The sequence below is a fragment of the Equus caballus genome, chromosome 2 (genome assembly GCF_041296265.1).
Source record: "Equus caballus isolate H_3958 breed thoroughbred chromosome 2, TB-T2T, whole genome shotgun sequence".
NCBI lineage: Eukaryota > Metazoa > Chordata > Mammalia > Perissodactyla > Equidae > Equus > Equus caballus.
This window is the reverse complement of record NC_091685.1, coordinates 114,691,035-115,237,414: the sequence shown is the minus strand read 5'-3', so window position 1 is coordinate 115,237,414 and position 546,380 is coordinate 114,691,035. Positions and strand designations below refer to the sequence as shown.

The following is a 546,380-nucleotide window of genomic DNA, read 5'->3' as shown; positions in this document are numbered from 1 at the left end:
CCAGCTTTTGATGTTTAATGTGAAGATTACATAGAGGAAAATTTTAGATTTAAAGTTTTTTAACTGATTTTTTTCAAAGATTTGAAGCGCTAAAAGTTGTAGCAAAAACCTAAATTTTAAATGTGAAATTGCTAGTTTATACTTCCTTTCATTCCATAAAACAGCATTTCCTTTACTTTTTTTCTCTGAAAATAAGCTTTTGCTATTTAAAATATATTGAGAGTGTCTACGTTCCAAGCTTAGAAATCACTCACAGGATAAATGAAGCCCAGAATCTGGTCATAAACAATTACATTTTAAGTACTAAACGTATGTACCAAATCAAGACGTAGAAATCAAGGGCATAATTTAAATGTGGAATCTGAATTTGTGTCAAAAAAAATGAAAAAAGAGTATCCTTACATTGGTTTTTTCATCAGAGAATGTTCTTAAACTGTGTGGTCAACATATCCTATAGGTTTACATTCCGAAAAAGCGTATATCAAGCATGAAAGACTGATCGATGTCTTCAAATAAAAGGAATAATTTGTAATCTCCAAGCTATTTTTCCATTTCTGTTTTAGTCTTCAAAATAAAAGTGAAAAGAATGAAAACAGGGAAGATTTTATAAAATAGTAGTTCTTTTGTTCAATACCATTCATAGTATATATTAACTATTCTTTTACAAAGTCTTAATTCTAATTAAAATTCCATTATTGCCATGTATGTCAGAATAGGCCATAATGGTAAACCTCATCCCTTCTAGTGTTTGCATATGAAATTAGCTAACCAGATTTAACTATGCCTTTTTTCATACAAATAGGGAATGTTGAAAATAGGGGAAAAACCCTCTAAACAATTGAAATGTTTTCCCTTATTTTAAATCTATGAGTACCAAAGGTACATTTGTTCTTACACAACCTTATAGTCTCAAAAATCAGTTTTTTATTATTGAGTAATCACACCAAATAGCGATTCAATGATGTTGCGTTTTGAGAATTTTAAGGGACATTGTTTATAAAACTGTTCATTTTCTTTGTTTCTAATGTCAGTGTGTCTGGATTGCCAAAGGAGTTTAAAAAAAAATAAGTTGACAATCTTAACAACGTAATTACATTCATTGTCATTTCAATAAAGAATTCATCTAGTCAATCGGATTTGAGCAATTCTTGTGGCTCTAGCTGTAAGATGAGGAGCTTTTTTCTCTTAAGAAATAAATTGAGGGGCTCATCCATCAAGTCTGTAATCAATCACTTCTTTCCTTTCAGAGCTCTTGGAGCACTGTGTTAGCAGTGAGGCTGGGGAAGCTGTAAGCCAAATTTCTCTTATTTCATTTTTTCCAGTGGGTTTTCAGAAAATCAATACTTTTGTTTTAAGATAATACTTTATTTTGTATTACTTTGGCTCTGCATTTACATTAAAATGGGCTATTTGATTAATATATAGGATGAAATATAATTGTCATATGCATTCCAGAAAAGAAAATGTTTCTTGTTCCTGAAGTAAATGATTCTTATAAATATACAAAAGAATATTAATTTTCCTTATGAGGCATTTGTTATTTTGATTTGCTATGATTTTTATATGCAAAGATAAGGTAACAGTAAGGTGCTTGGGTTGGACATTTAAATAAGTATGATTATTTTTCTGAAACATGATGGCAAGACATGAGAGCTACAGCTGAGACCTTGACAGTTACAATGTCAATGACTTTTCCCTGACACTGAACAAGAAGAAAACAGATACATCAATATACCATGTAACAATGTTCTGCTTCTTTAAAACTACAGTATTATAGCTATCTATCCATTCACTTTTCTGTTTATGAAATAACCCCTCCTCCTATATACTAGATACTAATGTGCTTCTCCAAATACTATATATTAGTATTTCCCTCCTTTTATATACTAAAAAGAGAAGAAATATAGAAAAATTCCAACATTAAAATGAATTTCAAAAATCATATTTTAAATATATATCCTAATGTGAGCAATTGACTTTAAAAGAGAAATATTATAGCAGACTGAAATTGTATTTCCCCAAAAATATTAACCAGTAATCCTTTGTTAAAATATATTTTAGGAGTTGGGAAATAAAATGTATGGGAAAAGGCAAAGTAACTGAGTTTAATCAACCTGCAAATTAGAAATTAGAGTATATCACAATAATTTTCAAATATACAAACTGTCCAACACAGGGAATGGTTGACAACTATACTCATCTCTACCTAAGGACAGGGTACATGAAGTGGGCTCAAAATGCAGCAGGAGAAATTTCAGTTGGAAATGCGAGTCCTGAAGGGTTTGGCTAGGACAACTAGAGGCTCCTTTCACGGGCCTATGCAGACGGCTTCTGTCTCTGAGTTATAGCTGTGTCCTTTATCTCAACTATTTCTTTCTTTTGGGTGTGACTTGTAAACAATACTGAGAATTTAACATATCCTATGCAGTCATATGTGGAAAAAGTCACTTAAGGACCATTTTCTCCTTATTGGCAACTTCTCCTTCCCACCCGTGATAGAGCATGACACATTGTAAATGCTCGGTGACTATGAGCTAACTGAGAAATCAATGAAGGAATGAATCTATATAGAATGTGCTATGAAATTTCAGGCTAAGGCAGGGCAGGGGATCACAACAGTTAAGAGTAGGGTCTGGAGTTGCAGCTAGGATAAAACTCCTGGCTCCTCCACTTATCAGCTATATGACCCTGAGCAAGAAATTTTGTCTCTCTGTGCCCCAATTTCCTCATCTGTAAAACAGAATATCAATAATTAAGTATAAATTAAACATTTAAGAGACTGAAAGGAAACAGTGAAGAAACAAATAGAAATAAGGTAAGTTAGTCACAGTGAACTTTTCAGAAATGCATATTAAGGTAATAAAGTTAAAATATATGGCACAGTGGCATGAGAGTCTAGCCAGCTTCAACATGATTATTTCACTTATAACCAATTTCCCATTGCAGATCCTGAAATTTGTCATTGACATTTCACAGCCTTAATTTTCTTTATATGTGGGAAAGAAACTACTAATAGCTAACATTTTGAAGCTAGCACTTATATAACATCTCATATATATATATATATGTCATTGTTCTAAGCACATTTTCAGGTTTCAAGAAAACTTTGCAACACTTAAACAGTGTGAGGATTAAGAGCAACCCTTGGAGAAAAACTTATTCACAAGGACCAAATCCTCACAGATTGCTCAAATGTCAGGACAGCGATTTTTCTTCAGGGACAGCAAAAGCCTGGGTTAAGCCATGGCATGTCCCTGGAAGGCAGTGTCAGGCAGGAACCCGAGCAAGGTCGGTGGTGAAGAGCAGACGTGCAGGAGATGCTTCACAAGGAGGAACTCCTCTGTGCTTAGCACACACACCCACACACCGTGTCATCACTACTAGAGAACAGAGTCCAGCAGCCTGAAGTGGTGGCAGCCCGTCACACCTGAAGTATCCCCTTAGAAAGGAGAGCTTCAGTGATCAGATTATTATGGGGACCCATTAAATGCCTCTAATTCCTAGGAATGTGGAAAATCAGTTATCGCTCTTTCCCTCTAAAAAAAAAAGTGAACTATGTGACATACTTATGAAAATTTCCAAGTAATATTGAAAGGTACAAGACCCTTCAAATTTTTCTACATGTTTTGATCTATTTTCCTATAGCCCAAATATTGCAATGCACACAGAGACACAACAGCGAGCTGATCATTAGTAATAATATCAACATTTTAAAATTAAGAACCTTAAGAATGTTTAAATAATTTTAATAGCAGTTAAAATGAAAGCAAGATATACACTAATTCACTGACTTTTCTTTCATGGCTATCTGCCGTTTAAAGACTTTATTAGCAAATTTAAATTCTGTAAAATTTTGCATACATATCTTAAGATGGCACATATACATCAAGATCAAATTATTTGCCTTGCTCGCAAGTAAGCTCAAATATCCGTTTTTTAATGGCTTCTCGCCTGATAACTTTCAACTAATTTATTTTCCAGTAATTATTTAAATTAAAAAATAAAACAAGGGTCCGGCTTGGTGGGCAGCAGTTAAGTTCGCACACACCACTTCGCAGCCTGGGTTTGACGGTTTGGATCCCAGGCATGGACCTACTTACTGTTTTATATGTGGCAGCATCCCACATATAAAACAGAGGAAGATGGGCATGAATGTTAGCTCAGGGCCAATCTTCCTCAGCAAAAAGAGGAGGATCAGCAGGAGATGTTAGCTCAGGGCTAATCTTCCTCAAAAGAAAAAAAGAAATGAAAATCCCATAATAAAAATTACTTCCCATTATTACATTTAAGTTTCAGACAACAAAACCTGTAATTTCCATCATGAAAATATTGGTTAAATACAACTTTACAAACTTATACGCACTGTCTTCTTATCTTTTCTTCTAAAAAAATCAACGACCATAAATTGAGAATAAATCTACATCAGTTTATTGCTTCAGAACTTACTCTATTTCCACCATCAAGAGCGCCTACACCGACTTTCCGCAGTTTGGTTCAGCATTCTCTGCTGAGTATAATTCAACTATAGATGAGGAGAATTCAACTGTGATCTTGGAAAAAATGACAAAGAAAGGCTTTTGATGTCTTAGGATAAAAATGTGCTTCAAAAGAAACACTAATTTTTTATGTAATTCTCTTATAGTTAACTCAGCCTCTAGCCAAATCTATTACAGGCTTCTGCCTGATCACCATACTAAGAATTTTTTTCCCCTCAAAAATTTCCTGCAAAGCTATTTCTGAATCCATTTCAATGTTGATGTACCACAGAGAAGGAATGACACCGAAGGTGCTGCTCAGAAAAAGGAGAGGCAAAAGGGAGCATACCAGCAACCACTTATTAAACTTCTAGTATGGCCAGGCACTCAGCTGGCTGTTTCTGCCCAAGCCAGAAAAGGCCACTCTGCTTTAGAAAACTTGGAGGTAATTTACATAAAATCAGGAGATCAAGATTAGGCAAGAGTGAAAATAAGGGAAAATGATTAATTACTCTTTAAATAAACAAAAAGAATCATCAAATTCACCTCTTTTTTTAAGGTTGTATTTGACCTACTCTTGCCAGTTATTGGCACACTCCTGATATAAACCGGTTTTGCTTTCAGAGAAGCACAATCATTGGAGATAGTGTTTGTCTCTGAGGAAAAAACAACCAATGGGTGATAACCCTGAAAACTGTACTTTAAACGTTAGACCTCAGAAGTGGGAACAATCTAATTTCCCCATTGAGGGCAGGCTCCATCCATGTACATATTGCTGCTCATTTTCCTGAAGGAGAAACATTTGTTAAACGCTTTATGTGAATCGAAGATGAAATCATTTTTAGGTTCTGGAAAAACAAATTGGTGTGTTTGTATATATTATTTACCCATTTTTAATAAATACATGTATTTCAGTACAATAACCATTGTGATCTGCTGTCGTTCAATGCCTTTTAAACACTGGAGACACCATCACGGGTTTTGTGAGGCTGATATGCAATTTAAAAATAAATGTTTCTAATAATTTTTGAAAAGCAACCTCCAGCAATAGACACTGGGCACTCACAATTAGCTATACACCCTCAGAACATCTGATCAAAGACTCGTTCTCAGATATAAAAAACTTTTTAGTATCTCCCAACTTCTCTTAACTCTTTAGGTCAAAACTAAAACACATTTCTTTCATGTTAGATTTCATCTGAAAAATTACTTTAGCTGAGTGTCATGAAAAAAAGAATAGGTGGGAAATTTGAAAGAGAGAGTATAAATTAGGGGAAAACAATAAGCAGAGATCCTCACTACAGACATAATTAGGAATATGTCCTATACAAATATAGCCAGATTCCAATTTCCCCAGAAGTTATGATCCCTGCAAGCTTACATCTTCCTCTTTGCCAACAATTAAGAAGCTAGAGAATATTTAAAGAACCTACAAATCAGTGGCTTTAGATTTTAATTACATGAATCCATGAAAACAGTGTAAAACCTGTATACCAAAACTTCGTTCATTAAAAACGCTTTTGGCTTCACACATTCAAAACATGAAGACTCATATTACTTTTGGGATGGGGGTAGCAATAATAAATGAGGTGTGAACAAGAACCCAAAGGAACACATTCATGGGAGGAAAAAGAATTATATAAAAGTCGCTCCATTTAAGACATTGATTTTAGAATGTGATAGGAATAATGATATGAACATGAAAACAGTATCTGGAGATATCTAGTTAAGATGAATCTGTATGTTCACAACTGGACACACCTTCTTTTCCCCAAACATTTAGCATTGATAGAAAATAATAATTTTTAAAACGACATAGCCTCTTAAAAATACAATAAACATCTTCGTGGGGAGGAAATAAGACAGAAACCCAAGCAACGATTTGGCTGAAGACAAATGCCTGCTGAACCAGAGAGCTTAGAGCAGACAGCATTGCTCTAGTTTTGGCTGCTGTGGGGCAAAGACTAAAGCGGTCCGCATCAAACAGGGAAGGCAATCTTGGTGATCTACTTAGAGCCACTGGCTTCCAAGGATTCCCCCTGCTTGTGAAAGGAGGAGCGCAAAGAAAAAGTGAGTGTTGTTAACACAGCCTGTGCTGTGGTTTTTAGCAATGAGAGCACTGGGCAGAAGGATAACACAGATATTGCCTCCTGCCCAATACCTGAAACAAGCTTCCTGCAGCCCAATGCGTGAGTCACCACCAGGCAGGGGTCTCATATTGCCAGATCCTGGAGGATGACAATGGACCACTGTCAACTCTTTGTAGGTGGCCCCAATTGCAGTGTTGTGCCAGAGGAGTTCTCTTTGCTGGAGCAGATAACAGTGTTTCAGGTACTTGGTATGTGGCCATTCATCTGGAGAATGTATTCTTTTCTATCCCTATAGAAAAGAGGATCAGAAACAGTTGCAAGTCACCTGAGACAGAAGAGAGTAGATTTTGACAATCTTGTCCCGAAACAATGTTAACTCTTCCACTCTGTCATAATATACTCCAAAGGGATCTGTGCGAGCCAAATATACTAAAAAATATCACATTGGCTCATGATATTGATAATATCACATTAATTGGATCAGTTAAGCAAGAAGCAACAAATATATGAGAGGCTTTGGTAAGACACATGTGATCTAAAGACTGGAAGAAAACCCCATGAAGATTCAGGTTTCTGCCACTTCACTAAAATTTTTAGGGTTCTAGTGGTCAGAGACCTGACAGACATCGAATATGAAATAAAAGACAAATTGTTGCACCTTGCAATCCAAAAAAGGAAGCCAACACTAGATAAGCCTCTTTAGGATCTGAAGGCAGAGGGAATAATGCTTTGGCCCTTGTGCTGAGTCACTTGGAAAGCTGCCAACCTTGAGTGGTGCCCAGAGTAAGAAAGGGCTGTGCAGCAAGTCAAGGCTATAGTATAAGGAGACCTGTCGTTTGACTCATTGTCCTGGCGTCTCTTGGTGTTGGAGGTGTTAATGGTGAAAAAAAGATAGAAAGAATGGAGTTTATGGGAGAATCATAACTCAAGCTTTTGGGTTCTGGAGAAAAATTATGCCGACTTCTCAGATTGTAAATTGGCACAGCCACTATGGAAAACAATATGGAGGATCCTCAAAAAATTAAAAATAGAGCTACCGTAAGATGCAGCAATTCCATTTCTGGGAATATATTCAAAGGAAATGGAAACAGTAACTTGAAAACTACTTTGCACCCCCATGATCATAGCAGCATTATTTACAATAACCAAGACATGGAAACAGCATAAGTGTCCATTAATGGCTGAATGGATAAAGTTGTGATATATATACGGTGGAATATTATTCAGACATAAAACAAGAAGTAATCCTACCATTTGCAACATCATGGATGGGCCTTGAAGGTATTACGCTAAGTGAAATAAACCAGAGAAAGACCAACACTGTGTGATCTCACTTATATATGTGGGATCTAAAAATAAACAAACAAACAAACTTGTAGAAAAAGAGATCAGACTTGTGGTTACCAGAAGTGGAGGGTGGGGGGAGGGGAAATTGAAGGAAGGTGGTCAAAAGGCACAAACTTCCAGTTATAAGATAAATAAGTACTAGGGCTGTAATGTACAACATGATGACTATACCTCACACTGCTGTATGATACACAGGAAAGCTGAGAGTAATTTTTTTATGAGTTCTCATCACAAGGAGAAAATTTTTTCCTTTTTTCTGTTTTTCTTTCTCTTCATTGTATCTATTTGAGAAGATGGGTGTTAGCTGGACCTATTGTGGCAACTATTTCACCAATTATGTAAATCAACCCATCATATTATACACATTAAACTTATACACTGACATATGTCAATTATTTCTCAATAAAACTGGAGAAAAATACATACCATCTTCCAGAGAGAATTATATACCTTTTAAGAAACAGCTCCTATTGTGCTACTGGGACCCGATAGAACACTTAACCATAGGCACCAAGTGATGCTACACATGAACTGTCCAATAAGAGCTGGGATCCGACAGACTCACCAAGTCATAAAGCTGGGCATGTCCAGGAGCAATTCATCATAAGTTGGAGTATGGTACATCCATGATCAAGCCTGAGAAAAACATGAGTAGAAGTAAGCTATGGTATGTCATGGTCCATTTAATCTATCGTGGTTGTACCAGCACTGCTCCCTTAGGCAAGACCTACAACCTCGTGAGTAGGGGTCTGTTATGACCAGCTGTCAGAAGTGGAAAAATCTGAGTTTGTTTTGTGAAAAGGTCAGCTTGGGATGTGTGTGCATTCTGAAAATGGGCTACAGCTATATTACAGCCCCACTTCTAGACCCCTGAAGTATATTGATGAGGAGAAGTCTTCCCAATGGGAAGAGCTTTGGGCACTATATTTGCTCATCTATATTGTGTGAGGTATCCCAGTGTTAGAATGTATAAAGGTATATGAGCAATTGATGAATGGCTTAGCTGATTGGTCAAGGACCCAGAAGCAGAAATATTTGAATATTGAGGCTAAGAAGGTCTAGGCAAGAGGCATATGGATGGTTTTATGGGAGTGGACACCAGTGAGAAGATCTTTGAATTGTATGTTAACATCCCCCAGGAAATTTTGAACCCAGAAGAAACTTGCTTCAACAATCAAGTAGAGAGAGTAACTCAACTAGTTGTCTGTAGTTGGCCACTATCATCAGATATGGAGTATTGGCAAATGGATACATCAACAGAGTAGCCACGGTGGCCAGGATGGAGGCTAGGCATGGATCTGTTAGTATGGGCTCTGATTCACCAAGGCTGATTTAGCTACTGCTGATGCCAAATGTCCAACATGCCAGCAAAAGAGATCAAAGCTGAGCCCCCAATATGACATCAAGCATTGCAAATTCCAAAGAGCTGCTTGGTGGAAAATTGACTACATTGAACCCTTCAACCCTGGAAGGGGCACCAATTCATATTAACTGGAATTGACATATATTTTTGCCTTCCCTATTCACAGAGTTTCAGCCAACAGAAAGCATGTTGACCCACTAACACTATGTCACTAATTGGTGTATGAGTCTGTGAACCAAGAGGAGACACTGGGCGTGGTCTCATTTAACAGCATCCTAAATGGCCCGTTTTGGAGAGTTTGTACTTCCTGTTGATGTGACTTTTGGTTCTGCAAGTTTGGAAGTCTTGGATAGCTGAAAGAGGAGAACACTTCCACAGCAAACACATCGTTGCATTTTAAACTAGAGCTACCACTCACTTACCATCATGAAAGGGGTAATTGACCCTACCTATAAATCTCTTTCTCAGAATTTGCTTTTTGGGGAAACTGACCTGCTACAATCCCCTTCTCAGTGAGGCTTTCCTGACTACTATATTTAAAATTCCATCTCCAACACTCCCCATTCCTCTTCTCTGCTTAATTTTTCTCCATGACACTTAGCAATATCTAACCAAGCTATTTGTTATACACAGTTATGTTGTTTACTAAGACATGTCGGTGGGGAGTGGTATCCATTTTTTCATTCCTGTAACCCCATATTTCTGTTTCAGCTAACAATTGCCACAATAGTGCTACATAACAAACTAACTCAAAACTCAAGGACTTCAAACAATAATCATTTTATCACTCATGGTCATGCAGGTCAGTGTGCTGAGTCTATTTCATGCTACATATCTCCACAGGGGCAGTTATTAGATATTTCATCACTCAGAGCCTTTTCATTTCTATTGTACAGTAACGTTCTTCAGATATGTTATCTCATCTGTAGTTTTTCTTTTCTTATATATTCTATAGAAATTACATTATTTTCATAAACTCACCAAATTGATGCATCTAATTTTAACATTTAACAAAAAAGTGCTACCTTTGATCATAACTAAAATGTAGAGTATAAAATGTCATATGTGCAGAAGTTTCTTCTTTTTCTACTATTCACCAAATAAGCTCCAAGGATTTTGAATACACAAAGATCACAGGACAGCATTGTCAACTATTTTATATCCATAGTCCATGTATTGTGATTTTAGGATACTGCTTCTGAAAGAAACCTTTAAGAATGCTTTTTCATTTTTATCTCAATGAATAAAGATTTTATTTATGAGCACTTTCGTATATTTATACACAAATGATGCCTTTCTTTGATGTTTCACTTTTGAAGGCACAGAAGACGTGTTTTGCCTCAGGCGTTTCATTCCCATTGTGAGCTTTATGGAAACAGACAATATATTGCAGTGCTTTTAAAGCGTTTCTTGTAAAGAACTACATGGTAAGCCTGTTCCTGTTTACAGAATTCTGATGTAGAAAAGCACTTGAAAAGAAACCTATTATTAGAAAATTAATGTGAAAAATTTAAGCACTAGTAGATTTACTTAATGAGGTATGTTGCAGTTTGGGGATACATTGATCACTGAACAAAGGACATAGTGAGAAATACTTATAAAAATAGTATGCTTAAAAAAGCTGATTTGACTCTTTAATGAAGGGAATAGAATTTAAGGCAATTAATACACTTATATCCACATGAATATACCACATATATACACACGTAGCTATCCAACTACATATATCAATACACACATGTACGCACTCTCTATGGCTTACACTTTACATATATCAAAAAACTGTCTTGTTTTTCAAGGCTATTTTAATATCATCATGAAATTGATCTTCATAATCCACATTTGTATATAATTATGGTGTGCCATTTTTAATTAAAAATAAACATTACTTAAACTTTAATTAAAAATAGCATAACCTTGATACTTTGTTGCTTATTAAAGATTGTGGCTTTTTTACTTTAATTGGAATTATGTTATTATTAGCATCATCATCATCACTCAATCTTTAGAAGACCTAACAATATTATAAAGTATAAACACATATTATAACAAATGTATACAACTCTTTTCCAAAAGGTTATGTTATACATTAAGAAAAACACACCAAAATACCAACATACAGTGGAAATATAAAGGATAGAAGCAGCAACGGAAACTAACAAGGGAAAATATTTATGGGATCAGAAAATAGCACATCACACACATGCAGAAAGAGTTTGCTCCTAACCTATCAAAAATATTTAGGGAGACCCGCTCGATGGCACAGCAGTTAAGTTTCACACATTCTGCTTCTCGCTGGCCCAGGGTTCGCCAGTTCGGATCCCAGGTGCCAACATGGCACCGCTTGGCAAAAGCCATGCTGTGGCAGGCGTCCCACATATAAAGTAGAGGAAGATGGGCATGGATGTTAGTTCAGGGCCAGTCTTCCTCAGCAAAAAGAGGAGGATTGGCAGCAGTTAGTTCAGAGCTAACCTTCCTAAAAACAAAAAAACTTAAGGAGATAGCAAAGAAAACATATATAAAAGTTGAGAAAAACAAAGGAGGGCAGTGAGGAAAACTACTCTGTAAAATAACATTTCTTTTTATTAGCATGAAGTATTTAGCATTTACACTGATAATGAGAAGAAACAAATATCTTAGAGATAAATATGAGAAAGACCAGAGAGACAGAGGGAGAGAAAGAGAGATGCTCTTTCTAAATTAAGAAATTACTCTTTGCCTCACTAATGGATGACATGGGCACATCTGCATAGACAAGCTAGTAAATTATGACACCGTTTACTTTTCTGGTGTATGAAAGCAATTCATTGCATAAAAATTCTTTAAAGTGGCAGAGTGACATAAGACTTATTGTTATAAAAAAGAGAGATTCTCCCCAAATCCAAGACTCTAATAGTGCTAGAGTCAATACCAACTTAATATCTGAATAAAATTATAAAATACATACCATATATATATATATACACACCAAACACACACATATACACTCACAACAGTATACATTTTTCACAAAAGCATGCAGACAATTCAAATACTTCTATGGCTATTGGCTTACCTGTGTTTCAAATAAAAATGTTAAGCTCAAACACCTAGTTAGTTAAAATTAATCATGTGATTAAATTTTTCTTACCATTTTTAAAATATTAGTTTGAATCTCTTAGGTCAGGTTTTAAAACTACATGTATATTCATAACTATAATTTCCTTAATATGTCATGATAAAAAATATTATATGAAATTGATTTTTTAAAATTTTTGCAAGGACATTTATGCAAAATGAATATAACTCAAGCCAGTATCTTGATATTTATATATAATCTATTTTCCTGACTTTTTGATTTCACATAAATTTAAATATCAATCTTGACACATACATATATGTATGTGGTGATTTTATGTATTCATGTAAAGCGTCATTAAAATTAACAGATTCCTCTAATCATACTAAATAATGCCATACATGATGATAATAAAATTTAATTGTGTCTGTCTTTAAAACTCCAAAGTATTTGAAAAGGAATATCATATTTTTAGCTAGTGATGGAAAAATTTCCAGATGGTAAAAAATGTGAATGATAAAAATAGGCAAATTGAAATTAGAACTGTGATGGATTAATTTCCTTTTGGTTGTCCTTATGTTGTTTATATTCATGCCAAGTACCTGAGCCAATGCATCATCTCAAAAAACACAGGCAGGAAAGAAAAGGAAAGGAAAGGAAGATTTCTAAATTAGTTTTCAATAACATTTGCAATTTGAAAATCAAAATAACTGTTCACACACAAAAAATTTTGTTTCTCTTGCCATGCTTAGTTTTTCAAAAATGTATGCCTTAAACTTTAAAAGCCCTTCTTTCCGCATGCTTTTGGATGTAAGTGCATATTAGAAGATTACCAGAAATAATGGAGCCAAAGATATAGCCTTAGCTTTCCTATGAAAACAAAACTTTCTCTGAATCGTCTTATGAACAAGAAATCAAAATGTTTCCAATTAAAATGGGTCCACTCTTTTTACCTGAAAAGTAAAATTGAATTTATCAAACACTCATGAAATAAAGTAGGCAGAAATCAAGAAAAGTATAATTCTCCTGAAATGGAGGTTAATCTTTCAATTGTGTATTCTTCATATTTAAAATTATTTTCTCTCAATGAGTGATAAGTTTCCACACTAGCCCAAGAAAGTTACCAGCAATGTTACTAACAATGTTCTTGGGTTTGAAAAAGCAAAGTGAAAGCTGATTTTTAATCCCCCTGAACTCCCACAAGGGATAACTTTTTTGGCTATTCTTGAGCTAAAGACCACCCATGGAAAAGTCTTAGCATGTATCTGGTCTTTTTTCCCCAGAGGAAAATAGCACCAAATATCACACTGACTGTGCATGCAGTAAAACAGATCCATGGAAATGCTCTTGAATGAATATTTCAAGTCTCATGCTTCCTGGCTGCTAAAAATCTCTTCCTTGTGTTCACTGTCTGTTATTGATAAACATTCTATTCCACTATTTCCCAAACATGTTTCAAAATGCCCACATATATACCAAGACTAAGGGTTCTCTGGCTAAAAACCTCTGAGAAATGCTGGAATAAACACACTAAACCCGGTCCTTTGCATAGGCATTCCCAGACATATTAATATTCTAATGAGCACCATTGGTCTCCAGGAAGCACTACTGCCTGTGTCTGTTCCAACATATAAGCTTAACTCATCTGCCAGCGTCCTCTTGTCCCTCAATTCCTAGGTGACATTGGCCCACAATTTGAACTCTTATTCTCTGGATTTTGAAAATCTAATACTTACTACCAAATTTTCACAAATTCTCTAAGGATTTGAGACGGGTTGAAGAAAGAATAAGTTTTGGAGTTCGGAAGCTTACTTAATTTTGTGAGTACTCTTTAAGAAAAAATAATACAAAAGTACTAATGCATAAAAGGGCATAAAAGTTAATACTCGCTTGAGAGGAAATAAGAAATCACAACCAACAGTGCACATTTTAAAAGCTGAAAAATTCCACAAACATCACAATGTCCAGAAAAATAATATTTTGATTAATTGCCTGAAACACTTTTGTTATACTTTTCATACAATTTTTAGCTATCCTTTCTTTGACAGTTTCTTTATATGACAAAAATTTTGTAACAATTTTTCTGTAGAGAAAATACGTCAGTCTCTTGGCATAGGTGATTAAAATTTGTTTTTTATCTTTGAAAGTTTAGAAAAATTACTTTCAGTTTAACAAATTGTTCTTGATGATGTCATGAATTTTTAGGATAGTTGTCAAATTGGGGGAATTTTCTATCAGATTTCTTTCATATGTGAACTGTAATATTTTAGTCTTTCATTTTTCTTGTGTATTGACCAATATTAACTCTTCCTTGAATTGATGATGCTCATTCACCACTTTGTCTCCAATGTCTGCTGAAGTGACATATTATGGTTATGTACGTTATCTTTAATCATATCAGTATTTTGTGTTAATTTAATATCTCAATGTGATTATTAAGATCCACGTAATCTATCTCTATTCACTATCCATTTTGGTTAGTATTTAGTTTTATTTAGGCTCTCAATTTTGCCATCTAGTATTTAACAAATAGATTGCTTTGTAAGTGGATTTATAAATGCAAGTACTCTTTATTAGCAACTTTTTGAAAAAGAACTTTAGAGTATAAAGAAGGGAGTAAATGCCTTCTGCAACAGCATGAAGAGATGCCACTGCCACTTGGGATTATAAATTGAAGCCAGGGAATCTGCAGTGATGAGATGTCAAATTGAGAATAATGGCAAGACTATCATTATTATTAACTTTCTGGTCCTAAATAGGGAATAATATAAAAATTTAAACTTTAACCATCCTTGTCTGTTTTATGTAGTCATAACAAATGTATTTGCAATTTATTTGCAAAATAAATTATTTTTCCCAAGACCCTGAGGTTTTAACACTTATTGTTAGAGCTTGTAGAACATAATATTTAATATCAAATGGTCTTGCTTGTTAATTGGTTATCTTGTATAACAATGTTCAAATTGGAATCTCTGCTTGAGGAAGGCATTAATACTGGCTGGGTTTTTTTTTTCTTAGTAAATAAAAATAATTTTATTTGTTTAGTTTCCTTTTGTGTACAAAGGGGAATAAATGGTGCCTCTTCTAGATTCCTGATATTAAAGAAATGTAAGCAAGTGTGTTTCCCAATGACAGTCATAGATTTTACTTTCTTAATGTGCTCCTGTAACTTTTAGATGATATTTTATTTAGAATGTTTTCATTGATATTTACACATGACATAAATGAGCTTGGTCTATATTTTTCTTTTTGATGTTTTCATTGTCAGGTTTCAGTGTCAGTGTCAAAATTTCCCATAAAAGTCAGTTGGAGACTTTATTTTTGAAACACTGTAAAAAGTTTAAATAGCATTAAGATTATCTAGACATTATAGCATAGATGAACTTTGGGCTTTGTTCTTGGGTTTGTTTTGTTGGGGGCAGGAGGTGCTGCTAAATCTTTAAGGAGCCTGATTCTTTTAGATTGTTGTATTGAGTCAATCTCTTCTGAAGTTACATTGATTAAATTATATTTTGTTTGAAAACTATTTCTTTCATCCAGTGTTCTAGTTTCAATAGAGATGAGCAAATTATTTGTGTTAATCATTGGTCAGAAAAACAGAAACCACTCTAGGTATTCAAACAGAGGACATTTAATACAGGGAGTTGGTGACTAAACAGAAAACAGCGAGGGCTCCTCAAGAAGGCAATAGCAGGAGCTGCTGCTGCCCCAAAGGGAGAGAGGAGCCAAGTCATGTTACCAGAGCCCAGAAATCAGGGCTGTCAAGTGAGAAGAACCAGCAGGAGAGAACTGGGGGGCAGGGGGACTGTGAAGGGGAGGGGCTGTCTAAAGAGAGCTAGAATCACAGAGAAGATGCAGACGCTTCTAAGGCACTACCTGAATGAGGGGGTAGAAAATATCCTGGATTCTCCTTGCTGCTTTTCCCGGGCTGCCTATTCTAAGAAGACAGAGAGCCAGGGAGCTGGGGAAATATAGTTCCCACCGATGTGGAGCAGAACAAGGAAATCCAGGAGATGGATCTGAGAACAAGCATGAGATGAAGTTTAATTTTCTTTTACAATTCCCCACTATCTTTTCTAATTTATATATAAATGCACATAGATTAAAATTTAAATCATGCTTAGGATAACTAACTGATGATCTATTTTATTACTTTTTTCAAAGACCCAGGCGTGACCTGTTTCTAGTAATACGGTGTACTAGATGCTGGAAAAAACTACTGCTTCAGAAATTTTGGACACAATATGTGATTATATTATGTGCATGGCTGCCAGCAGAGCCTCAGCCAGAACATTCTCCAAAAGTGCACAGTATTTGATCCATAGACACAGGATTCTATGTAATATGGACTGGTAACAAGGCTCTCACTTTAGAGCAAAGGAGTGTGGCAGTGGGCACATTCCCACTGGATTCACTGTCCTTATCACATACTATAAACTCAGTAGTTGCCAGCCGAGAGAGAGCAATCGAAAGGCCTTTTGAAGGTGCAACTGAGGTACCAGCTTGGACATGATACCCTGAGAGACGGGGGCCCATCCTCACTGACACAGAATACACCTATATCAACAAGCATTATATGTTGCTGTGTGCCCAACAGGTATAATAATGAAACTGGGAACCATGAAGTGGATATGGACTTTCCTCTCATTATAAACTCACATTGCCTTCTTTGGGAAATTTGTTCATCCTATCCCCTCAACTTTAGTCTCTGATCGTGGTATGTACTACATAAGTGTTCATTGTTATTCTTATTTTTATGTTAATAGTAAATTATTATTTGATATTATACACAAACAAATTCAGGTGAATTGTTTTTCACCATAACAAGAAAGTGCTCTTGAATAAAAGGCCCATATTAAAAGCTCATAATACAATAAAGTTATGAACATGTAACAACCAAAAACATAGTAATACATGAATACATGTTTTTTATAGTCCTGATCAACTGTTCACAATTGCTCGTTTTTTACCATCTGCTTTATCTTGACCACATTTTGCTTGTGTCCCTCTATGAATTTCTAGCCCTAATCTCTTAAAAATCACCTAAAACTTTTCTTGAAGACATTGTTTTCTTATCTTGATTTTTCTTACAATTCCAGTTGAAAAATGTATACTCTTACTATCTTAAACACATTTTGTTTGTGAATTATAATTTTTTTACAGAATTAGTAAGAATCACTAGGCAAGCAATTGTGGTAGTGAAGATACAGGTACTCTTGGTAGCCATAACAGCATCATCAGGAGGTAAGGACACAGACACACTGTAACAGATTGCATAGTTCAAATAGTTACTGTTATCTGCCTCAACTGGGGAATAGGAGAAGCCCTGAATATATAATTTGAATAAGAAAACACATTTTCAAGAACACGACATGTTAAAAAATAGAATCTTAAGAAAAACACACCCAGGGTGGAAAAGAACAAATAAACTGCCACAAGAATCATCTTTATCAATGCTGGTTATTGCAGTGAAGGTTTTGTTTAAATATAGAAAGTACGTGGGAAGTTAAAAAGAAAAACCTTTCCCTAAATCTTAAGGCTGTGTGGAGTTTATGAAAATTACAGCAATTGCCTAATATAAAGAAGGAGAAGAAGGAGAAAGGAGGGGAGAGTAGGGAGAGAGGAGGGGGGGCAGGGAGTGGGGGGAGAGAAAGAGGAGGAGGGAAAGAAAGAGATCAGCAGCAACAACTTTTGCTTTCAAAGAACCATCGGCAAGTATCAATGCCAACTGGAAGACATTACCCACTGCTTACACCTGGACCAAAGCAAAATTTCAGACATAAAACATATTTCAAATAAAAAATATATTGCCAAGTCTGGTGTGCTGTTGACTGACATGAAAAGGATTTATTGACTCAAGAAATTAGAAATTTTAAAAATGTACTTGGTCTTCTAGTAAGCTTACGATTATACTAGGACTTCTGGCTAAATAACTTCTTTAACATGTTTAGCATTAAATACAATATATTACCTCCCAGAAATCCATCACCCTAGATTAATCATGAGAAAACATCAAACACAAATTCTAAAAAGTATCTGACTAGTACTCTTCAAAATGGTCAAGGTCACGAGAAACAAGAAAGGATGAGAAAATGTCATAGTTTGGAGGAGACAAAGGAGACCTGGCGATTAAACGCAGCATGCCATCCGGGATTGGATCTTGGAGCAGAAAAAGATTAGTGAAAAACCTGGAAAAATCCAAAGCAAGTCTGTACTTTAGTTAATAGCATTGTGCCAATGTTGTTTTTTTGCTTTTGACAAATGGGCATGTAAAATTTATTATCATTTGGAGAAGCCAGGTGAAGTGTGTAAAGGAACTCTCTGTGCTATCCTCGCAACTTTTCCATAGATCTGAAATAATTCCAAAATAAAAGTTTGTTAAATATATATAATACAATAACAAACTTAGTGGCTTTCTTTGTAACATATTTCTAAGTACTGTTTATCTTTCAGGGCTAGGTAACATTGTATCACTCTAAAGAGTAAGACATTTTATTCACTGTGTTTCCACTAATAACACTAGCATGAAGGTTACGATGATTAAGACATAACATGCTCAAAAACACACCTCACATTACTGGATGTCAGAAATAAACAACATTTGCGCACAGGAATAGTAGGCTTGATTATCTAAAGCCCATCTTACATGTATTGAATCTACTATGCCCATGGCAATAATGTTATAAACAAAATAAACAGTTCTTGAGTTTATAAACTTTTTAAATTTTATAATAATTATTATTAGAAAGCATTAATCAATAATTCTGCACATCTGGCATTATTCTAAGCACTTTATTTACTGATTTATTTAACAAATATTTGATGAATTCCTACAATGTGCCTGCCACTATTCTAAGCACTAGTGATAACGCCAATAAATAAAAAAGATGGCGTCTACTGTGGAACTTACGGACTAGGTAGGGAAAGAGGCAGGAAATAAAAATACAACAAATTGATACTGGCAGGCACCAGGAAGTCCAATCAGGAGGAGTAAATTGGGGGAGGGCAGCATAGCTGTTTCTGACGCACAGCTATTCGTGGAGGTGACTTGTCAGCCAAGATCAGAGGGAAGTGAGGAAACAGAGGATGTTTTAGGCAAAGATATTCTGAGCAGAGAAATGAACAAGTTAATATAAACAAATAAATGAGGCAGGAGCATGCTGAGAAAAATCATCAAAACAACAATACCTGTTATGATCTATAGTTGATAACTAAACAAATCACTGATTAAACATAGTAATTAGAGTTATAAAAAGTTAGTACTAAAGTAAGTTTTAGCAAATGATTGCAAATACCTCCAGGGCATAAGACTGTTATAAGGAAGAGAGGGTAGAGAAGTGTCTTGTTTCACAATAAGCCCTTCTGAAATATTTGATGCTTTACTATGTGCATATATTACTTTGTTAAAGATTAAAATATTTTATCTAACTCTAAGACTTCACTCAGTACTCCATAGTCCTTCTCCATTACTAGAATTAACTTATCGGATTTATACCTAGTGGGCATAGGGAGATGTCTGTATAAAACACTAAATTTTAAAAGAAGAATTGAAAATCCCTGCTGCTAATTTTGCAAAGTTGGATATATATGTTTCCTTTCTGTTCTCTCTTTTCCAGGAGCAACCTTTCAATCATGAATATGCTCAGCACGTACCTCCACTTCCTGTCCTTCAATCTGAACTAGCCTTCTCTCCTTCAAAAGTCTGAAATAATTTGTAAATTTCTGACTAAAGTTCTGAATCCTCATCAGAACTAACAAACACTAAAGGTAACTTCAATTCTCGAGCATATTGCCTGGCTAAGAGTTTAAGATAAGTTTCTGAACATATTGTGAACATATCAAAATGCATATTTTCCTTCCTCTGTGTCAGAATTATACAGAAGTCTCTTAAAACGTTCTGGGGGAGAACAGTTTGTAATCACCCATGGAAAATAAGAACAGGAAATATGATAAGTTCCAAATATATTTAGCACTATAAAACTTTGATGAGTTGCACATGGACGATTTCCTATGCAATTTTTTTGAAATAGTACTTGGGAGAAATTTGTCATAGGCATTTAAAATTAATGTGTCAGGTTGTCAGAAATAAATACTAAAATCTATAGAGCCTGTGTGTATTGTTTTGATTCTGTCAAAATCATTATCAAACTGCAGCAGAATGTTTAGATATTATCTTTCTTACAAAGTGGGAACACATCTTTCTCAGATGCTCTCAGATACTAATTTATAACAATGTACTTAAATATTTGATTTTTTTTCGATGAATAGTGTGTATTAACAAGTTGAATTATTTAAGAACAAGAGTAAATTAAGTGAAATAACTTTTCATTAAATCAAGGATAAAAGGGATGAAAAGAGCTTCTATTTTTTTTAATAGTTCTTTACCGTTTAAGATATTTTTTATAATTACTCCCTTTTTTCTCATTCCTGAAGCACATAACTAACATTGTGTATTATACTTCCAGATGTTCATGATCAAACTGAATGTCTTTAATTTAGTTAACACACATTAATTTAGTAAACACACATTAGCTTTTGCTAATTGTTGCTAAAGAAAAACAATCAAATAGCTGAAGGAGAAATGGATAGTAACTGGCACGCTCTCATCTCAGCAAATCTACTGACTTCATTTAGTCATGTCAAAAAGAAAACTTTATTTTTAGCCATTTGGTGCAAAATTAAGGATTGCATTTTGTTTTTAACATTGGTATTTTTTTAAAGTATGTTAAACTTGTGTCAAAATTCCTGGCAATTAGCATTTATACTATGTATTATTCTTTAACAATGTAAAATTGAAATATAAATAGATATAGCCCATAATTGATGATGAAGCAAAGTCATTTCTATGAAATCCACATTCAAAGTAATGTGAAATTTTGTAACGAGTGTCTGAAATATACAGAGGTTATTTAATGAAGATGTTCATTTATTCATCACATGTATGTCACTTACGTGCCAAACTCTATCCAATGCACTGGTGATTTAAGGTCAATGCAGCCAAGCCCAGTGCTCACAATCCATGGAGGGAACAGAAGCAGAATGTGCTCCCAGAGAAGAGGTTGTCCACAATGAGCTTTTGAGAAGTGAGTGTGCAGGAAACAGGTTCCAGGCAAAGGAAGCAGTGAAACATGACTCCTGAGATAGCACCACATAGCTATTTCAGGGACATCATGGCAGGAGGATTTGGGTGAGCTTGAGAAGGGAAGGATGGAAATCAGGGGTGGAAAACTGATCAAGAGCCTTACATGCCTTGTTAAAGAGTTTGAACATTATCCTATATATAGAAACTGGAATTGCATTGAAGGTTTTTAGAAGGAATTTGATTTCTGATATTCTGAAGCTTTCTAAGATCAAGGAAAGAATCAAGATTTATCTGTGTAGATAAACAAGCTATCACTTTAAGATATTTCTTTTTACAAGCAAATCAATTATTCCCCTTAAAAAAAGAAACTCATAGTTAATTCTACTTTCTCCTGTAAGTATTTCTTAATTATTACTTCCCTAATATAAACTGACATGTAAATGTACCTTTCTTTAAATTATGACAGGTAGCACTCCCAAAGTCACTCCCACTTCAACTGCCTCTTCCTACACTTCATTATCAGAAATCTAAATGGCACCAAAAGAAAATGTAGAACTTTGTAATTTTCTAGCCACCTTCCCCTTCACTTTAAAGATCTGGAAACTGAGGCTGAGAGAGAAGACAATTTCCCCAAGTCATACAGCTTTGGCTAGAATTTGACTCCCCAAAATAGGAGAATTTTATTGTATGTAAATTATGCTTAAATAAGCTTGACTTACAAAACAAAACAAAACACTACATAGGCTAAATACTTTAATTTGTTTAACATTTTGATATTGTTGTTTCTTCTTTTTACATGTGCCATTCTCACAAAACCCCAGGAAAATAGGACGAGAAGATAATTTTCATCTAAGGATAACTGAAATTCAGAAGGATTAAAACTCTTGCCTTATGTAACATAGCCAACCCAAATGCCTGATCTTTTAAATCTAGTTCAGGGTTCTTTCAACCACATCTTCTGTCCCCTACTCCACTCCCCATCATTGCTGTACAAACTGGTAAAATACAGCAAAACTTCCATTTCTAAACACCGATAAACCACACACACTCAACTAAACAGACAAGATACATTTACTTACATATCCTCTAATTCTTTTTTGTTTTATTTATAAAAATGAGGATAACAATATCCCCAGATGGGAATTTGTATGATAAGGGAAAATTAGAAGATGTACATGCTAGCTCCAGACAACAACTGTCACACAGCAGACCCTCAAGAAACATTTGGGGCCAGCTCCGTGGCCAAGTGGTTAAGTTCGCGTGCTCCGCTGCAGCGGTCCAGGGTTCGGATCCTCGGCATGGACATGGCACCGCTCGTCAGGCCACGTTGAGGTGGCGTCCCACATCTCACAACTAGAAGGACCTGCAACTAAGATATACAACTATGTACGGGGGGTGGGGCGTGGTTGGGAAATAAAGCAGATTGGGAACCATTATTAGCCCAGGTGCCAATCTTCAAAAAAAAAAAAAAGGAAGATTGGCAATAGTTGTTAGCCTAGGTGCCAAAAAAAAAAAAAAAAGAAACATTAGCCCCATTCTGCACTTGCTATATCCTACACTCATGCTTCTCAATTGGGCTAGCCCCATGAATAAGAGATGGTATGCCAGATGACACAAAATGACATTTTTGGGGCAACAACCTTTCCGGGAACTTCAGTTTTACTCACATTTTGGAGGGAAACTAAATAATTCAAATGATCAGTATTTTCATCTTTGTTAAAATAAACTCAGACAAGTAAGGAAATAAAAAATAAGGCTGAGATAAATTTTTAGGACTTCGAAGAAATTCTATTCTTATAGGTTACTTTGGGCAGTGCCTGTGTTTGTCATATCAGGCTGTGATTAGCATTTTGGTGGAAAGGTGTGAGAAGCAAGCAAGAGAAAAAATTTAAATATCCTATATGTAACCACTTTGAAAACTCTTTCTCGGGACAGACCAAATCTGAGCAAATGCCTACCCTACAAGCCAGCAATTCCATTCCTAGGTGTGTGCCAAGTAGGAATGTGTACACAAGTGCACCAAAAAACATGCAATCAGATGTTTACAGCAATACTCTTTGCCACATCTCCAAATCTGAAACTAGTCCAGATGCCTGCAAGAGTAGAACTGACAAATGTGGTTATTCATAAGGAATACATAGAAATGAGAATCAATGATCTAGAACTGCAAGCCGGGAATGAATCCCACAAACACGACATTAAATAACAGGGGATAGAAACAAGAGTACACACAGTATGACTCAACCTCTATAAAGATCAAAAACTAGCAAAACTACTCTATACGAATAGAATTCAGGGTAGTGGTTACCGTTGGCAAGTGGCAGTAACCAAAAGAGGGCACAAAGGTGTTGTTGGTATTGATAATGTTCTGTTTCTTGACCTGTTGCTGGTGACACAGGTTATTCAGTTTGGGAAAATTCCGTGAACTGCACACTCACGATAGGTGCTCTTTTCCACATGCGTGTTATAGTTTAATAAAAGCTGGGGGTTCTCAGTGGAGGGAAATACAAGGATCTATCCAAATTTCACAGATTATTTTCCCATTATGTTTAGGGTTAGGTTTCTAATTTTTATGGAGATGGATAAGCAATCTTATTGTACTTGGAACTTCTAATATTAAAAATCTAGATTTTTATTCCAGATTAGATTCCAAAGTTCTACACTAAAAGTATAAATGTATTCAAAAGGATTTTGAAATATCTGTAGGAAAACGAAAACTTTTAGTGCTAATTTAATAGTATTTTGGTGTTTATTTAATAAAGAAGAACTACATTATAGGCTTAGTTCAGTGATAATTTTCAAAAACAGATGTATTTAATAATTTATCAAGGGGTATTTCAAGAACTCTAGTTTGCGTCTATGTGTTTATACGCCATCTTCTCCCATCATGCTGGGAAGTACTTAAATATAGGAGCTGTGCCTCATCTACTTTACGATTTCCACCACCCAGCATAGTTTGTGGTACATAGCAGGTGCCTGATGCACATTTCTAAATCAAAGGATAACATGGGAATAGATGAGTTAAAAGATGCAAAGAAAACAACTATTTATTGTCCACTTTCATTTTGTTTTGTTTTATCACACGCCAGTCCATCTTTCCTAATTGACATGCCATGAGGGTACTCAAGTGAGGTCCCTCCTTCATGAGAAGGCTTCAAGGTAAGAACTGAGGTCTTTTGCCAGCAGCCAACACCAGCTAGACAGCTATGTGAGGGAGCCACGATGGAGGCAAATCCACCATCCCCAGTCAATATTTCAGTTGATTGCATCCTGGCCAATATCCTGGCTGAAACCGCATGAGAGATCCTAAGCTAGAAACACTCAGTTAAGCTACTCTTGAATTCCTGACCAACAAAAAAAATGAAATAATAATCATTTATATTCTAAGACACTGTTTAAGATAATTTTTTATACATCACTAGACAATCAATGCACCAATTTTTGTTGATTATGAATAAGATGGATATAAAAATTAGATTTTGTGTGGATGTATGTTTTCATTTCTCTCTGTTAAATATCTAAGAGTGACATCTCTGGGTTGTACAGTTTATGTACGTGGCTGTACAATACTGTATTTCCACCAGCAACATGAAAGATCCAGTGGCCCCTGCAGCTTTTCAGCTTTTGGTATTCTCAGTTGCTGTTCCTTGGGTCTTTGCTTACTTGTTTGTTTTAGCTGTTCTGATGGGTGTGTAGTGGTATCTCATTGTAGTTTAACATGCATTTCTCTAAGGACTAATGACGAGCATCTTTTCCTGTGCCAGCCATTTTTCTTCTTTGGTCCAGTGTCCTTATAAATCTTTTGGCAATTTTTTCTTTTGAGGAAGATTAGCCCTGAGCTAACATCTGCCACCAATCCTCCTCTTTTTGCTGAGGAAGACTGGCCCTGAGCTAACATCCTTACCCATCTTCCTCTACTTTATATGTGGGATGCCTGCCACAGCATGGCTTGATAAGCAGCGTGTAGGTGCACCCCAGGGATCTGAACTGGCAAACCCCAAGCCGCTGAAGCAGAGCGCATGAACTTAACCACTACGCCACTGGGCAGGCCCATTTTGGCAATTTTTAATGGATTATTTTCTAATTATTGAGTTTTGACAGTTCTTGTTATATGCCAAATACAAGTCTCACCAGAAATATATTTACGAATATTTTCTCCCAGCCTCTAGATGGTCTTTTTATTTTGTTAAATGTCTTTTGAAGAGAACTTTTTAATTTTGATGCAGCAAGATTTGTCATTTTTTCTTTTATGATTCGTTCTTTTTGTGGCCTAAGAAAACTTTGTTGAAGCCAAGTCTCCCATGTTTTCTGCCAGAAATTTTATAGGTCTAGGTTTTAGTTTTAGGTCTGTGATCATTTCCATATAAATTCTAAAACCAGATTGTAAATTCCACCAAAAAAGTCTTCTGGGATTTTGATTGGGGTTGCTGTAACTCTACAGATAAATTTGCAAACAAAAGATGTCTTAATAATATTGTTTCTTCTGGTCCATGAACATGGTATCTCTTCAATGATTTAGTTCTTAAGTTTATCTTAGTAATGTTTTATAGCATTATATATATAAGGCAGGCATATCTGTTAAAGTATTTCATACTTTTGATGGTATTATAAAAGTCTTTTCTTTCAGCTTGCATCTATTTTAGTATTTAGAAATAGATTATTTTTTATATATTGATGTTACATACTGAGATATGCTAAAGTCACTTATTATTTCAAATAGTGTTTTTTTTTTTTTCCTGCCTTATTGCAATGCCTAGATCCACTAGCGCAATTGAAGTTGTGAGGGTAGTTATCATTGACTAGTTACCAAAGTTAGGGAACTATTAAATACAATGTTGCCTGTAGGTTTTTCAAAAATGTCCATTATCAGGATAAAGAAGTTCCACACATATAAATTTGACAACTTAAATATATTGAACCAATTCCTTGAAAATCATAAACTGTATAATCTCACAAAGATAAAATACACAACTTGAACTGTACTAAAACTATTAAAGAAATTAAACTCATAATTAAAAACCTTCCAAAAAAAGAAATCTCCAGATTATGATCACTTCAATGGAGAACTTCACCTAACTTTAAAAAGGAACGATGACAGATTCTAAACCATCTCTTTCTAAAAAGAAAAGACAAAGGAACACTTTCCAACTCATTTCATGAGATGAGTATTTTCCTGGTACCAAAGACAGACAAAAGACAATATAAAAAGAAAAGAAGAAAAAGGACACTACAGAAAAGTATCCCTCATGAACAAAGACACAAAACTTCTCAAAAATATCACAAAACCGAGTAAAATTTAACAATAAAGTGGGTTTTCTCCTGGGAACGCAAGGTTAGTGACATATTCAAAAATCAATTCATATAATCTAGTATATTAATAATGTAAAGAAAATAAACTATATGATCATATCAAATGATGTGGGAAAAGCATTTTAGAAAACTCGTACCCATTCATGATAACAACTCTCAGCAAACCAGAATAAAAGGGAATTTCTCAACCTGATAAAGGGCAGCTGCAAAAGACTACATGTAATATTTGCAAAATTTTAAAAAATAAATTAATAAGTCATATCACAACCAAAATAAATTCTGAATGAATCAGAGATTAAATGAAAAAGAAACATCTATACAAGTATTAGAACAAAGCATAGGTAAACACTTTATGATGCCAAATCCAGAAGCAATAAGAGACAAGATTGATAAATGTGATATTTTTTTAAAAGTCATTGTAGGAAACATCATAAGTGAAGTCGAAATATAAATGACAAACTAGGAGAAAATATTTTCAATTTATAGCTAAGAAAAATGTTCTTAAAATTCTGAAAAAATGAGCAAATAAATGTGACTAGCCATCTCTCAGAAAAAATATGCTAATGACCCTTAAACACGTAAAATATGCAATGCTTCACTCATAATGAGAGAAATGAGAATGAAAATGACATTGCCGTGTCATTCCTTGCTTATCACAGTGGTAAAAATTCGAATAATTGACAGTCCACTATGTTGGCAAGGCATATAGAGTGCTGTCATACATGGAATTTGGCTATGCCCAATAAATGACATTTGCATTTGAACCAGCAATCCAACTTCTAGAATCCTTCTAAGAACCCTTCTAAGAATTTACCAAGAAGATATAGGCCTCTCTTAAAATACAATGCTTAAGTGCACAAATTTAATTATTGATAGCAAAATATTGGAAACAAGCAAATTGCCCAACCATAGAAGACAATAAATTATGGTACAACTATATGAAACAGTACCATATGGCTGGACAAAGGATGAAAAAACATCTCTATAAACTGATATGTGGGGGTTACTCAGATAGGTTATTAAGTGAACTAAAGCAATGACCTTTAAAATACCTTAACTAAAAAATAAGTGAACAACTGAATAAAGCAAGAATTGTAGAATCTTGATTATTTTAGAATCTCTACATCCTTACTATTCTTGATTCATTGAATATTTTTGACATTTTTCAAGCTAAAAAATTTAAAACTACGAAGTTAAAAAATCATATACAACAGTTTTATTCACTCTAGAAGTTTCCTTCTGTTGATATAAGATTAGATCTATAGTTGCAAGCAAAGAATCCTAACTGTTTAGCTACCCACTTTTCCTTCCTTAAGGTTTCAAATGGAAAAGAAGCAATTGGAGGATGCATCCTTTGATACCTAATCAGAGTTTAATTGTTCTCAGTCTAGGGTGGCAGACAATCACTCAACTGAAAAAGCAGGTCTTACCATCTTTGCTCCCACAGGAATCTCTAGAGACCACTAGGCATTAGTCCAGCAAGAGTATAGGACTGAGCACATCCACCCTAGGGAATGGCGGCCTGCCCAACCCTGATAATGGGCTCTCTACTAGGCTGCTGTTGCCCAAGCATTAAAAGACATTCTGCTGTGCAGTTCTCCTTAGAAAAATATTCAGTGACCTCACTTCTTTGGTAAAAGGCATCTGATTTAAAAAGCATGGATAGGGGGCTGGCCCAGTGAGTGGTTCAATGGTTAAGTTTGTGTGCTCCACTTTGGTGGCCTGGAGTTGGTGGAGTCAGATCCCGGGTGCAGACCTAGCACTGCTTATCAAGCCATGCTGTGGCAGGCATCCCACATATAAAACAGAGGAAGATGGGCATGGATGTTAGCTCAGGGCCAATCTTCCTCAGCAAAAAGAGGAGGATTGGAAGTGGATGTTAGCTAAGGACTAATCTTCCTCAAAAAAAAAGCATGAATAGATAATGGGACTTACTGAATTTTATTCTCTTGATGGAAAAGAAAACATAAATGCTCGACACGAAATATTGAGGAAAATAATCTGTCAAGAAAAAACTACAGACTCCCACCCCCAAGATAAGCAAAACCTATGACTTTCGTTTATTCTTGTAAACATAAAGTGTAATACTTAGAATTTAGACGTTGAGAAAAATGGAAGATATCTTGAAACTTACTATTTAAAAGGGAAAAGCCCTCTGAAATTTCGAGAATTCGTCTGTTTTCCTTTTAGTTCCATGCCCCAAGAAGGCGATGTTCATACGTCTTCCTTGCAGTGAAATCATGGACATGGTTGTTCTCAGCCTGCTGCTGGCCGGCTCCCTTCATTTTCCCTCAGTCCACAAGGGTGCTCTTTAACATTTAAACTTTCACTTGTCTGGCTTCATGCTACAAAAGCTGTGATTCTGCTGGATTGAAGAGATTATGGAGGGAGGTGATACCATGACTTCTTTTTAGTTTACCAGAAACAACTATCACCATACTTTTTATGACTTTGCTTGCATTTCTAAGGTGGAGAGTGTCACAAACTGATGTCCGTCTAAGATAAGCCTGTCCTCCCCCCTTTATCTCGACCAAGGCCTCACTTATTGATGTGTTCTCGGCACACCCTGCATTTCTATTTAGTTGGCTGTCTGTAGTGTTAGGTTGTGAATCTCCTGAGGACAGGTAATTTGCCTTATTTTTTCATTATCCACACCACCTACAGGGTACTTAACACGTATTTTAAATGCATAAATAAATGAATGACTAGAAATGGATACCTTAAATAAACGCTTGATAGAAAAACATTCTCCTACAGCTACAGGGCTTGGTGATTCTCTAACTGCTGCTGGCCCGGGATAGCGGCAGAGCACACCACACCTGGGACCCATCCTTGACCCTGTTCTGCTCCCCTTTTGCCATTCGGGGCAGGCCTGTGATAGCAGGGCTCATGTAAAACGGTGGAAACAGAAGGGGGACACATTTGCTCCTGAAATCTCCCCTTTAGCTTTCCCCCCAGAGCAGACAGCCTTGAGTGATTGGTGGTTTCCTTTCGTTGCATTCCTCAGCTCCTATTCTTTTCCACCTCACTCAGAAAGGAAAGTTGTTTACTTTGAAAAGGAGTTGAATATTACTGCTTGTCGGTAAAAGTGTTTGTAAAGAAAACAAAACTCGAGGCAGCATTCAAACCGTAATAAGCATCCTGAAGAGCTATAAACTCCATAAAAGAGCAATTTGGGAGCTAACTCTAATTGTGATAGTTAACATTTATTGAGCACTAAATATGTGCCAGATATTTTGCAGTTTACACTTAATCCTCTAGCAATTTTTTGAGATAAGCATTATTACCTTTTACAAATGAGCAAGTAGTCACACAGCTAGCATTCAAAATAGGTTTATTCGACATTAAAACACACTTGCTTAAACATTTGCAGCTGGAAGCCCAAAAAGCAATCATGGAAAAGAGACACTGTTTTGCCCAAATACAGTAGAACTGTAGCATCCTTTCGCTCCTAAGACATTTATAGGATGAACTGACCGAAGGACATGGATTCGCAATTAAATATTTTAACACCCCTGGAGTTGTTCTACGTTGAGGGGGAGGAGCTATAGGCCCCAGAACCCAATACAAGGATAGCATCTCTTGAAAAACCAGCCCATGTGAGCAGCTGAAAGGAGCCCAGCACTGTTCTCTGCGGTATGTATTTACTTCCTAGATTTATCATCAATAACACTGCAATTTATTTCCATAGAATAATACCCTTTTGTGTTATCACAGTCATAATTATTTTATTGATTATTAAGATTAGTAAGTCCAAAAATTCTTTCACTTCTTTAATTTTACATACCTGGACGACTAAGATGCTCAACTAGAAATGCTCCAGTCTTCCAGTAATTCGACTTTTTAGATCCAGTGCCATAATATTATAATCTTAGCATATAATGGTGGGTTCTTTAAAGTAAATCTTAAGTCCTAAAAAGAAAAACAAAACAACAACAAAACTGACAGACATACACCATCTGTCTTTTTATATTTTTAACTGATTTAGATTAACAAGAATATCAGGCTTATTGATGTCTATAATGCATTTTCTGCTATGATTCTCCAAAATGCTCTGGATCAGTTTTAAGAACTTTAGGCCTCTCATCCTCCTCTATATCAGAAAATCACATTTCCCCTCCTACATTTTTCAATATGTTGTCCTAAGTGTGATAAGAAAATGAAACACAAACTCTGTCTTTACATTTTCATGATTCACGTTTGTTAATTAAGTGATACATGCCAGTGGCAGTGGGAATGGGGTATTGGGAAGGGCAGGGGGAAATATTTTGATCTGTAAGTACCAAGTGGGAATAAACATAATGATGGCAGTAAAACCACAGTGCTGACTGGGGAAGAATTACAAGAGCCATTAAGTTCACGGAACAATGTCTGTCACATAATGTCATCAATAAATATTTCATATTCATCACACACATAGCAGTGACAAAGCATTCAGTGAAGTTATTATAAGCATTCAACAAGAGATATTTTTCTCCATCTTTGACTAATAATTATCAAAATATTTTCTTATAGGCCCCAAATTGATCCATGAGAGACACAAATATGTATTCATTAATTTGTTTAGCAATCAAATAAGAAAAGGAAAGGACATCAGATTGAGGTAGGCAGGCAAACTACCCACATGCATCTTAACTATGGATGTAGGAATTAATTACTAATGATCACTAGTTTATCTGAGTATATAAAATTGGAGTGAAATAAAAAGAGTTGAGTAAATTAGAAGTAATGGACATATAAAAAGGCATTGCATTAATTTATTATTTTATTCACATGATACACTGGGGGATGAGTTTAGCACATTTCCAGAACTTACATGCATTTCTCATTAGTTTCACTTAAATGTAGAAAATTCACTAATAGGTGAATAAAATTTTAACGTATATGAAAGTTAAACTTCAAATTTCTTTAGCTATATATATCGTAAAATGCCCTTGAAATCATCAACTTCTTTAAAATAAAGAGCTCTATCATAAAATGTGTGACAAAATGTGATTTAAACAAAACAAGTTCAGAAAACATGTGATTCATGATCTTAAAAAAGAATTCCAACTTAAAAATAACTCCAACTAACAAGTAGTTTTCGTGTCCACTAATTTCAATAATAAAATAAATCTGTCTCTTTAAGATGCCACTTTAGAATTTTTTTCTCAAGTTTACAAATGTGTATACTTTCAGGGTTTTTTTTTGATAATAACCCTCCATTGGCCTTCTAGACATTCTTACCACTGAATTTTGATGTACAATATTAATAATGTCTAGATGTATGTTTTGGTTTAACCAACTATTGTTAAAGGTGACCTTTGGATTTGATTGTGTAGCTGACTTTGGTGCTAATAAGATAAAGAATGAGGTGTCTAACGAACCTTGTGTATGGAAATAATGATAGATGGCTGATCCGGAATTCTACAGGCGCGGCGATGCCGAGCCTGCTGAGGGGTCTCTGGAACCTCACTAATTTTAGAGCGGTTTTATTGATTACACAGAGACAGGGCACATTTTAATCATTTTTACAGCACTGTATTGCCTGAGGTACCAAAATCCATTAAACAAGGATTATAAACTTTGTTTTAAACTGGATCCTAAATTGTTTCTTGATGCATAGTCAACAACAGCTCTGTAAGATCAATCACGGTTACTAAGGCATATTAAAATCAAGTTGTTTAATTTTAATTGTTCATATGCCTGACCCTCCGAGGTGCAGCTGTTCATGAAGCTAAATTACTTTTCTCCCAGGTAGGAGTTTCATTTTCGTTTACGTTGCAATCATTTCTTTCCTAAGGCCACCAACACACTCTACTTCTACTTTTAATTTACTCTTCCTATCCTTAAAAATGTAGTGGAAATGATGACTAGATGTGACATTTTTGGTCATTTTCTGCATCTTTTATCTTTCTAGGGAATAAGATTTTAATAAAATTATGTGAGTTGGATGTTAAAATATATTGTTTAAGTATATACAGACACATATGCAAACGTTTCACATGGCTGTATTCTTGCAGAATCTTAATAGTTTAACTAGACTACCTTACATCTGGGAGTCAAAATATTTAGTTCATTTAATGACATTTAAATTATCTGGTTTTAAATGGGTACTTTATGTGTTTGATGTATTGCATAGAAATATTTAAATACATGCACATGTTAAATATTAATTAAAATGTAAAATGTTATAAATCAACACCCTTATTTTATGGCATAAGAGAGAACAGGGGAGAGGAAACAAACATGCAAGCATAATTTATCTGGGAGCAGAGTGGCTTCAACAATCACAAGACTTGGATTCAAGATCTAGATTCCCACTGTTCTAAACAATTATGTGCCCAGCTAGTTAATTTCTCTGGGCCTCCATCTCTACATCTGTAAAATAAAAATAAAATAAAGATAGGGAAATTTGCATCACTTTATGACAATACATCTGAAAATGTTTTAGAAATTTAAATGTCCATTATTTTGTACATGTGTACACATACGCATATGCTGACTCATATATATGATCTACTCAATCTGCAAAATATATAAAAATAACTGTAATGAGGAAAGAAGTGAGAGGAAAGAGTACAGTATGAGGGAGATTAATCTAATTTTAAAATTATACATTTTATGTTAAAATGAGCTTTATATATTTTCAAACCTACAGGTTCAAAATAACTAGACCAACACTTAAAACTCCAGTCTTGCTAGGTTCATAGTGAGATAAACACTAAAATTGCATTAGTGCAAAATATATCCGTTACATGTGTATATAGTCAAACTTTAATTAATTTAATTGTTCTTTAACTCTCTAGCTTCAACTCAATAAAATTGTTTAAAAATTAACTTCAATGTTTTGAATTTCAAATGAAGTTGAATACCACTGTTTGTGACATATCCTTAAACATAAATCGAGTAGGAAAATTACTAGCATTATCATATTTAGTGATATGTATATTACCTCATTTCATGAATATCAAAATTTGCTTACTGATGCATCAATTATAATTATAAGTCACTGATTATTCTGAACAAACTACTCAAGATGCAGGAATGAAATGTCAATGCTAGATTCAAGGTTTCCCGTTATTCAGTCTTTAAATGCACTGTAAGTTAATACCAGTAAAACACTTTGTCAATTTCTTAAGGGAAAGAAATAAGCATAGCATGACATATTGTATCAGTTAGTGTTTGCTAACTGATAACCAGCCACCCCAAAACGTATCGTGTACTGGCCAAATATAACGAACACTTATTTCTCATAGTGCTCGGGGTTCGTTGAGTAATTCTGATCAGAACCAGCTAAGCTGAGCCTAGATGTCTAGAATCACCTTACTCACGTGTCTGGGGCCTCAATGACAATTTCTGGAAACTCTCTCTGCTTGGTCTTTCATCCTCCATTATTCTAGCCGAGGTTTCTTCACATAATGGTGGAAGTATTCCCAGGAATAAGAGTGGACAATTTTCCCAAAGTGTGAGAAGTTTTCAAACTTCTATTGTTGCATTTGGCAAGTCACATGGCCAAGAGCAATCAGTATGGGAGGAGACAACCAAAGGACGTGGGTACAGGGAGGCACGAATAAATTTGAGGTCCAGTATTACACAATCTATCACACAAAGCATAATGTAATGTGCTTTTTCTTTTTTTTTAAGGTAAGATTTTGGTGAGGAAGATTGGCCCTGAGCTAACATCTGTGCCAATCTTCCTCTATTTTGTATGAGGGATGCCACCACAGTGTGGCTTGATGAGTAGTGTGTAGGTCCATGCCTGGGATCTGAAACCACGAACCCCAAGCTGTGGAAGCAGAGTGCATGAACTTAATCACTAAGCCATCAGGCCAGCCCATCAATTTTTAAAACTGTAAATAAGTATTTACTATCTCATTTATTTCTCTTATTCTTTTTTTCATAAAAGTTAAAAGCCTGTTCTTAAGCACTACAGTGGGTCACATTTACGCACATTATGAAAAATCAGGAAAGTAAAAACAAAATTCTTGCCAAGACCAAATGGCAAAAAAGATTGGTACCAAGGAACTGAGGATATATTTTATTTTTAATATAACAAGTAAGAAAAAATAGCACATATTAAAAAATAGAAATATGTTAGCACTGTCATAGAATTCAAGGAAATTAAAAATGAAACCCAAAAGTTTTTAAGCATTATAAAGATTTTTTAATATGCTTTTCCAAAATAATATTTTGTAATAAATATCTTTGAAATTAAAGAAAATGTTATGGTCTATGTATCTTTTTGAACTCCTCAGGTATAAATTCACAGAATGTACATAATAACAATAAAGTACATTACTTCCCTACATTTTGCTATATAAAAACTATTTTCTTTCTCTTTGAGACTCTTCCATTGCAGTATTAACTTCACAATATACACAGTTCACATAAGATATCACTTTTTCCTTTCTATTCATTCAATTTTAGATCTTCATAGATCTATCTGTTTATATGTCTCTGAATTTTTACCTTAAATTTGAGGCTTAATTTGTCTAATGTTATTTTGAAAACTCTTATCACTTGAGACTATTATTTCATTTACAATCATTCAAGAATAACATTGATATAAAAAGAATTATACACCACAACCATGTGGGACTTATCCCAGGTATGCAAGCCTGGTCCAACATTTTAAATTCAATTAATGTAATCCATCACATAAACAGGCTAATGAAGAAAAAACACACGACTACATCAGTAGATGCAGAAAATAGCATTTGGCAAAATACAGTACTCGTTCATAATAAAAACTCTTAGTAAAAAAGGAATAGAAAGGAATTTCCTCAACTCGATAAAAAATACCTATAAAAAACCTAGAGCCAACTTCATACTTAATGGTGAGAAACTGGAAGCTTTTCTATTAATCAGGAAGAAGGCAGTGGCGTCCCCTCTCACCTCACCATTCCCTTTCAACATCATACTGGAAGTCTGAGATAATAGAATAAGACAAGAAAAGGAAGTGAAAGATATACAGATTGAGAAGGAAGAAATAAAATTGTCTTTGTTCACAGACAAAATTGTCTTTGTTCACAGATGACATGATCATCTATGCAGAAAATCTGAAACAACTGACAAAAAAATCCTGGAACTAATAAGCGATTATAGCAAGTTTGCAAGATCAAAGCTTAATACACAAAAATCAATCATGTTCCCATATACCAGCAAAGAACAAGCAGAATTTGAAATTAAAGACACAATACCATTTTCATTAGCACCCGCAAAATGAAATACTTAGGTATAAATTTAACAAAGTGTACAAGATATTTATGAAGAAAACTACAAAACTCTGGTGTACAAAGTCAAAGAGCTAAATAAGTGAAGTGATATGCTAGATTCTCGGCTAGGAAGACTCAGTATTATCAAGATGTCAGTCTTTCACAACTTGATCTATGGATGCGACACAATCCCAATCAACATCCCAGGAAGTTATTTTGTGGATAGCAACACACTGATTCCAAAGTGCATACGAAGAGTCAAAAGACCCAGAATAGCCAACACAGTATTGAAGGAGAAGAATAAAGTTGGAAGACTGATGCTACTTGACTTCAAGACTTACTATAAAGCTACAGTAATCAAGACAGTGTGGTATTGGTGAAGAATAGACCAGTTGATGAATGGAACAGAAAAGAAACCTAGAAATAGACCCACTTAAATATAATCAATGTATCATTGACAAAGGAGCAAAGACAACACAATGGAGCAGACAGTCTTTTCAAACAAATAGTGCTGGAACAACTTGATATCCACACGCAAAAAAATAAATCTAGACACAGATCTTTCATACGCTTCATAAAATTAACTCAAAATTGATCACAGATCTAAATGTAAAACACAAAACTGTAAAACTCTTATTAGATAACATAGGAGGAAATCCAGATGACCTTGGGTCTTGTGATGACTCTTACATAAAATACCAAAGGTACCATCCATTAAAGAAAGAATTGATAAGTGAGACTTCATTAAGATTAAAATTTTTTGTCTGTGAAAGACACTGTCAAGAGAATGAGAAGATAAGTCATAGACTAGGAGAAAATATTTGCAAAAGACGTATCTGATAAAGGACAGTTATCCAAAATATGCAATAAAACTGTTAAAACTCAACAATAAGAAAACCAGCAATACAATTTAAAAACAGGTCAAAGGCTTTAACAGACACTTCGTCAAAGAAAAATACAGATGACAAATAAGCATACACAAAGACGCTCCACACCATATATCATCACAAAAATGCTAATTAAAGCAACAAGGAGATATCACTACACACCTATTAGAACTGCCAAAATCTGGGACATTGACAACCCCAAATGCCAGGGAGGATGTGGAACAAGAACTCTCATTCACTCCGGTAGGAACGCAAAATGGTGCAGCCACTCTGGAAGACAGTTTGGAGCTTTCTCATAAACCTAAACATTCTCTTACCATAAAATCCAGCAACTACACTTCATAGTATTTACCCAAAGGAGCTGAAAACTTAATGTTCCACAAAACCTGCACGTGCATGTTTATAGCAGTTTTGTTCACAATTGCCAAAACTTGGAAATAACCAAGTTGTCCCTCAGTGGTGAATGGATAAGTAAACTGTGGTACATCCAGACAATGGAATATTATTCAGCACTATCAAGCCATGAGAAGATATGGAGGAACCTTAAATCCATATCGTTAAGTGAAAGAAGGCAGTCTGAAAATGCTACATACTGTACGATTCCAATTATAAAACATTTTGGAAAAGGCAAAACTATGAGACAGTAAAAAGATCAGTGGTTGCCAGGAGTTAGGGGGAGAGAGGGATAAATAGGTAGAACACAGAGGACTTTTAGGGCAATGAAACTACTCTGTATGATCATACAATGGTGCATACATGTCATTATACATTTGTCCAAAACCCATAGATGGCACAAGACCAAGAGTGGACCCTAATGTAAACTATGGACTTCGGGTGATAATGATGTGTCAATGTAGGTTCATCAATTGTAATAAATCTACCACTCTGGTGAGGGATGTTGACAATGAGAGGGGCTATGCATATGTAGGGCCAGAGGGTATATGGGAAATCTCTGTACCTTCCACTCAATTTTGCCGTGAACCTTAACTGTTCTAAAACATGAAGTCTATTTTTAAAACATTAAAATTACAAAAAGGGAATAACATTGACAAGCTATTCTTTCCTAGGATTTTTTGGTTCTGTTAAGTCACATTTTGCCAGTGAGATGTAAATTAAAATTTCCAAAGCTAATAACTTCATGATAGTTTTGTTTGGAAAACAAGTTTGTTAGGAAATAAACATCTTCCATTTCCATAGTTTTTTCCTCAAATACTGGTATTTTACTACATATAGGGGTGACTTCAAATGTAAAGCCAATATATCTGTACTAAAGCATCCAAAGGAGTTTAAAATGCCAAACTAATTTGTTACCAGAAATTAATGAGAAGAAGGAGTTTAAGTTTCAACCAGAACTATTCTAAGATAACTCTTCTGAAAATATGTCTCTAAAGAGGTTAAAAAAATTAATGTTTCTCCTAAAATTTATATCCTCTAAATGAGTAGTTTATATGTGTCAGAGCTCCAGGTTATTAGTAAGTCCAGCCTAATGTGGCCACATGGAGAGTCTCCCACCAACAGTTTTTTGTCCTTCCATAACCACCCTTAAAGGCACAGGAGACAAGGCCTAGGAAAACTCAACATCATTATTCTGGCTCTTAAGAAGAATATTGTTCTGCATCATACAGGAAACATTAATCACATCTGATTCACAGCCTGGGTTTCCTAGCCTGAAAACTAAGGCACACATCTAGCTAGGGTCTCAAGGACCAGTCTTGCCTACTGTGGACATAATTGAACAGGTAGGAAGGTGTGGCCCAGCACCTGAACTTGAGCTCTCCAGCTCTCTTCCAGCACCCTTTTAAACACGTTGTGCTGCTTGGTGTGGTTGGTGAAAGCAAAATCCAGTGGACATCTGAGTAGCATTCCCTCCACTGACGATCCTGTCCTCCTTGACTTCCTGGATACTTTCTCCTCCTTCCCCTGCTCTCTCTCTCTCCTGTGCAAATTCATCGCCCTCACAAGATTTTGGCCCTTCTCCAGATTTCATGGTTTTTCTCTATTTCCACCTCCTAAGAAATCAACTACAATTTCAACTATCACCAATTTGGAGACGACCTTTAAATTTTTATTGGTAACCTAGATTTCTCATCTAAACTCTAGAACCATATATCAAATTACTTCCTCAGTGCTGACTAAGACATCCAAGAAGGCAGAGACTACATTTTGACTTACCGGAGGATCTCCAACACCTAGCATAGTTTCTGGCACATAGTAGGTAGGCATTCAATAAATAGATATGAATTAATGAATGTGTGTTTTATAAAGACTAATCTGATATCTATATTAGAGGAAGAGCAGAGGTAACATTGGAGAGTCTGATTTAGTTTGTTGGAGGAAGCCTCTGACAACCATTCAAAATGAAGTGAGGAGGCTCTGCAATGGAGTACCAAGTGTGGGGATAGAATGAAAGGTACCTAACGAGCCATTATTTGGAAGAGAGTCCCTACATGCCTGTCTGTGGCTCATGCCGTTACCTAGGTCTGAACAGCCCAATCCTTTTCCCTTCCCCTGTCTAAATTATTCCAATCCTAGAAAGAGGCTTAAAGCCCACTTATTCTATGAAATTTAAGCTGCTTACCAGATCCCACATTATTTTCTCCTCTGAACTCTGACTAATATATAAATATAATTATATATATAACGCTATATAATCACACACACATACATACAGTTGAAATCGCATTAGCGTGAGAGATCAGCAGGTCCGTGTAAACTTAGGCCTGTCAATCACTACTTCTGCGGCTCTTGGTAATTTTCTAAATGTTTCTGAGACTCACTGTCTTCAAATCCTACAAGGTGATTGTCAGGATTAAAATTAATAAGATAGTACATAAAATTCATCTTGCATAAAAGGCACAAAACTTTCATTTCTACTATACTTAAAATGAAGTTCACACACATTGGTGCTTAATTTTTTACTCTGAATACTTCAGATTTGTCACTTAATCAGAGTGAGGTATTTAATGAAAGTCATATAGGTCTTTGTAACCTCCAAGACACTTTAAACTTGATATATTCTTGATTATTATTTGAAATTTTTGCAAATAGCTCTATATTTATAAACATTTTTATTCTGTAGTATTTGATTTGAAAAATGTTCAACGTAATGAACTCAGCATGTGGGTGTTTAAAGCTTTAGGGTGATGGAAATAATAAATAATTTGGATCTACCAAAAATCTTGGTTTTTCCAGATGTATTTATTGTGCTTGAAGAAAATATTCAAATTCCGCACAATAAAGACTAATTTTTGAGGTTTCAGTGAATTCATTAGTTGTTAAACCTGAAGGCTTTTTCAGGTTTTTTTTTTTTTTTTCAGCTAATGGTAAATAAAATGTTGACTCCTATTGTCAGTGTCCTTTGGTGCTTGCATGTATGTCTATGACTACTATTCTGCAGCCACATAACTCAACCCAAAATTTTTAAACATCAAGTCACATGCTTCATTTGATGATAAAAGTAATTGAATTTTGATAAAAGGCAGACATAGTAAAATAATCTCAATACATTTTTTGAAAGTTCCTATGAATTTAGTATCTTAATAAAATATTCACATATAACTCCAAGAACTTTAAGCATTTCATATAACATCAAAAGGCAGAAACTATTATAAAACACATTTGTATTTTGCTACGAACTATAGATTGTCTTTAGAAACCTGAAAATTTCTTTCTCCTAGTGGCTTGATGCTCATACTCAGCTCCCTAAAGTCCTGTAACTCATTCAGGCATGTAGACTTAGGCTTTTAGTGAGTGGAAACCACATGTTTCATTGCATTTTGTCACATTGCTCTTTGCTAAACATCCACAAGGAAATTTGTGCAGGCAGTCTCTATAAATTAAACAAGCTAACAAAAGACGAGTAAGATTAAAAATTGATCAATTGCAGTCACCTTTTCTTACAAATACCAGGCTTTATTATGTTTTACTCTATGCTATTTAGATCTTTTTGAAGTTAGGAAGTTTAAAAATACACGTTGTGTGAAGCAGAACATTCTGTGGAGTTTGCTATTTAGACTTTTGTAGAAAAACCATCCAAGTGAAAAATTGGACCATCTTGTTACTGTCACCTGATTTCCCATTAGTTACTCACCTACACAGCTTTAAATTGAACATGTGGCACTGCTATGCATTTCATGTCACATTTTTCTCAGAAGTTCAGTTTTTCCTAAGCATTAAATGGTATTTGTTGAAAGTAAGGTCCTTAAAAAATATGACTTTGAGAACTTTGGCCAACATGCTAACTATGGCAGAAGGACATATGCTCCTGATGACCTGGGGCCAGGCTCATGTACCTCACTTCCAGAATCCAAAGCTCAGTCCTTGCTTAGCAGTCAATGACAAGGCCAAAATTCAAAATACTGGGAAAATGCACAGGGAAGATATTACATAATTCTGTATGGAATTAATTAACAATATTTGTTAACTGTTCAACTGTCTTAGTAAAAACAGAAAATTGAAGATGTTATATAAATATCATTGGTTCATTTAAAAGTAAAAATATTTGAGGGGACCGGCCCCGGGGCATAGTGGTTAAGTTAACCTGCTCCCCTTCAGAGCCCAGGATTCACAGGTTCAGATCCTGGGCAAGGATCTAGCACTGCTCATCACGCCATGTTGTGGTGGCATCCCACATAAAATAGAGGAGGATTGGCACAGATGTTAGCTCAGCAACAACCTTCCTCAAGGAAAAAGAGGAAGATTGGCAGCAGATGTCAGCTCAGAGCTAATCTTCCTCACAAAAAAATAAAAGCATTGGAAATATCAATTAGTGAAGAGGACAAAGAGCTTGAGTTTTAGCTGTAGAGTGTAGCATTTTTAAAACAGTCACAAGCCATTTCTGCCGGTATAAGGAGATAAACATTTTCAAGAAAAATAGGTAAAGTTTAAACGTAACTAAACAGCATTTTCAGGTTTTTCATTCATCTTCAATCATTTGCTAAGCACCTGTGACTTGCAAGGTGCTGTGTTATGTGCCCAATGGCAAGTCACATAGACAGTGATCCTGCCCTTGGAGTTGAAATATAGCAGGGAAATAAATACAAAAAATTTTAGTCACTGATATTACAAAAGAAGAAACAGTGTTCTAGAAGCAAATAAAATTCTGATCTAAGTTTTTACACGTAATGTAGGAAGGAATGCACATGCATCAGAGGGAGGAATGGCATGCTGGATTGGTCAGGCAAAACACCAACTCACATCTGGGAATCCCTAGCTGGAAGTTGTTGCAGGCAGTACATTAAGAGACTAGGGTAGTCAGAAGGCAAAATCAGTCAGGAGAAGAAAGAATACACATTCACTTTGCAAATGTCAATTATGAAGTAAGAGGACATATTAAATGAAAACGTGCAAGGGAAATTGGGAGGGAGTGGTGGTGCCTGGGTGAGGCTCAGAGACGTAGGAAATAGGGAAGTATGTTTCAAAATCATCCACAAACAAATAGATTGTGAAGCCACTGGCGATTACAAGAAAAGAACAGAAAGAAAAGGGAACTCTGAGGATAGTTCTTATATAAAAACTAAAAAAGGAAAAGGAGTCGTACTTCAACATAATATTTTCATATAAGAGTCCCTTATAGCTGACGTGCTTCTACTGAATATATTGTAACTTTAGACTCTTACTACTCTGTTCAGTTAATCATCAAAGTTTAAAACTGATTAAACACCAGTTTTGAGAAAATATTTCTATTCATAATAATGCTATTAAAAACTCTAAAAAGTAAATTCTGACATATCATTGCTTAGTAAATACCTATGAAACAAATTTACAGTGAAAAATGCACACAAAGAAATAGTCATGTATCTAGAGAAATAGCACTAGAAAATTTGCAAGACTTGGTCTATCTGTCTCCACAGCCCACAATTTTTTCTGTCTCCAACTATCAATGGACAGGTTAATTTGAGAAAATGAATGTCAAAAGTGAAAGATAAGCTGCATAAAAAGAATAAAAATAAAGAAGGTGACTGCCCTGATGATCGCTTACAGTTCTGTGAGAACAAATGGCCCCCAGCTTTGCAGTAAATGATGACGTGCACGGACAGGTGGTTAACACTGCTCTTTGGCGAGTCCTTTGTGTGGTTTGTGGATGGATCTGGACTGAGTACCTGGAAGTGATTCAACTCCGACGCCACCACAAAATAATCAAGGTCAGACCATTTCAGAACTTAATGTTTTCTGCCACTTTTTGACCAATATTGTTTGGTATATATTTTATCAAAATTCCAGTCTTTTAGAGTGAACAAGAATTTTGTTTAATCACGTTCACAAGGCTTTACTTTCCCCACTTGCCCCAAAACCCAGGAGCCCAAGCCCTCAAAGATTACTGAGTATCACCCTCATCAGTCATTTTCAAATGATCAGAGACCCATGAAAAGCAGCATTATGGAGGCAAATCAACTCAACAGAAAAATCTTAAGGAAGAAATTGTTTCATCATCTTCACATAGTTTACCTACTAGGTTTTCATGCTTTTTCTCCTGAAAAGAAAGAAATGAGCAAGTACAACAATAGGTAAAAAGTGCAAATCTGTCAATTTTTTACTCCTCCCACAAGACTTTTTTTTGGTGAGGAAGATTGGCCCTGAGTTAACATTTGTGCCAATCTTCCTCTATTTTTTGTATATCGGATGCTGCCTCAGCATGGCTTGATGAGCAGTGTGTAGGTCTGTACCCAGGATCCAAACCCATGAACCCTAGGGTGCCGAAGTAAGAGCTGGAAATTAACCACTACGCCACCAGGCCAGCCCCAACACTTTTTAATCCTATTTATCTGTCCTTTCTTAGTGTCATGTTTTAGAATATTATATTTTCATTATCATTTAGATGCTGTATGATAAATATTTTAATTAATTCTTTAGGACTTCTTCTAAACAAGTCAGATTGATAATTGCTTCAAATGTCTTGCTTCCTTCACTGGATGCTCATCATTGCATTTGTACTGTACTAGCTTCAGGACTAGGTAAAAATACCATGTAAATATTAGCTCACGTAAATTATTACAAAATAAATCTTTTTAAAGAAGAGATGATGAAAGATATAAATCCATTTAGACCAAGTGGAAGGCATTTGATCAACTCTGAGACTGACAGTTTTCAGCTGCTCCTAGTGACAAACTACTATCTAAAGAGTAAAATTGCCAATTTTGCGGTAAGAAATAATTAATATGCTGGAAATACCTTTTAATTTCCACTCATATGGAAGATATACTGTCTGTGTTTATGAAGTCGGCACTGGACTTTTTTTCTTTCCTAGCATATTTTGCAACAAAATTCTCTTTAAAAAAACTAGCGTAAGCAAGTTGGCCATATTTCATACGAAGAGAACTTTTTAATATTCCTCTCCTCAATTATTATTATAACCTTAAATATTATTATGACATAATGATATTACAATTTAAGACACTCTTTTTCCTCCCTTATGTTTTTCAAATTGTCTAAAGCCCATATATCTTAACAAAATCATTGGTTTTAATACTTTTTTCTGGTAATAAGCCTACTTGGAATTCCTCAATCATAGATTTTTTTAAATCATGTTGGACACTGATAAAACGTAAAAGTGGTCAGGGACATATCGTTTTTCTTCTTAATTTAGAACTTGACTTAATTATTTCAAACCAAGATCTAGCCTGAAGCAAATTTTTAATGAATGAGAAAATTTACGGGGGAGGAGGGGAGTTATCCTGATTCTGATTGGTTCACTTTGATAATTTTAAACAGAGTGGCAAATAGTGTCACTTTAATAAGCTTAAATGAAATCCTTTCTAATAGTATTGAGCACTTTGATGGGGTGAGGGAATAAGTGAAAGGCTTTAAAAATAATCTCTCAGAATATAGTTTAACAAATATCAGAATATAATAAGGCAAAGAAATATATTTAATAATCATAGTTGAAAAACAAATAACTTTTCAAAGAGTTTATTTTAATTACAGTTCAAGTTTCCTTGACAGTCCTCTGAAAAAGTGTCAGTGATAGTGAATTTCTAGGCTCACAGTCATTGCTTGTGGGCGTTATCTATTAATAGAGTCACTTTGGGTACTCTCATTATGTCTTCCTGAGCTTTGATTCTGCCAGCAAATATCGATCTGTAAATGGGCTGCCCAAGGACAATGGCACCATTAATTGCTAAGTGATCTGAAAAACAATTAGAGACCTCCAGGCTCATGGACACATGGGGAGTCAGAGCTGTCAGCCTAATCAGACACGGTCGTGCTCGCCTGTGGACCAGTTGGACTTCTGGGAAATGTCCTCCGCATCTGTCACTTTCCCACTTCTCACAATAAGCACATGTCAAGCCTTATAGTTCTACAGTCTTCTTTTCTAAGAAATCTTTGTGCATATATGTGGGCAAAAATCATATCGGTTGGACATAGTCCTTCAAAGGGAACTCGATTAGAAGCCAGGCTCAGAAAAAAACAAAAAATATGTGAGTATGAGAAAGGTTCACTATTTATGTGAGTTGGAAGAAAAAATACAGTAATAAAATCTGAAAGTTATTCAAAAGCCATGCATGGATATTATTAACATCTATAATTTCTGATTTGCCAATGCACCACCATTTCAGAACCCTGCACATCCATTATTTCCCATCTTATGCAAAAAGACACTAATCAATTCAACTCATAAAATTAAAAACTCAAAAAGATTTATGCAAGGATTTCAACAATTGTAAAGAATGGTGACACCCTACCTTTGGAATTAACATACACAAATATTGACTTCTTAAATAACAACCATTATAATTATTTTTCCTCATTTTCTGTGACATGGATAAAAACATTTGATAACATAAACAGCAAAATGATCTCATGTATGTGTAATTCTGATTTCAAAGTAGATAATTTTGGAATTCTCTCCTTGGACTTGATTAGTTCAGTTGTTTAGAAAAATATTAGAAATTCGTCAGTTACTACTCTTTTTGCATTATTTTCTATTGTTATTTACCTTGTCAGTACTTATTATATTTATCTTGCAAACTAAGCTATAAAAGCACGGTGGACTTGTTTTATTAATAATAATAATAATAAATCACACAAATATTGGATAACCAAGCACAGATGCATGTTTACTTATTTAACAAATATGTATTGCACGCCTAGCCAAGATCAAGTGCTTTGCTAGCCTGGAGACACAAATGGCAAATGAGAAAATACAGCTACAATCACAGATCTGAGGCACCTGGATGAATATATAGAAATAAGTATCTGTAAGTAGTTTGCCTATATTTTGTTTCTGCTATTTCCACCTGTTCTTTTGACACAAAAGACATAATATACAAGAAGGGCATGGGCCTGTAATTTGGGAAACCTAGATTTAAGAAATTTGGACTCTCATCCCCGACGTTAACTAACAGTTTGAATTTAAGGAAGTAACTTAAACTTTGTGTCCTTATTTCCTTGTATGTTTGCCATTGCTTTTCTTCATGGCCCTGTGCTTGTATAAGTTTGTAGACACAGGGACACTGGGACTTGTCTTATTTCTCTTTCTTTTCCCTGTGGCTTAGTAGGATATAGCAGGAGTTCAATTCAAGTTCTTTCAACCTCATGAAACTTATGAATAAAATAAGAATTTCCACCAAACTACCAGGATTTCTTTAATATACAGATATGGTTACAGGTAGTATTGATTTTAGCCCAACTTTTATGGAAATAAAATTAGTAGCTAATGGCATTGGTTTTGTATTCAGACATTGTTCTATATGCTTTCCATGCATCTGTCTCATTAATACTTTCAACAATGCTGGCACTAAGGAGTGAAGATTCACCCAAACAATTCAAGACACAGCTTCAAGTTATCTAACTCCTTCCCAGCAATGTGCAGTTCTCTCCATCACACAAGTTCACTACTAATTAAGTCACTATCTTTGTCTTTGTCCTTTTTTCTTTCTTATCATTTTTATTAGAATTATAAAACACACAAAAATATAGAGAATAGTATTTTATCCCCATATGTATATACAACCATAACCAATCTCTATCCTTCTCTCCACTGAATTGTTTTAAAACAAATCCCAGACATCATAGCATTCCACTCTAAGTGTCCTCAAAACATCATCAAACATAAAGAGAATCAAAACGATTCCTCAATATCATGTAATACATATTTAACAAGTTTCAAATTTCCCCAATTGTCTCATAATTGTTTTTAATAATTGGCTTGTTCAAATCAGGATTCAAACAAGATATGCATTTTTCTTTTTTCAGTATCCTTATAATACCTAATATATCTGCTAGGTCTTCAAACTTTCCACTCTACTACTTATTTAGTTAACAACTCATTATTTTCCCATTTCCTCATTTCACACTTCCAACAATCCATTTATCCTAATACGAGACTGGCCAATTCTCCTCTGATAATTTGACTATATTGCCATGCAGCTGGAGTCAAATACATTTAGGCTGAGATATGTCCTGCACTGCTAGAGGGAATAACTGTGTGCTATTTGAGGATCATTCTTAACTGTCACTAAACAGTTATAGACTTTATGTGCACAGTAGTCAATAATTTATTTTCCTAGATCAATCCCACCCATCTATTAACCTAAGCCTGTTCATTGCAGGGCTGGTATTTTCGTTTCAATAAAAATATTTGTAGCAAATGCTTTAAGTGTTCCAGAATAAAGAAGAAAATATTCTCCTAATTAATCCAGACAGATCAGAGATAACTACAATTGTCATTTTTCTATACTCCATTTTCTTGCTTATATACTTGCAAAAAAAATAGAGAGAGAGGTATGGATCAATGATACTGAGAAACTTATAGAGAGGAGTTATGGGGGCAAATTCCAGCTTCAGACAGAACTCATTCAAACCCCATTTCTGATCATTACCAGTTTTTTGATCTACAAATCTTAATATTTCTGAGCATCAGTTTCTCCACCCCAAAAATGAAAATAGTAATAATGTTTATATTATTGGGTAGTTTTTAAAAATTGTTGTGCGGCAATTAAGAACACTAGTCCATTCATTATACTGCATAGATTTGAATCTAGACAATTATTTACTAATTGGACAATTTATTTATGCCTTCCAAGCGTGAGTTGTAAAATGGAATTGATAATAAGATAGAAATGGATATTTTATTGAGAATTTGAGAAAGTTTGTGAAATTGAAAAAAAATATGTTAAAAAAAACCCTCTAGCTTAGGGGTATTTCTTGTTTGAAATCTCTGATCCTACTCCTGTCCAAATTTAAAACATTTTAATAATCGTGGCTTCAATTATATTATAAGTTCAACAGTAGAAAACATTCTGTATATACAGAAACTGACAATACAAAGAGCTCCTCTTGCTAACACTGCTCACTTTGTTTATATTTGATTATTTTTAGCCAAACTAGTGACCAATTTAACCTGCTAAAAGAAAAGTCAATAACAATTATCCACTATTTCAGGATGCTCCCACCACCGTGTGAAATGAATATATTTCACTGAGATCTCAACTAGTGGATATAAAAATAATTCTCTTCAGCTTTGCAGCTGTCAAGATGAAAAGAAAGTAGTTGAGATTTTTTACAACTTACGCTCACTTTCAGAGTCAAACATGCCATTTTTTGTCCCTCCAGAGAAGAGATTAGCAAAGACCTACAATAAACAAATGCTGCTTTGGATTTTCATTAAAATGTAAGCACAGTCAAAAGACTCCCTTTGGGTCAGAAATAATTCTTTTCATAACCCGCAAGAATAGGCTTTCTGTTTGATCTAACTGTTTTGGTTATTAGAAAAAAGTTATATCAGAAATTTGAACCAAAAATAGACATTTATTTCTAGAGTTTTAATCTGCATAATTGTTTCTGTATTAACTTGCTTTTGTATAATATCCAAATAGAGCAACAGAAAATATTTCTATAAATAACTGATTATTTCGAATAATTTTAGATGAAGTCTAGAAGAATAAAAATGGTTTACTTTTAAAAAGAGAATCTTGCAAGAAAGCACTTTAAAAACACTCCAGTATTTTGAAAATGCAACTTCAAAAAGCAATTCAGATCCCAGGAAAGAGAACTCACGGAGCCCCTAGGGCGGAGACCCAGATATGACACCTCTGGTTTCCACCTGGACAGTTCCATTAACACATCTGAAACACAGGAGCCTCCTGAGAGACTCCGCTGGGCGTTTTGTCTCACTGACTTTATCCTTTCCAGATGACAGTCACTCTTTGAGATCCAGGCCTGGAATGTGTACAAGCTACAGCATAATGTTAGTTATATTCACTGTGATATAATAAAGAATGTGCTTTAAATAAATTAAAATGTGCAATATAAACGAATTTGTAAATCCAAAAGATTTAGAGAAGAAATTAAAGTTATAAAGCCTAATGGCTTAGAATTAAAGCAAGCAGTGTCTCCGGCAAGTGTGTATGTGTGTGTGACTGAGCTGGGCAAGGGGCTCACAAGTGGCTCACGCAGAAGGGAGAAAACGTCAGACATGGGGGAGGAAGTGAAGAGAAAAGGCTGCTTCATGGAATTAGCCAGATCCGTGAAACCTGCAGAAGAGGAGGGAAAGCAGAGTGCACACCGGCTACACTAACAACAGCCGTTCAACATCTAACAGCCGAACTCCTACTGCCCTGGTTTCTCTTTCTTGATTCAGTCCAAATCGTCCAGGCATTTTTTGCTGTCACTGAGACACACACACACAAGGTCTTGGGAAAATTTTACAGTAATTCTTTCCCCTATCCACAATAAAAAGACTAGGAAATTTTCACCAGAAAATGAATATGCTAACAATTAGAAAACTAATGTTTATTTTCAAATGCATTCACAGCTTTCAGTGGATGATGGTATGTGAAATTTGGGACTTCCCAGTTCACTGGAGTTAATATTAATTGCTATGTGTTCTCACAGCTTTCATTCTGGGACTAGCCAGGAGGTGGCTTGTTTTGAACCTTTTGTTTATGTGAATGAAAATCAAAACTTTTAAAACTTTCTCTAAAAGTAATATAGTTGTTCTGTCTTTGTCCCTCTCATACACAGCAAAATGATATCATCGCAAAATAACGATCTGCACTTTGAATGTCCCTATTCTGTTTTCCTTCAGAATTCTACCTTTCTCAAACGTCTCTGATACTCAAATAAATCTCACAGAAGTACAGAAAACTAGAGAAAAATATCTGCAGCATTAACATTTGCCTAAAGAGTTCACACTTGTATAAAATATGGACTTCTACTCGTCTTTATTATGTTTCTATTTATCCAATGCCACAAATGACTCAAATTACAGATCCACTCTCAAGGGCAGTGGGAAATCAGTAAGAAGGTAGGAAACTCTGTATTGTCATTGCAGATGGTAAAGCTATAAGTGAAATTACAGCATTTCCAGGTCCCAGTAATATCAGGAAAGAGATAATAATAATAATTTATAGTAGACAGCAGTATGTCAAGAATGCTTACTGTAACCTCTCAGTTGACCACTAAAAAGAAGAGTAAGAAATGCGTGACTAACAAGCTAATTTTGTTGGGGGAGAGACAGAGGAAGACTACATAATAAAATCCTTGCATTTGGTTAATTCAAAGAAGACAAGAGAGCACAGAAAAAGAATAACAGATCTCATATGAGACAAGTGGGAAAAAAAGTAACTTATAACTTTAAATAGAAATATGTCAGCAATTATACTAATAGAAAGTGGACTAAATATTCCAATTAAAAGAAAAAAAGACCAGACAGTGTTAAAGAATACTATAAGCTACTTATAAGAGGCATATCTTAAATATAAAGCTACACAAAGTTTGAAAGTAACAGTAAATACCCTAACAAAGAGAAAACGTTTATATTTATACTAATATCAGACAAAATAGACTTTAAGGCAGTATGTGTTATTAGAGATATAGATGGCATTTCAAATTGTTTATACAATGGTAAATCCACTTGAAAGATATAAAAATTCTGATTTTTATTGATCTAATAATTTAGCTTCAAAATATATTCAGCAAAAGTTAACAGAACTAATAGAAAAATGTATTAATCCTCAATTATAGTGAGAATTGACATATTTTTCTCGCTAACTGATCAAATGAGCTGACAGAAAAATCAGTAAGCATATAAAAGAATGACAACGAACAAATCTGTCCTAATTGATGGGTATAGAATGCCACACACCACGATAAGAGAATGTATCTTTTCAAATAAACATTTATCATAATCAACCCTATGTTGAGTGCTAATGCAAGTCTAAACAAATTTCCAAAGATTGAAATCATTTACAGCAGATCTGTGATCACAGCAGAAATACAATACAGGGGAATCCCCAGCTTTCAAAACCAGTCAAAGAAGAAATTATAATGAAAAGTACAAAGTACTTTTAACTAATTGATCATGAAAACACAACAGGTCAAAGCCTAAGGGATACAGCTAAACCTGTGTTTGGAGGAAAATTTGTGAGCTTGAATGTCTATATCACATACAAAATGAAAATCAATCATCTACGATCCCAGCTCTAGAAATTAGAACATGAATAGCAATTAAACTAAAAGGAAGAAGGAAGGAAATAATAAAGTAAAAGCAGAAAAAATAAAAGGTAAATGTACAGTAGATAAAAGTTAATAAAACTGTAAATTGATCCTCTAAAAAGACAAAAAAAGGGGCCAGCCTGGGGGCATAGTGGTTAAGTTCGGCACATTCCACTTTAGCGGCCTAGGGCTCGAAAGTTTGGATCCTGGGCACGGACCTGCACGCCACTCATCAAGCTATGCTGTGGTGGTGTCCCACATACAAAATAGATGAAGATGGGAACAGATGTTAGCTCAGGATCCATCTTCCTCAATCAAAAAAGGGGGAGATTGGTAACAGGTGTTAGCTCAGGGCCAATCTTCCTCACCAAACAAAAAGACATAAAATTGTTGATAGACATACAGCAGGATTGAGAAAGAAAAAGATTGAGACAGTGCGGAACTTACCAACATTAAGAATGAAAAAGAGGGCATAATTACAGAGCCTACAAACTTTAAAAACATAAGAGACTATGTATACAACCATATGCCAATGCATTTTAAATTTTACATAAAGTGGAAAATTTTCTAGAAAAACAATTTACCAAAACTTTACAAAAGAAGAAATTTAAAAATATATTTCTATAACTGTTACATCTCTACTTAAGTCATCTTTTTATAAACAAATCTCCACCCAAAATTTCCTTACCAGGAAATTTTCCCAAATATTTAAGTAAAATCCTACACAAAGTCTTCTAGAAAATAGAAAAGGGAGTAATTCTGAAATCATTTTATGCAGTCATTATAACTTTGATACAAAAACCTGATAAAGATATTGTAAGAAAGGTAATATCTTTCATGATATTTCCTGACATGACATTACCTGACATGACAGATCAGTATCTTTTATGAAGAAGGATGAGAAAATAATCCTAAACAAAAATATTAGCAAATCAAAGCAAGCTGTATAAAATGAATTAAAACTTTATGCTTACATTGAGAGTTTTCTGTGCCTGAGAAATCAATGACCACTAGAAAGATATGAACAATAATATTTGTTTAAAATTAGGATTGATTCCAATTCAAAATATGTTTCAAGTATAATTTGATGGTTTACGTTTATAAATTAAGTAATGTAATACACACTCAAAATAAAACAAAATCTGAACAGCTACAGTTAATATTCTGTCCACAATGTGCAGCATATTTACTGATATAGCTTTCCTCACAGTTATTGTGACCCTAATAAATCAAGGAGAATATACATAATAAAAGAAGATTTCCCAAAATGTGTTCTGCAGAATTCTGGTTCAAGTTTTGAAACTATGAATAGAATCTTTTTCTTAAGAAATTAAAATAGGCTTTTAAAATATAGTTGAATAATAATAAGCTGAGTAAAATTAGTTTCTTTTTATAAAAACTGGAGTAGACCTTGGAGCTTGATACGCTAATACGTTACAACACTCTGAGAGGAGAACATTCTAGAGTTCCCCAAAGTTATTTGGTCCAAGAACCGCCACCTTCCTTTTGCTGCCATGAAGCAGCACCCTTTGAGTAATTCTGCTTTAAGTAAACTTAAAGTAAGTGCGACAATTAAAAGAATCTTTTGAGATTGGTGTGCCAAGTATTATACAAAAATGTGTTATATAAATGAAGAAACTAAAGCTTAGAAAAGTGGGATTTGCCTAAGGCCCCTGGGCAGGCAAGTGAGAGAAAAATCCACATAATTCACTTGCAATGTCTCAGGAAGGCCATAAATAAGTCTAAGATGCTATTTTCTTTATTTAGACTATGTCAATTGTGTCACATCTTTACAAAAAAAATTTTAGTTATATTTTAGCTACTCTTGGGAATTATATTTAAAACCTCATCCCTCTTATCACAAAGTACACGCAGAATGTGAAAGGCAGGAAGTGACTGGCACACTTCTATCCCTTACTTAGTTCTAATTTCTCACAACACCAGATCATCGGCCATGAGACTGAACATAGGTAGTTTTCTGATCCCAATTTTGCTTATCTATCTGAATCTTTCTAGATTTGTTTTCTGCTTACTCTTTGACTTTATACATCTGCCTTGCCAATTTCCAACTACGGCTCAATCCATCTGTCCATTTCCTTCGTTCCTTTTCCCAGGCTACTAAGAATACACTGCAGTGCAAGAAATATTATGCAACTTTCTTGCCATGTTTTCAAAAATACATTTATACACTAATCCACTCATTGTCTCAATTCTTTAAACAACTGCTAGTGGAATGTTCCAATTCTGAGTTTCTAAAGCTACCAGCAGATGTCCTTGTGTCACACTAGGAGGAAATAAACACCATCAGGGGCAAATACTTTCAAACATCCTCTCCACCTCAAGGGACACCAAAAATTCACTCAGATTGATTTCATTTGTTTTTTTCTCTTTTCCAGTAATGACTCTCTTTTCCAATAATTAATTCTCTATCAATTTTCATCTGCCTACTCAGCTCTTCTTAGAAGAGTCACCCGTCTTTACTGCCTCTTTTATCTCACTTCCATTCATTCTTCTGTTCACTATAATCTACCTTTCCTCTGATCATTCCACTCAAAATGTTCTAGGAAAAAAATATCCTATTATCTCATAATTGTGAAGTCCAGCGACCTCTTAAAAACCCTCAACCTTCTTGACCTCGCAGTCTGATTTTCTAAAACTGCCCATCCTCTCTTTAAAACTTCCTCGTCCGTTACCTTCTATTTTAGCTTTTTCATAGCTCCACTGAATCTCTGATTATGCTTTATCTTCTTCACCAGCAAGTTACTCCCTTTTGCTACTTAAATACTGGTATCTCCCAAGGTTCTAGTGCTTCCATACTCTCTTCCCTCTATCTGCTTATGCAGGATTATCTTATGATTCACATGAATGCAACTATCAACTCCATAAATCAGAATCCTCAAGTCTGTATCTTTAGTCCTGGCCAGTCTTCTGAGTATCGGACACACGTTTCCAAGTGGCTGCTTTATCAAAATATCCCACTTTACCTCCGACTTAGCCTGTTCAAAACGGAATTCCTCATTTTCCCTCTAAAGCCTGTTTCTCCACCTGTCTTCCCATATCATAATGAATCATTTACTCAGTAGTCATGGCTGAAAATCTACCATTCACAAATTCTCTCTTCTTAACTTCTAACAGTAAATAAAGCTTTTGAGTCTTATTTTCTTAATTTACTTCTCTAAGGATTTCATCCTCTTTATTTCCATTATTCTAATGAAAAAAAGCCATCATTATGACTATTTTTAGAGTCAGATGATATCTTTTGCCCACTGTCTCTTACAACAAAAATACCCTTCACCTTGTTACCAGAATTCTCTCTCTCAGTACATATTTCATTATATTCATCTTCCATTTAAAAAAATCCTAAAGGTTTCCCCACTATCTACAGTATAAAGATTAAAATCCTCACTTTAGAATTCAAGACCATTTGGAATGTAGCCCCAAATACCCGTCTAGTCTCACTTCCAGTTGCTGCTTTCATTCATTCCGCGTTCTCCTCATACAAAGTAACTCAAAGTTCCTTTACTGTGTCAGTCATCACCACACCTCCATGAGTCTGTGCAAGAAACACCCGCAATGTGATCTTTTTTTTTTTACTATTCTTTGCTCTTAAAATTCTACTCTTTCTTTATTCTTAGTTTCTTTCTTTAGTCTTAGCTAAAATGTGTGTAGAATTAAGACCCATTTAAAATGCAACGAACTTTTTGAAAGCAAATAATGCTCATCCCTTCCGTCTTTACTCACTTATTTTTCATCTAAAATTGCATGACCTTTAATGAGGCTTTTCATATGGATGGTATTGAAAGTAAATTATATATCTGGAGACTCAGAGATATCTTAATTTTAATCCCATACCTTCTTTTTAAAACTGTGAAACATTGAAGAGGTTATTTTCCTCTCTGAAAACTGATTTCCCCATCTGTCAAAAGAGGGATAACAAAGAAATCTCAGGGATGTTGAAAATATTAAAGGTGATGTAATGCCTAGAACATTGTTTAGTTTCATTCACTTTAATAAAAACAATAACAACAATAATAATTTAAAAGTAACATCTATTAGGTACACACTAATGTTTTATGGACTTTACATGCATTGATTCATTTAATTCTCACAATAGCTCTAGATGATTATTACTATAACTTTCCCATTTTATATATGATGAATCAAATACTTAAAAATATTAATTAACCTGATCAATGCCGTTGATATAGTAAATAAGAGAATCAGAATTTCAACCCAGGCAGTCTGGTCTCAGATCTCCATCTGGGTAATAGCTTCAATTCTGGCCCCAAACCTGCCCAGATTCTCCCAGATGTTTATTCCTGATTTTGACCTCTAATTTTGGCATTTAGACTCAGTCACTACAGTATTTGAATATCAGCTTTGCCCAACAGATCTTGTGTTTGTTGAACCTTAAGCATTTTCAGCAAACTCCAAACAACTCCCCACCACTATTATCATTGGTTCCTCACAAGACCTGTACCCCACTCCATTTCTAACAGTTCCAACTGTGATCACATGGCCAGTTTTTCTATACGTCGGTGTCTCTCAAGTGAGAAGGCATTATGATAGTGCTTCTTAAAAACAAAACAGACAACTCAATAGCAAAAAAAATGATCTAATTAAAAACAGGCAGAGAATCTGAATGGATATTTTTGCAAAGAAAAATATGCATGGCCAATAGGTACATGAAAAGATGCTCACCATCACTAAGCACCAGGGAAATGCAAATCAAAACCAAAATGAGATATCACTTCACACCTGTTAGAATGGCTATTATCAAAAAAAAAAAAAAAAAAAACCCACAAGAAATAGCAAGTGTTGGTGAGCATGTGGAAAAAAGGGAAACTTTGTGCACTGTTGGTGGGAATGTAAATTGATGCAGCCACTATGAAAAACAGTCTGGAGTTTCCTTAAAAAACTGAAAACAGAACTGCCCTATGATCCAGCAATTCCAATTCTGGGTATTTATCTGAAGAAAATGAAAACACTAACTTGAAAAGATCTCTGCACTCTCATGTCCACTGCAGGATTATTTACAACAGCCAAGACAGGGAAACAACCTAAGCATCCATCAACAGATGAATGGATAAAGAAAATGTGGCATACATATACAATGAAATATTATTCAGTAATAAAAAAGAATGAAATCTTGCCATTTGCAACAACATGGAAGGAACTTGAAGGATTATGTTAAGTGAAATAAGTCAGACAGAGAAAGACAAATACTGTATGATCTCACTTATATGTGGAACCTAAAAACAAGCAAACAAAAAAACCAAGCTCATAGATACAGAGAACAGATTGGTGGTTGCCAGAGGCAGGGGATGGGAGGTGGGCAAAATGGGTGAAGGGGTCAAAAGGTACAAATTTCCAGTTACGAGATAAACAAGTCATGCGATGTATGTACAGCATGACAACTTTAGTTAATAATATTGTATTACATATTTGAAAGTTGTTAAGATTCAATCTTAAAGGTTCTCATCGTAAGAAAAAATTTTGTAACTATGTGTGGCGATGGATGTTAACTCGACTTATTACGGTGATCATTTTGCAATACAGATCTTTCTCAACTTAGCATGGGTTACAAGTCGATAAAGCCATCATAAATTGAAAATATTGCAAAAGTGCAATTAATATACCTAACCTACTGAACGTCATAACTTAGCCTAGCCTACCTTAAACGTGCTCAGAACACTTACGTGAGCCTACAGTTGGGCAAAATCACTAACACAAAGCTGATTTTATAGTAAAGTGTTAAATATCTCATGTGATTTGTTGAACACTGTACTGAAAGTGAAAAACAGAATGGTATATGGGTAGAGAATGGTCATAAGCATGTCGCTTGTCTACCCTTATGATCGTGTGGCTCACTGGGAGCTCAAGCTCGCTGTTGCTGCCTGGAGTCACGAGAATGGATTGTACCGCATATCACTAGCCCGTGAAAAGATCAAAACTAAAACTTCAAAGTATGGTTTCTACTGAATGCATATCGCTTTTGCACCATCGTAAAGTCAAAAAATCGTTAAGTGGAACCGTCATAAGTGAGAGACCGTCTGTATATATAAATATTGAATCATTATGTTGAATACCTGAAACTAATATAATGTTACATGTCAATTATATCTCAATTAAAAAACTAATAATTTTTAAATGATGATTCTCATTTTTTTTAAAATAAGTAAAACTAAGAGAAATTTAATTTAATTTAGGTCTTCAAATTCCTAGTTAGTGTCTTAAATGAAAATAACTGATGGTTTGGATAATAGTTTCATCATTGATTGCTTGCAAATATGATTTCCTTTTACAAGACTCACAAAATTTCATTCTTCCTCATCTTCTGAATACGATCCTTCCACTTACCAAATCATTGTTTCTCTACTTAGATCTTCATACCCAGCTTTCCCTCATCTTCTTATACCTTCTCGAAAATATTCCAACGATATCAGCAGACAACCTTATACTACACTAATGGCCTTGAAGCATTTTCTTTCCTTCCTTTTTTCATTTATAGTTGTTTGATATAATAAATTTACAAGGTAAAATGAGCTAGAATTTTCTTAATCTCAAGTAATTCTGGTTATAAAAATGTTTCTATTGTAGCAAGAGATATTAAATCATTACAAATACAAATAGATGAAAACTAAATGGATGTAGGGGACATATAATATTTCTTCTTACTTTATTTGTTATAAGTTTTCAGCAGAAATCATTAACCCAGTAATTGAAATAGTAAAATTGCAGGAGTTGTAAACTAAGATATTTATTAAGATTTAAGGACAGACAAAAAGCAACTGCTTTCTTGGAGACGTGTAGAGGAGGAAATGCTGAGATTTACAAGAGGAACCTAAGGAGTAGAAATGCCAACATGCCTAGAAAGCTTTTCCTTTAGGACCTACATCCTGAGCTGAACTGTTCTGAAGATTACACACCCTATGGTAAGCCAAAGAAAGAAAGGTGATCTGTTAATGTTCTTATGGGGATATTGGGGATGTGTGTATTGCTTGAGATTCTGCTCCACTGTCTAGGAACTAAAGAAAAGGTAAGACATTTTGTGACTCACTGACCTAAAATTGATTGTAAGAACTTAATGATCACAGAGGCCAAGGATATATCTAGAGGTTAGCATAGCATATCTAGAGCTACAGTATAGCATTGGCACTTTATAGGTATTGACTGTATGGAGAAGAAAGTTACTTATTCTCTTAATCTATGCCATAGAAGAAAACATTTTTACAGTAAGATGCGGTATTAATTATAGCAAATTTCCACCAAAGAGCTATAGGTTTTAGAGAAGTCAATTTGAATTCAATGTGGTCTTCTTTAGTCAGAAATATATAAGGAAATATAGTAAACTCATATCAGAAATCAAGTTTGAAATATAGGACCACTGACTCCACAGTAGTAAACTCTCACAGTAGCATATTTTTCATTTTGTATTGTTAACGCTGTGCAACAATAAGACTGTCAGCCTACAGGGAAAATTAATAGCTGGACCTATGCTAGGGCGAAGAAAAACGCTTGTAACTGGGCCAAAATATTCACATAAACTCCCTAGGTCTATATTTAATCAGTGTCATTTTCAGCATAAGAAAGTTTCGTCTTTATTTACAGCTTCTACCTTGGGGAGCAGAATGTTCATGATCTGTTTCACTTGGAACACTTTCAAAATGCTTTTTTAAAATATGAGGTTTTCAACATATTACTTGTAACAAAAAAAAGAATCTCCCTTGTGGTAATAAAGCATCTTCTCAGAGGGCCTACTATAGTCCAACCACCAAAGAAGACCTTAAAATAAGTAAACATTTAAAATAAGAAAATGTATCCCTGCAGGGAGTATAAAAAGTTCTATTTGGACTTTCTTCTACTCTCAGTCCACTGGTGGACCAAGCAGATTCTTTTATCCGATGAGCTCAAGGAGCAGGACCTTGAGGAAACAGACAGGTAGTTGGAGACAAGGAGAATGAGTTGCAGGTTTGGAGATGGGGATCCAGGACAGCAGCATGAGCCTTCGGTGACTGAGAGCATGGGGAAGGCAAGCCATGGACAACACACGTCCAGAATAGCCGCTGAATTGGGTCCTTTCAACCCAAAGAGATTTTTTTCGCTGGTTGCAGAGAGCTGTAATTGAAAGTCAGAAAAGCATGTTCCTACTGGCTGAAAGAAAACATCCACGGTGTAAACTGCAGGCAGCCTCTAGGAGCTGAGAGTGGACCCTGGCTGACAGCCAGCAAGGAAATGGGGACCTCAATCCTACATCCGCAAAGAACTGAATTCTGCCAACAGCAAGAATGAGCTTGGAAATGAATTTTTCTCCAGAGCCTACAGGTAAGAAGTCAGCTGGGTCGACACCTTGATTTCAGCCATCTGAGCACCACAGCAGATAACCCAGCCAGTCTGTGTCCTGATTTTCAACTTACAGAGCTGTGAGCAAATAAATTAAATGGGTGTTACACTATGCTGCTATATTTGCGGTAATTTATTACATAGCGACAGAAACTAATACAATTGGGAAAGTGATGATGAGGATATTAAGAAGCAACTATAAAGAACTGAAAATCCACTCAGGCTGGCGTTGTACCTCAGGAGTAAAGGTAATACCTTATCAGGATTTAAACCTTCTGCAGGCATGATATTTCAATTTGGCAATTTCAGAGAGGGTGACATAAATACGGCAGAACAGGGGAGCAAAATGTAGTTGAGTTCCTGAAGTTGACTTTTTCTATGGTGTTATCCTAGACACTAAGGGAAGAAATTCTAAAAACACTGGTGTGGTTCCTGCTCTCTGTGTCTGAGGAGAAACGTTCTCTAGGACTGTTCTCGCACATTGCTACATGTTAGAATCACTTGTGGGGGCTTTGAATCCTCACAGTGTTTAGGCGACTTCCCATTCCAACTAAATCAGAATCCCTGGGGCTGGGACTCAGGCACAGATACATTCTTTTAAACCGCCCAGGAGTTTCCGTCCAATAAGCAATCCAATTTGAGAACAGTGCTATAAAGCCCATAACCCCAAAGTGACAACTTTGTATTCAAATCCATTTGGGGGAGGAAAATCAACTGAAAACTGGTATTGGGTTTTCATTCAGAAAATAATAATAGTCAATGTCTGACAAGTACTTACTATCTACCTGGCTGTGTTAAGTGTTCCTAAGAACAGTCCTATGAGATAGATATTATTATTTACAATGACCCCATCTTACATATGAGAAAACTGAGGAAGAAACAAATGAATAACTTACTTACAGTCGCACAGGGAGTGTGCCAGAATGTGCACAGCACTGACTGCCCCAGAGTTCCCATATTCAATCTCCTGTCTGTAATGCATATATTTAATGATTTATATCCAGACTCTTACGTCTCCGCTATCAACTGCCAGTGAAAATCAAATAGCATTTTCTGTAGCAATTCTCTTTCCTCTTAGTCATTTTGTCTCCAAATATGCAGAACAAAACAAAGTAGGCTTTTCCCAAAAAGATTAAGTGCTAAATAAACCTCCCTGAGTCTTTAATTCCTGTTTGATTCCAAGGTAGCTATTAAATAATACAAGTCACTTAGGCCTGTAATTAGAAGGGCACCTTTTCTTTCCTAGGGCAAGTCAAAATCCAACAGAAGATATGCAAGATGCTTCTCAAAACAATGATATAAGAAAGATTAGGTGATCATCAAATGAAGGAGTGCAAAGACGTGGACACAACTGATGACTGGAGGTGGATGAAGAACCTTCACCCACCTCCACCTTTGAGGAAATCTGCAAAGAGATCATCTTCTGCAAAAAGCGTTGTTCACGCTGTTACATAATGATTAGATAGAAATTCTTTTAAAGAGAGATTTGTACCCATAAAATCTCTATTAGAAATGTTGTAATTTCTGAATTTAACTAATTCATCTGACAGATATTTATGAGCATCTTCTAGGTGCAATGCACAGTGTTATTTGTTGAGGATGTTAATAAATTGAAATAGACCATCCCTCAAAGAGATTAGTGCCTATAGGAGAAAATAAAAAGACATTACTTCTGACCCAGCAGGAATAAAGAAAGGTCTATGAGTATTTTTATTTATCTAAGTCGCTTGCACATATTGGAAAATCATCACTGTGCTTGCTCTTGAGTAAAATTCCATGAGAATCTATTTTGGCCTTTCATTAGTGTTTACTTTTCGTTATTAATAATTTAAAGAAGTTCTTTGTGACATTGCAGTTTCATCCGTAAGGCGTGTGTTGCGAATAGAGAGCATTACAGTGAGAAATAGCTATAAAGTTTGGTCTCCATATGGTTCACTTTTTAAGTGTCTGAGATTTTAGTCTTTGACCACCCCAATTATAAACTCTGAATTTTATGAAATCGCTTACCTTAAAGAAACATGTTATTTGATATAGTCCATCTTTCTTTCCAGCTCTGAAGCCTAACGTACCTTAAAAAGAATTGATGCCCTCTGTTTTACTAATGAGGAAACAACAGCAAATTTGACTTTCCAAAATAACCCAGTAAATGACACAACCAGATTAGCATCAAGGACCCTAACTCTTCTCTGACTGTACAATCTGCAGGCCGTCCGCCGGAGGCCCCTCCCTTCTCTTCTCTGCTCCCCAGTGCCCACGTGGATCACAAGACAGAGGCTCTGAAATTGTTCACCAATCAGCCCAGCACTATTAATTTGCACTGAACAGGATGAGTCATGGTCAACAAAATGGGGGATCTATTTCTACCATTTATTATACCAAAGAAGTAATTTTTACCCCACAAAAAGGACAAGTAAAAAGGAACAAACTTACCTTTGCGCCCGTGTGCTGGAAAGAACAGGTAACTCATCCATGAGAGAGCACTGCCTGTGGCAGAAAGACAGAGGCTGTGTGGCTGCTCAAGGGAAAGAAGGAATCGAAAGGACTCGCAAAACCAAAAACATTCACAAAGGGGCTTAGTAAAAAGACCGGATGGTGATGGGTTGGCAGAGCCTAGGATGGTGAAAGAAAGACTTCCACAGCCAGTAAGTCATAAATACTGGGTACCTGGACATGTAAATATTTAATTTGAAACTAAATGGTTAAGGAAAAGCTAAGAATTTTCTGTAACTTTTAATGACTCAGAAGCTAGAAACAGTTATCCTAATTTGTAAGACATGGATAACAGAGAGTCAGAAAAACTTGTATAGACAGAGATCACACCAGATCAGAGACTAATCCATTAGCCATTGTAATTAAGAATTAAAACAAGTCCTTTTTAATATAAACTGGAAGTTGACATGAGAACACTACTAAATATCTTTTTACTTATTAAATATATTTATATCAAAATTTGCTACAATACAGATATCTTTAATATTTCAGAATATGCATTCAGTTATTGTTAGCATGCTCTTTTAAAAATCCCATCTTCTTGAAGTTCTTCATTTAAAAATTCTCCGTGTTTTGTTTTATTTATTTTAAAGAACGTGTTACATTTATCTCCTGACTTGATCCCTCTAAAATTAATGTTAATTACAGAATTATATATAAACTGAAAGGAGAAAATATACAAAATAATGTTAGATACAGGTAATTATTTCAGTTATAATAGTGGTGCACAGCAGAGATAAAATGAGTGAACAGCATCCTCGTAGAATATGACCGTACCACAGCTTAGGTTTCATTGAAGGTCATTGTGTTTTATATTTAAACATCAAAGCACTGCAAGGACTAGCAGAGAAGTTGTGTTTAACTACTTGAAAATTAGCATTTTATTACATTCACTTGTTAATAGCATGGCCTTCCTCCACGACACGACAAAGCCTTGTGTCTCATTTATCACTTTATTCGTCAAGCTTGTCATATATTTAGCAATTGGGTATACTAAAATTTTTCAAAGGCGATGGAGCAATTGATACTATGAAGACAACAAGCATATGAAATGCATGGAGTCGCAGATTTCAGTCAGTATTTGCCGATTTCAAACCATATTAATGCTCATTATTATGAAAGCAGAATTCAGTCTCCGTGAATTTCAAAAAAAAAATCCAGAATTTTAAAAGTTAAAAATTGAGACAAATTCCATTTAATTTGATGAAATTCAATATTTAAAAAATAAAAATTAACTAACCTTACAAAAAGATTGTACATGTAGACTTCAATTCATAGAGTAAAAATAGATTTACATGGTTGAGAAAAGGTATACTTTAAAAATATTAATAGAGACTTTTTCTTCTGGCCAAGATAGAATAAGATTTACCATTCTTCCTGAAACAAATAAATAATAGTCAAAACACATGAAAAAACAACTTTCAAGGAAATGGACATTGGGCAATAAGGACAGTGATGCCTGAGAGAAGGGAGGCAACGACGTGAGCACTAAGATTGCCTGAATTGACTGCCTTACGAAAGTTTCCACATTGCCCTGCAAGGAGGGGGAACCCAGGACAGAGATGGAAGTCTGGGGGAGTCTTAAGACAGAGTGCCAGAGAGGAAAGAACATGCAGAGGGAACCCCAGATATCTGTGGAGGGCCCTTCTCAAGTCTTTAGCTGAGAATTGCTCATCACATGCATTTAAAGAAATTGCCTTAGGCTGGGAAAAGAACCACTGGAAAGAATTAGAGGGAACAAGGAACACTACTTGATGACTGCACAAGGCCAGAAATATTTCCCGTTCTCACCAGCCAGAGTAGAAAACTTAATGGATGTACTTAGGAAAGAGTACTTCAGAGGGTTTTGTCTCAGTAGGGGAAAAATTAGACTAAATGCCGTTCTGGATTGCCTGACAAACTTTAAAGAAAGATCTGAAAGGATAAAAGCCTTTATTCCAGAAATACCAGCTTAGTTTAGCACTTTAAAAACAATCAGTGTAATTCATTATATTAATACACTAAAGAAGGAAAAGCGACTTGATCATATAAATACAAATAGGTACAGAAAAAGCATTTGACAAAATCCAACATTATTTCTGATAAAAACTCTAAACAAACTAAGAATAGAAGGAAACTTCCCCAACTTGATAAATACATTGTATTTATTAAAAAAACCTACCACTAATATCACACTTAATGGTGGAGACTGAGCGCTTTCCCCCAAGATCTGGAACAAAGCAGCACCTCCACTACCACGGCTTCTAGTCGGCATTGCACTCAAGGTCCTGATGAGTGCGATGAAGCAAGAACAGGAAATAAAGGGCAGACAGATTGGAAAGAAAAAGAAAACTTTTTGATCTCAGATAACATGATTGTCTATATAGAAAATATTACAGAGTCTACAAAAATACTTCTAGAACTAAGCTAATTTGGAAAGTTATGGAATACTAGATCAATCCAAAAACCTATTGCTATCTACACAATGGCAACAAATAATCAGAAACTGAAAATTTTAAATTATCATTTACAAAGCATCAAAAAGGATAAAATACTTAGAATTTTGACAAAAATTGTGTAAGATATGTGCACTGAAAACTACAAAACTTTCCTGAGAGAAATTAAGGACCAAAATAAATTGAAAGATACACTGTATCCGTGGATGAAAAGACTCAATTTTGTTAAGATGTTATTCTCCTCGAAATCGAACTATTCCTTCAAAGTAAGCCCAATTATAGTCTCTGCAGGCTTTTTTTTTGTAGGAATGACAAGCTGATTTTAAAATTCACATGGAAATGCAAAGGACTGAGAACAGACAAAACAACATTGAGAAAGAACACTGACCTTTACGCAATGTCACAAAAGAATGTGACCTCAATGAAATAATTTTTAAAAAAAGAAAAAGAACAAAAAAAGAGGATTCGCGCTACCTTATCTCAAGACTGATTATAAAGCTACAGTAATCAATACAGTAGTGTTAAGATAAACAAAGAGACAAACTGAACAGAAATAGACTCAAATATATATTAACAAGTGATTTTTGGCAGAGGCCATTCAATGGAGAAAAGATAGTGTTTTCAACAAATAGTGCTGAAAAAAACATATTAATATGCAAAAACATAAAATAAACTTTATATTTCACACCATGTACAAAAATGAACTCAAAGTAGATTGTGGACCTGTATGTGCAATCTAAAACTATAAACTTCTAGAAAAAAAAGCAAAAGTATAATTCTTTTAAGAAATAGTATATTTCATCAAAATCCAGAACTCCTGTTCTTTGAAAGATACAGTTAAAAGAATGAAAGGACAAGGCACAGACTGTAGAAAATATTTGCAAGTCACATATGTAATAAAGGACATGAACTGACAATATATGTAAGGAACTCTCAATGACTCCATAATAAGAAAACAAAAAAACCAATAAAAAAATGGGAAAAAAAATTGAAAGGATACTTCCCCCCAAATGGTAAACAAACATCAAATAAGCACATGAAAAGATGCTCAACATCATTATTCATTAGGTAAATTAGGTACCTCAAGAGAAATGAGAACATAATCAAACTTTATGTACCCTTATATTTAAGATGTGCCTCTTGTAAGTAGTTCATAGTGATTTCTTTAATATTGCCTGACAATTATCTTTCAACTGGAGCATTCATTCCATTTGGCTTTAATATTATTGCTATATATTTCTGTTTAAAGTTTCATGTTTAAAATTTTATTAGTAACAGTGAAAGACTGGAAACAATCCAGATGTCCATGAACAGGGCGAATGGATAAAAAATTACTGCGTATTTACACAATAGAATACTACTCAGTACAGTAATAAAAAGACATACTTCCAATAGCATGGAGGAATCTCAAAATAATCATGCTGAGTGAATCAGCTAGACAGAAGAAGAGCGTATGTTATGTAATCATATTTATATAAATTTCTAGAAAATGTTAATTAAATCTGTAGTGACAGCAGATCAGTGGTGCCTGGGAAGGGCTGGGATAAGGGGGAGGGGTTACATATGGGCAGGATAAAACTTTGGGGATGATAGGACATTCATTTCTCTATTGTGATATATACATAGGTATATATATTTCAAAATATTTAAAATTATACACATTATGTGCAGCTTATTGTATGGCAATCATAACGTAATGAAGTTATCAAAAATCTTTAAATGCTAAAGATAAAAATTATATTCCAGACTTCAATACTATGGAAAGTATAATTTTAAGTAGCGTAATATATCTATATGTTTGAAATAAAAACGTTTCCAAGTTTTTATTTTGAATATACCTCTATATTTTGACTGACTGGAAAGATTTTGTGCTAAGAATTAATAAGAAACTTAGCAAATAAAACCCTGTCAATCAAGATTCAACCTAAAGCAAAGTTTTACAAGGAAATTTTCAAGGCATGGTGTCTATAATTGAAATTTTTCTGGCTGAAAGTCACTCAAGTTGAAAATTATCATAATGATTAATCATATTGTCCAAACTTATTTTCATCCCAAGGGAGAAGATGATGATCGGACTATGAAAGATGTTGATTTAAAACAAAAAAAAAACTCATGATAAAATTGCTTAATCAGTTCTCCTTTTAATTTTTAACATAGTCAATATAAGTTTTCTTTCCCTTTTATTATATGCATTTCTATTTTCAGGAATGTATATAGATAGGTGGCTGAAGAAAAATGAAGGGCCTAAAATTCAGGCAATTTTCATCCAAAAATGTTACCAGTTGAGCTGCAGTGAGTCTGAGGCCAAACACAGCACACTAACATTAAGTCCACTGACCTGAGACAAACTGTACCCAAATGTTTTCTCCAAATCTTTAGTACCAACGGAGCATGCCTCACACCACTGGTACTGCAGTATCAGAATAGTTACCTCCAGAGAACTGACCAGATTGAGAAGAGAGTAATGTTGAGTTCAGGAGCTGAAGACTGTACATGATTTATTTTTGAGTACACTATTTTTACACTGTTTGAGGGAAATTCACATGCAATATGAGACTTTTTTTCAGGCTCAGAGAATTAAAACACTCAGACTGGCTAGTGGAGTTACGCAACACAACCCACTAAAAGTCTTCTCTCAAGGCAGACCAACCACCCAACCGGCTGACAATGTTCGAGAAACGTCTGCAAATTATGAAATATTCAGGGACATTTAAAACAAAATCTAGGCATATCCCTTAGATTGTATGGACTGTAGAAGGTCAGTGGGAAACAAATTAATCTAGACACAATTCCGGATGAATAACTAGGCGCGGGGGTGCTCTACGGAAGGCTGGAATAAGAGAAGATAGCAAGATATGAAGCCCCCCAAGGCTGAAGAGGGAGAGAGAAGACCTGACTGAGCGTGAAGGCCTTGATACCAATGGGAGCACCACTTGAATGTCACTGTGACACTAGGCTGTGCTCAGCATCCTCAGCAAGGAGACAGGGCCATGACGGAAGGCACCAAGACAAGAGGTAGAACTGCAAGAATGGCCCCAGCCCTGGGACCTGTCCCTTATCAACCCCTTCCACAACAGAAATTATTATAGGACTATGGATGCCTGGGTCACTCAGGTCATATTGCTAATTGCTGGCACAGCACAACTTAATCCTAAATATCCATCTCAGGAATTATTACACTTGTGCCCCAGGGAGTCACTACCCCACATCTCTTGTGCTATGTCCTCGAAAAGAGGCAACTATACCCAAAAGCCAAGCGTATTTGTGTCTGTCAAAATCAGAGACAGACACCAATTCAGACTGTAGGGAGGATTTTGAGCAACAGAAGTGCTTAAGGCAAAAGCAAAAATGATTATCTTGTGAAGATAAAAAGATTATCATGATTGCAGTATATTCTTGGATGGTGAAGCACAATTCCTGGTAGCACCAGGGCTCTGTGTCCCTGTTCCTCTTTGAGGTCCCTTTTACACTTGTGAAATTAACAAGCCCTTTCCAACATTGCTCACACAGGCTGCAGACCACAGCGCAGTGTTTGCATCGTGTGCTGTTTATTTGTTATAAAGCGTATTTGAGGAAGGACAGAACATATTTAAGTCTGATTCTGTGACTATTAATAGTTAGACAATGGTGTGTGCTCTCCACTTGTACGCTTACCCTCAGATAACAAGTGTTCTACTAGTGCAACAGCTCTGCTGCGTGAAAACCGTCCAGGATAAGAGGTGAAGGGGATTTTCCTGTTGGCTTAGAAGAAGGAAGAGGGCCCAGGAGCAGGGCAGTGAGGCCTATGACACAGATACTAAGGTCATAAAGAGCTCCAGTGGTGACTCTAATTGAGTAGGAGACCACTCTAACCACCTTTAAAAAGACTTTAAAGGGAAAACGACCTTACCTATACCAAGTGCCTAACAGGCATCCGGGGAACACGTAAATGTGTGGTGGAATTCTTAAAAATATTTTAGGAGGAGATCCTGAGAAAAGTCTAGAATTTCTGCCGATTAAATAGGTAATGAGAACTCCAATCAACAAGATTTGAGATGTTGCTGTAAATTAGACATATTTCTAGTTACCAGCAGGTGAAACTGAGGACATACCAGTCAAGGTATTTGACTGTGACCATAATGAAAATGCATATGTTGTATGTTTCATAAAAGCAAATGTAAAACTTCATATGAATGTTTCAACTGGGATTCATAATGTCCATGTGAGTTAGATGTGGAGGGAAAAACAAAACTCTTTTTCTGTAGGAAAGGGCACCAATGTATATTGAAATGGAAGAAGTTGACCGGGAATCCCAAGTCCTTTGCAGTTTAAACCTAATGTTTCTCTTACATCATGCTATGCTATCCACATGATTGATTGATTGATTGAAATTTTATTTTGAATAAACTTTTCACTGTTTATTTTTTCTGAAAACTACAATATGGCGAATTGTATATATGAAAGAATGTTGAAATCCTAAAGTGTGATAGACATGAAACTTATCATATTATTACTGACACTTAAATAAATAGTTTAATAACAGGATACTATGACATTATGCTGATTTCCTGACTAGTGAAGTTAAGATTTGTTAAGTTTTTATTTGAGGACAATAAAAATATTAATAATTTGTGAGATTGCAAAACACATCCAGAAAAATATAGTGCTATTATTCTGATTCACTACTGCTCCGAGGCAAAGCAGTCTGGCATCTATTCAGAAAAGAACAGATTATGACAGAAATAGATATCAGAATGTGTCAAGATGCATCAATATTAATTTGAAAAAATTATGTACTGAAAACAATAATCTGTATAGGGATTTTTTTTAAAGAACAGAACGTGTTTGCTAGAAAATACTCATTTTTAACCAGCATGATTATGGATAAATTAAACAGAATAAGATGGTGATGTAGCATTGGTCTGAGGGATTTCAGCAGAAAATACTCCTACTTCCAGTGTGATCCATTTGCTGGCTGTCTTCAGTTAGTCGGCAGTTTCCAACAACTCTTTTCGGTGTCTAAATGAAACTATAAGAATGGAATCTGAAATATTGCCACTGTACAACAAAGCAGTGGTTTCTGTTAAATATCAGAACTGGTTTGCATTCAAAGGTGAGATGAAAGTAGAAAACACTTCACTTGGGCTGGCTTCACTCGGCACACAAATATTTCATTGAAGGCCTGGTGGCGCACACATGCTGTCTATCATTAAATTTGCTTTACACAGCGTAAAAGGTATCCTGTCACCAGTTCCAATCACTTGACCAGAAATACCTGGTTGACCCTTGGAGTTGTTTTATTTTGCTTTGCTTTTTCCATCCCTACATACCATGTATAGATTATGCCCATAAAAGAGAAGAAAATTAAAAATCTACAAACTTCCATGCACAATTCTCATCTTTGTATTAGGCCTGAGAAAAAATTAACAGATATGTCATGAGTAATAATAAAAATAGCAAAGCACACCTGAGAACAGTGGCTAACACAGATAAGCTGACTGTCGGCCTAATTGATATAAATAATTTTTCTCAGTGTAAGTTTATTCGTTAAATATTTTTTTTTAAGTTAGCAAGCAGCACCTAGTATCAGTTCTTATAAACCATCTCGGCAGCAGTTGGCTTTGCATAGGATTAAAGCCAAGCTGAAGTGTAGGAAGGGAAGGAAATAGCAAGCCACTGCTCAGAGGATCGTCCTCAGGGACCTCTTCTCTGCCATCAGCGAGTCCAATGTTGATTAGATCTTCAGACTTCATGCAGTCTGTTGTGAGGTGCAGGCTTTACCGAGGCAGAATAAGAAAGTGTATACTGAAATTTAGGAAGGTAAGAAAAATGAAATGCAAAATATTGCAGGAACTGTTACAATTAAAATTAATAATCCTATCTTCAGGCTTAATAAGTTCCACATAATATGCCAATCCGTAACATGCCTCCAAATACAAGCTCCATAAAATCAGGGGTTTTTATCTATCTTGTTTACTACTGAGATGGAAGGGTAGACGGATACCTTTTTTAGAAATTCAGAAATAATCACATAATTTGACCTCAAAGACATTATGAGTGCATTTACATATAAATTTCAAGACTAATTTAGAAATCCACATCCACATCCACGCACATAGCCAGCCCTCATTATTTGTGGATTCTGTATTTGCGAATTTGTCTACTCACTGGAATTTATGTGTAACCCTGAAAGCAACCCTCTCAGCACTTTCACAGACACGTGCAGAGCTGCAAAAACTGTGACTCCCCTGACCCGCACGTTCCCAGACGAGGTCAAACAAGGTGACTCTCTGCCACGTCATTTCAGATCTCATATGTAAACAAGTGTCTTCCGTGGTCTATTCAGTGCCACTTTATTTATGGGTTTTTCACTTTTTGTCAGTGAATTTTCTGTTTGAAACAGGCCCCCCAGCACAGAGCTGAAGCATTGTCTAGTGTCCCTAAGTGCAGGAAGGCTGTGATGTGCCTTACAGAGAAAATATGTGTTGGATAAGCTTCATTCAGGCATGAATTATAGTGCTGTTAACCATGAGTTGAATGTTTGTGAACCAACAATACGGTACATTCAGAAAATGGAAGAGGAAATTAGCCCCATTTGTGTGTAAGATGCCCCAGAAAGTGCTAAAGTCACTGCTCTAGTGTGTGATGAAGCTGTGGAAAAGCAGCTAGAATTGTGGATTCATGAGATGATGACTAAATTTAAAAAAAAAAAAAAGGCATATCGGACAGTATTGTTGTGAGGCTCAAAGACAAAGAAAACTACAGTCACGTCACCCAGGAAAATGTTACATCCTTCTCAGGTAGTGCTGACTGTCTCACACATTCCAGAAGGTGACATGGTGTGAAAAATTTTAAACCTGCAGGCAAAGCAGGTTCTGCGGATCAGGAGGCTGCAGAAGAATTGTTTAAATATCTGCTAAGTGATATGCAGGAAAAGAGTTATGTGGAGGACTAGATCTTCAGTGCTGATGAGACTGGCTTGTGTGACAAGGACTTTGGCAAATGAAACTGTGAGACAGAAATGGCCTCTGAAGCCCCTGGTTTTCAGTCATTCAAAAAACAAGCAATTAATTATTTGTAAGAAGTACATATTAAATAAAGTGTCTGTAAACAGAAATACACATAAAACAGGGTTATGTATTGTTTGGTTGATGAAAACATTGTGACCAGAGGCTCACAGGAACCTAATCCTCTTTTCCCCTAGGAACAGTGGCTACATGTGGGCTACTTCAGACTATTTCACAGAACATAACTACCATGAGTAACAAGACTTCACTGTACGTGTGCAGGTACATAATATATATATAAATATATATACATACATATACACAATTGGTACTATATATGCTATATATACATACCTTATATATGTGTGTACGTGTATATATGTGTGTATATATATATATATATCTGACACCAGACTTTGACCAGTAGAATTGGGTATCTAAACTAAATAAACAATTTTATGACAACTTAATATCTCCAAGAAACAAAGGAAACTCATCTATGTGTATGGTTCTTGATTTGATCAGTAATTCTTCGGTGCTGGAAAACATTTGCATCTTCCCAGATATCAGAATCAGTTCCCCTTTCGTGTGCTCCTTGGCTACTGTGGTGAACGTTCAGAGCTAACCGGGCAGGCATGCCCCTTAAAGTGTATGGATACAGCTGCTCAGAGAGACAGTATGAAGTTGACTTAGTGAAATTTCTATATATTCTGCTTTAACCTGTAAAAAGTAATACTTTTGATGCTACTATAACTTTTAACACCCTTTGCACTAGACACTCAACATGATGTAGAAATTCTATTTGCAGTGTGGAAATAAACAAAGACTACCAAATGAGAAGAATCAGACGCTATATTCAGAGCTTGCTATACAAGGGAGTCAGCCACCACCACTTGAACACAAGCACTGCAATATCACAACAGTCAGTCTGAGAACTGAGATGGCTACCACGTGACTAACAGGTGAGCAGTGTATTCAGCATGGATCACTGGAAAAATGGATGAGTCATGTCCCGGGTGGGGTTGAGTGGGACGAAGCAAGATTTCATCAAGGAACTGAGAATGATGTGCAATTTAAAACTTATGAACTGTTTATTCCTGGAATTTTCCATTTAATATTCTCAGACTGCTGTTGATCACAGGTAACTGAAACCATGGAAAGTTGAAACTGCAGATAAGAGGGGACTACTGTATATCTACCCATCTATCTAGATATATGTCTCCTATTGATTCTGTTTTTCTGGAGAACTTTGACTAATATAAGATCTTTGGGGGACCATTATTTGGCTTAACACACAATTTAATAATGGCCCCTGTAGGGGAGGAAGACATTTCCTCTTCCCAAATGTGGGTTCGTCTGGCTGGGGAACGAATTAAATTCACATGAGACAGAGTAACAAGAGAAAATTAAACAAAGCTTTATGGGAAACCATGGCCCGAGGCCTTTCTTCCCAAAGGAAGAAAGGGCACCGAAGAAGTGGGATGCAGAGTGGTTATATACTCCCAAACAGGGTGTTTCACATATGATTGAAATGTACCTTTTACAATAGTCACGAGGCTGCTCTGTCAGCACAGCTTTTGATGGAAACGGCAGATTGGTCTGCTGTCTCGGTGAACGCCACGGGGTGTCAGGTGTGTTGCCTCGGGCTGGGGGGCTCACAGATGAGCACTGCAATGGGTTCCCAGACTAAAGAAAGATGCTTAACCTTTAAGGAAATGCCAGCTTTGGGAGGGGGAGGGAAGTCAGTTACAGGAGGTTACCAGAGAAGAACAATAAAATGCAGATTTTAAGTCCTTGCCTTTGGTATTGATTAAAAGTTTCTAGAGAGAAGGTCATCTCCTTTCTTCTTCCTGGTACAGAGAGGGAGGCACCTTTTGCAGATAGATATTTACCTTACAAATGTAAATGTGTCCTAACAAAGGGCATGTTCCATTCCTCAGAGCCTCCTTCCCTGTCCCAGTTTATCAAAAGCAATCAGCCTCAAATAATCCTCATGCCAAAGAGACATATCTTGGGGTGGCCATTTCCAGGTCCCCTACACCCCAAAATGCAAGGGTGGTGTTACTGTCAATTCAGATATGCCCTAGAGAAGCTGTAAAGGGCCTCCTTTAAGTGAAAAGGTGAAAGTTCTCAATAAGAAAAAAAATTGTATGCTTAGCTTGCTAAGATCTATGGTAATTTTTATTACATTATATTTTTATAATTGTTCTATTTTATTATTAGTGTTTTTAATTTATTACTGTGCCTAATTTATTAATTAAACTTTGTCATAAGTATGTATGTATAGGAAAAAATAGTCTATATAGGGTTTGGTACTATCTACAGCTTCAGGCATTCACTGGGGGTCTTGGAACATATCCCCGACAGATAAGGGGGAACTAGTGTATTAATATGTATGTATATATAAAGAGATTAATATAAGGAATTGTCTCACTCAGCAATCAACAGATTATAAAGATTTGGCTGAGAAATTCCAAGATCTTCAGTCAGCGAGCTGGAGACCCAGGAGAGCCAAGGGCACAAGTTCTCGTTCAAAGGCAGGAGAAGACTGATGTTCCAGCTCAGCAGTCAGGCCAGAGAAATCACCTCTTAGCCTTGTTGTTCTATCATATTTTCAATTGAGTGGATGTGGGCCGCCCACAGTAGGGAGGGCAATCTGTGTTACTCAATCTGCTGATTCAAATGTTAATCTCACCCAAAAATACCCTCATAGACAAACTCAAAATAATGTTTAACTGCATGTCTGGATAACCCATGGCCCAGTCAAGTTGACACATAAAATTAACCATCACAGATGTCCATGTCCCTGGAAACTGTGAATGTGTTGCCCACACGGAAAAGGAGACTTTGCAGATATGATTAACTTAAGGATTTTGAGACAAAGAAATTACCCTCAATAATACAAGTGTCCTTACAAGAGAGAGGCAAGAGAGTCAGAGTCAGAAAAGATGTGACAACAGAAGCAGAGGTCAGATCGAGGCACACAGGAGTCAAGGAATACGGACAGCCTGGAGAAGCTGGTAAGGACAAGGGATGGATTCTCACCTAGAGCCTCTAGAAGGACCAGTGCTCCACTGACACCCTGATTTTAGCCCCGTAAGACCCATTTGGACTTCTGACTTGCAGAACTGTAAAATAATAAACTTGCATTGTTTTAAGCCACTAGATTTGTGGTAATTTGTTACAGCAGCAACAGGAAACTAATACAGCTTGCACTTGGTACAAACTCAAAAGGCAGGCAGGGAAGTTGGAAAGCTTTATAGTGAACAAAAAGGAAGGCTTTAGTTATACCTTGATTGAAGGCTGTTGGCATGAGAAAGATGGAGGTAAGATGGCTCAAAGTGGGGTATCTCATGTGATTAGTTAGGGAACACATTTGGCCCTATGATTGATTCTGAGTTGGAAACGGGGGTGAAATAGGGAAGCTGGCAGTCATTGACCAAATCCTGATTATTCTGATTGTTGCAGAGGTTGTGGTTTGGCTTCCTGGCCTAGTTGCTGCAGAAATTGTTGGTCAAAACTCAGTTGTCATATTTGATTATGACTAGAGGAGTCCTCTGGAACCTCAAGAAATAGTCCCTCTGGTGTGCATTGTGTATTATAACTCCACTGTTTCTGATGAGAAGTAAGCATCTACTGCTTTTCCATTGAAGGAAATATCTTTTTTGCCTGGCTGCATCTCATATTTTCTCTTTTCTGTTTTCTCTTTATCTTTCTTCTTCACATGCTTGACAATGATGTCTCTACGTGTGCTTAAATTTGTATTTATCTTGTTTCAGGTTTACTAAGTTTCTTGGATATGTGGGTTGATATCTTTCAAAAATTTTGGAAAGTTTTCAGCTATTATGTGATCAAATGGTCTGGTTCTCCCTCAGCTCTCCTTCTAGAACTCTAATTACACATATGTTAGATCCTGTAACGTTGTCCTACAGCCTCTGATGCTCTGTTTCCCCCCCTACACACACACACCCCGATCCTCATTCACTTGCCTCCAAGTTCTTATGAATGGATTCAGTAGAGAAAAGAAAATCCAAATGGACAACTAACATGTGAAAAAGTGCTCAACCTCATTAAACATCAGAGAAATACAAATTGAAAGCAAAATTAGATGCCACTATATACCACCAGAATGGCTAAAATTTAAAAGCATATAAAATACCAACTGTTAGTTTTGATATGTAACTACCAAAATATCTTGGTCCTATATAATGCCAAGATTTCTCTTTGAGAACTGGATCCCACTTTCTCATATTATTCCAGCAATTGTCGCTATTGCATCATGAAGTTTTCCCTCTCTACTGGACCATACTAACGATAATGCAAACAAAAAATAAACTTCTCTTAACCCTAAAACCCTCTCTGGTAACTTCCTCTGTTCTGTACTTGCGTTTATAGCTCTCTTGGTGACCTCAATCAGTGTCACAGCTTTAAATATATCTATATCTTGATGACTCACAAACTTATACTTTAATTCTGATCTATCTCCTAAACTCCAAATTCATACACCTACCTCCATCTCCGCTTGATGTCTTATAGACGTCTTACACTCCTGATAGCCCCACAATCCTGAAACAACTGCTTTTGTTAGTAAGTGGCAACTTCATCTATCCAATTGCTTAGTCCAAACACCTTGCAATCATCCCTGACTCCTCTCTCACACCTCACAGATATCTTTCCCTAAAAATGTAAGATTTACCTTGAAAATACACCTAAAATTAAGACCATTTCTTATCATATCTACTATTTTTATCCCACTCCAAGCCATAATCGTTCATCCTATTTTACACCTTACACTCCTATAATCTGTTCTCAACACAGCAAGCAGCACATCTTTTAAAAACGTAGGTAAGATTCTGTCACTCTTCTGCTCAAATTCTCTGATGACTTCCCATTGCTTTCAGAATAAAAACCAAAGTTCTTAAAATTTCCCATAAATGTTCTAATGTTCTAACCCTCATCTCTTGTCACTCTCCTTTAAGTCCTTTGGATTATTAAGAATTTTGTTATATAAACAAAAACTCAGAAAATATATTATTCTGAAGTAATATCAGACAGGGGAAAAAACATTATTCTAATAAAAAGTAGTGAAGAAATTCAATTACATCATTTTTTACTACTCTTCAAAAATGAAAAATAAGGTTGTTACGGGCCTATATTTAATCTTGATGGTAAAGATTAAAACACTACAAAATGAATTAGCTCTCCATTAGTTACTATATCTCTCAATATCTCTGACATGACTTAAATATAAAATCAGGTCTGAGACTGAAGTCTTGCATCTTTAAATGAACATTGAAATCTCTTTTCGCAATATTCTTAAGTCCTTAACCATGTGCTATTTTATAAGCAGTATAAATAATATTCACAAGCAATCAATATTTTGTTCTCATTAATATTGGTGGGCAGACTATATAAATTGTTTTACTGGAATGTTTCCCCATTAAAATAAAAGCATTTTAGTAACAGTATTTATAGTATTTCCTCTTAAATGAACTTGTGTAAAATGCTTGCCATGTTTCAATATCCCTTATACGGAATGGTAACAATAGACTACAATTACATTACTTAAATAAAAAGCTGTGTGTGAAATAATAAGAAATATATATATTAGTCTCTTCCCCCAGATTCTAACAGAGATCCAAAAATCCTTGTAATCTCCTGAGTGATAGGAGTACTAAGAGCATCTTTTTTCCTAAGATTTGGTCATTTGACCTTGGTTTGTGAGGAAAGAGTTTCACAACCCTTGGAATCTCCTAAGTGATAAGAGTGTCTTTTTCTTTGCTAAAGAGATGACAGTGACTGGGGCCCCTAGATAGCTTGAGGATGGTGACTGGCACCAGAAAGATCAAGCCATGATTAGAAGCTTGAAACTCTCAGCCCCAGCCCCCATCCTCTGGGAGAGGAGAGAGGCTGGAGATTGAGTTAATAAGCAATCATGCTAACATGGTGAAGCCTCTGTAAAAATCCCTAAACTATGAGGTTCAGAGAGCCTGCAGGTTGGTGAACACACCCACGTGTCTGTGAAACCCACAAACAGCCATTGATGATTAAGTATTTAGGTACTAAAGTTTTTTCCTTTTTGCAATTACTGATTATAGCTTTTAGCTGTTTAACTCACCCATTGTTAACTGTGCTGCTTAGGCCGTATGCTATCTGACTCCCACTAGGCTCCTATAGATAACATCTCCCTGGAGCCTGGGTCACCTTGGTAATGGGTGTGAGAGCTGTCTTTCAGGAATTAGAACTCCTTGTCCACTTCAGGTTGGTTGAGACCACCAACTTATCAATCAGGCCCATGCAGATGTCAGATAGGCAACCTTTTGACAGCAAGAGGCTAAAAACTCCACCCTCAGATCTTGCTAATGCTCCATTTTGTGAACTATGAAGAGGCATGAAGTCTGACTACGCTTGCACAGATCAGCAATTACCTCACCTCTCCTCACCTCCAATCACCTCTCTCCACATTTCAGACCACCTTGCCCCCATCCCATAAATATCCCTGAGTTCTTATTTTTGGTGAAGCGAATTTGAGGCTCATGCTCTCACTTCCTCATGTGGCTGCCTTGTGAATAAACTCTCTCTCTGCTGCAATCTTGTAGTCTCACTGTTTGGCTTTCTGGGCAGCGGGCAAAAAAGAACCTGGTTCTGTAACACCTGGAGGGTAGTGCACTCCAACTCGAAGGGGACAGAAGCTCCCATACTCAGGATCTTTCCAGATCTTGCCCTGTGTACCTCTTCATCTGACTGTTTATGTGTAGCTTTGATTTTATCCTTTGTAATAAACTGGTAAACAAGAGTAAGTGTTTCCCTGCATTCAATAACAACAGCAAGTTATTGAAACTGAGGAGGGGGTTGTGGGAACCCTTGATGTGTAGCCAAGTTAGACAGAAATGTGGGTAACCTGGGGACCCGCTACTTATGATTGGCATCTGGGGTGGGGGGTAGTCTTGTAGGACTGAGCCCTAAACCTGTGGGATCTACACCAACTCCAGGTAGTTAGTGTCAGAATTGCTGGGTATAGAAAACCACACATTTGATGTCAGAAGTGTGTGAGTAGTAGAGAAATAGTTTTCCTTTCAGTGTGATTATAAGACTTTAATATTGAAATTAAGGCCCTTTTTATTTATTCGACCACTTAATTATTGGGCAACTATTGTGAGCCAGACACCACACTCTCGCTGCACATGTGGCAGTGTGCAAAGTAGATAAGGGAACTGTCCAACAGAGCTGACAGCACAGATTGGTCTTACCCTTTTGTAATGTTGATGCAAATATCCATAACCAACCTATAAATCAAAATTGAGGCGGGTTTATCATGAACCAGAGTGAGGATTATAACCCGGGAATGCCTTACAAGGCATTCCGGAGAAGCATAGGTTTCAGTACAATCTTACATGTTTTCAGAACAAAGAATATACATTAAACTCACTCAGGATACATTTCCATCAAAATTTCAAAGAGGTCTTCAGTTGCAAATTAGCATGTCAACATGACCATGATGTCAGGAAAGGGACTAATCCAGCTGTTGCCAATAGGGCGTAGAGGGGAAGTCTGCATTCTTATCTTGAGAGGGCATTCTTTAATGGATAAGCAGATGTACAATGTGTGTTTGATAGGCCATAACTTAGGCTTTTTAGTTCAAGCCAAATCAATTTTGAACTCCAATAATTACCCCATATACCTCAATATGTGAAATTCTCTTTTCAATAACATTCACATTGCTGAACCCTCCAATAGAAAAATCTGAAATATAGGAATTTTATACCAACAGAATATCAACTAAGAAAGACATACCACCTCTTATTCATCTAAGTGCGCTCAGTGCTTAGCCCAGTACCTAGCACGTGTTAGACTCTCAATGAGTGAAAGATGAAGGAATTACGTTTCTTAAAGGGAGATATCTTGTCTTATTTGCTCTGTATCTTAACCACCTAGCAACATATTTTTAAATTTAGACTCCTGTAACAGATCAAACACATAATGCTCCTACCCAAAACCCACTGCCAACTAACTTTAGCATTTCCATTTAAACTTTTATTTTATTATATTACTTTACCACCTTTGACAAATAATGTTACTATTAGTAAGGAGAAAAAAGGAAAATGATATTTCTTGAGTACTTGCTTTGAGCCAGGCACTGTGTAAAAACTCCATGTATATTACGTCATTCATTCATCATAATGTCACTAGGAAATAATAACTATCATTCCCATCCTACGGATAGGGAACTGATGATGATAGGTAGTGGACTCAGCTGCTCTGGCTCTAGAGCTTGTACTTTCAAGCACTATGAAGCCTAACCCCTAATGCTCACTAAGTGCACACTCTGGGTGAGACATATGCTACTTTCCTTCAGTAAGCCTAGTCTCCTCATCTAGGTAGATCATAGGTCCCAGTTTGCCCTGTTCATCCCAGGTAGGCCTGTTATCTGGCTTAATTATTAACAGTGCCCTCTTTCACTCTGAAAGGTGTCTGAGTGTGGGTGATAAATCAGATGGTCACCTCACCTCTTACTTCATCTCCGTCCCAGTTGTCAGTCCCCATAATGGTTTTGCCCGGGTAGAGCAGCTTCTCCAGAGAATGTCATTTAGAAGGCCCCCTTCTCTTCACCAAGTCACTTTCTTCACCATTTTCAGAGAAGAGCCTGACTCAAGTTTTCAGAGACATCTTTGATTGACAATACAACACGATGGCATTTTTCTTACTTTAAAATCTCTCACTGGTCTAAAATAAGACTCTTGATTTATTAAGCAGCATTTTAAAACTGTTTTCCTCAGTACATGTTTTACGTTTATACAACGTGGTCTTCCAGACATGAATCTAAGGACAGCACGCTGCGCTCTTCTGTTTGTTCCTTTATTTCCGAACGTTATCTTTTTTTCAGGAAGGATTTAAGTCAGTTAAAATAAAAGACATACGCAAAGTAGGTTGGAAAAGTAAAATCTGGATCAAAGAGAAAGAAAAATGTAAATATGGTAAGAGAAATTGCCAAAATATTTTCTGTAGTTAGATTACTTTACTATTGCTGCTGTGACAAATGGCCACAAACTTAGCGACTTAACACAACACAAATTTCTTACCACACAGTTCCATAGATGCAAAGTCTGACACGGATCTTCAGCAGGCTAAGATCAAGGTTTTGGCAGAGTCCATGACTTCCTGCAGGTTCCAGGGGAGAACCTGTTTCCTTGGTTTTCTATCCCCTAGATGTCACTTGCTTTCCTTGGTTCGTGGTCCCCTTTCTCTGTCTTCAAGCCAGCAATATCAAGCCAAGTCCTTCTCATGCTGCCATCTTTCTGGTTCTCTCTTCCTATTCCCTCTTTCACTTTTAAATACCCTTGTGATTACATTGGGCCCACCTGGATGACCCAGGACAATCTCACTGTCTTAAAATCAACTGATTCACAAACTTGATTCCATCTGTAGCCTTACTTTCCCTTAGCCAGGTAACGATGTATTCATGGATTTCAGTGGTAAGGACATGGACCTATTTAGGGGACCGTTGTTCTGCCTATCACAGTTGTGGATCTTCACATTTGACTTTTAACTTTCTGGTAATCAAGGCCCAAAGAAAAGTGTGAGTGGGGTGGAGGCCAGCAAGATAAATCCCGTATTCAAAAGTGATAAAATACAGCAGTTTCCAAAGAGAGTAAAAGTTTTCCCTAACAATATTTGTTGAAAAATATTTATAAGAAAGGCTTTTAGTGTAAGACAGTGAATATTAAAGCAAAGTATGACATCATAGCACTGTTTTTTTCTACAAATGGAAAATCATATTTCATATGTCCTTTTTTGGGAGGGGAATGGACCTTGCAAAGGCATATCACTAAACACTATTTAAAGATTTCTTTTTCTCATTTTTAAAAAATTCTTCATGCTGAGAACTTGCCTCATTCAGGAATTAACAGCAAACCAATGAAGAAAGACGTAACATGCTAGTACCAATCAAAAGAAATCAGGGGTAGCTATCTTAATTTCAGATAGAACAGACTTCAATGCAGGGAAAGTTGTCAGGGATAAAGAGGGGCATTACATAACGATAAAGGGGTCAATTCTCCAAGAAGACATAACAATCATTAGTGTGTTTGCACCTAACAAGATAGTGCTAAAATATATGAGGCAAAAACTGGTAAACTGCAAAGAGAAATAGATAAGTCTACTACTATCCTTGGAGACTTCAACACCTCTTGATCAGAAATGGACAAATACAGCAGGAAAAAAAATCAGTAAGGGCGTAGTTAAATTCAACAGCACCATCAATCAACTAGATATAATTGACATCTATTGACTATTTCATCCAACAAAAGCACAATACACATTCTTTTCAAGCTCACATGAAATACACCACATTCTGGTCCATAAAACACACCTTAACAAATTTAAAAGAATAGAAATCATTCAATGTCTATGATCAGACCACAATGGAATTAAGTTAGAAATCAATTAACAGAAAGCTAGAAAATCCCAAAATATTTGGAGATTGAACAACATACTTTTAAATAACACGAGTCAAAGAAGAAATCTCAAGAGAAATTAAAACATTTTTAACTAAATGAAGATGAAAATTTGTCAAAAATTGTGAGATGCAGAGAAAACAGGGCTTAGAGAGAAATTTATAGCATTTAATGCATATATTAGGAAAGAAGAGCGATCTAAAATCAGGAATCTAAGCTTTCACTTTAGGAAACTAAAAACAGAAGAGTAAATTAAACCCAAAGTAAGCAAAAGAAATAATAAAAATTAGAACAGAAATCAATGAAATTAAAAGCAGGAAATCAATAGATAAATCAACAAAACCAAAAGCTAGTTCTCTGAAAAGATCAATAAAATTGACAAGCCTCCAGCCAGGCTAACTAAGAATAAAAGAGAGAAGATACAAAATACTAATATCAGAAATTTAAAAAGAGATATCACCACAGATCCCATGAACACTAACGGGATAATAAAGGAATATTATGAACAACTCTTACTCAAAAATTTTATAACTTAGATAAAATGGACCAATTCCTTGAAAGCAACAATCTGTCACTACTCACATAAGAAGAAATAGACAATAGGAGAAGAGAAGACACAGACTAGGAGAAAATATTTGAAGATGTATCTGATAAAGATTTATCTTTGTTAGCCAAAATATACAAGGAACTCTTAAAATTCAACAATAAGAAAAACAGCCAAATTAAAAAATGGCCCAAAGGCTTGAACAGACGTCTCACCAAAGAAGATATACAAGTGGCAAAAAAGCATATGAATAGATGTTTAGCATTATATGTCATTAGGGAATTTTAAAACAATGAGACAGCACTACACAAATATTAGAATGGTCAAAATCCAGAACACTGATGACATCAAATGCTGACTAGGGTGTGGAGCAACAGGAAATCTCACTCATTGCTGGTAGGAATGCAAAATGGTACAGCCACTTTAGTAAAGTCTGGCAGTTTTTTACAAAGTTAAACGTACTCATACCATATGATCCAGCAATTACGCTACTTCATATTTACCCAGAGGAGCCAAAAACTTACATCCACACAAAAACCTGCACACAGATGATTATAGCAGCTTTTTACATAATTGCCGAAACTTGGAAACAAAGAAGATGTCCCCCAGTAGATGAATGGATATATCGTGGTACATCCAATCAATGGAATATTATTCAGCACTAAAAAGAAATGAACTGTCAAGCCATGAAAAGACATGGAGGAAACCTAAATGCATATTACTAAGTGAAACAAGACAATCTGAAAAGGCTACATTGTGTACAATTCCAATTATATGACATTCTGGAAAACGCAAAACCATAGAGCCAGTAAAAGGACCAGTGGTTGCCAGAGGTTAGAGAAAGGGGAGGGATGAATAGGCAGAGCACAGAGGATTTTTAGGACAGTGAAACTAGATTTGTATGACACTATAATGATGGATACTTGTCATTATACATATGTCAAAACCCAGAGAATGTACAACACCAAGAGTGAACACTAATGTAAACTATAGACTTTGAGTGATAATGAGGTGTCAATGTAGTTCTTTGATTATAACAAATGGATCACTCTGGTGTGAGATTTTGATAGTGGGGGAGGCTATGTGTAAGTGGGAGTAAAGGATATGTAGGAAATCTGTAGCTTCCACTCAATTTTTCTGTGAACCTAAAACTACTCTAAAAAATGTCTATTAAAAAATTTTAAGCAAAACTAATTTTAAAAAATGGTTTCAGTGCTTGCTACAGATGTAAGTAATGCATCTGGATTAACATATCAGAATTTTATGTTTTAGTTAAATTTTCAGTATATATACAATATTTTGTAAAATAATAATTTAGTATTTAAAAATAAGCATTGCTTCTGGTTTGCATGATACGAGGTTCTGCATTATTTATTATTTTTGGATACTCATAATTTAAAAAGATGAAAAAAATTAAGTTAAAATAAAGATATTAAGGGACTAAGGGGATTTATAGGTCTCACCTGCCCCCATCCCCAAAAAGCAGGATACTCTGGAACATTCTGCAAGGTCTAGAAAGATTGAAATAAAGATTTCATTCATTACATGCACATAGGATTCACAAGTAAAAGAAATGTCATTGCTCGTGAAGAATTCATGTCTAGATAAACATGGGCACCTCATCGCATAAAGATATAAGATATGCTATCAAATAATTATTAAGCACCTACCTTCCATGTGATCAACCATCATAAACATTGGGTGTGATAGAAAGAAAGAGAAGACGCAGCCCTGCAATATTTCAGGGAAAAGGAAGAAAGAAGGCTTTAATGTGGAGCTTGTACGTGAATTGCAGAATGGGTGAAACTGGGAGCACAGACTTACTGAAGTTTATGTAAATATAATTATTTCTCTTCATTACTTGTTTTACTGTATTTATATGGGAAAGATTTTTTTGTAGAAGAATAAAATAAAGTTAAACCAATGGCATGATTGTCTTCTCTACCTACCCATACAGACTCAAGTCATATTTCTTATTTTTAAGTCTCCAAAACAAAGATTGGTTATAAAATTAACTTAATACTGTGAATCCTGTTTGTAAATCCTGTTTGTAAAAGATAGGTACATATATTTACATGTGAATGGATATATATATATTAAATACATGTCATCGAATATATGTGAAAAAACAATAGAATTATATCAATATCAATGTATATCTAACATATAGAGGTATATTAGAAAAGTCTGGATGTATATACAAAAACTTTAAGAATAGTTATTCCTAGGTGATAGACAATTTTGTTTGATTAATTGTTCCTTCTATGAGGTTTATATAAAAGATCTCATAGAGGAGATAGTCCTTTTTCTGACAGCCTCTTATCTCCATTAACTTATCCAGGTTCTTCCTTTTCCTCTTCCCCTTCTATGTTTTTGTTGTCACAAATTATTCTTTCTTGTGTTGTGAGGTTGTGACCAAATTGATATGGTTACAGTTATTTTTGATGCCTTCTTTCCCTTTATCCTTTATGTTACAATTAAATGTTTACTAACCTCTTCTGAAATAGAGTGGCAATTTTCCAATTCTGACTGTGTATTTATCTCCTTCCTCTAAGCTTTGTAAACCTTTGCCTGTTTGTTTCAGATAGGAGGGCTCCCTTCAATATTTCTTGTAAGGCAGGTCTAGTGGTGATGAACTCCCTCAGCTTTTGTTTATCTGGGATGTTTATTTCTCCATCATATCTGAAGGATAATTTCACTGGATAGAGTATTCTTGGCTGATAGTTTTCGTCTTTCAGTATTTTGAATATATCATTCCACTCTCTCATAGCCTGTAAGTTTTCTGCCAAGAAATCCACTGAAAGCCTGATGGGGGTTCCTTTGTAGGTTGTTTTTTTCTCTCTAGCTGCCCTTATTACTCTTTATTTGTCACTGAATTTTGATAGTTTTAATATTATATGCCTTGGAGAAGGTCTTTTTGCTTTGAGGTAATTAGGAGTTCTATGAGCTTCACGTACTTGCATATCCAGTTTCTTCCCCAGGTTTGGTAAGTTCTTAGCTACTATTTCTTTGAGTAAGCTCTCTGCTCCTTTCTCCTTCCCTTCTCCTTCTGGGATACCCATAATCCTTATGTTACTTTTCCTAATTAAGTCAGATATTTCTTGCAGAATTTCTTTATTTTTAAAAAATCTTAGTTCTCTCTCCTCCATCACCTGAATCATTTCTAGATTTCTATCTTTGAGCTCACTAATTCTCTCTTCCATATTGTCTGCTCTATTTTTAATGCTTCCTACTTTGTTTTTCATCTCATTAATTGTGTTCTTCATCTCTAGTATTTCTGTTTGATCTTTCCTTAGTTTCAATCTCTTTGGTGAAGTAATCCTTCTGTTCATTAACTTTATTCCTGAGCTCTTTGAACTTTCTTTCTGAGTTTTCTTGTAATTCATTGAGTTTCTTCTTGACAGCTATTTTGAATTCTCTGTCTGTTAGATTGTAATCTTCTGTGACTTCAAGCTTGGTTTCTGGAGAGTTATCATCCTCTTTCTGTTCTGCCATGTTACCGTAGTTCTTCACAGTATTTGCTGAAATTATCCTCTGCTGGCACATTTGTGGTAGTAACCACATTTCTTATTTGGGTACAGCTTTGGTTACTTTGTTTATGAGCTGCTTTTGGTTGTATTTGAGATCCTGTACTGTCCACCCTTCACTGCCTGTGCTAGAGGCATCATCAATACCTTTCTTGTGCTGCTTGTGCTTCTGAGATTGCTGGTGCCTTGCTGTGCATACTGTCACTGCAGTTTCAGGTGTTGCAACCAGGTCACCAGGCTTTAAGCACTTCTGCTGCTTCTGGGGTCACCTGGGTCTCATGTTCCTCCACTGGCTCTCCACGGGCTCAGACGCTGCTGTTCAATGTACCATTTGTGCTGCTGTTCCTGGGTTATCTTGAGGTGCTGGCATCACTGCTGCCAAGGGTGGGTTCATGGGTGTTGCTGTTGCTGCCAGGGGCCTGGGTGCTTTTATGTAGCCCCTGCTGCTGGTAGAGCTGGTGTCAGGGGTGCCATCACTAGGGCCTGGGTCATGGGTTCTGCTGTGATTCCTGAAGCTTCAGGTTGCAGGTCTCATGTGCCACTGCTGGAGGAGGGGTAGGGACTAAGCCACCATTGTTGTTGCTGGTCCTGTAGCCTCCAGTCACTGGCAAGTGCAGACATGCTCCAAAACCTCAGGTCAGGGTATCCCAGCCCCACCGGGCAAATTCATATTTTGGATGCTGTCCCCACTGCTGGAAAGACTGATGCCATTTCCAGGCAAGGGGGCAGAACCCCAGCTCTACTCTGTGTCCTGAATCCTCAAGATGTGTGTGCCATTTGCCACCATGTGCAGGGGTAGGGGGAGAGGGACCAAGCCGCGAGTGCCGTGTTTGCGCTTGCAGCCTGTGGTTACAGCATGCACACCAGTGTGAGGATCCAAGTTTTGGGTCACCACTCCTGGTGGGGGAGGGCTATTCGCTTAGTTCCACTGCCCCCCAGAGGTCCAGTCCACCCACCTTCAGATGTATGGATACGTGGATGTCTCAGGCATTCTGGTGGGCTGTGCAGAGAGTCCTTTGCTGGCTGATGGATGTCTGACTGGTTGTAACTTACAGGGGAGAGACAAAGGGAAAACTTACTACCCATGATGTTGATGTCACTCTAAACATTCTTTCTATTTTGTTTTTATTTTCCCGTGATCATGCATTGTGTTCATAATCATGACGAATAACAAGTTCATAAAAATATTTGTTTCTAAAATTTTAAATTTATATAATAGTGAAATAATCACAGTCAACCATGAAATTTACAGAAATATCTAAAAAAAAAAAAGAAAAGGAAGGATACTAGTTAAGGAAGGGAAAGGCTCAAAACGAAATATTTTTAACACAGATCTGTGATCTTTTAAGATCTGGATATATAGATGAACTAATTTCTAACACTCTATTATTTAGAAGAAAAGATGATTGTATGTGTGGTATGGTTACAATAATAACTTTCAATAAAATTGCCATTTGAAAAAGAAAATATGAATTCCTTATTTAAGGTTTTTCCTACATGTTTGTGAACACTAGAAATAAAAGGGAAAAGGGGGAGAATAGATTTTGTTTCATGCATATTTAACTACCATTTTATTCGTAACTCTTTGATGATTAGAAAAATCAATTTTGACCTGAATAGTTATAATGGGTCATTCCACAGCAGGAAGTTAGTCAGCCTCTATGATCCATTCAGCCCACTTTAGAAAAAGTATTAAGCAGTAACTTTTCTGTTCTTTATTAATTCAATACAACAAATCTAACGCAGCAGTAATATTTATGGAAATGCAATAACTGCTCACAAAATTATAATACAAATTTTCATGAGCTACACTGGAGTTAATTTTAAGAGTTTGATAATAGTGCCAACATTTGGAAACTGTTTTCATGCTTGATAATACACATTGCTTTGTTCTCACAAGCCGTGGCTAAATAATGAGGCATGTTAACGAAAGATTCCATTTACTTAAAACTCTTCTCTAAATGTTTTTGGCTGTTTTCTTGGTGTGTGTGTGTGTGTGTCTAGAGATCTATTAATAGAATGGTCACTTTACTGAAAAATGGATTTAGAATTAAAACCTTATCCTTGATAAAAAGTGTGTGCATATATGTGAGTGCTGGTGAAAGGTAAAGAACCACATATTTAAATAAAACTTGCATTCATGCACATTAGCTCTCTACAAACTGCTAGGTAGTTGCACTTTCAAATACATATAAAAATGTAGTCGTAACACTAAAAACTATTTCTAAGTCATAGCAGAGATTTTGTGTTTCACAAATCAGAATTTTTTTTAATCTCTCGTACATTTTTATTACTTACTAGGCGTGTAACAGGGTGAAAGAGCACACAAGCCGTTAAACTCTGTTAACAAGCCGTGGTACCCTTGTATTTCAGCTCAATGAGGCCGCTGCAGTTCTGGTTTCTTTCAAGCCCTGTGACATTCCGTGCATCACAGATCATATTTGACTAAAAAAAGCATGTTCTTGAAACATCTGTCTGTTGGGTTACATTCAGATTGCCCCTTATGGATACATTTTCTTGGAGTCTTTCTACTCCTGTTGGGTGCCAAAGGGGAAAAATAGACTCTCCAAGGCCACCAGATTTCATTAAACACAGCTGACAATGTTATGGTACACACAAAAAAAATCTTTCCAAGTCTGTATATAACATTAAATTCACAAAATGTTTGTTTACTCTTAAAGGAATCAAGACAAATACCAAAGGAACATGGTTATAAATGGTGACAGGTGCTTCTCAACTAGTGTGGTCCTTTGTGTCATTTGGTGACAGAATGTAAATCAGGTAAATCCCTTCCTTCCTCAGGGCACTGAGCAGGAGTCGAATCCTGTGGCCAGGCCAGGCTGGCTGGATTTAATTAGGAAGACTGCAGCATAAAATTCACACAACCTCCTAAAATTTCATTTTGCCCAGTTAAGCACTAGTTATTTTCAGAGCTCACTTACCACTGGGGAAGAGTTCCCAAAAGATTACCAGATGTTGTCTCATTACTTCATCCCCAGAGCAGGATTGGGACTACGCGTCTGGTCACTAGTGTCGACACCGAACAGGGCTAAAATAGGAAGGGTAGTATTGGCCGAAAGAAAAGTGCTTAAACATTCAGCCTTCTTAAAAAATGCCATAATAATTTGAATATAGCTTTATGAGACTAGCAGATAGTTTTTGAGTAGAGAGATGAACTTTTTTTCTAAATGTCAACTGCTCATGATGCCTACTTTGAAAACCCTATTTAAAATTCTAATTCTGATGCTCCATACCCTGATTTTTTCCATTTATTACCTCATTCTAGATTATTTCCACATTCCATTTATTTTTTTTATTGTCTATCTTTTCTCCACTAGAACTGCGCAATTTTTTATGTTTCATTTGCTAATATATCTTAAATGTTTTAAATAATACCTGACACACAGAAGAGGATCAGTAAAGATTTGTTAAAAGAATAAAACTTCTGAATTTTCAAGAATTTCCCTTGGACTTTCTCCTTTACGAAAGGCTCTCTAGTGAAAAAAGTTCTGGATGTTTATGAAGTCCGAGCGATGTTTCCCGCAGTCGTGTGTACTGAGCTCTATGCTCTCAAAATGTAAGGAAACTGTAAGGTCAATGGCTCACCACCTTGACACTAAGGACAATTATAGCTGAAGGAGCATAGTGTCCTGGAAGAAAAGCAAGTATGGAGTGCAAAAAAACAAACTTCACCACCTCATAATTACGTACATTTGGGCCCACTTCTTAATATGTCTTTCTCTCAATTTTCTCAAAATAAGGATATTACCTACTTGGCAGATTCACTGTGAGAATAAAATGAGGTTGCACAAGTAAAGCATTTACTGAAGTGCCAGACACATTCAGAAAATGGTCATGGCCTTGACCTCAAACTCAAGCGCACCAGAATTGAATTCCTAGCCTTTTTACCATAATTAAGTCCTTTCTTGGAATCTCAATGACCAAGCCTGAAACGCTGACTTAGTAACTGGATGTCAGCATCCACCCCCTACCTCCCTACTAGAGACCACCCACAGCGCTCAGCCTCTTCCCATTCCCTACTGCAGGGCTCGACATTAATTGCTTGCCGGCCCTCTGTTCAGGTAGACACATAGTTCATTTCTTGGACTGTTTAAAGAGTCTCAGCCTCAGTTCCTTGGGTCGCCTGTCCTTTCCCCTAAAGGCTCATTCCTCAAGTCACTAACCCTTGGCATTGCCCCGGGTTTCTGGACAAGATACCTGTGTAATGAGAGAAGGACGCCTTGTTTTCTTTCCCTCCAGGTCATTCTGACTTCCTGAGTTCAGGCAGTCTTGCTACCACGTCACCCTGGGTCTAAAAGGAGTCTTACTTCAACAAAATGCCTAATGCATTTTGAAAGAAAATTGATTTTGATTTAAGAAGTACATAGATGGTAGCTCCTGAGACTGATATTTTAAAAAGTTAAATGTAGGAAGAAAGCAGAGCAAACAACTAAAAAAAGCTGTTTCAGTGGAGCTGAGGGTGGGGAATCATGCTCATGGGCCCAGGCCAGTGGTATTTCCTAAGTGTTTCTCAAAACGACAGATCTCACTTTTCATTGCTATATCCACAGCCTCAGTTTAGGCCTAGGCATCTTTTGCCTGGACTACAGTCATTGATTCATAATTGGTCTTGTTGGAATCAGTCTTGGCTGCCTCTTATCCATTTTCCACAGAAGCAATATCTAAAATGCTAACGTGACCATCTGAATGCTTAAAACCCTTAATGACACCACAAAATATAAAGTAAAACACGCAACCCAGTGATAAGCGAAATGCTGTTCCACCAAATGCTTGTTCCCAATTCATGATTTGGAAAGCACAGACATGGAGAGTAAGCATTTAGAATCCTTATAGCAACTTAACATTGCCTTGATATCCAAGCATGTGATTTTCCATTTTATAAATATATCAGTCCGCATCATATTGGAAATTTTTAAATAATAATAGTAAAGTAAAACTGGCCTCTCACCATAGATAGTTGAGAAGCCCTAGTCTAATCTTCTTAACAAGACACACAAATTTGATACTTACCACCCATCCTCCCCAGCTGTGTCTTCTGATTTCCCAAAGTAGAGTTTTTATCCAGTAATTTCAGTTCACTTATAGGCTCACTACACCAATCAGTGAACTCTAGCGAGAGGCTGTAGAGTGGTTAAAATCTGGACTCTGGAGCCAGACGGTGTGGGTCTGAATGTCTGCTCTATAACTTACTGGCTAGGTAACCTTGGGGTATTGACTTAAACATTCAGTGCTTCGGTTTCTTCGCACATAGAATTAGAATAGTAATAGCTGCCTCACATGTTTGTTGGGACGATGAAATGGTTTAACGCATCACTTAAAATAATGCCTGACATATAGCAAACATTAAATCAATATGGGGATTCTCATTATTTTTTATTAATTTAGCTTCCATTCCTTGCTGGTGTGTTGCCTCTGCCTTCCTCTAACTTTGCATCCAGGTAATTTCTAACCAACTTTATAGACAAATCAGACTTCATCTTCTCTGTGAGGCCTTCCTTGATTTCCCTAGGCTGATTTGTGTGCTTGCTCTGTGCTACCAGTCACCCTAAACCAATGCCTCTATCATGGCATTTACCACATGGCATAATAATGATCTCCTTATGTGTCTGTTTCCTCCACTGTGATGAGAACTTGACACATATAAAAGACTTAATACATAGGAACAGAGTCTATAAACATACATATTTAACAGACTCCATTTTGATCCTTAGAAGGATCCATATTCACGTTGTCTCACCACGTCCATCACCCATTGCTTCCTGAAGGAAACCCTGGATGGGAAGAGGGGCCTCTGGTGCCCGAGTAAGATAACTTGGGATCAGAGCTTTTTGGTTTGCCCTCCTTGCACTTAGCATTGGCCCTGGGAGTTGAGACAAAAATCTATGCAAATCCCAAAGAAACTTGACCAAATAATGGCTATATACAACGTAGCCCATGCCATGAAAATATGCCTCTTCTCTCATCTGATTCTTCTGTGGTGTTAATAGTATAAATAGTGATGAGAATGAGATTTACACTTTTCTTCATAATTAATCCATTTTATACTGCTTATTATGCTTCTGAGTATAAGTACAATTATTTTGGGAAGGAAAGAAAAGCTCTAGATTTTAAACTAAGCTAAAAAAATGAGTCATCCATTAGCAATAGTTGTATCATTCTGTAATTAATTAGATTCAAAGATGACAGTGTTTTCAAAGGCTTCTAGTCTCATTATAAAATAGCTAAAACATTGATTATCAAAGACCACATGAAAAAACTGGCATTCAAACACTGTTATAAACCATAATAAAATCTCAAGTGATCGTGCTGCTGCCAGCATCTTCATAACCTTCATTAAATAGATCCTAAAAGAAAAACAAAGATTAGTCTGGGTACAGATTTCTCAGACATGGCTAAAGAACATGCAAATTACAGTATATCAACAGGTCCAAGGCTAAGGAAATTAGGCCTCTGAGGAAAAAAAAATAAAGTAGAAAATGCAATCAGCTCAATTGATAAGAGTATTTTAATTATCTAGGATAAAGGAGAAGGAAAGGTAACATGAGCAACTTAAAATTGCAGACAATCTAAAACATTTCAGAAAATTATTTCAAGCTTTCTTATATCAAGAATGTATTTTTGGGGGCTGGCCCAGTTGCGTAGTGGTTAAATTCACACACTGTGCTTCATCAGCCTGGGGTTCACTGGCTCAGATCCTGGGTGCTGACCCACATACCACTCATCAAGCCATGCTGTGGTGGTGTCCCACATATAAAACAGAGGAAGATTGGCACAGACGTTAGCTCAGCAACAATCTTCCTCACAAAAAAAGAAAAAAAGAATCTACTTTTTAAAGGCATGAAAAAATAATAACAGTTTATTAGAGTTTAAGCTCTTTCCTGTGGTCCTATTCAGTGTATGATTAGTGACAAGAGCTATAAGATGACCAAAAGTGTGGGGAGAAAGAGGGATGAAAGCAGAAGATCATTAATACTGTGCATAATTTTAGAAAACAGTCTCTTTTAATCACTACTTAATTTGAGCAAGTTCCATAAAATATTTAATGATGGCCATTTAAAGAAGCACGAACAGCAAAAACACAATGTGAATTAATTGTAACTTCCCTTTCCATAACACATGATAATAAATAGTGAAGGCAGTTAAAAGGAAAGTCATCTGAATAACAGGAAAATCTTACAGGTGGTATTTAAGTCAGAAATTATTCTTCTTTATCTACATTTAGGGATATTTGTTAAATTCCTTTCAGGGCAACAACACTAAAAAAGCATTTTGCACCAGACACTCTTACAGTCAGCTGATGCAAATGTTAATTTGTGCTTCAGGATAATCACACCTCCAGGGTTTCAGCATTATGTGGATCGTGCAGATGCAAATAACATATCATCTAGAGGAATAGGAATGTGGTAGTGGGAATTTGATGAGATCAAATTTTAAAAATGTGTACTTTAAAACTAAATACAGAAAAATTCACGTGAAAAGACCATGCCCTTTATAAAATTAGTTTAGCAACCCCAATATCAGCAAGAAACAATACATTACCTCCGCAAGTTATTGATGTGGAGAAAGCTATCATTAATAAGGTAAATGAGATCTAACATGGGGAAAAAAGAAAACATCAACCAAAACAAAAATGGAAATACAATACAGGTCATTCCGGACTAAGGGTGTCACCCTAAAACTTGAGGAAGGAAGCCGTGGTGATAACAAGGCCATCACCATCTCATTCTCTTCCCAATTAACAAAACATCATGGTAAGCCCCTAAATCAATAGACCTACTATAAGATTTTTAACAGTTGCATAACAGACCATAAAAAAAGATGTATCACATTTACTCAAGCATTCTGCTATCGAAGGGCATGCAGGCTTTCTCTATTTTGCTGCTATACTCAACAGGACATGTATCGTTCTTGTGCATATACACTTAAGTCCTTTTACTTTTGTTTTTCGTTTGTTCTCAAATTGTATGTAAGATTCTATTGTTCTTTTTTCTCCTAAACGTGTGTGTGGGATGCGGGGCACTCAAAAGAATTAAATTAGTAATGACTTGGTTGTTATTACAAGAGTTCAGCAATTTCATGTAATAGACCTCCAGAAAAGCATTAAATTCATCAAATTCCATTTACTTAGTGGGTCTCTACTTATTAGATTGGTGAGTGTGCTTTCAAAACAAAGAAAGAAATGTTTCTCAGACAAGGTCGAAGGGTAACAGAATCTGGCACATAAATTTTAGGATATCATACAAAGATTTACATAAACTGACTTCTTCTAACTCTACTCTCATTTTTCTTCTCTTCCCCAGACGTCTCCTAAATTCCAATCATATTAATCCACGATAGTTCAACAAGGTATCATACTTTTTCACAAGTACACTTAGCTTGTGAAGAAATTTCCTCTACCTGGAACATTCACCTCCCTCCACCCCATCCCCCCAGCTCCATTTTCACCTTGCTAAGTCTTCCTCAGGCCTTCAAAACAAGTTACAGGTGTAAAATGATTCTAGTACCAATTAAAACTTCTGATTACCCAATTAGGATTCTGTACTCAAGTTCCAATGGTGGAGGAAGGGATTTCCCACACCAAGCAATTCTCTGACACTAGCTGGATGTTCTATAACTTAACTCAATTCTGATACTATTTACTCAGAGATAGCGTTAGACTTCGCAGGCTAAGGGCTCAGTCCTACGAGACTCCACTGCCCCACCCTACTTTCCAGTTTTCTTGTTTTGTTTTGTTTTTGTTTTATTTTTTTTAATTTTTGTTTTTTTCGAATGTACATCATATTTCAAATTCTGTATACATTACATCATGTTCACCACCCGAACACTAATTATAGTGCATCCCCTCACATGTGACCCTAATCACTCCTTTTGCCCTCCCCCCTCCCCCCTTTCCCAATGGTAACCACCAGTCCAATCTCCAATGCTATGTTTTTTTTTTTTTTTGTCGTTTTTATCTTCTACTTATGAGTGAGATCATATGGTATTTGACTTTCTCCCTCTGACTTATTTCACTCAGCATAATACCCTCAAAGTCCATCCATGTTGTCACAAATGGCCGGATTTTGTTATTTCTTATGGCTGAGTAGTATTCCATCGTGTATAAATACCACATCTTCTTTATCCATTCGTCCCTTGATGGGCACCTAGGTTGCTTCCATGTCTTGGCTATTGTGTATAATGCTGCAATGAACACAAGGGTGCAAGTATCTTTATGCCTTTGTGTTTTCAAGTTCTTTGGATAAATACCCAGCAGTGAAATAGCTGGATCATATGGTAGATCTATCCTTAATTTCCAGTTTAGATGCAGGTAGCAAGTCCAGGTTGTCACTTGAGCTCTAACTGACAGGCTATAAACGGGAGGTCCCCACGACTCCCTCCTTTGTGTTCAATTAATTTGCTAGAGCGGCTCACAGATCTCAGAGAAACATTTTACTTACTAGATTACTGGTTTATTATAAAATGATACAACTCAGGAACAGCCAGATGGAAGAGGTGCATAGGGTAAGGTATGTAGGAAGGGCACTGAGCTTCCATGACCTCGCTGAGTTCACCACTCTCCTGGAATCTCCATGTGTTCACATACCCGGAAGCTCTCCAGAAACTATCCTTTGGGGACTTTATGGACCTTCATTACATAGGCATGATTGACTAAATCATTGGCTACTGGTGATTGAATTCAAATTCCAGCCCCCCCCCCAGAGGTCAAGGGGTGAGACTGAGAGTTTCAACCCTCCAATCACATGATTGGCTCCATTGGCAACCAGCCCCCATCCTTAGGTGCGGTCCAAAAGTCACCCCATTAACATAACAAGACACCTTTATTGCTTTCATCACAGGAAATTCCAAGGGTTTTAGGAGCTGTGTATCAGAAACATGACGAACAAATATCTATTTCTTCTTATAAATCACAATATCACAATGTGTCACTCTTGAAGGAGTCCACTGGAATCCAGGCAGGATAATGCCCTTCTCCTGGATATCCAAACCCAAGTGTCACTCCGTCTTCTAGACAGCACAGTGTCCCACTACATTCTGATGCTTTAATGTGTTTGTCTGTCACCCTCACTGGACTGTGACTCTTTGAAGGCAGGACCACGTCTTTTTCTCTGATAACACAGTACTTAGTATAATGCAGGTTGTCAGAAATGTTTTTTGACCTAAATGGATGAGAGTAGTAAAGAAAGAGGGTCAAGAACAGTAACTATTTAAACACCTACATTTAAAGGACATGTCGAGACAAAAGGCCTAAGGTGACTGAAAAGGAGTCCTTAAAGAAGTCAGTAGAGAAGCAGAAAAGGATATAACTGTGGGATATTAGCGTTTGAAAGTGCAGTGGTAAACACTATCAGATGCTACAGGAAAAAGGTGAAAGAAACAAAGAAAATTGAGAAATACTAAAGAAGGCCCAAAATGGGGACTTTGAGCGTATTTAGTGGCCTTAGTTGGCTGTGAAGGCCAAAGGCAATAGGAGTTAGCAACTCCTGTATCTTAGGACGGGAGAGCCAATTAGAGTTTTAGAGAGGCCACTGAAGGGGTAAGGATGAGGCAATTAGTAGAAGCAGAGGCTGATTAACACCTAGAAGGGATGCAAAGTAGAAAAGAGAATTCAGGGCAGGATTTTTGCATCCCCTCCTTTCCCCAACACTCCACACCACCTCCTACCCCTCCCTCCCTACCCCGGATTTACCCTTAGACTGTAGCCACTGTTACTAACAAGACGGAGCTCCCGTCTGTCCGGCAGTGTTCCTAGCTACACTCCACGTCAGTAGCAATTTCTATCCCAACAAACATTTATTCATCATCACCACTATTCACTAAACACTGATTCATTTGTTATAAAAAATAAAAATAAAACTTAATAATAATAATAATAAAGTTTGCCACTGCAGCAACACCTGATATCCTGTACTTAAGAAAAGAGAGATATTGATGGAGAGCTAATTGTAAGATGAATTAATGTAATACACTTCATATATTTGTACGTCAAAAAATATACACCTAGCTACAAAAACTATTTTATAGATTAAAGGGGGTCATTTTCTTAAAATGTGTGAGCAGTATAATCTCCCTGCAGCTGATAAGAAGTGGAAGAACCACAACATAGAGGGAAATCCTCACAGGAAGTGATCCCTGGTGAGGAACACCAGTTCTACCAGAAGAAGTATAAAAGTACTCTCTTTAATTACTCTTTCCTATCTCGTAGACAAAATAGAAATGCAGCTACATAAAAACTGGAGAACTCCTATATGATATAGAAAACTACACTGATACAATTCCTTTTACTGTAAATTCTAATAACCAGAGCTTTCATGCTCAAGACGAGTACATCATTATCAAAGTAATCTTAGTATAGTTTTAAGCCTCCTTTTAGAAAGAGTGTAAGTCAGAGACCATCATTTAGTTCATAATAAATGGTACACATCAGCACCTGTGGTTGACGTTCCCCGTGATTCAGTTCCCTAAAAGTGAGAGCTGTCCTAACCATGTCCAGTCTCTTGAGCTCACTAGGCTCCCTTCATGTTCTGTAGAACAATTTCTTCCTCCGAAGTACAGGATAGCTACATGTGACTTGGTCATTCCTCATCTATGGTGAGAAACGTGAAACATGAAGTGCACTTTACACTTAGTGTCAGTCGGAGAGGCTTTCTAGAAATACCAATTGACTGGCATCCTTGGACTCAATGTCTTACCAATGCACCGAGCAAAAAGGATTGATGGTTAAAAACTTAAAAAAATAGTAATAATTTCTCTGAAATTAGCAAGCCATACAGACACATCTCAAAGCAATCCAGATTCCAAACTGATGTTTTGAGATTATTTTAGATTTGTTTTATGCCCCTCTAAATCGCCCAAATTGCTGAGAGAATCGAGAAAATGCATTTTAAGACAATCATCAAATTTTTGTCTATGACACACTAGGCATTTTTAAAATTAACTGGAAATCTAATAGCTTCATTATTCTGCAAAGCATATTTTCCAGTTATAGTACCATACCTTTGAGATTGTTTTGTTCCTTTTTTAGTAAACTTTATTTTTTGGAGCAGTTGTAGGTTCACAGCAAAATCGAGTGGAATCTTGTGAGATTTTCATGACCTGAATCTTCTCTTTCTAGCTTAGGAGAGTTTTTAAATTGTGCTTTCCTGAAAGGAAATGAAAAAAGACTCATTTTGCCTTTTTTTTTTTAATCCCCAGGTTTAGATCTTGCTTGAAATGGTCAATTTTCTCACTGTCGACACATTGTATATGAGACAGTTTCTGGGAATCAAAGAAGCTGGAGAACCTCAGAGTGAATTATCATGAAGCTTCCCCCTACATTTTATCTTGCAGAACTCAGGCAACAACGCATATAAAGCAATAACTCTCTTCCCTTAGAGAATTAGGCTGCTATTGAAGAGCAGCAATGCCAAATCTTCACGGACTTTTACTGAAGTAACTTGTGTCATAGAGCCACTGGAAATAAAAAGATGCTGACGTCTCCCTGTTCCTGGCTTGGTCACATAATTTAGGGTTGTTGGAGAAAGGGGAGCCAGCCAGTAAGACAAAAATGGACCGAAAGAGAAGTTTGAGGAAAAATACAGAGTTGGGACACTGATATCAACGAAAAGGAGTTTTGGTTGAGACAAGTTAAATCAATTAAAATTAAGCTTAAAGAGATTATTAGCTTTGTCATTGGTAACTTCTGTGTGGAATAGTAAAGAAAGGCTCAGAATTTGAGGCACAGAGACCACAGTGGGGCAAGCTGAATGGGGGTAGCCTTAGTTTGAAGTCTGCATAGGAGACGTTAGTTACCCAGATCCCTCTCTCACCCCCATGGACAGCTAAAGATCACTCCCCAACCAGGCAAGACATGACTGATTTGCACCCCAGCAAAACATTAAGCTGAAAGTTTCAAATCTCAGAAACACTGAGAAAGAAATACAAATTAAAAACAGAACATGTTTTCGGTATCCATCAATTAGAATGACTCAAATTAAAAGGACTGACAATGTCAGGTGTTGGTGAGGAAACTGGAACTCTCATACATTGATGGGAACATTCATGTGATGACAACTTTGAGAAACATTTTGACAATTCCTTTCAAATTAAACATATGTTATCCTATGATCCAACATTTCTACTCCTAAATATTCACCCAGGAGAAGTAAAAACATACATCCACACAAACACTTGTGTGAGAATATTTATAGCACTTCTGTTCATAATTTTTCAACCTGGAAATAACCCAAATAGCCAACAACAATTGAATGGATAAACAAATGATGACCTAAAAATATAATGGAATAGTTCTCAGTCATAAAAGGGAGTAGACTAATTATACACACACCAGCATGGATCTCCAAATTATTACAGTAAAAGAAAGATGGCAGACACAAAACAGTATATATTGTGTGATTCCATTTGTATGAAAATCCAAAAAAGGCAACTATTCTATAGAGACAGATAGCAGATATTTGGTATTGCCTCTAGCAGGAGTTGAGATGGGGACTGACTGCATTTGGGCATGAGGGACTCTTTTCATGGTAATGTAAATCTTGAATGTAGTGGTGATACATACAACACACACACACAGATGCATATAAGGTTTGTCACAAAAACTAAGCTTTACTTAAGTGCCTTTTGTTTTTTGCTTTTTTTTGGTGAGGAAGATTGGCCCTGAGCTAACATGTGTTGCCAATCTTCCTCTTTTTCTTTTTTTCGTCCCCAAAGCCCCAGTACATAGCTGTATATATCCTAGTTGTAAGTTCTTCTAGTTCTTCTATGTGGGATGCTGCCATGGCATGACTTGATGAGCAGTGCGTAGGTCCGTGCCCAGGATCCGTACTGGCAAACCCCAGGCCACCAAAATTAAGCATGCAAACTTAACCACTACACCACTAGACTGGCCCCCATAAGTGAATTTTATTGTGCACAAATTGTAGTTCCATAATGTTAACTTTTTGAAACTGGCCAGATTAAGTTGCAATGTATATTGTTTTACTTAAGTATTTATATATTGCTTTTGCAACAGACAGATGTAAATGTATTTGAAGACCGAAGGAAAGATTCTACTAGGAAACATGTTGGTCTGAGAAAAAGGAAGGGAAATGTTGGATCATGGTCCTGGAGTTGACACAAGATTTCAAAGTCATAGGCAGATGGAGACCCCTACACTAGCAGCCTCTTTAGTCACCATTCATTTTGTGCCAGACTCTGTTCTTAGCACTTACATATATTATCTCAATTTGTCATTGTTAAAATCTTACAATACAGGTATTGTGTTTCTCATTTTACAGATAATAAACCTGGGACTCATAGCAATTAAGAGCTTCCTCAAGGTAACACATCTACTAAGGGTTATTTCAATTACTTTAAGAATCACATTTTACTGGAAAACAAACATGTTATTCGTTGCTTTTCTTTTTCTTTCTATACTCCCAGTAATGATTCCCCACAATCTCATTTCCAACCAGCTCCAAATTGTACTCCCAGTATAAGCAAAATCTGGACTTACAAGTCCAACAATTTAATTGTTATTGACAGAGTAAAAGTGAGACTTTCTTCATTAGCAATTTTTTATAATAACAAAGTAAAAGTAATTGATATACACCCAGGTACTTGAGTCATAAATTTCAAGAAAAAATGTTTTGTTAACTAGTTTGATTGGAAGGGTAATAAAGAAAAGAAAAAAATATCTAATTACTAGAAAAACAGAAATCTGGCATTTACAGATAATTGACTACAAAAGACAAATCTAACATTACTCAATTAACTTTGGGATGACAAGTTCTCTCCAGGCCCAGTATAGATAAACAAAGATGAATGCCTAGAGATGTAGTTGACTATTATAATAGCGTAACTATTGATTTAGACTCAATGCCAAGAAAGAAATGTCCCATAGCATGGGTTTGTCCTCAAGACTTGAAACAATTGGAGCCGTATACATTAAACACAGGGGTTTGAGTATGTGCCTTTCAATGAGTGTCTTGCTATTGTGTCCCGAGGACCAGGGAACCATCTCTTTGAAATGTAAACACAAAGAGAGATAGCGTCTCCATCTCTCAGTTTCTGTGGATGTGGGAGCCTAACTCAGCGAGCATTTTGCTCCAAGCTCCAAAACTTCCTCCTGTCATAAAGATATGAGACATTAATTTTCCTTTGAATAAAGCCAATTAGCTAACACAGATAGCCACCCTAATTACCAGGTGAATCTAGGGTCAACTATGTATGACAAATGGTGCTTTCAAGTCCTCTTACTTGAGGACTAGTTATTGTTTATCATGAGAATGTGTAGGAAATGGCTTGTATCTGCTTGGTTGTATAAAGAGTGAAGTTTCTTCCTGCCTGTAATCTCTTAGCAGATTGCTTGTGATGCATATGACAGTCTAGTTTAACATTTATTCAGTAGAAAAATTGCTTTCTTTCTCCTCTACCTTTGTGGAGCGTTTTTCTGAGTTTCGGGATTTTGTTTTTGATTACATTTCCCCAACAGAGGTTCATGGCTAATTGTGTTTTCTACCTATGGATATCAGGTTTAAAATATTTATCTCTGATCTTTCTGAATTTCCAGTCAGCTAAAGCAAGCACTTCTAGTTAAGTGCTTATAGAGAGGCAGAAAAGATGGAATGGAAATCCAGAAAAAAAAATGGAAAATGTTTGACCTTCCTGCTCCTCTGATAGCAACCAGATGATATACAAGTTTGTACCTCAACTACCTGGCATTGATCTGACATACCTTTGCAAATACTCACCTTCATGCTGTTGCTATTTATCCAAATATTTAACAACCATTCACTTAATTTCTTTCTTGTGTCAATACAATAAAGAATGAAACTACACAATCCATTAAAGAACAAAGCTATGTAAAACATTACTAATAAGTTCCTTGATGTCTGCAATCAACTGCTTTCTTGCCTCTGACTCATTTGGTATGTAGATTGTATCCACTTTCTATTGATGAATGAGCAGCTTTTACCGTTGAATGGGTAGACTGGAGAAGCTAAATAGGCTAATAGGCTGCTGGCATTCACACAGACACACACACAAAGCTAGCAAAGCTAGAGTATTCTATACCAGGAACAGTTTTGTTTGTGTTTGTGTTTTTGTAATTGAAAATAACAAATTAAAAAGAAAAGAAAATAGCAAACTAAATTATACACACTGTTGTAATACCATATTTGTTATCGGCTTGTCCATCCATTTGCAAGAACTACACTTTCCCAATTCTCTGCTACCAAAATACTCTGCTGTATTAGTTCAATTCAATTAAACAGCTGTTATCAGCTGCACCTTTAATAAACAGATTTGCTTTCTTCCGTAGATAGTGACCTGTATTGACGTTACAAAAATTATCAGGGAACCACAGGCATATCAAGCTGGGATTAATTGTGAATGTAAATCTTAGCTTTTAATCAGGCCCCATAAAATGACTCTTGGCTTTGGATTTGCATCACTAGCACCTCACAATAGGAAACAAGAAATGTGTATAAAATGTTCGGTTCAACAGTAATTATATCTGAAATTTGGGACTTGCCATTCTACCTGCACAGGAAGCGCCTGCCTTACTGAGCTGAGGTCACCCATCTGTCTGGCAACATAAAATCAGTAACCTCAGGGGGAAGTTAGAACCAAGTCAACATTGGGCTTCTTATGGAAAAGAGGCTGAGCTGAAACATCTGACAGCTATGTGTCAGCTTTTCACATGACTAAATTACACGTTGTTCCTCTCCTTTCATATTCTGAAGGAAATGAGAGAGATATGGAGTTGTCAGACATTTGCAACTTAGCTATTTATTATGCAAGAAGTGTCAATATGAGTCAGTGATTTTGCACACCTGAAATGACCTAAAGCTGGAACAATCACCAAGGAGCATGACAGCCATCACTTCCCCACCCGTTTAAGGTGAAAGTCAGGTTTCACATTATGCCTATTATCTGCACTCAGAAGTGTGTGTGTGTGTGTATTTTCACTCCATATTTTTAAAAGTTCACTTCCAAACTAAATTCACACACACACGAAACGTCCCATATCTCAGAAAGGGGAAAGCATCTAATGAAAGACACTATGCAATGCAGGAAATTGTCTCTGGCAGAGGAACAAGTCATGACTCGCTAACCATTTACTTGGATTTCCAGGTACAAATGGGTAAAGATCCCCTCCCAAGGAAAAGCAATAAAAAATGTTGGCAAATCTCCCTGTCATATAGTCATGAAATGGACAAGTGTGAATGACTATTAAAAATATCCTTTGTAGAATTAAAGTATGGTTTCCTGGATATTTCCAATCATGCTTTCTCCTAATATATCTCAAAAAATATGGATTAGATTTTTATTTATATTCGAACAGGGGCGATTCATGTCAAAACTAAATCTTCGCTTTAGTACATAGAAACCTAATGTATTGTTGGGACAGATAAACCAATGAAGCTGACTGACTCTCTGACTTTTCTCCTTCACTAATTTCCTTCACAGCAGTCATCCCTTGATTAACCATTGGAATGAGTAAGAAACAGGATTTCTAGTGCATTTTTTAGATATTCAAAAACTGCAGACTAATAATGGAAGATCCATCTTGGTCAAGAAACTTTGGCTATTTTTTTAATAGATTTTATTTTTTTAGAGCTGTTTTAGGTTTACAGCAAAATTGAGCAGAAAGGGTTTCCCACAAACCCTTCTCTCTCACGTGCATAGCCTCCCCGATTATCTACATTCTCCACCAGACTAATATATTTATTACAACTGAATCCATAGTTTGCATTACTGTTCACTCTTGGTGTTGTACATCGTGTGGGTTTGGACAAATTTGCCTTTTGCTATTTTTAAAGAGGGAAGATGGGATTATAGTGAAGGAATTATTGCCATGGACTTCTCAGTGGCCTGCCTCTGACAATTCCCTGACACATCTCCATCAGCAGTTTATTTGGGGCCACAAAACCCTGCATGCATAGAACCCTACAGGATCTTGCCTAGGCGATGAGAATCTCAATGCCTCTTTCCTCTCATGTGAAGGCATGTGTGCATTCCGTGTGGGGTTGGGGAATTACATCTTATGCAGATTTTTTTCACCCCACATCTAATGAAAATATACTACATGTAAAGATGCTCGCAGTCATCTGTGGATGACTGGGACACAAAGATAAAGAAAACAATTATTATAATATGAAGTGTTAAATATTTCAATAGATATAAGCATAGAGACACATGAAGCAGTCCCTTCCTCTCAGAAACCACATGATTTCTAGTCATTAGTCTCCACTGTAGGCCCTGCTTTGCTCCAAACAAGTGCTTAGAATGTAGTGAATTTACCTCTCAGGTTCCATAACCTCGCTGTCACCTTAAAATGTGATTTCATAAAAGGCTGTATCCACTGCTCTACTCAAAAGTCATTGCCAGCACGCAAATGTAGCCATACCCTACTCACCGCACAAATAAAAATGCCGTCTTGATGTTGCATATTTACTTCTGTTAAGATTTCCATTTCAGTTTTTTTTCAACCTCAACCCAGGACTAACGCAAGCTGTGATCGCCTAGGTTCCTACATCAGCAACATCTGTCACCCAAAATAAATATTCTGCAATCAAAACTTAACTGGCCTAGCAATTTTGTTAGTGATGCATGAGGCAGAACAGAATTCAGCTTCATTCTTCCTCTGCTAAATTGGCTTTGCAGCGCTGAGAGTAGGAAAGATTTATGTGTTAGTAAATTAAGCAGAGGTGGCCCAGAGAAAACAAAAATACAAACAAATACATGCAAGTCACAGTATTCTTTAATATTCCGTTTCCCTCCTATACAGTGTAATGTATTTTAACAAGTTGAAAAAACATAGAGAACAGAAGAGACAATGCTTCTAGTTAAAATGAAATTTGAATTTCAGACGTAAACTCTTTTAACAGCTGAACAATGTGATTTGCAGTCTTATTAAATCAAGAAAGAACTGAATACTCCTATTAAATGTTGGTAAACAGTAGTAATTATAAAAACCCCTGCTATAGTTTCTGCTCCTTAAATACATTATGCTTACTACTCCTGTTATAACATTTCAGTTTACAAGGCAATTTTATACATATTCTTTCATTTAATCTTTAAAACAACACTTTTCAGATGCTAGTTCAGGAATTATCATTCTTATTAAACAAATGGAGAAACTGTAGCTTAGAAGTTAAATCCAAGATACCAAACCTCAGGACAACAATGAGAACCTGGAGAAAAATTAACAAACTAATTCTTGACCACATACAGTTGATTCTCATTCATGGTAATTATGTTCTGAAAAGTTGCCAGGAACACTAAATTGATGACTACTGAACCACTGCTCTTAGGGGAAATACAGGGTCAGGTTCCTGTGAGTCTCTGGTCACATTTTCATCAACCAATCAATACATAACTTTGTTTTATAGATGTTTCTGTTTTAAAACACCTTATTTAATATATGTTGTTGATTAACATTGAATTCACGGCCAAGAGCACTATAACTCGCCTGAAGGAAGCTTATTTAACATACTTACATTCTCACAGCCTTCTTGCACTTAGAAACATTAGAGAGCACTTCAGAACTGTGCTTGGAGGCCATTTTAACAAGTGAAGTCAACAAAAAGCACAAAATGCAAAAACCATGGCACTAAATAGCCCATATAAGAACATTCGTTTACAATATGAGAGCTCAAAGAAGGCAGAAAGTCACTTAGTTCAACCTGGCTGGGAACACGTGCATTGGGTGACTCAAATATTTCACCACTCTCCACATATCTACACGTGTCTGCAAATGACTGAGAAAGTGCCTTGAGTACTGATTTCAGGCTTACAAATAAATTTTAGTAAGTAGGCAAATTTGCAAATATTAAAATCCACCGACAACGAAGATTGACTGTATATTACCAATTCATATCTTCCAAAGATGTTTGTAGATCCGTCTTAAACGAGAAATTTAGAAAAGGGAAAAAAAATGAAAATATGTTTAGTTGTGTACACTATGAAAGTTAATAGCAATGTTCCAGTAATACTTTGAAGTATAGATGAGGGATCAGGACCGCCCCTTGGGTGACGTGTAACTTTAACCCTTCTCCTGACATTTGACTGTTTTATACCATGGGAAACCTGGATCAAAAGGTATGTGGATGGATGTAGGGAGAAGGAAGAGTTTGGATTTGGGTTTCTGTACTCTGACTAAACTGTTTAGGAATATATTCTAGAGGACATGATTATGCATTAGTCTGGGTTTTCCAGAGAAAACAACCAATAGGAGAATATATGTATATAATGTGGTTTATTATAAAGAATTGGCTCATGTGGTTACGGAGGCTGAGAAATCCCAAGAATTGCAGTTGGCAAGCTGAAAACTCAGGAAAGCAGATGGTATACTTCCAGTCTGAATCCAAAGGGCTGAGAACAAGGAGAGCCAATGGTGTAATTTCCAGCGTGAGCCTGACTCAAAAGGCAGAAGACTGATGCCCCAACTCAAAGACTATTGGGCAGAGGGAGCAAATGCTCTCAACTCAGTCTTTTTGTTCTATTCAGGCCTTCAACGGATTGGATAAGTCCCACCCATACTGGGGAGGGTGATCTGACTTACGCACTTTGCCAATGCAGATATTACTTCCATCCAGAACCATCCTCACAGACACATCCAGAATAATGTTTCATCAAATATCTGGGCACTTTTTGGCCCATTCAAGTTCACATTTAAAATTAACCATCACAGATTACATTATCTGTTGTAGAAAGATGTAAAGTATATTTAAAGACAAGTCTACAAGGAAAAATAAACAAATAATGAGTGAGGGATAAAGAATGGAATCAACATACAACCTCCAACAGTAACCAGTTCAGGACCTTTAATTTGAATTGGTGTGCATCCTCAGAATATCAGAAATAACAATTTGCAATAAACCACTTTCAATGGTCTTCTTTGTTTTTAGCTATACCACTCTTTCTATTTTCACAATTTTATTTTATTTATTTATTTTTTTTCAGAGGGAGACTTGCCCTGAGCTAACACCTGTGCTAATCTTCCTCTATTTTGTATGTGGGTTGCCACCACAGTGTGGGTGCCAATAAGTGATGTAGTTCCATGCCTGGGAAGTGAACCCAGGCCACCAAAGTGGAGCATGCCGACTTTAATCATTGGGCAGCAGGGCCAGTCCTATGTTGTCATGATTTCATTTTTTTAAATAGGACATCTTTTGGTCATCACCATTCATGGCTTAGATTTTTATTTAACTTATAAATAAAATAATTAGAGAAACATGCTTTGCAAACCTAATATATTCAAGGCCCTAAGACTGAACAACAGACAAAAGTTAACTATATTATTAGCAGGTTATCTTTTAAAAAAACCAAAATAACCTTTTTGACTTTATCTCTTTTCATTCATCTGACCAACTGCCTAAAAATATTTCAGATTTTCATCTTTGTTAATTAAGCAAAATATACACCAACACCACCTAATTTTCCAAGAGGGTGATGGTCAGTGAGAAGAAGCTTCAAAGATCATGCAGGTGATGCTGAACCTCTTAATCTCAAGTTCGTGTGCCCAACGCACAGCAAGTCAACCACTGAGACATCGTGTTTGGAGATGGAGAAAGGCCCCAGTTGAGTTCGCCAAGATGAGAAGGTGGGAGCCTTGGTTCACTCAGATCCACCTTAATAAGAGCAGAAATCAGAGGGGGGTTATACAGCTAAGGGGCTTGGTAGGAGGAGCATCGGAGGAACAAAGGGGTTATTCCTAATAAGCCTTGGGGCAATCTAACTTCTGGGCTTCAGCAGTTGCTGAGGGCTGGCCTTCTGGTGATCACAACCTCCTAGAAGGTGTTCTCTTTCTTCTGAAAAACAAGCTCACAAATCCTCAAGACCCAAGTCATCCCTCAAGTTAAACAAGAAAACAGTAAATTGACAAGATTCATCTATGTCTGTGCTGGCAACTAGATCAAAAGACAATCGTGTTCTTATTGAATATCTTCAGTAACCCTCAGGTACTCAGCTTCAAAGGGTTGAGTCAGCTCTCTAACTTCTGGGCCTTCTGCTGAACTAGGGATATGATCTTGAGACTGAGATGAGCTTGCTCATCCCTGGATTGTGAAGACCTGGACCTATATATGGTATATTATTTGGCAGTGGCTAAACGCTTTTTGAATCAAAATGAATTAAGAGGTGGGAACTAGAAGAAAAGTCTAACTTTCTGCTGCACTAAAGTAATTCTCATTTTAGGAACAACAATGACCTAGTCAGTGACCATGCTTTAGAAATCAATCACAGTTCCTAGCAATTTTAAAAAAACACAAATAACAAGGAATGAAGAAGAAACCTATCACTTTCAGTAAAACTGATGATTGAGAAGTTAGAATTACGCTATCCTGAAGAGTGAGACCTCCAAGGTGAGAAATTTTATCTACCACCCATGTCTCCAAGGACCCACAAGCAAGCTAGAAATAAGTGAAATATATGAGCAGCACCTATTATGTCAAGAAAATAAAGAAATCATCCAGGGAGTCAATTGCAATAAAATCACAGGAAATCCAGCCTAAACGGCAATTTAACTGCAGAAGCCAAATATGATTCATATGTAAAGGTGCTAGAATTGTCAAAATTCAACGCATAAGACTTGGGGTAATCAATAAACAAGTCACTGTGACCAGTGTTGTTGTGATTATTAAGATTTCAGTAGCATAACATGCCTTATTTAAATACCTGTAATCCATGTATTTATAAAAGCAATTATCCCCATCTCAGGCCTGTAACTTTCAGAACAAGTACCAACTACAAGGGAAAAAGTTAAAAATTTTGGTTTGCATTTTAATATGTTAATATTTTGGACAAGAAATATGAGTTAAATAGAAAATATTTATCCTTTTTAGGAGCCCCAAAAGTAAAATTAAATAGATTTTATATTTAAGCCCATACATGAGATTACACAGTAGACAATAGTAAACAGCTGAGTATTGATAGAAGATTTTAAGCAAATGCTGTCATCCCAGAAGAGATGAAAGGAAGAGAAAGCAGATCAACGTGTGACCCTCACAACTTTCCTTTATGAGAACATCAGCTGGTTACTATTTGCCTTTCTGGAAAGTAAACAGAAATCCCTTCAGGAGCTTTGAAAATTTTTCCATTACCCAAAATTGTAAAGTTTCTGTATGAACATTCAAAGTGTTTTTCAAAATCTTTCTTTTAGAATATCAAGGAAGCAGGGTTCTTGAGATTTTCTTAGGAATAACGGCAGCAAGTATTACAAATAGAAAAGTCATTGGAATTACAACTTAAAGTTTAGAACTGAAATGAAGATTCACTTTTTGAAAACTACCATAAAAGTAAGTTAATAGTAGACTGATGAGCAAAGACTTTTGAAACAAATAACAATGTTTAGATGAAATTTGTCCGAATGATGAAATGAAAACTATACATAAAGTAAGCAAAATGAAATCTAGGTATACAGGTTCCCAGGATAAATCACTCATTATCCAAAACTTGACTATCAACTACTAGGGCATTTTGCAGATTATAGAGATAGATAGACTTCACCTATTGGTAGAGATATTATAATGACATGAGAGAAGAGAAGCACTTTCTCCACTAGCTATGAAATGCAAAAAGAAATTCCAGCAGAGATTCCCATATTTAAGGGAAATTAAGGAATATTCAAAGACATTCTCCATGATTACCTGAAAGAGTGCTTTTTTGCCTGCAAAATGAGCAGTAGCCACTTTTTCAGTAAACTTCTGGAAATTCTACCCAATCATCTTGCTCTCACCTTAGCTCTTATCTGACTCCTTTTGTTCTCTTTACCTCTTTTTAATATTATCTACTCCTAGAGTATGGGTCAAGATGGTGGCGTGGGCAGACTCTAAACTCACCTCCTCCTACGGACACAACAACTTTATAACTACTCTGGGAAACTTATCCCTGAGAGAGAACTGAAAACTGCATAAAAAGAACCCCTGAAATAAGGGACAGTCTTGACTGAGGTAGAAGAGGTAGAAATTCCTTTATGAAGAGGAAAAAAGCCAACTTCTCAAGCTGCAGCTCTTCATGATCGGCCAGGAGCAATCTTAAGGTACGCAGCCTTCCCTGGAGGAGCAGGGGACCTGAGCAGGGAAGCTCTACTGCTATAAGCATCCTTTGGACTCAGCACAACTGAGACGAGGATCATAATATCTGACTTTGCTGGCTGCTAACAAAAATGGGGGATACCCCCAGAAAAACTATCAGACATAAGAGAAAAAAAGCCAGCTCTTAAAGGGCCTATGCACAAATTCACCCATTTCAGAAAACAACCTAAAGTCACCAGACAAAAATGGTTCACAGTCCTATGGTGAAAAGATACTCACCAATAGGCTCTGGATGCGTCTCGGTGAGAAGTGAGACCTCTCCAGGCACTCTGACATTGGCAGCAGCCGTTATCGTGACCCAGTACAGACATGCTGACACAGACGTTGGCAGATGCCTTTGGAATTCTTCCCCTGGCCTGTTAGCCCAGGGTCTGTCCCACCACTAAAGCACCAATTTAATCCAGCTCAGCCAGGACAAGCAGCCTGCCCTAGGGACTGGCCCCACCCAACAGCAAGCTGTCAGGGAACTTGTGGAACTGCATAGGCTGGGGGCCCGAATCCTCTGCAGCTGGGAGAGCAGGCCTGCCTCTGTGTGGCAGGGTGTATGGAAGGAGTGGGTGGAGTATGTGGGAAATTGGTGGAGTGTGTGGGACCTCTGCAGTGGGGTGACCGGTTCTGCCTCAGTGGGTCAGGGCATGCACATGGGACAGGACTGTGTTGACAGTGTCTGTGGCCCTGTGGATGGCGGAGCCTGTCAGCTCCAGAAGACTAGTGCTTCTCCAAGAGGCGCATATGGGATTGGCCTCACCTTCCAAAGCCTGAAACAATTGGGTGCTCTGATGCCTGGGGCCAGCTCCACCCAGCAGCAATCCTGAGAGAGCTGACAAGAACCTACAGCAATTGTAAGTCTCTGAACATAGCAACCAGCCATGCCAGAGACCTACCCATTTAACAGAAAAACTGCAACAGGAATGTGCTATTAGACCTTGCAGCCAACTGTGCTGGGGCTTCCCATACCCAATTAAGTGACTGAAGGGTCTATAGCAGCCACACACAGCTGAGCATTACAACCAGCCAAACAGGAGACAGCCTAGCCTCCCTGGGCACCTGCAGGAAGAGCAACCCTGACATAACAGAAGGACATATGTAGCCCACACAGAGGTCACTCCTGGAACATTTGGAACTTGTGATGAGAGAGAAGCACACTGCCAGGCCTCATAAGGTGTCTCTTACATAAGGCCACCTCTCCAAGATCAGGATACATAGCTGACCTACCTAATACAAAGAGATAAACACAGAAAAAAAGGCCAAATGAAGAGGCAAAGGAATACGTTTCAAGTAAAGGAACAGGACAAAACCCCACAAAAATAACTAAATGAAACAGAAATAAACAATCTAACTGAAAAAGAGTTTAAACAAAAAGTAATAAGGATGCTCACTGATCTAGAGAGAAGAATGGATGATCTCAGTGAGAACATCAACAAAGAATTGGAAAATATAAAAAAGAGCCAATCAGAAATGAAGGATACCACACTGGAAATGAAACATTCACTAGAGAGACTCAATACCAGAGTAAAGGATACAGTAGAACTGATCAGCAAGCTGGATAAAAGACTAGAGGAAATCACCCAATCTGAACAGATAAAAGAAAAAAGAATTAAAAAGAACAGGACAGTCTAAGGGACCTCTAGGACAACAAGTGCACTAACATTTGTATTTTAGGTGTCCCAGCAACAGAAGAGAGAGGCAAGGGGCAGAGAATCTATTTGAAGAAATAATAGCTGAAACTTTCCTAATCTGAGGAAGGAAACAGACTTCCAGGTACAGGAAGCACAGAGAGCCCCAAACAAGATAAACCCAAAGAAGTTCACATTATAATGTTTAAAATTTATAAAGATAATGAGAGAATCCTAAAAGGTGTAAGTGAAAGGCAACAAATTACATACAAAGGAAACCCTGTAAGGCTATCAGCTGACTTCTCAGCAGAAACCTTACAGGCTAGAAGGGAGTGTCACAATATATTTAAAGTGCCAAAAGAAAAAAACCTGCAGCCAAGAATACTCTACCTGGCAAGGTTATCATTCAGAATGGAGGAGAGAAGAGTTTTCCAGAAAAGCGAAAATTAAAGAAGTTTATCACAAGACACCAGTTTTATAAGAAATGTTAAAGGGACTTATTTAAGTGGGAAAGAGAAGACCACAAATAGGAATAAGAAAATCATCAAAAAACAAATAGGCAATAAAATCACTGGTAAAGGCAAAAATACAGTAAAGTTAGCACATCAACCAAATATGAACATAATATGAAGGTCAAAAGACAAAAACACCAAAATTACCTATTTCCACGATAAGAGAGTAACAGAGATGCACAAAAAGAGATTAGATATGATATAAAAAACATGAAATGTGGGAAGAGGGGAGTAAAAGAATAGAGCTTTTAGAAAGAGGTCAACCAAAGAGACCACCAACTTAATATAGATTGAGATATAAGTAGGTTATTTTCTATGAACCTCAAGGTATTGCAAACCAGAAACCTATAATAAATATGCAAAAAATTAAGAGAAAGAAACCCAAACATAATACTAAAGAAAGCCATCAAACCACAAGGGAAGAGAGCAAGAGAAGAAGAAAGGAATGGAGAACTACTAAAACACCCAGAAAGAAAGTAACAAAATGGTACTAAGTACATACTTACCAATAGCTATTTAAATGCCAATGGACTAAATATTCCAATAAAAAGGCACAGTGTTGCTGTTTGGATTAAAACAACAAGACCCACATATATGCTGCATACAAGAGACACACTTCGAACTAAAGACATTCACAAACTGAAAGTGAAGTGAAGGAAAAAGATAATCCATGCAAATGACAATGAAAAGAAAGGGGGATAGCAATACTTATATCAGACAAAATAGACTTCAAAACAAAAACTGTAACAAAAGACAAAGAAGGGCACTACATAATGATAAAGGGAACAATCCAATAAGAAGATATAACACTTGTGAATATCTATGCATTCAATATAGGAGCACCTAAATATATAAAGCAATTATTAACAGACATAAAAGAATAAACAGACAGTAACACAATAATAGTAGGGGAATTTAACATTCTACTTACACCAATGGACAGATCATCCAAACAGATCAATAAAGAAACATTGACCTTAAAAGACATATTAGAACAGATGGATTCAGTAGATATATACAGAACATTCCATCCAAAACCACAAAATAGACATTCTTCTCAAACACACATGGAACCTTCTCCAGGACTGATCACATATTATGCCACAAGACGAGTCTCAATAAATTTAAGAAGACTGAAATAATACCAAGCATATTTTCTGGCCACAGCAGTATGAAACTACAAATCAACTACAGGAAGAAAATCAGAAAGGCAACAAATATTTGGAGATGAAATAAAATGCTACTAAACAACGATTGGGTCCATGAAAAAATCAAAGGAGAAATAAAAAAATCCCTGGAGACAAATGAAAATGAAAATACAACATGCCAAAATCTATGGTATACAGCAAAAGTGGTTCTAAGAGGGAAGTTTATCGCAATAAAGGCCTACCTGAACAAACAAAAAAAAACTCAAGTAAATAATCTAATAGTGCACCTAAAGGAACTGGAAAAAGAAGAACAAATGCAGCCCAAAATCAGAAGAAGGAAGGAAATAATAAAAATTGAATCAGAAATAAATGAAATAGAGACTTAAAAAACAATAGAGAAAATCAATGAAATCAAGAGCTGGTTCTTTGAAAATTGACAAGCCTTTAGCTAGACTCATCAAGAAAAAAAGAAAGAAAGATCAAATAAAATCAGAAATGAAAGAGAAATTACAACAGACATCTCAGAAATTCAAGATTATAAGAGAATACTATGAAAAGATATATGTCAATAAATTGGATAATCTAGAAAAAATGGATAAATTCTTAGAGTCACACAATTTTCCAAAACTGAAGCAAGAAGAATTAGAGAATTTGAACAGACCAATCACCAACAAGGAAACTGAAACAGTAATCAAAAACCTCCCCAAAAATAAAAGTCCAGGACCAGATGGCTTCCCTACTGAATTCTAGCAAACATTCAAAGAAGACTTAATACCTACCCTTCTCAATCTCTCCCAAAAAGTTGAATGGAGGGGAAGCTTCCTAACTCACTCTATGAAGCCAAGGTTACCCTGATACCAAAACCAAACAAAGATAACACAAAAAAAGAAAATTATAGGACAATATCACTGATGAACATTGATGCAAACATCCTCAACAAAATCCTAGGAAATCAAATACAGCAATACATCAAGAAGATCACACACCATGATCAAGTGGGACTTATTCCAGGAATGCGGGGATGGTTCAGCATCCACAAATCAATCAACATGATGCACCACGTTAACAAAATGAAGAATAAAAATCACATGATCATGTCAATAGATGCCGAGAAAGCATTTGACAAGATACAGCATCCATTTATGACAAAAACTCTGGATAAAATGAGTATAGAAGGAAAGGACTTCAACATAACAAGGGCCATATATGACAAACCCACAATTAATATCATTCTCAATGGAGAATAACTGAAAGCTATCCCTCTAAGAACAGGAACCAGACAAGGATGCCCACTCTCACCAGTCTTATTTAACACAGCATTGGAAGTCTTAGCCTGAGAAATCAGGCAAGAAACAGAAATTAAAGAGATCCAAATTGGAACCTGTCACTATTTGTAGATGACACAATTTTATATATAGAAAACCCTACAGAATCCACCAAAAAGCTTTTAGAAATAATAAATGAATATGGTAAAGTTGCAGGATACAAAATCAACATACAAAAATCAGTTGTGCTTCTATACACAACAAGGAAGTAGCAAAAAGAGAAATTAAGAATACAACCTCAGGATCCAGCCCCACAACTGATTGGTTAAGTTCTTGCACTCTGCTTTGGTGGCCTGGGGTTAGCTGGTTCAGATCCTGAGTGTGGACCTACAAACTGCTCATCAAGCCATGTTGTGGCGTCCCACAGAGAACAACCAGAATGACTTAGAACTAACATATACAGCAATGTACTGGGACTTTGGGGAGGAAAAAAATAAGAATATGATCCCATTTACACTTGCAACAAAAAGAATAAAATACCTAGGAATAAACTTAACCGAAGAGGTGAAAGATCTGTGCACAGAAAACTAGAAAACATTGTTGAAAGAAATTGAAGAAGACGCAAAGAAATGGAAAGCTATTCCATGCTCTTGGATTGGAAGGGCTAACAGTTAAAATGTCCATAGTTCCTAAAGCAATCTACAGATTCAATGCAATCCCTATCAAAGGTTCAACAACATTTTTCACAGAAATAGAACAAAGAATCTTAAAATTTATATGGAACAACAAAAACCCTGAGTAGCCAAAGGAATCCTGAGAAAAAAGAACAAAGCTGGAGGTATCACACTCTATGATTTCAAAATATATTACAAAGCTATTATAAGCAAAACAGCATGGTACTGGCACAAAAACAGATACACAGATCGATGGAACAGAATCGAGAGCCCAGAAATAAACCCACACATCTATGGACAGCTAATTTGCAACAAGGGAGCCAAGAACATACAATGGAGAAAGGAAAGTCTCTTCAATAAATGATGGTGGGAAAACTGGACAGCAATATGACAAAGAATGAAAGTAGACCATTATCTTACACCATACACAAAAATTAACTCAAAATGGATTAAAGACTTGAATGAAAGACCTGAAACCACGAAACTTCTAGAAGAAAACATAGGCAGTATGCTCTTTGATATTGGTCTTAGCAGCATATTTTCAAGTACCATATCTGACCAGCCAAGGGAAACAATAAAAAAATAAGCAATGGGACTACATCAAACTAAAAAGTTTATGCACAGCAAACGAAACCATCAACAACACAAAAGGACAATCTAACAATGGGAGAAGATATTTACAAACCATATATCTGATAAGGGGTTAATATCCAAAATATATAAAGAACTCACACATCTCAAAGACAAAAAAACTAACACCTCAATTTAAAAATGGGCAAAAGATCTGCACAGACATTTCTCCAAAGAAGATATACAGATGACCAATAGGCACATGAACGGATGTTCAACATCACTAATTATCAGAGAAATGCAAATCAAAACTACAATGAGATGTCACCTCACTCCTGTTAGAATGGCTATAACTAATAAGAGAGGAAACAACAAGTGTTGGAGAGGATGTGGAGAGTGCACACTGCTGGCGGGAGTGCAAACTGGTGCAGCCACTATGGAAAACAGTATGAAGATTCCTCAAAAAATTAAGAATAGAACTACCATACAATCCAGCTATTTTACTGCTGGGTATTTATCCAAGGAACATGAAAACATGAATGTGTAAAGATACATGAACCCCTGTGTTCATTGCAGCATTATTCCCAACAGCCAAGACTTGGAAGCAACCTAGACGCCCATTAAGGGATGAACGGATAAAGAAGATGTGGTATATATAGACAATGCAATATTACTCAGCTATAAGAAATGATGAAATCCAGCCCTTTGTGACAACATGGATGGACTTTGAGGGCATTATGCTAAGCAAAATAAGTCAGAAGGAGAAAGTCAAATACCATATGATCTTACTCCTAAGTAGAAGATGAAAACAATGACAAAGGATCACACAGCTACAGAGATTGGATTGGTGGTTACCAGAGGGGAAGGGGGAGGCAGGAGGGCAAAAGAGGTGACTAGGCATGTGTGTGTGGTGATGGATTGTGATTATTCTTTGGGTGGGGAACATGATGTAATCTATACAGTAATAGAAATGTAATGATGTACACCTGAAATTTATAGAATGTTGTAAACCAATGTTACTGTAGTAAAAAGAAAAAGAAAAAAAATTCAAGAATATTTTGCCCCGAAAATACACAATATGATATAGCACCATGAATCTAAAACTGGTTAAAAATATTTTTTAAGTAGAATTTTTGGAGAAACTAAAATTAAAAGGTATTCCTATAGGCTCTCCCACTGCTTTACTGCGTAATTTAGGGAATGTCTTCCTAGTATCTCCATTTCCTTATAAGAAAAGAAGAACGTTATTGATGTGCCATTACATGACATTATTGGCCTTCAAAATTTATGTATATAAAAGTATGCTTATGTAATAAGAATTAGGTGAAAGCATTTAGATATTTAAGGAATCTCCGTTACGTTGCAGAGAGTCCGGAAGTCCAAAGGAGAGGCATAGAGTTTTAAATGATGAGGTTATACTTGTGACCCCACTTGTGTACGCTACAAAAACAACAGAAGAAAAATCAACTGTAAGCTACTTGAAGAAAACACACACTCACACTACTAATACTCCAATGATCTAATGATTGGGGGAAAAAACAGCATGACTCATTAAATAAAGATACAGTAACCTCTTTTTGCGCCATGCTTAAATGAGAAAAATCTATAAAGCACAAACACAGAGCCTGGAGCGTGGTAGATATATTATCTTCCTCAGCATCTCCTCTCACCTGCTTCTCTCTTCCTTTTCACTCCCTCCCTTGCTCCTGTTTCCTACATGCTGATCTGCATATAACATCCTTTCCAAAACTAGAACCACATTCACCTCTACAAAGCCTTCCCTTGATCTCCACGCCACTCTGGCCCGCTCAATGTCTCAAGCATTTATGGGATTTGTACCCAATTGTGCAGTTTGTCCCAATGTAGTCCTCTTATGTTCTTGTATCTTCTCCAAATGAACTTGTAAGTCCTTTAAAGGCAGAACCTAGAGATTTATTGCCTTCTCTAACATCTATTCTTAAGTGGTTTAGGCACACAAAGACACACATACACACAAACAACTCCTAATCAGTGAGTAGCATTCTATTTGACTATCTATTCTACCCCTGTAACAAAGGGACAGGACTGATGGATCAAAAAGAAGTGATGGATACGATCTATTTTTTACCAATAAATTTTGCAGTTCTGTTACACAATACACATCCACAAGTTGAGAAATTTACCCCCTGAAGATCAAACAAGAGAAAATGGGTTTGAGTTATTACAAAGATTTTCATCAGTTTCCTGAGAGTTAAGTCATTCTTAGGTGATCTTTAAAAACTATATCATGTATCATTAGTCTGAAGATTTCCTTCATCAGTGTGGTCAGTTTGATATGTTATAGCAACCAAAATTAATGAGCTAAAAATTTCAACAGAAAAATATTTGTATGCTTTTACCAATATCTTGAACGGAGATATCAATTTTTGTATGTGTGTGAGGAAGATTGGCCCTGAGTTAACAACTGTTGCCAATCTTCCTCTATTTTTTGTATGTGGGATGCTGCCACAGCATGGCTTGACACGTGATATGTAGGTCTGCACTCGGGATCCAGGCCTGTGAACCCCAGGTCACTGAAGTGGAGCATGCAAACTTAACCACTATGCCACTAGGCCAGGTGAGAGACAGAAATTTTTTCGTGGGGAAGATTGGCCCTCAGCTAACATCTGTTGTCAATCTTCCTTTTTTGATCAAGAAAGATTGCTGCTGAGCTAACATCTGTGCCAATCTTCCTCTACTTTATGTGGGATGTTGCCTTAACATGGCTTCACGAGTGGTGCTAGTCTGCGCCCGGGATCCGAACCTGCAATCCCCAGGCTGCTGAAGCAGAGAACACAAACTTAACCACTATGCCACCAGGCTGGCCCTGAGATATCAATTTTTTTGATGGAGAATCTCTCCTTTGTTGATGTTTATTAGTGATAGATTCTCATATGACTGATTTCTAAGTCAGAAAAAGTGAATGATCCTACAAGTTCTATCACAATTTTAAGAGTCTATGAAATTTTGTTTCTGGTCACATTATTTGATGTCCATCTCAAAACCAAATAGCATGAAGGACACTAATATGAAGTAATTTTCCACATATGAAGAAACACAGGGGTGGACTGAGAAACAACATCTTTAAATGTGTTAAAGTTTGCTTTTGAAATTCATCTTGCTGTTTTTAAACAAAATGTCAGTAAGTGATTATAAAGTTCTAAATGCAGTGTTTCAATCCAGTTTAGAAATAAATCAGGAAGGACTTCAGGGAAAAACATCATTGCAACCAATGCAACTGGAAAATAAACAATTCCCAGCAGAGAATACAAATACTGAAAGCTTGAGGGAGAAACCAAATCGCAATGTATCCCAAGAAAATAAGCAAAATTAACCTTCCCCCTGTGCTGTCCCTTCTCACAGAGGGTCCTTCACTCTTAGGCAAAGAAAACCACTTCAAGATCCAGGAGGAATGACAGTATGTCTCCAGATGAAGTGTCATACATCCATTAAAATAATAATTATGATGACTATCAAAACAGGAAATTATTAATATACAGCAGATAAAATCAGATAATAAAATAATAAATATATACATTTATTTTACATTTTTGTATTCTTTTAACTATTTAACATACAAATAAGAGAACAATTAAAATTAAAAGTCATGTTAGAATGACATGCCTATGGCTTAAATTTTTATTTAAATTTCCTTAATGTTTAAATATTGTCTATAATTAAGGGTGTTGTAGTAATTATTTTCTAGATTGTGCCCTTTTTCAAGTATGCATTTAATAGAACATGCATTTTCTTTTCAGAAAATTGAGTCAGTACCAACTTCAGACTTTTAACATATCTTCTGTTCCAAGATTTACGAAAGATTACAGCTTCTTCATCACATCACAGCTGCCTTTCAATCCCTAATCCAGGAAATTTCTCTTAGCTTCTTGTTTACAGGTTTCCCTGCAACCTTTGATATTGCTGGACACATCAGTCTTATTCAAAGTCTATCTTCCCTGGGAGTCTGTCCTCCTCCTCGGTCCTTCACACCATTCTTTCTCTGCTTACTGAGACCTCTGCTGAACCTAAACTGCTCCACAAATGGAGACAGGCTTCACAGCTTTGTCTTCTCCCCTCAGTTAGTTTTTCTTTACTCAAACTCTTTGCTATAGCTTTAACAATTACATTTATTGTGAGGACTTACAATTTGCATCTCCAGCCACAATCTCACTTTTGGGTTCCAATTCTGGAATTCTAATTTTCTGCCAGATTGCTCTATCTTATTACTCACCAGCAGTCCAAATTAATGTTGTCAGATTCAATTTTCAATTTTCTTACATTTCCCTCAAAACAATTTTCTTAAACCAAACATGTGTCTAATACTTAAACCACTATTCTACCCGTTTAACAAGTTTGAAATGTAAGAGCCATCTTTTCCATCTCTCTCTCCTTTATGCCTAAAATCCAGTTGGTCAAATATCACAGCCTTTATATTGTCTCCACTATGGCCATTTCCACCTCCACAACTGTAGTCAAGATTCTTACCATCTTCTCTCTACACCAGCAGTCTTCAAAGGGCCTGAATATACTCAAAGGAGTAACATGACAACACACTATGGCATTTGTATTTCTATTTTTGTTACTATTTTATAATGTCTATCAGCTATTAATACGTATGTAACTTATAAAGAAACAAACATATATGGTAGCATGTGTTCCAATTTTTGAATGAAAGGGATGCACAATGTAAAAAGTTTGGATAATTCTGTAGGAATATTTCAATGGCCTCCTAGAGGGTAATTAGCTTTCTACCTCCAGTGCCTATCCTCCACCTCATGTGCACTTAACTGCCACATTAATGTTTCCGAGGCATAACAATGTTCACCTCACTACCTGAACAAAATTCTCTAATGGCTTTCTAGTGCCTCCTCAGTGAAATCCAATTTCAGTGTCATGGTGCTCAGGGCCAACCCCTTACTGCCCAGCTCCCTTCCCCAAACACATACACATGAACACACACTATTTTTCCAGGCATAACTTTCACTCTTCATTTTCATAATCCCATCATTCCAATGAAACTAAACCAACTGCCATTACCTGAAACATACCAAGTACCTCTGCAGGTCTATGAATGTGTAAACCTGCTAAAACCTAGGCAAAATCCTCTGTACTGTCATATTTACAGAAGCTGACACCAGCAATCAAAAATAAGTCTTAATGGGGGCCAGCCCTGTGGCCAAGTGGTTAAAGTTCCATTCACTTTGCTTTAATGGCCCAGGCTCTCAGGTTCGGATCCTGAGTGTGGACCTACTCCACTCATCAGCCATGCTGTGGAGTCATCCCACATATAAAGTAGAGGAAGATTGGTGCAACTGTTAGCTCAGGGCTAATATTCCTCAAGCAAAAAAAGAGGAGGATTGACGATGGATTGGCTCAGGGCCAATCTTCCTTACAAAAACACTAATACTAATAATAATATCTTAATGGAAATCCACTCTCCTTGCATGTCTTCAGGAATACTAAAGGGGGTCCAATTTCTAAACCATAGAAGCCCGGCTCAACTTCTCCTCCCACGAATGACCAGTTCACTTGTACTTACAACTGTTCTGAAGTTTCTTACGTATCAAACCCACAACAACCCTCCCTGCTTTAGTCTATAAAGCGTGCCTTTCTCTCTACTCTCCACTGTTTCTCAACTTCTAATTATGTAGCTTCTCTGTGGTGTGGGGTTAGGAGAGAGAAGCAAGATGTACATAATCTGAGTGGTGGATCGGGGGTGATGGAGACAGAGAACCCTCACACATTAGTAGGAAATATTTCTGTCCTCTGGACAGTCACAATATTCTTTCAACCAGGAAAACCTATCTCTCCAAATGTTGAAATCCTATTCATTTTTCAAAACATGATCAAATTTCATTGCCTCTATGATTTCCTACAACCAAAATTAGGTTCTTTCCTCTTGTTGCCCATTGTCCTTCATTTATCTTCTAACATATTTATAACACACAGCCTTTCATCAGTTACCATCTTATCCAAGTTTTGCTGTTACATTGGTAACTCTGGCGAGTCAGGGATTAAAACTCATATCTTTTAATCCACCATGACATCTATTAGAAAAGATTGCAAACAACAAATAAATGTTAAAGTGTGTAAGATACATCAAATATTGTCATGACGTCTTCAAATGGCTGTTGAGCCTTTTGAACACAAAGTGTTTTATTTTCTTCCTTGTCTTTTTTGGTACTATTATTTAGTAGTATTTGATAGCATTGGGTATAGTTTGCCCATTTAGAGGACATATCTCTAAATCAAAATACATATTGAGCTATTCATTGCAGCAATACTTGCGATTACTTCAAGTTAGGATAAAAATGTTATATCCTTACTTTAAATCTGTCACTCTTCAAGAGGTAAAAATTAGAAAAGAGCAAGAGATGAATACGTACAGCTTTTGACATGAATATAGTATATTTGTTTAAGGTCAGTATCTAATTATTCAAAAGAAACAGTAATCAAATCAGTAAAATATGATTCTACAGAAATTTTATAAGATTCTTTAAAGTTATGGAAACCACAAGGAACACTACAACAGAAATAGTTAAAAAAAAACAAACATCTAACAGACTACTTTTGCTTGCAGAATTCTGGAACCACATTCAGTAATTCATTCAGAAAATATGTATTATTTCGTACTTGTCAGGTATTATATTGTAAGAACTTACAGTAGATTAAAGGTGACTGAGAAGTTTGTTCATTTCTTGAGGTGTTAAAAAATAAGTCATGAAACAGTTTAGTGATTTGAAGTAGATTATGAACATATAATCATTCACTTACTGAAAAATTAAAGGACTTACTGGCATTGTATAACAAGCTGTTTGCTAGGTTGGAGCTGGTAATATAAAGAAAACTCAGTCCAGGTCTTAAAGGAACTTGTAAGCCTGCACTATAGGACATGCATCCACAATGTTCAAGGAAAACATAAAGAAGTCCCTACCTCTGCCCAGAGATGACAATGAAGAACTCACTCAGGAGTTAACCTTTAAACGGTATCATGATGGATAAGCAGTGCCTTACTTGGTAAAGGAAGAGATGAATGAAATTGCAGCCAGAGGTAGCTGAATGTACTAAGGCAGAGAGGAACAAGAAAGCATAACATGTTTTATGAACAAAAGGCTGTTAAACTGGAACAAAGCATGAATACAGATGAAGGGCAGAGACCAGACTGTGAAGGGTCTTACGTACCACGTAAGGATTTTGACTTTTAATATATTCTGAGTACAGTGGAGCTCTTCATGTGTCTTGAGAAAGTGAGTAACATATTCTCATTTAGACTTTAGACAAAAAATTTTCAGCTGTGATATGGAGAGATGGAGGGAACAGAGACCAGCAAACTCAGTTATAGCAATGATCTAATCGGTAACGATAAGAATTTTTACTGATATCAAAAAGGAGAAATAAAAGGACAAAGCAATGTTTGGATATTAGCAGCAGAACTTAGTGACAAATAATATGGTTTAGGATGAAGGAGATGGAGAAGAAAGGAAAATGAAAATTGATTTCCAGGTGACAGTGGTTTCCAAGTGGTTGGTTGGTCCATTTATAGAAACAGAGAATGTATCGTGGTAATAGCTATAAAACATCTAATATGAACTTAAATGTTAAGTTTCTAAGTCTAAATTATTTATACAGGCTTAACCTGGGGCTACACATATTGGCAAGTAAATGAAAAGTAAGGCAGACTCCTGATAATAAGGTATGGTTAAAATTTTACTCTCTGGCCTATTACTTGTATTACATATATGTATTAATTAATAAATAGTTTCCTTGCTTTAAGCAAACCTGAAACAACAAAATTGGAATTTATACAAATGATTAATGTTACTATTTCCTTTTTTAAAGAATGAATTATTTGTCTCAACGAGAAATTTTCTTCAGCATTATCTTAAATAGAGTGTTCGTTAATGATTTTAAAATGAAATTACACTGGGGTGGAAAAATTAATTGATATAAACACATCTATCCCTAGGATAGGTAGCTGTTTTTCACCAGAACAGGGGTAGCGGCTGCTCGCCGATCATGGCTGCTGTGACGAGTTGGTGGCCACACTGTGCATACGGTAGAGACCATGAACGTCACCACTGCCTACTGCACAAAGTAGGAAAGACCTGAGGCAAGTTAACATGGCAACTGAATTGAACAAAAACCATTCAAAGGATCAAATAGCACTCTGCAAATGGCTTACTAATAAATCAGAATAATGTCTTTTTACTACGTATACATATAACCATATCTACATGTTTTCCTGTATTAAAAAAAAAGAGAAATGTAGTTTTTGAAGAAATATCCACGTGTGTTTGAAAATACAGTAAGTAGAATTGCAATGTGCCTATTTTGAGGCCCTGTGATGTTTAATTTCCTTAGGTTTTCAAGATTATCATATAACTTCTTTTAACTTAATGACAACGTGCTAATGAACAGTTAGGAGTTTTTCCTAGAGAGTTTAACTAAGTACTGGAAAGCCAGATTAATTTCAATTGTTGAGGGAGAATTTCAGAAGTGGAATGAGTGAGCAGAAGGAGACCTGACTAAGGGTTGGTCTTGGCTGGAGTATCACTTCAGCCTGATCCTACAAGGCACTCTGGAGGACAAATGGCACTGAGTTGGTTCCTGTTTGACACAAAGAACCAGCCCTTGTTCACCCATGTTATTCAGTCATTGATGCTGCCCCCAAAGTGGGTGGAGGTGGGGGGTATACGATCTCAGAGCACATTAGCTCTCATTGGGCCAGAGGGATGAGCTCACTTGTTTAGTGAACAGGAACTGGATGAAACAACAATATCAACAATATCTATTTTAGGGGTATAATGCAAAAATATTTTTAAAAACGAAGTGTTCTATCTTGCATAAAGTCTAAGTAAGCCATGAATAAACACACTGTTTGATGAGAGCTACAAAGTACTGAGAAGAGAAAGTAAACACTAAAACTAGATGCACACATTCCATTCAAAGTTATTACAAACAGAAGTGTTATTTAGTTGTAAACTCCCCTGTAGTTAATATAGTACTTATGATTTAGGGAGCCCTGATGGCCAAAGATGGCTATCCAAGGTGGCTCCACGTTCTCCACTCTCTAATGCTATGCCCTGTGTAATCCCCTCTGCTTGAGTCCAAGCGGGACCTGTGATTTGTTTCTAGCCAATAGAATATGGCAAAGGTGATGGGATGGCACTCCCTTGATGACGTTTTGTTATATGACTCCATATTAGCCAACTGTGTGCCATGAAGAAGTAGACAGCATGTTGTGAACTGCCCTCCAGAGGGCAACATGGCAAGGAACTGTGAGTGTCTTCTAGGACCTGAGGGCAGCTTCCAGCCAACAGCCAGCAAAGAGTTAGGGCCCTCAATCATGCGGCCACAAGGAAATGAATTCTGTCAAAAATGTGAGGCGCTTGGAAGAGGCTCCAGCCTACCCAACACCTTGATTTCTGCCTGTGAATCCCTAAGCAGGGAACCCAGCTAAGCCATGCCCTGACTTCTAACCTACAGAAACTATAAAGTAATGATACATGTATATTGTTTTAAAACACTAAATTTGTTGTAATTTGTCATACAACAATTGAAAATGAATACATCAAGTTATTGGACAAACGTGAAGAATTGAATCTCTCATATGTTGCCTGAAGGACTGTAAACTGGTCCAACTTTGTTGGAAAGCTATTTGGCAGGATCCATTAATGCCAAATACACACACAAATGCTATGACTCAGCAATCGAGTTCCTAAGTATATATGGAACTCAAATGTATGCGTATTTTCACCATAAAATGTGTTCTACGATATTCCTAAAAGTACTGTTCATAAAGCCCAAAGTGGAATCTACCAATTATCTCTAATCTGCATAATGGATAAATAAATGTGTTATAGCAACCCAAAGGAATGCTCTATGTCAGTAAAGATAAACAAACTACAATTCTATGCAGCAACGTGGATGAATCTTGCATACGTAATACAAAATGGAAGAAATCTGACACAAAAGTTTACACACTGTTTCATTCCCTTTATATAAAGTTCAAAACAGAAAACCAGTCTTTGGTGTTATTAACCAGAATAGTGATTACTCCCTGGTGGATAGTGACTGGAAGAGGCACAAATGGGGCCCCTAAAGTTTGTAAAATGTGAGAGGTGCTTTTTCTTAATGTGGATGATAGTTTATTTTAGGAAAATTCACCAATTTGTACACCAATGATTTGTGCACCTAACAATATATATATTATTTTTCAATAAAAGTGTACTTTAAAAAATTGCTGTAATGAGCCTCTTTACTTTTGTGTATCTCATAGCCATAGATCGATATAGTTGTCATGTTTCATGAGGAATCTATAGAGAAATACTAGTTACTCTGACTTGATTTGCAAGTAATTTTCCAGGCATGAAAAAGAGAACATAAAGATAAATTCGGGGATGGTTGTCAAGATCTCTAAATATCCTATAATTTTAATAATCTATAAGATTTAAAACTTCTATAGGCCATAACAGACCATCAAATTAAAAAGCAATTCAAAATCTGGAAAAAAATATTTGCAACATATGTGACAGGCAAAGGTTTGTGTCCTTAGTATGTGTGTGTATGTGTGAGTGTGAATGTATGGGTGTGTATAAATTCCAAGTCAATAAGAAATAGACGCTCGAGAGAAAAATGAGAAAATACCATAAAAGAGCAATTTATAAACATAAGTAAGCTCAAAAAATAAATTCTAAAGTAAATATGATTTCTAATCTACCAGTTAGGAAATGTTTAAATGAATATTTACCAGTGCTCATCAGGATGTGTGCAAACAGATACACTACAGCTCTACTATGGGCCAGGTAAATTGATTCAACTTTTCTGAAGAAGTTTACTAATATATTTGCATGCCATTAACCTAACAGTACAAATTCTAGAAATTTATAAGAATATAATCAGAGATATATTGAAAGATGCATGTAGTAGATGCATACTACTGACATTCATAGTTTAAAATGTTAGAAAATATCATGGAGAACATGTTATCTTTGACACAGCTGGTACAAACTTACCTTTGTCAAAGAGCCACCTTTGTTGAAAAGATGCAAGTGAAATAAAAGGGTAGAGCGGAAAGTTTTTATCATATGAATATCCACTTGATCCAGCACTTTATGGAAAATATTATTTTTAAGTTCAATATCCAGCATGAGCATACTCCATTCAAACATTGGAAGAGAATGCAAAAGTTTCTAGGATGATTCACTGGAAATATTTTGGAAAGTAAAAGACAAAATGATTGATAAAAGTATTGAATTAATATCTTCAAGGAATTTATTCCATTTATCTTGCTTTGTTTAATTGACCTAGATTTAAACATAAACATTAACAACTCTGCAATTTTAACCTATATCCCTACCCTTAGTGAAAGGGAAGCCTATAGAAACTTCTTTCATTGCAGTCACATTTAAACACATTTAAAACCACTTTTACCACAATGAATTAAGTTGATATAGTTTTTAAAAAAACACATTAAGTCAGCTCCTGGAATAGCTTGAAGAAAAATCTGTATAGGAAGATTCTCTCCAGATACAAAGCTAGAACACCTTCTGTGTTTTTCAGAAGTTATTTGTAAGATGTAGTATCATTAATCAAAGTTTTCCAAGTTGGAGATGAGTTGAATTTACAAATAAATAGTTTGAAAATCACATTTCTCTTAGTATTTCCTTGTAGAAATGTGTGTGTGATATGTGAGACATTATTATTAATGAGTAATCATATTGTGATCTACTGAGGAATTTAACAAATTCTGCATAGATCCAGTTTACGAAAAGGTAACCAGATTATTGCTATAAAGAACTACTCAATCATTCCTTGTCGTCATTGTAGACGACACATTTTATCTCACTGAGGAGTAACTGAACCATCACGAGAAGCCATAACCAGTGTTTTCAAAGGAGAAGCTCTAAGGACGAATTCTGATATCTTTTTCTACTTCTAAGGCCCCAGTTTCTTTGTAAACAAAATGTATGTATAAAGCGCTTTCATCACGTGCTTGACAAAGACATTTTATTACCTACTGTATGAAATATTGTTAAACACTCCCCACTGTATGGTGTAATGAAAAAGGCATAGTCTCCCTTAGGATGGAAAAATTTTCATGACAAACACGGTTAAATTGGAAGAGATAAATGGTTACTAACTCTGTCATGTTTTGTAATTCTGCACAGACACAAAGAAATATAAATAGTCATTAAATCCTGTTAACAAATTAGAGGTTATTAATCACTCTGACTCAGCATCAATTATCTTTCCTCCTAGGCTTTCAAGATATGAATACCTTAGCAGAAGATGGAGTGCTGACTTCACAAATTTGATAAATCTGGTCTTGAAAGAAAACATCTGCCAAGATTTTCAGGAAATGTATATAAATAAGCATATAAGTGTGCAGAGGTAGATGAAGATGAGAGACGTGTACTTGTATTATGGAGAATTAACACTGAAAAATATCTTTCTTACCAAGCGGAAAAGAACACAAACACAACCTCATCCTTTTTTCTTTTTTTTCTGTTTTACATCCCAAATAAGCTGATTTCCAAGAAAGGTAATGAACTACTAAATGTCACCATAATTTCACAGTGCCAGTGCACTGAATTAATTGAAGCTGTTAGTTTGGAAGGATGATTATTTTCCTAGGCAAGTTGAAGAGCTCTATTTTTCACACTCCTCTCTGTTTTGTAAGAAAACAAAATGAATTGACTGTCGTTCAGTACATTCTAGTTACAGCTTGCTGTGTTATTAATGACGAGAACACATTAAATCATTTCCTGATTGCATCAGAACTTAGAAAGATTGGATTGGGTTAACATTATTTTCTAGGTATTCTAATGTTCTTGGCCCTTTGAACCACAGCTTGATTTTAAGATGTGGTTTGTTTGCTTTTTTTTGAGAAAGATTAACTACTGCTAGTCCTCCTCTTTTTTTGCTGAGGAAGCCTGGCCCTGAGCTAACATCATGCCCATCTTCCTCTATTTTATACATGGGATGCCTACCACAGCATGGTGTGCCAAGCAGTGCCATGTCCACACCTGGGATCCGAACCAGTGAACCCCAGGCCACCAAGAAGCGGAACATGCAAACTTAACCTCTGTGCCACCAGGCTGGCCCCTAAGATGTGGTTTAAGATTTCCTCTTTAGTTAAAAACAAGGAGAAAGAAAAAAAGCCTAAGTGTCCTTAAATCTTTTCTTCCTTCAACTACACCATTTAAAATTGTAAAAATAAAATTCTTTTTCAAAACATGTTTCAAATACTAAAGAATCCTTCTCTTTGTTAAAGATCTATAACTCTTGAGACATTTTTCATTAAGTCTGGCTTTTGCCCTTGAAAACAAATATAGCTATTTGTTAAATTACAAATCAAAATGCAATGCAGTCATGATTTGCTAAATATAACCTGTGTTTTGTTTGCTGGGCAGTGTTCCATCACTAATCAATCACAAAACTTTCTCTCTTTTTTTGCAGGAAAAGATTTGCCCTGAGCTAACATCTGTTGTTAATCTTCCTCTTTCTTTCTTTCTTTTTTTCTCCCCAAAGTCCCAGTGCATGAGTTGCATATCCTAGTTGTTAGTCCTCCTTGTTGGTTCTTCGCTGTGAGCCACTGCCACAGCATGGGAACTGATAGATGGGTGGTGTGGTTCCACAACTGGGAAGTGAATCTGGGCCACCACAGCAGTGAGGGCATGGAACTTTAACCACTAGGCCATCAGGGCTGACTCACAAAACATTTTTAAACATCATTGTTTCAGTTCCTGTAGAAGACAGCATGAGAAAATATAAAGACTATAAGAAATTAAAATATTCAAAAGTTCTGAAGTCTCTGAAACTAGAAAGGAAAGTGACAGCAAAGGTGTGAACTGTAAAAAGGATAATTGACTCTATCGTATGCCATTTTATAATTCTGAACAAAGTAAAGAAAGATAAATGGTCATTAAATTGGAACAAATTTTATCTTTAGAAAATAAATAGTAAACGTTTCATGTAGACTACAGTCCAGGTTTTTTTTTTTCTTCTTGGTATTTTAAATTCACCTTCATGTTTCAACTTTCCACAGACTGTTAAATCTATCTTGCACATGGATATTTATACTGGAATTAATCTTTAATTGTAAATGTGCTCAGGTAGCATTACGCAGAGATTCAGACAGGGGAATGCAATTTAAACTTCTCTCCTTTCCTCCTTTTTTTTAAGTTTTGAGGATACTTTCACTTTCTTTGTGTTTAAAAAATATAAGCTGCACTTAATCTATGAGACTAAGAGAGTGCCTGTGTGTATATAGACCCTTTATAATAACTAAGCTCAGCAGGAGTTCTAGCCTGGATTTGAGGCTGAGTTAAGAAAAGCATGCTATAAATGCCTTCCAATGCCTGAAGTTTTCCTGTGGAAAGCATGAATGGGTATAAGCTAAACAGAGAGACAGAGTTTTATACAACAAAAATAACAACTTTCTAATAAAGTAAGTTTTTCAATAATGAAACAGACTATTTTTAAAAGCTTCTCATTACTGAGTTTATCAAGCAAAGATTGATTTGAAATATTTTAGCAAAAGAGTCAAGGAGCTCAGAGGGAGCCTTAGAGAAGGGAGAGAAGGTTGAACGTCTCCTCCATCAGATCTTACTATCCTAATCTTACCAGCTTCATGGGAGAGGCTCTTGAGTAGAATTTGGAATAAATAAAATAGTCAAGAAATGATATCTGTTCTATAAGAGCTCATGGCCAGCTGAGCAAATGACCAAAAGGCAGTGGGAAAAAGAGCCACAGGATAAACACCCAACTATCCTTTGAAGAGACATGAAGGGAAGGCAAATCTAATATTAAGAGTTTAAATAAGAAGCGGCCAGCAAAAGATATCTCTTCAGCAGGGACTCAATAGATGAATGTACCAAAAAGAGGCCAAATTTTTGCCCTCAAAGAAATGACCACAACCCTGAACAGAACCAGTAATGGCAGTGTTGTCACTATGGTTGAAACTAACATGTGTCAGCTCAGAGGCTACATGTACTAAAACTCTTTCTGCAGAGTAAGTGCAGTGGTCAAGAGTCACTTTACTGACCTGCCAATACCTCCTCTCCATGTCTCAGAAAGCAAACAGAGAAATCGAAACCTCGTGTTTTCTGCTGTGTGATCAGTTACTACACCTACAATTGTTAGGAATTAGTGAGTTGCGCTAACTGTGCCTTGAGGAAGACGAGACAGCGACATTCTTCTCGGGACTAGTGTTCAGTCTACACTTGTCCTCCATCTTTAGGAGTAAAACATTAACCCTTTACGCAGCCCCCTAAATGGAATCATGTGTCTCTGGGCACAGCATCTGTCCTGTTTGCTCTTATATTTCACCTATCAAGTTTCAACCCTTTGGAAGGATTTTTGAAAACACCTACTCACAATGCCCTCAGGACTTAAGGGAGAACTGAAAGCCTGCTGCCTGCTGTGTCACCCGTGCCTTATTGCATTTGCTAGGACCCCAACTATAGTGTTTATAACTACAAAACGAGAAAGCTGTATCTATCAATAGGGGTTTTAGCAATATAGAATTTCAAATCCTCTAAAAGATCTCTCATGAAATAGTCAGTACAGTTAGCATGATAAGCAGTCCCAAACCCTTAATGTCAATATTTGATAATAAAACAAACTACCATAGGTCACCATAGAGTATGGAAGAATATTACACTGACTATTTTCCACCTTGCATAATTTCATCAACAGTGGAAGGAAAAGTCCTTATCTGTTAATATCTTTATTGAAGTGTTTATTGAAATGATATGATGTCAGGAGTTTACTTTAAAATACTTCAGGATCAAAAACAGATAAAATAGAGAGAGAGAGAAATGCAACAAAAATTATTCACGTCAATGATTGTTGAAGCTGGGTGATGACAAGAATTCATTATACTATTCTCTCTACTCTCTGTATATTTGAAGTTTGAATACGTCCACAATAAACAAAAACAAACAAAAAATAAAATTTAATATTAATCTATTTTCTGTTCAATTCCCTGCCTTTTAGCCTCCTCATTGTAACACTGAGAGCAACTCCAATTTATACAAAAGCAAAAATAAAGACAAAAATACTTTTGGCCTGACTACAACAAAGAAATATTCTGACACTACTTGCAGATTCCTTTTCCACCCCAGAGATTAGATAACAATGGAGACGGAAAGAAAGAAACAAAATGGAGGAGAAATTAAGATTAGAGAAGACTATACAAAGTGAGTGGGGTCTTCAAAGTAGGAAGAGAAGGAAGACCCTAGGCTCTAAACTGCTCTTGAAAGTTCAGTTTCTCCTCATCCCAACTCTGTTGATCTATTACTGTGGACAACTTACTGTCCGACAGTCTTGATGAAAGAGAAGGCACTCAGATACTTTTGTGTGGCTGGTGTCACAAAAAGACACCTTTAGTTCCCAAATAAGGTAAATAAATCAATCAATGGAAGTTCCATGCAGCCCAGTATTCACGCACAAAAGACATAAACACTGTGCTCAGAGAGCTTTGCACAATCAGACTCTTTTCTGCTTTGTTCAGTTATCTGAACGTGAATTTGCTTTGAGAAAACTTTGGAGCTTATCTTTCCAATTTTTTTTTCAGCATTACTGAGGTATAACTGACACAATTGCAATATGTTTAAAGTATACAACATGATGATTTGATATACGTGTACATTGTAAAAGGATTCCCGCCATCGAGTTAATTAACACATCCATGATCTCACATATTTACCTTTTTTTTTTTTTTTGGTGAGAACACTTAAATTTTTACTCTCTTAGCAAATTTCGGTTATACAATACAGTATTATCAACTGTAGTATCAATTAATTCTCCAGATTTTAATGTAATGTGAAAAAGACACTCTTTAAAAGACATAAGGAATTCAAGTGAGAGGCAAATCTTATATTTCTCATTACATTCATTTTAAATAGGAGAAGTACCAAGCATTTTAAATTCCACTATTAGAATAATTACTAAAAGAAATTGCAGATATCATGACTTGAGAGCGAGAGAATTCCAGGTACCATCTCATCTTCAGCCTGGCTTGTAGGTAGGACTACCTCTAGACCGACACTTTGCCATATTATAATGCACTCACACATCTTCTTTCCTAAAAGAGTTGAAATTTGCATTAAATTAAAGACACATTACAGGTTTAGATACTTATAAACAAGAGTATAAAAGCAAAACCTGAGTGTAAATCAAGAACGTGAATAAATAACTAACATAGTAAACTCACATTTTTCAGGTTAGTTTATTTAATTTCCTAATTTATGGCAGAATGTTGTCATTTGGGAATATTTTGAAGAAAGAACTCTGGATCAAATTCCTAACCAAAAACCAAATTCTTGTCTTTAGGAACTTTGAGCTATACCAATACAATAATAACCAACGCCTTTTTAAGGCTTTTTTTGCGTAAAAATTACTTAAATACTTTATGTAAATCATCATGCAACCACTGCAACAACTCTATGAGTAGACGCTGCTAAGAACAGATATTTGCAGATGGAAACTGAGACTTCAAGGATTCCTTAATTTGCGTGAAGTCACAAAACTAACAAATGGTGGAGTTAGAACTACCAGGTTGCATAACTTTAGAGGCACCATTCTATAGTACATTTCAGGTGTCAGTATAACTCTTGCAAAGTTACAGCTGCAGAATTGGACATCTTGCTTTTCTGGACTGATGTACAACTTAGCCAACCAATTCCTCATCATGGGAAAATTTATGTCTTCCTATCCCAGTCCTTCAGGAGAAAGAGACACTGGTTGAGAAATTACCTAGCTGTAAAGATAGGACGGTCTATAAGTGATGAGTGTAGAAAAGGATCATTAGATTTAAGGATACCATTTAAAAGGAATTTGGTAGAAAAATTACACTGGGGACTAACAGGCTAGTGTTAAGAGTATTAACTGGAACAGCTAGAAATATGGTTCCCAATAGGGAAGGCACTCAGGTGGTGCTTGGGCAAAAAGGGATATTGACCCTGAAGTTCAAACAGGGAAAATCTCAGTAGATTGTTCAAATAATTCTGGAGCTAAAGCCTTGTTTACTGGTGAGGTTGATGACAGAACTTTTATCATGCCCATAATGGCCATCTCTGACTATATACATAGTCAATAGAGAATTTCAGGAGCACTTTAATGCATTCCTTCAAGAAATCTTAATCCTTTCTTATAAAATGTGATTTTATAGAAGTACAGTTGGCCCTCCGTATCCTTGGGTTCCTCATCGGTGGATTCAACCAACTTCGGGTCAAAAGGCCTATGATGGTTGCATCTGCACTGAACATGCACAGGTTTTTTTTCTTGTCATTATTCCCTAAACAATGCAATATAACTACTTACATAGCACTTACATTGTACTAGGTATTAAAAATAAAGTATACAGGAGGATGTGTGTAAGTTATATGCAAATACTATGCCATTATATATAAGGGACTTGAGCATTCATGGATTTTGGTATCCACAGGGGCCCTGGAACCAATCCCCCACGGATAGCAATGGACAACTGTAGACAGTCATTTAAAGATAGTTATTCTGATGAAGACCAGGATTCAAATTCATTGATAAATTTTTAGTTATAAAATACCTATGACTCTTTAGGTCATTAAGCTAACACTGATGACACCTAGAAAGACTAGTGTTTTGAGATGTGAATACATCTTCAATATAAGTGATTGGTCTTCCAGGTCAACAACTTTGAAGCAAATGTCAGTTGGAGTCCTTCGAGAAGCAGATGCCAAGATGGAATGAGGTATTGAAGAGGTTTATCAGAGGAAATGCCTAACAAGGATAAAGGGGAGGAGGCATCGTCAGAGCAGTTCTAAGAATGTTTCAACCAGGTTGATGGGGAGCTAAAGCCATGACTTGGAGGAGTCCCGTGCCCTGCAGGAATGGACCTGCACTAGTACCCGCCACAGTGCTCACTTATCAATGGAGAGCACCCAGAGAAAGTGTGGCCTCAGCATGAACGCACTGGTGAATACAGAGGGCCAGCAGCTGAGGCTGTCGGTCAACCAAGGTCTAAGCAGCACAACTCCACGGCCATTCTGAAACACAACATTCATTTTATATATTACATTCATTCATTCGTCATTGTATGTATTTTTGCATAATCATTAAAACAGTTCTGTTTGCAGTGCTCAAATTGTCATGACACTCTATCTCTTTCTCATTTTTATGGTTGTGACTAATTTTCGACTCTCTGCCAGAGAACGTCGGATGCGACCAATATCAGAGAGGAAGAGGCAAGTCAGTGATTGACATTTTCATGGAGAAAACTGCCATCTCCACTCTCTACGCTTGGGCAGGCCTTTCTGGGCATGAGGTCTGAGAACTAGCTTCCTCCTTCCCTTTCTTTCTAGTCCCTCCACTTCACTCTTCAACGGCAATAAAAATCCAGTCAGCCTGTAGAGGAAAAAAAAAAAAGAGGAAAAGAAAATAAAAGCAACTCTTTTTTAGCCTCTTCGCAGCCTGCTTTAATTTATCTGTCAAAGAAGAGAGATGGGATTTATGGTGCTGATTCCGAGATGCTGTATGAGGTGGTAAAAATAAGCACTAGGATTTGGATTTACATAGGCTTAAATTTGAATGCCAGCTCAGCTGCTTATGAATTATGTGACATTGGATAAGTTCCTTATTATCTTCCTTCACCTGTAAGGTGGGCATAAAATATTACTTTATAGATGTATCAAGAGGATAAGAAATAATTTATGTAAATGACCCTGGCACAGAGTAAGTGCTCAATAAACTTTCTTACTGTCAAAAGATTATTAATTTTTTTCAGGAAATAATCTCAGGATTCAGGGAGGCTATGAACAGTAAGACCTTTTACAGATGTTAAACCTTCCAGGAAAATTTTCTCCAAAACATAAAAAGGTCAATCTGCATTCTTAGTCAATGCTAATTTTGTTGAGTATGAGTATTTTTATTTTAAAAGCAAAAACAACAAAAATATTGAAATTCAGACTTAAGATTTGCAAACAAGACCATCGAAATGTAATCATTCCTCTTGTTCCCCACTTAAAAAAAATGAAAGCAATCTTGAGCAAATTAGGTATAAAATAGCAGCAAGGTGCATTGGGCAGTAACAATGCTATCTTCCTGCAAACAGTGGCTCCCACCCCGCAGTGTTTGGGTCCACGAGGTGTTAGCTCTGAAATTAGAATCGCATCCTGATGTTGTGAGAGAACTGTTGAAAAATGACTCTCAATTTAGAAATTATGTTTGAAAGAGAAGGTGAATGTCGTAGCTTTAATGTACACATTATTTTTATCTACTCTTACCTGATGATATAACCAGAATAACATAATAGATAGGAACTTTATTCAAATTTGGAGAGAATGATTATCATATGCTGGGGTCAACAGAACAAGTAAAGTAAGTTCCTCATCTTGCATAAACTGTATTTAATACTGTATTCAACTTGAGAATTGTAGAATAGCATAAAGTCTAAATATAGAACAACTAACCCTACTCATGCTTCTTAGCACCCAGATCACATAGAAGCATGAAAATGTGTTCTGGGAAGATCAAATTTCCCAACTAGTTGTCTAAAGGACATTAACTCCATTATTTATTAGGTCCATTATAAAAGAAATTCCCGCATGGTCCCAAAAAAGAAAAAAAAAATTGTCATGGTTCCCAGGGAGAAAAATAAAAAGCAAGGATTATCCTTGAAAGCAAAGAAGAGAATAGATTTTTTTGTCCTTTTTTCTTTTTGACCAAGTTGTCAGAGGAGTTGCCATGGGCACCAGTAGGGGCCTAGGTTTAAATGTCAGATTTCTCTTCAACTACTGTCTTTTTAGCATTCTTTCTTTGTTATTCTGTTTTTCTCTCCAAGTTTTTTTTTTCGGTCAGGATTTAACAAAATATCCTTTTTGCTCTACCGTTCTTGAAGTACCCTTTTTTTCCCAAAAGCCAAAAAAAGTTTTTGCACTAAAGAAAGTAAATCATTGCTTTTCAATTTCTCTCATTGTTTCATTGCACCTATGTTTAGATGAAGTAATAGAAGTGAAAGCACTTAAATCATAGAGAGATATCCAAATACAAGAGTAGTGTTGTCATTATAAATGACATAGAATTTAGCCAAGTCAAACCACTTTAATCGTCATGATGTAGAACACTACTGTATGGCATACAGTGCATTACATTATTTACTTGATGGAGGGTGTGTGTACGTGTGTTTGTGTGTGTATGGAAAACAAGGAAGTATTCATGAAAAGGCAAAGGAGAAAGATAAAGTTCTTATTTTTAGGGGCAAGATTGATATGGACTAGCTACAGTGAGTATTTGCACTGATGATATATCTTACATCCAAGTTGGAAAGAGTTTAAATCTAAGTTTTAAAAAACACTAGAAGAAAATCAACTTGGCTGTTCTGGCAGGGGCAAATGGGCCTGACTACTTTTTATTTTTCAGAAAGGTAGATAGGGAAGTCAATTTTGTTCCTAGGCTTTCATTGTCTAGAAAGCAAAACCAAGCTCAACTGTCTGTCCCAGGCTTTTCCTCCTCCCTCATCCTCCTCCAGGACACACGCCCTCCTCTCCTTTGAAAAGTTGGGCATTCCTGTTCTGCATACTTTTCACTAGTGTTAACATGCAAATGAACGTTACTGAACACTGAAGCAGCTTTATGAATAGGGAAGGCAGGCAAGTGGAAGGATTTATCTCTCTGTTGATGCCATTGTGTCAGGCACTCTCCTGTGGGCCCCCATGTGAGTGCCATCATTTGCACAAGTGAAGGCCAGATTCCCATTGGAGAGAAAGGAGAATGCTGCATTTCTTTCAATTGAATGCTCGTGGGCTAATCAGTGCAGAAAAATCCATGTATTATGTGAGCGGATTTGAATAACCCTTCAGAGAGGGGTGGTACAGAATCACTGAGTAATCCATTTAACTTGCTCCCAGACCAGTAATATGGGCCGTTTACTTCCTACTTAAAAAGTTGGATATCCTCACATAAAAAGACTTTTAGGTTTAATTACTAGAGTACAAGTTAGACTAGTAAACTGTGGAAATCAGAGGGTCCCACAACTTCCAGGAAAATGCTCTATACATCTGATAACTCCTTAGTAAAACTAACAATATAATTTTAACATCCCACAGAGAAGCAGTTAAAATATTATTGTCTTAATAGTAATAAACTCCTATTACACTGTGTAACAGAAAACAGTCTTTGCAAAGCATATAGCAATAATAATGTTTTAATTCCTCCGGGCAGGAATGAAAGTGAGAGCTGTCCAAGGGAGAGAAAGGAACTCAAGAAGAACAAGGAGAAGAAGCCATTTTGGATCTCCTTCCTGCCCAATGGTGACCCGGCAAAGTGTGTGTCTATTTTTATCTTTGGTTTCCTATCTTGGTTCAGTAGGGGAGGAGCATCCCCTTACACGTAAATAGTTCAAAACTTTAGTCAATTGTGTATTGAACATTATGCTATGAGCTCAACATTGTAAGTAAAAGAGACAAATTATGACAAAGGAAGAAACAAGCCAACTTGTAAAAACACTACACAGGAAAATACAGAAATCAATGGACAACCGTGCTGTAGAGCTCATCAAAGTGGCAGGCCGTCCCGGAAGGGGCGGGTGGCAGTCTATGAAGGTTTAGCTGGTTAAGGGTCAACAAGGCCTCAGGGAAGTAATGCAATAAGGTGTTGCTCCTAAAGCCGGGCTGTCCATAAGGCAGCCACCAGCCACACATGGTTGTTTACATTTAAACAGAAGTATAAATAAAATGAAATATAAATAAAAATAAAATTTAAATATAAGCTCCTCACTCACCGCATTTCAAGTGCTCAGTAGCTACATGTGGCTACGCAGCTATAGAACAGTTCTTTCATCGCAAAAATTTCTCTTAGACAGCGGAGTCAAGGATGGATGTGATTTGATGGAGTGAAAAGGCCAGGTTTGCGAATTCTAGAAAAGAGACTATGAATGAACACAGGAAATTGGAAAGGAATTTGGCATTAAGTTCTTGGCAAAGGAAAAGCTAGACTGACGGGACTAGAAACTTTTATATTGGAAAGCAGAGGGAAAAAATATAAGGAAGATCTAGCCTAAAGACCTTTGAAACTAGGGCAGATGTGTGAACGAGGAAGCACATGACAAATGCCATATTTAGGGATGATTTTTCTGACAGCAGTATGACTGGATCAGGGAGGGAAGAGTCTGAAGATAAGGAGATTTCTACAGAGGCTGCCAGAATAATCCTCCTGTGCAAAGATGACGGCTTATACCAGAGCAGTGAGAGTGGGATGGGAGGGAAAGAGTGGATATTAAAAAAAAAAAAAAGAAAGAAATTCTTACGGAAAGTTATTTCTAGATATTGAAAGTGAGGAAAATAGAAAACAAAGGAGAGGCAATAAATAATCACTTCCAGTTTGTTAACCTGAGTGTCTAGGAGAATTGCAATCCTCCTAAACAGAAGTAGGAATATGAGAGTGGCTCTCATTCACTCAGCTCCTGTATGTTCACTTTCACACTCACCAAGATGATGATTTCACACCTTCTCCTTCTGCTTCAACATTGCGCTGCCTCTCTGCCTCCTTCACCATCAACTGATAATCTTGTCTCACGCTTCCTTGAGAAAATAGAAGCCATCATATGGGAACTCCTATTTCCTCCCACAGGCAGCCAGCTACTTCCTTCCTGGGCCACACTGTCTCCCTTTCTCCTCTCAGTGGAGAAGGTGATCCTGCTCCTATCCAAGGCCAGCCCCTGCACTTGTACTCTGGAGGACCCCTCCTATTGTCTCAAAGGTCTCTGTCTGAAATTACCTCTCCTCTTCGCTCTATTGTTGATCTCTTCTTCTGGTTTCTTTCCCACAGCACACAGAGAATGTATTGGATTATGAACTTTAATCATTCTTTCCATTCCCATTGTCCATCAGCCAAATGTTAAATGAGATTAATCCCCACCTTTAGCTTCAAGGTATAAATAATTCAGGTCAAGTTATTCCCCTCTACACAGGTATTGGTTTGGGGAGTAGCAGTAAACCAAGACCCTAGCTGTTTAGTTCATGAAATTCCTCTGGACTTCATGAATGATCTATGGTGATCCAATCAGAGTGGACATCAGGACTTGTGTTTTACTCTCTCTCTCTGGCCTTTATGCTGTAAAGGTATGAAGGTCAGAATTACTATTAGTATCTTGCTACTATAATAAAAGCTGAAACGGAGTATAAAGAAAAATGTAAAGAACTGCAGAACTGAGAGCTGCAGAAAAATACAGCTGGAGCCCCCAATTCTGGACGTTTTCAGTTACATGAACCTTTCAAATTTTTTTATGGGTTAAGTCAATTTGAATTTGGGTTTCTGAAACTTGCAGCCAAAAGCAAGATAACTGATACATAAAGCATCTCATTGCAAATGGAGACCCCTGTAGCTACTATAAGATCTCTGCTCCAGGTCACATCAAAACTACTTAAAAGGTTTATCGATACAGTTTCTCTGTTACTTCCTCATTCCTCTTTATTCCTCAATCTCCTCCACTTGGGCTTCCTTCCAATATTCTACTGAACTCTAGTTACCATCGTCACCAATTACCTCTACGTTAACTCCCAAGATCACTTCTTTTTACTCATTTTACAGGATCTCTCAGCAGCATTCAATTTTGTCAACAATTCTCCCTATCATAAAACACTTTTTTCTCTTGTTTTCAACGAAATTGTATTCTTCTTGATTTTCTGCAGGCTCATACTCTCAGAATTCAGTTTCAAGAAACAGAAATCATGTTAGCACCTAAAAGATAAAGGGATGTAATACAGGGAGTTAGTGCTGTCCAAATCTTGGAGAGGCTGGAGAAGCAGGCTCTCTCTGAGTCCCGAGGACTCCCAAAGTCAGAACTTTGGATAATCAAAAAGTCATCCTGGAATTCTTGTCTCTAGCAATACACTTTAGCTGTAATCCATAAATGTCAATTTTATCTACTCAGTTTCTGGAGCCAAAGCTCCAGGAATCAGCCTTGAGATGTCTCTTTTCCCTCATTTTCTGTATCCAATCAATTAACAAATCAATCAAGTCTAACTGCAACATAAATCCTGAATTGACTATATTCTGTTATCTCTGCAACCACCATCCTGGTACAAGCCTCCAAATTTTTCACATAGACTGTGGGCAGAGCCTCTTAATGGTGGTCATGGATCAGCTATTTCTTTCATTCTCCACATAATAGCTAAAATGATCACTTTGCAATCAAAATTAGATCATAATTATTTTTTGCTCAAAATCCCATAGTGGTTTTCAATTTTACCTGAACTAGAATCCCATTTCTCATATTCTGCTCACCTGTCTAACCTTTTCACACCTTTCCCCTTTGTCCATGGTCCTCTACACATACTAGCCTCTTCCTGTTCTTGGAACATACCAACTTGATCCCACATTAGGGCATTGCCTTCACTTTTCTTCTGATCAGAAGATTCTTCTCTCAAATATTCACAGGACTTGACATTTTTCAACAATTTCATAGAATGGCTTTCTCTGATTTCCAAATCTAATGTTACCTCTCCCACTCACTCTCTATCCCATCTCTCTGTTTACTGTCTTCATAGCACTACAACTGTTTAAAAGTCTGAGTCTATTGTCTATTAATTCCAAGAAAGTAATGATTTGTCTGGCATCCTCTCCATCATATGTCTAGGACTTAGTCTTCAGATATAATAGACACTCCGTAAATGTCTATGGTGTTCTTGATTGGATTCTTGGCAAACAGCACAAACTAAATAAATGCTTAGAATCCCAGATGTATAGTTATCTGGGACAATGCTATCTAGTAGGTAGCATGGTATAGTACAAAACTTCTCCTTCCTCTGTAGGGATGGGACTCTCTTCTGGGACAAGCATGGGTGGGAGCCAGAGCTCAGATGTGCAAACTCGGATTAGGGAAAACCACCATTCAGACCTAAGGTCTGAGGAGAAATGAAGCAGTATCCTTCCACGTTAGAGAAAAATATTAGCAAACTACTAATTTCAAAAATTGCACTGAAAATAAAAGATTATTTCACTTGTGAACCAACTCCATCATCTATCACAGGTCGACATGAAATAAACCAGAGTCTCTCTAGCATCTTAGAAAGACTCTGGTTATGAATTAGGCTCTCAAATTAACACAAACTCTTTTAACTACTGAAAGCTGCCCTCTAACTATACAGCAAAAGGATGAGAATGATCCTAAGTGATTCTTGAAAGAGGGAATGTAAATTTGAAAAGATATGATGTTTAGAAGAGCAGAGAGCCAAATGACTTTGCAAGAGTTCTAGATATAGGATGTGTTAGAAAGAAAGGAGATCCTGTAAGGTTTTAAGAAATGCCACCATATTTGATATGGAAGACTCTGGCCTCCCGGAAGGACAGAGTCTTAGTCTGGATTGACGGTGTTTCAGAAAGTCTCCAAGTGTAAGTGAACTGGCTGGCAAGAAGAGGAATCCTTCCAGGAATCTCACCATATTTAAGGAACATTCATATTTCCCTATGAGAGAAAAGTTGGGCCTCCTTGGAATATGTCACTCTACAGTCTGTCTTGGATTGATTGGTCATCCGAGAAAACTGTCACTCAGGTTAGGAGGCAGGTAACAGAATGCTTTCATTCCGAGAGTCCAGATTTAAATAGAATCATATTATTATTACTTAATATGTGTGCTTGCTTTGGTATTTTTCTACAAAAATCCGTGGTATTAACGTACTTCCTTTTAAGCAGTAATATGACCTTGACCCAATTCCATTTACTCACAACATATCAGATCCCTAAAATGACTATTGCAAATTAGTTGTTTTTCTTTACTCTTCTCAAAACTAAATATAACTAAGACTTCTTTTTATTCTCAACTGTCAAGTCTCCTTACTCTACTAGGAGATTGATACTATTATGGTAATATGTTACTTTTATGTTAATTATGTTTTCCCCCCTTTTTTCTGCACTTTACATATCTCCGTAGGTCTTTCTTTTCCCCATTTTTTCTTGTTTCCTATTCTTTTCTGTTTTCCATTTTCTTTTTTTTTTTTTTTTCTCCAAGACTAAGTTCTGCTCTTTCTGGGTCCTAAATACCATATCTTCCCATATTTTCTTGAACTTCTTCCTTTCAATTATTTCTTCCTTTTCTGAGATAACCTATCTCTTATTTACCTACGTTTTCAAAAGGTCCAGAGGACACTTAAGGGAACTTCCAGCGAAACTGATCTGTAAGGACAGCAAAGCATTGTCTGAATAATCAGAACTGCTGCGGAAGTTAGCTCAGGTTGCCGTGCCGCTCCTCACATAACTGGCAGAACGTAACGTGGCAACCTTCCACGAAGTAGACGGCACCGCGAGTGAACATAAAACACTTCTCATCATTGCCAATCTTTTTCTAGAATTTAAGTATCACTTTTCAATGTTTAAGCACAAGTTTCTCAATACAGCAGCAGCTCTCAGCGTTTTCTCTCTTACCAGTGAGCTAACAACCCTCACATCAATCACTTTTAGAAACTCTAGGCATCAACATTTTTCTATTGCCATTAAAAAAGTTGATTTTACCCATACTAACTGTACCAGTTTATCATTAACCCCTCTAATATATGATTTTTGATCTCTTCACTTTATTAAAATTGTATACCTACGCCAGTGAATTAAAAATCAACAAACATCAAGACCTTTTGTCAGACCTTAACTCCATTGACTCTCTGTAGCCGCTGATATTGCTCTCTATAACTCTCCTGCATGAATTCAATCATTCCACATTCCTGATTTCCCCTGTGCCTCTTTGACCTTTACTTAGAAGTGGAAATCCTCAAGAAAGCATTCTCCAATCATTAGTTCTCAGCACTCACACAGTCCCAAGAGAGATGAGTCCCAGAGTTCCACTTAGATCTCTGAAGCCACTTGTACACCCCAGATCCATGGTTTCAGTGCCTGCTGTCTCTCTTCCTCTGTCAACTCAAAACCAAGTGCTCTCTCCTCCTCAAGTATGTAATGTCCTTTAGAAGCAGTCTTCATAGGAAGAGGAGAGTTATCTCTAACTATCTGGAGAATTAGGGTATAGAGGAAACACCAGACACTATATGAATTATCACAGGAGAGCAGGGTACTGATGAGTCGAAGTCTCAGAAAGGCAGATTTTCAATCACCGTACATAAAAACTTCCTAAAACTTGGATCAGTCTAAAAATGGAATGTTTTACAATAAATTTTAGTCATCTGTATTTTTTACATGTTAAATAAGTTTGTATGTATTGCTGCCAGTATACTCAGAATTCATAACTATTATTGCATCAATAATTTGTTTCTAATAAACTTGGAATGTGTTAGTGCTGATAAAATTGATTAAATGACAATGCTTTTGACTTATGTATTATATATCAGATAAAATTATATTTCAGGTGAATTCACGTTGGCATTCTTTTTCCCTTGCATTAAAGAGGCAATGATTTCTTAAACAGCACACAAAACAGCATGAATCATAAAGAAAAGAATGATAAATTGCACATCATTAAAATTGAGAACTTCTTTTAATAGAGAACTTTTTTTAATTTTTTTTTATTTTTATTTTTTTATTAATGTTATGATAGATTACAAGCTTGTGAGGTTTCAGTTGTACATTTTTGTTAGTCATGTTGTGGGTACACCACTACCCCCTCCGTACCCTCCCCCCACCCCCCCTTTTCCCTGGTAACCACCGATCAGATCTCCTTCTCAATATACTAATTTCCACCTATGAGTGGAGTCATATAGAGATCGTCTTTCTCTGACTGACTTATTTCGCTTAACATAATGCCCTCGAGGTCCATCCACGTTGTTGTGAATGGGCCAATTTCGTCTTTTTTTATGGCTGAGTAGTATTCCATTGTGTATATATACCACATCTTCTTTATCCAATCATCAGTTTCTGGGCATGTAGGCTGGTTCCACGTCTTGGCTATTGTAAATAATGCTGCGATGAACATAGGGGTGCAACGGACTCTTGAGATATCTGTTATCAGGTTCTTAGGATAGATACCCAGTAATGGGATGGCTGGGTCATAGGGTATTTCTATTTTTAACTTTTTGAGAAATCTCCATACTGTTTTCCATAGTGGCTGTACCAGTTTGCATTCCCACCAACAGTGTATGAGGGTTCCTCTTTCTCCACAACCTCTCCAACATTTGTCGTTCTTGGTTTTGGATGTTTTTGCCAATCTAACGGGGGTAAGGTGATATCTTAGTGTAGTTTTGATTTGCATTTCCCTGATGATTAGCGATGATGAACATCTTTTCATGTGTCTATTGGCCATATTCATATCTTCTTTTGAGAAATGTCTGTTAATAGAGAACTTTTGTTCATCAAAAATACCATTAAGAGATTGAAAAGACAAGCCACATGGAGAAAGAAGATATTTGCAACACATAAATCTGACAAAGGACTCATGTCCTGAATATACAGGTCCAAATAAAAAGGCAAGTGTTTCTGTTTCTAAAAACTTACTGTTCATCCAACCCATAGGGAATATTCTTTAGATGCTGAAAGGAGGATTCAGATGGAGTCATCTCTTTTCAATGAGAACTGAGTAGTGAAGAAGACCGTATTACCAGTAGGAACTAAACAAAGGGCATTATCTGGTCTTTAGTTTTGAAATCTAGTGAAATATTACAGTGTCACACGTGGTATGTGTATTGACTATTTTAGATGGAAAAGATACTTACCAAGTGGAATATTTCCTACGTTTCTCTTATTGCTGTAACATAGTGGAATTCCAGTGTACTTTATTCAAAATATTTATTATTAATTCCCTTAGTAAGTACTCTTCAACACAATTCAAATACAAGGTGTTCAGACGGAATATGGGTGAGCAGAACTATTAGTTTTGCCTGAATTTCTCTTTCTTGGAACAGTATCTTTTTTTTTTTTAAAGATTGGCACCTGAGCTAACATCTGTTGCCAATCTTTTTTTCTTTTCCTTATTCTTCTCCTCCCCAAAGCCTCCCAATAAACAGTTGTATATCCTAGTTGTGAGTGCCTCTGGTTGTGCTATGTGGGATGCTGCCTCGGCGTGGCCTGATGAGCGATGCCATGTCCACACCCAGGGTCCGAACCAGCTGAAATCCTGGGCAGCCGAAGTGGAGTGCGTGAACTTAACCACTCGGCCACAGGGCCGGCCCTAGAACAGTACCTTTGATAATGGTTATTAACACTCTCTAACTCCGGCATTCTCAGTAACAGTCTTTTTTAGTAATCTTTCCTTAACTTACCTCAGCTTTCATCTATACATTTTTAGCAGTCACCTCCTGGTGGTGTCAACCATTAGTTAAGCAGATATCTACTGATTGAATAGTTTCTCTGGCACCAAGGACCCCAAATTGCTCTAAACTAAAAGACTCCCTTCTCGTGCTGCAAAGCTCACACATCAAAGGTCCATTCCTATGATTCCTACTTGAGATTCTATTTCGGGAGGCTTGTGATTGAATTCCTCCTTTTAAGACTAAAGCCGTCTTAAAACTCATAGTACAATTAATGGCTTTCTCTACTTTTGTCAAGAACAAATAGATTAGTAAATTATGAGTATTTGCTACTATATGTAATAAACCACAAGAAGATAGCTACTATTATCATCCCCATTTGATGGATGAAGTCACTAAGGCACAGCTTGATTAAGTAATTTGCCAAAGTGATAAGTGGTAGGGCCAGGATTTGAGCCTCCTCAGCCCATCCTGTTCATTTTAGTTTATTGTTTTGGTTTTTACTGTTGAGATTTTCAGATATCACCTCTTTCTTGTCAAAGTTTTGAACAAATACAGAAATAAGATAAAATAGTAAAGACAAATGGGAAATTGATTACTGTAAAACCCTGTAATGCTGTGTCCCACGATAATAATTTGGACACATCATGATCGTTGTTTGGCTTTCTCCCTTGCCCAAACCTTTCTTCCAAACTGAGATGGTCTAACATTTGTCTGCTTTCTCAGAATGCTGTTAGATGGGTGCGAGTATTTCTAATTCAAAGATGAGCAGACTCTCAAGCTAAGTAACTTGGCCGAGGTCACACTCCCTGTAAGAAGTGAAGCAGGATTTTGGAATTTGAACTTAGACCTGATTGGATTCAAAGCCCCCGTTCTTTCCAACTTATGTATTACTTCTTTTAGTTCTTTGCATATAATAGATTGCCGCTACTGTTAAACAAATTATTAATACTTTGGAAGGGAACATACCATATATTTTATGATTTACTTCTCATACAGATGAAATTATTCACAAATCTTAATTATAATTTCCTGTCACAATAAATTTTTACTTCTTTTCTACTCAACTCAGCACACAGTGTTTAAAGTCGCATGGGCAATAAGTAATTGGGGAACCGGGGAATTCTTTGGAACAAATATAATTTATTTTTGTCAATTAATATGTGTGGAATTCTATGCTTACATTTACCAACTAATTCCCAATAAGTACTTTTATCAAATACATTTTATTTTAATTTTTGTCTAACCACCAATAAGCTGGTTTTACATGTTTAATAAGATTAGACAGCTATATCAAAAGAGCAGAAATTAAGGCAAAACTTATCCCTGCATTATCAAACGTGCCTGGGACTTCAGTCCAGAACTGAGCTCAGAATAGTGCAGATTCAACTTTGAATGAAATGTTGCTATGCCTCAACAAAGGCCTCTTAATTTTATTTTGCTCTTGAACACCCTAACCTATTAATTTAGAGAGAACAATGAAGAAAATAAAATTAATCTGATAACTTCATCAAAATATTTCCTGATAATATGTGTTCTCAGCCTGAAGAATGAACTTATAAGAGACTGGCAATTGCACTTAAAATGATTATTTAAACAGTGACTTTTATAGTCACTATTCCTGATTTTAAATAAAAATAAAGACCAATAGTTTTTATTCCTGTTTGATAGCTGTGCACAAACAATATTGTATATTATACATTACAGAATTATCAAACTACTGTCATCAAATGTGTCACACACACACAACATCAACATTCTAGCTAAATCCTAGAACAAAAATAACACCACATAAACTCCTTATTTTGTTCTCTTTACACAATAGTCCCTCCTTACCCATGGAGCATACATTCCAAGACCCCCAGTGGATGCCTGAAGCCACGATAGTACTGAACCCTATATGTACTGTGTTGTTTCCTATACATTCATATTTGAGGGGGGACAGCAAAAACAGCACAAATTTCTTTTTCTTTATTCACAAATACACAGATAAAAGATTCATGCTTACCAACGATCTTAGCAACCTTAGCATATGATTTTTTTCTTTCATTACTAAGTTGAGAACTTTTACCTTTTCACTTAAAGGAAGCACTTCAGGGCTTCTCTTTGGCATATCCGAATTGCCAGCATCACTACTGTTGTGCTTTGGGGCCATTATTAAGTACAATAAGGGTTACTTGAGCCCAAGCACTGCGATACCACTATGGTCATCTGATAACCAAGATGGCTACTAAGTGACGAAAGGGCGGGTATCAGATAAGCACATGTGCATCTGCTGGACAAAGGAAGGATTCCAGTCTCAGGCAGGACAGAGCATGATAGTGTGAGATTTCATCACGCTACTCAGAATAGCAAAAACTTGAAAATTTATGAATTGTTTATTTCTGGAATCTTCCATGTAATATTTTCACACTGTGGTTGACTGCAGGTGACTGAAACTATGGAAAGCAAAACCATGGATAAGGCAGGACTCCTGTATCACATTTCTTTCTCCCTACCTCCTCCTCAAAGTTGTCCCACCACCTCTCATCTAAAGCGTCTTTATACTTACCAAGGTGTACAGATACCTGGTCCTGCAAAGCTGTTTCCAGTCAAGATTCAAAACTAAAGAACAAGAGTGAAATTGGACTTAGGAGATATTAAAAATTGAATTTCAAAACCAGTCCAGATTTTTTACTTTAATATAAATTAAAAAGATAATTTCTCCCCTCTTCCCCTTAGAAATCATTCAAAATAATAAGAAGAAAGAGAAACAGGAATGAAAATTCCATTTCCAATGAAACTGAAAGATTTCTACAAGCCAGAACTACACGATTGATAAGGGCTCTTAAATGCAGAGAAGTTCAGCTGGGATACAGGGTGACCCAAGAAAGAATGTCTCAAACTACAAGTCTCTAAATAAGAGGAAAACTTGATGTGCAAGTTCAACAATGTCTTGTTTGGAACAAAAACAGACACAGGGAGGTGAAGGGAGCCTTTCTAGATTCAGTTTGTCATAAAATTTTGAGAAGCAGAGAAGATGGCACTGAACCTGCATCCACACAGTCAAGTCAGACCTGCAGAAATCCATTAGTGAGTTGGACAGGGATGGAGAAAGACCAAATTAAGAGGAGCCTAAAGAGTCAATATCAGTGAGCTGGGGAGAAATAGAAGTGAAAAGAATTCACTTACAAACATAACCATGTCATGGGAGAATTCTTGCTAGAGGGAGTACAGCCCTAACCCCATCTCCATATAGACATTTTGCAAGTAGCTGACACAGAAAGAATTTATCTCATTCAAAAGAGAGTATTAATTAAAAAGAAACTAGAATAGAGTCTATATGAAGATTAAAAGAATACAGAAGAAAAGAAACAGGGAGGGAATCCAAACAAAATACATTACTTACCAAATGTTACCACATTACCAGTGAAAACTGTATCAACATTAGAGGTACAATTTTAAATAAATTTATGACATGATGACTTCAAGGAGCTAAAGTTACGTATCTTCAGAGAAGATATGGGACAATAATAGGAGATGGAATTGTGACATGTTCAGAGCTCAAGGAAGAATGAGAAGAAAACAAATAATAATATTACAGAAATGAGGGCCAAATTAGATAAGTTATGAAGAAAAATCAATGCTTCTGAAAACAGTAGAAAATCATAATGCCTCTGAACTTTCCATTAAATTTCTTTTTCAAGATTTTATTTTTCCTTTTTCTCCCCAACACCCCCTGGTACATAGTTGTATATTTTAGTTGTGGATCCTTCTAGTTGTGGCATGTGGGGTGCTGCCTCAGCATGGCCTGATGAGCTGTGCCATGTCCATGCCCAGGATCTGAACTGGTGAAACCCTGGGCTCCTGAAGCAGAGTGAGCAAACTTAACCACTCGGCCACAGGGCTAGTCCTCCATTAAATTTTTATATAAACCCAGAACTGCTCTAAAAAATAAAGTCTATTAATTAAAAAAATACATTTCTGAAATATTCACCAAAAAAGCATAATGGAAGATTTGAAGGAAAAAAATTAAGCAAAATAAAATGGAAATAAACTCTCAGCGCAAAAGAGAAAAAACGAATATCCTTTTTAACTTCTATTTTTTAACTTTATTCCAGAAGCACTAGCCAATAAACTTAAGGAAAGAAGCACAGGAGACACAGAGCTTGACTGGAGGAAATAAAGTTATCATTATTTGTAGATAATATGATTACAGGCATACCTCTGAGATATTATGGGTTTAGTTGCAGACCATCGCAATAAAGCAAATATCACAATAAAGTGAATCACATGCACTTTTTGGTTTCCCAGTGCAAATAAAAGTTATGTTTACACTATACTGTAGTCTATTAAGTATGCAATAGCATTATGTCTAAAAAAACAATGTACATACCTTATTGCGGGGCCTGCCCTGTGGCCCATTGGTTAAGTTTGGCAGACACTGCTTCAGCGGCTTGGGTTGGTTCCCAGCCACAGACCTACACCACTGGTTGGCAGCCATGCTGTGGTGGTGACCCACCACAAAACAGAGGAAAACTGACACAGATATTAGCTCAGGGAGAATTTTCCTCAGCAAAAAAAAAAAAAATTTACTGGTAAAAAAGTGCTCACCATCATCTGAGCCGTCAGTGAGTCATAATCTTGCTGCTGATGGAAGGTCTTGTAAAAAACACAGTAAAACGAAGTGTAATAAAACAAGATATGCCTGTATTTGCAGGAAAGGCTGATAAGATCAACTGAAAAACTATCATAAATTTTAAGAGAAATTATTAAGATGGCTGAGTATGAAATTAATATCTAGAAATCAATAGTCTTCACAGAGACAAACAACTAATTCAGATGCTAACGGATGCTAATTCAGATGCTTATGGAAGAAGATGTCATTTATAATACTACCAAAATGGTAACATAACTGGAAATGAACTTAAAAAATGCGAAATCTGGGGCCGGCCCTGAGGCTGAGTGGTTAAGTTCCCGAGCTCCGCTTTGGTGGCCCAGGGTTTTGTCGGTTCAGATCCTGGGCGCGGACATGGCACATGAGACATGCTGAGGCGGTGTCCTATATGCCACAACTAGAACGACTCGCAACTAAAATATACAACTAGGTACTGGGGGTATTTGGGGAGAAAAGGCAGGAAAAAAGAGTGAGATCAGAATAAAATAATAACTTTATAATATCACTGAGGGACACAGAAGATGGAAAATCGTACCATGTTTTGGATTAGAACTCTTTGCAACATAAGGATATCAATTATCTAAATTAATCAATAATCTTAATTTCACCCCCTCGAATACCATTTTTAAAAAATCAAAGCAGACAGTTCTAAAATATATATGAGAAATTAATATTCAAGAATAACCAACAAAATGTCAATAACAAGAGTAGAGGGGAGATTAGCTGCTCAGATACTAAAGTATTTTATAAAACTAGAAAAATTAAGAACTGTGACATTTGTGCATGACTAGAAAAATAGGTCAATAGAACATAGATGATAAAATCCGGAATTAAATCTAATGCATACAGGAATGTAGTATGATAAAAATCGTATTTCAAATGAGTATGGAGAAGATGAATTATTTAGCAAAAGATTGTCAGACAACTTGGGAGCTATATAGAAAAAATTATGATTTATTCCTAACTCATGTCTTACACAAAATAAATTCCAAGTAGATCAAGGATTAAACATAAAGATATTCTAAAAGTACTAAAAGAAAACATAAAATAAATAGATTTATGATCCCAGAAAAGGGAGGTCTTTCTGAGTGCATTGCAAAACCCTGAAACTATAAAAGAAATGATACATTTAACTGCATAAAAATTTAAATTTTCTGCATGTAAAAAAAATACTGTAAAAGATAAATGACAAGTAGGAAAAAAATTATAGCATATCCCTCACAAAGGACTAATTTCCTCATGTATAAAAACTTTATGAATCAATAAAATAATAACCCAATAAAAAATGAGCAAGAAAAATAAAAAAGTTCACAGGAAAGGAATACAAAGGGCTGTCAGCATATAAAAGGGCATTCAACCAATTCAATAATCAGAGAAATCAAAGTAAACTACTGAGCCAACGAACTATATTTTTCATCTAACATGTTGAAAATCAAAAAGTCCAGCTCACAAGCCACCCAGGATGTCAGATAACAGATTCACTCAAACATAATTTGTGAGAGTGCAAACTAGTAAAACTCTAAGAATAGCAATTACACAATCATTATCAAAATTATAAATTCTCAGACTCTTTGTTTTAGCAATTCTACCAGGAATTTATCCTACTGATTTAGTAACATATAAGAAAAATGGGATACACAGAAGGATATTTATTGCAACATTCTGTTAGCAAAGATTGACAAAAAATGCCCAGATGTACACCAAACCCCTATCCTGAAGGTTGGTTAAATAATCGATGGCGTATTCCTAAAATGGATACTATGTAGTCATAAAAAACATTGATTCTATCATATATTTTTAGCATTGATGCCCAAATGAAAGAGCAAAGTGTGGAACAGGCAGGACAGTGTGCACACTATGTTATCAGTATGACTAGACATTAGTTACATTAGGTATAATATTATTTATCATGATTATGCTATATATTACATATTTATTATATATATGCATATATTATATAATATGCTATAGATATGAGATGTAGTAGTAGATTCGATATATATACAGTGATAGATATGTACACATATGTATATGTACATTTATATGCACATGCAATTTCTTTGAGTACACAAACAACTGGGATTACTGGTTGCCTTTGAAAGAAGTACTTTGTACTATTTGTATTACCTACGCCACAAATAATTAGAATAAGTTTTTAGTTACAAATTTAAAGTTTTAATTAAGCAGATATCATTGACAGAAGATCTCTCCCCTTCGACCTTCCTCTCTCGGTGTTCCTATGCCTTTTCTCTGTGCATGCGAGTGAGCGGAGCAATGTGAAGCTGGTCCTGATGATAAATAGTCTCTCCTAGGCAGGAAGAGATCAGATTCAGAAAAAACAGAGCCATAAAACTTGAAATATTTTCTGGCTAGGGGTCTGCCAATCTGTACATTAAAGAAAAAAAATGAAAGGTGTTCCAGACTCCAAGGTCAGGATAAGACACAGAAAAGGAAAAAAATGCTGGGAAATTTATGTTGGCACAGACCCTTTTTTAATTCGTCTGGTTCTTTAGGCTGACACTCTGCACACATCAGCAATACTTCCCAAGCCAAACTGCCATCATTTCTGAGAAAGAGAACGAGGTGAGCCTTTCCTTCCAGAACCTGCAAGTCCTGCAGGCATCTCCATGGGCGTGGCTGTATCTCTGATGACTCAGCTTTACTACTGTAGGCCAAAATTACAGTTTATTTTAATAACCAGCATTTAAATTAATACAAAGTGCTAGCTACTGAAATTTTTGTTTTATTATGAATAAATAGCCAAAACTAAGAAAATTTTTACGTTCCTTAAATGCTAATAATCTTGTTATTCATACTAGTTCTAGGCTGACAAGTCAAATGAAAATCTAAACACTTATATTCGCAAAATTCTAAGCACCTGGTTTCCCTCTTCTCTTCAGGGAGTGGAAGGGGTCGACAGAGAAGGTTTTAATGGGGTCATAGCTAAATATTTATACAGGAGTTGTCTAAGTTTGGTTTTCCCCCAGAGCAGAGCCTGAAACAAGGACCTCAGTGTAATAGCTGATATGGGAGGGGATCTCAGGAAGAAGAAGTGAGGGACCATGAAGAGTGACACAGAGAAGGGAAGAAAGCCAATCAAGGTGTGTTCCTGGGAATACCACTTTTGGCAACTGAGCTTCATCCCAACTGAGATGCTCTGAGGCACTGTGTGGACCACACCTCTGCGCTGTTCCTCTGGTGATTGGGAGGTGGGACATCTATCTAACAATTAACCTCTTTAGTTAAGGTTGCCCAAGGGGGATTAACTCCCTGCACTTCCAGGCTGCTCTGTCTGGGGGCTAAGTGAGCTGCCCAAAGCTTCAGAAAATGCCAGGAGACACAGCGAATGCTTGAGGTGGGAAGCTGTCAATGGGATAGGAAGATCCCACCACAGCTGCTGCCAAAGAAACAGGTGGGCCAAGGAGATGCGGTGCATGGCATAAAAAGTGTCTGCTCCAGGGGTAAAGACACAAAGTTGAAGACTGAGCCAAAAGGAAAACCAATTGCATAAACACGTTTACATCATACCAAATGCTTTATTTCTCTGAGTTTTAAGGGATTTCTAAAGTTTCTCATACGAGGATGGTCATAGAGTTATCTGGAAAAATTTTTGTGACCAGTGAACTAAATATGTGAACTAAAATAATAACCTCTTGTATTTTGGGACATATTTGCAAATTCAGACATCTATTATGAGGTTGCTGAGGAGCACCAGACAAAATGCTCAAAGTAAAATAATTTGATTTGAGGGGCCGGCCTCGTGGTGCAGTGGTTAAGTTCGCACATTCTACTTCAGCGGCCCAGGGTTCGCTGGTTCAGATCCTGAGTGTGGACCCACACACTGCTTGTCAAGCCGTGCTGTGGCAGGCGTCCCACATATAAAGTAGAGGAAGATGGGCATGGATGTTAGCTCAGGGCCAGTCTTCCTCAGCAAAAAGAGGAGGACTAGCAGCAGATGTTAGCTCAGGGCTAATCCTCCTCAAAAAAAAATAAAGTAAAATGAAAAAATAATTTGATTTGGGAGTTTCCACTGAATAGAACAAAATGAAAAATCAAGCTTATTCCCACACCAAGTAGTTAGTCCCATTCATGCAGTTCCTTAGGTTGAGTGCTCATCATATTGAGTCAGGGACAGTACATAACCTACAGTTCCTCCCCACTTTCCACCATGGAGCCATCACTGCCAGCCAGTGAGGGACTACACTTCCCAGTCCCCTTGCATCTATCCATGAACATGTGACTTGTGGTCCTGAATCCATTGTCCCACAGGTTATTTCTCTCCCAAGTCTCCCGCTGGCATGGGGTACATGCCTTCACTCAGCTTTCCAGTGTGACAACTGTGATATGTGGGGTCAGACTCCTTTTTATATAGATTTTCAAACAGCCCTCTTGTTTTCAGCCCCCCTACCATCCCCTTTCTCAGAGGTTCTTGTTTCCAATTCTTGAGACTTCCTGGCACTGCTTAGTGGGAACAGCCATTTCTAAGCTTTCTCCGCAGCCAATTTAGGCTTTAAACTTTTTCTCTTTGGCCAGCCAAGTTAATTATCACTCGTCCGTCTACTTTTAATGTTTGAAACTTTGATTGCTGTTTCCTCTCTGTTGTTCTGTTGTTTTTTTCTCGTAGCTTTAAGCTTTCTAAAATTCCCTTAGTGTCATTTTAGTGTGCTTTTAAGAAAGAGTGGATGCAAATACAGGCATTCTGTCATGTTTAACTCTTATTGTCCAAGCATAATTATATAACAACTGTGTGCGGAGGATTTTTAAAAAATGAATATAGCCTGGCCTGCTTCCTCCAAAGTCTCTTAATTAAAAAAATAAATCCAAACCACCTACGTTCCAGGTAAGATAGTCTTCCCAAAACTCCCCTACTCTCTCACTTAAGGTAATAATAATGTTTGATAAATATTAGAAAATTTCTTGCTGTTTTATACTATTTCTGGATACCTTCATGAATAGAAATCTAAAAATGTGTGATGCCTGCTGTTTATTTTTTGTATTTGTAAAGTTACTCAGGGTAGAATATCCAAACTTTGAATGATTCATTGAGATGTTTTTCCTGAAATGAATCACTTTCCAAAGTTATATTTCAACAAATCGAAACAACAACCATTCATCACCAAGACAGGGAGTCTTGGATGGAATTCTGGACATCTGCAAGGAACCAAGTATCCAGAATAATCTAGTCGTCTCACAGAAAGAAAAGGTTGTTTGAGAGAACTGACAAACAGCTGTGGCAGCTTTTAGAGGATATAATACACAGACACAAACCAAAAAAATGAGGGCACGGGAAGAAAACCAATACAAGACAACAGAGCAAGGAATTTGTCAGTGTCGCTCGTTTACTTGATTGTTATTCACGTATAAATATAGAAATATACATAATGATGCTAGAAAGCAGCAAACGCTGCATGAATCAATTATATCACATTTACTGTCAGAACACCACATACTGGTCCGCATCCAAACAATTCCTCTTTTATTAATGTGCTGCCATTGATTCATGTAGCTTTGCAGCAATTTCCTAAGAGAAAAAAATACCTAGGAGAAGAATTGCATACAGACCAAGTTTCTGTTATTTGTGCTTTAGATACTTCCACAGTCAGCCTTCTCTGAAGCAGAGCTAACCCATAAATGAGGCTCTGTACATATTTGCCAACACAGTTTAAATACATATTCTACTTTGACAAAGAAAACCATATCCACTCTATAGGCAAGTATTGGAAAAAAATAATGATTTTCAAAGTATTTTTGATGATACACCCTGATTGTTGCTTTGTCCACCTGCATAAAAGCTTTCACTTTGGTCAAGTGGAAACAAAAAAATATAAAATAAGGTGAGCTGTCATTTCATTGGAAAAGCACCCTCTCGGCCCTTGCCATCACTATCTGCACACTCCAGTCAGTGAGAGGGAGAGGAGGGGAGAGAAAAAGAAGGGATTCTGACAATGTAAGTGCTATTTATCTCAGTCAAAAGGATGCCGCCACTGTCCAGCCCACAGGGAAAGTCTCTTTTTCTTTCGTCTGAACTTTTCTTTAAAGTCATTGAACTCAGTGGGTGAGAGACCATGGCCAAAACCAGGTACAGTAAGAGACAATTACCTGATCCTTTTTCCTTTAAACATCATCCATTTACCAGGTATCCAAACCTGTAAGAAACAGAACTAAGGACTTAGCCATGACATTTGAGCCAGGAAGAGAGTCAACATAGAAACTTCAGGTACCAATTTGGTTTTTAGACAATTAGAGCATTTGGCCATCTATACTTTCAAAATCACTGAAAATCATCTCTTACCCTTAGATCACATACTAGAAATTACTTTTTCAACAATTTAACTTTCTGAAACGTAGATGGATTATGTCACTAATGTTCATTTCATTTTCAACTTTGCAGTAGGAAAAATATGCAGTTTAGTCACAAGATACATTCTGAGTGGGCAAGGAGAAGAAAATCTGGAAAGTCAAGAATATATAATTTCATCTTCATGTGGCTGTCATTATTGAGTCTCCGAGCCAAGTCATGAAAAATATACATCAAGCCCAAAGTCTTTAGAAAGAGGGTTTCTTTCCTTTCATTTTGTTCCTCAATTCCATACTTAGAAGAATTGGATGACATCATGTACATTAATCCAAATTTGTCTTTCTGTCTTCTTTCTCTCTCCCTCCCTCTCTCCAAGCTTTGGTTCTCTGGCTACAACCCTGAATAGATTTTCCTTATCCTGATAAAAAGACTGTATCCCGATAAAAAGAACTTTTCTATCTGTCCAGAGGGAGTTGGTTTTTTGTTTCTTTGTCTGTTTTTCCCTATCCACACCCAGGGCAGAGGTTGTGTAAGAAGATAGAATGCCATGTTTTCTGTTTGTTTCTTGAATTGGGGGAGGATAGTGGTCAGTTCTAAAGACTTTTCCCAGAAGATATGAATGCAATCAAGAACGATAGGGAAAGTAGGCCTTGGAGATGCCATGGACTTCAAGGAGAAGACCAGCATTTACCATGTACATTATCAACATGGCAAGAACGCAGCATTGGTTGAGGGAAGTGGCTATATAATATACCTGAAGACACAATACTGGCTCGCAACAGGTTACAAGTGGTATGCAGGGGCTTCATAAATTGTCAAACGTCCCAGTGTATAGAATTACAAGTGTTGATGGAGTTGGAGGCCTTAGCAAAAAGTATTAAAGATAACATTTCCAGAATAATACACCCCTTGCTGCCTGTACTCCCCAAAAGACAAAAGTAACCAAAGCTCAAAGTGTATAAACTGACACGCTTACCTTCCCACTTGGTATTGTGCAAAGATTAACAACCTCTGAAGCAGAAGGGCATTGCCAACTGCTTTTTGGAACTTTTTACTATAAATACATTGTAAAATGTGTCTTCTGCGGCTTTCACAGTATTTGATACATAAAAGTGCACCATCAATGTTAAAGGAGAAAAGAAAAGAACAGAAGAGGGAAGAAAGAAAAGAATAGTGATAGGAAGGAAAGAAAGAGGGAAGGAAGGCATAAAGTGGCGAGAAAAGAGGGAAAGATGGAATGAAGGAAGCAGGAAAGGAGGGAAAGGAAGGAGAGAGGGAACAAGAGAGGAAGGAAGAAACAAACATTTCTTTTTCCTTTTCTTTTTTGTTTTTAAGATTTTATTTTTTTCCTTTTTCTCCCAAAGCCCCCCAGTACATAGTTGTGTATTTTAAGTTGTGGGTCCTTCTAGTTGTGGCATAACATTTGTTATTCTTAATACTTAGCAGCTGGAACAGTGATCTCTATTGCCTTTTTCACTCCTGTGATGAGGAAATTTGAGGCCTTATTAGAGAAAAATGCGAATTATATAGATTATCGGCTCTTTAAATTCATGTTTTCTAACACCACCTGAGCCCTCAGTACCACTCATCCTTTTATTTGTCTGTGGTCAATGGCACCTCTCATTTCTTCCAATATCTGTTTCTAACTTTGTCTTCCTTCCAGTCCACTTTTTACGCACAACAGGCACTTAATAAGGAAATTGAAACCATAAAGTAAGCTTTCAGTGTTCTTCTCTTTTACTTATCAATTAATCCACATCCGCCTCAGTGCCCGACTTACAGATCCAGAAGTTGAGGAGTTTCTCCTTCTAATCAAGATCAACTTTTCCTCATATCCTCTTGACCCTGTCTTGCCGTATTCTGGAGCATCGCTTCTTTTGTCTCCATCTCTTATGTGTATCTTGATTCACTCTCTCCTATTGTATCTTCTCAAGCCCAAAACATGCTGAAGTGCTCCTTATCCTAAAAAGTGTCATCTCTTCCAAGACTTCATGCCATCTTACCACGTCCCATCACTTTTCTTCCTTTCTCAATAAATGTCTTTCTTGAAGGTGGCTCTACTTCTTCTTTTCCGACCCATTCCTCAACCAACGTCAATCTGTCTTCTGTCCCCCACAGCACTACTGGCTCTCTAATGACTTTTCAACTGCCTCTATAATTTTGACTTCACTGTTGTGACATACAATTGAGTTTTCTTTTTTAAATTATCACCTTACTAGCTTTCTCTTTTGCATATAGACACTGATAATGATAGTCTCCTTTTTCAAACCCTACACCTCATTCATTCCCATTATGTTGCACATTACTGGGCCTCTTAATAATTTGATGTCTATGCCATCTTACCCTCCTATGTGAGCTTCTTGTTCTATGCCTGCCACCTCAGTGTCTGTGTCCTCAGTCTGGTGCCCCACATGGGTGACCTCATCTTCTACTTTTATGTTAATGATTTCCAAATGCGTATCACCAGTCTAGGCCTTTCTCCAACTCTTCTGTTTGGAAATTTCCTCAATGTGAATCTCCAGAGTGCTTAGATTCAACACATCCCAAACTACTCACCATCTTTACCAGTCAGAATCCCCAGAGGAAACTGCTGATACACTTGAAATAAGATAATTTAATGAGAATCAATTATAAAGACACTGTTTTTATAATTAAAATTATAACACAAAGCTTACCACCCTAGGCCAAAAGGAATGAAGAGAAGAAATGTTAACGAATAATGAAATCTGTAAAGAGAAAACCTGTACAATGATAAGAACATTGATGTCTTTTCAAGTCCATAAAGGTGAGCTCTATGGGAGAGAAAGAAGGACAGGGAGTTGATTTGAAGGAGCGAGAGCCAGCAGAACACATCTCTTTTGCTTCTTAGCATCCGCTCTTAATCTTTGTTGAGTGAAAAATGTGAAACTCTAACACAGGGAATTCAAGAAGTCCCATCAGTTAATGTATAACTGCAGAGTGTTAGCAATTTGGTCATAAGCCCATGTGAATCCTAGAACATTACAACATTAGATGCAACTGATATGCTTTGTCTAAGGTAGTGAGTAAAGAAGGGATAATTAAATAACCAAAAACATAGCTGTTACAGCCCACAACTCTGTCACTTGTCATGATGACAAATTCGGTACTACTAACTCCTTCTTCCAACACATATCCCAGACTCCACTGACCTTTGGCCAGCACTTTGGCTGCACAAGATTCTTTGCCTAGTAGTGTGACCCAGACTTTTACCTCTGCAGGATCTGTATCTTCGGTGGTGTTATCTTTTGTTGGTTACCACTGTTTTACAGTGATTACAACTTTTGGGCAAGACAGTACTAAGAGACCTTCCAGTGAATCCCCTGGATTCTAAAAATAGTCTTCCTGTCACTCATTCTTTAGTAACAAACCAATTTGTCTCTAGTTATTAGGATTAATCACTCCAAAAGTCGGATTATTGGCATAAAGAGTCTCAAATGCCAGGGGGAAACCTCATCTTCTAATTTGCTGGAACCATGACTGTTTTTCCCAGTGGAAGAAGTCCTACCTTGAGGACGAGGATGACCAAATCTACAACTCAAAGTCATGGAAAAAGGAAGCAAAAATTCTAGCCGATTATAAGGTTTAATAGTGAGATATGGCTCCTTCCACCTCTATATCTTGTCTGACATAGTTGTAAATACTCTCTGAGGGTGAGGTAGAACCAAATATTAGTTACTTGTTTAAGACATACACCACGTGCTATTTACCAGTCCCTCACCTCTGTGAATGCTTACATCTCAGCTTTCTCCAAAGCTGAATCTTAGCAGTCTATCCCACTATTCTACCCTGCCAGTTGCTTCTGTGTGACAGAGAATGTGGTAAGACAGCTGAAATCTTTGGTAATGAGCCCGTTGTCACATTTCCTCTGCATTCAAGTGTGACCTCTACTTAGAGACAGTGTAGCATGAGTTACCATGGCACGGATAAGGCATTCTGAAAGTATAGGAACGGCAGTGCTGGAAGAGTGCTGGAGGCAGGGAAGACAAATCTCTGTTAAGAAAATGGTTTTGGGGCCAGCCCCGTGGCTGAGTGGTTAAGTTCGCACGCTGCACTTCAGCGGCCCAGGGTTTGGATAACCGGGGCATGGACACGGCACCACTCATTAGGCCATGCTGAGGTGGTGTCCCTCATGCCACAACTAGAAGGACCCATGACTAAAATATACAGTATACAACTATTTACTAGGGGGCTTGGGGAGAAAAAAGCAGGGAAAAGAAAAAGAAGATTGGCAACAGTTGTTAGCTCAGGTGCCAAGCTTTACGGAAAAAAAAAAAATACCCTACATCATGGGAAGTATTCAATGTAATCAACCTTCCAGAAGGTAGCTGACTGATTCTGCCTGAAGATATTGGCTTCTACTGTTGGCAGTTTGAGCACTCAACAGTGGTAGTATTGATCAGATGCTATTGCTGGATCCACATATAGCCACCATTCCTGATGCTTTCATCAATCCATATTTATGACCATTGAGTAAAGACAGAAGGTGGCTAAGGCATGTTCTCCTGGAGGCTTCAAGGAGGAACAGCCCTGTTACTGACAGCTATAACCTGCTCGTTAATACCACCTGTGCTGAGTTTCTTCTACTACTTCTTTTACTCACTCCCTCCCTTACCAGTGCTTCCTAGAATCACCTCTTAAGTACTATTTTTATTCAAACCATCATAGTCTCAGGGTTGGCTTCTAGAGCTGCAAGGGATGTTAGGTAGCAGTCTCTTAAACTGAGAATCTGGAATTGGATTTCTTACAGCCAATTGGCAAGATGGACCCCATTGCTAGACTCTGTGGCTTGCTTCTTGTGATGTGGTAGATCCAATGGTTCTAGAGATATTCATGTTAAATTAAGATGCTCTGTGGAGTCCCTAGCAAGCCCTGGTAAGACAGCCATAGCTCAGAATCTAGATCGTGCCTTTTGCAGCAAAGAACTACTAATTATTTGAAAAGCAACTTCTGGCATGTCACTGGGTCCTAAGAGACAATGAGTGTCTAACTACAGGACATTAAATGTGACAAGAGCTTCCTATTATGAGCTGAGTATTTTGAGACCTATTAAGTCGTAAGATTGGGAGGACATAGCAGCAAATCCATGCATAATGAAAGTGGTAGATTCACGATTGCACATAAGGAGGTCCACTGAGCATTGTAAGTGACACAAACATGTGCACCAGACCCCCATGTAACCTAACTTTGCTACACTTACGCCTTTACCTCATCTGATACCTATGGCCTCATGGTGGGAGTGGGTTGGAGTAGAGTCCCAAAGATCGGTTAATGGAGGAGAGAGAAACTCAGTACTGCTTTATTGATTGGATGACTCAGTATTCTGGTGCCCGATGAATTTAACTGCTGCTATGTTCCAACTCCTCTCAGTGGTGGCCATGTAAACAATGATCAGGAGAAATTCTTTCATCAGTGGCTAAGCTTTCTGCAGTGCACTTGGTTACCAACTGGGTATTGAGGGAGAAGCAACCTGAGGTAAGGTTATACATGGACTACCAGGCTGTGGCATATGGTTGTTTTGGTTCATCAGAGGACTGGAAAGGCAAGGTTGGAGACAAGGAAATTTGTTACAGATGTCTGTATATGTACTTATGAGAGTGGACACAAAAGTGTGTGCAACTTTGTATCTCATTAACATCCATCAGAGGGTATCTACCACGGAGTAAGGATACATGGCATGATTTGCCTTATAGATGTCAGCCAGCCTCTGTCCTAATCCATCCCAGTGCTTTCACGATGGGCCCATGAATGGGATGGACCTGTTGGCAGGTACGAAAGCTAAGCATGGGCCCAAAAGCAAGGGCTTCTTCTCGCCAGCACTTATCAAGTTACTGTCGGTATTGAAAGTCCAACCTGTCAACTGTCAACAATCAGAGATCGATGCTACAACTCAATATGGTTCTATCCCATATGGACACTAACCAGACCTTTGGAGGGAACAGATTATTTTGGATCCCCTCTGCTCTGAAGGAGGCAACAATTTGTCCTTACTGAGAATATGTGTGTTCTGGGTTTGAGTTTGCCTTTCTGCACTGACTTGAACACCACCATGATTCAAAGCGTCACCGACAGTCTAATGTACCAACCAGGATCCTATAGCATATTGACTTGGACGAGACGAACTACTTTATCACACAAAAGGTGTGACAATGTGCACAAAACTATGGAATCTACCAGTCCTACCATGTATTGTTTCACCTGGAAGCTTCCGGACTGATAGAACATTAGAATGGTGTGTAGAACATTGGAATGGTGCACTTCTCTAAGGTGCATATAAGGCATCAGTTTGAGGATGACATTTGGATGATATTTGGGAAAATGTCCTTAATATGCAGTAAATACTTTGAAGCAACTATTATATGGTATTGTGTTGCTCATAGCTATACAATATGGGTCTGGAAACCAAGGGGCAGAAGTGCAAGTGACCTCCCTCAACCTTGTTATTGAAGACCTACTTAGGAAAATTGTGTTTTCTAGGTGAAAGAATGCTTCTACCTGTGGACACAGCAAAGACCTCAGAAAATCTAAAGCTACAGATGCCCCCATATTCTATACGCCTACAGATCATCAAGTAGAATAGAGAATTACTATGGTAGGGATAAGTTAAGTGGTAGGGATAATTGTCTCTGATTGTCATCAGGAAACGAGATTGTTTCTACTTAAGGGAGGTAGGGAGGAAAATGGTATAACTAAGGGGATGCCTTGGGGCTTCTCTTAGCGCTTCATGCCTGATCATCACTTGTGTCACCCATAGCCTGACAAGGCACAGTAAGCATGGCTTAAATCCCTTAGTGGTGAAGATTTCAGTTACCCCACTGGGAAAAAAACACAAGACCCACAGAATTGCTGCCTGAGGGTAGGGAGATCCAGAAGGGGGAATGGAGGAGGGTATGTAAGAAATGTCAAATATGCCCTTGGAACCAGCCACAATAGCAGGGACTAGGGACTGTGGTTTACCTCGCTGTACCCTCTGTTTTGAGACGTTTTTAGAAAAGGAAATTGTCACTTCCTTGACAAATCAATGAAGGAACAGAGAGAACTTACCATGGACATGACTAGATCAAGCTCTAAGGAGCGGACTGTTGCAGACATTGTCAGTACACTCATCCCTCAATCTTTCCATGCATGCTAATGATTTCTTACTGCACAAGTGTGCCATTTTCTGCCTGCAGGTTTTCTCTGGCTTCAGAAACACGTTTGGTTAGCACACTAGACTGAGGCCAAAAACGCCAAGCAGATAATGCCTTTGTACACTGCCCTCAAATCATGAATGGGTGTTAATCAATAATCATCCCAGCTTCCTTGCCACTGGGCTGAGACAAATTCTGAGGGGTATCTATCCCTGTTTCCCAGAGATCGCCAGTAGCAGTAAGCACTAGTTGTCCACAGAATAACCTGCCTGTTAATGTATATCCTTTCAGGTCTGCTTCTGCATCAGTTTCCTATTGCTGCTGTAACAAATTATAACCACCAGTGTGGCTCACAGCAACACAAATTTACTACCTCACAATTCTGGAGGTGAGAAGTCCAACCTGGGTTTCACTGGGCCAAAACGAGGTGCTGGCAGCGCCACACACTCTCTGGAGGCTCTGGGGACAATCTATGCCTTGCCTTTTTCAGTTCTTTGTGGCTGCTTCTTCCATCATCAAAGTGCGTCACTCCAGTCTCTGCTTCTGTGATCACGTGGCCGCCTTCTCTTCTGTAGTCCAATCTCCTTCTGCCTCCCTCTTACAGAGACACTTGTAATAACATTTAGGGCCCACCCGGATAATCCAGGCTAGTCTGTCCACCTCAAGATCCTTAATCAATCTGTGAAGGCCTTTTGCCATACAAGGCAACATTCACAGGCTGCAGGCATTAGGACACGAATGTCTCGGGGGCCACTCTTCAGCCTCTCACAGCTTCCACTCCTCCCTCATCTGATTCACTTCATTCACTTCCGTACCATGCTTCCTGGAATCAGCTCTCAAACTACTTGCACTTAAATGCTAATCCCAGAGTCTGCACCTAATATCAGGATGGCTGCAACTACTTATTGGTGATACCTACTACAAAGCCTCTCTCCCTAGATTCTAGCAATAAAATATCTGCAAATAATATTTTGTCATCTCACGTAAAATTTTCTGATAGTATTTTTTTCAATTCCACATGTCAGTGTTGATATTTTAAGTACCCAAGGTGACTTCCCAAATCCTTAATAAGGGCTACAACGGCATTCAGGTCTCGGGCCCTGCCTTTCTCTTCAGCAACATTCTCTCCCAAACTTTCTGGACTGATTTCAGTTCTGCAAATGCACTAAGCCTATTCTTTCTCCTCCTGCTTTGGATATTTTGTTCCTTCTACCTCAAACTTAAATCCTCCCATTCATGGCTCAGTTAAGCTCCACTGATCCTTTCAGATCTTATTATAAATAGGCCCCAGAATAGTCCTCCCTGACACTCCATCAAAATTAAGTCTCCCAATTACAGTAGCTCATGGCATCTTCTATTTTCCTTTCTTGTCTCTTGTCACAATTTGCAATTATATATGTATCTGATTAGTTCTTAGCATCCGCTACCATGGTAGCCTCTAAATTCACAAGCCAAGGGTCCTATCTGATAAGTTCTTAAACATTGTGCCTATTGCCATGTCTGGCAAATGGAAAGTAATCAACGTGTATTCAGCATATATATAAAGAAAGAAGCAAATGAATGAGTGGAACTTTAAAAGCCACCATAGTTTTGCAATGCATTGTCTTGGGTGCGTATCTCATATGGAGGAGTGAGCATGCTCTTTATTTTATTTTATCTGTTATTGTCAGGACTGTGATACAGAATATATTTTTAAATGCAATGTGTAAAATATTTAAATTCCACAAATAAGCTTTTCTCCTCGATTTTATTCTGCAGGCTATAAATATTTAGTGCTTTATTCACATTCATATTTTCCAGCATAAGCTAATTTCTCTTCTCTGCAAACAGATAAGCAGTGTTAGAATCTGTGTAAATAGGTAGCATTAGCATTTGTGGTTCCTAATCTTAGCTAAGCACTAGCATGTCAGCTGTCTTCCTTTTGCTTTCCTAAATTTTTGTCTTTTCCTTTGTTTCCATTTCTCTATGCTAATTTTTCTTTAAAGTGCTTTGCTTTTCTATGCAAAGGCAAGAAAGACAGTAACTATCATTATCAATTTAAAAGTTGCACAATGCAAATCAAGAAGTTATTAATTCCCAACTCTGCTCCCAATGTTGAGTTTATCTCCTTCCCATGCTGTTCCAAGGACTCAGTCACTGCCAAAAACTTTTCAATGAAACCAGAAACTCATTTATTTAGGACTTATTCATTCATTCATTTATTCATTCAACAATATTCACTAAGTGCCTTCTATAAGCCAAATACTCTTTTAGGGATCCAGCACAGGACAGAATGAAGTTCCTATCTTCATGAAGTTTAGATGTTCTGACATAAGCTGAGAAAAAGATAGTACAAATAACCATAGGAATATAATAGTATGTGTGGACTGTGGAGAAAAATAAAATAGGGTAAATAAAATAGGGATTGCCATGGGCAATTGTATTCGGATGGTTCCTATTTTGAACAGAGTGGTAAGTGAAGACTTCACTGAAATGCAGTATTAGTTAGAGTTTTCCAAAGAAACAGAGTCACACAATGTGTGTATATATATCTACTTTGAGCAAAGCCAATTATTGTCCATAATGTGGTTGGGCCTCATCCAATCAGTTGAAGGCCTTACGAGAAGAGGCTGAGGTCATTCTGGGACTCAAGACTGCAACTTCACCTCCTGCCGGAATCTCTAGCTTGCTAGCCTGGCTTGCAGATTTCAGACTTACCAGTTGCAGCATTCAAGTGAGAGATTTATTTAAAGGAATTGGATTTCGGACTTTGGATTTTACCCCGGGTTACGATCAGAGGGGTAACATGATTTGACTTTTTTTAAGGATCATTATGAAAGTTGGGTTAAAAATAGACAATAAAGGAGCAAGTGCAGAGGAGGGAGACAAATAAAGGAACAATAATCCAGGAGGGAGATGATTATGGTTTTGATGGAGGTGGAGAGAAATATCAGATTCTGATTATATGTATAAGCTCTATTATATTCTTCTATTCACTTCCTCTTTTCAAATCACAGGCATTGATTGCAAGTTTGGCTAACAAAAGATACCATTTACCCAAATCCATTAAGTTACTGAGCTTTGGAAAGTGAGAATTTGTTTACTAGAGGTTATCTCTATTTTGAAGGGAGCCCTATCTTCCAATGGATCAGATATGCACAGGAGAGAGGAGGCAGGGATAACTCCAGTTGCCCAATCAACTGGACAGATGAAATTGGATTTACTGAGATGCAAATAATCGCAGTGGAAGGAGTTAAGTTCGAGATGTTTTCTAGATATCTGAGTGGAAATGTCAGTGGGCAAATACACAAATCTGGACTTCAGGGGAAAGGTCTGAGCTATGGATACAAAATTGAGAATTGTCAGTATATGAAGGATGTGGTCATTTTAAACCATGTCAAATTAGCTACTGAATGTTTCCTCAAATTCCCTTCCCTGTAAGCTCTGTATTAGGGTTGGCCACATGAGACATTTGTGTAAGATTTGGAAGGTGGAGGTATAGCAGCAGACTCTAAGCTCTGGAGGGTAGGTACCATGCACCGCTGTAAGCTTGCACATCTTATTGCTGCTCTGTTTGTGCACCTTAATGGCATGGACCACACCCAGGCATACAATTCTTCTAGCTCCCACTGTATTTGTTCCTTTAGCTCCTCCAAGTCCTGGGCCAGAATAAGTGCAGTTCCATGGTGAAGGGTGCCAGCTTCTTCCAGTTTGTCCACTTTTGAGGTGGTTTCCAGTTTCTAGTTTTCCCTTACTCATTTGATCTGGGTTGTTCCTACTCTCCCAAGCTACATGCCAATCTTCTTCCATACTGCCAGCTCTTGCTTATTTACAATGACTTTAAAACATACCAGATGCAGAACCAACAGCCCTCCGTAGAGTTCTTCACCAGAAATCACAGAAAGTCGAACACCTGCAATAAATTCCTTATTCCATATCACTCATGGGGATTCTGCTTCCTGATCAAACCCTAACTGATATACATGGTACTTCAAACCACGGAACTAGATTAAATCACTTACAGATTAAAGTAAAACAATAGAAAATAAGTCTAAGGATTGGGTCCTGAGTCAGTTTTACCTTTAGAGGTCAATTTTATGAAAAGAAACAAGCAAGTGAGACTGAAAAATAGCAGCCAATATGGTAGAAAAAGAACCATAAAGCTTTTTGAGAGGATGATCAATTACACCAGATATTATCGATAAGTTGACTAAGATAAGCAATGAGAGTTGACCATTGCACTGGACTGAGTTAAACAGGCAAGGAAGACTTTATTCAAGACCATTGCAATAGGGGAAAGATACTGAACTCAACTTTGCTGAAACAAAAAGTGGGAGAGTTTTGGGGCCGGCTCCGTGGCCGAGTGGTTAAGTTCGTGTGCTCCGCTGCGGCAGCCCAGGGTTCGGATGCTGGGCGCAGACATGGCACTGCTCGTCAGGCCACGTTGAGGCGGCGTCCCACATCCCACAGCTAGAAGGACCTGCAACTAAGATATGCAACTGTGTATGGGGGGGTTGGGGGAAATAAAGCAGGCAAAAAACAAAAAAGATTGGCAACAGTTGTTAGCCCAGGTGCCAATCTTAAAAAAAGAAAAAAAAAAAAGTGGGAGAGTTTTTAAGAACTAGGGTGAGCTATTGGAAAAGTACTAGGGGACTTTGGTGGAGGGTGGTCAATGTGATTAGGCCACCTGTGTTTGCTAATTGATGCTCATCAAAGTTAGGCTCCTATCCCTCCCCAGAAACCAAGAGATAGGGGCACTATCTTCCCTGATGATATATTTCGAAAGGATGGCACCCACATCCATGAGAAAGACAGTCCTGGGCTGTAAAACCAGCAAGAAGCTAGGATAAGATTTACATCTCTAAGGGGCAGTTCACCAATGCACATTTTATGAAGTAAATGCTCTAGGAAAAGGGAGGTCTGGGGCTTATAGTCAGGATAAACCTGTCTAAAGTTTAGTCAAGGCAAAGGGACCACTAAAGCCTGCCTTGGTCAATTTATCAGAGTAGAGATCATTAGCGACATTGGCAAGAGCAGTTTTGGTAGAGTAGTGGGAGCAGAGGACTAATTAGATCAGGTTCAAGAGAGAAGGAGAGAAGAGAAAGTAGAGATAGAGAATATCCTCGACTCTTGAGAAATTTTGTGGTAAAGAGAGCAGAGAAATTACCTGATAGCTGGAGGGGGAAGTAGTGGAGAAAAGAAGGTATTTTAGATCAGAGAAAGAACCCTGTTTGTAGGTAGATGACACCGATCCAGTAGAGAGGGAAACATGAATCATGCAGGCAGAGAGGAGGAATGCTGGGATGTTCTTAAGTAGTCAAGAGGAACAAGATCTGGCGCACAATTTAAGACATTGACCTTAGATAGAAGACGAACTGCTTAGCACAGTAATAGTTGAGGGAGGGCAGAGTCTTCTGGATTCAGGGGCAGGAAGGTGGAGAGATGTATTGATGAGAACCTGTGGAAGGTCTCTTCAGTTTACTACATCAGGAAGCTAGGTTTTTGGCTAGCGTAAGGATCAGGGAGAAACTGATAAACAATTAAGAAGCAAGGAGAAGGTATGAAATAGTTGGCTGAGGACAATGAAAGAGCAAATGGACTAGGAAAACATGGATTGCACGGGCAGCACTAAGGGTTGACTAAATATTAATGCCCATGATTTTAAACCAGGATCAGTCAGCATGATTGTCTGTTTTCTCCAAAGGCCAGTTGTGCAGGTGCAATCACAGTGGAGAATAAGGTGTGAGCAGGTGGGTGTGACAAAGGGAGAAACTTGGAAGATTACATATTTTTGACTAGATTCAGAATCAGGAGCTTCTCTATGTCATCACTCATATTTATTTTGCTCTTGTTAGGTATTTTATTAACTGTAGTGTATATGCTTCTTTTTTTCAATTAACAAGTATTTATTTAGCACTAATAATAGCTAATATTTACTTGGCACTTTCCTATGTTGCAGGCACCTTTCTAAGCACTTTGCAGTATTTTTATTCACTTATCTTCATATCAGTCCTATGAGAAAGGTAATATTATTATCTGCTCTTTCCAGCGAAGGCAGTGAGGCACAGAGAAATTAAATAACTTACCCAAGATCAGATGGTAAGGAGCTGAGATATAAATCCAGCATGAGGTTTCAGAATCTGGGCTCCTAATCACTTCATTGCAGTTGTCTGTGGATAAAATAGCCCACCAGCAGTTATACAGCATAAAAAGCAGATAAGGTTTAATTAACAAATTAGTTAGGAAAGCATACACCTAAGAAAAAAGGAGTAAGAGAAAAGACACATATAATTATATTAATACACAATGTTTACCAATTGGAAATTCATATATAGGATAAGGAATTATCAAAATGGATTTTGGGTAGGATATAAAGAGAAGAGAAGAAAGCGCCACAGGTGGTGAGACAGCAGAAGCAAAATCTGGGAGATGGGCTTGAACCTAACACATTGAGGAAGAGAGTAAAGGGTGTGACAGGGTGAGCTAAGACTTAAATTTGGATGAGAGCAGTGGGAAATTAATCTGGGAGGGGGGAAATAATGGGAAATCTATTTGTGGGTGGGGGGGTTACAGAGGAAGCAAGGGACGGGGTGATAAGTGACGCCTTAAGATGTATGCAACAGAGCTTAAGCTTGATTAATTGGTATCGGGGACCCCTCCTGGCGGGTCATACAAAGAACAAACCACATTTGACCCCACAGGGCTTGGAGGCAGCCAGCAGCCATGGGAATGGATAGAGAGGAGGGGCTGTGGCCATGTTGAGTCCATCTTTTCTCCTCCTATCCTCATCACCCATTTTCTTTCCCAGTTTAACAAATCTTGAACAGAAGAAAGAATAAATATTCATGGAATTCGGTGGCAAACTGGATAAGGGAATAAAGAAAATAATTACTGTGTTTTAAAAGATTTCATAAACCAAGAACTTATCAATGTTAATGGCAAAATGGGAATGTTGAAAAGAAAAGCAGTTTGGAAAGAATGAAGCTTTCAGGGTGCCAGGATAAAGCTAAGTACTATGCTATCAACAATTTGCTCACATGTGTCAGAGCTGCTCATTAGTTACCTAAGAAAAGTCACATCCAACATCTAAACTGGTAGAAAATCGTGCTGGTCACAAATTCATTGTGCAGCTCCAGAAGAATAATGAAAAATGTGTGCCTTTTTATTTTTTTCCTCGTCCCTAGGTGGGAGGCCTGAGAGTAACACGGTAATAACAACAGCTGTGCCTATAAATATCCCCTCCCGCTGAAAGAGGGTTGTTCAGTGAGATGAAAACGGTGTGTAATTATATATTTACAAGACATACATAATAATAGCTGGATTGTAAACACTGAGGAAGTAAAATGAGAAAAAAAAAACCTGAATAATGAATGCAAAGAGACTTCAGAAATACCCCGCTGCTCAGTGTAGCATGCACAGCCCTTTATGAATAAATTTCATGTGTGCAAATGAAGTAAGAAAAGTTAATTTGACAGCTAACAATATCAAGTGACAAAATTACCCTTTAGAAAACTGTGGTGAATTTAGGTTTTTTTCCCCCCAATTTTCTCAAGCTTTGGTGGGTGAAATTGCAAGACTTGGGTTTTTCTCGCTTCTAAAAATAGAATTATAGTGATTCACGGTTACTGAGGGATATTGTGTCAACTTGGTTCATCTGGAGCCTGTTTTCCCAGAATTCCCTGCAGTGTTCCGCAATAGAGGAATGTGTACAGGATTTGAAAAACAGAGGTAAGGCGGCAGCCATTAATCTCTACAGGTACTATGCTTACATGTAATGACGGAAAGGAACCTCAGTACTGCGGGTTTAAATTTGTCCCCCTCTTTTTCCCACTGCCACACCTGCTCAACAGCAGGGCTCCAGGCCCAGCCTGAGACTGTGGGTTGTGGTCTTAACAGAAGCAGTACTGAAGGAAAAGATTCCCACTGACTCTTTTGACTGGGATTATGGTGGATCCATAGATCTATTCAGAATAAAATGACATTTTAAAAATACTGTCTTCTAATCCAAATATGGTATAGCTCTCCATTTATTTAGGTCTTCTCTAATTTCTCTCAGTAACATCTTGTAGTGTTCAGTGTAGCAGCATACACATATTTTGGTAATTTTATTTCTCTGTGGATTTTACGGGGTTTGATGCTGAATTTTGGAGGGGGGAGACTGGTAAGTTACTGTTGGTTTTGTGGTTTTTGTCTTTTACATTTCTTAGGATTGCAAATGAAGTCAATGTCATTTCTTCCTTCCCAATCTCTATGCCTTTCTCCCCTCTTTCTTGCTTTATTAGACTGGCTAGGATTGCCACTATAATGTTGAATGCAAGTGGTGAGAGTAAACATCCTTGACTTTTTTCCCTGGTGTTATGGGAAAAGCACTCAATGTTTCACGATTAAACATGATTTTTGCTCTAAGATCTTTCATAGATTTCCTCTATAAAGTTGAAGAAGATCCCTTCTATTCCTAGTTGTCTGGGAATGTTTATCATGAATGGATGTTTAATTTTGTCAAATTCCTTTTTCGCATCTATTGATACAATCAAATGATGTTTCCTCCTTTATTCTGCTAGTGCAGTTAATCACATCAATCACTTCAAATGTTGAACCAACCTTGCATTCCTGGCATAAACCACACTTGATCATACTCTGTTGTCTTTTTTATATAATTCTAGATTTGACTTGCTAATATATTACTGAGGATTTTGTGCCTGTGGTCATGAGATATACTGATCTGTAATTTTATTTTTTGTAATGTTTTTGTGAGGTTCTGGTGTCAGGGTTATACTGGTCCCACAAAAGAAGTTGAGTCAGTTTCCTCCTCCTCTGTTTTCTGAAAGATATTGCACAAGATTGGGATTATTTCTTCCTTAAATATTTTACAGCATTCATCAGTGAAGCCATCTTCTTATGACTTTTTTTTGTATAAAGGCTTTTGATGGCAAATTAAGTTTCTTTAATCACTATAAAGTCCTTCAGATTTTATATTTCTTTCTAAGGCATTTTTGGCAAATTGTATTTTTCAATGAATTTGTCCATTTCATTTCAGCTTTCAAATGTTAAACCATAGAGTTGTTAGAATTAACCCTTTATTATCTTTTTAATATTTATAGGATCTGTAATGACATCTTCTTTTATTTGTGATATAGATAATTTGCATATTCTCTCTCTTTTTTTCTTGATTAGTTTTACTAGATCAACATTATTAATCTTTTCCCAAAAAATTCCCTGACTTTTAGCTTTGTTAATTTTCTCTGTTGTTTATTTTATATTTCATTGATTCTTTTAATTTTATTATTTCCTTCTCATACTTATTTCTTTTTTTGGAAGTATAATTGACATACCATATCCTATTAGTTTCAGATAGATATCATCATGATTCAATATTTATATAATTGTGAAATGATCACCATAAGCCTAGTTACCATCCATCACCATACAAAGTTATTATAATGTTCTTGATTATATTCCTTATGTTATATATTACATCCCCATGACTTATTTGTTTTATAACTGGAAATTTGTACCTCTGAATCCCCTTCACCTATTTCATCAGCCCCCCAATCCCTTCTCCATCTGGTAACCACCAGTGTGTTCTCTGTATCTATATGTCTGTTTCTGTTTTATTTTGCTTGTTTGTTTGTTTTTTAGATTCTACATGTAAGTGAAATCACAAAGTATTTGTCTCTCTTTGTCTGACTTATTTCACTTAATACTTTCTAGGTCCATCTATGTTGTTGCAAATGGCAAGATTTCATTCTTTTTTTATGGCTGAGTAATATATATATATATATACCACATATATATGGCTGATTAATATATATATATAATTATATATAATTATAATTATATAATTATAATATAATCTCTATATATTATATATAGAGAGCACATTTTCCTTATCCATTCGTCAGCTGAAAGATACTTAGGTAGCTTCCATACCTTGGCTATTGTAAATAATACTGCAATGAACATAGGAGTGCACATATCTCTTCAAATTGGTGTCTTAATTTTCTTTTGATAAATACTCAGAAGTGGATCATATGGTAGTTCTATTTTTAAACTTTTGAGTAACCTCCATACTGTTTTCCATAGTAGCTGCACCAATTTCCATTCCAACCAACACCATACGAGGCTTCCCTTTTCTCCACATCCTCACTAACACTTGTTATTTCTTGTCTTTCTGATAATAGCCATTCTGATAGGTGCAAGGTGATATCTCATTGTGGTTTTGACTTCCATTTCCCTGATGATTGGTCATCTCAAGCATCTTTTTCATGTGTCTATTCGCCATCTGTATGTCTTCTTTGGAAAAATGTCTATTCAAGTCCTCTGCCCATTTTTTAATTGGGCTTTTTTCTTTTTGAAATTTAAGTTGTCTAAGTTCTTTATGTATTTTGGATATCTTATAGTTATTTTGGTTTCAAGTCTGTCTTCTTTTTTAGTTTGTTAAAGTGGAAATTTAAATAATTTATTTTAAATGTTCCTTCTTTTCTAATGTATGTATTTAAAGATATGTTTCCCTCTAAGACCTATATTAGGTAAATGTCACAAATTTTGATATGCTGTATTGTCATTTTCATTCAGTTCAACATATTTTCTCTTTTCTCTTAATATTTCTCTCTCTCTCTCTTATTTTTTTCTGATGAGGAAGAGTCACCTGAGCTAACATCTGTTGCCAATCTTCCTCCTTTTTTTTGTCTCCAAATCCCCAGTACATAGTCGTATATCCTAGTTGTAAGTCCTTCTAGTTCTTCTATGTGAGACGCCACCACAGCACGGCTTGATGTAGGTCTGTGCTCTGGATCTGAACCAGTGAACCCCAGGCCACCAAAGGCGAGGACACAAACTTAACCACTATGCCTCCAGGCTGGCCCCTAATATGTCTTATTTGACCCATAAGTTACTTAGAAGCCTGCTGTTTAATTTTCAAATATTTGAAGTTTCCTATATAACTTATTTTTTACTTTTTCAATTCAATTACCTTGCAGTCAGAAAACAACTCTAAGAATTCAGTGTTTTCAATTTTGAGACCTATTTTATGGTCTAACAGATATGTTGTATCTTGGTGAGAGCTCAATGTGCCTGTGAAAGGAATGATAATTTGTAGTTACTGAGTGTATTGATTCATAAACATCAATTTGATGATAATGTTATTCACATCTTTTATATCATTACTTTTGATTGAGATATAATTAACATATAACATTATTTTAGTTTCAGATATAAAGCATAATGATTTGATATTTGTATATATTGCTCATTATTGTTCTTATCTCCTGTTTTATCAAATGCTGAAAAAAATGTAAAAGTTTAAAGCTATGCTTGTGAAATTATCTATTTCTTCCATTAACTGTCAATTTTTGCTTTGTGAATTTTGAAGTTCTGTTATTAGGTACATACAGATTTATGATTGTTATGTCTTCCTGATGAATTAACCCTTATGTTGAAGACTATCTTGTTTGAAACAAATTAGTCATATTAGCTATATCTTCTGTTACTGTTTCCACAGTATATCTTTTTTCATCTGTTTACTTTCAACCTACCTGGATCACTTTACATAATGTACCTTTCACGTAATTAGCATTTATTTGGGTCTTATTGTTTATTCAGTCTGACAATCATTGCCTTTTAATTGTAATATTTAGACCAAATAGATGTAATTATTAATATAGTTGCATTTCAATCTACCATCTTGCAATTTGTTTTCTGCTTTTGCCAAGTTGTTTTCTCTCTATTGTTTTTTTCGTAACTACTTTGGGCTAATCAAATACCTTTAGTATCTGATTTTATTTCCTATAATGACTTTAGCCATATGTATTTTTACTCTTTAATTTTCTCTATGTATAATTATATGCATGCTTTACTAATCAAAATCTCTTAGCAGTATTACTTTATCACTTTAAAATTTTTACTTTACAAGTATAAACCCATAATGCAGTATAATTCCATACGCCTGCCATCTCTTATCATTTGGGATACTGTTAACATCATTTAATTCTACATGTATTATAACACCCCTGCACAATGTAATTATTTTTGCTTTAAGATATCAGTTGTCAGGGCCGGCCCCATGGCTGAGTGGTTTGGTTTGCGTGCTCTGCATCAGCAGCTCGAGGTTTCCCTGGTCCAGATCCTGGGCACAGACATGGCGCCGCATATCAAGCCATGCTGAGGCAGTGTCCCACATAGCACAACCAGAAGGACCTACAACTAGAATATACAACTATGTACTGGGGGGCTTTGGGAAGAAGAAAAGAAAGAAGGTTAGCAACAGGTGTTAGCTCAGGAATAATCTTAAAAAAAAAAGGTATCAATTGTCTTTTAAGGAAATGAAAAAAAGAAATATGCAGTCTTTTATATTTACTCAAGTATTACAATTTCTGGGGCTCCTTATTCCTGTAGATCTGAATTGCTATCTCATGTCATTGCCCTCAGCTGAATGAATAACTAACTTCCTCTTACATTTCTTGCAGTGCAAGTCTGATGGAATTGAATTCTCTCTGCTTTAATTTGTAGGAAAATGCCTTTATGTTGCCTCAGTTTTGACAGAAATTTTTGCTGGATAGAGAAATCTGGATTGACAGGTTATTTTTTTGCACTTCAAATAAATCTGTTCCATCATCTTCTCGCTCCATTGTTTCTGATGTGAAGCCAGATATTGCTTATAACATCGTTCAACTGCATGTAATATTTCTTTTCTTTTCTGGTTGCTTTCAAGATTTTCTCTTTATCTTTGATTTTCAATAATTTTACTATGATATGCCAAGTTGTATTATTCTCTTGGGGTTTGCTGAGCATGTTGGATCTATAAATTGATGTTTTTCATCAAATTTAGAAAAATTTATGCTATTACATTTTCAAATATTTCCTCACCTTTTGGGGTCTTTACTCGTATGCCGGGCTTTTGATAGGTTGCTCAGATCACTGAGGCACTGTTTGTTCTTTTTGAATCATTTTTTCTCTGTCTTTTTCCAATTGGATAATGTTTTTTGAAACGTTGATCTGTCTTTAAGTCAACTTACATTTCTTCTGGCACCTCCAATCTGGTCATGAGACCAGAAATCTTTCATGAGTGTCTAAAAGAAACACTTATCTCTGACAGCTGCAGGGTCAAGATTTCTGAGAACCAGAACCAGTGTGTGAACCTATGGGTGTCAGAACATCTATTTATGTACAGTCATAGCACACAATATTCCCAAAGAGCAATCTGAGATGCAATGGCCTGCCCCTGAGAAAATCACCTTTGCCGCAACAGGCATAAGTCCTCCCTCTCAATTACTATTATTACTGTTCTAATTATTTCATATGCATAATTATCTTAATTGTTTAAAACTCTAAAGTAAAATTATTAATTTATTTCTATTTATAAAACTTCTCAAGAGTCTTCTTTGTCCATCTGTTATGGCTTTTTATGGCACTTTTAAAATTTGAAACTTGGCATGACTATATAAGTCTTTGTTCACAGTTCACGAGAAAAATAATACAATTTCTAATTTTATAGGTTCAATTTTACCCCAGTTTTATCTATTTTTGAATATAAGATTTTAAGGGCAAGAGTAACAGGTAAAATTGGAGGCTTTTGCTGTCTTTTGTAAAGACTTTTTGGTATACTTTAGCAAAACTGAGAAAGTGAATGGCTCTAATGACTAGGTTACATATTCTTTTGCAAAACCAGTGATGTCCAGGTCTTTGTTTTAACAGATTGAAGGAGGACCTAGTCAAGCTGTCAAGTGGGAAAGTATTAAAAATAGTTTATAGATCATTATGTGATATTTGGTATTTAACTAGGAAGGGCTAAAAAGAATTGAATGACATTGCTAACACAAAGCTCCTTAAAATTCCATATTTTCCTTTGTGGTAGGGAGAAATTTAAATTTTTAATTTCAATTCACAAACATATTCCATGTCAGAGAAGTGTGAAAGAATTATGAGTAAAATACAGTGAAGTTATTCAGAAGTGAAATGGAAATACCAGTCTAAATAAAAAGAAAAAAGAATGACAAAATTTCTGGTTATTGAAGTTTGTCATGTGATTTACAAATGGATGAAAACGGCAGAAAATCACAATGCTATTTAGACAACAGTAGATACATTTAAAAGTTGAGGATATAGATTTATTTTAATGCTAAAGTCACAATATACCTGTGTGCCAGTTATCAATTTATTGCCTCTCAACTCTAAATTCATCCTTCATCGTCTGTTCTGTGATAACAGACTTAGACCCTTTAAGCACCTTTTCTTTGCAGCAAGCACGATGTTAGGTGGTATCATTAGAGCGAACAGGAAGAATATTGGAAAAGGAAGAGCTTCTCATCCCAGTTCTAGTGTGCTGATGTGTTGGGCTTTTTTCTTGCGCCTGCTTTACAGTTTACATTGCAATTGTGTATGGGCAACTTCTTCAACTCCATGCAGCATGCAGTGGCCAGCAGTCAGCAGCTTCCTTTGGCATCTCCTCCAATGACTTTACAGCAGGTCCTGAGACATAGCGCAGCCCGTCCCTGAGAATGGTTTCCACAGAAGCCTAGACAAATTCCCAGCAAGCCTCACCAGCACAGGGCCTCAGTGATTTCTCCACCATTCAGTGAGCCCAGCCCTCACCTCTCCAAGGAGGTCTGGTTCTCAGCCCAAGGTAGGTGGTGGGGGGTTGGGGAGTCAGGGGTCGGTAGAGCGCTCTATCTGAGCCCAGAGATAGAAAATGATACTCAATATACCTGATATTCATTTTATATATTTTTTTACTTCTTATTAGCCAATTCCCCATTACTCCAAATCTTTTTATAGTTAATAATTATTTGTTTTGTTTTTTTAATTTATTATTCATGTTAAGCATCTTTATTTTTTAAATTATAGCTTTTGCATTCCATTTTATATTTTCATTTTCCATGATTATTTAGATGTAATTCTGATTCAATGGACATTATTCACCAGTACGTATCTTACCAGTGAGTAGGTAAATGCTTTGCTTACTGATTCTTGGGTCTGTCAAAGTCATCTTCATTTTGTGTTTACTGTGGATGGCAACTCAACTGGTCACAGGAAGGCTCAGTTAGTTTTATTTCTTTTTATGCCTTGTAGAGATTTCTCTGTTGTCATCTTTCATCTAAAGTTGCTGAGAAATCTAAAATCATCTTCTTATTTTTCTTTTTAAGTGATCTTCTGTTTCTTCTCCCTGGATGCTTGTAAGTTTCCTTCTCTAACCTTGAAAATCAATGAGTTTACCAGAAAATGTCTGTCTTTTTTATCGTTGTTGATGTTTTTGAGTCACTGAAATACACTGAGTGTTTTAAATCTGCCTATTCAGTGTTTCTTTCATTATGGGAAGTGTTCTTTTTGGTATTATTGTGATAAGAGCACTTAACATGAGATCTACCCTCAACAGATTTTTAAGTGCACAATACAGTATTGTTGTCTATAGGTACAACGTTGCACAGAAGATCTCTGGAAATTATTCATCTTACATAACTGAAATTTTACACCAATTGATCAGCAACTCCTCATTTCACTTTCCTCTAACCCCTGGGAACCACCATTTCACTCTTTGATTCTATGAATTTAACTATTTTAGGTATCTAATAGAAGTGGAATCGTGCAGTATTTGTCCTTCTGTGACTGGCTTATTTCACACAGCACAATGTCCTCAACGTTCATCCATATTGTTGCATATGGCAGGATTTATTTCTTTTTAAAGGCTCAGTAATATTTCATCATATGTATATACCACATTTTTAAAAATCTGTCATCAGATGTCATCTGTCATCATCACCTGTCAATGATCATTTAGGTTGTTTCACATCTCGGCTATTACGAATAACGCTGCAATAAACATGGGAGTTCTAATATCTCTTCACGATTCTGACTTCAGTTCTTTTAGATAAATATCTAGAAGTAAGATTGCTGGATCATATGCTAAATCTGTTTTTAATTTGTCGAGGAACCACCATATTGTTTTCCATAGCAGCTGCTCCATTTTTCATTGCCACCAACAGTGCATAAGGGTTCCAATTTCTCCACATTCTTGCCAACAGTTGCTGTGTTTTGGGGGTTTTTTATGATAGACATTCTAACAGGTATGACGTGGTATCTCATTGTGATTTTGATTTGCATTTCCTGATGATTAGTGGCATTGAGCATCTTTTCATATACCTGTTGGCCATTTGTATGTCTTTTTTGGAGAACAGTCTATTCAAATCTTTAGCTCATTTTTTAATAGAGTTATTAGTTCTTTTGCTATACAGGTGTAGAAGACACTTAAACATTTTGGAAATTACTCCCTTATCACATATACTCAGTAAAGTTGCAGGACACAAAATCAACATACAAAAATCCATTGTGTTTCTAAACATTAATAACAAACTATCTGAAAAGGAAATTAGGAAAATTATCTCATTTATGAGAGCATCAAAAAGAATAAAATACTTAGGAATAAATTTAATTAAGGAAATGAAAGACTTGTACACTGAAAACCACAAAACACTGATGAAAGAAATGAAAGAATTCAAAAACAACTGGAAAGATAGCCCATGTTCATGGCTTGGAAGAGTTAATATTGTTAAAATGATGATACCACCCAAAGCAAGGAACAAAGTCAATGCAATCTCTATCAAATTCCCAGTGGCATTCTTACAGAAATAGAAAAAATAATTCTAAAATTCACGTGGAACCACAAAAGACCCTGAAAAGCCAATATAATCTTGAAAAGGAAGAACAAAGCTGTAGGCATCACACCTTCTGATTTCAAAATATATTACAAAGCCACAGTAATCAAAATATAGTACAGTACTATCATAAAGATAGTCATATAGACCAACGGAACAGAATAGAGAGCCCAGAAATGAACCCATGCATAGACGGTCAACAAATCTTTGATAAGGGTGCCAAGACTACACAATGGGGAAATGATAGTGTCTTCAATAAATGTTGTTGGGAAAACTGGACATCCAGATGCAAAAGAATGAATTGAATCCTTATCTTACGCTACACCCAAAAATCAACTGAAAATGGATTAAGACCTGAAACTATAAAACTGCTAGAAGAAAATATAAGGGAAAGCATCATGATATTGGTCTTGGCAATGATTTCGTGGAAATGACACCAAAAAGCATCAACAAAAGCAAAAAAAAGAAAAACAGGACTACATACTAAACTGAAAAGCTTCTGTACAACAAAGGAAGCAATAAATAGAGTGAAGGCAACCTACAGAACAGAAGAAAATATTTGCAAACCATATATCTGATAAGAGGTTAATTTCCAAGATAATTCTTAAATTACACTTTCCTTTTTCGAATTACTGTGTGGTTTTTTTTTCTTTCTTTCTTTCTTTTTTTTTTTTTTGTGGAAGATTAGCCCTGAGCTAACTACTGCCAGTCCTCCTCTTTTTGCTGAGGAAGACTGGCCCTGAGCTAACATCTGTGCCCATCTTCCTCTACTTTATATGTGGGATCCTTACCACAGCATGGCGTGCCAAGCGGTGCCATGTCCGCACCTGGGATCCAAACTGGCGAACCCAGGGCCGCAGAGAAGCAGAACGTGCAAACTTAACCACGCTGCACCACCAGGCCGGTCCCTACTGTGTGGTTTGTGTCTACTGAGAAGACCTTGCCTGATACAAACTGATATTTCATTATATACTTTAAACATGTTTATATATTTTTTATTTATCATTATATATGTACATTTTTTATTTAAATATACGATGAAAATTTTTCATGTTAATTAAAAATATGCATGAGAGTAAATAAATTTTCAAAATTATTTTATGAGATACACTATCAAAATGTTTAAAACTGTTAATCATTTGCTGTGCTCTGTAATGTAATAGACACTAGCCACACGTGACCATTTAATCTTAAATTTAGCTACATTAAAATGAAATAAAATTTCAAACTCAATTCCTCAGTCATACGAGCCACATTTCAAGTGTTCGACAGCCACATGGGGCCAGTTGCTCTTATATTGGACAGCACAGATGTAGAACATTACCATCACTGCAGAAAATTCTATTGGACAGTACTGTATTAGCACAGCAGACCTGGAGAGTATTAGTCATGTAATAACCACTTAATTAATATTCATTGAATTAATCAAGGCAAGTGCTCTTTCCTAGGAAAGAAAGATTATACTTCATGGATTTTTAATATTTTTTAAGTGTAGAAAGTTTATGTCCACTTACATAAACTAAGCTAATGGTTTAGAAATTTTGAAAATTATCATTATCTTCTTTTCAGTTGTTCCTTTTTAAAAAGTGCTAGTTTTTCTGCATAAGACTCCTCGACAGGAGCTGAAGGAGGAAGCGCCAGTATACCTCCTGAACAGATGGCTTCGACCTCCGTGATTATTGTCTCTATCGCTGTGCTGCTTTTTGCTCTCCTCACACTTTGAGCCATTGTCTACGACCAAGTCAGAGGGAGCCTTGAAAGGCAGTGAGAGAAAACGTTAGGCTATCTGTGTAATTACGGACTTGGAAAAAACAAAATTGGGAAATTAGTGCACAGATGTCTGGGGAATGATATGGGGAAGAATTTCAGAATGCAAAGATCACATGACACGTGAATACCAAGATTACATCCATTTTCTTGGCATAGATTGTCTTCTCTGCCTGCAGCACTTCTGCCAGCACCACTACTTGTGGACTTTCAGTAGCAAAAACGCTGGATTTTCTCCACCCTTCTCCACGACAGGTTAAGGGCTGCTCCCAGGAGCATTTACTGTCTGACACCTCTGGCTTTCCCTGTCCAGAGGACCAGCATACTCCTGCAAACAAAGAAAGTCCTCTGGGTGAGAGTGGCAGCTACTTGCAGTAAGAATACATTACATTAGCATGCCCAGAAGTGGCGAACGCCTAAGAGATAGGGGCAAGGCACTAACTGTGTCTACTAGACTTGAACATCAGTTTTCTAACACATTACTTTTGTAGGATGTGGATTATAAGAATTTTTAAGAATTTTCAGAAAGTTAAAGAAATGAAAAAAAATTAAAACCATTGATGCTGTTGTAAAAGTGATATAATGAAATGATTTAACAACTTGTAATTCCTTAGGCCAGACTGGTGGCATACTAGTTAGTCCACGTGCTCTGTGGCCTGGGGTTCACAGATTCAGCTCCCAGGTGCAGACTTGCACAGCTCGTCAAGCCATGCTGTGGCAGCTTCCCACATAAAATCGAGGAAGATTGGCACAGGTGTTAGCTCAGTGACAATCTTCCTGAAGTAAAAAGAGGAAGATTGACAACAGATGTTACCTCAGGGCCAATCTTCCTCACACACACAAAAAAACCTTGTAATTCCTAGAAACTATTCTATATCTGGGGTAAACCCAATACCAGCAAGTAAAAGTGAAATAAAAGAGTTAGATTTCATTTGAATAAGGAAAGTATACTAAAGCTTTACTATTTTAGTATCCTTACAGTTTATTTTTCATTTAATATTGGGTATTTTTGTTTGGTTTATTTTGATTGTTTCTTTCCACTTGTTTTTGGTTTTTTCCTCTTTGGAAGGGATTAGATATCTGGATACCGCCTTCACCTATAACATGGAGCCGTGGGAGACAAATTATTTGACCTCTAAGTTTTCTTCCAGATGTCATTTTATAATTTTATAAATCAAATCAAAAATTGATAGTATTAGAAATTATGAATAAGTGGAAGGACAAACCATAGCCATATAATCAGAATATGTGTATTGTGACATGCTCAAGTTGGTTTAAAAGTATTCACAAAATATCCAATAAAACATTATATTACAACATTATAGCCTCAAAATATTCTACCAAGATTTTTAATTTCTTTGAAAAATTTTTGTGAGAAAAAAGAATAATGAAAAGAGTTTCTATTTAAGGGACAGGCTCAGTTACTATTAATAAGGAAGGAATGACAGTGACAGAAAACTGTCAACGTTTCTTCCTAGAAACAAATTCTATACATTTATCCATCATGAAAACTGAGACGAAAGAGAATGGTGAGCACCTGATTATCCCTTTGGCTCTAAACTCTCAAGACAATGTTGCCAGCCTTCAGCATCTGCTCTTCAGCTAATACTTCAAGGAGCTGAATGCATTTCATTCTTGCTGATAAATCCTCTCAGTAGACAGTCTGCTGTCAGCACAAGAGCGAGCTGCCTGGTGTAGTTCAAAAGCACAGCGATTGCAAGCAGGAGATGGAAAGTCTGGTTCTGGTTGTACTATTTCATAGTCTTAACCCTCCTGGGTCTCTTCTTCATTAATACAGTAGAGATAATAATACCACCTACCACACAGCCTTCTTGTGACAGTCAAATGAGACACTGTATGTGAAAGCCCCTTGAAAGCTGCAATATGAATTATTTCAATTGTGCAGAAGCCTGACTATCTGAGAGACTATGTAGTCAGTCGGAGTAAGATGGAAAACTGCACAGATGGCCCCTGTTTGGTGGATCATGATCTCCCCATTCCTATCCTAAATTTGACAGCAAAGGAATAGTACCATAAGAAAAATGGTTTTTCGGTCTTCAGAGTCAGAACTTCATAGGTGGGTGACATACGTTGCAGTTTTCCCAGTGTTCTAGTGTGCTTATTCATAGTGCCCCTTTTTCTCGGAGGTGTCCTATTTAGCCTATAAATTACATAATCACTATGGAGTGCTGGTAGTTCCCAATAATAAGGTGCTGTTCCAGCAGCAGGTCCATGGAGTCATCAGGGAGACTCTATCCACTGTTCTGGGCACATGAGGTGCTACCAACCCTCCTTCCCTCCCAACTCCTTGCTGGAGTGATTGATGCAAACGCAAAAATAACAAGCTAATTATTGATTCATTTCTAGAAAGCTTGAACACTGTGGTTGGGGTGTCTAACTGGACTAAAAGTCCAATTTCTTCTTCTTCCCTAGAAATAGAGTTTAGCTAGGGCAGGGCTGCCAACCAGAGAATATACTTCCTGAGCATCCTTTGTGTCATGTGTTGCCTTGGCTGAGTTCTCATCAATGGAATGTTAGTAAGAGTGACGTGTGTCACTCCCAGGCCTGGCTTAAAGTCATGCACATACCCCAAGCACTTCTCTTTTCCACAGGTATCATCCATGGCAACTCAGCTTTGATCAGACTGACACCAACCACCCCAGGGAAGGAAGCATTTGTGTAGAGCAGAGCTGACTGTTGTTCTAGATCACTCGTCTCAGACAGTTAACTGAGAAAGAAAGAAACTTGCTTTTTAGGCCACTCTGCTTTTTAGCCTTTTTGCTACAGTAGCCCCACTTTTCCCTAACTAACGTAGATAGCTTTGAGATCAGACATTTTTGGAAATAAAGTGCAGTGCTAGGTCAGGGAAGGAGTAAACCAAGATTATGGAGCATGGGAAGAGACTTGCCTATTGAGCAGATGTGGGGCAAAGACCACCTAGGGAGCCAGACAGCTGGCCTGAGCAACTCCCTCGCTGTCCCTCTATCCATTTTCTGTGTCCAGCTTTGCCCTCATACTGACAGCAAGGTCAAGAGATGACAGTGTTGTGCCTAGGAAAGCTCAGCTCACTTTTTCTTGAAATCAGAGTTCTGGGATCAGCCCGGTAGCCGAGTGGTTAAGTTCATGTGCTCGGCTTCAGCAGCCCAGGGTTCACAGGTTTAGATCCCAGGCATGGACCTATGCACTTCTCGTCAAGCCGTGCTGTGGCAGCATCCCACATATAAAGTGGAGGAAGATGGGAAAGGATGTTAGCTCAGGGACAATCTTCCTCAAGCAGAAAGAGGAAGATTGGCAACAGATGTCAATTCAGGGACAATCTTCCTCACACACACAAAAAAGAAAAAACACAGAGTTCTTCTCAAAATAATTCAAAAGAAATATCTCAGAGTGCCAACTGGTCATTCACATATAAATACACACAAACACCATTACCACCAACGACAATAATTCAACTCCATCTTTCACTGCCTCTTGTCCCCTACCAACAAAGAGACTGAACACATTGTCTCACATGGCTGTTGAAGGGTCACACTAAATTCTAGTTGACATAAGCAGGTAAATAAAAACCACAAGTCCTTTAAGGAGACACAATAGATTGGAGAAGACAGAACAAACTGAGTAATCAGAACAGGTGGTTCCTATGGATGCAAGGAAGTCAAACAGAAAAAACTATGCCAGAATTCAAAGGGGAAAAAAAATGGAAAAAAAATAATGAATGAAATATTAACCCTGAAAGACAGAAAGGAGACCTAATGCATAAATAATCAAGCAATGGGAATTTCAAAACAAAAAGGAGAATGAAGATAGAGTTGTAATCAAAGTAATGATGGATGAAAACTTCTCCCATTTAAAGACCTCACCAAATCTCCGGCATAATTAATTTCTTAGTGTGTATTGAGACATTTTCTGATGAAGTTTCTTGACTTCAAACTTAAATTTAAAAAATCTTAAAAATTATACTAGACTCTGGTGCAGGATGTTGACAGTGGGAGAGGTTGTGGGAGGACCGGGATGTATAGGAACTCTCTGTACTTTTTGCTTAATTTTGCTCTGAACCTAAAACTGCTATCAAAAATAAAGTTTATTAATTAAAAAAATATGTATGCAAAAAGATTATTTGTAAAGGAATACTGTGCAAATACCAGACTTCTTATCTGTACCTCTGGAACCACAAAGGTATTGAAATAATTTTAAGGCAATGAGAGAAAAGGTATGTGATTTAAGAATCCCACACTCATCAGCCAAGATATTATTCATATAGAAGAGGAAAAAAAGACAATTTGACGTTCAAAACTTACTGAGTACACAACCATGTAGCAATCTAGAGAGATGACTCAAGGAGGCACTTCAATGAAATAAAAATGAATTCAGATATAAGATCCCAGCTGGGAAAATATGAAATACAAGCGGAAATAGCGATGAGCAATGAATCGTACATTTTTAGTAAACTTAAGTAGATAGTGTATTATGAGTAAACTAATGTTTAAGTGACACATGAGGATTCTAGAAACCAAAGATATTATAAACTAAAATTTTATCATAGCTTAGAACTAAAAATCTAGATTATCTGATCAAAACCCAGAAGTTTGCAGAAAAACAGGGATGTGCAACTTGAAGAAGTGGGTAAGCAAAAACATCTAAAAAACCAACTCTTATTGGGTGGATGGGGAGGAAGTGGCAAGTAAAATGTCCTAGGGCATATAAGATACATATATGAGAGCTAAAAATTGCCAAGTACCACTAAGAAGGAGAAGGTAAAAATCACTTCTAAATGCAAGGGAGGGTACACGGTAGGATTTCTAAATGGATGACTTAGTCAATCTGAAAAAATGTAAAGAAAGAAAAGACAGTAACACCAAAAACCGGAAAATTAAGAGAACTCTTGTACACTGCTGGTGGGAATGTAAATTGGCGCAGCTATGACAGAAAACAGTATGGAGATTTCTCAAAAAATTAAAAATAGAAATATTGTATGATCCAGCTATTCCAGGCCTGAGTATCTATCCAAAGAGCAGGAAAATACTAATTTGAAAAGATACATGCACCCCTATGTTCACTGCAGCATTATTCACAATAGCCAAAACTTGGAAGTAACCTAAATTCTCATCAACAGATGAATTGATATAGAAGATGCAGTATATATACATAATGGAATGCTAGTCAGCTGTAAAAAAGACACAGTCTCTCCATTTGCGACCTCGTGAAATGACCTGGAGGGTATTATACTAAGTGAAATAAATCAGATGGAGAAAGACAATTACCATATGATTTCATTCATATGTGGAAGATAAACACATAGATAAGGAGAACAGATAGTGGTTAGCAGAGGAGAAGGGAGTGGGGGGAGAGTGAAGGGGTAAAAGGGCACACATGTATGGTGACAGATGGCAACAAAGTGGTGAACATGATGCAGTCTATACCGAAGTCAAAACATAATGATAAACACCTGAAATTTATATAATGCTATAAACCAATGTGACTTCAATAAAAATAAATAAATAACAATAAAAGTTTTTAAAAAGAGTAAATATAGATGAGGTGTGCAAAGAACATAACTGAAGGTAACCATAAATCAGGCACCCTGGACCACGCAACCACAAATAGGCTGAACACTGCTATTGAAATCCAATGACCGTCTGACTGAGTTAGAATCAAAGTTCAAACTGGAGCATTGGAAGATAAAGTAGAGCAGTACCCACAACACACTGCAATGTTTGATAGAAATCATGACTGGAAAAGGAACGAACAAAAGACTTACTTAAAAGAAAGGCTGTTTCCAAGAAACATGTCTAAAAGTGATTTTTTTACAAGTGAAAAACAAAGAGATGAACAAAGACATATCATATAAATGCTAACAAAGGGAAAGAGCACCATGGCATTATCATTACAATGTAAAACAGAATTCAAGGTCAAAGAACTAACTGACATAAAGAAGGAGTTTTAATAAAAATAGAACACAAATCCCAAAAACTGATATAAAAATATGAGGATTTATGCACCAAATAACAAAGTAATAAAATTCAGAAGCCAAACGTTTGATCACATTGACAGAATTGTGAAATATTTTTGGAGTAATGAGCATAGAGGCAATGATCATGGTTTTCTAAAGCCAAAACTAAGAAACAGGATTTTGTTTTGCCTTTGTTTATGACACCATCTTATCTCATTCTATTTAACCATTAACTATTAAACACAGGCTATGTGTAAGACATTGGTCTAGGAATGAATGAAGTTCAGGGAGTAAAACACTAACATAAGTTTTAAGAACATTGCTCCTGTTTAACTTCCACCAAAAAAAACCCCTACAAATTGAATTTGATGGTCTTATTGAATAGAAGAAATAGCGAAATATTTGAAAGTTGAGAGAATATCCAATTATTGTTTGATAGCTTTTATTAACTATACGAATGGTTCCAAACATTTTGCATTGTGATGGAATCTCAGACAAATAACAGACAATTCCTGCATTTAGTATATCGTCTTAAGCACCTACCATTGATAAACCAGTGAACAGCCTAGAACCACACACACTGACATATAATACACTAAACTAATGTGACAAGAGCCATGATCATGAATCAACAGAATGAGAAATTACTTAAGTATGGGGTTCACAGTTATGTAGTAAGGTTTATATGGGAAACTAACTGTCAATGAGCTTATTTAGTAGGACACAATCAAAAAGTTACTTTATTCTTTTCCTTTTGCCCCTTTGATAACTCTCTAGGGTCTAGTTGTTTCTTTAAGCCCTTTAGCTTTTGCGAGACATCTTAGTCACAAGCGTAATTTCATCTCACTTCAAAAATTAAAATTTCCAGTCCAATCTAATGTAGTATCATGGCTCCAAGTTGAATTCAACATAAACACATCTCTTCACCACGTTCAGGTCTGCCTGAGGCTTAGAAGCCTAAAGATTGGGGAAAAAATAATAGAAGTAGTAAATAAACAAGCCTTCTGACAATGTAGCTGTGAACAGATGTCCAAGTTTTATTACAATATTACTGCAAGAAAACAGGCCCTTAACAGTCTAATGCAAAGATTCATTCTTAATAAGGACATTTTCTGGGAAAAGAGCATGGCTTGATAATGATTAGACTATGAGAATAGACTCAAATAGAAAAGAATGAATAAGGAGCACTAGATGGATGGCAGTTGAGCGGATGAGTGAATGATTTCCCAGAACAAGTCTTCATCCCATTAAATATTAGAAAACTGTTTAAGCATTTTATGAAGGATACTAATTACTTACTAGAAGGAGATTATAAATTGCATTACACAAAAACATTGTGTTCCAGACCAGTTCGGGGATAATTTTTCATTCACAGAAGGCAGCCTCTTCTCACTTGAACTTTCTCTCACAGATGCCACTGATGGGTCCATATGATAGTCCTCCATTGAGAACTCCCATCTGCAAGTAGGTACCCACCAGAGCGGCATTCCTCCAGCTAGCTGCTTTTGACTTTCCCTCGACATCTGGACCTTCATTCTGAAGATCTGTTTTTCTTTAACTGGGTCACTTTATCCATCTACATACCTCTTTTGGAGAAATCCCTTTCACTTTACCCATCTAGATAACCCTCTGGGTGAAAGCTTCAGAAAAGATCCCACCCAAGTGGCCCATATCTGGTCTATGAGCAAGAAAGACTTTTGCCCCACCACTGATGGTGTAAATGCAGGTGATTTGCAATTTAGCCCTGTCTTTCTCTGCTTTGTTACCTCGTGCCAATCTAGGCACAGCATTTCATATTAACCCTTAAGTACACTTAATTTCTGGGGGCATCTGTCTATCTTTCTGAGTAGTTCTTTTGAAGCTTTTCTTATTTACAGATGAACTGGAATAACCCCACACACACACTCCTCCCCCATAGTAAGAAGTCTGAGGTCTGTCAAGATATGTCATATACTCCAGAAATTCTCCCCAATAGGATCCTCTCTTTATACTCCTCAATGCCTACTCCTTTATAGGACTGAGGTAGAGGCCTTCTAATATTGGCAGAATCTGTTTTATCGGTTCTTAATTCATCCTAGCTAACTCACTTTATGTTATGTGAGTACTTGCCTGAGTACTTTACACCTATTGTATGTGTCTTGGCCTTTGATACCTCAGCTGAAACTGAGAAGGAAAAAAGAGTCCTGTTTTAACACAATAGAGTAAAAGTGAAGGAGAAGAAAAGCAGCTCATTGAGTGGGAAATAGAAGACATTTAGCAAAAGTGAGATCTTTAAAAGCAAATGAGAAAGTGAGCAGAGGCTGTTTAGCAGAACTGCTTCCAATCTGTTCTCTAGAACTTCTACTCAAGACTGGAAAACGAGATGAAAAGAATATAGGATGTTTAGAGAACCAAAAACAAGGTATAAGAGAAATTGTGCCTACAGCAATCTCACTTGCTCACGTAATCATTCCCTCAGTAGACATTTACTGAATACCTGCTATGTTTGATATAGGAAATATAGAAATAAAAATGGCATAACACTTGCTTCCCAAGAAGAGTTGGCAATTTCATGACAGAGACAGGCATGCAATGGGCCATGCCGATAAGTAAGACTGTACAGGAGAGAGAAAATGAAGTCTCAATGACTGGCTTGTCGAGATTATCAGTGATCAAAATTTACATGAAATAAACTAACAGGAAATAGCATCTTAAATAGACAGCTGAAAGACTACAGTGATATTTTGGTGAATTCTAAGAAAGGAATAGGCAAATTGACTTCATTTATCTTTCAATTTTCTTTGTCCTACTAAGTTTGATTGTTGTTTTTTTCCCATGAATGAGAATCTTCACAAATACTAGATATTTTTAAATAAATTAAGAAGGAAAAGTGATAAACCTAAAACTTTATTAGCCCACTTGGTTATGGATAATCCAACCTGGAAAAAATAGCAAGAGCTTCTTTTTAGAAGCAAAATACTCCATTTGAAAGAAACAAACAGACTAATAAAAGAATGTCTGAGTCAGAAAGGACTATATGTATCAAGACACTAAATTCAATGGAACAGGAATTCCAAGGGGCAATGGAGATAACAATTTTTCAAAATAGTAGAAGCCATTTGGCAATATGTACCTGGAGGGCAAGGTAGACATAATTAACATAAGCATCAAAGACAGAAAGAATAGCACCAGTGAGCTCTAACCTTCAGGGATCCATAGATGATGAGTTATAGTCCAGAGTGTTTCTATGGGCAAGATGGATAAGCAGGCAACAAAGGTATTGCTCTTATTGTAGGGTATAACATGTAACCAAAAAGATACATGGGTACTACGTAACCAATATAGGTGAAGAGTGGGTAAGGAGAAGGTATAAACAAACATGGTGGCAGATACGAAAGCTATGGATGCATTCAACAGTGAGAGGTCCAGCTCACCAAGGCTGATCTAGCTATTGCAAATGCTTAAAGTACAATCAGTCCAAAAGAGAGATCAAGACTGAGCCACCTCTATGAATCCACCCCTCAAGGAGACCAACCTGCCACTTGGTAGCAAAGGAGCGCAATTCATTTTGACGGGAATCAACATTTATCCCAGATTTGGGCTTGGCTTTCCTGCCTGTGGTAGGAAACTTGATTTAGCTTGATTTAACTTGATTTAGCTCAAGCTTTTTGAGGACTCATCTAGTGTCTGGTTTGTCACATGGGATCCTGCATAAATCCTCCCTGACCTAGAAGCCCGTTGTTTCAGCTAAAGAGGTGCCACTATGAGTCCATGATCACAGATTCACTCTTCCTACAATTTATCACATTACCCAGAAACAGCTGCCTCCTAGAACTTTAGAATGGCCTCTGAAAGTCCCAACTAAGGCATTAGCTTGGAGACGATGTCACGCAGTGTTGGGAACACTGTCATTCAATATGCTATTCATACTTTAAACCAATAGTCATTATGATGCTGTATCCCTGAAAGATAAGGTACTCTAATCATAGAATTAGAAGTGACGCCTCTCATCATTACTCCCAGTTCACTTGGGTAGTGGTACCAATGGAGGACGTGCTAAGCCACCCACTAAACTAAACTTAAGGCTAGGCTACTGTCTGATCATTTGGGGCTTTGTATGCCCATAGACCAGCAGGTGAAAAAAAACAGATTCACTATAATGACAGGGGAAACTGACTCTGATTATCATGAGGAGGTAGTGCTATTGTTGCGCAGCAGAGAAGGGAGGAGTATTTCTGGAACTCGGGAGTTTGACTAGTTTTCTTGGTGCTTCTAGACCCTAAGTGTGCAATTGCCTACACACAGCCTGACAAGGACATGGTGACCAGGGGTTCCAACCCCTTAGGTGAAGGTCTGTGCCTAAGGCTGTGTTTCTCCAGACGCAGACCCTGAGACAAGGATTCTTACAAAAAATTATTTATTATGGAGATTTTCCTAGAAACCTAGGAGGAGAGCAGGTGAAACGGGACTAGGAAGGCAGAAGGCCAAGCAAAGGTATGACATCAAGCAAAGACTGACACAGAGAAACTGTGCTTCCATCCCACAGGAGAGTTCTAGGGACAGTGTATGCGACATCTCACAGTGCTACTGAACAGGGGGAAGAGAACTGGAATAGTTACATCCTTGAACCTAGCAGTCATTGGCTAGGGGTTGCCCTCATGTGGATGTACATTCCCATGTACTTCTGAGTCTCCTTGTCTGTAGGCCAAGTGGGTTCCAGCAGCCTCATGACAGCCCAAGGCCAAAGTGATGCGGGTACTGACTGTTGGACATGAAAGGATGCTGAGAGGCAGTGTGCACAAAGTGGTGAAAGGACCCAAGGGGATGTGGATGAGGCATTTGCTACAGTCTGTCCAGTTTACCCCACTGGGCAAGCAACAGAGATCAATAGAAATGGTAGGTGAGAGTGTGGGACAATCTAGAATGGGTGGTAGAGAAGGGAAATGATAATATCATTTGTGGACTTGGGACCAATGGCAGTAGCAGAGACTGAAGCTTACAGCTTGGCCTTTCAATCTTTGTATTGCAACCCTTTTTTTTTTTTTTTTTTCAGGAAATTGTGACCAGCCACTACCTGGACACAAATGGACTCTGAGTATGCAAGGCTTATAGTCTTACAGCAGATACTGTCCATGCCCCACCCATAACCCTTGAGCTTTTCTATCTCCGTGTTACTAGGAAAACTTCCAAATGCCAGGATCTGCATCTGTGCATCTGAAGGTTTATTCTAGATCTTGACAGAGCAGCTCTGCTTACAGGTGCAGCAAGCTGGAAATGCCAGGAAACTAACATTTTTTTCTTTCTCTTTTGTGCTAGAAAGAAGCATCCTTCAACCAACTCTGGTGAATAAATATCGCTCTCTTACCCCTCTGGTTAGGGTAATTCTGAGGTCTGCACTTTACTCAATTTCCCAGAGTTTCCCTGTGAGTTTAAGCTTCAGTCCTCTGTCATGGTAGTTCTTTTAATAGCATATCTTCCTCCTAGAGGATTTCCCTCCTTTTCTCACTTCCTGCTCCCTGCTGATGTCTTCTGCTTTTTCCAAATAACTACTTGCACTCAAATCCTTATCTTGGTGTCTGCTTCCGGGAGAACTCAAACTATGATAACCAGTTATATGACTCTTGGGCCATTTAAGCAGAAGTCTGTCACCTAGATCAAGTATATAAGAGCATGGAGATTCAAGAGAATTATGTGGAGAGACTCTCTGAAGAAAGACACTAGAGGACTATGAGTCTCATCTCTTGAATAGAGGGAGAGGAAAAGGGCGCTTCGCTCTGTTGAAGATGAACAAAGCCAGACCCTAGTTTAACTGGTAAGGACAGATTTTAGTGAGTAATAACTATTGCAACAGGGAAGAGTCCAGTGTGAACTGAACTCAACTTCAATTTCTAAAGAAGTGACTGGGCTTTTTAAAGGGTGAATGAAGGGATAGGGAGGGGATCAAGCGGGGGCTCAGTAGAGTCAGGGAAGTGAAAATTTACAAAAGCAGGAAGGGAGTTGGTCCATGTGAAATCCACCTGGATTTTCTAACTGATGTTTATGGAAGTTAGGTCCCTACTCTCCCGCAGAGGCTGGGAGACAGGGGCCCTATCTTCAGGTGTTGGCTGGAACAGACAGTAAATTCTTTTGACAGTCTTGAGTTTTCTCAGGCAGGCACTTCAGGGGGAAGTAGGGGCATCCTAGGGATGTGGCCTTGAGCTGTTGGAAACTATGTTAGTGTTTGTTCAAGTCTTGAAAGGCCAAGGTTGAGGCCTACTCAAGAGAATAGGACTCAGAAAAGCCTGGTCAGAGTTTGGTCAAGGAGAGAATGTTTGTCACCTCTTCACCTAAAGTATATTAAGGGGGGCTACAATGATGGGAGGTTGGTATGTGTTCTCTGTAGTTTAGAAGCACAGAGAACTAGACCACCTGAGAAATATTAACTGAGAAGCATCTGGCTAGCTAGCTCCTTACTCCAAAGAAAGGTAGCTGACCTTTTCAGAACAAAAACTATTTTAGTATTTCCCAAGGACCAGATGTGCTTCACACAGTACAGAAAGGTGATATGAGGTAAGCTTCTTTCCAATAAAATTGCCAGCATGGAAGGGCAAATGGTCTCCAACAGTATCTGCTTAGAGTCACTGCTGGAAAACTGATAGCTGAGGAAGGATCAAACAGCAAGAGATGTAGTGAGCATAGAAGAGATATCACAGAATTTATAGTCAAAAGGCTGCCCAGAGGAGTCTCCAAAGAAGCCATGAAAGATCAATTTTAAGTATCATCTAGGCCTGAAGAGAACGATGGCAGCTTACAACCCATACCAGTAAAATAGAACTTTCTGCCCTCCTTTTCCTTTTCCTCCTCCATTCCAAACCCAGAATGTCAGAAATAGCCACTGGTAAATGCCAGAGTAGCCTAATAAGAAAGATAACAGAAATCTTTCATTTTCTCTAGAGGGCAAGAAGGCTACAGACCTTACCTTTGAGATGTGCTGGACATTCTATTTTTTAAATCAAAACTGGATTTTGTAGTTTAAAGAAATCATTGGACTTTCTATTGCCTAAGAGAACCCAGAAACGTCATGGAACATGTTATGTGTTGAATTGTATCCCCTAAAAAGTTATGTGTAAGTCTTAACCTCCAGTACCTATGAATGTGACTTTATTTAGAAATGGGATCTTTGTAGATATAATCAAGTTATAAGGAGGTCATCAGGTGGGCCCTAAGCCAATAAGACTAAAGTCCTTTCCTTATAAAAAGAGGAAAAATCCCATGTGAAGACAAAGACACAGGATCGATGACCATGAGATGATGGAAGCAGAGATTAGAGTGCTGCATCTACAACCCAATGAATGCCAAGGATTGCCAACAAACCACTAGAAGTTAGAAAGAGTTAAGGAAGGATTCCCTGCAGTTTCCAGAGGGAGCGTGGTCCTGCTGACACCTTGATTTTGGACTCTGGCCTCTAGAACTGTGAGACAATAAATTTCTGTTGCTCCAAGCCACCTATTTTGGGTACTTTGTTATGGCGGCCCTGGGAAACTCATACAGGACCTGCCAGAGTTTTCAAACCACAGCAGGAGAAAAACTTCCTCACTAAGTAAATGTTCAAACGACAGCGGGAACAATCTGAAAATGAAATTAAGAGAATATTTCTATTTATAGTCTTATCAAAAAGAATAAAATATTTAGGAATCAATTTATCAAGAGGAATAAAAAAGGCTAGAGCAAATCAGGTGTCGCGAAGTGGGACGACCAAGGATGGAGGATCAGACAGTAGATCAGAGAGTGTTTTACCCTGAAGGTGTACTGTTCTCAGGAGGGACCACAAGGAGGACAGGCTCAGACTGACGGTGAGTCAGAGTTGAGGGGCCTAGAAGAAGAGAAACTTACCAAAGTTTGGTTAACAAGCATTTTGTTCTGATTGATATCAGTTGGGACAAAACAGTTCAGTTAATAATTTGTGAATCAAAGAACAGAAATTTGGAGTGTCCGTGTGTGGCCTTGTCATAGGTAACTAAGGGAGCACCTGTGAGACTTAACTAAATCATATGGGGAGAAAATTGCAGTAAGCCAGAACACAAAAGGGTGGGGGGATTCCTTATGTTGTTTTGTTACGTTTTTTCAGGAGCACGAGGTTCAAGTAAAATTTAATATTGTCATGACTTACATACAAAGATTAATACTTTCAGCTGCCCCGCAAAAGGGAAAGGGAGAAGAACAAAATTTTATAGATTCTGAGATCCAGAGCTCCCAAAGGGAGTTGTTGTAAACAGGGACAAAGAGTGAACCACACTGAGAGCGGAGAGGCTGGAGAACGCAGTCACGTGCTATCCCTAACTCCCCATGTAAGTGAGAGAACCCCAAAATAGTAAGAGGAGACCATCCAGTTTCAATATACTAGACCCGAGTAGAGAATGTAATGCACTGAGCATTGCATGTTAAACAGAGAGGAGGCTGTCAACCTGATTTTCACAATTAGATCAGGGAGGTGAGGCCCCCATTAACCCAGTCATTACTTGGAGGTCAAAGGACACACCATCAACCCTGCCAAGGCTCTTCACTGATGCTAAATCTAGGTAGCTCCGACTCCTAGGATGAGTGATAAGGGAGAAAAATAAGGAATGTAAAAAATACTAGAGCATAAGAGTAAGGAACATTGCCCAAAACACGGAGATGAAAATGAAAATCATGTCTGTGGAAACGACTTTCTTCAAGAAATGTAGGAAAAAATTTTTTTAAAAAAGGAAAGTCTGCTTGGCATTCTTGACATTTTTTTAAAAGCAAGATGCAGTTTTAATAAAATTCAAGAAGCTTAGCCTTAAAGATAATATAAGAAAAAAATCATAGATAAAAGTAGAATTTCAAGAAAAAGAAAAAAGGAAATTTAAAATTCAATGACAACTTAAATGCTCATTGAAGCCTGTAAAAACAAAAAACAAGCCAAGAATTGAATTGCTAATGAGTAAGACAAAACCACGTAACTCATTCAGAATGCAGAGAGAAAAGACAAGAACAAACGTAAGAGATGATTTTAAGCTAGAACTTATAGATGCTCAAATGGAAGAATAATCTTCAGAAACCTTATAGAATGAAATTTTCCTCACCTAAAGAAAGTTCAGATTCCTCAAACCAAAAAGGCTCACTTGATTCCAGGAGATTTTAGTGACATAAAAACGGTCAAACTTGGACTTAACCTAGTAACTTTTTATTTAAACATTAATTTTGTTTTAATCCTGAAATCATGGAGACAAAGGGAACCAAAACCAAAAAAAATTATCAGAGAGAGACAAAGAGAAAGAAAGAATAAAATTGAGAATCAGAAAGGGGATAGATGATACAAATGAGAATTTCGGTTTTGTTAAAGGTTTGTTGTTTATTTTTTACAAGAACATAATGCAGTTGTGTGATAAACTTGAAAATTCTAATATAATAGACATTTTGGTAGGAAAGAGTAAAAGTTCTAAAATTGATCAAAGTAGGAAACCCAAGTAGATGAAAAGCAAACCATAGAATAAACCGAAATATAATAACGTATCTCAAAAGATCACCTCCAAACAAAGCTCTTTTAAGTTTTTGAGTAGCAGAAAATTCCGAAATGAAATGTAATCACTCTGGGGCCTGGAAAATTATGGAAAACTGCTCAATTCATTTTATTCCTGAACCTGATACCACATATATATTCACATACACCAGTAACTGATGAATTTCACTGTAAACAAACACAGTTAATATTTAGGTATGCTTTTCATTGCAGTTTTTTCCTAGAGGCTCTGAAACAATAAAGCAGAAAATAAAAAATAATTGCTATACCCTCTGGCAAAGAGGATACAATTATCAGAAACAAAGGAGAATGTTTGCTGTACAAGCATGTTCATTGCATTATTATTTAACAATAATAATAAAAATTGGAACCAACATAAAATATCAAACAATTAACACATATGATTCTTTATCTTTATTTTTATAGTTTTTATCATGGAATATGTCACATGTTTTATCAACATAAAAACATCCATTTTTTTAAAGTTTATTATAGGAAGTTAAATACTTCCAAAAATGCATATATGTACAGTTGTAGATGCTTTATCTACAGCCTACACGGGCTACATGTAGCCCAACTAATTTAAACGTTGACCTAAATTAGATTGAAATATTAGAGATATACTGGTAGGGATGAGGCAAACGTATTCCCTGTTCCAGTCTTGAACTTTTAATTTTTTTCCTTCTTTTTTCTCTTTTTTTGGTGAAGAAGATTGGCCCTGAGCTAACATATGCTGCCAATCTTTCTCCTTTTGCTTGAGGAAGACTGTTGCTGAGCTAATATCTATGCAATCTTCCTCTACTTTGTATGTGGGATGCCACCACAGTATGCCCTGATGAGGGGTGTGTAGTTCCACACTGGGGATCCAAACCCGCAAACCTCTGGCTGCCTAAACAGAGTGCGTGAACTTAGCCACTGCACCAGTGGGCCAGCCCGAGTCTTGAACTTCTGATTATGAGCTTTAACTCTTCTATCTCCTCCAACCTATGTCTGCTAAACATCTTTTCTATATTTAATTCTAATTAGTACAGTAATCCAGCCTCGATTAATTGCATGTAGTAATAGCTGCGTTGAATTGAAAAAAAATGTAGCTAATAAACTGCATGTTGATCTATGAGCTTACGATGCCTGTGCAGATATTTTCACAGAGCCGTACGTGGGCCTGCCTGACCCACAGCGATGATGGTCTGCTGTTACCCTGCCAGCTCTCCATCCCTGTACCGCCCAAGGCTCCCGCTCTATTACTTTTCATGCCTGCATCTGAAGTTCAAATTGAAGTTATTTCCTACATGTCATTCAAATCCATTTCCTCCAACTAAATTTATCCTGCTCTTAAAAGAACAGTAATCTACTAATTAATACAAAGATGAGATGAAATGACTGTTTGCCATATTACCTATCCAAAGGTGTCAGAATTTTAAAGAACGATGAGTTCATTTGCTCATAGAATGAATTCTAAACAGTAAAATATTAGCCAATGTATTTGAAGAGATGGGGTTCTTTCTGGCCAAATTACCACCCGTGTGCGCCTGCAGCCCCCCTCCCCTCCCACACACACACATTATTTTAATGTAATAGAGCCTAGTTAGTTGCAGGTAGAGGATAGTGGGGTGCCAGTCCAAATCCTGTTTGCTGGGCCAGCACACTCATCTCCAGCCACCGTGAGTAAGCGCTGGCTCCTCAGGGCTCACAGCCACACTTCCCTTCAGCGAATTGGCCTCAGCTGAGGGGAGCTAAGGGCTGTTATGCCCCCAGCTCAACATCCAGCCTCACACACAAACCCACAGCAACGAATAGTTACACCAGCCCCCTTGCCTCAAGGGAAGGGCTGAAGGTGAGGTACAGGCACTTCGTGTTATAGTTTCCGCTCCTGAACTCACCCCTGTGGACCAGGTCTAACTGGCTTTACCGGAGACACATCCTTACTCAGTTCTCTCCCCCTGTCGTGTTCCTGACCACCAGCGCTCACTAAACATGGGTCCCTGAATCGCCGTGTCCGGCTCTGCTCCCAAGGAGCCTGACCCTAAAACAGCACACCAGCTTCTTTTTTCTGGGATAGCTTGACACTTAACTTCATTAATTCCTGAATTGATTCATCTGATAAAAACATCATATCCATTTATCAATGAAAATGAGAAACAATGAGGCAAAATAGAAAAAAGGATGGGAGAGGCATGTTTCAATTTCTGCAACTGTTTTCAGGGTTTTTTTCTTTAAATAAATATACTCATTCCTCAGTCTATAGACGATGCTTCAAGCCAACCGCCAGCTCGATATTATTCATAACTTTCATTTCTTTTTTTACAAATCACCTCCATCCAAAAGCCTGTTCTTATTAGCAAACAATGTATACATATTTTTTGCAATGTTTATCTGTGAATATAAATCTCTGCTTTTGCTGGATTGTTTACCTAAATTTGTTGGTAAAATTCATATTTTTTTATATATTTATGTAGACTGCACAAATCCACTACATAACAAGCACTAAGATACTTATTGAAATATAATATTTGCTTAGAAAATATCTGAAAACAGAACAACGATGTGTACATATAATCTATTGGGGGGGGAAAACCTTAAGCACTTAGACTAGAAATGAATATGCAAGCTTCACTATCCTCAGAAATATTTTCCTCTGTTTTCAGTTTCTTTGTGAATGAGCAAATAAAGCATCCTGTCACCTAAAATATGAAGGTAGGGGATCATGGAAGCAAGACATGCCACGTGAGCACTTTTTTCTCTGGCGATGTCAGAGAGGAATCTACAGAGAAGAAAGGAGGCTTGTAATCAGACCTAAGTAGTTGTGAGGAAAGACATCACAGGCATTTCCTGACAGAAAGACGGAGATTTCATCACAGAAGCTGCTTTTGCAGCCGCTGCCCAGGCGCATTAGCATCGCCATAGGGAGCAGGATGTCCGTCAAGCCTGCAGCAACGCGAACGGAATTGCTGCCGACGCGCCGCCCGCGGACGACAGATGATGCTCACACGCTATTTATTTTCTTTCTGCACATTTTGATCTTGTGTTGTGTTATCTACAGAAAATACTGAGCCTGTATATCACTACAAAGGGACATCAAGGGAGAAAAGATTGCTATTAAACCTAAGAAAAGGGAAAGAATAAAAAAAAGCTGCTTTCGAGTTTAAGCTCCTCAACAGAATCCTATGGCTGAGCAAAGAGAAGATTCCTTTGAATCATAACATCAAAAGCTATTATGTTTTAGAGGCACATAATTAAAATTTTTGATTTGGAAAGAGAGGTGGGATAATGAACTTATACAGTCTGTGTATTATAGTAATAGTTTCATATGTACAGATGTCCTGCAAGCCAGCTGACTCATTTTATACTTCTTATGTGACCTTGAGTAAATGACTTCACCTCTGAGTGAGTCTGTGTGGCAGGTTATATAACAACAGGTTCCTGACAGCTTAACAGAGGAGCAAATAAGGTAATGTATATAAAGACTCTGACCAGATTAGCTCCCTTCCAGTCCGTGGAGCTGGAGTAAATTCCCAGGTTATGGAAACTTACATTGCGTATCGCCTTGCAATTCACTGTTAGCATCATAATTGTTCACTAAATATTTGCTATTAAAATAATATATAAAATAAAAACAGTGACTGTATCTCCTGTTGCTCACCCCTACTGGGAGAATGTGAGACTACATAGGTGACTGGAAGAAGACAAAAGAGAAACATTGTCAAGCCAGCCCTGATGGCCTAGCAGTTAAAGTTCAGCACACCCCACTTCAGTGGCCTGGGTTCAGTTCCCAGACACGCAACCGCACCAATCATCCGTCAGCAGCCATGCTCTGGCAGTGGCTTACATAGAAGAACTAGAAGGACCTACAACCAGAATATACAACTAGGTACTGGAACTTTGGGGAGAAAAAAAAAGCAAGAGAGAGGAAGATTAGCAACAGATGTGAGCTCAGGGAGAATCCTTCTCAGCAGAAAAAGAACCGTGTTATTAAAAGAGGAACATTGTCACAGTATTGGAAAAAAGCAAATTAATTATAGAATTTTTTTTTTCTGCTGAGGAAGAGTAGCCCTAACCTAATATCTGTTGCCAATCTTCCTCTTTTTTCACTTGAGGAAGATTAGCCCTGAGCCAACATCTGTGCCAATCTTCCTCTACTTTATATGTGGGTTGCCACCACAGCATGTCTGATGAGTGGTATAGGTCTGCACCCAGGATCCGAAACCGTGAACCCAGGCCACCAAAGTGGAGCGGGCTTAACCACCATGCCATGGGCCAGGCCCTAGAATTTCTATTAATTTCAGAAATGATTCATCTTAATACATTATTGTGTCCACAGGAGTAAAATTACATGAAATTTGAGGAATTCAAACGATTACTACAGAAGTTGCTTTTTTAGCCCTTATTAAATTAGAAAAATAAAATCATAAACATAATAATAGCTACCAAGTACTGAGCTGACACTGTGCTGTCTAGAAGTACTTGTCATGGATGAATTGTCCAGCCCCTCCCCCTGGCAAAAGATATGTCTACCTGGAACCTGTGAATGTGATTTTACTTGGAAAAAGGGTCTTTGCCAATGTAATTAAGGACCTTCAGATGAGATCATCCTGGATTACCGAGGGCCCTAAATACAATGACAGGTGTCCTTATAAAAGAAAAGGCAGAGGGACATTAGACAGAGACTCTCAGGAGAGGGCCATGTAAAGATGGAGACAGAGATGGGAATGATGCAGCCTCCCAGATGCCTCTGCGAGAGGCCAAGAAGGATTCTCTCCTAGGGTCTCCAGGGAGAGTGCGGCCCCGCCAATACCTGGATTTTGGCCTTCCAGCCTCCAGAACTCTGAGAAAATAAATATTTGGGGTTTTTTAAGCCACCAAGTTTGTAGTAATTTGTTACAGCAACCATAGGAAATGAATACAGTAAATTAGTATTTGCATAATATCTCTAAAAAGTAGATGTACTGTCTCATTTTCTATATTGAGAAGCTCTGACTCAAAGGAAAGTAGTCGACTCGAGGTCACTGATCTAGAGAGAGACTGAGGCAGGATTGACACATGGCACTGTCCAGTTTCCAGGCTTTCTTTAAAAAAGCAAATTTTAAACCTTTCTTGAAAACACTCTTCACCCTTCCAACTCCATGGCAGGAGCTCTCTGTCTTTGGCGTTTTTTTCTTACCGTTTGCTTATCATTTTCTAGAAAAGTGAGTATGTTCATGGTAAGCATGCACTAAGTTCTCATATTGTTAATTCACATTGTTTTGCATTAAGAAGCTCCCGAAGTGGGTTGAGGAGGAGAGAAACATTGCACATCTGCTTAGTTAACGCACAAGCACCAAAAGGTCATTCCTAAAGTTGCCTTGGCACCTCAGAGTCGAAGCAGACATTGCTGTATTGTGAACACTGGACCTTAGCAACAGAGTTAAACCTCCCACGGCTTATTTATTCAGTTTCTGAAAGGAGCCTCTGGGTTCCTAGACGATGCTTCCCAAGGATCTAGGGGATTGCCAGATCATCTTTGAGGTCACTCTGACTGGCCCCACTAGGAACAAGCTGCTGTGTAAAAAGAGCGACTGCAGGGGGATTTTCCCAAGACGAAATCAGACCTGCCAATCAACTCCAGCCTTGGGCCTCCACATCCACTTCCATGAGGTCAACTGTCACAGACTGTTTACAAAGATGAGTCTGCAAGTGGCTCCCCCATCCTGTCTTCTATATTATATTCTTTCCCTTTGTTTTCACATCTGTTTAACAGCTTTCTTGGGGTATAATTTGCATATAATAAAATTAACCCATTTTAAGTAGATATTTCATGCATATTGGCAATGTATACAGTCATGTAACCACAACTACAGTCAAAATATAGTACATTTTCATCACCACAAAAAGTTTTCTCATGCCCTTCTGAGGTCAGTGCCCCTTCCCCATGCCCAGCCTCAGGTACTCATGATCCGCTTCCTGTCACTGTAGATCTGTCTTTCCTAGAATTTCATATAAATGGAATCATAGAGTATACAGTTTTTTGTGTCTGGCTTTTTTCACTAAGCATGGTGTTTTTGAAACTCATTAAAAATGCAAAATGTTTTGTCGTTACTCAGTAGTTCATTGCTATTTATTTCTAAATTTCCGTATGTACCAAAATTTGTGTATCCATTTACCAGTTGATGAGCATTTGGTCTGTTTTCATTTCGGGTGTATTATGAATAATCCTGCTGTTTCACATCAAATTTTATTTATTTATCTCACATTTCTTTCTTATCTTCCCTTCTTCTATTTCTTCAAGACTGTCTTCCTCTTTTGTATCCCAAACTGACCAGAAATAAAGTTTAAGGAGCCTGGGCAGTGGTTCTCAAAGTGGTTGTCCCTCAGGAGATTTGTGACAATACCTGGAAACATTTCTGCTTGTTACAACTTGAAGAGGGAGGTGCTGTTGGCATCTAGTGTAGAACCCAGGGACGCTGTCATCCATCCTGCAATGCACGGGACAGCCCCCCCACACACACACACAACAAAGAATTATCCAATCCAAAATGGCGACAGTGCCAACATTGAGAAACCAAGGCTTAGGGAACAGTCTTATAAAGAAAGACTTTCCATGAAACCTTTTATTTGGCGGGAATTTTAAATAAAAATGTCTTTTGTTTTTCTGGGGAAGAAACCTGGAATTCAAGGAGTAACTTCATTTTTACGTATGTCGGCTTTAGAACAGGAAGGCATAGACTTTCAGTAAAAATACACAGGGCAATACTTAAACCACCAAATGGATGAATAATTCTATTCTAGAAACCATGAATCAAAATCTTTTAGCTCCCAGCTGAAATCTTTAGTTAGTTAAAACAGAAGTGTGTGTCTGATCAGATAGCAGTTTTTAAGTCAAACGTTAAGTGTTTCAGGACTTGGCAGGAGGTAAACGGCTATTTTGCCACTGGCCCCACAGCCATAAAGTTGACAGTGTTATACTGCTCTCTTTCCTTCTCCAGAGTCTACTCAGAGATATCCTCAGTCCTTCTCTATCAGAAGCTTCTAAGCATCTCACCAGTTTGCAGCCTCAGCAAAGTGGAGACAAGCAAATGAAACCAACCTTAGCTTGAAAATAATGCCACTCAAGGCAATGACTGAATCATACTTTAGGATAAGCCTATTTTGGAAACAAGTTCTGGGAGTATGGAAAGTTATCTTAATTTGACAGAAAACATTTTATTTACTCAATAGTGCTGTTAGTCTTCAAATCTTTTATATAACATTCTGCAAAGAGCATGGATTTGAAGCCAGGCGGGTTTGAATTTTATTCAAAGCTCCAATACTTAGATTTGGTACAAGTAAGGCCAAATCTCTCAATCTCTCTCAGCCTGGGCAGCTTTATATAAGATGGAGAAGACAACAGCTAATTTAGAGTTTGTATGAGCTTTAAATAAGATATTGTATATACAGGGCCTGGCACATAGTGTGCGTTTGACAAATGTTAATTTCCTTGATGCTTTCAACTGTCAGCTTCAAACTAAATGCTTTCTTTGAAAAACTAACATTCTCTTCAAAGAACAATAAATATTAAGATTTGTTTACATAAATATTTAAATATGATGTATGCAACATGCATAATGTAGTATATTTCTTACCTCATATTCATGAAATCTAAGAGCTAGACTGATAGATAGGACACAGAGAACTTTCACAAGGCCTGCTGTTAGAACTAAATTTTCAGAAGAAAAAAGTCACAAGATCATACTACTTTCACCTAGCTGAAGCTATGCGTATTTTTAAAAATAAGAAAAACATAACTGATTTATGATACTAAACTAATTTATCAGTCCTTTATTACTGAAGGTGTTCATAATTCATAGAGTGTACTTCCCCTGAAATGAATTACAAAAAAAATTGACTTCACCATGAGGGTTGAGGGATACACCATCTCTTTTTGTTCATACTTTACTCTCCTGACTCTCCCTATATGATTTTTTAAAATTTTAGATTTACACTTCTCTTCTGAGTTGTAAAACCATCTGAGACATATTTTACTTGTAAGACGTGATAGAAAATAAAATTATAATTTTATAATTTAGAATATAAATATAAACTCACACTTTCAGGAGAATGGAATACCTCTGTGTCTCTTTACTAACTCTGCACATTAAAAAAAAAAAGGAAGGAAAGAAAGAAGGGAGGGAGGGAGGGAAAAAAAGGAAAGGAGAGAAGAGAAATGGATTCCCTTGGCATGGAGCGACAAGGGCAGTAAAACATCCTGTGGTGTGGGGAAAACACTTTGCATGCTGTCTTCGGGTCCCTGCTTCTCCTTGCTCTTTGGGCTTACACCTCACGGAAATTGCTGACACTCACAATACTAAACTATTCCATGATGTATACAGATCCTGTTCCTCTCTCTGGGAAGGAGAAAATGGAAACAGATGCCTTTCTTTCTGCAGCGATTCTCAAGGGCATTACATCACTGTTGAAGAGAGGAGGAGCTGGAAGAAGAGGAAAAAGGACTGTGCCCAGAGGCAAAAATGTAGAGTTGGACTTTTATTTGATGCTCTGCTAGAAATCAAATGCACCGTGCTGGAACCATAGAGAAGGACATTCTTCTGTGAAGAATGGCTTTTCCAAATATGTTTCTCAAGCAGCTGATTCCAGCTGTACTTTTAGTGTGTCCAATTTAAATAGCACTGCTGCTTCTTGATTGGAAAGATGACACTGGCTGCCATAGGAGGGCATCTTAGGATCCTAGGATCCATCTCAAGGATTTTCTTTTCTTAACTCTAAAGAGTTATGAGACATTTTCACATGAAATTGAAGAAGGTATTGAAGAAAGAAAGAAGAAAGGTAGGAAAAGTGCTTAAAAAAATAGAGAAATAGGCAACTAGATTAAAGAATGTAGATGTATAGTCATATGGAATTACTTATATTTATAATATTAAAAAATGTCATCAATGTGATTTACATCAATACAAATCTAATCTAGTAGCTCTTTGGTTCAAACTTTTCAATTGCTTCCTGTGTGATGGCATAAAGGATCATTGCATTACATGGGTCCTTAACATCCATCCAGCTTCATCCTTCACACTCCACTTCTGCTCTAAATTCTCAAGTAGTCATTTACATCTCCCGTTGTTCCTGACAAATCTCTTAGGCATTGGCAGGAGCCGTGCCCTGGGATGCTCCCCTCCCCATCACCATCTGGAAACCAGCCAACCAACCTTCTCTTATGAGTCCATTTACACCTTTTGTGGGAGGCCATCCCTGACTCCACCAGCTTATTTTAAGCTCCTATTTCTCTACAACTTTTTCACTCTGCACATAACTCCATTATACATATCAAAATATTATAATTGTCAATGTGATTGCTGACTCCTGACTAAATCACAAACACCACATTATGAGTGTAAAAACTGTCTTTTCATCATTGTGAGCACCTGTTAAATATCTGTTGTCTGAAAACCAGAATGAATAAATGGATAGATGAATGACGGAATGAAAGAGTTGGCTATGAACACAAACACATAGAGATAAGTGCTTATGAGTCTTGAAGCAACAAAAAAGTCAAAGTCAGAACAGATCGACAGTCATTTTTAATCATAATTAAATAAATGTAAACTCAATGTCCCTAGGACTCAATCCTATTGATGCGGATGGGAGTCACTTTAACAACTATACAAATACAATTATACAAGTGACAGTCACACAAATAATCTGCTCCTGTCCCCATTTAACTGCAGAATCTCCAATCTTCTTTTTTTATTGATGTCATAATAGTTTATAACGTTGTGAAATTTTAGCTGTATTATTGTTTCTCAGTCACCATATATATGTGCTCCTTTACCCCTATGCTCACCCCTCGACCCCCTTCCCCCTGCTAACCAGGAATCTGTTCTCTTTGTCCACGTATTTATTTAGCTTCCACATATAAGTGAAATCATGTAGTGTTTGTCTTTTCCTGTCTGGCTTATCTCACTCAACATGATGCCCTCAAGTTCTATCCATGTTTTTGCAAGTGGGACGATTTTGTCTTTTTCTATGGCTGAGTAGTATTTCATTATATATACATATACCACATCTTCTTTATCCATTCATCAGTTGGTGGGCACTTCGGCTGCTTCCACTTCTTGGCTACTGTGAATAATGCTGACTGAACATAGAGGTGCATAAGTCTCTTTGAATTGTTTATTTCAAGTTCTTTGGATAAATACCCAGTAGTGGAATACCTGGGGTGTATGCTATTTCTAGTTTTCAGTTTTTGAGAAATCTCCATACTGTTTTCCATAGCAGTTGTACCAGTTTGCATTCCCACAGCAGTGTATGAGGGTTCTCTTTTCTCCACAGCCTCTCCAACATTTGTTGTTTTTCGTCTTGGTGATTATAGCCATTCCAACAGGTGTAAGGTGATATCTCATTATAGTTTTGATTTGCATCCCCCTGATGATTAGTGATGTCGAGCATCTTTTCACATGCCTGTTGACCATCTGGATATCTTCTTTGGAAAAATGTCTGTTCAAATCCTCTGCTCATTTTTTCATTAGGTTGTTTGTTTGTTTGTTGTTGAGTTGTGAGTTCTTTATATATTTTGGAGATTAACCCCTTATCAGATATATGATTTGCAAATATTTTCTCCCAGCTGGTAGTTTGTCTTTGCTTTCATTTTGTTCCTGGTTTCTTTTGCCTTGCAGAAGCCATTTAGTCTGATGACATTCTATTTGTTTATTTTTGCTTTTGTTTCCCTTGCCCAAATAGATATGGTATTCGAAAAGATCCTTCTCAGATCAATGTCAAAGAGTGTACTGCCTATATTTTCTTCTAGGAGTTTTATGGTTTCACATCTTACTTTCAAGTCTTTGATCCATTTTGAGTTAATTTTTGTGTATGGTGAAAGATCATGGTCTACTTCCATTCTTTTGCGTATGACTGTCCAGTTTTCCCAATGCTATTTATCGAAGAGACTTTCCTTTCTCTGTTGTACATTTTCAGCTCCTTTGTTGAAGATCAGCTGTACATAGATGTGTGGTTTTATTTCTGGGCTTTCAATTCTGTTCCATTGATCTGTGGGTCTGTTTTTATACCAGTACCATGCTGTTTTGATTACTATAGCTTTGTAGTATACTTTGAAGTCAAGGATTGTGAGGCTTCCAGCTTTGTTCTTTTTTTCTCAGGATTGCTTTAGCTATTCGGGGTCTTTTGTTATCCCATATGAGTTTTAGGATTCTTTGTTGTATTTCTGTGAAGAATGTCATTGGGATTCTGATCGGGATTGCTTTAAATCTGTAGATTGCTTTAGGTAGTACAGACATTTTAACTATGTTTATTGTTCCAATCCATGTGCAAGGAATATTTTTCCATTTCTTTATGTCATCATCAATTTCTTTCAATAAAGTCTTATAGTTTTCATTATATGGATCTTTCACCTCCTTGGTTAAATTTATTTCTAGATATTTTATTCTTTTTGCTGCAATTATAAATGGGATTGTATTCTCAAGTTCTCTTTCTGTTAGTTCTTATTAGAGTATAGAAATGCAACTGATTTTTGTAAGTTGATTTTGTACCCTGCAACTTTGCTGTAGTTGTTGATTATTTCTAAGAATTTTCCAATGGATTCTTTAGGGTTTTCTGTATATAAAGTCATATCATCTGCAAAGAGTGAGAGTTTCACTTCCTACTTGCCAGTTTGGATACCTTTTATTTCTTTTTCTTGCCTAATTTCTCTGGCCAAAACCTCTGATGCTATGTTGAATAAGAGTGGCAAGAGTGGGAACCCTTGTCTTGTTCCTGTTCTCAGAGAGATGGCTTTCAGCTTTTCCCTGTTGAGTATGGTGTTGGCTGTGGGTTTGTCATACATGGCCTTTATTATGTTGAGGTACTTTCCTTCTATACCCATTTTATTGAGAGTTTTTATCATAAATGGATATTGGATCTTGTCAAATGCTTCTCAGCATCTATTGACATGATCATGTGGTTTTTATTCCTCATTTTGTTAATGTGATGTATCACATTAATTGATTTGTGGATCAATGAACCATCCCTGCATCTGGGATCATGAAAAAGATATAGAGAAAAAACAAATTTTCCTCCGGGCCCTGTGTTCTCTTCTTCCTGTCCATGCTCCAGATGCAATAAATGTAATCAGTTCCTGGTGTATTCTTGTAGCTATATTCTGATACTAACATATATATGTGTATGTAATACACAAGTTGTACACATATTATGCATCCTGTTCTGTGTCTAACTTTTTTTCATTTTACCATAGATTTTAAGGTTGCTTTCCATACAGTATACATATAGAAATATTTTGTTATTTTTAATGGATGCTCAGCACTTCACATTATAGTGTTTTATAATTCCTTAAGCTATGATCTACATGGGCATTTATGTGCTTTCCAATCTTTGGGTGTATCAAAAATTTTTCCATTAATGAAGTTAGACAGATATATTTGCACCTACAATTGCATGTATAAACTGTAGGAATAAATTCTTAAAGTAGAATTTCTGGGTAAATAAGTATACACATTTTAAATTTTAATAGATAACATCAGATAGCTCTTCATAGAGCTTTTACCAAATCACACTTCCATCACTAGAAGAGAGTATAAATCTCCTGCCACATATTTACCAATTTTGTTACTAAAAGTTTTGTCACTCTAATAAATGAAAAAGTGTGTTTTGATTTAATATTAACTTCATATTTATTATGTGTAAAGTCGAAAGTCTTTCCTTAAAATCATTTTTATTTTTTTCCTGCAAAATCCAGTCATGTTATTTACTCTCATTTTTATTGCCTTTATATAGCCTTTTTAAAGAGATTCGTAGGAGATTTTATGTATTTTGTAATTAGGTCTCCCTCATATATTTCCAAATATTTTCCCCTAGTTTGCCACTTGTCTTTTGACTTTGTTTATAGTATTATTCTATTAAGAAGGTTTTATGTATTTTTATCACTATTTGATGACTTTTAAATTTTTTACATTGTTCTCATCTGAAACAATATTTAGCTTTTCAGATGAAGCTCTTTGTTTTTCCAGAAATGCAGCCATATCTCCTTCAAATAATGATAATTTTCATCACTTTTACATTTAGAGACCCCTTATTAAAGACTGTGTATTAATTAGCAGTATATGACAATATAGAGTCATTACTCACTTGCCCTGGAGGGTGCTGGTAGGAGAGTGAATCTGTGTTTGCAAGTGCCATCTCTTTCCTAACCATCTTAACCTTGTGTTAAGAGCTCTTTTTCCAGCATAGAATCAGAGAAAGCACTTATCACATAAGATTCATACAATTACTCTCTGGGTAAAATTCCTTATAGTATGTCAACAAAAATACTTATTTGGAGCCACTTCTCTAGATATGGAAATAGTTTATCACTCTGAGACTAGAGAACTTTCATAAAGCTATCTTTCCTTTTGTGAGGAAACATGAAGCACAAAAACAGAAAAATTTTCAGTTATGAGAAACTGTAACAACATCAGAGAAAGTTCCAGAACTGCTGGTGGGCTTCATTATTTGTGGTATAGGAAGGTTGGCAGGGTGGTGAGGAGTAATGTGTCTCAGACTTATGACTGACCCTGGCTTTATTTAAATATGGTATGTTTGTGTGGAGAGGGTTGGATGGCACTGACGGAGATCGTCAGAGCTCAACAACTGGGAGCCACCACCAAATGGCATTTATTAAAAGTCACCAGTGAAAATCATTCAATATCTTTTCCCTTTGAATTTTTACCAGACAATAAGATTGCATACTCATTTCTTTTCTTTTCTTTTCTTTTCTTTTTTTGCGAGGAAGATTAGCCCTGAGCTAACATCTGTGCCAATCTTCCTGTATTTCATATGTGGGATGCCTTCACATCATGGCTGACAAGTGGAGCAGGTCTGAGCTGGGATCTGAACCCACGAACCCAGGCCACTGAAGCAGAGAATGCAGAACTTTAACCACTTGGCCAAAGGACCAGGCCCACATGCTCATTGCTTTTGTTCCCCTCATAATCCTAGATGCATAACGGATGCTTCACAAATGATTACAGATTAGCCAGGCTTGATGATTGTTTCTCTCTCTCTCTCTTTCTATATATACACACATATATAGTTGGAATTAAGAATCATTCAAAATGTTATCTGACTCCACACACAGCTTTTAAGATCATGTAGATAAAATCTAATTGATTTGGTTAACAAGGTTAGTGGCAGCATAAAAATTAGAATCCAAGCAGCAACCATCCAATCTCTATTGTTAAGTCATGATAATATGATTTGATTTTTAAAAAGAAATTGTTTTAAATCCTTAATTCATTTTAAAGAAAAATATCCAATATTTCTAGGTCCTAGCTTATGTCTCCTTAACTAAGCTTGTGCACAAGTGGGGACAGTTTCATGACCAAAACTTGTGCTGTGGATGTCAATAGATTAAGCTATAATTTAGCATCTTCCATCCTTCCTCATAATTTTACCAGGCCTACAAGTATTTGCAGAACTTAGTTGTATAATTTGTAAATACAGAATGTACTTGTAAATTAGGCTATTTTTCAACTGAATACCTGAAGCCAAATATAAAGCTGGCAGACAATGTTATAAAATTCAAAGTGTGCAGAAAATTAGAGCAGCATAAACACATTAGGGATGTCTGCTCAGCATGCATTTGAAATAACTAAAGAAAGGAATTGGTCTCCTCTCCTAGTGCAGTTTGCACAACAGTTACTTATACACCTGTCTCTTCCTCCATCCCCATAACCACAAGGCAAAACTCCACAGGATATGGTTTTCTGATTGTTCTCCGCCCTGTAAAGGCTCAGTGCTTCCGTTAACACAGGCAGCAGGGCCCTGAGAAACGCTAGCGTCAAGAATAGGTAGACATACTATGAAAATATTCTGTAACTTTCCCAAGAATCTCGATAAAGCTGGAAGAAACCTTCTTGCCCCCATAGCTGACTGATGATAGCTGGGCATGTAGGTGGCCTTGGGTTAAAAGAAAATAGGTTGAGAAAAAAGAATATGCTGTAGATTTTAAGTATTCCTTTGTCAACCACACCGTGAACAGGAACTATAAAACTTTATCATCTGATAAATTTTCCCCTCTCGTTGAAGTGTGAACCCAGCTTTAACAGCCATTGTGTTCTAAGCTATGGGCTCCAAACTGTTGGAAAGTGAAGAAAGTGCAGGCAGAGGCATAACGCTTTGTGTAAGGTGCAACCTTTGTGTTCCAGACACTTTGTACTTGCCAAGAGCCATCCTCAAGTGGCTGGCAATGCTTAATAACACAGACTGAAAACATCTGTAACCTCCCTCTTAATGCTTCCTACAGCAGTGTCGAAGTCCCCTCTACAAGTATACGAGTGCAGGGTCCAAACAAACGAAAGCTGGCATTAAAACTTGGGACATAAACAAATCCAAAATTTAGTTAAAAATGACACTAGTTAGAGTAAGTTGTTCTGTTTTCCTTTGCATTCCTGGTGATAGATATACAGAGATTCATCAACACGCTAGAACGTACACTTAGGAAATGATATGCCAGGTTAGGAATTCACTCAATGGTTCCACAAACTCTTTTGAAAGCCTGTTATGATACTAGGCCAGATGATACAGACTCAGGAAACCATGCTGGTGGTGTACCTGTAGAATGAAAGATAAAATTAACCAGTTCTCACGAAGATCTAATGTCATACCATCAATCTATAGTCAACCCCGACACAGGTTCATGTCAAACTAAGAAAAATTATGATAATAATAATGACCACAATTACCATTATTCATGGAATGAGTGATCACCATAAGCTAAGTATTGCGCTCAGTGAGATGTATACATATATACGTGTGTAAATTCTAATTCAGTTCTTACACAACTTCATCCTGCTTCCACAGCAAACTATCTCAGGCCACAAAATCACCCTAAGTTGCTCTTCTAACAAGATTAACACAACATTTTCCCCTGATATGTCCCCTCATACTTCCTGAACTTTTGAGCAGTCACACAAATGATTCCCATTTGTTCTGCCAAGTTACCCATGAAGGGAGAACTCACCCACTGCCACTTGTAGTCAGAGGATTCCCCACCAGCTGCTTTAAGTAACTCGTCTTGCTACACTATCGCCTCCCACTAAGACAGAGCCAGGGCAGAGCATGCTGTGAAAGCTGTGACGGGAACTCACAGTTGCACCCTGGTACAGAGCTCTACAGGCCACTCTCTCAAATTGTGAAAGAGATATTTATATTATGCTTAAATAATAAACAAGGAAGAGGAAAGGATATGTGAGCAGGAAAGAAAATGAGGGTGTCATACCAAGATAGGTCAGGCCCCCAACTATTGCAGCTCTGTGATGATGAAGCTATTGAGCTGACCAAGGTGGCTTGCCCAGCTAAACACTATGGCCATCCCTCAGAGATGGGGGTTCTGTCAGGGCATCTCCCACCTGTATTGATCCTGGTGCCTTGTTTTCATGTAAGTCAGAGACTCAGTGGTGGCTCACTGAAATCTTGGCAGTCTGCAGAGGTAGGACACCAACTGAGCCACCTCTCTTGGTGACCCTTCTATTTAGTGCCTCTTAGTTGTCTTGGTGTGCTTCCTATTGTGTCTGACATCACAGAAACCAGAGGCTCAGTCCCATTGCTCATGGGGCACATATCCCAGCTCTAACGGGATGGGATGTCGGGGAGATTAGTTAAGTAATGTCCTGTCTCATCTGGGGAAAAGCACAGATAGCCTTTGGAACAAGTTACAGTACTCCCTCAAGAGCAAATGGAAGGTCAGTTGGAACCATCCATAAAGCTGCGAGGATGGTCTTATCGGATATAGAAAATGATGGAGGACCAGTAGGAGGTTGACAAGGGGGAGACACTTTCCTTGGAGACAATGAGATTCGGACTCAGGGCTTCCCAGGACTGGGGAGCAGTTTGACCCTGGATAGTGGCCAACTATTCTATTCATCTTCAGCAGGTACTACCACACAGCCTTTGTTTATAGAGCTCAAAAGTCAGGGAAACGGTTTTCAAACTGCATTCCAAAGGGCTGTGGGGCTCTAAGAAGTTGTCCCAAGGAGCAGCCAGCAGGGATTGGGCAGCATAAGGCCCCGAGACAAGCGGTCTTCGGGCTTTCATTCCTGTTCCCGACAGAGCAGCTCTGCTCTGCCTGTTTTACCCACTGCAATTTCACATTTAGAAAAAATGGCTCTACTATTTAAGAATTTTTGAAAACCACTGGCTTAGGTACAATGTCATCAGAAAAGTTTTTCGAAATGAAAATGTAAATCCCTTGACACACACATTTTGTTAATGTGTTCTGCATATCATTTAGCACGGTGAATCATTCCAGCAATGCCCAGGATCTTATTTATAAACCTCACGACAGCTGTAGTTTTGTAGAAGTTATATAAACTTATCTGTTTATATATAGAGAGAGAACCAGTCCTCCTCTTGCAGGAGATTGTGAAGTGTGGGGCAATACTCTCCATTTGTGGTAGTGTGTCTCGCAACAAAATGTGAGGTAAGGGAAGGTGGGGGTTGGTTTAAATGTCTAATGGCAGCCAGTGACGATTTGCTTTATCATGTAAATATAAATTTTGAGGCCTTGTAGAGATTTATGTAGAGAATTTATGCCCATGCTCAACGTAAAAGAAACTCTCTCAAAAGTAGACTTGTGGAGAACTATAGTGTATGAGAACCAAATTGTGAAGAGCTAAAGAAGGAGAGGATTAGAGTTCAGAAGTGGGAGGACAGAAATCATTTGAGTAGAAAGGAGAGAGAATCATCTAAAACGGTAAAAGTAATGTGAGTTGGGTTCATACAGGATTACCTCAAGCAATGAGAGGTTTACTGTAAAGACAAATGTCACATGAGGACCACAGGAGTCTCACGGGAATCCTGGGGCATTGAACGTCACAGAGACTGAAGCACAGGGGTGGAGGCTGGGGCAGAGTCCTGGGGAAGAACTGGATTTCCTTTTCACCTGGGGGCAGGAGTTTACAGCTTCTCTGCTTGCATGATATTCAGCGCCTGTCTGTCTCTGTGTTTTCTCCTTTCACAAACTGTCAACGGTGGCACCCACCCCAGCAGCTGACAATAACCTTTCAGCTTATTTTCTCATGGCCTTCTTGTCCCACCACCTTCTCTGAATGTTTTTTTCAACTTCTGCTTCAATTACCTAAGCTCCTGGTCCGTATTTCCAGTTGAAATTCACAAGAGAAGGAGTCTAATTTGCCTAGCCGATCCTTGTTTGAGCAGAGTTTTCATGCGTCAAATCACCTCATGGGTAAGCCTATGAATCGGTCAGGTGCCCACTCCAGGGCAGCCTGGGGGGAAGGGGGCGCGTCACCTGGTACCGACCATGGTCACCCTTATCTCTGGACTGATTTAAACCTCCCCCCTTTGCAGGGGCTGTGGATGAGGCAGTCTCCCTCAAGAGGACCAGTATCCTGGCCAACCTGTCTAACACAGCAGTGGTGGGAAACAGGGAAATAGATTCCAAAAGGGGAGGGGAGGAGGAAAGAGAGCACACGCAGAGTGCTACATGCTAGAGCACAGAGAGGAGGCGCCATAGGACCTACATCAAGGCCAGAGAAAGGGCGCATTAGCTCTAAGGAAACCTTAAAAGAATGTCCTGAATTGGTGAGGAATGTGGTCATAAAGTCAGTTCCACTAGTTAACAGGAAAATAGATAGACAGGTAGATAGATAAGCAGACATTCAGACAAACAGATAGATGAGTACAAAACTGAGATTTCATTTTGGTCCTAAAAAAAAACCAGCTCAACTCCGCCCAAACACTTAGCCTTCATCAACTGCAGCTACCTCCATTATCAGTTCTTCATTAACTTAGCACAAGGGTTTGAGTAAAGCTTACAGCCTGCATATATTAAATAAGAAAATAAATAAGGAAAACAGAAAAATCTATATTAAAATGACAATTTTTAATGAAGATTTTGATATCAATAAATAAATCAATTTACTTTTAAATTAAAACTATGCAATATTAACTAGAAAAAGTAAAAGTTTAAAGAACGAGCAAACATCCAAATATATAAAAAGCATATTTTTCCAGATAAGCCAAATTTAATCCTACTTGTGGAAGAGGCTGCTGGTTGCTTCTTAATATCTTCTCTCCTTTTTTACTTTAGTGACAAAAATACAATTTTTGGATGAGCATGCTACTGCCAAACTATAAAATTACAGCTGGTGTGGCCTTGTAACCAGATTTTAGGCAATAAAACATAAATAGAAGTATTGTGTTCAATTTTCAGGAAGCATCCTTATTGGGAAAGTCATGGCCTTCCTCCTATTCTCCTCAACGCAGAAGCAACAGTAATCACCTCCTGTGTCAGGGGATGCCAAGACCACTCTCAAGTGCAAAGATTCACTAGCAGGACTCATGGGACCCAGAAAAGCTGTTATACTCATGGTACGGTTTATTCCAACAAAAGGATACAGAAGTAGTAAAAGGAAACGATATGCGTTTCCAGGTGTCCTCCCCTAGCAGAGTTTCATAGACGGCACTTTAATTCTCCCAGCAAGGAGGTGTGACAAGTATCAAGTGTTGCCCACCAGAGAAACTTACCTGAGTGTCCCAGGTGTTTATCAGGGGTCAGTCACACAGGCCCGGAGCACTCAGGCAATTGACCGTAGCCCCTACAGAGGTCAAACTGATAGTGTGGCCCAGGACACCAGCAGAACAAAAACAGGCGTTCACCATAAATCGTATCATGACCATAAACTCTCTGGCATTGCCCAAGGTCTTAGGGACACTCTTATCAGGCAGGATATGCCAAGGGCTCAGAGGCTAGTAATGCCCAGAAGCCAGTCAAGGGCTGGTCCTTTCTTTGTAACGTGCAGGGTTTGAGCCCCCCAAGTCCACTGAGTGAGTCAACCCCTGCATGCACAGCGAGCACCCCACACCCACTGAGTTGACCCACTACTGCACACGTACCATGAGGTGACCTTAAGAATGAAGCAACATGCACAAGAGGAAAAAAAGAGAAGGAGCTGCTTCCACGATACCACTGGGTTGCCACACGAGAGTTAGTTCACCAATCTTTTTCTTCACTTAGTAAGAAAGGCACATCTACTAGTTTCAGCCACTAGTTTTCAGGCCTTTTTTTTAACCCACAGCTGAACCACCACTGGGATCTTTTCACAGCTTTAGGCTATTAAAGCATAGAACACCCTTCTGCTTATGAAAGAACATTAGAACATTCACCTTTTATCAAATTCAGAATGACCAGATCTACTCTAAACACTTGAGGGGACACAATTTTTATTAGTAGTAGTAATTGTTGTAGTTAATTCAATAAAAAACAAGGCCATTTATAAATTTGTTTTTTCTACATGATCTACAACCATTGGAACTGATTAACTGAATGACACCGTTGTCTGGGGACCATGTGTGTAACAGCCAGCTTATGTTCTCCTACCATTTATTGAAACTGCAGCCCCCAGCCCCTCCTCTGTCACTCTCTATCTTCTTCCTTTCTCTTTTCTTTTTTCTCCATGGCACTTGTGACTGCTATGATCTAAATGTTTGTGCCCCTGCAGAAATCATATGTTGAAATCCTAAAGCCCTTGGTAATGGTATTAGAAGGTGGGCCCTTTGGGAAGTGCTTAGGTTATCAGGGTGGGGACCTCATGAATGGGATTAGTGCCCTTATAAAAGAGGCTCCAGAGAGAGCCCCAGCCCCTTCCACCACTGAGGAAACAGGGAGAAGGTGCTGACTATGAATCAAGGAGGCCCTGCTCAGAAAGTCACCATGCTGGTATCTTGAACTTGGACTTTCTAACTTTCAGAACCATGAGCAATAAATTTCTGTTGTTTATAAGCTACCTTGTCTGTGGTTTTCTGTTATAGCAGCCCGAATGGACAAAGACAGTGACCAAATGACACACGATCTATTTCACTCATTTATCGTGTATTGTCTGTCTCATTCCACCAGAATGCCGGCTCCATGACGGAAGGGGAATTTTGCCTGTTTGTTCACAGTTGTATCCCCAGTGTTCAGGACAACACCTTAAGCACAGTATTCATTCAAACATATTTGTTAAGTGGATGAATTACTATTTGATAAATATTATTTTCTAGTTAATATATAATGTAGAAAGTTAAGAAGAGGAAACAACTCCATAAATACAAAAGAAATTTTAAGATTCTTCTTCAGGAAGAGATCATCTTAACAAACATGTGCTACACAGAGTTACGGTCACTGGGTGGCAAATTCATAGAATGGTATAATTTTCCTACTTATCTTTAGAGATAGAAAAATGCTGAACCTCTCCAAAGCTGAAATCAATTGTTCACTCTGGGTCATAATACACCTTGGCAACAAATATCCTGCAAATTCTTTCATTATGTATAGTGCCAAGTAATTGAGCTACGAAAATTTTGTTTTAATTGAAAAAAAATGAGTTGCAAAGGGTTGCACACGATATCACTGTTTTTTAAAATAGATTTGGGAAGCTGATTCTTTCATATAAATTACATAGTAAGTGGCATGACTATGCAAATTCTAACACAGTTCTAAAACACTTTCCATATTGTTCTTCAGGGAAAAACAACAAAATCATTCAAGCAACAGAATATTATGCAAACTGAATACCTTTAACAAGAAGACAAAAATATACCTTTTGCAAGAACACTTGTCTGGCTGGTCTAAAAATATTTCACGAAATAATAGGACAAGATGACATAATCAGCTGCTTCTAAAGTTAGCATTTATGTCTAAAACACTATAATATGCTTTCTTTTATTTAGAAAAGTAAAATGTGGTGGTACTTTCCAAATTTCTATTCTAGCATCTTTTATAAAAATAGAATATAACATGAAAATAATTTAAAGTGAAGCACCCAAAAGTAGGATAAATGGTAAAATCGATACAACTGGAGAATGATTGAGTTGTATGATCAGAGCAATAAACCATCCTAGAAGAAAAGAGGAAATAACAAAGGAATAGAAACTATATTATTTAATTAAAAGTTGAGAGAGAATGAAAAGAGAAAAAGAAGTGCCATCACCAGATATTAGTACTCTCAGAAAAGGAAGACAAAAAAAGGGAGGAAAATATTTAAACAAAGAATGGAAATACATGTCCCAAAATGAAAGACGACATACCTTGAAAAGAAAGAACCAATTATCGGTGATAATATTGGATAATTTAGGAATGCCAGTCCACGCAAACTAATTACCTCATTCTACAAATATGCAAATATGCTAGAAAAAGTACATTGACAAATGAAAGGGTGTTACAAATATAGCTGAAAGAGGTATGATATTAGAATTTTCACTTTTTTATAAAGACCATCATGTATTTCACGTTATTTGCTGTTTTGAAAAATTACCTTCAGACACATTTTACAGCACTAATAAATTAATATGTTTATGATAATTCATTCTGTCAATCTTCATATTATATGCTTCAAACGCCTTCTTCTTTTGCTTAAAGATCATAAAAGTTTTGTTTCAACAAAACAAATAACTGCTGTTTCTCCTCTTTCTTCATGTAACTTGATTATGTATGACATTCCAATTCAAGAGCAAACAGGGGCCAGCCCAATGGCTTAGTGGTTAAGTTCGTACACTCCACTTTGGCAGCCCAGGGTTTGCTGGTTCCGATCCTGGGCGTGGACCCACACACTGCTCATTAAGCCATGCTGTGGCAGCATCCCACACAGAAGAACCAGAAGGACTTACAGCTAGGATATACAACTATGTACTGGCACTTTGGGAGGGAAAAAAATAAAAGAGGAAGATTGGCAACAGATTTTAGCTCAGGGCCAATCTTCCTAACCAAAAAAAAGAAGAAAACTAAAAATAAAGAGTAATGTCTCATTCTCCAAGCTCCTTTAGTTAGCAGGAATTGCAAGTTTAATCCAATAAAATCCCAAGATGTGTGGAAGACCTAATGCCATATTAGCCACTCTTATGAGATTACAAATTTACTTGAACTATTCTTAGCCACTTCAGGTGGCTTTTTACCCCTTCCCCACAGCATAAAAAATTTACAATTCCTGCAACATGAACTTAGGCTGCTTTTCTCTTTATAGCATAAACATATCACTAAAAAACTCACTGTAACTAAAATTGTATTGATATTTATAAATGTATAATTTTATTACAAAAAATAATACAGGCTAAACGTATACTACTTGAAAACTAAAAATATTCTTTTAAAAAAATCTTACATTTTCATCATCCAAAGATAACTAAGTTTCTCATTTTGGTGTGGTCTGGCCACATGCCCAGCTGCACGAGCAGCATGAGACAGGTTGTGGAGAGACCAAAGAAAAGACTCGGAGACAGTGGGAGAGGTGTAAGGTTTTATTGGGTCTTACTTACAGGGAGTGTCCAGTGGCGGCCGCTGGACAGAGTTCCTGCTACTGGGAGCAGAGAGGCGGTTGCTTATATATGAGGGGAACAAATGCCATGTGCTTGCCTTGCATGGCCCGTATGCCAAGGATCAGCAGCTCCCGTGGGAGGGCTCTGTGTTCCCTCAGACCCATGGACTCCGAGAGAAACACTTACAATACCAGATGCTTGGCATCCTGTCCACAAAGGGTCAGAAGGACCCATGGTTGTTACAGGGCACGTAGGCTAGTGCCGGGCCAGCGAGACCCTACAGGTGTGTAGCTTTTAAACTTTTTTAATTAAAATTAATTTTTAATTACAAAATTTAAAAGTGCTTTTTCTTACTTAAAAATTTAAAGTGAATATTTTCCTTTGTCATCAAATATTCTTGTAAAATATGAGATGACAATAATTAGATCCACATAGGATTTCTGAGAGCTAACACACTTTGTCTGGGTTTGTACCAATCCTTTAGCAGCTTATCACTATTAAAAATCATAATCCATACTGTATTGTCTTGAAATATCATTTATCATTATTTTCCCTCTTACTAGCATATAATTGCACTGCAAGAACCATCTGTGTCTTAGCCATCCTTGTATTGTCATTGTCTAGAACTCATTAGGCAGACAAGCCTATAACACTTCCTGAACTAAACCGTAATATTGTGATATCATAATGATGTCCTTTCATATAACCATTTCTTTTTCTTTTTTCTCTTTGTTATTGAAAATTCCAAATTGAACAGAATAGTGACCACACGCTCCCCTTACCCTGCATCACAATTATCAACTCATGGCAGTCATTTTTACTACCCCCTCATCCACCACCTGCACCAATTTTATCTTGAAGCCAGTCTCTGAATGACAGATTTCCTCTTGAAATATTTTGGTATGAATTCTTAAGCTAAAAACTCTTTTAAACATAACCCCAGTACCACTATTACACCAAAAATAATTTAATATTCATTCCTTAATGTCATCCAATATCCAGTCAGCGAGAATAATCATTTGCTCTATTTGTCCCAAACTACATTTAGTAACACACACTAATATCACCACTGGTGTCCCTAGAAGAGACTCGCAGCTCCAAGAAAGTTTTGAAGTAAAATGTAAAGCATAAAATATCACTAAGGTAGAAGATCAGAGTATAGAAAACATACATTTCGTTTATTTTTTGTATGAGAAAGCGCTAAGAAAATAGTATTTAAGTTTGAATTTCCATGATGTCTCTGCTTTTGTTTGTTTAGACAAACTAAAACCTTCACAAAATTATTGACACACAGAGGGCTTCCCTGCTGGGCTTAACTACTCCCGAGTCAGGACTGACCAGGATTGAACCCGAGCCCGGCCGCTCGGCGGTTATAGGGCCTCGGACACTGGACAAGTCACAGCCTATTTCCTCACCTGGAAAGGGACTAAGTGTCACCCGCCTCCCCAGACTGTTGTGAAGGGTAATGAGTTAACGCAAATAGAGCATCCAGGAGACTTCCTGACACCTAATAAGTCCGCAATAAAAGATGACTGTTACTGCTGTTGTTTTCAAGAAAAATGAGAAAAAGAAACAGACAGTAGAGATGGTTGAACATTCTTTACTTCACGAACTAAATTATAAGAGACTTTCTAAGCGCACTGAGGAGCAGACTTGGAAAATTCTTGTTTGCAGAGGCTTCCTAACAGTTTATAGAAATGTAAAAAGTGATACGGATGAGCAGTCCTTGGATAATGATGCAACACCAGAACTATCTGACAATTTTGCATAATTTCCAAGATTACAAGAAACACTACTGTTTTTTTAACCAAAATAGAAGAGTCCTAAACTATCATCTGACTCATTTCATTGTTATATAAACACATTTGTTTATTTTTTTAATATACTGTTAAAGAATGACTTTAGGTTTTATCTTCTGGTTAATAGTATTTCCTTAAAACATCTACTCGTGGCCAATACAGAATCTACCTCAACACAAAATAGCTTTCTGAAGTCAAGAGGGGAAAACAATCTTGTTCCTTTGTACTTCCAAGGCAAGAGGAACACGCACTGCATCACCATCGGCACAGTATGGTCAGAAAGAGTGGATGGTATCAAAGTGCATAAGAAGAAACAGCTCAAATTTTAACACAAACAGGAAGGTTCACACTCACACATGAGTTGTTTGCCAGGAGCCTCTGCCAGGTGCTGTGAAAAAGACTGGGCCAGGGAGGAGACTGAGAGAGACTCCTCAGTGATACATGGGTACAAAATCCAACCCAAGCCCTAGACCCTTCTCTCACACAAAGCAAAAGCCTTAAGCTGCTTGGAGAGGAGCTGTGAACCCTCCCAATCTCAGGGTCCAGGCCAAGACAAAATGCCTCGGTGGGGAAGAGCAGAAAGAAAAGGTGTTTGCCCCTGGAGGAAGGGCGGGGCATTTGCTCAGGCCTGGGACCCTGCACTGATAGAAAGCTGAAGTCTGCTAATGCTGGGGGAGCAAAAGGAAACTCCCATCCAAGACCATCCACTCCCAGACACATACCACACACACACATACACACACACACACATACAAGTACACACATAGATAGAAGGAAGAATTTGGCTTTCATGAGAGGGAAAGAGAACAATGCTAAGAAATTATATACCTGAGTCCCAAGGACACAGGGCCCGCCTAAGACTGAAGCTGGACTGGGATAGACAAGAACTGCTCCTCCTAACCACGAGCCGAACACTGAGCAACATAGGGGTCTATCATTGAAGGCCAGGCAAGAGCATGGAGAGAGAACCCAGGTGTGCACGGGCTGCTCAGAGTGGAGAGTGGACCAGAATCATGGAGAAACCCATCCATTACGTCAAATCCAACACTAAACACAAGGCAGCAGCAGTCCATCCCTGGAGGAATCTGAGGTCTGCTGGGCCCTGAATTTAGGTATAGCAACAACAAAACCAAAACATAGTTCAATTACTGATTAGATGTGTTCAATCCCCAAAACTAAGGGCCAGAGAAGGGATAACCATTTTATTTATTATTTATTATAATATTACCATTTATTATGAAGTGTTATTTGATACACACAAAAAAACAAGAAAAACAACAATTAAGAGATAAAATATTTAACAGAAAAAGATTTAGAGATGACCAAGATGTTAGAACTAATAGAGTGCTTAAAATAACTATGCTTATTATATTAAAACTTCTAACGGGAAAGATGACAGCATTCCCATAAAATAAATGGAAAAATTTAGCAGAAAGATGGAAACAATGAGTCAAGTGGAAATTTTAGAAATAAGAACATGATACGACAGATGAATTCTTTGGATGAGCTTATCACCAGACTGGACAAAGCTGAGGAAAGAATCAGTAAAATTGAAGGCAGGCCAATGGAATTTATCCAAACATAAAGAAAAAAGGGATGCAGAAAGAGAAGAGACCATCCAGGAGTGTGGGACAAGAACAGCTCGTCTAATCTATGTACCATTCGGTTCTAGAAGGAGAAAATAGGGAGAAAGGGCTCAAGGAATATTTGAAGAGACAATGGCTGAGAATTTCCAAAAGTTAATGAAAGACAACAACCTCAGATCTAAGAAGCTCAGAGAAACCCAAGTAAGATACATATTTTTTTTAAATTAGACACATCATAGTCAAACTGCTAAAAAATAAAGATAAAAAGAAAATCATGAAGGCAACCAAATAATAAAGAAACACTATCTACAGATGAACAAACTATTCAAGACTTCTGAATAGCAGAAATAGTACAAAACTAGTCGATAATGAAGAACTAAAAGAAAAAAGTGTCAAAACAAAAATCTGAACCCGACAAAAATATACTACAAAAATGAAAGCAAAATAAAGACTTTTTCAGACAGACAAAGGTGAATAAAATGCATCGCCAGAAGATCTGTACTACAAGATATGTTAAATGTTAAAGGAAGTTCTTTAGGCAACTTTAAAGTTTTATTTACATAAAGAAATAAAGAGCTACAGAAGTGGTAAAAACAAGGGTAAACATTTAAACCCATTTTTATCTGATTTTTAAAACATCTTTAAAAATAGACTGTCTAAAATTAAAACAGTAGCAATGTATTGTGAGATTTATCCATATGTAGAAGTGAAATCAGTGACAAAATGATCACAGTCGGGATACATGGAACAAAGAAAAAAGTTATCCCGGGAAATATCTAACCACAAACTATGATCAGTGCTGGAAAGGAGATGTTCACAGTTTTTTTCAGGGGATGTCATTTGTTTTTTTATGGCACCTCCTAAGGATTTTGGACTTTATCTCAAAAGCATGGGTAAGTCATTAAATGATAGCTGGGAGGATCATAATAAAATTATCATTTTAAAAGGGTCACCCCAGTCACTCCCTAAAGAATTGTTTGATAGGGCAAAATGGATTCAAGAACAAGTGGGAAGCTGTTCCACCAGTATAAGAGCCAAGTGATAGAGTTTTCAGAATGGATACAGGGGAAAGAGGCAATGTAGCCTGATTTGCGAGACATTGAGGAGGTAAAAATCAACGGTCCTCAGGGATGGAGAGAGAGGTACAAGGTTGCTTTTTCTCTCTAGGTCATGCAGGACTCTTCTGGTGACACACAGGTAATTGCTTAGCAAAAGAAAGTTAAGAGGGTATTTGGGGAAAATAAAATAAAATAAATCCACATAAAAGTTTCTGAGACCCAAATATAGTTGTATTTTAAGATACATGATGCATTATAACATAGTTTCTTCTAATACAAATAGCAAACTAGTAGCATCGTGCGGAGATTTTAAATATTTTAATTCCTTGCCCTTTAGTCTGATCCCTGGTTGTGTACTGACCCAGGCCACCATTTGTGGAAACAGGCGTGAGCTATAGGATTTTAAGTATAGCTGTGTCGGCACCATTCAACCAAATCATTTTTCACAGTATGCTGCTGTTAGCCCTTTGATGACAAGTTAGCACACCACAACGCTGGTTTGTACAACCGCAAAATTTGTATCTTGTAAAATATGTAACTTTCTGTCTGGTTATTGCTATTTTTTTAACTCCAAAATGCCTTGTAGTTGCATGAAGAAGAATTTAATTATTCATTCTGCTTTATTCAGAGCTCATTTCTGCCAGATCTTTTAAAACAGACATACCGAAAGCTCTGAGGCACAGAAACGTCTCTGGCATTCACAAATTTATGGACTGCTTTCTCTTAAATTCTTTAGATTATATGCCTAATTCCACAAATTAAGATTCTAAATTATACAGACATAATACATAAGAACCAATAACTAACGGTGCTGTTCCTGATGTTTAAATAAGCTTCATCATAAATAAGAATACCAAGACAAAGAGAGGAGATAAATGTAAGAAAAATATTTTGCTTTGAATGTTTAATTCAAAGATTGGCATATTAATTTAGTTTTCTAAATTATGACAATAAATTTTAACTGTAAAGATACAGTTAGAAAAATATCCACTACTCCTTCTAATTTAATGTGATAAAATAAAAAACATATACATTATTTTCCCTTTCCCCTACAGTCCTACTGAAATGTCAGAAAAATCCATGAGAAATATAGGGCATCTCTAAGAGCTCTGGATGCTGAAATTTCAGAAAAATCCATGAGAAATATAGGACATCTCTAAGAGCTCTGGACACAGGAGAGGATGCAGAGATCACAGCTCGGCCGTCCCGTGACTCCTCAGAGGAATGCCAAGTTTGTTATTCACTAGGGCAGGAAGCAAAAGGGGCCCATGGATTATCAAGGTTATTTTTAAAGGGCCACGGAAAAGCTGATTAGAGTAGTCCCAGATGCCATGATCTGAGCACCATCCAGTTGTACCCAAATCCTCCCATTCCCCTCACAGGAGCCACCACTGAGTCTGCTTCTTTTATGTCCGGCTTGGATAGCCAGGATGTCGTAAACCATGAAAGGAAATGGTAATTTTTATTTTCCGAGAAAATTTTCCTTTTATCTGGATTTTCAAACTTACTGTATAGAATTATATCTAGCACTCACTGGTAAATTTTTAAAACATTCTTGTTATATGTAGATGTATTTGCCTTGACAGTTCTTGATTTATATTTCCCTCTCTTGGATTTTTTGGTCAGACTAGCCAACTTGTTTTGCTGTAGAATATTCGAAGAATCAACCTTGGTATAACATCACAAAGTCCTACCAATTTAACCCACTAAGTATTTCCCAAGACCTTCTACTTCTTTTCACCTTCATCATTATCACACTTGTCCAAGCTGCCGACATCCTCCGCCCGGCAACTGTGCAAGCCCACTAACAGCACCGCAGCATCCCTCCCTCACCTTCCTCCAGTCCAGCCTCCACACTGCAGGCAAGAGTAGCTTTACAACAACACAAATTTTACTCCATCTCCACCCCAACTTAAAACATTTCAATGAGTTCCAATTATGTACTCGTAAGGAAAAAGGCAAAATTCTGACATAGTACACAAAGTTCTGCCTCGTCAGCACCCCACTGGCCTCTGATCCCTGGCCTTTTCTCACCCATGCTCCCCACCTGTGCTCCCCATTTTGTCCACAGTGGATTTCTTTCAGTCGCTTGGACTCACCATGCTGCTTTATCTCACGGGGCCTTTGCACTGTACTGTCCTCCACCTGGAATGCTCACCCCTGCCCTCTTTGGTTAGACAGTGCCTACTTTTCCTTCACACTCTCTCTCAAACATTGTTTCTCAGAGAAACTTTTCCCAATCTCTCTTCCTGGGTCAAAGCCCTTAGAATAGTCCCTCTTGGCACCACGTATGTCTTCCTATCACGTGTCATAACCACAGTTTTACATGTTTTGGCAGGATGATTTATTCCTGTCTCTCTGCCTCACCAGAGGGTCAGTGCTATAAGGGCAGGCGCTCACTCTGTCCTTGGACTCAGTAGGGGACCTGGCACATAGTGGACACACAATAGATTTTTGTTAAATTAATGAACAATACTGACAAATCTGTGAAATTGTGTGATGAGATGGCCTGGTATGGACGATGAACACTTTGAAAGTGAAAATAAGTGTTTTTCAATTCTTGAATATTTTTCTAAATAGATTCCTCTCCCTCTTTTTCCTCTGCTTTCTTTTTCTGGTACTCCTAATAATTTTCTATTGGATGTCTTGGGATTCATTCCCTAAATTTCTTATCCTTTCCCTACAATTTGAAATCTATTTATATCTTGGTTACTTTCTGGGAGATTTCCCAGACTTTATCTTCCTAATAATAGATTTTTTTGATTAGTTATATATATATATATATTTTTTTTTTAAGATTTTATTTTTTTCCTTTTTCTCCCCAAAGCCCCCCAGTACATAGTTGTATATTCTTCGTTGTGGGTCCTTCTAGTTGTGGCATGTGGGGTGCCGCCTCAGTGTGGCCTGATGAGCAGCGCCGTGTCTGCGCCCAGGATTCGAACCAACAAAACACTGAGCCGCCTGCAGCGGAGCGCGCGAACTTAACCACTCGGCCATGGGGCCAGCCCCCATGATTAGTTATATATTTTTAATATGTAAACATACTCTGATTATCCGCGTGGCTTTTTAAAATTTTTTTATGAATAAGAATTATCTCCTTGAAGGTTTCTTCTGCTCCCTGCATTGTCGCTTGTTCCTCTGAGTTCCATTTTCAATGGATTTGGTTTTGGTTTCAGCATTTCATGTTGGAGAATTCTCTCCTGTTTATTATTTTTGATTTTTAATATTCAAGAGATAATAGTGGTCAGATTGGAAATTCTGCACGCATGGGTGCATTTTGTTTAGTGGAAACCAGCCAATTGGTTGTGATACCCCCAGATGTCAGTAACCATATGTCTTCTGAGCCTCTTGACAATTTCTTCAGGGAAGAATCTGTTGAGTAACTTTAATCGACCAGCAGTGTTGTGCCAAGAGGCCCAAGTCCAAAAGGTACAAGAAATCTGGGTGTGCTCACCATTCAGTATGAGGGTTTTTACATAATCATCTCTTTTTGGCATGGCACCTCTTATATTCTGCTATGCCTGCTGTCCCTGGCCTGGAGTCTCTTGGTTGAATCTCCCCAGACAAGAAACCTCCAGATTCCTGCCAAAATCAGTGAGGAACAGGTTTCTACCTGCCTCAGATGCAGGAAGGGACCAGAGCGTCTAATTGATCCTTTTGGACTTCTAAATAATCCCTTGTTTTCAGCCTTCAGTCCCTACCTTTGGAAAGTTTAATTACAATCATCATCACTAACTCTTGGAGGAAAAAAGGTTAAAATGAGTGATACCATAATTTTTCTAACTATTTTGCTCTGAGACTGAAAGTGCCTTTATGATCAGCACTCATCTAATGGGACTTATCTCCCTAGTCCTATGATCACCAGCTCTGTGACCACTCATGTACACAGAAGATGTCATCCCACATCTTCTAAGACAGCACTTTATACTGTAACTCAGCTACTTCTCTGACAGTAGGACAATATATGCATTTAGGTTTGAGGAACTCAAGAATGAAAACCACAGTAGAAAGGATATGGTTTTCCCCTGAGAATCAACATGGATCACTGAGAAAAATATCCGACTGGGGCAAAAAATCTGCCTCTCAGTTCTAGCTCTCTTAAAAATGAGTTCTGTATGTTTAGACAACTTACTTAACTGCCCTAACATTAGTTTTTTGATCTGCAAAAGGATGAGATTGGATTAGTGATCTCTAAAATCCTTCCTACTTCTAACATCATAGGATGACTACGGTGATATGATCGCACTTTGAACAGTATAGAAGAATAGATGAAAACACCTACTTGTAGCAACCCTTTGAAGGAGCTTTGTCTCTCTAACACTCTCAGGGATTAGTTTCCAAGATTAATTACAAAATCACCTAAAAACAAAAATATCATAACATACTTATATTATCAGATAGAATCAGGGATATTGAACTTGATAAAATTGAGACCCTTTAATTTTTGGCCCTCTTTAATAATTAGTTTAATCTTTTATTTTTAAGGAATATTAGCCCTGAGCTAACATCTGCTGCCAATCCTCCTCTTTTTGCTGAGGAAGACTGGCCCTAAGCTAACATCCGTGCCTACCTTCCTCTACTTTATATGTGGGCATGCCTGCCACAGCATGGCTTGATAAACAGTACATAGGTCTGTGCCTGGGATCCGAACCGGCAAACCCCGGGCTGCCAAAGCAGAGTGCATGAACTTAAATGCTACACCACTGGGCCGGGCCCTGATTTCCTTTTTAATATTGTAAAAAGCAAGGCTAAGTTTCTCTTTACAAATGTAGATAAATAATTTCATATATTTATACATTATAGTTTTCAAAGCATTTTTACCTGCATTTTCCATCTAATTGCCATAATGACCTCAGTGAAATCAGGAGAACAGGTACTGGTATTATCCTCATTTCCTAGATGACAATATAAGGAGCTCGTAAGTGTCACAAGGACAGTAAGAAACAAAACCAAGCCTTCTGATTCCAAGCATGATCTCCACATCTTGTGCTGCTTCCCCAGAAAACCTCTAGAAGATAAGCACACTATCCTTATAAATAGATAGATCTGAGTGGTTTATTGAAGACTAAAATTAACTAAAGACTTTGAACCGTAAGTATTGGACCCAGTGTCTCACTGTCTTCACTCCCAATATGACTTTCAGATTTTGAAAGTACTTTTCACTTCACAACCTAAATCGGCAAGTTCAAGTGCACTGCTCTGTGCGGGTAGAAGTCAAAACTTGGTATGTTATGTGCAAATTTTGTTCCACCAAACATGAAACACACAGTAACATTTAGGCTTAGTTCCTTCATCCATCCACACAAAGTAACACATCCTCTTCCTTTGTAACTTCCTAGCGTCCTAAGCCTTAAAGGGTCACTAACCACTTGTTAGGTAGGTGCTTCATGCAAATTTGTAATCCATTCAAAAGCCTTATCATGGCCCTGGGTATATGACCCTTTATACCATCAAGCATTCCCCTTCCTGGATCTGAAGGATCATATCCTTTGTCCCCTCAATTACTTCCATTAGGCTTTGGAAGTACACAATCTCCTTGAACTGTCCACAACGGATGCCCAGTGTGGCATCACCTTCATCCCAAGTAGATGTGACTCCTGCACTCAGAACAGAGTGAGTCATTAGAGAAGAGGTTCCTCCGCAGGAGCTGAAGCTGTCAACGTCACAGAGCTGAATTTTGATCCAGAATTCACTGAGGCAAGCGATGAATTGAAATGGTTCATTTAATCCCATCGCCTGTGATTAATTCCCAACCATAGCTTAGATCCTTGAAAGCTCAAGTCCTTTTATAATCAAATGGAAAGTAGTAGATAAAATTACAAATTACAAAAATTTAAATTTTCATCCTGTGAGATTGCCTAACGATACAGGGAATTTATTGGCTTACATAACTTAACTGTCTTGAAATATGACTGATAAAGTGACATGATACAGAGACTCCAACGATATCGCCCAGGATCTGTTTCTTCTGCGGTGAAAGCTTCAGCCTCAGGCTCCACACAGCAACTGCTGCAGCCCGCTCTTCCTGGATGACAGCAAGGTGCCTGCGGGTTTATGAAACTCACATCTTGGTGTCCCAGCAAAAGCTTCCTTCCATCTATGGGCTCTGTCCGGGTTAGTTATCATCCCTCAGTGGATCTCCATTGCTAGTAATTTGGCCACTCTTGAGGTCAACAACCACACTCAAGTTATACTGAATTAGATGAGTATTTTTCAAACTGTAAATAATATCTCATTTGTGGGCCACACACTCAATACAATGGACTGCAAGCATTTTTCTTAAGAGAATAGACTAATATGGAATAGAAATAGAAATATCAGGGTACATCACCATTAGTAATATTTTTCTTTGAAACTTGCTTAGTTTTATATAAATGTATAGGTGCTTGGTAGGTAGTGATGTCATTTTTTTTTTTTTTCTGTGAACTGCAGTGGAAAAGTTTGAAAAGCAGTACCCAGAATCAGAGAAATTCGTGTCCTTCCCAGGAAATCGGAGTATTGATTGGAAACGGGAACAGATGCGCAGGAGCAGCCAAAAGATAAATATATACTACATGGTATTATTTGCTACCCATTATTTATAATCTTTCTAATATGTAAATTCTTTCCTCTTTTTTTTTTCTTTTTTTTTTGCTAGCTATAGTTTACTAACATAAGAGTAAGAGCCATTTGACAAATGTTTTCTGTGACTTTGGGAAAGCAATATTTTTTAAAGGCCATTTGAATGTTTCATCTCTGCCAGCCTGGATAAGAGGTCTAATTCCCTATCTAACAAGCTTATTCCACTTGTGCTATGAAGAAAGCGTGACCTTTAGCTCTAAAGGTCTCCTGTATGCTCAAATACCAAGTTATTTCTTAATAATTCCAATCTTTTTTATGCATGATGGTTATTTTAATTTTAATCCAGAGACTTCCCTATAACCAGTCTCTGGATGCCATCTATGTGTATAAAGAAGGAATATTGTAACAGAGAGAACAGCACTAGCAATTAGGAGGCCCAGACACCAGCCCCGCAACCAGTGCTAGCATCTTGGGCCTTGACATTCTCTGTGGCTCAGTTTCTGGAAATGTTAAATGAAGCAAGATAGTGAAGCTCATAAAGAACTTCCATCTTTACATGACTTATTTGGGTAACAGTAAGTTGAGCAGGGTTTTTCAGTTGTTGAGGAAAAAAAATACAGCATCTTTTATTTCTGTATCACCAGATCATAGCACAGCAGGAGGGAAGGAGTCTCCCCACAAATGGACATAAAGCAACACGAGCTACATAAGGCAAGACCATATCCAGCAGGAGGAAAGATACAACATACCAGAGAGAAAGGAACATACTCCAGTATAAGATCAACCTGGGGCCAAGCCTTCTGCCTTCCTTGCCCTGTACCTTTGCCTTGTCCACAAATTCTCCATCTGATTTGGTTGTTTTTTAAATTCTATAGACTGTTTCCCAGACATATCCTTATTTCCTCTTCCCAGCTGGCAGTCACATGGTCTAGGACCTAGGGTCCCAAGAGGTGGTGGAGGCAGACAGGTAAAGCCTGTTTCATACCAGCCCTGTAACCTTTTAGAAACAAGGAAAATCAATAGAGACTGAGTAAACAGAAAAAAATTTATATATTAGATAGAATCTACTATAGTCCTCTACAGAGAAATCCCTTTGTCTCCACTGGCCTTTAAACAAACCAAGATATAAATTTTCCATGTATTTCTAAAATCCTCAGAAGCTTATGGAGGGAAAATAAATGAGGAAATGGTGTTTGCAAGAACAGTACAAAGCTCCTGCCAATGTAATCATTCCAGGCAGAATTGTCCTCAAGTTCCCTCCAACTCCGCAGCCAACTGCCTATTCCTTGCTAGATCAATCCACATGGGCCACTGGACCACCTGATGCTGTGAGTAGAGACGCACCCTCTGCTCTACACCCTTTTCTTGGCTGTCACACATCAGGTTCCCCAGGAAGAAAATGCTGAGACAGTTTAGTGTGTAAGACAGTTACTAGGAAGTGTTCTTAGGCTCCATATCTATAGAAAGGAAGAGAAAAAAGTCAGGACTGGGCAAAAGGAGAAGTTGAGCATCAATGCTATCTCAATGAGGTCTCAGCTGACTCTATGGGCATATGTAAAGTTGGGATGACCCTTCAGAGTTGTCCTGAGTTAAGGAGAGAAAGCTAACATTTTATATCCCATGTACATTAGTCACCCCAGAAATGGAGTGTGACCTTGGGTAAGTTGCTTCTCAGCAGAAACATATTCATATGTTTATGACATACGACATATGACAGCTGAGGTCTTTCTGCCTATAGCAGTCCTGGAACCTGGGGGAGCAACTCCTTCAATCCTGAAGTGGAAATTTGGCTAGCACATCACAGTGTCCACCACAATGCCCCATGTCATTAATGCTGTATCACTCCAATACCCCTGGGAGCCCCCAGCACAGGGTTTTGCTATTTATCTCTATGCGTATTTCCCATCTTCTCATTGATTCTGTTGCTTAAAGACCCCAGGATATACCCTCCACTGGAAAGAGGGGCAGGGATGCAAGAAGTCTTAACAGAAAAATCACATTCAGGTAAGAATTCCGTTGTCAGGCTGTCTTCAGCCACAAGCTGGTCTGTGTGTTGTTGTAATTGTTTTTTCTCCATACGTATCCACTGGATGATGGAGCAATGGCTCATGTTCCATTGGGACAGCAACAGGACTGTTTCTCTTTATAACCAACTGTCTTAGTTTGTTCTGGCTGCTATAGCAAAATACCACAAGCTGGGGAGCTTATAGACAACAGAACTTTATTTCTCACAGTTCTGAAGGCTGGGAAGCCCAAGATCAAGGCATCAGCACAGTCAGGTGAGAGCCCTCTTCCTCGTTCAGGGCCAGCACCTTTGCATTGTGCTCTCACATAAGAGGGTGAAGGATCTCTGTGGGGTCTCTTTTATAAGAACACTAATCCTGAGGGTGCCACCCTCACGACCCAAGCACCTCTGAAAAGCCCCACCTTCTAATACCAACACATCAGACATTAGGATTTCAACATAAGAGTTTTGAGGGGACCCAAGCATTCAGACCATAGCACCATCACACCTGAATGAAAGGGAACCCCAGAAAACATAGAATTAAAATATGCCTTCCCACTGCTCTGAGACAGTGCTTCTGCTGTTGTGTCATATCCTTCAATATCTAGAAACTAGAAAGGCCCAAGGCCCTCCTCAGAGGGAATATTTTTCCTAACCACCCGACCCCTACATTCCCCAGCTACCCCTACATTCCCCATCTACCCCTACAGAGAACACACAGCAACCAAGGCTTGTCCTTCTCCAACAAGGTCACATTCCCTTCTAGCCCCTCAAGGTTTCTCACATGGGAGGGGCAGACTTGCCTTCTCCCACTCTGAACCCTTGAGGAAACACTTCCCACACATTTTGGCATAAATGCAATTACCACAAGGTGAAGGCCAACACGGCAGTAGCGAGATATTAGGGCCATACAAAGCCCATCTGCTATAGGTGGGGCTGGAAGATTTACCCAAGGAGCCGTCAAAAAGGATGCATCTTAATCTAGAAAACACAACTGGAAAGACAAGGCTCTTGAAGAAGAGTGGACTGTGATTCATTCTGGATTCAACATACCAAGGCTGGTGAGCTGGGGAACAGATGTAAAGAGGTTACTAGTCTAGAGGAAGTAGGCCTGTAGAACAGAAGGGAAAGGCTTAAGCTAACATTTTTCTCAGTACACCAAATAAGGAGAGCACCTGATACGGAATCAGACTGGGGTAAAAGCCCAGCTTTTGGGTTATAAGCCGTGTGATGTATTGCTAGTTACTTTGCCTCTCAATCTCAGTTTCCCAGTTGGCAAATGGGAGAAAATACCGTTACTTTATAGGATTTTTGTAAAGATTTAATGAAAATGAATCAACCCATCAATCAATATCACTCCAATATAGTGACTGGCAGATAGCAAGCACTCAGAAAACAGGAGCTGGTTATCACTTTATATGGAATCTGCTGGGGCCTGTTATCGCCGAGGAGAAAGCTATATCCTGTAATCAAGAATGTTTAGATTTCCTCTTCGCTGCATCTATATTTCGTAGTTATTTCTCACTACTAAGATGTTTGAAAGGCTCAGGTTTTCTCAGTTGTATTAAGAAAAACTTAAAGTCAGGATTCAAGTCCACGCAAGTGGCCAGGCGGCAAGTGCCCACTATGGGAGGGACAGTGTGCCCTGTGCTTAGTCACCTCCATGGTGGTACCAGTCGCCAAACCATGGAAAGATCAGAGGAAAAGTTGGGGTCTTGGGCTCCAAATTCCTCTTCCCAGAAGATCCCCAGAGTTTGGAGGTTCTGGGTGTTATTATATTAAGGATGCTGTTGTTTTCTGCAATCCTGTTTTACATAAGCAAAAGACACCAGGAGGCTTTTCTGGAAGAATAGAAGGCTAACATGACTAAAAGACCTTGGCTCTCAAATGCCTACAGGGGAGTGAGTCACATGTGTAATTGAAGCCAACCAGATGTAAGAACTATTTGAAAGACAACAGGAAGTGGCCAGAGCTGTGGTGTTCAGCACATGAAAGCACACGGCCCATCCTAAAGGGGAAGTGCTAACAGCCTGGGGTCGTGGACCCTGCATTGCTACAGCTTCCAGGTTTTCAAGAAAAGACAGATATCAGGACTTTCATGTGGAATTTTCAATGTTGGCCATTAAACTCAGTTGCATTCAATTTGTGCGAGCTCTAAACCTCAGTAGGAAAAGAAGTAAGGATGAGATGAAAAATGTCAGATTAGCAACACTCTCGTAACTTCAGTTATTACTTCTCTTTATTAGTGCTTCTCAGTATTTTATGCACAGAGAATATTTCCTCAGGAGCAGGAGCAGGCCCTGGTCCAGGACATGCCAATTCAGAACATTTACCAAGACTCAGTGAGTGAACGCAAGCAATTCTATTAGGCTTCACAGTTACTCATTTGTATTTATACTAAACTATGTACATCATTACAAAAGTGACCATTTGAAACAAAGTCCTATATACTAACGCTTTTCGCTTCATGCATACAAAATAGAGTTCTCTTTTATTTCCCCACTTCCAAATCTTTTACTGAAACTCCATCCATTCTTCAAATCATTGTCGCTTTTCCATAGTCAATACCATTGAATCATACACTCCTCTACTAAATCTAAACCTGAACACAAGATCTAGGAACGTGGAGATTGTTAAATCCTTCGACCCAGCTACATACACAACACAATAGTTCACAGCCGATGGGGGACGAGTGAACCTGAGGACCAACCTCCCCCACAGAGGAAGTAGCCGTGCTGAGGATCATGAGTCAGCCTCAGGTGGTAAGCATCCGGCCAGGAGGAAGGACAATATCCAAAAGATAACAGACTTCAGTGGAGGTCCAAAGAAGGGGGCCAGGCACTTTGCACACACTCTCTCCTAGAGCTACCGCCATATAAATGCTAGGCGGATTCCAGTTAAGACCAACTCACTGTTGTATAATTCAATATTATGATAGACACTGAGCCCCCCTTTTTTTCAAACTCTTTTCAGATAAAGTTCTAAAGATGGTCTCAGAACCAGAGAGAAAGGGCTGTGTGACAAGGATTTCTATATAAACAGAATGATTACTCTGTTTTCATACCTGAATGGTAATTCCACATGCACTAATGACACTGGTGGAAAAGCCATCTGCCAGGAGGAATACGCTGCTGAGAACTTCTTTTGGAAGCACACTGGTCCTGGCACCTTGTCTAAGGCAAATGTTGGAACCAACACAAATGGTGCTAGAATTTTCATGTGTCCTGCTGGGTAACTAGGATGGAAATCATGTAGTCTCTGAGCAAATGAACAAAGGCCCCATGGAGGTTGTGGAAAGCCAACACCAGTGAGAAAACCACCATTGTTTTCATATGGGCCTCTTCCAAAATCACCAAATCCTCAGTAGCACTATGGGGTATTACAGAAGTACAAAGAAAGGAACTAAAGGACCAGATAAATTATTAAGATGTCATTAAGATTATTAAGACAGAAACCACTACTAAAACCAGGGTCCTCAAGGCCCAGGTATTCTTAGGAACAAGACAAGTCTTCCTATCTGCTCTAGGCCAGTGCAAGCCCAGGAGAAAGGATCAAGAGTACTGGACTAAGTACATGATTTATTTCAGGCCCTGTCTAAAGGGGTGAGCTCTGTCAGACTGACGCTTTTGGGGAATGTAAACAATGCAATTTTGGATTTTTCAGCTTTTAAAGAGGAGATAAATTTCATGTAAAATGACCAAATATTCAATGTTGGCCACCAATTCAAAACTGAGGCACTGCTCATCTAGCAATAGAGACTGAAGGATTCAGCTGTATAGACCGCACACCCAGGAGCAGAAATTAAGGGAGGTTGTTATATCAAAAAAAAAAATCAGTAAATTGTACAGAAATAGGTTCATTTTTCTAATTTAAGGGAGAAATAGCTTTTTACATGAGAACTCTTAGGGTTAGAAGAAAAAATACTTATTTTTGCGGCAAAGAAAGTATAACTTGGCAAGAAAATCTAAGATATTTCTTTCCACTTAAGTTAATTAAAGATATTTTTAATAATAATCATTTTGGGTAAGTGCAGTTAAATAAATGCAATCAGGTATTTAATAAGGATACTACTGACTCTTAAGTTTCTCAGATTTAAACAAGAAATATCTATGTCAAATCAAAGATAATGCCAGATCTGAAATCTGACAGTCTTCTCCTAGAACCCGACTTACAGATTTCCTGGAAGCTAGTCAAATCCACTTTGGGTATAGAATGTTTGGAACTGAAGAAAAATTTCACCCATATCAAGAGTTCTCATTTTGTGTTTAAATCTGTCACTCTTTCTCGTCAAACAGAAGGAAATGAACATGCTCCCTTGTCTGAGACATGGAACGCTAATTGAGTTTTCTTTGAAAACTAACTGAAGTATTTTTGAGATTAATTTTTTCCTAAGTTTTGTATTATTTTCAGTTCCAATATGATACAAAAATTACACACCAAGGAAAAGAAATCAAGTGGAGCAGAGCATCCCCATAAGAACATCTGCTGAGCCCCAGAAGATTTGTTTGTGTAGCAGATTGTATGTAATTCATTTCCCACTTACTCAAAGCTCGCTGCCACAGACTTCTGATAAAGCATGCTAGATTGTGAAATGGAGAAACTGCCAAGGTTGGCTAGCAACGCTGCTCAATACAAAAGGAAGCAATCCTGGTGCACCTGACATGCCGAGGGACTCAGAAAACAAAACCTAGTTTTTTCATTTGCCATTTACCTTGGGACGGATCGGCCGAAATCATAAAGAATATTTGTCGGCTGAACACTTTCTTATAAAAACTCAAATAATTTGTTTGCATTGGGAAAATACCAGATACTACCATATTTTAAAATTCATATTTAAAATATACTAAAGTAGAAATAGGGAGAGGTATGAACACCAGGAACAAAGGATAAAACTAGTAAATAAAATTAAAACCATATCCATTGAGTGCACGATAAGAATCGTGATGGATACCAAGCTACATAAAACAGAGTACCTTCCTTAAGGGAGCTAAAATCTAATACAGCAGGAAAACAATATAAAGATGTGAAATGATAATAGCTTCACATGCTTAAAATGCATACACTTTGAGAGGGAAAAATGAAATGAGGCAACAAGATTAATTACCAAAAGAAAGTCATAATTACTGCAATGAAGAAAGGAGGAGCTTTAGCATGAATTTTGAGAGAGAAAGAGAACGTGAGCTCAGTCTTGGAGGATGGCTGGAAAAAGTGTGGTTGTAGTGATACATTATGTTTTACACACTTGGATGTGCAAAGATTGTGAAATTACTTTATTCAAATCAAATATGATTCAAGCCTGTGTGGTCCCTTGAAAGCAGGTGACTACTGATTTTGTGCCAACTTTGGGCATGAGAATCTTGGTTTATGCCAGAGCCCTGCTACCTAAGTTTTCTCCTACTTGGTGAAATAGGAACACTTTCATTTCCTTTTCACACTTTCCCATCCATGCTGGCACCACCAGGGAGGAAGCATAGGCACCCAACATCCTTTACCTGCAAATCTCCCTCCATTCCCAGTCTTGGTATTGCCCTCTACACTGGGTTGAATAGTGTCCACCCAACATCCATGTCCATCCAGAACCTCAGAACGTGACCTTCTCTGGAAATAGGGTCTTTGCAGACGTAATTAGTTAAGGATCTCAAGATGAAATCATCCAGGGTTTAGGGCACAAGGCAAGTGTCCTTATAAGAAGAGGAGAGGACACAGAGAAAGACAGGACAATAGCACGTGAAGATAGAAGCAAAGATAGGAGCAATGTGTCTACAAACCGAGGGACACCAACGATTGCCAGCACCCACCAGAAGCTAGGAGAGAGGCGCAGACCAGATTCTTCCTCTGAGTCTCCAGAAAGAATGAACCAAGCCAACACTTAATTGTGGACTTCTGGTACCCAACAGCAGGAGAACAAAGGGCTGCAGTTGCAAGCCACCCAGTTTGTGTTAATTTGTAGAAGTCGCCTTAGGCAACCAATACACTCTCCTTTTCTCTTTTTTTCCCCACCGCAACACAGTCTCCTTCTTGCCCTCCCCCAATTCCAAACACAAATCTCTCAAGGACTTTGGTCTTCTAAATAAAATAAAATCAGAAAAGTAGTTTATCAACAGCTTTTATTTTCTGACTAGAAGAAACCCTCTGCCCCTCTTATTCAAAGATCTACAAATGCCTGAGAACCTGTCTGGACAAGAGAAGGGAAAAGAGATAACAAAACACAAATTAACATCTCAACAAGTTATACTGCCACATGTGGAAAGTAAATGGACAAAAGCGCAGATTGGGAAGTAAGTATGCAAAGTACTGGCTGGATAAGCCATGATCAAGAGACAATGAATGCACCATTCTAGAGATAATAGAGAATTCAAACAAGGAAATGATCTAACAAATTTAAAAGAATTAGGGGAATATTTAAAGAACTTTGCATGCAAGGCTAAAAGACTTAGCCAGAGATTTCCAAATCTTCTCGATTCACGGCACCCTTTTCATCTCAGTAATTTTTTCATGACACCTCTAGACCAAAAGAAATACCTAATATCTCCATTTATTAATTAGGTTCAAACAACTTAATAAGTGTTTACATCCTAACAAGTTAGTAATCACTTGAAAAATAAATATACATATATTTAAAGAAAAAATTATATTTTCATTCTTAAGAAACCATAATGATTTACTCATGGGATGTGTAAACCTGTTGGGTACTGCACAATTTCTTAAGAGTCAAAATCAGACTGGATGTGACCAGTGTGATTTCCACATTGTTTTCCAAGTGGTACTTGCTTTTTTGGCACAGCAATTGGTGAAAACTCACTGTTGAAAAGATTAGATGTCATCAGAAGGAATTGTAGCATAATCAAATATTAAAACTATCAACTACCTTGAAATAATAGTTTTGACAGTGTCTGGCAGATGTCCACTGTGCTTCCCTCAATTTTGACAAAAATTCTGTGGCATCCCTCTGTCAAATAAAAATGGCAAGTAATAGGATATATTGGAATATATGAGGAAGCCATTTTGGTGTAAACCTAATTCGGCCTGACCTTGTCTTTCCAAAAGGGCCTGACCGAGGCCATTGAGCATGCATTGTATATCTGCTTTAGAGATTCCCTATGGCAAGAGCAAAAGGCCCTTGAGATAAAGGTGCAACTTCCCTCCCCCTCCCAACTTTAGCGTCTCCTTAAGGATTAAGCATCTTTTCTTAGGCTAGAAACTGATTGCTGTGCTCACCTGTGACCGCCCAGCTCGAGAGAATAGACTTGCCTCCTGCTACACCCACGAAGATAGCAGACCCACTACCTGCTGTGTCCATCAAGCGCTGTGCAGACAGGACAATCTTGTGACTATTGTGGGAGGGACATTTCAATCATATGTAAAGCACCCTCTTTGGGGGTATATAACCATTCTGTACACCTCATTTCTTTGGTGCCCTTTCTTCCTTCGGAAAGAAAGGCCCCGGGCCATGGTCCTCAGATTTCAGCTCAGAATAAACTCACCCAAATTTTCATTTACAGATTGGTTATGGATTATTTTCGTCGACACCTCTAAATTCACTGCAGTACCCAGGATGTTCATAGGTTGGGAACCATTGGTTTAGACATTAATCTCTAGTGACAAACAATAAAGCTTTTGAGCAGAGGAATGATCTAATCAAAGTGATGTTTTAAGGAGACTTATGAAGATTGGAAGAAGATTGACTAAATGGACTAAGATTGAAAAAGAAGACAACTAAAGAAGGGAGACTCCAAATAAACTATTTTTGATGATAACTATTATTTAGTATATGTGAAAAATTCCTGTAACTGGAATGCCTTTGAGTTGCTTGGCAAAAGTAGGCATGCTATGTTAACGAGAGAAAACAATTACAATTACACTGTCTTGGGCTAGAGAATGTGACTTATTACACATAAGATATGTGAAAATGTAAACAATATTGCAAATCATCCATTATTCTGAAACTGCAAGAAGATGCAGAGCTCAGCATTCTGAAGCCCACCTTTTTGGAGCAGACATCTGATAAATGAGCAAGGCAGCACGGAAATGCCATTTAACAGTGTCTAAAAGCCAACGTCATTGGGGTAGAGAAAGATGACCAAGTTTCTACCTTTTTTTATGATGCTCCCTTTTAAGAGGAATCACTTACCCCAACACTGGAGAACGCCTCACACTCGGGGTGCGTACCTGTACATGAGTGGGAGGAGTAGGATGGTTACTGTTTGGTTGACTTTCAGGAGAAATTTGAGCTTTAAGAAATTTGTGCAAAAGCAGTTTTAGAAGCATAATACTAAAATTAAATGTTCTATACAAATAAAATACTTATATTCTGTAGCTATAAATACCTTTTAATAAGAATTTATTTATAAAATATTTATTTATAAAATAAGAATTTATAAAAGGTATTTTAAATAATTCTCCCTTAGTAGACCAAGAAAAAAAAAAAATCTGTTCTGTCTCATCAGAAAAACCAAAGAACCAACGTTCAGGAGACGGGTCTAGAGGCAGCTCTGTGAGTAATTTGCTATGATCTTAGATAAGTCTGCTCACTTCTTTGAGTGACATGCCTAAAATAGTAAAATAAAATGATTGGTACTAGAACCAGAGGTCACGAACTGGCTGCTCTGAGCTGCACATGACATGCAAACCAGTGCATTTTGCTTGGCCCTCTGTGTTTTCATTTCCTTAAAATGAATTAATGTCAATGCTAAAAAGAGTTTTCACACAAAACTCTAGGTATCTGCCTGGCTTCTTTTGAACCCTCAGCCTATATTCTCCCATGTCAATCAGCAAGACCTGGGCCACTGCTGCCCTCTTTGGACAGGTCACACGCTATAAAGGAAACCCAAACCGCTTTGTTTACTTAGGCTACTAGTCTGGCCTTTGTAGGATTTGAGTTTACAACCCCTGATCTATACGACTGTTAGCTCCCAAAATGTCTAGATGCTCGGAGTATACACTGAAAGAAGAACAGAATGTAATTAGATAGGTATGTACACGTATGTGTGTGTTTAATTCTATAAGTAATTTATTTTGTTATTTTCATTGTATACCTTTTTCTTTATCAAATAATATACCCTGGCTCTACAACTTTATCACTTTAAAATTTAACCACTTTTGTGATTATATACATGCTTTTGTTGTAAGCAAATACAGATACGTTTTGGAACAATAATGAATTATATGTATATAAGTAGATGAAATATATAGAACATATTCTATCAGCCAGACAAACTGAAGTGATGTGCTGGATCACACATATCTTCACAGCAGATTCCCCAGACCCTCCAGTGCTGCACATGTTGTAGACAGTGCTAGGAATCCATACATTATATATGAAACAGATGGGGCTCAAGCTATGAACTACAGGAAGGAATTATTTTTTCATGAATATTTCAATAAATCATCAATAACCATTAGCTAATTGGCCACTAAAATTCAACACATACATTTAAAACATTAACATACATTTTAAAAGAAAAAATCTATAATTAACATGTCTAAAGCCAGTCATTTCCACTTTTTAGCTTTTCTCTCCAGATATGTCCATATGGACTTGGGTTTATAGTTGCAAGCACACAAAATTTTGCTTTTCACTTTTTGCCATGTAGCCTGACATCACAACACTTTTCCATGTTGAACCATTTTATAATTTTTACTTAATGACACCATAATATGACATCAACTATCTACACCTTGATTTACTTAATTATTCCCATGTTTTTGGTATTAAATTTATTCTCTATTTTTCATTATAATCATTATTATAATGAGCTTCTTTATGCTCATAGCTTGTTTTTCTTCTTTTGAAGAGTTTCCTCAGGGTAAATTCTCAAGATAGAATTACAGAGTCAAAGAGTATAAAGTTTCCTATGGTTATGATATATATCACTAAATTGTTTCCAAGAGGTATACGAATTCACATTTAATGTACCAGCTTTACTGAGATCTTGCCAGCATTAAGCTATTATCATTTTCAATATTTATGCTAATTTAAAAGATGTTAAAAATGTCTCATTATTGTTTAAATTTTCATTCCTTTGAATATTAGTAATGCCCCAAATTTTAACATGGGACTCAGTATACCGGATCAAACAGTTAGATAAGCAATTTTTCTTTTCCTAAATACAAAGTGGAAGTGAGATACCCTCAGAATGAGTCCTAACACCACAGGAATGATGTAAAAAAAGAAAGAGATGAAAAAGAACTTTCCTCAGTTTATCCCAACGTGCACTGCCATCAACTTAATAATTTGTCATGAAATCATCCATCCTCATGGAATCACTTTCCTAAAGATGACACCTACAACAGGGTCTTCTAATATTCTAAATACACTCAACTGTCAAATTATCTTTGCTCATGGTATTTTCATTTAGTTCTGTATACTTGAATCACAGATTTGAAGATCCTTCTTATGGCTGCCTTGAATAAACAAAGTGTTTTTTATTGCTTGGGTTCACAATAACCAGGAAACAACTCAGGAAATCTTAATGCAGCTTCAACTTTACAATTGCAAGTAAACACAAAAGATTCTTAGAGTGCTACTAAACGCAAGATGTTATCATTTGCCACCAGCAAAACCCATACTCTTTGCTTTTTCTTCATGTGCTACTGTGGCTAGATGGCTCTTGATTTATTTGGTTCATTGCAGCTATGTAGAATATCCTCTTGATGTCAACAAAACCAATTTGTCTAATTTAGACTAGCAGTAATTTACGAGAGGAGTGTGTTTCCCACCAAAGTATTAGTCATACTAAAGACTATTTGTAGGTGTCCCAAAATTATTTTTCTGGTAGTTTGCTTTAACCAAAAATAGTAGATAATAAATAATAAATTCAACATGCTTAGGATAACTCCTAAAACTGAATTCCAGAGTTAAAAAAAAACTACCTGCATTAATATTAGTAATGTAAACTATTTTCCATTTTTTTCTTTAAAATAGTGCTTTAAAGTAGACTGATATTAAATGTGTCTTTGTAACGCCAAAAATGAGGTAAGATATAATTTGCAAAAACAGTTCTTTACTTTTGTTTGACTAGACTTCTATGTGTCTTGTCAAATAAAGTTTAACTGTATTTTGGGAGAATTGTCAGGTACAACAAAGCTAGTTCCTATGATGTGCACTACAGAACACAGTTTCTGAAAAAGTTAAGAAGCATTTCAGATACCTTTTTCAAGAATATTCTAAAGAAAATATTATCCAATCAAGGCTCCATTTCATCATCTAATGCTATTTATAGTTAAAAATTAAAAATTTTACTTTAAAAGAATAATCTGTGACAGTCACATAATATGTATTTACTGAAGAAGGAAGGACAGAAGGAAGGAAGGAAAAGAGGGATGGAAGGTAAGTATTTCAATAAATAAGAATTATTTATATAATAAGTAAATTAATAGGTCAAATTTGAAAATACAGTACTATCTCAGACGCTGAAGAGGTTTTTGATTAAAAGAAAAGTAAGCTAAGCTTGGAATAAAATCAGCCATCCTTAATGTGATAAATAAAACCTATGAGAAAATTGCCCAATGCCAAATACCAAATGCACTCCCATTCATACTGGAAAAAAGTCAAGATTGTCACCTATCAACATTAAAATTTTATCCTGAAATTTATATATAGTGCCAAAAATAAACAAAAAAGAAAATAAGGAATATATATTTCAATTGGAAAAAGATCAAAATTATAATTTTTTATATTATATGATTGCCTATAAAACCTAAGAGAAACAACTATAAAACTCTTAGCTTTCATATAGTTTTTAGTTAATGAGAAAATGCAACAAAGTGGCAGAATAAAAATGTACAAAAAAAAATTGGGGGACATCTACAAATAGTCTTTAGTGCAATTAATTCTTTTGGTGAGAAACACACTCCTCTAACAATTTACTGCTAGTCAAAATTAGACGAATAGGTTTTGTTGAAATCAATGGGATATTCTACCTAGCTGCAATGAACCAAATAAATAGATGAATAACCATCTAATTGCAAAAGCACATGAAGAAAAAAGAGAAATAATCTGAATATTAAGATAACAACAATCAGTAACAAATCATTTTAAAAGGCCTCCATTCACAACAGCAAAAAAAAATGTGAAACACGAAAATATAAGCTTAATCTGAAGGACCTACATAAAGAAAACTTAAAAACCTTTCTGAGAGAAATTTTTTTTAAGACTGAAATAAATGCAGGCATATTCCTGCATAAAAGACAAAGCTCTAGATATATTAACTATCGCCAAATCATATACAGGTTCAAGGAAATTATAATCAATAATTATTAGTAAATATTAACATCAACCAAAGTAAGAAGCAAAATATTATAGTGCCTGAAAAAATAATTCTGCAGTAAAAAACTTTCTTGAGATTGAAATTTTTAACTGAATGCTGTTAATTCATTTTAGAACATATTCATAATTACATAAGGAAGGCAATGTCTTACCTGTTCTGAACAGTTAAGAACTGACAATTTTCCAGAAGAAATGAAAGTAGTAGTTTTCCTAAGCAACTATAGACAAAGCTCGTATCGTTACTTTGGATTTGGGGATTATTTAATCTACAATTTTCTTTCATTTTTGCGCCTTTTAGATTTTCCTTTCAAATCAAAACACTTGAATTGTTCTACCATTTATTTAAGTAAAAGTCAGCAAATTGGTTAACTTCTCCAGTCTTTGATAAATTCATTATTACAATGAGACAAGATTCAGATAACAAGATTAGTAATTGGATCCCTTCCTTTCTGCAAAGAACAAGAACTATTATAAAACGAAAATCCATTTGCATTGATCTGCAAAATTTTAGAGAGCTTCTTCTCTTGTTTACCTCAGACCACCTTTTGACCTTTCAATTATAGAACTAGACTAAAAAATGTTTTAAGTACTTTAAAATTAAATCTTTGGGTCCTAAATAGATTGACAATTATATTGCTACTTATCTGTAATACAGTTTTATCTGAAGGTTTTCTTTTTACATAAATATGAACAACTGTACTTTTCTAGCAATGGAATGTACACGACAAGTTTCGGAACAATAAGCCTTTCAGCATCCACGTTACTGAGTTGTCTTTCCCATTTGACCTTACAGCACATTGGCAGAATCAAACAAGAAAAATGAAGGACCTTCACAATCCTAAACTTAAAAGCATCAGGAACAGATTTTATGCAAAATATTTCCCTGAGGCTTAAGGGTAAGATCATATGGCCTTTCCTCAGTTTATTAAAAACTCTTAATTCTACACTTTGGCACTTTCTGATAAAACAGTAGTCAGACTATGAATGGTAACACTTTACAGAGTGATAGATTGGAGGGAGCTTGTCCATTAAGCCACAAGATAGTGTGCATTTATGAAGTTAATGACAAATGATCCTTTTCTGTATTAATGCATTACTTTATTCACCATAATTATTGATCCCTAAAAGCCATTCTTTGTGCTAAAGTGCTTTAACCAAAGTGCCTATTTAATAGAAAGTTCATTAGTGACCTCATCAAATGACACACACCCCAAAGGAAAATAATTAGAGAGTTAAGTCACATATATCAAAAACTTGAATATGACATACACCATTAGAAATCTTTCAACAGAAATCACCTACGAACAAGTAATATAAAGAGAATCTAAAGGTTGTATATGCTGGGTTCTGTCCAAAATGGAATCCAACCAAGATTTCGTACAGGAACAGTACAATGATCAATCATATAACAAACACCAAAAGGTAGAAATACAGCAGTAATATGTTAAAACACGTTTTCAGTAGACCTGAGACCAAGCCCTTGAAATTTACGAAGAATGAATTTGGGAGGGAGAAGAAGGTGTCCCTGCAGAGCGTGGTAATTCATCTTCATTTAATAAGGTATAGGACATACTCAAGTGTGCACAAATCATTTTGTGCTTGTTCCATTTGTACCATACATGGCTTGATAGGGGTACTTTGGACATTGTTGATGTCAAAGAGAAGAAAAATTACGGCAGTTAGATAAAGAAAGGTTATAATTCCTTTGCTAAAGGCACAGAATCCATGTTTACTAATCTATGATCAGGAACAGGATCCAAAGGGCTGTTGGAATTAGAAAAATTAGACATGACGTAACTAGAAATTTCATGCTCAAAAAATACCTCATGCTAGGAAACAATATGGCTTAGTAAACATTATGAAACAATGTTTCAAGTTCTGGCTGTTCTAAATTTACCATAAGTAATATCCTTTATTAGGTAATGTAACAGTAGAGACAATTCAATCAGTCATTTTTGGGCAGGAGTAGTCATACAATCTTATCCTGCAGATAATGTACACAATCAGCAGATTCTACATTAATTATTTTCTAATAACTAATAACTTATTTGAAACAGTAGCTTAAGTGTTTATCCCTGAATTCTCTCTTGCTGTTTCTTTACTAGACTCTGTCTTTTGGCCAGGGCATTCCTTGGAGATCTAGTTTAAAGCTATCAGAGAAGGATTAGAAGGAAATACACACTGTAGAAGGTACACGTTAAACAATATCACGTGTCTAACAAAGAAGGCGAATGGATTGAGAAGCCCTTTAAAAAGGACACTTGGAAAATTAACTAAACTCTGCTGATTTTTGCTATGTTGTGCATTCTTACAAATATTTTATAAATATTTGTTTATCCATGTTCAAAAAAGAATGCTTCTGACATCTGACACTATCAACTGTAATTTGTTTTTGGTTTTTTTTAAACTAGTTGTTAGATGCCAACATTTAAGCAGTGATAAACACACGCTAAAATGTTCTTAGGTATATCTAGTATTCAGATTCTTTATGCTTTAAGTTCTTTAATATTTTAACTATACGTTTTAGAAGAGGAGAAAAATCATTTTCTCCTGAATTGGAAGCCAAAAACTAAAGCTAAAAAGCTCAAATCTAACACAAGAGCAGGATTCCAGGTGTGAAAGCACCATAATGATGGAGGGAAAAGGAAGATTAATGTTCAGCAAGTGCTTTTTACAAATGGCTGATCTACATACATTACATTATTTGCAAGACAAAAGCAATTATATTCTTTCTTCCTACTTTTGCATAAAGGACTCAGGCTGAAGGTCCTGTTTTCATATTTTTCCCATTAATATTATCTTTAATGAAAAATTTTAATCTGATCTCTCCAGTGTAAAACTTTTGGCATATGAGATATTAAGATGTTTGGGACATGGGGACAGGAGAACTCACAGTGTGATTGGTCCCCTGGCCTCAAATATTAGCTCCGATAATCATGTAAGGCATACCTGATTTCAGGCCTACATCCTCCTTTCTTCCTCTGTATTAAAAAAAAAAACCAAAACTCTCATCCTGCAGTTTCCTTATTTTTACAAAGGAATCATGTGTTTTCCCCCTGCAATTCAGTCAGGATACCATGGAAGGAGGGGGAAAAAATGTTAATAAGAAACAGTAATGTATTTTTAAAAAAATCAAGCTAAAATGCTACTCAGAGGAATTTTATAAGGATCTGCTGCCCTTATGAAACTTGTGGTACTTAGAGAGGAGTGAAGTTTCATCATCATCTCTGATTTTAGTACTTCACTAGATAATTTCATTTTATTATTCTCTTCATCCCTCTTCAAAGCTCTTCAATCATTCCAGTTTTATTTTCAGTGCTTTTCTTCAGCACCAAAATCTTGAAGAAGTAAAACTTGACTGTGGAATCATTATAAGATTTGTTGGCAGTGCAATCATTAAGATTGTGTGAGCATCTCCTTCATCGCCATTATATATCTTCTTCCAAGGGCATAACATAATACTAATATGATACTTTTTACAGGAAGAAATTTTTTTCTGTATGTTCCAAAATCAGGAGCAAGGGAAAACACACAGCACTAAATTCTTCTGAAATTTTAGATGGAAAATAGCACAGAGAAGTAAATAAAAGATGGTTACACTGTTGTTAAGGTTAAGCATTAACCATACTTACAGACTGTAATTTTTCACTTACAGTGGTGATAATAATTTAAGTAAAATAACTGCTGTGCTCAAAAAATATGGCACTTAAGGACTAATGGAATGAACAGAGCTGGGGAATAAAAGAAACTTAAAATTCTGACATATTTTATAGTTTCATTTTATTGATAAGGAAAATCTGGGATATAGAAATAGGAAGAGAGGATCTCCAACTTTAGGGCACAGAAGAGTCACTTAGATTGATTAGTCAGAAGGCAGCTTCCCAATATGTCCCCATCAAAAATTCTAATTTAATAAGTCTGGGTAGAATTTTGGAGATCTGCATTTTAGTAAACATTCCTGATGATTCTGATTTGGAGAGTCTGTTTGAGAAACGCTTCAAGTGGGCAGGACTCAAGACGGTTAACTCCGATTTCCAATATCGTTTCTGCGATACCACAAGGTCTTTCAGTTTTATGGAATTTTTAAACTCAATTTGAAACGAGGTTCTATTATTTGGAATTATAATTCCAAAGTGTCCATTGTGTTTTGACTATAATTTATAGAAATTAGTCATTAGAAATGTCATCCTTTCTTGCTAGGGGTGCTCCACTTGACCTATTTAGCTACACAGCAGTCACTTTGACTTTTTCTGTATTATTGTGGTTCTGGCTACAAAGAGGGATGACTAAGATCTGAAATGTGACTGCTGGTCAAAGATATAACTCTGGACTCAAAACATGACCCTTGGATTGGAATAAAACCACTGACCAGTGGTGAGATTTACAAGGACATCATCACCTTGAACAAGAACTACCCCAGTAACATGAGTGGGAGCATTTATTTACCACCATTAAATGTGCTCTGGTGAAAAGAAAAGTGCTGCAATTCTCTGAAATTGAAAATTATTCCCCAAATGGCAAATCATTGGAATATTCTACCTTACATAGAAACTTAGAAAATAAAACTGCAACAAAATGGAACCTGGCGTTGTACATCAAATGTATGAAGCAATTTGCCAATGAAGAGGAAAAAGTAAACTTCCCCACCTTTCACCGGCTTCCTACTTTACCTCCTACAGGCAGAGGCCTCTACCCTGATGGAGCAGAAAAGCCACTATATCTAAAATTGTGCATAAATTAAGAAACACTGTGGAAAGTTTCTTTCTTTTTTTTTTTCAGAAAGAGAGTGAGAAACCAGAGTTGTCCAATTTGGGATAATTATCAGCTTTTTGCAATTTCAATAAATGAAGAGTTTTCTATTCTTTAACTTAATTATCTGGCCTGGACTTAAAACATCACACCCCCACAAATAAAAGTTCCTTTTCAGAAGAATGAGAGAAGTTTATTCAAAGAAGTTAAAAGATCGGAGTGGAAGGCTTCATTCCACCACTAACTTGAACCTCTGAAAGCCTGTCCTCTGACCCTCTGCTTCACTTGTAGCCAATACATGTAAGAGTGGTGAAATTGGATTATAGAAGTATTTTGCAAACCACAAAGTCACATTTTTTAATCCCATCTATATTCACATTTTCTAATTAGGAAATCCATTTCAGCGTTTTAAAAGTTTTTAATATAGTTATGAGGACTTACCAAATTTTTAAAAATTACAACTTACTGCATTAGGTACACCGAAATGTGCATCGTGGGATCGTGCCATCAGTGCTCCTGTGGCCCTAGTGGATAAGTGCACAGCTAAACATCCTGGGAGCATTTCAGAAGAGGAGCACCTTGATTTGTTATCTATTTTCTGTGAAGTACTCTTCAACATGAAAACCTCTGAGCGTTAATTGACACTTTCACCTTGAATTGCAGAGTCTCTATAAATTATCATAATTTACAAAAAAAGTCATATTGTACTCCCCACATCGTTTTATTATTCAGTTTTCCTCATTTCTAAAGGAAATATAGTAAGATTACATGGACAGGTTTGCTTCCATGAAGGACAATGCACAGAAAATGCAATGATCAGAGCCATACCTCCTTAAGATGGCTTTAGTTCAGAAGGTAAAGTTGTTACAGAATTCCAACATTCAGGCTTATATTTTCTCATTTTATACATTCTTCTTAAATCTTTTAACATGCACAAAGTAAATTCATAGAATATTCATTGAAAATGATTTTGTAATAATTGGAAAATATAGCTATTAATAGAGTCTTGAGCTGTATTTATCAATTACCCTGTGTAACAAAAATGCTAATAAATCTATATTCTATGCAGATCAGCAGAAGAGGGGTGGGAATCAGAAAGCCTTTCCTAAATAAGAAACATTTCTTAAATAAGAAAGTCTTATTTAAGTAGCAGGTTCTTAATGCCATCTGAGTAGTGTGGAGAGGAAATGATCTGGGTTGGGGGAACGGAGAAATCACGGAAGTCTGACCTGACTTAAGAGAGATTCTATGAAGAGGTTGAGAGTTCAGCTGAACTTGAAAGGAAGGGTCTATTTAGATAAGTGCAGAGTAGGTAAGATCATTACCGGCTGGAGAGTAGAATAAACGTGTCGAGGAGGAAGCTATACAGAGCTTATATTTGGAGTAGACCAGTTTGCCTACAGCTAAGGGTTGATTTAGGAGATGCATTTGTAAAGACAGATTGTCTCTATTACATAAAGGATCATATTACTAAGAACCTTAGACTCGATGACGATTTTTAGAAGAAAGCTCTCAAACTAAGATTAGCAAATCTTCAACTTTAAAAGAGCTATAATAATAATATGCTAAGTTCGAGTTCACATAAATTTTTAACTAGCATGAGAAAATATTAGCAAAAATCACAGCTTATATATGTACCAAGTTAAGCAATGATCTGAGATCCATCAGTGAATGCGAAAAGTCTAGATAATTTGAGTACCCAAAATAAATTTCCACATCAAGAGCAAGGGGTTGGGAATCTGATTTCTTTATCTGTTTAGTTATTGAGGTTACATTTCTGAACACAAAAATGGATGGGCTAAATTGACTGAAAAAAAAAAAAGGTTAAATTTAACGGAAAAAAATGGATGAGATATTTTGTCTCTCTCATGCCAAAGGCTTGTTTGATTGGATTTTTCACATTTCAACCAGATGTTTTAAAATAATTTCAATAAACTTTATCTTAATGACAGAGAAGTCATGACATTTAAATGTCACAAATATTTGCCATAGAAGTCTTCTTTTCAAAACATGGTTCAAAATACCAAGGAGAAATACACCAAATGTTAATGGTGAGTGTCTCTCCATGTAAAGTAATGAATGATATTTCTTCTTCTCTATACTTTGTACTTTCTAAATCTTCTATCATAAACATGAATTCTTATTGTAGTAAACAGTAAAATTAAACAAATTCTAGTTAATAATACTTACTATCTTATTTGGAATAGTTGAGCATCAAATGATGGAAAGTAGAAAAGGCAAATTAACAATGGCTCAAACAAGATAAATGGTTATGCTCACATGAACGCCTCCTCATCCACCCCAGGAACCCAGATCTCTTCCAGCTCAAGGCTCCACCATCCCAACTGTGGCCCTTAACTTCTTGGTCCAGTAACACTGTAGCTGAGTTTTAGACACCAGGATGAAAGAAGACATGAAAGTGGTAAAGAGGGTAAAAGGCATGTGCTAGCTGTCTCTGAAGGAGTGTATTATTCATCTATTCCACATAACAAAATTATCACAACTTAGGAACTGAAACAACAGACATTTATTATCTGATAGTTTCCACACATCACAGCTTAGGTAGTTCCTCTGCTTAGGGTTTCACAATGATGCTATGAAGATGTTGGCTGGGCTTCATTCTTATCTGGGGGTTTGAGTGGGGAAGAATGCACTTCCAAGCTGACTCACGTTGTTAGCAGAATTCATTTCCTGTGGTTGTGGGACTGAGGGCCCTGACTTCTTGCTGGCTTTTGGCTGGAGGTTGCCCTTGGCTATTAGAGGCTGCAGTTCTTAGAGGCCTCTCACAGTTTCTTGAGGACTCTGGCAGTTCCTTGACACATAAGCTTCCCCAATGTGGCCACTTACTTTATCAAGCCAGAAAAGAGAGCTTCTAGCATTAGTCTGCTAGCAAGATGGAGTTTTATGTAACATAACCTAACCATGGGGGTGACATCCCGTCACCTTTGCCATATTTTATTGGTTAGAAACAAGTCACATATCCCACCCCTTCAAAGAGAAAGGATTATACAAGGGCCTGAACACCAGGAGGCAGCGATAATGGGGGCTTCTCTAGAGTCTGTCCACCACAGGAAAGTTCCCATAAACAATCATGCAATCTTCCCTCTTGTATCACATTGGCTAGAGCTGAGTTGCATCTAGTTGAAAAATATACCCTTTTTTTTCTGGATAGCCATGTGTTCTGGTACAAATGCTATTATTGTGGAAGGAGAGACTAAACATTGGGAGGCATCTAGCAGACTGTCTTCCAATCAGAGACTTTCCAATCAGAACTTTTGTGCCAATTCAGTGACATGAGGAACATGACAGCATCTGGCATAGATTAGGAGGTGGCTAAATGATGTTCTCTAATTACTTCTACCAAATTTACTACCAGCTGTAGTTTGATTAACACAAGAATAGAAATTAAATGCCCTTAAAGGAAGAAAAGTGTTTGAATGGAAAATCATGTTCAATTCACTTGTACACTAAGATTTAAGTCTCAGGTAAATTAATGTGATCTAATCGTATAACTAATTTTTCATTCTTATCAACAAGATGAATCTCATAATCCCATTTTAAAAAAATTTATGTATCTATATAACCCTTTGCAAATTTCACAGCACTTTCTCACATATTTTATTCTCCACTAAATCCTCTGAAATATCCATCGCTCTCATTTACCAGATGAGATTAAGTGAACCAAAGTTAAGTAACTGGCAAATAGCAGAGCCCAAGCTGGGGCTCAGGTCATCCGCCTCTACAGAAGTTCTACTACATTATAATGTTAAGAAATCAGCTTCATTGAAGGAGAAAAATGTGAGTATATTAAGCATTTGAACAAATGCTAGATGTTTGTCAAGCTCCAGAAATGTGGAAACAGCCAGATAATTGATGAATTTTTGCTTGGTCTCTCTCTGCTTGCTGTGTTTGACACAGCACCAACCGAAAGGACAAACGAAAAGAAGGAAAGAAGGATAGGAAGGGACGGTATGTCAAGGGCAGGACAGTAGGTTCCTAAAGCTACTGTACCGCTGAAAGAGCGTTCACATTTCAGCACGTGACTATGAAGAGAATTTTTTAAGTAAAGAAAATTATTGGTTACATAATCAATCCAATTCTCCAGAAAATAATTAAGTGGGGTCAGGTGGTTGCAAATACTCAGACCTTTCCAAAACAGGTTATTGCTGGACTATTGAAATTAAACTCAAATACACTCTCCCCCTTTCACTCTCTATTACCCTGGACCCTCTGTGGCTGTGGTTTTTTCTGCAAGACGAAAGAAATTAATCCGGCTAGGTATCACGATTCACTGAAAATCACTCCCGTAGAGAAGTCTCTCTGACCCCGTACACAGCCTCACTTCCCCCAGCCTAGGTCAGGTGGCCTGATAGCCACTCACATTATCCAGTGTGTTTTCACTCTGGCACTTACAATAGGAAGTAGTGCTTGTAAGTAATGTTGTAATTCAATTAACTGTGAAATAACAGCTGTGTCATAATAATGAGACAATCAGGAGGTCAGGTCTATGTACATCTTTCTAGCTTCCACTCTATTTCTGCAGCACATTTATACACATGTATATAGATACCCCATACATATTTGTTGATGATCTAAAAATAAGTAATTCATTGGGAAAGCATCACAATATAACGAAATGAGCCTGAGTTTGGGAATAAAATTTCTCTCTATCATCTTTTTTTCTTTTCCCTCCCCTCCCCACTCCACAAGGCGGGCCTCCCAGGTCAGCATCAGTGTGCCCAGACTTTGGCATATCACTTACATTTCCTAAGCCTGGTTTTCTACTTCTCCACAATCATAACTACTTTGTTGAGCTTTCATACAGATTAAATAATACAACATACATAAAGCTCTGACATGTGACAAGTGCTTATCGTGTTTTCTGTCTCGTTGTCATCTGTGTTGCTATTACTGTGTAGAGGTTCTATTATTACTACTTGTCAAAATGGTTAAGTTCTTAGGTAAAAGAGCTATATAAAACAGGCACAGATGGATACATATATAAAATGACCAAGACTGACTTCAAGGAATCCTAGTATATAGTTTATTACTTACAAAGTAATATAAGTAAAAATTGATATGGTTCTCCTGGCTTCATTTGGTTTAAATTCTATCATATTCCAAAAAGTAATGTTTTCTATATCGAGTTACAGTTAAGATTTTTCACGAGAGCCAGAGAACTGTTGCCCCGAGAGTAGTAAGGCTTGAATAAAAAATAGTTCTGTTACCACCCCAAGCCCTATGACCCAGTTATAAAATTTTTCTCTTGCTGTAAGTACAAAGCTATTACAAATTTTAGGACTCTAGAGGGTCTCTGCTAACCTTACTCTCTGCCCTGATCAACAAGAGAATTAAGTTCTAAATGTATAACTTACGTATAATACCATAGGTACAAACTACTAAAGGAACCTTTCAAAGGCTAATTCTTAAATATACTTCACACAAAGGGCGTAAGGAAAAGAACCTTTTAATATTTGGATCCATTTGTCCAATCTATACTTATTTACCCTTTCCAGAAGGCTGAGCTGGATCCTGTGGAGGGAAAATAAAATGATCGTGGATCCAAAGGATTAAAATGAGATGTTGGAGAAAAATACTCTGTGTTTAACCATCGGGTTCTCGTAATTTCATTTCAGTTAAGTGTATGTGTTTGATTTCATGCGTGAGTTTTAGGAAAAAATGAATGAGAGCATCGACTACCTTTTCTCTCAGAAAGCGAAAGATGCCGAGCAACACTTAAATTTAATGCTAAGTGAGCAGGGTTTCCATTTTCTATTTCTTCTATTACTACAGAGGGCACTTGTTCACAACTGAGGGACAAAAACTATATGCATAAATTTTCCCTTTCCCAATTAAATTTTCATTTTTTCTACTCACAGTTCTCTAATTCAAATGTCTGGTGGAGAATTCAGTCAAAAAGCCTCAAGCCTAAGAATATGGGATTTGTCAATCCATAATGTACAGCGCATCTCAATTTTCTCTGCTATTTCTCTTTTCTCTAACAATTTCTCATAGCACTATTTCAAAGACACAGTTTCAGAGGAGCAAAACAAACTTATTTCATACAACTCCTACTTCTTGCATATTTATTTTCTTTAACCTCTTGAAATCGAAGGATCAGATATAATGGAGAAACATCACACTAAGGTGGTAGGGAAAGTATCCTGGGGTCTTTACGAAACCTGTTTTCTCACAAATTGAGAGAGAAATCATCCATCTTACTCTCACAATGAATCTCTCTTGTACTCCATGGCATGAGGCCAAGCTATAAGATGATGTCTTAATGTTGCAAGCTAGTCAAAGGAACACCTTAATGATGTTTCGTCCTGCCTGAATATTAAGAGAGAGCTTCGAAGACTCACGCAGTATGTTCTACAGTCTGATGATTGCTTGCATTTCCCCCATTAAGGTGAAACAAAACAACAGTTATTTCAACAATTTATGCTAAAACTATAGATATAAATATGTTTATACTGCCAAATAGTCATCAGCCAAGGCTTGTAATTAACTACATACTTTATGATCAGCACATAAAAAAACCAGTTGTGCACAGGGAAAAAGCTATTTTTGAGGACAAAGCATTTGAAAATTAAACAGAAATGACAGAAAATAAAGTGGTTAAGGAATAAAAAACTTTAATGACAGGACAAAATAAGGTGACTTCCCTTATCAGGGACAGTGTAAAACATTACCTATTATATGAAGAAAATGATTTCTTTCTCTTCTTTAGTGTGTTTTAAATGACTGCTAATGTGCCAGGCGCTCTACCTGGGCCAGTGGGAGACACAAAATGAACGTGGGAGGGAGGCGGCCCTCAAGGAGGCAGGAGAGCTGCATCCATTCTCCAGTTTCCAAATCTTGCTACTTTTTACTATACCAAAGACCCTATATTTTTTAACAAATCATTTCCTTTTCTTTGATAGTTTACCTCATTGATGTATAGAAAGCCAATTAAAATACCGACTTTATTGTGTCTTTATTATAATTAACAAAAAAACGAGAATTAGTTTTGAAAACCAAATAATTTACATAATAATAAATGTTCATTCTTATAGACCCACATAAAGACATAATCTGTGTTCTCAGTAATGCTCTAATCCAGGGGGTCTTAAAGCGCAGTCTCAGATAAAGCACCATCTGCATAACCTGGGAACTTGTCAAAAACTCAAATTCTCAGGCCCCTCATCTGAATCAGAAACGCTAAGGGTGGGGCCAGCAAGTCCTCCAGATGATACTGACGCACACTAAAGTTTGAGAACCACTGCTCTGATCTAGTCCATTAAGCTTTAAATTGGCATTTTATAAAATAGACAAGACTTCCATACTACTAACTCAACCTTGTATACTTTTCACAGGCTGTGTTTGCAAGGAGACTCAGAGGCAGGTAAAATTTGCCTTTCTGTGGCTTTCAAGAAGCCAGATACCCCTTCCTCCTAGCCAATCATTTTGCTGAGATTTTTGGTTTTGATCTATTTTCACTTGAACATCTCTTGAGACAATAAAGAAAGTTGAGGTACATTTCCTTGAGCTGAGTTAGCAGTTCCTAGCCAGAATATGCACTTTTTTTTTTATTTGAGGTAACATTGGTTTATAACATTATATAAATTTCAGGTGCAAATTATTATATTTCAGTTTCTGTGTAGGTTACATCATGTTCACCACCCGAAGACTAATTGCAATCCGTCACCATTAACAGCTGCCTTGTCATCTCTTTCACCCTCCTCCCTCCCCATTTCCCCTCTGGTAACCACCAATCTAATCTCTGCACCTATGTAGAATATGCTTTCTTTTAAATCTTCACCCCATTACCTTTCATCAGCTTAACAGTGTCATTAATTACTTTAACATAAATCCAAGCTGAACATTTTTCAAAAAAATTAATACTACACTTACTAGTTATTTCAGATCAGAAATACTGATGCGTTCTTTATAAACACTTGCATTTTTAAACACTTATTAGAGTAATATATTGCTTTAATTTAGATATTGAAAAGTAGAAGAGGACTCTGCAAATTAAGATGAGTTTCCCAAAATTCTTTTACAATCATCATCTTCCACAGAGAAGCATTTAAATGAAGGACAAAAACCTATCAAGAGAAATAAATAATTTTTAACCTATATAAAGCATAAATTGTGAAATCTCTACATCCCCATAAATCAATGCCTTATTTCAGAGTGACTAAATACAAGGATCGATTATTTCAATACACAGAGGTGCATAGTTTTGTTCTTTTTTTCTTATTTTTAATGCTTTCCCTAAGTATTTAATTTACAGACAGACTCTTCCTTTCGTATTTGATGCTGAGTCTCTGATAAAAACATTTCTTACCGTCTCAGGGCTTCTCAGAGGTTGACAGAAGCCTGAACTTCTTCCATTTTTTGAGGTCCTCAGTATTTTGCGTAAACAGTAATAAAAGATATGCCAAAGGTGGTTACAAAAACAGTGGTATATCCCAAAAGTCTAAACTAAACCTAGCATATTTATCACATTAAAAGATATTGTAAAAGCTCATTTAGAGATGACTAAATTTGAGGTGCATCACCAATGTGAGGCCCTGGACCACAGCCCTTCTCCACCTCTGCCTCAGCCACTGCTACAGGTTCTTTGCTGTCTACAACTAGTGTTACACTAAATTAGAACCTCTCTCTGGAGGAAAAATTGTTCCCTGGCCTTAACCTTCCTGGGTTAGGGAGAGAGGGATATGAAGGAAGGGCCAGAGGGGGCAATGGTTGACACTGCTATCTGCTCCTTCTTATCTTTCTGCCAGGCAATGAAGAGGAAGGAAATAGAGGCAATACATCGATCTGCTAGTAGACTAACTTAAATTTCATACATGCACAGACAGGAACTTCTGGAATAGAGCTACAAGACTTGACGGTCTCACAGGAAAACATGGCATAACCCTAAGTGTCTGTCCTTCCAGATGGATGGTTGAAAGTAGCAGTCACTGAAAGTTGCATTTCTCCACAAAGGATCAGGAAATTTGTGCCTCCAGTCAAACCTCACTGAAGAAAACCCCAATGCAAAGTCATAGAAATAGTCAATACCTTAGTTTGCAGAAGACATTTTCTACTTTTTTTATAGGAAAAAAAAGAAGAAAAAGTGAATGCCATTTCTGAACCTACCTGCATACCTTGAAACAGTCAGGAATGTAGGGAAACAGACAGGAATTCATGAATCCTGTCTATTTCCTGAAATCCTACAGAAGTGCCTGACCTCCCATCCCTGTAGCAATATATTATAAGTAAGAGAAAGGTGGGGAACGTTCCTGCTTTTCTTTTAAAAATATTATTGTATTCCAGAGCCATTTAGTAGATGTTCAACAATTGGGGCAGGGGGAGTGGGTAACTGAAATGATGAATGTCTACGAGCTTGGATGACAGAGCAGGCTCCCTAGAAAAGGAATATATTTAAAAAAATGAGTTTCTTAAAATTCTTGAAAGGCACAAGACTTCCAAGGGAGACCTCCAACTAAAAAATAAAAATAAATAAAACCAATCTAATACACGTCATCTGGCAAAAGAATTCTACCATCTTGACATTTTTGTAGGCTTCCAGTCACTTCTGTGACCTCGCTATCATGTAGAGCAAGAAGCATATGCAACTTTCAGGCTTTTTAAAATTCCAAACTAACTCTTTCAGGACATTGGGATCTAACAGGAGGTCTTGCTACACAGTATCCAAGTGCCCTCATAAAGTTAGTAAACAACCTAGATGTTTAATTTCTGTATCATTTGGATCTCTGTCAATTCCAAAGGACACAAGTTTCAACCCAAGCTGCCTTAAGGTAAAACTGAATTTATTGGTTCATATTTGAAAATATCCAGAGGTAAGACCTTGTTTCAGCCACAGCTGGATTCAGAGCTCAAATCTCCCCATCTGGGGTTAGGTTTTCTCCAATTCCCAGGGATGCATCCCTGAGTATTAGCGTTACACCCAGACTTCACATGGCTCACATCTCACTCTGCAAAGTCCAGCAGAAGAGAGTCCACTTCCATAAAGGTGGCAAAAAAAAAAGTCGCAAAACTGTGCCTTTCCGTGTCTGATTGGCCAGGCCTGGGTCACATGCTTGTTGTAAACCAATCCCAGCTGCCAGGAGGACACAATGCCTGCTACGGCCAGACCTGAGTCATGGGCCCCTCTTTGAGTAGCCGTCGACATTACCTAAAGCAAATGGGCTGAGGGGTGGGGTTCGGGGTTCGGGGTGGGGGGTGCGGGTATCTTCCAAAACAGGAGTACAGTATCCATAGAGGGGTGAGTAGCTGGAAGCAAAATCACAAATATCCACTACAAGCTGTTAGTAAACCCCACCCCTCACATATGCTATATTAGTGGACCAAAAGGAGATTTAAAAGAAAAATCATTCGACCGAGGCTCTTAATCAAACTCTATAGTTTTAAAGAGTGTAACCTCACACCTTGTGTCCAAAATGTCGCTTCAATTGCTGGCTTTCCACTTGTCTCCAGGAGCTGGAACACACTGCCTTTCAGAAAGCCGGCAAAGAGAGGGAACTCCCAGCTTACAACCTCGAAGCCGCCCGCCGCGCGCTGCCTAGTCCAGTGTCACCGGCAGGGGCGCGACCAGAGGGGACGATGCGGGCGCGCCCCACCTTCCCGGCGCCGCCTCAGGGACCCGTAGCCGCTTCCGAGGCGGCGCGACCCGTCCCATCCTTGGCGGCCGCCACCAACCCGCCCCCAGCGGCCGTCGGAACGGGCTGGTGGGGCGCGACACCCGGGGTCCCCAAGCCCAGGCCCCGGCCGGCCGATCGGTGGGGCCGACCCCCGCGCAAGGCGGGCGGATGGGGGCGCCCCCAGCCCTGCTCCTGCCCCTGCCCCTGCCCCTTGCCCTTCCCCTTCCCCGGCGGGCAGGCGGGCGCGGGAGGCGGCGGGAGGGCGGCGGCGGGGAGCGAGCGCAGAGTCCCCGCCCGCCCCGCGCTCGCCCCGCCCGCCCCGCCAGCGCCGCCGCCTCCCGGAGCAGCCGCGGCGTCCGCGCTCCGGCCGCGGGCCCGGCGAGGGGAAGGGCCGCCCGGGGAGCCGCGGAGGCCGAGGCCCCGGGGCGGGAGGAGCCGCGGCAGCTGCAGCCCCTGGTGCGGACCCCGGCGGCCGGTCCGGTCCTCGCCCGGGACCCCGCCCCGGGCGACGTGGGGTGCGGAGCCCAGAGGTGGCACCCACGATGGGGACAAGTTTCTCGCGGCTTGAAATGAAGGGGTCCTGAAACCGACACTCGTTTGATTTAATCAGCCTCTCCTCTCCTATTTTAAACTAGTTTAATTAGACAATGAAAAAGATAGCCTCCTGGATGACGGTAGGTTTGTAAATATAATCTCGAAAGTTTTGCATGGTATGGTTATTTGCTTATGCATATTTATTAAGCTGTTAACTCTTCAGCTAGTCAGAAAATTGCCATTTAAAATATTCTTTGAGGAACATTACAAGTTCGCTGTGGCATTCTGGCAGCGTGTTATTCATGGGTTTAGTTAGCATCTGTCTTCCCGAAGTGGTACCAAAGCCTGTCTCTTGGCGACGGGTCTTGCATGTGACACTCTTGCCCTCTAGTGCCTCACCAGCTGGGTAGCAGTTTGATGGCTAATATTAATAAGATGTTATATAACAGAAGGGTACTGGGCCGGAACTGGTATTGCTGCCACTTGTAAAGCCAAAAAGCCAGAGCCGGTGGTAGTGCGTGCTGCTGGTTCAGCTTCTCTTCTATCTGTTGAAACTTTCCCAAGCATTTTCAGCTCTTTCAACTTTAATTCCAGGTAAGTGTATCTGTTTATTGGCGCTATACATTAATGGCTCACTCATAAATGTAGGGGCTTTTAGTAAGAGATAGCAATTTTGTTTTTAATTAATCTAAGAATTTCAGGATTGAACAAGTGCCTCATTTTATTCTTGTAGAAGAAATGGAGCATTTTCATTAAATTAAGTGAAACAAAGGAATATCTTATCATTCTGGGGTAATTTTAAAGCTTCTCCTTCATAAAATTAAAGTATTACTGAGGTGGTCCCTTCTAATTGCTTAAGATCTCCACCAACAACTTATAATTATTCTTCAGCAGATTTATTAAACAGAACACATGTCTGTTGCTTGATGGACTAGAAATTTGTAAGCAGCATCAGAGATATAAACTATGACCACCCATCTATGCAGCAATGATCCCCAACACATCTTTCTGTTTGATGCAATTTGTTTTACAAACATTATTTAAAATTATGCAATTAGTAAAATTAAATTAAACTTGAAAGAAATAATCAGCCTAAGTATCAAATGTAGAATCTGTAAATTAAAAGAAAATACATGTATCTTACATTTAATATATCCACTTTTTTTTTTTGGAAGAACCAAGTTACATTCTTTAAGGGGTTTACCTAGATCATCTTTCAGCTACTTCTTCTAATATCTGGAAACTATTTAAGCCTCTAACTCATAAAGTTGAAATTTTTTCCATGTTATTTATAAACATTTTGGAGTATAGCAACATATGTAATCTGGAAGAGTTTTGAGGAAATCACTCCTAAGTAATATAAACAGCTGTATCTTAATATTGGATTAAAATACAAATCAATTGTTGAGATACATGTGAAACTGGTCTCAAACCCACTTTTTCTTTGACCTTAGAAAATATCATAGTATCAACTATTGAACAATGCTATTTGCCACAAGAGAGCAGAATGATATGGAGGAGACGCTCACAAACACCTGATATTCAGCTGAAGGGCATTTTTTTCCCTTTTCTTCAACCATAGCTCCCTATTAATATTGTATTTGAGAAGGAGATTTCAAAAATAACTTTGAAAGAGATTCTTGAAAATCAGGACTGGACATATCAAGAGGCTTGCCCTAACAGAAGCTCTTTTCTTGTCTTTCTCCAGTTAACACAGTATCTACCATCTCTGTGACATTTTTATTGTTTTTCTTTATGGTCTTGATGGTAAAACAGAATGCTTCTTTCTTTGTGTAAGTAAATATTAATATTAAACCGGTCGCATGAGTTTTTAGAAATATGAGTTTATTCATATTCTTTATAATGAAGTATTCTCAGGTTACTAAAGTATCTTAGATAAAACAGAACTTTTTTCTCTTTCTAGAGAGATTTCTTATAGTTCAGCTCAGTTGAGTTATAGCATGCCTTCTCTTTTAGTACATTTTCTTGAGAAAAGTATTGTTTCTGAAGATTACAGCAAATAGAGTAATTTGTGGTGTAACTGAAAGGTTTGTTGAAAAAATACGGAGAAGAGATAACCAGGCATTTGAGGTTCATTTTTCTGGACCGTATATTCTGCTGAAAAAGTTATTAGGAACCAGACTAAATATCAGTGGTGGATTTATCATTTCAGAATTTTAAAACCATAAAGAAATTACAAATTTTTCTTTTAATTCAGAGAATCTTATATGACTTGCTTGAAACCTAGTTGAGTTTCCACTGCTGTTTGTGATTAGTGCCAACTTTTAAACTTAACTATGTATTTGTTGAGGTATAAAATATAATCAGGGAAAACTATATTTAAATACTTTGTGATTTGTATGCACTATAAAAACAGGGAAATAAAATTAGTGATAAAAATACTATTCTCAACTAAATGGATGGCTTGGGTTTCTAATTGTTTAACAGTTTAGACAATAGGGGAAAAAAAACCAGTGGAAGTTTACTTTTCCTGTGCTGCAGAATGGTTATTGGAGATAAGCATTCATACTGAAATGTGTGAACTCTGCACACCTGTTCAGATTAGAGGATGATGCCAGACCACGAAAGTAACAGCTTGCATTATCATGATAATTAGTCTGAACAATGCTCAAAACTGAAGTTTCTCTTAGAATACCCAAGAATTGGTTTTAGAAAACCAATTGTTTGTCTGTTTGTTTTTAATAAAAACTGTATCCTTGGGCTCTGGGATGTCACAATGAGTGATTTCTCCTTTCATGTTGCTTTAACCATTTTTCATTAATTTCATGTAAGTTGCATAACCAGAAAAAATGTCAGGCCCTACTACAATTAACTTTATAATAAATTATTTCACGAAAACTCCTACAAATTACTGAGAGCTCTGACTCTTGATTACCTGTTGGCAAACAAGAGCTTAAAAAGCAAATATTGAAGTTCTTTACTAAAACCTTTAGCATCTCAAGGATGGTATCCATTTTGCATACATTTCATTTTTAAATCTCTTTCTTTGATTGCAATGTTTGAGAATAACGTGAAGCTAGATCTGGATTGTTGGCCTGGTTCTGCCACAAGAGACGTTGTCTTGGACAACTCCCTTGTTGCCTCTGGGCCTTCGTCTCTCACCTGGAAAATGAGGATCTCAGAGATCCTTTCCTATCCCCTTTGTCATCCAACACTGTGGAAATTGTTCTGCAGGAAAGGACAAATAGATGTGAAAAAAATTAGAGAATAATGCAAAATTTAACTTGTTGATAAGTGTTGATAAGTACTAGAGTTTTAGGAGTAGATATGTAAGTTATTAAAGTCCACAGTTAACACGCACAGAATGGTTACCTTGTACTAGGCACTGTTCAAAGCACTTTACATTTAGTTTTTAGCTCATGTAATCTTCACAAAGATTATTTGAGGCAGATGCTATATTTCTATTTCACAATTGAGGAAATTGAGGCACTGAGAGGTTACCTACTTAAGATCACTTCCCTGGCAACTGGTAAAGCTGGGATTCAGTTTGAGTCTGGCTCCAGTGTACCTGCCCTTAATCACTATATTACATTGTCTATAGGTTTTCAAATATTTGTGCTTGATATACTTCTTGATATAACAGAGGCAATTCATGCTCCACTCAAATCATTTCCATCACGTCTGCCCCTGCATATGAGACGATCGTTCATTTATTCAAGAGAGATTTGCTCAGCAGCTACTATTGTGCCATGCTTAAAGCAGTGCCCAGGCCCATTCCATGTGGTGCCTTCCCTAATGAAGTATATACAGTGTAGTTGAGGTGATTTCTTTCTCCTCTCTTGCTACCCCAATTGGGATGAGTGTCACTTGTTTTAAAAGATGCCCAAGTTAAGTTCACGCGTTCCACTTCTCGGCGGCCCAGGGTTCACCGGTTCGGATCCCAGGTGCGGGGACATGGCACTGCTTGGCAAAAGCCGTGCTGTGGTAGGTGTCCCACGTATAAAACAGAGGAAGATGGGCATGGATGTTAGCTCAGAGCCAGTCTTCCTCAGCAAAAATAGGAAGATAGTCAGTAGTTAGCTCAGGGCTAATGTTCCTCAAAAGAAAAAGAAGAAAAAACAAGATGCCCAAGGTAAGAGAGGGAGAACCTTTCTGACTTTTTTGTTGATGTGTCCGTAGGATAGAGCGTAATAGAACCAGGACCTCAGACCTCCTCAGGACTCCTTCTCAGATTTCTTCATTGTTCCTCTCTGTTCTTTTTGCATCATCTCTCTGCGGATTGGTGGCCTCTGCTTCTCTGGTTCATGTAACCTGCCCTAAAACATAGCCAAAAACTGGTCTGTAACTTTACGTCTTATGGTCCGGGTAAACAATGAGAGATTGGATTAATACTCTCTTGTTCCCGTGACTCTGAAGAAGGATCAAAATGACGAGGTCAGATTCTATCCTGAAAGCTGCATTGGCAATAGTTGTAAGGCCCCGCTATTAGGCATATGTCAATGCATACATTCTAGCTCAATTTAAGAGGATATGGGCAGACCTTTCCCCTTTAAGTCATAGAAACAGAAGAAACAACAAGCAGCGGTGGGATAGTTTTCTTCTCTTGCCTCACTGGATGGCATAACACTGAGGGAAGTGAACAAAATGTATTCTTTCCTTCGTAATTTCTAAATACAAAGGAGGAAGGAAAATTGTAATTGAAAGTCTTTTTCCATGTAATGTGTCAAACAAAGCTAATGCCCCCAGGTGCGGCTTTTCTCCCATCCGTCTTGAAAAAAATCTCAGTTCTAGAGACAGAGTGTATTCTTGGTCATACTCCATGCAAATCAGCATCTTACTGGCCTACCACAGCAGGGTTCAATTAACACGACACAATTTCACACATTCTTTCCCAGAGAAAAGCCTGTTTTTTGTCAATTTTTAATATTACTAAATTACTTTTAACAAATTTATGTAATGTATTGGAGGCCTCCCAATGCATTTTTCAACGCTATAAAATATAGTTAATTTTGTGAAAGAGGAATATTGTCAAGATCTTTTAAGTATCTTTCATTTATCTTAGAACCTGAAGTTCTTTAGTTATTAATACTCATTTTCCAGATGGCAATCTTTTTTTCACATTTCTTGCACTGCCAACTTCAACATGATTCTGTTTCATTTAGAAATTGATTTTTACTTTAGTATGATGGTGGGTGTTAGTGGGAGAGGAAAGATGGGTTACAGTGACGAGTAGGTACTTCCCCTTGCAGATATTGCAATATTTGCAAAACGTATGTTTGCATATGTTCAGTTCTTCACTATGGATATGGAATGCCCTGTGGTTCCAGAAACTAATTGCTCCCTCTGCCTTTTGGTAATGGTAGGTAATTAAATAATGGCTAATGTTTCCTTGGTGGAAAACAGATGTTTTCCTTTTTAAAAACAGATACATTGCAAAACAACTCTAGCCATGCTGAATTCTGAAAAAAATATCAGAATGGGAAAAATAGGTATTTGAGTAAGAGTCAGGGAAAGGCACATTCTGGATATGCCTGACTTATGGCTGTGGTCAAGGTGGCCACTGCCATTCACAACGTTTATATTATCGCTCTGACTGTTTGAGGCCAATGTGACTGATGAGGTGTCCGTTCGAGGAAGATGGGTTTACTTCATGACTGCCCTAGTTTGTGAATGCAGCTGCTCTTTGTAAAATGTAGTAGAGACTCTTTTTCATTCATTTAACAGTTTTTCAGTGGAATGTTCTTACTTCAAGCACTGTATTGATAGCAAGAATATAGAAGTGAACAGGACAGGTACTTACAAATGCTTCCAATCTGTGGAGGGATATTACACAGAAAACCATATGACTGTAACTATGGAAAGTGCCACAGAGGTAAAGTAGATGGTGATGTGAGAGTGTGTAATGGGGAGACCTGACAAATCTGGGGAATCACGGAGGCTTTTGTGAGGCAGGGACATTTATGCTTAGAGCCATAGGATTCGGAGGATGCAGCCAGATGAAGAAGTAAGAAGAAAACTTCTAGACAAAGAGAACAGCATGTGAGAAGACCCTGAGTCAGAAGAGAGGTTATCTCTTTTGGGAAACTGAAATAGGACCCTTTACCTGGAACTTAGCGGGGAGCACACCGTCGAATCAGGCTGAGATGTAAGAGCGGGAAGCATACCTCAGAGTGTCACGTGGGACATGGATAGGAATTTGGGTTTCAATCAGTAAGTGGAATAGGCAGCCACTGATGGTTTTTTCAGCTGGGAAGAAACAATTGGATTTGCACTTTGATGCTGAATTGAGAAAAGCGTAGAGGGAACCACGAGTGTTAATGATGAGGCTAGTTGCTACAGTAGTTCAGGTGAGAAGGATGGTGCCCGGAAAAAGAAAGATGTATACTGGGTCACGTGAGTTTTGGGAAATGGAAATAAGAGGACTTGGGTTTATTTAGATAAGCAGGAAAAGAAGGTGTCAAGGATGAGCCACTAGATGATTGTGGAAAGATGAATATGGTTTTCAAGGGTAGCTTATGAATTGAATTTTGGACAGGTTGAGTTTGCTTGTGACATGATTCCAGCTGGCGTATAATGAGAAAGGCACACAGTTACTGTAAGTTGTTGTTGTTACTCTATCAAGTTGATAGTTCACTTTGAAATCCTAGAGCTCAGAGGAAGGAGGTTTGCGTTAGAAATGAACACTTGGAATTTATTAGAGCATAGATGGTAAATGAAAGCCAGGGAGTATGTGAGCTCATCTGGGGAAGAGGGAGACATGAGAAGAAGCCCGAGGATGGACATGGGGCTGGTTATGCCTCTTCCTTTGCTCTGAGACCCATCTGACTTTAGGTTCCTGCACCAAAGGCAAACTTCTGTGCTTCCTACAACTCTGCTTACACTGGAATGCTTATAGCTGTCCCTTTGTGAACCCTTAGTGCATTTATATTAGCCATCTTCGGGATATTTCTCTCATTTCATCTGCTATTTATATCATCATCATCACAGCTAACCTTTAGTATATTCGTTCTATATGTCAGACACTTTTCTAAGAGCTTTTTATAGTTTATCTCATAATCCTCATTAAAACCCTCTTAAGTAGGTAGAACAAGTGTCCCCGTTTTCATATGAGGACACTGTGGCATCTAAAGGGAATAGCTCCCTGATGTCCATTTCCTACATGGCCCTGGCATGGAGGGGACATGGTACAGTTGCCTTCCCAGGTGCATGGTATCTTCGGTGCGGGCTGTCAAGTTCAGATTTCGGTTCAGCCCCTGTGAGCTGTGGCATCTTGCGTAGGTTACTTAGTCTCCAAAGGGCCCAACACCACGTTGGCAAATAGTTAGTGCTCCTTAGTGTTAGCTGTGCTGCCGTTGATCTTATTCCACCTTCCCATGTGATGTTATTTCCTTCAGTGTACCTTATAGGAAGTCCTGGTGGAGTGGTGACATTTATAATCAGCCGGACCTGGCAACTTTCCTGCATCTACTGTGACTATTCCAAAATGCCTTCTTAAATGGTTTGTTGATTTTCTAAATTTAATGCTCAGTTTCTTGGTCATTCAGCATATTCCTCATCATATCTTGAATAGGTAGCCAAATTCAACCACGACTGTCAGCTCCCTACTTCTAACCAAGACAGTTGTGTCCATGGAAACCCTGACACGCAGCCTAGTGCGCCTGTTCTTTATCCTCCAGAGAACCTTTCAGACCATGCCAAACTCTGTAATTCTCTATGCATTTTTGTGAGAGCACTTCAGGAACACAGTCATCACTACACTGAAGTGTTTGCCTGTTGATCTTGTTGGCCTTTAAAAATGTTTTTTATCCTGTTTCTTGTTTGAAAGATTACCGGGAATAACATGAACCCTATCCCCTTGGAAATTTCAGTCTAATAAGAAAGAGAGACATTAAACAGATAACATTTCTAATAATGTTTAGTAATAGTTGTTATAAAGATGCCAAAGGAGAAGTAATTATGATTAGAGTGTATCATCTTGGGACCTGGTGTAAAGGGGAGAGGAGTGGAGTTGATCAGGAAAGGCTTTTCTGAGGAATTGAGTTTGTGCCGCATATCAAGATTTGCCTGTGACCCATCAATTTCAAGTATTTCCTTGATCTTTTTATTCGTCAACATCCAACTATGTATTTTATAGAACATTGTGATTTTACTATCTCCCCAGGCGTCATTTAGTCACCTATCTTAACCTTAAATGTACGTCACTAGCTCAAGCCAATTTCCACTCTAAGCTTCTGTGTTTCTCTTACTGGCAGCTTTATTCTTCTAGTCCCCGCCTGCCCACCCCCAGCCATAATCTAACAGTAATCATGTCCTTTTCTGTTTTCCTTTCAAGTCTCTCTTTGTTTTCATTCTCCCTGCTAACTACCTTGGACAGAACTCACACCACCCCTGACCTGGGTTATGCAGCAGCCCCATAGCTGGGCTGTCCTGACTCCACCTCCTCCTTCATTCTGTACAATGTGTCGTATACTCTCTGTGTTCTTACTACTGCCGCTTGTCCACAATATATGTTACTGCTAGACTAGTTATCTGTAAACACTACTTTTATTATCTCTCTTCTTTTCAAATACATCCAATGCTCTTTATTTCCAAGTCGGCACCCTTGTGCTTCACAATCACTTCTAAGAATGTTCATGGATCGGCTGCACTCTTTCAGTGAAATATCATTTCCATTTTCAACCCAACACATAGTGTCTTATCATTAGTTTAGTCTCACTTACGGATAAACACAGTGTAACCATTTCATTTCTTCAAACTTGCTGGGGTTTTTTAATCTGACATGCCCACCCCATGCTTATATCCAAATCCTGCCATTATGCTATGTCCCATTCTAGCACCAGGTCTCTTGGAAACTGCCGTTGGCTTTCCTAAATTTCATTAATCTCTCTCATTGTTTCTTCTAAAACAGATATAGTCTGTACAGCATAAATCACTACTTACTGTGTGCCACATAGTGTTGGCTGTTCTTTAATGTCTTACTCCCCCCAAGAGAGACCGTGCTTCTGCAGACAAGAATCATCCCTGATATTAGTTCTGTAGTGTCCCCAGCACCTGCTACAGCAGTAAGCCCAAAGCAGGTGTTCAATAAATACCTGGTGACTGATTGCAGAATGATTCATTGACAGGTGTCTTTGGGTGGGTGAAAATTTAATATCTACCATTGTGGCTTTTTATCCCATGTTGGGATGGCATGATTATATTTTCTTAGTATTAAATAAACAGAGACATTAAATCCAGCAAAAAATATAGATAATTATAATCAAATTAATAGTGATGTGTAACCTTAAAAATAGGTTATGGCATTAGAATAAAGTAGAAGTGTCAAATTAACCTGTAACATTAATATGCCATTTATTCAACTGATTCCACAAATAGTGGGTGCTTACTCTGTGCCTGGCACAAGGGGCTCGATGATAGACAAAAGAGGCATTATGTCTACCGTCTTGGAGTTTACAGTTAGACAAGGGAGAGTGACTTTAAACGAAATTTTAATTACAATAGCGTCAAGAAGTACAAAGGAGAGATACTTCCTCCAGTGGCCGTGTGTAACTGCTGGGTCTCACCAAGTTTGGAAGGTCAGCTCCATACAGAGAAGGTTCCACAAGGGAATTGTGTGGAGGAGCTTAATTTTCTACATGGACCTGTATTCCAAGTGATGCCCCAGCAGGGAAGGGCTCTGGAGAAGCTGCTACAGGGCCATTCTATGCAGAAGAAGGAGGGGCAGCAGCAGTTCAGTCCATCCTGAGATTTTCAGAGCTGAGACATACAGAGAATGAGGAGTCAATGCTGGTGGATGAGGTTTCAATAGGAACGGCAAATTTTGAGAGTCCACACCAAAGACTAAATTTGGCCACAGCAAAGTGAGATGTGCAGTCGAAAAAGGTCTGCAGAAGACTTGGAGAATCTTAATGTATCCACTCAAACATGTTAGACCAAATCCTACCTTCAGGGACGTACATTGGAATTCCCTGTGGCTTCAGGAGGAAACTTGATGAGTTTAATGGAAAAGAAATGTCTTTGCGTTTCTAGTATTTTATACCTGCTAATGGAGCAGGCTAATAGCCATCCTAGATAGTGAGAGCTTATACTCCTCACTATCCTGCCCCATCACGTATAAGAATTGTATGAGTCACGTGCCTTTCATTTCTGACAATAGGATAAACTATGACACACTGCTGTCTGAAATGCAAAATGTGATAATACATTTTGTATCCAGTCAGAAACACTTCACAGCTAAAATTGAAACAGAAGCGTAGAGAGATGTGAGATTTTGTATCCTGCTGTTATATGCCAGAATATTATATTATTCATAAACATGTACGTAACTTTAGAAGTGCAATTACTTTTCAGAATAAAATAACTACAGTTTCAATGAAAATTCTCAGTTTTCCTGGTAATTTTGATTTACTTAAATTACACCTAAACCTATGCTAGAATGTTTAAGAGACTAGAATGCTGTCCTTTATGTTAGATTTATTTTAGATCGTGTCAGATCACTTGATGGCCTTTCACTTGGTGGAGGGGTGGTGTACCCCAGACCTCACATGACATTCCAAGTTCTCTCCCTCCTTTCTTTGCAGTGTGCCTCAAACTCGGCCCCTCCCACATGCCCCCTGATCTGTGATCACTAATAGTTCATGACTGGATTGTGAGGAATGAGCCTGCGCTGGCTTGCCAGCCTTGACTCTAACGCCGCTCTATGATATCTTCCACGTTACTGATTAATTCTTTTTCCTGAAAAATCTCACCCTTATCACATTATTCCCCAAATCAGGAAAGTGTAATAGCTCCCTATGGGCTTTCTCAACCTTGAACTTCTCTACTATCATGTCTCTCCACAATCTGAGCTACGCATACTTCGTAAAATTTATTTTTTAGGTATTCCTTGTTCTTTCCTTCTGCTCTTCCTCAGAGTGTCCCCTGCCCAATATTGTGCTCACTCCTGCCTCTGTCAAGTTCCCACTCTCTCAAATGTCTATTCATATTACCCTCATCCTTCAAGGCTCTGTCCAAATCCCGCCTCCCCCGGAGCGTTGCAGACTCCCTCGGTAGCCGTGGTCTCTTTCTTCTCTCATCCTGGTACAGTCATTTGTCTCTAATCAACAACCCATAATTATCATTGTCATTCTAGTCACTATCTCTACTTTATAATTTTGAACCTTTTAAGGAAATTCACTCTGCTGAACATTTATATTTTAAATAGAAAGATAGTTACCCCATGAATATTTGAATGAATGACGTAGTTACCCTAAATATTTGAATGAATGAACTACAATATATAATTTACAGGATAAATAGCAGTTAATAAATAGCAGTGACAGGAAAATCCTGCAGTTATACTCCAGAATGTTATATTTTTCATACAGATAAATGTATATTCTTAAAATTTTTGTTCATTGCTTGTTTCATAGGTGATTATCACAGAATTTTAGAGCCAGAATGTTCTTGGTAATCAATTATTCTAACCCCGTCATTTTATTTTACTTGGAAGGTCCTGGGGCCAAAGCAACAGAATTAGTAAGAGGCAGAGGGGCAACGAACCCTAATCTTATGGAAAACATCAAAGACAATGTTCTCCAACAGTTTCGCCTGCCTTATGGACAATGGCAAGACTTTTCTTAATTTTTTTTATATTCCATGATATTTCTTTTGAAGAGTGCCAGGACCATAAGACTCTAATAAACTTATGCTGTAAGAACCACCCCATGTTTCTTTCTTCATCTTTTTCCAAAGCTACTAAATTCACCACAGATGAAGATGACTAAGACTTGAAAGAGATTTGAAATTATAGCATAACAAGGTATTTCATGAAGTTTCACTTGTTTTCATTAGGTTTTTAAACAACACTTTTATAGTACTTTTTTGACATAATTGCTGAGCTCTTTTTCCAAAAAACCAGAAAGAGAATGGTACAGAAAATGAGTCTACAGTTAAGTATGTCCTCCCCAGAAGTATGTGGTGCCCTCACAGTCTGACACCAGAGTTGAAGGCACTTTGGGAAGTGTTTCACTCCTCACGTTCGTCTCACCACAACACTGTCCTAGTTTTTAAAAACGCTACTGTGTTAAATATACAGTTCTAAAAGGATCATTTGGGATGGGAGACCTTATCTTCATTTTGAAATGCTTATTCTAATGAAAGCAGCTGTCATAGGCTTCTTTCTCTAATAAATTTGAAATGTAAATAGAATGATAAAAATTCACTGTGTCAACAACTTGTCAGGGAAAAAAAACTGGTGTCTTAATTATAGCATTTGATGAAATATGTCCAAACTATTATGTATTTTCCGTATATGTAATTAAACACAAATAGCTTGAGTATGCATTACATGATGTGGCAGTGTATGGCTCAGGTGACCTGTCTGTGGTCTTAAGTCTTGTCCTCAGAGAGTAAAAGGAACTTGCTTGTAGCCCAATGTCTTTTCTACATTAGGGATGGAGACCTTCTCTTCAGTGGAGCCCCTTTCCCCTTTGCACCACTCCCATGTCCTCGTCCAGATCCGGGGGAAGGAAAGGAAGGGTTTCTTGCTTTCCACACACCAGTTCACCTGCCTAAGAGGATACCACTTGCACCAGTCAACTGGATAAAACCTTGCTCATTTTAATGCTTCAGACTGAATGTTTTATTTTCTGTTTTATTCTACTTTTCAGATTGTATTTTCTGTGAGTCCCGATCAAGCGATACAAATGTGCTGCAATGGTGACATAAACTATTGACTGAGACTGGAAGAGTACCTGAGACACCGTCTTTTCTTCTCGTCTTTTATTTTTTTATGGTGCTTCTATTGGAACAGTGTGAGGAAAGTATGTACAACATGAGTTTTATCATGAAGCTTCACAGACACTTTCAAAGGACAGTTATTCTGCTTGCCACGTTTTGCATGGTGAGCATTGTTATTTCTGCTTACTACCTGTATAGTGGCTACAAACAGGAAAATGAACTCTCTGAGATGGCTTCAGAAGTGGACTGTGCGGACTTCCAACACCTGCCATATAGGCTGATGAGAGTGAAGACAACGAAGCTCTCTGATACCTTGAAGACAGACCCCACAGTCCTGGTGTTTGTGGAGAGCCAGTACTCATCGCTTGGCCAAGACATCATTATGATTCTAGAATCAAGTAGATTCCAATATCATATTGAAATTGCTCCTGGAAAGGGGGATCTCCCAGCACTCATAGAAAAAACTAAAGGCAAATATGTTCTCATTATTTATGAGAATATTTTAAAGTATGTAAATATGGACTCTTGGAATCGAAGCCTCTTAGATAAATACTGCATAGACTATGGTGTGGGTGTCATTGGATTCCACAGAACTAGTGAGAAGAGCCTACAGAGCTTTCAGTTGAAAAGTTTCCCTTTTTCCGTATATGGAAACCTCGCAGTAAAAGATTGTTGTATTAATCCTCATTCTCCATTGCTTCATGTGACCAAAGCTTCTAAGCTTGAGAAAGGTTCTTTACCTGGAACTGACTGGACAGTTTTTCAGATTAATCAGTCAGCCTACCAACCAGTAATATTTGCCAAAGTAAAGACCCCAGAAAACCTTTCTCCTCCCATCTCTAAAGGTGCTTTCTATGCCACTGTCATACACGACCTGGGGCTTCAGGATGGAATTCAGCGAGTTCTTTTCGGCAACAATTTGAACTTTTGGTTGCACAAGCTCATCTTCATAGATGCTGTATCCTTCTTGTCGGGCAAGAGGCTCACCTTGTCCTTGGACAGGTACATTCTTGTGGATATTGACGATATCTTTGTGGGCAAGGAGGGGACAAGAATGAACACGAATGATGTTAAGGTAAGGTTTTATTATCTCAAAAGTTTCCACATTTAGTTCATCTCTCGGGACCAACTGTCCTCATTTGTCTTAGGCTAAGGAGTTTCCCAGGCCATGGGACTTTTATTTTATCAGGAAAGTCTTAGCCAAACTTGGATGACTTGGCTATTCTCTCTCGGCCCTAGGACAGCTAAGTAGATCATATGTTTCTCTCTGAATGAAGGGAAATGAAGATTGTACTAAAAGATTGATTGAGTGTGGCAGGATCCTGCAATGGTTTTCTATATGTATTTAAAACTACAGAGTAGAAGCCATTTTGTTTAATTACTTTCCAGAAACGATCTACCTTAAAAGACTATTACTAATGTAAGACTTTAGTCCATTTAAATATAAAATCAAAGTGAATTTGTTTTAATGAAAATAAATACTCCCACAAATTTTCAAGAATTAAAGATCTTGTAAGTAGCAAGTTCAAATGTTTTTGGAAGTCAAATGTGCTACTCATTTTCTTTTACCGTATTTTTTGAGACTGAAAATTAGCACTACTAAATTTGGAGAGCTGTGAATACATAAGCATACTTATTCACACATAAACATGACGATTTAAAGTAACTTTTGGAATTCATTGAACATTTCTGGTACATATATGAAGCCATCATGCTTCATTTAAATTGTATTAGATTTCGTATTGTGCTAAACTGCTGCCCTTAAAGACAAAACAATTGTTTGAAGTTAGTTGGTTGTTAATGTGAATAGATTGTGTTTCATAAACAACTGGTTGTTTAATATTAATGAAATTTAAAATTAAAACGATCTATATTTATCTTAGTTCTCATTCAAAATGCCACAGGATTCTCTCTTTGCTGTACTACATGCTGATTTCTCATAAAAGTGAAAGAAGAGATTTTTGAGAATAATACAGTTTTTATTCTGTACAGCTTTGACCTTTTGATAAAATATGAAGAACTAAATTGGATGGAAAAGAAGCTTGAAAACTGCATTCTTTTCTCCAGACACTAGCATCTGACAAATAATAGTAATGGTCATCACACTAGTTAAATGAGTTAAGAATACCAGGACCATTAAATGTTACCATAAGGGAGTATGAAGATGGAAAAGAAAAAAGACCCTGCATATTCTTGGGAATATTTTAGACTCTTCCTTTTAACTCAACAGAAATTAATTAATAAAGAAGTTGTGCCTAAGTTTTCATTGTATTTTGAAATATACTTTTGAAAATGTAGCTAAATTCAAACCAAGATGGTAGTTTAAATATTTATTATGTGCTTGAAAATTACAAACAATACATCATTCTCTTTCTGATTTTTCCATTTCCAAATATTATGATAAAAAATGTTTTAACAGTTTTATTTCTGAAGTAAACTTCTTTAAAACTGCCAAAACTATGTTGTTATGCCATTTGAAAATATGCTAGATAAATCTCTGAGATTTTTTTAATGAATATCCTAACTATGTCCTCTAAAATTATACAAAGTACAAAATGCCTTTTGTGCTCTTAAAGTTAAGCCATTTTTAAATGGTATAAAAAATTAGAGCCTTACAGAACACATTCAATAAAAATTTAGCATGTGTAAAATATTTTATGGATTCCTCACATTTAGATGAGAATATATTTTCTAATGAACCTAAAGACTTAAAAGAAAGTATATTTTGAATTATTGGAGTTTTTAAACTACTTTTAAATTGTAGCTGTGATTGTGTCTCAAAACACTAATTCACTGTAGTCACTTGCCTTGAGAGTCTACCATATTCATTCACTCATTCATTCGTGCTTTCTTTGATTCATTCTGTAACTAGTTATTAAGCATGTCCTACATATGATGCTTCTTTGGCGATATGCAGATAGAATCATAAACCATGGTGTTATCCCTTTAGAAGGGAGGATAGGGGAAAGCACAGTTGTAGAAGCCCAGAAAGCACATAGTTGAAGATTGTGCTGAGCACCTGTCTGCTCACTACTTGATACGGCCATGGCCATAGCACATGCCAGGCACAGAGGCAGCCACTAGGGACACAAAGATAAATAAAGCATGGCTCCCCCTTAATGAGTTTACAGTCTTGGCGTGGGAGCGGGGAAATAAATAGGTAGATAGCTTACAATGTGATAAGTACAATAGTAGATGTTCTACATGGTTTTATGTCAGTAATGCTGTGGGAATCACTACACTGTGTGCTATGTACCAGAAACTATTAAGTCCTATTAAGTGGGGACAGATTTTGAAAGCAAGACTAGAGTGATATGATGATTTGGGAACCTCTGGTGGTGATATTCGGACAAAAGAAGGACATTTCTTGAAATAAGGAAATTAAAATAAGAATAGAGAAGGAACAATCAATTGAAGAATTATTTAGGAGGTAAAATTGAACAACTTACTAATTGGATCAATGGAGATGAAAGAGAATATAATCAAGGATGACATTATGATTTTTTTTTTTGCTGGGAAAGATTCGCCCTGAGCTAACATCTGTTGCCAATCTTCCTCTCTTTTTTTTCGCCTCCCAAAAGCCCCAGTACATGGTTGTATATTCTAGTTGTAAGTCCTTCTGGTTCTTTTATGTCAGCTGTCGCCACAGCGTGGCAACTGACAGATGAGTGGTGTGGTTCCATGCCTGGGAACCGAACCTGGGCTGCCAAAGTAGAGTGCACTGAACTTTAACCACTAGGCCATCAGGGCTGGCTCGACATTAAGATTTTCAGCATAGGTGAATAACAAAGAAAGAGGAGAGAGCAAGAGGATCATAATGAAGGTCACCGCAGGTCATACTAAAAATTTCAGTTTTATTGAAGTGCATACAGGTACAGATGTTTAAGAGATAATTGACTCAGAAGAGAAGTCTGGGTAGCAAATGTGGTTTTTGAAGTTATCCTTCTATATAGGGAATAGTTCAAAGCATGAAACTATGTGAGATCAGCCAAGGGCAAGGGTTTATAGAGTTTTTAAGGGAAGATGATCGAGTGTAGAATCTTGAGGAAAAAACGTCTTTCAGAAAACAGGTAGAGAGAGTAGAGAGAGATGATCCCGTAAATAAGAGTCAAAAACACCAGTCAGAAACCAGGAAGCTATGATGCTAGAGTAGGTCTGGGAGAAAAAAGCTTCAGGGAAGGTGTGATCAGCAGTATAAAATCCAACAGCAGAGTCCACTGAGGTAAGGACTGTCAAGTGTCCTTTGGAAAAAGATGAAGCTTGTTGGGGACTCGTGCAAAAGCCATGTGAATAGACAGAGGCAGAGGCACAGTTGCAGTAATTTCAGGAGTAAATTAGGCGGTGAAGCCATGGAGAAGGAGACTGTGGCGTACTCAGTGGAGAAATTTTGATGTGGAAGAGACAAGAGAAATTAGCTGAAGGGTGGACTGGGGTCAGGGTGACCAACCCTCTTGGTTTGCCGGAACTGAGGGCATGTAGTGCTAAAACTCAGAGAGTCCCAGGCAAACTGGAATGACAGATCTCCGTAACTAACCAGGGCAAGGGGAGGATTTTTTCTTAAGACGAATGATCAGAGAGCCTGTGGTCTAAGAAAAGATCATGGATTTGGTGATTAATAGTACATAATTAATGGAAATATTTTAACTGAGTTCTTTTATTTAATTATTACCACTTATCAACAAATATTTTCAGTATTTGAAGTATTAAGAAAATTGAAAAGAATGTGAGAAAATTGATGATAACATAGAATGTTACTTGCAAAATTAGAAGGATGGTGCCTAACATAAATTTTAACTGCTATACTTATCACTGCAAACGTGTTAGTTTTTTCCTCCTGTGGAGCACAAACTGTGTTTCCTTATTTAATCAGAAAATTAGAATTAGCAGTGCAATGTCAGTTTTTGTCTAGCTAGCTGTAGAATGATATGAACATGTTTTAAAGAGCCTCAAAGCCACAAAGGAAGTGCGTTGTGGCACAAAATATTTGACTTTTCATGAGGAAGAAAAAAAAATAACAGTCCCAAGGTGTTGTCATCATTACTTGTAGAATTTACAAGCTACAAGCCACAGCCCTTAAAGAGCCAAAGAAGAACATAGTTTAGACAATTAAAATATTCTTCAAGGGGCTGGCCCCGTGGCCGAGTGGTTAAGTTCGCGCGCTCCGCTGCAGGCAGCCCAGTGTTTCGTTGGTTCAAATCCTGGGCGCGGACATGGCACTGCTCATCAGACCACGCTGAGGCAGCGTCCCACATGCCACAACTAGAAGGACCCACAATGAAGAATATACAACTATGTACTGGGGGGCTTTGGGGAGAAAAAGGAAAAAAAATAAAATAATAAAATATTCTTCAAAAGTGGCAGTACTAATTTCAGTTAAATTCAAGTTAGAAAAAGAAGCGGTGTGTGTGTGATTGAACTATATGGACAAGACTTGTCTCAGATTCACCAAGGACTAGTTTGGTGATGTTAGAAAATTCAAGTTCCTTGTGTTCTAAAACCTGCCCTCACACTTCCTGAGACCCAGCATACGGAAAGGGTTTTCAGGGAGGGAAAGTGAGGTATACGCAGGTGTTCCTACCATTAAAGCATTTTAGAGTTACACGTGCCAGCGCAGTATGACGGACTGGGTACTAACAATTCAAATTCTCTCTCAGAAGAGTGAACTCACTTTTGGCCTGAGATCCATCAGACCTTTAGACCTCGACCATTTCACATCACCTTTCACCCCAAGACAGATGGGAAGCTGAGGAGGGAGGAGCCTCTGGTGACGGTGACAGTGGTCTTTTACAGTTTCCTGAACTCTGTGCAGTTATGCTGTCAACAAGTAAAGGAGCTCTGTGTCCCTCTCCCTCTGCTTCTCCCTCCTTCTCTCTGTAACAGCACACACTCTCTCTCAGACCCCGTCAGGCTTTCTAACATCCACGAGAAAACGAAGAGCCAGCCCAGCCGCCTGGGAGCACACGAAGGAGGAGGAAGTGCCTGTAGTGTGCCTGGGGGACTCAGCAACCGCCCCTCTCCTCCCTGCCCCACACCATCCCCATATTTCCTTACACTTCGCTATTCCTTAATTTGGCTTTGTGGATCACCCCTTAAAAAAAAATCTGCATTTTTAAGTGGCCTCGTAAGAGAGGGCAGTTCTTAAATCTTTAATACAATGTCATGAGTGACTTTCTCGTTGTTTTCCTCTCTACCTGAAGATCCCAGAGCACCTAGGGGAAAGAAAGTGCTGAAAATAAAAGTAGGAAGCTATAAAGCTCTGAGAAATGAGTGGTGTCATGCTCAGCAGACAAACTTGGCTGACCTCTCAGTCTTGCTGAGGGCTGACCCCTGGGGGCTGTAACTGGCGTGTAAAGGTGAGTGCCGTTCTGCCTGAGGTCACCCTCTCGTGAGAATGTTCACCACCCAAGCTAAGGTGCAACCAGAGGCTTCATAAATTCATTGGAAAAGAACTTAACATACCAAACATTTGGAGGGGAAAGGCAACTGCAATCAATTATTCTGTCATAAGTAGAAATAGACAAAAATTTCTCCAGATAGTTCATTCTTCACAGTGCTCTGAATGGATGTCAAAACCTATTCAGAGCACCAATCCTTTCTTTCCCCCCAAACCCGCATTTCCCTAATTCTTTTCCATTATCACTGATGTTTCTTCTCTTTCATTTGCTGATAGCAGTGTTAATTGCATTATGCTCTGGAAGCATGTGTCTGCTTGATCTCAATGCTTTAAATTTGCTAGAATCACTTCATGACCATCTACCATGTTCCTTGTATACTTGACAAGAACATATATTCTCCATCAAGCTATATCTCTCAGCTCAACTTTGTTAGTTGTGTTGTTCAAATCTTCTGGATTCTTACTGTTTTGATCTCTTGGACGCCGGGGAAGGAATTGGATGTGCTACTTGATGTCACCAAAGGAGCTGTGTTTAACTTTCCAGCTCTGATAGTGGATTGTAAATATTTCCTTGTTTTTCTGTCAATTATTGCCTTATATATTTTGAAGCTTTGTTATTTAAGTATATATATATTTATATTTTAATTTAATGTTTTATCATTCTCTGGTTACCTTAATACTAATATAACTACACCAGCTTTCTTTTGGTTACTATTTGAAAATTATACCTTACCTCATTTTTATATTCGTTCTATCTCTCTTCTCTCTGTGTCTTTATAAATCAGTTTTGAAAACAACCTGTAGATGAATTTTGCTTTTTATCTCCTATGTCAGTATTCGTCTATTAAATAACAAGATCAGACTACGTACACAATTTGATTACCAATGTGTATGGATTTTTCTCAGCTATCTTATTTTGTGCTTTATTTTGTCCCACTTGTTCTGTTTCTTCTTTTCTTTCTATCTGTCCTTTATTATCTTTATTTGAATTGATTGTCAATTTCCTTCTTTTTTCTACTCATTCCTGGTTTGAAATGTATATATTTTATTTCTATTCTTCTAGTAGTTCCTCCAGAAATTTAAACATATGTGCTAAATAAATGCTAATATTAATATCTTCACACCTCAGGCGAAAAGTGCAAAGTGCTTTATCTCCGGTCATGCCCGCTCTCCTTTGCCTGATGAGCCATTCTTGTTTTGGGTGTTAACGTTGTTGTTGTTGCTTAATCCCAGATATCAGACATTATTATTTGCACCACCATCACAGTTTGATTAGATTGGCCTACTCCTTTTCTGCAGAGAAGCCAGAGTGATGCCATGAACACGTAATTCAGATCATGTCCTTCCTCTGCTCCGAACGCCCAGGATTTCCAATCTCACCCACGCCAAAAGCCAGCATTCTTACAGTCCTTTACACCCTGGCAAGTCTGGTAACTGCTAGCAGTTTAGCAGTTTTGAGTGAATTAGGGTGGCATAATGACGACTGCTAGACCAATTAAAGAACAGAACTTACCCATAATTCAGATAATGTAGCTTTTTCTATCTGTATGTACTCAGATTTACAGTCTATGTGATGTGTTATGGTGCTTTCTACAGGCATTCCTAACATTTTTTTGTAAAGCATATAAACAAAATAGAAAAAAAAAAGAAGAAAATTCTGATATATTATCTCTTAGTCTCTGGGAAGCTTGAATTAATAGCTAAAGCACTTTTGTGTGTGTGTGTGTGTGTGTGTGTGAGGAAGATTAGCCCTGAGCTAACATCTGTTGCCAATCCTCCTCTTTTTGCTTGAGGAAGATTGTCGCTGAGCTAATATCTGTTCCAGTCTTCCTCTATTTTGTGTGGGATGCCGCCACAGTGTGGCTTGACAAGTGGCACTAGGTCTGCTCCCCAGATCCGAACCCATGAACCCTGGGCTGCGAAAGGGGAGCACGCACACTTAACCACTACACCACCAGGCCTGCCCCTACAGCGTTGTTTTATTCTTAACTTTTATAGGCCATTTTTGCATAATGAAACTGTAGGCTGAGATACAAAGTAGATCTTTAAATCGTAGTGTTAATATAAAATAAATTATGAGATCTACCTTGACATAATTTATAGACTGTTTGTAGACCAAGGAAACATAGTCAAAGTCAAATTGTTTTATTAAACTTCAAAGTGGACTAAAATTTTATTTTATTTTATTTTTGAGGAAAAGTAGCCCTGAGCTAACTGCTGCCAATCATCCTCTTTTTGCTGAGGAAGACTGGCCCTGAGCTAACCTCCGTGCCTATCTTCCTCTACTTTATATGTGGGACACCTACCACAGCATGGCACACCAAGCCGTGCCATGTCCACACCCAGAATCCGAACCAGCAAACCCCAGGCCGCCAAGAAGCTGAACGTGTGCACTTAACCAGTGCACCCCTGGGCTGGCCCCCAGACTAAAATTTTAAAGGTGTTAAAGTTTATTCATATGGTACCTGTTAGAATTTTAAGTTAAAAAATTGGATGCTTTCTCATTTTCTTATTAATAATTATAATGATTATATATAATTAGTAAAAGTTGTTAATTACATGATTACTAAAATAGCTTTGTATTGGTTTTCTACTGCTGCTGTAACAAATTGCCACCAACTTAGTGCTTAAAACAATGCAAATTTAGTATTTCACAGTTATGGAGGTCAGAGGTCCAACCTAGGTCCCACTGGGCTAAGTTCCCAGTGTAGGCAGGATGGTGTTCCTTTCTGGAAGCTCCAGGGAAGAATCCACTGCCACCTTTTCCATCTTCTAGAATCTGCCCACCTTCCTTGGCTCACGTTCCCTTCCTTCATCTTCAGTGCTAGCAATGTTGCATCTCCCTGTGCCCTTCTTTCATAGCCACATTTCCCTCTGACTAAAACTGGGAAGGTTTTCCACTTTTAAGGACCCATGCGATTAGATTGGCCCACCTGGGTAATCCAGAATAATCTCCCCATGTCAAGATCCTTAATTTAATCACATCTGCAAAATCCCTTTTGCCACGTAAAATGACATCTTCACAGGTTCCAGGGGTTAGGACGTGGACATCTTGGGGAGGGGGCTGAGGGAAGAGGCAGCATTCTGCCTGCCACGAGCTATGCTTTTCATGTAGCCATGCCAGCAATTCTTATAGCAGCTCAACTCCCCAAAGACTTGACTTCTGTTCTCATTGGGTAATGAAACGCTCATGACATGTATATGATCAAATAATTAATTTAGCTCTCTGAATCAATAGTAATTAATTGGGGAAAATTAAATTATTGTGCTCTTAAACTCTTCATATCCCTGACACTCTAAAGGTTAACATGGGCGAGCAAGTAACCCTTTCTTCACTTGGAAATTTAGGTCCCCAGTGACTGCCCACTGCTCTAGTAGTTTCTAATGTCATTTTTCTAGAAGTGCATCCATTATAAGACTAATTAAAAAACAATTTCAAAGGCCACTTTATTAGGACCACCACACTGCTTATCATTTCACTGTACTTTTTTTCTCTTTCTATTTTATTCTCTTTAGCTTATCTTGTATTAGTGCATCCACCTCAGCATCAGTCTCCTTATTTTATTTGACCGGCCTTTCCCACTTTGGAATCCCTACTCTAATCACCCCAATCCAAAACAACAATGGAGTTCTATTCCGTCTGTTTATCCCTCTCTCTTTTGCTCCCCTGCTTTGATTCCCTGGGGTTTGGATTTGTACAGCAAAGCTGCTTTTCTCCCCCTTTAGATCTACATATTTATTTTTACGTAACTGGCTGTCTCTATTTTTTTCTCTGAACTATACATACTGAGTAGAATCAGCTTTCCAAAAAAAGAAAAAGTAAAAACATTGCATGTAGAAATTAAGCCAGCTGGTTGGGGCATTGAACAATGATCTATCCGAAAAAAAAAGTTCTTCAGTATTCTTTGTCTTGGATTAAATAACCTATGTATACCAGAACACTATATAACAGAGCCATTTCTTTTTTAGGAATCCTAAAAGACCAGGCATTTGAGTTCACACAGAAAGACAACTTACTTGAGTAAATGAATTGAGTGGTTTTAACAATAAACTATTTAAAGGTTAGAGCTGCTGTCATCAAGGTAGTTAACACTTGTATCCTGCCAGACTTGGATTTCTTTTTGTTTTTAAGATTTTTTTTTTTTCCTTTTTCTCCTCAAAGCCCCCCGGTACATAGTTGTATATTTTTAGTTGTGGGTCCTTCTAGTTGTGGCATGTGGCATGCCACTTCAGCATGGCTTGGTGAGCGTTGCCGTGTCCACGCCCAGGATCCAAACCAGCAAAACCCCAGGCCACGAAAGCGGAGTGCATGAACTTAACCACTCAGCCACGGGGCCAGCCCCTGGATTTCTGATATACTGAAAAATACCTTTAGGAGATTTTGTATAACATCTTAACAAAAATTATCTGACAATGTTTTCTAGAGAAAGAAGGCATTATAATGAAAATTCGTTTTAACTCTATTGTATTTGCTTTGACAAAAATAGTTTATATTAATATTCAATATATTTTTGCATAATTCGCTAATCTGCTCTAGAAATGTGATACAGAGTTAAAGGGAGTAAAGGGAGAAGAGAAAACACTTTCCCAATCGTTATTTCTTGTCTGATACAGGGGCATTATCATTGGTCTGACTGAGGGGCAAATGCACAATGGAAAAGGAAAGCTATACTTTTCATTCTTGTTAGAACTTTCTTGCTAGAACTAGCTCTCCAAAATTGTTGTCACTTGCAACTTTGCAAGAACTAATTAGTACTCATGCTGCCATTCTCAGAGAAGACCCAATTGCTCACTGCACTCAAAAAAGCTCTTTTTCCCTAAATAGATCAGTCTCTAATGGACTCCAGTGGCAGGAGGCTGTTCATCAACCCTGCAGGATAATTCAGTCTTAGCAAAGGGCCTGGGGGCCCGTGTTCAATGCCCTGTCCTTAGAAATTGACACAATGTCAATGCAACATCCTCGAGAGCAAGGAGAGCCTAGGAAGGTAATGCCCTACGCATCTTTGTTTTTAAGCCATCAACAGTTTTCAGACTGCTTCTCTGTTATAACTGAGTGCCTCTAAAGAGCAAAATCCTAACTGAACTTAAGCTCACCCTTCAAGTTACTCACGTCTGACATATTCAACAGTTTATAACTGTATTTGTATTGTTGATGAGCCTAAACAGGTATTTTTTAAGTCACCATTGATAACTGACTTGTGCGGATAAATCAACTTGTAATTTAAAAATAAGCAAAAAGCAGAGTGCCATAGTATTTTTTTTAAAGGAACAATCCAAGAATTTGCCACCAGTATTATCTTAAACAGTCTTTCACTCAGAGGTGTTCAGATATAATCACTTATCAAGGCGAGACTATTTTCATGGAGTTTCTGAACCACAAAAAAGGCAAAATAACATTTAAAATCCTTGTTTAAAAAGTGAGATTTCCTGGGGCCAGCCCAGTGGCGTAGTGGTTAAGTTCACGCACTCCACTTCGGCAGCCCAGGGTTTGCAGGTTTGGACCCTGAGTGCAGACCCACACACTGCTGATCAGGCCATGCTGTGGTGGCATCCCACATACAAAATAGAGGAAGACTGGCACAGATGTTAGCTCAGGGACAATCTTCCTCACTGAAAAAAAAAATCAAAATTTCCTAATCCCACACTCATAGATTTTGACTTGGTGGATCTAGGGAGGGCCTGGGAATCTGTATGTTTAATATCCTCACCTAGCTAATTCTAATGCCTGTGGTAGAGATGCGTGTTTGAGGAAACACTGGTTTACATAAACTGTGTTCAGTATTATTACAAAATATGAAGACGTGGGTCCTATTCTCTTTATCCATAGAAAGTATGTTCAAATGATTTTGTATAAAAATGTTTAATTCTACATATATAAGCAAATATATAATGGAAAGAGGTCACAGTAGAATTAATAGTTTTGTGACTGGTTTCCACCTAATGCTGGAAGCGTTCTTATTTGCACTTTTTTTTGAGCCGTATGTCCAGATTGTGTGACAGTATTTTGGCGAATGTGTATACAGGTGAAACTCGTTGTAGAGATGGATAGGGTAGATTTTACGTGAAGGCAAAAGAGGTGGAAGATTTGCGGGAGTGATTCCAGTAAATGGATGGCTTAGTGCAGCCTAATATGAGGACACTGGAGAGCGTTGACAAAGTAAAGTAATGCAAGGTATATTGGTTCTGTGATCTTTCAGGAGGCTGCCCATCGGGTCAGTCAGAATAAGAGGCTCCAGAGGCAGAGAGGGTCGCGAGCAGGAGATTTAAGAACTAGGATAGAGAAGTGGTATTTGGGGAAGGGGATAGGGGAGAAGGACCACAGAGAGAGAGAGAGAGAGAGAGAGAAAGGGAAGCGTGTAATATATTGTTTATGTTCCAGGTCTAACTGGATGTGCTTGTAATAAGATATCAAAGAAATCACAAAGGTGTGGCTTGGCTTATAGGCGGGATAGAGGTACACCATTAGATATTCTAAAACAATTGTTCACAAGGGGAGTATTTTTGAATGAAGAAAAGAAACTTTATCCTAGGGAGCTTTAAACTGTGACTCAAACATTTGTCTTCGAGAAGCTGTGGTTAGAGTGGGCTAGGTTTCTTTGTTTTGTCCAAAGTGAAAATAAATTTTCATTTTCAAGTGTGTAAATGCTATAAGCACTTTGTAATAAAAACAATCAAACTATGTAGAAGACAACAAAGAAGAAAGCTAAAAAAAACTCCCCAAAGTCCCAGTACACACTGGATTTAGTCATTCTTTAATGTTTGAAAATCTGATAGATAAAATTTTTTATCTCATTAATTTTTTAATTTTAATTTTTATTTAATTGTGAGAGAGGGTTAACATGGTCACCTTTATTGCCCATTTGTATTTCTCTTTTGAAAACTGCCTGTCCTCCATTTTTCTGCTGGGGTATTTATTTGTGTTATGGATTTGTACAATACTATCTCTTCACAAAGAAAAAGACTTGCACCACTTGGAAGTGATGGCCTCTGCTTTTTTACTTTTTGTCCCCCAGTTTAACGTGTCATAAATGACTTTCATTTGTTCATATAAATAAAGAGAGGATTTACTTTCCTTACACTTACAAGCCTCTCCAGGCAGTTATCATTTTTCCTTTTATTTCACATTCCATAAATAGAACAGTATCTTTCTTGGTTGGTGTATAAAATTCACATATCCATGGTCCCAGACATCCTCCTGAAAATTCTCATAAATTAAAGAGAAGAACCTCGGTATCAGAGGGAGCAAGCTTATGCAACCTCTCTCAGAAGCTACCAAGTCGCAGCCCCGCACATGGTCCCCGCAGTGACCAGCTTACTGACTTGTGACCGTTCAGAGCCTCCTTCCTCCGCTGGGAAGATGGGAATGAAAAGAGCTGCACCGCCTGCGTCAGAGGGCCCTTGTGAGAATGCGGCGAACCTGTGAATGTGAAGGCACTTTAATCATAAGTCCTTATCTCTGGGTTTCAGTGTCTTTTTCTGAGACGAGAGAGTTGGATTTAATCATTTCTGAGATTTCTACTAGTTCTAACTCTGTGAGAGTCATTAAAACATTCTTGAGGGAAGCTTTGAACGGAGTAATTATCTGGTGAACTAGGGTAAGCGGAATCCCCACTTCTGAGAGTGAGAATGCCCATCACCTTCCCCACGGGATGCTTTGCCAGAGCTCTATCAGAGGGCGTGTGGGAGAAGGTGCCGTTGGCCTCCCTGACTTCAGCATCTTCAGGTGAGGAATATAATTCCAAGATAGTCTGGTTTCCTTGAACAACTTATTATCCGTCTATAACATCACTTATTTAAAGATATTTATATAATTACTCCCTACCATCTGTCATTGCAGTACTTTCCATAAGCTCACTTTTAATTTGAAATCAATTTCCCAGCCCCTAGCTCCTAAGAAATCTGTGATTATCCTGTTCTACTCTCAACCATTTGCAGACCTCAATCCTTCTCCTCTTGGCTTCCACATTTTTATAGACTCGAAAAGCTCTATATCATTTCCTCTTTTTGATTATTTATTTTTCCCTCCTGGTTGCATAGCTGAGCACAATATTCCTGCTGAAAGGAGTTTGGGATCTAAAGCCAGATCAGCCTGGGTCCAAATCTCAAGTCTGCCCTTTCTAGCTGAGTAACCCTGGGCAAGTTTCTTAACCTCTCTCGCCATCAGTTTCCATATCTTTAAAATGAGAATAATAACTGCTTCCCAGCACGTATGTATTTGTGAGAATGACAGTGTATGTCAATTGCCTAATTCCAGTAGGCCCTCAATAAATTTAAGCTATTTTTTATTATGAAGGTATCATGCCCTGGGAGAGAATAATTTAGCAGCACTTTTAAAGGAATTCTAAAATGATTAAAACCAGTTCTTCTGAATATCTTAGAGGTATAAAATCAGCCAGAAGAAAATGAGACCATTTTTGATCATCCACTCAAAAAATATTAATTGGTGTCTACAATATGCCAAGCATTCTTTTAGGAGCTGGCGATGTAGTGATGGCCAAGACAGGCAAGTTTGCTGGGCCTGCATACATCTTACCTCTCTGATAAGAAGAAATAGACAATAAACACATAAACAAATGGACAAGTAAAATAACCTCAGGTAGAGTTAAGAGAGCTATGGCAAAAATGAAACAAGTTGGATGAGATCAAGAGTGATGGGAGGTGCAAGGAGATGGGCACAAGGGGAGGCTGTTTTGGAGAAGCTGGATGGGGACCTGCTCTCTGAAGTAACGGTTGAGCTGAGACCTGAAAGAAGAGACAAGCCTATAGTGAATACAAAGATCTGGGGTAAGAGGGTGCCACGCAGAGGGACTCTAGAACAAGCTTAGTGCGGTCAAGAGAGAGAAAAGGAAGGCCACTGTGAGTGGAGCACAGTGGGTGGGAGAGAGCCTGGGTGACATTAGTTCAGAAAGGCAGGCAGGGACCAGAGTACATGGAGAGGAGTTTGCATGTTATTCTAATTTCAGGGAGCAGCCATTAGAGATCTTTGGCAAGGTAGTGATAAGTTCTGATTGAGGTTTTCAAAAAAATCATACTGGCTGTCATAGGGAGAACAGACTGTGTAGAAAAATAATGCAAGGTAAGAACTCAGGTAGGTGGCCGTCGCAGACCAGGTGAGTAATAATGATGGTAAGAAAGATGGTGAGAAGATAACAGATTTGAGATATATTTTGGAGATATGGCTGAAAGAACTTGCTAATGGAAGGTATGTGGGGAGCTTCAAGAAAGAGTGGCATCAAGGATAACTCCTAAGATTTTTGACCTAACAGCAACATGTTCCCTGAGTTCGGGAGCATGGAGAGAAGAGGAAGATCCTGCAGTGGCTGTGAGAGCATGTGCTGTGGACACAGACTAAGCTGGCATCCCATGTTCATCACTTACTAGCCTTGGCCAAGTTACTTAGCCTCTGAGCCTCAGTTTCCTCTTATGTAAGATTAGAATCATCATAGCACCCATCTCATAGGTGTGCCCCAAGGATTAATGATTAAATCCACGTAAAGTACTTAGGACAGTGTCTGTCTCGTGGTGTTAGTTAATATTAAGGGAATAAAAAATCAAGAGTTCTCTTTTGGACTTGTTAAGTTTGTGATGTCCTTTAGACATCCAAATGGAGATGTGCAGGCAGTTGGATGTCCAAGTCTAGAGTTCAGGGAGAAGTCAGGTGGAAAGATATAAATCAAGAACTCATTAGCATGTTGATGGCATTTAGAGCCCTGGCACTGGGTGAAATCACCAGGAAAAGACAGTAGAGAGGAGAATAAAAGAGGACCAGCCCTAGGGCGCTTCACCATTAAGGTCATGGCTCAGATATATTTAGATGTCACAGAAATGGCTGAGAGTCTGAATGAATTCTTTATCTCATTCTTTATTTTTAGGGAATGTCCTGTTCCTAAATTAATTCATGAAAGTCTCATTTGAAGTTCTGGATCACAAACCATCCTCCATTTTACATTTCACATATATGCTTTTCCGTCAGATTATAGGCTCCTCATGGTAAGATTGGGTGGCATACTTTTTTTTATGTCTTTCACTGTCCCTACCCCAGAGTAATACTCATAGGCTCTCTCAATAAATATTTGTCAGATTCATTTTTTAAGGAAATTATGATGAATAATTTGTCTTTTCCATGGTCCCGTATGAAGGACTAGTTACGGAGGACATTAATTATTTTGCTCTAAGGAAGAAGATTAACTGAATTCATTTTGTTGCAGAAAAAAAAAAAAGGGACCCCTTTGGAAAACCGAGGGTGAATCTGGGCTCGTAAGTAAATTTATCTTCCTAGAAGTTATCTTTCTCTATTGCACAAGGAAAAGCAGCAAAGTGAAAAGACAATGAGGCTTTGGACTTGAGCAAACTCTTGCTCAAATCTCAGATCCCCCAAGTTGTGAGCCCTGACCAAGGTACTTAACCATATGAACCTCAGTTTCCTCATCTTTACAGTAGGCATGATGATAATACCTATCTCTGTTCGAGGACGTTTGAGGAAGTCTAAATGAGATTGTGCCTGGCATCATTTGGATACTCTCATGTTGCTTTCCTTTTATCTCCTACAAATTATACTGCATCGTATGGAAGATTTTTTGCACTTCTGCATCCATTATTCCAAGTATGCATCACGATTATGTACATATAGAATTCAGTTTATTTTTTAAATCATGCATGCAATGCAAGTAGTAGATTGTGTGTGTATCTGTAGATATAAAAGTACATTGTGGGGTGGCCTGGTGGCACAGCAGTTAAGTTTTCCCACTTCACTTCAGCAGCCCAGGGTTCACCGTTCAGATCCTGAGTGCAGACCTATGCACAGCTTATCAAGCCATGCTGTGGCAGGCAACCCACATATAAAATAGAGGGAGATGGGCACAGAGGTTAGCTCAAGGCCAATCTTGCTCAGCAAAAAAAGAGGAGAATTGGTGGCAGATGTTAGTTCAGTGCTAATCTTCCTCAAACAAAAAAAAAAGTACATTGAGGTATAAAAATGTGTTTAGTTTTACATAAGTAAATTTACTTATTTCTAAATTAAAATATATGTATGACAAGATCTTTCATGTAATAGGAAGGATTTATTATGTGTGTAATTTGTTGCTTTTAAACAGGCTTAGCAATAATCAGAGGCAAGGGCTGTTATGGTCTCATTATTTCCTGCCCCCCAGAGGATGGACTGTGTTAATTAAGTACATTTAAAAGGAAAAAATGCCTCTTTGCTCTATCCCCATTATGTTAGTGTTTCTTTACTTACTGATGCTTGTTCCAATTTATTAACTGTGAATTATACCTCACAGTAAATTAACCCTTCTTTCTCCACTCAATTTGCCAGATATAATAATTGCAGAAAGTTATAAACCAGCCTGTTGGCTTCACGAGAATGTAGATATGAAACAATTTCCTGCAGCATTGGGCCTCAGAAGAGCTTAACAGCTTTGGTGAATTCAGCACCGATTCTCATTGCCAAGCCAGCAGCAAACATATAAATCCTGTGCAGTACAGTATACCTGTCTTTAGAAAGCTGTTTACAGTCGTGTATATTTATTAGTCTTCCGCGGTTTCAAGCACTCTGTTTTCTCTGCTGTCTTCTGTTTTTTGCATGTACACACATTCCTATCCCAAAGCCTCTCTGGTTCATCATAAAACACAGCCTTTGGGAATGATTATTTTTCCCAGCTACATCCTTGTGCAGTTGCTTTAGAAAGTACCTTAAATAAACTGGATCTTCTGCTGTCCCTGGATGTTTACAATTTTTCTTTTGTCACTTATTAAGAACTGCGGAGGGTCTGAGATTTCACCCTGCTTTCAAGCTAATAAGTCGGCCTGCCGTAGTTTTCACTGATGCTGACAGAAGGTACGAGATGCCTGGGCCAGAGAGAAAGGGCTTTATTACTCACAGCAATAACGGTAGCCAGAGGATCCACGTTTGAGCTGGTTATCCCAGTCCCAGTTCCTACAGGGTGATATGAAGAGGTCTGGATGATTAATATCTGCACATTCAGTGGGTTGTATTACAAGAGAGGAACCCTCATCTTAGGAAACCTGAATCTTTTATAACAGGTGGTAACCCTGCATGACAATTTCCCCAGAGGTAGACATGGTCTTGTTTATACTGGAAAGTAAGCAAACTTGCCCTTTGTTCTGAAGGAAGACACTAGCTCTATCTTATAAGGCTGTATGCTCTACAAACATCCTTGAAAAGACAAAACAGAGCAAAGGCAGTTAATGCCTCTGCTCACCAGACATGCAGGAAGAGCACCGTGGAGAAGTGACTTCCCGTACCACAAGAGCTTTTCTTCATGGACTTGTGTTACAGTTTATTACTGTTTCCAATACATGCTTTTAAAACTAACATGGACTTAGTGCTATAAACGTATAATCTCAAAATCACATAGTCCTCTTGCAAAGGATTACCCTGTTTTCCTTTGATTAACTAAAAATTAAAATTCCATTTTTAATTTATGCTCAATTTACTTAACCTCTGTGTGCCTCAGTTTCCTCATCTGTAAAATGAATTAAATAATAGTACCTAACTCAGTGAGTCATTGAATCGATTAAATGAGATAATCCAACAACAGTGAGTTGACTAGGTCATGAGATTGTCCATCTTTAGCACAAAGCCTAGTAAACATTAAGTGCCCATTGGTCGATAAATATTACCTTTAATTAGAATTAGCTGTAAGTACAGTTTGACGTGAGGTACTTAGAAGACTGCCTTCACTAAACCAACGCCATTGGCTCCATTTCCAAACGCACCGTGGGAGTGCTGGTCTGTCTTTCGTTGCTATAGGAGCCTTCATGAGGAAAGAGTTGAAATAAAAAGAAGTAACACTTTGAAGACCTACTATGTGTTTTAAGTTATTTGATCTAGTGCTTCCATGTGTTATTTCAATCATTCTTCATAGCATTCTCATAAAGGAAGTGTCATTTTGCAAAAGAGTAGACTGAGACTCAGACATTACCGTTGTCGTCCAGCTAGCGAATGGAAGAGCAGGAGCCAAGCCCTGTCTGACTCTAGTCTGGCTCTGTGCCTTTTCAATTTTTAACCATTTAATCTTATTTCCCTCAACTGTCTTTTGGGACAACGATATACACTACATGTTACATTTGAGCTGTACTTGTGGCCTAAATGCCACTTTTTGTACCATAGCCTATTGCCAGATCCACAGGCTCCGTCAACATGTTTTTCTCACTCTTTTTGAAAATATGATTCCCACTTTGGGTGGTTTTCAAATTTCCCTCAGGAACCTTAATGACAATATGACATCTTTGAGCAATGCAAGCATGACCACTTCTGTGGTATGCTGCCTTTGTCAAGAGCCATTACATTAAACAGAAATTATAAATGTAAAGTATAACAAGCCTGCAATAATAACAAAACCTTTGTTCAGGTAAATCACACAAACTCACTTTTAACTTTAGGAGATAGACTCTTAATGCTACACTAAAACAGACAAACAAAGGTGAAAACATGCCTTTTTAGCTTAGTTCCATAGGAATTTTCTTCTTACCAACTCGCACAGCAAATCGATTATACATTCTTTAAAGCAACTCAGATAAAAATCAGGCTGGGGGAAATAATGATTGCTTCTTAACACTGAAATGAAGTTTGCTGTAGGTTTGTGGCAGAATTAAGATTCTGTAGTTTCTGAAATCTTTACTGACAGTGGTGGACCACGTCAAAAGTCTGAAATAATGCTTCTAGCTGTCTCAGAAATTCACCACATCAAGAAAACTCCAAAATAAAAGAAATGTTTGGTAGAAGAATTCAGACAACAGTCTCAGGTCTGCCTGAAGACATTTGGGATTTGTATATAATCTGTAAACAGAGATGAAGAGAAAAAATACTAATAGAAATTGTTCTGGTGCTGTAATTGAAAGTAATCATACAGTCCCTGACAATAATAAATTGATGTTATAATTTAAGGAAGGCCAATCAACTAACATAATATGCAGATAAGCAATAGGCAGGTGAAACAGTGTTGCAGCCTTTTGTTGATAGCATTGTTGAGTCCAGGCTCCTACCCTTGCTCACACTGGTCACTCGATTATTTATTGTATTTTTTTATTTTATTTTTTTCTTGAGGAAGATTAGCCCTGAGCTAACATCCACGCCCATCTTCCTCTCCTTTATATGTGGGATGCCTGCCACAGCACATGGCTTGACAAGTGGTACATAGGTCTGCACCCAGGATCGGAACCGGTGAACCCCGGGCTGCCAAAGTGGAATGTGCAAACTTGACCGATGTGCTACTGGGACAGCCCTGGTCACTCTTGATTATTATTAACAATTTCATATATGCTCCACCCTTGGTTTTTTTGCTCTGCCTCCTTTAAAATTCTTAGGGGATAAACAACAGATATATAACACGGCCTTGTGAGAAAACCAGAACACAGATCCATGAAATGAAGAATTTCCCTCTGTCAACCTGCTCAGCTTTCCCTAGGAGTCCAATTATGGTATTGGCTTTTTCTGTTCCACTGAGCGTTTACTGAGAACATCAGCTATTATTGACGACCACCTCGATACTTGGCCATATTGTTACTTTGCATTTATCTGAAATCCTTTCAAGAATTTCAATAGAGATTTCTCTTCTGTTCGGTACCGCTACCATTTGTGGGGAGGTGTTATTATTTTACTTGAATGTGACAGTGAGTAGGCACTTTATTTTCTGAGAGACACACTCCTCCACTGTGGCTATTTCTAAAAAATTCCATGACTTTCTCATAACTTGTTCATCCCCATAACTCCTCTGTCCCTTTCATACGATGTACTGAATATTTCAATTTTAACATGGAATCCAGCCTCGTTCCTAGATCTTGCTTGGACTCTGGGCTGTTTTTAATTTATGAGTAGTTTTGGGAATTTCTCTTTTCATTGAGTTATGAAATAAAGACTAAGATTCAAACAATGTAGTAAAATCTTTTCAAACTTTTCTTTTGATTCATTAACATGATCCAGATCCCCATGTGTGCCTCTCCCTAGAAACCCTCGCTTTAACAGATTTTTTTCAGTACCCCTAACATCTTAAAACTTACTCATTCAGACACCACCCACCAGCCCTCTGACACCTTCTTCCTGATTGAAAGAGGCATTTATGTATATGAGTCACCTCCTGCCAGCTTCACAGGAATTACATAAAAGCAATCTGCCAACCAGCTTGGCCCAAGGACAGAAAATCACATTTAGTGTCAATGTGAAAGTCATTCTTCCTTGTGGAGAATCACAATAGAGCACTTTAAGATCTTCCCTCTCAAGATATCAAGCCTTGCTCGACACTCGAGTGAACTTATAAATGCTAGACTCTCGTCAGTTTGGTCTAAGCTTCTGCCATTTTAAATGCTTTTTTTGTGATAGAAAAATGAAAGGCTAATTCATACTCAAGAAAGATTACGTATATAAATGTAGAGAGAATATAGGGAGAGAACAGAGATTAAAAAATAAACATAATATGAGCAAAAAACATTATTTTTTTTCTACCAACAGAAAAATACCTGTGTAGAAAGATTCAGAAGACATGGTTTGTGGCGGGAAAGGCTGTTGTATATTCTAAAAAGAAAATTAAAAATTGAAAGACTTGTCTGTGTAAGATATTACACATGAAAAGTATATGAGTCAAAATATTTTTAGTTTTCTTGTTTCTGGACGAGACAGCTTATACCATATGCAAATATGGGTTTATATTCCCCATTCTGCCTCTTATTTACTGTGTGGTTTTAAGCAAGTCACTTAACACTTAGCATGTCTGAGCTTCAGTTTCCTTAAATGCCAAGCTGTGATAATAGTGCCCACCTGGCTTCTCCTGAGTTGTTGAAAGGATCAGATGAGATGATTTGTGAAAGCTTTTTGAGAATTATAAGCAATGATACAAATATAAAGTCACATTATTTTTATCTCAAAATCAGAATTGCAGCATTCTAGTATCTTCAGTCATTATTCTCTTGGTGGCACAAAATACAGTGCTCCGTTGAAGCACTGGTGCTTGCTTGGTGCGCCAGTTCTCTGTTTCCTTGTTTTGGATCCTCTGTCACTCTTGGCTTCCGTCAGGCATGGCTGTGAGACCCACCCCCCCCCGAGTTGGCTGCTGTTGTGTAAGATCACTGGAAGCCAGGGAAGGTCATAACTCTTTCTAGCTGATAAAGAGAATCCAGGAAGGTCCATTTTCTCTTCCTTTCTTTCCCACCAGCCCCCCACCCACACATTCACAGATTCATGGAACCTCAAAGAACTTTCCATTGACTTTCTTCAGACAGAATGCCGTATCTTAGAGTGGTAGGATTTCTTTCATCTGTGAGTAGCCCTAATCAGTCCCGGACCATCCTAGGAACTCAGTGCTTGACACAAATCACCAGCACCTGTTAGAGTTGGAGCTTTGGCTGCCAACCCAGAGCTTCTCTAGTGTTCGTACTTGGCCCGTATGATGGGGGGATGAGGGAGTATGTCTCTGAAAGACGTAGGTCATTGTCCTTCTGAGAAAGATTACTTTTTAAAGATTCTTTTCCAATTTAGAAAGCAGGCTTTCTCTCTGTTACAAAGGACAGCACACACAGGACGATAAAAGTGTGCAGACTTAAGGCCAAATACAGACTTATTACACTTCTCCCAAGAGAGACAATTCCTAGTTCGGAAGCCTAGATTTTAATGCAAGGAAGGCTGACCTTAACAGTACTCCACAAAGATCAGCTTCCCCAAGTAGAACCTGTGGGACGAAGTCAGACACAAGGAAACTGACCATACCAGGGATGTTAGGGGAGAGTTATAATGTTGCATCATTTTCTTTCTTTCTTTGGTTTCAATTCCCACCTTTGTTCAGAGTGAAGCTGAAAATAAGTGGAACAGTTGGCAGTGAAACCTTAGTCGCCACTTGAGTTTTCTGTGAAAGTGTCAGTCAAATAACAGAAATGACAGACATCTAGGTTCTAGGGTATTTAATTATGAATGACAAACAAGTTAAGGCAGAATACAAATTAACATGAAACTCAAAATTCTCTAAACTCAGTGCCCTTTATTCTCCTCAGCTGAGTAAAAATTAGGAGAGGCCGGGGTGACTGGCTGTGCGTTGTGCCAGCTCACAGTGCCAGGCTGTCTGAAGAAATGACACTTCTCACGGTCTAGTCAGCAGCTTTACAGTTTTTTTAATTTTTGGAATGTTAATTTTACACACTCTGTAGTAACAAGCTTCTAAAACAAAGAAATTACAATTTAGTTTTTGTCAATTTTGTGTAACGTCATTAATCTCTGAAATGTTTGCATTCAAATCAACATAACAACTCTCCCTCTGTTTTCAAGGAGGGCCTTTCTGAAACCCACTGTTAAAACTGTGCATATTTTCATCCATATTTTCAGAGAAATAAAGAACAAAGTGGTACTACCTTCCTTGACACAGTTGTGCCTTAGTTGAGAAGTTTGAGTATTAACTCACAGCCTCTGTGTCCAGACTGTGGGTGGCTCTCTGAGAGTTATTGCCTCCATTACGATGTTATTATTAGATTCCATATAAGACAAACAAAAGGAGTGTACAGGTCATTGAAGGACTATTCAACTAGGGCGTTTGATTTTTCATCCGTTCAGGGAATGACAACTTCTAATGGGAATTTGTAATTTTGGAAGTGTTTGTGGAAAAAAAAGTTGTAAAGCTTTTTAAAAGTTTTTCATCAATCTTGTAGAAACAAAGCAGTTTAATTCGTAAATCCTCTCTCCCTTTGTAATGGGATACATGATTTTTTTTAACAGTGTGTAGACAGTAATGAAGAACCTATAGGACATAGACAGTGCTATCACTGATGACCTTTTAATTTTCGTTTTATGTGAAGTTATATTTGTAAAGAAAACAATTTCCCAGTAGGGAACTGAAGAGATGTTGTCCTGGACTTCTTCTGGAGTAGTAAGAGGACGCCTGTCTGGGTCACTGATTTACATCTGAACTGGCTCACTGAGAACCAATGACTATTGGATGACCTAAATAGAATAAAATAACCTCAATAAAAAAAATGACATCTTTTCCCAGTTTTAGAGTCAACTTACCAATTATAACTCAAAACTTAAATCAAGCTTAGGATTTATTATTAGAAGAGATACTGAGTATCGTCTGAAGTCGCAAGGTAAGCAAATGTGATCTTAGATATTCTGTTTAATAATTTCGAAGACTAAAGCATTGAAGTTTGTGTTCTGTGCTTTGCCTGTGTATATGTGAAGCCCCCTCACCAATTACACATCAGCAGCAGGTGGGTATTCCCAGCTTCTTTCCAAATAAGAGGCCCATGACGGAGCATTCAAAACAGGGGATATATTTAAGAGTAAGAAGGGCTTTGTGTAACCAGGAGCCCATTGTTGGTCCTGAGCAATGAGGAGTAAGACATTAACTTTGAGAACGAGGTGGAAGCAGAGTGATAACCAGGAATGAAAATCTAGTCAAAGAAGGCACACAGCAGGCTAAGTCCATCATGGAGATAAATGTCACCCCTGTTGTCGCTCAAAGAGCCTACCTAAGAAGAGGCACAGAGGGTTAGAGCCCCAGTGGAAAGAGACCATCTGCCACCCACAGAAATGAATGAAACGACTACAGACCCCCAGCCTGGAGCACCCTGGCGAAGGCCCATCTCATCCGCCTGGCGTTGTCTCACAGGACCCCTTACTTGGCCATTAGGAATAAGAAGCCACCTAAACTGCTCCCTCCTCCACCTGCATACCTCGCACAGCCCTGGTGACAGGAAGGGGCATGAAGCAATTCTGCATTTGATCCATCATTTCACAAATAGGTGAATGTCAAATATTTTAAACGGAGAGTTAAGATTTGAGAGGAAATCTAATTTAAAGTTTAGTTCTGCCTTGAGAAATCAGTTTTTGAGGCACTTATAAACAATTGAAAGGCCCATTCTAGAATGGACTGGATTGCCCCATCTAAAGCCCATTGGATGAATATGAAGTCAGCAGTCATGGGCTTTTTAACTCTGCAGTAATTGGCTGTGGGTTCTTTGACCTTTAATTAATTAAAATAGATGGATAAATGAACTTTCTTCCTATTTACAAGAGAAGCTTCAAATCATGCAACCTGAACAAACAAGATGCTATTTTTTCATTAACAAGTAAATATTATAAAACCTGATGTTGAAAACTGCAAACACTATTTCTGACTAATTTTGATCTTACCATTTATTTGAAACCTGTAGCTTTTCATAACGTTATTCACTCAAAAGAAAGAAAGAAAAATCAGGAAAGGAGGGAAATACTTTCCTTTAGGCAAATTGATCAGGCGTAAGTAATTTTCAAATGTCTTGTGAACTAGGCCCGGTATTAAAAGAGGCTTCTTCAGTAGAGAATAATTCCAGGCAAAAATTCTAGAGGTTTTATGAGGTGGAAGAGTTTTATAAGACGGTCTGATTGGATCAGCTGCGAAAACAGGAAATTAAGACCATATACATGAATAGAATTACATTTTGCAAATTTAATAAAAAGGAATTTTTCTTGTTTTGTTTTGGTTTGGTTTTATAACTTAACTGGTGAACAATTAAAAACATTCTGTTAAGATCAAGGTAGATTATCAGAAAAATGGCTAAGATTTTTCAGATAAAGCATAAGACTCCAAGAAATCTTTTTCTTTGTAGGAACCATGTCACTCTACAGAGCAAAGTCCCAGGAGAGTGAGGGGTAGGAAGTAATATGTTTATCCTCCTGTTCAAATACAGATGCTTCAGTGCAACAGTTTGAGAAATCCCAGGCTTGGAAATCTCTGAAGTATCTTCCAGCTCTAACATTCTGTGATTCCACTCTGTGAAACTGTCAGAATTTATGATGCATCCTTAGTTTGACCCCAAGCAGAGGACTCTCTAGTCAGGTTTTGGTTGCCAAATATCTCCTGATTTCCCCCTCTGTGGCAACGGAGGACCATCTCCGTGGAAGGCCTCCTTGGCGCTCTCCCCTTTCCAGTTGTGGTAATCTGCTTCCCCACCATGTCCACTGCAGTACAGCCCACAGAGAGCTCATAATAGTGCCCAAAGTATTGTTGTTCACTTTTTATGTTTGTATTATAATTGACTCCCTTTTATATCTCTATCATTTTTTTCTGTTTTAAATCGCTTCTATCTAATGTTTATCCCATATAACCTATACATACTTGTGACAACTTTAAATCATTTTGGTGGGGGAGGGGAATTAGGATAAGGCATTAAAAGTTTTTTGTGATTATCATGTTCCAGACACTAGGCTTTGCACAGATTACATCATCCAAAACTTAGGACCCTTTGAGGTAGGAATTGTCACTCATTGTTTTCAGAATAAGGAAACTGAGGCTCAGGAAAGGCATTTGCCAAGGTGAAAAGTTACTCAATGTCCTTGGAGCTGGGACTGAAGCCCATGCACCTTCCCTCCAGATATCACACTATGGACTTTCTGAATAGCCTCCCAATTCGAATGTCGTCAGAAGGTCACAGGAGGTTATTCTGGTAGCTTGACTTAACCTGAAGCCTTTGTCAGATGTTAGGCCATTTCTGTTTCTAGTCTCTTCAAGTCAACTGGCCTTTTCTCTCTTCCCATCTTTAAAGTCACCATCCTTTTTGCGTTTGCTGCTCTTCTGAAGAAGCTGGACTTGTCCAAAGAAATCTCTTTTTTTCTCAATTTTAGTTCCTTTTTGGCTACAGAACTGTAGTTCAGCTTCAGGCTCAAATTACCCTAAATTCCAATTCTAAGCATCCATTCAACAAATATTTATGTGTGCCAACTGCCTGCCAGGCACTGGGCGGTCTTCAGTGAATGAAGCAGGCAAAGCCCCCGCTCTCGTGTTCCTTTTGTTCAGGGAGCAGCCAACAATCAACAAGTATGAGGTATGGCATAGGAGGCACTGACGGGTGCTGTGGAGAAAGTAACGTAGGACTAAGGAGATAGGAAAGTCTGGGCCTCAGAGGGCGGAGGTGTGTTGTTGCCAAATTTATAAGGATGGTCTGGGAAAGCCTCTCTGATAAGATAATATTTGAACAGAGACATAAAAGAAATGCAAATAAAAAATGTGATGATCTGTGGAAGAAAGCAAGAACAATTGTGGGGTGTTTCCCTAACAATAAGAAGGCCATTGGGCTGGTCCTGAGTGAAGAATGAGTTGATGCCTAAAATTGCTTGACTCTATAAGTCATTCAAGAATGGCATCTGACTTTAAAAATATAAACCATTTCCCAGAAAACTTACTTTAGACTATATTAATATTTTTATACATTGTTTGGTACTTTATAGTATAAAAAGACTTTTCAAAGATATTATCTTATTTTCTCCTCAGAATACCCTGTCACTGAGTCCTGGGTCTAATTTGACTATCCCAGCAACTGACATAGGACCCGACACATAATAGGCGTTCAATGAATGTATATTGAATTAATGAGTTGGTTTAAACTCAATGGTAAACTTTTAATTTTCAACTTTATCGTGTTCCTTTTTATTGAACTTCAGTGACTGGATTACAATGCACTGAAGCCTCAGGGGCTAACGAGATGCATTGGGCCATTTGCCTTCACCCTGATATGTGTATGTATTTAGTTATTGTGTTGATTGATACTTTTCTGCCTAACTCTTCCATTAAGTTCTTTAGCGTCTTTCCTTGTAGTCAGTTTCTATAGGCTACTAGTTTATCTTACCTAATCTGTTATATTCTTGGAAACCAGATCACAAAGCTTGTTAAATCTATACATAAAATAAAGTGATTCCAAGTGAGAGCATGAAACCCTTTCTTAAAGAATTAGTTCAATAACTTTAATACTTGCTTCCTGACAGCTGTTCTGATCTCATAGGCATTTTTCTTATTTCTGCGTTTACAATTAGGCTCTGGTGAACAAAAGTTGCTAGGCAAAGTATACATTTTAGCCTTTACTTCAGCTTTCATCAAAAAAAATTATAAAGCATTTCAGTCCATCCCAAGGAGGTTCTGTGATCTGATCTAAAGCCACACTAGGAGCTTATTCATTGGATTAAACCTGACCTCTTTACCTGAAGCACCCACGAGGTTGTCTGAGCACCATTTACCCCTCACTGAAGCAAGAGCTCCCATCCAGTGTTGACGATCTACCCTCTTTGTGCAACATGGTTACAAATGTGTCTCTTGCCCTGGGGCATCCTTAACATGTCCTCTCCATGGAAGCCATCACCTCTGTATACCCTTTAGTTGTCCTACAGAAGTTTTCAGTCAAATTGTATTCTCTTCCTTTCTGGTTGGGAATTATTGTGGCATTACCATTCACTCATTTATTCTTTCATTCTTTCAACAAGTAGCTATGGAGAGCTTCTTATGTGCCAAGCACTGCTCTGGGCAGTGTAGATGGAGCATTGTAAAGACAGAGGTTATATCTACTTTCTTGGAAAGCTAAATGAATGATTCTAATGGGGGAGAGCTAAATGAATGGTTATAAATATACACCAATAGTAACAGTAATAAATTCTGTGAAGAAAAAAAAAAGACCAGGGAAACCAGACACAGAGTGATCTATTTAAAAGGAAGGCCTTACCAAGCAGATGGTACTTAAGCAGAGACGAGAAAGATGTGAGGAAGTAAGCCACGTGAGTATCTGGGGGAAGTGCATCTTTGAAGAGGAAACAGTAAGACTGAAGACCTTGAGGACAAACTTGGTATGCTCCAGGAAGAGCATGAAGACTAGTACATCCAGAGTTGAGTAAGTCGGAAGGAGGATGGTAGAATAAGGTCGAAGGCAAGGGCCAAATAATGTAGGGGTTTTTGACATCAGATGTCACCACTTCCCAACAGGTCCTGGTGTGTTTGACCTGATGCTGTTTCTGAACAGTTTTCTTAAAGCCAGTGTAAAGAGAAAGGGCCATCTATTGGAAATAATTTTGGTAGGGTAATTCATCTAATGCTCTTTTAACAAAATTCATGAAAAAACATGAGGACAGCAGTACTCACAGCTGTACACTCTGATTTTTCTGTTTGTTGAGGTGAAATTCACATACGTAAAATTAACTATTTGAAAATAAACAATTTAGTGGCATTTAGTACATTCACAGTGTTGTGCAATCACCACCTCCATCTAGTACAAAACATTTTCCTCACCCCAAAAGGAAACCCCATACCCGTTAAGCAGTTATGACCAACTTCCCCCTACCTACCTCTGGCAACCACCAGTCTCCTTTCTATCTCTGTGGATTTACCTAGCCTGGATATTTCATGTAAGTGGAGTCATACAGTACATAACCTTTTGTGTTGGGCTTCTTTCCTTTAGCATCAATGTTTTCAAACATGTGTCAGCACTTTATTCCCTTTTATGGCTGAATAATATTCCATTTTATGTATGAACCATAATTTTTTTATTCATTCATCCATTGATGGACACCTAAGTTGTTTCCACCTTTTGGCTTTTGTGCATAGTGTTGTTATCAATACGCATATACAAATATCATCTGAACACCTGTTTTCAGTTCTTTTGGGTATATATCTAGAGTGTAATTGCCAGATCATACAATAATTCTGTATTTAACTTTTCTACAGCAGCTGAACGATTTTACAGTCCCATGACAATCTGATTCTTAATCCTCTTTCCTCTATAAGCACTTGCCTCCTCACACCTTATCTTCCCTAAGTTGGAGCTGGTTACCCTAGTTTACCACACTTTACCTAAAGGGACAACCTGATTAACTGATTCTCCCAATGCAGCTGAAAGAGACTTTTATTAGAAAAACTAAGGAAAATAAAATTAATAAAGACAAAATGAAAACTTTAGAGCCTACAATCTATGTTGCATAATTTCCAACCCAAATTTCTGTAGCCATGATGGGATACTTTGGGGCCAACACAGTTTCTAGGACCTCAATTGAATTCTGATGAGCCTTATATATTCTGTTTTTTTCTAGAATATTTCTGATTTGAGAATTCATAGTACCCATGACCTATGTGGCTCATACAATCATTGATTAGCTGAATGCCTACTGTGTACCAAGAATTTTGCTAGACATTGAGCATCAAAGATTTCATATTCTCAAGGAAAACCAAGCCTACGAATAGGTAAATTAGAAACTACCTTGAACTATTTGACATCAAGGACTAGGACAGTGATTCTTAGAGTGTTTTATGATGTCATCTATATCAAAATCGCCTAGGATGCTGTGGCCCTGCTTCCGCGCTATCGTTCAGAATCTGTGGGTTAGAACCCAGGAATCTGCATTTTATTGAACTTTTCAGATGATCTTCATGTACATAGGATTTTGAGAAGCACTGAAATAAGGAGTGGCTTTATTTTAGCACTGAATAATTTGAAAATGAAATGTTTTACAATTTTTTTTTGAGTTTGAACTATGTTGAAATTATTGATCAAGATTCAAAACATTTTATGAAAATAAAATAGTAAGAGAATGTCCCTTGGTGCTCGTTGTCAAGTCTTTATGAGTTTAATGTACTATCAGATCAGTCAGAAATTTATTCATGTCCCCATTCAATAAATAGTTACTCCTCCCTCTTGTGTTCCTGACATCATGCTGGGCTTTGGGGCTGAAAAGCGAATGGGACAGACACAGTCGCGACCTCCTGGAGTTTATAGTTTAGCCTCAGCCTCACATTTTGTTTCTGACATATAACACAAGCTTTTATTTGGGGCGGGGGGAGGTGGCTAGGTAACATTTTATCAGTGTTTTTAAAAATGTATTTAGCACTTTCACTTCTCAAGGAGAACAGATATGCTACTAAGGGTTTTTCAGCATACGTCTGCAACTATTAAAGGAAATTTAATTTGCTCTGGAATAATAGTAAGTGGGTTGGGATCCCTCAGTCCCCTCATGTGGGGTCCGACACCCCTGCTTCCTTTTTGGCTTTGCTTCTAGAAGCCAAGTATTTTAATTTGTTAAGATGTTAAAATTACATTTATAATAACACATAAAACCCTTTTCTGTATGTTTGAATGAATGAGACATAACTTACAGTTTCCTAAAGGTGTTATGTTATAAAGAACCGTGAACTACACTTTATATTTATTTCTTTAAACAAATTAAGTACATTAGGATTTTGACTATTTAAGTGTATCAACCATAAGCTAAATAGAATATGCATAACAATTTCAAGTGAATACTTAGAGTATCGCTTACTTGTTTTGTATTTTCCCACTCGCATATCATTATTTGCCAATTTCAGTTAAACAATTGTTCTAGCAAAACCAGGTCTCACCTGTATAACTTAGAGGTTGTGTACAATGTATGCTCTAGGCCAGTTTAAGTATGTAACAGGGATAATTCAAGATGACCATGTAACTTCTGTCTCCTTGACTTTCACACAAACCTGTGTGCTTACTCTGTTACTACAATGCTAACGATAAAACACATGACCACTGAGGTGGAAAATTAAGAATTCGCTGAGGTCACTTAGTAAGAAATTCAAAGCCCTGTAAAAGTTACTGTAATGCAGCTACTTGGATCATCTTCCTCTTTTGTTTAAAATCCTCAGTGCTGATTAGACAACCCCAAAAGGGCTAGGGGTCAATTTGAAAATATTGTTTAAAATTTGAAGTATAGGCCTGGTTTTACTAAAATGGGTAAGAGTGAAAAATAGAAGGTGGAATTTTGTGGAGGGACAATGAATTTTTAAGATTGACACAGGAAAGGACAAAGGATTCCTCTCGTAGAGCTAAAACACTGCTTCTGCGTGCTGGGAAAGGTTTTAGGGCCATATATCCATTTTCTCATTTGATCTTCTTCCAAACCCATGAGGTGTATATTGTTATCCCTGTTTTCCAGAAGAGTAAACTGTGATTTGGAGAGGTTGGGTCCTTGTCCAAGCTCACACAGTAGTCACATGGCAAAGTCAGATGCCAAAATCTCTCTGATTCCAAATCTGCTCTTCATTCATCATGGCCTGTTGGTGACGCCACACTCAAGGACTGGGCATTCAGCAGATGGTGACCTTGGCTTAAGGCATTGTTAACAAGAAGCAGGATAAAGTCTAATCCTCCTCACTATAATTAGCAAATTCCTAGGTGAAACTTCCCTATCCATCTTCCCAAACTCGAGAGGGTCATGGAAAACATGGAAACACACTCCAACCTTTGGTCTTTATATTTTAAGTAGCAGGATAATATAATATTGTATATCAACTATGCTTCAATTTTAAAAAGTTAGCAGGATAAACATAGTTTCTTCTTTTTATGTGTAGACTTTACATTTAGAATATGAACAACTAAGAGTGGAGTGATTATTTTACTATCAGAAATGTTGCTAGGTACTGTAGAGCTGTGTCTATAGGTGTCATATTGTGATTTATAACAAGAAATACATATTTTGTCTTCGTCTGGTTTCTGGCACAGAGCTCCTAAAACCCTTGGAATTTCCTGTGATGAGAGCCATAAAGGTGTCTCATTATGTTAATGGGTAACTTTTGGAAAGTACCTAAGGATGGAGACTGGTTGCCAGTGGAGCCCACCACATGATTAGAGGGTTGGAACTTTCAGTCCCACCCCCTGACCTCCAGGGAGGGGAGGGGGCTGGAGGTTGAGTTCAATCACCAATGGCCAATGATTTAATCAATCATGCATATGTAATAAAGCCTCCATAAAAACCCAAAAGGACAGTGTGCAGAGAGCTTCCTGGTTGGTGAACACATGGAGATTCGGGGAGAATGGCATTCCTCCAGAAGGTTTGGAAGCTCCGCACCCTTTCCCCATACCTTGCTGTATTCATGTCTTTCTGTTCCTGAGTTATATCGTTTTATAATAAACTGGTGATCTAGTAAATAAAATGTTCCTCTGAGTTCTGTGAGCCACTCTAGTGAATTCATCGAACCTAAGCAGGGGGTCTTTGGAACCTCTGATCTACAGCCGGTTGGTCAGAAGCACAGGTGATTACTTGGACTTACAACTGTCATCTCAAGTAGGTGTGTGTTGGGATGGGGTGGGAGGGTCAGTCTTGTGGGACTGAGCCCTTAACCTATGGAATGTGATGCTATCTCCAGGTGAATAGTGTCAGAATTGAATTGAACTGTAGGACACCCAACTGGTGTGTGAGCATTGCCCGTCGACTTGGGGAAACCCACACACACATACATCAGAACTGGTGACCAGAACACCCCTTAATAAGTTTCTTGTCAAGAGAGTTTAAATACTGTTGCAAAAAGTGGCCAAGTATTATGCATCCCACTCACTTACCTATCTTTCCTGCATTTCTTTCTTATTTCCATCCCCAGTGTCATTGTGTAGGCAGGTCAGATGGTAGGGTTGATCCTGGCCTTATTGTTGATTGTCTTCCTCTAATATTGTCTTCCCTCTAATTGTGCACGATGCTCTCTCACTCTAAGGTTAAGCTTAATTAACTGTTTCCAGCAAATTTCAGTGTTTTCCTTGTCTGAGACCAGGTCTTATATAGAGAGCCTTCCAATTCTGTCCAGGCAAGAGGGAGAGCGAAGAGATCCTTATAGTCCTTCACAGCCCGCCATTGTCCTGCAGTCCAGCTCCACAGATGGTGCACTGAATGACCCTTCCTTACTCTGAATGCAGTGGGTCAGCATTCCTAGTTCAGCTAGGTATTCACTGACCAACCTAGTCTTCCCATCCTTCTCATACCTGAAGGTTTTGGAAACCAAGAGTGACAGCCAGTTAGTGAGAGTGATAAGAAAAGCCACATCTTATTCCCTGCTAGTGGATTCTGTCACCACCGCTCTGTATGCCAGTGATAACAGTGTTCAGTGTTGCTGTTTGTGTTGTTTCTGTAGACAACAGAGGCAGTGAGCTTTGAAATCCAAAGTCCTTGTTAGATCACTTCTTCAACACTTAACTAGCTTTGTGACCAGGGGGAAGTCACTTAAGCTATGTAAGTCATGCCTACTGTGTCTGAAATGGAAGTAATAATCTCGTCTACATAAAGTATTTCTGAGTGTGTGTGTGTGTGTGTAGATAGATACATAGATACAGGAGCTGCCCAATTGTTTTCATTTACTTTAGCAGATCTACATATATATTGTATATACATAATTAGTATTTGGTTGATTAATAAAATAATAATGCTAAAAATTCTGTGCTGAAACACAGAATTGCCTGCTGCTGAAAAACCACACTCAACACTGAAATTTCTTCCCCAGCTTTAATCTGGCTCACCAACTCCTTTTCTGAACTTACAAAAGATAAAACAGGTCAAAATATAGTCTAGGAAGCACATACAAGAAACAAAAAATTCGCAGATGTTCCCCCCAAAGAATGTCACACATGTAATGAGTACTAACATGAGTCTCCATATAAAATGTTTTTTGCAGTTATTTTTAATTTTTTCTCTTTCATTTACTTTGATATATTCATTCAGTTAAAGAAAGTTGGAGAAAATCCAAAGATATATAAAAGCTCCCATTTTGCTCAGTTCTCAGAGCTCAATTTCTTTAAATTAGATCTTTTTTGCTTTCAACTGGATCTTTCAATGCCTGTAAGTGTTTTTGGCTTTGTAGAATGAAGCCTAAAAAAATTAAGTTAGTGGGGTAGCATACAGATTCAAATTTGAAAAAGTAATTTTGGAAATAGTCAAATTTTCATGTTAAATTATATTCAAAATGCAATTCCCTAATAATTTTAATTGGATATTATGTTCCCTCCTAATACTTTCATAAACGTTTCCAAATTTGCTGCAAAATTCTTTGGTGAAGAATAAGCAGATTTTCTGTTGTACAAATAGCTACTTCATCATTATATAAATATGTACTGATACACAGAGCAGTATTTATATGAACCAAAAAATGTGAACAAACTAAATGTACAACAGTAGGGCAAAATGGTTAAATAAATTATGTATACCCATTTGATTCGATATTCTGATTCATTCCAAAAATTGGTTTTGAAAGATTAATGAAGCAGGAGAAAGCTCATGATATAGTAGTAAAGGAAAAAAGCAAAATTCAAAACTGTATTTTTAGTCATAGTTGGTATAGTTCTAAATTTATTTTATGGCTCTAATTTCACTTACCTTTGTATATATCTGTATATACATTGATATATTTAGTTATTGAAAAAATTGAGAGCGAATTCCATTATAATATTAACTTATCCTGACAGGTAGACTTATTAATGATTTTAATTTTTTTAATCAGAAAAAATGTGTTACTTTAAAAAAATAATCACTGATATATGAAATTTTAAATTACCCTGCTAAAAATAGATGATGTTTTGAAACACTTAAAAATAAAAGTACTGGGACCAGCCCATTGGTCTAGCAGTTAAGTTTGCGCACTCCACTTTAGTGGCCTGGGGTTCACTGGTTCAGATGCCAGGCATGGACCTAGCACTGCTCGTCACGCCACACTGTGACACCATCCCACATAAAATAGAAGAAGATTGGCACAGATGTTAGCTTAGTGACGATCCTCCTCAAGCAAAAGGAGGAGGATTGGCAACAGTTGTTAGCTCAGGCCCGTCTTCCTCACACATAAATAAAATAAATGAATAAATAAATAAAAGTACCACTTTTCACTCAATCAGAGCATTTTTGACAGTAGACACCTCTGTCGTTAGGGTGCTTGTGTTAGAGGAGACCACTGAAGGTACCTCTGCAGGTGCCTGTGGTTGGTCACCTCCTCGTGACCAGAGTATCTGCACGTCAGAGAGGCTGTGCCTGCCCGCAATACACATGCTTTTCTGAATGTGGCTTTGGAACATTGATTTATCTTATTATGATTACATTTTTAGATATTATGGCACCACATGTTGCACATAGACGATAAAGTATCATTTTATATCACTTTTTAAATATTTTGTTCATAGGAATAGACTATTTCAGTTTAAAATAGAATAATGCTGAATAAAATCATTCTAGTAATGAAGAGTTTAATGAAAAGAATATGATCTAAGAATATTTCTGGGGACTCAAGCTTTTTGCACATAAGCATATTTTGAAAAGATGTGAATAATGGATGAATATGTAACACTGTTCTCATAGACACCCCGAAATCTGGTACCAAAAACAATATAAAACAAACATGACTGCTTATCTTAAGTATATAAAATGTCATCTAAAAATAAATTTCCCCCTTCAACCTACACAGCATAATATTCGTTATCTCCAGTCTGTTTTGGTACAGTCGCGCTACATAACGATGTTTCGGTCAACGCCAGACTGCATATACCGTGGCGGTCCCTAAGGTTAATATCATACAGGCTAGATGTGTAGTAGTCTATGCCATCTAGGTTTGTGTAAGTATGCTCTGTGATGCTCACACAATGATGAAATCTCCTATCGGCGCATTTCTTAGAACATATTTTCATCGTTAAGCGACACATGACTGTATATCTTTTCTATGCTTTAGTGTTTGTTTCTAGAATATCAGATAAATGTGTAAAATGCCAACTCAAACCTGAAAAATTAGGGCTAATTCAATTAATTTGAATTAATGTATTCTAGTTAATTAAGAGGTTAGTTCACAGGTGCTTTTTTTAGCTTCTAAGGCCTGAAAACAGGAAAGGTGTTTTGGGTATTTATTTCCATCAAGTATTGTAAATGTAAATTTTAAAAAGCAATCAAGAAGCACAAAGCAAAGTTCAAGTTGAAGTTTAGTTCAGGGATTTTATTTTCAGAGAGGCAAAAAGAAAAACTTTCCAGCTGTAAGATTAAAGCATTGTACACACAAGAAATAATTTTAAAGTGGATCTTGAATCCATATTTTCACCATTGAAAGGAGAAAAATAAGAGAATGAAATGAAGTGAGTAAATGGATAAAGAAGAAAGATAAGATCTAAGGGGAAGGAAAGTTAGGAAGAGCCACTGGAATGTTCACTTGGGGAGAATAAATTGGAGAGAAGAAGGGGAGAAGGAAGGGAAGGAAGATAAGGTAAATAAAGTGAGAAAAAATCTTTAAGAAGTAAATGAGATATAGGTATATATATTAGATATAATTATCAGCAATACATATTATATATGTTAATATATATGATATGTACAATATATATCATATGATTATATCAACACCTAATATTTTTTGCCACTTTTTTGAAAAGTTTACCAAAAACTCTTGCATGAATTATCTCTTTTATAATCCTCATCATAATTCTATGAGTTGGACAATTGTCTCCACTTCCACAAATGAAGGGAAAAGTTCAGAGGCAATATGAATTGTACAGCATCACTAACAATAACAACCATAGTAGTAGTAGTAATAGTAGCAGCAGTGATAACAGAGGAGTGGCACTAATTGTTGAGCACACACCAAGTGCCAGTCACTATGCTAATGGCCTAAATTAATTATCTCATTTAATCCTCATAACAGTGCTTTGAGGATATTATTATTATCCCTACTTTACAAATAATGAGTCCGAGGCCTGGACCGTTTAATAACATGCCCACAGCTGAATAGAGGCAGATGCAGAATTCCAGCTGAGACGACCTGACTCCCAGGCCTTAGTGACTGTGCTGTAAGTCCCAGAGCTGGCATTTACATCCGTACCTTCAGATTCACTAGCTGATGCTCCTTCCATCTGGACAGAAAGAGACAGGCTCGATCTTACATGCAGGCAGCACCCCTGCCCACACCTCCACACACCAGGGACCTGAGTACCACCTAGAAGTCCCAGTCTTCCCTTCATCACTGCTCACTTGGCCACATTCTCCTTCCTCTGCCCGACTCATGCCCGGCCCTTTCGAGGACAGGGCCTAACCTGTTCCCAATGACACTGCCATCAGTTAATTCTTTTGCTTCTATAGTCAGAGTGGAAATCCATGAACAGGCCTGTCTTCCATTTTTGAGTGCCCTCCAGACCCACATATTACATGGTTCAGTTGTGCACATAAAGGAGATTGTTCATAGTAGTGATAGAAAAAGAAGACAGAGACACGTAAATTTCAAAAACTTACCATTGGTCAGATGAATTTAAATCAGATTCAGAAGTTCTCTTCCTTGGCTTTTACACAACAAGGAGAATCACTTGCATCCACAGATAAGGCATACAGTCATGGGATCGTGTCTGAATAAAAACCGTCTATCTGTTTATCCCCAAAAAGACTGAGGCCGTGAATGCGATGGGGCAGGGCTTCCACGTGTCAGCTGTACTGTTAAGGAACAAGCTTGTGTTGTGCGCCCAGCTGTACTCTGGAAAGTTGGAAAGAAGATATGGTGTGGTAGAGTAAAAAGGGTACCTAATTTGGAATCGGGTGATCGAAGTCTTTAATCTAGTGTCTAACACCAATTTTATTTGTGAAAATGAACAAGTCATTTCTCCTCAGTTTCCTCATGTGTAAAAGAAGTGTTGACTAAGATCCTTTACAAATTTACCATTTAGCGTTACTTTCTCTATGTATGAATGGGTGTGTGTGTGAGAGAGAGAGGCAAAAAAGAGAGAAAGAATGTAAGAATACGAATTTAAGTAAAAAGGAGGAGAAAGAAAAAAGTCCATTAAATACTCATAGCATGGTAAATACTTTATAGAATGTAACAATTAAAACTCTGATTCAAAATAACTTTGCTTGTTAGAAGTAGGGTTTTTCGCTTGTCTGTTTTTTAGTGAAAAGGTAAATTAGGGATTTACTTTACCATGACACCCCTTTTAAAGAGCAATCACTATCTTTTGAGAATCTAAGACTTAAAGATGGAAAAGTCTTGAATTTTGAAGACCAAAGATGCATCTGAGAAACAACAATCTGATTCTTTCAACATGTGTTCTTGCATAGTTTCATTAGTGTCCTTCTTTTGACAGTTGGTGATCTATGTCCCTGAGGGGTGAAAGGAGATCTATTCTATGTGGTAGATACTGGCTCCTTTGATACATGCAGAATAAACTTTTCATTTAACTTTGTTTTTCTAGTTGACGCTTCTTGCTGATCTATCGCAAGCTAAAGGATAAATATGTGTATGTGTTTATGTAATCTCGAAAGGATCTCTCTAGTTTTAAAGTGGTAAAGAATCTGCTTTCCATCATTTAATTCTCTCACATGGATAAAGGAATTTTACCCTTTGAAAGCAAAAGGAAGATATCTTTTAAAACTTCTCAATGCCATTCTCTACCTGATGCATTTTTTTAATTATATATTTCAGGCCCTGCTCGATACTCAGAATCTTTTACGTGCACAAATCACAAATTTTACATTCAACCTGGGATTTTCAGGGAAATTTTACCATACAGGTAAGAAAAGGGGAGTAACACTTCTCATTAAGGCCTCTCTGACCACTCCATTTAAAATTGCGTACCCCTGGTGTTCAAATCTTTCTTTGCCAGTGTCCCTCCTCGGTTTTATTTTCTTCATATTATTCAATCCACTTAACATTATTTTTTAACCTTTACAAAATGTTAGTGGTTTGAAAGTTTATGTACCGTGGTATTATCTAACGTCCTTCCTTTTCTATTGAACTATAATTTATATACATGTAAGTGCATCAATACTGTTCAATGAATTTTCACGAAGTGTCCACAGCTGTGTAACCAGCAGGTGGACCAAGAAGAGACTGCTCCCAGAATCCCGCCCTCCCTTACGCTCCCTTACAGTCACTAGCTCCCCTCAAAGAAAACCACTGTCCTGACTTCTAATATCCTAAATTAGATTGCCTGACTTTGCGATGTGTGTAAAAGGAATCATATGGTGTGGTCTCTTCTATATCCAGCCTGTTTTGTTCAATATTATTTGGGTTTCACAGATATTATTGTGTATAGTTGTAATTCTTTCATTTTTGTTGCTTTGTAATATTCCATTGTTGGAATATACCAAATTTTCTTTATTCCATTCCTTTCCAATGTAGATGGTTGGGTTGTTTCCAGTATTTGGGTTTTTTTGGGTAGTCATGTTAGGAACTTTTTGTACCTGTCCTTCAGAGGACATAAGCATTCTTTTCTGTTGGTTATCCACCAGGAGTAGAATTGCTAGTTGTATGGCACACCTTGGATCAGCTTTCGTAGAAAACGCCAAACAAGTTTTCAAAGTGTTTGTACCAATTCACATGCTAAGAGTGTATGAATTTTCTGTTGCTCCACATTCTCACCAATATTGATAGTGTTTGTCTTTCTAATTGTGGTCTTTGTGGTGGGCAGGGCATGTAGAGATGTCATGTAATGGTCTTAATGGACATTTCTCTGATGAATAGTGAAATTGAGCTTTTTTAATCGGTCTATTGGCCCTTTGGATATCCTCTTTTGTGAAATGTCTGGGGTTTTTTTCTATTGATTTGTAGAAATTCTTTACGTATTCTTAATGAGTCCTTTACCAGTTATATGTGTTATAAATTACTTTCTCCTATTGTGTGGGTTGTCTATTCACTCTCTTAATGGTGTTTGTTGATGAATAAAAATACTGAATTTTAATGTTATCCAATTTATCTTTTCATTTCCTTTATGGTCAACTGTGTGTCTTTTTAAAGACATCTTTGCATGCCACAAGATCATAAAAATATGTTTCTATATTCTTAAAATGTGAAAATCTGAGGTCCATCTATAATTGAATTTTGTGTATGTGTTTAACAGGGGCCAAGATGTCTTCTTTTTTCCATAAAGATATCTAATTGATACCGAGTATTGAAAAGACATGCTTTTCCAAAGCACCATAGTGTCATCATTGTCGTAAATTAGATGACCGTACATGTGTGGACCTTGTTTCTGGACTCTCCAGTTCATTTGATCTATTTGTCTCCATCACTGTCTTATTTACTGTAACTTTATAATTAATATTAACATCTGCTAGTGTAAATCCTCCACGTTTGTTCATTTCATTCAAGACTGCCTTGGCAATTCTTGGCCCTTTGCATTTTTCTATAAATTTTAGGATCAGCTTATCAATATCCAAAGAAACTTGCTAGAATTTTGATTGAGATTGCATTAAATCCATAAATTAATTTAGGAAGAGTTGCCGTCTTACATATTGAATCTCCCAATCCTTGAACATTTTTAGGTCCTCTTTACTCACACTTAATAAAACGTGTTTTTAGATTTATTTAGATTTAGATTTAAAACTTGTTTTTAGATTTATTCCTTAGTGGGGTTTTTTGATGCAATAGGAAATGACATCTTGTTTTTTATTTCATTTTTCTTTTCTTTATTGGTGGTGTATAAAAATACAATTGATTTTGTATACTGATCTTGTATCCAGAAACCTTGCTACATTCACTTATTAATTCTATAGTTTGTCTGTAGATTCTTTTGGATTTTCTACCTGTACAATCATGTAACTTTTGAATAGTGAACATTTTATTTCTTCCTTTCTGAGCCTAGTGAATTGTGTTTCTTTTCCTTGCCTGTTGCACTAGTTTGGATCTCCAGTACAATGTTAAATAAAAACGGTGATCCTGATACTCGTGTCTTGTTCCTGACCTCAGGGGGGAAGTGTTTCAATAGATTTTCTCTGTTCTTGAGGGGAATTCTTTCAACAGTGTATTTTGTAGATTCTCTTTATTAACTTAAGGACGCTTCTTTCTGTTCCTAGATTGCTAAGAGCTTTATCATGAATCGGTGTTGAGTGCACTTTGTTTTTAAATTGTTTATCTCTTGTCTCTCATCCCTCACTAATCCGTGAAGGCTTTACTGCTGTAACACCAGCAACCAGAACAGTGCCTGTTGAGAAAATGAATTATGAACAAATGATTGAGCGAAAATAAGATCACCTTGATTTCAGCTGTTTGTGTTTATATGGAACAAGGTCAGAGAGTAAAATTTGACCATATTTCGTTGTCAAAGGAAATCACTGTAAACATTAAGAATAACTAAAAAGTTTCTTTCCCAAACATAATAGAAATATAAGAAAATACTCCTGGCAACTCAATTTTTTGCCCAATACTGAATGCTAAAGAATGACCCTGGACAGTTTCTCTCCTTCCTTCTTGTTTCTGAAAGGTTTGTCCTTTTCCCTTACTTGGGCACTTCCCACAGCTCGCAGTAAGAATGTTCTCTCTCTGAGCCAGAGAAACAGGAGGAACCTAAGGCCAGTGCTTCAAGGGGTCTTGTTCCCTGTATGTGATATGAAAGCTTCCACAAAAGCATAGCTAGGGTTGTCTAAAGCCAGTAAAATCATTTTTCAGTGGGAACAGATGTAAAATTTAATGCTCTGAATCCTTCAAAAATTAGATATTGTAAAATTTAATTGAATTACATTGTCTTCCTTTCTAAATGAGTAATTCCTCTTTCTATTAAAAGTCTATCTGTTTTATTCAATCTTGAAGAGAAAGAGAAGAACAGCACTGCCATAATAGTGAGATTGTATTTCAGGAGAGTGTTCGTCTTGTTTGAGTTATTTTAGTTTTTGAAGGATTCATGCCTTTTGTGAGAAATAAAGAGATGAAGGAAATAAAAATCATGGTTCCTTTTTAGTGAGCAGCACCATATTCCAGGTACTTAGCTACAGCACTTTTCATGTACATTTTCACTGAATTCTAGGAGTTAAAAAATATGTTACCTTGTTTTCTAGATAAGAACACAGAAACTTAGAGGGGCCCAAGGTCATATAGCTAATTGATTGTCAAAAAATAGTCTGAACTTTAGGTCAGTTAGAACACAAGTCTTTTGTATTAGAAAAATTGGATCTTTATTGTTTGATTGGCAATCCTTGATTGGGGAAGCTGAATGGCAAAAGATTCCTTTCTCTTATCTTTAGGTTCTTTACGTTTGTACGTTTTCCCAAATCACTGAGAACCAGTAATATTGATAAAGTCTAACCATAGCATAGAATTAATTAACAATGTGAAGACCAATGTTATATTGAATTAGTAAATGCTGGTCTTATTTCTAAACTCCACATTTGGTCAATGAATGATAGTTAAGACCCTTAAATTTGGAGTTGCTTAATCTGGGTTAGAATTCATGTTCTGTCCTGACATTGGAGACAAATTTGTCAGTAACTTGGGATAAATCACTTCTCCAAATATCAATTTCCTTATCTGTAAAGTGGAGTTAGCAGTGGCCTTACCTCATAGGCTTGTAGTGAGAATTAAACGAGATGATGCTTGAATAACGCAACACAATGCTTGACAAAAGGTAAAGTCTCAATCAATAATGTTTTTAATATAATACTAGAGTAGGAAATACTGCAGATAAAATACTGAAGAGACTTAAATATAATAAATAATAATTTGCCATAACTTTATAAGATTTCAGCGTAGCTTGGTAATAACTTAAGACATGACACTTTAAATTGAGAAATTTGACTTCTAGTTCTTCTCTCTTCCTCCAGTTCTGGCAAAGGTGGGCTAAGTCGGGGGATAAATGGGTGGCAAGAAGCCAGAACAATCCAACCATGAACAACTATGTTGCAACTGCTTTTTATCATAATCTTTAAAGTAATAAGCAATAGACACTTGTTCTCAATATAATTAATTCTGATATAAAACATCCCTGAAGCAGGATTAAAGAAAATCAGATAAGAAAGAGTTATAAAGAAAAAAGGAAAGGCATACAATTATGCCTACTATGAATTTATGTAAATCTGTCAGAGGGTGGACATCCTTTGGCAACTCCTACATGATTCAAATGTATTGGTATTTTAATAGCGGATTTCACCACGATATTCAGGAAAGGACAACGAAGGCCTGAGCTAACTTTCCAAAGAACCTTGAGATCTGATGTGCTGTCCTGATAAATAAACTTTGGGTAAAGGCCAACTAGAAAAATGAATAAAGGAGAGATGAGAAGAAAGACGCAAGCAAAGATAGGAGTTATAGGAGACAGGGAATAAAGATTAAAAGCAAGGGGAGGGGTAGCTTTCCATGAACTAGGAAATCTTAGCTCGCTTTACCAAGGGGGGTGGAAGGCAAGAATGAACTGATTATCAGGAAACCCCCAGAGACTTCTGCCTGTTTTCAGTATGAAAGTAAAACTGCAACGTGTAACTGACTGTAATCTTAGCTGATATGGAGTCCTGAGGACGTACAAAATGTTAAGCAAGAGGAGAGTATCTTGGATATAAGTAGAGATGTGGTATTTTTGTTTGTTTGTTTGTTTTTTTGAGGAAGATTAGCCTTGAGTTAATAGCTGCCACCAATCATCCTCTTTTTGCTGAGAAAGACTGGCCCTGAGCTAACATCTGTGCCCATCTTCCTCTACTTTATATGTGGGACGCCTGCCACAGCATGGCTTGCCAAGTGGTGCCATGTCCATGTTCGGGATCTGAACTGGCAAACCCCAGGCTGCTGAAGCAGAATGTGCAAACTTAACCGCTGCTCTACCGGTCAACCCCCAGTAGAGATGTTTAATTGCAGGAAAACCAAACAACATCATCCTTATGTCAAACAAACAAACATGTATTTAAACATCACCGTAGCATGCAGCAAATGCATCTTTACCGGGGCCAACTTATTTATCACCTGAAAAGTAACAGGACCCAAGACCTTGCCATGATTGGGGTCATCAAAGATTCTAAACCCTGACTCCATCTTCCTGTTCCTTCTAGAAGAATTCTTCTCCAGAAGGCTTCCCTGAGCTGTAAGATAATCCCTCAGAAGCCCCAAGAATGCTCCATGTTGGTGACTCATGAATCAGGCCAATCAGTTAATATAATGGCTTGGTCAGTTCTTTCTAAATACAATGTCCCCTGTGCCACATAACACTCAGGTGAGACCTCCCCCTTTGCAGTATTATAGTGAAAAACATAAAAACCAAACTCAAGGAGATGTGGAAGAGACACAAGGAGAACAGGAATAGGGAGTATAGGAGGGACAGAAATGGGCATTTTAGATTACCCCCCGTGTGCCAGACTATGTAGACACTTCCTCCCAAAAGAATAAAAGAGGTAAGCTATCCATCCTTTGGCCGACATGAATACTAACATAAACGGATTGTGTGACTTGACCACAATCACACAACTCAAGTGTGTTGGAATCCACAAATAAACTAAAACTTCTGACTCCCAAGACAATACTTGTACAACTATACTATAGTAACATGAGTGTATGATGAAGAGGAAAAAATAGGTGAAATCAAACAGATTCGATTTAAAGATGCCCTTTATACAGAGAGAAAAAACTCCCTTCCTATAAGCAGAGTATTTATGCGTATGACAGTGAAATCGAAGACTGTCCTTGTTGACGAATTGTGTTAGTCCACTCGCTCTGCATCACTCATGCTATTCCTCCGCATGAATTAGAACGACCATCCCGCCTCGCACTACACCTTTATCTTTGGTATATCTCTTTCACTGTCCAATAAACCATAGGATCTGATTCTTGTCCTGCCAGTGGGCTCTGCGTTCCTTCTCTTGGGAAATTAAGTGAAAGAACAGTGGTCACAAGCTCTGGGCTCAGTTGGCTGGGTCAGGACATCAGTCCGTCCTCCATCTTTAGCCCGTAGGGCCCTTTAAAACCAGTCACATCCGAACTGCTATTGAAAATATGAGAGGGCAAATAGGATGTGAAAACAGACAACCCACCTCTGAATTACATACTTCCGTATTGTTTGAAATGAGAACGTATTATTTTTGTAATATTGTTTCTTTTTTAAATTTGTTATTATTATTGTTTTTAACTTGATTATTTCATACTTCTATGAAACTAACCAGAATAGTATAATGAACTGCCGTATATCCAGTCACCCAGCTTCGATAATCGTCGACTCCTTGCCAATTTTGTTTTGTCTATATTCCCATCCATTTCCCAACTCTGTCTTTTTGGAATCAAAACCCAGATGTAACATTTAAACAATAAATATTTCAATATATACTTCTAAAAGAGGAGGGCTCTTTTTTATTAATAAACACAATACCAGTTATCACATCTAAAATATTTTACAGTAATTCCTTAATATCTAATCAATGTTCAAATGTCCTCATAAATGGCGTACACGGCTTTTTGTTTTAGAGTTTGTTTCTTTGAATTAGGATACCAGTAAAGTCACATGTTGTGATAGTTGCTATGTCTTTTAAGTCTCCTTTAATCTACAGATTATCCCTATTTCTTCCCCTCGTCGTTGAAAAGTATTTGTTAAAAAAAAAGAAAGTTTTCCTCCCGAGTTTCCCATAGCCGCGATTTTGCTGAGTTCATCGCTGAGGTCTGGTTGAATGTGTCCCTCTGTTCTCCACACGACGTCATGTGAAAACCCCACTCCTCTAGGAGTTTACTGGATTCACTGTTCTGGCTGAAATTGAAGTGTGGCTGCATAATGTGTGAGGATTAATATCGTCTTAAGATATACAGGACAGTCCTGAGGCACCTTATACTGCTCTCCTTTCATGCTGGAGTAAGGAAACTGTGCCAAAGGCGGTACAGGAGGCTCCTACTCCCCTCAAAGAAATTAAGAGAACTGTGGGGGCCGACCCGGTGGTGCAGTGGTTAAGTGCGCACATTCCGCTTCCGCAGCCCAGGCTTTGCCAGTTTGGATCCCCGGTGCGGACATGGCACCGCTTGGCAAGCCATGCTGTGGTAGGCATCCCACATATAACGTAGAGGAAGATGGGCATGGCTGTTAGCTCAGGGCCAGTCTTCCTCAGCAAAAAGAGGAGGATTGGCAGCAGATGTTAGCTCAAGGCTAATCTTCCTCAAAAAGAGCAAAAAGAGAGGGAAAACTGTGGGATTTCCTACACTCAGCTAAACTGCAGGTTGGGGAAATGAGGAAATGAAAAAGCCCAAATATGAAAAATCAGAGGAACAACAAAAGGGCTGACTCAAGGAAATGGAAGTTTCTTGATGGAGAGTCTGCTTCCAAGAACTTGGGAGAAAGGACAAGCATGAGGAACATGCGGACCACCAAGGAGCCGCTGGGAACGTTTCACTGTGACTTTACCACTTCTCAGCTTCTTTCCATTACTTTCATCCTTTGTTCCCTTCAGTTTTCTCTAATTTTCCAAAATATTCTCTAAATTTCCCAAGTATTACTAATACTAAATATTACTAAGCATTAGCTTTTTCTCTGACTTAGGAGTAATCCAAATAAATTATGGAATTATTTTCTTGTGATGGTTCTGTCACAACGCATGTCGAAATTATCTGCTACTGGAGCCTGACACACATTTCCTTATGGATATTCTCTACATTGCCTACTTAGTCCCCCATTCTCTCCAAACTACAAATTATACAAAGCTAAAGGAGTTCCAGTGTCCTTGAGAATGGCTGTGTATTTCCATCTTGCAGTGATTTCATATCCGTGTCTCATGTTTAAAAATTTTTTAAAGAGTCGTTTTGTCACAATCTCTGGTTGTTCCCCAATAACAGATTTTCCTTTGCTACATTTCATATTCAAAGTCTTGTATGTATCTAAGTGTAAATGGTGCCTTCTAAATACGTGATAGGACTACAGAATTAGATAGATAGATGACAATCAGTGTAACTAATGATGATCTTTTTTCCTCCCCCCACCCTCAAAGGAACTGAAGAGGAAGATGAAGGTGATGACCATCTTTTGGGGTCTGTCGATGAGTTCTGGTGGTTCCCTCATATGTGGAGCCACATGCAGCCCCACCTCTTCCACAATGAGTCATCTTTGGTGGAACAGATGATTCTCAACAAAAAATTTGCCTTAGTAAGTAACACACTTTGAACATTATATTGAACTAGTGTATACTGACTATAGAAATGACCAGCATTTTATATTGAGAAGCTCTTAGAGGTTTTTGGCATATTGGGACTCTTTCAGCAGGCTTTTGTATGAGAACTTGGTATTGCAGCAGTTCAGTGTGTGACTTCTGAGTTTGTACCGAGAGCTTATCACTATGTTTAATGCTTTGAGGTGTCTAATTTAAGAGGAACTATGCAAGACGTTTATAAGACTCAGTTCTAGGACATTAAGGTCAGAGCACATAAAACATCGCTCCTGTCCAGAAGGAGCTTCCTGCTGCCCTGGGAAGGCAAAATCTACAGGTACAACAATTCTCCAACAAAATTAAATATTCCTTGATCTAGTGCCAAACTGTACAGATTTAAACCCAGAGTTCAGAGAAATAAGTGTCTTTGGGCGTGGCCAGGGAAATGGTCTTGTAGAAATAAGATTTTAGTTACACTCTGAAATAAGAATCAGATTTAGGTATCAGGAAGAATTGGAGTGAAATGAGGCTGAGGGAAAAGGCCAGGTAGAGGATACCATAACGTGGGCAGAAGGTAATGAAGACTCAAGCCAGGGAGGCAATAGAAATGGGAAGAAAACCATTTCAAAGACATTGCAAACATCTGTGTTACAAGGATGGAACATTTGACTAAAGGAAAATGCTCTGTTTTATACTGAAAGTTTTCTGATGGGACAGGGATATTTATGGTAAAAGTTCTAAGTACGGCAGGCAGGAAAATGTGCTTGTGATCAGCAGAGATGGTATATAGTGATTAACAAGCCAATGGGGCGTGTGTTGGGTGAGAGATAGTGTTTTCTCTTTGTTTCCACAAATTATTCCAATGGACACACACACAGGTGGAGGAAGTCCAGACAGGCTGTTGTTTGTTTATTTACCCAGCATATCCCTCCCTGGGCAGGAAGTACCTTGGGAGCAGGAACTATGTTCTGTCCATCACAGTATCGCAGTTCCTAACTCATGAAGGCACTCAAGAAGTATTCGTAGTATAAATCATCAAGGCAGTAGAACTTACCTCTCAAAAAGTAATTGAAATGTAATATATCTTTATTTACTATAGCATTTTTTTTTGCAAACCTCAAGGTTATTACAATGTTCGTAGATTATTTATGTTGTTAATAAATCCCAAACCATCAAATCATGTTTCTAGGCAAATCCTGCAAATGGTAGACTTAGCCCAGTGTACAAAATAAATTACAACACACTACACTGGTTAATCTGGATGTGAGTGTGAAAAACTCTAATATATAACTTCTCCTCGACAGACAAAGTGTTTTACTAGAGGTTTGAAGTCCTAACCCTGTAACTAGAAATGACTGATTTGAAGTGTAATTTGCTCAGTTTTGAGGTTTCTCCGCACATGTATGCTTTTCTCAACATTATAGTGTCTTAACCCTGAAGATGTACTATTTCCTCACATACTTGCCCTTAACATATTTTTACTCTAAAATGGCATAAAGAGATTGTGGCTGTAAGTCTGTGAAAACAAGAGCAAGCGTTACTTCCCTTGACTGGCCACCCAGCCATGTAACTATTAGCTTTTTGGCTAATTAGAACTTAAGGAAGTACCGACGCCCACTTATCGTGGAATGGTATTCTATATAAACTGCTAAAGCCGAGATGTTTGGGTAGTTGATCCACACAGTACCTTATTCAAACTTATACAAGAAAAGGTTAGAATTTATATAATGCATTGGTTTTTTTTTTTTTTTCTTGAGGAGATAGAAGACCAAATACTTTATGGATAGCATCAGGAGCCCAAACTCGTCTTTCAACTTCAATCTGCTCCCCAAAATAGATACACAGCTTCACGTGCACCTTTGCCATGCCTTGATATTTTGTCAAGAAAGCAAGAATAGTGCCCCCCATACTGAAATGGTAAAGGTGTTTTGACAGTATTTGCAAACTCCTGTGAGAAAGCCCCCTTTATTTTACCTCAAAATATAAACAGGAAGAGTAAATAGCATGTTAAAGTGGTAAACATTGCCACAATTTGTAATAGAAGGCATTAAAAATCCTCTTGATGCAGCAAACGTTAATTCTGTCATCTTCAGAAGTCTAAGCCTGCTGATATTAGCAACATTAATCAGCAAGAGAGGATGTGGAGGAGGAAATTACTTTGTAGTTTCTTCTTAAATGTGTGGAGAAAGAAAGACAGGAATTTGTGAAAGAAGAAAATACAGAGAGTAAAAGAAAGTGCCAGTAAAAGATAAAAAACTGAGAAGTGAGGAGAGAGGTTTTTGTGTTTGTTGTTGCTGTTGTTTTGGTAGCCTTCAAGAAAATATAGTTTATCAAGGCAGATTTGATGAAAGACATGACATTCACTGTTACGTTTCCCTGAACATAGAATAGCATCTAGAATAATGGTATCCCATTATTATTTGGATGAATGAATCAGTGCATGCCAATATTATGTTGATACTTAAAACAAGCATAAATACTTGAAGGTATATTATAGTAAGAACAGACTGCACAGAGTTATAAAGATCTTTTTAGAATTCTCAACTAAGAAGCATCATGAATTGAAAGAATAATTCAAAATTGAAATTTGGTCATTCTTAACCTCCTAACTCAAGTGCTAAGCAGGGGACATTTCTTAAAAATGTCATTCCTAACTACAGGTTGACAACTCAAATTATGGTTCTGGAGGCAGTAGAGAACAGTCATAAGGATCTTCAGAATTAACACCAAATGTGTTCTTTAATGTTTAATCAAGTACGGGACCAGCTGACTTTTTTGTCAAGAAAGAACAGACAGAAAAGACTGAATCCAGGACCAGTCCTTCCCCAGCCATAACAACATGAAAGAGAATATATGTAAACCATTTGGGAACAGTGATGAGCACATACACAGTCAATAGATGGCAGCTGTTGTTTTTATTATCCTTATATTCAGTATCATAAAACTGCCATCTTCAGTTTTATCTAACTCCTGAGGTGTTCTGAGTAGCAGGTAAAAGGGACAAAAATCTTCAAATTTAAAAGCCCAGTTGGTTAATGTGAATTCTACACATTTTCTAAATATGTGTTAACTCTTTTACTTTTCATTAAAGCATTAGGGTTATAAAGCTGCTTCATTGCTCAATTTAAAGATGTAATGAGAAAAGATCAAGGGTTTTCATTTTTTATATATTCCGTATTATTTCCTTTAATTCTTACAATAACCCTGAATTGTAGGTATATTTATTCTTACACTATACGGAAGAAAACTGAAAATCTGAGAAACAGAGTGACACACTCATGATTATAAAGCTCACTAGTGGTAGAGTTAAGACCAGAAATCCAGTCTTCTAAAATTGCATAAATTGTGACCCCCACCCCCCCACCCCCCAGGCTTCCGCATTAGCCTCTCAGCCCAGTTCACGGGCGTAGGTCAAAATTTCTCTTCTGCCTGGTAATCCAAAGGAATGTCTGGCAACCCTGATAAGGTAAGGGAAATTGAAAACTAGTGCTGGAGCTCAGAGGGCAACTTGTCCCTGAGGTTCCCAAAGGTTCCCTAAGATAGGAAGTTTCTAAAATGCTAGGAAAGGAGACAAACAACTGAATCTGAGGAACTAAATGCAGTCATGTGCCACTTCACAATGGGGACACCTTCTGAAAAATGAGTCATTAGGTGATTTCATCATTGTGTGAACATCAGAGTGTACTTACACAACCCTAGATGGTATAGCCTGCTACACATCTAGGCTATACGGTACTGATCTTACGGGACCGCTGTCGCATATGTGGTCCATCGTTGACTGATTATGTGGCGCATGACTATACCATTTATCACGTATAGATATAGAGGCTACTTTAATTCAGTGGAAACTATTCCGGAGGAAATTCTGCCTCAACTATCAACTTACTGGATGGAACAAGCAAAAGCTTAACCTGTGCTAATAGTGCATTTGTAAATTGGGTTACATCCTGCTTTTCTCCACTAGCTTAGAGGCTCTGAATTTAAAACTGATCAGGAGTGTTTCCCAACGAAGGAACTGAGAGAACATACAAAGAAGCAATGAGCTGCCTTGGGAGCAACTGGGTGTTCAAACAGAACTGGAGGTCATGGATAAAATTCAGTATTCAAATGAGCAAGTGACTTAGAGGACATTTAATGTACTTTTCCAACTAAAAGAATCTGAGACTGTGAGGTAAAACTCTTTTGTCGGGGCCTTCTCTGTCACCATCTACAGCCAAACACCTGCTGTTTTCATTGAGTTTTAGCAAACACATCTCATCTATTATCCTTTTGAAGAGTGTGGACACTGCTGCCTCGCAAGGGAATTTGATGCCCATTTTAATTTAGCTTTGAAAGCTCCGTCTAATAGCTTACTATGGAAGGTCAAGCAAATCCTTTGAGCAAACTTGCATTTGACGATTACAGCCATCAGGAAATGCAGCTTTAGAGGTTGATTAGAAAATATTTTTAGTAATCAAATATGGGCTAATTCAGGTATTAAAATGAATTTTCAACAGGGGATTTCTTTTTGAAAGGTATCTTTTCTGAGGCAAGGATTAATTGTAAGAATTATTGACCTCCAACACAGTTTGAGAGATCTATTGTACAGCTTTAAAAATTGGACAGAATTCCATTAGAAAAAGAGCATTGCATTTAAACCTCAAAAATCATCAGTATATATATACTCAACTGAAGAACTGGATCTAAATTTTGGCTAATTATGGTAGTCTGATTTTTAACAATCAAATAATTAGTAGAAATTTTTATCATAATACTCACTGTCAGTATCAGTGATACTTAACACTGTTATAAAGAATAGTATTAAAATTAGTAGTAGTGGAATAACATTCCTAATCCTGAAAACATAGATTCTTGCCAAGGATTGCACTGTTTAATTGCATTATCATTATTCTTTCAAATAATGTCCTTTTCCCTGCTCTTTTCCAAGTTCAGCAGAACATGCTAATTTACATTAGCTGAAATGTCTATTGTCAACTATGCAACTTTTTAGACTAGTGAGCACATTAACTTTTCTAATATGGATATAAAGATTATAGTATCAAAATGTCATTTAAAATATATTGAAAGACTTGCTTGTTTAAGGAATATAGGATAATCTTTTAATTAGTTTGCTTGCCAGCTAGAGAATGAATGATTTCTATCATTTTTACTTCAGTGAACCGTTTTATAAAAAAGCACATTAGATTTTCATTTTACTGATGTTGAAACAAAGTTTAATTCTAGTGGTGCTAATAGAAATAGAGTTCAAACCTCGGGATGCAAAAAGTCCGCTTGGAGCTGGTAGACCACTTCCGGAGTAATCCAAGCAGCCAGTTTGAGGAAGAGACTAGCCATTATTCTGAGCAGGATGACCAATGTGGTGAGGTCTGTCATTTACTTCATAAAAAGAACGGCTGAAGGAATTTGGAGAGAGCAAGAGATAGAAGAGAAAACCAAGGGAATACGTTATCAGGGCTAATACTCAACTTAAAAGTACTGGTATGGCCACCTTAGTTATTACAGTATTGAAATGAGTCAATACTACTACCCTTACCCCCACTACCACCTCAGACCCTCCCCAGGCTGTCCCCCACCTCCCACCGACTCAGCAGCTAACGGGGCCTGGCTCAGACCCCCAGCATCCAGCTCCGCCTCTACAGCTGGCAGCAGTTCGGATTGATGAGTGGCCGGCGTGCTGGCTGGTAAATATTTTGAGTATCATCCCTGCATATAATCAATCTTATGATTGAGAAGGAACTTGAATCAGTGTAGTCAGAAAGTAAGTCATAGAAGAGGGAGTACAATCCTATACATTCAAGTAGAGTTTTTCTTCTAATCTAGACAAGTGTGTACACAGAATGGTGATTGACACCTCCATGTTTGTTCGATGAAAATGCAAATAAATATTTCTCGCAGATGTTAAGATTTTATCATTACTGTTTTAAAATGTAGTTTTTATTATTATTTGGGTATGGTGAGGCCAACAGCTCGGGAGACCACTGCCACTGAAAAGACAGTTTGTTACTCACAGGCCAAGAGAAAGGGACACACCACACCATGCACGGCCCCACAGGGAAGCACTAGAGTCGGTCAAGAGACAGAACATGGGGGAAACATGGTCAAGAGCCTTTGATGTGGTTTGTGCGGCAAAGGTGAGACAAGGCGGGGTGAGCAGGTTTAGGATTGATTGGCTGGTTGGAACAATTTCGGTGGCACTGAGGAATGGGGGCTGTTTCTAGTTGTCTGGTCCCGGCCCTGAGGTGATTAGGGCAGGGAGAGAGAGGCACCCGGCTTCTGAGAGCCTATAAGGGAGCTGGTTGAGGGTAGGCACTCTGCACTGGCTGATTTGCATTTGAACAGCATGCTCTTAGGTGGGTGTTTGCTATCTGCAGGAACTGGCCAGCCCTGGGAGGGGCAGTCTCGCCAGGGTGGGCAAAGCCCCAGATGTCACAGCATCAGAAAACAGAACCTAAAAAAGTATGATTAACACAGTTACACGTGCCTCTCTCCAGGTGATGGATCTCGAAGCTTTCTACAGGTTTTCAGATCCCCTCATCATCCCAGTTGCCGTATTTGTACAATTTCTAACTTGTCGTTCTTCTCCCCAGTATATGTTGGCCCAATCTGAACATTATGGTCCACTGAGGCAATCTTATTAGAATGGAAAACAGTAAAATATTTTTTCCCTCATGTACACTTTACTTCTATTTATATAGCCAAAGATCACATTTTTTAAACCATCATATCACACTTCAAACATCATAGCATATCATGTCTGCTGGACCTACCGTCCATGAGCTATTTATTAAGCCCTCGGATATTTGTTTTTGTCCAATTGACTTTATTAAATGTTAGCCTTGAGATTCCACTTGTCCCTTTCACATTTCATATTTGTTATATGTTCAGTGTTTCAGTATATCAACATTCTGTTAAAGAGTGATTCTATTTAACATGCTGTATATCTTTCCCAGCTTTGTCATCCATATATTTTATAAGTATATTATATGACTTTTGCTTTATGATTTGGTTTATCATGTCTTTTCATCTAATTTTATGTTTATGACATCTTAAGTATTTTGAAAAATTGTTCTCTTTGATAGAGAAAGCAGAAGCAGAAGACAGATTAGGTATTTCTGCTTTTTTCTCTATTATCAAAGTATTTCGCCCACCCTCCAAACTGTGAACATGAGATAATATTCCTTGTTTATCTTTTACCAAAGTCATTTTCAACTAACAATTTATGGAAAATACACTCATTCTGAGATTTAGCCTCCTTGACAATATTTTTATGCCTTTTTTGTTTGTTTTGTTAGTTGGATTTTGTTCTCGGTTTTGTTACTATGCACTTCCTTTCATCTCTCGTACATCTTTTAAACCCTGGTGTAGATGAGAGCCCCATAAGTCGTCAGTCTCTCTAGATGATAACTAGCATTATTGACCTTCACTGTGTGGCTGGAACTCTATTTGATTCTCATCATAACCCTTCTGACATCATCTCCATTTTATGGATGACAGCTGATATTTGGAGGGTTTAGTAAATGCCCCAAACCACACAGCTAAGCCACAGATGTGGCACTGAATTCAGAGCTTTCTGACTCTGAACCACTATGTTAAACAGGTGTTTTCTTCCTTGTTTCAAATAATCATAATTCTTTAGAAAGAATGACATTTTTTGAATACCCTGTCCTTCTTTAGCAATACTCCCTTGGTGTATTCCCAGCCAGTGGAATGGTGTATTTCTTTTTGCAGGAGAATGTTTTTAAATCGACTTTCCTAAATTGAAGTGTCCTTATCTAATTATTTTCGGAATTACATATCTTAAGTACTTTGAGCTCCAAGATGACATTGTCATCTCCTCCCCAGAGTTCTCTCACTTCCACATAGACTGTAGAATCACAGAGCATGAGAGCAGGAGTGTTAAGGATGGAGAGAAGCTGGGAGAGTTTGGAGGTAAATAGACAAATTGCACTGCTATTGACATAACCAAGGAACAGGAAAGGGAAGGCCGTGCTAACTAAACCAAGGGAAGCGAGATTGCGAAGGAGAGAAATGTGAAAACTATTTCTGAGGTAGAATCAACAGGACTTTTTGTTGGAAGGATGATGAGGAAGCAAAAGGTAATAACAGGTCAAAAATAACATCAAGGTTTGGGTCTCCCAATTTTCTATCTGTGTATATTTATTGAAAGCCATGCAAGTATGAACTGCTGCTTTTTCTTTAGAAGCTCTGTATTTCACCCACATGAGGATACCCGCTCCTACCCATATCTACAGTGGTACAGGATTTTTTCTCATTTGGATATGTCATTAAACTTTTGAAAGTGGTTTTGATTACCTCAGGAACTTATAATCCTTTTCTTTGTAAATTCTTTCCAGACTACCTTTTTTTCCCATTCTATAGGAAGACTTGATGATCACCAATAAGGTAGAGAGTGTAGAAAAGTATTCCTCAATTCCTTTCTCTTTGTCCTCTAACAAAAATTCTACAGTGCATCTCCGGCACATATAGGGTGATTTAAACTGGTTTTGTGAAAACAGAGATAAATTTAGTGCATGTCCTACATGAAAATAGTCCCTCACTGCCCAAATTCATCTGGACACAAAATGTGTTAAAAGCCTTTATGAATTCTCCAAGAAACTCTCAGTGGTGGACTGGAGTCAGATGTGGGGCTGGTGGTACGGGGAGATGAGTTTCTGGATCCGGGCATGCTGCTCCTGAGTGTTGACTGCTCCTTCCTCTTTGCCGGCCTTACCTTTAGTTAAAATGGAGGGAGCCCTTGTTTTCTGAGAGGCGATTATAAACATGGCAGAGATAGAAGTGACGACAGACAGAGAAACCAGAGTCCACTCGGTACAACTGCTAACCTGGTGGCTGCTTGGGCATTGTCCTGTCTCCCACTCCATGCTCCCCATCACTCAACAATTTCTGTGAGTTCTTTCTTTTGTACCATATCCTGCTCCCTTTCAAAACTTTCCATTCCCACTCCACTTCCAAATTTTTCATCCTACACCTGGATCATTGCAGAGCCTCCCAGCTCCCCAAAATTCCCCATTTTTTTCCTTTAATTTATGCTCAGATCAAGGAATGTGTGAAACTTGAAATTCTATTATTCCCTTTCTCCTACAAGAAACCAGACCTTGTGTTTCAGTTCGGAAGATTGTTGACTCTCCAGAGGAAATGTAGGAAAAGAAGTTTTTGAGCTCTAGATAGTTACCAGGCATTATTTGTAGTGCTTTCCATGAATCCTCAATTAATCCTCACAGCCACCTGTGAGGCTGGTTATTCCCATATTGAAAATGCAGGGGGCGCCCCGTGGCTGAGTGGTTAAGTTTGCACCCTTTGCTTCGGCAGCCCAAGGTTTCCCCAGTTCAGATCCTGGGCGTGGACATGGCAAGCTCATCAAGCCATGCTGAGGCGGTGTCCGACATGCCACAACTGGAAGGACCCACAACTAAAAATACACAATTATGTACCGGGGGGCTTTGGGAGAAAAAGGAAAAATAAAAATCTTTAAAAAAAAAAAAAAGAAAAAGAAAATGCACAGAGTGGGCCTCAGAGAGCTTATGGTTTTCTTAAAATCACACAGCCAGTGAAAGCTGAAGAAAGGATTTGATCCCAGGTCTGTCAAACTCCAAAGTTCATGTAACCAGCATTGTTTGTGTAACTGAAAATTGCCATGACATTGGTAATGTTATTGCTTGCTGTTATAAAAACCTCATAATCAGAATATTATTACTTCCTTAAAGAGTTATGTTTTTTAAACAAATTCAGAATATTAAAATATGACTTTTTATAATGTTTTTCTTTTAAATAGCTGTTTATATTATTTATGTAATTTCTTGGTTTTGTGTAACCAGCATTAACTGTCCTGGTGGCTATCATAAATACCAGAGGGCATGCTGTAGTTATAACAAACAAAGATCAATATCAACTTTTTTATTTTTTCAGGAATATTAAATTTCCATTAAAATTAGTACTATGCAGACTTAAAGGTTTCTAGTATAATCAACCTTGTATGTTTTCGAAAAGATTAAATGCGTTTGCAAGGATTTGGGGAATTTGAGCCTGTCCCTGAATTGTTTACAGCTTTATTACTTCTCAAGGACCCCAAGGTCCATAAAAATCTCATCACTTCAGACTCTGAGAAAGATGGATTAACCTAAACCCTGCAATTCCTCCATATGTCTCCAGATAATTTTATTTTCAGTTATTTTGCTACAGCATGAAAAAATAAAGCTTCATAAAATCATTTCTTTTACATTTCTATGAACTCCTTGATGTGTTTACTTGAAGAAATTGTAGCAATTCAAAAAAATCAAGCGGGCCTATGCAAAGTACAAGTGTTTACATCATCCTTTTGAGTATTCTTACAAAAGCGCACCCTTTAGTGGTGTGTTTACTTATAAGACACTCAACAAAGGTATGCCGACACTTCAAAAATTCTGAGGGGAACTCTAAGAGAGAAAAACAGTATGCTCTGTTAAATGGAAACTTACTCAAAATAAATTACATAATTATTAAGGAAGATTAGAAGAAAATCTGTCACTTTCCCCTAAATAGTTCTTTCTTAGAGGTTACTAGTGAAAATGAAGGTTAAAGCTAAGCATGCATACCTTTTGTAACTGTTTTACAGTATTCATACTAAATTATTAGCTTAACTTTTGTTTCTGGAATTTTCTAATGCATTTGGTTTACTCAATTTCATTTAAGTTCTTCAAATAATTCAGCTGTTAACTTGGGGTAGTCCTTGAAGGGGCAGATGTGGTGTCGAGGAAGGGTTTTTGCTGATGTCATTGTTTCAGCTCTATCAAATTTATGAGTCACCAAGGATATTTTTACCTCCTACTTCATACATAATATCAATAGCTTTTTCCAGAGGAAATGGATACTGTTTAGTAAAACTGTTGTTAGATAAGATTGATAATGATAGTATATCTTCTTTTAGGAATGTCTGCTCTTAAATAAGAATTCTGAGTCTTTAAGGGGATAACAGTGATGGTGGAAGGATTCTTAGTTTACCTGTGTTTCTTTGTTTTATTTGTGCTTTCAATAGGAAAGAGAATAATGTTAATAAAATGAAAGGAAATTAAATGGTACTTTGCCAATAATGTTGCTTATGTTATATCTTTCGTTCTCTACAACTCAGTGAGATCATTAGTTTTATTACCCCTACTCGGCAAATGAGGGATTGGAGGATTCGTGAAGTCCTATAACCTGGCCAAGTTCCTGCAGCTAATGAAGAGCAGCACCGAGACTGAGCCCAGAACTTCTGAATCTGGGTTTCCTCCAAGATGCTGAGCTTCTCCCTGTCCCCAGGATACCCTGGTAGACACTGACCATTTTATTATCATGGGTTTGCTTCTCTTTGGATATGGGAAGAACAAGATTCTTTTCTTACTATATAGTTAGTGAAACACTATGACTCTTTCCTGGATCTGAGTAACTTTAGAGTGCTGAGGTCACACTTCAGTTTTAGGAGTTACTATAAGGCCATTCTGTTTCAAAAGTTCTCATTATTAACATCTTTATCCAAAGACTTTTGTTGCCTTTTTTTCGGTTTTTTTGTGAGGAAGATTCGCCCTGAACTAACATCCATTGACAATCCTCTTCTTTTTTTGCTTGAGGAAGATTAGCACTGAGCTAACATGTGTGCCAGTCTTCCTCTATTTTGTATGTGGGACACTGCCACAGCATGGCTGATGAGTGGAGTAGGCTCACAGCCAGGATCTGAACCTGTGAACCCCAGGCCACCAAAGTGGAGCATGTGGAACTTTAACCACTCCATCAGGGGACCAGCCCCAGACTTTTGTTACTTTTGTTATTGTAGCCATACTTTTTAAAATCCAAACTGTGAGAAAAGAATATCACCTTCCTGAGGTTTCTGGACCCACAGGAATTCACTAACCACAGAAGCTCACCTCAGCCTTGTCCAGAGTTTTTTGTTTTTTGTTTTTTTTAAAGATTGGCACCTGTGCTAAAATCTGTTGCCAATCTTTTTTTTTTTCTTAGTCTCCACAACCCCTCTCCCCTAAATGCCCCCCTGCCACCCCGGTACATAGTTGTATATTCTACTTGTGAGTACCTCTGGTTGTGCTATGTGGGACACCACCTCAGCATGGCCTGATGAGTGGTGCCAGGTCAGCACCCAGGATCCGAACCGGTGAAACCCTGGGCTGCTGAAATGGAGAGCATGAACTTAACCACTCAGCCAGAGGGCCGGCCCCAATGTCCAGAGTTTTTATTGGGGTTTTATTTCATAGGCAAGACTGATGGAATCACTGGCCACATGACAGAACTCAATCCAGCTCTCCTCCCCTACCTAGAGGTCAGGCTGATATCACCTGACTCTAACCCCCAACTCTCTAATTCCACTGTTGGCCTTTCTGGCATGGCCAAACCCCATCCTGAGTCATCTTGTTAGTATAAACTCAGATGTAGTCTAAGGGGCCCACCAGGAATAACAAAGACATTCCTATAACTTGGGAAATTCCATGGATTTATAGGGCTTACCTCCCAGGAACGGGGATAATGAAGACCAGCCAAATTCTTCATCATACAACAGCTGCCAACAGAGGACAATTTTAAACTCTTAAACCAAATCTATTAAAAACAACATGATCATCACAGCAGATTTTTCACATACCAGCCGGCAAACAGAAATTTATATTATGAATTTCAGAGCACCATGTAAAAAAAACTGGAAAGAAACCTAGTCACCAAATCCATAAATATTAACCAAATTTATGTAAATATGCCAATCACATTTTAGGAGATTATTACTTACTTAAATATGTAGGAAGAAAATTATACATGTTAGCTGAAGGTTAGATCATGGATTAAAAATAGATCACTTCTAAAACCACAAAGATTATGTCAAATAAACACAGAATTTTAAATCTGAACCTTAGTGACTACTTGCACAATCCATTTATTTCACAATTGAAAAAAAATGAAAAATCAGATTCCTATACTAAGAAAGTTATTTCTTTCAAGATCTTTCATTTCAAACCACACCAGAGATACCACCATTTATCACAGGAACATAGTCTAATATTTACACTCTTAGCATTCAGTACTAAACCTTAATTCCATAACCTAAAGATAAATCCTGACTTGCCTGGTTTTCTTCGAGGTGAAGAAAGAAGTCAGCTTCCTTTGAATAGTAACTTTGCATATGTTTAGCCGCCTTCACTGCCATTTCTTACTCCCCCCCACCCCCCACCGTGACCGGGCAACTGCTCCAGGACTCGTCCAGGGCCCAGAGGAACTGAAATTTGTGTGCAGCCCTTTAATTTCGCCTTAGGAAAACAAATTGTCTTTAGAAACTTTAAAATGCTCTTCAAATTTAAGGGAATAGTTTCATAAATTTATTTTCTTCACATATTGTGTGTGCGTGTGTGCGTATATATGCATGCATGCATGCATGTGTGTCTTTTATGTGAAAAGGTTCCAATTTCATTTTCCAAACATGCTCTTATCATCTGGAAAAATGTATTCTTTCCTATGTGAAATAATATCTCAAACAGCCACAACTCTTAAGGAAGCTGCTTTAAAGATCAAAGCAAAACAATTTTTTTCTAGAAACAACTCCAAAATACACCATCAAATATAAACATAGGGAAACTTTATCATAAGCTCATGTAAATTGTAAATGTAAATTCTTGATACTATAAGATAGTTATTCAAAGCATGAAATTCTATATACTGACAAAATGGGACATGCTAACCAAAATGAACTGCAGAAAAGCATTTGGAAGTATCTAGAAATTATGTTGTAACAAAGTTTTCAATTTTTGCCACTGTAGAATGTAGAATGCTTGTTTGATTTCCTATCATTGTGGGTGTTTTAATTACATTAGTTTGTATACTTGCTAATCTGAGAGATATGGAAATAGGCAATGAGTCTTCAGGTCATTAATGGAAATTAAAACGATTCATCACTTTAGAAAGATTGAAACAGAGAAAAATATTAAAAGTAAAGTACTATTCTTAATTACTAAAATTTAAATAAATATTTAATAAATCAAATAAATTAAATATTTAAAATAATTAAATAAACATTATCAAAAACAGTAGTAAACAATGATTTCTTCAGTAATGAAGTTATTGTGCTACTTAAATACCTGAATGCTGATTTTTTTTCTTTTATTTAGTTTGGGGAAATTTTTCTAAGGAATACAGCATCAATTTTTGCTTGATAAAATTGTATTATCTTCACATTCTCTAGAAATATTTGAATGCATAATTTAGGAAAATTTTGAAGTTTTTAACTTTATACAGTATAATTTAAATATATAAATTTATAATACGAAATGTGTCTGTTTTGCAGTTGAATAATAATTTTTTAGTATGGTCTCAAAAGTGTTTTCAAGTATTGCTTATATAGGTATTAAATTTCCCTGTGAGTTACCGTATGTTCATTCTGCCAGTAAATTAACTGAGATAATTGAGAAAGTGAAAATTAGAATGAGAGGGAGGTGTCAGAATCAGTTCATGCACTTGTTCACTAATGTCTCTTGAACGCTTGCTGTTGGTAAGACTGGCTATATAGTAGTGGATAAAACAGAATCCAGAACTCACGGAGCTAAGAATTATTCGAAGCAATATTCACTTACAAGCTGGCTGTGGACTCTGAAAAACAAATGAAGGCTACTAAGAGAAGTCTTAACAGGGACATAATTTAGATTGGGGCTTGTCAGTAACGGCTTCTCTGAAGATGTGACAGGATAAATTACCCAAAAGAGGTGTCAGATTTATTCAGGTGAAGAGCTGGCATTGGGAAATTCCAGTCTGTGAAAATCACATAGGGAGGATGCTGAGGTGGGAAAGTGCTTGGTGAGTTTCAAGACAAGATTAATTTGACTTAAAATACAATGAAGGGTGGAGGGCGGTGCAAAATGAGGCTAGAGAGGGAAGCAAGGGTCATATTATACAAGGCTTATGACCATCCTCAGAATTTTGTATTTTATCTTAAGTTCAAGGGGAAACTATGGAAGGATTTTGGGCAGGAAGTCACGTGATCATATTTGTGTCTTTTAAGTGTTCTTTGTCTACTATGTAGAGAATGAATTGGAAGCAAGCAAGAGAGGAAGTGGGTAGAATATTTAGGAGCCTGTGCTAGAAGGCTATGTAATAAAATGGTAGATTGGACTAGGGTGATGATGATGATGATAGCATTGGAGAAAAGTGGATAGATTTAAGATATATGATTGAGGTAGTACTGATAGGGTATGATGATGGACTGGACTTAGGAGAGAATGAGGAAACAGGTGTCAAGAATCACCTCTGTCTTTTTGACACAGCAACTAGTTGGTTGATGACTAATAGTGTCACTTAATGACACAGAGGAACCCCGGGAAAGAGCACATCTGGCAGAGTTGACAGGTGGAGATGAAGAGTTCAATTGTGAGACTAATTAATCCCTCTTGTGCTCTAAGTATTTAACCTACAATTTATAGTAACGTAGCCATATTCCCCAGTCTTTTCCATCCATGTCCTCTAGGGAAATCTTGATAGAGATTACAGAGTTCCTGGATCTAAGATGCTACTCTCAATCAGGGATGAATGAAAAGAATAGGAGAATTAACTATTTAAGCTAAAATGTCTACCATTTTAGACTTTTTGCCCCAGATTTCAAGATAATATGTGCTTAATTTCAAACTAAAAGATCTGGAAGAGAATAGTCAGTCAAGAATTAGGCCTTATGGCTAAATCTTCTAAAACATGATAGTCTGCCTGCTAGAACATACTACCTGCAATCTTAACCCAAACTTTTCTATGCTATAAGATTTCAGGTGTTCTCTCTGGTATTGAATGCAAATTTGGGGCCCACTGTATGTTGCTTTTATCTAAAACGCATTGAAAAGAGACCTCCTCCTAACTCAGCTTCAATGATTCCCAGGCTGGAGCCACATGGCACTGGCTGAGCGTATTTGGGCAGATCAGGAGGGAAGCAGGCCCAAGAAGGGAGAGGAGGATAGAAGTCACAGAAGCCTCACAAGAGGGAATCCCCAAACCCACAGTGAAAATAGGACAACAAAGGTCCGTCACTTTTACTGAAAAAATGGTAGCCTAGTAGTTTTATAATTTCCACATTATCGTTGAGTAGTAGGATCATAGCTGATAAAAAATGGAGGCAGGGCAGTAGTGACAATAATAAACAACGTTCGTTGAATGTGTATCATGTTTCAGGAACTGCACTAAAAGCTTTCCATGTATTATGTTATTTAATTTCCCCTGAACCTGAACCTCTTTGAGGTAAGCACTCTTACGACTAACATTTTAGAGACCAGGACAGTAAACTTAGAGGTCATAGATCATTCTCCAAAGGCCACCCAGGTGGTAAATGGGAGAGTAAAATGGCCAGATTTGTTTGACTCCAGAAGTGGAGTTTTCTGCCGCTGTGCCACATTGTGCCAGCACACAAATACAAGATGAGAATAAACCACTTCAGTATTTCTTTAGTGTTAAAAGCTAGAAACAAAAACAAAAATTGTGTATACATTGGCTCCTTTTCATACTTGGTGTTCCTGAAGTCATAGCTGACCACTCACAGGCATTTAAAACTACATTGGCTTTCAATCAGCATAATTTCTTACAAATTTGGAGATGTTTGAATTTTATAATGTAGTCTTTGTCATTGTGAATTTCAGCCTTGCTTCTTCCCACACCATTTAAAAAAAATGTTAACCTGTAATTTTTTTCTTTAAATTTCTATGATTGAAATTCATTTTCTTTCATCTGGTCCATGATCACTGCAGCCCTATTCTTAAACTACTTTAGAGGAATACTTCACTGACCTTTTCTATCATGAAGTGTGTGTTGGTAAATGATTCTTAGTTGAAAAAATTGCTTTAATTTGAGATTTTAAAAACCAGTAAAAAAAAAAATGAGATATTTCCATTCAATTTATAGTGAAATTCTAAATGATGTAATGATAATTGCATAGTTATGGTAATTTCCACAAAGATGCAAATGAAATGAGGGACATCAAACTTTCCCTCTCACCCTTCAAAAACACAGCTATGGTCCACTCCACCTCTAATACCACTCACCCTCTTTGTCACAGCAACAGTGTGACAGCTCCCCTTTCCAGCATCCTCGACTACGCCTGACTGAATTGAGTTTTGAATGGTGAACAAAGTTTACAAGATAAGAGGAAAAGAATATTCCAATTGGGGAGACAATGTGTGCAGTATACAGCAGAGACACGAAGGGAAGCATCGGGAACTGGGGGTGTGGAGGATGAATGCTGAGAGGAGATGAGGCTATGTAGGCAGGTTGGGACCAAATTTTGAGGGCCTTTTGCACTGTGTGAAGGAGTCTGACAGACACTTAGGTAATGACCAACCACTGGCAACCTATTTTCCTTCTGTGTTCAGGCGCTTCCTACCCTTCCTTCACCTCCTGTTACTATTTAGGAGAAACAAAGCTGGCCATACCTCTTCCGCTTCTTCCCTATCCCTTTGTAGCCTGTTTTGACGACGCAGTGCATTTAGCAGCCTGCTGCTGTGGTTCTCAGGATGTGAAATTGCTCTTTGGCAGGAAGAAAAGCCATGACTGACTCAAAGGAAGCCCATTTAGGTGGAGCTTTTGAAGACTATATAGCAATTGCAAAATACAGATAGAAAAACAAAATATCATTCAGGAGAAAAAATACAAGTCTACTACTGAAGCCAGGGGTGTTCTTTCTACAAAACACACATTTCATCTTTTATGCTTGTGCAATTTTCCACGTTTCATCTTTTATACCAAAGATACTGTATTAATAAGCCACCTCAAATGAAGAACAATCACGATTACACAAAGTTGTCCCAAACCCCCTCCAAATAATCCATATGTCGCGTAGATTTATTTTTGGAATTTATAGACCTAGTCAGGACCAGCTGAATAGAAGAAAATTGTGTGTGTGTGTTTCGAAACTATTTTTTTAAACTGGACTCAGTTTATGTACAAAAGCTTGACTTCCGATCAACTAAGTTTCCGCATTATTTGGCTCTTTCAGTACCTTCTACTTTCACCATAATCAGGGCTCTGACTTGAAAGAAAATTACTCCATAAAATTTTACCACAGTTTCTAAATGAAGGTGTGTGATTCTCCCAAGGCAAGGAACATTGTCTTTTACTGTCCCACATGCTAAGGGACCAATAGAAATGCGGCAGACTTGGTAGAAACTGGGTAACAAGCAAAATAAGATCCTGTTATGAGGTCTAGTGAACTCGGAATGTGTCTATCCTTCTAATAAAGGTTAGTTTTATTTTGTGGGGAGCACTGAGTGTTGTTTGTAGCAAGTGTTTGTCATTTAACTTATTGAAATATGAGACTAAAACACGTGACTATGACAGGATGCACTGAATGCAGACTCTTTCAAATTATACATCAAGACTGGTGCAATGGCTACCAGGCTTCATGAAGTCCAGCGGCCTTAATATTTATCACTTTAATTTTACCATACAATCAAGTAATGATGGGCTTAAACAAATGTATTTATAGTACATCTGAAAATCCTGAAGTAAAAACAGGATCAAGATATATCTTCCCACATTCTAACTAACATTTGCTTGGTCTTAGGAACATGGCATTCCCACTGACATGGGCTACGCCGTGGCCCCTCACCATTCAGGCGTCTACCCTGTGCACGTTCAGCTTTACGAGGCCTGGAAGAAGGTCTGGAATATTAGAATCACCAGCACTGAAGAATATCCACATCTGAAGCCAGCTAGATACCGGAGGGGCTTCATCCACAAAAACATCATGGTGAGCTTCCTCCAGTAGGCACAGGGTGCAACTGATTCTGCCAGACTTACATTCCTCATTTGAAGGAAGAACAAAAGGGAAGAGCAGAATGTTAAAGCTTCACTGTAGGAAAAGCTCCATGCTGCAGCAAGCATACTTGTCATATCTAAGCAAAGGATGTTTTCATTAAAGTCACTTCTTTTCAATTCTTCAAATATAACTTAAAAACATTTTTTACTGCCACTCCTGCTGTTAAGCAGGCACTGATGTTAAAATACTAAGGAAATATTACAGCTCGCTTGCAGATAATTTATGGAAGCCATCATTTCTTCAAAAAGTTATTTAGTATGTAAAACTAACACCTATTGACTAGAGAGAGTTTAGAAGACTTGGTTTTATTATAATTTAAAAACATTCGATAATCTCTTGTCATTTTTAAATCTTATGCAGTCTTAGTAGAATAGAATTCAAGTCTTTAGGGGCTTTAGCCAATGTTGTTCTCCTTTGTTTCTGTTTCTCTCTGTACTGCCAGAAAACTTCCTTGGACATGTCCCATGGGATATGTTCCTTTTTCATTTCTTCTGAAAACTGTTTTACCTGTATTATAAATGCATGAATTTTGCAGGTAATAAAGACTCTAACACATTTCCTGTTTTGACTGAATGCCCCTGTGGTTCCACTTTTGCAGCAATCCATGGAAACTCTCCATATTTGCTTTGTGGGCTCTTCAAGTGAGAAATGTTCAGCAGGCAGTTGATTATGCAGTAAGAGAGAGAGGACAGGGCTCGAGTCATCCAAATGGAAGTGCAAGTTGAGGCCACATGGGCAAATATGCCCTCCTCGGGAGACACCGCATGGGGGAAAAGAGCAGGGATCTGAGGAGCGACCCTTACTTACATCACACCCATACATTGTTGTATGAGCTGAGGGCAACTTTGGTTTTTTTATGATCTATTCACAAATCAAACTCATAAGGCCCTCAATGAAACTCATAAACTTCCCTTCAAACCAGCCACTGATCCTGCTATCCCTAATTCAGTTCTGAAATTCAAACATCACACTGAACCCCCGTGTCCAGTCAGTCTCTACATTCCATCAATAATTCCTTTATAATACTTTTTTATTTCTCTTCCTTTCCCACAGCCTAATTCACTGCCATGACTTTCATGTATAAACTGTGGTGCTGGCTCCTACTTTGTCTATTTATATCTTCCATCCACCACCACTGCCATCTCTCCCATAGACAGTGCCAACCTTTTAATTTTTCTAAAATGCTGCCTCCATCTTGGCCTTCCTGACCTTGATAACTTCCGGTTGTTTTCCTACTCCTTAACCTGTTCTTCAGGGACCTGAATACAGTTTGGACTAAGTCTACCTTTCTATCTTCTACTTCCCTGTAGCTAAAACCGACTCACTCCAGCCAAAAAGGTCTCCAACAGTATTGCTACGTCCATGTCTTTGTCATCATTTCCACCTTGAAAGACTGGCCACTCTCTACCTGTTCCTGTTCCCTTCATTCTTCAATATCGAGTCCCTTATCTCATGTAATTTAACATAAAGCACCTTGGCGTATAGCAGCGCAGCACTTAACTCAGGTGTACTCTGATCTTATTCTCCTCTGAATTCCTGTAACACATCGTCTTGTGACTCCACTAGGGACATAAAAGCCTAGTACATTTCAAGGTGTTTGAGCCCTAACCAGAGTCTCTGAGCTTCCAGTCCTATTGCATTATCTACTGGGCACTTTTGATCTTCATTCAGTAAGGAGCTGATAGAAAACCAGGGCTCTCTACCCTATCCCCTGGTCCTTAAATGTGACTCTCTGGGGACAGCCAGAGACCTATCTAATCTCTCTCAAGCAGTTAGACTACAGATCCTGATTATCTACTTAACTGTTTCTAATGGAGATGTCCAGTGGTAGAGACACCCATTAACGCTGCTGGCAGCCTCCTGGGTGGTCTTTACTGGTAGCTCACAGAAGTATTTGTTGGCAATTGCTCCAGGTGTAGGCCTTACATACGGGATATTGGCTTTGAGTCCCATTGGCCAAGATCCTTGTTGACTTTGGTTTTCATAACCATGTCCCAGTTATTGTCAACAGCTATAAGGGTTTCAGGGACTCATCAATGTCTTGAAGTTTGAATTTGACAATGTTTTACACCCAGAACCAGTTCTAGAGGGCAGTCCACAGCAGAATGCCCCAAATCTCTCTCATTCCTTCTCTAACATAAGAGAGCTGCTTCAGGGAACATGTTCAGTGTCCTGTAGCATTGCGTTCAGGGAGCAAGGCAATGAAATATGACCCTATCACACTCTGATTATCTCCTCAACGCCCTGTGGTGGTCCACTGCCCATCCGAGGGCTGGTGGTGACTCGCATCCTCTCGGCAGGTGTGATCTTCCCCAGAGCTGCCAGGTAAAGCCTGGCACTTCTTCTTCCCTCTGTTCAAATTCAAATAATTTGAGAAATAGACAAAACTCAAATTTCTTTTCCCTTTTCTCTCCATTTTACATAGAATCAGCTGGGCCATCAAGTCCCAAAGATGGTTCTGTATGTTTCCAGAGCTTTTCAAGCAAAATATTCAAACTGAAGCCTAAAAGTGATTCAGAATCATGCACTTTTGAAACCTAAAACTAACCTGGTATTTAATCACATTTGGACATTTCATTACTTAGCATTTGGGTATTTCTCTTTCCCCGATACACCTTAAATCCTACAAGAGTTCTCCCACCTGGATTTGCACAGACTTTAGAATAAGTATTTGTTAAGTAAATGAATAAACACTACATAAACTTTAATTTCCAAGAAACTACATTTCCATGAATTGTTAGGGAACATATTTAATTCAGTTACAGTACCTTTGCAGTTAGTTATTTTTTTGTCATTGATGTTGTACATACATTATGAGAACATATAGTGCTTTTAAACAGAGATGACATCAGAGCTAATACTCTACAATTAAACTGAAGTTCTCTTAACTATTTCATCAAGATATAATAGCTTCTAAGGATATAACTTTTACCACTTTACCAAAATAAATAGGATATATAAAGCTTTGATTTACACAGCAATGTATGATGTATTGATTGAGCTGAGAATTATGTTTTGTAAGAAAATGCTCCAAGGACTAAATTGAAATTTAGTATAATACATGTTCATATTAAAGAAAAAGAACTAGTATATTTGTAGAGAGTTGCAAAGCATGGGAAGTCCTGTACGGGTAATATTTTGAAAGCACTTACTGAACCACACATGCTTTTAAGACTCAAGACAGAAAAAATGAGGATCAATTTGCTTAGGACAATAAACAGAAGACCTGCCTGTGTAAGATTCTGTTAAATTTGTAGCTTTCCAAATTATATTGATTAATTTTCTGCTACTTCAAATGTATTGTAACAAATGCAGGGCATAAAGACGTAATGGTGGAACATTTAGCTGACGATTGCACCATTTTGCACAGCTTCAGTTCACACTTTCTTTTATAATTGCACTAATATTTTACCAGGAAAGCTGTAAGAATTTGTAAAAAAAAAAAAAAAGTCCTTATCACAAATGTGTATAATTGAAGCAAATAATGGCCTTCACATACAAAGGATAAAAAGAAGACTTTTTACTAAACCTTTGGTCATTTTGTTTGTGACACTTTATGAAAACTGCTAACCAAATGCATAATCTCTTTCTCAGTTTTGGAACTGGCAGGCTTCAGACTTAGAATTTGGAGCAATTCCTACAGCCTGAAGTAATCCTTTCAGACTAGAGCAGACAATATGATTTGTGTCTCAAATATTTGGTCTAATTTAAAATGTCATTTCCTACCAATCACATTAGGTTAATAACTCACTTCATTTTCTGCTGCATGTGTAGAATTTGGCAGAAAGTGTTATCCTTAAAACTTTTGCCTTCTAGAATTACAGTGCAACACAGATAATTCCAGTATGTTTAAAGTCTCATTTTTACTTCTTTTTTATTTAAGATGCTGCAATATACTAGGCTTCATAATAGGAGTACTGACTTGCAGATTTAAAATAGATAAGTGGTTATAGTAATTTAAAGTCTATCTTAGTTTTAAAATATTTCTTCCACTTTCATCAGTATTCGTTCTGTACTGATGTCATCCTTGTTTTCCCAGAGCATGAACGATTTTCTGGGCCTTAGTTAAGAGCTGAATAATGACACCAGCTTATGGATCATCTTCATCAGAAAAAAAAGCTAAGTTTCAACAAATTGATGGTTGAAATGAACTTTTTCCTTACTTGTTCATTCGTCATTCAGGTTCTTCCAAGACAAACCTGCGGGCTTTTCACGCACACAATATTCTACAAAGAATATCCAGGAGGCCCTAAGGAGCTGGACAAGAGTATCCAAGGAGGTGAACTTTTCTTCACTGTGGTCCTCAACCCAGTAAGTACTTTTGAGTTATTCTCCAAATAAATAATGCAAAATGATAGGGAGGATGAAACTTGAGCTGACAAAGAGGCGAGGGTTTGGGTAGTTAGCAGCCAAATCAAGATGAAGTTCCAGCTCTCAAACTGGTAAAGATCTAATGGAACCACACCTAGAAATGGGGCAAACTTATGCTGCAAGTAGCGATGACATGAGGAACTCGCGGCAGAGCCACGGAAGTGCCCCCGGAGACCCTCCTCTGCTTTGGAAAGTGATCAGAATTCAGAGATTCTTGCTGTCATGGAGAATCAGATTTTCAACTATAAAACTTTCTTATTCCCACTAGGGACCTGTTTTTTCATTTGGGTGACTATTGCCTCTACTATTCTTTTTGTCCTATTTAAAGTAAAAGAATAAGCAAAATAGGAGAAGAGTTAGATGAGCAAACATGGTCACTCTGGGTAAACTCATGTTAGAGCTGGTCTTGCTGGGTCCCCAGCTGGAGCAGAGTGGCCTGTGTAAAGGGCTGCTGCTCGTCCTCCCTTACCTCCTAATGCTTGTGTGCCAGCTCCACTAGGAACCATTTGTACGTATGTATGCTTGAGGCAAGTATTATAAAGTCGTGTAGAGAAAGAACTAATTGAAGTAAAGTTTATAAGGAAAAGAAAGGATTTTATTTCCCTTCTGAAAATCACTAAGGTAAAGTAAAGCTAGGTTTATATATCAGGAGATGTATGAGTTTGCCCCTGGCATTAGCAATATTCAAGATGAAAAAAATGTAATTTTCCAAATGTGAATAAAATTATATCAGCATACAAGTTGGATAAGATAAGGACAAAGAGAATAAATTTTGGACGACTCTTCTCTTGACCTTCATTTTACAAGTCTTGCAAATAAAATTGCAGGTATTTTTCATCATCTACTTGTGTTCAATAACTGCATCTATTTCTCAGCTCCTAGAAAATGAGATACATGTAAGAGTAACTCATCTTGGGCAAAATTAGCGTGTGTATCCAATAATCAGGATGGTTTGGGGGTAGTATGGCATTTAGCCTTTCAGAAGTTTATCAACCTTCATATCCCAAAATATAAATAATTCTGATTTATATATCAGAATTAATCTGATTCTTCTAACTTATCTATTCTCTCCAAATGGAAATATCTGGAATCATCTCATATGGCTTTCTTCTCTTTTTTCTCAATTCTGCCATAGGCAAAAGAGTTAAACCAATGCTTGATTATGAACTGAAGACATAGTTAAAATGCTAATATATTCACCAATAATTTTAAGACCCTTTAATCTGTAATATATAAAATTCTGATGTTTTACATTTCCTTTCATCGTAGAGCAATAGGGCTGTGAACAGATAATCATCTATTTGATTCTTTTGACCAATAGCTGCTTTGAGGCTTAAGAACTTTCTAGATCAAATTAGTTTCATTTAACATGGAAGAAATTCAAAATTAGATCATTCATGTACAATAGGTTTATAAGAAATATTTTATTTTTCACTAATTAAAAAAACTTTTTTTTTAATTTAAAAAAGTCTTGTAGGAAAGCTTGTGTTAATGTTGGGTACTAATTTGGATTAAACTAACTCAACAAACTCTTTAAGTATTTACCAAACCTTGCTACTTTTCAGGCCTTTATCAATAATATCTGGCAATTTTGTCTTGATGAGGAGATTCACAAGGAATAAAGGGGAGAAAAAAACTTGTTCACAAAACTTGTTCTTTCCTCATTCAGAAAACTTCCTATAGACAATTGCTTTCAGATAAACGCTAGGATTCGAAATAAACGACAGATCTTAAACATCATAAGAAAGGCAAGGAATCCAAATTAACTTCATCTAGCATTCCAGCTCCAATTTTTGGATTCAGCTGTAGCTCCCTGGAGATTTGTGGTTGAGAAGCCCACTTCTAGACTCAGCCCAAGTCTGACCCAAGAGAAGTCTGCTGTCATTATTAGTGATGTTGGCCTTGCAGAACAGAGTAAGGAGTAGTGATCTGTTTCCCGCAAATTCTCCATCCCAAAATTAAGTGTTTGGATAAAGTTTGTCTTAAAATTAAGAAAGGTCCAGGTGCAGTGAGGCATGCAAGAGATGTAACACAAGATCTGCTTTTTTTAGGTCAGAATGAGAGTGAGAAAACCTTGATGGAATCAAAGTAGAGATTAGCTGCAGGAAAGATATGAATTTTCATTATAGTGGATTTAAAAGATAGCCATTGTAAGCTTAAGTAATACCTCAGGTCTCAATTGGAAGTGCCGTTTTCTGAGAATGCTAAATAAGGTTGTTGTTTGCTCCAAAAAGGTAGATATGTATTAGAAATATATCTATGACACTTAAATATATTCAAATACCCTTGAGTTGAAAATGAAAATATAAGCAAGATTTTAATTAATACATTTTTAAATTTTTCTTCCTATATGTCAACATAATATCCAGGTGACACAATAACTTTTTGCCAGTGTGAGGGTGAGAGACGGCTGCAACCAAGTGCCTCTCAGAGTTAAACTAGAATAGATCACAGCAAAGGGAACTAGACTCCTTCCACAGAATAACTCTCTGGCCTGAAATAGTCTATGGTTACCAAAGTGTTTCTCATTGCTAAAGAAAAGTGCCAACCAAGTAAATTTAATACTAATAAAGAGTTACAAAGATAAATATTAGCGCTGTCTAAGAGACAGAAAAACCTTGGCCATCTCCAAATGAGTATTTCCAATGTCGCAGGCCTAGACACCTCTGATGTAGGTCGGATGCAGGGGTTTTGATTAATAGACTTTGAGGTTTAAAGCAGTTGGGAGGTGGGCCCATCAGGCTTTCTGAGCCTGGGACCACTAAGAATTCAATTCTTCTAATTCTTTTTCTGATTCTAAACTCAACCAGCAACTTCCTGATGATAGTTTGCTTTCCTATATAGATCCTACTATAGGAAAAGAATATGTTGACCTTAAGAACCTAGGATAGTCATTTGTTATACAGTTTTATAAATCTTCTTTCCATTGATGAATACTTCCCATACAACCTGACTACCATAAGAAGACCACCCTCTACTTGTACAGATTCTAATATTTCAGAACCTTTATAATTTACAATTCCCCGTTTTAAACTAATGGATGATATTCTGTTTATAATTATTAGTTTCATGGTCTTTGGTGATTTGATTCTGCCCCTCCAGAATGGTCACTCTCTCTCAGTGTACTGAATCAGGTTTTGGAGCCTGTCAGAAAGAAGAACAGACCCTGAAGTGTTTGTTGATCGATTCAGGAGAGTAATGAAAGTTACCTTGTGGATATACCAGGGGAGAGAGCCACTAGAATTATCCTAGAGTCACTGTTAGCTATAGACACACAAGCACAAAATTTCTACACACACATGTAATACACCCACACACAAATATTCTTGATCAATTCAGAGTGCTACAGAGTACCCTCAAATATACTTTTAAAAATAGTCAGAATCTACTTACTTTACATACCCATATAAAGTAATATGTAGAGGGGTACTAAGAACTGATACTTATGAAGAGGACAAAAAAGATTTGTGGACAATGACTGCACCTGTCCTCAATAAATAGAACCCTATAAAATGTGACATATATACTTATACAAAAGGAACTAGTAAGAGTATACTGTCCATTGTAACAGGAGTTTCCAGTTCCCCCTATCTTAGGAAGATGTGGTAATACTTGACTGGTGTGACGAATGAAATAGTTCTGGTTTAGACACGATTGTCCCTCTTGTGGGAGATGTATTATCTTCTATTGCTGTGAAGAAAAATGTCACCTTCCTGCTCCAATGTTCTTATTTCTAATTACATAGTGTTCTGAGTCTTTGCTCGTGCCCTCGTTCAATAAACAAACTCGAGGTATTGATCTTAACAGTTTATATCTGTGGAATGCGTGCCTCCCTCCAACATGTCTGATAATAATGGCAGTGCTTGCTTTACTTATTAATCCAAAAGATTCATGGATTGCCATGAGAATCACGCTCTTACCACACTTCCTTGGAATTCAAGTGGAGCAAATCCTTGAAGTATAGCAATACTATAGTTTGCTCATCAAACTGTTAAAATCCCATACAAACAGGAGCTAATCCCTTTATCCAATATTTTATTAAGTACTTTTTGTCTCTATTTTTCTTAATTTGATAATGCATGTATCCACCATCCCCTCCATCCCCCTCCTCTTCAAATCCCTGAAAGCTAAATCTAAATTGTGTTTCTCTAATTAAAGGAAATTCAAACATGGATGTGAACAGATTGAGTGTGTTAAACTGGGAGTAAAACATAAGAGGATTACAATGAAAGTAAACAACAACATTCACACAAGGAAATAGCCTGTATAAATAGAAATCAACCCACACAAATTATTTTTAAAAAGTATAATTTACATTTGTAGGGGTTATGTGTGCTTATCTATAAAATTCATCTAAAAAAAAAAACAACAATTCACTAACAGAAAAACTGCAACAGGAATGTGCTATTAGACCTTGCAGCCAACTGTCCTGGGCCTCCTCATAGTATTGGATGTCCTAGCCAGAGCAATCCAGCAGGAAAAAGAAATAAAAAGGATCCAGATTGGAAAGGAAGAAGAGAAACTGTCACTATTTGCAGATGACATGATTTTATATATGGAAAACCCTAAAGAATCCACTAAAAAACTTTTATAAATAATAAATGAATACAGTAAAGTTGCAGAATACAATATCAACATACAAAAATCAGTTACATTACTATACATTAACAATGAAGGAGCAGAAAGAGAAATTAGGAATACAATCTCATTTACAATTGCAACAAAAAGGATAAAATACCTAGGAATAAACAACCAAAGAGGTGAAAGACCTATACATTGAAAGCTATAAAACATTGTCAAAAGAAATAGAAGACACAAAGGAATGGAAAGATATTCTATGCTCTTGGATTGGAGGAATTAACATTATTAAAATGTCCTTACTTCATAAAGCAATTTACAGATTCAATGCAATCTCTCTCAAAGTTCCAATGCCATTTTTCACAGAAATACAACAAAGAATCTTAAAATTTATATGGAACAACAAAAGACCTCGAATAGTCAAAGGAATCCTGAGAAAAAAGAACAAAGCTGGAGGCATCACACTCTCTGATTTCAAAATATATTACAAAGCTATAGTAGTCAAAACAGCACGGTGCTAGCACAAAAACAGACACACAGATCAATGGAACAGAATTGAGAGCCTAGGAATAAACCCACACATCTATGGACAGCTAATTTTTGACAAGGGAGTCAAGAACATACAATGGAGAAAGGAGAGTCTCTTCAATAAATGATGGTGGGAAAACTGGACAGTCACATGCAAAAAAATGGAAGTAGACCATTATCTTACACCATGCACAAAAATTAACTTAAATTGAATTAAAGACTCAAATGTAAGACCTGAAACCATGAAACTTCTAGAAGAAAACATAGGCAGTATGCTCTTTGACATTGGTCTTAGCAGCATATTTTTAAGTATCATGTCTGAACATGCAAGGGAAACAATAGAAAAAGTAAACAATGGGACTACATCAAACTAAAAAGCTTCTGCAGAGCAAAGGAAACCATCAACAAAACAAAAAGACAACCTGAAACTTGGGAAAAGATATTGGCAAACCGTATATCTGATAAGGGGTTAACATCCAAAATATACTAAGAACTCATACATCTCAACAACAAAAAAACTAACAATCCAATTAAAAACTGGGCAAAAGATTTGAACAGACATTTTTCCAAAGAAGATATACAGATGGCCAACAGGCACATGAAAGGATGTGCAACATCATTATCAGGGAAATGTAAATCAAAACTACAATGAGATATCACCTCACTCCTGTCAGAATGGCTATAATTAACAAGATAGGAAAACAAGTGTTGGGGAGGATATGGAGAGAAGGGAACCCTCGTACACTGCTGGTGGGAGTGCAAACTGGTGCAGCCACTATGGAAAACAGTATGGAGATTCCTCAAAAAGTTAAGACTAGAACTCCCATATGATCCAGCTATTCCACTCCTGGGTATTTATCCAAAGATCATGAAAACATGAATGCGTAAAGATACATGCACCCCTATGTTCATCTCAGCATTATGCACAATAGCCAGGACTTGGAAGCAAACTAGGTGCCCAGTGAGGGATGAATGGATAAAGAAGATGTGGTGTATAACACAATGGAATACTACCCACCTCTAAGAAATGATGAAAGCTGGCCATTTTTGACAACATGGATGGACCTTGAGGGTATTATGCTGAGTGAAATAAGTCAGAGGGAGAAAGTCAAATACCATATGATCTCACTCATAAGCAGAAGATAAAAACAACAACAAACAATCTTATAGAATCAGAGATTAGATTGGTGGTTATCAGAGGGGAAGGGGAGGGAGGAGGACTAAATAGGCGATTAGGCGCATGTGTGTGGTGATGGATTATCATTAGTCTTTGAGTGGTGAACGTGATGTAATCTACACAGAAATCAAAATATAATTATGCACATCTGAAATTTATATAATGTTATAAACCAATGTTACCACAATAAAAAAAAATCAAAGAAAAATTAAATAAAAGGAAACATTTTTTCCTAATTGGAAATTTTATGTTTCTTTCTTTTCTTACTTACTAATCCTAGAAAGCACTTTGTTAACAGAACACCCTCTATTGAAAAGTAAATAAATGATAGTAATAACGACAACTTTGCATAGTAGAAAAATGATTCCTGAACATGCCTAAGAATGAGTACTACTTGCAACACTCGATTAAAAAAAATCCAGGGGTTGGCCCCCATGGCCGAGTGGTTAAGTTCAGGCACTCTGCTTTGGCGGCCTAGGGTTTCACTGGTTTGGATCCTGGGCATGGACATGGCACCATTCATCAAGCCATGCTGAGGTGGCGTCCCACACAGCACAACTAGAATATACAACCATGTACTGGAGGGCTTTATGGAGATGAAGAAGAAAAAAAAGAAAATATTGGCAACAGATATTAGCTCAGGTGCCAATCTTTAAAAAAAAAAAATCCAGACTTAATGCATCAGAATCTCCATGGGACAGTTGTTGAGATCTGCATACTTATCCTGAGCTTGAGGTGACTTATGATCAGGAAAATTTGGGAAATTCTGCAGAGGAAGAGAACAGAGAAATAATTTTACTAATCAAAAATTAGCAAAAACTTAGAAATTCTGGACGTATGATCACAGTATCAGAATTGAAAATGAGCCGAAATCTGCAGTAAGATTTTAAAAAGTCAGAGAATAAACATTTTTCTTAGTGACCAGGGAACTCTAGCTTGAACTGGAGTATAAAATAGAGGTAACTCCTGTTTATTCTTTAAAATTTAGTTTAAGGGTCACCTTCCTCACGAAACCTTCCCTTCTCCCTCCTTGTGTTCCTACAGCATCCTCTGCAGGCTCTTTCAAAGTGCTTATTACCCTGCGTTGTAATTGTGGGTTTGCTATTCGGCTGTTTGCTTGTGACAGAGAATGTTTTTTTCAACTCCAAAACAATCCCATTGCCCAAACATGACGCTTCATTACTAGTTTTTATTTAACATGTATGAAGGAGGAGAAACTGACTTTTCTAACGACCTGGCAGAAGAAAACAATAGATCTAAAAGGAAAGGAAATCTGGGTCTTGGTAAGATCTTTCTCAAATCAAAAGCATAAGTAAAGCCTATTTCATGAGTTTGACGGGGCTGAGTTTTGTATTCTTGTGTACTGTTCTGCACATATGTAACTGTCTCTTCTGTAGACAGACTTGTTTTTGTTGAGTTCCTCTGGTCGTAAAGACTAAGACTCACCCAGTTACCTCAAGTAATGTGTGTGTGGAACTCCAGAAGAACAATCGGGGCCAGTAGGACTTGGAGCATGTTCTGAGTCCAAGATGTCTCTAGGGTCCTTAAAAATGAGAGTTCCTGATCTTGATCTTGCCTTAGTGCTCTCATATGAACACAGCAGATGCTTTCCATGTGTCTGAGTGTCTCTTTTTTTCTACTGCTGACTATATATATTCCTCCCCTGCTTCAACAAGTGCTGCTTGTTTTTGGCTTCTACTCCCTCATTAATTAGTCTTACACATGGCCCAATGTGAGTGCATCAGACATTTTCCATATGAGATTCAGTTTCAATTCTCACTTGCTGACTGCCTCATCCTCTCGTGCTATCTCAGGTCAAATTCCCAAGCAAGAGAATCTATTTGGCCCAGCTCATTTTTCTGAGTGAGCCAACATCAGTCCTGGCCTACTATGAAATGGCCGCTCTTGGGTCCTGTGACCTCCCCTCCCTCTCCGCCCCAACCTCCTTTCTAAACTATGACTGGGCAGTGGCTGTCTAAGGGCCATCCTTTCAGCAAAGGCTTGGAAGGGGCAGGCACTGTGGTTGCTGTCTAACCTAAGTCTGAATCCTGTGGGAATATGTATGGTCTCCAGCTAATCTTGGAGATTTGGGAGTAAGTGAATCTCTTTGGAGAGGACCTAAAGATGAATTTTGAAGCTTGTAAAGTGTAACTAGCTAACTCTGCTGAGTAGGGCCAAATTTATCATTGTATTTTCTATCTTGCTTCCAGAATGCAAGTTTCAAGAGGGTATGTCCATCTTGTGTTTTGTTTACTCTATATCCTCAGCACTAGGAGGAGTTCCCAGCATGTAGCAGGTGCCAGGAAAATGTTTCACAGAGGAATGAATTAACTTAAATGCAAAAAAAAGGGGAAAGGGAATACTGGCAAAACAAATTATCTTCCCCCCATAATGGAATACATTCAGCCATTAAAAAACACATTGTATAATAATGTTTAATAACAGGGAAATACTCATGATATGTTTAGTGAAAAAAAGCAGGTTACAAGAAAATTAGATATGAGCATGGAAATAAACTAGAAGGAATTCAGCAGAATGCTGGCTGTGGTTAACCTGGATCACAGATTGAAGATGATTTTCATTGTTTCATTTGTCTAATTTTTATAAAATGTCTACATTGAACATCTATTGCTCTTAGAACCAGAACACACACACGCACGCACACACACACACGCACACACACACACATACACACATGCTAAATGCTACATTAAAAACAGCAATAATAAAGAATTATCTAAGAGTGAAGGATGGAAAATGGAATTATTTATGTTAGTGATATATCAGGGCTAGAATTCATATTTACTCAGTTCCAGTTCTCTATCGCCAAATCTCGTACGTTATCTAACACCCATGTCACCTTATGGTTATTGGTGTACACATCTTTTCTCCTATATGAGGGGGCATTCTTGTACGAATGATCTCTGTGTGTTTCATCTTTGTGTTTCCCTTTGTGTCTGGATCACTGTTTCGAATCTATAAGAAGTCACTACGTGTTTTTTAAATGATTGGCTAAATGCATGGATAGTTATGTTTTAAGGGCATCACTTGACTTTTGGCATATCCAAATGTGAATAATAACAAGCCTGGTTTTCATAAAACTACATTCTAGCAGATTCTCTGCTTGCAAGTAAGTAAAATTCGAGATCCAAGAAATTTTTAAGTGGCCTTGACTGTTTAGCACGTTTTCGCAAATGACAATGAATGCCTGACGTGGAGCAATAGATAATTAAAGGTGGAAAGAACCACAAAGGTCATCTATTCAGTCACCTAATTTGAGGCTCCAGGTCACTCCTGTAGCTTTCTGTTGAGAGGCCCCACCTTCTTGACTCCGAGTTCAGTGCCTCCAGCACTACAGTACGCCACTCCTGCACTCCTGGTTAAATTGGCCTTAATGCGATGCCCATCACCTCTTAATGTGATCCAGTCACCTGGCCCTTGGAAAAAGCATGAATGGTTTAAAATTTCTGGCCATTATTTAGGAAAAAGCAGCCCATCTCCATGTTGGGTAAAAAAAATAAAAAATAAGTGCTTTTGAAAAGAGCTGTAATAAGCAGTTATAGCTAAGAGAAAATGTCAAATGTACTTTTAAAGAACTATGAATAATAAACTATGTACTTTTTATCTTAAAACAATAAATCTTGTTGATGTCACTCATAAATTGATAAAACTTTTGAACTTGTAAAGCCAAAACATTTTAATTCATTCATTTGCTACCTCCCATATCAGCCCTGTTTTTCTAATAGTTATGCTCTTCACAACTAACTTATGTTATTATAATTACTTGCCACTGTGAGATTAAGAATGCAAGAGAGCATGATTAAGTCTTTCTGATTTCCACAGTTAAGAAAAATAGAAGTTTGATAAACTCTCAAGTCATTAGAATGGATATTAAGAAATTTAAGAAAATATATGTTAAATAAAGGAAAGGATGTTATGTTATTCTTCGTTTAATCCTTTGATAATTTCCTATAGGTTTCAGGATACAAAGAAAATTTCATTAGGAAAAAAAGATTAAATCTGGTTCCTACCCACTTTTATGGTCTCTTCTTTCAATAATCTCATATATGCACCTTTCACTCCACCCATACAGAACAATTTGCAATTCCCTAAACACAACCTCTTATTCATTCTCTGCCTTAAAGTGCTGTTGCCTCAGGATGGAATGCCATCCAGCACATCTGAGCTCGTCCATCACCTTTTTTTAGAAGACTTGCCCCAACTATCCAGTTTCTCCTCTTTGTTCTCATAGCATCTGGTCATAACTCTCACACAACTTGCTTACAACTTGCTTATAAGTTATCTTTCTCATCCAATAGTTTATGCATTCCCTGATAGAAAGCATCATATCTTATTCTACTTAAAATCACAATTATTGCAGTTTTTGGCACATTGTAGGTTCTCAGTAAATGACATTGCATTAATTTACCACACCTTCATATGTAGTAGCCTCTGGATTTAAAGGAAAATCTGGTTGTCTGGAAGTACCTGATCACAGAATTCACTTGACTCAAGTGGGTTTGTGTTACTGAGCTTTCATTCTCTCCCCACATGGCATCCAGAGAGATCCTTTTGAAAGTCGTTAGATTGTTTAAAAGATGCTTGGTTTCACTCATAGGAAGAAAAATCCAATGTTAAATATACTGAAATACCATTTCTTATCCACTAGATTGACAAAAATTCAAAAAATTGATAAAATATTCTGTTAACAAGGCTGTGGAAGAACAAGGTATTTGCATACATCCTAGTGGGTGTGCAAAGTGTGCAACCCCTAATGAGAGACTGTAAAATGGTACAGTACGAAGGTTCCTCAAAAACTAAAAATAAACTACCATATGATCCAGCAATTCTATTCCTGGGTATTTATCCAAAAGAATTAAAAACAGGATCTCGAAGAGATATTTGCTCTCCTGTGTCCACTGAAGCATTATTCACAATGGCTAAGAAGTAGAAACAACTTAAATGTCCATCGAAAGATGAATGAATAAAGAAAATGTGGTATATACGTACAATGGATATTATTCAGCTTCAAAAAGGAAGGAAATCCTGTCACAGGCTATGACATGAATGAACCTTGAGGACATTATGTTAAGTGATATAAGCCAGTCACAAAAGGATAAATACTGCATGATTCCACTTGTTTGAGGTATTGAAAGTATTCAAACTCATAGAATCAAAGTAGAATGGTGGTTACCAGGGGCTGGGGGGAGGGCAAAATGGGAAGCTGCTGTTCACTGAGGATAGAGTTCCAGTCATGCAAGATGAGAAAGTTCTAGCAATCTGCCATACAACATTGTGCATATAGTTAACAATGCTGTACTGTACACATAAAAATTTGCTAAGAGGATAGATTTCGTGTTATGAATTTTTACCATGGTAAAAAAAAATGAAAAATGCCTTTTTGTATTCTTGACAGTACATTTTTAATACAAATCTAATCATGAAAAATAATCTCATAAATCTAAACATTGGTATATACTATAAAACAAGTATCCTAGACTTTTACAAAAAGACATCACATTAAAAAATAAGAAGGAAGGAGATTGTTCTAGTTTAAAAGAAGCTAAAAGGCATAATAACCTAATGTAATTTATAAATCTTAAGACTTCACTTTTTATATTTTAATTTTATTTATTTTTAATGAATTTTAAGGATCCTGAATTTTTTTAAAACTCTATGAAAGTCATTTTTCTAGTTATTACTGCTGGGTAACAAAATACCTCAAAACATAATGGTTTTAAAAAAACTTTATTTTGTTATCTCATGGTTTCTGGAGGTTAGAATTCGAGAAGGGCTGGACTGGGTGGTTCTGGCCTCAAGTGTCTCATGAATTGCAGTCAGATGGTGACTGGAGCTGGGAAACCAGGCAGCAGGAGCAGCTGTGGGCTGGCGGGCATCTCTTCGTATAGTCTCAGGGCTTTTTCACATGATTGCTTCCACGGGCTTCTCAGGGTTTCCTCACAGCAGGGGGGCCTCAGGGCATTCCTATGGCTTTCCAGCTCCATCAGGTGTCACAGCAAGCGAGGTAGAAGCTGAATCGCCTTGGATTCAGAAGTCACAGCATCATTTTTGCTTCACAGAAGGCTGCTCACATTCAAAGGGAAGAGAATTAGATTCCACCTCTTTATAGGGGACTGACAAAGTTCCAGAGGCGAGAGAAATTGTGGTGGCCATCTTTGGAAAATATAATTTTCCACAGACAGTTATGGGACAACTGGGGAATTTAAAATAGACTGTACATAGATAATACTGAGTTAATCATGTTTTCCTGGGTATGATAATGATATTTGACTTTATAGTAAAATGTGCGTGTTCTTAGATGATGCACGCTAAAGGGTTAGCGGTGGTGTCTTTATATCTGCAACATATTTTCAAATGATTTAGCAAAATAAAAGATATATTTAAAAAAAGAAAGAGAATCTGAAGCAAATGCAGTAAAATGTAAGCAATTGGAGAATAGGTGAAGGATATACAAATGTTCACGTCCTAATTTTTTACCTTTCTATAGATTTACAATATGTGTCTCAAATAATTGAGGGGAAAATAAAATAAGGCAGATTACATTATTTGTCTGCTCACGTCCTCCCAACCTCCCCTTTCACAGTAGCAGCCAGACTCCTTGCAAGGACTTACAGGGCCCTGAGTGATCCCAACCCGGACCTCCGCGATTTCATCTCCAGACAGAAGAAACAGCACGTACGGAAGACCCATGAGTGTCCTCGGCATGTTTGAGAAACAGCAAGTTGTTTACAATATTCTATTTTAAGAGATGCCTCTTAGATATCTTACCCCTAAATCTTTGTGGACACTTCTTAGAGAAGTTCTGATTTGAAAGTTCTGATGTGAAACCTCAATTCCCTGCCTACTCACTTCGGTCGTTGTTGTAGGAACATCAGCCCAGGAGAACTCAGTCAAAGCCACATCATTTCTCCCGACCCCTAAAAAGGCCTGAGATTTGGTTTGGGAAAGGGAAATCAGGGCTAGTGAAGAAAACTTAAGAAGGTTCCCAGTTACATTGGATTTGGGATCTCAGCCATTTGGTGTTCCCCTCAGATGCTGGCTATTCGGTTTCAGCCTTACCTCCAGAGCATATTGTATTGTATTCTATTTGAGATTTAGATGGCCTACATAAGCAAGCTCTCTAATAACTAGCAGGTTCTTACCAAGATTTTACTAGGTAGGATTTAATCCACTGGCTTTCTGGCCTGGCTGCCGTTGGCTAATGCTCCATGTTTTGTGGGGCCTCCCTTGCCTGTGGTCCTAGAATGTGGTGCTGCCCATCGCAGACATTAGTAATTTCTGGTCACGGATGGAGGCCCCCACAGAAGCCGGATCTGCATTTGGATATATTTGCTCCTGTTGTTTTGGTCTTGGATCAGCGGAATTGCAGTTCTGTCTGAAGGATACGTGATACTGTCCGCGGGGGAAGTGTTAGTCACACAGATAATTGGGCCTTCTTGGTTCCACGGTTTGCCAGATCTTTCCTTCCAAACCAGGGAACTCTGTATCAAGTAGGGCTTGTTGGTGAATTCAGTGTGTCAGGAGCTCACAGCCAGATCTGGGGCCAGTGTGCAGTGCAGGTTCTGGGACGACAAATGAAGGACGTGCTCCCTTTGGTTCTCCTGCAGAGTTCACTCTGTGCATCCATGTGCTCTTTTCTAAAATGCTAACAATACTGGTAATAAGAATAACAACAACACAGGTCCCTCATTAGAAAAAAGATATTTAATAGATATTAGAAAGCAAGTTCAAAAAGTGTTATCAGGCCATTTGAATGCTCACTGTGCTCGGCCTCAGTGAATTGAGCAACCTCAGGTAAGAGTCTGTCCACAGGGAAAAGGAGGCTGAGCCATTCACGGAGGAATCAGGACAGCTAAATGCCAGGGAGGCTCGGCTAGGTGTCCTCTGTAAAAGAATCGTAACTCTGAGATTGCCATTTTCCAACTTGGCAAAGCCTTAAAAAATCTTTATACCTTTAATACTATAATTCCACTTCTAGGAATGTCTCTAAGGAAAGAGTACTAAATACAGAAAAAGTGTTCATTGTCATGGGGAAACAAAATGGAAACAAATGACGTTTAACTGAAGGGAAATGTTTAAATAAATTATGTCCACTTAGATTATTCTGCAGATGTTAAAAGGCATGCCTATGAATAATTTGGCAATAAAGTAAGAAGTAAAAGATACACTGTATATAAATAGCACACGAAATTATACATAAAGTATCCAAATGTTGTTTTTAAAACACTATGCATAAAAATACTGGAAAGAAATGGATCTTTGGATGTTAAGAATTGGGTCTTTTTTTTTTTCTGCTTTTCTATATTTTATAATTTTTCTTTAATGAGTTTCCATCACTTTTTTTAACAAGAAGGGTAAAGCACTAATTTTTAATGTGCTAACGTAAGAGTTCTTATTAGCAAAGACTAATCAAACCAGTCTAATTATGAGTTAATATTTATACAAAATATTTTAAGACAAAGTATTATATTATGGGATTCAGTTCAACAATACTTTTTGAGTATGTAAACTATGTTTTTCTTCACATTTCAAAATATTTACATCTTCTAAAATTCCATAGGATAAGAGATAAAACACTAACAATATTTCAACTATCTGTAATTCTGCTTTCTGCCTTTAACAATTGTATGGACTGCAGCAAAAGCAAGGAAATAAGCAAGAAAGGCCCCTTGGGAGGGAGGGAAGGGGCCAAGGGGAAGCTACTTTGTGCTGGGAGACATGCTCCATGCGTTTTATACGTGACCTTATTTAATTCTAGCAACAACCCTATGAGGCTTTGTGTATAGCTTATTTGACTTTAATGGCAATTCTATGAGGCATTTTACAGGTGAGGAAACTTGGGTTCAAAGAGATTGCCTAATTTGACCAAAGGGAAACAAACAGTAAAAAAAAGGCCCTCTTTCTTTCCACTGTCATTGTGCTTTGTTGATAGAATATCCCCAACCCACTCTCATAGCTTCATTTTTAAAGAATCAAGCCACACTTCTTAGTCTTGCTTCTCATCCTAAAGAATATATTACACACAAACATTAGCACATGAGAGAAAGATGCTAAAGCAGTAACAGTGGGAAGTGAAAGCTGACAAAAGAGTAGACCCCCACCCGCTGAACAAAATCCTACTAGAAAGCACCCAAGAACTCAAAAGCTTAGCTTTATGGTGGTGTGGAACTATTTTGTGACAGGACATACAACACTATGCAATGCCGAAGTAATTATTATATTCAATACTTTATTTTCTACATACTCTGTAATACAGGAGGCATTATTTTGCACAAAGGTCATCCAGACTCTATCCTCCAAGGGCTCTGGATAGATGAGGTGTTCGCTCGTTTTGTTTTTGTGATACTTGGGAATCTATTAGAAGACTTACAAACACAAGGTGGTGACTACACGGAGGCCCCTCAAAATACGCACTATCCAGACTCAGAAATTGTTTTTCTGCTTGTCTGTCTAACTAGAAGCTGAAGAATAGGCTTAACAGCTACTTGGTTATTGATATGCCTTGAAATATTTTGCTAGAACAACTTTAAAATGGAATTGAAGCATCAGCTGAAGCTTTCTGTGCTGCTGTGGTTTAAATTGAATCCTGCGCTTTGTATAAACATCATTTTTGTGGTTTCACTTGAGGCTGTGCTCTGTGGTCTTCCCATATAATGGGAATGCGTCAGAAGCACAGCTTCGTTTCCTGTGTAGGCTGGAAACTGTTAACTGCAAAGTTTGGAGACAGTCTCATAGAGCTCTTTGCCATATGTTAAATTAAACTTGATATGAAAAATCAGATCAGTTTCCAGTTTCCCAGAGCATTAAAAAAGGAAAAAAGGAGCTCAAGCTTTATAAATATAAAAAGCATCTGTCTACACAGGAAATTCTACTCTGTTATTTTGCAAATGATCCCTACTTATATTTACAAGAGAAATCAGATCCGATGAATCATATAGGAAGTAACGCACCATTTTGTTCACAATTTTAAAATATTTATTCGTAATTCTGAATGGCTGGCTGGACTGTGAACTAACTATCATCGTACAGAGATCTCAGCGGGGCTGCCCAGCATGCTTCTAAACTTTATGTTTCCAAGTGAAAGGAGATGGAATATTTTGATAGCATGCTGCTAACTTAAACATTTTGATCGGATGTAATTTTTGTGTTTAAATGCTCCCACCACTATTTCCAGCTCAGGAAGACTCATGAACATTCACAAAATGTTTGGCAGTTTTCATTCTAATTTTTTACTTCTCCTTGACTCCTTGAGCCTCAAAAGAATTCTCTCCATACTCACTCACCCAGGTGCAAGTGTCCTTGAGTTAATCTTCAGTAGCCTTTTTAAGAATCCCTTTCGGTGACTTCCTTCCTACCTGCCTCCCCATTGCCACCTATAATGTTGTCTTTTCTTTTGCTCTGAACCAGCTTGCTATGATAAAAGTCCTCTCTCCCTTTCACGCTGTTCCATGACCCTCGTAAGGTTAACAGCTGAAATCCAGGGTCAGAACCCATCATTCACCACTGTCTACAGAGGCCTTCATGCTACCTTTATGAGGCCTCATATTTTACCAGCGGCCCCCTCTCAGACCTGACTGTAAACCCTTCAGCTTACCTCATCAATTCAGTGCTCCAACATTTAGCCTTGATTTCATTGATTGTTTAGAGAGCACTCAAAGACTTTTCCACCGGAATCTATCTGCCTTTTTTATCTAATAGTCTATTCATGCCAGTGTTACCAACTAAATTCCCTTTAACTGTAAAACTCTAATTTTTCTCTTCTGATTTCTTCTTTTTCCCACCTTTATCTTGCCTTGTTTTCACTCACTGTTCATTCTTTTAGTAACTTACTCTCGGTTCATTCTTTCTCCAAAATCACATTAATATCACATGTTAGTAATTGTTACTCATCCATCACCAAGTATTGCCCACATTTACTGGTTTAGAAGTTGCGGTCTCTTCTATGTTCTTTCCTTTACCAGAAAAAGCTTTGGGATAGAATCTTTTCTCCCTCTATCTTATCACAAAAGGATTAAACCGGTTCTTCTAGATAAAAATTGTACCTACCCTCTCTTACCCTGCACACTGGGAGGCACACACCATGGGCCCTCCTTCACACATGGGGGAAGCTGAACCATGTCCCTATGGCAACTGATAAGCTGAATTGTGTAGTTTGCCTCCGCCTGTTCCTGAAGGTGTATAGACATACCAGACTTCTCTCTCAACCAGGACCAGTGTGGGAAGGGAGTTTGACAACCATTAAAACAGCATTTCCAGTGTGGATTAGAAAACCTCTGGGGAAAAACTCACACAAATGTGTATTGTCAGTGTAGGATTGTTATTCCATGTTTACAGTTGTCTGTGTGTCTTTTTCTCTGTGGCTACCTCTCAAGTGGTCAGAGGCTGATTCACTGGTCTGTGCTTCCCCCCTCTCCCTTTTGGCCGACATACTGCACATTCTCAGCCTCAGTCAGAGAGAGGCAGAAATTGCATGTGTACCATTATGTTTTATTAGCTCTAGTAAAAAATTTGTCATACAAAAGATTAAAACTTCTGGCAATTTTTTATGGTATACCTCTGAAATATTGCCACTTCTATTTAATTACTATAGTTATCATTAATGAATTTGTTTTGAAAAAAACAACCTGTAAGCGAACCTATTCCTTACATATTTTGTCATGCTTCGTTCGTATAGTTAACCTTATAAAATCTTCTTTTTCTAGTTTTCTATCTTTTATCACTTTTTAAATTTTATTGAGGTCATATTGGTTTATAACATTGTGTAATTTCAGGTGTACATTATTATATTTCAGTTTCTGTGTAGATTACATCATGCTCACCACAAATAGTCTAGTTTTTATCCATCACCGTGCATAGGTGCCCCTCTACCCCTTTCACCCACCCTCCCCTTCCCCTTTGGTAACCACTAATCTGTTCTCTTTATCCATGTGATTGTTTATCTTCCACATATGAGTGAAATCATACAGTGTTTGTCTTTCTCTGTCTGGCTTATTTCACTTAACATAATGCCCTCGAGGTCCATCCATGTTGTTGCAAATGGGACAACTTTTCCTTTTTCATGGCTGAGTAATATTCCATTATATATATATATGTATGCACACCACATATTCTTTTTTTTCTTTTTAAAGATTTTATTTTTTTTCCTTTTTCTCCCCAAAGCCCCCCAGTACATAGTTGTATATTCTTCGTTGTGGGTTCTTCTAGTTGTGGCACATGGGACACCGCCTCAGCGTGGCTTGTCGAGCAGTGCCATGTCCGCGCCCAGGATTCAAACCAACGAAACACTGGGCCGCCTGCAGCAGAGTGCGCGGACTTAACCACTCGGCCACGGGGCCAGCCCCCACACCACATATTCTTTATCCATTCATAAGTTGATTAGCACTTGGGTTCCTTCCAAGTCTTGGCTATTGTGAATAATGCTGCAGTGAACATAGGGGTGTATAAATCTGTTTGTATTGTTGATTTCATGTTCTTTGGATAAATACCCAGTAGTGGGATAGCTAGATCATATGGTATTTCTACTTTTAATTTTTTGAGAAATCTCCATCCTGCTTTCCATAGTGGATGCACCAGTCTTCATCCCCACCAGCAGTGTATGAGGGTTCCCTTTTCTCCACATCCTCTCCAACATTTGTTATTTTTGTCTTGTTAATTATAGCCATTCTGACAGGAGTGAGGTGATATCTCATTGTAGTTTTGATCTGCATTTCCCTGATAGCTAATGATGTTGAACGTCTTTTCATGTGCCTGTTGGCTGTCTGTATATCTTCTTTGGAAACAAGTTGCTTCATATCCTCTGCCCATTTTTTGATCGGATTGTTTGTTTTTTTGTTGTGGTGGTGTATGAGTTTTTAATATATTTTGGAAATTAACCTCTCATTGGATATATGATTTGAAAATATTTTCTCCCAGTTGGTGGGTTGTCTTTTTGTTTTGTTCATGGTTTCCTTTAACTTGCAGAAGCTTTTTAGTCTGATATAGTCCCATTTGTTTATTTTTTCCTTTGTTTCCCTTGCCTGAGTACACATGATGTTTGAAAAGATGCTGCTAAGACCAATGTCAAAGAGTGTACCACCTGTATTTTCTTCTGGGAGTTTTATAGTTTCAGGTCTTATATTCAAGTCTTTTATTCATTTTGAGTTAATTTTTTTGTATGGTGTAAGATAGTAGTTTACTTTCATTCTTTTGCGTGTGGCTGTCCAGTTTTCCCAACACCATTTATTAAAGAGATTTTCCTCTCTCCATTGTATGTTCTTGGCTCCTTTGTCAAAGATTCGCTGTCTATAGATGTGTGGTTTTATTTCTGGGCTCTCAGTTCTGTTCCATTGATCTGTGTGTCTGTTTTTGTGCCAGTACCATGCTGTTTTGATTACTATAGTTTTGTAGAATATTTTGAAGTCAGGGATTGTGATGCCTCCAGCTTTGTTCTTTTTTCTCAGAGTTGTTTTAGCTACTTGGAGTCTTTTGTCATTCCTATACATTTTAGGATTCTTTGTTCTGTTTCCATGAAGAATATCATTGGGATTCTGATTGAGATTGCATTGAATCTGTACATTGCTTTAGGTGATATGGACATTTTAACTATGTTTTTTCTTGCAATCCGTGAACATGGAATGTCTTCCCATTTCTTCATGTCTTCTTTGATTTCTTTCCATAATGTCTTATAGTTTTCAGTGTAGAGGACTTTCACCTCCTGGGATAAATTTATTCCTAGATATTTTATTCTTTTCATTGTGATTGTAAATGGGATTATATTCTTGACTTCTCTTTCTGTTAATTCTTTATTAGTGTATAGAAATACAACTGATGTTTGTAAGTTGATTTTGTACCCTGCCACTTTGCTGTAGTTGTTGATTATTTCTAATAGTTTTCTGGTGGATTCTTTATGGTTTTCTTTATATAGAATCATATCGTCTGCAACAGCCAGAGTTTCACTTCTTCCTTTCCAATTTGGATACCTTTTATTTCTTTTTCTTGTCTAATTGCTTTAGCCAATACCTCCAGTACTATGTTGAATAGGCATGGTGAGAGTGGGCACCCTTTTGTTCTTCCTGTTCTCAGAGGGATGGCTTTCAGTTTTTCACCATTGAGTATGATGTTGGCTGTGGGTTTGTCATATGTGGCCTTTATTGTGTTGAGGGACTTTCCTTCTATATCCATTTTATTGAGAGTTTTTATCATAAATGAATGTTAGATCTTGTCAAATGCTTTCTCTGCATCTATTGAGAGGATTATGTGATTTTTATTCCTTATCTTGTTAATGTCGGGCATCACATTGATTGATTTGTGGATGTTGAACCATCCCTGCATCCCTAGCATAAATCCCACTTGATCATGTTGTATGATCCTTTTAATGCATTGCTGTATTCAGTTTGCCAATATTTTTTGAGGATTTTTGCATCTATTTTTCATGAGTGATACTGGCCTGTAATTTTCCTTTGTTTTGTCTTGTCTGGTTTTGGTATCAAGGTAATATTGGCTTCTTAGAATGAGTTAGGAAGTGTTCTGTCTTCTTCAATTTTTTAGAATAGTTTGAGAAGGGTAACTATTAAATATTCTTTGAATGTGTACAATTCTCCAGAGAAGCCATCTGGTCCTGGACTTTTATTTTTGGGGAGGTTATTTTTTTGTGTTTTGTTTGTTTGTTTTTAAGATTAGGCCTGAATTAACATCTTTTGCCAATCTACCTTTTGTTTAAATTTCTCCCCAAAACCCCAGTACATAATTGTATATCCTAGTCATTCTAGCTCTTCTATGTGGAATACCACCACAGCATGGCTTGACGAGTGGTGTGTAGGTCTGTGCCCAGGATCCCAACCAGCAAACCCCAGGCCACTGAAGCGGAATGTGAGAACTTAACCAGTCAGCCATGGGGCCTGCCCCTGGGAAGTTTTTGATTACTGTTTCAATCTCTTTACTTGTGATTGGTCTATTCAGATTCTCTATTTCTTCTTGGTTCAGTTTTGGGAGGTCGTATGAGTCTAAGAATTTATCTGTTTCTTCTAGGTTATCCAATTTGTTGGCATATAGCTTTTCATAGTATTCTCTCATAATCCTCTATATTTCTGTGGCATCCATTGTAACCTCTCCTCTTTCCTTTTAAATTTTATTTATTTGAATGCTCACTTCAGCAACACATATACTAAATTTTATTTATTTGAACCGCCTCTCTTTTTTTCTTAGTCAGTCTGGTTAAGGGTTTGTCAATTTTGTTTATCTTCTCAAAGAAGCAGCTCTTCATTTCATTTATCCTTTCTACTTTTTTTTTGTCTCTATTTAATTTATTTCTGCTCTAATTTTTATTATTTTCCTCCTTCTGCTGACTTTGGGCTTTGTTTGTTCTTCTTTTTCTAGATCTGTTAGGTGTAGTTTAAGATTATTTGATATTCTTGTTTGTTAAGGTAAGAATATAATAGTCCTCTATAATTATCCTGCTATAAATTTTCCTCTTGGTACTGCTTTTGCTGCATCATATAAGAGTTGGTATGTTGTGTTTTCATTTTCATTTGTCTCCAGGTATTTTTTTATTTCTCCTTCAATTTCTTCATTGATCCAATTGTTGTTCAGTAGCATGTTGTTTAGTCTCCATATATTTATGACTTTCCCAGCCTTTTTCTTGTAGTTGATTTCTAGTTTCATAGCATTGTGATTAGAAAAGATGCTTGATATGATTTCAATCTTCTTAAATTTATTGAGTCTTGCCTTCTTTCCCAACATATGGTCTATCTTTGAGAATGTTCCATGTGCACTTGAGAAGAATGTGTATTCTGCTGTTTTTGTATGGAATGTCCACATATATCTATTAAATCCATCTCATTTATTATTTCATTTAAAGCCACTGTTTCCTTGTTGACTTTTTGTCTGAATGATCTATCCATTGATGAAAGTCGGGTGTTGAGGTCCCCTGCTATTATTGTATTGCTGTCAATTTCTTCTTTTAGGTCTGTTAATAGTTGCTTTATGTACTTTGGTGTTCCTGTGTTAAGTGTGTATATATATTCATAAGTGTTATGTCCTCTTGTTGGAATCTCCCTTTTGTCATATACTGCCCCTCTTTGTTGCTGATTGTCTTTTTTGTCTTGAAGTCTGCTGTGTCTGATATAAGTATGGCAAGACCTGCTTTCTTTTGTTTGCCATTTTCTTGGAGTGTTGTCTTTCATGCCTTCATGCTGAGCCTATGTTTGTCTTTAGAGCTGAGATGTATTTCCTGGAGCTAGCATATTGTTGGGTCTTATCTTTTAATCCATCCAGCCACTCTTTGTCTTTTGATTGGAGAATTCAATCCATTTACATTTAGAGTGATTATTAATATATATGAAGGCTTCTACTGCCATTTTATCTCTTATTTCTGGTTGTTCTATATTTCCATTGTTTCTTTTCCCTTGCATTTCTGACTGCCATTTCAGTTTGGTGGTTTTCTGTGATGGTTTTCTCAGTTTTCTCTTTACTTATGATTTGAGGCTCTGCTCTGATTTTTGGTTTAGTGGTTACCATGTGGTTTGTATAAAAGATCTCATAGATGAGCTAGTCCATTTTATAATAGCCTCTTATCTCCATTAGCCTAAGCAGGTTCTATCCCTTTCGTCTTCCCCTTCTGAGTTATCATTGTCACAAATTATTCTTTTTTGTGTTATGAGACTGTGACTAAATTGAAATATTTAGGTTATTTTTCATGCATTCTTTCCTTTTATCTTTTATGTTATGATTAATTGTTTACTAACTTATTCTGATACCAAGCTGAAATTTTCTGATTCTGTCTATTTATCTCCCTGCTCATGGTTTTGTAAGCCTTTGCTTTTTAGTTTCAGGCAGAAGGGCTCCTTTCAATGTTTCTTGTAAGGTGGGCCTAGTGATGGTGAACTCCCTCAGCTTCTGTTTATCTGAGAAAGTTTCTATTTCTCAGTTGTATCTGAATGACAGTTTCACTGGATAGAGTATTCTTGGCTGGAAGTTTTTTTCCTTCAGTATTTTGAATATATCATTCCATTCTCTCCTAGCCTGTAAGGTTTCTACTGAGAAATCCGCTGAAAGCCTGATAGGGGTTCCTTTGTAGGTTATTTTCTTCTGCCTTACTGCTCTTAATATTTTTTCTTTGTCATTGACTTTTGCCAATTTTAATATTATTTGCCTTGAAGAAGCTCTTTTTTGCATTGATGTAATTAGGAGTTCTATTGGCTTCATGTACTTTTAAGTCCAGTTTTTTCCCCAGGTTTGGGAAGTTCTCAGCTATTATTTCTTTGAACAAGCTCTCTGCTCTTTTCTCCTGATCTTCTCCCTCTGGAATACCTATAATCCTTATGTTGCTTTTTCTAATTGAGTCAAGTATTTCTCAAAAAATTTCTTCACTTTTTTAAAATCTTAGTTCTCTCTCCTCCTCCACCTGAAGCATTTCTATATTTCTATCCTCTAAATCACTAATTCTGTCCTCCATAACATCAGCTCTGTTTTTTATGGTTTCTAGATTATTTTTTATCCCATTAATTGTGTTCTTCATATCCAGAATTTTTGTTTAATGATTTTTTTTTTTAGAGCTTCAATCTCTTTGGTGAAGTATTCCTTCTGCTCATTAATTTTATTCCTATGGCCACTGTACTGTCTTTCTGAGTTTTCTTGTAACTCATTGAGTTTCCTTATTACAACTATTTTGAATTCTCTGTCATTTAGATTGTAAATTTCTGTGACTTCAGGATTGGTTTCTGGAAACCTGTCATTTTCCTTCTCTTCTGAAGTGTTAATGTAGTTCTTCATGGTGTTTGATGGGTTGATCCTTTGCCAGTGCATTTGTGGTAGTATTAGGTCTCAGTTTCCACCTGCCACCACTGGGGGGTGGAGGGAACAGGAGCTGTGTTTTCTGATCTCACCTTGCCTGCTGGAAGTTGTGCCAGTAGGGCTGCTCTAAATTTGTGTGACCTGGCCACAGATATTTGGGGGGTCATGCACACACACACAGGCAAGGCTTCTGTGCTCCGCTGGTGGGTTGCTTTCATGCATGCAGGACCACTGCATTCAGCAGCAAACTTGCCAAGCTGCTGTGCTAGGCAGGAGGGGAGAGGCACCTTCATGCATGGGCTGGCTCTGCATTCATGGGCAGCTCGGATGAGCTGCTGCTTTTGGTTGGCAGGACTCCCTCATAGGGGCTGAGCTGCCACCACTTAGCAGAGAGTGTTCCCATGGACAGGGCTCCCCCAGCCTGGTGGGCACTCTCGCAGGCTGGGCCACCACTCTGAAAGCCTTCACACACAGGCCACCTGCCCTATCTCCTCTTACAGTCGTAGTAGCCACTGTGTGAGGACCCATGACCTGGATCACTGTCACCAGGGAGGGGGAAGAGTCCACTCACCAAGTACCACTGCTTTCCAGGGATCCAGTCCACCTGCCTTTAGATGCATCACTGTGTAGATATCTCAGGTGTCTTGTTGTGCTGTGTAAGGAATTCTCTGTTAGTTAATGAATGTCTGTTTAGTTATAACTTAGAGGGGAGAGACTAAGGGAACAGCTCACTCTACCATGATGCTGATGTCATCTCCTATAAATTCTTTTAAGTGTTTCTTAAATTACTTTGGATAATTCCTTATATGAAGCATTAATAGCATTATGTACAAATAGTTGCATATTATTATGATAAGATAATGATCATGGCAAAGGTCATTTATTATCTAACCTTTCATTTTGGTGTGATGATGGTCAACTCATCAAACCATCTTTCTCAAGCTGGGATAATTAAGCCCTAATGTCCTAATGAGTCCACTTCATGTGATGAGCTCACTTTTCTCATTACATTTAGACTGGCACTAGTTATGTACCTTTCTTGTGAAAATTAAGAAAATGGGCATTCAAATCATTTTCTCTAGGGTGGAATTCTCTCAAAAACCTTGAGAAAGGTTAACTTAAATATTTAGTAAGTCTCTGATATGAGACACGCAGAAGATAGAACTAGAAAGCTTTGTAAGCCATGACCCCTTCCCTTAAAGAATTTACATTTTACTTTATAAAATATGAAATAAACATCTGAAGACATGAAGAATAATCCACATAGTATGTAATTTGGGATTGAATTACACACTACCAACTTACAGCCTGGAAAGGGAAAAAAATCACTGTAAACTTCATTAGTAAAGGAGGTCTTCAAGGAGAAGTTGGATTTAAGTTGAACACGAAAAATGAAAAAATTCAATAGACAGTGAAGTCCCTGAATTGTGGAGAAGTGAGGGGGGACTCAGGTAAGAGAAGAGGAAAGCCATTCAGATGGTAATGAGCAGGCTGTGTGACAGGGCCAGTCAGGAGATCTACCTGACTTAGGAACCAGAGGGAAATAAAAAAAGTCCTGGAGTGAGAGTCACAAGCACTTGCTTTAAATAATTCAAATATCGTATTTCTTAACTATTAAAAAAAAGTGGGGTAAATGTCATTCTAACAGCATTATGGTGACTATCAAGTTTGTGAAGATTATGTATGCGAAGGTGCTTGGAAGTATACAGATGTGGAGGAATCCTGTGAAATAGGATTGGATTCCCAGAATAGAGACAGATTAGGAAGGATTTTGCCATTTGCCTCTTTCTTATCAAAATGGCATGCACATTGCTGAGGATCCCCTGTGCTGTGTAACATGAGTTATTTGTGAAAAATTAATCATCAAATCAAAGGCAAAAGCATCCTTCTACTAAGTTTTTTGTCATCCTTGATGAAATCATTAGGTTCACTGCTTTTATCATTTTCCATTTGAAGAACATTTAAAATATCCTCTTATTTCAATCTCAGTATCCTCAGTTTATGTCAGCCTATTTTCTAACTTAGTTTAAGATTACAGAGAAACATCCTCACCCTAAAGGATTTTTCACCACAACTCTTAAGGACCATCAAAGCCAGATGTATTTTCATAGGACAAGAAAATAAATGGGGTTACCTCTTGAGGTATCAGTTAAATTCTGGGTTTCAGATCAGATAAATATTCAGAGTATGAATAATCCTAGATCAAAATTATAAAGTATATCAAGAATACAATCCAATGCTGCTGGGGTTTCTGAAAGGGAAGCATTCATATGATTTTTGGAGTCTTAATGAAGAATGGAGGATTTGAATGAGTTCCTTTCGATATGCATGATTCAATTAAGTGAGAAATGGAAAAGGCAACTATCTGCAGAAAGAATAGTCCTTGGGTGTTCAGAAAAGCCAGCAGGGGCTTTACTGAAGTAGAAATCTAGTATTGGAGACTAACGAGAAATGAAGTTAAAGATGGATGATGCAGCAGCCACTGCACACGCTCTATGTATGTTAATTTCTTAAAGCATGTTCTGTGGGTCTAAATTACATGTAAAAGGCATAAATTCCTTTAAGAATTGTATTATACATGTGACTTATTTATATAACCAGGCTGGAATCAGAATCTAGATGGGTTATTTTAATATTTTTTTTTATTGTGGTAAAATATACATCACATAAAATATACCATTTTAACCATTTTTAAGGGTACAGCTCAGTGGGGCTAAGTACATTCATATTGTTGTGCAACTGATCTGCAGAATTCTCTTCATCTTGCAAAACTGGAACTCTATTAAACAACAGCTCTCTCTACCTCTCCCCCCACCCTTTGGCAACCATCATTTTACTTCTCATCTCTATGAATTTGACTACTCTAGGTACTTCATATAAGTGGAATCATACAGTATTTGTCTTTTCATGACTGGCTTATTTTACTTAGCATAATGTCTTCAAGGTTGATTGATGTTCTGTTATGTTTAAAAATTGCTTTCCTTTTTAAGGCTGAATAATAGTCCATACCACATTTGTTTATCTATTGATCCATCAATGGATACTTGAGTCGCTTCCACCTTTTGGCTATTGTGAATAATGTTGCTGTGAATGTGGGTATACAAATATCTCTTTGAAACCTTGCTTTCAATTCTTTTGAGTATATATCCAGAGGTGGAATTGTTGGATCATATGGTAAAAGCTCTATTTTCAATTTTTTGGAGACTCACCATACTGTTTTTCATAGCAGTTATACCATTTTCCATTACTGCCAACTGTTCACAAAGGGTTCCAGTTTTTCCATAGCCTCACAAACACTTGTTATTTTCTGGGGGTTGATAGTAGCCATCCTAATGGATGTGAGGTGATTTTATTATTATCAAGAATTATGATTTTACCCTAATTGCAAGCTAACAAATTAGCCTGCTACAGTTTATGGATGCTGGTAGAAGGTATGAGATTCCTAGGTTAAAGACAAAGGAGTTTATTATTCGCAGCAATAGCAGTAGCCAGAATATCAATGAGCATTTATGCTGGTTCTCCAAGCTCAAAATCTCACAAGAGAAGAAAAAGGGCCAGATGACATCCACACACAGTGGAATAGATTATATGAGAGGAACCCCAGGCTTAGGGAACCCAAATCTCATATAGTAGCAGTGAGCCTGCCTGACTTTTGCCCCAGAAATAGACACTATCTTTATTTTTGTGGACAGTAGACAAAAACCTTCCCTTTGCTCTGAAGGGAGACACCATTGCTGTCTTCCAAGGCTGTTTACCTCACAAATATTCCTTGAAAAGATAGTCCAGAAAAAAAGGCATTCGGTGCCTTCACTTTTAAGACTTACAGAAATGTGAAAGACCATGGAGATCGTGCCCTGACGAATATCTAATTATATTTTTAACACAATTAGCATTATATAAGAAAAAGTTTATTCCTGTGAATCAGGTATGAATAGCAGTCTACAAATTTGAACTTGCAAAAATTACATTTTCTTTTTATTGAGTTAAATCTTACTCCAAGCCTTCATTCTGCCATACTGACTGGAAGTGTAATCTCAGTCATCTGTCCAATGAGGAGAGTTTGTTAGGGGTGGAGGAGGGAAGGTGGGGGTCCACTCATAATTAGAATTATAGAAAAATTATAGAAAAACCAAAGTTACTTGGTTACTGGAAAATGAAGTAAGATCCGCTAGTCTTGGACCTATCACTGCGGTCTATATGTTTGAAACCTTGGTTTAAATGAACAGACTAATTGGATGCAACAAGGAACAACTTTATTCTTTCTCCCACTCCTATCTCTGTAACCCAATCTGTAGCTCTAGGTCTTCCTCCATCCCCAGAAAAAAAATCTTGAATAAGCCTCAGAACCTTTGGGGGTTATTCTCAGATAAAAAGTCACTTTAGTAAAGAAATGTCTCAATTTAGTAAGTAATGTATCTAGTCCTATAATAATTAAAGTACTGAACTTCATTCAAGATTAAAACTTCCCTAATGCCCACTGCCATCCTATAGCTCCAGTCTACTGTCATAAGAAACCCTCATTGGGAAAGGGGGATAGTAGGCTTTGAGTCTATTTCCTGCCTTACACCTCTGGTTGACAATGGTTTGTGACCCCTCTAGGGTTAAGGTGAAGGGTAGAGGAGGAGGAGAGGCAGGGACCAAAGAAAGTTATGTTTTCACTAGTTATTCCATGAATTGTTTTCTGGCTTTGGGGGCTTAGGAGGTTGACTGCGTGGGCTTGGCAGGGATCCCCAACCCCATTCACTGGAGCTTTCATCTGCAGTTCCCTAAATAATGCTGAAAAATATATATCAATCTGTCAGTGTGATCTTGATGCTCTACTCACTGGTCTTGAGATGAAGAAATAGCACCACCTTCCTCCATGGGAGTCAGAAGGAAGGTAGTCAGTGTACACCGGTAACTCTCACTAAAGAAAATTTCCAATTTCCAAACCCCCTCAACCACTTCAATATTTATCTCTTTTATATCCTATTCTGTTTCCATCTCAACAGAGCTGTAATTCTGTTCATTTGAGTTCAATTCTGATGCTAACCACCTGGCATTAGAACCAGACTCCACAGGTTGGAGGGCACAGTTCCCAACAAAACTGCTTTTACTTCAGATGCCAGCCACAAGTGGCTGAGGGATCCCCAGGCCATCCATACTTCTGACCAACTGGCTACAAATTCAGGTGTTCCCTATCCCCTCAGGCTCAATAACTTGTAGAATGACCCACAGAACTCAGGAAAGCATTTTGGTTATGATTACAGTTTTATTACAAAGGATACACATAGGGCAGGGTCTGAGAGAGAATGCCGAGCTTCTATCCCCACTCCTGGTGGAATCAGGGCACAGCACCTTCCTAGCACATTAATGTGTTCACCAAGAAGCTCCACTGAGCTTTGGGGTCCAGAGGTTTTACTAGGATTTCATTAAGTTGGCACGACTGATTAAATCATTGGCCTCATGAGTGAACTCAATCTCCAGCCCTTCCCTCCTTTCTCTTCCTTCAGAGGAGTTCAGCTGATATCAACCCTCTAATTCCGTGGTTGGTCTTTCTGATTTAGCCTGTCCCTACCCTGAGTCACCTCATAAATATAAACTATTAGGACCCACCATGAATAACAAAGAACTCCTGTCACTTGGGAAATTCAAAGGATTTAGAATTTCCCTCCCAGGAACCAGGGAGAAAGACCAGTCAAATTCTTTAGTACACAACAATCCTCAAGTGGGTGAATGGCCAAAGGTTTTTTACCACTTCCCTTGTAAGACAAATGATCCAGAATCTCATGCTGGAATTTAGGATTTAACAGCTGTTGTCTTTGGGTCTCAGATGAAACTGAAACTAAAATAATGACATTTTCACATCCTCTTAATTGTTTACTGGTGAAGCCTGCACGATTATGTGAAGGCCATAAGATGTGTGGCTTTTATGTTTGTCAGGCTGGGATGAGGGAATCTGAGCTGAGTTTGGAAACCCAGAAGCTTAGGCGCCAGCCTGCGTAGATGTACCACGGAGGCATTCACTCAAATGGGGGTCATGCCACTTACCCTGCATACTCAAAGGGGGGGCTCAGGTACCCCCTCTCTCGTAAAACCTCTGTCCTACTTTTAGTTTTGCAGAGTCTCGCATCTCTCTCTCTCTCTCCTTTCCTGGCAAAACTGTCTCAAAAAACTAGATGTAAGGAGAATGCACGTGACACAAAATAGTTTAATGAATTGTTTTGTTAAACATGGTACTGAAAAACAAAATGAAATCTTTTTTTAAAAAAAGTAGTCATCTGGGGCCAACCCAGTGGTGCAGTGGTTAAGTTCGCACGTTCTGCTTCGGCAGCCCAGTGTTCGCCAGTTCAGATCCTGGGGCGGACATGGCACCGCTTGTCCAGCCATGCTGTGGTAGGTGTCCCACATATAAAGTAGAGGAAGATGGGCAAGCATGTTAGCTCAGGGCCAGTCTTCCTCAGCAAAAAGAAGAGGATTGGCAGCAGATGTTAGCTCAGGGCTAATCTTCCTCAAAAAAAAAAAAAAAGGAATTAAAAAAGTAGTCATCTTCTCTGTGATGTTAATTATAAAAATTCCATGGTTAGGCCTTGGTATCCAGATATGTGGTCCAACATTATTCTAGATGTTTCTGTCAAGATATTTTTTATCTGAGATAACATTTAAAGCAGTGTACTTTGAGTAAGGCAGATTACCCTTCATAATGCGGGTGGGCCTCATCCAATCATTTAAAGGCCTGAATAGAAAAAGACTGACCCGCCTGGAAAAAGTGGAAATTCTGCCCAGGCTGTGTTTGGACTTAAACTGCAACGCTTCCCTGGGTCTTCAGCCTACCAGCTTTCCCTCTCTCTCTCTCTCTCTGTATATATACACACACACATCCTGTTGGCTCTAATTCTCTGGAGAACCATGAATAATACACTCTTAATATTGTTTAATAATACACAGTGTCAAATGTGCGTAATTGATTAGTAGAAATGTGTTTTATTCTACTTAGCAAAGAAATCAATTCTGCTTACCTGCTCTAATCATGTGTGTTTGTGGTTTGCATTCTCACTTGTGCCCTCTGAGCATGAAAGCTGAAAAACATTTCTAGACCTTTAAATATCCCATAAAGTGCCTTGTTCTTTCAGGGGGTTTTTTTGAGGAAGATTAGCCCTAAAGCTAACATCTGTCACCAATCCTCCTCTTTTTGCTGAGGAAGATTGGCCCTGAGCTAACATCCATTCCCATCTTCCTCTGTTTTATATGTGGGACACCTGCCGCAGCATGGCTTGATAAGCAGTGTGTAGGTCCACCCCAGGGATCTGAACCAGCAAACCCCCGGCCGCTGAAGCGGAGCGCACAAACTTAACTGCTAAGCCACTGGGCCAGCCCCTGAAGTGCCTTGTTCTTGATCAGTTACTTTGTGTGTGTGTGTGTGTATGTGTGTGTCGCGCATGCATTCTTACACAATTGGCAAATGAAATGCGCAAATGAGTAAGACTTTTCTACGTCATTTCAAAGACAGTAAATATGAATCACCAAGTTTCTGTACAAAATAGCCTATTGGTTTCTTCTATTTCTTAAGAAGTAGCAATGCTAAAGAAACATGTAATGGGAAATACATGTTTAATTACATCTCCAGAGAACATTAAAATATAATTGAAATATTATATATATATATATGCTAAAGTATATTTATAAATGCCTATTGACTTTCAAAGAAACATTTGAGATGTTTTACCATCATTTATTTAATATTATAGAAATCATTTTACGTCATGTTGTATATATATACAAACTAAAATATTTTTAATAATCTCTATTCATTGTAATTATTTTGTAAACACAAGAAAAGATTACCAAATATAGTTTGCCTTATCAGGAAAAGAAATCAACTGTACCCAAATTAGCATAAGATTTTAAATGATAAATGCCTGTAAATTAAAGCCAGTAAGTACAAGATTAAGTCAAAATGGTAATTTTATTATATCTTATGTATTATATATAATAATTTTATAACATAAGTAATATTTGCATATATATGTATCCATAGATACAAAAAGCCCTCTGAGAAACTGTCCTTTCTTATTAAGTGGTTCTTGCATAACATTTAGAGCTTAAACGTAATGGATTTGGTAAGCCGGAAGGCAGGGAAAATTAAGAGACTAATTCCTACATAAGTACAGGTGTTTATCATGTTTAATCTGAAGTTAGAGTCAACAAGCCTAAGCTTTCTCTCACTCTCTACCTGTGTACGTTGATTGACCTGTTTATTATACTAAAGTGGCTTTTAACTTCACTTTCTAACTCCAAAAAATGATTAATTCTTGAGATATTTTCTTAATTGTATTCAATTTCTTTTTAATAGTAATGTTGTTAATGTTATCGTTGCCTCTGTTTTCTATGTGCTTAACAGTTCTCTGGAGTTCAGCAGGCCTTGCCTCCCAGTTTGTAGTGGCATCCATCCATTTGTAAACAAGGCAGATCTTTATTTATGCACATGGGCCTCAGGACATACAAACAGACACTCAGGAAGGCAAATACTGGAGAGCATACCAACACACACACGCACACACACACACACACACACACCCTACCTATTTTATCATCTATTTGCAGAATGACAGACATTACAAATGAGTTTATTTTCCAGATAGAATTTACCCATTCACATGTCATTAAAAACCTAGAAGTCTTACTGGGCGTAGCAAACCTTTCCCTGCCTCTAAACCAGAGTATTCTGTATGTGATTTGCTTATCTCTTTGTACACTGTCATCCCCTGAGTGTAGGGCACTTGCCTCTACATTCGATGGCTCTCATCAGTGATGCTAACATTCTTATATCAGCTCTTTGTAGGTTTTTCTTTCTCCAGCATATTAGCCATTTCTTGCTGCTGTTCTCTGTCAGACAGGTCAGTGTAGTGCACTGTGAGAGAGTCCAAGCTTTGCCTACAGAGAGAGCTGGGTTTAGATCCTGACTCAGCTGTTTATTGAGTTTGGCTTGTCTGGCTGTAAATGGGGATGATAATATCCACCTCCATAAAGATTCTTCTTAATAAGTGATGAGATTACAAATAGATCGTACCTGCCACATATTGGGCATTCAATATATACGTGTTCCTCGTCACCTCCCTCTACAAGAAACCTTGCACCCATCCTGCTTCTGACCTCTTCCTTCCTTTCATTTGTGAACTAGGCAACTACGTAACCAAAAAGGCTTGAATTACATCTAAACCAGAAGTCAATGATTACAATAGAAGTGTTTATTTATTCTGAGTGTACACTGACTATTAGCAGAATACAGATCATATGTCTAAAGGCTAATCTATTTTGACCTTTAAATAGATAACATTTGAGATGATGCTTGAAAGGTGGATTCAGTTTGGCCTGAAAGGCACATAGGGAGAGCAGCGTTCTGTTCAGAGGAAACGGCTATCAGGCCTACAGCAGGAGCATTTGAGAATGCGGAGTAGTTCAGTGGACTCCTTGGAGAGTGTATGTGGTAGAAGATAAACTCAAGAAGGGAAATGGCCTGTTTTGTCAAGGATTCTAAGTGTCAGGTTAAGGAGTTTAATTTAGTGGAAAATGAGGAGTTATTGATATTTTTTTAAACAAAGGAGTTTTCCTTTGGAAGGATTTTTTTCTGGTGTTAGCATTTGGGATATAATAGAGTTGGGAGAAACAAAAGTGAGGAGATATTTTGGAAATTATTAGAGTAGTTCAGGCAAAAAGTAACAAGGCCTAACTCTTACACATTGCTAGTAGGAGTGTAAATTGGTACATTCTCTAGGAAAGGCAACTTGGCAATATCTATCAATATTACAATGCACGTATCATTTTCCTCAGCGATCCCACTTCCAAGAATTTATCCTCAGATATACTTTCAAACCAGTGAACTGCTGCATACACAAGATTATTCATAATAGCATAAAAACACAGAAACTCGGATAAATTATAGCACATCCATATAACAGAATTATAATACATCTGTACAATAAGAATGAGGAGTTCAAGATGTACTCATATTGAACAATTTCCAAAATTTAAGTTAAAAAAAATCAAGTCATAAAATTGTAGGTAGAGTTTGCTTCCATTTGTGTTTCAAAATAGAAAGGAAGAGGAGGAATACATATACATATTTGCTTTTGTATACATAGAGTATTTCTGGAAGAACACACACACACAAGTGGTACTGGTGGCTTCTTGGTAAAAGAACTGGGTGGCTGAAGGACAGGAGTGAGAATATTTTTTACTGTATACCTTCTTGCACTTTTAGAATTTTATATGATGCAATATTACCTATCCAATGTAAGTTGTAAAGGGTTAGGTCTAAAGTCCGAGTGGGAGCTATAGGATTGGAGAGAGAACTTATTAGAAGTTGGTAGTGGGGGACAAACTTTTATAAAGGAAGATAGACTTCCAAGAACAGAAATTTGTGGAAAGCCTGGTACTGAATAGTATTGCACTACGTGACAACATAGCATGAAGCAGAGGCCCATAGGCTTGTGTGCTTTAAGCAAGAGAATTTCCAATAAATCCCGTGTTGCAGCCTGAGCGTTTGGGGAATATAATTATCATTGCGTCTTTACAGATGAGGCACCTGAACACCTGGAGGCTTATTGACTCACCCAAAGTAACACAGTGAGTGTCACAGTCAAGAATTCTAAGTAAAGCTTCAAATGAAAGAGATATTTAGAAAACTATAGAAAATTGCCTTCCCAGCTGGAAGGGACAGCAGGATCCTGCCCTCCTCCCCCTGCCCAGTTACCTATCTGCCCTCCCTAATAAGGTGAATTTTCTTATTCGGCAGGCACTATTCCCTAGACATTGGTGTTTAGTGAAAACGTTTATGAAAACCCTTGCAGTTCTTTCAAACTTCTAATGTATCTAAGGTTTGCCTGAGTGTAATAATAATAATGATAATAATGATAATAATATCCAAGCAAATATTTTTAGAATTTTCCTTTAAGTCACTAGGAAAATGTTGGCCTTTGGTAGAAGAGCGAATCTACACTTCAGATTTCATAACCGCGTGAAGTGTCCTTGTACCTGTTATGTGCAGTTTTGGGTTGTTGCTAATGTGTGAAAGGGTTGACAGTTTTAGAAAGGAAACATTTATAAACTCTGGTTCTTTCTAGCAGCTGGTTTTCCTAGTTCCTAAGATAATTCACTTTTAGGAAGTGTAATTCCTCCTTATATAACAGTATTACTTATAGATTGGTTTATCTATAAATAAGTTATTTTAAAGGACTTATAACTTAAAGCAAGAATAACAAATTATAGACTAGATGTGCGGCTCCTACTATAAATTTTTTTTAAATAGATATCTGGTTTAGTTACAATCTTCTGTGACCTTGTCACTTTTCCCCCTAGAGTTAGGATCCTCTGTCATGGTATTGCTCTCTCTCCAGCTAAAATAGCCCTGCCAGCTGCCAGCAGCTTTTGCAGTAGGTGGCCTCTAGCTGTGCTGACTCATAAAGATTCGGCGTCTTTTATATTTCTGGTCTTTCCCCATCACCACAGAAATGCCCTGCTAGGTGTCTTGCCTTTAATTAAGTCTTATACGGAACCTCAGCTGACTCTCCTATCTGGGTCAGTCTTCTCCTTGTCCCTTCAAAGCCCTGAAACAACTACTTCACTTATGTTATCTTGTGCCAGATTTTATTTCTTAAAATGTCTTTTTTCCATCAAAACAGTAAGAAGTGGCTTGTGTAGGCCCAGTCAAGCCCTGTTATTTTTCCTCTCATTGAAGGCACAGATCCCTGAGTGCCTTTGTTATTATCTAGTGACTGTTTCTTCTTCAGGATTCTTTGTTCTTGTCCTTTGACTATTTACTCTCTACGTAAAGAGCGCCCACATAAATTTCTGTACAAAATGGATACACCCAAAATCTTTCAACATTTTACAAATCACTTTATTAGAGGGGCTGTCTTTAAATAAAAAGGGAATTTTAAATGTTTTTGAATATTTAGAAACTTGACAACAATTAGTCACTAGGTTTTTGAAACCTGGCTTTTTTAAAATTCACAAAATAAATATACTCGTTTGATATGTTGACACCCCCACAGACACACCACGCCCCGCCACCAGGGTGAATTCAGCTTTATGAGCAAATATAATTAATTGAAACCTCCTGATGATGAAGCTGATCTTGGTAATTACCTGAATTTAATTCATTCACATATGAGCCAAAATCAGATGTTCATGTGGGTCCATTTACTTGAAGGATGTCTCTAAGTTCTGTCAGGTTTTTTCAGTTAAATTAAACACCTGTAGGGAGGGTTAATTTCATTCCCTCTCTATATCTTCACTATGCTGGGGAGGCACTGCTTTAAAACCAAGAAGCAAAACGTTTCTGCTAGAAAAAAACACATTTTCATTGCAGAATTGAACATAACCTTTGTGCTTCGTTGCTGCTTAAATAAGGATTTCTCTTAATTAATCATTTTTAAATCGATCATAAGCTGTAACTGTATTCATTATCCTGTCACTTTGTGAGTCTAATAGAGCAAGAACAGCTGTCGTCTGGTCTCTCACTGCAGCAGGGTCTCTCAGAGCAATGTAGAGACAATGTCAGAGCAGCACCCCCAAGGTACACAAAGCAAAATTAATCAAAAATTGGTGGCCTGAGAGTTGGGGACACTCCGGTGGCACATAAATATTGGTTCAGCAGCTAAAGTAACGGCAATGTCTTAAACCGATAGAATTACTTCTTCTGGCACCTAACAGAAATGCTAATTGATCATCAATCATTTAGCTTGTAATAAAAGGGCTGAACTTGCAGTTCTGACTGTATAGCCAGAAAAATTAAGTGAGAGACATAAATCGTTATAAAAAAGACAAACTGCCCTAAGCTAAATTGCTTTAAATTACGTTGACCTCATCACTGTACCTTTGAAACCTGTCCCTAATTGAGAGCAATTGATTTATCCTTCCAGCTTTCCTTTGAAGCCTATCAGATCCCAAATTCAAAATGTTCAGGGCCCTTTGCCAAATTATTCTGCAAATGAGCCTTCCCTTGAGGGTCTTAAATGATGACTAAGACACAAGCCAGGTAGAAAAACAGTGCTCAGGGAATTGAAGCCTTAGAAATGAAAGTGACATCTTTTTCCTCCCACTGGAAAAGGTGATACAATTAATGAAAGCAATTTTTAGCATAAAACAGTTGTAATGGCACAAAAATATGGAATATATTAGGCCCCAAAGTGAGCTAGCTGTGAGTGAGCCCACCATGTAGAAATTTCAGCTGTCTCACCACATCCAGGAGACAATGGTCACGTTTCTAGAAATGAAGGAGAATTTGTAAGGAAGACGTTTGGAAAGAGTTACGCTGTGTGTCGAGCATGATCCCCACCAGCCTCTACCCATGGGAGAGCAGAGGGGTGAATAACAGCCCTGTGCTCGTCTCCACTCTGGTGTGAGGGCACTGGAACCCTCAGAGTGCTTGGTGTGTGTCCCCTGCAGAAGAGGGACACATTAGGCTGGCGTCTGCCTCTGGACTGGTGAGTGTGAAAGATTGCTTAACACAGTCTGTGCAGAAGAGGAAGGGGCCACATCTGGGAAGTCAGTGCCCTCTTTTCCAAAGTCAGGTCAAAGACACCTCAATCCCAGGTCCCAGATGTGGAATTCTTAGTAGGAATGTGATCCTGGAATCCTTTTAAAAGAGACCCTGCTCAAAAGGGCTCCTGACACAGGACTGGCGGATGCGCTCTCCTCGTAAAGGAAACTGCATTGATGGGGCCCAGAAGGAGTGCCTCCAAAGATCTCAGATGGCTTTAAACATATGCCATCTTAGGACAATATCAGTCAAGTAATAATGCCCTGCATCCCTTTCCCCCTTCATCTCCATGTCCCAAGTACTAAGGGATCAGAAACCTCAGCGAGTGAGACAAAGAATAAAATCACCCACTGGAGAAGGACCGATGAGCCTGTCTTCCCAGCCCCTCTTACAGATTCTCTCCCACACCCGGTTGCAGCTAGGAGAGAGGAGAAGGTTTAATATTGCAACAAGTTCGGAATTTTGATTATTTTCTGAACCAGGAGATTTAAACTACTAAATCAAAACTGTGTTAGCAACTTAAAGCTACATGAAAGCTTTCTGTCATCTAAAGACCTAGGGAGCCACACTGCCTGCCCTGGCCACCATCCAGGGATAAGAGGAAAACCACCCACACTGAATAAATTTTAAAAGGACAGTGCAGAAAAGCAATAAGGTTACTTTAGCAATTATATCCCATGAATCTGAAATGTTTAACGTATGAGTTACACAATGATTTCTAAGAATGCAAATATTATTTTTAGAGTTTGTGTGATGACTTGTTGAAGAAACATGCCATAAAGTGAATTACATTTATTACCTTTACATAAAGAGCAGATAGAGGCAACTAGACTCTGAGATTAAAAGTAGAGAAAATAAATTATTATATACAATGTAATATTGATGTCATACAACATAGCAAGGAGAGTATACAATAACCAGCTACAGCAGAAAAATCAAAGTCCACCCAGATTTTTTAAAAAAATGAAGTGTTCTCTGAATCACTGACTTACTTTTCTACACATGAGACAGGAACCAAAATGAACTCCAAAGTATATTGACATGCCTTCTTCAGAACAGACCTAATAATTATAACAGTTTAGCCTAGGGGACAAAAATTTAAAGATATGTCTAAATATCATATTTTACCCAGTGAAGTTACCCTTGCATCTTTTTCAGGTAACACGCATTTCTTGGATGCTTACCATGTTGTTAGACACTATATTGAGCTCTTCACATGTATAATCTCATTGAATCCTCACAAGTAAGTCATCTGAAGCTATTAAAACTAATATTTCCCCTTTCCACAGTCTGACGAAAAACAGACCATTTTTCTACTTCCCTTATTACTCCTCATTCGCGTTTGTTTCTCTTTCACCTGTAACTCATGATCGTTTTAAGTTAAATAGAGCTGATCCAATGTTCAAATAATGTTTCCCAAGTACTGAGAATCATGCAAAATGAAAAGAGATCAAATCAAACAAGTAAAACTAAAGTCCAGGACCAGATGGCTTCCCTGGTAAATTCTACCCAACATTCAAAGAAGCATTAATACCAATCCTTCTCAAACTCTTCCAAAAAATAGAAGAGGAGGGAACCTTCCAAACTCATTTTACAAGGCCAGCATTACTCTGATACCAAAACCAGACAAGGATACCACAGCAAAAGAAGGTGACAAGCCAATATCTCTGATGAACGTAGATGCAAAAATCCTCAACAAAACATCAGCAAACTGAATTGAACAATACGTTAAAAAGATCACACACCATGATCAAGTGGGATTTATTCTAGGGATACAAGGATGGTTCAACATCCACATATCAGTCAATATGATACACCACATTAACAAAATGAAGGATAAAAATGATATGATCATCTCAGTAGATGCAGAAAATGCAGCTGACAAAATTCAATATCTATTTATGATAAAAGCTCTTAACAAAGCAGGTATAGGGGGAATGTACCTCAACATAATCAAGGCCATATATGACAAGCCCTCAGCTAACATCATACTCAATGGTGAAAAGCTGAATGCTTTTCCTCTAAGATCAAGAAGAAGATAAGGATGCCCACTCTCACCACTTTTATTCAATATAGTACTGGAAGTCCTAGCCACAGCAAATAGGCAAGAAAAAGAAATAGAAGGCATTCAAATTGGAAAGGAAGAAGTAAAACTGTCACTATTTGCAGATGACATGATATTATACATAGAAAACCCTAAAGACTCCATCAAAAAACTGTTAGGACTAATAAATGAATTCAGTCAAGTTGCAGGATACAAAATCAATACACGAAAATCTGTTGCCTTTCTGCACACTAATAATGAACTACCAGAAAGAGAAATTAGGAAAACAATCCCATTACAATTGCATCGATTAGAATAAAATACTTAGGAATAAATTTAACCAAGGAAGTGAAAGACGTGTATATTGAAAACTACAAGACATTAATGAAAGAAACTGAAGAAGACACAAATAAATGGAAAGCTATTCTGTGCTCATGGATTAGAAGAATTTCTTTCTATTCCATGCAGAAATTGTCATCAGGTGGGGAATTGCCAAGAAGTAAAGTGATGCTATAGTTGTCATACGTCAGAACAGGAGTAAGGAAGAAATACTACCTGGAAAGCAAGCTACTTTTTGACCAAAACATTGTCATCGTAGATCTGTTTCACCAGTCCTGTTGCTTGTTGTGCATACTTTCCTAGCTAAAAAACTAACAAAGAAAACTTGGAGATGTTCATGTTCAGCAAAAGATATACAATATTCCATGTGTAGACAGAATATTGTGACACACACACACAAAAAAAGTGTTTAAAAAGAAATTGAAGTGTTTTATGTCCTGACCAATTATACTCCTTTCATGGCTTTGTATTTCTTTAGGAGCACAAAACCAATCCCAGGCTTGAGTCCAAAGTCTAAAAGTGTCATGAGGTGACGTGCATTACAAAAGCATCACTTTGAAACAGCCGTTTGGTTATGGTGCACTTCACATTATGTTAATGTTGATATACAAAAATAGAATTGAAAATCTGAAAAAGATTGCATGGTTGGAGGCTAAATAGTTTTTCTTTTACAGGATTAATTTCCACATCTTATGAGTGTTACCTTAATTCTTGCCAATCAGTTTCGGTTTCAGCAAAAGCAATGTCATTGACTCATGACTCACTTTGGGTTGCCTCTATCTTTACCGGAGAGAGTAACATTTTTTACTTTCTGTACTCATACAAGTAAAAAAGTGGCACTCTGCTTTGAATGTCACAGCATAAAATGTTTTCAGAGGCTGAAAAGTAAATTCAAGGGGAGGTCAAATGTATTAGTATCACAAAGTCACATAGTATCTCTAAGTTTTCCATTTTCTGTCCAATGCAGATATTATTCAAGTGAAATATAGACATCTAGATTTTTTGATAAATCTTTCATAAAAGCAAAGCAAGAAATTTGAACCAGTGGTGAACTAGGTTAATACATGTATTTTTTATATTGTATTAAAATTTTTCCTATTCTTTTAATAGCAAGGCAACTTGAAGTGTCATTTTGCTCTTGCTATTGGACAACATTGAAAAATGTGGCATCAAAAATGACGAAAGCCTGCCTCTAACAGGCATTAGAAAAGAACTTCCAAATTTAAGCTGATTTTCCTAAGTCTCTTAATTGCATTCTGTTTTGATAAATTTTAGAGAAGAAAAAGGCAGGGTGGGTGGGGAGTCACATAATTGAAGCTACTATAAAAAATAACCAGAAGGTTAAATTATAAAAGTCTCATTTTTCAGAAATTCCCAAAATAGTAAAAGTCTTACTTATCAATTCCATGACTACATCAGTCTGCTGGTAGCTATGTAAATTCACCCAAGTATTCTTCTGTTTGTGAAAGTTCTAAGATTTAATATATGTTCAGGCAGAGCGAATAGAAACACAGTTAAATATTCTTGATCATAGTCGAAGCTTTTCATGTAAAAGCTGCAGAATTTGTTCTGTAGACTATAGGATAGCACTGTTTCCTCTTATTCATAGTTGTAAGTAATTACATTGTTTTCTGATTCATTATATCAAAACTTAATATAAGCTTTCTCTCATCTCAGCCACTTTACCTCAGTAAATTTTCTTTACTATTTCTTTCAGTCTCTTAATGAATTAACCTATTATATTCATTATTATGATGATTATAATAACCATTATTACTACTCGTTCACATGACATTATATATTTTAGGAAAGTACTATTATCACATGAATTATTTTTATGATCTTTTTTACAGAAGCATAAATGCCACAATGGTTTTTTTTGCCATTGAAAATCTCATCCAGAATTATTTCCATTTGTCAACACTAACCAAGAAAAACTATTTGCATTCACTTAAAGCAGTGGCTTTGAAAATGCCCATTCTACATTCCAGACCAATTTAATCAAATCTACAGAATTCAAATTTATTTTATTACAAAATGTTCCCCCTGTTTGCTATGATTTTCTTTTTCAATATATGGATTAATCTAGGTCAGCTCCTTCCATAGGAAGAGTCCATTTTTTCTAGCCACGCATTGAAAACTTTTCGTAAAGGAGGTATCTGATATTGGGAATAATAGACCCAATGAATATGGGAAAGGGTTTCAGAGTGTTATTGATGGAAAATAGTTAATAGTTATTTTAGTAAAAATTCAGTCACTAGCCTTTTGTCATTATAGCCGCTAATAAAGACATATCATAGGCTATTCAGTTAATGCTAATAATGACAGTTCACTGATTATTTATACCCCTTAACTTCTAGGATATCAATCTAATTGCACCAATATGACTATATGGCAGTTGGACTCATTTGTTGTTATGAAATAGATTCAAAGACAAGAAAAAAGTGCTCATCAGGTCTTGCTAATAACACATCCTCCAGTACGCATTAATATAATGAAAGTATTTGGGATATGTCCAAAATTCAAAACCGCATCATGAATAGAAACACTATGCTTAAGAAAAACCTAGCACTGGGGGCTGGCCTGGTAGCACAGTGGTTAAGTTTGCACGTTCCGCTTTGGTGACCCAGGGTTCACAGGTTTGGATCCCGGGTGTGGACCTACACACCACTTATCAAGTCATGCTGTGGCAGGTGTCCCATATATAAAGTGGAGGAAAATGGGCACAGATGTTAGCCCAGGGCCAGTCTTCCTCAGCAAAAAGAGGAGGATTGGTAGCAGATGTTAGCTCAGGGCTAATCTTCCTCAAAAAATACAGAAAAGAAAGGAAAAATAACATTGCCATGATTACACTGCCCCCTAGGGTTAAAATACCTTGCATTTACACTGAAGTGCATTTGCCTCTTTCAGATCAGCATTTTCATGACCCATTTGTCCAACTATGGGAATGACCGATTGGGATTATATACGTTTGTTAATCTGGCCAACTTCGTGCAGAGCTGGACCAACTTGCGACTTCAGACTCTGCCTCCGGTGCAGCTGGCTCACAAGTATTTTGAGCTCTTTCCTGATCAAAAAGACCCTCTCTGGCAGGTAAGATTAGTTCAGTTGGTATAATTAATTCCACAAACATATCTTGGAGTTCTTAGAGAGAATCCAAATCTGATAAGTGAAGGCATCTGGGGAAAAAAAATACATTTTAGAAATGTTAGTAGATTCGAGAAAATACTTCTTCCTCAATTGTAGTCATATATTATTGCTCCATAGTGGGCCAAATTCTCAGTTTTTGTGCCCACTGGAAATTACGGGATTCTGAAAGCTCAATGAGGCGTTCAGTCGATGTAATGTTTTCAGTCGAGAGTGGGGGATCGATCTGCAGATTGCAGTCTGCTGAAAGAGTGGAAGGAGGGTGAGAGGGTGTGTGGTAGGCAGGCAGTGCCGGTCAGCCTTGAGCACATCCTTAAATCTCTAACGACTAAATGACGTTAGAGGGATGAGTGAGCAGAGTTCAGCACTGACACCTGCCCTCTGAACCACAGGGTGCCCCTGCAGCTGCAGAGTATGGGTGGCTTTCAAAGGATTAGTTAGGAATTACTTTGAACATGGGGGAAGTATTTAGTGGCATATTCAAACTGTTCTAGGCGTAACCCAGATTTCAGAGCATAAACTCTCATGTGTTCTAGAATTGTAGAAACATACTTTGAATTTAAATTGCCCACTCCATGATCTAGGGAAAGCAATACTCTTAGCAAATAACTACATAGTGCTTATTATGTGTCAGACTGGGTTCTTTACATATGTTAACTCATTTAATCCTCACAACTACCCTATGTGGTAGGTACAGTTATCTGCATTTTACAGATGAAGGAACTGAGGCACAGAAAGGCTGAGACACTTAAGCAAGGTCACACAGCTAGTGTGGCAGAGTGGGAATCAGTTCCAGGCCATGTGGCTCCACAGGCTGTCCTCTTAATCACTGTTCTAAATGCTACTGGAGAGTTACCGACAGAGCTGATGGTACAATAATGACAATCTTCAGAAGTGAAACTGCGTAAATTTCACAGATTGAAGTTGCAGTAAGCTCTGAACTCTATATTCAATTCATTCAGCTTTGAACTTGAGCAAATTACCTCCTGAGCACAAACAGATAACCCCAAGAAGAGACACAACTGCACCTTTCAGTAGGTTAACGTTGGCGGTTGTGGAATCATCACTGCATATTATTTTTGCAGTCACTATCACACACGTCTTTTTTATCTTCACCACCATAAAATATCACCAAAATGTTAGCCACTGGAAAGACATGTAATTTTCCTGCTAATTTAACACCTTATTTTTAAACTGAAATCATTATTATTTCAGGTGACAGATTTGAAACCACTTTTTTCCCAGAACATCAACCAAAAATACCCTCACTTTAGTCGTAACATCTGTTGCTTATTGTAAATAACCAGAAGGTTTATTTAGCTATATATTTCTACATTATAAATTGAATAGAAAGAGATTACTGTCCTGTTTGCCTGTTCCTGGAATAGTATTATTAACAGTACTGTTAATTCTTCACTTAAGGTGTGCTTAGCAGGTAAACTCAAGGATGTTCTAGATAATCTTGCACAGTGGGTTTGCTTTAAGTGCTATAGACCAGAGGCAGATCCCTAAGGTAGTAATTCACCCTCATTTTCCCTTTTGCTAAAATTTAGTGCTTTTTAGCATCATAATCTGTAAAGTTATAGTTTTAGATATGCATTTACCGACCTTCGAAGGCAGCTGAAAGGAATCTGCAATCTCTTTAAACAGCAGTATTCTGGCCAGATCCACATCCCTTTGAAGACAGCAGGAAGCTCAAAGTTACTTAGAATAAAAATTTGACACCTTATATTTCAGTTATTAGATACTGAGAGTGTATCTTCTTTCAGGTTCCAGGAAGCATGGTCTCTGCCCGAAAAGCTCACTATTTTAAAACACACACACACAATTAAGACATACAACCGCCAATAACAGAAAAAATATTAAACCTTCAGTTTACCTGAAGCCATTTACCAGTCGTAGAAACTCTCCTCCCCCCACCTCCTCAGCAGACACTCAGCTGCAGAATGGAAAGGAGTTATTTGAAAGCTTCCAGGATGCCACTTTCAGTCTCTCATTTAAAAGAAGGAGCCACATAGCCTTGTTTCCTGGGATGTCTTTTTAAGGGCAGAAGTTGAAAACTCTTGCACATGATGGACACTGAAAAAAATACATCTGTATATTCTTCTCCCGTTTAGAATCCTTGTGATGACAAACGCCACAGAGACATTTGGTCTAAAGAAAAAACCTGTGATCGCTTACCAAAATTCTTGGTAATAGGACCCCAGAAAACAGGTGAGAACGTTTTATGTTATGGTTAACCAAACAGTGTAAAAATATTGATGGTTAGACAATGAGTTCTTGTCACAATGAGTTCTCAAACTTCCTATAAATACTGATGAATAAATAACACATTTTGTTCTCTGACATAATCTTTGTTTAGCTTGATAATGTCCTGAAACGCTTGTCAGTGAGTTTTTTAAGTGAAAAGGATGAAAATAGATGTCACACAGTTTGAATATCCAGCAGTCAATTTGGTTGCAGATGTGAGTTTTTTCTAAAGATCTTAATTGAAGGATTGTTATTATTAACATTTCTAAAATCGAAACTAATCGTGTGTTTAGTGAGTAACTGACAGGATTTCATTAAATGTCACGATGGACACATGTAACTTCCTATAACTCTTTATAATAAATCCCTTTCAGAAAAATAGCCTTTTCCTGCCATCTTCCTGATATGGTTTATTTCTAAACTATTTCTTGCAGAGATGTCTATTTTCTAAAAGTCTAAAGGATGTTTAAAAGCAGAATTCCTAGACATAAACAAAACTGGGCTAAGGAAGGTATTTATTTATACCCACGAGAAATCTTTTGCATCTTTTCTTAAATCAGTGTGCAATTTTTCCCACAAACTTCTTGTTTCTGTAAGAATCAGTATTAAAATGAAGCTTTAAAAGGCCAGACATTCATGCTGTATCCTGCATGATAAATTATTTGGGGCCCTTGGATTCTGGCTTCACAGAAAACAGCCATTTCCACCATACCCCTTCCTATGGGTGTACATGCCCTCTCCTCCATTCTCTGGAAATAACCGGGGAGAACCTATGTAATGTACACAGAAAGTTTAGCTTATTCATTTTCTCTTAGTCCCATTTTGCAAATATCAATCTGAAAACAGTAATAAATGTGACAAATACTTCTCTTGTCCTTATTTATTTCACTGGTCCTTATCTATTTAAAGTGAAGAGGCAACTAGAAAAACATATAACCTAAAGCCTCTTCAGCAAACTCCCACTGCCGTCACACAGCTGTGTCGTTACTGATCACATCTTCTCTGGGAAGCCTGGCGGATCCAGTTTGCTTCAGAAAGCCCTGCAGGGTATGCTTCCTCTGCTGTTGTGCTAGATATGCAGACATTTTAAAATCATACTTAGATGGCAGAATAATTCCTTGTCATCTCAGACTCAGCTAGGTTTAAAATGTTTGTGTTCAATTCGTATATGATATTTACCTTTGGAAGGGAATTTTTTTATCTCCTTTTTAGAGAAATTGAATTTTTTCCCAGTTTTACAAAGGTATAATTTACATGCGGTAAAATTCTCCCATTTTAAATACACGGTGTGATGACTTGGGGAAATTGTACACAGTTGTGAAGCCACCACGATATTCAAGATACAGAACACTTCTGTGTCCCTAAAAAGCTTCTCCATGTCCCTTTGAAGTCAGTTCCCCCACCCCCATCCTGAGCCACAGGCAACCACTTTCTGCCTATAGTTTTGCCTTTTTTAGAATTTCACATAAATGGAAGCATAAATTGTGTAATCTTTTGTGTTTGACTTCTTTTCACTAAGCATAATGCTTTTGAGATTCTTCCATGTTGTTGTGAATATCGATGTTTTGTGAAATTGATTTTTTAAATGGACATATCAGTTCCATAAAAATTAAATCTTCATTTTTAACTTCAGTTTTGTCAAAAGTCTTTTCCTGAATAATCTTGCGTAGATATATAGCCATCTAGATATTCAAATATTTTTACCATTGTAACTGACAAAAATATAAAAACTGAAGTTTTGTGGATGATTATTTGAATGTCTGTGTCTAGGATTATGTAGTTGATACACACACACACACATTATACATATTCAAACACACACACACACACACACACACAGGACAGTTTATTCAGATCCAAGAACATGTGTAGGTAAAAATAGAATTCAGAAACTACAAATTAGTGATTTTTTGACGCTGATAGATTACATTATGTCTTTTACTGACAATGCAAACAATCGGATCATATCTGTTTTTCCTGTTTGTATTATTAACGCTGGTCATGCTATTAAACATGATTTAATACAATTCTTAAAAATAATGTTCAGAAAAGAATGTTTTAAGTTGATCTAAGAAAGGAATTAATGTTTTCTTCTTTCACATTATAATTGCCATACTTATAATCCTCACAAAAAGTTTATTCTTTTCATTTTTTAAAAAATGCATTACTGAATTTTATCTCAATAAAGTTGTTATTTTAAAAAATGTCTTACGAATATTCAGAAATGGAACTATTTAAGTACTTTCACATAGGTTATCTCACTTTACCCTCATAAAACCCTGATAGCTAAGTATTTTCTTTCCCACTATACTGAGAAGAAAATTAAGACTCAGGTTAGATATGTTTCGTTCAAGTTCACACAGCTGGTAAGTGAAAAAGTAAAACTCCTGATCCTAGAATTTACCAGACTCTAAAGACTATGTTCTAGAAAGCTTTACTCTACTAGGGATTTCAAGCAATGGAACTTTTTGTCCCCAATAAGTTTTAGATTTCCTCCCACATTTCTTTTCAGTCAGTGGTTCTCAGAATGTGCTGAATGGGAAACTCTGGGATAGGGCCCAGCTCTCTGTTTTACCAAGCCCTCCAGGTGAATCTGCCGCATGCTAAAGTTTGAGAACAACTGTTTTTAAGTCAAACTTGCAAAGAACATTTTTACTTTGTATATTGTAGATTACTGTTTCATTCCCTATAATTATCTACGACTGTAGATAAAATGTTCATTGCTTTAGCTCAGATGTAATCTTGGAACACCGCCTCTTTCAATTCATTGTTTTAGACAGTATTGCTGTTGGCAGAGTTATTTTAACAATTTTTCTGTTGTATTGATATGGTAGATTTGAGTACAATACTAAATAAAGCTTATCAGAGAGATAAGAAAATTCAAAATTTGCTACAAGTGGCAACATTTTTACTAAGCAAAATTAGAACAGTAATTTCTCCAAGTGAGAGAAATATTATAAGGCCATGTCTGATTACCATTGCTGTCTATTGACCTGGAATACAGTGAACAGGTCCTGCTCCAGTAGATTCTATACTAATGTAAATCACATTAGGGTAGAGAAGTGGAAACTCAAGGGTATATTTCTATCTTAGAAGTACTGAATACATAGACCAGAAATATTTTTATATTATGATCTTATAAACACAGTTACACTTGCAAGCACCTGTTTAAATCTTAGGCAAGCTGAACTCAGATTACCTTACTTTCTCTTATAGCAGTCTAACTAAGCTATACCCTTTAGCTCATAACTTAGGCTCTAAAACACAAACTTTACAGTTTATGACATTGCTCACTTTAATAAAAAACAAATCACACCAACAAAGCCCAAAGTTAGTAGAAGGAAGGAAATAATAAAGATCAGAGTGGAAATAAATGAAATAGAGACTAAAAGAACAATAGAAAAGATTAGTGAAACTAACAGCTGGTTCTTTGAAAAGATAAACAAATTGACAAACCTTTAGCTCGACTCACCAAGAATAAAAGAGAGGGCTCAAATAAACAAAGTCAGAAATGAAAGAGAAGTTACAACTCATACCACAAAAATACCAAAGATCATATGACACTGCTATGAACAACTGTATGTCAATAAGATGAACAACCTAGAAGAAATGGATAAGTTCCTAAAAGCAAATCTTCCAAGACTGAATCATGAAGAAAGAGAAAACCTGAATAGGCTAACTAGTAAGTAGATTGAATCAGTAATTAAAAAAAAAAAACTTCCCAACAAACAAATTCTAGGACCAGACTGCTTCACTGGTGAATTCTCCGAACATTCAAAGATTTAATAACAATCCTTCTCAAACTCTTCCAAAACATTGAAGAGGAGGGAGAGCTTCCAAACTCATCGTGCAAGGCCAGCGTTACCCTGATACCAAAACCAGGCAAGGGTGCCACAAAAAAAGAAAATTACAGACCAATATCCCTGATAAACAAAGATGCAAAAATCCTCCACAAAATGTTAGCAAATCAAATGCAACAGTACATTAAAAAGATCATACACCATGATCAAGTGAGATTTATCCCAGGGATACAAGGATGGTTCAACATCTAAAAATCAATCAACGTGATACACCACATTAACAAAATAAAAAACTAATATCATATGATCATCTCAAAAGATGCAGAAAAAACATTTGACAAAATTCAATATCCATTTATGATAAAAACCCTCAAGTGGGTATGGAGGGGACATTTCTCAACATAATAAAGACCATGTATAACAAACCCACAGCTAATATACTTAATGGTGAAAACCTGAAAGCTTTTCCTCTAAGATCAGGAACATGACAAGAATGCCCACTCTGACTACTTTTATTCAACATAGTGTTGGAAGTCCTAGCCACAGCAGTTAGGTAGGAAAAAGAAATAAAAGGCACTTAGATTGGACGGGAAGAAATAAAACTGTCACTATTTGAAGATGACATGATTTTATATATAGAAAATCCTGAAGACTTCACCAAAAAACTGTTGGAATTAATAAATGAATTCAGTAAAGTTGCAGGATACAAAATCTATATACAGAAATTTGTGACATTAATAATACATTATTATTATACATTAATACATTAATAACAAACATTATACATTAATGTTTAATACATTAATTACAAACTATCATTAATAGAATATTAATATTCTATTAATAGTAGAATAGAATAATAGAATAGAAACTATACATTAATAACAAACTATCAGAAAGAGAAATTAAGAAAACAATCCCATATACAATTGCATCCAAAAGAATAAATTATCTAGGAATAAATTTAACCAAGGAGGTGAAAGACCTGTACACTGAAAACTATAAGACAGTGATAAGAGAAGCTGAATACACAAATAAATGGAAAGATATTCCATCCTCGTGGATTAGAAGAATTAGTATTGTTAAAATGTCCATAGTACCCAAAGCAATCTACAGATTCAGTGCACTCCCTATCAAAATTCCAATGGCGTTTTTCACAGAACTAGAACAAATAATTCTAAAATTTATGTGGAACCACAAAAAAACCCAAATTATCAAAGCAATCTTGAGAAAGAAGAACACAGCAGGAGGCATCATGTTACTTGATTTCAAACTATACTACAAAGCTGTAGTAACCAAAACAGTATGATATTAGCATAAAAACAGACACAAAGATCAATAGAGCAGAATAGAGAGTCCAGAAATAAACCCATATATACATATATACATGGACAATTAATTTACAACAAAGGAGCCAAGAATATACAATGGGAAAAAGATAGTCTCTTCAATAAATGGTGTTGGGAAAACTGGACAGCCACATGCAAAAGAATGAAACTAGACCTCTGTCTTACACCGTACACAAAAATCAACTCAAAATAGATTAAAGACTTAAATCTAAGACCTGAAAACATAAAATTTCTAGAAGAATACATAGGCTGTAGGCTCCTTGACATCAGTCTTAGCAATCATTTTTGGGAGCTGACTCCAAAGGCAAGGAAAACAAAAGCAAATATAAACAAATGGGACTACATCAAACTAAAAAGCTTCTGCACAACAAAGGAAACCGGCAACACAATGAAAAGGCAACCTACTAATTGGGAGAAAATATTTGCAAATCATATATCTGATAATGTTGTATGCCTGAAACGTATATGTTATATATCAATTTTACCTCAACGAAAAAATGTTAGCCATAAAAAAGGGGGAAATCTTGCCACTTGTGACAACATGAACAAACCTTGAGAGTATTACACCAAGTGAAATAAGTCAGAAGGAGAAGGACAAACACTGTATGATTTCACTTACATGTGCAAGCTAAGAACAAAACAAAGGAACAAACAAAACAAAAGAAAAACAAACTCATAGATACAGAAAACAGATAGGTGGTCACCAGAGGGGAAGTGGGTTTTGGGCGGGGGGGGGGGGGCAAAAAGGGTGAAGGGGGTCAATTGTATGGTGACAAATTGTAACTAGAATTATGGTGGTGATCACTTTGTGGTATATACAAATATCAAATTATAATGTTGTATACCTGAAACGTATATAATGTTATATATCAATTTTACCTCAATGAAAAAAAAAAGGCTAGTCAAATAAAAAAATCACAGCCTTGATCCCCAGTAGTCACAAATCTATATGGGTCCCTGTGATATACCATTCTCTTTCCAAAAGAGGTAAATTTTCTAAGTTATACCACTAAGAAAGGGCACTATTTTTTTTTCAAATTTAGCAGTTTAAACAATTTTTGACACTACTTTTTATAAGTATGTAAGAACATTCAACATTCAAACTTAAACCTGTGAAGTTTAAATTCTATCTCAAATTTAATGTTTTTATAGGCCTCAGGAAGAACTTTATAGGTGAACCCGAGTATTGATTTTGCTAATGTAATATATTAAAGAATGATGTCTTTAATTTGTATAGTGCTTTATTAACATCAAAATGTTTTCAGGTACAATATCTCATCCTCAGAGACAGCCGAGGAAGTCAGCAAGGCAGGTGACAAAGACACCAAGACAAAGAGAAGCTAAAAGCCAAAGGCACAGGCCCCGTCAGTGACTGAGCTGACGTCACAAGCCAGCTCTCCCAGTCTCTCCCAACCTCTCCTCACATCTCATTCTCTTCATCTTTTAGAATTTGCTTCTTTTAAAATGCTGGTTATCTATTCAATTTAATTCCAGGAATACTCAAATGCGTCTGTTTGGATTGTTGTAATACTTGGTTTATTAATGACTTTGAAATGCTAATAGTAGGAAATTGTTTCCATTTAATTAATCTCTCCACCTCTGTTGTCTTTTCAGGAACCACTGCTCTGTATTTGTTCCTGGTCATGCATCCCTCCATCCTTAGTAACTCCCCCAGCCCCAAAACCTTTGAGGAGGTACAGTTCTTTAATAGAAATAACTACCACAGGGGGATTGATTGGTAAGATGGGTTATTAGTATCAATCTAAAAGCATATGTACTGTGCACAGTATAAAATTAGCGCTCATATTCATACACATATAAGTTTGTAGCCACAAATAAAAGTTATCTTCTGTGCCTTGGAAATTGAATAACATGAAGGAGAACAGAAATTATTCATAACAAACTTTTCTCAGTTTATGAATAGACTTGTCACCTCAAGAAGCCCACATGTAATTTCAATTTGCATTAATTATCTTTGATAGTAGTTGCAGATATGAAGTCAGAGAAATACCATAATCCCCAGGAATTTAACTTCTCTCTACTCTTAAGAAAATGCTTTCATAGCTTTCTCTTTCTGTGCACTTTGCATTACAGTGATGCTACAGTCCACATATATAATTTTCTATTTTGCTTTGGCATAAAAGGTAAATAAATAGAACTAGAAATGTGTATATTTCATGAGTAATGAAACCTATAAAAAAGCTATCAACAATATACAAAATTTTATTGTTTTTTGTTTTTGTGAGGAAGATTGGCCCTGAGCTAACATCTGTTGCCAATCTTTTTTTTTTTTTGGCTTGAGGACGATTGTCACTGAGCTAACATTTTTGACAGTCTTCCTTTATTTTAGGTGGGATACTTCCACAGCATGGCTTGACGAACCATGCCAGGTCCACACCCAGGATCTGAACCTGTAAATCCTGGGCCGCTGAAGCGGAGTGCGCAAACTTAACCACTGTGCCACCAGGCCTGCCCCCCAAATTTGATTTTTGGCATTTGAATTGAAATTAGAACTATATCAACTATCTGAGGAAAATAGTTATATTAAAATTAAAAATTAAAATGTCAAATATACCCAAAAGAATGTAGTAGGAATTGCTGTTGCAAATGAACATGTTAATCATAAAATCTATCCAGAAGTCTTGCTGTTAAGGTATAAATTCTGGGGGGAAATGTAGTATAAAAGAGTGGAATTCTTGTAATAATTCTAGATGGTGAACATAAACATTTTGTATGTATTTTCGTATAAAGTGTTGTTACACATTAACCTCTGTTGTCACATTGCACGATCTCAATTTTATAAGTGTCAGCCCCCTCAAGAGTCACTCGCGGATAGTCCGAATGGAAAGATAAAGAAATAGGTGGAGTGTCATTTGAGCACCTACTAGGATTTACATATATTCTGATCGTTATATATTTCACTGCCAATTCTTCAGTACAGTGCTTGATGTTAATTGCGTAGTGTTAAGTAACAGCTGTGAGAATCAAAAAGCTATCAACTCCTTTAGCTGCTATTTGACCACTAACTCAAATATATATGCCCGTATACAGTGGAATAAAACGATATTAACTAAAGGGAGGGATTAAAAACTGCTTTAGATGTGGGAAGGAATGCAATACTTGGATTCCCTGAGACTTAAGAATATCTGTGAGAATAACCAATTAAAAAAAAAAAAAAGCTGTTCCTAAGCCAGTAATGTCTATAGGCTCTATGACAGGAACAAAATGTCCCTTAAGCAGTTTACAAAGAGAGGACATAAATAAGTAGAAAGCTAATGAGCAATTAAAGATTTTAATTATAACTCACTAAAAACACCCCAATTGCAAACACTTTTGATTGACAAATTATATGTTTATAAAAGGCAATTAACACAAGAATGAATAGTAGTAACTGCAAATGTAAATCTATTAGCTATAACTGTAGCTTTGCTGTCAACGACATCAAATGTATTCACAGTCCTTGGACTGGCCTTGCCTCTCTAGCAAGTGTCAGCACCTCAGCAGCCCCTTTGGGACCACAGAGCCACAGGGTTGAAGATTATATGCCTCAGCGTGCCAAGTCACTTAGAGAAGCTAAGGCACAGCTAGTTAATCTGGATACATGGATCTGCTTTTCCTGGAGAACTGGGTAAAACTGGGGCTGTCTTAACTGACAGGCACCCTAAGCACAGGTTTAGGGAACAAGCAACATAGAGCAAATGAAAATGAGAAAACTCTACCTTTGATAAAATGGCCAAGATTTGCAATCAAAAGATCTAAGGAAAGTGTTTGATTTATGCATACAGTAAAGTTTTATATTTTCTGGTTTGGTAGTATTTTTTATAATTACGTTGGGCTGCAATGGAGGATTGGAGCGGAGTGTGGAGAGCCATGAAATCCTGTTAGTGTTTAGAACCTCTAAACGTCTTAATCTGGCTTTGAGTGAAATCACCAAGAAATACTCAGGGTCAACCCAAGTAACATTGCAAAAGTCACACCTTCCAGTTAAAAAAATTGCTGAGGTTTTATGGAAGTAGCAAAGCTTTAAATGAGACAGGCATTCACTTTTAACCCCCAAATTCTTAAACCTCTTGAGTTTGCTCACCAATTCTTAGATAACCCAAGTTCATATTCTCCAAATGTGGACCTATTTCCACCCTGGAAATATGAAGGTGAACTCTTTATTTACTTGTTTATTCATCAAGCATTTTTCAACTGCATATAAGTGCCAGCTGCTATACTACAAAAATGTGGGCATATAAGCAGACAAGAACTGGACTCTGCTTTCTCCGTGAGCCTCGGGGCCAGGCAAAATCAACACATTACAGTCCAAGACCCAGAGCTGCCTGAGGTTCCCAAGGCCTAAACTGTTCCAGGTAGAGGACAGCTCAGAGGGTGGGACAGTTTTTAGAAATTAAAAGTTATCTGAATTCAGTACCTTCTGCCCCTTTTTGGTGATTTTTGGAGGCTTTCTCAGAATAAGCAAACTCGAGACAAGCTTGGACCAAATTAAGATACCAGTAGACACTTGGGATAACCTTAGACCCCTGGAACCAGTGTGAACATCTAAATTAAGAAGTACCCTGAAATTTGGCACTTACTGTTGCTAGAATATACACCAGACAGCAGATCAAACTTTCCAGAAATTTTTGTATACCTCTTTCTCCCTAAAAGGATGGCAGAATGACCTGTCACCAATAAGGCAATTTCCCAAAAACATAAAAGGATTTCTTTACTGCCCTGAGTTTTAAGACATCACTTTGTGGTACCAGCCAAACTTTGCAGTACATTAACAACTGCAATCCTAGCAGCTTTACCGTGTGAGACGACTAAAAGAAAACAGCAAGCTGCAAAAAGAAGTCCTCACATAAAAGTTGATGACTGTCTGGTTCCGTACTTACTGAACCGCCTTATCTTGGTAGCCAGAGTCGTGTCAGCTTATGAATTGAAGTGAGGGCGGGGCAGGGTGGAGGGTGAGGCCATTATTATAAAATATAAGAAACTGTAGAAGTTAAATTTGCATTTTCTCCCTCAAAAGGCCCTTTTTCCTCTGAAAGGTGGCCCTTAGTGCTTCAGAAATATCTATTATCATTTGCCGAATTAGTTTATATTTGACACCTTGGTACAGATGGATCACTTTACGAAATGCATTAAGCCCTGCCATTTCTGTGCCTGAGGCACCGGTATCCCTGTGTTCCCTCTGCTGGTGGTTTAAATTCTCACCTCACTTAAGGGTACAAGATCTGTCTGGGAAATTTGATAGGATTTTATATTTGGAAATATGTACATACTTTTTAAACTTTTATAGTTCCTTTAAAGAATATAAATGCCTAAATATGGGAAAAAATAAGCAAATAGGCAATGTTTACACCAGATCTGCTCTGCACTTTGACACTTTGAATGTGACAGCAGCACAACACATTAGCAGGAGTGAAATTGTTTTACGTGTGATGAAGTAAAACATGTTTTGTCTGAGTCCTTTTAAAATGCCTTCAACTGAACATATCATCTGTTTTGATCAAATTTTCTTTTTGGTCGAGCACTCACATTTTTCTCTGTAAACTCTTTCTGCGTTTCGACATATTTTATACAGTTAGATTGTTATTGTCGTGGTTTGATCACTCTGTGTCTGTGTTTTCGTTATCTCCCATACCTTTTTTTCCTGATACTAAGCAAAACAAATAGATAATGTATTTAGAAAAGCACTTTCAAAATTCATTATTAGTGGCCTGTATATTTTTCCCTTGCTAACTATGTGGGATGACCAATGCCTTAAAGAAGGAGAATTTGTGGGACACCTTTAACATCTTCACTCACCAGGGTATGAGTATACCAGAGTCTCATTTTGAGAAATATTCCTTTTCTAGGTATATGGATTTCTTCCCAGTCCCATCTAATGTCACCACTGACTTTCTGTTTGAGAAGAGTGCCAATTACTTCCACTCAGAGGAAGCTCCTAAAAGAGCAGCTTCTCTGGTCCCCAAAGCCAAGATCATCACCATTCTCATTGACCCATCAGACCGAGCCTATTCCTGGTACCAGGTAAGGGAAACACAGACAGAATCCAGCAGGTAGAGGGGAGTATGGAGAAGGACGGTTTTCAGCAATAGCCACGACCCCAGGTCTTAACAAAAGTGAAGATATGCTTGTTCTCTATCTGCAGAAAAGTGGATAAATTTTTCTTTGTTTCCATGGAGAAACTAACTTTCTCCTTAAGTTTTTATTAATTTTGTATTCATTTAATTAATTTAACAAAATGTATTATTGCAATGAAGAAACTAAATTAAACTATAACAAACAATACTATGTACTTGTATGTATGGCTGTGCTTGTATACATCTGCATTTTAAAAGTAAAATGCTATAATTTTAAATCATTATTTTTCATCTCATACATATATAATGCTGCTATTATTATCTCAGTTTTACAGATTAGGAATATAATTGATTCCCCAAAGCAGAAGTCGCCTGTTTTTTCCATCAAGGGCCAGACAGTAAATATTTCGGCCTTTGCAGGCCACATGGTTGGTCTCTGTCACAACTTTGCCGTTATGTTGCAAAAGCAGCCATAAACAATATGTAAATTAATGAGCTTAGCCATGTTCCAATAAAACTTTATTTACAAAAAGAAGCATCAGGCCAATTTTAGCCCGTGGGCCACAGATCAATGACCTTGACTCTAAAAGATCTTAAATACTGAAGCTAACCCAGCCAGTCTCAACCCTGTTCTAAGAGTCTTTCTCATACACTCACTGCCATTATGTTTCTGATGTTGCTTAACGCAGAGCACAGAAACGACCACTTTGAAATAATTTAACAGACTCTAATAATAATACTTATATATCAAATACATTTTTACTCTCATAAATCGTTAAAAATAATAGGAAAAAAAACCTGTCCCAGTGATATTTTAATCACCAAGTGAAAAAAGTTCAATATAAAGCAGTCAAAATTAAATATAAGAACATAACAAAATTAATAGTGTCTTTAGTCTTTAGGATCCTTGGTTATCATTCCTCAGTTTTGTGATTTAAAAAACACTTTCCTAATGTTCATATGTTTATCCATTCATTAAACAATTTTAATGACTACCATGTGGAAAGTATTCTTCTAAGTATGATTTGAAGATAAATTCATAAATGTGGATGCCACACTCCAGACTGCTTTCAGTCTAATTGGAGAAATATGTATAAATAATCAGTGTGTAAATCAGAAAGTATTAAGTGACAGATGGACTCCTACAGAGTGATAAAACCCATCCAGTAAAGACCAGCAGGGACAACAAGTTAAGTATATTAATTGGCTGCCTTAGAGGAGCCCAAACACCAGAGGGACTATTGGGCATTTCCCTAAAGAAGGGAGGATTTGTAAGGAGAGAAATTTAGGTAAAATTAAAATGGAGTGTTTTGATAAGCAGGGCTATGTGTAAGGGGGTTATCAGCAGGTCAGGGCTGAAAAGCAGATTGAGGGTCTTATTTCCTTGGAAACTATAAAGTTAAGATGAATGTGGAATGTTGCATCCAAAAACCCCTTATCTGAGACTCCGCACCCGGGTTGGCAATAGGGCTCCTTCTCTGTAGTGAAGTTACTCGCATAGCTCGGATCCTCCAGGTAAGAGTGGGAGGTTCTGTTCTCACTGACAGGATTTCAAACAGCTAAATTCCTGACAATCTATGATATTGAGAACAAAGTTTCTCAGCACTGGGTCCTTTTGTTATTTAACAAAAGCAGCTTTTCCAGGTTTACAAGAGGAAGAGCAGATTGTCAGGAAAGGTTTTGTGGCCAGGACAGACTAGAGAAAGGTCATATAAAGCAGATGAGTCTTGGAAGGGCACGTTGAGAATTGTCTGCATTATAGGGAGTGAGACATCCTGGAAAGCTGAGGTCCACAATTCCACACTAATCATTCATGCCAGACTCCTAGAGCCATATTTTAAATCAAAATATACAGCCAATTGCAAATTGACTGATTTGATTTTGCGCCTTTTACCTTTTCCACTGGGTATCTGCAGAAAAGAGAAATAAGCCTTAATTGACTCAAAGAGAAAGAAGAAAATTGGAGCTTGGCAACCACTCAGCCCCTGAAAAATTGAGAATTTCCTGAAAAATGAGGTTTCAAGGCTCCAAGCTAACAAAATGTCCTAAATATTACAAATAAATCACCCCGCAGTGGTCAAATGCAGGCCTTAACAAAGTCTAGTAGAATTGTTAGTACAGTAATTTGAATCTCAATTGCAGCAAATTTGCTATTCAACTAGACATGGTAAACAGCCACAAATCCACCGCTAAGCCTGAATATTTATTGGACAATTTAGGGAAAAGGTGATTTCCTCAAACTCAGGGGCCTGAGCCGGAGCCATTAGGAAACACTTTCCTGTTTGGATTGCTGCTTTCTGCATTTTCTGTACAATAAATGATTCTGATTCATCACAAAGGTTACCATTAGGTAAAATAATCTTGGCTTTTAGATGCTAGGTAGTGTATGAGAAAAGCTGTGAATTTCGGATAATGTACATGTCCAAGTTTTCAGTAGTTTCGCCATTTAAATAGCCAACAGGGCTTTTCTATCTAAAACTGCATTACTAGATGGAGCAAAACCATGTGGCAGAACTAGTAGAGTGCTTTTGCATTATGGATACTCACTGGACATGATAAATGGTTTGCTTATGGGCTGAAAAGGGGGCATTAATGCAACTTTCAAAAGTTTACTTTCAGCATAAAATATATACACAAAGGAAACAACTCAGTAAAGTGGGTTAAGGAATCCTATCAATAGGAATTCAGCCTCTACCAAATAAGTTCTCGAAAATATACTCTCATCAGCATCATAACTTTATATCCCTTGCTTCAAGCAAACATTTTCATCCTTTATTAACTGCAAAACAAATAACTCTCCAGCAGCAAGGCACTCCTTCCTTTAGCTTTGAGACTTGTCACAGAGATTGGTTTTTAATTATTGATGCCTATGATTCACGTTGGTTTAATTATCCACCTTTTCATCACAGCATCAGCGATCACATGAAGACCCCGCAGCTCTGAAGTTTAGCTTCTACGATGTCATCTCAGCCGGGCCCCGTGCACCCTCCGAGCTCAGAGCCTTGCAGAAGAGATGTTTGGTCCCAGGGTGGTATGCCAGCCACATCGAGAGATGGCTTGTGTATTTCCCCCCGTTTCAGGTATTGGGCAATAAGAATTTACATCATGTTACAATCCCATTAAGTTGATGACTTTGCCTCTAGGATAGAGGAGATTTTTACTCATTAAAACATTACTAGCTTGTACTCTTTAGTTGTAAATACTGAGACTGTGGCAAAGAATAATAGATAGGCAGAGGTAGAAAAACTGTTTAATTTTCTTTCTAAAAGTCTTTCAGGATAATTCTCCCTGCTCTAGTTTCTAGTGTGCACGTGTCCCGATTGTAAAGAGCTTCAGCAGCTTCATATCCTGATTCTTGTTCTGAGAATAGAGCTTCAGAACCTCTTAGCCAAACAAGGCAAATATTGTTTTGCTTAAGTGCCATTATTTCCCTTTGAACCACCTTGCTGAATTTTTCATAAGTCCTATGTTTTTCTTGGCTTCCTTGCTTCTCTTTTTTGTCTGGCGTCAACCTCGTTTACGAAATCAGGCCCTACATCGAATTGCATACAGTTGTGCGGTCACCTCAGACAGGGTATATCATGTGTGTCTAGAACTGTGCCTTCCAATATGATAGCTCTTATGACATGTGGCTATTTAAATTTATATTAAAATTATATAAAATTAAAAATTCAGTTCCTCAGTCACATTAGCCACATTTCAAATGCTCAGTGTCCACCTGTTTGTTAGACACCAGAGCTGTGGCACATGGCCATTGTCAGAGAAAGTCCCGTTGAACGATGCTGGTCTGGATTAACTAGAAACATTGGAGAAGAGGTGTGAGCAAGAGTTACCCTGCACTTCGTGGCCCTCCATCATTGTCTCTTGTCGTTTTGTCTTGCTGGGTCCACCCTACTCGCTCACCAGAGTAACAAGCAAATTCTTTCCCTTAGTCTTTGGAGGAACTTCTGTCCACAATCATGTTCTCTAGGAGACTTATCTTTTTCTCCAAATAGATTATCAAAGTATTTCTTAAAACTTTACGGTGCTACCCCTTTAAATGGAACTGTGGAGAATGACGCGTCCTCTGTCTCATTACAGCTGGTCTTATTATAACCATTTTTCTTTTCTACAGTGCTCCCTCCCAGCTTGAATGATGGAATCATTCTTTTGTCTGTTTTTAAACTTGGTTTCCATTTGTAATTTTCTAGTCACATTTCTTAAGCTGTCTTGGTCCCTGCAAATGACTTTTTTGTTTTCATAGTGTTTGCAGGACTTCTCAGATTACAAAGCATGAGTGCATTAAATTAGTGTGACTTATTTCTTGTTCTAGGTCGTTAAGGAGGATGGCCTGGTTAAGTCTAACAACAATGCATGCAAATCCCCTCAGCACAGTGTCTCTCCCTGAATAAATTCAGAGTGCATAAATTTTTTATTGTACAGTTACATGACTTTTTTCAATGTGCATTGTCTTTTTTTAATTTCTTTGGTAATTTAGTTGCTAATTATCGACGGGCAACAGCTAAGAACTGATCCTGCTACAGTGATGGATGAAGTACAGAAGTTTCTAGGAGTCTCTCCTCATTATAATTATTCAGAAGCTTTAACGTAAGTTTATATTCTAATTAATTTATTGAAGTTTCAGCAGACAGCTAGTTTTAAAGAAATTGTAGTTTGGTGATGCAACTCTTGAGTTAGCCGTTCCTTATAGACTGGTTATTTTCCAGTTTGACGTTAACTACTTGGAAAAGAACATTTCAACAGTGTGGCAAAGAAATGTCCTAAGCCTTCTGTTGATTTCTAAGTATGAGAGATTTCCCCTGGAAGGAAAGTAGAGAAACAGCTATAAATCTCAAAACCAATGACTAACCTTAAAAGAGGCTGCTTAAAATAAGTTGGTAAGTGCTAAGCCTATTTAACAGACAATACTGGGACCTCTTAGAAATATAAAGAGGTGATTAACTAGGTGGTTTCTGAATTCACACCTCTCTCTTTTGTGCAGTGTCCAAAAACAATGCCATACAGCAAGAAATAGCCCAATAGGTGACTGAAACTCTTACACATACTTCCATTTTTTGCTTCTTTGTCTTTCCCCACTGCATGCTGACCTTGTCACCTAACCTTCAGAGGCCTCAGCGCTTACAGCTCTGGTTTGGTTTTCTTTTGTTGGTTCCTTCTGATTTTCTTAGGTAGTTGACTCCATCTGGGCTGGGACTAGGGTGAGGCAAGAGAGGCACTAGGATTTAAGGAGGACTCACGTTCAGGCATTTGCACAGCAGTGAGTGCCTCCTTAAATCTCGCTCCCCAGGTACCTCTCACCTCACCTTAATCCTGACTCTGGACTTCACTCAGCACTACACTCATGATGGTTGGCAATCAGATTTATGAGGGTTGTGTTTGTTCCTATTTCACATGCCAAGAGCAACTGCAAGATGCTGAGTTGGATGAGCCCTGGACCTGACTCTCACTATAATATTTATATTTTTTAATTTTAGAGTTCATAGACTGAGCCTTAAAGAAACTGATAAAGACTGTATTATGGAATTCTTCCATTGTGTTTGTCAATATGAAGCTCAGTTCTGTAGATCAACTGATTTTCTCTTTTCATTGTATTCTGTATTCTGTAGCAATTTAGAGAGTGAGAGGCAGGATTCATTTACCTTTCGGCATCCCTTACAGTAAAAGATTGGCAGAAAAACACCTCTGCTTACATCTTGCACAAATCATATGTAGAGATACAGATAAGAGAGGCATTTTGGTTTGGAGGACGAAGGAGTAGGTGGAACTGGAGTTTTGAGCTTCCTTCCTAAGAGTCATTTCCTTGGTTGTTCCTACTAAACTTCTGACCTCTGTTTTCTATACTACGAATGCTATGGGAGCTTCAGAGAGCTTAGTTCTAGTCCTAACACCGACACTAGCCTCAGGTATTTAACTTTCAGCTTGACCTCAGAGAAAGCTGGGCGATTTTAGTTTGCAGTTAGAAATTCAGGTCCACTCTCTACTTTATATCTTTTTAAGTATCTCTTAGAAAAGAAAGCTTTTATTTTCTAAACAGTTTTCTATTTCAAGTTGGCTTATCTGTGGGTCTTTTTTTATACGGTATATAGCACAGCATTGTATTTCAGAAAAGGGAAGTGGAGTGTTCCATAAAGACATAATCTCTTTTTCTTACGGAATGATCCTTGACCTGCATGCTGTGTATTTGTCCTCTGTGCATCCAGCTCAGCAGCAAGCTTTTTATTCACCTCCACTGTCGAGAAAAGGGAGTGTAAACGTAAGAGAAGTAACATTGAAGGAGCGCACTGTTTACAAAGAACTGTGGGGCACTTTGCACGTGGGATGGATCTGGCTACAATTACCTGTTATATGATTCTCTAGCCTGCCTGGGGGCTCAGTGGGTGAAGTAGCAAGATAAGATATGTGTAGTCTCTGAAACCACAGCTTCTGGTCCAGCAGGGCTGCCCAAGCTCTCATCCTGCTGCTACAGATAATGTACTGCCATTCAGTTTCTTTTTATATTTTCTTGTCAATCATCAGTTGGCCTGACACACCTTGTAAAAACCAGCAGTGTACCTGTTGTAGAATATTTGGAATTTCATGTCCTTGTCTTAGGTCTAAATTGGTCTAAACCCCCCTTCACCCATGCCCTTTGCAGATGTTCTGAATCATAATTTAGTTACTCTTGTTAAAGTAACTATACTTATAAGTTGCTTCTATGGTGCTCTGGACATGTTGGGGATGACTGGGGGTACAAAATGTATGTTCTCTGGAATGTCCTTTATTGCTTCATATTTTTCCTGCTAGTGATAGTGAAGTATCTCTTTGGAACTTAAAAAAATTCACTTCGACTCCTCTAAGGATGTACTGAACTGCAAACAGATATGAATTCTCAACTAACCACATAAATCCAGTGCTTTGCACACAGTAGAATAAATGAATAAAACTAGGTCTATACAAAGCTTTTACCCTCCAATCTTGGCATGAAATAGTACTCCAATTTAAGAGATCTATAGACTGATTACCTTCAATATTAAAAAAAAAAAATTCTAATTTCAAACTATTTTCAAGAAAAATGGCAATAAGTTTCCATTGATGAGTGTTATTTATTCCTTTTTACAATCGCTAAAGAAAGTATTCAAGACTTCCAAATTTCATACAGTCATTGGATAGTCTATATAGTCTTAAAATGACTTAGTATTGTCATCATGGATTTTAAGTGACATACTGAATATGTAAAAAAAATCTGTTTTTCTTAGTGAGTGTGGGTGTGATTTGAAATAAGCCAGTATAAACTTTAAACAATATAAATGGGAAATTTCCCAATTGAGTAAATTAGCATTTTACAGTTCTTGTTCAACATAACCTTAATCCCTAAATTATAAATAGGATTGATATACTGACATTATTTTAGCTTTTATGTTATGTGTTATATAGTGTTTTAAAGCTGACTAATCATTCGAGAGAAAGCAGGAAAAATAATGCTTAGCATGGAATCGTGCTAATTTGTATAAACTAAAGTGAAAAATATAAACTTTTAATTTTTCCATGAGTACATCCATTCACAATTATACCTAGCCATCAGTGACCATGACAGGATCCTTCACACTTAGAAATACTGGTTAGTTAAATACCTGAACCTAACATCTTTATTTCTCAGTCACTTAACCTGTTTGTTAACATGAATGAAACCAGACTGAGTTACATGAATTTTTATTACTAAATTACTGTGAAAACTTCAGTAAATGGACAGCATGGATTTGAAGGCCAGGGGTTGAACAAAGATTGAGTGTTTCTTTAGTTTTCTTCTGAGGACGGTGCTTACTAAGTCATCAAGAGCTGAATCTGCTTCAGAATTCACAAGAACTTCAATTGCTTCTAATATCACTTCCCTGGCAATCAAATTTACATTGCCCAGGAACTCTTTCCCATCCCCATTTTAGATGAGTTGGAATGAAAATGTGCCACACTGAAATGTTTTTAGTGGCAAAAAATGGCAGCCAGAGTAGCTAAAATTTGTTGGTTCTGTAGATGACCTGTGAAGGGGCACCTAGAAATGTTAAGTCCAGTAAGGAAAAAAAAAGGTCTATTCCAATTTCTTATGATGAATTTGTTTTTAAAAGTGGTTGTAACATTTCAAAATCAGTATATATTCATATGTTCTAAGTATTTTACATACATTATATGCTTCATAACAACACTATGTGACAGGTACTATTAGCTCTATTTTTCAGCTAAAAACACTGGGGCACAGAAAAGCTAAGCCAAAAGTCACTCAGCAAGTAAAATTGAGGAGGCAGGATTGAAACTCACTCAGTCCTCTGGAGCCTACACCGCCAATCTCTTAAGCTCTTCAAATTGGCACAAGATGTTAGAACCAGACAAAAATAATACTGTGAATTTTTACTAATGAATAGTATATCAACAGGAAGTACTTCCTTTAAAAAACTGAAACCTTAAAATGAGCTTTTTAAGTTGTTTCAGACTTTATTACAAAAAGAATCTAACTCCATAACACACTGTCACTTTGCATAATAAATATGTAATCATAGTGATATGCAAATTAAAACCACATTGAAATACCACTAGAATGGCTAGAATCCAAAAGACAATACCAAATGTTGGCAAGAATGTAGAGAAACTGGAACTCTCATATATGGCTGATGGTAATGTATAACACATGGCCACTTTGGAAGAGCGGATTTGCAGTTGCTTAAAAATTAAACAGAAGCTTCACAAACAGTCCAGTTCCACTCCAAGAGAAATGAAAACCTATGTCCATTTGTTCGTGGCTGCATTATTCATAGTAGCCAAAAACTGGAACCAAGCAAAATGTTCAGCTGGTAAATGGATTAACAATATTTGGCACAGTCACACCAGTGAAAAAAGGAAATGTCCAGAAGAGACAAATTTAGAGACAGAAAGCAGATCAGTTCTTGCCGGGGGCCAGGGGTGACAGCAAGGATTGACTGCAATGGGCTCTAAGGGATTTTGGGGGAATGAAATCTTCAAAAACTGTGGTGACAGTTATAGCACTATATAAATTTGCTACAAATCATTGAATTGTACACTTACAATGGGTATTATGACATGTAAATTATACCTCATAAAAGCTGTTACAAATACAATGTATACCAGTAAATTGGTTCATTAAATCATAAAAATACGTTTGCAGAGAGGGAAGTGAGAAAAACAACTTCTGTGCTTGTCGCATATTAGTAACACCTAAATGATGGTGTTTTGGTTTTGAAATTTATCTGCACTGTTTGCAATTCAGTATTCTCCCATGGAAACATCATTTCAATTTAAAGGCATTTCAACCATATTTGAAACTTCTAAGTATAATCTGAATGTTCCCTAGCATTCACCTGCCCAAGGGTAAAATTAAAGTCACATTTTCATTAATATAGAAATGTTACCAGTTGGAGGCTAAATCATTGGAGAATCCTGATTGCCCGTGCCCACGCGTCTCTTCCAGTTATTTCTAGACAGCCCCAGGTGATATTCCACACAAGCTGAAGAATCAGTCCATTCTTGTTTTACTCTTTAATTCAACAAAGTTTTATTGAATGACTATGTGCATGCATCTGGGGACACAGTGATAAACAAAGTATCCTACTTCCAGAAAGGGGGAGCCATAGAGAGACACTAAACAACCCATATGATTTCTTCCAAAACATTCACTTCCTAAAAGCCTTTGAAGGAGGGTCCAAGCCACAACTAGTACCTACACGAAATGACTAGCTGCCAGTGCCTACTTGAAAAGGTTTCCTTGACGCTCCACCAGATGTTAGTAGTACTGATGCTAATCTTCAGAGGGACACTGCTGATATTCCAAACAGATGTAGGCAGATCTTTTTTCATCTCCTGTCAAGCTTTTTCACTTGAGCTCTCAAATAGCATTGCTGTGTCATCACTCACAAGGTCCTTCATCAACATCAGTCCCTTCACGTTCTACCGCAAGCCACCTGGAAATTTATAAACATGGTCTCTCTTCTATCTTCCTCTCCTTTTCATTTCCACTCCTACACACTTGCACCAGTGCCTAGGAACCTATGCATACCGATGCCTGGGCTAGGTGCACACATTTTTTTCTCATGTCCCAGCATGACAGCCTGCTGCATAAGATGACATCAGTTAGCAGAGAGGAAAGAAAAACCTATTTTTCTTCTGATTTTTAATTTTAACATGTGAAGTTCAATGTTTCTTAAAAAACAATTCTGTGAGAAGGATGCTCATTTTACCATAAGGCTTCTGTATGTTCCAGACATGTATCTATAGTTAGGTGTATAGTTAGCAAAAATAATAATAATGATAATAGTTGGTCTGAATTTTGATCACTTAAATACCTAAAATGAGTCAGGATTCACTTGTGGAAATTGCTAATAAAATGTTAATGAAAAATTTTACATCAATAGCAGACTTCTAGAAATGTTACTGTATTATAGCTTCCCAGCTTTCATATACAGATGATTTAAATAACAGTCTTCATTAATGCTCTCCTTTCTTGTACCTCTGAATATGGAACAAATTTATTCAGTTACCTTACTGATTCAAACAAGAATATAAACAACATGAAGATATTTCACGTTGTGTCCTGATCTCACACAATTGCTTTAATAATGATGAGAAACGGGTTTTACATAAGTGGGAGGTGAGTAATATTTCAGTGTCTCTAGTACACAAAGCAGTACAGAGGCAAAAATCAAGGTTTGCTTTCTTTTCATAAGGCCATAGTTATAGACTCTACAAGATTAGCTACATAAAGACTACCTTCCATATCACACTCTCCAAATACACACACACATTCAACCACAGTATAATTTTAAATCAGCTTTATTGATGTATAATTTACATGTAATAAAATCCACCCATTTTAATTCTACAGTGTGATGAATTTTGACAAACATGTACAGTGGTATATGCCACCACAATTAAGATGTAAAACATTTCCATTAATCCAAAAAGTTTCCTCACGCACCTTTGCAGTCAATTCTTTCTCCTCACCCCTGATCCCTAGCAACCACTGATCTACTGTCTTTCACTTAGCATAATCCTTTCGAGATACTTCCATGTTGTTACATCTATCAGTAATTAGTTCTTCTTTATTGTTGAGTAATACTCCATTTTATGGTATACCACAATTTATCTTTTCACCAGTTGATGGACAGGGTTGTTTCCATTTGGGGGCTACTATGAACATCTGTGTACAGATCTTTGTGTGGATATATATTTTCATTTCTCTGGGGTAAATATCCAGAAATGGGGTTGATATGTCATATAGTAATTATGTATCTAACTTTATAAGAAATTTTCCAAACTGGCTCTAGTATTTTTAATTTCTACAAACAAGGTATAACAGTTCTAGTTGTTCTGCATCTTTGCCAACACTTGGTATTGGTCTTTTTAAATTTAGTCATTTTTGCGAGTGTGTAGTGTTATTTTATTTGTGATTTTAATTTGCATTTCCTTAATGACTAATGATGTTGAGCAAATTTTAGTTTGTTAATTGGTCATTCACATATGTTTTTTGATGAAGTGTCTGTTCCAATCTTTTACTCAATTTTTATTGGTATTATCATCTTCTTATTGAGTTGTATATTCTGAATATAAGTCCTTTATTAGATACATTTTACAAATATTTTCACCCAATCTGTGGCTTCCTTTTTCATTTTCTCTAAATGTTTTAGAAAAGCAAAAATTTTAAATTTTGATGTATTCAAAAAAAATTATCATTATTCTTCTTTTATCATTCATCCTAAGAAATCTTTGCCTAACCCAAGGTTACAAAAATTTTCTATGTGTCTTTTCCTATGTTTATTTCCAGAATTTTTCCAGTTTTAGTTCTTAGGTTTAGGTCTATGATCCATTTCAAGTTAATTTCTTATATACAGTGTGAGTTAAGGGTCAATATTCATATTTTCCATATAGATATCCAGTTTTTCCAGTTCAATTTGTTTAAAAGACTGTCCTTTCCCATTGCATTACCTTGGCATCTGTTTTTGAAAGTCAGTTGACTGTAGATGTGTTGATCTATTTCTGGACTGTTTTCTTCCACTGATCCACTGGTGCCAGTACCACACAGCCTTGATTACTGTAGCATTACAGTAAAGTTTTGTAGTTTTCAGTGTTCAGATCTTGCATATATTTTATGTTAAATTTATCCTTAAGTATTTCATGTTTTTATGCTAATTTAAGTGTTTTTATTTAAATTTCCAATTGTTCATTGTTCACATAATTTTAAGAACAAGTTGGAAGCAGTGTTCTGAGAAGTAGTATGGATTAAAGACAAAAGGAAAAAGTGGCCCTAAGTGATAATTATTTCTAATGAAGAAGAAATTATAGCAATAGAACCATTGAGTGACAAAAACAATGTGAAAGAAATATCATTGCTGACTATTGCATTCACTTTTATATTCAAGCATGAAATTACTATTTATTCATAATGAATGATAATGCAAAACATACCCAGAGACAAGCAAAGACGGAAAGGCCCTGGACCAGAGTCAGGGGGCCTAGACTTGAGTCATGACCTGTGTACTGAAAAAGTATACAGTCCAAGATAAATAAATCCTGACAAACATTTCCTTCTTTTTCATTTTTTAATCAACTGACATTTGTTGAGCATTCACAAAGAGCCAAAGGCTATGGTAAGTACCATAAAACAGAAGAATCCTACATGCCATATCATTAAGAGGTTATAGTGAAAACTCAAGTGAGAAAGAGTTATATGAAATATTTTGGTAAACTAAAATATAAATTTAATGTGCTACTATTTTGATTATAATTATGCCATGAAAATCCACATTTATAGGTGCTGTTACTTTAATGCACAGCTCATCCCAAAATAAGGAAGTGGCTCTAGAAAAAAATTTAATGGATTATAGCTAAAGAACCCTAAAATTAATCACTATATGACACACCAACCCTTTCTCTTCCATTACCCTGTAATTGTATGGTACAAGTACTATGTAAATCCATCCATATGGATGAAGCCTGAATTATCACTTTTAAACCCTACAAAGGCAAAGAATGGGCTTGAAATTTATAAAATTTTTCCTTCCAGATGAAGGAGGTAGGCTTATTAATTTCTATTAATAGGAGACCTTCTGCTGACAATTTTTCTATTAGGAATCTGGCAAACTCACAAATATGACAGATGGACTGAGAATTCAGAAGTATGCCAAAAGACTTTATGCAAATGATATAGTCAAAAAATATGCCAGTTTCCCTGGTTATAGATTAATATCCAAATAAAAATATTCATGTTTTTAGTCATTATATCTTACAAATTGCTTGAAAAATACTTTTTTTTATTTTTTATTTTTAGGTTTGATTCTCATAAAGGTTTTTGGTGTCAGTTACTGGAAGAAGGTAAAACAAAATGCCTTGGAAAGAGCAAAGGAAGAAAATACCCTCCAATGGATCCTGATGTAAGCACAGAGCTTAAAAATACAAACTAAATAAGCAAAATGATAAATAATATATCTATTTTCTTAGAAAAGTGGTTAAAATCAAAATTCAGCCTTTCTACAGACAAAAAGTGACATTTAGATTTCAATGCATCCAGCTTGCTTGTTTTGATTTTTCCAATGATATACTGCCTGTCATGCAAGAATAAAAGAAAACAATAGAATTTGCCATTTTGAATCAGAACAAAGAAGGCAACATCTCATTCCAAAAAGAATGATACGTTCACAGAAATGTTAGCACTAAAAATGTTAACTGGGACCCAGACAGGAAATATATGTTGATATATATTGGATTTCAATGGAAATTGAAAACAGGGCCAAAAGAGTTCTTTTCCTTTTTTTTTACTAAGTTACTCTATAGTAGCAAGTGTGGCCTGCATAATAATATTAATTACCTGTACACTAAGCTTCAAACTGTTAATATGCTAATAAGATGAAACAATGAATATACTTCCTCAATGTTTAACACACCAGCAGATAATTCAGGCTTTGGAGAATGGAGACGCCCAGACGTTGTGGTATGTATGGAGCACCTCGTGTCCACCTTGTTCTGAATAGTGCCATGGCAGTCACTCAACGCTGCAGTTTTCTCAGTGTGTAGACCCTATATTTTTACCTTAATGCTTATTTCACTATATTAAAATTTATTAATATTATTTTGATTTCATAACCAGTTCAGTTAATATGTAGTTTAGACATAAGAATGCAAGTAGATTGATTTTGTAAAAAAAATTTTAAAACTCAGAAATTAAAATATTATTTGAGATTTGTTTTGCCCCAATGTTTAATACATCATGTTAACTAAGAGTCATACAGTGATCTGAGAAGCCTAAGATGGTCTGACCTTATTTGAATACTTTTCAAATACTTGAAGACTTTGAGGACCCTTTTCTATTGCAACCTGCTAGAGACAGGGCCTGTCCTCAGCAAGCTCATAATTAAGTATTCTATCTAAAAGGCATTGTGGGGGTTCTTCCTGTTGCTTTGATAGACAAATTACATTCTCAGAATTCCAGTTTTCTTTGGCTGATTGTTAAAACATACCTTCAGAGCAGTATGAAAACAATCCTCACACATTAACAGAAGCAATTTCAAGAGCAAATTCCATAGTATTTTGAGAAAGTAATATAAAATATATCATTTTTATTTATGTCAAAGCTATTTCTCTATATTTATTAAAACTAAAACATTTAAAAGATACTGTAGAACATCTTTCTTAGCATTTCATTTTATTCCTATCAAAGACAGACACACTGAGACATAATATTAAATTTGGTGGTAGAGAAAGATAAGAAAAACATAACTTTTCATGATATCAATATTTCTATCTCTCTCAAGAAGGTCACGTGCAATACATTACTAAGATCCTTTTTTCACTTAGACACTTCTGACACCAAATGTGTGGGTTTTTCCATGCCCAGCAATCCTCCAATTTCCTGCAGATACCAACCAGGTGTCCTAGAATTTAATTCAATCCTGACGCTAACTACCCAGAGTTAGCGCAGACCCCGTAGGTTAAGGGCCCAGTCCTATAAGACTCCCCGGCTCCCCGCCCTGGCCCCGCTTCAGACACCAATAGCAAGTGGGGTTCCTCGGTTACTCACACTGCTGTCTAACTTGGCTACACATCGGGGGTTCCCACAACCCCCTCCTCAGGTTTTATAGTTTGCTATAACGGTTCACAGAACCCAGGGAAACACTTTACTTCTTATTATTATAAAGGATACAGATGAACAGCCAGATGAAGAGGTCCATAGGACTAGGTCTGGAAGGGTCCTGAGCACAGGAGCTTCTCTCCCTGAGGAGGTTGAGGTGTATCACCCTCCCGCCACATGGATGCATTTACCAACCCTGAATCTCTCCAAATCTCTTCATTTAAGGTTTTCATGGAGGTTCCAGTACGTAGGCATGACTGATTGAATCATTGGCCATTGGTGACTAACTCAATCCCCAGTCCCTTTCCGTTCCCACGAGGCTAGAGGGTGGGGATGAAAGTTCCAACTCTCCAATCATGTTTGGGTCCTCTAGCAACTAGCCCCCATCTGAAGCTAACTCAGGTCCCACCAAGAGTCATTTTATTAGCATAAACTCGAGTATGTTTTAAAGGGGCTTCTTATAAATAACAAAAGACACTCTTGTCATTCCTATCACTCAGGAAATTACAAGGGTTTTAGGAGCTCTGTGCCAGGAACCAGAGATGAAAACCAAATATATATTTCTCACTATGTCACACTATCATATACACACTAGGTTTATTTGAGGGAGTAGACTGGCTGATTTTGTGCAAATAGTGTCCAGAGAGGAGATAAAAGTAAAGGAGGCTTCACAGAGGGAATGGAAACACAGAAGTGTAGAATGGATTAGAGTAGGCAGTCCTGTCACCACTTTGCTTGCTTCTCCTACTGCAGAAAAATGCCAGTACCTTTCCTCACGACAATCACCAAAACATCAAGGATGCATCTGATCCTGGTAAATTAAGAATGTTGTTGGTCTGCTTCCACTTGACTTTTTTTATCAACATATATTGTAGGAAAGGAATAAAAATGACATTTTAAATGAACACCACTGAATCAATTATCTCCCCAAATCAAAAGTATATAATAGATCCTTTAGTTTAATAATGGGCCAATAAACAACCTGATGCTGAATTTATTATATGATTCCTTCTTTTTATCATATTTTTATATTATAAAAGTGTGTATTCTTATTATCCCCTCTTACTATACTATTTCACATGAGTATGCATGAAGTAATCAGACTACATTGGCATACATTAGCATATATCCTATTTGTGATCTGACCATCTAAAATATTCCCCCTTCTGAATGATCATCAGATAACACCATATGCACAATAAAGCTTGCATACCACCAAGTTCTGTCCTAGTAACTTTTAGCCTGAACACATTAGACTCGTACAACTAGGACATGTTGTACTTTGCAAATCTCATATCAGTTATCTTGCCATAAGGAGGGAGCAGAGCAACAAAAGGAAGGGGCCTTGACTATGGGGACGTGATTATGGGGACATGATTATGGGGACAGTCGTCCTCCCTCATCTGCAGGTGATACATTCGAAGACCCCCAGTGGATGCCTGAAATAGCAGACAGTACCAAACCCTATTTATACTATATGTTTTCCTACAAGTACATATCTGTGATAAAGTTTAATTTATAAATTAGTCATGGTAAGAGATTAAGAACAATAACTAATAATAAAATAGAACAGCTTTTAACAATATACTGTAATAAAAGATATGTAAATATGGTCTCTCTCAAAATATCTTATTGTACTGTACTCACCCTTCTTGTGATGATGCAAAATAATACAATGCCTGTGTGATGAGATGAAGTGAAGTGAGGTGAATGACATAAAGATTGTGACATAGCGTTAGGCTACTACTGACCTTCTGACCATACATCAGGAGGATCGTCTGCTTCTGGACTGAGGTTGACCACAGGTAACTAAAACCGTGCAAAGAAAACTGCAGATGGAGGGGAAGGGAGGGCTACTGTACACACATCATAGGGCACAGGACAAGGATTTGGCTACAGACAGCCCTGATACAGTCAGGCAAGGTTGAAAACGATGCCCAAAAGGCCAATAAATTGAGGTATGGTTGAGATACTCTTCAGTATCAGGAGGCTCAAGCAAAACTCAAAAGAATAGATAGTAGAAATGGATGCCAGGAGGTTCAATTCTGAAGTTAGTTAAGATAGTTGGATAATCACTTACCATATGGGAAATATTAAGGAGCAAGCTGGCAGGAGCTGGGCAGCCCCAGGCTGCTGTTGTTCCAAGCACAGCTTTAGTCATAAAGAGGACAACACAAAGTGAGATGTGGCGAGAGAGCATGATGGGGAAGTTCAGAAACTCAGACTCTACACAAAGACCTAGGGCTCATCCCTGGATTCTGGCTGTCAGCAAAGGCAGCAGAGAACAATCAGGCTCCCACATGCAGTATCTGGGAAATATAATTTATCTCCACCTTTCCTGGCCTGAGTCTGCCAGCCGGGCCTATCAGTGGCTTTCGAGCTAATGAGTGAGGAAGACCAAAAACAGAGAAATGAGACAGGCTGACACATAAACCACACAAAGGCTTGGGTTCTCCCTTGATCACAGTAACGGTTAGAAGAGAGCACAGATGCTCAGTCTGGGTCCAGTGATCATGATTACTGCACAAATCACTATGCTACATGGAAATTTTCAATACAAAATGAGACTTTATTTTCCTATGGCATTTAAAATGGACTACCAGATATGACATTTAAAAAGAATAGCACGAGGAATTAAATAAAAACTTTTTAAAAGTTCAAGTCAACTAAAAATCTCAGACTAATATAAAACAGGGAGGTACAGACACAGAGGCAGAAATCCCGCCTTCACAGCATTCCTAACGCCGGTCACCCACACTATACATCAGCCCCACCAAATGCCATCTCACAACGCAGCTCTCCCCATTGTTGACTATTTCAATTATTAAAATATTTTTCGTTATTGAAGGGGAATCTACCTCCCTATGAGGCAAGATAGTTTACAAGGTATTCTTCTCCTTCTTGGGTCAATAGTACAAATACACCAGGTTACAGGTCTTCCTCGTTACCTACTGCACTTCTATGTCTCACCACAAGACTGTTCTAGCAGTGAGTATTTTGTATATGCCTCAAAAGATCTAAGAAAATACTACCTTCAGAATCTAAATGTAAATTAATGATGACAGAGGAGTATTTTATGTTATAGATTTACCAAACTAACTCTTTCTTAAAAGCTAGGATGATTTCAATAGAGCATAATATTAGATCCAATTGGTTGCTACAAGTATATTTCTGGCAACTCAATCTAGTTCTTTTAACACTTAATTCTGCAAAATCAAGTAAATTACATGTTTCATACAAAAGTTCTTTCCCTATTAGAAATGGTGTATGTAGTTAGAGTGTGGGTATTGAAGAACAGAGTCACTGTGTTTATATTGTGCTAAAGAGTCTACATGCGTAAAGTAAATTTTGATCCAGGTATGGTATACCTGATACAGATGTAAACATCGTCAAAGTATATGAAGTATAATTGAATAAACAAAATAAGTGTGCTTTTATCTCCCCTCCCACCTTAGAGCAGAGCATTTCTATCGAGCTACTATCGAGACCACAACGTGGACCTCTCAAAGCTGCTGCACAAGCTGGGGCAGCCGCTGCCATCCTGGCTGAGACAGGAGCTGCAGAAGGTGAGATAGCACCGTGAGGGAACTTTGGAGAATCCATCTTCCGCGCAACGCTCACCTTTCCCAAAGCTTCCGGAAGCTACCAAAAGGCTATTTAAAAATATACCTCTTCCAATGAGAAAAAGAACCAAGTCCCTTCCATGTGCTGGCATGTGGATGATCAGGAAAAAAGAAAAACTATCTGTGACTTAACCTTGAGGCCTATGGCCTTTCCCTTAACCCATGTCTGAGCCTGTGGGATTACTGTCGACTACTGTGCACTCGTGTGGAGGTCAATAGCAACCAGTATACATAGCAAACACAAATGCAGAACTGTTCCATTCGTAGTACTATTTACACTTTTATATATCAACTAAGATTGTGTCTCTGTAGATTTTTAGATCACTGTTTGCCTGTACCATGTTTTCTCATTCTTTGATTCTATGAAGTGTCCTACAAAACAACAAGCAAAATAAACATCGCAATGTAGCATAAAATGCCAAAGGCATAACACCCATGAAAAATGCTTGCCAAAATATAAATCCACTGAAGTATTTAGAAAGAATTGTAAATTACAATTTTTGCTAGATATGAGAGTGGAAAAGTTATATATGAGCTTTATCTGCATCCAAAAAAGAGAAAATAAGCGCCATAGGAAAAAAAAAAAAAGTGATTTTTTCATACACATAGTCTAGTGCATTTATGTAAAAATTACTAATTCCTCTATCATAATATAATTGTTATACTGAAAGATATGTTGTAAATCCATTGGATGGTAAATAGAAATGCACTGAGTATTCCAAAACAGTAAATAAATAATATAAAGTATACTGACGAAATCCTCTATAAGGGAGAAATTTAAGGGTCTGAAGATATATCACTGACAACTTATGTCCCCTTTCTGTGAACTGCAGATCTACTCTACTGGTCCTCTGTTTCTACAGAAATGTTTGCAGAGAATCTGAGGTGTGTGTCATCTCCAGAAACAGACTGACTTTAAATGTGAATAACTTTTTCTTTAATGTTCCCCCAAGACAAAACCTATTAAATGAAAACTAAGGACAGTTTCTCTAGATGATGTGTTAGGTTATTTACATTTAAATTATAGAAAAACTACATTTTTCCAGATAGTTCAAAATGAAATTGTGTAATGTAGAGATTTATAACATAAAACAAATTAATATATGATTTTTAACCTGATATTTGCAATGATACTTTTAATATAAGGCAAAAAAAAATAAGCAGGGCAGAGTCCCATTTTTTTAGGATATTTCATACATCACTCTTGTGAAAGACAATAGAACATAGTTAAATTTATGGATTATCTACTAAATTAAATGGAGGAAGTACAAATATGAGCTAGGCATGGTTCATAAATATATTTACACTTAAATTTTAAAGGCTTATACGATTAATAAAGTATTCAAAAAAGAAAAGAATGTCATACTTATTTTCCCGTGTTTATACTTACTTTTTAAATGTATTATACACATAAAAAATTTAACTAGTAAATAAATTCCCTGCTATGATTACATAAGTCTTTATAAAATGTTATCAAAATGTATGATTAGAAACAAAAGATTTGCAAGGAAAATCTATAGCCCAAATATTTTCATTGTCATTATAATGTGTAAAACTAAACTCTATCAATTATTGATTAATTAGAAAACAAATTTTAAGATCCTTCTACTTACTATGAATTTTTTAAATTACATTATAATTATTAATTAAATGTTTTTTAAAGTTTTATGTACCCAAATGATATACCAATTTTTAATCAGCTATTAGCAGAAAGAATTGGGGGGAAAAATAGTTTTCAAGACCCTTGACTGTAAAAGCAAAACCAAAATCATTTGGACAAATACAGTAAACCTCATGCTTCCTGCTGCCGTTTATGAAGCAGCACATGCCCAACACGCTAGGAAAATGAATATAGTCTTTCATCTCCACTAATTTAGGAAAACTGGCTTAAGAGGGTCAAACCCAGTAAGAATAGGCCCCAGCAGTCACATACAGTATCAGGTTTTCGTTTTGGCAACATTTCTACTTGTAAAAGAAAAATGGATACATTTATATTTTAAAGATGAGATGTGCATTTAAACTTCTAAACAAAGCTGCTAATGGCATAATTTTGTCTAGGTAAACTGAGTCAACTGAACAGCTCACCCTTTGAAATAAATGTTAAAAAACATACTGGATGGTTGGATAATAAAAGGAGAAAAATGAAGAGATCACACCAGAATTTACTCATTCACAGTACAGGTATTTGGCTACCTACAGCAGCAAACCTTTGAAAGGATTTTTGACCACTCGATGTATGTTGGAGGCAACACCAAATTCTGGAGCACATGCGTCCTTTCCACATTATATACTCGAGCTGGTTATTAGGCTATTCTGAAAGTGACATAAATACACATGAGAAAGAGTGAGAGAGAATGTGACTTAAAACTAGCTTTGTATAGAATTCCTTTTTCATTGCTTAAAATATGAAACTTCCTCAGGAAGAAATGAATGGTTATTTCAGTGTTTATAGCTATAATAATCTTGTCATTCACATTGAATGAAAATTACTGGAAACATTTTTTTCTCTGAGTTTTTTAAAATAAAAAACCTGGATATAATTCTGATAGTAGCATGGTACCTCATATGTACAACAATAAACTGTGATAAGAAAATGAGGAGTTTGGGCTTGGTGATTTTAGGTAATAAGTAGGTATTTGATTGCTTGTGTTTGCCTGGGGCAGGGTTGGAGGTGGTTATAGAACATACATACGACTAATATAATTCAAAATGGAGAGAGGCAGGGAAAACCTCCAAGTAGGAAATAAGTTGGGTTTTTTTAATGATATAACCTTTCACAGATCCTTCCCCTAACCAATTTTAGTAATTTTTCTTTTTAGTCCTCATAGATGTCAAGAAGCTCCTAGGGTCACTTGTGGGACCCTAGAATAAGAGAAGAAGAGAAACACACAGCTATTAACTTAGACTTGAGAACCCGAATGATTGTTGCATTTCTTATCCCCAGTACTCTGCTCTGCTCCCCACAAGTGGGCCTTCTCTTTAAAACTCTGAAAGCTGTTAGCTAGTCTTAGATGTCTACTAAAAATCTAGCAAAACAATCTCTGCAAAAAGAAGGGGTGGGGGGAGTTAGACATTTATCTACATTTTCACAAACTGCATTTTCTCTATTCCAGGCCCTTTCTTTTCTCGACATGAGATTTTCTCATGTTATAACCCACCCAGCCTGCATGCACCAAATGATTCCCCATAGGCTTGTCTCCCACACACATAGTTCTCCAATCTGGAATACGTCTGACTCCCAATTTTCTATCTAAATATGCCATCCTATGTTCCATCTACTCCGGGACCAACTGGTGACTGGTTAATAAGCCAAACCCATTATATGTTCGTGACTTATAATATTATGCTTTCCATAGATACCAGCACTGCAAGTGCCAGGAGATACATTTTAGCCCCAAGGCTCATTAATGAGGAGCCACAAAACTGCTCAAATATTTCAGGATGAAGGGATTTCTATAATTTCAATTTACACTGTATAGTTGAGTTCTATTCTGCCAAAGCCGACTCTGCTTGGTTACCACCTACAACATAGCTGCTGCCTTCTTCCTGCCCACCCCACCCTCCACGCACACCACCATCCTGAAATAGTTGGCAGTCATGGAAGAGCAATGAATACCTCTGGTGGATAATCCTCAACAAATTATTTCTGTATTGGCTTGAAGTGTCACCTTCTCTCTACTTACTTTACCTAAGAACAGACTAAATTTCATGGGCTCAAGCCATGAATTTGACCTTTGAGGATGAACGCTACAGACAGAATGTAACATTGATTCCATTCCCAAGAAAATCTAGAATCTACTTCAAGTAAGGTTCTCACCTGTGGTGAAGGGTACCTAACAGAATTTGGGGGCCACTTCCCCCCAGCTGGTGCTACTGCTAGTTCTTGCCATTTGTTCTCCTCGATTTGTTGTCTTTAAGAGTTCTCTATATATTCAGCACTCAACAAATGTCACAAAGAATTTATTCCTTATTTATTAGTATATAAAATTTATTTTTTGAGCTCCCCTTGCACTTTCTTCCATTAATCCTACAACTATCAATCTTTGAGTTTCTATCATTTTTCAGTCTATTCCCAAAAGTTATAAATAGAAAGATTAATAAATCACTAAAATTGGAACCAGCTACATTTTCACCATCTTCTTCAGAGCTTCTCTTAGAGAAACAGAAATCCTGAATACTGTCAATAAGTATTTAAGAAGACATTCACTTGCCAGATTCAAGTCAAATATTTTATTTGCCTAGCAATCCCTTTCAAGGAAGTCAAAGCAAATTTCACAAATTAAATACTCACAGCATAAAGTCTCCAAGATATTGTTAGGAAGAATATATTTGCCTACATTTTATCATACAGAAAACTGAATTAAGCTGAATGAAATGTGAAACATTTCCAAAGCACACAGAATCTGTGACAAATCTTACATAAAACTGTCTACATCAAGCTGCTTCTTGGTTATGAGGGAATAAATTAAGTGCAGGAAATGCCTGCTGTCTACACTTTTGATGCCAAAATGCTCTATTTCAAATCAATAACTGAAATGGAAACCAGATCTTGCTCTTAAATATTATGCATAATTTATACAGTGGGACCAGAGAAGATTGGTCTTCTTTTCTCTATTTGGTAAATAACATCCTGCATCTGAATTTTTTCAGTTTCAACCACTTTGAAGAGAAATGCAAGCTCGAGATGCTCTATGCTCTCAGGGCTTTAGTGTATCTTTCCAGAACTTAATTTGTATTCTTCAAAGCAAACAAAACTCTTAAAAGCCCACAAACAATATACTATCAAAAAATAAAATTTACTTCATATACAAATGAATAAATTGACAAATGTAAGAAATTAAAGATTATAATTTTAAAAAACAATAAAAAGCTATGAAAATATAACACTGACAAATTCTTATTCCCATCTATGATCAACCTGATAAAACCGTACTGTTTCTATTCCCGATTCATTACAGGGATGTCCTCAGGACAACAGGAAGAGCGAAGAGGATAGATTAGACTGGAGTCTAATATCTGTTCTTAAATAAATAACACTAGGTGGGTCAGTTTTCCTTTTGGGACTTCAATTTCCTCATCTGTCAACAGAAGAAGTCAAACGTGATCACTGTGAACGGCTTCTACCCCTGCTTTCTTTTCTCATCAGTTATCGCAACCCCGGACTCTCCCGTCTCTCACACATTCTGCCACGGGGGAGGAGCCATGAATCATCCAGGTGGTGAGGTAGGAAGCAGAAACCGAGTTTGAGTAGTTCAACCTCCCCTGCCTCACTTCTCTTCAGATAACACTGTTGGGCTTTTGGCCTGGGGTAAGCTCAGCAGAAATCCATGTTTAAGTGCATTATTTAAAGACACCAACAGAACAAAAAGAGCTAGAAACAAAAATGAAAATATTAATGTATGCTCAAAAATCAGGAAGATGAACAAGAGTGTAAATGAGGAACAACAATATAAATGAGCTAAAGGCCTCATCCTTCACATGCAGAGCCAACAGATCCTGCTTAAAGTTGACAAACCAAGAAATGAAAGTGAAAGATAGTTGGAATTACAGAGGTAATCAACACAACTTAAACAGAAACGGTAAAAGGGACCTACCTTTGATAAATGGGCTGACAGTGTGTGACCAGGGAGAAATATTTGAATTTTTATTTCCAAGTGCATGTACTACTTTTATAAGAACCACACCAGCAATAATCTCTCATGTAAAAAAATAAGTTTAAATATTCAGGACTAACAGATGATCGCAGAGGAAAGAGATCTAAGCAGCAGCTGACCTTAGCATCAGATGTCGGATGTCATCCAGGACACTGACTAATAGGTAAGGCCTCTGTCGTGGTGCAGAGCCTAACTTAGAATTGTAGTGCCGTGGTTCTCAAAGTGTAGTCTGTGGACTCCTGGCAGACCCAAGTCCCTTCAGCCAGTCTGCAAGGCCAAAACTATTTTCTTTTCTTCATTTTTTTTTGTTGTTGAGGAAGATTGGCCCAGAGCAAACATCTTTTGCCAATCTTCCTCTTGTTTTTTTTTTTCTCTTCCCAACGCCTCAGTACATAGTTGTACATCCTAGTAGTAGGCCATTCTAGTTCTTCTATGAGGGATGCCTCCACAACATGGCCTGGTGAGCAGTGCGTTTGTCTGAGCCCAGGATCCAAACTGGCAAACCGCAGGCTGCTGAAGAGGAGTGCGCAAACTTAACCACTCAGCAACAGAGCCAGCCCCTAAAACTATTTTCATAATAATATTAATTTATTCTCTTCCTTTGTCATTGTGTTGATATGTTCACTGATTCTGTGTTAGCAATAATGAGTAAAACAGCTAATGCTTTAACATAAATCAAGGCAGTAATAGCAATAGGTAGCAGTAGTCATTGTATTCTTCACCGTCACACACTCATTAAAAAAAGTCAGCTTCACTTAAGAATGCCTTTGATGAAACAGTAAAGATTATTAATATTAAATTTCGATCCTTGAGTACCTGTCTTTATACTACTCTCTGTGACAAAAGGTGAAGTGTGCCTTGAGTGCCTCTGCTACACACTGAAGGAGAGAGCTGTTTCAAGGAAAAGCACTTGAGCAATTGTTTGAGTTGCACATTGAAATAGTTACTTTATTCGTGGAACATCATTTTTACTTGAAAGAATGACTGACAGAGAACTATGGTTATTCAGACTTGAGGAACTGGCAGACATTTTTTTGAAAATGAACAAAGTAAGTGTGTCACTTCAAGAAAAACAACTGAGGGGCCAGCCCTGTGGCCTGGTGTTTAAGTTCAGTGCACTCCACTTCAGCAGCCTGAGTTCAGTTCCCAGGTGCAGACCTACACCACTTGTCAGTGGCCATGCGGTGGCAGTGACCCACATAGAAAATAGAGGAAGATTAGCACAGGTGTTAGCTCAAGGTGGATCTTTCTTAGCAAAAAAAAAAGAAAAACAATTGACAGTATTTATTGCCAATGATAAAATTTGAGCTTTCAAGTGAAAATTAGGATTTTGAAGAACTTGTATCTGCTACTGGAGCTGAACAGCAGACTAATATTTAAATACTTTTTCTGATGAGATTGATGGTGATATTAACAAATATGATTTTCTAATATTATATAATGAAATGTATCAACATTTGGAAGATCTGCATAACCCAGTGAAACAATATTTTCCAAATGATGAATGCATGAGGCTACAAAATCATTATACACGGTACAATCATTATAATGGTAAAAGATGTATTCTTAGGGCAAGATAAAGCAATAGCTTTCAATGTAGCAGAATAGGAAAAGTTCATTGATTTGGTTTCAGATTCCACATTACAAATATCCTTTAAGAAAATACCACTTGTCAAGCTTTTGAGTAGTATCAAAGATAAATACCCACAATTATTTGAAAAGGCTATAAATATACACTTCCCTTTCCCAAATACATTTCTGTGGGAGGTCAGATTTTCTTCACATACTTCAACAAAAATAACGTATCTAAACAGAATGAATGCAAAATTGGATATCAGAATCCAGGTGTCTCCTATTAAGCCAAACATTAAAGAGCTTTGCAAAAATATAACACAATGCCACTCTTCTTGCTAATTTTTTTTGTTTTGGAAAACATAGTTATTTTTCATTAAAACCATGATCCTATTATGGGTTTGCTTTTGTTACTTTTAAATTAATTAATATTTTTTAATTCTTCAATTTAAATTTCTAATACAGTAAATATTGATAGATATATCCCTTAGAAACAAAAGTACTTTCAGGTCCTCAACAAGTTTTTTAAATGTAAAGGGATCCTGAGACCAAAAAGTGTGAGAGCTGCTGGCATAGGAGTTGGGAAGGAATTTAAGAACTAAAAGCCAAGACTTACACCATAAACAATAGACTAGAAAGAAAATAGAAGGAAAGCCAAACTATGCCTCCTACCACTGTCCCATTCCACTCCCAGACTGGAAGCTGCCTGGCTGGAGATGAAGGAATGCCGGAAAGGGAGAAGAGAGGTAAACGTGAGCATGAGTTTCTTCTCCTCCTGCCCTTCCTCCTTGCCGCTAAACTGAGTCCTGAAAATGAAAGGATGAGAGATTTTTCTTTAAGACTGAGGATCCAAGAGTTGAGAAAACTGTGTCCTACTTTCCATCTAAATCTTTGCAAAGTAGCAACATTCTCTATGTGCTCTGCCCACCTATGGTGTGGGAGCAAAATAGTAAAAATAGTGGATGGTGCTCTAGGCATATGTGGCCTAAGACTGCACAGGTCCCATCGTGGCCCAGAAGAACACATCAAAGTTCCCATTCTCCACAGAAGCTGCAGAAGTCACTAAGAACAGGCCTTTGGATCCAAAGGGCCCAGGCAGCTGGGACCAGAAGGACACCTACTGACCTGCACAGACTGATGACGGTAGGGCATGGGGGGAGCCCAGACCATGGAAGCCAGAGGCCAGTTACCAAAGACCGAACTTGACGAAGATTATCCAGTGCCCGCGAAGGACAGATGATGGCTGAGGCCCAGATGTTGCCCTCCTCCCTCATGTCCATTGTCACGTCTGCCTTGGGAAAAAAGTGAGAGAAGAACCCTGAATTTGACTGGATCTTCCTAAAATAAACTTAAAAATCCCCAAAGTGATGAAACACATCTTGAATGGGGGTAGTTATTGAAAACTAAAGAGAGCTACATTTCTGCACAGGTTGTGGATTATGGAATTTATACTCACTATATAAGCATTAAATCCTAGGTCCAATTAGCAACAATGGAGACTCATGGAAAAAGAGCAAACAGGCAGGGTTGAGACCACTGACAGACTCTGCCTCCGTTAAGAAGAGGCAGGGCTGGGGCTGGCCCCGTGGCCGAGTGGTTGAGTTCACGCGCTCCGCTGCAGGCGGCCCAGTGTTTCGTTGGTTCGAATCCTGGGCGTGGACATAGCACTGCTCATCAAACCACACTGAGGCAGCGTCCCACATGCCACAACTAGAAGGACTCACAACGAAGAATATACAACTATGTACCGGGGGGCTTTGGGGAGAAAAAGGAAAAAAATAAAAAAATCTTTAAAAAAAAAAAAAAAGAAGAGCCAGGGCTGGCACAGTGACATAGCAGGCTTGAGTCTGCAGATGGAGCAAAACTGCAGATTTTGATTTTCCCCCAGAATGATCTTTGCTGTCCTGTGGTGGACACACCCTACAGGTCAGGCCCCTGTATAATATTGCCTGGAGTGAGGGCAGAACCTGTGAACATGTTAGGACAGTCACTATCTCGACTGGCACACTTCACATTCAATCCATCAGGAAATCCTGTTGGCTCCATCTTCAATTCCATCCCAAACCAACCACTTCTCTCCAGGTCCACCACTGCCACCTTGTTCTGAGATAAAATCGTCTTTATGAGGGGTATCTTCCCTGCCTCCATCCCTGTCCCCTAGAATCGACTGTCAACTCAACACCCACAGTAACCTTTTTACATATTAAGTCAAAGCTCTCTTCTGTTAAAAATCCTGCAACAGCTCTCCTTTTCAGTCACAGTACAAACCTTACGTGATGTGACATCCATCGCCTTGGAGAGCTCAGTTCCTCTCCTTCCGCGTCTCATTCCGCATCAGTTGCACTGGACTCCTTGTGGACTATCTTGGAGCCTTCTTGCGGACATTCCCTCAAATGGCCACATGGCTAACTCCTTTCGTGGGTCTTTATTTGGGTCTTTGCTCAAATGTCATCTTTGTTAAAAGACCAGCACCAACAATCTGATATAAAATTTCACCCTTTTCTTCCATCCCCAGCACTCTTGATTCCCCCTACTCTGAGCTAATTTTTTTACCATAGTACCTATGATCTCATAACTAACTATATAATTTACTGATTTTACTACATCTGTTGTCTTCTCCCACTCAAATAAGCTTCCTGAAGGCAGGTGTACTTGTCTGTTTTCTTTCATCACTGTATCCCCATATCTATGTGTCTTGTCTCTGACACATAACAGGTGCTCAATAAATACTTGTTGAATGAATTAGTTAACAAATAACTGGGGAAGAAAGAAAGGCAAAAGATGGTAGTTTTAACACTGCACATTTTCCTACATTTAAGTGTTAGAAAAATCAGAACTTTTTACAAATCAATAAATATTATTAACAAAGATATATATTTCCCAATCATACAAGGACTTACAGCTCTTTCTTCTAAACAAGAAACAAAATTCAGACAAATAATTAAAAAATTCCTAAAAAAAATTAAAATTAGCAAAATAATTTTTAAATGTAAGACAAAAAAAACCTAACCCTTACAAAGTGCTTTCTAGTTATCAGACAAACCTTGGAAATTAGCCTAACAACACTACTAAAAGAAGATACTACTAGCTTCCTTTTACAGATGAATAAACAGGTTTGGAAAGGATAAATAACTTTCCCAAGGTCACACAAGAAGCAAAGTCAAAGATTTGAGCCCAGATTTATATTTATCTTATACCTGATAAACAAATGGCAAGCAATAGGATATATTGGAGTATGTGAGGAAACCATTTGTTGTAAAACTAATTTGGCCTGACCTTCTTTTTCCAAAAGAGCCTGACATGGCCATTTAGCATGCATTGTATATCTGCTTTAAGCATTTGCTATGTCCCAAAGACAAGAACAAATGCCCTTAAGAAAAAGATGCATGGGGGGCCAGCCCCATGGCCAAGTGGTTACATTTGCGCACTCCGCTTCAGCGGCCAAGGGTTTCACCGGTCTGGATCCTGGCGCAGACATGGAACTGCTCGTCAGGCCATGCTGAGGTGCTGTCCCACGTAGCAGAGCTGGAAGGACCTACAACTAGAATAAACAGCCATGTACTGGGGGGCTTTGGGAAGAAGAAGAAGAAAAGAAGGTTGGCAATAGATGTTAGCTCAGGTGCCAATCTTTAAAAAAAAAAAAGATAAAGATGCACGGACCCAGCCTGGTGGCATAGCAGTTAAGTTTGTGTGCTCCTCTTCACTGGCCCAGGGTTCACTGGTTTGGCTTCTTGGCATGGACCTACAAGCCATGTTGTGGCAGGTGTCCCACACATAAAATAGAGGAAGATGGGCACAGATGTTAGGTCAGGGCCACTCTTCCTTAAAAAAAAAAACGATAAAGACACAACTTCCCTCACATTGACATTTCCTTAAGGATACGCATCTCCCCCTAGGCTAGGAAACGATTGCTGTGACCACTCAGCTCCAGACAACAGACCTGCTACCTGCTGTGTCCATTGAGACGGCAGACCCTGCTACCTGCTGTGTGAGTCACTGTGCTGTTCTGGCTAGGCAATCTCGTGACGGTCGTAAAAGGGACATTCCTATCATATGTGATATGTGCTCTTTGAGGGTATGTAACCACTCTGTACATCCCACTTCTCTCATGCCCTTCCTTCTTTGGGGAAGGAAGGCCCCGGGCTAGTCCTCAGCTCTGGCTCATAATGAACTCATCCCAATTTTGATTTATAGATTGGTTATGGATTATTTGCGTCGACATTTCTAATATCATTCTTCTTCCTTTACAACACACCACCAATTAAGAGTGTGGACTCTGAGCCAGTCAGATTACACTGAAACCCCAGGCCTAACCTTAGGTTAATTACATTATTTCTCTGTCCTCAATTTATCACCTGTTACATGGAGATAACAGTACATCCTCATATGACTGTTGTGAGGATGAAATGAGTTAATTAATGAGCATATAAGGTACTCAATAAACATTAGCTATTATCATTACTATTACCTCCCTGAGGTAATAATATCAAATAACTGTTATTTTAAGCACCCCTTTTGTGTCCGCTCATTTCATATAATTTCCCTTCTTAGACCCTCTCAGTCATTACTGCCCAGTGCCCTAAAGAATGACGAATGTTCAAAAATTCTTAACACTTTTATCAAATTTACTGAATTCCAGGGATTTCTTTTAAGACTCTTCTGATTTTTAAGAAAGATTGCCATTTACATAAATTATCATACAAATAAAAGGGTTTCAAAATAGAGAAATATAAAAGTCGTTTCTCTAGTTCTAATTCTATTTAATTTTCTATAAATTTACTTGGATAGAATTAAGAAATAACTACTAAAACATCTTATATATTAAATTGGAGTATTCTCATATACCATCTGAAGTCTTTTATTTTACTTTTCAAAAAAAAAGAGTAAGATTTTTCTAGATTCAGATCAAGCTAAAATTTTTTAGAGAGCATTGTTTAAGCCCTGTCAGTTCTTTGATGATCAAACAGAAATTAATCAATATAGTCCTTACTGTCTCATGAAGAATATAAACCTCTAATACTGAGATTCAAGACAATGAAGATCTATTCTAATTGTAAATAGTGACTAACAGGGACCAGTTCCAAAGTTTGTCATAAAATGTTCTCTGTGAAATAATTTCCATTATAAAATTTGAAATATATTCCTGTAGGAAGGGGGAAAAGCCCCTCAATTTAAAACTTATGGCAGAGACGGAGGTAAGATGTACCCAAGGCCAAATCACATTTGTCATTTCTGCTTTAATATACTAAATGGCAATTCATTTTTCATTTTGAACATTGCATATAATTTCCCAGAATTTTTTTTTCACTTTTATCATCCCAGCTTCCTCACTTGACAAACATTCACTGAAGGTATACCGAGTAGAGTACAACCAAGGTAAGATGAATACGATGATGTCCTGTCCTCTGGAAGATTGGGAAGAAAGTGTTCACTTCTCCAACAGAATCATTGTCTACAGTGATATACTTCACCTCAAAAATGTATCAACTTAAATACTTCAGACAACAGGAAATGAATTAAATCTCTACTTGATTAATTTACTATTTAAAAGACCTCTACGTCAAGTTTGCATATAAAAAAGGTCAGTGCCAGTTCACTTATATTCTCAGAATCTCTGTCTGGGGAAAGTTGTTCCCTTCTGGTCGAATCTGAGGTTTTCAATATTCACTATAGATATTTATTATATAAAACTGGAGTCCAGAGGGTAGGTTGGTAGAGCCAACATTTTCATGTTATTATCTACACATTCATTTATACATTAATACACAATAATAAATGAATGTATTTAATTCAAAACTGTCTAGGGTTTTAAACACAGACCTAAATAATAGGGTAGCAGAGCCACCTAGTGGCCTCAAAAATTGGATGCTCCTTGGAATTTTCGTTCCATTGTTTTACATAAACATAAGCTTATCTTTTCACTAACAAAAATATTTATAATCCTTATGGACGGTGGGTCAAAGGGATTTTGGATCTGAGTACTGGTGTAAATGTTTGACATCATGAAACATCTATAAAGTATATTATGGGGGAAAGAAAAGAAAAACAAGTAAAGAGAATTTTAGCAAGTGATCACTTAATTTTCAAATTATTTTAATGTGTCTAGCATAAAAGCATTAAACATTTTACAAATATTAGTTTATTAATATTCTAAAACAGTAATAAGATCTTCCATTTTAATATACTATATTGCTATATTAAATATTAAATAAACCACCTTCTTTTGCATAAAGGCATACAATCCAAAAAAAACAAAGGCTTCATTAGTAAATAGATTAAACCAAGGATCAAGGATAACAAGCTATCTGGGAAGGAAAGGAAAAAAAGTCCAGCTTTTGAGATGTTAAACATTTAATGAAATATGAGTGCAGCATCTCATCAACATTCGTGTTTCCACAACCAAGTCAGGCAGTCACTGGTGAGGTGCTGGAGACCAAGGTCAGATCACAGAACACCTGGGCAACCCCACGGTTTTTCATGCTAAACTATAAAAGGCTCAGCATGCCGCTTGCTAAACTTCCCAAGAAATATTATACATTATAGACATTTCGTGGTGTCATTTACTCCAGTAACCTAGCTCCAAAATTCCTTTGACCCAACATCACCCCTGAATCCACTAATCCTACTTACATTTTCAATGTCCTCCCTCTTTTCATGTGTTATTATCCTTCCTTATCTCGTTTACATTCCGTGGCAAATCAATAGCCCTAGACCGACTCCTTGGCATACATTCCCTTTCCCTTCTCTGACATTGTTTATTCTCTTCACAAACCCCAACCTTTGTTAATCTCAACTCTCTGTCAGCTCCACACCTACACCTGTGCAGCTGAGCTTGACGTGGAGAAAATATGCAATCATGTTAATTTTTTCATTTAAATTCATTACAAGGGAGCCCCTAAAGTGGCCCAGGAATCCTACTGCATTTCCTAGTCTATTCACACCATCTCCTAACTATACCTTCTCCTCTCTCCTCAAATACCCCTATTCTCCCTCTCAGTTGATGACCCTGCTTTCTATTACTCTGGGGAAAAAGGGAAAAAATTAACAGAAGAAAACATTCAAAAGTTCACACCACCAAATTCAGTCACCCACCAGCATCTGTATCCATATACTCCTGTTTCCACAGATGAACAGCCTGAACTACCGTCTTAGGCTAACTTCTCTTTTCTGTACAAGATGCCACCTCATCAACCAAGCAATTTGCCAAATCTCTCCCGCATCATCAATTTTTCCATTTCCACTGGATCTTTCCCATCAGAATACAAACATGCTTTACATTCTCCCAGGCTTAAACATAATCCACTCTTGATCCCACAGCCCTCCCCAGATATTGCCCCATTTCTCTCCCCCTTTATAGTACAGCTCCTCAAATGAGGAGTTAGCCAAATCCAAGGTCTCCGATTCTTCTCCCATTCTCTCTGAAACTGTTCTTAACAAATGACCTTCATATTGCTAACTACAGTGGTCATTTCTCAACTCACATCTTACTTGTATCATGAACAGTTGATCACTCCCTCTCATTTGAAAAACTTTCTTCTTGACTTTCAGGACACCACACTCCACTGGCTTTCTCCTTGCCTCACTTCTCAACCTCCTTCGCTGGTCCCTGCTATTTTTCCTGGTAGATGAATGTTGATACGTCCAAGGGCTCAGTCTTTGATGCTATTTTCTATCTATACTTTGTCCTTTGGTGCTAACATCCTATCTCATGGTTTTAAGTCTTTCTGTAGTTTGACAACTCCCACATTTGTTTCTCCCGCTAGATCTCTCCCCAGAACTCCATACTCATATATCAAACTCCCTACTCAACAATTCCACTTGGATGCCTAAAAGACATCTCAAACTTAACGTGTACAAAAATGTGCTTCTGAGAACTCCTCCCTCCAAACCTGCTACCCCTGAGGCATCCTCATCTCAGCAAATAATCAAAAAACCTTGAAGTCATTTTTCTCATATCCCATATATCCCTTTCTCTTATATCCTATATCTAATCTGTCATCAAATACTGTCAGCTCTATCATAAAAATAAATCCAGAATAAATCATTTATTTCCTCCACTAGTACCACTAAGCCAAGACCATTCCCTCATTTGTATTATAGCCTAACTGGTTCCCCTGCTCCAACCCTATCCCCACCACTACTCTGATTCTTCTCAACAGAACTCTGAGAGAGAATGTGTAAAACCGAAATCAGATCACCTCACTTCCCTACTCAAAACTCTCCAATGGCTATCAAGCTTACACCAAAAAACCTAAAAACTGCACAACAACTTATAAGGCCTTGGGTAGCCTGCTATTGCCTTTCTAACTTCACTTCCTACTTGCTTACCCCACTCCAATCAAATTGGTCTCATTTTTGTTCCTTGAACATGCCAAGTATATGAGTGATCGATTGCTGAATAACAAGTTATCCCAAACTCTACTGAATTAAAACAATATTTATTATCTGACACACTTTCTGTAGGTCAGGAATCCAGATATGGCTTGGCTGGCTTCTCTGCCTCAGTGTCTCTCACAGACTGCAGTCAACAGCTGGAGCTGTCGTCGTCTCAAGGCTCGACTCGTTAAGGATCCCCTTGCAAGCTCACTTACCTGGCTGTTGACAGGATTCAGTTCTTTGTGGGCTATTAGTCTGACAGCTTCAGTTCCTTACTGGATGCTGGCCAGAGGCCACTGTTTGTTCCTTGCCACATAGGCCTCTCCAAAATAGCAGCTTGCTTCATCAACGCAAGCAACAAATCAGGGTCCTTTATAACCTAATCTCAGAAGTGACGTCTCATCACTTTGCCACTCAAGGGATGGAGATTACATAAGGAAGAGGGGAACATGAGGTGGGGATCACTGGGAGCCTTGTAAAAGGCTGCCTACTCCACAGGCATAGGAAATATAGTCTATGCTACAAAATACCATGAACAAAAATAGGAAGGAGCTTGCTAAGTGTAACATAAATTGTATTGTGGCCAGGGATTAGGAAGTGGACCTGATCATCAGTAGGGAAGCCATTGCAGTTTCTGGAGCAAGTGACTAACATGGAGAAAATGCTACTTCAGGAAATTTAACCTTTCAGGAATATACTCAGTTGATTGGAAAAGGGGAGTTAGAAAAGTAGGCAGACAGCTCAGACATGTCTTAGATGAGAGTTATGACAATAGAGAAAAGGAAAGGAAAAGGTAAATACAAAAAATAATTGTAAGAAAGTTTATAATGTGGCAACTGCAGAAATCATTAGTGCTGTTCACTGATATTCTGATTCTCCTCCTTCTAAGCACACGGTAGGGTTCCATTTCCCCACCCTTTTGAAGTTAGCTGTGGCCATGCAACTTGCTTTGGTCCAAGAAATATGAGGCAATATGACAAGCAACACTTCAGAACGGAAGCCTTTAAGAACAAGGGTGTGACTCTCCACCTTCCTTTCTCCCTTCACATTGCCTAGAAACATTACAAATGGTGATGGTCTCACTAGCCTGAGTCTCTAAACTGGGCAAGAGTATGACAAGAAACAAACCTTTGTTGTTTTAAGCCATAAAGATTCTGGATTGTTTGTAACTTCAACACAACCTCACCCATTCTGACTGTGGCCGTTTTACCTTGTGTCAACAAATTTTTATATTCCCTTTTAAAAGATGGAGCTTAATTTCCCTCCCTTTTTGTGAGAGCTGGAATTAATAACTCACTTCTAACAAATGTCTAACTTCTCAGACTAGGTCATAAAGAGCATCGGGACTTCCCCTCTTGGACAACTTGCCTTGGGAGAAGCCAGCAGCCCTATCATGAGGACACTCAACCAGCCCCATGGAGATCCACACGCTGAGGAAAGGAGGCCTCCTGCCAGCAGTCAGCATTAACTTGCCAAGCTTGTGGGGGAGCCACCTTGGCAGAGGATCCACAGCCCCAGACAACATCCTCACTGCAACCTCAGGAGATACACTGAGACAGTTAAGCTGCTCTTGGATTCCTGATCCACAGAAATTATGTGAGATAATAAATGCTTATTGTTTTAAACCACCACGCTTTAGGCTAATTTGATACATGGCAAAGATAACCAATACATTCACTAATACAGATATACGTTAAACAGAAAATGAAGGCTAGGAAGACATCAAAGCTGACTCCTAGGCTTTGAGCTTTGAATAATTTGGAAAAACTGTGATATCACTGACTATAAGCTAATCATTTCCATTGTAGTTTTGAGGCAAGGCCATGTCTGCTCAATAAACATTTGCTGGAGTCTTGTAAATGTTTTAACAAGTGAACAAAGTGTTCAAAACTGAAAAGAATATTCCAGTACAGACAGGGGAGATCTCTCCTCTCCTCTCTTCTAGACAGTATACCTTTATTACAGTTTTCTGAACAGCAGGATCACATCGCTAGTACACACTGACTGCAAGTTTAGTTTCCCTAAGTATTTTAAAATGCAAATATGCCCATAGGCTATTACTTGGCTATATTTGCTCCCATTCATCTCAACATTCACATGAGAGATGTCAGTTATGTTGATTTTGTTTCTAATTATTACCATAGTTTCTATACTGAAACCACAAGAGGAAAAAGGAAACAGAGTAGACAGAAGCACGAGTTTTCTATAACGAGCTGAGCTGTTTCTGTTCATGTATCAAATGCAGAATGGAAATATTGTCCTGTCATCATTTTATCAGTTCTAACAGCTTCATCTTGTATTCTACCTTTAAAATTCCTAAACCAACCTTTATTTACAATCAATTTTTAATTCTTCTTTTACCACATTCTCTCTCATGAGTATTCTAAGTCTCAAAGATTTGGGTTGAATAGTGACTAAATTCATCAGATTTGATTTCAAATCTCCACAAATTTAGAAATAGTGCCATCTCAGAGACAGCTGTCACACTAACAGTAGATGGAAACCATCAGTAAAGCACCACTTGTCTTAAAATGAAAATACAACAGACTACAAAGTTATAATTGCTTTTTTTAAGCTTTATTTTAATAGTTTGATTTACAGAAAAGTTGTTAATATGGTATAGGGAGTTCCCACACACACCTCATCCAATTTCCCCTCTTGTTAATATCTTACAATACCATGTACATCTGTCACAACCAAGAAACCAACATTGGCACATTACTATTAACTAAATTCCACACTTCATTCAGATTTCACTAGTTTTCCATTAATATCCTTTTTCTGCTTAAGCATCCCAGCCAGGATGCCACATTACATTTAGTCATCATGTCTCGTCTCTTCTGGTGTGACAATTTCACAGACTTTTCTTTTCATGACCATGACAGTTTTGAGTACCAGTTAAGAAATGTGTAGGATGTCCATCAATTTGATTTCCTCTGATATTCTTCTCATGTTTAGACTTAGGGCTTTAGGGAAAAATAACATAGAGGGAGGAGAAGCGTTCTTCTCATCACATCTTATCAGGGTACAACACTATCAAAATGATTTATCACTGATGTTAACATTGATCATCTGGCCTAGGTAGCGTTTGCTGGATTGATCCACTATTATATTATGCTTTCCCCCTCTTGCCTTATCCTACCCTTTGAAAGCAAGTCACTAAGCACAGCCCACACTCGAGTTAGTACTGGGGTAGGGAAGGGGGATTAACTCCACCTCCTAGAGAGAAATGGCTTTTTAAAATATAAAACTTTCTCAATTCCAGAAATATATATTGCATACCTCAAAGCATCCAATAATGCAATTGAGTGCTCATTTAACGCAAGTCACTATGCTAGGCACCTCAAATAAGAGACACAATCCTTCACTACAAGTTTATAAGATAATAAAGATTCCACAAGAAAAATGCAAGTTAAGTACTATAGCGTACCAAAAAGGGAAAAATCAAATTCAGCTGGAGTAACGAAAAAGTTTCATAGAACAAGTAATATTTAAGTAAAGCATTCAAAGCTGAGTACAATTTTGACAAATATAAATAGTTGGGAAGATATTAAAATTCAAGATGGAGAAGAGAGCATTACAAAAAATGCAGGCATATACATACACACACTCTCTCATTCATTGATGTTTTAGCCCCTTAACCTAATGGAAGCATTCATTTAAAAATCTTCAGTAAAACTTTATAACTTAGCATAAGTGGATGGTGTATGGGCTGGATTGTGCCCAAATTCACGTCGAAGTCCTAATCCCCAGTATCTCAGAATATGACTCTATCTGGAGAGAGTGTCTTCAAAAAGGTAATTAAAGGTAAATGAGGTCTTTAGGACAGGCCCTAATCCAATATGACTGGTCTCCTTGTAAGAGGTTAGGATACAGACAGGTACAGAGGGAAGCGGATGTGAAGACACACGGAGAAGGCCACCTACAGGCCAAGGGGGTAGGACTCAAGAGAAACCAAGCTGTGGACACCTCATCTCAGAGTTCCAGCCTCCAGAATCGTGAGAAAATAAATTCCTGTTGTTTAAGCCACCCAGTCTGTGGTATTGTTATTACAGCCCTAGCAAAGTAATACGGATGGAGAGTGAGAGATTCTAAATGGTCTAATTTGGCAAAAGTCCCCACGTGATTCGGCACTGAAGCCTTGCTATTGAATGGTTCTGCTGGTTAGTGAGATGCAGCGAGAAAATAAGAGGGTGCGATAAGGGCAGCCTTGGAAACAGCTCTGGTTCTTTCAAGTTAAATTTCCTATAAACTTGTCCATTCCAAGACTAACCATAATAGCAACTTTTGCTCTTATTATATCCGTTCTCCCCCCTAAAAAAGTACGCAGTGATTTCATGAAGCTCCTGTGGGTCTCTGCTGTGGCACGTTAGTTACCAGACCTGTGACACCATCTTCCCTGAGCAACTGCTGCAACGTACCGCCCCCAACGGTCCACAAGGTAAAAGCTTCACCTGGATCCTTTGTGTTGCATATCGGAGAAAAACATAAAGGGAAATAGAAAAAAAATTTAGCAGCATTTAAGCAGCACGTGTCTAAGACTAAACCTACTCCTAAACGTTGCACGCCACCGCACAAGCGGCCGCTCGGCCTGTCCTGACTGCAGCCGGCCCTTTCTCTGACAATCGTGTTTACACAGCCTTTTGGCGAGGCTTTCAGCATCGAGTGCAAATATTCCCAAGATATTTGACCAAAGACACCAAGACACAAACACTGAGAGCCCACTCTCGACACCTGCGCTCAGGAGCAGCAATTTCAGCGAGGACGGAGACGCGGAGCGTGTATCAGCACAGACCAAAAAAAACAGCCAGTTCCGTAAAACTTAACCCACGGAAAGATTAAGAAGCGGAGAACTGAGCCACCTGGCGCTCTGGAGACAACGGTGACTTTAGAAGCTTAGAACAAGAGCAAACGGGAAAGAGCACAGACTTCCCACCTTGCTCAGGAAACCAGCGCTCGCCAGCGCCTGGATTTCATGGTCTCGCGAGAAGTTTTTCGTTCCCCCCGGTGTGCGCATGCGTCTGAATCGGAGGCCAGGCTTGCTGTCGGAACATAGAGCATGCGCCAGGAGGTGGGGACGACGCTGACAGGAGGGAGGGGCCATCTGGAAGGAGGTGGCCAACGGAAGGGGCGGAGCTGTGCCGGGGGCGGGGCGGAGGGAGAAGTCCTGTGGGCCCCGCCCCCCGCGGCGCGTCCCCGGAATAGCGTCAGCGGCGGTATAAGAGAGCGTGGGCGGGCGGACACGGCCTTTCACATCCGGGAGGCGTTGAGTGCGGGTGAAAGTTCGAGGTCGTGTCCGCGCGCTAAATGATGATTGGGACAGAACTTTTTCGCCTAGTGACAATGCAGGAGATTCAAGAGTTGTGTAGTGATAGATTGTGGTCGGCTTTGAAAGCCTCTGGGTTCGGAAGCCTGAGCGGACTTACGGGTTCATTAGGTCGCGCGGCGGCCACGTGCAGCCCTGGGCGCTGAGTGGAGGCCGAGCGCGGGCCTCGGGCGCAGGTTCAGTGTCCGGATGGCTCCGGGAAGAAAGTCATTAGTTTCACTCTCTGTCACGTGGCCATCTTCAGTCTACGCCGCCGCTGTTACATAGCAACAGCGCGTGCAGATTCCCGCCACGGTTTGATCCAGATGGTGAGTAGTACCTGTAGTTGTCCTTGCTGATCAGTTCTGGGATTGTGAATCTCCATGTGTCTTTGGGACCTGTCAGCTGTGGCAGTCTCCCTTCCTAGCCATGGAAGAGCATATTCTTGTTTATTGGCAAAGCTGTCACCATTTAATTGGTATCAGATTCTGACTTGCACAAGTAACATTCACCTGTAAAAATCTGGAGGGTGCTGGGTTATTGGGCGTACATCTAACTAGTGTTCAAATGTTCCTAGGAAGCTGAACTGATGGTTCCGATGAGTGATGGGAAACAACCAGGTACGTTCCTTTGTACTCATATTTCGGAGTTAAAATGAAACTTTTATTGCTAAGGGATTGGAATGCCAAAACTGGCCCATTTTGCTGGCATTTTTGTAGTCTGAAAGACTAAAGGGCCAGCTGAGTAGAAAGTAGAAATCGTTGCTACGATCTCAGCACGGTGAAGTAAATACACGGACCAGAGTTTTCTAAAGCTGATTTTCTTCTCTTGCAGGTATTAGATCCAAAGTGATGGGTGGAAACTTAAATAGCATCCTGCCGTGCACTGTCATGCATGATTTTAAATCTCAACAGCTCGGGGATTGAGTGTGGTGAAATGTCTATTTTCAATATAAGCATGAATGTTACTTTTAAGTATGGTATTTAAGTAGAATAAGTGAGTGCTTCCTTGTTATAATTAAATAAAATTCTTGGTTCATCCGGATAATCAGTGTTCCCTGACTGAATAATTAATATGGGAAAGTCAGTCACAAATAATAGTAATAGTAAACAGACTGTCTCCCTGTCTACTGTTAGGAGCTCATGTGGAGGTAACATGAAGATTGTTGTAAGGTATCACAGCATTTGGGGAAAACTTACGCATAAAAACCAGTTTACCACTAAGGGAGACAGCAGTCTTTTTATACCACAAAAGATTAAGGCAACTATAGAAGGTGCAAAGCTAGGCACTTTATTTACACAAATGTGCACTGAACACTCATGTCTTTTAAAGGTCGCACTTAAGGTTTAACAAGGAAAAACAGCTACAATAAAGGCATATTTTATGGACCAAGTATTCTACTTCGGGGTTGAGCAAATTGTAGGCCACCTGTCAACTGTCCGTCCTTAAAGTTTGCCACTCTCTGGTCTGGGTAAAATTTCAGTGTGTTGCTTGCACCAGCACTGGAGTTCAATGATAAGGGCAGCCTGTAAGAAAGTTGCAGTAAAGATACATTTTTCCCACGTGTATCGCACAATTTTCCCAAGCCGTTGTACATGTATGTGCTGTCGTTATCTCTGGATGTAAATGCTTAAAAAGTTCCTTTATCAAAATCATGAGCTTTTAAAAAAGTCTACTGCTATTTCTACCTGACGTAGCATTGCAGTTCTGCAAAGTAGTAAACTGTAAAGCACCTGTAGGTCAGCACCAATTTTTTACAAAGCTGAGGATTCACAAAAAAGACATTTTGATGCAGAAGGGTAAAGTTCCTCCTTGGCGACTTAGCCACTTAAGAGTTACTTGCACCGTTAATCCTAAAGTTCAGGCCAACCTCTTCACCTCTTTATGCTTCTATCCCTTGGATATGAGTCTTTAAACTAGCTGGGATTTGGGGAAGGGCTCGATATTGGCAGTCATTCTCATATGTGGTATGGATTGCTGCAGTATCGTGAGGGGCATACCTTTTATATTTGGACAAAGATTTTGCATTGCTGCCCAGAATGTCCTTGAAGGGTGCATAGTAAGCAACTCTGGGAGGTAGAGGGAAAACTTGGCTTTAGACTGGAGAACTGTGGGGGAGGAATACCATTGCCAGCATTGGGACTCTTCTGGAGTTTGGAGTCCTAGCCTTTAACCAGCTGTCTCCGTTTGCCCTCTAAAACTAGGAATGCCATAAAGTCTTAGCGGCCTTTTATAAATCAACATGAAGTGCATAGCCACTTAATGCAGTGCCTAACATAACTGGTGTGAATTAAATCAGTTGAAACAAATAGTTATTCAGAGCTTTTCCCCACTATGTAGGCAGGGAAAGCACTTTTAATGGTGTGTTTCTATTAAATGGGACTGTACCTGGATAGTCTTAGAAATCTACAGTTTGAAGTCAATTACCAGAAACTTGCAGTAGATGGCACTCTTATATCATTGTACAGAAAACAATGGAGCATGATGCTAAGTTAACGTTTCTTATTTTACAAAGTTACCGGTTTGAAGTAGTTAAAAGTAATGAGTAGATAATGTTAAATAAGGTGGATAAGTTACGTGGTGCATCCAACAACTTGAAGGCATTCTTTACTGTGTTACCAGGAATTCAAATTTTGCTGTAACATACACAGGTAGCTAGATGTGTTTTTCTCTGGTTGCCATTCATTCAGGAATGTATTGTGACTGATCTTATTCCAGTCTAGGTTTATCATGGAATTCTTTATTTTTTGGCCCTCGGTTTCCCCACTTGACAAAGGCTACAGAGATAGATGTGTGAAGATATCTTGTCAGCCTTTCGAAAAGAATCTGAGCTTAAAAATTACATAAACAGTGCCACTCTTACCTTGAGTGTAGTAAAGGGCATTTTTATGTTAAATGTGGGCACTTAATATGAATCCATACACCATGTTCAATTCTAAGGAGTTCTCAATCCAAATAAATGAAAACACTTCTCTGCACAGTGTATATTAATCTCTGGAGAATGCTGAGAAATAGGCAGAAGAGATAAATAAGGCTCAGGTGAGAGTAAAGAAGAGCATCTCCAGTGAAACTAATTTGAGTAGGCAAATGCTAGTTAAGGATAATAAGTATTACACTGAGGTGTCTGTAACCAGAAATGTTCACAAATTCTCAGAAGCAGCAAAGGGCTACACAATTTTTGTCACAACACAAAGCAGAATCGTGCATCTCAGTCTCCGTCAGTTATCATCTCTGGCTGAGTGCTAATAGTGGAAGCTGAAAATTTTCCAACAGATTCTTTAAATACTATTGAGGTTTCCATGAATTAAAGTTTGGTGACACTTTTTATCCAAGGTACAAAGGCTGAGACTTTGGTATAAACACCAGGCGAATCTTTGACTCCACAGCCATACCCCCAGGAGGTCACCCCGTACACAACCCAGGTCTCTCCTGGCCGTTCACACATGAGTGGTCCTCCACTGTCTCCCTGGCAGCTGTCCGCACGTTTGTGTTCAAGGAGGTTTCCAGCACAGAGCATCCTTCCTGTAAACTGACCCTTGTAACGTTCCTCACAAAACCTCTTGGGAAGTAAGGGGATGGCAGCTTGCTGCAGAGTTCTTGAATAGGCTCGTCCTGTCAGACGACATACCTGAGTTAGATTCCAGCTAAAGATCTTACAGAAAAGAGCTACATTTAACAGTTTAATGAACATTTAATAGTCTTGAAATGGAAAGCCTTATGGTGGCATTAGTGTAGTTTAAATGAGTGATAACTAAATGGTAAATGGCATTAGCTGCCTTTTTTAGTGTTTGTACTTAGCATGCTCTTACCCGTCACTCATCTATTTCTCAGTACTGAATTTTTTGAGAGCATTTGTGCAGGCTTTTAGTATTTGAATTCTGTATATTAAAAAGCTGAGGATGCATTCATGCTGGTTTTGCATTAACATTCCCCTAAGATTCATCTACTTCATTGAATTTTGAGAATTAATAAGCATATGAAAGTGGGAACTATTCTAAATAGAAACGTGGTATTTCATAAAGATGATTCAGAAACAACACATTCCTGTATACAGACTGGCTTAGGTTTAACCGCTGGATGTTAGTGTCCCCTATTCCCTGGTAAGCTGCTCAGTCTTTATTTAGTGGCTACAATGTATAATAGAGTGTCCTCCATGACAGCCTTTTCTTGGATCTAACTCCCACCATTATGGCCTGATCCTAAATACTCATCTGGAATAATTCATCCATAATAATACGCATTCTGTGAAATATACTTCCCTAGTCATTTCTTCAGCTGTGGTGTCCACAGGAAGCTGATGACCTTCCTGATGAAGTGACCATAATTCTAACAGGTATATTCAGCCTTAGAGCTGATTCGCCTCATCCTTCAGCAGGGTGTGCTGAGAAGGCATTTACTCCCTGTCATCCAGGAAATGGTTCCTCTTTACGGTTTATCTCAGGATTGGTCCCAGTGCTTTTTCAGTATTCTACACGTACTACAGGTGTTCTACATGTTGCTGCAATGAAATAGGATAAGTCTAAAGTCCAGAGTTAATGCAGCATGGGATAAAATGAACACAAATGTTTATATTTAGTAAATGAAACCTTATTGAAATTATCACCTGTAGAAATACTTAACATGATGCTCTTTACAAGAGTAGAATTATCAGTGTAATTATTTTTGATGGCGAGCAGTCAACCTTTCATTTCTCCTTATTCAGGAGTCATTTGTGAATCAAGCACCTAATCCAGGCGAAACCTAGCTCTTTTGTTTCAAGAACCATCCTAAGCAAACACTAGGTGATAGATGCTGAATCAACTACAGCAAGACAATACAGAAGGCTGTTTGCCTGAGAAGAGCATAAACTGAACACTATTCCTGGGGATTGAGAGGTGGGAAGAATGGGAAAGCAGGGGATGAAACAGAAACTTGAGTGGGTTGGATCCCTCCACTTCAACCTCAGCAGCTCTGCTTTTGTCTTGCATATTTAGAAATTCTCCCTAAGATTTAGTTTGATAAAGGGCTCCATTACAAAAAAAACATCAAACACCAAAGCCCTTTGCTGGGGTAGCTACATCAAGGTCTTGGGAAATCTTTTTAAAATAGAGACAGCCAGGCCCAATCTCTTCTGTCACCTCACTAGTCTGGGGAATTAAAAGTAAGAGGATTCTCTGCCCCTTAAACTCTACAGGCAACTGAGTTGTGTCAGTTTGTGCTAAAGTTCTAATCTGAATCCATTATACATACATGCATCTCACACTTGGCAGAATTTCTGAACAACTAAGTCTGAACCCGTTCAAAATTTACTACCCGTTGTACGTCAGATGTACAGATCATCCCAGACACAAGAAGGTGCCCAGATGTGATTTGCTCCTTTGTATGATTTCCAATACCTGTGTCTCCCCATCCTGTTATGTAACAGTTGGAGGCAGTTTTCTGTGGCCTCTCTCTCCGGAATGGCAAACAGGCTGGCAGAACGTGACTGCTGAATCTGGCACACTGCTCTTCTGGTCCTCGTAGTCTGATCAGGGCAATGTCGTAGTCACTGCTCTCTGGTCGATAGTCCGGGTGAATCACAATTTGTTGAACTCCAATTTCCTCTTCAAACTCCTCCGGCACCAGAGTGTGGTAATCCCCAACCCGAACAGCGTAGTTCCTAGTGCTGTTACCATACCTGAGAGGCAGAGAGAGCTAATGAGAGGCTTGTTTCAAATGCTGGAAACGTAATTGTCAGCAAGGAAGGTTAACAGGGATACCGTGAGCCTTTCTTCCAAATCATTAGCCCCTTTGGTAAAGTTAACCTTTGTTTCCATTTCTCCAACCCCACTGCTAAAAGGTACTAGAAACCGAGAGTCAACACTTCTTTTCTTCCTTTGTTTCACTATTTAGTCCAGGTTACCATCTATTTTCTGAGAAGGAGCAAATGTGGAGGATGAATGGAAAATAAGGGCTAATCGTTAACCTGTCATTTCCCCACCAAATGAAAAAGGATCAAAACAGGTACAATAGTATAGGGCAAAATTATTGTCCTGTATTTGCTGTCTTCGCTCTTCTGTCATTTCCAAGGTTGTTAGTTCATCATGGAGCTCCACAAGGGCAGAAACCAGGTCCAATCTTTGAACCCCTCAGAGCATTCAGCCCCATCCACTTTACTCCCCTTTCCTGTGAACGAATGCAAACCAAAACTCTCTTTTCAGGGCAACGTGTTCATTATATTCTCTCATTTCTTTAGATCTTTGCTCAAATGTCACCTCAATGAGACCTACTTTGTCGCTCGTATGTAAAATTGCAGTCCACCCTTCCTTGTCCTCTCATCCTCCAGCACTCCCAGTGTTTTTAATCTGCCCTACTTTTCTCTTTTTTTTTCTTTTTTTAGCATTGACCACTTTTGGCAGATAAAAGGAAAGGATTGAGAGGTTTTGCAAGAGTGATTGTGGTATCTCTGGATATAAGAAGGGAAGTCATAAGCAGAGATGGAAATGAAAACACTAGTGGAGTCAAAGGATTAAAGTCCAGTGGGGTTGAAGGATTGCAGGGCTGTAAAACTGTAAAGATAGGCGGCAGTAAAGTATGAGATGCTTGAAATCAGAATTTCAGAAGTGTGTAGTATCTGGGGAATTGGCGGCCTGGGTCTCCCGTTGGGAGTGGGTGGCTGAGATGAAGTGGAGACCATGCTCACTGTGAGTGAGGAAGTTAGGGAACTAAAAGGGAAAGGTGTTGAAAACTAGGTCATTAAGAAGGTCGTCAGCAGTGGCAGAAGGGGAAGTGAGCGAGGTGCTGAAATCCTCAGTGAGAAGGCGGAAGTAACCAGAAGGTGGGTCACGTCATGTCTTCTAGGCCACTACTCAACTGGGGGCAGTTTGCACCCTAGATGACATTTGGCAATGTCTGGAGACACTTTTGGTTGTCACAACTGGGGTGTGTCTGTGTGTGTTGCGGGCATCTAGTGAATAGAGGACCACGCACAGGACAGCCCCTTAGAACAAAGAATTATCTAGCTCCAAATGTCAGTAGTGCTGAGGCTGGAACTCTGCTCGAGGCAGATGTATCAGAATCAAGGTATGTTGGTTGAAAAACAGGCTGAGAGCTCTCAGTTAGTAAATGTTGTTTCTATTTTAATTGAATAGTCTCTCATGGAAAAAGTCATATACATTAAAAATATATGTGCATTCACTGAATCAGCAAACGTGCTGCATTCCTGCTTAACGGGGCTTCGCGGTTCTAGGTGGTTCAGATTGATCAGTGAACAATAACAGATGCAGATTCTTGTCCTTGAATACCCTATATTCACAGCAGGGGGAGACAGAGAATAACATGCATAATAACGACTAAGTTAGAAATGTTTCATAAATCTTTGGAATGGAATTTAAGAAATTATCTTAAACTTCACTGTCCAGTACAGTAGCCACTAGCCACATGTGGCTGTTGGAGCACTTGGAATGTGGTTAGTCTGAATTGAGATGTGCTAGAAGCATACAGCATGTACAGGATTTCGAATACTTAGTATGAGAAAAAGAGTATTAAATATAGCATCTCGATAGATAATATCAAATATCTCAAGTTTTATATTTTGCAATGATAATATTTTGGATATACCAAGTTAAATAAAATATACTATTTGATGTGTTTGGTTATTTTTAATGTGGCTACTAGGAAATTGAAAGTTACATATATGAGTTGCGTTTGTGGTTCACATTACATTTCTCCTAGACGGCAGTGGTCTAGAGAAAGTTTGTCATAAACTGGGCATCTGAGTTTATTATATTTCTTTAATGCAGTCTCTTATGTTGCTTCAACTTTTAAGCTTGCATTATGAGACTCCCTTCATATGTCAACTTTTTATATCCTTTCCAATAATTACATTACTGTTCAACCTAAAAAAAAAGTTTCTAGTGCAACAATATTTTCCATTCTTTGAAAAAGAGCTGTGACACTTGGCTAAAATAATCCTTGCATCTAAACTGGCTGTTAAATATATTCAACATTCTTTAAAAATTGGGTCTTCAGGCACTGGCCCGGTGGCACAGCAGTTAAGTTTGCATGTTCCGCTTCAGCAGCCCAGGGTTCACCGGTTCAGATCCCGGGTGTGGACCTACACACTGCTTGTCAGGCCATGCTGTGGCAGGCATCCCACATGTAATGTAGAGGAAGATGGGCACAGATGTTACCTCAGGGCAAGTCTTCCTCAGAAAAAAGAGGAGGGTTGGTGGCAGATGTTAGCTCAGGCTAATCTTCCTCAAAAAAAAAAAAAAGGTATTCAGGGGGTGGGTGGTGGGCCAAAGGGGTAAAGGGACACATATGTATGGTGACAGATAAAAACTAGACTATTGGTGGTGAACAGGACGCAGTCTGTACAGAAACAAATATAATAACGTACACCTGAAATTTACACAATATTAAACAAACCAATATGACCTCAATAAAACAAAATAAAAACTTGGGTCTTCAGCCAGTAAACAAAAAAACAGGACATTATTACAACAGAGAAATTTCTTTTTAAAATAGTCTCAGTGTTAAAGTCTTGGGAAACCTTGCTTTAATGTGTCACTTCATGTGTGGACTACTGCAGTGTTCTCCCAAATGGCCTTGCTGCTGCAAGCTGTAACCTTTTCAATCCATCCTTCACTCTGCAGCCAGAACAATGTTTCCACCTGATGATAGAACTACTCTTCTGAATACCCTTCAGTGGGTCCCCACTGTGTACATAATAAAGTTCAAATTCCTTCAGTGATACACAATCCCATCCAAGAATGGCCCTTGTCCACCTCTCTGATACCAGCCTGGTCTCTGTGCTCCTCATTTTAGCTGCTTGAAGAGGTATTTCACAAACCTGTCTTTATTCAAACCACTTGCAGTATCATTCCCCCTTCCCTTATTCCTAAAATGGCAGAAACTGATTTTATCTTTCAAGTCTCAAGTCAAGAATCTCCTGGGAAGTTCTTCCTGATCCCTACCCTGCCTAAAAACTGGCTAATCCTTCTTTTGAAAATTCCCAGTAGTACTATCTTAGCATTTATAGCAATTTCTAGGACTTGTTAAAATGTCAGGTCTCCCCCAATAAAGGCTCCTCGTGTGTGAGGACCATGTCAGTGCTCACTTTTGTGTCCTCAGCACCAAGCAAAGTATTTGGCACAGAGAAAGCTCTTAATAAATGTGTGTTCAACAACAACTTTTGAAAGACATCCGTGTCCACATATATACTTACACTGTCATCCCTAACTTACTGAAATCAAAGAGACATCTTACCAATCCTTGCAACATCACCACGAAAGTTTCTATTCATAAAAAAGAAAAATAGAACACTCAAAGATTTAATGTTCTTGTTAATGCTGGCTGATCAGCAAAACCACCTGTACCACTTTTATTATTATTATTATTATTTTGCTTTTTGGTGAGGAGGATTGGCCCTGAGCTAACATCTCTGCCAGTTGTCCTCCATTTTGTATGTGGGATGCCACCACAGCATGGCTTAATGAGTGGTGTGTAGGTCCTCGCCCAGGATCTGAACCTGCGAACCCTGGGCCACCGAAGATGAGCACACAATCTTAACCACTATGCCACTGGGCTAGCCCTGTACCACTTTTAAAAATACAAATGTCTAGGCCACACAGTCTCTGAGTATATCAAATTAATAGGACTGATGTAGGACCATAGGTGATTCAAATGCACAGTCAGGCTTGAGAACCACTGAACCAAAGATTCGAAAAGGCATGGGCATAGCTCCTGCCTCAGCATGCCTGGAATTTCACCGGGTGAAGTGAGCATCCTAAGAGATAGCAACACACAAAAACCATACGATGTTCCATACACATATACTGTGTTCTGGGATCAAGTAGATTTCAGCAGGCACTTTTGAGTATGCCCTCAAATTAGTTTGCTCACCAGTCAGGAGCTGATATTAAACTGAGAATAAAAGTAAAATATTCACCTGAAGGAAACAAGAACCATTCTTGTCAAAATTAAGTTCTTTATTAGTACCTATAGTTTTAAAGTTGTCCTGATTTAAGGAAATGGACCAGCTAAACCTAAGCATTGATTCCCACATTGTTTTCACTCCAATTATTCTTAGAACAGATTTCATGTTTCAAATTTGAAGAGCATCTGGCACAAGCCTAGATTAGTTTGCTAACCAAATATTTGTCTTCTAGTGTCACCTCTCCTAGTGGGTGTGATTATATACTTCAGGGATTAACACTTTGAGGTTCCCAATATGTCTGTGGACTTTGAAAGCATTAACTATGGGTCTAAGCTTCTCAAGAAAACATATGAAGGAATCCTCTTTTGCAGCATATTTCAAAGTCTTTCTAGTTGAGCTTTTGTTATTTTGATAGACTTTATTATATTCAAAAATGTTTCTAAAACAAACATTTCAGGTTTTGGCTGACACACCATTCAGTTGTTTGCTTTGCTGAAATGCCTTCAACTCCCCCTCAAATAAAAATTGGATGCAATTCCCAGACAACTTGAGCAAGAGAAGATCTGAGACACAGCAGTTTGGTAAAATCCAATATCCCAATTTCTCTGAGATTCTAGAATTAAAATAAACAACAGCAAATTACTAGTATTAAAAATAGAAGAATTAATTCAGGTTGCGGGGTCGTATTCTTTATGTGTGTTCCACAGATGGATTCATCTCTCCAAAAAGACAGTATTTTATATCAGCCTGCGTACATCTGCTATTACTAGAATGTGCTTTTCTCTGTTGTCTGGATGAAACTCAAAAAGTAGTTGACTAAAGTTGCTTGTGTATATGGTTCCAGTTGCTCAGGGAGAAGTGACCTTCTCTGTAGGCACTGTCCCTTAACATACATACAGTGTGTGTTCAGGAAATGGTTTTAGCATGATTGATGATACTATGTATATCACCAAAACCAGGTCCTTAAGAACTCTCCTCCACCATAGACTGTGTCTTCATGCAACATATGCACCTGACACACTGTGCTCTGAAAAGTCAGTCCCATTACCTCTGTGCATCATCTTTCTAATTACAAAGATCTAGACATTTCTGATTTTCAGAGCAACAATCTCTGTTTCCAGCTGCTATGGCATGTCTAGGCAGAAAGTCAAAAAGATAAAATCACGTAAAGCTATATTCTTGAACAGACCAAATTTGCAGTAGAATTTAAGAATTAAGAGAGTCTTTGTTTCAGTACATTCTTTCCTCCAAAATGGTGTTTGTTATCAGAATAAGCAATTAAAAGGAATTACTTTAATATTCAGGAATTTTTCTCTCAATTATATTGCTGCACCACCTCAAAGGGTCACTTCATGCTACTTGTAGTTGTGATTTAGAGTAGAAAATAGCCAAAGCAAGCAGTTTATATTGTGTGAGATTCACAGGGAAACTACAAAAAAACTTAATTTATCCAATTTCCACTTCAAACTGCCAACAGGATATTGCATTGCAAAGTCTGTATTGCATTAACACTAGGAAAAACATGAAAAATGAGATAGAGGCCTTTAAATGGTGATTCACCAACTACCTCAGTTACCCTTATTACATTGTCATAGAAGAATGTTCTGGACACCTCACAATATGTGAAAGCTAAGAACAAATTAGAGGTGGATTACTAGAACTCTGTCAGCCATCCAATAAAGTATGCTTATCATGTAAAGAGACTACATAAAATGAATGTAGCTGAGGATGATGGAGCTGAAGTAATTGCATTCTGACCTCATCCTCCCCAGGCCATCATTCCTAGATTATTCTGATATGAGGGTTACATAAAAGAGTGTGTACTCTGTGAAGGCAAAACAAATAAATATAAAAAGATATCATCCCCTAGAATAAAATAACACGGTAATATCATCAGTGCAAGAATTAGGCCCCAAAGAAGACTCGATGAACAGGAAAACCCCAAATATACAGTAGTCCAGTAGTTAACGAAGCAGTGGAGATAGAAAGAAACAGGGGTGAGAGAAGTCATTTCAAAATAGGAAATCCAGTCCCTCACCAGTGGGCCTGAAGTTAGACTCGCAAGAGATCTCAAAGGAAAGTAACCTCTCAGAACGTGACTACATTGCTTCTGCAGCACAGTCTCTACTGTTCTAGAGGAAACGTATTTTTGCAAATTTCAGTGTTTCTGATGATTAAAGGAGGGTTACTTCAAAGTCCCTGAAGCCAGAAAAACAAAATGTGGAGCTTGTTCTAATCACTGGTGACTATCCTTATGCCTTTTAATAAACTTACTGCAATAAAGACATGAGCTGTAGCGTCCTCAGGCCCTTCCAGACAGGCAGTCTGTGACGTCGGGTAAAGGTTACAGGCCAAGTCGGATGGCTGTGTAACACAACTGCAAAACAACTTTCTCCCTACTAACATTAAAGAGCCTTGCGTTATACCTAAGTACATCAAAATGCTGCATATCATGATCTTTTTAATCATCTGTCTTTATCTTATACTGTGCAAATAATGGGAAGAAACTCAGAATGACATATGGAAGGAGTTATCTGGTGATCTAGGATTAAAATACCACCATCCTCTAAAGAGTCCAACATTCTTAACTATATCCACTATCTGGCAACCGAGCCCCCTCTTTCATCGTGCAGCAATCATTTAGGAGTATCTACTACGTGCCAAGTAATATACTAGACACTTGGTTTATAAACACAAATGAGACAATTACTGACTTTAAGCAATAATGTAGGAAGAGCAGGCCAAGGGAGAAATAATGACATGTAAACAAACAAATCCAAGCATGTACCTAAAAAAAAGGTCTTCTGGAGAGCCCAAAAGTGAGATCAAAGTTTTCAACCTCAAGTGCAATTTTGGGCAATTTCCCTACTTTAAATACTTTAAGCCTTGAACCCCTAAGACTATAACTTTTAGCAGAGACTTGAAAACAAGGAGTCTTGACCAAGAGGACGATAATCTAAAATGAACCTACTCAATTATTTTTCCTGAACTCTAAATCCCAAGACAGTCTTCTCCAGGTTCTCTGCAGTTTCCCGTCTTATTCTTTTCTACTAGTCAGTGGAATGAAATCATCCTGTATTCCCTACTTTTGCTAACAATAATCTTTAATTTCTCTTTTGGAACCCGAAGATAATCATAGCCAATGTCTGTTGGGACTTTCACCGTTTATAGAATATTTTCACATACTTTGCAGATGATTTGTTCCTCACTGTGGGATGCCATTGCCTTCATTTTACAGATGAGAAAACTGAGGCTCCAAGAGGTGAAATAATTTCCACCAAGATAAACCATTAACAGTTGGAGGAGCTAGAACTGTAACCCGGTCTTGATGGCCAGGTCCAAATCTCTTGATACACAGCACCACGTTCTCCTGATTTCTGTCACGGAGTCTCTGCCTTCTCTCCCTCCTTGTCTTTGCCATCTTCTGTCTCCATTACAGTAGCCTTATAACTAGTCTCCCTCAAGTTCCCATCGTAGTGGGTCTTAACCACTTGGTAACACGGGCCAACTTGAGTCACTCCATATAAGCATGTCTGAAAAGATTTTTCATATAATTTGAAGTTCACTCACAGACCCCTAGATTAATAACTTTGCTTTACTCCCTCAGGTTTCCCATACATCCCCAAATGACTCATCTCCTAAAACTCCTCTATGATCATATTTCAAGGCTCAGCCTTTAGTGGTTTCCCACTGCCTAGTGAATGAAACAAATTCACTACCCTGACCTTCCAGGCCTTTCCTGCTTCTCTACTGTCAGTCTACTACACAAATTCTAGATCCACTCTCCGAACTAGTAACTGTCATCCTTCAGATATGTCTGATGCTTTCTCACAACTATGCTCTCAACATTAGACGTCACCTACCTCCAGCCTCCCTGCTTCTGTCGGAGCTGCCCAAGACTGATTAACTTTGCGGGCAACTGCATTACACTGCTGACTGGTATTAAGGTTGCAGGAAACTAAAACCCATCAGGTCTTTTTCACTTGTGCTGCATTCAAGCCAAGTTTCCTGGAACTAAAGACAACATTTTACTTGGGCTTTATTCCGTATTTCTTATTAGAATCAGCCTCTTAAGATCTTTTGCCATCATGGATCCTATCTTCCAACATATTACTTGTCCCTCCCAATCTCCTGGCATCCAAAAATAGAATTAACTTACTATCAGTGTCCTTTTTCAGTTTAGTGATTAAGATGTTGAATAGGACAAGGATAAGTATCCTGTCACCTCCATTATATTCTTCCTTATCATCATTCTTCAAATATCCAGACCATATTCTATTCTATCCACTAAGCAAGTGGTTCTTAACATTTAGTGTACATAATCACCCAAGATGCTTGATTAAATGCAAACTCCTGGGTCTCAGCTCCAACAATTCAGTAGATCTGGAGTAGGGGCCCAGGAATCTAGATTTTTAACAAGCTCAATGTATCTGATATTGGGGTGAAGAGACCACTTTTTAAAAATGATGCCCTAAACTTTTTTTGATCCTGTTTTTTCAGCAACATTAATGGCTCCCTCCCCTGGGCTCCTATAGCTACATTGAAAACTCTTTTGAAAGCAAGGATCCTATCTTTCTTGTTCTCCATTACACCTCTAGGGCAGAGCACATTCCTAGGAGTATTAGGGGCTCTGTAACTTTTTGTTAATGAATGAATATAATCTTTATTGTCTGTGCCATTCATGTAACATATGAATGTATTGAACCCATTGGTATATAGATGAACTCTCAAACTCAAGTATTATCCAAGAAATGACAAAAGCTATGTAAAATATAGACTTGTGTCTTCTGCAGCACCAGAAGATGGAAGATTACTCCATAAAAATTTATCAAAATAGATAAGAGGAAGTGAATAGAGATCCTAGAAATCAAGATATATGACACCTTGCCATACAATACAGTTGACATAAATCAGTGGGTGAAAAATGGAATGTTCAATAAAAAGTGCTGGGAAAACTATCCATAAAGAAAAGTGTACCTCATACCATAGACCATACACAAAAATACACTGTAAACAGATTTAAAAATCTAAACATGAAAAGCAAAACTATAAAGTTTTTTATTAAAAAACTAAGATATAGTACCTTCATTATGGTGCTAGAGAAGGATTTTTTAAATAAGATATACAAAGAGTTTATAAAACTTGAAAAATTGACACATTCAAATATATTAAAATTAAAATATCTTCATAAGAAAAAGACCTTAAAGAAGTGCAAGGACATGCCCCAGATTGAGAAAAGGTATTTGTAACGGATAACAATAGAGACTTTGTACAGAGAACATATTAAAAAATTTTAAAAATCAATTACAAAAAGAAAATCCAATAGAAAAATAAGCAAAGAATATGAACAAAGATTTCATGAAAGAGGAAGACATTAATTAGGGAAATGGAATTAAAAAGAAATCCAGGGGCCAGCCTGGTGGCATAGCGGTTAAGTTTGTGCACTCTGCTTTGGTGGCCTGGGGTTCACCGGTTCAGATCCCAGGCACAGACCTACACACCACTTATCAAGCCTTGCTGTGGCAGGCGTCCCACATATAAAGTAGAGGAAGATGGGCATGGATGTTAGCTCAGGGCCACTCTTCCTCAGCAAACAGAAGAGGATTGGTGGCAGATGTTAGTTCAGAGCTAATTTTCCTCAAAAAAAAAAAAAAGAAATCCAAAAACTCTAAGATTGGCAAAAATTAAAAATGTTGATAGCATCAAGTTGAGGTGCAGATGTGCGAAAACAAGAACTTACACATGCCATGATATATAGACTGATACAATTAGTTTAGAAAGTAAATGAGTAGTGCCTAATAAAATTGAATGGCAGGGCTAGCCCTGTGCCTGAGTGGTTAAGTTCACACACTCTGCTTCGGCAGCCCAGGCTTTCGCTGGCTCGAATCCTGGGTGCAGACATGGCATCTCCCGTCAGGCCACGCTGAGGTGGCATCCCACATGCCACAACTAGAAGGACCCACAACTAAAATATACAACTATGTACTGGGAGGATTTGCAGAGGAAAAGCATAAAAAAAATAATAAGAAGAAGAAGATTGGCAACAGTTGTTAGCTCAGGTGCCAATCTTTAAAAAAATAAAAATAAAAAATTGGGGGCCAGCCCAGTTGAGCAGCGGTTAAGTTCGCACATTCCACTTTGGCGGCCCGGGGTTCGCCGGTTCTGATCCCCGGTGTGGACATGCACCACTTGACACACCATGCTGTGGTAGGCGTCCCACATATAAAGTAGAGGACAATGGGCATGGATGTTAGCTCAGAGACAGTCTTCCTCAGCAAAAAGAGGAGGATTGCCAGAGTTAGCTCAGGGCTAATCTTCATCAAAAAAAAAATAATAAATAAATAAATAATTAAATGGCGCCCATACTCCAGGACCCAGCAAAATGCGTCCACATGGGTATACCCAGTGAGACATGTAATGGCTATCTACTAGAGCATTGTTTTTTAAGAATGAAGGAATGGAAACCACTGAACTATCTATCAGTAGGGGAGTAAATAAACAGTGGTTTAGTCTTATAATCGGAGTTAAAATTCACAGGCGGTTACAGCAAACAAAATCTACATGGATGGACTGCAAAGATACAATGAGGCCATACAATATCACCTATGAAAAAATGTAAAATAGATTTTTGCTTGTAAGAATTTTTCAACAAAATGGTACATTTTTATTTAAAGCTTTCTATTATGACCATTTTCAAACACACAAAATTAGAATAGTATAGTGAAACTCCTTGTACTCATCACTTTGCTTTAGTAGTTTTCAGTATTTTGCCAGCAATTGGTATACATTTTTAAATACCAAAATTCATGCTGAGGGAATGGCCGTTAAGCAGGGCCCATGACAGCACAGGACAAGGAAAAAGGAGAGCTGGGTTCTAGTGCAGCCACTGCCACCATGTGCAGTGTGGCTCGCACACACTGGCTTTCTCTGCGTGGCCTCCCTTCTGAACTAGGAAGACTTCAGATTGGACTGATAAAAGGTTTGGGACAAGAGGGAATAATCAGGATCCAAGCTGACTTTCTAGAAGGGACAAATAGAGAAATCTAAAAAACACAAAATACCAGGAAGACCCAAAGGATCAGAAACAGTAAAACTGTACTCCGGACTCCTTAGCATTCACGACTAGAGAACCTGAGGTCTCCTCTAGCTCTGCGGGGATGCGATTTCACCCTCAGATATGTTTTGGGGGGAAGCACTAACATAGCCGCCTCCCCTCCAAAAACCCATCTTCTCCTCTCCCTAAATCTGGAGTTTGCTTTAACACCTGGGTAGCAAGTAGCTTCCTGAGAGCGCTCTTTGCTCCTCACATTACCTCCCTCCCCTCCAGTGCTGGCGCAGACAGGGCAGGCCTACAGCCTGGTCCTGATACCCCAAGTTTCTAGTATGCTGTAAAGCATGCAGGGACTGGAATAACTGGCAAATAAGAGCCAAACTGAGTTGTTTGGAAAGGTGGACATGTACCTCTTGAAGCAGTGTGCCGCTGTAAGGACCCAGCAGCTACTCAGGAGCGTGGCCCCACACAGGAGCCTGCCATCTCCATGGGATGACTTCAACCGAAGGGACACCTGCCAAGGCCAGCCACCCCTAGGAAGAAAGTAAGCCACTCCTCAGTATCATAAAAGGCAGAAAAGCAAAGTACCCCTTAAAGCAATGACTTACAAGGCTTATAGGTGGAAGGAAAGGAGAATAACAGGAGCTCAAGGATATGAGATCCCTTCCTACTTTGAAAAGATACCCCTACAACCCTGCACAGACCACCCTGAAGCTTTCCTTAAAGGCATTTGTATGCATTGCCCCATCTCTACATTCTTGGGAACAAGTTGAGTCTTCTTTGTATTTCATGATTTGATGGGGATTTTCTCTCCTCACTCTACCTCACCCAAGCAGCCTAAAGAAGTATTTAATAAACAAAGTGCTGGTTTCCACTAGTAAATTCAACAAACAAAAATATTATATTAAAATCAATCAAATCCAAAACACATATGTTCTAAACTAAGTGAGATTTGTAGTTATACATTTTTTTCAGATCTCCTGTTAAATTAGTTTGTTTCTGCTACATAACTTTTCAGTAGTACATTTATTTCATAAATCAGGGGACAGTGATACAAAAACATGGTCTATATAAAGTAAATGTAGGTCAAAGGACAGTGACATTATCAGTGTAATCCGTATGCAACATAGAAAATAAAATAACCAAAATGAATCCCTTATATAATAGTAGAAAATCCCCAGTTTCTAACCCTGTATGTATATAAATAATTCTGTAATATAGAAAATCTCCTCTGAAAAACCTTTTACCTTAAAGAATTTTTCCCACCAATGATCCTCTTCTGCCGACGGTGCAGTAATCTCAACCCACAGACAGATGAGAGGGACTCTGAAGCAGAAACAGGTTATTAATTAAACTATCATCTTGCTGACAGTGGGTTAAAGACACAAGTGGCACATTCCCCTACTGCTTCCTTCTCTGTTTTGAATGCCTTTTCTCCTGAAATTATAGCATACTTTTCTTATAATAAAAATTAAAAGTTGTTGGGGCCAGCCCAGTGGCAAAGTGGTTAAGTTCACGCGCTCCACCTCGGCGACCAGGGATTCACGGGTTTGGATCTTGGGTGGGGTCTTAGCACTGATCATCAGGCCATGCTGTGGCGGCATCCCACATACAAAACAGAGGAAGACTGGCACAGATGTTAGCTCAGCAACAATCTTCCTCAAGCAAAAAGAGGAAGATTGGCAACAGATATTGGCTCAGGGCCACTCTTCCTCACTACCCCCCACCCCCCAAAAAAAAGTTGTTTTCTCATTCAGCCATGGCAACAATAGTTCTCGAGCAGATGAGGAACTTTATGAGGTTTCCCACATTCAGCTCTGAAGAGGTTTCACTGGCTGCTGAACGGTTTGACCCTGTCCAGCACATCATCCTTGTAGGTACCCACATCTCCTCCTCTGCTGATTACACAGGCTCTCAGGAACATTAAACAAAACAAGAGAACTACACAGGCAATAATGGTCTAAATTACTTGCTTTTCACATACAATACACCTACAAGCCATATATACAAATGTAACTCAGAGGAACAAAGCACAGTCCCAGGATAGAATTTTGATCTAAGTTTACATTTACTCCTGTAGCATATTAACATATGGAAAGGGTTTATTACTAAGCCAATTTAAATAACAAACTGTATTTAAGGGTATATAGTCAAACTTCCCAAGATAACGGACTTCTGTGAAGAACATTAAAAAAATTTAAATTAAAAATATATGAAAGATGGTGTACAAACAAGGAGTAAATAAAATAAGGTATGACTCATTTTTAAAACAATTTTAGAAAATAGAAGAATCTATGGGGGAGTGTTTTGTTTCTTTGGTTAAGTACATGTGTATAAAGGTAGATATGTACTGTTTTTCTATCTGCATAAGAAGAGGGTGGGAATTGTGCCACGACCATGGAAACCTAGTCAGCACTAATGGGCTCCCATAATAACCAGGCAGAAGGGAGCTCAATAGGGGATCAGCACTAGTTATTTCTCTGGAGAAAGAGATTCAACAGTGTGTACCAAGATCATTATTTTGCCAGATCTCAGAGGCATGCTGTCAAACTTTAATCCTCGCGTCTTAGGATATGAGTCCTCTAGATGACACTGCAAATTATGAAAGAGAAAAACACAAGTTTCCAATAACGCTCCAAGTCAGGTCAAGGCATAGAATGCCAAGAGAAGGAATGATGTAACACTGAGCAAGCAAATCTGAAAGTTTACATCATTCTGAAGCAAAGGACCAAACTGCAAGAAAGTAAAACCTATTCAAAGCCATAAAACTCACTGTTACAAAAGAATTAAAAAGCAAAATGAAGTTCATTTGTAAAAGGATCCCATCAGAGGACCAATAACCAAGGGCTTGAGTTTGAATCACCTTATAGAAGTAACTAGATCTTGAGGCTCAACCCAAAATCAATAGGTCAATAAGCCAAATTCATTAATCTAGCTGAATTTGATGAAATTCAGCTAAGAGGAAATCATCCAGTCTAAGATGAGATCTTTGTGTTTGAGGTATGGTGGCACTGGAACCACGGTAAGGTACCAAACTAGGTGTTGCTGCAACTCTGGGAAGCCATAAAAGCAAATGCACCAATAATGAACAAATAAACATGGTATTTCATATTTTAAAATAGGTTTACACAGAAATATAGTAAGACATTTTACAATCATTGAATTTTTATGTTTTTCTACTGCTTAAGAAATTTGAAGTAATCCAAAGAATTATTTATATTCAATTTGTAGTTATAGTTTAAATTATTGAAAAGAATTTAATAAATTAAGTTACAATCAATACTTAGGAAAAATTGGCTTACCAAATCATATTTATTAATATATAAGGAATACGTTTTATATATACATATATATAAAAAACAAAGCACAAACAGTTGTAAGTGTTCTTCTCTACACTCAAAAGCTCCTCAAATAGCGAAGAATCATATTAACAACATCCAAGTTATTTATTTCATTGTCTTTAGCAGTTACTAAAGGATGTTAGAAAAAGAGAATGCTTGGGGCTGACCCGGTGGCACAGCGGTTAAGTGTGCACGTTCCGCTTCAGCAGCCTGGGGTTCACTGGTTCGGATCCCAGGTGCAGACATGGCACTGCTTGGCAAGCCATGCTGTGGTAGGCATCCCACATATAAAGTAGAGGAAGATGGGCATGGATGTTAGCTCAGGGCCAGTCTTCCTCAGCAAAAAGAGGAGGATTGGCAGTGGATGTTAGCTCAGGGCTAATCTTCCTCGAAAAAAAAAAAAAGAGAGAGAGAATCTTAAATATAGATGTACCTGATTTTAAGAAAATTCAATGTATCAAAACTGTGAACTTTCAATCCACATAAATAAAGAGGTGATTGTTCTTTTCAAGAAATATACCATAGTTTTTTCCAAAATAGCTAGTTCTTTTCCTTATTCATTTAAAGTAGTAGTTATTTCATAAAAATTAAACAGAGCTTTCAAAAACTCTTCTATTTAAGTTTGAAACATTTATTACTGTATTATACTAAAAGATTATTTCTCATATTCCTTACATTTTTAAATTCCAGAGAATAAAATCTACAAAAGATAATTTTCTTTTTGCAATTAATTTAAAAAATTATCCTGTATTTGAAATATTTGCAAGAATGGAAGAAGTGCCTTTCTATGATTCATCGTTAAATTTTCACTTCTTGCTTTCTTTTTTTTTGGCTGAGAAAGATTTGCCCTAGAGCTAACATCTGCTGCCAATCTTCCTCTTTTTGTATGTGAGCCACTGCCACAGCACAACCACTGACAGACGAGTGGCATAGGTCCACGCCTGGAAACTGAACCCAGGCTGCCAGAGGAGAGTGCCAAACTTAACCACTAGGCCTTTGGGGCTGGCCCTCCTGCCTTCTTTTAATGAATATCAATAATTTTAATATCAATTCTGAATCTTCAAGGACCAAACCAACAAGTTTGACAGTTTTATTACATCTAGAGAAGGATGGTACAGAAATGGCTAAGAATGTCAAAAGGGGACAATCCCAGAGATTACAAAATCCTGTAAAGCCATTCCTGCCCTTGACCCCTGCCCTCCCTGGAAGCCCCACCCAGACAAGTTTGTCAAGAACCACTGCCTCTAAATTCTCACACAAGGAACAAGGGACTGTATATATCCTTATGGAAGGGGATTTTTACCATCAAAGCACTGCTTATAACAACGAAGTGGGAATTGGTATTCTTTGACTTGCATAGGCCCCAGAAGGTGACTTACCTTTATTACTGTTAACTGATGCTTTCTTTCCAAAGTAATCACAAATAACTCCTGCATCCTCACTGTGGCGGCAGTTGTGTCTTCCAATATCTTGTTTGATACAGTCAGCCAGGGACCTCTCATTTCCTGTGCATTTTACATTATCCACGTGGATGGGTCCTTTTCCTTCCCCAAAGTAAGCCATGGTTCGTGCTTTGGCAGGACCCCTGGAAACAGAGCATTCTTGAGGACGTGGAGAATCAGTCAATCATACATCTGATAAATCACAACATATGCTCGCTCAATTATATTTCTTAACTTTTATATAGTAAAATTAGCATCTATATGTGCTAAAACCGACTTATTTCATGACTGCAAAAAAAATTAGGAGAGGTAATGACAATACTTTGTTTTCATACACCACAGCTGCTTGATTATTCCAGTTGCCTCTAATTTAGTTTGGGCTAAGAAAGTCACATTTAATGGCATGTCAAAAAATCATGATAGTCTCAAACTCTAGTTTAAGCAGGAAAAAAGTCATCTCAAAATTTTCTACTACCTTAAAGAGTATAATACTCTCTTAAAGTTGGTATAATACTGCCAAGAAAATTATGAGATTAAATAATTACCTAGCAGGCTAAGAACTAATTTTTTGCCTACTTTAGAAGTAAAAAAGTTCAATTTTTAACAGAGAAAAAGAAAACCAGGAATCATAAATAAAAGGCAGACTTACTCTTGGTGTATTACCTTTTTTTGTTTTTTTAATAACACTTCTTTTTAAATATCCAAATACAGAAGCTTTTTAATGAAATATTTCAAACTAACACCATATTCAAAACTCAATTCCTGATAAATTGATGACATATCTATGAAAGGCAAAAGTTTTAAAGTTTGAATTGTAAGAAAATTATCCTTATAACCTCAAGTTAGGGGAAGATTTATTAAATAAGACATAGATGGTATACCATAAATTAAAAGATTGATAAATGCCACAAAAATTAAATTAAGAATGCCACTTTACTAAAATCCACCCTAAGGAAATTGAAAAGATAATAAGTTGATGAATATATTTGCAATACATATTTACAAATACGTTTGTTGCTGAAGACATTTTCTAATAGAGTGGAATAGCATACGATATACAAAGAATTTTCAACATTCATTTAGAAAACTAAAAAATTCCAAGAACCCAAGATTAAAAAAGGCAAAAGACAGGAAAAGGTCTTTTTACACAAAAGGAAATAGGTCAGTGGCCAATAAACAAATGAAAAAATGTCCAATCTCATTAGTAATCAGAAATAAGCAATGAGATGACACTAGCTACCCACTAGATTGGCACAAACTGAAAAAAATGGCAAAAAATGAAAAACCATCATTGCTGTTGAATGTGTCAAACGGGTGGACCCCCGAGTAAGCAGTCTCGCGACACTTGATCAGTTGACGGTGCCCATCCTCTGCAAGCCAGAAGGTCTACTCTTGCTTATAGTCCCTAAAAAACTCTCTTGCACAGGTGCACCAGCAAGAAAGGCATGAGAATATTCATAGCAGTCTAACTTTTTCATAGCAAAACTAGAAATTATAAACACCCTATCAATAACACAATACACAAGTTGGATATTTATGTGACAATATCATAGAGCAAAATGAATAGGAGTGAAGTACAGCTATACAGATCAACAGAGGCGAATCTCAAAAGCAGTTCTGAGGGTGGAAAAAAGCAGGTACTGAAGAAAACCTAAAGTATGATTACTTGCTTTAAAAAATATACAAGCAATAGACAAAATTCTTATTTAAGGTATAACTTTAAAATTATGAAGAAATACAGTTGAATGACACATAATTCAAGACAGTGGACTAAGGAGAGTGGGATTGGCCCACAAGGAGCTCAAAGGTACACTCATGTTCTGTTTCCTAAACTCAGTGGCAGACAGGACTGCCCTGTGTGGTCCTGCATGTTGTGCGCAGCATGGCACCAGGAGATGCCATGCATGTGGCTACAGCCTGTGCAACTGAAAATGTGGCTGTGGTGAGATGACGTGTGTTTGTTTCATTGCTATCCTTTAAAAAATACACACACATATACATATTGGCTGTATATTTCCCAATTAAAGACAAAGAAGAGGGCTGGCCCCGTGGCCGAGTGGTTGAGCTTGCGCACTCCACTGCAGGCGGCCCAGTGTTTCGTTGGTTCGAATCCTGGTCGTGGACATGGCCCTGCTCATCACACCACGCTGAGGCAGCATCCCACATGCCACAACTAGTAGGACCCACAACGAAGAATATACAGCTATGTACTGGGGGGCTTTGGGGAGAAAAAAGGAAAAAAAATAAAATCTTTAAAGACAAAGAAAAAAATGGGAAAATATTAATCTTAGAAGATTTTTTAAAAAGTTGAGTCAAAAAATTTATTTGCAGAATTATAGGTAATATCTTTTAATTTGACTACTTTCTTATGACACACAAAAAAGCATCTAATGAATAGGCATTAATTTCATAATTAGAAATAAAATGTTACTTAAGAAAAAATCTAATTTTATTTTAGGAAATTATAAAATAAATCAACAATACCTTATATCAGAGAAACATGTTTTAATGTTAATCGAGGTGGTGATACTTTGCAAACAACTACTGAAAATACATCTGCTATCAGAATACTTCGATACAGTCAGGAAACAATGTTTTCTTGTTGTTAGCTTAGTCATCACAGTATACAAGAGTAATTTATCACTAAAATAATTCCATCCACTGAACTGAAGAGGTTTAGGACTACCACTGTTAGATTAAGAGGCATTGTCAGCGGTGGACCACACTGTGGACCTGAGCGTGAAGCCAGTTCTGTCTCTCACTAGCTATGAAACCTTAGACAATTATGCAACCTCTCTGAGACACTTTCCTCATCTGCAAAACTGAGATAATAGGAACTACCTCATTTGGTTATTGTGAAGATTAAATGAGACAATGCCTAGTACATAGTAAGTACTCAATAAATGTTAGCTATAATATAGTTTGTTAATAACTGGTTGTTATTAAATTTACTAAATTTTTAAAAATACAAGTACAAAGAGGGAGGGAATAAAAATACAAACAAGCCAGCAAACAGGCCAGGCTGGTAGATACCCCTTAAAATATCTTCACTTAAAATTTTTGTTTGGCAATGTTCACTTTTTCACTTCCACCCTAGAAGACAGATATTACATATTTACTCATGATCACATGTAAGCATATGTGAAGGAGCTATATGATAAAGAGTAATTCCTAATAAAATACTCAGAAGAATGATAAGCATCAGAATCTTCAAAGTTACTACTTTCCAAACACTCAGTGGTAGAAAAGGCTTAAGATCTGCTCAACCCAGCGACAGGGCAAAAGAAATTTCAACCTGTCTAAAGGTTAGAACACATTCTTATAATGCGGACTTCTGGTTTCAGCCACTTATGTCTTGAGCAATATATGGTGTAGCTGTCAACACTCTCCAATGACTAATGCCTGTTTTCTCTGCATCTACTGTTCTGCTGAGGTGGGAATGTCAGAGGGAAAAGTGCATAGCCCAGTTTCAAAATCTTTCCTGTTCCGAGAAACCACAGCATATGAGAGCCACACATGGGAATCAAAAGTATGAGAGGTTTTAAATCAAAAGAAAGCGTCTCATCAAAAATGACAATATAGACTTCTAACATCAAAATAGATTCTACTTAATTCAGATAAAGTTATTATGTTTCCTTACAGTTAGGCAGGGAACTCAAGTGAAGCAGTTTATTGATATGGATTATCTGAGAAATTCACTTAGATAATCCCCTTTGAGCACGCTCATAGTTGGCAGCACATTCATTTTGTAAATAAACCCAGTCATTTCTTCTGACTTGGTAATAGCTATTCTGACATAAATTGCAAATAAAAATAAGTTTTAACCCATTAGAAATCTTTACAGCCATGGAAGATCCCTGTGCCCAAACACGTGACTCTAAAGGTACTCTTAGAGTAAATCTTTTTTTATATATAAAACGCACTTAATAATTGCATGAGTAATAAATGCTTATTGTATAAAATTTTCAAAATAAATGTATAAAAACCCCCAACAGCACACTACTAGCATTTGAGTATATTTCCTTCCTGTACATACGTAAGGGGAAAATACTATCATTTTTAATGGTTAAAAACTTCATTGTACAGATTGGTGGCTCTCAACCTGCAGGCTATTCAAGAGGCCACTTGAGTTGATTCTGAGTGAGTGTATCGAGGTGGGACTTAAGAAATCTATTTTTTTAACAAGCCCCAGATAGTTCGGCATCAAACTTTGGTGTAGAAAAATTAGAATTTATTTCCCTACTGTCACACGTTTATTTTAAAAATTTAGGCTTTTTATGATTATATGCATCCTGATACGTAAATTTTTATGGGAAGCTCAGATTTCTTCCCAGCAATGAAATTTTTGTTCAACAGGTATAAACATTTCTTAAGGTTCTGGATATGTATTGCTGAACACAGGGCAAGTCTTTTGAAAGCAAGTTATGCATTTGAAATATCTATAATTAAAATGCAACCATTTAAAGCAAAGGTTTTCTTCTGTTTTATTTTGTGTGTCATAGTTCTGATCTGTCTGGAATTTATTGCTGTTTAGGGTTAATAAGGGATCTAGCTTTATTTTTGCCCCTAAGGTAATTGTCCCAATAACTTTTCCTGCTGATTTGAAGGGCTTTTTTATTTACTCATCTATCATGCTTATATGTACACAAGCCATTGCTTGGTCTTTATAGTTCAGTAATTCCCAACCATGGCTACACATTAAAATTACCTTTGGGAGCTTTTAAAATATAGCCAATCCTGAATCCCACCTGACATCAAATAAAGTAGAATCCGTGGGAGCGGAGCGAGGCATGGGTAATATTTTTTTAAGTCCCAAAGTGATTTTAATGTACACCAAGGTTGATAACCACTGCTGTAGTTGGTAACATTGACTTCTTTGCCTGTTCCTGTGCCAGTGTCACGTGGATTTGGTTTCAGATGAATTCAGAAGTCAAGGCCTCCTCCCCATCCCACATACATACCAGGAAAAGCCAAAGATTTTTATGAGCATAGCATTTAATGTATAGGTTAATTTCTATTTTGTCTTCCCATTTAGGATTGTGGGGTACCACTTATTAGGTCTTCCAAATTTAGTAAAAATCTATTTCTTTTCGTATATATAGGTCTCATTTTTTCTGACATTTATTCCTGGATTTCTTTTTTTTTTTTTGGTACCTTCTATAAATGAAATTTTAAAAGAATTTTCTACCTAACATATAGGAACATTATTGCCTTTTTAAAATATCTATATTTTATATTGTGACATTAATAAGCGTTACTTCTAGTGTCTTTCTCAATGATTCTCTTGGGTTTTCTAGGTAGACAATCGTATTATTCACATAACAATTCTTACTTCCTTTCAATACTGATACCTCAATTCTTAATGATTAGTGAGACCTCCAGACAATACTGAGTCATTACAGTAATAGTAACACCCTTGATTTGTTCCTATTTCATGATTGTTGTGATAGAAAGTTAAGGTCGTTTTATTTTATTCTGATCTTCCTAAGAGATATGAGGAAGGAATGTTGATTTTTATCATGTTACTTTTCAATATTAAGTAATTATATTTGTTTTCACTTATAGATGACACACTGAAATACATTCATTGAATGCCTCAGTTGGAACCACGCTTATGTTCTTGCAATAGACTGTTTGTGGTGTACTGTTCTTTTAATACACTACAGGATTAAATTTGCTAATATTTTGTTTAGAATTTTTGTATGCAGATTCATGAGATTGGGGTATAGTTTTCTGTATGTGTATGTGCGTGTTTGTGAGTACTTGTCTAGTCTTGAAATCAAGTTCTATTAACCTCAGAAAATGAATGGAAAGATTTCCATCTTTTTTGCTCTACAAAAATTTATATAACTCAGGAATGATCTGTGCCTTGAAGATTAGTCAAAACTCTCCAGCAAAACATCAGAGTCATTTATTCCATGGTCGTTAATCTATTTGGGTTTTCTATCAATTTTCACAGATATATTTTTGTTGAAAATGTACAGCTTCCTAGATAATTGTCCATCTCATCTAGATTTCTAAATTTATTAGCTAAAAGTAGTTCACAGAATTCTTCTACAAGTTATTTAGCCTTCTGCAGACCTGTGCTTATATTCCTTTTCTTTTCTCTAATGTTTGCTTGTATTCTCTCTCCTTTTTCTTAGAATTTCCAGAGATTGTTGATATTTTATTAACCTTTTTTAGGAGGGAAATAATTGTTGATAATGTGGATGTGTAATGTAAAGCAATTTGAATTTCAAATAGGCATAATTTGAAGATAAATAAAAATTAATGGACTCTAAAGTTAAAACCCCAGGTGAGTCCCATCAGTTTGGGGAATGGGGATGAGCGGAGGGAGAAAGTAAGGAACAGTATGCCAAATGGCTTGATATTCTTCAGGAAGGGGAAGTAAAGATAATTTTTGAAATTGGTAAGAAAATATGTCGGTATGTTTGCTAAAAATTTAAAGAACTTCTGGTAAAACAATAAGAATGCTCAACTTTCAGACCCCTAAAGAAAGGGAAGAAAGAACATAGAAAATTGGATTCCTTGCAAATCAAAAACCAGAAGGTAACACAAAGAACAGAGAACAAAGCATGACAAACAACATAAAAGTCAATGAAAGGTAGAAGTAAATATATAGAAAATAAAATCAGACTCACAAATAAAAGGATGATTTCTTAGCAATTTATCAACCTACAGACTAAAAAGAATGCATTTTAGATATATCAACAAATAGAAATTAGAGAATATTTTAAACTAACAAAAGTGCATTATTAAGTAGACATTCTCAATGATATAGTGAAATCTAATAAATTTTCTTTCTTTTTTTTTTTAATCATTAAGGACTGTGTCATCTATAGGAAAAAGTGTAGGGATTCGCTCTGGGCTCCAGGCATGTAGTAATTTATAGCTGAGAATTTCAAAGAGACAATAGGCTCTAATACACTAGGTCTTTAAACTGGGTGTCAAAGGCTCCTGGGAGTAGATGATGACTTTCCAAGGGATACATGTGCTTTAAGGGAATCAATATTCAGATCCTCAAATTCCAGGTGTATCTGCTCCTAAAACTGGTCTTGCTGAAATCAAGATCAACTTCTCTTTCAAAATTTCTTTTCTTCCATTTCACAAAAGAAAGGCCTATCTTTCAGTCATCCCAAACCCTACCACAGTGCATTGCTCCCAGATTTAAAAGCCTCTAAAATGGCCAAGAGAACAATTCAAAATATATGATAGCAATGAAGCCTCCTTTAACAAGTATCATAAACTCAACCTGTCAATCTAAGAAACAGGAGCTCTGGTCAACTTTTATTTCCTATGTTTAATAATTATTTATCGAATTTTATTTTTTTGTTGTTGTCTTTAATCAGTTGTGTACTAGAAATCATAAAATCCAGACGGGAATTCGTTAGAAGAATTTAATTTCGTTCTCTCTCTCGTGCTGTCTCCATGTGTGTATACACACACACACACACACTTTTTAAAGCATAATACCATTAGGATCCTTTGGGGAAAGAAAATTTAAAATATAATTTTAAGGAGAAAAGGGAAGTATGTGAAATTTCTGAAAGTCAAAGAAGAATGTTCATGCATTATTTAAATGGATGACAGAGTGTCAAATCACTATGATCTTTATATTCCATTGGATATAATTAAAAGAATGAATTAACTATTCTATTTTTAAATGTCATACACAAATATGCCAGAAATTAAATCTTTTGCAGCTATTGAAACATAATATAAAAATTAGATATACTTAATTGTAGGTCTCCACTAAAACAGTAGGGGAACACCAATTTTTAAATTCTTTAAGGGACACTACTGTAATAAATATGAAGTTCAGGGGCTGGCCCCGTGGCCGAGTGGTTAAGTTCGTGCACTCTGCTTTGGTGGCCCAGGGTTTTGCCAGTTCGGATCCTGGGCGCGGACATGGCACCGCTCATAGGCCACATTGAGGCGGCATCCCACGTGCCACAACTAGAACGACCCACAACTAAAATATACAACTATGTACTTGGGGGATTTGGAGACAAAAAGCAGAAAAAAAGAAAAAAAAAAGAAGATTGGCAACAGTTGTTACCTCAGGTGCCAAAATTTAAAAAAAATATATATGAAGTTCAAGAACACATCATATTGAAACATATGCTAATGGATTCACAATAGAATGGAATTTCTATCGTGGCTATTTAGTCTATCTTAAGGAGTTTGATATCAACATATTCTCTCTGAACCCTTTAAAACAACACACTCATATGCTAGACTTCATCAGACATTATGTAATCTATCATTAAATGATGGCTTTTACTTTCTGTGCATAGCTGGGTTAGTTACCATTCACGTTTCCTGGCTTTTATTACTTCATTTCTGTTTCTCTCATTATGAAAATGCTTTCTGATGAAATTTCGATTCTCAGTGTTTCCTAGGATTAATCCTCAAGCAGGATCCAACTGGTCGGGGACAGATCTCTGGAATTCTTATCAATAAGGCCCAAGCTTTTCAACAGCTTAAAAGTTTTCTAGATTGATTTCTACAAACAAACGCTTTATTAAAGATTGTTAACAATTCGAAGTAGATATGGGGAAAAGATCCCCTACACTGGTCATATACCTGTTTATAATTATATAAATATATGTTCTTATATGAAATACATGTTCTCAGTGTAAAATTATAAAAACACTAAACTTTATTCAGATTGATTAGTATCTAAATGATTCTCATTTAAATTGTACTGTTTGATGGTAAATTGTAGATTGTGCACTAGAAGATGATTATTCAGTTTGTTATAATAACATTAAATTACTGATTTACGCATTGAGACTTTATTTTAAAAACAATTACAAAATGCAATCTTTTTTCAAAGCTTTTCTTGATAACTGTTACAGAAACATTATTGAAAATTGCTGCAAACTTTGTTCACTTAATCTATATTGTTTCTCACCTAAATTCACCATTTGAGTTGAATGTAAAATGGACTAAATGATGATAAGTAAAAAACAATAAAGAAACGTAGAAAGAAATCAAAGTGAAAATGCACTGATGGATATGGTTACGAACTTTTCTCCTTCTTAAACTTGGCTTAGACACACAATTTGAGGATCAAATTTGATCTTTCCCTTTATACTTTCTTTCATATTTCCAAAGGTAATACTTCATACTTCCAAAGGTAATTCTAGGCTTCCTGGATCACATCTACCAAAAAATAAACTATAACCAAGAAAGTAGTTTCAAACAGCAATATACTTTAATGGCTGATTTTGGATAAGGAAATTCACTGGGAATGTAATGTAAGAACAATAATTTTTTTCCAAATGGAGGAATGAGTGTTAGAAATGTAATGAGGAAAGGAAACTTAAATCGTTGACTAAATTCACCCAGGCATCTAATGTAGACTCTCCCTACCTTGCTCTTCCACCCCATATTTTGAAAGCTGAAAATCTATGTCACATACCAATTTCAAATACTGAAAATCTATATCACAAATAACGGACCCATTGACCATAAAACTGTTGGAATTGCAACTAGGTCCAAAACTGAGCAATAAAAGGGAGTAGTATCTGAGTAACCAAAAACAAACTTTGAATTAAAACTTTAGAATAAAGCATTTGGACTTTTATTAAAATAGAAATACTTTTAAAAATAAAAATGTAATCTGCATAGGAATAACTAGTTAAATCTATCAATATTTAAGATACACATAGATGTATAATTAATTATATATTTTAAAAATTCAAACCACTACTAATAATCTACTACGAGCTAGGCAATTTATGTATATTAGTTTAAATTTCATAGCCCTCTCAATTGTAACATGTTCCACATACTTGCAACTGCAAAATCAATACCCACGGTGCTTTCATGGTCGTTTGTAGATATGTGCAAAGCCTCAAAAGACTGAGTTGCCCAGTTGAGGTCTCACAAGATTATCTGTCTTTTTATTTCAGCTCTCAAACTGCAAACAAGTGTCCTTTTCCCAGTCTATTTAGTACCATGTTTTTCGCACAATAACTCATGTCTGAATGAAGCCTATCTAAACAAACATATTTTCTCCATAAGGCACATCACAGCCTTGCACTTAGGAACGCTAACACTATGCCTAGGGGCCATTTTAAACAGTGAAATCATCAACAAAAGACCACAAAGATGGCGGGGGTACTAATAGACCACAAAAAGGACAATTGTTTGCAAGTATGAGAGCTAAAAGAAGGCGGCAGAGTATCGCCCTGTTCGACCTCAACCCTAGAAGCAGGGGCTCAGCATTGGCTAACTCAGTGTTCACCGTGACCTCAGAGAACTCGACCTCTGTGAATAAGGAGAACCAACCACAATTTTAATAACTGCAGAGTCTCTTAAAAGGCTACAGTGTTGAAACAGAAATCACAGAGAAAAGGTTAATACCTCTGCCTGATAGAAGCAGTGTTATGAGTAGTCAAGTTATTAGACTATTTGCTGTTAGATAAAAGCTACACTCCTTATGCAACACAATGTATGTTTCTTGTAAGAGAACAGAAATACTTAAATAGACTCTACTTCGTATTTTTCTTTATAATTCTGAATCATGTCAGTATGCTGCCAGTATTTTCAATTGAATCACAGAAATTAATTTTAGGTAAGGAATAACTCACTAGAAAAGCCTAAAAAGTCAGAAATATTTATCAAGTAACTATCCCAAATTAGGTTTTACTTACTTATAGCCAAGCTGGCGGCAGATCACAGCTGCGTCCTTATCAGTCCACCCATCATCACAAATGGTTCCCCACTGGCCATTGATAAAAACCTCCACTCGTCCTTCTTTCTTATTTTCTCCATCCATCAGTCTGATAGGAAAACCTAAGTCATGATTCAAAAGTATTAGAAAAGCCAAAACAAGCAAACCGACGTTAAAGCATGAGAGACTTTATAAAGCACAATTTATTTTTTAAATCAACTATAAAATCAGCAGGTCAATATGAGAGAGAAAGAGACGAGATATCAACAGAAAACTGTATCTACTGTTGCATATCTTTTGAAGCCTGGCGGTCAGAGTGCTCACTTGCTCAACTTTGCTAGCACTTGCAACAGTGCCTGGCATACAGAGGACACGTGATAGCTGTTTGCTGAATGAATGAATGAATAGCACTGTAAAATCGTGAATGGTTTTATTACTGCTACCCTCTAAATAGTAAAAGATGTTTACTCAGAGTTGTTTTTGTCTGTTTATTTATCCTTAACATAGGTAGAAATTTACACTCCAAAGCTAAGATTTTTTAGGAAGGCATAAGTAGATATACCCTTGGCATGCACAGGTAACTTGAATGCCGGAGGAATAAGAGGAAGGCAGCTAACAAGGACAATTTCCATCTCAGGCTTCCTATTTGCTATTGATTCCAAAGGAAGGACTTAAGTCACAAAAATTACTAAGATTTAAAAGTTGAATGGGGATGTAATGTACAGCATGATGATTATAGTTAATAACACTCTATTGCATATTTGAAAGTTGCTAACAGAGTAGATCCTAAAACTTCTCATCACAAGAAAAAAAAATTTGTAACTATGTAAGGTGACAGATGTTAATTAGATTTATTGTGGTGATCATTTCACAGTGTACTCAAATATCAAATCTTTATTTTGTACACCTGAAACTGTATAATGTTATATGTCAGTTATACCTCAATTTAAAAAAATGCTGAAGCTAGGAAATAAAAAATAATAAATAAATAAATAAATGTCATGATTTTTTAAAAAGTTGAGAAACTGATCTCTAGCAAATTGAGGTTAATCTAAGTTATGCAAATGAAGTGATTTGTAGAGTTTCCTGTATCTCTTTCAACACCGAGAAATACGGTATTGTTTAATTGAAAGTCTTTGCAGTAGCTTGCATACTGTCATGAGTTGAATTGTGAGGTCATTAGGGTGGGCCCTAATCCAATATGACTGGTGTCCTTATAAGAAGGGGAAATTTGGTCACAGAGGTACACTGAGGGAAAATTATATGAGGAGACATCTGGAGAAGATGGCCATGTGCAAGCCAAGGAGAGTGGCCTGGAACAGACCCTTCCCTCACAACTTACAGAAAGAACCAATCCTGCCAACACCTTGGTTTTGGACTTCAGAACTGTGAGACAATAAATATCTGTTGTTTAAGCCCCCAGTGTGTGGCACTTGGTGACGGCAGCCCAAGGAAACTAATACACATACTTTAGATTACCCAGTTACCAGAAGAGTCTGCAGCTTCAGGGCCCCTAAGATTTACGGGTAAGGATTTAGGGAATACAACGAATGATGGTGAAATCATCAGAACCAGGGAGGTGGAGTAGGCAGCTAATGAACAAAACGCCATTTTATATATGTTTAAACCAACGTGAAATTACTAGATTGACATTTGTTAACTGAAAGAAAATACTGTCGGCAAGATGGACACGGTTTGCTGCTGCTGCTTCTTTCATTCTTCTGATCCATTTCACTTCTCCATCATTCTTTGTTACCCCCCCCAGAGTTGTTGGCTCTCTAGTTTCTCTCCTGGTCATACTCACTTTGTGGGACAGGCATCATCGTAGAATCATCATGGCAAAGTCAAAATCAACAAGTGTTTATGCAGCGTCTACTCTATGCGCTGTTTACAGTCAACTAAAAAACACTTGGGAGTTTAGCTGTGTCACAAAGCACAGCATACTTGAAACTTTACGTTTCTTATTAACGTATCTGGAATTGTGGGGTTCTTTGTAAAAGGAATAAGGTGAAAAGTGATCCTCAAGGGAAGAAAAATCCAAACAGATGAAAATCTTTTCTTAAAGTTTTCAATTTTTACATTGTTGGATCTTTGGTCCAAAATTAAGAAAACATATGCACATGGAATTAGATCTCCACATTCCATCTTACGTGTTTTATGGGCAGTTTTTCATATACCACAAAAATAAAAATGATGAAGTCTTTTTAAAGCCTAAGCTGCATGCTTTGTAAAATAATGTGTACAATATTTCTGAACCTAATTTTAGCCATTCATTTTACAAAGTCGTTGGATTTTTAATGCTTGAAGGTAAAGTGGATGACAAAAGCCATTCTGTCATACCACCTTACTGTTTAAGTTCTTTTTGCTAAAGCAGTAATAATATACACGTTTCATATCTACAATCTTAAATATATATAAAATGCCTGGGAAAATTAACAGTCCTATGGGTACATAGTATCTTTAATTATATGTCTCAAATTTTGAGTTCCAGTAGAGTTTTCTTTAATTTTCCTGTAACATTGATTTAATACATTATTTTTGGAAAACATTTTTCTGAGAAGAAAGATAATATCTAGCATAAATATAAATTAGAAGTCAAAGTTTATACAGTAAAATTGAGTAAGAGAAATCTCACTGTGCAAGAAATTTCTGCTAGGATTTAACACTCTCAATTTTAGAATTGATGCAATATAAAAATGAAAAATCCACATATTTACCATCCCTCAAATTTCCTCTGACTCATCTAGGGATTCACTGCATTCCTATGAGAATTATTTTAATTGATCTGGAATATTGTCTTTGAGCAATCCATCCACCACAGACCCAAATATAGAAAGTGTCTATTGAACTATTACTCATTTTGAGAACAGTTTCATTCACATCTAAACTTAAGGTCCTCAAGTTACCCTTCAGATAGCTGAAAACACTAACAGTCCAAATGCTCATTATCACAGTGCCAAAGAAGTAAAAGATCTCAACTGTCTTCTTTAAATGCTCCTGTTTATTGCACTATTCCATGATCTCCTTCTCTAACCTTCTCTTTTAAATATGCAGTCCTTTTGATAAGTGGGAAAGTAATGATCTCTTTGGATGAATAAATGGTAATATGATTCTATTCCAAAAGGATATTTGGCTCAGACATAATGTTCTTTGGACAAATGAATAGTTAATAGGCATACTACCAAAATTAGGACCAAAGAGATTCATAATAATGATCACATATTTTATTAATAATTATCACCCTCAGCTTTTTAAATTTTTAAAAAATATATCTAGAATCCTACAATTAACAAGATTTTCATGGGAAATGAAAAGATTAGTTGTCCTAACCATATGGATATATTTAACCACAAGGCCTTCAGGGAACTCAGATTATAATATTTTGTATAGCATTTATAGTATTTCGCCACCTGGATACTGATGGAGCGTGCCTGAATGGATCACTCCATGATCCAAAGACCTGCTCTCTGGGGCTAAGAGCATCCATTTCTAGCAAACAGGATCTATCTCCCCCAACCACTTGCCATCGTTCATCACATAATAATCCTGGGAAGATCCTAAATCCTGCATAAGAAGAGAGCAAAGGAGGAGAACAAATGAAAAGAAACAAAATTGGAAATACAACCTATAAGGGATGTAGTGAATGTTGTATTTCTAGATCAGTGCAGTGAGTCACTATGATCTCACAGTTTAGAGTACAATGAGGAATCAACCATATACTTTGACAAACTATCCAGTTAATACTGTAGGATTCAACAAGTTCTGTTATTTTATGACGTGAAGATGTAAGCTTCACAGTCCCAAAACAGGACAATATGAAAGGGGTTGATTCAACCCTGAGGTGAAAAGTAAGGATCACTTCTGGTTATTTTAACATCTGTTCACCAAAAAATATATGTATAAATATACAATAGAGCTGTGATAGTGTCCTTCGAAGTCTTTTTGAATATCTCTATCTATATTTTTCATTCATATTTATTCTGTCCTCCTCACCAGACATTGAGTCTGTCAAGGATATGTAGCTGCCTTCTGCTCATGAGAGGATCTTTATCCATAAATATTTCAAGACTGTTAGATGAGCTAGTTACCTTTTATCCACTACAAGTCTGAAAAAATTTGGAACTGAAGACTAGTTAAAATCCTTGATGGGTTTCTAGAGTTACAGGGTACCTCAGGTCAGTGGGCTATTTACTCCAACAAATCCATTTAGGAGCCCACTGAGAAACTTGAAAGATCTAGGTTAGGAAAGAGCAATAGACGACTGGTGACCAATGATTGACAAGCCTTCAGGACTAAAGGGGAAATGAATCATAAGGGTTGGGGCGAGAGCTATTGTTTTCTTCTGTTTTTGCTTTTTTAAAAAATCCTGTCTCGATAGTTCATTAGAATTCAAGGTAAACAAGACTTATTCTAGGTGAGCAGGGGAATAACTAACGAGTAGGAGAATGGACCTCGCAGCTTCTTTATTTCATCTTTCAGATACACATGATTATAAAGATTTTTAGTGAGAAACTTAGGCTTCTAGGTGAAGAAAAATAACTTTGGGGATAGAAATTTTATAACAGTGGAAAGACTTGAAGATCATTTTTCTCTGAATGCAAATTACTGAAAATTAGAGCATTATGGGAAATCAACTAAAAAAAGCCAAAGATGAGAAATGCTTCACATTCTGGGCCAGTGACCAGAGGTGCAGTGGCTACCGACTTATGGGAACTTGAGAGCTGTGGCCGGTCCTCACCCAGAGAAAGTCCACGTCCAGGGCCGCTGGGGTGGCAGGCAATGCCTACATCTTCCCGATGGCTGCAGTCGTGCCTGCCCCACGGTCTCCTGGAACACTCAAGGAAACTGGTCTCCTTTCCTGAGCAGCTGACGTCATCCAACCATATGGGCCCTGGACTTCCTTCAAAGTGGTTTGCAGAGGCTTGTTTGCCATATCTGTGGCAATAAATAAACATCATGCATAGAACTGCTGTTCCTTGTTTCAAGAAACCATAAAACAAACAACCTAATTAAGTGTCATTGTGTCAGAGGATAAGCATTTGTCCTTTCTCCTATTTTGAAGACTCATTCTAAGAGCGCTGTCGGCTCTATCACACATTTTGGTCATCTTAACAAGTTTTGATTGATTCAATGGGTAACTAATGGATGATTAATCCTTTTTCCCCATCCATTCTTGTCTACAGTTTGTCTACAATTTAACTCACCACCAGAGAAAATGCAGACAAAAAGATTAACCTCAAATTCCTGACCATGGAAATAACACTGTGAACCAGAAAATGAGAACTCTGGTCCTCCATCCGCCTCTGATGACCCACTGAGCTCATTTGGATTCACCAGCTTCTCTAGCCCTCTTTGGATCCTCTCCTCCAAAGTAAAAAGTGTGAATTAGTTCAGTGATTCCTCAAGCACCGTACCCGATCCATAATGAAACTTAGATTTCAGCCCATCAAAATCAGAATAATGATGATGCTCTTCGCTTTTCATAAGGTTACATAAATTTGATTTTTAAAATTACAAATTATGTTTGTGTTCCAGTTGACTTTGTTACTCTGCACTATGAAAAAACTAAATATGTTATAATAAATATGGATGCTGTATAAATATGAAAGATCTGCAAAACAAAAAATTAGTAACTAAGTGTCTGCACCTTCATTCATCCTCCTCCCAATTTAGTTTTCTTTTGTTCTACAAAATCCAAACCTCCAGAAGTTCCCGAGCTGAAAGATCTTTAAGGTGTCTCTCAGTTCCAGGAGGCTATGTAATTAAGCTCTTATTCATAAGTTTTATGTCAATCACTTGCCTCACTGGATGTTTTTATTATTTCTGTACTAAGAATATGAGATCTTTCTGTCTGGCATGAATTTTCCTACGTACTTATTTATTAAATTTATTTAACAAGATGAACATTTAAAAAAATTAAAACACTGCAACTTTTAATTAATCATTCTAAGACTTCTGCTATTTTGCTGACTACTCAAGTCTTAGCTAGAAAAGTAAATAACCTAAATCCCATATTGCTATCACTTTCAACTTATATCATTTTTCCACAAAATGCATCAGCGCATTACCATTTGTCCATATCAACTACAGAACAGACAACAGGAGGTCATTTTACTTTGGGACATCATTCATACAAAGAAACCCAGAGTTCAGGCTCTTTCTCATTCCAAAAGAGTATTCTCTTTCAGAAATTCCTCTGTAAACTTAAAAGTAAATGTAGCACATGCCTATTCTACCTCCTAATATAATCATCTAGAAGTTTTAACAAATATTATTGAGAACATTTTTAGAACCATTAAGTTCTGATGCTCTGTATATGCAGAAAAAACTGAATGTATTTGTGAAAGAAAATAATTAAAATATGAAGAAAAAAATCATTGTCACTCAATTGTTTTCATTAATAAGGAAACATATGAAAATAGTAAATAATAGTATTTATGAGTCTTTCTAAATCTGTGAAAACAGGATTCAGTTCTCAGTCTAACAGAGATTCACTTAAAGATGAAATAGTATTTATTAAGTAATTCTTATTAAATAAATATCAATATTTATTTGACTGGTATGTCATACCCCTTGACCTGAAATTATAATAATGTCACTGCCCAAGAAAATTCAAAATATTGGGCAATTTATATCTTCATGATATCACTTTTTATAACAATAAAAATTAAACTAACCTAAATATTAAGTAAATTATAGTATGAACAGCCAATGGATATTATTTTATCATTAAAAATTATGACTATGTTGTAAAATGAAGATTAAAAAATGTGGATACAAAAATTATATATCCAATACTAGATATGTTATAAAGTTATATACACAAGTTATAATAATGATGGTGTAAAAATGGAAAAATTATGGATAGTTTTTATTTTCTTTATTTTCCAAACTTTCTCTAAAATATTTAAGATTACTTTTACAAATTTAAAAATATATATCTTAAACATGGCCATACCTAGGTTGAATGAAAGTATATTTTTAGAGTTTAATGAATATTAGCAATTAGCTCCATCACAAGCTGAAATAAAATAATTTTGCCAATTTTTTCAAGCATGAGACAATTACTTCAAGTATGACATAGAAACATGGAAAACAAGAAAGAATAGGCATTAATGGCCTCATTCAAATATTAGCTCAAAAGGATCATTTGCAGTTACTTCAACCAACTTAAGTCTCTACTCTGGAATGCATTATGTGTGTGACATGAAATGTATTGCCCTAAGTGTGATACTCAGCCTTGAAGAGAGTGAGGTCAAGGGTGAGTGCTAAAGGTCGTCTCATGACAAGAAGTCTTTTTTCTCAAATAAAAGTGATAATTATCATCACATTCTGAGAAAGGGAATAATGTAACAACAAAGCATTTGACACTGGACTTCTCTGCAGTTGCAGACACAATGATGTCAGAACTAACAACATCCAATAGTAGCGATGCGTCAGAATAACACCGAGCATTCAGAGGGTACAGCCTTACTTGAATAGACACAAAGTGACCCAAAGGTCACCCATGGCTCCAACCAATTATTCAGGAAGAGTGGTGGAAGGAAAGGTAAATGAGATAAGTGGGAAGAGATGATCCTAGAAAATGTGACTGTTTTTCATTCTTGTACGTCCATATATAGAAAGGTAGGTAGGTAGAGGAGACAAGTAAATTGATGACAGAGAACGTGTGTTTTTAGTATTATAGAAATTACAAGTGAGGGTTACAAAATGAAACTTTTAAAAATATAATTTGGCATTTGCCGCCTCATATCCATGGACCTTACTTAAATCCCAGCTGCCGGCAAACCACATAGGTATTCAGCTCGGTCCACCCGTCGTCACAGACAGTCCCCCACTGTCCCCTGTAATACACCTCCAGGCGACCTTCATGGCTGCCTTTTCCACCTGCAAGTCGGATGACTCCATCTGTGATAAGAAGGAGACACAGAGACCAAGCAAATCAATTGTCAAATCTAATCTAATTTCACTAGAAATATCACCCTATTTGGGTCTAAGCATTTTGTTAAACTTATTTTAGGACTGTGCTCAGTGACCTGAGGTCAATAGCTTGTTTCTGAAGAATGACAGAATGCACATCTGTCCTGACAAAATATTCTTTCTTTTTTTATCTGTACTCCTGTTTTCTGAGTAGAAAAATCTATTCTGATATAATTCCAAAGTAGCTGTTTAGATTTCTCTGAATTAAATAATATTTTGGAAATTTCCTTTAATTTCAATCTCCTTAAGTCTGAGCAATACCAGTCATTTAAATTTAAAAACTAAGAAAACATACTAACTTGGAAATAGTTCAAAATTTTAACTGCAAGTGAAAAAATATTGAAATACGAAGACAGAAAAAGCTGTTCTGGTTAAAGAGTGATCTATATGTCAATGCGTTTATTATTCCTCAGGCTTCATAAATTTAAAAAACTGGGGTACATGTCCCACCTTTGTTCTTTTATTGATAATACAGATCTGAATTTGAATCATATGAATTCAATAAATAAACTGCCAGAGAATCCTGTAAAGAGCATCTAAGCAGACAGAGAAATATCTGCATCTTCCAAGAATACCTATATATCTAAGAATATAATATCTTCCAAGCAGATATGAGAAATTTATCCCCCCAAAAGTAAATGTAAAAGCTGTTTCCATCCAAAATAATCCAAACATCCCCCCAAACAAAAAACACAAAGAATCTTGGGTAAAGGTCCTACTTTTCATGAATGTCTGGGATCTCTTAAAATAAACGAAGGTCTCTTAGCAACAGAATTACTTATGAATGTAATACTTTACTGTCTGTAAAGCACTGTTACACATATTACCTCCTGTGACCATCACAGCAACACTACAAGACTATCCTCATTTGAAAGAGGAGGAAATGCAGGCTCAAGAAGATGGAGTGCTCTGGCTTCAAATCTGGCATAAATTTTATAGCACTTCTACTGTGCATAATTGTGTTATTCTGCTAATAAAACCAACAGCACGTATAGAACTATGTAAATAAAAAGGTGAAACTTCAGCATTTCATAAGCTGTAAGTTGTTCTTTTGATTTTTTTTAAAGAAAGACTGAAATCCCTAATTTTTTTCTTCAAGTTCTTTTTACTATAGAAACAATGGACTTGTGATGACCCAACTTCTCTTGCCTGTCCATATCCCTCTTCATCCTCCAAAATAAGTAAGTATATACACACACACACTCGTCTGCTCTCAGACATGCCTTTCTTAGAACACATGATGTATCCTGACAAGCATGCTGTGATCCGGAGTAGTCTGAAAACCGAGCATAACAAAGTTGACTTGGTTTCTTTAATAGTGTCCTTTAGTCAACAATCCCATCAACAGTTTACCAGCTATAAACACATTCTGAGAGTCAAGACAGGTTAATAGATGAATGTACTAAACATATAATTATAATACCTAATATCTGAAATGTATCATTGCATGCTAATTTTGATTATTGGGGACTGTATATTGCAACAAAGTCATATTTTCTAATCTAGTTTTACAGAGTTGTATAGCCTTAAATTAAAAAATTCAGAGATATCTATGAAGAAAAAGATAGCATTTTTTTGGTGAAGAAGATTGGCCCTGAGCTAACATCTGTTGCCAATCCTCCTCTTTTTGCTTGAGGAAGATTGTCCCTGGGTTAACTTCTGTGCCAGTCGTCTTTCGTTTTGTATGTGGGACGCCACCACAGCATGGCTGGATGAGCAGTGTATAGGTCTACGCCCAGGATCTAAACCCATGAACCCTGAGCCGCCAAAGTGGAGTGCACAAATTTAACCACCACACCACCAGGCTGGCCCCAAGATAGCATTTTAATATATGATTTGTGTTAGTTTTTTTGTTTAGTTTTATTTGGGGGATTTATTTGTGTGCTCATTTAGCAATATTATATAAGTTGAAGAGAAGAAAAGGTAAGCCCAAATGGTGCTGGGGGCAAGAGTTGGTAGGTGACTGGGGGAAATTCTTACCTGTTAGAGGGGTGCAAGACACTCCAGCATCTTCCTTATGGCCACAGTTATGCTCGCCCCAGGAACTCTTTGGACACTGCTCAATAGAGAGTTCATTCCCGGTGCAGCGGACTTCATCCAACATTACTGGGCCAGATCCTTCCCCAAAATATGCCTGATTCCATGCTTTGGCGATGCCACTGATCAAACAGGAGCATAAGAATTCTGGATTAGACATCAAAGCTTGGTCTGACTGATTTTTTTTGCCCCTAGCAAAGGTATGATTATGATTAATCCATATTTTCCCTTATCAGTTCACTCCATAGGTCACACATGACTTGCTGCATCTCTTGTTTGTTCTTTGCTCTTTATATTTTTGGCCATCACAAATGTTTCAAAGACTGCTAGTTATTGCCAGTATTTACCCTCCTTTTCTTCATTAGCAATGGAACCTCAGATTTTTAGGAAGGCAATAGCTTTCCAGAATAAAATCCACACTTCCCAGCCTCCCCTTCTTCTAGATGACTACATTTGTTCTTTGTAAAACACTCATAACATAAAATATACCATTTTAACCATTTTTAAGTGTACAGTTCAGTGGCAGTAAAGACATTCACATTGTTGCACAACTATCACCACCACCCATCTCCAGAACTTTTTCATCCTCCCAAACGGAAACTGCCCCCATTTTAGATGACTACATTTTGTTTGTTTGTTTGAGGAACAATAGCCCTGAGCTAATATCCGCCGTCAATCCTCCTCTTTTTTCTGAGGAAGCCTGGCCCTGAGCTAACATCCATGCCCATCTTCCTCTACTTTATATGTGGGACGCCTGCCATAGCATGGCGTGCCAAGCGGTGCCATGTCCACACCCAGGATCTGAATTGGTGAACCCTGGGCCGCCAAAGCTGAACATGTGCACTTAACCACTGCACCACCAGGCCAGCCCCTTAGAAGACTGAGTTTTGATCCATGAAATTTAGGTAGAAGTGTCATGTATCACTTTCAGGAATTGTCCTTGTTCCACTTTCTCCTTCCTGAGGACTACAAGGCAGAAGTGATGGCTGGAGCTTGAGAAGCTATCTTGGGCTGCAGGATGCCATATTAAGAAAGACAGAACTACAAGCAAGAAAGAGCCTGATGATTGTGGAAGTGCCAGACTAGGCTTGAGCTGGCTGCCTCTGATCTCTTGGGAGAAAAATAAACTCTTGTCTTGTTTAAACTACTGTTACTTTCAGTTCTCCGTGACTCACAAACATATTTCTAAGTAAAACATCTCTTCAACTCAAATTTATTTGCACTAAATTTATTTCTACAATTCAAAGTAATATCACATTCTAGAACCCCAGATTTCAGTGAAGAAGATCATGATTGCTTGTCAAAATGATTAATGACTTCAGAAACTGCATATTCAGCCCCTTTTAGCCTTTTAATTTTTAGATTAGAGCATTTATAGTTTTCTTTTGTTTTTCAATAATACTTCATCTATTCCACATTATTTTAGTTGCCCTTTTCTCATAATATTATAAGTATCTTGAGAATTTACAACCAAGATATATTGAAGAAAAAAAAGTTTGCAAACTGGTTATAATACCCAAGTAATAGTACAGGCTTGGATAGTAAATTTTATGATTAAAGAGGAGCCTGTTTGACTAATTTTACTAGATTCTATGGAAGTTCCTTTTAAGAGAACACATGTCTAAAGAAGCCCAAAATATCTGAAAGCTAAACTCTTTAAATACTATTAAAGCAAATAGTTATTCCATTATCACCTGCCCCACTTTCTGTTTAAAGTTCAGGGAGTGTGCCAAGGGGAAGGATAAATGTGTGCAGGAGGAGGTGTGAAGGAAGCCGAGAGGAAAGGAAAAATAGTGTGCTTACGCAGGATATTTTGGTGGAGTTAAAATTTTAGAATTTAGAATCCTGACACTTGAATTGCTATCTGATATTTGTCACACAGTGGACTCCAGGAAGGCTGCCCCAACAAATATTAAAGACTAATATCTAGAGCTAATCAGACAAAGGTGAAAGAAAGAAAAAGAAATCCTAACACAAATGATATTGTCCAAATGACATAATTTTGTAAGTGAATTTGTTTTGCTAAGGGAAAACATAATGACAGAACAGAAAGCCATTTCTACTCTTCTAGAAAAAAGTAATAAATATTCAATTAACAGGATTTTTTTTTTTTTTTTTTTGAGGAAGATTAGCCCTCAGCTAACATCTGCTGCCAATCTTCCTCTTTTTGCTGAGGAAGACTGGCCCTGAGCTAATATCCATGCCCACATTCCTCTACTTTTTTTTTATATGTGGGACACCTGCCACAGCGTGCCTTCACAAGCGATGCATTGGTCCACATCTGGGATCCAAACCAGCGAACCTCAGGCCACGGAAACGAATGTGCCAACTTTACCGCTGCACCATGGGATAAGCCCCAGGATTTTTTTTTTCCTAAATAAAGTTTTCAGTTGTTTCAATGTGTGTCTATATGCCTACATAAGAGTGTAAGAGACATACATAAATGTTCATATAAACTGACCACGTCAAAAGCTTATTCTTTTCAAGCTAAATCTTCAAGAGGAAAAGCAGATGTGGAAACAGGCCTTTGGGTTCAAATCTGGACTCCATCTTTAACACGCTGGGCTACCTTGGGGAAATTACTAGAACCTTCGTGGCCTAAGATGCTTCTTTTGAACAAAGGCATGACAACTGCTCCCTTGCAGGGCTCTAAGATTAAACTGATGCAAAGTAGGAACTCAGTCAACGCCAGCTCCCTTTCCCTCTTCTGGCCCTGTTAAGAAGCTTCCTCCTAAGAGTTGATGAATAACACATTTTTCACTGCTACACAATTTATCTAAAAACCACTTGGTATTTAGTTTAAACATCACAGTTTTTGTTTTCCCATCCCCCAAATTGTACAGTTGGGCGAGTGGTAAGGAATAATCAATTAAAATCTCAACATTTTCTGGTTTTAATGTTGTAAATATGTTTTATTTATTTATTTTAAAGAAATTTGAAAAGACAGTCTTTATGGAAGTAATTTGTAGCCTGTAAGATAATGGATAAATCTGTGTTGTTTTTTATTAAGATGATGGTCCCAAAGATCATTAAGCTATGACTTTCATCACTAAACTTGGGATTCTTGTGGCAGAGCCACAGATAATCAGAGGCAAACAATTTCAAGTGTTTTAATGCACATGAGGTATTTTACAAAAATAATTATAATGGCCAAGACAAAACCTTTTTCTGAGGACAACAATTATGCTCCCAGAAAAATATTTTTTATACCAAAACAATCTTGCAATAGTAGTCTATAAGGCTGTGAAGAAATTAAAATGTTTTAACAGTTATTCATAGTGGAATAGATATCCCCTTTCCGAAAGAAAATATTTTCATACAATATTTACACTAAATTGAACAAGGGAACAGTGTAAACCCACTGAAAACAAAACTCTAAAGTCAGCTACTGATTGTGAGTTATTCCCAGAAATAGAGGGCTTGAATAACTGAAATATGTTGTTTTAAATACATTACTGTGTACACTAATATTTGTTTAAAGAAGAAAGGGCTGCTTGGAGCTGTGTGCCTAAGACCTATGGCTCCTTTTTTAAAAGGGAGAATCCAGGACCGATGGAAGCAAAGAAGCCGTCACTGGTGGCTCTAGGGTGGAGGTCAGTAAACTACAACCTGAGGGCCCAATTTGGCACACCACTTGTTTTTATATGGCCCATGAACTAAGACTGGCTTTTGCATTTTATAAATAGTTGGGGAGAAACCCAAACAAGAATATAATTTTTGACATGTGAAAATCATATGAAATTCAAATTTCACTGTCCAGAAGTAAGGTTTTATTGGAATAAAGCCACACTCATTCCTAACTTATCGTCTATGGCTGCTTTTGTACTACAAAGGCACAGTTGAGTAGATGCAAAGTCTAAAATACTTATTATCTGGCCCTTTACTGAAAAAGTTTGCTGATCCCTGCTCTAAAGGAAAGAGATTAATGAAAGCAAATATGGAAACTGATTTAGAGAACACTGAAAGTTGGAGAACAGAGAAGGAGGCAGGATGACTGATGCAGGTCAGGGGGAAGCCAGGTAGGAGGGCTTTGGAGAAAGGCAGATTAATAGCCTCCTTGAATCTATGCCCTGAGATAAATGCTAGGAAAGAAAAGATCTAGTAAAGAAAATGTCAATGGGTACAATTTACTGAGCCAGGATTAAGTGCTCTAAGAAAATTAGGGACCAATATCAGAGAATAGAAAATGTGATTCTGAACTCATAACAGAAACAAAAACTAAGTTCTAGATCGTTTAAAGGCTTCAATATTGAAAGAAAGAAAGGAAAGAAGGAAGGAAGGAGGAAAGTTACTAGAATAAAATTATAAGAACATAGTTCTTATAACCTTGGAAGTAAGGGGATTTCCTGAGCAAAACAAGGAACCCAGAAGTCAGAAAACAAAGACTAAAAAAGTTAAATTTAACCACATATAAATTTAAAGTACTGTGTAGCAAAATGCACCATAATCAGAATCAAAAAGCAAACCAACAAGCTGAAAGAAATATTTGTAACAGGTAATAGCAATCAAAGAAAATAACTAGAAATTAATAGTAACAACTTATTATAATGAAAGACAAAATAGCCAACATAAAAAATATATATAATGATGAAGAGGATCAGGCTATTCACAGAAGAAGAAATATCCATGGCCACTGAACCATATGGTAAGATGCTCAATCTTACAATGATCAAATTAAAACAATAATAATGCATTCTTAACTACCACCTTTTTAGAGATTTAAAAGACTAATATTTTCATATAATAGTTAGGCTAAAAGTTTACAAGCTAAAGCCTTTTTATTCCCAAGAAAAAATAACAAACCCACTCTACGGTCATCCATTGGCTGGAAGGGCCTGGAGACAGGCCGAGCAGAGTAACTGAAATGTATTGTACAGCAGCCTCCCCTTATCCAAGGTTGCCCTTTCCTTGGTTTCAGTTACCCAAGTTCAACTGGAGTCCAAAGATATTAAATGGAAAATTCCAGAAATAAACAATTCATAAGTTTCAAACTGCACTCCTTCTGAGTAGCATGATGAAATCTCGTGCCATCCTGCTCCATCCCAAGATGCAAATCATCCCTTTGTCCAGTGGATCCACGCTGTATACGCTACCTGCCCATTAGCCACTTAGTAGCCATCTTGGTTATCATCAGATCAAGTGTCAGCCACGTCACAGTGCTTGTGTTCAAGCAATCCTTATTTGACTTAATAATGGCCCCAAAGCACAAAAGTACTGATGCTGGCAATTCAGATATGCCCAAAAAAAGCCCTAAAATGCTGCCTGTAACATAGTATATATACGGTTCTGTACTATCAGCAGTTTCACATATCCACTGGGGGCCTTGAAAAGCATCCCCTGTGGATAAGGGGGGACTACTGGGTTTCGAATATGTTAAAGATTATGTCAGAGAGGTCCTAGGAAAAGGCAAATGGCCTGGTTAACTGCTTCTGAACTGTATCCCTTCCTTCAGGGAGAACACAGGATGGGAGAGTAGAAGCTCTGAACAATGGCTCTGGGGAAAGCTGTCTGTGTTAAAATACACAGTTAAAACACCACTTGGGTGTTTTATTTTCTTCCTTATACGCTTCCATACTTTCCATTGTTTATAAACATTATTTTAATGATCAAAAAAATGTTTAATTAAAATAAATTAATCAGAAAAAAAACTAATACAATAAACTTGAAAACAAAATACATTAACTAGGAAACCATGATGTAACACAAACTAGGTTTTTTAGCTAATTTTTGAGTTTATTAAAATTAAGAAGATAATATTGAGATATACACACATTCCTTCAGCCAGTCACTGGTATTTCCCTGGATTTTATGCTGGTTTTCAGGGGAATACCAAAGAAATTGATGACTCTGCCTTAAAGAGATTTTACAGTACTGGTGAAAGCAATATAAAACTCATGGTCGGTTAAAGTCAACTAAGAGCTACGTGAATTTGATAAGCTGTGTGTTCTCTGTCCTTCCTTCATGGAAATCGTTCGCGCTCCAGCCTTGGCAGTTCGTTTGGGGAAAGGTCCCAGTGCTGCCTACTTCTTTACCTTCTGACCACAGAATAAATCTGTGGAGTAGGGGTGCTCTGATATAATACATTGAGTTATTATTTTCTGTAAAGCTATTTGACCTACATAACAGCAATCTTCAGTAAACACTGAATTGATTCTATGTCTGATCCTTATCCAAAACATTCTTAAGCCTATTTGGCTAATCAGATTGTATTCATATAAAGTTTGTGGATTTTTTCAGAGGAAAAGATCAGATAAATAGCACCATCTGACTAACTCAGTCTCCGGGTTTAGCTGCTGCTTTGAATAGACTCAGGATAGAGTTAGGCAATTCTATTGTGCGAGATAATTATTTGTTAGGTTATAAAAGATTCGTTACTGAACTTCAAATAGCAGTTTGTGACACTTGTAACCTAGGGATGAAAAAACTCATTTTTTTAATGATTAATATCCTAGATTTCTCTCTGGAAAACAATCCAGGTGGAGGCATCTCCACTAATATCTAATGTATACTGAATGCTTACTGTGTGCCAGGCACTGGTCTAACAGCTTTATACGTATTAACTCATTTAATCCTCCCTACAGTAACAATGATGTTATTATCCCCAATTTACAGATGAGGAAACTGAGACCCAGAAGCTAAATAATTTGCACAGCATTACACCACCACCAGACGGTAAAGCTTGTCTGGCTACAGAGCCGACTCTGAAACACTTTGCTACCAAACAGCTGCCTGGGGCATTTTCAATAGGGTGCTATGGCACCTCAAATACAGCCTATCCAAAACATGCTCGTTAGCATTTCCTTCCTAACATTAGCCTTCCCGCTTGACTTCTCTATTTCTTTCAGCTCTATATCTGTATTTATTCTTATTAACACCCAGCTATTTTGCAAATAGTATAAGACGAAAGAAAAAACCTACATTGGGGGCCCTAAATCTCAAGATTCTGGTTCTCACTAACCACATGACTTCAGACACTGCATAATCTCAGAGGGCCTGACTTTCTCATCTGTTAAGTATGGTCTCTTTCCTGCTCAAGAATTCCACTTACCAGCTTATCTTTATGGTAAAGTTTATAAAATATGTTTTAAAATTAATGAACAGCAAAATAAAAGAAGAAAGAAACATTTTTTAAAAAAAGCAATTTGTACCAGAATTTCTATTCTGACCACTCAATAGTGTGGTTTTATATGATAATTTTATAGCCCAAAAAAACTTAAAAGGAAAGAAGTCTTCAAAATTTTAAAATTTGTATGTAAATTATGGTACATCTACACAATAAAATATGATGTCACAGTTCTAAGCTATGCTATTAAAAGCTTTGAAGACATGGAGAAAGGCTTGACTGTTAAGTATTCAAAAGGAATTCTAACCAAAATGTCTCCACATGAAACTTCACCGTGTACATATGCATGCTCAAGTTCCATTTTCTAACATCTAACTGGTTCTTTCCCTGCTCCTCCTCTTTCTCCAAGTTCTGGGTTAATCAAATTTAAGAATCTTAAGCTCAGTAATTCCTTTTGTATTCAGGAAGCCTGCCAGCTACCACAATCTACAGATACCATTAAAGGATGAGGGTCAACAAAGACAGCATCTCACAAAGAAATTGGAACCACCACTCCAGGGAGGCATGATGCAGTTTCCCTCTGGGAATTCAACAAAGCAAACAAGACAGATGAAATCTGCTTAAGAATAAATCACAAATTGAAGCAAGCAACCATTACGCTGTCTGCTATCGACCATGTGCCATTAAAAACTATTTCATCTCAAAGTACTGTGCCTTTAAGTGAGCGAAACAAATTCTAGAGGAAGAGCAGTGGCAGAATAATGTACACTTATGAGATAACTATAAAATCAAGCGAAAGAAAGGCCAATGAACCACGTCAGCTCAGAGCATCAGAGCACTTCTAATAAAAACAAATCTCTACCAAGCTGGATTGTTGCTGTTGCAGACGCTTGTGGAGGATCTTTGCCGCCTTGTATATTTGGAGATATTTTTCCTTTTAATCACTATGCCAAACATGAAGCCCCTCATACAAAGGGAGCAATGAGCTAATGTTTGAGAAAGATGTAAACACTTTCCTCAGCCCACGCACGTGTTCAACATGAGCAGAGTCTTCCGTGTCATTCTATCTCCATCTTCTTTCTGTGTAATAGACTATTGTTTGTCAACATGGTCTTCGCTTAAGAACTATTTATATAAGTGAAAAAAGTCTTTGGCTCACAAGAAAGAACTCTACATTACAACATGAATTTTTAGAATCACTTCTACAAACATAACTAACATTCACAGTGTGTCATTTAAATATTCTATGTATTTGTGTAAGGAACAAAAGCTTGCTTTGCCCCAGAGCAATATATTAATAAAAAATGCCTTATAGCTTAAATTTAGAATAATCTATACTGCAACTGGTAATATTAAATAGGCTATTACTATATCCTTAACGTTCTTAATATTTTTGGCAAAGACACAGGTTTCTTATGAACTCACATGAAAATCAATTAGCACATGACTGACCGCATAATTGATAATTCAGTAAACACACTTACACACACACATTAGAGTGTTTTAAAATATGAAATTCATGGATACAGCTAACTAAATAGAAGTTCTGGACAGAGGAATAGTGTTTGATGATCTCACCACCAAATGCTTAGTTTACTTTGAATGTTTAATAAGATCTTTCAGCTACAACAGTCCTTAATTAGACTGACCTTGCTAGCCAATGTATACTGTAGACTGACTATGTGCCCTAACTGCTTTATAGACACTAAACCCGACACATCAGGAAGTATGTCATAAATGAGAAAATGGCAATTCAGTGATATTCTGTAACTTTTCCCATCTCCAAAAGTAGGTCTCAAATCCAGGCCATTCTGAGTACACGGCACGTGCTCATAATCTTATGCTACCAACAACACCTGGAAATTTGAAGAAAATTGTCCTTGAAATTGATATCCAGTCAGAACACTTCAAATATATAACCTCAAAAGTTTAATGATTAACAACAGTTTTCTCAAAAAGAACTGGTTGGCCCTATTCCTGACTCACTCAAAGAAATTGATCATACCGGTAAACTTAACATGACCAGTAATATAAGCCCTGTGGACCCAGGATTTGCCATGCTTGTTCCTGTCCCACACAAGAACTGTGAAATAGCAGTTAGGTCCAAGAATCAGTTAGAGGGGAAAACGTAACTTCACAGTGAAGGATCAGGCTGATGACCCATGAACCCAGTGCTCAGTCTTGGCCTCACTAGTGGGGAAAACCAGGCTGCTCTGTGACTCCTGATGAGATGCAAGAAGAGAACATATCACCTGTGATGATTTCGAGCCAAAACGCTTGCTTTGATCTAATCGAGCCTTCAGACCTAGCCTCCAATTTCAGGAACTACAAGAAACAGAGGAGTAAACTAAATGACACCATGAGGAAGAAATGAGACCGATCCAGAAGGTAGGATATTCTCCAGAACAACTGGCTTGGTCTCTTCAAGTCAGTGTAATGAAAAACAAGAAGCTGTTCTAGATTAAAAGAGACCTCAGGGACATAACATCCAGACGCACTGCATGGTCCCGCACTAAATTCTGTGTCAGACAAACCATCTGTTATGGATTTTGTGAAGACAACTGTGGGAATTTGAATATGATGGAGTATTAGACAATGTTAAGAAAGATTACCAATGACATTAGTTGTGATAATGATCATTTGGCTATGTAGGACAATGTTCTTATTTTTAAGAGATGCATACTTAAGTATTTAGAGGTAAAATGTTAACGTGTCTATATTTTACTTTAAAATACTTAAATATAAACATAGAGTCTTGAAAAAGAGGTAGGTCACTTGCAAAAAAAGTTGCAAAAAAAATGAGTATAAATGGTTCAAGGTTCAAAAGTCACGCCCCATTGTCAAGAATTATGCTTAACTGGACAAAATGATCCATGGACAGCAAAGGTCTAATCTCAAGAGGCCTCCCCAGCACCTCACCCCCTCACACACAGTGCTGAATGAAGCACATTTCAAATTTAAAGTAAAATACCAACTTTTAAAAGATTCCCTAATATAATTTTAGAGAAGCGTTTAGGCTTGTTATACCAATGTTTAGAATGACTAGAGAGAGGGATTAAAAGCTCCAAAATTATAACATGCTATTCCAGAATAACCACAACTGAAGCATCTGGAATGTTGATGGTCACACTGCTGCCTTACTGCACACGCCTCACTTCCATATCCTACATGGGAATTACTTCCTTTGCACATGAATAAACATCCTTTGCTCTAAGCACATACCTAACAAATAAGGAAGCAAAGGCGAAGAGTTCAGACAATATTTGAGGGAAAGGACTTGAACTTCGGTTAAAACCTAACAGCTAGTTTCGTCATATGACTGATAAGCCGCAGCAGCTGACAGTGTTGCTCACTACCTGGGAGTAATGTAAAGGCTACTAGTGAAAAGTAGTAAAAAGATTCGATCCTTAGAGACATAAAATCAATCAACTTCAGACACCAACAGGTTAGACCTACAGAGTACACGGAAGTTCTCCTCAGGGAGCCCACAGCCTAGTACCAAGATCAAAAGGTGGCTTTTCCTATTTGTTCGAGGAAGTGTGCAGTTTAAACACACAGCACCTGCCTTTGGTTATGGAAATAATAGATTCAAAAATGTAAGCAAAACGAAACAAGAACAATAAAAACAAACCTCAGGCCCAGCTGCCTGCAGATCACTTCTGCGTCTGCGTCATCCCACTGATCGTCACAGACAGTCCCCCACTGACCAGCATGGTAGAGCTCCACTCGGCCCTCGTGCACGTTGCTGCCACCAGCAAGACGTATGGAGGGGAACGCGGGGCCTGTGCAATGGGAAATGAAAGACAAATTACACCTACATATTTACATCGTGCGACATGATTAGGTATATTCTATGTCTTTGCCATTTTCAATAATTCAATAATATTTATTAAGCCATTGAAGTGATATGGACATACACGCACATAGCTAACATATTTTATGGTAATCTTGACCAATTAAAAATACTCCAATTGAATTACATTCAAACAAATAGCTCTTAAGAGGAAGCAGTCTAAATTCACTTTTGTCCTACAACCTCAGAAACCAGAAAAGACGCACTCAAAACTGCAGTTTACTAGAAACACATTGGATTTTTATGGGATTGTGGTCATGACGTTGATCTGTTAATTTACAGTAATTTGAGTATTACCAACATGTAATTATTAAGAATGGCACTTATGTAGGTAACATACTTATTTTCAGTACAGAAATATTTTTACATTTGTAGAAATCAAGTCAAAGTTAACATCCAACACATTATAACACGTCGGTGGACATCATGGCCAGCACCTTCAAAACCAATATTGAAAATTCATGTGGGTATGAATCAGTTCATCTTCGTTTCCTCTGTTAAGAACCACCACAGTCTTCCCATTGCAATTCCTTGTTACAGTCCGCAACGCCCTGATCTCTCCCTTGTCAGCCTCTGAATTTCTCTCTCATTTCTCCTGGCCTCATTCTCTGGCTACAGCTACCATGCCTTCTTCCTTCTGCCCAAATACACTTGAAGTTGGACGCCACCTCAGGGTCTGTACAGTAGCTGTTCCTTCTGCCCGGAAGAATGTTTCCACAGATCTTCACATGGCTGCCTCCCTCTCGTCAGTCAGTTCTCAACACTGAAATGTCCTTTCTGCAGGAGGCCTGCCCTGGCTACCCCAGCACACGCAGCACCCTAAGGCGCTTTCTACTACATCACCTAATTTGTCTTCCTCAGAATATTTACTTTTATCTAAAATTGTCATTGATTTATTGGTTTACATGTCAATTGTCTGCCTCCTCTCAACTAGACTTGAGGACAGAGAAAGTGCCTTTCCCTTTCATCTGTGTATTTCAGGTACCCAGCATAGAGAAGGCATATAATAAATATTTGTTGACTGAAAAAACTGGCAAGTGATAGCTAAAAGTCTGGAAAGGCTATCTCAAACAAGGAAAAATAATTAGCAATATCCCTTCATTCAATTCTATTTAATAAACAGATACTAGGCATCTGCTGTGTGCAAGGTGTTGTACCACGTGCTGTAGGGCATTCAAAGGGGCACTAGACAGACGCCACCCTCAAGAAGTGCACTGCCTAAGGACGTGGACAAAATGAGTACAGACAAGAGATAGTCAAGAAGACCCTGCATGGATTCAGAAGCGAGGGAGCTGGCTCACCATTGGGAGTAGTTAGGGAATCCTTCTAAGAAAGTGGTATCTGAAGAGGCCCAAGATGGATGGATGGGATTTCAGAAGCACAAAGTTTGGGAAACAGTACGGAAGTCTAATTTTTCTGGAATAAAGGACATAATATGGTAAAAGGTTCAGAACAGGCTGGGTCCCCATTAGGGAGTTTAGTTGCACCTTTTACCAAATGTTAATCATTTATCCACATGAAATGTGCTCCTAATTCCTCCACAGTGTAAGCAGCTGTCAGTAAATGGCATCTGGATATTCATATTTATATTCAAATATCACACAAGTTTTGCAGCAGAGATTCAGATCAGTGACTATTTGCATATACTCACATTCTGATATTTGTAATACAGTTTACTTACATAAGTGAACTAACACTGAAAGTTTGTAAAAAGATACAGACAGGCTTAATAAATATGACTGGTCTTCTCAATATTGTATATTAGCATCTTAGAATTAACTGATGGCTGAACGATGGTAAGAAACAAATTTGCATAAGTTATGTACATTTTCCTTTAAAAAGCTTGGAAAATATAGAAAAAATGATAAAAAATGTACAAGTTTCTTAAGTTATTATATTCTCCCCTGCCTCCCCTTTCCCCCACCACTGTGGTAAGCTTGGAGAAAACAGGAAAAAAAAATTTTTTAAGAGGAAATTTAAAATCACCTAGAACCATTATGGCATAGTACTTACATTTTTTAATGTCATGTTTTATTTTACAATGTGGTTTTTTTCCGGTTGTATAATTGTGAAAATACAGAAAAGCTCAAGGACAAAATTTAGTCAACTTCCCACATCCTCCCAACAAACACATGAAAAATCATCTGCAAGAGAATTCAGTGAAGTCATTGACCAATGTTTCACTTAAGGATGAATAAGGCTCCCAGACGTCTTCATTTAGATTGCTATTTCCTCTATCCAGGACTGGTGCACCATCTTCTACTTTGTAAGTGCTGGGAAAGCAACCAGTACCAGATGACAAGACACGAAGTATAATTTCCAAACTAAACGATCGTGTTAAGCCCTATCGCTGTGCCTTAAGGCAGACTCAGCAGTGGCTGCTTTGAGCTATTTGCTTTCACATTCTCATTTCCTCTACAACAAGGGAATCTTCTTTTATTCTCACTTCTAACTTATCTCAACCTCCTAGATTTTATAAATGTTTACAAATTTATCTGTGCAACCAGAGTATAAACAGATTACAGATCATAAAGAGTAGAATTTTTTTTTAAAGTAGCTAGATATTCTGAAAGAAAATAATCTTGTTTTCAAGCTTTTACTTACTTTCCTACTTGAAAAATGTTAAACATTTTATCAATCAGGTTGAACACAGAGTACAAGCAATAATCTACGAAATGCAGTACGTTATAGAGCCCAATTGACATCGCTCTTGAAGCAGCAATGCATAAACGTGTACTTGACAAAAGTAGTGATGAACAAATGAAAAGCAATAAGAAAAGTTAATATATATTGAGGTATATGAGGAAACCATTTGGTTTAAAACTAATTCGGCCCGACCTCATTTTTCCAGAAAGATCTGGCATGGCCTGTCCAGCATGCATTGTACATCTGCTCTAAACATTTACAATGTCCCAAAGCAAAGAATGATGCCTTTTAAAACAGGAATGTATACCCCCCTCCATGGTAGCATTTGCTTAAAGATAAGAATTTCTTCCCAGAAACTAAAGGTCAAACTGACCTACTGTGCTCCTCTTCTGACCACTGACCTGCTGTGCTAGTAACTTCCTGTTACTGTAGTAAAAAAAAATATTCCCATCATGTGTGATGCACATTCCTTATTCCAAGACAATATATAACCATGCTGTACACATCGCTTCCTTCCTTGGTGAAGGTGCTCTCCTGGGCTATTCAGTCCTCTGACTGGCTCATATAATAAACTCACCCCAATTTTGATTTATAGATTGATTATTGATTATTTGCATCAACAGTAACATTATTCAAAGGTGGAGAATCAAAAGAAAAACTTACAAGGCACCAAGACTTATGCACCTCACCCATCCAAAAGAGGACTGCAGCTCTGAGAGCACACTTTCGGTCCATATCCTTGTCTTGGTTCCTCCAGCTAATTCAGGGAAATTACTCTACATGAGGTCTCTGTATGTTTTGTAATGGAGCTTTTCTATTCCTGCCCCAATACTTGTACTCAAACAGCAACCACTGCCCTGGACTGGCTGCTAGCATTTCGAGGCCTGGGACATCTGGTCAAGCTGCCATCTCCAAGGAAAATGCAGATAGGGATACTGTGACTATGTGGCAGCCTCAAGTTGTGGTCACAGATTAAAATACTCCATGGTCCCCAGAAAACCCATCAGCCATCATGAAAAGCAGCTGTTCCCTCCTCTACTTATGTTCATATGAACATACACATATTTGTGTACTGACACCGCATTGCTAATCACCTCCTGCCTAGTATATGGTGCTTAGGAGACCTTATCCAAGGCAGTAATCCATTTTAGGGAATACGCTATCTATAACTCAAAGGAGAACACTGGCACCATGATTATATTCCATCCTATAAAGTGAAAGCATTTTGTTGTACTTGCTGTATTTTATACTTGGTTTCAAGATGATTTTCCATCTTGAATCCATGATGATTTTTTGCTATCAAAATAAGTGTTTCATATACAGTATATAATATTTCTTTAAACAAAGTAGATAAAATAGAAAACATGTTAAAAGTGAGATACCATTGAAAGTCAGATGGAATTCAAATTGTTAGACACACTCCTATTGAAGACTATTTAATTAGACAGTAGAATATGATAATTCAGACTTATGTCTGCATTTATACTTGTTTAGTTTAGTTAAGTCTTAGCTTAACTAAGACACTTTTATCATCTGGAATCATGTTGAAAACGCAATAAAAGTAAAACAAAAATAAATATTTTTTTTACCATGGGAAAAACTACACGTGACAGCAGCTGCCATCTTCTGAGGACACACCCCACCCTGCCAGATGTCTTTTTCACAAAGCAGTATATTTTCTTCATCTCCTCGGCAACGGACATTGTTCCAATAAATGGGAATAAGGCCCAGTCCAGAAAACGGGGTTTGTTTTGCTACTCCTTTTCCTCTGGAAGTACAATGATTGATGTTAGCTTTATCAAATATAGGCAAATTTTTTTTATCACAGCATTTGGATTTTTTTTAATGGAAGAAATTAATAAAGATGGATATGGAAGAAAAATCATAATGGATTACATAAGTTTCAAGGAAAATCAAAACATCAGATCAGAACTTGGGTTGACTACGTAAGGCAATCTTTTTAAGCCGTCTTGAATAACTAATGGTATGCATGTGCCTTTACTATCTATGGCTGATTTTAGAAGAAAATGGGCAAATGCTACAGATATAAAAAGTGAGCCTGCATGGCTTTGTGGAAGAAGTGTGTCATGTGGCCCAGCAAGACCTGGACTCTAGTCTGGACTCAGCTGCACATGACACTAAGCTGGACGGCTCTCAGCTCTGCCTTCTGATGTATAAACAGAAGTCTGGGCGCCTGAAGGTTCTTTCCTACCCCAATACCTTAGGCCAGCATTTTCAAAATGTTACTATTACTATATCTAAGCAAGATAATATCAAGAGAGGCAATCCATTCACATTTTTAAAATCTTATATGCAATATTTGCTGCAAGACTTTGAAACCAATTAATAAAATAATAACATGGAGATGGGCTCTGCTTTTAACTCATCTAATCTAAATATTTTTATAAGTAGCCTCTGATATGTACCAAAATGATGTTAAATTTTAAAAAGATTAAATGCTTACCTGATTAACATAGTAATCTCTAGAATTGTCTCTCTGCAACAGTTTCCATCAACCAAACAGTAAATATTTGGGGTATATCTAAAATATGAATGTGTCTTAACAGGAATAAAGCTGGGCTGCTCTGCTCTTATTATGCAGTTCTTTTTTTAAAAAGCAGACTACTGAGAGATGATACAAGCAATTGGATCAGCTTATCTGAAGTTTATATTTGCAGAATGATGGGTTACATTCTTTCATCAGTCAAGACTAGTAACCACATTGTAGGTCACGTCTCCGCTACAGTGTTCTTGTTTCTTTGCGTCAGAGTCTCATAAGAAATTTTATTCTTCCCTGATTTTCCGGGGTAGTAAAAGCACATGCAGCTACGTATATAAAGGAAGACAATGATGCCAGCCTACAAATTTGTTCCATCCTCAGGCCTTCAAAAGAAAGTCAACATTCAAGTCAACATTCCTTGTGACATTCCCACCTGCCAATGACTGTTAGCCAGACAAAATACCCTTGATAAAGTCAGTAATTAACATTCCTAAACATCACAACACTTTATAGGCTCTAGCCTTACTCCTTCTTTCAACGCTCATTTCTAAAAATTAATTAAGTACATTAACTCTATTTGCTGACATAAAAGCACCAAAAGTCTGAACAAAACTTAAGCCTTCAAAGTCTGCCTTTACAAAATTCTCACTCCCCACCTTCCTAACGAGAAGACAGGAGGAAACTGGCAAATTAAAGTTCATACTGATTTGACTGGAGTTGACTCACATTTTCATTCACATCATTGTATTAGATATTACCACTCACTGATTACTAATCCAAAATATTTGTAAATTGCAAACCTTTCTTTCAGACTTTTAGACTTGCTTTTTTTGCTAACAAGATATTTTCCACGCTTTCTAAAGATCTCTGGTGATAAAGGCCAAGAAAAACACATGGCATGCGTACTTAGAAAAAATAAATGAGACACAAAAACAGAACAATAACAACAAAAGCAAACCTTTTGTTCCAAAATGGAGCCTTCTGCTCCTGGCGAACCCCCTGGGCACAAGGCAGAAAGGTGCCAGGCCTGGTGGAAGTCAGTGTGCGCTGAGCTCTTTTAAAGGGAGGGCCCCCTAGGGTGGTGGAGGAGCCCGCAGCTCCTCAGGATGGCTGACGCTGCGGGGCAGGTGGAATCTGCCGTCTTGCACAGGACCTCCTCAGCGCAGAGGAGGCCTGAGGACATCGTCCCTTACCCATCACGAGATAAGAGCACAGGTGAACATCACCTCCTTCACACACACAAAAATGGAACTTGTGGGTGGCTAAAAGTAGAAAGTCAAAAGCAAATGACAGCAACCTAGGGCTGCAGGCTACTGAGAAACTACAATTCTTCGAATCAAATTCCTTGCTTCTTAGGGCTAAACAATTATTTTGCTAAAGACAAAGACCAAAGGATGCTTTTAACTTCTGACCACTTTGCATTTGCCCATTTCCTCTTTAGCAGGAGTAGTAATATGTGAAATACATTTGTACGTTAAGAGAACTCATTCCTTCCATTTGGGGCCCTTTCTTTCCAACTCTTTTGAGAAAAGCGAGAATGAGGAAAGAAAGAATGAGGAGAGAAGATGTAACCTCTTCTCTGGAATGATGGGTGCCCACCATTATTCTCAGATATCAGTAGACTGATTTCGTTTGCTGAACTCACCCCAGCTGCAGCTGCTGACAAATGACTGACGCATCCGAGTCATCCCAGTGGCTGCTACAGACTGTGCCCCAAACTCCATTTGCATACACTTCCACTGTGCCTTCAAACTCATTTTTGCCACCGCCAAGTCGTACTGACCCTAAAGTGGAAAAGAATCCCAAATCCTTTAATAGCAAAGAACAACTTGAACATACTGAGCCAGTCATCGGTCAACATGATTTTTCCACTGAAGTGGTGAAAGATCCAGTCAGATCTTTGGCCTCCACTGTTCACGGCATGTGCTCCTTCCTTTAAATGAGGATTTAGCAGGCTCTTTTTTTCTTTTTTAGTAATTAACATCCTGATGTCAGTGCTAATTATATTTTCTTTTTTATCTAGGCATACAGAAAGTCCAATTACAATTTTAAAAGGGGAAAAATGGAAGAGTATAACTAATGTCTGATATTGATCCCAAGTATTATATTACATCACATATGAAGTTCTTATCACTTATGTATCTCCTTCTATCTTCACAAGAGGTCATAGATAGGAAACACAGAAACCAACTTCAATGCTCTGCTCATAAATTAGCTGTTATTGGCTGTTATATTTTCCTTCTATCTGGTTTGTTCATCCACTACAGAAAAGGAAAATGCTTTTTCCTCTATTAACCTCAAGCAGTAGTCATGAAAATTCTAAAGATTATGTCCATAATTTCAAAAAGATGCTAATGTTGTAAATATCGCCCAATGTGAATCTTAGAGAAATTGCCGCTAAGCAGAGTGGTTTAGTGTAACTGAACGACGCTGGAAATTTAGCTTTCCTCACATACCATCCCTACTTAGCTGCTCCACAGTCCATGATCTGAGTCATACTTTTCAGTCTTTAAAAAAGCGAAAATCTAAAGTTAAGCACCCCCGTATCCCTTAAGTGGGGATCAAGGCCCAAAATTTCTTCTCCTGTTGGTGCTGGTTTGCAGAGTGGATACTGGCAGGCAGCAATTAGGACACTTAATAAGAGATGGAATTAAACTCAGGTAACTTAAGAATTTCACAAAATTCTGTTGAAAGTCACTTACGATAGCCTATATTTCATAGGTAAAGAAATTAAGTCCTACCAAAAAATTCTGGGATATTTTGCATATTTCAAAGTTATTACGTGTGGTTTTAAAATAATTTTCCAAAAATATTAGATTCACAAATTATCCATTCATTTCTTTTGCACTGGCCTAGTCATCTACCACTATTATTTTCCATGTTATCATCCTTAAAAAATGCAACCATTTAAAGGGCTGGCCCGGTGGCACAGCAGTTAAGTTCACATGTTCTGCTTTGGCGGCCTAGGGTTCACCGTTCAGATTCTGGGTGCAGACCCATGCACCACTTGTCAAGCCATGCTGTGGCAGGTGTCCCACATAAAATAGAGGAAGATGGGCATGGATGTTATCTCAGGGCCAGTCTTCCTCAGCAAAAAGAGGAGGATTGGCAGCAGATGTTAGCTCAGGACTAATCTTCCTCCGAAAAAACAAACAAAAAAAGAAGAAAGAAAATGCAACTATTTAAGAAAAACATAATCTACTTCTCAAGACAAATATAGTGTCATTTAATTCAAACAAAAGGCAATAATAAATGTAGGCAAAAGATGGCACTGTCAAGTCCTGATTACTCAGGAGAAAACATGAACATGGGTCATTGATATGGCAAATAATGTAAAAATGACTCATACATTCTAAACCTCCTTAATTTGCAGTGAGCAAGAGGAAGCCCTGTCTAGCTCATTGAAAAGTATGAACTGTATAACATTTTAAAGAAATATGTCTAAAGGGTTTAACTGAACTTTAATGACTTTTGAATCACAAAATTTCTTCTATAGAGACATAATATTATGCGTATCACAAATGTCAGCAATTTATTTCAATTCAAAGAACTCATTTGTTCACCTCAAACAAACATTATTGGAAATTGTTTTTAAATTAATCCATTATCTCTTTATTAATTCGGCCCTTCCACCAAATTACTCATGTCAAGGGTTGGAAGAAAGTTCTAGTAATGAAAACAAACTGGAACACTATTTATGCATGTTAAATAATCACAATAACATAAAATACTGCCTAAATCGCCAAAAAGCTATCAAGAAGAAATGATGCATGCATATCGTCTAAATGATTAAGACATTTAGAGATGAGAAGAATACCCTGCATAAAGGATAATTATTACCACGACATCATTATAATGGCAATGATAGAGCTGGAAATCATTTCCAGGTCAACTATCAGTTCACCAGCATTTCTCAGATGCTCCAAACATGCTGTGAAAGCCTGGATTCATTTAGCTGTATCTGCTACATGGCAAGAAATCCAGAGTGCTCATCCAATTTTCCTTTACAATTGAATACAAATATTTCCAATTCTGGAAAGGCAATTTGCATGTCAGTGACTAATGAAATCTCTGTCAGAATCCACTCCCAACACCAACATCCCCAACACACACGCCTTCCTAGAACATAGTTTATCCTTTCCTTCAGGCCATAGAAATTTCTAAAATATTCTGACAAATCATCTACCTTGGACTCAGAGTGAGTTATTTCTTAACGGTACACCATTCAGTGAAGTTCATAATTCCTCTAACAATTATTTGAAAGAGCTTTGAAAAAAATATCAGCATAATGACATGCTCCAAAATAATCCAAGTTTGAACACAATTTACACTACATATCTGAAAGTTAGGTAGCAGTTCTTGTTTGTTTTTCATTCTACTTTGTTCTTCCTGCATTTACTCTCTGAGAATGGTTCGGATGGTTGAGATCTTAAAAACCGTAACTCATTTCCCTCCATTTACGGATGAGGAAGCTATGCGCCAAAGGAACTGAGCACCTGCCGAGCCATGACCACTGCCTCCAGGACCCCTGCCCTTGGTACTAGCCCCCTGTCTCCAAACCTGAGCAAAGACCCTGCAATACAATAAGCACCTTTAAAACTTCAGGTATTACTTTATGCATTATGCCATGTTGGTTTTAACCATTCTATGTGAAATATTGCAAGTATCCACCAAACACTATATGGGAATAAACCAACCAGGCAGAAGTATAAGCCAGCATGAAGAGTGTCTAGACACAGCAAAACAGGAGAAAAGTGGCTTTCCGATGATCTACACTTGAGGCTGAGCCTGCAGTGGATGTTGATTTGTTCCATTGGCTGCAGAAGTTTGTAGGAGGACTATACATGTGCACAAATTTATGGGTGCACAACAATAAGACGGAGGAGAAATATCCTTAGCTCAATGAAAAAAGAAAAAGGATGAAACAATAAAGCCATCCACAAAGGGCAAAGCCTGGTAAACACATTTATATTGCTACCCAACTAACAATAAAGTTCTCCAGAGCCATTCCAGACCAAATTCTTTGTCTGGCAAATATGGCTCAATTGTCACAATTTTTATTAACAAAAGCTGATCCCCCCTCCTTTGCTCACACTCTCCCACTCCAGTCAAGGACTTTGCTCCGAATCGTCTCAGCTAATGTCTCTGGACAACATCCCAGTGGATCCAGGGCTACACTGTCTTAAAGTCTCTCAAGCGCCAATTTGGTCAAAACGATTCTATTCTAAATATCCCTATTTTTAAAATGTGTTAATAACAATAATTTAAAATTTGAAGTCTCAAACAGAGGCTTTAGGTCAACTATAACAGGCATTACAAATTTGCAGACCAAACCAATAATAGAAGAATGTCTGGAACTGTAAAGCTGTGATGGCATGTCATGGAGAGAAGCCTTCAGAATTCATGAAATGAACTGTTACAAAAAAGCCCACAGTCAACTGTCTCCTGGTATTACAACTACCTTAAAGGCAAAATGTAAAATGTGCCAATGTGCAACATTATGTTCAGAATTCTTCTATCTTAATTCCCTGCCAAAAACATTGACTTTATTGTCATTTTAGTTTACTATTAATTTTCATCTATGTAGATATGTCTCCAGTTTTATAAAGGAAAAGAAGCATAAAAAATTCATGTTACAGAAATTTGTTTTATGGACACTTTGCTAAAAAACAGGAAATCCCAAAATGGAGAGACACTCAAGAAGGGTTCTTTTTAACCATCTTATCAGTCTCAATCAATACAAGGTGATCTTGAGGAGAACAGCTGACTAGCTTAAAATTCCCTTCACAAGTTTCACCAGTTTTTCAGTTTTTAAGGCTACTGTGAAGGGTTAAATTCGGTCCCTGCAAAAGATATTGAAGTGCTAACTCCCAGGACCCATAAATGTGACCTTATCTGGAAATAAGGTCTTTGTAAATGATGAAGTTAAGATGAGGTCTTTAGAGTGGGTTCTAATCCAGTATGACTGTGTTCTTATAAAAAGAAGAAATTTGGACACAGAGAGAGAACACCATCTCAAGACTGGAGTTACACTCCCACAAGCCAAGGAAACGTCAGAAGCTAGGACAGCCTTGGAACAGCGTCTTCCCTGGCACCTTCAGAAGAAGCATGGCCCTGTTGACACCTTGATCTTGCTCTTCCAGTCTCCAGAACTGGGAAACAATAAATTCTGTTGCCTAAGCCACTCAGTTAGGAGTACTCATTACTCCTAGCAAACTATTGGAGCCATTATGGTATTACCCCTTCCTGGACAGGTAGCAAAACCTCCCTTCTCATCCTGCACACTTGAAGGAGGCCTACGAGAAATATCAGAAAAGGAACCAAATAGGTCAGCTATCTTTGTTCTGTAAATCCAGCTCACTCCAAAATAATCCAAATGAAAAGATATGCCTATTTAGTTAACTAATTAAAATGTGCTTATAGAATAGCATTCACTCACTTGAAGAGAAAGAAAAAACAGCAGAAACAGAGACCCATCCCAGTAGTGTTTTCTGAATAGAATTAACAAATATTCTAAAAATCTTTTAAAACCATGGTTTGATAAATGAGGAAAAAGAAATTAATGTTATCACACAAATCCTTTCTCATCTATTACTGAACTTCACAGAGGCACAAAACAATTAATTTTAGTCGCTTCTATTGTTCTGTTGGAATCAGATAGAATGCACACTGGTGACATCAAGCTGTTGCTCAGATCCTTGCCAAAAAGTATACTTAAAGCTGAAAGTGATACAGAAATTTTAGTTTATGAACTATTCAAAAGCATAGAAAAAAGCCCATTACATGTTGGACAATTTAGTACACATATTTGACAAATGAATTAAACATAATCGTACATCTTATACCAAAGAAAACACTGGGAAAATATACTAAATGATTATTTCCTATCTTAATTATGAAATATACAAAAAACCTCACATTACCTAAACGTAACTGACTTAGGGGGTGTTAGTTGAATTTTTCGATTATAATAGGGAGGGCTAGGTTAATTTTGATGTTATTTTCTTCCTACACCCTATTTGACATTACTAAGGTATACTATTTTTTTCTATGAGTATATTTACCAATAACTGAAACTGGTTTTAGCATTGTGAAGTAGTAGATTTCGTTCAAATCATGCCATGTCATGCCAAATCAAATCATCTATTTTTTTTAAAGATTTTATTTTTCCTTTTTCTCCCCAAACCCCCCAGTACATAGTTGTATATTTTTAGTTGTGGGTCCTTCTAGTTGTTGCATGTGGGATGCCGCCTCAGCATGGCTTGATGAGCGGTGCCATGTCGGCACCCAGGATCTGAACCGGTGAAACCCTGGGCTGCTGAAGCAGAGCGTGTGAACTTAACCACTGGGCCAGGGGCTGGCCCCCAAATCATCTTTTAACATATGGAACATTCCCCTGAACCGAGATCCAGTTGAATCATATTTGCCTCCACTAATTCACATCTACAATTTATAATAATTGTTCATTTATTATTCATGTAGATACCTTTAGTACTGAGAAAAAAAATCTCAACTGGTCTAGTTCAAAATGAGAGAGTATCGAGGAGTGGTCAGTTCTACCTGTTTACAAGGCACTTATTAGAAATTTATAAATGTTATCAATTATTCCTTAGCTAAAAACATTTTACAATATTATGCAAAAGAAGACTTTATCCATGGTTAAGTTACCCTTGACTAACAATATATGCATATAATCCTAGCAGAAAATTTCACAAATTGTGTCTTTGAACTATTCACACATAAATGGTAAGAGTATTACCATTTTATTGTACAGCACTGAGTGATGAAATTAAACTACACCTAATATTAATCCTCTTATCCATCTCGCAGGGTAGGTATCACAGGAAAGGTAATGCAAATGCTTAGTATTCTTCTGACATCCAAATCAGGGAGTGGGTGTCCTCAACCAGGGGACACAGGTGATTTCTGATGCATCTTTGTCAATGCTGCTCCTAGTGTGAACTCAGTAAGGTTTAATGAAATCTATCCTTGCCTGTTACAAAGATCAGCATTTTCCACTCTTTGTGTCCCTCTGGTGATCCGAATAAAAAGTATTGAGGCTGAATGTGCATGGGTAGCTTTGAGGGGGAAAAGAAATCTCATTAGTGCATTGCATACAATAAATTTTTTATTAATATTGTTGTGCTGATTTGCAGGAAGAGAGAGGAGGGTTGGGAGGAGGGGATTGCTCTGGAAAAGTAAGATGTTAAAGAGGCAAAAATAAACATTTCCTGATTTTCTAACAACACTGTCCCAACCATGTAGATGGCAGTGGAAACAACTGTTCCTAAGGGCACAACCGCATGCCTGTTTACCATGCAGACTGAAGGGAGCCACTTCAGAGGACTGCTTTCTTTACAAGTTAATTCGGGGGGGAGGGGGGAAGCTTAAAAACTAGAATTAAACATCTTTATCTTAACAATTATGGAATTATTCATTTCAGACATAAACTTGCTAGCCCTGCAAACAGCATCTTAAAACAAAAAAACATGCTATATCAAGGAAATTAGGGTCTAAATGCTCCTCATCTAGATATGGCTAAAAAGTGGATGTAGCACTTCACAGCACTATTTTTAAAATTACTTATTACTATTTTTTAGTTGCATTAAGTTTCCCAAATATAAGAACAGCCCCAGCCATACTTCTTAGCAGACCCTGTTGGTTTTCCTCCACAGCTACCTCACTTCCTCCTGCCAGGAGAGTTTCCAGCTGTTCAGAGGTGAATCTGGATTAATCTAGGCAATCATAGTAATTGTATTTTCCTTTCCAGAGAGTGCCAGGAAGAAACACTTGATCCAGTCTTGGCCAATGAAATGCGAGAGGAAGTCTGTGGGGGAATTCTGGGAAGGTTTCCTTGCTCTTGCAAAGGGATGTACAAGAAGAAGGGCCTTCTCTTTCTTCTGCAGGTTTTTCTGTCTCCATGTGAAGCCTGGAATAACCACCAGCCTTAGGATTAAAGCCACACTTAAACAACAGAGGAGCCAAGAGAGTAGCAGAGAAACAGAGCTGTACCACATTGGAGCCTGACTCCTTGTAATATGAACAACATATCTCTTTATTGCTTCAGTCATTGTGAATTGAGTTTTCTACTCTTTGCCATCAAAACCATCATAACTGATCCAAGCCAAGTTCATACCCAAGTTAATAATTATCATTTGCTTCCTCTTCCAAATTTTCCACAGGTATCTTTATTTTTTGCAGTTAGTCATAATGTATACAAATTTTGTATCCATCTTTTCCCCCTTAACATTACCATAAGCATTTTTCCACTTCTTCTTAAAAAAAAAATCTTCACACTAGCAAAGAGTCAGATAATGCCCCAAAGTATTTTATATCCGCCTTAGCCTGAAAAGCAGACCAAGCTCGATATTTAAAATCCAGCCAGGAAATGTATCAAATCTGGTATTGCTAATGTTTTTCAGCACCTGCTACATAGAATCAAGATGCGGCATTTTTTAAAAAAGGGACAGCTTCCAGCCAACTTTTTAATTAACATTCACTTCAAACAACAGATGGACTTCAAAGAGTACAGCCTGTAAACAATAGTACTCGTCCCGCAAGCCCAATATTGCTATTTGAATCAGGAGATTTGGGTGAGTAGGTGCATATGAACAGATTAGCATGACATGACAACAAGTCAGGTCTATGAATCATCTTTTCTGATAAAATCTTAATTATTAGAGCATTGTCATTTATTGTGCCTGTTTTACCCATCAGTCATCAGTACCTATGGTTGAGTTCCACTTGGCTGCTTGTAACAAAGAGGACTTGCTAGCACACATCAGGCCAGTTGCCCCATGTGCCATGCCAACCAGATGCTGGAAAGGTGATCTCCCTTCCCAGTAAGAAACCTCTAAATTATTGCAAGGTATTGTTGGGCAGAATCAGTTGCCTGTTAATTCATCCTGCAGAAATGTGAAAATAACCTGGCTCACGTTCAGTTAGTAATTATATTCTGGTGAACCAGGTTGTTACTATCCCACACTAGTCACATAAAAACCAGAGGTGCCATTTTCTAAAACCACACAAAAAGGCATGCCTTATGCTTGATCCTAAACCTAGCAGGATGAAGTCACAGAACGGCGGACTCAGTTAGTCGACAAGATCATCTATCACTGTACATTTTAGGTGGGTCCTGATGCCCTCCCATGGGTTTCCCCGATTATGACAAAGGGTCTTCAGCATCCAAATCATCTTGACTCCTCATTAGAAACGCACATTCCTGAGCCAGATCTAGGGCCTCTGAAGGCTAGAGCCCAGGTCTCTGCATTTTAACGAGTCCCTGGGTGATTCTAACAGTCATTATGAGAACTAACTCCCTGGGCTGATCCAGGGTGCTCCATTCCCTGGAATGATTCTTTATTGCTAGTTTGCTAGTTTCACACAACCAGGGCCTGGGCCTCAGCTTTCTCGTTCTCAGACATTTGAGCCACTTCAGTGTCCACGCCCTGCCCTAGCTCACCTGAGATCCCCCTTGCGTCCCTTCAACTGGGCTTCAATCAGGTCTCCACCTCGGGGGCACCAACTTCCTCATTTCTCATGATGCAACTGGATACATGACTCTGGCCTCCAGTTTATTTTCTAAAGGAGGGATCTCATTACTATAAATTTCCTTTCTTTTTGTCTTAGTTGTTTCGGTAAAGAAAAAAAAAAAGAAAACAAAACCCAGGTATTTTCAAATCATAAGAGATTGGAAATCATGTGCTTTTGACCCAACATAAATCTCTTTCTACTTCCTTTTAGACTGGTCCTTAAGCTACAAAAATAGGATTAGTAGACAGCACAGATATTTCTACATGTTTATATAATTAAAGAACTAGAACAAAATGAGCTGTAAAGTGAAAATGTGCACTACTTTATAATGCTGCTATGAGAATTAGATTAGAAAACTAATATATAAAATGATTAGCCCACCTTCCAATACAGAGCAAATGTTCCATACATCCTAGCTGTTATTCTCAGGCCAGGCTGTTCTGGTACCAGCTCAGAGCTGGAAAAACCCTTTAAATTAACTTACTCGAAAACTACTTTTCTCCACACAAGCAAACCAAAGCTCTGAGAGTAAGAGTCTTACCCTCCACTGTAGAGCTACTAGCAGAGCCAAAACAGACACCAATGTTTTCTAAAGCACAATTTCATATTCTTTCCACCACTCCACAACGGCTTTGTGTACACGCCTAAGCCAAATGCAGGACCAAGAAAGCCATAATGTTCAGAATATGCCAATCATCGTGAAGGTCTGAGTTATGCCCAATCAGAATGTGAGGCGTACATGACAGAATGGGTTACCAAGACTGAGTCTGTGGAAGTAATTAAACTATTACATAGCCAGCAGATGGCTTTCCTGGGGTTTTTTTGGAGGGGTGGGGGCATTTATCTCTCATCTTGGGGGATTTCTTTTGTTTCTCTTGTGTTCAATCACTTTACTCCAGAAAGTACGCCCTATTACGCAGTGTTTGGAACCTTGTCTGGTGAGAATTAGCAATGAACATAAAAGCATCGCAAACAGTCTGTGCTGCTGGTAGGTGTAAATTTCTGTTCAGCACAAGGAGGAGGCAGGAAGCAAAGGACAAGCTACTCTCCTCATTTGGAAATATAAAGTTAAAGGGGTTCCATGTCAGAAAGAGAGCAATAGATCACTATAGTGTTTTAACTTTGAATTCCATTTTTTTCTTTCTCTGTCTGGATATATAGAATATGAAACATGAAATACAATAATAAGACAGTAAAAAACTGTCAATGTTTGCTAAACATGAGATTTTACTACAAATAATCTCTTACAGTAAATCATGAGACAATGCTAGGGCTCTTTGCTTGATACCACCTCCAACTCTTAGAGCCACATTGGCATTCTGTCCATGAAACACGAGTATAGCGATGACTTCATTCTCTGGGATGGAGGATAATTGATCATAACCTTCCTATCACTTTCCTTTAACTCAAAGCACTAATGCACTTGAAGGCACAGAGAAATAAAAAGTTCTGTAGGAGAAGAATGGCACTGTGACGCTAACCTCCAAGTTACCTCAAAAAGGTACAAAATACAACCTATTTCAGAATCCCAATTCATGAAACCCTTGTCACACAGCTCAGATGGAGAGCTGCCAAAAGAATTTTGAAGAAAAATTCAAACTTTGAAGGACATAAGGTTTTTCTCCTCCAGCTATTAAAGAAGGAAAAAAGCCCTAATATTAAACAAACCCAATAACTCAAAACGAAGCACTGCTCCAAGGCAGATTATTCACTTACATTAAATCTATTAATTTGATGCTTTTATTACCTCAAAACCACAACATCTCACCAACTTTATCTCTTCACAGACTAATCCCGATTCTCCAGAAATAACATACACAGCTAAATAGAATCCTTGGAAACCGCACTGGACTATATCAAGTTGCTTCTTCCCAACAGTTACTATTCCTATCTCCTATCCCTTTCTCTTTCTCATTCACGGATGATGTTTACCATACTGTGCTCCAGAATGTGAACATCATTTTGACAAGTTGTATTTTGGCCTGGAAATTTTGCCATACTTTTTCAAACGGAAATCAAGGGTAGGAGTGAGGCAAAAATTTTACCACATTTTTCCAAGTCAGGGTCTATATGGAGAGGGAAGGTCATTGGTTGTCATATTAAGTCTTTCTTTTTCCAAAACAAGTCAATAGAAACTCTATCTCCTCCTTTGCTTTGCCTTTCACGTATATACGGTAACGCCCTCAAGGCAAGCCGATCCAAAGAACAAACATCCACCGAAGGCACGAGCGCGCGCACACACGCACACAAATACACACACAGTGGCCAGAGACAAGACCGTATCCAGGAAGCCAGAGCGCCGCACCTTGCAGAGAAACGATCACCCCTGACAACCTTGCCTCACGCAGCACGCCTTGCTCATTTACAGTCAAGATCCGCCCGTACTTTGCTGGTATCCCAGCGGCGACCCACCATCACCCGGGCAGTGCAAACCCGCAACCCCACACCCTCTCACTCTCTCTTCAAGGAACACCCAACGCCCTCCCCAAGCCAGGCCGGCTCCCCGCCCGTCCCGGGTCGCCGCCGCCGCCCCGGGGTCGCTCACCGTGTCTGCAGTCGCAGTAACCCCAGTCTACCTTGCCATAGGCGTTCCCGTAGAAGCACCAGGGTCTGCCCGCGCCGTCCGGGCTCCGGCAGAAGTTGTGGCGTTGCCCTCGCAGGCGAGCCCAGCCCGCCGGGGGCGACCGCTCGAGGAAGGGTGGCACCTCTGCCCAGCGCAGACAAGGGGCGCCGAAGGCCGTCACGTTGACCCAGGGCTCGCCGGCCGGACAGCCCCCGGGAAGCCAGCCCGGCGTGCGCCCGGCTGGGAGGGCATGCGGGCGCGGGGCAGGCAGCGCGGGCGGGGGGCGCAGGACGCGCGCCACAGGGGGCACCGGAGGTGGCCTCTGCTGCCGCTGCTGAGTGGGAAGGTAATAAGGGTGCTGAGGACCCGGAGGGGGCGAGTGGCGGTGGCGGTGGTGGAGGGGATAATTGGGGACCGGATCAAAGCTGACCACTTCGCGGAGCGCCCCTAGAATCAGAGCCACAGCGAGGCGGGCGAGCGTCATGGTGCCCGAGCAGCGGGGTTTGGTCCATGCTCCCCCGCTCCTCGGGTTCTCAAGGGGAGGCGGGGAGGGGGCGGGGGCGGGGCGGCAGCCTCGGTCGGATCCCCCACGCGCGCCCCTCCGCCCCCCGGGCGCAGACCGCCTTCCCCGCCCCACCTCGCCCCCGCCGTGGTTCCCCCGGAGCGCCCCTGCTCGCCACCGCGCGGGCTGTGCAGTGCCGAGCTCCGCGGAGCCCCGATGCGCGGCGGGGACCCTTCCGGGCGGCGGCGGTGGGACCCGAGCCCCAGGTGGCCGGCAGTGGCACGAGCCCGGAAACTCTGCCCCCTGGCTGCGGCCGCGGGGCGCTCAGTGTCGCCCGGAGCCGGACCTCTGCTCGGCCCCTGCCCGGCTCCCGGCTGTCAGCCCGCCCTGCCCGGCCAGACCAGCCGCTGGCACCACTGCGGCCTCGCTGTGCCCGAGCCAAGCCCGAGGGTGCCAGTGCGGGGGATGCTCTTGGCTGTCCCTTGCCAGCGGGCAACAGCAAGAACGCCCCGCGTCTGGCGGCTCCCAGGAAGCCTGGCACCTGTCCCTGCAGCCATCTCTCCTTCACCCCGGTGCCGTGTCTCCTTTTCTCGGTTTTGAAATCTTTAGAAGACAACTGAGGATGGATTTCGTTGTCTCTCTCTCCTGACAAGTCCCAGGATAAAAGTTATCAAAGCCCACAGGGAACGCTGAAGCTGCTTTACTGAACCGTGAGCTCCTCAAGGACAGGCCCACGTTCATTCAGCTTTATATCCCAGGACTTAACACTGCCCAACACTTATTAGGCTGCAATAAACATTTGCTGAAATTAAATTCCTGAACCGACCAGGGAAAGGCGCTTGAGCCCTTCTGCTTCCTGCCTCCTACCTTCCACCCGGTGGCCTGGACAACACCAGTTGTTTGGTTATTACTGGGGCTCAGTGAGGCCCTCTTAATACCAAATTTCCTTTCTAACCAGAGAAGACTTCATCCGTCCGGGCCTCCATCCTATCCGAAAAGCCCGTCCCTCTAACACCTGCCCCATTTTTGCAGGGCCAGGGGCTCGAGTTAAGCCGACTCACTTGCCTCTCCAAAGGGGACTCTGCTGCAGGCAGTTTAGTCTGCGCCGTTGGCCTGACCTTCAGTTTTGCAGCTACACTGTGCTTGACCTTAGGTTAGTCGAGCCCTTTCAACAGCCCCCCCCCCCCCCAAAGAAAGTTGGCTTAGAGTTTAAAAAACCACTGGAGCTGGATGTTTTAGGATTTCCCCTTTCAGTGAGTTGTTCCTGACTACCCACTGGAGTTAAACAAGGAAAAGGCAGGCCATAAAAAGGGTAATCTTTTACTTTCTGGTGCAATCATGTTTCAGTGTGGGGGAGCACTGCTTTCCCGTAATATAACGTATTCTGAAGAAAACCTGAGCATGACTTAAACGTTTACTCTTACAACCAAGGTTTCAATTAGAAAACGAATTAATTCCCTACACCTACCTCAAATAATCGGTCTTGGTTTAACTTTTGTGAATCATCTTACTGGTTTTTTATTTTTGCACTCCTATTAATGAAATATTTGATTTTACTTCAGAGAGAATTGGGTCAATGAGTGACATTAGGAATCCGTGAATGTATTTGTCAAATATTTATTCAAGGTGTTTTTATTCAAATGCTCTTACCCACTATTTTGTTTTCTTACTAGTGCTTTTCTGGCTCCAAAAGCATAGTTAAAACTGTACCTGGGGAAGAGAGTGAAAGATAAAATACATACCTGGGAGAGGTTGATTTACTTATTTAGTAAGGGTCGACAGAATTCATGAATCACAGATTATATTTTTTTAATTGAAGAATAACTGACATACAATATTACATTAGTTTCAGGTGTACCACATAGTGATTTGATATTTTTACACATTATGAAATGATCATCACACTAAGTCTAGTCACTGTCACCATACATTACAATATTATGGACTGTATTCCCTGTGCTGTACATTACATCCCCATGACATTTCTTTTTCTTTTTTGTTTTTTGCTTTTTGGTGAGGAAGTTTGGCCCTGAGCTAACATCTGTTGCCAATCTTCCTTTTTTTTTTTTCTCCCCAAAGCCCCAGTACCTAGTTTCATACCCTAGTTTTGTTTTTCTAGTTCTTCTACGTGGGATACGACAGAATTCCTTCATGAGTGATGCTAGGTCCGTGCCCGGGATCCAAACTGGTTAACCGTGGGCTGCGGAAGGAGAGCGTGCAAACTTAACTGCTACACCACCAGGCCAGCCCCTGACATTTCTTTTATAACTAGAAGTTTTTACCTCTTAATTCCTTTCACCTATTTCCCTCATTCCCTCATCTGGCTCCCCTCTGGCATCTACTAGTTTATTCTCTGTATCTATGAGTTTGCTTCTGTTTTAATCACAGATTCTTGATATAATAGGTGACAATTCTAAGAGGAGTCACCCTTTTCCTTTCCAACTGTCTCTCCACCTTCTGCCACTCACTTGATGGCCCAGGGAAGGCTCAGCCTGGGCCTCTGGCTGGCTTGTGTGGACCCTGCTCCCCTCCCCTAGTAAGCATGGCCCCCGTATCCCCTTGCTTTCACACTTCCTGGGGGTCTGCAGGCAGACCCAGTTCCCACACATTCATGTACCACGAAGAGATGGAAAAATGAGAAGTGAGTGGAAGATAAGATTGTTGGAACTGAGCTCCGAGAGGAGGGAGCCTGGGGCAGGCTGGCCTCTCCTCCAGCCTCTGTACCACCTAAGAAGACTTGAAGATTTTCTGAGGCCTACTTATAGCTGCTAATTACAAAGCTGACACATACAAAGTGGAGTTACCCAGAGAAAATTCCACATCTGGACTTAATCATTTCAGTTTAAAAACACAGCTTTCTTAGAAAATAAAATGGCATTTATGTAATTAGACTGAATTTAGGGGCCTCAATTTGGGTTTTGCCCTCTATTTTATAGGAAAAGTATGATTCAAACATACCTGTTCTTCACATATTACGTCCTCTGCTAATATTGTCCTTCCCTTTCTTCTTTCATTCCTCCTTGGTGGTACCAACAGGCGGATATTTAGGCTTTCCCGGTCCCGATCCGATCCCCAGAATGCATTGTCCCTCCCACCTCCGTCACATCACAGTGTGCGTTGTGGGGGTCCGGGGAAGAGCTGCAGGGGGAAATCCTCTCCTTCTGCATCCATTAGGCACCCACTAGCCACACCTCCCTCTTCAGACTCTCATCACCCTCTATCACAGACACGGAAGCCAGAGAAGAGGCCGAGGCAACTCCACCTTGTTACGACTGCAAGAACCGCACTGCTGATTTTCCAATGCCTTCAGCAGTAACAAAGGAGCAAGGAAAGGGAACAGAAAGAAACACAAGACATCTCTCAGGCACTTCCCACCACAATTCTTAGAAGGCCCCAGGAGACCCCCATAATCCTTCTTGCCACTTCTGCCGCCTCCCATTTACATCATGCAACCTTGTTGATTTGGAGCCCAAGAGCTCAACTCTTCCCCAGCCACACAGCCTAAAACCCAGGCGAGTGAAGGGTGGAATCTCCCTACCCACGTCACAGCAGGGAGGATGGGCAGGCTTGGGGTGGAGTGGGGTCCACACATGCCTGTCTGCTACCTGCACTTTCCCCCGGCAACTGGGTTCTGGATGAACATCTGGTTTTATGGTGGTTTAGGGCGTCATCTTACTTCACATACATGGCGAGCTGAAGAGCTCTTGTGTAGTTTTATTGGGAAATATAACCATATGCGTATTATTTTTACAGAGTTCCAAAAATCAATACATCAAATAACTTTTGGAAAAGTTCCATTTACAGTTTGGGTACTGCCTGTATCTGGAAAAGCTAAGAGCTTTTAAACATATGGCATAAAAGCAGTATTTATTTGTACACTTCCAGGTGCAAAAAAATTGTTAAAAGAACAGTAAGCATTGCTCGTTCACATAAGAGGGGAAAAAAATAAAATAATACGAGGGCTGGTCTAGGGACTATGGGAGATTTGAAATTATAAGACATTATCAGGTCTTTCAAGGGGGGAAATACAATAATACATATAATACATATAATATTTAGTTAAGAGTTCAAGGAAGTTGAAAGAAACTTTTAGTGAAAAGTTCAAGAAAATAGGGGCCAGCCCGGTGGCATAGTGGTTAAGTGCACACACTCTGCTTTGGCAGCCTGGGGTTCACAGGTTCAGATCCTGGGCGCAGACCTAGCTATTGCTCATCAAGCCATGCTGTGGCAGTGTCCCACATACAAAATAGAGGAAGATGGGCACAGATGTTAGCTCAGGGCCAATCTTCCTCACCAAAAGAAAAGAAACAAATTTCAAGAAAATAAAGAAAGATCCATAAAATAAGTGAGGAATTGCTAAATGAATGGTATAGTGATTCAGAGGCTGAGGTTTCCTGTTAGTAGGTCTCTGGCAGTGGAGGTAAAGTTTATACTTCTTCCTGGGATTGGTCACACTTTTCTCTGCCAGCCCTCAGCCATGAAGACGTCTGAGGACCCACAGCAGCAACAGCAGTCCTGTATATCACCATCTGTAACCATATATAAGGGCTGTTGACCTTACATATGGTGTCCAAGAGGAAAGGAAAGTTCTGCTTGACTCATCACGTCCACAATGCTCGCAAGAGTCGTTTGATCTCTACTTGTTCTCATTGTTTAAAGTTGAATTTTATAAAACAAGAATACCTTTTTTTAGTTTCGATTTCTTTTTTAAAAACCATCTAACCTTGGCTTAATACCCATATGGAAATTAATTGCATAGATTCATTTCCAGGGTTACCCAAATTATACATACTAATAGAGGGAGATAGACATGGATATAGATATAGATACCTCCAAAAAAGTGGTTACTTTGGCCTTGGAATCAAACTGGTGCTCAGTCTAGCTCAGGTCCTACTCACTGTGGGATCTTAGGCAAGTTCCCCTTACTTCCCTAAGCCAAAGGCTCGACAGCTGTGAAAAGGGGACAGTCATTGTACTTGCATCATGCATCTCTGTGAGGGGCAATTGAGACAATGCATGTAAACTGTTGAAGACGGTGCTCAAAAAATACCAACGATGGTGTGATAGAATTGTCTCAGTAACTGCCTCTGAATTCTTGACCCTTCAAACTGAGGCACCCTGTGAAAAGCTGCCTCAGCAAAGCAGGACCTTTGTCCAGATTTCCCTTCCTATCCTGCTTCTGCGCCTCAGTCATTTCCCCTCTAAGATGGATGGCAGTCACGAGGCTGCCCCAGCTCTGCTCATTCGAGCACTTGTCCTCTCTGACGTGCTCTCTTTCTCTCAACAAGTGTGGGCCCTGAAAGCCAATGCAATACTATTTAGAGTTAAAACACTTTTCCCGAGCAGTTTGTCTAAGTGTTAATGGTGGTTTTCAAATCCCTCAGTTGCAAGTGGGCTGTGGCCACAGGTGAAAGGAGTAAACAGATTGAAAGAAAGGGGCCTAGAGCTGCTTGCCAGTGGTCTGGGGATCGCAGAGATGTAGTGCTGAAAAGGACGCAGAGCTCCAACTTCCTGTCAGCGCAGGAATCCTTTCCAGAACTTCCTGACAAGTGGACTTCCAGCTATTTCTCAAAAACCATTGCTGAGGGAAATTCCTATTTGGAAGCCAGCACACCCCATCTCTAGAGAGTCCAAATTGTTGGAAAAATCTTCCCTCTCTCTGAGCCAGGAGTTGCCTCCAGGTAGAAACCTACTTTATCTACTGATTCTGGTTCTGTCTCCTATTGTTTTGGTATCAATTTAGAATCCAGCAGACCTGGTTCAAATCCCTGTTAAATTATTTATCAGCTTCTTGGCCTCTGGGGGCACTAAAGACTCCTTTCTCCCAGCTTCTCTCTACCCACCTTCGAGAAAGAGATGTGCTGATTTGGAGGGGACAGATGCAAGAATAGTAATTAGTGCCCATCGCTGGGGTCCCTTATGGTATCATCATGTGAGATATAAATAAGTCTGTATAAGCATAAATGATCAGTGCCCTATTTTCCCTCCTTTTGCTTAGTGTTTTTCCTCACTTCATCATTGGAATCTTAAGAACCAAAGAGCTGAGATTTGGGTATGCATTGAAGCTGAAAGGGAAGGAGAGAAGCCATTTAGCAGTTTGGCCTCAGTGCTAGGAAACCACTTTAGGGTTTGGGATCAAAGCCCCAGGTAATTGTAGAAACCTGCATTTGCCTGGGCTTGTCCTCTACGCATAAATAAATGTCCTGTAGGGAACTCCTCTGGCGGCGATGGGGGGGGGGGGGGAGGCGGGGGGGGGGGTAGTGCTGTAGGTGGGGGCAGAGATAGGACTTAAGAATCCTGGCTCCTGGTCAGCCATCAGTCACCAATAATCTCTGTAAATATAGCTTGCCTGACTGCAACATGGAGATAACAATTCTACTTTACAAAGTTATAAGAATTAGAAATAGTATGTTAAGTGCTGGCCACTGAGCAAACGACTATCATTTAAGTACTTGAAGACAATTATCAGGACTTTTCTGCTTTTTCTAGACTAAATATACTATTACTCCTTCCACCGTTTCTTATTTTCATGCCTTAGGTTGGAACCCCTTCTCTGGTTAAACCCATGTGTGGCAACATCCTCATTAAACTGTAGCTCATAGAATTAAAAACAATACCTCAGGTATTATTTGCCCATTGCAGATTTGAACAGAAAAAAAGTTGCCCTTGTTTCAAACACTACATTATGATTGCATCAACTTTTTCACAGCCACATAACATTGGCTCTTATATAATAAATATAAGGTTACCTAAACTGTTGTTAGTCTGACAAACTTCTCCACATCCTTTAAAGTCCTGTTCAAACTGTGAAATCTTCTCTAACCAAATTCTGCTCTTGCAATATGTGTTGCCTGGCATGCGGTACATACAGAATTTCCACAATCACAATCACATTGTTTCAGATTCGTCTTCGTTATAAACTCCTCAATGGAAAGAACCATGCATTCCACAGTGACTGGCCCTTAAATGGCAGCCAATAGACAATGAAATTCAGCACAAAAAAGAACTACTCGGCATGAAAAGACACGGAGAAATCTTAAATGCATATTACTAAGTGAAGGAAGCCAGTCTGGAAAGGCTACATACTGTATGATTCCAACTATATGACATTCTGGAAAAGGCACAACTATGGAGACCGTAAAAAGGTCAGTGGTTGTAAAGACTTGGGATGAGAGGAAGGGAGGGAGGGATGAATGAGCAGAGCACAGAGGATTTTTAGGGCAGTGAAAATACTCTGTATGATACCATAATGATGGATACATGGCATTATACATTTGTCCAAATCCAGAGAATGTACAATACCAAGAGTGAACTATAATATAAACTATGGACTTTGAGTGATGATGATGTGTCAGTGTAGGTTCATCAGTTGTAACAAATGTACCACTCCAGTGGGGGATGCTGATAATGGAGAGTATGCATGGAGGGGTAGAGGTTATATTGGAAATCTGTGTACCTTCCCCTCAATTTTGCTGTGAATCTAAAACTGCTCTAAAAAAACTAAATATTAGTTTAAAAAATGGCAGCCAATGAAGTCACTGAACAAATGAGAACTTCAAATAAAATGCAAATGAGTTTTTAAAATTTTTTATAATATGCAAATTAATGTCTACAAAAGAGATCACAAACTAGCAATGAGCCAGATGGACCTGCCATCCAGATATATTTTATTTGGTACAGAATCATTTTAAAAATTAAATTTCCTGGGGCCAGCCTCATGACCCAGTGGTTCACACGCTCCACTTTGGCAGCCCAGGGTTTTACCGCTTCAGATCCTGGGCACGGACCTAGCACTGCTCATCAAACCATGCTGAGGTGGCATCCCACATAGCAGAACTAGAAGGACCTGCAAGTAAAATATACAACTATGTACTGGGGGGCTTTGGGGAAAGAAGAAGAAGGAAAAAAAAGATTGGCAACAGATGTTAGCTCAGGGCCAATCTTTAAAGAAAATAAAAGTTGAATTTCATGCTTTATTTAAAAATCAGTAGCTCGTCCATAAAAGTATGGATTACTAGCTTCCTTTGTGTATCTGTTAGAATGCTTTTGGCTATAAGTAAAAGATACTTGAACTCAAATTACCTTAAAATAAAGTATTTTAAAGGATTACATAATCTCATACAATAGGAAGTACTAAGTTCTCCAGAGTTGATTGCTTCAGTGCCTTACTATGCCATTGAGGTCCCAGGCTCTTTATGTCTCTGCTTGGCCACCTTAGTGTTGGCTTCATCTTCAGACTGCCAGCAAATAACAAGACATTATATCTAGATAGAGCCCCTGTTAAGAAGAAGAAAAGAGACTTGTTCTTTCTGTGCCTCCTTTTTAGGAGCAAAGAAATCTTTACCAAAAGTTTCCTAGGGGATTTCCCCTCACACCTTGTTGGCCATTATTGGGTCACATGCCTGTTTGTGAAACATTCGCTGGCAGAGAGAATAGACTTACTATGATTACCTTGGACTAGTTATCCTGAGTGTAATGGGTGCTTGGGCAGAGATCGACCTATGTATACTACACCTTGAAAAACCAAAAGACCTGGTGACATTGCAACCCAAATCCTCACATGGCAACAAGTGTCTATAGCCGTTTTCATCCTTAGACTTAAGGAACAGTCCTCAGTTCACCATGGTCACCACCTGCCTGGACTTTGTAAGCATTTGAGTTTACTACACCTAGTTTATACTTTTTATATCTAGCAGGAATTTCATGCTAAATTATGATGTTTCATGGATATTTCAACCTATGTATTCTGGAGACTAATGGTGAATGGGTAATTGTGTTACTATCTATAGCAAGGTAAAAACATTTTTGTCCTACAAACTTAGTGGCTTAAAACAACAAGCATTTATTATCTCACAGAGTTTCTGAGGGTCAAGAATCTGGGAGTAGCTAAGCTGGATGGTTCTGGCTCAAGGTCTCTCATGAGGGTGCAGTCAAGATGTCCATGGAACTGCAGTCATCTGAAGGCTTGACTGGGCCAGAGGATCTGCTTCCAAGCTCACTCGAGGAGCTGTTGGCTGAGGCCTCAGTTCCTCACCACACTGACTTCTTCACTCACAACACGGCACTGGCTTCCCCCAGTGCCAATGATCCAAGAGAGCAAGAGAGTGACCAAGACAGAAGCCACAAAGACTTTTATAACCTAATCTCAGAAATGACATACCATCACTTCTGCCATACTCTGTTGCTCACAAAGTAAACTAACCCTGGTACAGTGCAAGAGGGGACTACACAAAGGTGTGGATTTCAGGAGGTAGGGATCATTGGGGCCATCTTTGAGGCTGGCTACCATAGTTATGTTCCATAAAATTGCTCTGTAACAGAGAAGTGAAACAGATACTTACTTGTAGTGTGGCTGTATGTATTTTCCAAATGCCAAACATCTTGAGAGTTCATTGTCAATTAAACAATCACTTTACATGAAACATAGCATCAGCTGTAAGCAAAAGTGTCTTAATTTCGCCACAACTGCATCTCCCACTTCACATTATGAGCAGACTCAGTCTTGTTCTTTGACTGGTTGCGAGAAAACAAGATTTAATCAATGAATTCAGGTATCCAGACACTTAGTAAAATACTCCCAAGTGTACCAGGGCCTGATAAGACTTAATGTATCAACCAGTGTGGAGTTATTAACATTTTAACAAGAACAAAGAATGCATGGAATGGACAAAGGGACTATGAGATTTCAGGCATTTCCCTGAACTGAGTCTTGGGGGAGCAGAGATTTGAATAAGGAAGATGCCTCCTGAAACTAACTGTATCGTTTGTAAGACTGTCTATCTTAGAATATTGCCAGAGACAAAGAAACATAAAGCAAAACAAAAATAGCCATGGTTTAATTTGATGAGAAGATTACAAACCTTTTCAGTTAAATAGTATTCACTATCTGTAAAACAAACAACTCTTGCCATTTTGTAATGCAACAGAGTTTCTTGTCCAAAAAATTAAGCTACACACATTATTGTGGCTTTCCTACACACCCTCACCTGAACAAAAAAACCCAAAGCATCAAAGAGTTTATATTTATGCATAATACTCCTATAACAACAAGAAACAAAATTAGCTGGTAGAGCTGAAATCAGAAAGAATTTCTTTACCCCCTCCTTCCATAAAACAGTTACATTGTGAAGGACATATGTCCTCATTTTGGTACTGAAAGATAGATACAGTTTTGAAACAGAGACTCATTGGCAGTATTTATAGCTGAGTTGTGTAATAAAACAAACTCAGGGCATTAAAAATATGACGTTACTCTAGACTAGTCTTTATTTTTAGAAGGCTTAGAAACCTCTACCCAGTGTGAAAAGGCTGTACATATGACTGAATGTCCTTTGCTATCAAGTGGTCATTAGAAACATGAAATACGGTCAGTCGGTCAACAAGAAAAACAATACTTGGCACATAGCATCAGTTATGTCGGAGCTCACAGCTGAGTCTAAGCAAAGGAAACTTTATGGAAGATGCTGGGTTCCATCTAGGACCCTAAAATAAGCCGTATTAACCAGTAAGGTTTTGTTCTGTGAACGAACGGCTGTTAATGCAATACATATGTGTTGTGGAATGCTGGTGTTCAGAAATAGTTTAAGTAAGTTATTTCAAAGAAATCAACAATAACTTTGAATGACATTAACCTTTGGAAATTAACCAGCTCAAACAGGGCATGTAATGATTAAAGCAGAAGGAAGAAACCTGTTAAGAAATAGATCTCTTAAAGTGAAGAGTTTAAAATGTTTAAACACTGAAAGTCAACACAAAAACCTAAACAATAACATCAGTTTTAAGAAGATAAACAATGCCACAATTTTCAGTTTTGATTATGATACATAATACTCTTTGAAAGCTATGATTTCGTATTTTATAATTTTCTATATTCTTTTATTTTCAAAATATGTTTGACAAAGAAGCAGAAAGAGCACGACTAGCAAAAATACCTTTAAGTGCACCCATTTAGTAGCATCCAATCAATCACTTAAAGATACACCAACTTTTTCATAATGAAGGAGAATTTTTTTCAAGTGGTTCGATGGATTTGTGCTGGCTGCAAGCTCTCGAGTGAGGTACTGGATCTCATTCACTTCCGGATCCTCATTATTTAGTGCAAGCTTCCTGATAAATATTGTCCAGATTCAATCTCCAGTCTCTTACCTAGTTCTCTTGATGGTCAGTGGCTTACCTTTTTGAGATAGCTGGCTTGAGTTAAATGCACAGAACGCAGTGGAATGCAGAGGATTTTTCTCCTGCAGATTTAATGGAATTTTATGGGAAATGTTAATAAAAACAAAGAAAACTAACTTTATTTAGAATATTTTGTTTTGCTACAAATAACGCATTTTCTCGTTACATTTTCTTTTTAAGTCTCTCAGAAAATGATTGTATTAACAATTTTAGAGGGCTTGTAACCTACACAATTTGCAAGCGTCTGGAGATGAATTTGGAGCAACACCAACAATTTTTTAAAAAGTGCTTTTGGTGGTCAGAGTAAGTTACACAAATGCAAAGTCAATCAGAGAACTCATACAACCACACTATATTTCTCTTGCAAATACAGGAGACTGCTGAGATTTCACTGTTTTTTATCTAGCTTCACTGGCCTACAGGGCTCATGGAGTTGCAGGATATTAAACAATCTTACAAACAATTCTGAATGCAAAATAAACAATTGTATTTAAATCAGCAAAATGAACATATGCCATGTTCAGGAAAAACAAATAAGTGGATCTGATATTTTGGGAAGTTATGAAGTTGAAAAAAGAGATGTTATTAACAAAACTGCTATATTTAAAAGAGAAGAGATGATATTAAACAATGCTAGTATATTTCAAAGAGAAACTCTCATTCTCTACATTTGATTAATCATAAACCTAGGTAACTTCAAAGGGGTTGAAAATTTTTTGACTGCTTGCTTTTTATTTGCAAGTAATAGAGCCAAGTTGTTTTCTCTTTTTGTATCCCTCACTAATATCTACCATGGTTCATTCCAAACTGAGGGATGTTGTAAATGCCAAATCAGACTTCAGATGAACTAGTAAGGAGAAAACCATAAAGAATTATAAACAATAAAATATATTTACTAGATTTAAAAATGCATCCTTCTTCCTTCAGATGTGTCTGCCTGTTGAACCCTAGCTCATATTCAAAGCTTGCTTTAGCAGCATAAAATTTATAGTCAGGTGAAGAGTCAAAGCAACTGTCTCAAGAGTGCAGGTTAAATAACTAGAGCTGACACTAACTGAACGCTTATTATGGTCAAGTTCCTGCAAAAACCACATGACCAATCGTTCATTTAACACATATTCATTAATCCTCCCCAAATTCTATAATATAGGCATCCTTATCTCCTTGGAAAAAAAGCAAAGAAAACTGAGGCTTAGGGAGTTGAATCAACTTGCCTAAATCTATACAGGTGATTAGGATGAAGACGCAATCCCTAGACAGGCCTTTAACCACATTCTACAACAGAAAATGTTTTCTTTTCAACTGAATTATCCTAATTGTTATCTTCTACTATAAATTTCAGTGCAGATATGCAATTCAAAGGCAAAGACATTGCCATTTGTCAAAGGCGAAGACGAAGATCTTAGCCAGCTCCATTAACTCATAAAGCTATACCAAACTGAAGGCCAGAATCAGGTTTTAGTGAATTGCAGCCATGCAGCCATACAATTCAGAAATGTAGATTTGAAGGACATGAATTTTGTTCTGGTATCTGAGTTTACCAGGTAGGTTTTCAGACTTGAGCACCAGCTGAAATATACACATCTGGCCTATTGAAAAGCTGGAAAACTAAACAGAATGAAAGACCACCACTTGCCACTCAGCTGAACACCTGGCTATGAGTTTATCACATAGGAGAGTTTTAATGGCATAATTTGGCAATTGCCAACACAGGCTCTGGGCTCAGATAGCTTGGGTTCAAATCCATCTCAGCAGCTTACTACCAATTTAGGTTACATAATTCCTCTAAGCCTTCTAAAATTGTTATGAGAATTAAGTAGATAATTTTTGTAAAGCACTTACTTGGGACTCGGCTCTTTTTTTTTGAGAGAGAGAGAGGGATCAAAAGAGTATTAATTAAAGAGCAAGTGAGAAGTATTTAGTTCATAAACTTTTATTGAAAATAATAAAAATAGTTATTTGAAAACTACTAGCCATTAACAGAGATATTTTGTATTTATTATGCTGAATTACATTATGTGATGCAATTGTTAAGGGTTAAGCTGTTGTCTGTATTCAAACACTGACCCTGCTCCTTACCACATGGATGATGTCAGGCAGGATGCTGACTTCTTTCAGCTCAGTTTACTCATGCATAAAATGAGCAATACCTAATACCTGCCTCAGGGGTAATCGTTGTTTGATGATTAAATAAAATAACACAATAACAGCATAGTTCCTGGCATACAGTGAGTTCTGGGTAATGATGGCTGTTAATATCATTATTAAAATTATTATTACTGAAGTACAAGTACAAAACAGAAACTCCAAAGCTCAGGTGAGGAGAGGCGAAAAGAACCCCGGCTTTTCTCTACTACTTTCAACTGGACTTGGCTGCAGACTAGGCCACTAGACTGTCGTCTGAGAAAGAGGGAGGACAGGTAAAGGTTTTGGACATGGTTCAAGTAAAGCCACAGGTTCAGTCACAGGCAGACTCAGCCGGCCCAGGAGCTGGGGAAACACTAGGCTCTCTGGTCTCAAGTGGTTGACACTTAAAAGCAAGCATAACAGTCTTCTGCCAATGGAAAATACTGATCCATAAATATAAATGTGACCTGCAAGAGCTCCCACAATTGAGTGCTTATTTTGCTGGTAAGAAAGGAAAAGCAAAGATGGTTTGTTTCTGAAATTTTTAAGGTGCCCAGCATAGGCTTCTGTGTGAATTCCTGAATAATAATAGGCCAAAGGAATTAGAGGAAATTCCCTTTCCTCAACCTTAGATGGATAATGCTTCCAAGGCTTTGATGCAGGATATAGATACTGCAAATTATTTTATTCTCCCTCCTTTCCCCAGGCCTCCTCCATCACAAACACTCTTTGAAGGGTAACCTGTATCCTTGGCAAGTTTCTAACAGTTACCTTTTCCATTGGAAAAAGGGGGTGTTACAATTAAGGTGACCACGCATAAGCTGAATTTACTAAATTTTTCTTAACGTTAGTAAATGAAATTATTCTTTGTGTTGTCCCTGCTACATTTAAATAAGGGTATATTATATTGTCTGGTGTACTGCACATGCATGGTCAGCCTATGGACATGATGTCAAATTGCCCTCAGCCATTTAACAGCTCTGACGTTCACTAGTTCCTCTAGTTGCATCTGTGGGTAACGATGCCACCTCATAGGGATGCTGTGCAGGGATACGAAAAACGCTGTGTTGGCTACTTCATGCCACTCAACGGATGGTATGTTTTTTGTTCCATTTTTTTCCCCCTCAATGTTTGTTCAATATTAGTAGAGGGCTAACAGTTTTTTCCCTACTAAAGTGTGTGTCAAGGAGCAGTTTCACAATCCAGACTGGAGCAGAACTGGTCAGAAGTTGTTATAGACTCTTGAGAACATGCTAACCTTTAAAAAAAAACCTCACCCAGTGTGCATTTGGGGCCCTGAAGTCCAGTAAATAATGTGTACTTAATTAAAATCTCAGCTTCTTTGGGAAAGAAGTGAACTTTCTTTGCCTTTTAAATTGGTAGACAAAGCAATTTAGACCAAACTGAAGTGTTGTTAAGCCTTTGAAACATAAAACAAATGAAATATTACCTCTAAGGTCTAAATTATGCACTGATACGTTTTTGGGTTCTCATATAGGAGTTTTAACTTTTTTTACTTTATTAAAAATATCAAACACTTAGCCCAGTGAATTTTACCTATGTAGCTTTTTCTTTTCCTTTTTTAATGAAGATATCTGCGGTAATCACCTCCATTTTCCTCTAGATTTCAAATAGTAACTGTGGCAACAACAGCATTATAATTTGGGTTGATCGCTGGGCTTCCTTACCTGCTGCCAGCAGCAGCACCAGGGGCTCTGCCTTTTTTCTGGGGCACGTTTCTAAACTGCAGCTTGCTGATGTTGGCTGTCAGCCAGGTTTTAGCTCTTGTCTTTACTATTATTGGGGCTCTATGCCCCAGACATGCCCTCTTTTCTCCACATATGCATAGAACAATGCTGATTTAAGGGATTCTGGCTTTTCCTGAATCTTCTCCAGATCACAGTTGTCCCTACTTCAGTCTTCCCTTTAAATTCTCTTTGCAATCGAATGAAAATGTTTTTGTGTGGCCTACCCTGCTGACTTTGTCTTAGACTGTTTGTCCTTTGTTTACTTTCTTTGGCCACAGTGTGTTTATATTGCTGTTGTTGCTGTTGGTTTTGCCCCCCAAGTGTTTCAAGTTCACTGCCATTCCAGGCCTCTTGCACTTGCTGCTCTCTTCTAAGAATGCCCCTCCTCTGGGTCTTCACAGGACTAGCTCAACTCTTAGACCTCAATCAAATATCACCCCCCCAAATATGTCTCTCCATTCCCTACCTAAAACACTTACCACCAAATCTCCCCCCTACATCACTGTCTATACCTTAAGATGTTTCTCTTTCCTTCACAGTAGCTACCACTATCTGAAATGATCTTGGTCTTTGACTGTGTTTCTTCTCTGACTCCACACTACAGAAGGTAAGCTCCACTAGAGCAGGGATCTTGTCATTTTTGCTCTTCACAGGATCCCTGGTTTTTGGCACATTGCCCATAGATGGGTCACAAGTATTTCCTGAAAGAAGAAACGAATAAATGAATGACTGTCTTCATCCTCTTCTCCACCTATCTAAATCTTACCAATTAATCAAGGTCCATTTTTTCCCCCATAAATATCATTCCGGAGAACTCTAGCACACAATGTTGATTAAAAACTACTAGACTACCTGTTAGAATGTTTCACCACTTTGCCCTAAGTTTCAATTGGTAGGCAACTCTGACCCAAATGATTGCCGTTGACATAGGCTGAAACCAATCAATTGTGATCCAATCTGTTCTCAGACTGTTCAGTGAGTATGTACTCCCTGAAAGCCTTAGCCCAAAAACTTAGCTCAGGACTCTCAAGAGTGCCACCAGCCTATTCCAGACAACAAATCTTAGGAAAGGGAGCAGTACAATCCCTGACTTTTCACACCAGCCTGCTCAAGACAATGAGGAACTCCATCCAGGCCCATCCTAGCCCTGGCTATTAATAGGTGTCAAACCAAGGTCAGCCCGATGTAAAACAGATAAGTTTCACAAAGACCCTATCCTTCTTGCTTCTCCATATTCTTCACTCTGGGTACCCTCTGCCCTCTCCAGTAGTGTGCCTCCAGAATCGGATTCCAGGGCCTACTTTCCCAGGACTGCTGCTTTCTGGTGCTTCGTACCCAGAGGGTGGCCTCTGGAGTACCAGCATTCCTCTCCCTGAATTCCCTCGTTGCAAACACTTTCTTATGGACAATATCAGGCTCTTAGTGTTTGCAAGTGGTTAATTTGATAAATTCCTTTGTGCTAGAACTAAAAGAACCCTCGGGGCCTCTACAACATCTCCAACAGTCTTAATTGTAGCTTTTTAAGATAACCATCCACTTTGGTGTGTTACCCAAAGGAATGAGAGAAGAGGTTAAAATTCTGGACCAGGTAGGAGTGAATAACAGGTTGAGACAGATGCTTTTGATGAGTAGCTGGTTGAGCAGCTGACATTCTTCTGGGTTTGCGGCCAATGACTTTCCCTCCCAGCTCTCCAGAGCTTAGTAAAGAATCGACTTGAGCATGTTCTTTGGGGAAAAATTAAGTTACCACTTGATGCTTTTGATTTTCTGTGGTGGATTTCTAGACATCTACGTCCACAATTGTTCTCCCTTCATGTTTTCAGCCATTTTTTCCACTGAATGCTCTCTTTGTCTCTTCCCACACCCATTTCAGTGATATTTTTTCTAAACAGCTTATTCAGCCCAAAATTGTCTTGCCCCGCTACCCCCCATTTCTATTTCCCTTCTTCAAGTCCATGCTCTATCACTTTTAGAAATTCCTTTTTTGAAATCTGCTACTTGTATAATGGACATACCAACTCTGAAATTTTCCCCTCTGGAATGGAATAAAGGGAAAAACAGGAGGAATAAAGATGAAAGAAGGAATAGATCTGTTTCTCATCTTCCTCTGTGGGTCGAAGGGGAAGACAGAAACCAGGCCTTCCCGCTCTATGAAAAACCTACTAACCTTGGAGGTTTTCCCATCTCCTTTGATGGACTGGAGCCTTAATTATCTGTCTAAAGTCATTAGGCTGTTAAAGAAATACTTTGCCTTTTATTTATGCTCTACTCTATTAATACTATCATTACTAATATTAATCATAATAAAGAAAACAATGAAATTACCTATATTCTTTGTTATTTTCCCTTCTCTAATCTCTAATCTGGTCACAATTTTTTGCTATCATCAAAATAGGGTAGTGTAAAATATCAACATATTAAAAGATTAAGAAAACTACTGCATCCTTTAGTTAGGCATTTCCTATGAAAATTATTTATTACAATATAACTTTTCATACAAACAAAATGAACTTGTAATTTCAGCTTTTTGAGTGAAACATAACCACTTGGAGGTTTAAATTATGAAATATTTACGGTGTGATTGTGAGATTTTTATCTCAACTTTTCTAGAAAGCATGAAAAAATGCAGCTGCATTTTTACCACAGTGACATTACAATCACTGGGTCTGTTGAAATTACAGTCAAGAAGAAGCCTTTTGTCTCTGTCTATAAATTAGCTCTGTAGAATGGCAGAGTATTTCTTCAAGCTATTGAGGATGGCTTGTTGCTAAAGAGATTTAGGTTACTATCTAGAGAGGTTTAGTTAGTGTGATAATGAGGGCACAAGGGAAATTTTCAAAAAACAGTTGGGTTTTAAATAGACAATGTGACCTTAGCTGGGAAGAGGCACAGACTGCAAATATCAAAAGACAAGAGCTAGCGCTGTGCTCTAACAGCACAGTGGGACGAGTAGTAGGGAAGGAATAATGGACATAAATGTGAACTAATTCAACCTACAGCGCCAAAACAGGACTCAAATCTCTCTGTTTAGGAAAAGTGTCAAACAAAAAGAGAGGGAATTGCTTAGTTTTTAGAAAAATACTGACTATAAACACATACATAAATTCTAGTGGAGAAATCACACCAACATTATTCTGACTCGTGGCCTAAAAGTCCGCTTTTTGTTTGTGCCATTAGGATAATAACAGTCCCCATGGCATGATTAATTACTGGTCACAACAAATGAATTTAATATATGTTATCTCATTTAATCAACCCAGCCACCCTTGCAAGACTGACATCTTACATGTGGATACTGAGCTTTGGCGATGTTAGCAACGTGCTGCACTTTACGAGGTGGAACCAGGACTCAAACAGAGGCCTGGCCAAATGCCCAAGCACTTGCACTTCGCGTTGCCCTGTGCTGCTTGCCCCGGTGCAGGCAGCCTGCAGTGAGAACCACACAAGATTTCTTCTTGCAAACAGATGTGTACAGTACTCCGTGAGATCACCAGTGAAAAACTAGACCACAGCAAAAGTACAAGAACACTGATGCTTAAAAAAGCCTAAAGAAAGCCAATGGATTTCAGAGTCTGAGCTTTGTCTGGTTTCTTTGATTGGTGATGAAATATAGTTGAACTTGTGAGCCTCTCAGAAAAACAGAGACATTTGTGGGAGAAAATATGCAAAACATGATAATCCTTTGGACTGTTATAAAATATAGCCATCACTTTCAGACAGCAGCAACATTAGTCATGACTTATACATTCTTTACAAATATATCACTGAGTCCATTTCAAGTTCCAAAATGTGTTACACAGCACAGAAATAGAGTAACAGTTGTTATAACCAAATTAAGGGCTCCCCTCAGATATCTTTTATTGACAGTATATTGGTACACAGGCACATTAAAGCCTTTGAATAAAGAGCTGCATTCTCAACTTAAGAAGATTTGGTGGGAAATAACTTCTGAAATTAATATTTCAATTTCAATTAGTCAGTTCAAATTGATGTCAAACAAGTGACTTTCTATTTACTGAATATTTTTATAGATATTTTAGTTCTTGCCTAATACCTTGTTTGTACTCTCTTCTAGAATTTATCACATTCCAGCAATTATTTGCTTACATCTCTCTCCCTCACTAGACTGTGAGCCACTGGGGTGTAGGGACTGTGTGTGATCCCTCTTTGTATACCCACAGCCTTGACGATGCCTAATAATAAGCAGACACTTAAATTTTTGCTTTTTAAGACACATACATAGAACAGTTTCTCAACTTCTGCACTATTGACATTTTGGGCCAGATAATTCTTAACTATTGGGAGCAGGGGCTGTGCTCTACATGGTAGGATATATAACAGCATCCCTGCCATCTAGTCACTAGATGACAGTAGGCCCCACCCACCTACCCAAAAAATATCCAGACATTACCAAATGTCCCCTGGTGGGCCAAAATCACCCCTGGGTGAAAACCATGAACACAGAAGAATGCACACACATGCATAGATAAAAACATGATGCTTTTAATTGACTAAATTTTTTTCCAAATTTCTTTGAATAGGTAATAAGTGCACAGAGTACAAAAATCAAAAGTACAAAAGGATATACAGGGAAAGGTATATCTCTCTTCCTCTCCCATCTCCCAAGCAGTTTCTTGTTCTGAGATGTTCAACATGGATGCCACTAGCTCCATGTGACTATTGTGCACTTGAGAAATGGCTTGTTTTAACTGAGATGTGCTAAGGATAAAATACAATGGATTTTGAAGACTTAATATGAAAAAAAAAGAGTGTAAAATATATCCTTAATAATTGTTTTACATTTACATGTAAGAATGAAAATATTTTATATATATTGGGTACAATAAAATATACAATTAAAATTAATTTCACCTTTTAAAGAAGTCATTTTACTATGGCTACCAGAAAATTTAAAATTATGTATGTGACTTACATTATATTTCTATTGTAAAGCACTTCTAAAGAAATTTCCTGTGGGGATTTAAACATATAAATATGTGTTTATAATGCTGCTAAACTTGACATTCTATAGACACAGTTTTATTTTATACTTAGCAGAAACATAGCATATGGTACTTAGTAGATACTTAAAAGAGGTTCATTGATTGAGTCAATAAATAATTGAAGGATTAAAAGTCTACATATATAAACATATACATACATATCTATTCATATACATATATAGTGCTTTTTACATAGAACTTTCATATACTTCATTTTATTTGAGTCTCATAACCTTGAAATATAAATATTTTATGACTCTCATTTATCTCATCTGTAAACTGGATATAATACCAATATTCTTGTGAAAATTAAATGTATTTATATAAGTAAAGAACTTAAAACAGTTCCTATCAGATTACAAGAACCATATATTATCCTTCTCTTCTTTGTTATCTTTATTGTTTTTGTTGTTACTATTTTTTTAAAGATGAGGAAACCAAATCTCAGAGAGGATAATGCCTCTAGGTTACACACCTACTAACATAGCTGATCAAAATTGGAACCTTCTGCTTTGACTTAGAAATTCATGTACTTATCTCCATCTTATGCTGCCTCATATTCATTTAAAAATAGGAAAAAGGAAACATAGTGCCTAGATCTTGTTCTTATTATATTTATTTATTTATTGTAACATTGGCTTATAACATTATATAAATTTTGGGTGTACATCATTATATATCAGTCTCTTTGTAGATTACATCATGTTCACCACTCAAAGACTAATTACAATCCATCACCATAGACATGTGTAATCATCCCTTCTACCCTCCTCCCTCTCCCCTTATCCTCTGGTAACAACCAATCCAATCTCTGTCGCTATGTGTTTGTTGTTATTTTTATCTTCTATTTATGAGTGAGATCATACAGTATTTGACTTTTTCCCTCTGATTTATTTCGCTTAGCATAATACTTTCAAGGTCCATCCATGTTGTCACAAATGGCAAGATTTCATCATTTTTTATGGCTGGGCAGTATTCCATTGTGTATATATACCACATCTTCTTTATCCATTTGTCCCTTGATGGGCACCTAGGTTGCTTCCAAGTCTTGGCTATTGTGAATAATGCTGCGATGAACATAGGGGTGCACGTGTCTTTATGCATTTGTGTTTTCAAGATCTTTGGAATAAATACTCAGCAGTGGAATAGCTGAATGGTATGGTAGTTCTACTCTTGAGGAATCTCCATACTGTTTTCCATAGTGGCTGCATCAGCTTGCACTCCCACCAGCAGTGTCTGAGAGTTCCCTTTTCTCCACATCTTCTCCAATACTTGTTATTTCCTGTCTTGTTAATTATAGCCATTCTGATGGGAGTGAGGTGCTATCTCATTGCAGTTTTGTTTTTTTTTTAAAGATTTTATTTTTCCTTTTTCTCCCCAAAGCCTCCTGGTACACAGTGGTATATTTTTAGTTGTGGGTCCTTCTAGTTGTGGCATGCGGGACACCACCTCAGCATGGCCTGATGAGCGGTGCCATGTCCACTCCTGGGATCCAAACCAGGGAAACTCTGGGCCACAAAGCAGAGTGCGTGAACTTAACCACTCAGCCACAGGGCCAGGACCCTCATTGTAGTTTTGATTTGGATTTCCCTGATCGTTACTGATGTTGAACATCTTTTCATGTGCCTGTTGGCCATCTGTATATCTCTTTGGAGAAATGTCTCTTCAGATCTTTTGCCCATTTTTTAATTGGGTTGCTAGTTTTTTTGTTGTTGAGATGTATGTGTTCTTTACATATTTTGGATATTAACACCTTATCAGATATATGGTTTGCCAATATCTTCTCCCAATTGTTAGTTTGTCTTTTCATTTTGATCCTGGTTTCTTTTGCTGTGAAGAAGCTTTTTAGTTTGATATAGTCCCATTTGTTTAATTTTTTCTACTGTTTCCCTTGCCCTGTCAGACACGGTACTTGAAAGTATGCTTGCTAAAACCAATGTCAAAGAGCATACTGCCTATGTTTTTTTCTAGAAGTTTCATGATTTCAGGTCTTACTTCAAGTCTTTAATCCATTTTGAGTTAATTTTTGTGTATGGTGTAAGATAATGGTCTACTTTCATTCTTTTGCATGTGGCTGTCCAGTTTTCCCAACACCATTTATTGAAGAGACTTTCCTTTCTTCATTGTATGTTCTTCGCTCCCTTGACAAAAGTTAGCTGTCCACAGATGTGTGGGTTTATTTCTTGGCTCTCGATTCTATTCCATTAATCTTTATGTCTGTTTTTGTGTCAGTACCATGCTGTTTTGGTTACTATAGGTTTGTAGCATATTTTGAAATCAGGAAGTGTGATACCTCCAGCTTTGTTCTTTTTTCTCAGGATTCCTTTCCTTCCTTCTGTTCAGGGTCTTATGTTGTTCCATATACATTTTTAGGATTCTTTGTTCTATTTCTGTGAAAAATGTTGTTGGAACTTTGATAGGGATTGCATTAAATCTCTGGATTGCTTTAGGAAGTATGGACATTTTAACTATGTTAATTCTTCCAATCCAAGAGCATGGAATATCTTTCCATTTCTTTGTGTCTTCTTCAATTTTTTTCAACAATGTTTTAGAGTTTTCAGTGTATAGATATTTCACCTCTTTGGTTAAGTTTATTCCTAGATGTTTGACTCTTTTTGTTACAGTTGTAAATGGGATTGTATTCTTAATTTCTCTTTCTGCTACTTTGTTGTTAGTGTGTAGAAATACAACTGATTTTTGTATGTTGATCCTGCCTCCTGCAACTTTACCATATTCATTTATTATTTCTAAAAGTTTTTTAGTGGATTCTTCAGGGTTTTCTATATATAAAATCATGTCATCTGCAAATAGTGACAGTTTCACTTCTTCCTTTCCAATTTGGATCCCTTTTATTTCTTTTTCTTGCCTGATTGTTCTGGCTAGGACTTCCAATAATATGTTAAGTAAGAGTGATGAAAGTGAGCATTCTTATCTGGTTCCTGTTCTTGGAGGGATAGCTTTCAGTTTTTCTCCATTGAGAATGATATTACCTGTCATATATGGCCTTTATTATATTGAGGTACTTTCCTTCTACACGTTTTATTCCAAGTTTTGATCATAAATGAATGCTATATCTTGTCAAATGCTTTCTCTGCATCTATTGTGATAATCATGTGATTTTTATTCTTCATTTTGTTAACGTGGTGCATCATATTGATTGATTTGCAGATGTTGAACCATCCCTGCATCCCTGGAATAAATCCCACTTGATCATGGTGTATGATCTTTTTAATGTATTATTGTATTCGATTTGCTAGTATTTTGTTGAGAATTTTTACATCGGTGTTCATCACTGATATTGGCCTATAATTTTGCGTGTGTGTGTGTTGTCCTTGTCTTGTTTTGGCCTCAGGGTAATGGTGGCTTCGTCGAATGAGTTAGGAAGCTTCCCTTCCTCTTCAATTTTCTAGAAGAGTTTGGGAAGCATAGGTATTAAGTCTTCTTCGAATGTTTGGTAGAATCCACCAGGGAAGCTGCCAGATCTTGCTTTTAAATCCCATTCCCTTAAAAAAGGAATCAGGCTCCTTGGAAAATTGTCTGTTTCCAGGTCTGGATCAGCAAAGTATAAGTCTGAAATACTTTAGTGTGCCAGATAGTAAGAAAGTGCTCAAAAACTGTGGGTATACGGGAGCTTTTTGTATACTTCTGAAACTTTTAGGTAAATTTCTAGCAATTCCAATTATTTCAAGTTACAAAATTTAAAAAATAATAAAAAGAGAGGAAAAATTTGTTTGGAATGTCCAAACACATATCTATGTAATTTATGGGTTACAGAAGTAACCACAATGGAAGTTGATATTTAGGACTGAAGGAAAATGAATTTACTTATCCAAATTTGTGAGATACAACTATGATGGTAGTTGGAAGGAATTATAAAACTTTAAATACATACATTAGAAAATAACATTAATATAATGGGACAAATTGCTTTATGTGCCTCCTAATGTGATGCCTTTGAGAAAGACATTATATCATCTTTTAATATTTTTGTCAAAAACATTTCATCTGATTCGAATCATCAGGAAACAGACAAATTGAAATTGTGGGACATTCTACAAAATACTTAGCTTGAATGCTTATAAAATGTGAGTCACGAAAGTCAAAGAGAAAAACAGAACATTCCTAGAGTAAGAGCTAGAGAAACCTGTCATCTAAATGCAATGTCTGATCCTAGTTTGGGTCCTGGATTAAAAAAAGAAAACTATAAATATTATTTAGACAATTGGGGAAATTTGCATATAATATAATATATAGTATTAAATTTCTCGATTGTGATAATGGTATTACGTTTATGCAGAAGAGTATTTTGTTCTGTAGGAGTGACGTGTCATAACATCAGTAATGATAGAGAGACATATATACATGGATTGATAGACGGGAAGATAGATAGATAGAGATAACAAATGTGGCAAATGTTAACACTTGAACTAGGGGATGAGTACTCTGATAGTTGGGTGTTCATTGTATTGTGAGTTTTTTTCACTGTTTCTGAAGGTTTGAAATTTAAGAAACACTTGTTAAGCACTACGTGCTGGGACTACAAAGATGAAAAACGAGGCTTTCTTCCACAAGGAAATCCTAGCTTTGTGAAAGAGATGGCATGATCAAATTGCTGTACTATATGCTGATAGGTGCATGAATACAGATTTTAAAAAATACCCAGAAAATGGGGAGGGAATTTTGTTAATGAAAATTATTACATTATAGAAAATACCAAAAGTAAGGAAAAACTTAGAAAATTAAAATTCTTATATGCCATGGTCCACAGATAATTTTGTTAATAGTTTACTGATTTGATTTCCTTTCAATCCTTTTTCTATGCATTATATATATTATATGTATATTCCTTCCTCTCTCCCTCTCTCTCTTTCTTTGCACTGGAGGATGGAAGTACTAAATTGAAGTCACATTGTATTTTCAGTTTTGTTCTCTTACTTTTTCACTCATTATATCACTGCAGAGTCTTTTCCTTGCCACTGAAATTTCTTTGAAACTTCCTTTTTAATGGCTTCATAGTATTAAATTACATTCCTCTGTTGTTAAAGATTTTGACCATTTCCAAATATTATATATTATAAATCATTATAATAAAGGAATGATTCTGTGAAAAAGGGTCTGGAGAGTGAAAGAAATGCTGCTAATAGTAGGAAAGTAGGTGAGCTTTTGATATATTGCTTTCACTTATTTTATAACATGAGATGCTAACCCTTACCTAATTTGCAGTTAGTTAGTTTGTAATTGTATTGTATACCTAAATTGTTTTACTGTATTAATTACTAGCGGCATTTTATCTTGAAATAACAATATAACTTAAGATAAGGTTATGTATTAATATTAAATATTTGTAATAATGTGAAATTATAGTACTTTATTGGGTTTTTCAACTTCTGAAAGGAAATTTTAATGTAAAATGCATTTCAAAAGAAATATTTTATCATATTAAAAATAATTTACCTTATTTAATATCTATCTCCCTCTAACCTTCCCCCCAAACTGCTTTACTATGGGTTTTATCTCTTTAAATGGACATGTCTTTGTGCATTTATGTAAGCATATCTGAAAGATAAATTACCTAAAAGACTTAACAGTTAAAGAGAATTTCACCTATTGTGTTGGAAAAAATATAGTGTTGTTTGGAGAAGTTTAGAGAGGAAAAGCATTCTCATACACCATTTATGGGGTGTGTAAATTGGTAGAACTTTCTTGTGGGACAATATGGCAATACTCATTTAAATTTTAAATGTGCCTAATCATGTTGCTATGGTCTGAAAGTTTGTGTCCCCCTCAAAATCATACATTGATATCCTAACCCCCAAAGGTGGTGGTATTAGTAGGTGCGGCCGGTGGAAGTTGATTAGCTCATGAGGATGGAGCCTTCATGAATGGGTTGAGTGCTCTTATAAGAGATCCCACTGAATTCCCTCACCCCTTCCACCATGTAAGGATACAAGAGAAGTCAGCAATCACATTAAAGTCCACTGATTTACACACAAGGTTCTATCCCCTCATTCATTGAAGATTTTATTAAATCTTCTAAGAAACAGCAAAATCATGGACAATGTGATCCTCTGCTTTACTCTATCCCCAAACCATTCTCAGCAGACATACTGGTGATTAGTGAAATGGCTGAGGAGTCAGCAACAGTGATACAGAATAGAAACAAAATGCTTATATAATCTCCAACCAGGACGATCAGCCACTAAATAATGAAAGTTTGAGTAGGCAGTTGATGTAAATTATGCCTAACAAATCCCTTCTGCTCAGCCCTTTCATTATATTATGCAAAATGGATTGTATAGAGGAAGTCTTTCCACAAATAGTTCACGGTAGAGGATGTGCTGGAGTTTCAATGGGACTCTAAATGAATTAAATGGTCTAAGTACAGAGAAGAGAAAAAAGATGATTAGAAAGATGCTAAATGGTTGCCAGTACCGAAGTCTCTAATACCTCTTCAGAGACTCCCTTTATGTTATCTTTATTCCTATAAAGAAATGGTAACAAATAAAACAGGTTAACTATATCCACAGAAGGCATTGTAAAATCATAAAAGTGTCCCTAAATGGCAACTTGAGTGAAACAAATTAAAGCTTTTTACCTCGTAGAGTCACAGCCCACCATTTTCCTAATGAGCAGAGCTGCCTTTACAACTCGTCTTTCCACTTTGAATCTCTGAAGACATGAAATTGTTAGCCCAGTAACAATTTCCCACTACATTTTTAAAATATATCCAAAATATTTTTACTTGTGTGTGTGTGTGTGTGTGTGTGTGTGTGTGTGCGTGACAGGAGAGGTGTGACAGTCCAGCCACGGGTCAGAAAGTCAAGAAAGTAAAGTTACTTTACCTTCTAAGATCTATTTCCTCTAACAGTTTTTTACATTCAGGATCCCAAAGTTTATGAGAAGAAATCAATGTTGTCCTTTTGATGTTACTCTTTATATCTGGAGTCACATCTTTCATGTTTAAATGCAATTACCAATTTAGCTAAAATTTATTTCACAGATATCATAGTGTCTGAGAATACTCTGTCTTCTCCTTAAGCTATCATGTATTTTAATTTATGATTTTAGTTGTTATTTTAAAATGGGACTTCTTGATTTAAAGTGTTATGTACTTTTGTTTTGTAATCAATTATATCCAAACTATGAGAAGATAAGCAGGATTAGTGACAACATGTGGCATAAGTAATGAGGTTGATTTATAGATTTTAGACACTTGGTTGACTCCTAATTAAATACAGCAGTTTTAAATTTACCTAATTATTTACCTTTTTAAATCATTTCCTTTTACCCTACTAAATCAAGCTTTATTTTTTTACTTAGCAATCAATCATTGCTATATTATCTTTCCTTTCCCCTTAGCAGACTCAACATAAAAAGTTCAACATTTAATGGGAGTCAACTACTATCTTGCCCAGGGTATGGAAAACTTCATGTAGTTCAGTTCTGGAAACTCCATTATAAAGTGGAAATCTGTAAAGGAGTCTGCATGCTCAAATTGAGGGGTATGATATTATAACTGGATTAAAGAACTTAGCATTTTAAAAAGTAAACAAAAATGTAGTATGAATACCTACAATTACAAACATCTTAAACCAGTAAAACTGGGCTGCAAATTATAGAATTATAGATAATCAAATCTATAAGGAAGGGACTGTGTCAATTTATATAATTTAATCCCTTCATTTTACAAGGGAATAACTTGAAGTACAAACAAGTTAAATGATTCTCTAAAGCTATAAAATTATACTGTAGCAAAGATAGGGCTATAAATCAAGATACCACTCAGTTTGATGCTCATTGTAGTGGCACATATTGGCTCCCTGATATGAGTAGTGTATATTTGTATTTCAAAAATCCATTAGCCTCAAAAATAAATGGAATAATAAAAAAATTAGTAGATACTGATATATTATAAGGATAGCATATAAAGCACGATTATTTGTCTAGTCAACCCCTATATGTTAATAGAGTATATTAGATAGTAATGATTTTGGTTATGGCCATCTTATGAATTTCTCATCTTTCAGTAATCTTCTAGAGGCAAGATATAACAAATTTCTCAATCAATCATTCCTTTTCAAAATAATAGCCTCTGCAACATCTTAGAGAATTCAATCATATTTATTAAGCATCTTTTATTGTTGGGCCAGAGACTGCTCTAGGCACTAGGGATGCAGTGGTTAAACCAGACGGAAAGGGCGTCTGTTCTTATGGAGCTTATATTCTAATGTGTGTGCATGCACGTGTATATTCATGTGCATGTATGTGTGTGCTGGTGGTGGGGCAACCAAACAAAAAGGAAAATATCACAGAGTGATAAGGGCTGTGAAGAATAAAGGATGGTGTAATAGACAATAGCTATAGGCCACTTTAGATTGGGTGGTCAATAAAGGTTTCAAAAGGAATCGAGTCCTAAAAGAAAGAAAGGGCTAGTCAGAACATACCTGGTGAAGAGCACCCCAAGCAAAAGAAAAGCGAGTTCAAAGGATTTAAATTGGAGATAGGTTGGTCCACTCAAGAAACAGTGAAAGAAGGAGAATAATAAAGATTAGGGAAGAGACAGAGACTAGAAGAACAATAGAGAAAATCAACAAAACCAAAAGTTGGTTCTTTGAAAAGAGCAAAATTAACAAATCTTTAGAGAGATTGACAAAGGGAAAAAAGAGAGAAGATTCATATTACTAAAATGAGAAACAAAAATGGGAACAACACTACCAATTCCACAGATATAAAAAGGATTATGAGAGTACTATGAACAATTGCATGTCAACAAATTGGATAACCTAGACGAAATGGATAAATTCCTAGAAACACAAAACCTACCAAGACTGAAACACAAAAAAAGAGAAAATCTGAACAGACCCATATATGGAAACTGAATCAGTAATAAAAAAATCACCTCACAAAGAAAAGCCCTAGTCCATGGCTTCACTGGTGAATTCTACCAAACATTTAAAGAATTAACTCAACTTCTTCTCAAATTCTGCCAAAAATCTGAAAAAGAGAGAACACTTCCTAACTCATTCTATGAGGCCAGCATTTCCAAAGCCAAAGACATTACAGGAAAGGAAAACTACAGGTCAATATCCATTATGAACATTAATGCAAAAATCCTCAACAAAATATGAGCAAACAGAATTCAGCAACATATGAAAAGAATTATAATCATGACCAAGTGGGATTTATTCCTAGAATGCAAGGCTGGTTCAAAATACGAAAAGCAATCAATGTAATACAATACATTAACAGAATGAGGGGGGAAAAAACACATGATCATCTCAGTCAATGCAAAAAAGCATTTGACAAAACAGATTTTCACGATAAAAAAACACTAACAAACTAGAAATAGAAAGAAACTGCCTCAACATAAAAGCCATATATGAAAAACCAACAGCTATCTTCATACTCAATAGTGAAAGACTAAAAGCTTTTCCTTTAGGATCAGGAACAAGACAAGGATGCCTAATTTCATCACTTATATTCAGCATAGTACTGGAAGTTTTAGCCAGAGCAATTAGGCAAGAATAAGAAAAAAAAGGCATCCAAATTGGAAATAAGAAGTAAAATTATCTCTGTTGGCAGATGACATGATCGCATATGTTAAAACTAAAGATTCCACCAAAACCCGTAGAACTAATAAACGAATTCAGCAAAATAGTAGAACACAAAATCAATACTAAAAAATCAGTTGTTTCTACTAAGAATGAACAATCGAAAAAAATTTAAAAAATAATTCCTTTTAGAATAACATCAAAAAGAATATAATACCTAAGAATTAACTTAACCAAGGAAGTAAAAGACTTGTACAATGAAAACTACAAAACATTGCTGAAAAAAATTAAAGAAGACATAAATGGAAAGACATCCCATTTTCATGGATTAGAGGACTTAATATTGTTAAAATATAATATTACCCAAAGTGATTTACAGATTCAATGGCAATTACCATCAAAATCCCAATGACATTCTTTGCAGAAATAGAAAAAAAAAATCCATCCTAAAATTCATATGGAATCTCAAAGTCAGAGGACTCACACTTCCTGATTTCAAAACTCACTACAAAGCTACAGTGATCAGAACAGTATGGCACTGGAATAAAGACAGACATGTGGACCAATGGAACTGAACAGAGATCCCAGATAGAAACCCTTAGATACATAGTCAAATGATTTTTTTTTCCTGAGGTATATTCACTCTGAGGTAACATCTGTGCCAATTTTCCTCTACGTTTTAGTATATAGGCTGCCAGCACATCAGGGCTACTAACAGAGATCTGCAGGTCCAAGCCCAGGAACTGAACCTGGACCTCTGAAGCAAAGTGTGCTGAATGTAACCACTAGGCCACTGGGGCTGGCCTGGTCAAATGATTTTTGAGTAAGGTGCCAAGACCACACAGTGCAGACAGTACAGTCTCTTCAACATGCGGTGTTGGGAGAACTGGATATCAACATGCCAGAAAATGAAGTTGGACCCTTACTTACACTGTTATACAAAAATTAATTGAAAATTGATCAAAGACCTAAACATAAGAGGTAAAACTATAAAACTCTTCAAAGAAAACCTAGGCGAAAAACTTGATGACATTGGATTTGGCAGTAATCTCTTGGATATGACACCAAAGGCACAGGTAACAAAAGAAAAAATAGACAAATCAGACTTCATTAAAATTAAAAACTCTTTTGCATCAAAGGATACTATATACAGTAAAAAAGCAACCCATAGAATGGGAGAAAATATTTGCAAATCATATATTTGATAAGGGATCAATAGCCAGAATATATAGACAATTCCTAAAACAACAGAAAAAAATTTTTTTTAATGGATAAAGGACTAGAATAGACGTTTCTCCAAAGAAGATATACAAATGGCCAATAATCACATGAAAAGATGCTCCACATCACTAATCATTAAGGAAATGCAAAAAAAATCAAAACCACAATGAGATACCACTCCACCCCCATTAGGATGATCATTATTAAAGAACAAAAAAAAAAATAACATGTGCTGATGAGGATGTGGAGAAACTGGAACACTTGTGCACAGCTGGTGGTTAAATGGTGCAGCTGCTGTGGAAACCAGTTTGGCAGTTCCCCCAAAAATTAAAAATAAAATTACCATATGATCCAGCAGTTGGACTTTTGGATATATGCCCAAAATAATTGAAAGCAGGGTCTCAAGGAGATATTTGTACACTCATGAACAAAGCAGCGTTATTCACAATAGCCAAAAGATGGAAGTAACCCAAGCGTCCATCAATGGATGAATGGATAAACAAAATGTGAAATATACATACAATGGAATATTATTTAGCCTCAAAAAAGAAGGAAATAGTGACACATGCTACAACATTGAAGACAGTACAGTAAGTGAAATAAGCTAGTCATAAAAAGACAAATATAATGATTCCACTTATCTGAGATACGGAGAGTAGTCAAATTCACAGACAGAGGAAGTAGAATAATGGTAGTCCTGGGCTGGGGGGAAGGAGGAGTTGGGAGTTGTTGTTTAAAGGGCATAGAGTTTCGGTTTTGCAAGGTGAAAAGAGATTTAGAGATAGGATGCACAACAATGTGAATGTACTTAACACTACTGAGCTGTACACTTAAGAATGGTCAATATGGTAAATTTTATGTGTATTTTACCACAATTTAAAAAAAAACAAGAACAATAAATACTTTTTAAAAAAGATAAATAGTGAGAAAAAAGCATATTAGGAAGTTTTAACATTAGTTTGTCCCTTGTTATTAACAAACCCGATGCCTTCCAACATGTTATTCACTCTCTTTTGCTCTCCATTTTCTAAAATGAGGGAGTTGGACTGAATTGTCTGTAAGACCCTGAAACTTGTCTAATTCTGGCACTTGTTGTATGACACGGTTCTCTTGTTCATCTCTGTTTTCTAGTTCAAGAAACAACTATTGCGAAGG

At 37.6% G+C, this 546,380-nt stretch overlaps 4 protein-coding genes, 3 long non-coding RNA genes and 1 other non-coding gene across 16 annotated transcripts; 2 read left to right on the top strand and 6 right to left on the bottom strand.

Moving 5' to 3' along the window:
• Positions 1 to 6,719: 6,719 nt before the first annotated feature.
• On the bottom strand, positions 6,720 to 30,639 carry LOC111772579 (uncharacterized). Of its 2 annotated transcripts, none has more exons than XR_011436270.1 (3): positions 30,513 to 30,639; positions 8,478 to 8,548; positions 6,720 to 6,854 (listed from the first exon to the last, which is right to left on the bottom strand). It is a non-coding gene; the product is annotated as an uncharacterized lncRNA (long non-coding RNA). The 2 variants fall into 2 exon arrangements; XR_002806567.2 differs by lacking the exon at positions 30,513 to 30,639 and adding an exon at positions 28,860 to 28,992.
• Positions 30,640 to 95,478: 64,839 nt separating this feature from the next.
• Positions 95,479 to 269,720, bottom strand: LOC111772578 (homeobox protein cut-like 1). The gene is made up of 4 exons (XM_070259843.1): positions 269,646 to 269,720; positions 261,744 to 262,519; positions 98,040 to 98,185; positions 95,479 to 96,202 (listed from the first exon to the last, which is right to left on the bottom strand). The coding sequence occupies exons 1-2, from the start codon at positions 269,718 to 269,720 to the stop codon at positions 261,878 to 261,880; spliced, it is 717 nt and encodes a 238-aa protein (XP_070115944.1). The 3' UTR covers positions 95,479 to 96,202; positions 98,040 to 98,185; positions 261,744 to 261,877.
• Positions 262,493 to 423,998, top strand: NDST3 (N-deacetylase and N-sulfotransferase 3). Of its 2 annotated transcripts, none has more exons than XM_005607872.4 (14): positions 262,493 to 262,630; positions 275,102 to 276,246; positions 314,514 to 314,601; positions 322,745 to 322,899; positions 341,451 to 341,636; positions 345,888 to 346,016; positions 388,965 to 389,147; positions 391,319 to 391,415; positions 398,215 to 398,338; positions 402,447 to 402,621; positions 405,584 to 405,754; positions 407,152 to 407,261; positions 415,981 to 416,083; positions 421,233 to 423,998. In XM_005607872.4, the coding sequence occupies exons 2-14, from the start codon at positions 275,224 to 275,226 to the stop codon at positions 421,350 to 421,352; spliced, it is 2,664 nt and encodes an 887-aa protein (XP_005607929.1). In that variant the 5' UTR covers positions 262,493 to 262,630; positions 275,102 to 275,223; the 3' UTR covers positions 421,353 to 423,998. The 2 variants fall into 2 exon arrangements, with proteins under 2 accessions (XP_005607929.1, XP_023492409.1); XM_023636641.2 differs by lacking the exon at positions 262,493 to 262,630 and adding an exon at positions 262,778 to 263,084.
• Positions 384,449 to 395,048, bottom strand: LOC102150956 (uncharacterized). Its single transcript, XR_289929.3, has 3 exons — positions 394,924 to 395,048; positions 390,810 to 390,876; positions 384,449 to 389,233 (listed from the first exon to the last, which is right to left on the bottom strand). It is a non-coding gene; the product is annotated as an uncharacterized lncRNA (long non-coding RNA).
• Positions 423,999 to 426,177: 2,179 nt separating the features above from the next.
• On the bottom strand, positions 426,178 to 429,432 carry LOC138923094 (uncharacterized). The gene is made up of 2 exons (XR_011436271.1): positions 429,299 to 429,432; positions 426,178 to 426,771 (listed from the first exon to the last, which is right to left on the bottom strand). It is a non-coding gene; the product is annotated as an uncharacterized lncRNA (long non-coding RNA).
• Positions 429,433 to 439,557: 10,125 nt separating this feature from the next.
• Positions 439,558 to 442,947, bottom strand: LOC111772577 (uncharacterized). The gene is made up of 3 exons (XM_070259842.1): positions 442,932 to 442,947; positions 441,939 to 442,414; positions 439,558 to 441,463 (listed from the first exon to the last, which is right to left on the bottom strand). The coding sequence occupies exons 1-3, from the start codon at positions 442,945 to 442,947 to the stop codon at positions 441,338 to 441,340; spliced, it is 618 nt and encodes a 205-aa protein (XP_070115943.1). The 3' UTR covers positions 439,558 to 441,337.
• On the top strand, positions 442,687 to 442,817 carry LOC111772661 (small nucleolar RNA SNORA24). The gene has a single exon (XR_002806663.1). It is a non-coding gene; the product is annotated as a small nucleolar RNA SNORA24 (small nucleolar RNA).
• A 629-nt stretch (positions 442,948 to 443,576) lies between the features above and the next one.
• On the bottom strand, positions 443,577 to 514,521 carry PRSS12 (serine protease 12). Of its 7 annotated transcripts, none has more exons than XM_023636643.2 (13): positions 513,881 to 514,521; positions 502,448 to 502,586; positions 499,892 to 500,070; positions 495,435 to 495,585; positions 484,684 to 484,862; positions 482,490 to 482,631; positions 479,462 to 479,658; positions 474,704 to 474,845; positions 463,977 to 464,182; positions 460,504 to 460,582; positions 459,667 to 459,789; positions 447,683 to 447,963; positions 443,577 to 445,919 (listed from the first exon to the last, which is right to left on the bottom strand). In XM_023636643.2, exons 1-13 carry the CDS (start codon positions 514,380 to 514,382, stop codon positions 445,612 to 445,614), a joined length of 2,628 nt encoding a protein of 875 aa, XP_023492411.1. In that variant the 5' UTR covers positions 514,383 to 514,521; the 3' UTR covers positions 443,577 to 445,611. The 7 variants fall into 7 exon arrangements, with proteins under 7 accessions (XP_023492411.1, XP_023492413.1, XP_023492414.1 ...); XM_023636645.2 differs by having other exon boundaries at positions 443,577 to 446,805; positions 513,881 to 514,481; XM_023636646.2 differs by having other exon boundaries at positions 443,577 to 443,833; positions 513,881 to 514,480.
• Between the last annotated feature and the right edge of the window lie 31,859 nt (positions 514,522 to 546,380).

Excerpts from the sequence above, each read along its gene's own strand:
- LOC111772578 (XM_070259843.1), bottom strand. The coding sequence starts at position 269,720 with ATGCCACAGCTCACAGGGGCTGAACCGAAATCTGAACTTGACAGCCCG. Across the intron at positions 262,520-269,645 it reads GATACCATGCACCTGGGAAG|CCGCGAGAAACTTGTCCCCA; the intron begins GCAACTGTACCA and ends CTTCATTTCAAG.
- NDST3 (XM_005607872.4), top strand. The coding sequence starts at position 275,224 with ATGGTGCTTCTATTGGAACAGTGTGAGGAAAGTATGTACAACATGAGT. Across the intron at positions 398,339-402,446 it reads TACCACAGGGGGATTGATTG|GTATATGGATTTCTTCCCAG; the intron begins GTAAGATGGGTT and ends TTCCTTTTCTAG. Across the intron at positions 407,262-415,980 it reads AATTATTCAGAAGCTTTAAC|GTTTGATTCTCATAAAGGTT; the intron begins GTAAGTTTATAT and ends TTTTATTTTTAG.
- LOC111772577 (XM_070259842.1), bottom strand. Across the intron at positions 441,464-441,938 it reads GCGCTGGTTTCCTGAGCAAG|GATCCAGGTGAAGCTTTTAC; the intron begins GTGGGAAGTCTG and ends TGCAACACAAAG.
- PRSS12 (XM_023636643.2), bottom strand. The coding sequence starts at position 514,382 with ATGACGCTCGCCCGCCTCGCTGTGGCTCTGATTCTAGGGGCGCTCCGC. Across the intron at positions 500,071-502,447 it reads TGTCAGCAGCTGCAGCTGGG|AGGAAAAGGAGTAGCAAAAC; the intron begins GTGAGTTCAGCA and ends TTGTACTTCCAG. Across the intron at positions 460,583-463,976 it reads ATCAGTTAACAGTAATAAAG|AGTCCCTCTCATCTGTCTGT; the intron begins GTAAGTCACCTT and ends TTTCTGCTTCAG.